A 576716-nucleotide genomic window follows, 5' to 3' on the forward strand; every position below is an offset into this window, starting at 1 on the left:
TTCATTTAGCCTCCAGCCATTAGCTGATCTTGGCTCATGCTAAGTCACGCGGACTGGTGGTCATGGAGTGGGGCAGGGCTCACCCTCGGAAGGATAGACCAGAAAGGGGGAACAGAGATGTAGGTCAGGGCTTCCTATGGTGGTAATTAGGGTTGCATGCCCTCCGCCCGGAGGTGGGAATGGTCACACAACTTCCAAATGTGTGGTGAGCGGAGGACCTAAGGAGCCTAGCCTGTTGAACCCAACTCTGCTCCCTGTGTTTGACTATCATTGCTTGTGTGTGTGTTGATATTGTCTATACAGGGTCACAAAAATTTATTGTTTATTAATGTACATGTTTACGAATCCTTGTCACATCACGAGGGTAACAGCCAATTGTAGAACTCCAGATTGTACTGGAGCGTGGCACACGCATCTAGTACTCGTGGCAGCTTACTCAATACCGATAGATATTTTGCAACATCGAGTAGCATGGAACCTTGTCTGAGTCTACTGGCAACATGTAACTCCTCCTCAGTGAGAACCTTATCAAACAGAGGGTTGTTTTGGCTAGTTTCAGCTAAGTCCGCACCCCAGATGGCAGTCAGCACTCGAAGGGAAGTTGGTGCCACATAGGTTGGGTCTCTTTGAGACTGCCATTTGGCCAACCACTCCTCTGAGACTATCATGATCTGGGCTCCTAGTTCGGTCATTGCAACACGGTTTTCACACCAACGTTGCTCAAATTGACTTCGGCCCACTGATAGTCGTTTTAGTTGTTCTATGTCTAAGAGATTCGGTTGGCAGAGCACCTCATTGAATGTGACAGTTAAGCGTAGTTCGTCGGCTTCCTCATTAGAGATGAGTCGCATGCGTTCATATAGGAGCCTGTTATAGTGCTCATCAAGATGTTCTTGCTCTTCCCAGGATAAGGGAAATGGCAGGTATTCTTCAAGTTGCTCTTTAGGGAATGCGCATGTCTGCCAGGACAGACATATATACGTGCAAACACTTTGAGCTTAGCATCTAACTCGGTTAAGCATTCTGTGACACTTCTATGTTCAACGAGAGCTTGCTCGGTTGCTATCTCATGCAAGGTTCTAGGAGTTTGCCTAGGCTTTAGCATAGCTGGGGGCTCGGGCCTAAACGAGCAAGTTTGGCCAACGCTAGGATTTCTTATACTCTTAGGGTTTTCATATTTCTCTTGAGGCTTTGTCATTGCGTCATGGTTCTCCTTGGATGTGAGTGGCATAAGTTTGTCATCCTGTTGTGATAGTGTTGTATCCACTCTTGATTTGTCAATGCGAGTTCTACTATCAGTGGATTGAGTGTTGCAAGCAGCCATTGATGGTAATGACCACTTTGATTTTTCAGAGCATACGGATGTGTCTGAGGTTTCACCGCTATTAGGAGAGGCATCAATGAGATCATTGGTGGATGGAGTCGATGCTTTATTCCTGAACTCTCTAGCGCTCTTGGCGTCAATGTTCTCGGGATCCCCAACCACCTGTGACTGCTGTTGTCTTTATTGTTTTCTCCTCTTTTTCTTGGTCAGTGAAGGTGCATCTCTCAACGACTCAGGACCCTGGACTCGGTCAACCGTTGATGTGCTTGGTTGGGCCTCAGCATTTTCTCTCTCTAGTGTGTCCTTATGGGACATAGTCGTGGCCTGCTAAATAGCCTCACCAGGTTGTGTGGGTACAACTGTCTCCCTTTTCGGAGAGTCTAGCTCTTCAGCCAATTCCCGTGTGTTTAACTCCTCCAGCCTAGGCCTTAGGCACTTTGGAAGTGCTAGAGTTGTCAAGGAAGTTGGTTGCGACACCTTCTCCACAGGTGAATTACTAAGGACACTTTCCACAAGGGGCATTGTCACGGCCAAGGGCTGTGACTACTGTGATCCCTGATTGGAAGTAGTAGCGGCTAGTCCAGTGGGCTGGCTACCCCTTGTGGATTGTGGCGTCAAGTCCCTAGGGCGAACAGAAGTGGTCGTGTCTTTTGTTGCCCTTTGAGCATTCATTTGCGTAGATCGAGAATGAGTTGATTTAGTCGCATTAGGTTGCTCACGCATATCCTTGGACTGAGAGCCATAGATGGTGTCATGTCACACTTCTTGGACATTTGGAAGCTTAGATAGAGATAGAGATTGGGAGTAAGAAGCCACCCTTGATGACCGCTGATGTGCTTCCTATGTCCATTTGGAAAGAGGGTATAGGGGGTCTAGGACTCTTAGGTGGGCTGGGCACTGGCTGAATGATTTGCTCGAGGCTATTAGATAATTGTGCCAGTTGCTTTGTTGAGTGATCAACCTTGCCATGAGCAATGTTGTGCCTATGATTCCTGTTATCCTCTTGGGAAATCAAAGGCTCTTTGGGCACTAATGGCTTCTGTGCACGCCCAATGGCTACATATGACATCTGCTTATTAATCATGCTAGGCTAAGGCTCTTTCTTTTGGACACTCATGTCTGGTTTCTTGCCTCGAGACCTAGAGTTTCTCTTGGATTTCCTCATGTGCTTCGTTGCTTCTGATGCAACCTGGCCTTCAGCTGATAGAGGTGGTTTAGCAGGGGATTTTGGTACCCAAATCCATCGGTTACCTACATAATACCCTTGAGCACGTAGCAACGCTTTGGATATCCGTCTCGGCGTTGTGCTGACCCTCCATCGATGCCTTTGTCTATAAGGCTTGGGCTTCTTTTGGGGTCTTCTACGATATTTGTAAGTGCAAAGCCCGTCCTTGGCATTGTCTCTTGACCTTCTTGTTTCAGGCATGGCCTCACTCGCTGGTTCTCGTTGTTCGACCTGTGCTTGTATCAGTTTTTCCAACAAGTCCTTGCTCTCGTTAGTAGGCTTGACTATTATGCCATCACCTTCCTTGCCTTTCCCTCGAGGTTTGAAGAGGTCACCCTTGCTAAAGGTGGTGACAATCCTCACACTCGGTAGCATCAAGTGTATCCTCTATGCTACATAGTCAGTCTCACACTTGGTCACCCTTTTGAACGGTCTTTCGAGGAGGGTTTTGTTTCCCGCAGCACTATTTGGAGGAACATGAAATAGGATAGGCAAGCTTTCCATTTCAATTGTCGCAAGGATTTTGCATTTCCCTATGAGTGCTTATGGGTGTCCCCCATAAGGGCTAAGAGTTGCACTAGTCGGTGTGAGCTCTGGTTGGCCTAGTAGGGTCCATGATTCATAGGTCAAGATATTAAAATCTGCTCCTTCATCAATCAGAGCATCGATAGTATGCTCTCTTTTTGCGGTGAGTTTGACCCTAAGATAAGCAGGTGGTACTATGTCTTCATCTTCTGGGTCTTGGCTTGTGAATTTAAGCCTTCTGATAGATGCCTTTGAGTCCCCAATTGCACGACTAGATGTGGATTCTCCACCGATGTCTTGGGTCATCTATGTAGTGCTACTCAAGGTACATCTCTCGTCAAGAGTGTCATGTCTAGTCATCCTTGCATTTGTAGCTTGCTGTTGTAGCATTTTGCTTTGGTCTGTCTTTGTGTTCTCGTGGTGTGGCCTTTTTGCCCTTGATGGCTAGATTGGCCCATTGATGTTTTAGGGTCTCTGTTTCTCTTTGTTCGGGTATGGGCATTTGGTTGCTCTTTTGCAAGTGAGAACCCATGCTCATATAGAGCCATTACTACACTAGGGTCCAATTTGGGGGACCGTTTATAGCCAAATTTTGAACTACTCGCTCTGAGTTTCAGCCCAGTGATGAATCTGTGATGTGCCTTTAGCTCTACGTAGCCTTTGGGGTCTGTGATGTGTCAAAATTTGTGTCCTAGATACCTGTCCGATTTTGCAAGTTTTATGTCCGATCCTCAGATGTCCGATTTTCAGGAGTTCGATTATCAGATTCGGACGTCCTATTTTGGGTTGGTCCGATCGGCCCAGTGGTCCGATTTTGGTCATGTCCGATTCTTACAGTGGTCAGATTCTAGGAATCGGATCGGACAGGGTGGTCCGATTCTAGTAGTCGGACGGTCCGACTTTGGGAGTTAGATAAAAAAAGTGGTCCGATTTTGATGCTAGGACCAATGGTCCGATTTTGACACGTGGTCCGACTTTGGGACTGGTCTGATCCTGGGTGGTCCGACTTTGGGTGGTTCGATTTTCAGAGTCGGACGGTCTGACTCCAGAGATAGGGAAGAACTGGTCCGTGACTGCGCGACCGACGGCCCATGAGTTACACACGCCGCTTTAGATTGACGTCTACTTCACCAAATCGCGCTGAGCCACCCAATTTGTAATATTCTTGTTAAAAATATTATAAAGGCCATGTAAAGTCTTGAGGAAGTGACAATGTTACATTGGGACGGGTTAATCTAATACACTCTCCACTGAGCCCAATCGAGACATAGCTTAATGAAACCGCGTATTTCTCATGAGAACCTCCTCTTGGGAGGAGGATAAGGGATAAATATTGGATTTAATGCAAAAATTTTTTAATTACCTTCCCCCAACCAAAGCGTGGCTGAGGGAAGGGAATGGTGCTAAAATGGGAGAGTGAAGAGGTGGAGGGGAGGGACTACATGCGGACAACACGTGGGGGGGAAGGGGAGGCCTTATCCCTTCCTATAAATACCCCCTCTAAGGGGTGAGAAGGCAGAGGGTCATGGAGAAAATCTGGACGATCGATCACTAGTTGGAGGCAACCACACAGGCAGGGGAAAGAAGGGTCGTCACGGGCCGTGTCGTGAGTGGAGGGCCGAGAGAGGCACCGTACATTGGCTGCCGTCTCGCTGATGCCCAAAGCCGCTGCTGGTACGAAGAGCCGCCACCAGCTCCGTTGGGATCACGGCCGCCTGGCCATGCTGGCCGTCGTCATCCTAGCTCTTCTCCCTGCCACAACAGTGGCTAGAAGCTTTAGAAGCTTCTAGTAACTTCTAAGGGCCTCCTCCCAAGCCCCCTTTTCCCGTGGTACATTAAACTTTTTCCGTGGTAGATTTAACCCCCTTTTCCGGGGTACATTAAAGCCCTTTTTCGGGGTACATTAAAGCCCTTTTCCGGGGTACATTAAAGCCCTTTCCCATGGTACATTAAAGCCCTTTCCCGTGGTATATTTAACCCAAGTCCCTTAAAGTTCACCTTACTCTAGGAATTAAAACCCTTTTTCTCCCCTAGCATCCCTTGAAAGCCACCTTAGCCCATTCCCCTTGACCTCAAAAACCCTTAATCCCCGTGCCTAAATCCATAAGTCCCATCTTGTGTTTGAAGCCCCGTGTTTTACCCCTCATATTTCTTTTTTTAATACACCCCTAAACCCTTACCCCGCGTACCTTTTTTTTTTTCCACACCTTTTCCCCGTGCTATAATTCCTTGTGTTACCCTTCAAATTTTCCCCCTAGGTTTGAAAACCCTAAGTCCTTTCACTCCCATGCCCAAAAATCTCTTAAGGTGCGTATGTTGCAAAGCCACACTCACGCACAACTTTTTTTTGCTGTGTATATACCCTACATGGCCTTTTAGGCTTTATAAACCTTTCCCTCTCCGAAGAAGCTAAGAACTTAAAGGTCTTATTATTCCTTCTCGTGATCAATCATTTAAACGGCTCCTTGCCTCAAAAGAGAGACGGTGGAAATCCGGAAGAAAGAGTAAAAGCTGTCTTCACGTTCGAACTGCGATGCCGCCTAAGAAAGTCCAAGGAGTAGCTGCGGGAGGGTCATCTCCCGGTATCCATGTGGATATCTCACCCCAAAAGCAGGTTTTTCCTTCTTGGTTTTATATCTGTTTTAAGCCAATCATGCAAAGATGAATTGTTAGGGATAAGATATATTTTTCCGAGTTATTTACGATGAAGGAGTTTAGTTTAATTGAACAAATGATATTGTATACAACATAGTTTCCTTCGAATAGCATCATGTATCAAAACGAATTACGAGCAAGATTATCTACTTACTATAAAAGTATATTTTGGTTAAATCTTAAAGGTATAAAAATTGCATCTTACACCATTAAACCCTATTCTTTTCTTTTTTTTAGCAACGTAGAAGATGAAATTCATTAAAGGTTTCTTACGTTGCTAAATTCTAGGAAGTTATCATTACTAATTGCATATCTTAGCAAGGAAAAGATTGTTATTTGGCATGAGTTTCGTTTGCAAGGAAAAAGGAAGATTAATTGAATTTACCTAATCTCAAAGCATTAAAGTTTAGGATTGAAAAATCAACTGTCATAAGGATAAAAAATCGTGCCGAGGTGATCTCAATATTACCTTCTAAAAGATAACCGAATTAATGTAAACTTAGAAATACCTAGGCTACGAAATATGCATTGGGAATGATTTAAAGACCAAAGAAATGTTTATACCTTAAACACTTGACTACCTTCCCTGATTATAGGGTCAATAAATTCTTGCTAGAGATTTTAGAGCACTGTTTGGTTTATGAATTACAAATTAAATGAATATCTATACTTCAGGTTGAAGGCCTGAAGGGAGAGGTAGTTTTAGTTACCCCCGACTGCCTGCTTGACCCTAACCAAGGGGGTTGTTGACCGCGCCGGGAACGTGGACTGAACCCACCGCGAGAGGTCTCTCCGTTGAGCTCTACTTGGAGCAGGAGGACGCTTGGGTGCCAGGGGGGCTCTGGCCGTAAATCCCTCACCTTCCGGGTCCTACACAAGAGGTTAACATGACTCGGGATTGGATCTCGAGGCCCGCATACTAGTTTACGGGCGGAAGCTTGGAATAGTGATCCCTGTGGATTACTGGATAGCCTTCGGGCGGATTATGGACAGCCTATGGGCGGAACTCCTTGTATTTCAAAGATAAAAATGATAATATGTTAATAAAGAACTTGTTTGATATTAATTTTCTATGTCACATGATAAGATTACATGAAGGAACCAGTGCTTAACGGATTAATTAAAGAAGCTGATTGTTACATGTCAAATTAATGTGTTAGATAATTACATAACTAAAACAAACCGAGGAAAGTGTAGAGGATGGGCCATAGGTCCGTCCTACGGTTGGGTGGTCCCGGTTAGCCGGGAACTTTTCTCAAAATCTCGAAGAACAGTGGAATGATCGTCAAAGAAAATGAATAACGAAAGCGATAACCTAGAGTTATGTCTTAACCTATTTACGCTGTTTTAGGGGAACAGAATGGGGCTATGCCTTATGGCAGAGAGGTTGAGCTTTGCATCCCTCTCGTTTCGCATTCTCCTTGAACCAAGTGCAGCGTAAATCCGCTTCGGATTTGGCGTTTCTGCGTAAAGTAGTACGCTTGGGTCCGACGCTAGTTGCTGTTAGATAATGACCAATCAAGATAACCCTAATTTCGGTCGATCCTAAGTAGGAACGGCCAGGATACTTCCGCTACGTGGCAGACGCGGAAAGACCTAGATCACAAATCCCATAACATTCCATGGGAGTGCCAGGCGGAGCTTTCTAGACATCCTTTCCAATGGACTGCTAAGACGTGTCCTGGATGATTCTAGTGGACACGTTACAGTTGGTATCAGAGCCGACCAATAACGGAATTGCTTTTATAAAATCTCAATAAAATGAAGTAAAGAAATTATTGCTGTCCAAACATTTCCTTACCTTCAATACTATCTTGCAGAATTACGAAGCGTGGAACAAGTTTTTGGTATTTCAAGTCATGTTTATGACTGCAATGCATTCTCCGCTTTATAGACAAAGAATTGGGATGATGAACATCCTGAAGCAGATTTATAATCCATCACCTTTATACATAGAACGAAGATGGAAGGGGACTTCAGGAATCTACTATATAGCCACCCACCGGTTTGCTTATCTACAGACCAACCTAAAAAGGATCAAGTGGTTGGAAGACTTGAAAATCATGAAGCTATTCGTTTTTGTGGAAGCTCACGTAAATTCGACTTTACATATTCGTGGTCGGAGGGTTGAGATGAACTAGTGGACTCCCTGGCGGCCTCATCATCGCCAACACACTCCTCTCGTATGGCTTCTTTGTCATATTTCGTCTACCTTCAACTTTGCTTCGTTCGTCTCCCTCCTCTTTTAAACTGGTAATACCTCCATTAAGAGCGCCACCTTCAAGCGGCTACACATAAAAGCTCCTAACTTTTATCACGCAAGAAAAAAACTTTAGAAAAGCTTTGATTGACGTGAATGCATGCATATGTCAACATTGTCGGCAAAAAAAAAAGAAGATTCAATAATTCGCCTCCTTTCACGTTATTGTGAGTAGGCTCGTAATTAATACTTGCTTGTCCTCTTCTCAAGCTGACATTATGCCGTTATAAGCTCTACGGTTGGTTTGCTCATATATATCCTTGTCATCCCTCCTCTTTAAGGGTTTCAATCTTTGATAAGAGTGTCAAAAATTCCAAGCGCAAACCTATCTTGTGTCCACATGATTCCCATGCCCAACCGATGGGTTGTGACAATTCCCACGATATCCTTAGAAATCAATCTCCCCTTAGTCAAAAGCTCCTTCCACACACATGAAGGTGAGAATATCGTGATTTAAGTAGAATTTGTAGTTAGAACAACGACTAGTCTTCTCAGAGAATGGTTAGCAATAACTTCAGCATTGCCTCCTAGTATTCAATATGTGTTGGGGTGCTACGATCCAAGTCTAAATGTATTTTGTTGTCAGGCCTTAGCTCTTCCATTTCCTTTTAAGTCAACAAACCCTTGTAGATCTTGTAAAGCTCATTTATTTCTACATCGAAATTATATGAGAGATTGAGATAACATCAATAAGCTTTGCTCGGCCATCTCTCTCTAGGTCCTGAAACTTAGCTAATACCCTCAATAAGAATACCAACAGCCAAGGATGTTATAGTGCATATCACCAAACAAACAAGAGTTACACCTTGGAATGCTTTTAAACACAAACATCCAAAATCCTTGAGAAGACTTCTCATCATATTTTGTTGGGTCCAAACTTCTGGATTCTTTGCTCAAGATTTGCATCATTACCATTGATTCCCTTTCACCCGATTTGTGCTCGCACCAGCAAGTGTTCATTGTCTCTTCAAGATGAGATACATGACTGTCACATGTTTTCCTAGACTTGGTTCATCACAGTAAAGGCCACCTCTAAAGTTAGTAGGAGGTGCTTAATTCCTGCTACAACATCTAGTAGACCGCCATAATCTTTTCCTCAAGTCCTTGAGTCTTCAAAACAGAAACCTTCATATGAACCTATTTTTCCATGCATTGTGCCCTATCAAGAACATGCTTTGGAAAAAGAACTTCGTGCCCAATCACTCATGTAGTTTGCAAATTAGAATCCATGCTATGCAATCAATTGAGCGATGTTTACAAAAAATTTATGAATGCATCAAAGAAATTGTGCCTAGCCTAACTACAGGTGCTCGTGCATCATGCAAATGCAAACACAAAAGATACACACAACAAAAAATAAACTCCTAATGACACTAACTATTGTGATCAATTTCTTGGCGAAAAACTCCACCCTTAGATTTGCAGTTGCGGATGCATAGTGTCATGACATTCACCCCCTCCAAACTTGCATATCCTCCGGATGGGCCACAGCTACCCATCCTCATCATCGCCAAGCTCGCCAATCTCTTCATCTTCTATAAAAGCATCTGCAATGTCCACATCTTCATCTTCATTATCTCTTGGCTCAAGTCCATCATAAATTGCATCATCCAACTCCTTGACTGCATAGGTTGCATCATCTCTTCTCTTCAATAGTTTGATTCTCTTCCCTACAATCGGAATCTGCAAAGCTGTACCATCAAGCTCTGCCAAGGAATATGTAGCATTGTCATGGACATGCTATACTAAATAGGGCCCACACCACCGTCTTGAAACCTTGTGGATAACACTATACTAGTTGTCTAGACTCATCAACATCTAACTCACCTCTATCTGCAATAATTTTTCCAATACATCCATACCTGCAAATAACATCCTTCAATAGAAACTTACAAGCTATGAAGTAGACTTCGTTCGTAAGGCTCTTCCTTCCACTTGATTTATGTGATCTTCTCATGCCAAAACGATGTACTACATCTGCCATAAAACAACATGCATAGTAATCAAATCAAGAACCCACTTGTAATGAATACATAGTAGGTAGGTAGCATGAAGCTCATTCCACATGTCTCACTGAAGAGAACAATTGACAAACATGCCTTTCCACCAATATTGCTCTTTCATCTTCTCATAGGTCGCCCAAACAACTCGATGCCTAGCCTAAAGACTTTCATGAAACTCTTTCATGATCCGCACATGTGAAACTCTATCACAAACAACTCTCAATGGCTATCCTCCTCACTTTCGTGGATGCTTCCAAAGTAGCCCACTTCGCAAGAAGAACCCATAAGCTTTTCTCCTGATCTTCTTGAAGTCCACATCAGACCATCCATCATGTCTAGACATGGTACTCAAATAATGACCAATCTGTAAATACTCTCCTATATACAAAGACTCATCATAGCTTTCCAAAGCAGACACATGACAAATATGATCAGCATGCATGGCTGAAAGATTAGCCCCATCATCAACATCATCAATGCAAGAAAAATCCATACCATCATACCTCGCACATGAAAGCGTATTCGCTACTGGGTTGTCTTTACCTGCTATGTGCCTGAACTTAGAATTCATGGATTTTATGTACCCAATCCACCTAAGCATGGCAATATCTACAGTAGAACAACTCCTAATTATCATATCTATAAGAGGCAAACAATTAGTCTCGAGCATCACATCAGCACCAATGAAGTACTCTATGTCATTCTTGAGAGTCGTGACAACTCCCAAGAGCTCTCTCTTAACCTGTGAATACCTACATTGCTGCTCATTTAGGACTTTTGCCCCAAACTAAATAGCATACCTATTTCCATCTGCATTGTCTTGGCCAACAACCCATCCAATGCCGATAGGACTAGTAGCAATAGTAAGAACAATAGGTCTCCCACACTCATAATCTGCCTTTCGAAAAGTCGAAGTAGCTCTCAATAATTTCTTTAGTTTCTACATAGCTTTAGTATGTCTCAACTCACAAGAAAAACTTTCCCCTTTCCTTAAGAGTTGGTAGAGATAATTTGCAATATGAGCAAAATGAGGAATCCAAATAAGATAAAACACACAAGCTCCAAGAAACTTGCGACCCTCGGAAGTAGAAGAGCAAGTCTCTGTAATCTTCTCTATGGCATCAACCTTTGTAGGAGAAGGTGTTAACCCTCAAACGAACAAGGTGGAAAATCTAGAAAATCTAAAACAGAAGACAAAGCTAAGGCAAAAGCGGAATGGAGAATGGAGGCACGTCAAGAAAAATCGGGAAACACGAGAAGTGTGAAAAAGTTCCATATCAAGGAGAGGCACTCAAGAAAAAAGCACACGTAATACTTTTGTAATAGAGCGCAAGGCGCACCGTGATTTATTTTAAGAGCGTCGACCTCTGACCTCTACAAATTGTAAGTGTAGATGGGTAGTAGGAAGGAAGCTAGGAAGATAGGAGAATAATGGAAAAAATGGCCTAGGCTATGACTGGCCATGTAAAAAGGGGATGATTGCTCAAATGGGATTGAGGGCTTTCTATACAAAGTTCAAAAGATGAATGAGAGCTCATTCTTGGTGCGTGGCAAATAAGGGAGGGAGTGAGAGAGTGAACTTGTGAGAGTGAGGGATCTTGGAGGTGAAGCTCTCCACCTTCTCCTCTCTTCTCTTCTCTTGTCTTGTGCGTGGCTATGGAGGATGGAGTTTGGAGGAAGAGGCTTGAGGATGCTTGAGCTTGCATCACGAATCGTGGAGCTATCGGAGTGCTTGAGAGAGAGGAAGAAACTCAAGCGGGCATCAAGGTAAGATCACTACACTCATAGAGAGGGATATCGCGTCAGCTATGTGAGAGGTAGCCATTAGTGCGCTCGCTTGAAACGCTTAAACAATAAGCAGTCTATGGGTCTTGGTGGCTGATCTTGTGCGTCGCCTCTACATTTTGGTTCCGTTGATTCAACCTTGAGCACTTGCATGCTTCAAATCGAGCATCGAAGTAAGGGTTCCATCCCCGAATCAGATCTCGAGATAGATAGAAGGTTTTGGGTTTTAATCCGTGCTATAAGTAAGTATTTCTGGTTTTTTATGATTGGTTAAGTAGAAGAAATCTACTCAGTATCCTACTTTCGATTTTAGTTGCATTTAGAGTAGGATAGGTAAGAGAAATCAGAGAGGGAAGCTTGAAGTTCACTGCTGTAAAACAGTCATGAACAGGGCAATAATAGGGAAAAATGAAAACAAAAGAGTGCTCAGATGTCACAGAGTCAAAGATCGAATGATTGGGAAGGCTAAGGTGTAGGTCAATGAGAGCTTAAGGTCTTGGGTGACCAGGGAAAACCTCATTTACAGTTCTAGCTTTGAGAGAGAGAGAGGGAGAGAGAGAGAGAGAGAGAGAGAGAGAGAGAGAGAGAGAGAGAGAGAGAGAGAGAGAGGGGGGGGGCTTGCAAGTCCAAGCCTACATTAGATTGATCGAGGACTTTCAGTGAGATTCAGGTATGGAATGCCCTTGGCCCACACTCCTTGATTTTTGGAAATTCTGGTAGGTACTAGCAACATCTATATTTATAATTTTGGCGAATAAGTGATCGACACATGTTTCAATCGTTGGCAGAATCGGACGCCCCCCATAGTGTCTGATTCTTAGAATCGGACCGAGCGACCTGTATGATTCCCAAAATCGGACCACTCGGACAGACCCACCTAGCCTGATCGGACACCCTATTCGATTTTGAAAATCGGACAACCCATAATTGGACCACTCGGACTCACACTGCATTCGATTGGTCGATTTTACCAACTCCAATCGGATACACAACCCATTTGATTGGATGCTCGAACCGTCTGATTGCAACAATCAGACCAACAGTGTTGTCTAATTGGACATACTCCAATCGGACCATCTAGAATCGGATGCTCTAAAATCAGACACTATCTGATCAGACGTCTGATTCCTAAGATCGGCGAACTCCCAGATTCGGATGCATGAGAATCAGGCCGCTAGAATTGGACCAACTCTAGCTGTCCGATCAGACATGCACCTGTCCGATTGTGACAATTGGACCCGAAGCTATTTTATTCCCAAAATCAGACACTGGAAAATTAGACGTCTGATTTTCAAAATCGAACACAGCCTGAGCAAGAAAACCTAGGATTTTGTTGAACCCCGACTAGCCAGAAGTGTGACCGGCACTGGAAGAACCCACCGAATGCCTCACATCTAATTACAAACCTAGAGATTGTGGTCGAACGGATTGAAAGGGTGTTTAGTGTTGTGGGCCGAACAAGATAGCACAACGAAAAAAACCTAAAAGTTGGCGGGAACAATTACGCACTTTGTTTTTTCACCCACTCTGATTTCTATCACTCAAAGCTCAATTAAGGAAAGCTAAAAGCCTAATTTCGCACATTGCACAGAAAAGAGCACACACACGAACCCACCCACAGAGTGAGGGTAAGTTGAGGGGTGATTTAAGTAACAAGAAATACACCTGGACCTAAGGACTTGAAGGAACCCACCAATAAGAGAAGACCCAAGGACATAGAAGGGATATCGAATCCCCAAAAGGTAGGACCAAGCAGAGAACACGACCAAAAATAACTAAACGCCACAAGAACGGACAATACCGCAGAAGTGGATCTGCCCGGCCTCATCAACTCGATCGAGAACTTGGCAGAACAAGAAGTCCAAGACATGGAAGGAGGTAGCCAAGGACGTAAAGCAATGAGGAGCTTAACCCAGGAGACTTTCTTGAGGTTGTTCAATAGTTAGTGTACAAATACGATGCTCAAACTCGGCTAGGACATCGCGACAAACTAGTCGAGGACATCATGGCAAACCTAGAGGAGGAAAGAAAATTGGCCCACAAAGCTCTGCAAGGCCTAGCTGCGTACAACCATGATCAACAAACTAGGAACTTACGCTAGAGGTTAGAAATGCGAGAGATCCAGAGAGTGCTAGCCATAGCAGGTAGGAATCAATCAAAGAGCGAGAGAGCTCTAGAAGGAGATCTCACGCTGAGCGGGCTCCTGAGAGGAAGTGGCTACTACATAACACAGCCACAGAACAAAGCACCGTAGCATTGGCACTATCACTATTGATCGGGTTGGGAGTCAACCAAGGCTTTGGGAGCCAATAAAAAATCCATGTGGTAGCAAGGCAGCTAGATAAATACCAAGCAACCGACGACCCATGGAGCTTTGTGGAGCAGTTTGAGCAGGTCTATGAAGCTAATAGCCTCACTGATCCTACTCAACGCTCCCAAGCCTTCAGACTGTGCTTAGGCAATACCTTGTACACAAGTCTAGAGGCTGTGGAGTGTGTTGATTTCAATGGCCTGAAAAACCTCTTCATTAAGAGATTTTTGGAATCGGGATACTCTGATAACTTGTTAGTGCGGCTTATGAATGTCAAGCAGAAAGAGAGAGAGGACATTCAAGATTATGTGACCCACGTAAGGAGCCTCTTCAGGAGAATTCCCTTGGGTGAGAAACAGAGGTGGACAAACTAACCCAAGAGGATACCTCGGCATAGGAAGGGCAACAAAAGCTAAGGGCAGAAATGGAAGACCAAGGACAAAGGATGATAGTGCTAGCCTAGAGGCAATGGAAAATCCTCAAAGACATGAACAAGAGGGCAGAGGAATGGGCCAATGAGAACAAAAAAAGGATCAATCCTTGGCACGTCGCCTTGCTCAAGCTGAAAAAGAGAAGATACTTGCCAAAAGGAATGCGGAGGCTGCCCAAGTGAGCTTCCACACCCAACAACGTGACTTCCTAGAAACCCTATTAGATGTCACCCAGACAGAGGAGGGAGAGTCCATGGTGGCAATGGAAAAGCAACTGGGAATGGCTCGTAGGGCATTGAAGGTTTGACTGCAGATGCCTTCACAACCTAGTGGAGTTGGCCCAAGCTTGGAAGAACAATGCCATTATCTCCTATTGATAGGCCTAACCTCACATGAAGTGGGCACACTCGCGTTCCTCAAAGAGGAGCAGTAAGAGCCAACCGAGAAAGGCAGGTGGACGTGAACTTTGAAATGGGACCACATGAAGACGAGCTTGTCCCACCTCGTCCTTCCACGAGGCGTGAAGAGCAACAACACGCAGACACCTCCATAGAAGAAAGGCGGCGCTAAGAGAAATAAGGAAGAAAATGGTGGAGGAGACAAGGAGAAAATAGAATGCCAGGGAGTGAGGACACCCTAGGCACCTATCCCACCATGTGCGGATAACACCCCAGCAAGCTTCCATGCCGACCTCATAATCTAGGAGAGGTAAGAAATGGCAAGGAGCCTCTTTGACCTCAACTTCAGATTCCCCACCACCCTGCGTAGAGTGTTACCTATCAAGGTGGCGGAGGAGGTGATTAACATCGAAAGCAGGCTCGGACAAAGATGGTTGGACGAGAGAGAGAAAAACCCCACATTATCGGCCACAGAAGTCGCCAAATTTTGGCAAAATGAAGTTTTTGAAGCACCACGGTTTGTGCCTAGCTACGAATGCCAATCTACATGGAGAAGAAGGGTCTGCGACACCAACCTGGACACTTGGATGGCCTTTTGCAACACTCAACCTTACGAGTGGAATGACCCAAACTTTATGCCCTACCCTCAAAGGATGGGAGTAGATTTTGACTCCAATGTCCACAGCCGTTATGACTTCCCTATAATCTATAATCCTCATTGTACTACATATGAAGATGTCCTCGTCTTTAAGTCAAAAAACTTGTATGACACTCTAATCCAATTCACTAACGAATTCTCTTCATGCCTTGACCCTGCCTTTATTACCACTTGTAATTACCTTAGATTGCTTAGGATACTCCTTAGGCAAGACCCCACTACAAGGATTTGAGCTAGTAACGACGTCGATTAGCGACGGCGGATAGTGGCGTCGCTATTGGCGTCGCTAATAGCGTCGCTACTTGCGTCGCAAATGCGACACAAATAGCGACGCTCCACAGGGAAAAAAAGCGGCCGAAACCGAGTGCGGTTTTCATTTCGTGTTTGCGGCTTGTGTGTTTTAAGAGCGAGAGCGAGGGAGAGAGCGACTGTCGTGAGAGAAGGAGAGGAAGAAGACTTGCCTCCGCCGCTGCCGCCGCTGTTGTTCACGAAGGAGAGGAGGAGCCTTCATCGCAAAGAGGAGCTGCCTCACGCTCGCCATATCTCATCAGTGAGTCTCCCTCTCTCTTTCTTTTGCTTGTTTAAGGTTTAAATGACTTTCTCTTTTGCTTGTTTAGGAGAGGAAATGAGAGAGAAAGAGAGGGAGAGAGAGAGAGAGGGAGAGAAAGAGAAAGAGAGAGAGAGGGAGAGGGAGAGAGAGAGGGAGAGGGAGAGGGAGAGGGAGAGGGAGGGGGAGGAAATGAGAGAGGGAGAGAAAGAGAAAGAGAGGGAGAGGGAGAGGGAGAGGGAGGGAGAGTGCATTCTCTCTCTCCCTCTCCCTTTTGCTTGTTTAATGTTTAAATCACTTTATTTTTTGCTTGTTTAGGAGATGAAATGAGAGCGAAAGAGAGAAAGAGAGGGAGAGGGAGAGGGAGAGGGAGAGGGAGAGGGAGGGGAAGGAAATGAGAGAGGGAGAGAAAGAGAAAGAGAGGGAGAGGGAGAGGGGGAGGGAGGGAGAGTGCATTCTCTCTCTCCCTCTCCCTTTTGCTTATTTAATGTTTAAATCACTTTCTTTTTTGCTTGTTTAGGAGAGGAAATGAGAGAGAAAGAGAGAAAGAGAAAGAGAGAAAGAGAGGGAGAGGGAGAGGGAGGGAGAGTGCATTCTCTCTCTCCCTCTCCCTTTTGCTTATTAAAGGTTTAAATCACTTTCTTTTTTGCTTGTTTAGGAGAGGAAATGAGAGAGAAGGAGAGAAAGAGAGGGAGAGGGAGAGGGAGAGGGAGAGGGAGGAAATGAGAGAGGGAGAGAAAGAGAAAGAGAGGAAGAGGGAGAGGGAGGGAGAGTGCATTCTCTCTCTCCCTCTCCCTTTTGCTTTTGGAGAGTGTTAAGATATATTGTGAGAGGGAGAGGAAATACGAGAGAAAGAGAAAGAGAGGGAGGGAGAGGGAGAGAAAGAGAAAGATAACATATATTGGAATGATAGCATATCCATGATTATGGTAATGGTATCCACTTTACTTTATTTATGGGTACCGTTACATCAACTCCTTAAGAGGGCTAAAAATTAGTCATATCGTTTATAAAGTCTAATTAGGAGATTTAAGATACACGATAATAGACTTATCGATAATGGTATGCAATGTGCTTTGCCATGGGCCACGTACATTGGTGACTCTTTAAGATGGCTTAAAATTGGTCATGTCCTTCATAATGTCCAAGTAGGGGATCTAATTGTGATATGCATAATTCATTGTTTTTGTATTAACTTTATAGGCATAACAAATTAGAAATCATCCCAACTAGTCAACGGAAGGACTAAAAGAAAATGATACCCTAGCTAATGGTCATTACAGTACTTCATCAAAATGAACCCAAAAGTATTGTTATAGAAGAAGAATCCCTTAAATTGACTATAGGATATTTTCTCTCAGGCCTTATGACTATGAGTAGAATTGATTGAAATAAATTTTATTACTATAGTTGATAAATTTCATAGATGGCATTAATTTTAATACGCGATCCTAGGACAAAAAAACCACATTTCTAAGATGCTTTTTGTTGAGACCGATTTATTATTAGACTAAGAGATCCTCAATGATGCTCATAAATGGATTACTTATACTCAAAGCCCTGTAGTGCAGTTTTTTACAATAACGAATAATTATCTACCGGGACAAACAAATCCTTGAGCATGATATAGGGCTGAGATATAACATCAATAAATCTCTCAACTACTATGTACAATGCAAGATTTATGGTCAACTTGCAACTTGATGTACATCTCCATAAAGCTATCCATTTAAGGCTCGTTTGTTGTAATGTAGATAAGATGGAAAACGAAGAAGGTCTTATTGTTCAAGATCGTGATACGTATCTTAATCAGCGTGTCCCATGTCCTTGCTCTCAATGCAAGTTGGAAATTAGATGAAAACGCCGATTGTCTATAGAACACGTACGACGATTTGGCGAGTTTTAATCTGAGATCATTTATCAGGCGATTGCGGATTTTCAGCAAACGGTAATTTGAAGTTAATATTAATCATGCATTGTACTCGCAAGCTAATTGAAAACCATACACAATAAGATTGGGTCTTGTTGGCAAATTTTCTATCCAGGGGGTGATGTCTCGACCCAATGGGGAATGCACCCTTTGTGGCCAATTAGAAGAGTTCGTGGACGTGCGATGGATGGATTGCAGGAGCCAATCCACCACTCGCAAGGCCCATCTATACCGTCAATGCCAGAGGAGACAGACAACCTTCCCGACCTATCTACAATCTTGGAGCTTGAGATGGAGGCAATGATCGATGCATTGATTCCCATGGATGTCGAGACATCTGATCCGCTTAGAGAGGAAGCATCCATACCATTATATGATGGGTGCCGAGTATCTCGGTTGAAGACATTGCTTGCACTCTTAAGTGTGCAAGCAAAATACGATTGGAGCGATACGAGTGTGATCGAGTTATTCAGGTACCTTGCACATAGGCTTCATTGATTATTATTTTTTGACAGTATTATTGCAAACATTTGTGCTTTTTCAAGGTGTTTTATGATTTTTTTCAGGTTATTGAAATATCATATATTACCACCTGCAAATACCATGCCTGAGTCTCGTGATGATGCACGACATGTTTTACGGAAGCTTGGCATGGACTACAATAACATCCATGCATATATCAACAACTGCATACTGTTTCGAGATGAATACGAGACTATGGAGACATGTCCAAAGTGTGGTGCTCACAGGTATTGACAGGACATACAAGGACAAACCATCCCTCAAAAAGTTCTCAGACACTTTCCGCTCATCCCCCGCATAAACCACATGTTTCGCACGTCCGGCATGGCAAGCCTTACAACGTGGCATGTGCAGAATAGGTCCACGGATGGAGTTCAACGAATATCAGTGGATTCGCGCACATGGAGCCACATTGACTCTACCTTCCCAGGCTTTACAGAGAGCCAAGGAATCTTCGGCTCGGTCTCGCCATGGATGGTGTGAACCCATTTGGTCTGCGCTCGACTTCTTACAGTGTGTGACCTATAGTGCTTGTCAACTACAACATCCCTCCATGGCTTTCTACGAAGAAAGGACATCTCATCCTTAGCTTGCTCGTCCCGGGCTGCTACAAAGTAAAAAATATGGACGTGTATCTTCGTCCATTAGTCGATGAGCTTAAGATTTTGTGGGAGGAGGGGGTCACTGTGCAAGATATGAGCAGGCACGATGGTCGGCGGTTAGCCAACATTCGAGCCATTCTCATGTGGACGATGCATGACTTTCCGGGATTGGGAGAGTGCTCAGGTGAGCAGACCTCCATTCTCATTGGTAATATCTATATTTTATCTCATTCAATCAAGTATTCACTAGGTCATGGATCACCTTACAGGTCTGGTTACCTCAAGTTATCATGCATGTCCATTGTGTGGGCCACAGTTAGACTCCCGAAGGTCACGAACCATGAAGAAGATGGTATATCAAGGACACGCCGCTTTCTTGCCAGAGGATCATGAACTCAGGGAAGGTTTTCTTGGACGACCTCCAATACGTATGAATGCCGCAAGCTGGTACGAGCTGAAAATGGTAAATCCGGAATCACATCCAAATGGAATGCGACGGTTCTCAGTTTTCTACGAGTTGCCATATTGGACCCACTTACAGGTCAACCACTTGTTGGATCCCATGCATATTTTCAAGAATGTGGGCAGCTTGCTATGGGACCACATCACAGAAAAAAGAGACACTATAGGATCACGAATGGATTTGAAGGAGGTAGGTAAGATGGAGGCGCTTTGACCACAGTCGAGTGCTGAAGGGGGAGTGCAGCTTCCTCGCGCTCCTTGGGTTTTGTCCACCAAAGAAGAGCGCATTGTGAAGCAAGTAATCAAGTCTATTCGCATTTCGACGGGTATGATGCGTTCTCTCAGGTCCGCATTTTCTAAAGATGACCAATTGTCGAGGCTAAAATCCCATGATTGGCATAAGATATGTCAGGTTTGTGAATAGTTTGGATTGTAATTAGCGTGGGCATTTTGCAATTTAAAAAGCGGCCATTATTCATAATGCTTTCTCATTTGTAGCAGTTTGTCCTACCGATCGCGATCGCAGGATGCCTTACTCCAGAAATTCGCGGGGCCATTTACAAGTTGTTGACTTTGGTGCAATGGATCTCACAGAAAGAGATTAAGACGTCCTCTATTGAATCAGCGAGGCGGGGAATAGTGGAGACGGTCTGTCTCTTTGAGAAATATCTGCCCACTTGCATGCTCACGATACAAGTCCACCTTCTTGTGCATCTTGTGGACGAAGTGGAGATTGCTGGACCTGTCCATACACGATGGATGTTCTTCCTGAAGCGCTTCATGAAAACCCTGAAAGGCTTTTTGCGACAACGAGCTCGGTCAGAAGGTAGCATGGCAGAAGGTTAGTTGGTGTCAGAGGCGTTAGTGCATATCTCACAATGGCTACCAACGGTGGAACCAGACAATGAAATGCTATGGATGCTGAAGGACGATGATAGACTGACTGGAGATGTGGTAGTTGGAAATGGGGTAGAAAAAAGAATGGCTGCCTCAATGGAAGAGAAGGTGAATCGCTTTTGTATGTTGCACCATGCCTCCATGGAGACGTGGCTCGCCAAGTACCAGATTGCAAGGCAAGATCGAGAGGAAGCGCGAGCTGAATTCCGACGCAGTACGCATCATCAACCGATTCGATATCCCGAAGGCATGGAGGAGATGCTACGGTTTATGTCAACATGATGGTTGCATGGAGCCTTGACCGCAGCATCCAACGAAGGGACAGAGGTCTCAATGGAGGGGTTTAGAATATGTCGTAGTCCAAAGGTGATGAGGGGTCTAGAATATGTCGTATCTAAGTTTTATATGCGACATCTAATTTGAGTGTTTCAATGTATAGTACAAAATATATAGTGCAACGTGGTCGCGCGGACGGCATTTTCGCGTGGAGCGTATTGACAAAATGCGCTCCATAATGGACTGTGGTGTCATGGCAAGGTTTCAGCAAGAGAGCCGACAACGAGCAACGGATCCGAACACGGTTGTGGATGAGATGGAGTATTTTGGGAACTTGCAAAGTATTATTACGATGGATTACCGTAGCTTCTCCATGATACTATTCGATGTGCAGTGGTTCAAAGTGGTACTTGGAGGAGCTGGAGCAACAGTTCGACGAGGTCCATCTGGATTTCTCGAAATAGATTCCGAAAAAAAATGGACGGATTTGTGCGACACCTTTGTGTTACCGGCCCATTGTGAACAGGTGCATAGAGTCATTTGCTTGCTAATTGTAATACGACATGGTTTATGTCACAATGGTTTGAACTCGCTTTGTACATGTTTGTGAACATGTAATCTTCTATCCAAACCCCCGACAACCTCGATGGTGGTATGTTATACCTTCAACTCCTTGAAGTGCGAGAGTATATGATCAAAGTGATGTTCCGGGCATAGATGAAGAAAATATTCAAATAGAGGGGTCGATATTACAAAGGGTGGAGGCCGCCGCAAGCTTGGAGCCCGCATCGGCTAACAATGATGGAAATACAGGAGTCCAAGAATTTTTTGAGAACGAGGCAGACTCATTCTTTTGTGGTGACATTTCTATCGACCTTCCAATGTATGCAGAGTTGTGTCAGGAGATTAACATGGGACCATAGGATACTTCATTCTTGGAGAATTGTATTACTCAATTCATTGTTTAGATCTTCCATAAAGGTACATAACATATGCATTTTAAGAGGGATTTTTTAAAAATGATTTATATTACTGTGCTTTGTATAGTTTAAATTGATTATTCTAACACCATTTCTTATCTGTGCAGGTGACATTTTTAGGATGAGTCGAGGGATGAGCGATGAGGAGTTTCAGGACATGATGGCACGCATGTCTCCAGACCAGCTCGCGAGATTCAGAGAGATGGTAGACCAGGAGCTGTCTCGTTCTTCGTCAGGGCGCTCTGCTAGATCTGCTTCAGCGCGATCAGATGCTTCAGCTTCGAGCAGACGATCTCAATGCTCACGACTTGGGCCAGAGGGAGGGACTGCATCAAGATCAGGGGGATGCTGCTGTGGAGACACGGATGTGGTGTCTCCGTCTCGTCGTTCAGCTGGAGTTGCGTCACCTCTAGGATTTGTCATACCTATGGGGACGTCTACTCCAGTTACTCCGGCTTTTGCGCAGCCTCAGCAGGTGGCACCCCTTTGAGTGCCACTCCGAGAGAGGTTACCCCCGTCGGTACATCGGATCTAGAGGGGTCTCCTGGATATGCCCAGGAGCGTGGACGGAGATGGGAGAGGACCCATCTTAGGTAGACTCCAAGGGGTTATGGATACCTGGTTGATAGTAGGTCAAGAGCCATCATCATGAATGATGAGGGGAGGAGGGTGATGGCTCGCATGAGAGAGTTGTGCCAACAAGTTTTTCGGCACAACGTCTCGGATCATTGGAAAAACATACCGGAGGGGAGCAAGAACTACATAGTAGCATCCTTGTACGAGGAGTTTCCGGTGCCAACCGTAGTAGATAGATTCTCTACGGGCTGGATGATGGATTGCATGCGTGCATACATGTCACATAGACGATCCGACGCATGCAAGGCAATCAAGAGTGGGGCTGCAAAGCCCGAGTGGTTAGATGCAGACGACTGGTGCCGACTGAGAGAGGAGGCTACAGATTTGCCAGGACGTTGGAGTCAGCAGGCGGGAGGCGGCGAGGGCACGACTCGAGGCCGGAGTGGTCCATCATCTTGGGAGTGGCGGCCACAGGACATATTTGGAGGACTCTGTAAGTTTCTCTTTTGTTTTGCTTGTTTGTTTTTTTGAAATATTCTTTGTACTGACAATCATGTTTCTAACAGTTAGCATTTTGTTTTCTTTGCAGCACTCCATTACAAATCGCGATCCGCAAGGCCTTGAGACTCGATATGCAGAGAGGCACGGTCTCAATGCATTGATCGACCGATTGTATAGATGCAGCGGCCATGTAAGTCACTCATCTTTCTTGTCCGTAGTTACATTGAGATATTTGAATGCATTATTGTATGTTGGATTGATGTGTTGTTTCTTTTTCTGCAGAATCCGTTCGATGCTCCTTTGCGGCGGGACGAGCTTTCGGGGAACGAGGATTTGTAGCTCACCCTTGGATCCTTGGAGCTCACACATCTTTAGTTTTTAGTCACATGATCTATGTAGACATTTTCTATGTATTAGTTATATCCTTTCATGATTGTACCAATCGCATTTTATACGATCATGTATTTATTTCATGTATCAGTTTTATGATTTCAATATACATTCTTTTTGTTTGCAAGCGCTTTGTATGCAGTAGTGCAGAAACTATTTTGTATGGCTCTCAAGCTGCCCTGCCACAAAAAATTTTTTTCCCTGTTACCGTCGCTATTTGCGTCGCAAATTTACTACTCGCATCGCTATTGGCATCGCTATGTGTGTCGCAAATTTACTGGTTGCGTCGCTATATGCATCGCTATATGCGACGCATATAGCGACGTTTCTATGGCGTCGTCATTAACGACGCTTTTTGCGACGACGGGGGCAAATTTTGTTGTTTGTATTTTCGTCGCTTTAAACGTTGGTATAAGGTCTATATCTTGTAGTGCCCCACCCCCCAAGAGCACGGCCTCCTAGTGCTCCATTTTGGTCCTAATGCTATAAATAGTTGTGCGATGGCTAACGGCTAATGATGGGAGCCACTCTATTACCTTCACTTTTGTTGGCTCTACTAGAGGACATGAATGATAGCTGCTTCACCTGCTGCAATTATCCATTCCTCTCCACCACCACCCTTCAAGTCTGCTTAAACCTCAAGAGGTATCTCCAAAGCTACCGATTCCTTAATAAATCTATTAAGCCCCCTTCTCCACCTCACTTCGATGACAAAGATTAAACTTCTGTCACGACTATGTAACTTTATTATTATTATTATTATTATTTTAAAGTGAAAAGATATCACATGTTGCCATTGCAAGTTGCATATCCACCACAACCACTGTACCTAGGGGTCCTCAAGTTAGGCGTGTCCGGTGGCCTCAGTCGACCGGCTCTATTCCTAACCCCCTAGCCTCATTTTGATCCCCCACTTTCCACTTAGAGCACATCAAGAACAGGACACACCCATGGAGGTAACACACGCCTGTGGTTAGACTTGTGACCCTAAGCTCCATCCCGCTAGCATGCGCACAATGTACCACACAACAACGGCACACACCCACATGTAATGCACCTTCCTTTTCTTTCCAGGTACAATTGAAGGCCCCACCCCTAGCTTCAGGGACCCCATCTTGATTGTTGGTATTCAGTAGTACCGAAAGTTCTTCCATGGTATCTGAGCATGAAAGGCCATCATTGAGACCATCTATCTAGTCTTCTTCCTGCAAAGCACCTGCAAGCATCAATTCTTTTTCTTTTCTTTTTACATACTACCTAGAAGCTCTAGGCATATCAGAAATATGCTAAAAACACGAGGTACTTTCAGTGGATACACCATAAACACATGAGGATCAAAAGCTATCGCTGCCAGGAGACGAGAGATTTCCATGACTCATACCACTATCATCTCACAAGACAGTGATACCTAACGAAAATTTCACTCTCCTGCTAAAAGAGGGGAATCACTCAAAGAATCTTTATTTCGCTGATGGTTGATACAAACGGTCATGAAGTGGACAACTCTCTTTCCATTCTTACTTTGGATCTGCAAATCCATCATCTAGAACTTTAGTCTCCATTCGAGACTCAGCAATAAATGGTTGCCCCAAAATAATAGGATAATAACAAGAGTTTTGCACAAAGAAATGATAAGACTTACCCACATCTCTATCAAGAATTGCATGGTGGGGGGACTTGCTTGAGCTGCGGCGCCAAACACACACTGTATACACAAGAGGAAGCTCACTCAAGAACACAAGAAGAGAGATGGAGGCCAAAAACATTTTCTTGATGATTTTTTCTTCTTCTTCCACACCCTATACAATGTACACAAAGTAGATAAGATACAACATAAAGAAAAGTGGCCTACTAAGTCAAACAGTGCATAACCGACTACACTAATGGACTAGCACTATGTCTTTTCTAGCTGTAGGTAGGTGTAACAAACTAAATATAATAAGTGATAAGTCAATGGCCATGTGAGTATCATAATGACCACCAACATGCTAAGTGTAGATGTGCGGACCCATCTAGCCAGGTGGTCCATCATCAATGTCCACACGTGTTGAGCTAGCCATCTCAACACTCCCCCTCAAGCTCAACTCTATCTCTGCAACTCCAAGTAAGCTTCGAAACTTTCGAAGCTTCTCTGCACCAAATGCCTTTGTGAAAATGTCAGCTATCTGATCCTATGTGCTGACATATACTAAGTCAATCTCTCCTGCAAGTACCTTCTCTCTCACAAAGTGGTAGTGCACCTCAATGTGTTTTGTCCTAGCATGGAACACTGGATTCCTAGCTAGCTGTATGCTGCTCATGTTATCACAATGAATGACAACTGTACCATCTCCCTGCAATGCCTTTGTGAAAATGTCAGTGGAACACTGGATTCCTAGCTAGCTGTATGCTGCTCATGTTGTCACAATGAATGACAACTGTACCATCTCCCTGCACGTCCAAATCACCTAATAACTTTTGTAGTTGTTAACCCTTAAAGCAAAAGACAAAGACAAAGGCCAAGGAAAAGAGAAACGGAAGACAAAGATGCACAAGGAGAAGAGTCCTAAATAAGGAAGAAAGGTGCACAAGGAAAAGAGCAAGTCAAATTTTTTGTAAAAGAGCACAAGCGCATTATGGTTTGATTCAAGGAGCGCCAGGCTCTCACCCGGGCTCTCACCCATGCAATTTGTAAATGTAGATGGGCGGTGGAAAGGAAGCTAGGAAGATAGAAGGACAATGGGAGAAAGTGCCTAGGCTACGGCCGGCCATGTAAAAAAGGGAAAAGGGGATGACCGTCCAAAAGGGACTTAGGGTTTTGTATATAAAGTTGAAAAGTGAATGAGAAGCTCATTCTTGTGTGTGGCCAAAAGTAGCTCTCCTCTTCTTCTTCTTCTTCTTCTTCTTGCTTGCTTGAGCTTGTGCTTGAGAGAGGGAGTGTGAGAGTATGAGGGAGTGAGTGTGTGAGGGTGAGGGACCGAGGAGGAGAAGCTCTCCATCTTCTCCTCTCTTCTTCTCTTCTCTTCTCTTCTCTTGTCTTGCTCGCGGCAATGGAGCTTGGAGCGTGGAGCGTGGAGCTTGAGGATGGAGTTTGCTTGAAGCTTGCACTTGGATCGTGGAGCTAGTGAAGTGCGCGGGAGAGGAGGTAACTCGAATGTCATGGAGGTAAGCTCACTACACCCGTAGATATGGATGGCGCGTCGGCTATGTGAGAGGTAGCCATTAGTGCTTGGCTTGGGACGCTTGAAACAATAAGCAGTCCTTGGGTCTTGGCGGTTGAGCGAAAGCTCCCACATTTTGGTTCCGTTGCCGGGACCAACGGATTCAAGCCTTGAGCGCTTGCGCGCTTCGAATCGAGCATCAAAGTAAGGGGTTTCCCCCGAACCGGTGCTTGAGATAGGTAGGAAGTGAGGGGATTGAAGATGGTATTCGATCTCCTTGGCAAGTAGGTTTTTTGATTTTTTGAGATTTATGTTATGAGATGGAGTAGTGTAGGTATTTACTTTGTGATCTGGATACATTTAGGATAGGAAAAAAAAAAAAGAAACAAACAGTAGGGTTCTCTATTGCTGTATAACAAGCTAAAACAGGGAAATAGGGAAACAGATCCTTGGAGTGCCGTTCGATTCGAGCACCACAGTGGTTCCAGGCATGTCTGGCATTCCCTTGTAGTGTCTTGCACCTATCTAGAAGGCGCTGGATGATTCGGTGTAGTAGACGTCAGTCTAGAGGCATCGCATGCAACTCGCGGGCCGTCGACCGCGTAGTCGGACCAGGCCGTCCGAGTCCCAGAATCGGACCGGTCCATACTCAGACACTCGGACTCGGATCACTCGAACCAACCTATCCGATTTTGGAAATCAGACCACTCGGACCACTCGGACACTCGGACGCTCGGACTTGGACGCTCGAACAACCGTCGGATCGGACCAACCTTGTCCGATCAGACCAACCCATCCGACTCGGACACTCGGACCACCCAGAATCGGACCAGTCAGAATCGGACCAGTCCGAAATCGGACCATCCAGAATCGGACCACCCTGTTCCATTCGATTTCCAAAATCGGACCACTTTGGAAATCGGACCACTTTTTCGATCCGACTCCCAGAATCGAATGTGACCAAAATCGAACCACTGGGCCGATCGGACCAAACCAAAATCGGACGTCCGATTCTGATAATCGGACTCCTGAAAATCGGACATCTGAGAATCGGACAAAAAACTGTCAAAATCGGATAGGTATCTAGAACACAAATTTTGACGCATCTAAACCCCGAAATTGACCCCAAAGGCTATATAGACCTAAAGGCACATCACAGATCCATCACTAGGCTAAAATTTAGAGCACTTAGGTCAAAATTTGGCTATAAACGGTCCTCCAAATTGTGCATGGCTTTTACCATAACGGCCCTGCGGGCCGCGGGGACTGTCCCCCTGGACCCCCGCAGAGGGGGCTCTGCCCCCTCCGCACCTCCCCCGAGTAGGTTGGAGAGAAAATGCGCACTGTGACAGGTCCTCCAAATTGGACCCTAGTGTAGCAATGGCTCTACATGAGCATGGATTCTCCCTTGCAAAAGAGCAACCAAAAGCCTGTGCCCGAATAGAGACAAACAAAGACCCTAGAACCTCAATGGGCCAATCTAGCCATCAAGGGCAAAAAGGCCACATCACGAAAACACAAAGACATTGTGTTCATACCATGTCTAGTCAGAGCGAAATGCAACATCAGCAAGCTACAAATGTCAAGATGACTGGACATGACACTCTTGACGAGGGATGTACCTTGAGCAACACTGCACAGATGACCCAAGACATTGGTGGAGAATCCACATCTGGTCATGCATGTGGAGACTCAAGGGCATCTGTCAGAAGGCTTAAATTTACAAGCCAAGACCCGGAAGATGAAGACATAGGACCACCTTCTTATCTTAGGGTCAAACTCACCTTGAAAAGAGAGCATACTATTGATGCTCTGATTGATGAAGGAGTAGATTTTAACATCTTGACCTATGAATCATGGACCCTACTAGGCCAACCAGAGCTCACACCGACTAGTGCAACTCTTAGCCCTTATGGGGGACACCCACAAGCACTCATAGGGAAGTGCAAAATCCTTGCAACAATTGAAACAGAAAGCTTGTCTATCCTATTTCATGTTCCTCCAAATAGTGCTAGCTGCGAGAAAGAAATCTTCCTAGGAAGACCCTTCAAAAGGGTGACCAAGTGTGAGGCCGACTATGTAGCACAGAGGATACACCTGACACTACCGGGTGTGAGGATAGTCACAACCTTTAGCAAGGGTGACCTCATCAAACCTCGAGGGAAAGGCAAGGAAGGTGCTGATATAACAGTCAAGTCTGCTGATGAGAGCAAGGACTTGTTGGAAGAGTTAATACAAGCACAGGTCGAACAACGAGAGCCAGTGAGTGAGGCCATGCCTGAAACAAGAAGGTCAAGAGACAATGCCAAGGACGGGCTTTGGACTTACAAATATCGTAGAAGACCCCAAAAGAATCCCAAGCCTTATAGATGCAGGAGGGTCAGCACAACGCCACGATGGATATCCAAAGCATTGCTACGTGCTCAAGGATACTACGCAGGTAACTAATGGATTTGGGTACCAAAATTCCCTGCTAAACCACCTCTATCAGCTGAAGGCCAAAGTGCATCAAAAGCAACGAAGCACAGGAGGAAACATAAGAGAAACTCTAGGTATCGAGGCAAGAAGCCAGACATGAGTGTTCGAAAGAAAGAGCCTCAACCTAGCATGCTTAATAAGTAGATGTCATATGTAGCCATTGAGCATGCACAAAAGCCATTAGTACCCAAAGAGCCTTTGATTTTCCAAGAGGATAACATGCATCATAGGCACAACATTGCTCATGGCAAGGTTGATTGCTCAACAAAGCAAATGGCACAATCGTCTAATAGCCTTGAGCAAATCATTCAGCCAGAGTGCCAAGTCCACCTAAGAGTCCTAGATCTCCTACATTCTCTTTTTCCAAGCGGACACAGGAAGCACAACAGCAGTCGTCAATGGCGGCTGCTCACTCCCAATCTCTATCTCCATCAAAGCTTCCAAATATCCAAGAGGGGGAACATGACACTAGCCGTAGCTCTCTGCCCAAGGATATGCCTGTGCAACCCAATGTGACCAGATCAACTCATGCTCGATCCACACAGATGAATGCTCAAAGGGCAACAAAAGACGTGACCACTTCTGATCGCCCTAGGGACTTGACACCACAATTTACCAAGAGTAGCCAGCCCACTGGACTAGCTGCCACTACTTCCAATCAGGGATCGCAGCAGTCACAGCCCTTGGCTGTGACAATGCCCCTTACGGAATGCGTCCTTAGTGGTTTACCTGTGAAGGAGGTGTTGCGACTTACCTCCTTGGAAACTCCAGCACTTCCAAAGCACCTAAAACCTGGGCTGGAGGAGTTAAGCATAGGGGAATGGGCGGAAGAGCTGGACTCCCCCAAAAGGGAGACAGTTGTACCCATGCAACCTGGCAAGGCTACTCCGCAGGCCACGACAAGGTCCCATGAGGACCCTCTAGAGAAGGGAAATGCTGAGGCCCAACCAAGCATATCAACGATCGATATAGCCCAGGGTCTTGAGATGTTAGATGCACCTGCGCTGACCAAGAAAAAGAGGAGGAAACAACGAAAACAACAATAGTTGCAGGTGGTTGCAGACCCCAAGGACATTGGGACGAAGAGTGCTGGAGAGCTAATGGATAAAGCATCGAGTCCATCCACCAATGATCCCACTGATGCCTCTCCTAATAGCGGTGAAACCTCAGACACATCCGTGTGCTCCGACAAATCAAAGCAGTCGTTACCATCAATGACTGCTGGCAACACTCTATCCACTGACAATAGAACTCGCATTGACAAATCAAGAGTGGATACAACACTATCACGACGGGGTGACAAATTCGCACCAGTCACACCCAAGGAGAACCATGATGCAATAACGAAGCCTCAAGAGAAACATGGAAACCCCAAGAGCATGAGCAATCCTAGCGTTAACCAATCTTTCTCATATAGACCTGAACCCCCAGCTATGCTAGAGCCTAGGCAAACTCCTAGATCCTTGCATGAGATAGCAACCGAGCAAGCCCTCATCGAACATAGAAGTGTCACAGAATGCTTAACTGAGTGGGATGCTAAGCTCAAAGTGTTCGCATGTGTCTACGTCCTTGCGGACATGGGCGCATTCCCTAAGGAGCAACTCGATGAATACTTGCCATTCCCCTTATCTTGGGAAGTGTAGGAACATCTTGACAAGCCCTATAACAAGCTCTTACATGAACGCATACGACTCATCTCTGACGAGGAGGCTGACGAACTGCGCTTAACTGTCACGTTCAATGAAGTGCTCTACTGACTGAATCTCGTAGACATAGAGCAACTAAAGCGACTGTCGGCAGGCCAGAGTCAATTTGAGCAGCGTTGGTGCGAACGCCGCATTGCAATCGAACTAGGGGCTCAGATCATGACAGTCTCTGAGGAGCGATTGGCCAAATGGCGGTCTCAAAGAGACCCAACCTATGTAGCACCAACTTCCCTTCGAGTGTTGACTGCCATTTAGGGTACGGACTTAGCTGAAACTAGCCAAGAGAACGCTCTGTTTGATAAGGTTCTCAATGAGGAGGAGTTACATATTGCCAGTAGACTCGGACAAGGTTCCATGCTACTCGATGTGGCAAAATATCTATCGGTATTGAGTAAGTTGCCACGAATACTAGATGCGTGTGCCACGCTCCAGTACAACCCCGAGTTCTACAATTGGTTTCTATCCTCGTGCGGTGACATGGATTCGTATATGTATATATATAGATGTATATATAAACAATGATTTTTGTGTCACCCTGTATAGATACTATCAACACACACAAGCAATGATAGTCAAGCGCAGGGAGAAGAGTTGGGTTTGACAGGCTAAGCTCCTCAAGTCCTCCTCTCATCACACTTTTAAAAGTCGTGTGACCATTCCCACCTCCAAGTGAGGGGCATGCAACCCTCATTATCGCCATAGGAAGCCTTGACCAACGACTCTGATGGTGTAGATGGGGTACCATCCCTTTCTATACACCTTTTCCCCTTTCTGGTCTATCCTTCCGAGGAGGAGCCCTGCCTAAATCCATGACCGCCAGCTGATGTAACTCGGCATGAACCAAGATCTGCTAATGGTAGGAGGCTAAATATACATCACGGGGGCCATCCCTCTACAACAAGCACTGCATGCCCCACCCCTCCCCTTCTCGTCCTATGCGCTTGATAACCTGCACTGTAATCCCTTACATACGAATGGTGTTATCATATAACAAATCCTAATCCTTGATTCGCATCTTACAGGCTCCCCGCGAGGAAAACATGGAAAACCAAGGGCAGCTAGCTTGCAAGGACGCTCTTCGCAACTGCAGCACACGCCTCTCCGCCAGTGCGCTATGTGCCCACGGGAGCACCGCACTAGCACCGCCCTAGTCGCCTAGCCAACCGGACTCACCGTGCCTCGTACCTATCGACTAAACCCCTCTGATGTACAAGTAGCTTGACAAGTCAGCATGCCAGAACATTTTGTTTTTTGATGAGTAAAGGGGCAAGATCCCCACTTGTACACATTCCCGTTACCTCTCGTTACTGTATGTGACCTTAACAAGCAATGAAATAGGCATCCCAATAAACATCATAGAATTCTGAAAAATTATGTCTTATCATAATTGCATTTGTTCGATGCACTTAACACAAGCGAGCATTTACTCTCATGAAGTGACAAGTGGATGCAGGATAATACAGGTCCTTGTGCGAAAGTGTTCAATGCCCGATCACCGCAAGACCATTGACCCCACAAAGAGCCGTGACAAAGCCATGCTGCCGAAAGCAAAAATCACCCTTGCCGACCACCCACATCGCATGGCCCAATGCACATTCATGGGCCACGCTCCCTTTCTGGGTCAAGCTCTATAGTTGGCTCACGGCAGTCGTTACCTCACTTGTACCAACATCGCGTGTGTCGCAAGGAGGTTTGCAATATCTCAAGTGTATCTCCCCATCTCAACAACTGCTTCTCTAACAACGAGGCTAGGGCACAATCATCATTGTAATATCCATTTCCTGAGCCTTCGAAGCTTGACATTTTCCAACCCATTGAAAGGCTGATAGCCTCAACATATTGTAATGGTTGTACTCAGGCAAGTTCGGGGAAAAAAAAAGCACAAGAAAAAGAAAGAAAGAAAGAAAAAGAAACGAATGAAAAGATAAGAAGCACCCACAATCACATCACAGCACCTAGGGGTCCTCAAATTAGGTACGTCTAGTGACCTTGGTCGACTGGCTCTGTCCCTAGTCCCCTAGCCCTTTAGCATCACCCACAATTGTTCAGGGCACATCAAGGGCAGGACATACCTAGGGAGCTTGTCTCGCCTATGGTTAGACATGTCACCCTAACCCACTTGCACAATTCTCTCTTGCACTCTGCCTTAGTACCATTGCAATCAGTGGTGGTAAGCACCGCACGATTGGCCATGAAAAGTACACCGTCCTCATCAAGCAAGTCCAATAGCTTCTAGCTACCAAAAGTGCGGTGTCCGTGTATTCACTTATGCTACGTCGTGCAGTCACAATGCAAAGGATGTCTCATATACCTTCATGTGTACTTCTTCTCCACATGGACAACCTTGCTTCATCCACACATTGTTACGAGAAACTAGCCCACGATCTTCTAACTACATAATATCTAAGTATGCACGAGCATTTACATCATATCTGCACCGAAGTATATCCACAGTTTGGGTCCTCAAGTGCAGGACAATACTCTTAGCTTGCTTAGAGTTCGACCTGTCTCCCAAACTAATCAAATATGTCTTGTGCACGATAAGAAGACTAGCACTACCCCTTAGGGAGAGACCACACGAGAGGTTTTCAACTTGCAGGTATTGAAGCCTCCAACGAAATTTCAATCGCTCTTTAGTGACACCCAACTCTGAGTGCTTATCCCTCACCATCCGACAAGCCCGCAAAGAATCGTCATGTGCAAAATCCCCAACAAACCTACACTTGTGCTGGCCATCAATGCAATCCCCAACATAGAACAACCCTACCACCAACTCCAACAACCCTTCCACCAGCCACCTTGGCCACCAACAGGCCCCCAGGACCTTCTTTCACACCATTACCAACACTCCTCCACAAAAACCACAGGCGTCCTTGTCACCCACGTCTTCGGTGCATGCTACAGCCTGCTACCTACGACGGTGAGTGCCATGGGACTGGCACTCGTCTAGGAGGGGGGTAATGTTAACCCTTAAAGTAGAAGACAAAGACAAAGGCCAAGGAAAAGAGAAACGGAAGACAAAGATGCACAAAGAGAAGAGTCCTAAATAAGGAAGAAAGGTGCACAAGGAAAAGCGCAAGTCAAAACTTTTGTAAAAGAGCGCAAGCGCATCATGGTTTGATTCAAGGAGCGCCGGGCTCTCACCCGTGCAATTTGTAAATGTAGATGCGCGGTGGAAAGGAAGCTAGGAAGATAGAAGGACAATGGGAAAAAGGGCCTAGACTACGGCCGGCCATGTAAAAAAGGGAAAAGGGGATGACCGCCCAAAAGGGACTTAGGGTTTTGTATATAAAGTTGAAAAGTGAATAAAAAGCTCATTCTTGTGTGTGGCCAAAAGTAGCTCTCCTCTTCTTCTTCTTCTTCTTCTTGTTTGCTTGAGCTTGTGCTTGAGAGAGGGAGTGTGAGAGTGTGAGGGAGTGAGTGTGTGAGGGTGAGGGGCCGAGGAGGAGAAGCTCTCCATCTTCTCCTCTCTTCTTCTCTTCTCTTCTCTTCTCTTCTCTTGCTCGCGGCAATGGAGCTTGGAGCATGGAGCTTGAAGATAGAGCTTGCTTGAAGCTTGCACTTGGATCGTGGAGCTAGCGAAGTACGTGGGAGAGGAGGTAAATCGAACGGCATGGAGGTAAGCTCACTACACCCGTAGATATGGATGGCGTGTCAGCTATGTGAGAGGTAGCCATTAGTGCTCGGCTTGGAACGCTTGAAACAATAAGCGGTCCGTGGGTCTTGGTGGTTGAGCAAAAGCTCCCACAGTAGCCATACCATCTCAGATGTTGTCATATCAGCATCTCTATACTTAGCCTCCGTACTCGATAAAGCAACTGTAGGTTCCTTTTTGCTGCTCCATGTAACTGTTGCACTACCAAGGGAAAACATGAATCCACTTGTGGATCTTCTATCTGACATGCTACCAGCCCAATCTGCATCTATGTATCCAAAGACCTATACGTCCTTACCTGCCTCATAAAAAATTCCATAATGTAAAGTGGACTTCACATACCTCAATATACGTCTAACTGCATCCAAATGAGGCTTTCTAGCCATCTGCATAAATTGACTGACAAGGCCAACAACATAGCTCAAGTCTGGCCTTGTGATAGTCATGTAAATCAAACTCCCTACTATCCTCCTGAACATAGTAGGGTCTTCTATCTCATCTTCAACATCAACACTCAGCTTCACATTTTGCTCCAATGGTACTGAAAGATGCTTACATGCTGTCATACCATACTTGGATAACATATCCAAGCCATACTTCCTTTGGGATAGCCATATACCATCATCACATATGATCACCTCAATACCAAGAAAGTATCTCAGCTCACCCAAATCTCTGATCTCAAAATTTTTATTTAAGAAGTCCTTAACCTCAACAATCCCATTGTCACTGTCACCTGTAATAATTAAGTCATCCACATAGATGACTATGATGACCAACCCTGCATCTCCCTTTCTCACATAAAGTGAGTGATCAGCATCAGAAATACAAAATCCAATATTGACAAGATACTCTCCAATCTTGTCAGACCATGCTCTAAGTGCTTGCTTCAGCCCATAGATCACCTTCTTTAACATGCACACATATGTGGGATGCTCTAAATCCTCATAACCTGCTGGTTGCTCCATAAATACTTCTTCTTGCAATTCACCATGCAAGAAGGCATTCTTAACATCCATTTGCTATAAACTCTTACTTACCAAACTAGCATGCTTCACAGACTTTATGCAATTTTATAACTCTAAAAGAAGGCAACCCTGCAACCAATCCTCTGGACTGCATTAATTTCAGCCTTTGCACATTTGCATCTCCAATACGTTTATGCCATATTTCAATATCTGCAACTACTCCTTTTCCTTTAGCATACATAGCAGCATCCATTGCAGGAATTCCAACATCTAAAGTGAACATTCGGTCAACTCTACTTCCTTTTGTGACCAACCTGCACTTATCATCAAAGTCTTCTACAAAACAACCTTTTGCATTGAATTGGACCTGCAATCCCTGCTCTACCATTTGGCCAACAGACACTAGATTCTTTGTAATTGATGGCACATATAATACATCTGTCAGACTCTTTGTCTAGCCATCATACAAGGACAAGGGGACCTTTCCAATGTGTGAAATTAGGTGGCATGAATCATCACCCGTCTATACATAACCTGGGTTTTGTAAGTCATGTATCTCTCCAAACCATTCAACATGACTAGTCATATAATTAGATGCACCTGAATCGACATACCATACATCATCATGTGTCCCCTTTTCCTGTAACTGCATTCATCATATGCTGCATAACAAACAGACGCTCATTTTTGTCTTCATTTTGTCGTGAAGACGATGCATAGTTTCCTTGCTACAATTTACCACTGCAAATATCATCCTTCTTTGCATAGCAATGGGCCGCAATATGGCCTGTTTTGTCATAATAATGGCAAACAATAGCAGAATTGCCATAATCTCTATTCTGCCATCCACCTCTTTCTCTAGAGCTCCCTCTGCCTCTAAAGTTTTCTCTACCTCCAGAAACCTGCATTTCACCAAACTGTTGATTGAATCTATTTTGCTAGTTATTGCCAGCACGTCCCATAACACGGCTTCTCAAAGAGGATCTACCACATCTTCTTCTTGAACTCGAGTAAAATGCTTGGACCCGTTCACCATTTCTTTCAGACAAATCATCCTGCATATTGATCTCTTCAGTAATCATGAGAGAGATCAACTCATCAAAATCTGGAAATGGCTTCCGTACATATAGTGAAGCAACAAATGATTTCCATGCCTTCTCATTGTTAAGGCCACTCAGAGTGGATGAAACCAAATCATCATCATCCGGCATTGTATCAATTGTTGCTAAAGTATCTGCAATGCTTCTCACCTTCAACACATACTCATTGACAGACATTTTTCCTTTCTTCAAGGCATTCAACTCTTACTTGAGTTGAATCTTTCGTGCCTTTGTATTTACTGAAAACATACTCTAAAAATTTGTCTAAGCTGCATGTGAAGTTTCTGCATTCCTGATATGTCCCAGCATAGTATTATCAATAACTGCAGATAGCCAGTATATCACCTTTTTGTATTTCGCATTCCACTCTTTCATGCTTTTAACTCATCTACAGTCGGGGGGATACCCAGCTCTGGCTCCTTTTCTTCACCTGAAACAAATTCATAAAGGCCCTTTCCTATGAGGAAGTTCGTCACACGGAACTTCCATGAAGGGTAGTTGTTCTTGTCGAGCTTCTCAATAATGGGATTTTCACTGTTCTTTGCCATTATCACAAACAAGGATATAACATAGCAAGCTAGTCTTCTGCAATCTTCCACAACATGTGCATAGCAATACACCAAGCAAATTTTTTCACGGATTGCTCAGTAGTACATGTAATCTGCAACCTGTTTACAAATAAACATTATGTTTACTTCCTGAAAACACCTCAAAAATTACAAATTCGCAATCTATAACATGTGCACCCACTTTCGGTCAATATAGCCGAAATCACAATGTACCCTGAAACAACCTTGCAGCTCTAAAACGGGGCCTGAAACGGCCTCAGGAGCCCAAATATTTGCAGAATATACAGTGATCTGCTCACACAGCAAATCTCACAGCAATCTGAGATTTTTGCTCGACCCTGCTTTTGGTGCCTCCAAAGACACTATCCAAGAGAGAGAGTGGAAGAATGGGAGAGCTTCTTACTCATGGCTTGCTTGCTCAAACCTTGCTTCTTCTCCTTCACTTCAGCCTTCGAAATCAGCCTCTCTCAGTGGCGTGGCTCTGATACCATGTCAAGAATCGCGTGGTGGGGAGACTTGCTTGAGCTGCGGTGCCAAACACACACTGTATACACAAGAGGAAGCTCAGTCAAGAACACAAAAAAAAGAGATGGAGGCCAAAAACGTTTTCTTGCTGATTTTTTCTTCTTCTTTCACACCCTTTACAATGTACACAAAGTAGATAAGATCCAACATAAAGGAAAGTTGCCTACTAAGTCAAACATTGCATAATCGACTACACTAATGGACTGACGCTATGTCTTTTCCAACTATAGGTAGGTGTAACAAACTAAATATAATAAGTGATAAGTCAGTGGCCATGTGAATATCATAATGACCACCAACATGCTAAGTGTAGATGTGCGGACCCATCTAGCCAGGTGGTCCATCATCAATGTCCACACGTGTTGAGCTTGCCATCTCAACAATCTCCAATAGAAATCTTCCAGTTCGGACAAGCAGCATACAAATCTCCTGCATTGTTGTTGGCCATACGCATGCACCAACCATGATCCATATCGATTGGACATCTACGAGTATCATATAAACCTCGCACTATGACATTAATCTCGGAGCCATGATACAAAAGAGCAACACAAGGAGTCTATGTCTCGCCGAGCTTGACTATAGTCTCTGTAGCCACACGAGCCCAGTGACTACAAGAAAAATAGCTATGAGGCACCAATTTGCTATACGGGCTGAAGTAAAGGACGAAAAGACTTCTTGGACTGTATACATAAAGCTCCATCTGTAGACTCCTCAATAGTCTCCTCATCATAATCAATCTCCTCAATCTACAACCCATAGAGAATAGCCTCGGCAACAACTAAAGCCTCTCGATGGATCATATCCTGTGTTGGCTCTTCAATAACCTATCTTTTCCTTTTAATGATGTCGATGATAACATCATGAGATTCTCTTTTGGCAATCCCCAAGGCTTCTACAAGATTAAATTCAATTTTGTAATTAAAAATTATATCCTTAAGTACCTTTTTCAAGTCCGTGGTCGTCTCAATGTCGAATAGTAGCTTGAATCCCACTTGCTTTCTCGGTTTCGGATCCTTTGTCTTTGGGGCCTTCTGATCTTCTTGTACTTTTGCTTCTGTATATCAGCCATAGTCTACTCCAGTCCTGAAAAAGAAGGCTAAAGAACTGGATTTACTTCTCCTAGTCGCCCTCTTCAATCCTTTAGGTTGATCATTATCTCTTTTTTGCTTTTCTTCAACAAGCGCTTCAGATCCTTGAGATTTTGCGATGAAAGCATAAATAGAAAAGACATCAACTCGAACTTTCCACCCAGTCTCTTTTCTGATTGTATCTCCTATGAGACTGAAAGTGCAGAGACGATGAAGCTTTACCTTTATTTTCTGCATTCAGTGCATAGGACCATAAAGGAGATTTGTCCTTCAGCAACTGCTCTAATTGAAGGCCATAGGCAGCAGCTTCTCTTGCCATCTCTCGCATCACATATGAAGAGCATAAAAGAGACTCCTCCAATAATTTATACATATCTCCTTTACCAAAATTTGGTTTAATCAATTGCTATATATCTCCAAAACATATCACCTTATCCTTCCAGACTACCAACTTCGGCCATTTTGCATCTTCAAAATCTTGATAGTCCTTCTACTCATGGTTTGGATTATCACACCACATGCAATGGTGAACACTATCATTTTTGGAAGAATTTATAAGACTAGAAGAGATTGGGACAGGGATTGGAGCTGGGTTAAGTGGTTGCTACTCTCTTCTGGTCATCTTAATTTGAAGATCTTTTAAGTTCTTTGAAATTTTCTCCACCATGTCTTCGACATAATTAGCCCGTTAGGCACCGATTCCTTCACGTAATCTTAGCACTTGATATAGAAAAGCAGTGTCAAACAAGTTCCTTTTCAACAGATTATCATATTTATCTTTGGAATACATTTATTAAGTCCAGCCCGTAGGCTTATCCATAATCCATCCGAAGGCTATCCAGCACTCCACACGGATTACTAATCAAAGATTCCGCCCGTAGACTAGTATGCGGGCCTCGAGATCCAATCCCGAGTCACATTGGCCTCTTGTGCAGGGCCCGGGAGGTGAGGGATTTACGGCCAAAGCCCCCCCGACATCCAAATGTCCTCCTACTCCAAGTAGCGCTCAACGGAGAGACCTCTCGTGGCAGGTTCGGTCCACCTTCCTGGCGCAGTTAACAACCCTCTTGGTTAAGGTCAAGCAGACAGTCGGGCGTAACTGAGGCTGCCTCTCCCTTCAGGCCTTCAACCTGAAGCATTAGATATCTTTTCATCCTTTAATTTCTTGAGCAAACAAAGCAACAATGCTCTTTCAACTGTTACAAGCACAATCATTTCCAGTGGTCGTTATTTGGCCAACTGCTAAGGAGTGAATCCTTCTCTCTGAATGCATCAATCATTCGATCCGGGATCAATTGCGACTTGGCAAGATCCCCCAAGGTTTTTTTTGTTAACCCTTATGTCCTTGGGTTAGGGCCGTACCCTATTAACCCAACTTAACCAATACCTTAAGTTCTATTAACAGAAAATATGTTGCTCCAGATTATTGATTGGTCCTTTGCTTCCAAGCAAATATCTATTCCTCTTATCTTGGTCGCATTTCCCAAGAAAGGTACTATATCAGGATGACTACTCATCCTCTTGCAAGATAAATTTGCACAAGAATCTGCCAATCTTATTCCGAGGAATTAGCCATTCTCTTGTGGTCAAACCACAAGATCATGCGACTCTGCAACTTGTTGCACAAGTGCCGCATCTAATCCATGGGACCATTTTACCCATCGAATGACATCTTCTAATCACGGAATCATGATTAGATAGGAAACAGGGTTAGGGTGTCTTCATATCCAATCCGTTCCTGATTGCACTAGGCCGATATCATCGGTCCTAGGGTTCCAACTCAAACCGAGTTTCATCTTTTTAGCGAGTGATTCTTAAGGTAGAAACCCTAAATCGTTTCTCGCAAGTATGTCCTATTGTCCCTACATTCCGTGAATGTAGGTAGGTCTTTAGGGTATGAGAGTTTCAACTTGGCAATAAGTGCAACTAGGTCATGTCCTCAATATGCTAAACCCTAGTTAGCACTTGGGATATGTTGCGTCGATTTAACCATTCCTAGCGAGTCCTTTGTGGTTTAGGTGTTTAGGGTAAAACAATATACTTGTCTATTTATGAAGATATTGTCTTGATCAAAGAGAAGAAAAACTAGTTGCATTACGATACCATACAAGATTCATTGCCTATATATGATTAGATTTACAACCTCTAACTTTTTTGGTTAAGATCAAAGCGTATGTTAAGTTACGGCATAATTTCCATTAATCCTTCTAGAACATGCATTCAAGATTCAAGCTACTAAGCTTTAGGGTTTTATGTTTGAACCATGCAGCCTTTTCTAACAACTACGCAATTGAACGAGATTTATACCAATTGCCTAGAGTTTAATCTACTTCATGCAGCCCTAGAATCATTTCCATGCATTGCAATTTCCTACAGTTGTTAGCAACCTTCTTTAATGAATCCTTGCGAAGAAAGAGATGTCTAATAATGCAACATGCGATTTTATCTTTCCATGCGTAATCGAAGTGTACAACAATAATTTCAACTTTGTAAAGATAATCATTAGTTGATCTAAATTCATTACTTTGCAATGCATAAAAACAACTTGCTAAGAATGCATAGACATGTTATGTCCTTCTTTCATTCGTTTCTTTGAAAAATACAAATGAGTGATTCTTCGATTATGAGTTATTTCCTTTAAAATAGCCAAAAGTGCATCCTAATTCCATAAATTATCCATGCACAATTGCAATATTTCGACGTAAACCAAAATTAGGAAGAAAACCTGGACTTGTGGATTCAGTGAAATGTCCACATTAATGTTAGGAGATGATCCTCCTGCGGTTGCATCTTGTGCCTTTTTAGGGGCCATCGTGAATTCGACCTCCTTGCCTTGGCCGTAGACTTATGATCTTGGCCCACCTCCCTTGCACGCGCAATTCCCTTTGAGATTTGGCTTCCTTGACCGATGCACCGTCTTGTGGAATTGGGCTTTGGAAGACCTTATAGGCTTCCTCCTCGAAGCTTAGAGGAAAGAGAAGTTATCTTTAGGAGGGTTCAATGGGAAAGCCCTTAAACCCTGCAAGGATATTGGCCTTGTGACAGATGAAATGAAGGCCTTTAAATCCCGGTTATAATGGGCTTACGTGAGTCCACGGGAAGGACTTTACAACCGGCAAAATGGCTTTTGGAAAATGTAAGGGAAAGGGGACTTGGAAATTCCGGATATAATAGGGCCTTCATGAAAAAGGGATAAAATGGATTTAAAAGACTTGTGTAGGAAGGGTTTTTAAAAGGAAATCGGGGGTAAAGAGGCTTTGTGAAAATGCTATAGAAAGGCTTTAAAAAGGAACCGGACTAAGGTGACTTTTGGAGAATCCAAGGGGCGAAAGGGTTTAATTTCCAGGGGATAAAAACCCCTTGTGTAAAAGTGGAATGGGAAATGGATTTTAAAGAAACTCGGGGGTAATATGAACTTGAATGGGGATTTCCACGGTGAAGGGTTAAAAATGGCTTTGTGGAATGCAAGGGGAGAAAGGGGGCTTAAACCCGGGGTTGTAAAAACCCGCTTGTGAAGAATCCAACGTGGGGAAGGAGGCTTATAGAGGTCCACAGGAAGGGGGGTTTAAATGGCTTTAGAGAACTTGTGGGGGAAAATCCACGAGAAGGGGGTTTAAATGAACTTGGGTGGAACCCCACGGGAAGGGGGGCTTGGAGGAGGCCCTTAGAAGCTTTCAAAAAGCTTCCAGGAAGCTTCTGGGATGTGGTGAAACCACGTGGTAGAGTAAGGCGGCCGAATTTGCAGCTGGCGACGTTCGGCTTCAATCGGCGGTTTCACGGGCCCCAGACGACAGCTCTCTTCTGTCAGGCTCACGACCCCCTCAACTCCCCTCTTCACACGATCGTGGCAGCCTGTCAGCAGATGTTCTTCACGTCTCCCTCCTCACACGGAAATATTACAGGGAGCAAAGGTTCCGATCCCGGCGTCTGAGTTTGCGTTCGACGAGACGACGGGCATCAGCGGAGTCATCCTGGACTCCGGCAACACCATCACTAGCATGCCCCAAGCTACCTACGAGACCTTCTGGGACACCTTCGTGAGCGCGGCTGCGCCTTGTGGCCTCGTCCGATCCAACACCACCCTATCCATCCTCGACACCTGCTTCCAGGCCCCATTGCCGGCCGTCCTGCAGCAAGCCCATGACTGTGGGAAGATATTGTGCCGCCCGCCGTCATCTTCCACTTCGAGGGGGCCAACCTCCCTATCCCGCCCTCCAACCTTCTTATTGCAATCTCCGATTGGAGTAGCAATAGCAACAGTACTGCTTCTGGCACCGATGATACCAGAGGGCAGACCTGCTTCACCTTCACAGCTCCCGACAAAAGCACCAAGGACCCCGCCCGCTTCACCATCCTCGGCAACATCCTACTGTAAGGTTTCCGATTCGTCTTTGACGGGGCCAACTCCAGGGTCGACTTTATGGCGGAACAGCAGTGCTAGGCTCTAACCTGCACCGTCCCTGCTTTGGGTTGTTCAGGGAGTTTTCGGTAAGTGTTTCCGAAACAATAGAAACCTCAAGGTCATATGAGAGGGTTTCTAGTTGTTTAGTTTTTTAAAAAAAGGCTTTCCCCAATAAATCAGAGCCCCAAAGGTCGCCCATGAAGGTTGGAAAACCCCCTCTTCCCATTGAGAAATTCCCACAAGGGAAATCCCTTCCTATATTTAGAAGAAGACTTTAAGGCTCACCTTCATCTTCCTAAATTTGGGAAAATTTGATGTATGTGTATGTGTGTGTATGCATGTGTGTGTGTGTGTGTGTGTGTGTGTGTGTTATATGGATTGGGGGGGTTTTGAAAACTCATAAGTCGCTACAAGGATTGTAACATATAGTGACGGCGGGTAGCGGCGTCGCAATAGTGACGCCCCACAGGGAAAAAAAACAGGCTGAAACCCGAGTGCGGGTTCATTTTGCACATTTTCGTCGAACGTTTCGAGAGGGAGAGCGAGAGAGAGAGAGTGGCCGTCTTGCATAGGGTGAGAGAGAGAGAGAGGAAGAAGGCTTGCCGCCGCCGTTCGCGAAGGAGAGGAGGAGCCTTCATCGTGAAAAGGTGGTGCACAGATCGGATGCTGTATGCTCGCGTAGTGAACGTCGGAGGTCCCCAAGAACAAAAGAACTCTACTTTTTGCACAAAACTCAAGGTAGAAAGCATGCACGACATGAACAAGAGACCAATTGGGTGCAATCTCCCCCCATGCCTTGTGTGAGCACTCCACAAAGCATGTATTTTATGTATTAATCATCTTCAAGCTCAAATAATAGCCCAAATTACAAAATAGCATGCTTCTGGCTTTTGAGTTTGCTTTAGCAAAAATAGAAATAAAGCTAATGGGCGGGCGCCCAAATAGTCAGGCATACCCAATACAATGTTCAAATACAAATATTATAATCGTGCGCCCATGCGCATACAAAATAATAAATAATATCCAACACCTTAATAAATAGGCGCGACAAAATATAGGCGCCATGCCTAAGGTATGCACCCGTCAAAATATAAGTGATAACTCGAATACACGCTATCCTCCAATGCTTTCCTCCACCACTACTACTGTCTCTACACATCAACTAAAGCATTCACAATCGTTAGTAAAATAATACAATTAAACTGACAAAAGTGAATACCTAGCAGTCTTCAGCTACACAAATAAATCAACTGGTTAGAAATCAATCCTAACCTTAATTTATCATGAGTGCGCACTCTAAACTCATAAACGTTTATTAATTTAATATGTATTTTGCGGAATCACCCGCTATGGAATCACCCATGTACATACTAAATTAATGAAATGCCCGAAAAGGATAGGCGTCCCCATCAACTTCTCGCACAAAGAATCCACTTTGTGTATGAGCCCCGATCAACAAAGTTTACGGAATCCACCGTAAAACCTCACGGAATCCACTGTGGAATATGCCTCCTGGCATCATACCCCCGAGGTGGGATAGCAATTGTCCTCAATTACTATTAGCTCAATGTGGAGCTAACAGAGTGGGGAAAGCATTTAAGTCTCTAGCGTGCATTCATTGGGCTTCTTCAACAGGATGGTTTTTAAACTTGACCAAATATCTAGAATATCTACAGCCAGTTCTAGTGGTCATAAAGTCAGTATCTATGATAGCTTCAGGCTCAAGTATTTCAGTCTCTTCATCTAGCAAAGGTGGGTTTTCATAAACAGGGTGTACAGGTAATTGGCCTCTAAAGGGTCGTAATAAACTAATGTGAAATGTGTTGTGAATTTTCCAGTGAGGTGGTAGTTCTAACTTGAATGCATTGTCATTGATTTTATGAATGATCTTAAATGGTCCATAGAATCTAGGTGCCAATTTTACAACTGGGTGTTTATCTACACTTTGTAATCTACGTTTTTCTATTCTCAACCAAACATAGTCATCAACTTTGAAATTCATGGCCTGTCTTTTCTTATTGGCTTGTTTTGTATATGATTGCTAGGCTTTGGCAATCATGTCTTTAACCTCATCAAAAATAGTAGCGTGCTTATTAGCAATATCATCAACACTCTGAATTCTATTTGATAAAGATGCAACAGGTGTAGATAATCTATAACCATAAATCACTTCAAACGGTGCTTTCTTTGTAGCTGTGTGTGGTATATTATTATATGCAAATTGCAGTAAATGTAAATGTGTGTCCCATGTTTGTGGTTTAGAAATAGTGTAAGCATGTAAAAGATCTAAAATAGTACTGTTAGTAGCTTCTGTTTGTCCATTAGTTTCAGGATGAAATGCAGATGAAAAATCAATCTTTGTTCCTAGGTTAGCAAACAAAGTAATCCAAAAATTATTACAAGATCTAGAATCATGGTCAAAAATAATAACTTTTGGTAATCCATGATTAGTGAAAACAGTTTTCAAAAACAATTGTGCTGCCTGAGATGCTGTTAAAGTTTTCTTGCATGGGATGAAATATACTTGTTTACTAAACATGTCTACTATAGTCCAAATCATATCATGGTTAGCTTTAGTATTAGGTAAACCAGTAATAAAATCCATAGAAATCTATTCCCATAGTCTTGATGGAATAGATAAAGGCATAAGTAATCCATACTGTTTACCATGATGTCTCTTAATTCTTTGACAAATCAAACATTCAGAAACAAAGTTAGATACATCAGTGTCCATATGTGGCCAATAAAAATCTTCAGCCAACGTACGTAAAGCAGATATGATACCTCTATGACCTTGATATGGAGGACAATGAATCTCATTCAAAACAAAAGATCTAAATGGAACTGTAACATATACTCTCTTTTCATAAAACATGAATCCATCATTGTAAGACAGTGAATCAATAGGAATCCAGTTATTTCCAACTATTTTATTCCAATAAGCATGAAAAGTAATGTCGTGATGATAAGTATCTTTCATAGGGGTTAGAGAATCAAATGATATAACAGAAATATTATGAATGGTCGGTATCTTCTACTTAATGCATCAACTACTATATTTTCTTTACCTGGTTGATATTGAATAAGGGGATGAAAACTCTGAATAAAATATGCCCATTTGATATGTCGGTCAGATATTTGAGGTTGACTAAGTAAATGTCTAATACTTTGTTGATCAATTTTAATCATAAACTCAAAACCCATTAAGTAATGTTTCCATTGTCTTAAAGCTTGTACAACAGCTAACAATTCTTTATCATAAGTGGAATATTTAAGTTCGAATGGTTTCAGTTTACAGCTAGAATAGGCTATGGGATGATTATCTTACATAAGTACGGCTCCTATTCCAGATCCGCTAGCATCAGTAATTACTAAAAAAAATGGTCTATTAAAATCAGGTAGTTGTAATACAGGGGCATGGTTTAATGCATGTTTCAATAAATCAAAAGATTTCTGTTGATTATGAGACCAATGATAAACAATACCTTTCTTTGAAAGTTTAGTCAAAGGCAAAGCAAGTAATGAAAAATTTCGCACAAATTTCCTGTAAAAACTAGCAAGACCTAGAAAAGAACGTAACTCATGCACATTTTTGGGTATAGGCTAGTTCAATATTGCTTCTATCTTGTTAGGGTCAACCTTAATACCTTCTGATGACACAATATAACCTAGATATTCAATTTATGTTTGAAAGAACTCACTCTTTTCCAGATTAGCATACAATTGATTATCTTTTAACAACTTGAAAACCAAAGATAGATGTTCATAATGTTCTTTCTCATTTTTACTGAATACCAAGATATCATCAAAGAATACTATATTACAATGCTGATATTTCAAAAATATACGATTCATCATTCTACTAAATATAGCAGGTGCGTTAGTCAATCCAAAAGGCATCACTAGAAATTCATAATGACCAAATTGTGTTCTAAATGCAGTCTTAAATATGTCAGATTTATCTAATCTCACCTGATGATAATCAAATTTAAGATCTATTTTACTAAATATGGCAGAACCTTGTAGTTAATCCATAAGATCATCTACCCTAGGAATTGGATATCTATTCTTTACAGTAATCTTATTTAGGGCACGATAATCAATGCACATACGATAAGTATTATTCTTCTTCTTTACCAACAAAACAGGTGCGCCAAATGCAAAACTACTAGGTCTAATCAATCCTCTGTTTAATAATTCCTCAACTTGATTTTGAATTTCTTTCTGCTTTATCTGGTTATGCCTATCTGGTGCTTTACAAGGTGGTTGTGTACGAGGAATTAAATCTATTTTGTGGTCTTCGGGACGGGAAGAAGATAGTCCAAGTGGTAGATCTTCAGCAAAACAATCTTTAAATTATGCAAGGAATTCTTTATGCCTAGGGTGCATATGTTTTTCTTTAGCTTGTAGTTCATTCGCCCAAATTAGATAAGATTTATTATTTTTGCGTAATGCATGTTTAGCTTGAGTATGAGTAAGCAGTGGGAAAGCATTAGATGCATGCATACCATACAATGTAATATGTTTTCCTTGAAAATGAATTTTAATTGAATGTGTGGAATAATCTATGTCAGGATTATGTTGATGACGCCAAGGCATACCTAGGATAATATCACTGGACTATAATGATACAACTAGAAAATTCCTTCTTTCAGTATATTCACCAATTTGAATTTCTAAATCATGCACCTCTTGTGTTCCATTATACCTTGTGCCTAAGAATGCTGCTTTAATGCGATAATGCGTAGGAACAGTTTGTAATTTCAATTCTTTCACTAACTTTGCAGAAATAAAATCATGTGTACTACCATCATCATGCAAAATAATCTTTTCTTTTCCATGCACTAAACATTTCATTGTCAACAAAGAATGTGGAGTTAGCATATCTGGTAAAGTATCCGAAGGAGTAGTAACGCCATCCTCATCTTCCGTAAAGTTAGGCATTTCTTCATGTTCTTCATCTTCCATTGCTCCAAGATAGTTGATATGGACAGGTGGCTTCTTCGATTGGCAATTGGCTGCTAAATGTCCAGGTTGATGGCATTTGTAACACACTATAGGTTTGGCTTTAGATACATTGTTTGCAATGGCAGGAAGTCTAGGTATATTAGGATTTGGCTGTGAAGTTAGCTTAGGGTTTTGATTGGTATTTGATGGCAAAGGAGGTGGTTTTGTCCAAGACTTACAGAAAGATGATGAAGGAAATCGACTTTGATTGAATCTTCTAAAATTTGAATTGAATTGCTTAGAACCATAGTTACCATTTGCTTGAAATTTTTGTGGACACTTATCTCTTCCTCGAATTTTGGCTTCAGTGTCATGAGCTAAAGAAATTGCATCTTCACGAGTTGCAGGCTTGAACATATTGACTTTAGCGTAGTAATGCCCAAGTAATCCAGACATATACTTACGCTTGTGAGTCGCTTTAGGTACGTCTTCAAGCATGCGTAGCTGGAGTAAGGCATTCCAAAAGCGTTCGGTGTACTGAGAAATAGTGCTGAAGAATGTCCCATTGCTTTATGGCTTTTTCATGGAATTATGGAGGAAGGAAATTCTGCATAAACTTCTTCTTGAAACTCTCCCAAGTAGTGGGACAATCTATGCTCTTACGAACCACAGTCCACCAAAGAGATGCTCTATCCACTAAATGATTAGTGACACACTTGATTTTATCTTTTTCAATGTATGTCTCTTCATGAAAGTAATCATCAAACTGACTGATGAATGCAAGAACAGTATTTTCATCTCGAGTGTCATTGAAAGTACAGAATTTGAAATTTCTTTTACTTATTTTTATTTCTTTGCGGATGGATTGAGCTTCGAGAGTCGCATCAATGGTTCGTTGGATAAGATCTTTAGGTTGTGGTCCATCTTTGTCGGTAGTCGATCTTTGTAAATTGGCCAATTGAACTTGCAACACTTGCCGGACTCTTCATTCTTCATCCAACTGCATCATAATTAAATCCAACTTTTGTTCCACCATAGGTTCAGGAAGATCGCTTTCAGCCATTAAATTATCCATATTTTGTTCCGTCATCCTATAAAAATTTAGAAGACCTCACACTCTCAAAATCCAATTAGCGGGATGAGCGTAGCTCAAAATCGGGTGTACAAGGCTTATAGATTTTTATTTAGCTTTCACGGTCTTCGATTTTTGCGGTTGTGGGATTTGAAATCTTTGTAAAATCTGTGTATGTCCTTTTGCGTGTGCTGAAACTGGTTCAGCAAGTCTGCGTATGCGAACAGAGTCTTCCAGGGAACAACTTTGCAATTCGGTGCTTCTGCGCAGGAGCAGTCCTTATGGGAGTTTTTGGCACAAGTCAGTTCTGACTTCTGGTGACTTGCTGGACTTACAGAGTTTCAGAACTTAGGAAACTTGATCAACTTGAAGTTTGTTGTGACTTTAGACTTGCTTGACTAAGCTTAAAGCTTAGTCTGATTGAAACGACAAATTTTAGGGAGGGGGGCCGTTTTTTGCACCGGCGGAAATCACGCTGAGGTCCTCTAATGCGCCGATTTTAAGAAAATTATGGGCTAAGCTTTATAAAAGCTTAGCCTTAAAGCTTTTAAACTATATGAATGATTTAAAACTTATCTCTCTGATCTCTGGGAAGACCGCTTGATAGAAGGAGATGTTGATGTGGTCCTCCGCCGTTTCAGGCCGGTCCTTCGTGATCAGAGGCTGTAAACAGAGGTTCTTGACCGCCAGGAATCCACCCGTATCGACCGTTCGCGATGAAACTGACCGCAGAGCTCGATCGTTCCAGGAGCTCCGCCTTCGCACAAGATGGGTAGCGATTGGAAGCTCTCGATCTCACCTTCGCTCTGATACCACTGGTGCACAATTCGGATGCTGTATGCTCGCGTAGTGAACGCCAGAAGGTCCCCAAGAACAAAAGAACTCTACTTTTTGCACAAAACTCAAGGTAGAAAGCATGCACGACATGAACAAGAGACCAATTAGGTGCAATCTCCCCCCATGCCTTGTGTGAGCGCTCCACAAAGCATGTATTTTATGTATTAATCATCTTCAAGCTCAAATAATAGCCCAAATTACAAAATAGCACGTCTTTGGCTTTCGAGTTTGCTTTAGCACAAAATAGAAATAAAGCTAATGGACGGGCGCCCAAATAGTCAGGCATACCTAATATAATGTCCAAATACAAATATTATAATCGTATGCCCATGCGCATACAAAATAATAAATAATATCCAATGCCTTAATAAATAGGTGCGACAAAATATAGGCGCCATGCCTAAGGTATGCGCCTGTCAAAATATAAGTGATAACTCGAATACACGCTATCCTCCAATGCTTTCCTCTACCCCCACTGCTGTTGTCTCTACACATCAACTGAAGCATTCACAATCGTTAGTTAAATAATACAATTAAAGCGACAAAAGTGAATACCTAGCAGTCTTCAGCTACACAAATAAATCAACTGGTTAGAAATCAATCCTAACCTTAATTTATCACGAGTGCGCACTCTAAACTCATAAACGTTTATTAATTTAATATGTATTTTACAGAATCGCCCGCTATGGAATCACCCATGTACACACTAAATTAATGAAACGCCCGAAAAGGATAGGCATCCCCATCAACTTCTCACACAAAGAATCCACTTTGTGTATGAGCCCCGATCAACAAAGTTTACGGAATCCACCGTAAAACCTCACGGAATCCACCATGGAATATGCCTCATGGCATCAAAAGGAGCCGCCAAACCTTCGCCATATCTTATCGGTGAGTCCATTCTCTCCTTCTTTTACTTGTTTAGGAGAGGAAATGAGAGAGAAAGAGAGGGAGAGGGAGGGAGAGAAAGAGAAAGAGAGGGGAAGAGAAAGAGAAAGAGAAAGAGAAAGAGAAAGAGAGGGAGAGGGAGGGGGGAGGAAATGAGATAGAGAGAGAGAGAAAGAGAGGGAGAGGGAGAGGGAGAGGGAGAGGAAGGGAGAGTGCATTCTCTCTCTCTCTTTTACTTTTGCTTATATAATTTGTGTATATATATTGAGAGAGGGAGAGGGAGAGGGAGAGGGAGAGGGAGGGGGAGGGGGAGGGAGGGAGGGAGGGAGGAAATGGAAAAGGGAGGGGGATGAAATGAGAGAACGAGAGGGAGGGAGAGTGTATTCTCTCTCTTTTTTATTTATTTTTTGTATAATTTGTATATAATGAGAGAGGGAGAAGAAATGAGGGAGAGGGAGAGGGAGAAAGAGAGTGAAATTAAAGAGAGGGAGGGGGAGGAAATGAGAGAGGGAGAGGGAGGAAGAGAGAGAGGGAATGAGAGAGGGTGAGAGAAAGAGAAAAAGAAAGAGAGGGAGAGGGAGGGGGGAGGAAATGAGAGAGGGAGAGAAAGAGAAAGAGAGGGAGAGGGAGAGGGATGGGGAGGAAATGAGAGGGGGAGAGGGAGGGAGAGTGCATTCTCTCTCTCTTTTACTTTTGCTTATATGATTTGTATATGTATATTGAGAGAGGAAAAGGAAATAATAATGCATTCTAATTAAACATGGTAACTATGGACAAGAAAGATGAGTGACTTATAGGGCCGCCGCGTCTATACAATCAGTCGATCAATGAAGTGAGACCGTGCCTCTCTGCATATCGAGTCTCAAGGTCGATCGGATCACGATTTGTAATGGAGTGCTGCAAAGAAAATAAAATACTAACTATTAAAAACATGATTGTCAGTACAAAGGATATTGCAAAAAATTAAACAAGCAAAAAAAAAGAAGAAAAACTTACAAAGTCCTCCAAACATGTCCTGTGGCTGCCACTCCCAAGATGATGGACCACTCCGGCCTTGAGTCATGTCCTCGCCGCCTCGCGCTGCTGAATCCAACGTCCTGGAGAATCTATAGCCTCCTCCCTCAGTCGGCGCCAGTCGTCCGCGTCTAACCACTCGGGCTTTCCAGCCCCACTCTTGAGTGCCTTGCATGTGTCCGATCATCTGTGTGACATATATGCATGCATGCAATCCATCATCCAACCCGTAGAAAATCTATCTACTGAGACTGGAACCAGAAACTCCTCATGCAAGGATGCTACTATGTAGTCCTTGCTCCCCTCCCGTATGTTCTTCCAATGATCTAAGACGTTGTGCCGAAAAACTTGTTGGCACAACTCTCTCATACGAGCCATCACCCTCCTCCCCTCATCATTCAAGATGATGGCTCCTGACCTATCATCGACTAGATATGCATACCCCCCTAGGGTATGCCTAAGATGGGTCCTCTCCCATCTGCGTCCATACTCCTAGGCATATCCAGGAGACCCCTGTGCATCCGGTGTACCGACCGGGGTAATATCTGTAGGAGTGGCACCCATAGGGGTGCCACCTGCAAACAACTGAGCAAAAGCAGGAGTAACTGGAGTAGACATTGTCAAAAAGTTTATTGTTCATAATATAAATCATGGAATTCTTATGAACATAGAAGAACTTTACTAGGATTTATATGAGGAATTTTCATACATAACTCAGTCATCGTTACCCAACAACCAACTTAGATATCACTTAGTTTCATAAGTTCTTTTGTATCTGTCATTCAATTTTCAGTTGTACCATGTATATTGATTAAAAAAAATTAAGTCTATGGGAACTCACAACTTGATCAGCTGGAAGAAATTGACAGTTTGTAGGCAAAGTCACATTGGTTCAAGAGGAAAATTTGGTTAGAAATCAAGAAAAGTGACAAAAGTCCACTGGGTTCATGTGGGACCTGAAAAAATGGACTAAAATGACTTGTAAGTGACCTAAGTGGTCAAAATGATAAGTGGGAGTTGAGCAGGATGCACCGCATTTTTCGGCGCAAAAAACGGGCCTGCATACCTGTGGCAGATGGAGAATGAGCTATTGGCTATGGTGTATGCTCCAAAGCATGCAATCTCAAGGATAATTGGAGCTGAAGAGGAGATACAAACAAGGAAGGTGAGAGCTCTTCTTACCCGTCCATTTGGTATGACGAAAATGAATGATATGACAGTCTATAAAAGGGGAAAAACCTAAGAAAAAGTATTTAGCCTACTCTTATGTACGTTTTCTCTCATTCTTTTACCTTATTCATGGTCCAATGAAGCCCGTCTTGTACCCAAGTACTTGACTGACTTTGGAGCAAGCAAAGGGGAGGATTTTGAAGGTGTATGGGCTATTATGGACTGAAAAAAACCAGTCATAAATAGGGCAGCCCACTGTTCTTGCCCATTTTGATGAGTAAACAAGTGATCTATGTGGTTGTAATAGAGGAAATTGACCTCTTAACATCAGGGCTTCACTTGTGAATGATTATAGGAGTTTATTCTTGGGATTATGTACACTTTTGGAGCTTGATTATGGGCTGAAAATTACTGTTTTAAAACAAGGCTGAAGTTAAATTTATGCTTTATCAATGCATTTCATGAGCTTTTGATCTATGTCTTGAATGTACTTGAGTCTACCATCAAAATACTTGTTTCTTGGAGTTATTATCCATCCATGTTAATGAAATGAAAACCATTTGAGCTTGCTTTTGGAATATGCATTTGGATTAAATCTGAGATTATCCCTAATGTAATGGCTTATTATTCCCATATGCATTCGATGTGATCAAGACAAAGTCTTTCATTCCATTCATATATGCTAAATAAACAGAAAAAGCTTGATATCTTCTTCATTTCTAAAACCCAAATCTTATCAAACCCCAATCTTTTCTCCTTCCTTGAATCCCACACTCCTCCTTTGCTATAAACCCTAGTGGTAGACCTTTAACCCTCAATACGACGACAACGTCTCCACAGGTGTGACAAATCTTGGAGGTGACACAACTCTAGCTGAACGACGAGACGGAGACACCGCGTCCGTGCCTCCACAGCATCCACCTGAGCCTGAGCTACGCTCCCTGGAACCGCCACGAGAGCGAGGAGTCGCACCTATATCCCATGCCGACCGCGGGCTCACTGCCTCCATATCTCTGCAGCATCCCCCTGACCCTGAAGCACTCCCTCCCTCTGGCCCAAGTCTGGATCGTTGACCTCATCTACTCGAAGCTGAAGCATCCAATCGCGCTGAAGTAGATCTAGCTGAGTGGCTTGACGATGTTCGAGACAGCTCCTGGTCTGCCATGTCTTGAACTTGTTAATGTGCGTGGTCATAGAAGCATTGTCTTTGATATCTAGTTTATAAAACTGCATGAGTAAATTTACCTTTGAGTTCTTTGCTTGGGTACCAAACATTCTGTCAAGTTCCTCCCAAGCGGTTCTAGCATTTCTAATGCCAGATATATGATGTAGCACATCATCACTTAGTCCCCATGCAATGATGCCTAGTGCCTTGTTATTCATCTTCTTCCATTATTTGGTTTTGAACTGGTCTTCTTCAACGAACCCGCCTTCATCATCTTCGTTCTTGTTATCTGCATCATCTTCAAATAAGTCCCATAAGTCTTTCTGCATAAGATGGTACATGGTCTTCTCCTTCCAGGCATGGAAGCCTTCACCATTAAACTTTGCTATATGTTCCACTTCAATCATCTTAATAGGAGGTCTTACCACGAGAACTCTCGGGCAGTGTCTATCCTTTTACAAGAAGATTGAGATTTGCAAGGGATTTGATAATTGTGACTTTAAAAACATTATATAACTTGAGAATGCTCTTTGAAACTGGAATCAGAAGATGAGTTACTTTTGAGTAAGCTGAAATATTCAAGTGCCAAGAAGCACTATTTAAGTATCAATAGATACTATATCTTGAAGATCTTGATATTTGGCTCGATGTTGCTAGGTAATCTTTGAACTTCCTTGGATCCTTCAAGATCTGCAGTAGGCTTCAAAGATAATTTCAGAGTGATCAAGGTCACTATTGATGATGCCAATAAGAAAAGACAAGGTTGCCAAGCTTTTTAAGTTCCTGGCTATGGCTTCCACTGTTTAGTGTTTTAGACAGCCCTGATTTTTTTGTTGTAGCAGGAGCTAGGTGCAGCCATTCGGGTCGAGGATTAGATGGGGGATAGCCTATATTATAGGCTTTAAATGAACCCGTATGAGCATAACGAATTGCAACCTCCACACGTCACGCAGATTGTACGACTGTCATAGGGTGCAACAGAGACAACAATGCTTGATTTTCGTAATGCTGGGCTCTACGATGGATAATGTCACACTCTGATGTGATAGGGAGTTGCGCTAGGAGCAGAGGAAGAGCTTCTCAGAAGACACCTTAACTAAAATTGTCTGTATGATGAGATTTAAGAGCTCCACTAAAGATAGGTGCAGTCTAGCTATGTTGGCCAAGAAGAAGTGTGTGAAAATAAAGTAGGAGATGAACTCAACTAGTTGTCCTGAGCTAGAGTTGAGCTATGATAAGTTGGAGAAGTAGGAGAAAGGGCTAAATTGAGCTCACCATGGCTCTGATACCATGTTAGCAAACATGGATCTTGAACACAGTTTAGCTATGGAGGCTTGAACTTGTAAGCAAGAGACATGAAGAAGACTGATGACTAGATACAAACTTTTACTCAAGTGAATTAGGTTTCAAGATAGATTAGCTTGGACTCATAAACACAACCCTGAGTGGATAGAGTTACAGACTCTAAGTACAAAGTACAATAGCATTCATTCAAAAAAGTGAACCAAGTACATGCTTTTATAGCTTTCCAACTTCTCCACTATCCTCACTGTGTATATGGGATTCAGGATAGCTCTTCTTGGAGCATACATCATTTGTCTATTTCTCAACAGATTCCGATTGTAGGGAAGAGAATCAAACTATTCAAGAGAAGAAATTATGCAACCTATGCAGTCGAGGATTTGGATGATGCGATTTATGATGGACTTGAGCCAAGAGATAATGAAGATGAAGATGTGGACATTGCAGATGCTTTTACAAAAGATGAAGAGATTGGCGAGCTTGGCGATGATGAGGATGGGTAGTTGTGGCCCATCCGAAGGATATGCAGGTTTGGAGGGGGCGGATGTCGTGACACTACACGTCCGCCAACTGCAAATCTGAGGGTGGTGTTTTTTTCCAAGAAATTGATCACATTAGTCTGTGTCATTAGGAGTTTATTTTTTGTTGTGTGTATCTTTTGTGTTTGCATTTGCATGACACACAAGCACCTATAGTTAGACTAGGCACAATTTCTTTGATGCATTCATAATTATTTTGTAAACATCGCTCAATTGATTGCATAGCATGGATTCTAATTTGCAAACTACATGAGTGATTGGGCACGAAGTTCTTTTTCCAAAGCATGTTCTTGATAGGGCACAATGCATGGAAAAATAGGTTCGTATGAAGGTTTCCGTTTTGAAGACTCAAGGACTTGAGGAAAAGATTGTGGCGGTCTGCTAGATGTTGCAGCGGTAATTAAGCACCTGCTTCTGACTTCAGAGGTGGCCTTTACTGTGATGAACCAAGTCTAGGAAAACATGTGACAGTCATTTATCTCACCTTGAAGAGACAAGGAACACTTGCTGGTGCAAGCACAAATCGGGTGAAAGGGGATCGATGGTAATGATGCAAATCTTGAGCAAAGAATCCAGAAGTTTGGACCCAACAAAATATGATGAGAAGCCTTCTCAAGGGTTTTGGATGTTTGTGTTTAAATCATTCCAAGATGTAACTCTTGTTTGTTTGGTGATATGCACTGTAATATCCTTGGCTGTTGGTATTCTCATTGAGGGTATTAGCTAAGTTTCAAGGCCTAGAGAGAGATGGTCGGGCAAAGCCTATTGATGTATCTCAATCTCTCATAAAATTTCAATGTGGAAATAAATGAGCTTGACAAGATCTACAAGGGTTTGTTGACTGAAAAGGAAATGGAAGAGCTAAGGCTTGACAACAAAATACATTTAGACTTGGATCGTAGCACCCCAACACATATTGAATACTAGGAGGCAATGCTGAAGTGATTGCTAACCATTCTCTAAGTAGATTAGTCATTGTTCTAACTACAAAATCTACTTAAATCACGATATTCGCACCTTCATGTGTGTGGAAGGAGCTTTTGACTAAGGGGAGATTGATTTCTAAGGATGTCGTGGGAATTGTCACAACCCATCGGCTGGGCATGGGAATCATGTGGGCACAAGATAGGTTTGCGCTTGGAATTTTTGACACTCTTATCAAAGATTGAAACCCTTAAAGAGGAGGGATGACAAGGATATATATGAGCAAACCAACCGTAGAGCTTATAACGGCATAATGTCAGCTTGAGAAGATGACAAGCAAGTATTAATTACGAGCCTGCTCACAATAGCTTGAAAGGATGCGAATTATTGAATCTTCCTTTTTTTTTTTAAACGACAAAGTTGACATATGCATTGATGTCAATCAAAGCTTCTCTAAAGTTTTTTTTTTTTTTTTTTTTTTTTTGAGTGATAAAAGCTAGGAGCTTTTATGTGTAGCCGCTTGAAGGTGGCGCTCTTAATGGAGGTATTATCAGTTTAAAAGGGGCAAAGCAGCAATGAAAGAGGAGGGAGACGAACGAAGCAAAGTCGAAGGCACAGACGAAAGATGACAAAGAAGCCATACGAGAGGAGTGAGAATGCTAGAAGTTGACGATGATGAGGCCGCGAGGAAGTCCACGGCACCAAGTTGAGACGAAGAAGACGTTGTAGAAGAGAAATGAGAAGGCGCTCCAGATGAAGTCAAAGAACATGCTGAAGATGAAGTCGACGATGGTTCAAAAGACAAAGATGACAAGAAGGACTTGCCGACCTATAGAAGAGGAAGTCGAGACGAAGAAACGGGAGATGACATCGACAGCTGACTGTCATTATCTATGTTTTGAAGGCAGCTCATGTGGAGCTTGTAGAATGAATGCAAAAGAGAGATGTGGCTACTGCTCCTTATGTCGGTGATCGAGTGCCTCATGTCATCATTAAGGCTACAAAGGGTGCAAAGAATTCAAGCAAGGAGTTGCTTCATGGTAGCCATACACAGGCTGTTTCAATATCGACACCTTCAAACGATGGCATTATGAAGTTTGCAACTTAGTTGCATAGGATGCAAAACACCAATTAGTAAAGAGGATCAAACTCTTTGTAAGCATTGTAAAGGCAGGGAAGCAGAGCTATACCAGAAGATAGTAACCAATGTCAGAGAATTGGAGTACATGTTCAATAAGCTGTGGACTTAATGCTAGTGTTTCCAAGGCTCCCTATGGATCAGAGATCTCTGATGCAGTGCTTGTGAAAGAAATTAATGCTATGAATACATAAACACAAGGAAAACCACAAGTCTCGGAGCTCTGATTATCCATTTGAACAAAACATGGAGAAAAAGATGCCTCCAAAGTGAAAATACTCCAAGAATTGGCCTTCAATTATCTGTTATCAAAGTCAAATGTCGTGTGAGAAGTCTTTAGTACAAAAGCAACTTGTAAGAAGGGAAGGTGTTGTATAATCTCTCTGTCTTCACTTTGCTCTCCAATCATCATCTACAACAATCAAAATATTTTCTTCATCTACGTATACAACAAGTATACAATATCTTACTTTGAGGTAGCTTGTGGAATATCTTCCAGTTATGTTTCATACATATCCTCATAAACACCATTGTCATCATTGCCAAATACACTTCAATTTACCTTTCTTCCATGCATATCCATGGCAAATTACTCTCTTCGCCTTATCATTCGATCTAATGTGAATCCTAACCATTCTTTTTACTTTAAGTATTTATCTTGAGTTGAGTACTCTTCAACAACTATTATTTCCACCTCACAAAGCGTCCCTGTGGCGAGCGGCTTTCACAAACCCCTACGCGTATTATTTTTTGCGACAACGCTATAGTTCTTAAATTTGGGTTTGAATCTATTTATTCTCTATTAGGTCTTGATAATAAGGAGCTCCTATGCATCACAGTAGAGGAGTTCTTATGCATCATTATGTTTTGAATAAGGGCATGTCCTATCCATACATTGAAGTTCCTGATTTTGGGTTTAAATCTATTTTTTCTCCATTTGGTGTTGAAAATAAGGAGCTTTATAAGGTGATGAACTAACAGTGGTGGATCTATTATGAAACACCCCCTCTGTTTATCTAAACAATATTGTTGTAAAGGAGCTAAATAAGTATAATCTATTCCCTAAGAAATCTTTAAGCATGTGTACATATGTAATAGATGAAACTTTAGGCATGTGTACATAGTTGTTTCAAGAATATGTGTCTTGTAAAGTCACCATGGTCCCTCACCCTCACACACTCATTCCCTCTCTTATGCACAAGTACAAGCAAGCAAAAACAAGAAGAAGAAGAAGAGAGCTAGTTTTGGCCACACACAAGAATGAGCTTCTTCATTCACTTTTCACCTTTTATACAAGCCCTAATTCCCTTTGGGCACCCATCCTTTTTTACATGACCGGACATTTTAGCCTAGGTCCACTTTTCCTATTCCTTTCCTATTTACATTGTGTCTTCACCCATAACCGTCTACATATACAAATTGCACAGGAGGGAGCTTGGTGCTCTCTTACAAAAATTTAGGGTGCACCTTTCCTCTTTTGTGCTTGCACTAAACTTTTGAAATCGCCCTTGTGCTTTTGGCCTTTTTTCCTCCTATTTCTTAAGTCGCACTGCCTTTTTCTGCTTTGCCCTGTGTCTTTTAAATTTTCTTTACACTAGGGTTAACAATGGGTTTCAAAGACCATGTCGTGTACTCAAGGATACTACATAGGTAATAGATGGATCTAGATACCAAAAAGTCCAAGAGCCAACTCACAACATGAAACCAGATGTGAATCTATAGAAGTAATGAATGAGGTACTTTCTTATTTCATGACAAAACTAGATGTGCCACTAGGATCAGCATGAGCTACAAGAGCCTCAACTTTAGAATACAACAAATTGTCCACACCATGACCAATCAAGCCAACAAAGACATAGACCCAGACCACCCCCATCTGATGATGTTGCTACTCAGGTTGCAAAGAACCAAAGATGGGAACCAACAAAGACATTAGTAAGAGAAACTTCATCAACAAGCCATGCCAAGAACAAAGAGAAGAACACTAAGGAATCATGTTCATAAATGAGCACCTCAAGCTCTTCTCAAACCTCAACAATGAATGATTCTCAAAACAAACATCCATCACAAGCATAACCACCAAATAGTATTGGTGTCACCCAACAGACCAAGAAAATGACTCTCTAACCCAAAGGCAAAAGAAGATAGATGAGGAAAAGAGCTAAGGAGGCTCAATGGGCTAAGTTGGAAGCCATTCAAAAAAGAAATTTGAGAAAACAAAGCTAGGTGAGACCCCTTAAGAAGACAAACAAGGGAAAAGAAAAGCTAAGACCTCTAGCACAACAAAGATAAGAAAATGACTCTTTCCCAAAAGATGGGGAGGTGGAGAAGACTACATCACAGAAAGAGGAGGCATTGGAAAGAGCTAAAGAGGATTCTACACAAATAGAGGAAGAATAGCAAGTTGGGCTTAAGAAGAGAAGCTTTTTAAAAAATAGAGGTAGAAGACTTAAACTTGGCCATCCAAAAGTCTATTGAACAACCAAGGAGGGTTGAGGAATTGGCTACCATGGATTTGCCTCACCTTCCCTCGGCAAAATTGGGATCAAGCAAGAGTGTAGAGAAGCTTGAAATGCCCAATATGGGATTTGAATGGGCTGAATTGGGCCAAGGGTTGAATACCTAGTCTGGTCGAGTGGATGACTCGGACGGGCCAAATGGCCGAGGACAAGTGGGTCGAGGCCAAATATGGGGTTTGGATGTGGGCTGAATTGGGCCGAGGGCATATTTTGGGACTCTATCTAGGGTTGTGTTGCTCCGAGGGGCTGAACGAGGCACATTTTTTTCGAAATGATGAAAAATTCATCGCATGGAGTGATTCTAAGCTTCACACCTGCCAAGCACTTCCAGATCCTATCTATGCATGAAGGAGAAGGTGTGGGTACTAGCACAAATGCTCCCAAGCCTATGCATGGTAAAGGAAAGCAACCCATTGAAGTACTACTGCCTCCTCCACTTCAATTAAGGGAATTGTCTCCAGCACCTATCATGATAGAAGGAGATAGCCAATTGGCATGGAAAGTACTACTACCTCCTCCACTTCAATTAAGGGAATTGGCTCTAACACCTACCACGATAGAAGGAGATAGCCAATTGGCATGGGAAGATAGGTTTCATTAGATGGAGGCCATGATTGCAATCCTTTTAAAAGGAAAGTCAAAAGGATTGGCACTCACAGGATCTAAGCAAATGGCAACACAAGAGGCAAAGTTTGGAAATACAACTGAGAAGAAACCTAGATTAGAAGAGGGTCATCCACCTACATTTCCAATCTCACTCATGGTCCCGCTCAAGAATTTGATGACTTACTCAAGGAGCTAGAGAAGAGATCCAATTCCATTGTTTGGGAAATTCTTGGATGGTTTTTTGAATTGCCTAGATCCATCATTTGTTACCACATGTAACTATCTGAAGTTGCTCATCATGTTCCAAAATAAAAAGAGAGCAGTAGAGGAGGGCTTGTAATCATTGTTTTTTGACATAAATGAAAGAATTGATAAGAATGCCATGACCAAGCTCATCCTCCATGCTACCATGTTGCCCAACCTACTGTCTATGAAGGGAGTGATCCTAAAGTGGAAGCATGTGAATAAAAGCAAGAGCTATAGTGGAAGGAGCCAAAGCCAGAGCAAGAGAGAGAGAAGATGTGGAAACTCTAACAATCACAATGTGTGATTAGCCTTCCCTTATTCAAATATCAGTGAAAGAATAAAGAATGAAGTGATAGTGATGGGTGCAAGCCACCTACAATGTATGTGTGCATGTATTGTCAAAGTTACTAATATACTAGCAACTAGGAACAGGTGTCTTTATCCCAACAACCCCCCACTTAAAGGCAAATGTGCCCTAGTGAGAAAAGAACAAGGAAAAAGTGACAAAGTACAAATGTACATAAGTATAATAGGATAAGAAAAGACATCATCTCATCCAACACCCATCAACTTCCTAAGGAAGGTAGAATGCTCCGCTGAAAGACTTTTCAAGAGTAGATCTATAAGATTTTGGCTAGTTGAGACAAGATCAACAGACCTATCCTCAATGACCTCTCAAATAAAATGGTAACACATCTCAATATGTTTCATCTTTGCATGGAAGACCAGGGATTCTTGGCCAACCAAATAGCACTCATAGAATCTAAATGTAGAGTAAAGACCATACCAGTAATATCAAGGTCTTGGCCTAGGCAAAAGAGCCTCCTTGCAAGCCTGAGTGGTGGTTGCAACATACTCAGTCTCAATAATAGTAGAAAAGGTCATGCACTTCTACACCAAGACATCCAAGAAACAACACCTCCATTAAAGGTGAAGGTATAGCCAAAGGTAGGGACTTCATGCTATCTACATGCCCTGCATAATTAGAGTTAGTGTATCCCATGACTCCTATATCATGGCCACCGTAACATATACACATAGTTGCTATGCCCTTCAAGTACCTCATGATACCCTTACGAAATCCCAATGCCATTTGCTAGGTGTAACCATATAGCGTGCCACAACTCCCACTACAAATGCTATGTCAAGACGAGTGGCTATCATGGCATACATCAAACTTTCCACTACGTATGCATAAGGGATCTTGACCATCTCACCCTTCTACTCATCAGGCTGTGGACAATCGGCCTGACTAACTTTCACATGAGAAGGTAGAGAACAACGAATAGACTTACCATCTTGCATACGAAACCACTCAAGGACTTTTCAGATATACTCCTTCTATGTGATAAATAAAGGAGTCCCCCTAAAGTGATCACACATAATACGCATCCCAAGAATATGCAAGGCGTGTTCCATGTCCTTCATCTCAAAGCTCTTCTTGAGCTAAGTTTTCAAGGCATCCAGCTTATCATGAGCTCTCCCAGAAATAAGCATATCATCCACCTAGAGTACCAAAATCATAAGGTGTCCATCACAAGCCTTCTTTGTGTATAAACACAGATCCATAGCACTATGGCTATATCCCTATGAATGCATAAAAGCATCAAACTAGTGGTACCATTCTCTAAGTGCTTGCTTAGGGCCATAAAGGCTCTTTCTCAACTTGCACACTAGGTGTTCCTTACCTTTATCCTCAAAGCCCTTAGGTTGCTACATATAAATCTCATCATGCAAAGTTTACATAAAGAAAAGCCGTCTTAGCATCCATCTGATAAAGGTCCAAATCTAGCCAAGCAATCAATGTTAGTACTAGACATAGGTCATTTTGACTACATGAGAAAATACTTCATCAAAGCCAATACCATGTTCCTACTTGAAACCCTTAGCTACCAATTTGGCCTTATAAGCTAGCTTGGGGTGTCCAGGGATATGTTTCAACTCATATACACACTTACATGGCAATGCCTTCTTGCCACTAGGCAAAGGAACCAAATCTCACATATGGTTTGTCTATGTAATATGGGTTCAAACTCTAACAACATAGCCTTGTCCCATGAGTGACTATCATCTTTGTTCATGGCCTTATTTAAGAGTGAGGCCCACCTACATGTGTCACCATAACATAATCCATGGAGGGTGTAAAGTGCTTAGGCTATCATCTAGCTCTAGTAGACTGTCTCAAAATAGGCTAATCTTACACAATAGATGAATCTTGGGCCACAAAAACATCAACTACTACATGGTGTCTAACTGGTTGCATGGGAGCAGGAGGCTCCTCCTAAAAGATCACTCCGCATACCCCAACTACCTATTTAGGTTGCTTATACATCTTTTTCTCATGGAAAACTACATCATGGCTGTGGAAAACTCTACGAGCATGCGGATCTTATAGGTGATAGCCCATCTCACCTGCATCCCCATAGCCAAAAAAGATGCATTTCACAAACTTAGGATCTAGCTTATTATGCTTGTCCTTGGGAACATGGAAAACTGCCTCATAATTAAAGATGTGCAAATGAGCATATAATGGAGGTTTCCCACTCCATACCTCCTCTGCAACCTAGCAATCAATAGCAATGCAAGGGAACTTGTTAATCAAGTGTACAATAGTAGTAGTAAAATTGCCTCAGCCCAAAAGTATTGTGGTAAGCCTATTGCCTAGCTAAGCATATTGCGGACTCTCTCTTGAATCATATGTTCATGCATTTAGCAATACCATTCTGGGGAGGGATGTAGTGCAGTCAATTGACATTTAATACCCAACTCATTGCAAAAAAAAACTCAAAAGCTTTGTTGCTCTCCTATCTATGCAGAATACATAATAGGACAGAGAATGCTTCATGGGGTAAATCCCAAAACTCGTAGAAACTCAGAACTAACCACATAGAGATATAGAAACACTAACTTTAGCACTACAAATCAGAGAATGAGAAGTGAAACACGAAGAACATGCTACAAATAGAACAAGAACACCACAAATGATGGCGCCAACTGCCAAATTCTCAAAATATTCATATAAATCCATCATACATCAAGCATAGCCATCCAAGACGATCAGATCCATGAAAAAAACACATAGAAATGCCTCATCAAGTCACATTTTCTAACTGCCTCAAAAGTGCACTTCATGAGGCACTAAACTTCATAAGACAAATAAAAGATTGCCTCACACATATAAGACTAACATAACTAAGATCCAATCATGCTAAGGGTATAATACATGATCCATAAAGTGTGAGACCATGACCATGGCTAACACCTAGCATGCCCCGCTGGTATAGCCATGACACGAACCCTTGCACGATCCCTAAAGTTAAAATGCCTTATCCAGAACTTGACATATCTAATAAGAAAAATTATGCCTTACCCATAGCCTTGCACCATTAAGTAAGCCATAAAGAAAAACCATAAGTAGAGCCTCTCTAGTAGGATATTTAGCCTTCTGAATGGTTGCATAATCCCCTCAAGAGATAGTCAAAACAAAACATAAAGGCATCTCATAGAGGCATACATATCAAGTATGAAATAAGTACGATGGACAAACAAAGAAATAGATCTGACAATGGTACATCAAAGTAACTCATGAGCTAGGAGGCTCATGAGCATCATGGCAGTCCATAATAGACTACTTCTAGAAGTGTTGCTCATGTGATCCAAGAGGTGAAATAGCCATATCATGAATCTTGTCAACTGTAAGATCCCTAATCTTAGCCTGTTGGTTAAGATCATGCAAAACATCACTAATATCAGCCTTGATAACATCAACATCAAGAGACTGATTTTCAGCATGATCAATCTGCTTAACACTCTACAAAGCAGTAACCATTGCCACAAGTCTATGATACTCAACCTGCATCCTATCAATTTTCTCCTTAAGAGCATTCTTTTCATGAATAAATGCTTCCATATTTTCAGACACAAATAACTGTTGTAAAACTATATACGGCCAAGATATAACTTATGACATCCTCGTGGCAATACCCACCCACTGATCATGCATCAAAGTTGTCAATGTAGCCCTCATTGAAGCCAAATCTTGCTGCATAAAAATTGACTCATCTAGATCAACCTCCATGTCATTCAAGAGTTGCTTTTCAACCTTTAGAAGAGGTTTCAAACAAGCATCCAAGAGTACTCTATCAACCTTAAGCTTAGCATTTTCCTTAGCCAACAAATCAAGTTCACCACTTATCCTGCATATTAGCTGTCCATTCTTTGAAAGCAACTGAAGACAATTTACATTTAGCCAACATATTACCATAGTCATCAATCTACCTTTGTAAAGCACCCACCTCATTATCATGCAATTCCCTCATCTTTTCCATCTCAATATGCATTTCTTCCCTTTTAGTCTTCACACATGCCAATTGCTCTTGCAAAGATTGCACTACATCCAACTGCACTGCACCACTAGCATGCATTTCAATCATAAACCGATGTAAACATGTCATAAAAGAACAAGCTTCCTCAAGATTTTAAGAGACATAGGCATCTGAAATCACTTTTCAATCATCAGGCAAACCGATACCCTACTGCAAAGAATCACTATGTTTAGGCATAGGCATATTCACCATGTTGATCTTGGAGAATCTTGCCTTTTTCTTTATCCCTGTAATCACTACACCTTCATGAACATTGGCATTTTTTACATCATCATTCAACCATTCTGAAATGTCTAAAGGCATGGAAGCTGCCAAAGCATTAACATGTGAGATTTCATGAGAGGAAAGATTGATGAACAAAGGATCCACAAAGTCTTTTGTCTTATCATTTCTAGCATCAACCGAAGCATTAGCATGAGAGAAATCCTTGTCATAGAGATCAGCAAGTATGCCATCCACCAATTTCTGCCTCTTAAATGCACTAACCTTATCTATTTTTGGAGACTCCCAAAGAGATGGATGCATGTTCAGGCACACAACTTGCAGATGAGCATACAAGGCCACCAACATACATCCAATCCTACTTTTCTGCTATTGTTTTTGAATAGTTAGTACGTGAAGTTCTTGCATTAGCTTATCATGCAAGGTTCCAAGCCAATTAGGAACTCCAACATTTTCAACATACCATAAAATACCGAATGTATCCTTTGTAATGGCATTTGTCTTAATGAACAACAAAAACCTTTGCATGAACCACTTTATGAATAATCTTCTTTTTGGTGTCAAGATTGTGGGAGAGAAGGAAGGAGTCTCACTTGTAGCTTTCTTGCTTGCACAATGGGGGAATACACACAAAGGTGGAGGCTGAAAACTGTTTTCCTCTTCTTAGTTGTGTAAGCCAAAAGAACTCTAATACAAAGAAATAGAAGAACCCTATATATGGGTCTCAAACCAAACTCAAATAACTAAGGTGGCATACTAACTGAGCCACGAACTAGAGTAGATAAGGATAGTTGTCATGTAGCTATTATTCATGGGCAGTGTACCAACCGCATCTGCAACTGACAAGTCGGTGACATAAATGCACAACGGTCACCCTGGCATATCACGAGTGGAGCTCGATATCTCAACACTCCCCCTCGAGCTCCATCCCAATTCCTGCACACCAAGCAGGTCTCTGAACTTGCGCAGCTTCTCTGCACCCAATGCCTTCGTGAATATGTCAGCTACCTGATCCTTTGTGCTGACATAAACTAGATCAATAAGACCTAGTAAAACCTTCTCCCGCACATAGTGATAATGCACCTCAATGTGCTTTGTTCTAGCATGATAGACTGGGTTATTTGCCAAGTGTATACTACTCATGTTGTCACAATAAATGGCAACTGGCCCATCTGTAGACTGATGCATATCATAAAGTAACTTATGCAACCAAGCTACCTCACATGCAGCCATTGCTGCACCCCTGTACTCAGCCTCTGTGCTCGACAAGGCAACTGTAGGCTGTTTCTTGCTGCTCCAAGTGACTGCAGCACTCCCAAAAGAGAACACATATCCACTGGTAGATCGTCTATCAGAAATGCTACCAGCCCAATCAGCATCAGTGTATCCATGCAACTGTATCTGAACCCCAGTCTCATAAAATAGTCCATACTGCAATGTGGACTTCACATACCTGAGTATGCGTCTAGCCGCATCCAAATGCGGTTTCCTTGGAGCCTGCATAAACTGACTTACCAATCCAATAACATAGCTCAAATCTGGCCTGGTAATAGTCATATAAATCAAGCTTCCTACTATGTGTCTGTACATAGTAGGGTCTTCCAAAAGCTCACCTGCATCTGCGCTCAGCTTCACATTCTGCTCCAAAGGAACTGAAATAGGCTTACAGCCTGTCATCCCATATTTGGACAGCTTGTCCAATCCATACTGCCTCTGCAAGAGCTGTATCCCACTTGGTGATCTAATCACATCAATGCCCAAGAAATAACGCAGCTCTCCCAAATCCTTCATCTCAAACTTCTGCTTCGATAGCATTTTCACATTAAGGATATCTTCATCATTGTCACCTGTCATAATCAAATCATCAACATAAATGACAAGTAGCATAATACCTTTCTCTGTTTTTCTCACATAAAGTGAGAAATCTGCCTTGGAAATCTGAAAGCCAATAGTGACAAGATACTGTCCTATCTTGTCAGACCATGCTCTAGGTGCTTGCTTCAAGCCATACAATGCTTTCTTCAACGTGTAAACAAACTCAGGATGAACAGCATGCACATAACCTGGTGGCTGCTCCATATAAACCTCTTCTTGCAAATCACCATGCAAGAAGGCATTCTTTACATCCATCTGATGTAAAGACCATCCCTTTGATGCAGCCATAGCAATGACTGCTCTTACGGTTGCCATCCTTGCAACCGGACTGAATGTTTCTTCATAATCAATGCCATATGTTTGTGCATACCCCTTGACTACTAATCTTGCCTTGTATCTGTTCACAGAACCATCTGCATTGTGCTTCACCTTATAAACCCACTTACAGCCAATTGCATTCTTACCTTTAGGCAAAGGTACCAATTCCCATGTAGCATTTGCTTCCAAGGCATCCATTTCTTCATCCATGGCTTTCTCCCATTTTTCTTTTCCCATGGCTTGCTCATCTGCACAATAGGATGTGCAGTATCATCACTAGTCTCCACAAATCGTGGTTTTTCCATTTTCCTTGCATCCTCCATCCATTCTGCATGACCTGTCATGTGGTTTGATGCACCTGAGTCAACATACCACACATCGTTGCTTTCTTCTGCACTTGTCACAGAATTGTTCATGTGCTGCACCATAAACAAATGCTCATTTCTGTCATCACCCTGTCTACTAGAAGATGCATAATTTCCTTGTTGCAGTTTTCCATTCATGATGTCATTCTGCTTTTTATAGCAATCTTTAGCCATATGACCCATTTTACCACAGTAGTAGCATTCAACATTGCTGTTTGCATTTTGGCGTCTTTGCCATCCACCAAGACCTCTTTGGCTCCCCCTGCCTCTAGAGTTACCACGTCCTCCTCCATAGAAAATCAGAATATGCAGTAAACTCCTCAAAATCAGGAAATGTTTCACGGACGGAAATGGATGTTCGAAACTGTGCATAATTCTTTCCTAGACCATTCAAGGTCACAAAAACTAACTCATCATCTTTCACTAGCGACCCAATGGAAGCAAGTGCATCTGCAATCTTCTTCACCTTCATGTGGTAGTCATTGATGCTCATATTTTCTCTTTGCACATTATGCAACTCTTGCTTGAGCTGCATTTTCCTGGCTTGAGTATTTGTGCTATACATTTTTGACAAAGTATCCCATGCCTCCTTTGGCGTACTTGCATCTTGAATATGCACAATCATAGAGTCTGAAATACTGATAGACAGCCAGTATATAGCTTTCCTGGCTCTCTCATGCCATGCTTTAAATGCCTGCATTTGCTGTTGATTGGGAAAATCAGGGAGAACTGGTTCTTCTTCATTTCCTGCAACAAATTTCCAATATCCTTTTCCCATAAGGAAATTCGTCATTCTAAACTTCCATGCTTGGAAGTTGTTCTTGTCAAGCTTTTCAGTGACAATCTGTGAGAGAGAATCAGACGCCATTACAGAACACTGCAAAAAATTCTGTGACTACAAAGAACACAGCTTCAGCCTCACAAGGGCAAATCTGCAAAACTGACGAAAGTGGTATTTGACCACACAGTCACCTCCTAGTGACGATTTTGCATCAAGAGGCAACAAGGATGATTCTGTAACTCCCAATGTCTCTGCGCACAGGCATACGATGCAATTTCTACAGTAACTTTTCACCGATCTGTAGAACAGTGGCTGCACAGCATAAAATTGGGCCTTTTCCTAAGTGCGTGCAGAAAACTTCCGCCTCCAAAACAGGCCCCGAAATGGCCTCAAATCAAAAAAACAGGGTCGCCAAGGGCTAAAGCCCTTACCCACAGCATATACTGCCCTCTTGCTTCACCGCAAAGGGCGTCTCAACCTGAGACAATTCACTCTTGCAATTTCCGGCTGTGCTACCTGCAGAGATCTGCTCCCAAAACAGGAAATGAAAGCAACACTGCTCCTCTTACCAGAACACCGCGAGCTTGGCTTGCTTTCTTGAGCTCCTTACTACGAACAAGGCTCTGATACCATGTCAAGATTGTGGGAGAGAAGGAAGGAGTCTCACTTGTAGCTTTCTTGCTTGCACAATGGGGGAATACACACAAGGGTGGAGGCTGAAAACAGTTTTCCTCTTCTTAGTTTGTGTAAGCCAAAAGAACTCTAGTACATAGAAATAGAAGAACCCTATATATGGGTCTCAAACCAAACTCAACTAACTAAGGTAGCATACTAACTGAGCCACGAACTAGAGTAGATAAGGATAGCTGTCATGTAGCTATTATTCATGGGTGGTGTACCAACCGCATCTGCAACTGACAAGTCGGTGACATAAATGCACAATGGTCACCCTGGCATATCACGAGTGGAGCTCGATATCTCAATAAGAAGATGGCATGGAGTTGCATGATAGCCTTGTTGGATGGGTGCAGGAGTCAAGACTCGTGTCTTCTTTCCCATGCTTTGCCCTTTTTCTTCTTGCCCTACTCCCCAATGAGGTACACACTTAGAAAACAAAGAGTGTATCACATAATGATGACAAGATGTACTTACTAGGAGTTTAGCATGTGTCTAAAGTCTATTCAAATAAGCCTCATGCAACTAAAACTCAATGTCTTCACACAATTCCATTCCCGCAAGAACTGGAGTTGAAATGAATTGCTCTACTAAACCATCATGCACAAGTGCAAAATTAAAAGGTAAAAGGCCTTTCAATGCACATTCCCTCAATGCCATGATAAGACTTTGCCAAGTCATAATATCTTGTGAGAAGGCTTTAAAAATATAACCACCATAAACCAAATTCCCATATCCCACTTTTAATGTAATAAAGTGCCACCACTTCATGAATCTCCTTTGCTCTTGTAACAAGACAAAGAATGACTCTAAAGTATCCTGCACTTCATAAAGCAACATTGAAATTTGCATAGCTTCCTTATGAAGACCATAAGTAATAGAAAAGATAACATCATATGCCAACATCTGGCAATAAAATAATGGTTCTTTTTGTAAAGAATCAATCCAAGCAACCCTAAAAACAATCATAAGGTATAAGGAATCAGTATTTGCTCTATGGGGTAAAATCCCATTGCTTGCTCCATGAGGCAACATTACTAATGGTTGAATCAAATTAATAGCAATGGTTGGTTCCTCCTGAACTTTATGAGGTACATCATCATAATCCAATTGTACTAGTCTTCTTAATCTAAACCCATTTACTACGGGCTAGAGTATGTTACCCTGCAAAGTAACCAACACAAAAGTACCTTGGCCCATATCTTTTACAACCTCATAAGGACTAGTATACCTCAATTTGAGCTTTCCTAGATGCTTTCCAAGCATTGAATTATACACCATAACAAGATCTCCCTCTTGAATTATCTTTTTCTTGATGTGTCTGTTTATCCATGCATGTCTTCTTGATTGCACCATTGCTAAAAGATAATAAGCTATAATCCGATCTTCTTCTAGTTGCATTAACTTCTGCAACCTATCATGAACTGATTCTTCAAGACACAACCTATAAGTAACTGCCACTCTCAAACTAGGAACCAAGAACTCCATGGGGACAACTGCCTCAATAAACCAACTTGAATGGAGTTAAACCAGTAGACACCTTATATGCTGTGTGGAAAGACCACAATGTTGAGTCCAATTTAGTATCCCAATCCTTACTGTTCTCAATAACTATCTTCTTAAGAATCCGAAGCAAATCTTATTAGAAATTTTAGCTTTCCCATTTGCCTAAGGGTGGTAAGGGGTAAGTTTCTTATGCAGAATCATATGTTTAGAAGTCAGTTCCTTAATCACTTCATTCGAAAAATTATTACCCCAATCACTTACCAACTCTATGGGGGGCATCTGAACCGAGTCATTATGTTAGAGTATAGAAATTGTGCCACACTTACTACCTAATTGTCCCACAAAGCTTTAGCTTTGACCCACTTAGTACAATAGTCAGTACAAACCAAAATATATTGATTGTTACTTTGGTGAGCAAGTGGCTTGATGGGACCCACAAAATCAATACCCCACTTTCGAAAAGGTTCTAAAGGTAAAATTGGATGATCTTGCATTCAATCCCCTAGATTGTGGTTAACCTTCCTTCATACAAATAATGCACTCCTTTGCATATTGATAAGTATCTTTAAGTACAGTAGGCCACCACAAGCCAGCTTGAAGAATCTTCTTACCTGTAATTTCTCTTGAAAAATGACCTCCAGTGAGTCATGCATGTGTCTCATGCAGAACAACAGGCTGTTCTTGCATAATTACACATCTCCTTAACACATTATCAATGCCCCTCCTATAGAGCACTCCCATAATAACCTAAAAGTTTTTGCTCTATAATGCCAACCTTCTACATATCACATGCTCTTTACCTGGTGTATGTACTATGTAATAGTCAAAATCTTGCAAAAGTAACATCCACCTTGCCAATCTTCCCGTAAGTTGCGGTTTGTTAATGAGATACAATAAATCTTGATGATCAACATGAAAATGACTTGATTTCCCAATAGGTAATGCCAAAATTTCTACAATGCAAATATCATCCCAAGAGCCTCTCTTTCAATTATTGTATAGTTCTTTTCAATTGATGTAAGCCTTCTACTTGCATAGTAAACAAGCCTAAACCAACCAACCACTCTTTCTTGCATTAAAACTACACCCCACTACCATGTCAAATGCATCTACAAACACATGAAATGATATATCCCATTGGGGAGGTTGCAAGATTGAAGCCACTACCAACATCTTCTTCAATATTCCAAAAGCATTATCTTGATCATGCCTCCAAACAAACTAAACTCCCTTCTTAGTAAGCAAAGTAAAAGGAGCACAAATATGAGCTAAGTACCACAAATACCATCTATGCCATTTGACTTGCCCCACAAAGCGCATCACCTCTAAGACTGTGGTAGGGACAGCAGCCTTCTAAACAACCTGAATTTTCATTGGGTCACTAGCCATACCTTCCTCTGTATAATATGTCCAAGAAGAACTCCTCTTTTAGCAGCAAAAACAGATTTAAATGGATTGAGTGACATTCCAAATTGTTGGTATCTCTCAAAATACAATCTAAGATGCTGCAAATGATCCAGTTTCTTACCAAAGACACAAAAATCATCTATAAAGACTCTCATGAAAGATGTAAGATATGGATCAAATGTTTTATGAACCGCACCTTGAAATTCTAATGGTCCATTTAACCCAAAATTCATAACAGTACTCACAAATGCTCCCCACTCCATTATAAAGGCTATTTTGTCCATATCATACGAGTGTATACGGATCTAATTATATCCAAAGAAACCATCCAAAAACTATATATCTCGTGGCCCACTACATCATCCAATAAAGAATCTGTGAATGGAAGAGGAAATGGATTAGTGATTGTTGCTGCATTCAATTTCCTATAGTCCACATAAACCTGTATCTTGCCATTCTTTTTAGGCACCACAACAATAGGTGACAACCAAGTCACTTCATTGACGGGTTTAATAAAACCAACTTGAAGAAGTTTGTCAATCTGTTTCTTCACCTATTTAGCATAATTGGGATTTATACGGTACCATTTCTGCATAATGGGCTTTGCATATGCCTTTAAAATAATCCTATGTTAACATACCCTTGGGTCATATCCCTTCATGTCAATATACTCCCAAACAAAGATATCGTGAAAGTCTTTACACAAATTGATCAATTGCTGCTTGAATTATTCCTCAACAAAAATACTCACCTTTATCAGCTTAGAGCTTGTTTCACAGCTTCTAAATATACTTCATGGACATCATCCTCAAACACCCTAGTTGACTTATTCATAGTGTGCTCATATTTTAGCTCTGCATCAATAATAGCTTGCTAACTTGCTCTATCTAGATCCCCCCTTGTCTCTAATGAAGGCTTCTTTTGCTCTTTAATGGTTTCCAAATCACGTTATTTACTCTCCTCGGTACTAGTCTGCTGTATGAAATCACTGCTATGCTCTATAAAGTGACTTTTTTGCTCTATGGAGTCACTGTTTTGCTGCATGGGATAACTGTGTTCCAAAGGTGATATTGCCGGAAAAACATTATATTGAGACAAAATCTTTTCAACATCCACTTCAAACACTGGTATAATAGTAGGATTAGCTAGCAGAAAAAGTTCCTCCTCATCATCTTCAATCTCAAGGGGTGCATTACTTGACCCCTGAACCTCCATTAAGTAGTACATCATCAAACTTACTACCCAAGTATTCAACTTGAATGGTTGGAACCTTATAACCTGCCACCTCCGACTCTGTGGGGATTATTTCTTGATACTCTAAGATCAATCCACTATCACCATCATGATGGTTCCATACCCTATCTTGATTAGACATAATCTTTGCAATGATCTTTTCCTTAGATCTTGGAATCAAATCAAGAATTTGTTCCAAAGTTAGCTATAAAGAAGATTTAACTAATGCATCAAATAACTCATGGGAACCATGAAATGACTCATATGGGTCAAAAATTTGATGCTGGTCACTCGTTTTCTCTTTTTTGAAAAACCCATCATGTTGTTTGTCCTCATGAGGCACTTCACTCTATTGAACCCCATGGGGCAATTTTGCATCTTTACACTGTTTTGAGTGCTGCTTCTTCTACAACTTCATAACCTCCTTAGAGACCACTTCTCTAGCCTTTTCCTAATCCTCCCACGATTAATCATTTGCTTAGATTTTTCCCTAGTAATGGCCAAATTTGCTATCTCATCGTGACAATCTTCCACAACTATGCAATTTGAACAATCACAACCCAACTGCGGTTCTAAACCATGATTGGGTACATCTAAAACATCCTTATTCAGCACCTCTTTATGACTTATTACTTTTAGTTTTCTGATCTACGGATTGACTTAGTTCTTGGCCATTTGTGACTTCATAGGGTATCTCAACCAAGACCACTGTTGTTGTGAGTGCTAGTGGTTATTGTCCATGGGGTAGTCCTACTAGTGGCATTCCTTGTTGCTCTCCGTTCTGCATTCCCCTTTCAGCCCTATGGCATACCTATAACTCACTATTGGGTCCTCACATATGTCCCTGCCTACCACAGTAATAACAAAGCCCTTGTTGCCTTTGTTGAGCATTATTCTACTACCTTGGTTGGTCATTGCCCCATTGCTTAGGTGGCTGGCCCTTCCTGCCAAAACCTCTAAATCCTCTCTATTGTACCATTTCTGGTACAATTTGATTTACTGTTGCCACTGGGGTATTGTTTGTTGTCTTGTATGCCACACTACTAGGTTGTACCAGCATTCTCTAGCTTCATGGCCAACTTCCTAACATATACTACATGACTTCTTGAAGAAGTCATAACTCCCATGTCCAAGAGATGTTTCTTTATCTTATTTTCCAACCTCTTTTCTAAAGTTGTCTTTTCTCCTTTCTCTTTCCCCTTTTGCTTCTCCTTAGAAGAACTCTTATCCTTCTTAGATTTCTTTTTATGTCGACTTTGCCTCCTTTTACTTCTTTCATCATCCGAATCACTTGATTCAGAATCTATCTCAAAACTTGATGAGGTATCTTCATCATCAACACTATCATCTGAATCTGAATCTGAAGAATCTCAATTACTCTTCTTCTTAGACTTGCTCATACTAAGCCTTTTTTCCACTCTTTGTGTTGCTTCAGCCAATGCATCAATGGTATTATTATTTCCCACCTCTACATTAGCAATGGCTTCTGCAATACCCTTATCCAACCCCTTAACAAAGTATGAGTATTGTAAATCCAATGAAGGCCTATCCTATTGATTCAACCTATTCACTAGATTCTTGAATTTTTGGGCATAAACATGCACTAACATATTCTAATGCTTGATTTTCTTTAACTTTTTAAAAACATCTTGAGCAGTCTTATATTCTCTAAGTCTACTTAGAAAAGCATTCTTAGGATTATCATATGTTGTGAAATGTCCAACATCATAAGTGCTATACCAATCCATGGATTTATCCTTGAAGGTTGCTGCAAACTGTTGTAATTTGACATGATCCCCAAACATATGATTAAAAACACTAGCCACCCATCTTGTTTGAAACTGTGCAACATGGCATTCAGTATCTTCTTTCTTTTTGCCAAAGAACTTAGATGCCCTAACCTTAGGGTTAAGTGGTGGATTAGGATTCATGGCTCTTGGCTTCTTCTTCTTTATTGGAGGCAAGGGATCAAAAGTAAGAGACTTATTTGTCGTAATTACTCTACTCCTCAATAAGACGATACTCCCCAACACCAAATACTGCAATCTTTCTGCTTCTCTATCAGGAGGAGTTGAAAAATAATCCAATTTAGGCATTCCATTTTCATATTCAATAGGACTTGGAGGAGATTCATTGGATGTGGCAAGAGAATGATATGTTGTAATGGTACCAACAGAGGTACCAATATCCTAGACCTCCTCTCTAAACAAGGAAAGCACTTCTTCATCCAAGATGGGATTTCCTCCTGCTTCCCCAGCATCATTTTGCAATAACCCTTGGTGTTGTCCTACGAATAACTCTCTGAATTCTTCGGATTTGTTGCGGGTTAAAATAACATTTGGTGGGTACAAGTAATTCTCTGACATATATGCAAAAATGCAAAGTTAAACCTTTAATCTGTATCATGCTACTTCAAGCAATCTACCATTGCTTCAAGAATCAACCAAATTCTCATATTTATATCATCAAAGAAGATTATTTTGATTATGCTTTAACATCCACAATAGAGAACAATAGAATAAGGCTTATCCCCTTGGCTATGATACTGCATAGTTGCTTCTGCAATGATTCTGCTTCATGCAGGAAACTGCTCCATACAACAAATTCAAATAGGAATGGCAAGATCACCAAAGTGTTTTGACTCAGAGAAATAGGAAAGCAATGGTAGGATCACCAAAGTGTTGATGCCCTATTTATGCATAATACATAACAGGACAAAGAATGCTTCATGGGGTAAATCCCAAATCTAATAACCAAAACTCATAGAAACTCAAAAGTAACCACATAGAGATATAGAAACACTAACTTCAACACTACAAATTAGAGAATAAGAAGTGAAACACAAAGAACATGCTACAAATAGAACAAGAACACCACAAATGATAGTGCCAACAGTCACATTCTCAATATATTCAAAGAAATCCATCATACATCAAGCATAGACATCAAGGACAATCAAATCCATGAAAATACCACACAGAAATGCCTCATCAAGTCACATTTTCTAACTGCCTCAAAAGTGCACTTCATGAGGCACTAAACTTCATAAGACAAATAAAGACTGCCCCACACATAAGACTAACATAACTAAGGTCCAACCATGCTAAGGGTATAATATATGATCCATAAAGTGTGAGACCATGACCATAACTAACAAGCTTTTGAGACATACTCACCCCCATTATCTGACCTTAGGCATTTCAACCTATACCCAAACTAGTTCTCAATGAGAGCAAGCCAATTCTAGAAGATAGACAAGAAATCCAATTTCTACTTAATTCAGTAAGCCTAGACCTTATGTAAGTAATCATCAATGAAGGTGACAAAGTACTTTGCACCACCAGTGTGACTGATAGGGCATGGAACCATATATATCCAAATGAATAAGAACCAAAGGCTCATCTGTGTGCTTCATGCTACATACTTCTTATTTGTACTACAGGTCAGTCAATGATCACAATATTTAAAACATCTATAGTTTAGGGGCAGAAGATATTGCAAAAATTGGTAAGCATTTTAATGCCTTTCAAAGACATGTACCCAAGGTGACAATACCAAAGAGATACATGTGGAACTATAGCCACAACCAAAACATGGTCAATTGATCTAAACACAAGCAAGGGATAGAGGGTACTAGACTTAGCGCCACGTGCAACAACAAGATTCCCATGGGTAATCTTCCTTAAGGAATCACCAAAAGAGACAACATAACCAAAACACAGACATCACCACCCAACTGACAAATCTAGTCATACTGCAATAGGAGTGAAACCACTCTCTATGAGGGTCACATTAAAGGAACCCCCTGAATCGATTAACCAACACTGAGTATATCTTGATAGAGCATCAATCAGCTTTGAAGCATTCAAGGAAGAGACTTCCAATGTAAGATCATCAGATACATTAGGTTGCACCACATTAATCTCCTCAATCTTGACACTAAACTTGCTAGACACAATGCTGCAATCATTATTCCTTTCATGCACTTTATCCTTTCCCTTTTCCTTATGCTTGTCTTTGCATATTTTATGGCACTATGGCTGAATATGACATGCTTTTCCAACACAATAATGATAGGTAAGATTGGACTTATGACCACGAGGACTTACTACGAGACTATCCACGTGTCCTAGATTGAGACCTTTAAGAGTCTCTACCATGGCCATTTCCATCCTACCAGCATCTCGTAATGAATGATGTGACGTAGGAGAAGCATCAACATTCTTTCTATTCACCTCTTCTATCAAGAGAGCACTCTTAACATCTTGCAATTTCAGCCCATCTTTACCACATAGAGCTGTATGAAAAGTGTCCGATGACTCAAGTAAAGTACCAAGCACAAATAAAGGATGCAAAGTATCATTGAACTCAATCTCCTACGAAGCTAAATGACTAATGTTGGAGTGAAATTCATTCAACTGTGTAGACATATAAGTCCCTTCCTTCATGCAAAGGTCCATCAATTGTTTCAACCAATACATTTGAGATGCAAGACTTTGCTTGTTATAAAGATTCTTAATCTGTGTCCAAAGCTTATATGTAATCTGATTTTTAGTCACAACATTATAGTGAACTTGCTTAGAGAGTAAAATGATTGTGGACTTGCATAGCTTATCCAATTCATCCCAATCCTCGACCACAATGTTTTGGGTTTGGCACTTGCATTTTAAAGTGGTCTAACCTGCAATTTCGACACTAAAACCAACCATATCTGGGTCTTTTAATGGCTATAGTTGGTCCCATCCAGTTTCTTGATATTGAAGATAGCATTTTTATGAGAACCACTAACCATAGTGAGACCAAGCAAGTGCACATAAGGGCAAAATAGCTTGTTGTAATTTCTTAAAAATCATCCCCAAAACCACTACTAAATCAAGTCGGAAAACAAGAGGTATTGACAAAATAATGAGTTGCCCAAATCGTTAGTTAAGGTAACTACTCTCATAAACAGTATAGAGAATTGCAATTACATCATGTTGAAAATAGAGTACAATAGTAAGAAATCAAAGCCAAGTATGAGCGATCACTTATAAGCTACAAATTGTAACTGCCAGAGTGTAAGAGTGAAATACATCCAATGGCATAACAAACATGCATGTAGTAGGTCTCATGGTAATAGAAGAGCCCTGCCAAAGGTACAATTGATTAAGCAATAGTAATAGAAACTCAATACATAGCCATGCCAGCTATGTGGATCACTAACAATAATCTAATAGAGGTAGATATGCCAGTCCAAAGACAAATGTTAGATCAACCCACTAGCCATCCACCACATATACACAACATGAAGAGAACATAGACATGAAGTGAAGATCCCACTATCTCACTATAAGGAGCTCAAGCTCAACTACAATCCAGTGTGCAATATAATATCCAATGTCAAGTAAGCAGCTCAATACATAAAGCCCAATAGCTCCCACTAAAGCAAAAGTCGAATGCCAATTGAGCAACAAGATCAATACATCAAGTGAATAGCATCCAAACATCCTAGATACATGTAGCATAAGTCAGGAGTATAAAAAACCTAATAAAGAACTTCAAGCCCATAAATATAGCATCCACTGAAATGAATGACTACCCCAATGTTAAAGGGTCCAAGCTCCAATCTCATTTTAAGAGCATGTCAAGAGCATAAACAAGTATGTGGCATCAATGGCATACATTAGTGTATCCAATAGGTATCTCAACTAGTATCGAGTAGTAATAGGCATAAGCTTTTCCTAGATAAATGACATTCAGCCCTATTATTAGAGCAAAAAAATCTTTGAGAAAACTGAGCCAAAAGTGTGCTCAAATTAGATCAATAGCATCTTGTAGCATTGACATAGTATCCCCAAGTGATCTAAAATCAAATAGACATTTTGGAAAGCATAAGTGACCTCCAAACAATGAGGTAAGTGTTGTCTTAGACTGTATTCCAACATGCTGCCTTGTTTATATGGTCAATAACTGAAGCTTGATGACTCAAAACCAATGCTCAGTGTAGATGACCATTGCCAAAAGGATGCCCAATGGTTCTTAGTGATTGGAGCAAGTGTCCAAAAGCCACAGAAGGTAAAGTGGCCAGTAATGATGTCAGATTCAAGGCAGCTCCCTGCAAGCACAAATCGTGCTTGACTGATTGGGCCTATTGCTTGTTATGCTAAGGAAAGTGGGGCACAAGGGGAGCTCAATAAAGCCCTAGAACTTGCCAAGACAAGCTAGGAAGCAAGTGAACCTAGGAAATTCATATGGACAAAATGAAAATTTGAAAAAAAAAAATTTAAGATAATAGGAAACTTGGTTTGGGAATGAAAAAGGGCCATTGGAAACTAAAAAGGCAGTGTTCATAGAAATGGTATTTAATGCATATGACTAAGTATCAGCTAATCAATTCAAGTAATTGCATTATCTAAAAAGGGAATGTAATTCTCTCAAGTGATGTGGACTAGGGAGTCAAGAAGATGTTCACTTGTATTTACTAGACATTGGTTTCCAAAAATCAACGTCAAGGACTAAATGTTTACATGATCACTCAAAAAATTTATGTGACCTTAAAGCATTAATTAATGTTCACAACTATAGAATCTTGATTTATTTACGAATGTTATCTATTAGTATTTTGTTAGGTTGAGGTCCTCAATGCCAATGCAATGGATCTAATACCATTTGAAGGGAGTGAGTCCAGTCTAGTGGAAGCATGTGAATGGAAGCAAGAGCTATGGTGGAAGGAGAGAGAGAGAGAGAGAGAGAGAGAGAGAGAGAGAGAGAGAGAGAGAGAGAGAGAGAGAGAGAGAGAGAGAGCATATGGGAACTCAATTAGTCATAATGTGTGACTAGCCTTTCCTTATTGAAATGTCACTAAAAGAATAAAGAATGAAGTGATAGTGATGGGTGCCTGCCATGTGCAATGTATAGGTGTGCATGTACTGTCAGTGTAACTAATACACATGCGACTAGACACTAGCACCTTTATCCCCCAATAGTCTGAACTATTGGAATATATTAATGAGAGTCACTTCACAAACTACAACCACACATTTCTACCCACTGCTCCACTGGTGACATGTGTTGCGATGAAAGTGACCTCATGAGCAAAGCTTGTTTGCAGCAATCCTTGAAGCAACTTCCTTGGCCAACATAAGACAAGGAAAAATAATATTTGCACCCAAAAAAAGAAGAAAAGAAAAGAGTCGGAACATTCCCTCACACACACAACACCTAGGGGTCCTCAAGTTGAAGGTGATAGCCATCTTGGCCTTGTCATAGCCACAATTCCTCCCCTCTTCTTCTCATCATCATTGTCATCCTCCCCTCCTTCATCATCACTACTCCATCCACCCTCCCCCCCTTTGACTTATCACACCCCCTCCCCCCGCCCGTCCCCCCCCCCCCCCCCAAAAAAAAAAAAAAAACTCTCCTTCTATGTGGCCAAGGGAGGGGGCCTCCACCTCACCACCCTCACCCTCACCCTCCCTTCATGAATCCACATCCCCCCTCTCCTTCCCCCTAAAGCAACAAAAATAAAATAAAATCTAATAAAACAAAAAAAATCCCCTTAGGAATAAGATAATTCCCCCTCTAAAAAATATAGACCTTATGGCACAAAGGTTGACAAAGAGCAAGAGAAAGAGAGACATAAGATGTGGGAACTCCAATAAGCACAATGTGCGACTAACCTTCTCTTATTCAAATTTCACTAAAAGAATAAATAAAAAAGTGATAGTGATAGTGATGGGTGCTTGCCACGTGCAGTGTACAAGTGTGCAGTACTATTAGTGTAACTAGTTCACGGGTGGCTAGGCACAAGTACCTTTACCCCCAACAATTTGAACTATTGGAAGATATGACTGAGAGCCACTTCACAAACTACAACTGCACATTTCTACTCATTACTCCATTGGCAATGTGAATTGTGATGAAAATGACCTCATGAGCGAAGCTTGTTTGTAGCAATCCTTGAAGCCACTTCCTTGGCCAACATAAGACAAGGAAAATGAATATTTGCAACAAAAAAAAAGAAGAAAATATTGGAACATTCCCTCGCACACACAACACCTAGGGGTCCTCAAGTTGAAGGTGATAGCTATCCTAGCCCTCGTCCCACAATTCCTCCTCTCTTCTTTTCATCATCATCATCCTCATCCTCTCCTCCTCCATCATCACTACTCCATCCACCCTCTTCCCCTTTGACTTATCACACCCCCCTCCCCTTCCCCCTAAAGCAACAAAAACAAACAATTTTTTTTCTAGTAAAACAAAAAAAAATCCTAGGAATAAGACACCCCCCCCCCCCCCCCCCCCACCATCCATAAAAGACAATCCCTCCTCTAAAAAACACACACACACACACACACACACACACACACACACACACACACACACACACACACACACACACACACACACACGCCTCTCAATGGATGAATGTGCTTCTTAGTTGTGTAAAGTATTATAAGGTTGTTTGGCCTTCTATTTCTTGCATTGTATGCTAGTATTATAAGGTTGTTTGGTCTTTTATTTCTTGCATCGTATGTTATAGCAAATGGCTTGTGCTATTGCACATACGATACACAAAATCTTGCATAAGTGACTATAAGGCTTAACCAATGGATGTGAGGAATTGGGTTGGTGAGTGGATTTTGGTACTAACCTCTTTTGTGTAGTCGTAATTTATTCCCAATATGTTTGTAGCTACATTGTTCCTTCCACTACAACTTGGCAATGCACACAATGTGTTTGAGTAACTAATATCTCAAGTTAATCTCCATTGACAAACTATTAAGCCAAGCATCTCTATCCTTTTCTTCTTGATTGAAAAGTCTATTAATTCATTGATTAGTTAAGAGTGGTTTGAGTTGTAGGTGTGGGGACATCCAATCTAGTTCCATACATTTGTTATCCATTCCTAGTCATATTCCCTTCTCTTGGATATGCCATGTCTCAAGTGTGGGGATGACTAAATCTATTATTGATAATGTGGAGTTTTTATTAATGTATTTGTGAGGTTTGAGGCCATAAAGTTGATTGTCCCTTTGAACCAAACTTTTTCTCTTGTCACGCCTTGTGGATCCAAGGTTAAGGTTTTACATTAGTTTAAAGATTCGTAGCTTTTATTCATCAACTTTATTTTCTTGTTTCTTGTCCATTTTACTTGTGGTTCTTTTCATGAACTCGTATGTCTCAAACCAACTATAGCTTTCCTTTTTCTTACTCTGTAATTCAAGAGATAGTTTGCACGCCACAATTATTTGAAAGGTGAATCTCTTGATTGTGTTTGATTCTTGGATAACTTTATGCAAGATATTTGGTTTTTCAAATTTTTATTTTTGGTCACACCTATGCATGCATACACCTTGCCTCTCTCTTTCACTCATGTTTTGTCTTATTTTCTTTATAGTAATGACACATTTTTTAAATGTATAGTATTCTTGAACTTTTTTTTGAAAAATATTCCCCTTGTTTCTTTTTCCTTTCTTCCTTATCCCTTTTTTTACATATTTTAAAAATTAATTAGCAAAAAAATAATTGCCTTCTCTTCTCTTTCCTCTCCTATTTGATTTTCTTATTTAAATGCTCAAAATTTATTTAATAATGTCTAATCTATTAATAAAATTCTACACAAAAACAAGCATAAAAATTTTAAGTACAAAAATAGACTTTTTTTTCTAAAGAATAAAAATCCTATCCCTTCCCGTCCCGTGCCCCTTTTCCCTACCCTGAAGCCTAACTTTCCAAGTTGTGTGTGTGTGTGTGTGCACATATGCGTGCATGTGCACATGCCTTCTCCCTTCTCTCAAGCCCCACACTTGGCACCCTCCCTCCCTTATGTTCCCTTACCCTTCTCCTCACCCCATCCACCCTCTCTCACTACATGATATGCTTGATATGGTTTTTGGGTCATCTAAAAGCACAAAGGGTAGTAGTATGCATTACTTTAATTAGATACAAAATTTGAAGTATTAAGATTTTGAAGCGTTCAATTGCACTTGTTAACTCTAAGCACTATGATCACAAAGGGTAGTAGTATGCATTACTTTAATTAGATATAAAATTTGAAGTATTAAGATTTCAAAGTGTTCAATTGCACTTGTTAACTCTATGCACTATGATCACAAGAGAGTATTCTCAACATTCAAGATAAAAGAGAAACAAGCCATACTTATGCATTGTGTATCACCTTTAAAGGAAGGATAAAAACCCTTAAAAAGTGAACAGATTAAGCTTTAACTAATTGATTAACCTTTAAGATCAAGCTTAATATGACCCTCAAAATAAGGACAAAAACCTTAAAACCTTCAAGATTGAGCTTTAGGTAATTGATTAATGTGAATGATTGTGGTTTAAGAGTCATTTAAAAGTAGGTGGGTAATTTTGGTAAATTTCCATTGCAATTTGCAATGTTTAGGCATGGCCTTAAAGGCCTTTTGGTAACTTGGTCCTTGGTTTCCTAGGTTTAGGAGCCATTTGACAACATTTAAATCATGGATGCATGAATATCACGAGGAGGGCTTGCAAGTTTGCTAGACAATTTCCAGAGTTTGAATAGGGGCATAAATGCCTTTAAGTTGCTTGGATCTTGCTTGTTTATTTATTCTAAATATTGACATTTGAGAGATCAAATGAGGGGTGAGAAATCATCTCATTAATTGTAGTAGAGGGAAGAGACTGTGAATGCAACTCAAAACTTGGTACTCACATAAAACAAAGAGCAAAGTACAAATCCTCCTTTGGATGGTAGATGAAACACTTCCTGTCTTTCAATGGCTCACCTTCTGCGAGTTACACACAAATAGATTGGTGCCACTAGCCTCTAGGGTTGAGCATTGTAGGTGTGTGAGTTCGATCCCTTGGTTGCATAACTTTTTCTCGAATGTTGCTAATAATACAATGAGAAAGTGCATTAGTAACTTTGGTTCAGCCAATGACAAAGGAATTTTGCTTGGAAAAGAAACACAAATGCTCATCCTTTGTCATTTGCTAATGAAAGAAGGCAAACAATGGTCGAGAAACAAGAGTTGTGAAGAGAGTTTCCTTGCAGGGGAAGATATATGCCTCATTGAAGACGATCTATTTTCGCGGACTTGACATCTGCAGACTTTTTCTTTACTATTGGTAAGTCTTCTCTGCGCGCGCCTGCCGCACACACTTGTTATTCAGTCTTCTGATGTTTGGCATGAATAGTGCTTTCTCCCTCTTGTCACGAAACGAGATTGTGCTACCACCCCTGTGTGGTCGTACCATCGATTTTTAGGTTTATCAGAGCTGCAACAACGGTACGAAGGTCAAAGCTTCAAATTCGACGACCTTCATAAACATAGTTAGCAATGGCATTGGATTGCATTAGGACGCTTGAGGATAACCTATTTGTGGAGAGGCAAGATATGGAGTAGATGTGAAATGTGTACTAGAATTCCTGAGCCAGTGGTGCTACATTTGCTACTAGCATGACCATTCGAACCTGATAAAAAGAATCAAATATGCACAATGATGTGGTTGGACATTGCTAGCTCGGGCATGACTAGAGGAGAAACGTGCTTCGAGAAAGGGTGACTATTGACGTAGGTCTGCTGAATAGGCCAGAGTTCTGTGTGTGGAGGTGGCATACATCTGAGATTTGTTTCAACATGGAAAACCTCGACTGGCCTCTTGAATGAACTAGTGTTCGTTCAATGGGCTTTATCCAAAGATTAGCTTCACAATATCATGAACAGCAATATACCATCTCAATAGCTTGAATAAACTAGAGAAGGCCTGAAATGAGTCTTGAGCCACCTGTACCCTGTGGGCAAAAAGAATATTGCTGAAATTGGTTTCAGCCTCATATAGTCTCTTTCTAGTGGATCAACCTGCTGAATCTAGTTGAATTGACAGCAGTGAAACCACAGCTGTCATCCAATAGTGCATTTATAGTGGCTTCCTATTGAACCGATTACCAGTCACATGCAGAAACACAACAGATCATGCAGAAAATGCAAGTGTAGTGATCATGCATTTACTGGAAGCAGATATACAGCTAAGATTACAGCACTAAAGCTGGCATAATACACCTTGGAAATGGCATGACTGTTGTTGTGGCCAGTGACATGCATTGTGCTGCTGCATTCATGTGTTGCTAAAGCTAGAATATCTAAAAGAATAGAAATATTTGATAGCTAGCCATTGTGAAGCTCAGAGAGAGAGAGAGAGAGAGAGAGAGAGAGAGAGAGAGAGCCTGCGGTGTCCTGCGCTGTGTCAACATGCAGAGAGAGAGAAGGGCGAGCGATCTGCAGGATTGATGGCGACCTGTCGCCACTGGCCGTCTTGAACGGACCCTCGCCTGTTCCACCTATGCGCAGCTGCTTTCGGCCTGACGTCTCGCTCGCCATACCTGCACGCCTGGTTGTAAACCAGTCTTGTGCCGCTTCACACACACACAGAGAGAGAGAGAGAGAGAGAGAGAGAGAGAGAGAGAGAGAGAGAGACCGCTGCCCTGTAAACTTGTACCTTTTTTTCGTAATTAATACAATTACCTTTTACGAAAAGAGAGAGAGAGAGAGAGAGAGAGAGAGAGAGAGAGAGAGAGCCCGCTGCCCTGTCTGACAACCAGACCTGTTACTCGCTGAAGAACAGACCTGCCCCGCTGCTCCTGTGCTTCTGCACTAAAGTGCAGAGATAGACAGAGGACCAATGCCACTCAGACAGCCAGTAGTCTGCCCCTGCTTGGCGATGCCTGTCTGCCCTGCAGACGAACGGCCTCCCTCAACAGCCACACCCTGCCTTCCCGGTTTCGTCTAGCTTGCGGTGACCTCTTGTGTGACTGGACTGCGTTCGTTTCTACCTCCCGTGTGCTCCTGGTTCTGCATCTGACCTGCACAAGTGGTGATACAACATGGCTGGTCTGGATATGGCTTTTATCGACCAAACGGTGGCAGCCCTTGGTCCGGATTTTGATATAGAGGAACCAGAGGAGATGGTTCCTTGCACAGAGGAGATTCCCCCTGGTCCTGATCTCTAGCCTGCGGGCAAACACACCAAGCATACTTCGGAAGCGACAATGGATCATCAGGAACGTTCTTATGCTCAGGTTGCCTTTGATTCTGTGGATTCTCAGGATGTTGACTGGGAGCATTTACTGGAATTTGCCAACACTCTACTTGGTGATTATGTCCAACATAATCATGAAGCTTTTTCTGACTCTGGAATTGAACATGTGCTGGAAGCCACGGTGGACTCGAAAAATGTCTTGCGCTCATTTTTGGTGTTTTATGACCGTGTTGTTATACTCTTCTTCACTGGCAGGATCCCAGTGCTTTCCCATATTCGCGAGTGGCTGCACAATCTACTACAAGGGGAGTGTGTTGAGGAGATTTTTGTTGGGCCCCAAGGTTTCTATGAGGTGTTGTTGAAATCTAAGAAGCACCGTGCTGATCTCCTGTCTAAACTGCCATTGTTCTTTAATCGCCGTTTGGTCCATGTTGTGCCATGGCGCCCAATGGCAGATTTTCAGCGACTACTTCAACGTGAATGCCCCGTGTGGGTTGAAGTGGAAAATTGTTCGGCTGTCTATTGGCCACTGTTAAAGGATGCCATGGCCGTTGTGGGCAATGTTCTGGTCCCCCCAAGCCTAAGGGCCATGAATCGCAACCGTTTGTGTATGTTATGGGGCACTGCTAGGCAAAGGCCTGCTTAGTCACGTCTGAATTGCTCTGGCATGCATCCTTTGCATTTTCGTTTGAAATGGGGCAACTTTGCAGGACATTGCATTTCGTGTGGAAAATTGGGGCATTTTATGGCCGAATGCCCAGAGAAGCAACAGTCTTCAGATGCTGAGCATGTTGCGCTGCCCATGGAAGATATGGTGTGTGATGCTCTGTCGTAGGATGCCACCCAGCCACCTAAAGTTTTGGATAAACGTAAACAATATGTTTCGGGTTTGGATTCCCGTGGCAATGACTGGGTGGATATACGTGCAAAAAAAGGTAAAAGGTTTGATGCTGGCCTGGCGGATACTGGGCCTAATGCTTCACAAGATTCCATGCGCACTTATATGCACTGGAAAGAGATGGTGTCTTCAGAGCATCTTGCTCATCCTATGGTTTCTTTTGCACCTCGTAATTAGTCTACTAGGAAAGTGTATTCGGACGGTCCAAAGGGCCCACCTGTTAAGTTGGCTTTTGATACTAGAGGTAATGTGATTACCCCATGGGATCGTCGTTATCCCCGCTCCATCCCCAAGACAGTGGATATTCCGTCTACTTCTAAAGCCGGCCGTCAGAACTCTTTTGCTGTGTTAGCTGATTTTTTGGATGGGGGAGTCCTTGATATTCTAGCAGAAAAGGTTAAATCGAGGCAAGCTGTGCCTGGTTCCTGATTTTCTTTTGAATACACATGAAGATAGCCACGTGGAATGTGCGATGCATTTGTTCTCGCCATAAGCAACATGCCATGTGGACTGTATTGCATGAGAATCAGTGGGATGTCTTGTGTGCTGTTGAGCACAAGAGTCACGGTGAAGCAGGAAAAGTTGTGGATTGCCATGGGTTTCGCTTGTTTTATGCAGGGACACATGCCATGCATTATTCTGGTGTGCTTATGATTGTACATGAGAAATATCAGCCTGTTCTTATTAAAAATGATGTATATGGCCGTTTTGTGGTGATTGAAGTTTTATTTGAAGGAGAGATTTTATGGTTGTCGGGTCTCTATGCTCCGAATGATTCGTTATCCCGCCGGGATCTTTGGAATACTTTGCAGACCTCCTTGTTACTTGGCAGACGGGGTCTTTTGATGGGGGATTTTAATATGTATGTTAATTCTTCATAATCCACGTCGGAACATTCGGTGATGGATGCTTCGGAAAGTCGTGTGTCGAATGCGTTTACTCTTGCTGTACTTAAGCAAGATATCTGGTCTTGGCTCCATCCTTCTTCTATAGGATTTACTTTCCATTCGGCGCAGTATGCGACTACATGGTCGCGGTTGGACCGCATGTACATCATGCAGGAGGATGATTTTCTTCCTGAGATGCTGGAAATGAAAGTGTTGCAGCAATATGCCTTGTCAGACCATTTCCCTCTACAGCTTGAGATACTTGCACAACCCATTGCACCTTTTAAGCAATTCCTAGATAGTCTCCCTTTGCGCTTCAACTCCTCTTATTTGAAGCATTCAATATTTCAGGGCTATATGGAGCAATTGATTGATAGATCTTTATTGGACTTCGCCGCTGAGGGTCAATGCTTCTTTTGAATGATTGCTCTCTAATGTGCAGCGGGTTGCTCGGCAGTATGGGATCTATCATTCCTCTCTTTGTCGTCGGCGTCGGCAAGCAGCGGAGGACTTATTGGCTTTGGTTCGTTCTCTGCTGGGGGACACTCTAGATGATGTATTCCTGCTGTCATTGGCGATGCGTTTGGCTGATCTTATTAAAGAGTTTCAGTTGAAATCTTATCAGCAGGCCAAATTGCAAAATTTGACTGAGAATTTACAAGACAGTGCTTGTCAGACTCATAAGTTCTTTCGAGCTCTACATGCATCTCCTGCTCGAGAAAATATGACTAGACTCCAGGATCCAGAAGGTCGAATGGTCATTGACCCCTAGACTATTGTGAGACCTACTTGGTTCTTCTCCTTCACCTTCTGACCAAGTTACTCATGCACGTTCCGTTTTCTATGATTTGGTCCGCAATCAGGTTCCACTTGATATGCAAACTACTTTGGAGACAGATATTTGTGAGGTGGAGGTTATGGATATTCTGTTACACCTGCCCAAGGATAAAAGTCCCGGTTGGGATGGTCTCACCAATGAATTCTTTGAGATTTTTGCTACCCAACTGGTGAAACCATTAACGGCTATGTTTTAGCAGGTTTGGGAAACAGGGTTCATGCCTTCCTCATGGAAAGAAGGTCTTATCAAACTGCTTCCAAAAGTCCCTTCGCCGTCAATGTTGAAACATTGGAGACCAATTTCTTTGATGGGTTCGATGTATAAAATCTTTTCCAAAGTGATGGCGAATCGGCTCCATAAGCATGTTCCGGCCATTGTGCGTCCTCTTCAATGTGGTTTCATTAAGGGCCGAAACATTCTGCACAATATCTTAAATGTGGAAATGGCTATTGACTATGCAAGGCACTCTAATCAGCAAGTGGTATTGATTCAATTGGATCTGGAAAAGGCGTTTGATTATTTAGACTGGTCTTTCATTGCAGAACTTATGTCTACTATGGGCTTTGGTACTCGGATGTCCCGCTTGATCTACACCATTAGTACTGCGGCTTCTTCGCGAGTTATGCTAAATGATGGTGTTACCGAGCTATTTGTCCTTGCACGCTTTGTGAGACAGGGTTGCCCTTTGAGTCCTCTCTTCTTTGCCCTTGCGACTCATCCGGTTCTTTCAATGTTATCTTCTATGGTAGCTTCTACTCAGTTGGCTGGATTGTCCCTTCCTTTTGGACAGCACTTCATTACTGAATCTTTGGCTGATGACAGCTTTATGATTTTGCGTGCGGACAAGGACAATCTTCGCAAAGCATTAGATGTTTGGACGCTCTTTGGTCATGCTTTTGGTCTTCATATCAATGCTTTCAAATCAGCCATTCTCAGTTGCACGGAGTCCGATTTACAGTCATTGGGCTGGCAGGGAGAGGTTGTTCCCCGTGGTTCCATTGTCAGGCATCTTGGGTACCCTTTGGGTGTTGATGTTCGGCCAAAGCAACTTCTTGAGTGGATTTCATAGAAACTGGTAGCTAAGTTTCTGTATTGGAAGTCGCAGGCTTGGCCCTTCCCATATTCGTCTCAAAGTGGCTCAGACAATTATGTTGCTAATGCTCACATATTTCTTGCCATTTCTGCCTTGGACTACTTACTACTTTGAATACTCTCACTCAGCACATTCGTTTCATGTTATGGAAGAAGGATTCCTTGCAGGCAGGAATTTCATGGATTTCTTGGTCGCATACATGTACCCCCAAACGCATGGGTGGTGGGGCTATTTTGGATGTCGAAACTCATATGCTGGCACTTCGTTGGTCTCTTTTTCGTGCCATGTGTATGGATTATCACCCGCGGGTCGTTATAGCCTGTTATTTTCTTGAGGATCATGGGCGTCTGCATGGTAATACACAAATTCGGAGCTCCTGGTGGCATGTTCTTAATGTAGACTCTCGGTTTTCTAGTCCTTCCTCATCCCTTCTTGTTCATTCGGTCTGCTCCTAGAAATTGGTTCTCTAGAAGGCGCGTTGACATCCAGCGGAGGACCGCTTACATGCTAACTCTTTTCAACTGGAATTGTTGGCAGCCTCGAGATTACTTTCTTGGGAAGGCAAGCATGAGCTCAGACCAAAATTTAACCTCATGGCACGTTTGGGCTTGACTTCAATTGCATATGCCACCCTTGCCAGTCGTAACGTCTTGATATCCTTTCGTACAGCTAGGAGGCTTTTCAGAATCCCTCGTGGATACCGTGATTTATGGGAACAGCTTCTGTCAGTGCTCCAGAGTAGGCAACCCTTTCCTGCCCTTGCTTTGGATTGTCCTTGGCAAGATTGGGACCTTGTGGGTGGGTTGAATTTGGAAAAGGCCTCAGCTAACCAGGTGTATCATCTTCTGATTAAAGACCATCAATGGCTGGTTACTAAAGCCAATACTGTATGGGGATTGCGGAAATCTCAGTCATGGTGGAAGACAACTGTGATGGAGGGCTGGTTGAACAAGACAACTTTCAAATGCAAGGTCTTTCTTTGGAGGGTGATGATTGGTGGTCTTCCGCTTGCTTCAGCCCTTTCCAAGCATCGAATCTCTAACGGCCATTGTTTCTTTTGCACCACTACTGTGGAATTGGCCCGTCATCGATTTATTTCGTGCCCTCTCGCTTAGAATATCTGGTCGCTCTTGTTAGCGGTTTGGCGAGCAGTGGTTGGCTTCTTGCTAAGCCCTTTTGATTGGGTTTTTGTAGGACCAAAATACCCTACACGGGCACAGGCGCATATGAAGATCTTGTTTCACTTTCTTAGATACTGGGGATGCTGGCACAATTGGATCACTCGGAATGCCTTTCTCTTTGATTCGGCCTCTAATGTCCCGGCACATATTGTGCGGCTTAAAGGTCTCTTGCATTGGCAGATAGATCTCATTCGGCACTCTGGCTTATTCCCTTGGGAGGACTTACTTCCCTGGCATATGGCAATTTCCTCTGTGTCTTTGCCATGACTTTTGTAACTCTTTTGTAGTTTAGTATTGGGCCTTTGCACATGATGGCTTAGTGTCATCGTGTATCTTGTAATCAAGTAAACTTGTACCTTTTTTTTGTAATTAATACAATTACCTTTTACAAAAAAAAAAGAGAGAGAGTGAAAGATGCGTCGCGTCCGCCCGTCGCCATCGCCTGCAGCCCCGTCGCTTGCGCCCCATCGTTGTCGTCTGCAGCCCTGTCGCCGTCGCCTGCAGGCCCGTTGCTTGCATCTGGAGGCCCGTCGGTTGCGTGCCTCGCCCTGCCGTCGCCCGTCTGACCTGCGGGCTCTGCTCCTGGTCGTCGCCCATCCGCCCTGTGTGTCAAGGCTCCTACCGTCGCCGTCGGACCTGGGCCTTGTGGACCATCGCCTGATCCCTGCTCTGTAGCGCTTCTGCCGTTGACTGTTCAGCCTGTCGTCCCCTGCCAGCCCCCCTCCTCAACGTTTTGGCCTTTGTCACTGCCTGTTGGCCCTGCGTTTCGCCCTCCTGAACCTGTACCATTAGGGTTGCGGCCTGCCCCACGCGTTATCTACACCCCCTCGGGACAGGCCACAGCTGAGGCTGACAGGTAACAAACAGGTTCAATCGGCTGTACTTGCAGAATATGCCCCTGGATAGCGCCTTTGTACAGAAGAGAGAGAAAAGAAAGAAAGAAAGAAAGTTATATTAACGTCTTCTAAAGACCAAAACTGGCCTATGAGACAAATTGTGATACAACTGATGAGGTCCAGCTATCCAAAAATAAAAGTGCTAATGAAAAGCTAAAAACTGGAAACTGAAAATACGGTGCTGTGAGTGTGATAAGTGTCGTGTATGTGTATATGCGTATGTAGCTTTGGTACTCCAGATAATGGCTACAAAAGGGGAACAAATGTCGGCTGTGATAGGGGAACAACTGTCGGCTGTGATAAAGTGGTGCGATGTGTATATGTAACAGATGCAGGGAGATATACTATCTTGGGATGTAGTAGCAGTCGTCAAAGTCGCTAATAGCAGGTGATCCCTCCTGGATGCAGGATGTGGTACATCGGCGGTGGAGAAAGAGCAAACTGGAGATCTGAGATCCAATGTGTCGAGTGTCGTCGGATCTCAGTCTACTGTCGATGTAGATCAAGAATCCTCTGGATCTCCTGTCGGTGTGGCTGTGGGGTCCGAAACCCACGGATCCTCGTGCGGCGTCGGGTACGCTGGTCCTCAGCCTGCTGTAGTGTGAGCCCGGAGGTCTGGCTGGAGGCTGGTACAGTAGCTCTCACTCTGTCTGTCTGAAAGAACTGTGTAATAGTCGTCTGGGTGGGCCCCTCTCTGACTGGGATCCGCTGTGTGCTCTGCTCTCTGATGTGCCATGCCTCTCCCAGAAAACGGCCAAATGATCTCTGATCCATATCAGTCATACATCCCTGAAGTGAGCTGCTCAATGTGTATCTAGATCTCAACTCTGAGTATGCCGGGCATCTGAGAACAAAATGCTCCTCACTCTCCACCTCTGATCTGCAAAGGGGGCATATCCTCTCCTCTCGTGGGATGCCACTGGCTCTGCCACTCTCAATCATAAGCTGATGTGATGATACCCTGAGCTGTCCAATAAAAACTCTCAATCGATGTGGCATATAGATCTGCATATATCTCGGAATCTCTACGAATCCTTGCTCTGATATGCTCAAGAACTGTGTATAATAATGTGCCATCTTCGATGGCAGTGGCTGTGCAGGGCTGACCCATGTCCTCTGTATATAAATATGCCATATCTCCTGTCTGATGACTCTGTTTCTCTCAGAGAGAGAGAGGGTGTAAGTGGGAGCCTGAGTATCATATAGAAGAGGTGGGAGTCTCAATGTCCAGCCCATGTCTGTCAAACCAAGCTCTAGTCTGTGCATACCATGATGTGGTATCCCCCGCTCGAGCCATCTCCTGAGATGCCATATATGCTCTGTATGCAATGCGATCTCTGTCCATATCCTGAAATCTGTGTAGGAAGCAGACTGTCTGAAATAATGCCTCGACTAGCATGGGCGGTGTGGCAAGCTCTGCTCGCACAATGTCATGTGGGACTGAGGCCTTGCTGCGAATCAATCTAGATATCATGATCACCTGAGGTCTCTCCATCAATGTCCATACATAATCGGCAAGGCCTGGCCCCCATATAGCTGCTCCATACATCAGTGCTGGAGTGACTAGAGTATCAAAGAGCCACCCCTTGGTGCGGGGCTCTTGGAAATGTGCCTGATGACACTGTCGCTCCATAAGAGCCAATGCTGAGTATCCTCTAGTGAGGCGGTCACGAGCTGCCTGTGTCATCGAGAAAGTCCCTGAAGCTGCTGTAAAGGTGACTCCCAAATATACATATGATCCAGTGACCTCAATACTCCCTCTTGCTACCATGAAAATACTCTGTCTGTGTATCTGAGCTGATGTATGGAATATAAGGACCTTGGTTTTACCAAGGTTCACTGTCATGCCTCTCTGTATGCAAAAATCATCCAATGCTAATAAATGCTGCTGTAATCCCTGAGCTGAATCTGAGACCAACACAATGTCATCTGCATATAGTAAGATATGAACTGTGGCTCCACTGAGATCTATACCTCCACCGGCTCGTTGTTGAATAAACTCCGCTATCTCATCAATGTATAGCCCAAATAGAGTCGGTGAGAGTGGGCATCCTTGTTTCACACCAATGGTGCTCACAAGGGGATCTGATATACCTCCCGAACATCTGACTCTGCCAGTAACCTGCTCATATAGTGCATAAATACCCCACATCATGTCATCATCCACCCCCAGATCAAGTAGGCGTCTGAAAAGCCTCTCTCTCGGAACCATGTCAAAGGCTTTGCGGAAATCCACAAAGCAACAATACAATCTCTGTTTCTTCGCTCGTGTCTGGTCGATCGGACAACGGAGAGTGAAGATGTGGTCTATGGTAGAAAATGCCCGTCTGAACCTTGCCTGTTCGGGTGTGCACATGCACTCTCTCCCTGCCAGCGTGCTGAGCTCCTCCTCCATCACCGTGCCATAAAGTTTGGCCAAAACTGGCCCAATCATGATGGTCCTATATGTGTTAGGATCCATAGGATCCCCTGACTTGTGGATAGGTACAATGGTGTGCTTTGTCCATGAGTCAGGAAACCCCTCAGACAATGCACGGTTGAAGAGGTGAGCAATGAGTGGAGCCAATGTGTCTCTGCCATATATAATATGCTCTGCCTGAAGATCAAACTGGTCTCGAGCGCGGCCATGCTGTAACCGTGAGATAGCATGTTTCACCATACTAGTGGTGAAAAAGGATGAAATACCCGGTCTCGGTGTACATGGTGTGGGTATCAGCGGCTGTGCGGGTACATGATATAAACTCTGTGCGTATCCATGCCATACTGCAGGGGTCATGTATCGGTGTGGGTGAGCGTGGTTCTCTGATATGCCTCCATGCCTCCGCACAATCTCTGCTCATAAGAAGGTGGTATATATCCCAATATCTCTCCTCCTCCCATTCCCGCTTTTTACAGCGGGTCAAGCGGTGCATGCTTCTCTGCGCTTGTCTGTGTGTGATCTCTCCTCTGGCCTCCAAATCGCGTAGCTGTTGACGTAGATCTCTGCACTCATCATCATACCACCTGTTCTGTGGCATGGTACCGGTCCGAGGGGGGTGCGTGTATGTGTGATGTGGAAAACTGAGTGTAGCAGAATCATGCAGAATGCGTGTGATATCAGTGGTCAGTGTATCAAGGGGTGCGTATGGATCAAGTGACGTGATGTGCTCCTCCAGATGCTGTGAGTAAACATGTGAGAGCTCATGAGTGAAGTGTATGGTAGTATGCATGTGGGGTATGATATCTGCAGGTGGTGATGGTAATGAGGTGAGGAGTGAGAAACTGAGAAAGGTGTGATCGGCACCGAGTGGAAGTCTCCCAAGGCCGAAGGACTCGATAGTATGCATCCCATCGATCGGTCCGAGCAGATAATCTACAGTACTCTCGTCCCCCCCCCCATGTGGGAAGCATGTAAGACCTCTTGAATATGGCCATCGTGCCATCCCGTTATAAATAATGAGATGATGTCTACTACCAAGCTCAAGTAAATGCTCTCCATACCCTGTGGCGTCTGGCCCAATATCTGCTGACTCCCGACTGATCCCCAACTCCTCAGGGTCTAATGCTCTCATGATCTCTGGCTGCTCCATATCAAAACTCTCACACTGTCGGCTCTGTGTGCGCCCGTTGAAGTCCCCCATAAGGAAGACCTCACCCAAACTAGAATACAGAATAATGTCCTCTGAGAGCTGTGAATAAGGGGAGGGAGAATCTCTGGCCATAGAAATAATTGATAGCTAGCCATTGTGAAGCTTTGAGAGAGAGAGAGAGAGAGAGAGAGAGAGAGAGAGAGAGAGAGAGAGAGAGAATGTTCATGGCCGCTTTTTGGTGATTGAAATTTTATTCGAAGGGGAAATCTTATGGTTACTTGGCCTCTATGCTCCGAATGATTCGTTATCTCGCCGGGAGCTTTGGCAGACTTTGCAGACTTCCTTGTCACTTGGCCGACGGGGCTTCTTCATGGGGGATTTCAATATGTGTGTTGATTCTTCCCAGTCCACATCGGAGCACTTGGTAATGGATGCGCCGGAAAGTCGTATGTGGCATGAGTTGGCTCTTGCTGTTCTTAAGCAAGATCTCTGGTCCTGGCTACACCCGTCTTCTACAGGATTTACTTTCCATTCGGCCCAGTATGCAACAACATGGTCGCGGTTGGACCGTATATATATCATGCAGAATGATGATTTTCTGCCTGAGATGCTCGAAATAAAAGTGCTGCAGCAATATGCCTTGTCGGACCATTTCCCTCTGCAGTTCGAGTTGCTTGCACAACCCATTGCACCTTTCAAGCAATTTCTGGAGAGACTCCCTTTGCGTTTCAACTCGTCCTACTTGAAGCATGCAATTTTTCAGGGCTATATGCAGCAATTGCTTGACAGATTCTTCTTGGACTTTTCCTCTCAGGGCACTGTGTCATTTGAAAGATTGCTCTCTAATGTGCAGCGGGTTGCTCGGCAGTATGGGATCTATCATGCCTCTCTTTGTCGGCGCCGTCGACAGGCAGCGGCGGACCTGCTGGTTTTGGTTCGCTCCCTGCTGGTGGACACTCCGGATGATGCATTTCTGCTTGCACTGGCCATGTGGGTGGCAGATCTTATTAAAGAATTTCAGTTAAAATCGTATCAGCAGGCCAAATTGCAACATCTGACAGAGACTTTGCAAGATAGTGCATGTCAGACCCATAAGTTCTTTCGAGCTCTCCATGCTTCTCCTGCTTGAGAGAATCTGACCAGACTTGAGGATGCAGTAGGCCACCTTATCCTGGATCCACAGACTATTGTGCATATGTGCAGGAATTATTTCCGTGACCTTCTCGGTTCCGCTTCTCCACCTTCAGCCCAAATTACTCAGGCCCGTTCGGTTTTTTATGACCTGGTCCGCAATCAGCTTCCGCAGGACATGCAAGCTACTCTGGAGTCAGATATTGGTGAGGCAGAGGTTATGGACGTCTTGTTACACTTGCCCAAAGATAAAAGTCCGGGTTGGGATGGTCTTACCAACGAGTTCTTTGAAGCTTTCGCTACCCAACTGGCGAAACCATTGCAGGCTTTGTTTCAGCAGGTGTGGGAAACGCGGATCATGCCTCCCTCATGGAAACAAGGACTTATTAAACTGCTTCCAAAAGTTTCTTCGTCATCTAAGTTGACACAGTGGCGCCCAATTTCTTTGATGGGTTCAATGTACAAAATCTTTTCCAAAGTAATGGCGAATCGGCTCCATAAGCATCTCCTTGCCCTTGTGCACCCTCTCCAGTATGGTTTCATTAAGGGCCGAAATATTCTACACAATGTTTTGAATGCCCAATTGGCCATTGATTATGCCAGGCATTCTAATCAGGAGGTGGTACTGATTCAACTGGACCTGGAAAAGGCTTTTGACTATCTGGACTGGTCTTTTGTTGCTGAACTTATGTCTGCTATGGGCTTTGGTGCACGGATGTCTCGTCTAATCTACACCATTAGTGCTGCGGCGTCTTCGCGAGTCATGCTGAACGGAGGTGTTACTGAGCCATTTGTCCTTGCCCGTTCTGTCAGACAGGGGTGCCCTTTGAGCCCTTTATTCTTTGCCCTTGCGACACATCCAGTTCTTTCCATGTTATCACATATGGCCGCCTCTTCTCAGTTGGCCGGACTGTCGCTTCCTACAGGACAGCACTTCATTAGCCAATCCCTAGCGGATGATACCTTTATGATTTTGCGTGCGGACAAGGATAACCTTCGAACAGCATTGGATGTTTGGGGTCTCTTTGGTCAGGCGTCAGGCCTTCGTATCAATGCGCTCAAATCAGCCCTTCTAAGCTGCACGGAGTCGGATTTGCAGTCCTTGGACTGGCAGGCTCTGGTTGTTCCTTGTGGCTCCATTGTCAGGCATCTTGGATACCCTTTGGGTGTTGATGTTCCTCCAAAGCAGCTTCTGCAGTGGATTTCTCAGAAAATGGTGGCTAAGTTTATGTATTGGAAGTCTCAGGCCTGGCCCTTCCATGTTCGCCTCAAAGTAGCCCAGATAATTATGTTGCCAATGCTCACATATTTCTTGCCATTGTTGCCCTGGACTACTACGACTCTGAATGCTCTTACTTAGTCTATTCGCTTCATGCTATGGAAGAAGGACTCATTGCATGCAGGTATTTCCTGGATCTCGTGGTCGCATGCGTGCACCCCCAAACGCATGGGTGGCGGAGCTATTTTAGATGCCCAAACTCACATGCAGGCACTTCGTTGGTCGCTTTTCCGTGCCATGTGCTCGGATCATCATCCGTGGGTCGCTATAGCCCGTTATTTCCTTGAGGGCCATGGGCTTCTGCGTGGCAATACCCTAATCCGCAGTTCTTGGTGGCATGTTCTTAATGCTGATTCGCGGTTCTCCAGTTCTTCTTCATCGCTGCTTACTCATTTGGTATGTTCCTGGAAACACGTCCTTCAAAAGGCTCAGTGGCATCCAACGGAGGATCGCTTGGCTACTAACTCTTTTCAATTGGAATTACTGGCAGTCTCGCGTTTACTTTTGTGGGAAGGTAAACATGAGCTTAGACCACAATTCAACCGGATGGCACGTTTGGGCTTGTCTTCGGTTGCGGATGCCACCCTTGCCAGTCGCAATGTGCTTATATCGTTTCGTACAGCTAGGAGGCTTTTCAGGATCCCTCGTGGATATAGGCCTTTATGGGAACAGCTTTTGACGGTGCTCTAGAGCAGACAACCCTTTCCTGCTCTTGCTTCGGATCATCCCTGGCAGGATTGGGACCTACAAGGCCGGCTGAATTTGAGCAAAGCTTCTGCTAACCAAGTGTATCATCTTCTGATTAAAGATCATCAATGGCTAGTTACTAAAGCGAATGCTTTATGGGGATTGCGTAAATCCCGGTCATGGTGGAGGGCAACTGTGATGGAGGGCTGGTTGAACAAGACACCCTTTAAATATAAAGTCTTTCTTTGGAGAGTGATGATTGGGGGTCTTCCGCTTGCTTCGGCTCTTTCCAAGCGACGAATCTCCAATGGCACCTGTTTCTTTTGCACGACTACTATGGAATCCGCCCGCCACCGATTTATTTCTTGCCCCATCGCTCAGAAAGTCTGGTTATTTTTGTCGGCTGTTTGGCGAGGGGTGGTTGGTATCACCTTGCGCCCCTTTGATTGGGTTTTTGGCCAGCCCAAATACCCTATGCCCGCCCAGCCACATATGAAGCTCATGTATCACTTTCTTCGATACTGGGGCTGTTGGGATAACTGGACCATTCGGAATGCTTTTCTGTTTGACTCCGCCTCTAATGTTCAGCGGCATATTGTGAGGCTTAAGGGCCTCTTGTATTGGCAGTTAGCTCTTCTCCATCGTTCTGATTTGCTCTCTACGGAGGACTTCCGTCCCTGGCATATGGCAATTTCCTCCGCATCCTTGCCATGACATTGTAACTTGTAGTTCTTAGAACCTCTTCACATGATGGCTTGGATTGTCGTCATGTATCTTGTAATTAAGTAATCTTGTATTTTTTTCGTAATTAATACAATTACCTTTTACGAAAAGAGAGAGAGAGAGAGAGAGAGAGAGAGAGAGAGAGAGAGAGAGAGAGAGATGCGTCGCCTGTGCCCCGTCGCCATCGCCTGCAGCCTTGTCACCTGTGCCCCGTCGCCGTCGTCTGCAGCCCCGTCGCCGTCGCTTGCATCTGGAGGCCCGTTGGCTGCGTGCCCCGCCCTGCCATCGCCCGTCTGACTTGCGGGCTCTGCTCCTGGTCATCGCCCGTCCGCCTTGCGTGTCAGGGCTTCTACCGTCGTCGTCGGACCTGGGCCCTGTGGACTGTCGCCTGATTCCTGCTCCGCAGCGCTTCTGCCGTTGACTGTTCAGCCCTGCCGTCGCCTGCCAGCCCTCCTCCTCAGCGTTCTGGCCTTTGTCACTGCCCGTTGGCCCTGCGTTTCACCCTCTTGAACCTGCTCCGTTAGGGTTGCGCCCTGCCCCACGCGTTATCTACACTCCCTCGGGACAGGCCACGGCTGAGGCCGACAAGTAACAAACAGGTTCAATCGGCTGTGCTTGTAGAATACGCCTCTGGACGCCTCTGTACGGGGGAGAGAGAGAGCGAGAGAGAGAGAGAGAGAGAGAGAGAGAGAGAGAGAGAGAGAGAGAGAGAGAGAGAGAGAGAGAGAGTGTGTGTGTGTGTGTGTGCGTGTGCGGCTTGCGTTCGTTTCTACCACCCGTGAGCTCCTGGCTCTGCATCTGACCTGCACAAGTGGTGATTCAACATGGCTGGTTTGGATATGGCTTTTATCGATCAAACGGTGGCAGCCCTTGGTCCGGATTCTGATATAGAGGAACCAGAGCCTAGAGGATATGGTTCCTTGCACAGAGGAGATGCCCCCTGGTCCTAATTTCCAGCATGCGGGCAAACGTACCAAGCATACTTCGGAAGCGACAATGGATCATCAGGAACGTTCTTATGCTCAGGTGGCCTCTAATTCTGTGGCTTCTCAGGATGTTGACTGGGAGCATTTGCTGGAATTTGCCAACACTCTGCTTGGCGATTATGTCCAACATAATCATGAAGCTTTTTCTGACTCTGGAACTGAAGATGTGCTGGAAGCCACGGTGGACCCGAAAAATGTATTGCGCTCATTTTTGGTGTTTTATGACCGTGCCGTTATACTCTTCTTCACTGGCACGATCCCAGTGCTTTCCATATTCGCCAGTGGCTGCACAATCTACTACAAGGGGAGTGTGTTGAGGAGATTTTTGTTGGGCTCCCAGGCTTCTATGAGGTACTGTTGAAATCTGAGAAGCACCGTGTTGATCTCCTGTCTAAACTGCCATTGTTCTTTGATCGCCGTTTGGTCCATGTTGTGCCATGGCGCCCAATGGCAGATTTTAAGCGCCTGCTTCAACGTGAATGCCCTATGTGGGTTGAAGTGGAAAATTGTCTGACTGTCTATTGGCCACTGTTAAAGGATGCCATGGCCGTTGTGGGCACTGTTCTGGTCCCCCTGGGCCATGAATCGTAACCGTTTGTGTATGTTATGGGACACTGCTAGGAAAAGGCCTGCTTGGTTATGTCTTAATTGCTCTGGCATGCATCCTTTGCACTTTCGTTTGAAATGGGGCAACTTTGCAGGACATTGCATTTCGTGTGGAAAATTGGGGCATTTTATGGCCGAATGTCCATAGAAGCAACAGATTTCAGATGCTGAGCATGTTGCGTTGCCCATGGAAGATATGGTGTGTGATGCTCCGTCGCAGGATGCCACCCAGCCACCTAAAGTTTTGGATAAAGATAAACAACATGTTTCAGGTTTGGATTCCCGTGGCAATGACTGGGTGGATATACGTGCAAAAAAAGGTAAAAGGTTTGATGCTGGCCTGGCGGATACTGGGCCTAATGCTTCACAAGATTCCATGCGCACTTATATGCACCGGAAAGAGATGTAGTTTTCAGAGCATCCTGTTCATCCTATGGTTTCTTTTGCATCTCGTAATCAGTCTACTAGGAAAGTATATTCGGACAGTCCAAAGGGCCCACCTGCTAAGTTGGCTTTCGATACTAGAGGTAATGTGATTACCCCATGGGATCGTCGTTATCCCCGTTCCACCCCCAAGACAGTGGATATTCCGTCTACCTCTAAAGCCGGCCGTCAGAACTCTTTTACCGTGTTAGCTGATTTTTTGGATGAGGGAGTCCTTGACATTCTAGCAGAAAAGGTTAAATCGAGGCAAGTTGTGCCTCGTTCCTGATTTTCTTTTGAATACACATGAAGATAGCCACGTGGAATGTGCGAGGCATTTGTTCTCGCCATAAGCAACATGCCATGTGGATTGTATTGCATGAGAATCAGTGGGATGTCTTGTATGCTGTTGAGCACAAGAGTCACGGTGAAGCAGGAAAAGTTGTGGATTGCCATGGGTTTCACTTGTTTTACGTAGGGACACATGCCATGCATTATTCTGGTGTTCTTATGATTGTACATGAGAAATATTAGCCCGTTCTTATTAAAAATGATGTACATGGCCGTTTTGTGGTGATTGAAGTTTTATTTGAAGGAGAGATCTTATGGTTGCTGGGCCTCTATGCTCCGAATGACCCGTTATCCCGCCGGGACCTTTGGAATACTTTGCAGACCTGCTTGTCACTTGGCAGACGGGGTTTTTTGATGGGGGATTTTAATGTGTATTGATTCTTCACAGTCCACATCGGAACATTCGGTGATGGACGCTTTGGAAAGTCATGTGTGGAATGCTTTTGCTCTTGTTGTACTTAAGCAAGATCTCTGGTCTTGGCTACACCCTTCTTCTACAGGGTTTACTTTCCATTCTGCGCAGTATGTAACTACATGGTCGCGGTTGGACCGCATGTACATCATGCAAGATGATGATTTTCTTCCTGAGATGCTGGAAATGAAAGTGTTGCAGCAATATGCCTTGTCAGACCATTTCCCTCTACAGCTTGAGATACTTGCACAACCCATTGCACCTTTTAAGCAATTCCTGGATAGACTCCCTTTGCGCTTCAACTCCTCTTATTTGAAGCATTCAATATTTCAGGGCTATATGGAGCAATTGATTGATAGATTTTTATTGGACTTTGCCGCTGAGGGCAATGCTTCTTTTGAACGATTGCTCTCTAATGTGCAGCAAGTTGCTCGGCAGTATGGGATCCATCATGCATCTCTTTGTCGGCGGCGTCGGCATGCAGCGGAGGACTTACTGGCATTGGTTCGTTCTCTGCTAGGGGACACTCCAGATGATGTATTCCTGCTGTCATTGGCGATGCGTTTGGCTGATCTTATTGAAGAGTTTCAGTTGAAATCTTATCAGCAAGCCAAATTGCAAAATTTGACTGAGAATTTACAAGACAGTGCTTGTCAGACTCATAAGTTCTTTCGAGCTCTACATGCATCTCCTGCTCGAGAAAATATGACTAGACTCCAGGATCCAGAAGGTCGAATGGTCATTGATCCCCAGACTATTGTGAATATGTGCAAGAATTATTTTATAGACCTTCTTGGTTCTTCTCCTTCACCTTCTGACCAAGTTACTCATGCACGTTCAGTTTTCTATGATTTGGTCCGCAATCAGGTTCCACTTGATATGCAAACTACTTTGGAGACAGATATTTGTAAGGCGGAGGTTATAGATGTTCTGTTACACCTGCCCAAGGATAAAAGTCCCGGTTGGGATAGTCTCACCAATGAATTCTTTGAGATTTCTGCTACCCAACTGGTGAAACCATTAACGGCTATGTTTCAGCAGGTTTGGGAAACGGGGTTCATGCCTTCCTCATGGAAAGAAGGTCTTATCAAACTGCTTCCAAAAGTCCCTTTGCTGTCAATGTTGAAACATTGGAGACCAATTTCTTTGATGGGTTCGATATATAAAATCTTTTCCAAAGTGATGTCGAATCGGCTCCACAAGCATCTTCCGGCCATTGTGCATCCTCTTCAATATGGTTTCATTAAGGGCCGAAACATTCTACATAATTTTTTAAATGTGCAAATGGCTATTGACTATGCAAGGCACTCTAATCAGCAAGTGGTATTGATTCAATTGGATCTGGAAAAGGCTTTTGATTATTTAGACTGGTCTTTCATTGCAGAACTTATGTCTACTATGGGCTTTGGTACTTGGATGTCCCGCTTGATCTACACCATTAGTATTGCGGCTTCTTCGCGAGTTATGCTAAATGGTGGTGTTATCGAGCCATTTGTCCTTGCACGCTCTGTGAGACAAGGTTGCCCTTTGAGTCCTCTCTTCTTTGCCCTTGCGACTCATCCGGTTCTTTCGATGTTATCTTCTATGGTAGCTTCTACTCAGTTGGCTGGATTGTCCCTTTCTTTTGGACAGCACTTCATTACTCAATCTTTGGCTGATGACAGCTTTATGATTTTTCATGCGGATAAGGACAATCTTCGCAAAGCATTAGATGTTTGGACGCTCTTTGGTCATGCTTTTGGTCTTCATATCAATGCTTTCAAATCAGCCATTCTCAGTTGTACGGAGTCCGATTTACAGTCATTGGGCTGGCAGGGACAGGTTGTTCCCCGTGGTTCCATTGTCAGGCATCTTGGGTACCCTTTGGGTGTTGATGTTCGGCCAAAGCAACCTCTCGAGTGGATTTCACAGAAACTGTCGGCTAAGTTTCTGTATTGGAAGTTGCAGGCTTGGCCCTTGCATGTTCGTCTCAAAGTGGCTTAGACAATTATGTTGCCAATGCTCACATATTTTTTGCCATTGCTGCCTTGGACTACTATTACTTTGAATGCTCCCACTCAGCACATTCGTTTCATGTTATGGAAGAAGGATTCCTTGCAGGTAGGCATTTCATGGATTTCTTGGTCGCATACATGTACCCCCAAACGCATGGGTGGTGGGGCTATTTTGGATGCTGAAACTCATTCGTTGGTCTCTTTTTCGTGCCACGTGCGTGGATCATCACCCGTGGGTTGTTATAGCCCGTTTTCTTGAGGATCACGGGCTTCTGCATGGTAATACACAAATTCGGAGCTCCTGGTGGCATGTTCTTAATGCAGACTCTCGGTTTTCTAGTCCTACCTCATCCTTGCTTGTTCATTTGGTCTGCTCTTGGAAATTGGTTGTCTAGAAGGCGCGTTGGCATCCAGCGGAGGACCGCTTACATAGTAACTCTTTTCAACTGGAATTGTTGGCAGCCTCGCGATTACTTTCTTGGAAAGGCAAACATGAGCTCAGACCAAAATTTAACCGCATGGCACGTTTGGGCTTGACTTTAGTTGCAGATGCCACCCTTGCCAGTCGTAACGTCTTGATATCCTTTCGTACAACCAGGAGGCTTTTTAGAATCCCTTGTGGATATCGTGATTTATGGGAACAGCTTTTGTCAGTGCTCCAGAGTAGGCAACCCTTTCCTGCCCTTGCTTTGGATTACTGGACCTTGCGGGTCGGTTGAATTTGGAAAAGGCCTCAGCTAACCAGGTGTATCATCTTCTGATTCAAGACCATCAATGGCTGGTTACGAAAGCTAATACTGTATGGGGATTGCGGAAATCTTAGTCATGGTGGAAGACAACTGTGATGGAGGGCTGGTTGAACAAGACACCTTTCAAATGCAAGGTCTTTCTTTGGAGGGTGATGATTGGTGGTTTTCCGCTTGCTTTAGCCCTTTCCAAGCGTCGAATCTCTAACGGCCATTGTTTCTTTTGCACTACTATTGTGGAATCGGCCAGTCATCGATTTATTTCGTGCCCTCTCGCTAAGAATATCTGGTCGCTCTTGTCAGCAGTTTGGCGAGCAGTGGTTGGCTTCTCGCTAAGCCCTTTTGATTGGGTTCTTGTACGACCAAAATACCCCACACTGGCACAGTTGCATATGAAGATCTTGTTTCACTTTCTTAGATATTGGGGATGCTGGCACAATTGGACCGCTCGGAATGCCTTTCTCTTTGATTCGGCCTCTAATGTCTCGGCACATATTGTGCGGCTTAAAGGTCTCTTGCATTGGCAGATAGATCTCATTCGGCACTCTGGCTTACTCCCTTGGGAGGACTTACTTCCCTGGCATATGGCAATTTCCTCTGTGTCTTTGCCATGACTTTTGTAACTCTTTTGTAGTTTAGTATTGGGCCTTTGCACATGATGGCTTAGTGTCATCGTGTATCTTGTAATCAAGTAAACTTGTACCTTTTTTTTGTAATTAATACAATTACCTTTTACGAAAAAAAAAGAGAGAGAGAGAGAGAACTGCCCTAGACCTGAACATCGACAAGAACTCCTATCCATACGGTGGTATTGAGGCCATATCAATCTTGTGTAGTTACTTGATATCACTCAGATCAGCCAATTCATCTTTTTGCTTCCAACGTCCACAAGGCGCTCTACTATGCCTTGCAACTTTGGTGGCTTATTGTAGATCTCATAATTGAACTCTTCTAAAGAAATCAACCATTTGGCTAAATTGTTGGTGGATTGAAGCTTATTCTAAAGTAATTGTAACCCCTCAACCTTAGTGAAAAATACAATTTCTTATACAAAATGTAGTGTTTGAATTTCTTTATGGCAAAGACCGTTTGGCATTGCCAAACAAAGCTTTTCTAAACGATTGTATTGAACTTCAGAAATTTCTAACTTTCAACCTGCAAAAGCAATTGGATTGTATAATTGGGTCTCCTAGACTTGAGCCACACAACAACTTGTGTATAGTGTCTGTTGTAAAGATATAAAAGACTTTGCCCCTTTTAGATGCTTTGAGAACTAGTGTTTTAGATAGCTCTAGCTTCATCTCCTCAACGGCCACATTCCACTCAAATGCATGGTTCTAAGACTAGATTTGTTAGCGAGAGCAATCCCTCAACCAATGCATTTAGAAATCTTCAGTGATAACCCATTGAAGAGATGAAACTATGCAGTTCTCCAGGGTTAGTGGATGGGTTCATTGCTATAATAATAGCTGCCTTTTTAGGGTCAATAGCAATTTCCGCCACTTTTACTGTGTGTCCCATGAGTAGATCATAAGGTACCCCAAACACACTTTTGTGACACCTCTCAAAGCATTTATATAGTAAATTAAGTTGCTATTTGTCAACCATTGCAGTGTTTGAGGCTGAGTATACTCCGAAACATGCATTGATCATCTTTCCCTTTTAAATTGCCGATCTCTATTTGATTGGCAATTTGATCTCGTCTTCTTTGTGTTGTTCCTCCCTGTGAGAGATGGGAAAGAGCAAAGCTCAGCGGAGAGTACACAGTTGATAGTGAAGAGAGTGAAGACATGACTCCTAATGCAATAATCAAAGAGTAATATGCAAATGCAAAGTATAACCCTTAAACCTTAGCGTTGTTAATGTACGTTCACATCCGAAAGGTGTAAAACATGATAAGTGCCGGAACTGTGTAACAAAAGAAGAATATAACTTGGAGAAAAAATCTCTCACAGGGAGAGTAAAAAGTGCCCGAGTTTCCTACCAAGTATCATTGACACTCCTCTATGAGTATAGGCTTGAGTCAAACCCAACAAACCCCTTGGAGTTACAAGGATCATTTACCAAAGGAGATCAAATTTAAAGCATTGCAGAATGCTTCAAATTTGTCATAAGGAAGAGCTTTAGTGAAGATATTTGCCACATTACTAGTGATAGGACAGTAGAAAAGGCGGATATCTCCTGTATGTAGCCTCTCTTTAACAAAGTGATATTGGATCTCTGTGTTTCATACGTGCATGAAACATTGGATTCCGTGCCACTGCAATCGTACTTTGATTGTCAGTAAACAAAGGAGTAGACTCTTTGATAGATACATCAAGATCAGCCAACAAATGTCTCAGCTATACACATTCAATTGTGGTAGTGAAAGCTGCCTTGTATTTAGCTTTATAAGATGATGTGGCAATAGTGGATTGTTTCTTGCTAAGCCAAGAGATGCAAGATGAGCCAAGAAAGAAATAATTTTCACTTGTAGAGTGACGCGAATCAAAATCACCAGTCCAATCTGAGTCACTGTAAGCATGTAGTTGCAGTGGTCCCTCCTTGGCATAAAGCAATCCAAGAGTCCTAGTCCCGTGTAAGTAACGAAAAACATGCTTCACAGCTTGCCAATGTGACATGTGTGGGCTGTGTATATATTTGCTCAAGACTGAAACTGCAAATTGAACATCTGACCTTGTGTTGCATAAATAAATGAGACATCCTACTACTGGAGCATACATATGGATGTCAAACAAATCACTGTCATCATGCAAGGACAGCTTGAGTCCAGTCTCCATTGGTGTGCAAACTTGGCTTGCAGTCCTATAAGCCAAAACCTCTTAAGAAGTCTTCCAATATATTTGGATTGTGACAATCCAATGCCTCCAACATCATGAATGAAGTGAATGCCTAAATAGTAGTGCAAGGGCCCTAAGTCTTGACATCTCAAAAGTTTGTTGCAAATTTTGCTTGAATGCTGAAATCTGATTAGCATGTGTACTTGTGAGCAGAAGATAATCTACATAAAGACATATGATCAGCAAGGATCCCCCCATAAAGAGGAGACTTTGATGAGCTGTTAATGAACCCTTGGCTGAGTAAAAGGACATCAATTTTTGCATACCAAGCTCGGGGAGCTTGCTTAAAACCATACAAAGCCTTTTTTAGCTTACATACCAAGTGTTCAGATCCCTCAATTGCAAAACCAATGGGCTGCTATACATACACTTCTTCTGGAACTTCCCCATGTAAAAATGCAATCAAGTTGGTGCACAATCCAACCATGATGGGCAGCAAGCAACTATAGACTGAATGGTAGTCATACGGGATGTAGGAGCAAATGTCTCTTCATAGTCAATGCCTTTCTTTTGTGCATAGCCTTTGGCCACAAGCTTGGCTTTATACTTGTCAATGGATCCATTTGCATTTCTTTTCAGCTTACAGATCCACTTTGTATCAATGGCTTTCTTCCCAACAGGCAATGCCACTAATTCCTATGTTTGATTCTTTGTGATAGAATCAAATTCAGCTTGCATTGCTGCCATCTGATGCACACTTTGTTGTGCATCCTCAAAACATTTAGGCTCCTTATCATCAAGTGTATGTCATAACAAACTCCATTGTATTAACATGATCATACAGACGAGCTTGTCTTCTAGTATGACCAGCAATAGGAGCATCCAAATGACTATCTTTCATGAATCATAGTTTGCAAGTATCATCTAGGCATTTGCCTAGCTTCTTGATTGTGTATAAGCTCCTGTTGAATTTCAAATTCAGCATCTTGCTGAATATTCACATTAGCGGTAGGCTGAATTTTTGCATTGCTCAATGGAGCAGCTGACTGAGCATCTTGTTGATTTACCAAAGCTTCAGCTGTATCACCAAAAGAAATCGGTAGCAGCCCTTCAAACACATCATTGGCAGCCTGATATGTATCAAAACCAGCACGGGATAATTCTGATTTTTCATTAAAAACCACATCCCTACTGACAAATACTTTCTTGAAAATAGGATCATACAAGCTATATCCTTTTCTCTCATTGCTATATCCTACAAAAATGCATTTAACAGCCTTGTTGTCCAATTTCTTTCTTAGTACTTTGGGAATACGAGCATGCGCAAGACACCCAAAAGTACGAAAATGGCTAATTGAAGGTTTCCGGTTGTTCCAAGCCTTATAAGGTGTAACCTTTTTTAATGCCTTGGTAGGGCACTTGTTCAAAATATGGCAAGCACACATAACTGCTTCCATCCAAAAACCATGTGGCAAACTCTTAGCTTTCAGCATATATCTGGCCATCTCCATGAGTGACCAATTCTTCATCTCTGCAACCCCATTCTCTTGTGGAGTATATGCAGTAGTATATTGATGGACAATGCCTTTTTTCTTTAAAAAATTATTTAACATGGAAGACATGTATTCCTCCCCTCGGTCCGAACAGAGAGTCTTAATTCTATAGCCAGATTGATTTTCAGCAAGTGCAACAAAAGCCAAAAATGCATCATACACCTCTGATTTTTTAAATCAATGAGTAGACTCCACAAAAAATGAGTAAAGTCATCAATGAAGGTGACAAAATAATAACAGCCACCCAATGACTTTGTTTGTATAGATCCATATACATCCGAATGCACAATTTGTAATCTGGTGGTTACCTTAAAAGCAACATTACGAGGAAACCAGAATTGATGTATTTTTCCCAAAATGCATCCCTCACAAATATGCTCAGGAGGTTTCTCCAAGAGTGTTGAGCCATCTAGCATGTGTGTGTGTTGCATAAGCATCAAACGACCATAGTTGACATGCCCCATGCGAGCATGCCATAACTCTATTTGTGACATAGTAGGAATGAGAGTAGATGCTAAATAGACTGATTGATCAACCGAATAAGCATCTAACTCATAGAGTCCATGACATAATGTGCCAGCCAAAACCAAAGCCAAGAATTGTTCTTTCTTATTTGCTCTTCTTCTAAGAGAAAACTAACCAACTGAAGGAAAGTAAGTGGCTGCACGGAAGTTCTCATGGTGAAATTTAGGGACGTGCAATAAATTTATAGTAGTAGAGATTAACCGTGTATTCAAATAATACTTGTCTACATTCATTAGCGGCTTATGCAAGTCTTGAATTTTGTTAAGATGATCGAGCACGGAATCACCTTCATCCATCTTTACATTCTCAAGCTCTTTCTTCAAGAAAGAGACGTGTCTCATTTTTTCCAGCAAACATTTGCTCAAGTGTGAGGCATGCTTCTCGTGAAGAAGCTTCAGACCGTATATCCGGGATTATAGACCACTGAACTACCAATGCAATCAATGACAATGCTTGAGCATCCCGTGTGTCCCAAGCCTTTTGTTCTACTGATCCCTTGGGAAGTGGCTGAGCTGGAGTGGGCCTTTGACCATGTCCTCTTGGAGGAGGTATTGCAAGAGCCACAACTTCAGGACGAAGTTCTTCACCACTAACATAATCCTAAAGATTTTTCGCAATCAACACATTTTTCATCATGAAAGACCATAGAGAATAGTTGTTGCCATCCAATCTATCCTCCTTGGATACATATGTGAATACATCACTTTGTCTATGATTTCCCATGGTAAATGTCACATTTTCAAAGAGCACAAGAGGAAGACCTAATACTGGACCAACTTGGAAATCTGAGAATTTCCAGAAATTGCAGCAAGCACCAGGCTGTAATTAACAAATCTGATCACACTCTATCAAAATTGTCCAATGTATACGCTGTCCAATGCACAAACAGTGCTTAGTAGCATAAAAAATGAATAAGTCCCAAAGTTTGTCGTCCAAAATGCACAATTTCAGTCTATATTAGATTGAACATGATGTATATATGTCAATGTTTGCACTGAACCAAAAAACCCCAAATTTTTGGCTCGAATTTCAAGAAAATTTTTCAATAAATGTGTCCCAAACATGTCCAGGAGTAGAAATAGCTTGGTTTGGGCAAAAGCCCCAATTTCAAATTTTGAATTAAAAAATGGATAAATGTCTTCTTTTACCTCTAATGTTAGCTTTGAGCCAATTAGCCTGGTGGTGAGATGCTGGAGGAGACCTGGAACAGGTGGCGTAGTTGCAGTAGGTGGAGACGATGGCGGAATTGGAGTAGAAACAGGCGGCGTTGGTGGGCAGACCAGCCACGGAAGGTGGCGGCGGCTTTAGACTAGGGAGCAGGCAACTCAAGCAGGAGACGCAGTGTGTTGCACTGTAGGTGACGCTGGAGCAGGGCGTAGGTGGTAGACCTGCTATAGGTTGGGCAGTGCAGGCAATTGCACAGGCAGCTAGGGGTTGTCTTGCAGATGGTGTAGTTGGCTGTATAGTGGCGGAGGAAGCAACTGACCAAGCTGAAGCTGAGCAAGAGCTTAGCAAGTCCGGATGCTGTTGGTATAGCTAGACTTGAGTTGTATCTAAGCTTTGATACCAAACGTGAGAGATGGGAAAGATCAAAGCTCAGCTGAGAGTACACAGCTGACAATGAAGAGAGTGTGAGAGTGAAGACATGACTCCCAATGCAATAATCAAAGAGTAATGTGCAAGTACAAAGTATAACCCTTAAACCCTAGGGTTGTTAATGTGCATTCATACCCGAAAGGTGTAAAACACAATAAGTGCCCGGACTGTGTAACATAAGCACATAAAATAAAGAAGAATATAACTGGGGGAAAAAACCTCTCATAGGGAGAGTAAAAAGTGCCCGAGTGTCCTACCAAGGATCACCGACACTCCTCTGTGTGTGTAGGTGTGAGGCAAACCCAACATTCGCTATCTTCTTGATCATGGTGGTCTTCATGAACATTTGTTTTGGTTTTTAGACTCTCTACTATGAGCTTCTACGATTGGGACTTCTTTGGTTATCGTGGTTCTTATTAGAACCATCAAGCCATATTAATTGGGATGCCATCTATCTTTTTGTAGTATTTACACAAACACACAAAAAAATATGCTGCGTTTTGATGTTTGGCTGCTCCAGATCAAGAAGAGATCGGCTGTAGAGGAGGTATTTATAGTAAACAAAAACAGCAAACATAGTGTGGTCTCCTCTTTGTTGATGCTATGGGTCCTATCCTTTGGTGATGATAATGGAAGGAACAAATTGAACTGATCTGAAAATGAAATGCTGAACAAAGAGGACTGATTAGATCTACTTGTTAGCCTGCCTTCTTTACTCTATCAGTCTATCATCTCTTGGTTGTGAGCTTTGTCAAAGTCTAACGGAGACATTAGAGCTTTGACTATGTCTTCATTCGTTTTAGTGTGAATTTCTAGTGTTTGTTAGGCATTTCATAGCTTGTGGTGCCGTGCTAGATGCTGCTGAGTCTGCTCTAGATGGCTGCAATTTTCTCAAGTCCTACCACATGATCATTTTTTACTGCATTAAATGCAGTTGTACTGCATTTATTGCCATCAGCCAGGATTGTCAGGTCGACCATTTGCAATTGGCTAGTTTTTTGTCTTTTCTACTATTTATAGCAATCACTTGGGCTAGGCAGATCATTGTCTTCTATCTTCTACAAGTGCTTTGGCAGCTGCAGCATTCTTCTTTGTCTTTGTTGATGACTGCAGGCTGTGCGCACACTATCTTTGTCATTGTCTCCATCACTGTCACAGGTGTTGTTATCATTGGGCTATGTGCAAGGATTGATTAGTCTAACTCTCAAATTCTGTGCAGATTTCTCTTCTCTTCATGCTGTCTTTTCTCTTCTCCTTTTCTCTCCGTGTTTGTGATTCTCTTCCCTTGTGCACTCTCACATGGTATCATGGCCTATGTAAGGACACAGAGTTTCCAGCTAAAGAGGAGACCACAATGTTACTGAAAACTCACGTTTCAGCGAGCTATTTGCTCCTATAAATGCAAATTTTTCACTGCGTATAGGTGCTTTCGACTAAGGCGAGATATCCACAACTCTCTTCTTGTAGGTGTTGCTGATTTTCTCTCTGTTCAGGCTCTCCTATAGCAAAAGTTAAAACACATAGCCTTTGTGTTTTTGTAGGTTGTGCAAAGATGTCTTATCAGTGCTTCCAAGGTTTTGATGACTCAGATGAGGAGGTTTCTCATCACTCCTCTAGACAACAGCATGATTATCATGAACACCAGAGGCCACAGAGCCTTTTTGTACAGACTCATCATTTGGAGCAGCCTTCTCCTCCCCCCTTTCTGCATATTTCATACAAAGGGCGCTCTACTAGCTCTAGAATGCCTCATATGGCAACTCTTATACAGGTGTGTGTTCTCCCTTCTTTACCCAAAGAGGACTGGTGCGATGGTGCCAACTATTTGCTTTGGTCATGTAAGATGAAATGCATCCTTGACACCTTCAGTCTTTGGGAGCTTGTTGTTTTATCTATAACCTGTCTTGTGGAGGATTCTAGAGAGGGATTATCAATGGTTTGTGCAACCCTATGGGATCAACTCAACTCTTGAGCCCAATCCTTCCTTTTCATGAGCTTACAAGTTTCTATCCTAGTATATATTTGCAAGTTAAAGATAGTAGTAGAAGTATGGAAGAAGCTTGCATCTTTGTACCATGAGAAGACGTTTGCCCATAGGATAAACTTTGGATGCTTAGTACTGATGAGTCTCCTTCCATAAATGATCACATCAATAAGTTGGAGGACAGGAGGCATGAACTTACTGTCAGAAGTGGAGCAGCGGTGGAAGCATAAACATGTGCTGAAATAAACTGCTGAAACACAAGACAAAAAGAGAAAAGAAAAGAACACGATACAGATGAGAACTCAGATGTATGCACGGGAAATGAAATCCATATATCTGAACACGAGACAGTCGCATACAACAGTGAGTCACTGGCTGCGTGGGCAGTGGCACTGGCTCCTCTCTCCACAGAGTCTGCAGATGGTGAAGATGAAGTGACTGACTGAGGAGGAGCCACTGAGTATAAATAGGCTGAAAAAGTGGGGAGCAATAATGCTGGTCGGACAGCATTAAAGCTGGCCGACTGGTGCATAAAATGCTCCACTGGCATAAAATGCCACACCAAAAAAATACCTAAAATACCTAATAAAAAATGCCCAGCCCAGATCAAGCTCAGACTCACACATGAGCTGACAAATACTCTGCTAACACCCTCTCTCAGATCATGAGTGATCTGATACAATACAATAGTACAATGAAAAGGGATCATAAACTATACAACAGAGAACCACCAAGTAGAACCATCGATACCCAAGCAGTGGGTGATCAAGCCACCACTAAGGTGCCTCGGAGAGAACCTAATGTCGATGTCGATCATACCAAACACTTGAAAATAGAGAAGATCATAGCATGTCTCTGTGTCCATCACCAATGTCTCGCAGGAGCATACAAGACCATCCTGTCAAAAATGCCGCTGAACATATGTGACCATGGATTCTCCGCCTTTGGCTAGACCGCCAAAGTGTCCCCTCATGTGAGCTCCAGATGAAAGCCTCCCGCTCTCTGTCATATAACCAACTCATCATGAACCTGAATGTCAATCCCAGCTCCAGGATTTGATTCCGCCAGACTGAAGTCGATGCGTCAGGGACGTCCCTCTCTGGAACCTGTGCACCTGTATAAAAATATAGATGAGGCGCGGCTGCCCCATCTGAACACCCGCTCACACTCCCTCTCTGGCACAAGAGAGTCGTGAGGGATGACCTCATCACCACCACTAGAAAGTAGCCGAGGAAGGGGCCACCAAGCCCTTCCCGCGATCCGAAGAAGAGGATCCCTTCCACGCCTTGGACTTCACCTTGGTCGGAGGATCGGAGTCGAGCAAATGTCAACTTGCAAAAGGAAGCAAAAACATTGACATAAGATCATCAAACATGCAGACCTCAACTTCAATAGAATGTGCAAGTGGGTGCGATATACATATGTAAAAGGACTTCCACTACCAAAAGGTAGGCACACTAAGAATGTAAGAAAGTAAAAGGAGAAATGTTTTACGGAAAAAGAAAAGACAAACTAGAGTATGCCCTACAAGGATCAAGTGATGTGTAGGTGGGAAGTGGTAAGGGATCACGGTTAGTATCACGAAGATTTGAATTGAAGAAAGGCTCCACAATTTGCTGGGCCAAATGGTCTCCTGAGAAAGTGGATTCGAGTGCTTCTGGTTGCATATTCAAAGGAGAGGGAAACTTATAGCATGAAGGGGACTTGTTAAGTTTGTCCTTGAGAGACAACACGTAGTTGAGGATAATTGAAGTCCACAATAGTTGGATGGGTAGACATTTCTGACTCCTCCTCAAGTGAAGAGGAAGTAGAAGAACTAGTTGCTATGTGAGTAGTGGGTCTACCTTGCTGTCTTGGCTGTGAAGGTTGGGTGGGAGTGCCCTCACTAGGTGTGCTCAAGATGTGACTCGCGAGTCTTCGGTGGACTACCCTTAGCCTTTAAATGACACTCATCGTCAAAGTGACTAACCTTTTGACAATGTTGACAATACTGATTTTTCTTTGGTACATTTTGCCACCTTTGGGTTTGATTTGGATTTTGATTGGAAGTTTGAGTTTGCTTGCCCTTCCCTTGCTGCCCCTTCTTATAAGATGCAACAAAGGCCCCCTCTGTGGGGGATGCCCCATGAAATTGATGGAACAACCAAGTGTAACACAATAGTTGACACTAAATTCATAGGATGTGGGTATTTGAGGTTGGGATATAACTTGCTGCACAAAATGGAAATATTTTCTCGGAAGTTTATTAAGGAACAATGTAACCTAATCATTAGGGGATTTAGGGCCCCTAATGGTTGAGAACTCAACGAGGAGATACTGATACTTAGCTAACTTGACTTTCAAGCCATCCTTATCAATATTTGTGAAGTTTTGCAGCTCATGGTCTAAGTTGATGTGATGAGTCCGATTCTGCCCTCAATAGCGGTCAACGAGATGGGCCTAATGCTCAGGGACAAGGTCAAAGGACGGAACTGAGAATGGAATTCAGGAAGGAGACCTTGCATGAACTCTACTGTGGCCATGGCATTTTGATTGTTCCAAGAGCTACAAAACTATATGGAAAATAGTGGGGATCAGGCTAGGATTCTTGTGTAAGGATAAGTTCCCACAAACCTTGGGAATCCAAAACATGCCTTATCAAATTGGACCAAGTGGTAAAATTCGATCCGTTAAAATAAGTTTTGTCTGAAAACACATGCTTGGTTGATGAGGATGAATGGGATGGTGGGGAAGGGATAGGTAGGTGCTATCGGATATGGAAGTGGACAAGGTCGACTTGGTGGTGGTGGATAATAGAGTGATGGATTAGGTGGGCAGGCAGAAATAGGCTTTGAGTGTCCAAGGAGTATCGATGGGTGTGGAGGCATTGGAACATGAATGTTTCCATAAGGTGTCGATGATGGAGGTGGAGACATTGGGACACATGAGACCTGTCCAAATGTCGGCTAGGGAATAGAAGAATGACCGATTAGCCCACTAGGTAATGCCGTAGAGGCAAACTATAGTACCAACTGGTGCATGCTTGGGTATGTTTGGGATGCACTTCCAAAGGGATAGCCCGAAAGTGTGTTGTGAGGGAGGGTGAGCCTCCATCACGGTACGTTGCCTGGATAAGTGGAAGGAGGTATCCTAAAGGCTGTGCATTAGTGTGCGGAAACCCCTAGGGTGGTGTGTGGTGGAACATATGGTGCACTTCATGGAGGCATAAAGGAAGATGCAACGGAATATGAGGGTAGGATGAGTGGGAGGGAACCGAAAAGGATTTGTGATTGGTGTGGAAGTGGGAAATGTTGTGGGTTCCTTGTGGAAATTGAGACCAAATGGATTTATGATGGTTGTAGTAGTGGGAAATAAAGTGGTTTCCTTTTGTCCATTAAATGCATTAAGTTGAAAAGATGATTGTGATGTGGATGTGGATGCACCTACTCTAGTTTGACCAAGAGAAACAAAATCATTTGAAGGAAAAGGAAATGAAGGGATACTTACAACTTCTTGCTTCAAGTTCTTACCTTCTTTTGAGTTTAGAAAGAAAGAGCTGTCTTCTTCATTGCTTATAAGCCAAAAATCATTATGAATAATCCTTCATCAAGAGGATCTCCTGACCCTTGAGAAAAAGAGGAATCAACTTGAATAGAATTAGAAACATATGTGTTCATACTTGACACCGGAGAAAAGATGAATGATGTAAGTGGTGTATAGTCCATGTCCAATCCATGATGGAGATTCCGCCTTTTTTGCATGGTCATTAGTTCTATGCATCAAATTTAAAGGAGAAAACTCAATTTTACCTTCAATTTGCTATTGAGCCCTATGTATAAGGATGAGATTATACTCCGTAGTTGAAATCTCGTATGGTTGGTGGTGTATAGTCCTTGTCCAGTATGTGATGGAGATTCCGCCTTTTTTGCATGGTCATTAGTTCTATGCATTGAATCTAAAGGAGAAAACTCAATCTTACCTTCAATTTGCTACTGAGCCCTATATATAAAGATGAGATTGTACTTTGCAGCTCTGAAATGTCGTATGGTCGGTGGACTCCATGGTAGTTTGAAGTCTCTCTAGCCATGCCAGATCTATCAATGGCAAGTTGGGAGGCCCACTCCTAATTTTTTTTGGGCATGTCCGATTGTGGAGATTGACGTGGTGTGGAGGTATTCGAAGTCGTTTGACTCTTCTATTGTTCCTACTTTTGTGCATGAGCTTTCTGATTAAAGTCCTAGGGTATCTCAAAGAGAACTTGGCTTTGATACCATGTGAAGAAATACTCTGAACACAGAAAACACAAAACTAATCATGTGACAAAGCATAAACTGATAGAATGTAATTAGTGTTTGCTACATGAGTACGGTATTTTCAATAGACATTCACTTTAGTATTCTCTATGTTCATTGTCTCTCAGTTACCCTAATGAATTAATACTGAACCTTGAACTCTTGTGTCTCAAGGACCAAGGAAAAGGTAATGATCTAGAGAGTGTGTTGTACTTCGAATGGATTCTGAAACATAGCAAGGTGACAACAAAAACAACAATGCAAATGCTGATGTGGTCCTCCTAGCTAGGCAACAACAGAAACAATGTTTGGATGGTTTCGAGCAGCAGGAAGTGGTCCGGAAGTAGTCACCAACTGTGGAGAGGGGTCGCTAGGCAACAAATGTAGCAATTGTGTTGCTGGATTAGCAAGGCAATGGCTGAAAGATGAGAGAACAGCAAGTTGGAGGTTGGAAATTGTTGGGTATTTCACTCACGCCTCACTTATGCCTATGCTCACATAGGAGTGTTGGTGATCAATAGGACACTGGGGTACTTTTTACTCTCGGTAGGAGAGGTTTTTTCCCCCAGACTTATGGTATTATTTCGTATGTGCTTATGACACACACTTACGGGCACTTACCGTGTTTGGGTGTGAATACCCCTCTACAACCCTAAGGTTTAAGGGTTGTACCTTGTACTTTCAGTTAAAACTCTTTCAGTCTATTGCATTGGGTGTCGCGCTTCACTCACTAATGTCTATTGTTTTCTGTGCTGAGCTTCGATCCTGCCGTCCTCTCTCACATTTGGTATCAGAGAAACATTGGCTCTGTTCAGATGAGTTCCGTTCAGCTCAGCTCAGCTCAGCCTGTGGGAGCTCCCTGCTCAGTCCAACTCTGCCCCGTCGGATTCGGCACGACTGCAGCAGCTCGAACAACACCCCGTTCTGTAGCACTTCGTTCTGCACCCGCCAGGCCCTGTGTGCTGTGCCACGCCAGCCTGCTGTACACGCCAGACCGACACCCACCAGGCTGCTGCACCACCTGCTAGACAGCTCACGCCCCGCTAGTGCCTGCCTCGTCAGCTCCTCCAGCTCGTTGCCTGGACCGCAGGCGCTTGATGTCTCCTGTCCGCCCTTGTGCCACCTATCTTTAGAGCTCAGCTCGTCATGCTGCAACCTGCCAAACGCTGTGCCCAGCATCAGCACCGTTGGTGAGCCAACCTTCATGCCCGTCAGTTGCCAGTGCTGCCCGTCAACTCGCTTGCGTCGTCCAGCCCGATTGCCCTCACATCAGCCACGTTGACCACTCCCACACCCGCCTGTCGTCGGCGACAATTCACTGTTTCAAAGGTAAATTTTTAAAAATTGTTACCTTTTTTATACCAGAATTAATTTCTGGAAGGGGGGTTCCCACGGCACAGGCATAGAATTCAGGATACGTGTCAAGGACACGGTTGATGCAAATTTTGGGCACATTCATAAAATTTTTTGGGGCTTTTATATTTTCTGGGAACATTGGCATACGCACTGCAGTTACAGTCACCGATAGACTGTTTTGACAAACCTGAGGCAAGGAAATTTTGGGGATTTTTTTGGTACAGTGTTGCTGAACACTGATTGCATGTTGGACTGCGTGCATAACAGACAGTTTGACAGAGTGCACCTCTGTACACTAATTGCAGAGAGTTATTTCCTGCAATTTTTGGAAATTTTCAGATTTCTAGTGAAGTTTTCTTCGACATTGCTCTTTTGCATCTTTCTTTGGTAATTAAAAATCATGGCAAATCAGGGAGGAGATGTTTTCACCTATGTATCCAAGGAGGACGGATTGGATGGAAATAACTATTCACTCTGGTCCTTCATGATGAAGAATGTACTTGTGGCAAAAAATCTTTGGGATTATGTCAATGGAGAAGAAGCTCGACCTGGAGTTGGGGCTTCGACTGCTCCTCCAGGAGGACGTGCACCACGGGCACCTCAGCCTGCTCCACTTCAGCCACTTCCCCCAAAGAATAGTAGTTCAAAAAGCATGGGATACACGGGATGCACAGGCTTTGTCGCTGATTGCATTGGCAGTTCAGCGATCAATTATCCCCCATATTCGTTCAATAGCTTCTTCACGAGAAGCTTGGCTAACTTTGGAGCAGATGTTTGCAGGCAAGAATAAGACTCGCATCTCTTTCTTAAAGAAAGAGCTAGAGACATTGAAAATGGATAAAGGTGATTCTATTCAGGATCACTTGAACAAAATTCAAGACTTGCGAGAGCAACTCATGAATGTTGATAAGTACTATTTAGATGCACAGATGATATCTACTACTTTGAACTCATTACCTCCTTCGTACTTGGCTTTTCATATGGCCTTAAACCTCACCATGAGGATTGCCGCGCAGCCAATCACTTTTCTTCAGTTAGTCAGTTTGCTTCTAGAGGAGGAGCAAACACGGAGGTATAGTGGTGTGGATGCTATAGCCTCTGAGCAGGCTTTTATGGCTACATAGAAGGGCAAAGGCAGCCAAGTGAAGAATGCTCCGCAGAGTTCTGGGATTTCTGGCACATCACAGGCAAACAAAAAAGAAGGGGGCACGCAAGCCAAAAAGGGCAAATGCCATTATTGCAAGAAGCTAGGCCACTACATCACTGAGTGCAGAAAGCGCATTGCCAAAGAGAAGAAAAAGGAGTCAGGAATGTCTGTTTCTGATGCTCCTTCCACTTCTACTGAGTCCGCGTCCTTTGTTGCAGAGAGGGACTATTGTTTTTACACATGCAGTTATGATACCTCTTGGGCAGATCGAGCATTCAGCTCTATTGAGGATGCAGGCACTTGGTTTTTTGACAGTGGTGCTTCTAGGCATATTACATCTCGCAGAGATTTTTATTGCACTTGTTGAAAACCAGTCTGGTTGTAAAATTAAGACTCTCCGTTCGGACCGAGGGGGGGAATACATGACCTCTATGCTGAATTCCTTTTTGAAGCAGAAGGGCATTGTCCATCAGTATACTACTGCTTATACTCCATAACAAAATGGGGTTGCAGAGAGAAAGAATTGGAGATGGCCAGATGTATGCTGAAGGCAAAGAGCTTGCCTCACAGTTTCTGGATGGAAGCCGTCATGTGTACTTGCCATGTTTTGAACAGATGCCCCACCAAAGCATTGAAGAAAATTACACATGGATCCATTGATAAATACAAGGCAAGGCTTATAGCTAAAGGCTATGCACAGAAAAAAGGCATTGACTATGAGGAGACATTTGCTCCTACTTCTCGTATGACGACCAGCAGGTCTATGGTTGCTTTGGCTCCTCGTTATGGATGGACTGTGCATCGGTTGGATATTAAAATCCCATTTTTACATGGGAAACTTCATGAGGAAGTATATGTACAGCAGCCCATTGGTTTTGCAATTGAGGGCTTGGAACACTTGGTCTGCAAGTTGAAAAAAGCTTTCTATGGTTTGAAACAAGCTCCTAGAACTTGGTATGTAAAGATAGATGCTTTCTTGCTTAGCCAAGGGTTCATAAACAACTCATCTGAGTCTACCCTTTACGTATGTAAAGAGGGGGGATCCATGCTGATCATTTGTCTTTATGTTGATGATCTCTTGCTTACAGGGACACATGCTAATCAGATTTCAGCATTTAAACAAAATTTGCAGCAAGCTTTTGACATGTTAGACTTGGGGTTTTTGCATTATTACTTGGGCATTCAGTTTATACATGATGCTAGAGGTATTGGGTTATCACAGTCAAGATACATTGGTAAACTTCTTGCGAAGTTTGGCTTACAAGATTGCAAGCCAGTTTGTACACCAATGGAACCTGGACTTACACTGTCATTACATGATGACAATGATTTATTTGATATACACACATGCTCCAGCAGTTGGATGTCTTATTTACTTATGGAACACTAGGCCAGACATACAGGTTGCAGTTTCAGTCTTGAGGAGATATATGCATCAGCCACACATGTCACATTGGCAAGCTGTTAAGCATGTCTTGCGTTACTTGCAGGGTACTAGATCTCTTGGATTGCTTTATGCCAAGGGGGGACCATTGCAGTTACATGCTTACAGTGATTGTGATTGGGCTAGTGATTATGATTCACATTACTCCACTAGTGGCAATTGTTTCTTTCTTGGCTCGTCTTGCATATCTTGGCTTAGCAAGAAATAGTCCACTGTTGCCACATCGTCATGTGAAGCTGAATACAAGGCAGCTTTCACTACCACAGTTGAATGCGTATGGATTAGATGCTTGCTAGTTGATCTGGATGTATTTATTACGGAGCCTACTCCTTTGTTCACTGACAGTCAAGAGTGCCATTGCAGTCAGCATGACCTCTACACATATGCGATCGAAAGCTTCATGCGATGCAACATTCAAGCACCCAAATCCCCGTATCAGGCAAGAAGGAAAGAACTACACACCGTACCCGTAATCGTAACACATAGACAAATCAGACTACGATAAGAATGTACATCAAGACTTGACCATAACCTAGACTATTAGTGTCAACTAAAAGACTTTTACGTGCCCATCCCACGAAGCGTGCTTATTAAAAAGGGGGAAAAAAAAGTGCAATGAGGGGGAATTATGTTAATGAAGGCTTCATTTTAATAAATTATTAACAATGGGTGACATTTTATCAGGTTATAAACCTTAATAAGAAAACGACGGTTCCTTCCTAAAATTTTAATTACAAATTATTAAGTTGAAACGGTGCTTTAGGACTACGATTTCCAGACTGGGTCTCTAAATGCAAATTCTTTAATTAAAAATTAAGAGGGTGCGCTGTCTCTACAATATCAGTCCGTCTGCCCTTCTTCACCGATGACCTTTCTTACCAATCATTGAAGTACGATATTTGTAGGCTGTCTCCCTGGGTACGCCTCGTCTTCAAGATCCTGACGACAACAACAGCCGACGTGATCTTCATCACCAACCCCTTGAGTGATGTGAGCTTTCATCCTAACAGGATGGGGACGTGAGTATGGGCTGCCCTCTATATCTATCTGAGTGTGAGACAGAGGGTGGGGTGAGTGACCTGTCTTTCCCTTTAAATCAAATGAGAGGTGAGATGTGTGAACGGAGTGTTGCACGCATGGGATGGGCCTCTCAATGCACAATGCACGATTTGTTTCTGTGCACGGAACCCAGTGTTTCATGCACGCATGAAACACATTGAGATACATTATTACTTTGTCAGAGAGAGGCTACATACAGGTGATATCAGCCTTGTCTATTGTCCTAGCACCAGTAATGTGGTAGACATCTTCACCAAAGCTCTTCCTCGTGAAAAATTTGAAGCATTTCGCCATGCTTTAAATTTGATCTCCTTTGTTGGCGGATGATCCTTGTTCTCTTGATCACTCTTTACTCCAGGGGGGTTTGTCGGGTATTTCACTCACGCCTCACTTACGCCTACGCTCACATAGGAGTGTCAGTGATTGGTAGGATACTGGGGCACTTTTTACTCTCGGTAGGAGAGGTTTTTTCCCCCAGACTTATGGTATTATTTTGTATATGCTTATGACACACACTTATGGGCACTTACCGTGTTCGGGTGTGAACATCCCCCTACAACCCTAAGGTTTAAGGGTTGTACTTTGTACTTTCAGTTAACACTCTTTTAGTCTATTGCATTGGGTGTCGTGCTTCACTCACTACTGTCTATTGTTTTCTGTGCTGAACTTCGATCCTGCCATCCTCTCTCATAGAAATAGGCACTGGACTGACGTAGACAACAATGGGCAGCTTCGGATGAGATGTCCTCCATGAATAGGTGTGGATAGCGAGGCTAGAGGGCCTAAAACCTAGAAAAACGAGATTGAGACTGAATGGAGAGCAACATGCCTATTTATAGAAAGTTTCGGAACCTCGTACTATGCAGTGTTTTAAAACTCTCTCGAACCGTGTACCATTTTAGGGTTTTGATTAATTAAGCAATGTTGGGGTCGTTTAAGTGGCTAATTTAGCATGTAATGCTTATGTTAGCTTAACAAAGTCTTCCTTACTTTCTTTGGGGTGTGGTATTGGCTACAATGGCTCATATCCACAGTCTGTCTCCTTCGCATTATAGGATACGACTCCCTATGAGGCTTTCTTTGAAATAAACCTTTTGTTTCCCATTTTTGCATCTTTGGGTGTGATGCTTTTGTCCATATGAACAAGAATAAGAGAGGAAGCAAACTTGACTCCACGTCAAAGAAGCTTATCTTCATTGCCTATAGTACAACCACGAAGGGCTATTGGTTCTATGACCCAAAGAAAAGAAAGATTGAGGCGAGGAGGGATGTGATCTTTGATGGGGATTCAGCCTTCAAAGATCTTGTTGATGGTTCTTGTGTAGGTGGTTTTTGGTCATCATCGACTAATAATTCCCCCCGATTACCTATCCACACTCCTCTATCTACGACGACTCCTCCTCCTTCCTCTCCACTTGCTTTCCTTCCTCCTTTGATTGCTCCTTTGTCTACTACTACTTTGTCTATGAATATTCATACTCCCTTCCCATCCCTTAAGGTTTCTTTTGGGGATGTTGAGCCATTAGAAGGGAGCTTTCCTCTTTGGATAAGGGGGGTTTACCTTACCTAGTGAGGGGAAGTCTCTATCCTAGATAGGTGCTTTGCAGGTATCGGAGGCTACTTAGTCCCCTTCACAACACGATGAGCCTATCTCCGTTCCTAGGTGGTATTGGCAGCCTATGTAGGAATTAGGCGTTTCCCACTTTTTTGCTACCCCTTGAGGCCCATGTAGATAAGCAAGATTATAGGCCCAACGGGATAGTTCCCTTTGTGTGAACTTTGCTCTTTTGTTACAAATTCTCTAGGATTGTGAGCCTACTACAGATGACGAGGCTCTTGCATAGGATATCTAACATTGTGTATGAAGGGGGAGCTTGATTCTATGGAGTGTAATAAGGCTTGGGGTTGGTTTTGTGTCCATGGAGCGGAAGATGATTGTTGTGAAGCGGGTTTGTAAAACCTTGTACTTAGCTGATGGATCCTTGGACAAGCATAGAGCTAGGCTTGTTGCCAAGGGATTTGCACAAGAGGGCAGGGTTGGATTATTTAAAGACTTTCGTACCTACCACTCAGATGTCTATTATTCAAGCTATCTTGGCTCCTATAGTCCATCCTTGCTAGCAGGTATTTTAGATAGACATGAAGTCTTCCTTTTTAAATAGTGTCCTAGAGGAGGAGCTTTATATCTCATAGCCTTCTAGTTTTCTTGTGTAGGGAAGGAGGACCATGTTTACAGATTGCGGAAGGCCCTCTATAGCTTGAAGCAAGCTCTTAGGGCTTGGTGCTAGAGGCTTGTCACAACTCTATAGAAACAGAATTTGTATCCTTTTTCATTAATTTGTCTATATAATGATTTATTAAACTTGTTTCCTTTGCACTAATTAGATATAAAGAAAAGTGCATTGGAGCTGGCCACTGATGAGTGGTCACATGTTATGGTGGACACACGTGGTGGGTTAGAGAAAAGATAGTTCACACTTCCACCTATATGGCCCGATTGGGCGCCTGTGACCAGAACTCACCCATATTAGGGTTAGACTCGTACACAGAAATGATTGATGCCTTGAAGTGTGAGCTAGATCCGCCAGAACGGATAGTTACAATCAACAAGATGGCATGATCATGAAATGCTTGTACAATGTGCATGTGTGGGCTGAAAGCTTAAAATGCACATTTCTTTGCATAGGAAAGTCACATGAAGATTCTGATACCGTTTTTGCGATGTACACGGAAAAAGCTTTCATATGACACCCATATTAGGGGGGGTCCTTAAATTTTAGGAGCCTCCAATTAGCCTAAAAATGCTAGTCCTAAAAAATAGGGATGTCATTCTAAAAATAGTAAATTCTGTACTCTAACTGTGCTTACTAAATTTAGTTGTTTTTATTCTTGACAGTAGTCAGCCCAAAAAGGAAGGCCATAGAGAAGAGAAGTGTCAAGACACTTGTCACACAAGTTTTCAAGTGTCCCACCACTTGTCACATCTCATGACATGTGGTTGGACACTTGTCTTGTGCTACTCCACTTTCCCCTTTTGTACTAGCTCTTCCCTCTCTTATAAATAAGAGCTCGTTTTTCTTCATTCAGCATCATTTTTCTTTGCTGTAAACTCATGCACAACACCCACAGATAGCCAGAAACTGGCCCCATCCATCCCCATCATCATCCCCCACTTCTCCATTATCAAATTCATCCATATTCCCTATTCTATCACTGCTGTTTTACAGGACAGCAAGCTTGTAAATTCATTACAGCACCTCCTTCTCGAGCTCTTTCTTCCATTTTAGCAACAAGAAGCAAGCCCTATCTCATAGTGTAAAGAAATCAGTTCTTATAATTGCATAATAGATAATGCATGTGTGTTTATACATCTTTGCATGATCTTGTGAGAGTGAGAATTACTTCTCCTCACTCTCAGGTTGATTGTAAAGGAGCTCTTCCCTATGGGACTTGGGTTGAGCAGAAATACATTCCTTCGGGGAGGGGGGGGGGATTGCCCATCTTTAACCCTCAATCTTGTCTCCATTACTTTTACATTTTTATGGCTGTAATTTTGTGAGTAATTTTCATTTTCAGCTTTAAGTGTTCATTCTCTTTTATATTAAATCTCGAAAATAAGTGAATATCATAATTGTTAAGCATACTACGTTGTTCGGGGCGTTTACAAGGCTTGATTACTTCTTCTTACAAAGTGGCTTCCATCGATGAGATCACAACCCCAACCTTTATTATAAGGTTTGAGGGTGACAGTGTGTGTGCTCGTAAACTTATATGCAGATGACTTGATTATAACAAGGGGTGACTCACATGAGGTTGATTGAACTTGAGATCTTAAGATAAGAGTTTGGCATGATGGATCAAGGGATCCTTCGCTTCTTCCTTGGCTTCGAGATCTATCAAATGGCATAGGGCATCTTCATATCCTAGTATAGGTACATTTCCAAGTTGCTTTTAGAGTTTTGTATGGCAGTGTGTTGGCCTATTTCTTGCCCCATAGACCTAGAGTCTAAGCTTTTGGCTACTAGAGATCTCCTTTCAGATGCTACTTGGTACAAGTGCCTAGTTGGTTCGTTGATTTGGTCTATTAACACTTGTTTGGACATTTTCTTTGTGGTGGCATTGATGTCTTCTTTGATGGGGACTTCCACATAGGCTCATTGGAGAGTTGCTCTGTGCATATTGCGCTATATGCAAGGGACTCGATCCTCAGAGAGGGGGCTAGTCTTTCTAGATTGAGTGACTCAGATTGGGCAGGTGATGTGGATCTGAGACGATGCACTATAGATTACACTTTCTCCCTTGGATCGGGAGCTATCTTGTGGAGCATTAAGAAGCAGCATATTGTGGCACTTTCTTCTACAGAGGTAAGAGCACTATGCATTTTGTTCTATAGCTATGGAGGTAGTTTGGCTCCATCGGATGTTGGTAGAGATTGGCTTTGCTCAGATAGGATACATGTAGTTGCTTTACTAAACACAAAAGAAAAGAAAAGTTCAAAGCAATTTCGTCTTCTTTGCAAGTCTTGGTAGGCCATTGGGCAACGGATGAGCACCCTTTGGCGGGTAGTCCTTGGGGCTTCCAAGGTAAGATAACCATTGCCTCTGTAGTCTTGGCCATAGGGAACATATTGCCATAGAAGTTGCCACGGGAATCACTATGACTATGGTGGATCCAAGTTGACCACCCTTTGATGAAGGAAAAGGACAAATATGCACATATGCATGTTCACAAAAAACACAATGCCAATGCATGGGGTAATGCAAGGGGTAAGGCCAATGTATGGGGTAACACAAAGTGTCATGCTCAAATAAAATGCTATGCAATAGTGCCACTTGGATAGTGCCCTCATAGGGGAATTGTTCACTTGCCCAAGTGCCCTTTTACAATCATGACCGTAATCTAAGAGGAAACATCTAGCTCTCACTAACATGCTAAGGTGCATTTGCACATGGGAGGCATAATGTCTAACAAATCAAAGCAAGAAACTTGTAGATCCGTAGAAACCATTTGAGCACAATACAAGATGAGAGCCTATGTGTAGTGTGCACAATAGTAGTTTGAACTCAAGAAAGTCCCCCCATCAATAGGTAGATTGCTGGAACAGACCATATGGCAGCTACGAGCGCAAACTTGTGTGTTATTAGCATGCTCCCATGCATGAGCGCACAAGTTGTAGGTAGTTGGCTTAGACAATTCCAATAGAGTTCCCCAAGATGTAAACACAAGCCTCCAAAGTCACCAGTAATGAAAGCAAGAATCCTTTATGTATGTCAAGTTTTGACCTTTGGGCAGAACATGAGGTGCTGCATGATAGTAAAGTACTCACTTAACAAGTAAATTGGCCGATCAGATGATACAGAATCTTTGTTTGGAAAGCATTAAGCTGCAGAAACAAATGCCAGTTGAGATGGGGCTATCCCATCGTGTGATCAAGAAAGTATGGAAGTGGCTTTTAAGTGTATGGTGCAACCTATAAACCCGAGATGGTGAGCCTAGGGTATGGACATGGTACAAAATAACCGAAGCCATCATGGAAATAGAGTATGTCAATGCTGTGTATACATCGAAGAGGGAGAAAGCTGGGTATCCACTGCCCAGGTTGTCAATATGTCCAATTGGGACCGAAAATGCAAGTGGTGATCTTGGATAGGAAAATGTAGTTTGTCCTGCCAAGCAGCATTAAAATGCAGGTCTGTCCTGCATGCTTCCCTGCAAGCTACTGTGGAAAGTCATCCAGGGGTCCACTACTTTTTACAATGTAAAAATTGATATCTATCCTATTGGTTAACATCAAAGCATGGATCTGTGGTGCTTCTGGGTTCAAAAAATTGCAGGTTTGTCCTTCTAGACAGCAACAAAACACAGGTTTTCCCTGCAAACTATTATGAAAGATCTGTTAGGTGTCAAAGATTGGTCCCAATTCAAAAACAAAGGTCTATCCTGATGAGCTGCATCAAAGTGCCAGTCTGTCCTATTCATACAGGACTTGTAATGGACTTCTCTTTTTGTTTTATATTTGTTGCTTGTTTGGAAGTCCCTGTGGTACTTTGCCTTGGAATTATTTGACCCTTCCTTTTTGTTTATATTTGTTATATGTTTGGAAGTCCTGTTGTACTTTGTCTTAGGATATTTTGGCCCAAGGGACTCAGGATCTTTATTTTCTTTGGGGAAAAAAGGGCATGCCTGTCCTGCATGCTGCTGTACAAACATGGCTCCTCTGGATGTGATAAAGTTCTCCTGCTATGTCACCTATTTATCACCTGAATGCTGCAATTTGGTCTGCCTACTTAGAAAATCCTTAGCACATAAGAAAAGAGTCTTGTAATGTTAGGTTGGAAAATTTGGTTTGGCTGCTTCGAAAGTGATTGACTTTTTTAAATTTGTGGGACAAAAGTTTTATTAGAAATTTTGGCATCTTCCCAGAGACAAAAGAGCACGCTATTGACTGATTTTATTAGTTTTGGTCTTCTTGTCAAGAGGCAACATAACATTCTCTCCCTTAATTTGTTCTCTCTTTCTTTTTCTTTGAATTTGCATAAACCTTGATTGTATGCTGCATTAAAGTCACAGATGTATTGGGAATAACATGTGGTGAAGCTAGCCTCTCTGTATGCTTTTGATCTAAGGGAAAATAGATTAACAGGTATATTATTAAACTAGGTCAGATAAATTAAGTTTTCTTGTCACTTTTTCCACTAATTCTGTTACATGCAAAAAGTTTGCAGCAGCCTGAGACTCGTGTTTCCCTTTATTCTTATTATGCAAACAGATGTACTCATTAGAGAGTGGAAAATGCTTCTATGAGACAGGCTGGAACCTGTGTGCTGGACTGTTGAATTTGTAATACCTGATTTCAGGTGTTAGATTGCTGAAATGTATAGGTCTACCGTCTGGTCGAGAACAAGATTTTTACATTGCAAGTGTACAGGTTTTGCAAGAGACAGACAACTTGAAAGACGTACACTTACAGACACTATATGGTCACTCAATCCTAACAGGAAATTGATTGCTAATTTTGAGAGCAGAGGTAGAAGATTAAAACCAGCTTTATTTAGTGCAAGCACCTCCATGGGGTCCTCAAAGACGGTTAGGCTCCTTAAGCAGAGCGAAAGGTATTTCAGTGAAAATTGTGATGGAAGGAAGGATGTTGATATAAAAAGCTCACCAATACCAAGTACAGGGGAGGTTGTAGATGATCCAAATAAATGCAGAACACTAGAAACTTCAGAACAGGGACATAATTCCTCGTTACTTGGTACAGATCAAGAGTTAGACTCGGAAAAACAAGTGTCTACATCTGAGCAATCACAGTTGGATACTGCTGAGTTGAAACCATCTGAAGATGATAAGAAAAGAGGAGATCGGAAATTAAATTCTTTAAAGATCAAGTTCAAGAGGAAGCTAGCCAAGAGATTAATAAGCTGGGAGAAGATCAGTGATACATTTGCCAATTTTCCATACTATCTCAAGTAAGTTGGTGATTCTTTGCTGAACCATACCTGACTTATACTCTCTATATATTGGGTCTGTAGTGAGATGATGCATGGGTGTATGTAGGAGGATGTGATCCCTTTGTTTTCTTACTGTGCCTTCAGAGTTGAACCTTGTTGATAGCTGTATTATCTAACAGTTTTTATGAAGCACTAGGTAATATGAACAGAGAATACAGATCTTGTTCTTAGAAAAGCAGTCATAATTCAGGTAGATCATGTCAAACTTCACTTGTGATGAATGCCAAACAAACATATCTAGAAGCCAAACATCCCTAGAGCTTAGGATTCTAGATTATGGATCAAAGTGCTCTCTCCCTTTGTCCGAAACACTGGTTGAGAGACAATCCATATATCCTGAAGGCATCAGTGAGCCCATGTAATGTCACAATATATCATAGTGTTGCATGACTTTAAGAGCATACCAGAAGCATTGCTCAATCCAGCCCTTTCAAACTGTAAATAGCAGTAGTTGAACACTCCCTGCAGCAAAGGTATCCGTATGGCCACCTTCTCCAACAGTTATGTAGATGCTGGTTTGGCTCTGCTTGGAGATTTGAAACAAGGTGGCTATAAATTACATGCCAAGGTTTTAGTGCCTTGGTGATCCAATGCAACATCAGCACCTATGATCTTTTTATGATCTAATTCATGACCCTGCCTAATTATCATGTGCAATGTCAAAGCCCGTGATTTTCATACTGCAATTCATGACACTACCTTTTCAAAAACATATCAAGTGGTGTTAGTGCAACTATAGTGTAAAATAAAGGGCTGCATTGAAATGGAATTTGAAAGAGTTGTATCTGTGAGAATGCACAGCATGAAAGAACAAGAACTTGGGGTGAGAAGAGAAGATGGAGACAAGGAACACTGTGGAATCGAAGGAACAATACTGCTGAACATGAAGGTACAAGGCTGCAATATGTAAGCCCGTACATGCAGCACAGAGTGTCAGTGAGGGTGCCAGACACAAGGCAGGAGGATGAACAAAATGCTGAGGGCTGGCTGAATAGACTAATTGACATGCTGAAGAATGGGCAGCAATGAATAGCCAAAAGCTGAGCAGCTGGCCAACCAGCATGTAAATGCAGGTTGGACCAGTAAAATACAGTTGACTGGTCAAGAAGGTGGCTGCCCAGCACTGACCATGAGTAACTGTCTGCCTTGCCACATGGTTCTACTGCCTTCACACAGGGTGAGGAAATGCCACTAAGAGGAACACCTAAAATGTCTTGGAGAGAGAAACTGACAAACAAAGACTGTGCTAGAGCTCCTGACGTCCTCACCTGATTCATATTGTGACTCACCTAGGCAGGAGATGACCACAAGACATGCATGTGTGCTAACACCCCCTCTCAAGTCCTAGATGTGGGTGAAAGGCTAAAGGAGATGGAGCAAATTTAAGGGTGGCACAAAGAGGCCATGGGATGGGCATGCTAGTGATAGGGGAAGGTGCCTTAACAACAAATGAAAGTGGCCCCTAATGAAGGAAAGGCTTGACGAAGAATGTAATCCTTGAAGAAGCTCCTCACGATCCTAGGAATCCCACTTTGAAACAAGAAGGGGTAGGGAATCCACAACTGGTTACCATATTAATGAGATTGTCCCCGTTTGAAAGGATGGGGTGTACAAGGTAACCATAAGAGGAGATGGTGGAGGATGGAATGAAATTTGTGGGATAGGAGGTGCATTGATTCACAATGGAAGGAGAATGGAGCCAATATAGCCCCCTCTCTTGCCAAGTCATTGCAAGAATGAATCTTGAGGTAAAATCCTTAACAAAGGCAGTTTGCTCGATAAAGACCACCTTGGTACTGAGTTGGGTAAGGCTGAATAGAAAGGTGGGCTGATTAGTCCCTACATGTAGAGGAGCCCAAGGTGTCAGTGAGGGCACCAACTTAGGCTGATGATGGAAGACAGCATTAGAAGATGAAAGAGAATCCCGAATGTTGGAGTGTGTTGAAGATTTGCAAAGGAATGACGATGGTAGCCAAAAATGCCAAATATTGGCCGATCCAATCCTAGAGGAGGTGAAAAAAGTGGCCAACCTGAAAAATATGAATATAATTATACAGTCAGTGTGAGACAATGCTGATTGTTGGATACTGAAGCTGATCGGCAATTGTACAGTGTGAATGCAGTCCAAATCCACTGAAGAAGAAATGCAAAGGGTTGGAAACTATCCTTTGTTCCTGTATGAACACATCTAAAATTGATTGGAAAAAAAATGCCTGCTCTAAATAGAGCTGCTTCCTCTGTCAAAACACATGATAGACTGAGTGTCAGAGCTCCTAATGTCCTTGTTTGACTTAGATTGAGGTTCACAAGTAGGAAATGACAGTGCATGACACACATGACTGCTAACACCCCCTTTGTAGATCTCGGATGTGTTTGAAGGCCAAAGAAGATGGAATGGATCTAGGGGTGGAAGTAGAAGTGTCAAGATTGATGAAGTCCGTCAATGTATTCCGTCAATGAAGAAGCTCCTCATGATCTTGGGAATCCCCCTTTGGAATGCAAGGGGCCAAGATCATTCCCCTCTAAAAAGGATGGGAGGCACTTGGGAACTAGTGGGATGGGTGGTGTACAATTAGAAACGATTGTGGCTATAGAAGGCTGTGTGAAGAAATGCTCTAAACGCAAAAAGCATGAAACCAATCATATGACAAAGCACAGTCTGATAAACTCAGAACACAGTTAGGATTAGGGTCAGGGTAACTTAGAGACAGTGAACACAATGAATAATAAAGTGAATGAATAATGAATATACAATGCTCATGCAACAAACACACTATGCAATGAATATTGAATCTCAAACTCTCGTATTTTTGGGATTAAGGTAGAGGTTATAAGTTGTAGAGTGTGTCGTACTTCGAATGGATCCTGAACATAGCAAAGGCAGCCTTCGAGTATCGAATATTAGTAAACGCAGCCAAGGAAGGCTGGATCTGATGTAGACGGTAGTACAGGAGAGAGAAAGACTAAAAACGAGAGTACCTGAGGAGAGAGAAAATTTGCACAACAGTTGTTAGATGCAAATGCAGCAGATAGTGGTGAGAAAATGTCAGAGCGACAGCCAAAAAACCAAAATGCAACATTTAGAGGAGAAAGAAGATGATGGTGATAGTTGCCAGCTGATGGCGACGGCAACTAGCTGATGGCGACAACACCCAACTATAGGTGACAACTCTTGAAACTTGGTGACAGTTGCAAACATGTGAGGAAGGCTAAAATCAGGCGCCGGATAGTAGTAGGTGACTGACCACAATGTCCTTCGTGAATGGGGTGTGGGCAACAGAGTCATGGCTTTTGAAACTTGAAAAATGGAGATTTAGGGAGAGTGGTGGGTTGCATGCATATTTATAGAAAGTTTGGGGCATCCAAATTAGGGTTTTGCATGTGGGACATAATAACTCTAGGATTTCATTTCTTTTTAAAATAAGAGGTTTTCTTTATTAGTTACGTATGTTTTAGGGTTGTTTAAGTCAGGCTAATGGATTTTTAGCTCAACACCCCCTCTTAGGTCCAAAACTGAGCCATGAGAAATAAGCCCTTGATATATATATTTTCTTCTATCCCAAGGCGTCCCACCTCAAAGGAGCTTGGGCATCGGGTAAAGGGTGCATGTTGTTGCACGGGATTTGTGTAGGGGGTTCGGGAACGTCGTTCGCCGCAGGGACACTTGAGAGATGGAAGAATTCAATGAAATAAAACTTATCCAGAAGAATTTTGAATGAGAAAACAAATTCTTGATTAAAAATATAGGCAAGTTACAGGTTCAAAAGACTTTTGAATTAGATCAAAAGAGCTATGGAAAAGACAAGGATGAATTCTCAACCTATGAGAGAAGAGAAGTAGGTGGGATATCAGATTTTATGGAAAGAATTTCGAGGAAGGCGAGGAGCACCAAGCTTGAACTCAAGCCACTCTTGATAGTGACTTGCGATGACGGAAACTTTGATGCAGGCAAGGGGCGTAAAGCTCGACCTCAAGCCTTCTCTCCAAAATTCGATGGCAATCTTCAAAGAAGGCTAGGGATACAAGCTCCACCTCAAGCCTATTCTCCCGAATTTGAAGTGAGATCTTCAAGGAGGCGAGGGATTCAAGCTCAACCTCTAGCCTTCACTCTTGAATTCGTTAGCAAACTTCGAAGAATGCAAGATCTTCAATAAAGCGAGTGACACTTATTTAGATTCAAGAAGCTTTAGTAGGGCAAGATAAGCATGGCTTGAGTAGATCATGGAAGGCAATCCAACTGTTGATGTGTACAACTTCTCGAAGATTCTAGACCGATTGAGATGTCAACACCTCATGTGGTTAGAAAAACTTTGATGATGGCTCTTGTAGAGCTGCATAAAGAATTGCAAGCTACAAAAGGCTTGAGGAGTGGAGAACTATAGAGTTGCGCATGTGGGTAGGGGCGCTTAATGTAGAAAAGATTAGATTTATACAATCAAAATTCAAGCTCGAGTGTTATAGAAATTCACATCCTTTCTTAAGGAAAAGAAATCGCTCGGACCCTATGTTCTACTCTGTCTGTTATACTGAGACACATAACCATTATCAATTTCCAGTTGTCAACCTCAATCTCTTCACACTATAATCAATGAGATGTAGTTCTTCCACCTCTAGAAGACGACAGCCTCCTAAACTCCTCCAATGCTATCTTTGTCGTCCTCATGAGATTCGCCGACTTGCCAACATGAAAGACGCCGAATCTCGGTAAAGTTAGCATTGCAATTTTGTAGCTGCTGACATCGATTTCTCGACATTATTGCAATCAGCTCCAGAGTTTCAGACTCTATAAAGACTCACGGCTCCTTATTCAGCGTCAACCTAGATTAGCATTCGGCCATTGATCAATAGATGATGGAGAAGTCGAAGGGTCGATTTTTCTTTTAATTCACCAGCATCTTCCACTGGTAATTGACTTTGTGTAGCTGCAGGAGAGGCAATGACGCGGCTTGAATGATGCGCTGGAAGCAGTATTCGACGCACTCGTCGTAAGGGTTTGATGAGTTGATACATTTGGGATAGACTCCGCTGAAATTAAGATCGTTTAGCCTCACAATTGCACTGTTGCCTTATACTTCAGCATAAATCTTCCTCATCGTCGAAGAGGAGCAGGTGGCCGAGTCAAGAATCAAATGTTGTGGCCGTTGATGAAGATGGTCATAGCTCCTCATTAGTAGGCAGGCATGCAGGTAGGAGGTTTCTTATTTCTAACACCACTCTTCTTCCCCCCCCCCCCGGGTCGTTGCTACACACCTCGTCCTTTTATTATCAGTGCCACTATCAAATTATCATACTCACCATGACTTTTCCGATTCAGGTTGTAAGCTTTTTCAAAGCTCGTTCGTTTTTAACACGCTTTTGTTAATTTCTCAGTTGTCGTTGTCCTGATGTCATTGACTATGTCAATCATGTCGCCTCCACCAATATTACACGGATTTGTCTAGTAGGGCAATTCTCTCAGCTAGCTTCATCTTCTAAGACGGCCCCATCGGTCATTCATTCGCAGAAGTAGCATCTGTCTCTATTTTGTTAGAAGTCCAGCCTTGTCAACCTCATAAAAAGCTTTCATAATCAAGTACATACCGCACAATAGCCTATTTTTAAAGATAAGCTAATAACCAAGATTGTTGCAGTAAGGGTTGTGAGATTTAATCAGGTTTTAGGTTCCTTTGGACGAACTAAACGCAAGGGACTTTTGTAGACCGGACATTCTGGTTACATAGCATGTGCAACATGTTGATGTTTGTTCAAAGATCATCTTCCATTACACGAAGTGCAACAGCAAGATTGCAGTGATAATCAACTAGAAAATCCACAACCTCAGGAAGATGAGTCTCTCTCTTCACATCTCAATAGAGACCAAGAGAGGCCATTGTCCAAGGTATGTGTAATTCCGATAAGCTTTGTCAAATCCGAATATAACTTTTTACAATGTGGCAAGTTGTTTACCATGCAAGCAAGATTCATGATACCGATGTTCACATTGAGCACACAACAACATGCTATTTGTAGAGCTTGTTTTATCCTGGCTACTATTGCAGAAAGAACATTAACACTTTGGACAAAACCAGTCTCCTTTCACGATGTCTTGTATTTGTAAGCAGGATGTGTAATAGGTAGAGGGTCAATGGTCACATCATAACAAGTCTCCACCATCTTCACAAAGAATGCAAGTGTCGGATGTAGCAATACTCCACCTAAATGTCCATGATATGAGTGAATAACTTTTAGCTTTTGTAGGCTGCTAAATGTTGAACCAATTTTACATATGAAGAGACATATCATTTGCACTAGCAACATCCGAATTACAAGTCACATGGGGAAAGTCCAAAGTGAAGGATCAACATTGTGACCTTTTCTGTTAGTCCTTGAGTCTTCAAAATGGATTCCTTCATATGAACCTGTTTTTCCATGCATCATGCCCTAACAAAAAATATTCCTAATGACGCTGACTAATGTGCTCAAATTCTTGGTGAAAAACTCCGCCCTTAGGTTCGCAGTGGTGGACGCGCAACGTCATGACAACATTGGCTGCCCAATGAGCTACCATGACTATAGAGGCGATGAGTATCTTACCAAGGGAGCCCAAGTGATCACCCCAGAGAGACTAGGGCATCGGACCAAGGGTGCTCATCGACTGCCTAAGGCCTACCAGGCCGTGCAAAGGTGGATAGAATCAACAATGGACTTTGTGATATATATATATATATATTTTGGGCGATTTAAGAAAAAAGAGCTTGTGTTGTGATTTGTTCAAAAGATTTAGTATTAAGTGAAGGTTTTAATTCAGTTTTTGTCCCATTGAGTCATTCTATCCCGAAGTACAGGAGAATAAGGATGGATAGCCACACTATCTTGATACAACAAGCAAAACAATCCCACACACTACTAGGGTAAGTGCCTAGAGAGTCCTAAGTGTATGTGTACCAATCATATGGAGAATATGTGGAGAGAGAAACAAAACGGGGAAGGCAAGCATAGGAAAAGTAGTTCCTTCGGAGATTGCCATGTGCAATACCAGATTATGGTGGATCCAGAGTCGACCACTTGTAGGGTAATCAAATGCTCATGTAGAATGCAAATGCAACAGTGCCACTTGGACAGTGTCCTTGTAGGGGAATTGTTCACTTGCCCAAGTGCTCTTTTACAATCATGTCGTCATGACAGTGCGGATGAAGTTACAAATGTCCATAATATACAATACATAATAAATAAATGTTTGAAAGTAAAAAGTTGTAAACATCATGATTGTTACTATCAATAGAAGGAAACAGTCCCCTCTCAAATTAGAAGAGAAGTAAGAGGGAAGTATCCTCTCCTCGTCAATTGGAAGAAGTAGAGAAGGGTGTACCTAAGTCGATCCATGGTAGAAGATATTGGAGAACCGGTTGATTGAAGTCTTCGTCAATTATCTTCAAAGTTGTCGCTTGACGGTACAAACTCTGGGCTAATAGTGCCTAGTTTAACTTGCTCTCTGGTGAAATGGTAATGAACCGCTACATGCCATGTCCGCGAGTAATGATAGGATTTCATGCAAGGGCAATGGTACTTTGGTTGTCGTAGTAGACAACTGTAGACAACTCGCAAGGGAACTGAAGTGCAGCTAGCAAGTTCCTCAAATAGATGGCCTTCATAATGCCACGAAAGAGAGCTCGATACTTTACCTTGGCCGTGAAAGCCGCCACTGTCTTTTACTTACAATTGGCCCAAGAGATTGTGTCGTACCTAAGGTGTAGAGGTAGCCGCCATGAGAATACCGAGTGTCAGGGTCTCTTGCCCAGCTAGAATTAGTGTACCCCTGCAAGCGTAAACCATGACCATAAGTTAGTCAAAATTATAGGTATACCTTAAATATCTAACGCACAAAGATAGTCACAATACCCTTGCAGATCTAACGTACCCTTTCCATAGCAAATACATTTTCTTTGTGTGTCTTTAAGATATTGAAAGATGCATTTCACTGCTTCCCAACGTGTTTTGTCAGGATTTGACATGATTTGACATAAACGTGCTCACAACTCCCACTGCGTGAGCATTGTCAGGTTTAGTGGCAACCATAGCATACATTAGTGACCCACAAGCTTAAGTATAAGGAACATCCTTCATAGATCTGGTTGCCTTATCATCTTTTGGGCAATCTGCTTTGCTAAGCTTAAGGTATGGTGGTAAAGGAACACCAAGTGGCTTAGCATTTGCCATAGAAAAATGATCAAGTACTTTGTTGATGTACTTTTCTTGCGAGAGAAATAAGAGCTGTTGCTCTCTCTGTCTTGTTAGACGCACACCCAAAATGTGTTCAGTTGCAGCAAAGTCCTTTGTGGAAAAGGTTAAATTCAGTTGTCTTTTTAGTGCATTAACCTCGCTTTTATACTTACCAGCAATAAGCATATCATCCACATAAAGCACAAGCATTATAAGGCTTTCATCAGCAGCCTTCTTTATATATAAGTAGTGATCTGCCTTCTTTTAAACCCATGGGAGAACATGAAAGCATCAAATTTTTTATACCATTGTCTAGGAGCTTGTTTCAAATCATACAAGCTTCTCTTAAGCCTACACACCAATTGCTCCTTGGCATATCAAAGCCTTCTGGTTGTTTCATGTGCAATTCTTCTTCTAAATCACCATGCAAGAATGCAGTTTCAATATCCATCTGATCAAGTTCAAGATCCATAGATGCTACAGTAGCAAACAATACCCAAAGAGTGGTCATTTTGACAACAGGTGAAAAGACTCCTGAAAGTCAATCCCCTCTTGTATGGCCCTTAGCCACAAGCCTGGCTTTGTATTTAGGTTTGCCATCCACACACTTGATTTTATAGATCCATTTGTTAGGAATAGCTCTCCTATCTTTAGGCAATGGAACCAAATCCCAAGTATCATTCTGATACAATGACTTTATTTCTTCTTGCATAGCTAGCTCCCACTTTTTCTTTACTTCGCATGATAATGCCTCTTTATATGTGAGAGGCTCACGCTCATCTGTGAGTAAAATACAGTCCAAAGAGGGATCAAACATTTGTATAGGTCTCCAGACATGTGTAGACCTTTTTACCCAATGATCTGTGTTATCAGGTATTAGATCCACATCCAAAGGAATGCCAATGACCTCATTATTTGGCTGCTGAACTGCATTTTCAAGTTGCTGTAATACATTTTCAGGCTGCTGTAATTCATTTTCAGGCTGCCGTAATTTATTTTCAGCATGTTGATTTTGTTGCCCAAGCCGATTTTCAGCATCTCTTTGCTGCCCATTGTCATTTGGCTCAATAATGATACGTTGATTATCAAAATCAACATCAAATGGAGCTGAATTTTCCAGGGCTGATGGCAATCCAAGTGGCTAATCATGTTGACATTTTTCTTTTTGTCTAAATCACTAGATGTGGCATTTTTCAGCAGCTTTGACTCATTAGATACCAATCTCGACTGCATAGCACATTTTTCATGATTGGAACCCAAACTCTATAGCCCATTTTATCTTCATCTCCATAACCTATGAAGATGCCTCTTTGGGATTTCATGCCAGGTTTGGTTTTGCTATCAATAGGTACATGTACATAGCAATCGCTGCCAAAGACTCTTTAGTGGTCATATGAAGCAGGTTTTCCAGACCAAACCTCTTTAGGGATGCCACTTTCAAGTGCACGATGTGGAGATTGGTTTGCAAATATGCACTGCAGTTTTAAGTGTCTCTTCCCAAAATGATTGTGGGAGATTAGCTGCAGACAACATTCATTGAATCTTCTCACATAAAGTTCGATTCATTTGCTCAGCTACACAATTAGATGACGGATTATAAGGAGATGCAAGCTTCTATTTAATCCCATGCACATCACAAAACTTATTGAATTCTTTAGATACATACTCTCCCTCATTATTTGTTCTTATGCATTTTAATTTTAAGCTCTTTTGAGTACTAACAAATGCATAAAGCTTTTTAAAGGTGTCCAATGCCTTGCTTTTCTGCTTAAGCAAGTAAACCCATAGCTTTCTAGAATGGTCATAAATAAAAGACAAAATAATGGAAACCACTATGAGTTTTTATTGGCATGGTACATACATCAGAATTGACTAAATCCAAAAAACATGCCTTCCTAGAGGCTCCATGAGAGTATGAACTCTTCACATGTTTTCCCAAAACACAGTCATCATAAAAATCAAGTTTGAGTTTTTCACATCAACTCTTCGAAGTGAAGAAAGTGCCTATAAACGTGTCCAAGACGCTTGTGCCATAACTCCATGTGTGATTGCACTTTTGCAATTGCAACAAACTTTCGAGGAAGTGCTTTGCAATGAAGATAATATAGGTTCCCTTTTTACCACCTCTAGTAACTAGCATAGATCCTTTGTGTATCTTCCACATTCCACCACCAAAGGATGTGAAGTAACCCTTGTTGTCTATCTGGGCAACAGAAAGCAAGCTCTTATTGATGCCAGGTACATACCAAACCTCATGAAGACTCAATTCTTGACCATTTTCAAGAGCTAGGTTTATGGTGTCTATTCCTTCAATATTACATGCATGATTATTCTGTAGGTAAAATTTCCGAAGGCTACCCTCTGCATAAGAAGAAAAACACTCCAAAGATGGAGTTACATGAAATGAAGCACCATTGTCAACAATACACGATTGTGACAAACCATAATGAGCAGACAAGGCATCTATCACGTCCCTTTCAGTGATATACATGTCTTCCATTGTCATAGCATGTGGGTTTGAAGATGCAATGAAACACCACTGTCAACAATCCATGATTGTGACAAACCATCATGAGCAGACAAGGCATCTATCATGTCACTTTTAGTGATATACATGTCTTCCACTATCATAGCATGTGGATTTGAAGATGCCACTAATAAATCAACATCTTTATCTTCCTCTATCTCCTCAATAACAACATTAGATACCACATTTGCCTTTTTTGTTTCTTTAGGGGCAGAGTTGCCATCCTTCTCATTCTTTTTGCCTTTTGCATTAGCTTGCTTCTTGCATTCTTGCTCCTTTTTATAGTACCTACAATCACGCTTTTTATGCCCTTTGCTTCCACACTAATAGCAAGTAACATGTTGCTGTTTTTTTCTTGCTTTTGCTGCAATTTTTGTTTTTATTTACAGCATTTGACCTCTTTTCACTTCGTCCTTTTACATTGTAGGCTGATCCATTGTTTTCCCCACTTGCCTTGTGTCTAATCTTCTCATTGAGAATAGAACCACACACACCATCAAATGTCAAGTTGGGGTTGTTGCTCAAGGACACAACCAATGCTTCCCACGAATCTGGCAAAGTCATGAGCAAGAAAATAGCCCTCAGCTTAGGAGCAAAAGCCGGCAAGCTTGCATCCTATAATTGACTCAAAATACAAGTGAAAGCATTAAAATGCTCTAATGCGGGCTTCGACTCATCAAGCTTCAAGTTGACTAACTTTTGCATGAGATGGACCTGATTGACAGGAGTTGTATTCTCATACATAGCCTTGAGTTTCTCCCAAACTGCATAAGCAGTGGTAAGTCCCTTGATATCAACCAAGATATAATTTGTGATAGCCATTTCAATGTAAGTAATGGCTTTCTTATTCATTTTAGCCCAATCCTCATCTAGCAAAGCAATAGGCTTATGTTTTGCCAAAGCATCATCACAATCCTTCAGAAAAAGTATATCTTGCATATGATCTTTTCGAAGATCAAAGCCATTGCCATCAAATTTACGAATCTCAAAAAAATTCTTTGTGTTAGATATAGATGCACTGCCAGCCATCTTCAGCAATAAAAGATTGCAATAAAATGGTGAGTACTTTCAACCAATGGCAAGGTTGCTGAATATAACTGCAAGTACACACACTTGTACTTCCAAAAGTGTCCAAGACGCAAATATTTTGCTGCAATTTCACTCCCATGAATCAAACTGATACATATGCATAAATGACAGCTCCCACTTCAACAATACATCACCGTAACGCCCAAATGCAATAACCCAAGTGTTGTATGTACCACTCTTTCACTGCATAATGAGCATTCAGCAATACGTGTACCAAGAGAAGCTGTCCTTTTACAACATTTAATACATCCCACGTCCAAATTTCTCCCACTCAGTAGTGAATCTACTGTAATTTCTCTATCAAAGCACAAATCGGCTCAAAATGCATCACTGATGTGAAAAGCCCAAGAATTTTTGCAATAAATCTGCCCCAATTGCATTAATGCAGCATCCCAAGCGTCAAATACGGGCAAATGTTGCAGAAATTTTACAAATTCTGCAAAAGCCCCAAATTTCAGGGTCCAAATGTGCACAAATCATAGTGAAATTAGCCCAGGTGATCAAAGTTTTACTTGTATAAGAAAAGCCCCAAATTTTTGAAGCAAATGCACACAATTTCTGCAATTTTTGGGTCAGATGTCACTATTTTACACGACTAGCATCAAATTTGGGAAAAGCTTCAAATTTCCAGACATAAATTTGCACAGATTTGGGCAAAGCACTGTGCTTATGCGCGCGAAGCCTCATCAATGAGCAGGGAGCCTGCTTGCTGAAAATTATTAAGAAAAGTCAAAAAAATGTTGAAAAAGTGTCGAAAAGCTCAACTGTTGACTTGTTTGCTTACAAGCTATAGCCAGCTGAAATAATGGCTTAGGGTGCTGCACCTGGTCGCTGTTGACGTGTTTGTGCCCTGCGACTGCTGTTATAGGCCTGTTCATCACCTTCCAGCCTATCGCAAACCTGTTTGTCGCCTGGCTGCCTATTGCCTGTTGCTTGTTTGCTTGTAGCTTGCAAAAAATAGAACCTGTACTTCATGCCAGTTGCCGTCTAGTCAAACCGACCATCGATTGATCTGGACTGTCTATGGGCTCACACACACACACACACACACACACACACACACACACACACACACACACATTGACTTGCACGGTTCTCGAGAAGTGCACACACTCTTGCTGAAGCTTTGATACCAGTTTGAAGGGCGCGAGAGGAAGTACTTATGTAGTGTGTGCGTTAATCGAAGTGTATTCAGCAGTGCAAAGAGAGTGGAGATTCGAGAGATGGGTGTGTATCAGTGTGGTACAGAAAGAATAAAAGAATGTATTTATACTTAGGGTATGGTACACTTACATATGCAAGGGTGTGTTCACATGTACAAGTAAATATATACATGTGAGTAGCGAAAGGGCCTTTACACCCAACATTGCGAAGGAGCGGACTGTCGAGGGGACAATATCCAGCAATAACTATCTCTTAGGGGAGCATATTGTAGAACTGGAGGTTGTTGAGGTGGCATTCTTGAAAACCTAGAAGTAGTAGAAGCAACCTCTATAGCGCATTGTGGCGGTCGCGAGGAGGCCGTGGTGTACAAGTAAATATATACATGGGAGTAGCGAAAGGGCCTTTACACCCAACATCGCAAAGGAGCAGACTGTCGAGGGGACAATATCCAACAATAACTGTCCCTTGGGGGAGCATATTGCAGAACTGCAGGTTGTTGAGGTGACATTCTTGAAACCCTAGAAGTAGAAGTAACCTCTATAGCGCATTGTGGTGGTTGCAAGGAGGCCATGGCACCGAATGATCCTCCATTTGCACGAGAGGGCTTAGTGCGCATTGGATGCGTTGTATTGCCTGGAGAAAAATCTAAAAACGGCTATAGAATAAACTTTGTGGCCTAGAAGGGAAAGGTGGCACAATGAGTGCCTGAGGGTAGACGCATATTCTCTGGTGGTATAGGGAGCAAAGGTCCATGTCGGGAAGCATCAATGAGAGGTTTGGTTTTGCTGAAAGAGGAGCACCCAGTGGTTTATCCATCTGTCTTTGGAGAAGTCATAGCATTGGAGTGTTAACTTGTGAAAGGGAGGGTGGGTGGGAGAGGAAGAGAAGGGTATCTCTATCTCCTAGCGATGTTGTGGAAATGAAGGGGGAAATCAATAGATGATGCTGAGCCTGCAAATTGTCTTCGCCTTCTCGGAATTGCAATGTCTTAGTGATGCTCCAAAATGCAAAGCTTGATGGAACAAGGTGCCCGAAGTACGGATGGAGAAGGTGGAAGGCAGCCACAAGCCACAACTGCAATGTTTGCCAGAAGAGGTGTGAGGGTAGTGGAAGGATTGGAGAGAGAAGGGAAGGGTGTCTGATGATGAAGGAACAGCGGTGGGGAATGATTGAAGTGGGTGTGAGAGTGAATGAAGTGCCAACCTATTTATAGGCATAAGCTCTCTAGGGTGGTGCACAACTAAATGGGCGCCCACCCACTAATAAAATGACCAAAATGTGGTCACTAGCCCTTTTTGGCACTGTCAATGCAAAACCCTAACTGAAGTGTGGAAGCTGAAGAAGTGGTTTCTCAATATTTATATCATGCTGCTGCTGCTTCTTCTCCTTCTTTCTTGAAGCTGTTAGCTCTTTGTAATCCTTGCACAAATGTCCCTTCTTACCATAGTGAGAACTTTTTCTTCCTATCACCCCTCTTTGAAGTTGCTGTCAGATGGGAGAGGATCGAGGTGCAGCTGAAGTGCAGTAGACAGTGTGAGAGTGAGAGACAGAGTTGAGCACGATACCCAATGCAAATAGTACTGAATAGAGTGTTTGCTGAAAGTACAAATGATAACCCTTATACCTTAGGGTTATAAGGGGCTGTTCACACCCGAACACAGTAAGTGCCCGTAAGTGTGCACCACAAGCACATACAAAATAGTACACATAATCTGGGGGAAAAAACCTCTCCTACCGAGAGTAAAAAGTGCCCCAGTGTCCTAGTGATCACCCGCACACTCCCATATGAGCGTAGGCGTAAGTAAGGCGTGTGAGATACCCAACAAACCCCCCTGGAGTGAAGAGTGATCAAGTGTACAAGGATCATCCGCCACCAAAGGGCGTCAAATTCAAAGCATCGCGAAATGCTTCAAATTTGTCTCGTGGAAGAGCTTTGGTGAAGATGTCTGCCACATTGCTGGTGGTAGGACAGTAGACAAGGCTGATATCACCTGGATGTAGCCTCTCTCTGACAAAGTGGTAGTGAATCTCTATGTGTTTCGTGCGAGCATGAAACACAGGGTTCCGTGCCACTGCAATGGCACTCTGACTGTCAGTATATAAAGGAGTAGGCTCCGTAACAGATACATCCAAATCAGCAAGTAAGCGTCTAAGCCATACGCACTCAACTGCAGTAGTGAAGGCTGCCTTGTACTCAGCTTCACATGACGACGTGGCAACAGTGGATTGTTTCTTGCTAAGCCAAGAAATGCATGACGAGCCAAGAAAGAAACAATTGCCACTAGTGGAGTGACGAGTATCAAAATCACCAGCCCAATCAGAGTCACTGTAAGCATGTAACTGCAGTGGTCCCCCCTTGGCATAAAGCAATCCAAGAGCTCTAGTACCCTGCAAGTAACGAAACACACGCTTCACAGCTTGCCAATGCGACATACGAGGCTGGTGCATGTACCTGCTCAAAATTGAAACGGCAAACTGTATGTCTGGCCGAGTGTGGCATAGATAGATGAGACATCCCACTGCTGGAGCATAAGTATGGATATCAAACAAATCACTGTCATCATGTAATGACAGTTTGAGCCCAGGTTCCATGGGTGTACAAACTGGCTTGCAATCCTGTAAGCCAAACTTCTCAAGAAGTTGCCCAATGTACCTTGACTGACATAATCCAATGCCTCTAGCATCATGTACAAACTGGATGCCCAAGTAATAGTGCAAAATACCCAAGTCAGACATGTCAAAAGTTTGCTGTAAATTATTTTTGAATGCTGAAATCTGATCAGCATGTGTTCCAGTGAGCAAAAGGTCATCTACATATAGACACAAAATCAGCATGGATCCCCCTTCTTTATGTACATAAAGGGTAGACTCAGATGGGCTGTTTATAAACCCCTGACTAAGCAAGAAAGCATCTATCTTTGCGTACCAAGCTCGTGGAGCTTGTTTCAAACCATATAGAGCTTTTTTCAGCTTGCATACTAAATTTTCTGAGCCTTCAACTGCAAAACCAATGGGCTGCTGTACATACACTTCTTCCTGAAGTTCCCCATGTAAGAATGCAGTCTTTATATCCAGCTGATGCACTTTCCAACCAAAATGTGCAGCCAAGGCAATCATAGACCGAATGGTCGTCATACGGGAGGTAGGAGCAAAGGTCTCCTCATAGTCAATGCCCTTTTTCTGTGCGTAGCCTTTAGCTACCAGCCGTGCCTTGTACTTATCTATGGATCCATCTGCATTCCTTTTCAATTTGTAGACCCATTTCGTACCAATGGCACGCTTGCCAACTGGCAAAGACACCAAATCCCAAGTATGATTCTTATGAATAGAATCCAATTCAGCTTGCATGGCTGCCATCCAATGCACACTATGTCGTGCATCCTCAAAACATTCAGGCTCCTCATTATCATGAGTACATGCTGCCATAACAAACTCCATGGAATGTGCTGAATCATGCAGTCGAGTTTGCCTTCGAGTACGACCAGCCAAGGGTGTTTCCAAATGACTATCTCTCATAGTCTGCGTGTACCATCTAGGCACCTGTCTTGCTTCCTGACTGTGTACAAGTTCCTGCTGAATTTCAGTTTCAGCAATGTGCTGATTTACTGCATGTTCCATAGGAGCAGCTGGCTGAACGTTAGGTTCATTTGCTGAAGTACCAGCTGAATCACCAAATGTGATGGGCAGCAGCCCTTCAAAGACATCACGGGCAGCCTGATATGTATCAAAACCAGCCAAGGATAATTCTGATTTTTCATCAAATACAACATCCCTGCTGACAAAAACCTTCTTGGTCACGGGATCATAGAGTCTGTAGCCTTTGCTTTCGCTGCTATATCCCATAAAGATGCATTTTACAGCCTTGTTGTCCAACTTCTTTCGAAGTACCTGTGGAATATGGGCATATGCAAGACACCCAAAAGTACGGAAGTGGCCAACAGAAGGTTTGCGGCTGTGCCAAGCCTCAAAAGGTGTGACGGTTTTCAAGGCCTTGGTAGGGCATCTGTTCAAAATGTGGCAAGCGCACATGACGGCTTCCATCCAAAAACTATGAGGCAAACTCTTTGCCTTCAGCATACATCTGGCCATCTCCATGAGTGACCGATTTTTCCTCTCTGCTACCCCATTCTGCTGTGGAGTATATGCAGTAGTGTACTGATGGATAATGCCCTTCTGCTGCAAATAAGAATTCAGCATAGAGGACATGTATTCCCCCCCTCGGTCCGAACGGAGAGTCTTAATCTTGCAACCAGACTGAGTTTCCACAAGTGCACTGAAAGCCAAAAATGCATCATACACTTCTGACTTCTTTTTCAAGCAGTAGACCCAGCAAAAACGTGTAAAGTCATCAATAAATGTTACAAAATAGTAACAACCACCCAATGACTGTGTCTGCATGGGCCCACAAACATCCGAATGCACAAGCTGCAATCTGGCTGTTGCTCTAAAAGCAACATCACGGGGAAAAGAGAAACGATGCATTTTCCCCAAAATGCAACCCTCGCATAAATGCTCAGGAGGTCTCTCCAAGAGAGGTAATCCATCCAACATCTGAGTACGCTGTAATAGCATCAAGCTGCCATAGTTTACATGCCCCAAACGAGCATGCCATAACTCTGCCTCTAACATAGCAGGAGTAAGAGTGGATGTCAAATATGCAGACTGATCTACCGAAAGAGCATCCAACTCATATAACCCATGACACAGAGAACCTGTCAAGACCAATGTCATGTGTTCCTTGTCACGGACCATGCAACGGTCATCATCAAAGGTTACCTGCAAACCACAACGTGCCATAGAAGAAATGGAAAGCAGATTCTTCTTAATGCCAGGCACATACAAAGCATCCTGTAGGCGGAGAATAGAGCCATCAATGGCTGTAAGCTGAATCTCCCCAATACCACGAACAGGGTATGATGCATTATTAGCACACTGAACAGACTTCCCAACGGGAGGTGCACCAAGAGAAGCAAACAAATCTCTACGAGATGTGATATGCCGTGAAGCACCACTGTCAAAGAACCAAGTGTCAGCATCTTCTGTAGAGCTAAATGCTCTATCAGCCCAAGAGACATCATAACTGCAAGTGTAAAAACAATAGTCCCTGGCTGCAACAAAGGACGCGGACTCGCTAGCAGTGGAAGGAGCTGCAGAAACAGACATCCCTGACTCCTTCTTCTTCTCTTTGGCGATGTGCTTCCTGCACTCAGTGATATAGTGGCCAGGCTTCTTGCAGTAATGGCATTTTCCTTTCTTGGCTTGCGTGCCCCCCTGTTTCTGACTTGTCTGTGAAGTGTTACTACTACCAGAACTCTGCGAAGCATTTTTCCCTTGGCTGTTTTTACCCTTCTGCCTTGACATAAAAGCCTGCTCAGAGGCTATACCATCCACACCACTGTTCCGTCTAGTTTGCTCCTCCTCTAGAAGCAAACGGACAAGCTGAATGAAAGTGATGGGCTCTTTCGAAATCCTCATAGTGAGGTTCAAGGCAGTATGAAAAGCCAAGTAAGAGGGAGGCAGTGAATTCAATGTCGTAGAAATCAGCTGCGCATCTGAGTAGTACTCATCCACATTCATGAGTTGCTCCCGCAAGTCCTGAATTTTGTTGAGATGATCCTGCATAGAATCACCCTCATTCATCTTTAGAGTCTCTAGCTCTTTCTTCAAGAAAGAGATGCGAGTCTCATTCTTTCCTGCAAACATCTGCTCCAATGTCAACCAAGCTTCTTGTGAAGAAGCTGCTGAACGAATATGAGGAATGATAGAACGCTGAACTGCCAATGCAATCAGCGACATAGCCTGTGCATCCCGTGTATCCCAAGCTTTCTGAGCTGCAGTTCTTGGGGGAAGTGGCTGAGCGGGCTGAGGTTGCCCTCTTGCACGTCCTCCTGGAGGAGGAGTAGCGGGAGCCACAACTCCCGGTCGTGCTTCCTCTCCACTGACATAATCCCACAAATTTTTGGCCACTAATACATTCTTCATCATGAAAGACCAAAGGGAATAATTGTTCCCATCCAATCGGTCTTCCTTGGACACATAGGTGAATACATCTCCTCCCTGATTTGCCATTATTTCCCAAAAGGCAATAGAGCAATGTCAATGCAGTATGGGCTGGAAATCTGCAAATTTCCAGAAATTGCAGCAAACACAAGTCTGCAATTAATGTGCAAAGGGTACTCTGTCAAAAAAAAAACTGTCACTGATGCACGTTTCCCAAGGTGCAATTAGTGCTCAGCAGCACTAAAACATCAAAAGCCCCAAAATTTTCTGCCCAAAATTTCTGTCACAAATGTCTGTTACAAAAGCCCCAAAATGTGCATTCAATGTGTCACAGACTGACACAGCACGTTTCCCAATGCTGAAAACTGAACCTGCTGTTCAGCACGTTTCCCAATGCTGAACCTGAACCTGTTGCACGAACTCCTGTGTAAAAGAAAAGTGCAGAATGTTACCTCTGCGTGTTGACGACGGGCACGATTCCCGAGGTAATGACTGCTGGGTACAGTCGGACTGACGCACAAGTACAGGGTACAGGATGGCGCGTTAGGACACAGGCGGCACGTCAGGGCACTGGTGGCGTGTCAGGAGACAGGTGGCGGGACAGGGTACCAGTGGCGGGACAGGGCGTCAGATGGCGGGACAGGGCGTCAGCTGGCAAGGACGTGACAGGGCGGCGTCAGGAGGCGGCGTCAGGTGGCGCGTTAGGTGGCGACGGCGTCTGCAAGTACAGGAGGCGCGTTAGGTGGAGCTTCTCGCAGACAGGGCGGCGCTGGTCACGAACTGGCACACGCAGGAGCAGGGCTCGTGACAGACAAGGCGGCTTCAGCTCCAGGTCCAGGCGGCGCAGGCAGCTGGTGGCGCTGTCTGACGAGCTGGCGCTAGGGCACAGAGGCGCCAATCTGGCGGGGCTCCTGGCGGCGCTGCTACAGGAAGGAGATGGGCTGACTGACGAGTCTGCACAGGGCAGACAGATGCAGGCCCAAACCTGAGCTGACTAGCGACGGCGGCTGAGTCCTCGGGAGCTGTGCAGAATCCTCGGGAGTTGTGCAGAGCTGCTGACCAGCTCTGATACCAAATGTCAGATGGGAGAGGATCGAGGTGCAGCTGAAGTGCAGTAGACAGTGTGAGAGTGAGAGACAGAGTTGAGCACGATACCCAATGCAAATAGTACTGAATAGAGTGTTTGCTGAAAGTACAAATGATAACCCTTATACCTTAGGGTTATAAGGGGCTGTTCACACCCGAACACAGTAAGTGCCCGTAAGTGTGCACCACAAGCACATACAAAATAGTACACATAATCTGGGGGAAAAAACCTCTCCTACCGAGAGAAAAAAGTGCCCCAGTGTCCTAGTGATCACCCGCACACTCCCATATGAGCGTAGGCGTAAGTAAGGCGTGTGAGATACCCAACAGTTGCAAATGCCACATTGGGGCCACCATATTGAGATGGAAGCCTCCCTTGTAATCGCAAAGACACCTCATTCTCAAGTAGCATCGAGAACATATGGGTAAAGCTCACTAGTGTTGATGACATTTGGGCTTGCAAAGCATTGGCTACTCTATCAAACTCCGAAGGCATAGTAATAGGGGTTGGCTGTCTCGGGCCCCCAAAACATTGGAACTATTGAGCTAAAACATGCTTTTCAGCTGATTAGCATTCTTAAACAACCCCAAAACACACTTAATTAATGAAAAACCCTAAAAAGGGGAGCGGTTTGAGAGAGTTTCAGTAGTCCCCCCAAAATCCTAATTCTCGGGGGTACCCTTCAACATCTATAAATAGATAGGCTGCCCCCATTCAACCCATTCCCATCTGTGCAGGTTTCTCACCCTTGAGTGCAGATTTCAACCATCAGTCTACACACACATGGCTGTCCAACCCCATCGATTGCTGCCACACATTCTACTGATGTGTTTGCTCCTCCTGTGTGTAGGTGACAAGTGGAAATCCATCTCCATCATCAAGTGACCTTTTGTTGCTGCGTTTGGACCTCTTTTACACCTGGCGGCAACGGACAACTGCATCTACAGCTTGCGCTTGGTGTCATCCTTCCAGGCGTTAGCTTCCCCCATTAGGCGATAGCTCCTCCACATGAGGCAACAATTGCCAGCCCTCTTCCTCACCTATCGAGCTTGCGTTTGGTGCTCCAGGTCCTCCTGACACTTGCGTTTGCTGCATCCTCTCCATCCTACACTCCGATTGGTGGTCATAGACTTGGGATCCGTCTTTGGTGGATGTCACTCTTCGACACATTGCTCTGCCCTTGAGTATCGAAGCCTAGTAGTTTTTTTCATAGGAATGTCATTTCGAACTGTGAGAGGGTGAGAGGATCGAAGCTCAGTTGAGAGTGCAGTAGATAATGTGGAGAGTGAAGCACGACACCCAATGCAATAGACTGAAAGAGAGTAAGCTGAAAGTACAAAGTACAACCCTTAAACCTTAGGGTTGTAGGGGTGTTCACACCCGAACACGATAAGTGCCCGTAAGTGTGTAACATAAGCACATACGAAAGAAGACAATAGGTCTGGGGGGAAAAATCTCTTGTATAGAGAGCAAAAAGTGCCCCAGTGTCCTACTGATCATCGACACTCCTCTGTGAGCATAGGCATGAGTAAAACCCAACACGAACAGGTGTGCCAAAATGGGATGGGGGATGTCCTGTCCCCGACAGCCATCCCTCTGTCCTAGCCGTCCCTTGTTAGGGGATGTTTTTTTTTTCCTGTTTGGGTTGTTGGGGGGGGTGTCTTTTGGGGGGTGGTTTTTTGGTGGGCTTTTCTTGTGGGTGAGTTTTTTAGACTTCTTCTAAAAACTTCCTCTTTTGTAACACACACACATATGAAATCAACATACTCTTTTATGAAGTCATATCAAATCAGCCCACATTACACGTGTATGTGCATGCATGGAGATGCATATGTTCTTTAGTAGTATACATTCACCCACACATCCACCCATCACAACACATGCATACATTTTAAAATACTATTTATATATGCCATCCCCTCCCCTGTCCCACTCCCCGTTCTTGTTCCCTCACCCTCACCCCCGACTCCGTCCCTATCCCCATTCCCATCCCCCGTTCCATGATATTGTGTTTGGAGGGAGCTTGTAGAGTACAATCCCTAGAATATGAGCCTAAGGAAGGGCATGCTGCATGTGGCAAAGCTGATAATGTACCTATACACCAAGCAAGAATAACTGGATAGTATCCTTTGGTTCAAACTTCATTTGTTGGAGCTGTCCATAGAGGGTAATTGCATGCATGGTTGAGGGAGCCTCGTGCTATTAGAATTGGATGCAACAATGGAAGCATAAACATATGCTGTAATAAGTGTTGAACACGAGGACAAAGGAGAAAAATACAAAAGAACATTGTAAAGAACAGAAATCAGAAGAATGCTTGAGAAATGGAATTCATATATCAAACATGAGAATGATGCGTACAATAGTGAATCACTGGTTTGCAGGCTGTGGCACTAGCTCGCTCTGTTCATAGAACCTATAGGTGATGATGTGAAAGTGGGAGGGAGCCCCACAATAAATATGAACAAAATATGCCACAAATGGTAGCAGGTCGGCCAACATTTAATGCTGGTTGGGCATAATGAAATGCCCAAATGCAGATCATAATGACCATAAGAAAATGCCTAAGTAACCTAGCTATGTGTGGCATAACATAGACTCACATATGAATAGTGTGGATTGCGAACACCCTCTTTGGGATCATGGGTTAATTGATATAATACATTGAATCATAGTCCATTCAGCAAAGAAACATCAAACTAGAACCATGGATACCCAAGTAGTGGTGATCAAGCCACCACCAAGGTGCCTTGGAGAGAACTTGGTGTCAATGTCGATCGTTCCAGAACGTGAAAAAAATAGAGAAGAATCATAACATATTTGGATGTTTGTCAGCAATGTCTCATAGTAGCATACAAGGCTATCATATAAAAAATGCCTCTGAATATATGTGACCATGGATTTTCCGCCTTTGGCCAAGACCCTCATGTGAGCTTGGACTAGGAGCCTGTCTTGCTCTTTGTCAAGTAACAGCCCATCATGAACTTGGATGTCAATCCCAGCTCCAGGACTTGAATATTTCAGATTTCAATTGATGTGTCATGGACATCCCTTTGAGGAACTTGTGCACTTGTATGCTTGTATAGATGTGGTGTACTTGCCTCCATCTTACCACCCTCTCTCGCACCGGAGAGTCATGAGGGATGACTACATCACCTATACTAGAAAGCAAGAGGGATTGCCAAGCCCTTTCCGTGATTTGAAGAAGATGATCTTGTCTACACCTTGGCCTTGGCCTTGGTCGGAGGATCTGAGTAAGAATTTGAGGAAGCGGATGATTTAGTGGAGGAATCCTGATCCTGCTTCTTCTTCTTTTTCTTCTCCTTCTTCTTCCTCAAAGCCGCTAAGTCTTTTGCAATCTCTGTACAAGTGTTCCTTATTACCATAGTGATAACATTGGGCCTTCAACTTTTTCTTGTCACCCCTCTTTGAAGCTATAAAGGCCTTTGTAAGTTGGACTGCGTGTATCAAAGCTAGTCTTGTACCTATGTGATACAAAAGTAAGAAAGATTGAATCGTATCCTTCGGCTCAAACTTCGTCTATTGGAGCCATCTAGAAAAAGTGACGACATGTATAGACGAAGGAGCTTTTTATAACATTTGAAGCTTCATCCAGGTCGCAGGAGAAGACTTGCATGCGGTGATTGCCAAAAGAACTTCTTTGGAGATGTAGTGAAGAGAGGTAGAATACGCACGGTGTTGAGAGAGAAGAGAAAACACAAGAACACTGCAAAGCGAGAAAACTCAAAGATATGCTCGGGAAATGGAATCCATATACCAAACACGAGTTAGTTGCATATAGCAGTGTGCCACTGGCTACATGGGTATTGGCACTAGCTCCCTCTCTCCAACAAGGCCTACATTGGAATCTATAGATGATGAATTACAGATTGTGGAGGAGGGAGCCTGAATATATAGGCCAAAAGTAGGGCAATAAATGCATCAGGTCAGCCAGCACTTAATGCTGGTTGGCCAGCAATAAATGCCAATAATCACAGAATAATGATCAATAAGAAATGCCTAAAAACGTCTATAATGTTGGAGGATGATACTCTCTAGCACTCCCTCAGCTCTCTCACAAGAGACACAGGCTGTTGGACAGCATTTGCTTGAGCACCGTCAGTTGTATCTCTTCCCTTCATCATTCATTGAACCCTAGCATTTCTTCACACCTTGCATGTGGCCTTTCTGGCTGACTGAATTGAGGCAAGACTTCTCTGTTGAATAAGTTCGTTTGATATTGCTACCTTCAGTATTGGAACTGAGTTGAGGCTAGCCTTCTCTGTTGAATAAGTTTGTTTGATATTGCTACCTGCAGTATTGGAACTGGTTATGAACTCACATATTGGAAACGCTTTTCTTTTTATGTTTTTTAAATGGAATGGAGATACTTATTTGTGCAATTCATCATTTAAAAGTTTCTTCCACTGTACACTAGATTCTGATTTCTGGGATCTTATTTGGTATGGAAGGACTGATTACCTGATATATTGTTGTCTCAGTGAGCATACAAGAAATTTGTTGATTGAGTCAGCAGCAGCTCAACTTCGACATCATAACCACACGAAGTTTGGGAAATTATTACGAACTTCCAGCCACCTTATTTTACTCAGTGGACCCCCAGGTTTTCAGATTTAAGTTGGTTCCTTTAGAAATTCTGTAAAAGTGCAAAGTTCTTTGCTTCTTTTTAACGTACTGCAGGCGCCTGCTTATTGGAATGCCTGTAACAAACTAAAATTTCTTCATAAATTTGTCTACTGTATTATTCTTTCTTTTCTTTTGGTTGGGATCAAGGTACAACTGTTGAATGAGACAGTCTTATGCAATATACTGGCTTTTCACAAAAGTAGTATTTCCTGAAGCTGATAATTTTTTTTTATTTTTGTTCCATTATCAAATAAGGACATTCTCCTTTAGAATAAAATTTCCTTCAAGACTGTACACACAGGAATCAGGGTTAGGCTTTTAATAAACTTGACATGACAGAAACTTATTTTCACCATAATAAGGTTCTTTCATAAGTCTTAGTATGGCTATTTGAGATTTAGCTTGATATTTCAAGTCAAAGAATAGGTGTGCACTGTGACTAAAGTATGTTTGTAGTGAGGCTTTTGTTATGTTGCCTTCTCAACAATGAAGATTATGACTAGCATGGATAAAATTTGAAAGAGAGTTGAACTGTAGCTCTTTTGGTTAATAGTTTACCTTGTGTCTGCAGGGACAGAGATTTATCAAGAGAAGTTAGTGAGGGCCCTTTCACAGAATCTCCAGACATCATTACTTATTCTTGACAGTGATGTTCTAGCTTCACAGGTATGATAATTTACAACTTATTCACCAGACTGGAGGTGACACCCATGTGAGCAGTGATGGCTTGTTGGTCAAGCACACACTGCAGAAAAACAGAAAAGATACTGAAGAGTACTTTTTAAAAATTTCGTGCCTGTTACATGAGTGTTTTTGTTTGTGCAGCATATCAAGGAGGAAAACCCTTTTCTTGACTCTGAGTCTGGAGAAGATAAGGATTTTAGCAGGGCAAATGCGAGAAGAATTTGGCCATTAAGTTCTGTTGATGTTGATGAATCTAATGATGATGATGATGATGAGCCCAGGAATAAACATCACCGGCCTGAAGCCAAACGCTTTGTGCAACAATTTGAACAGTTTGTGGTGAGAATATTATGAAAGGCCAAAGCTCTGCTGGGTAGCCTCAAAAGTTCACTGCCTGTTTACTAGATCTCTTTCTTAAAGCTCTCTGTTCTTCATGCACTTCCTGGTCAGGGGTTTTACTAATGTTCTGTAACATGTTCTTATGTGCTTTCTGTTCAGAGGTTTCCTGACTCGGCTTCAGGAAATAAGGGGACTTTGTACAAGAGCAAAGAAGCTGAAGAGGATGAAGATGATGATTCAGATCAGTCATCAAAGCACAGTACTCTGAAAATAGGTGGGTATAAAGGTTCCATAGAGGTTGTAACAAGTTAATTTTTTTTTCTGTGGTGACCTTCATGTAGGTTGAAAATTCGGGTTGTGAGGGTTAAGCCCAGTACTTTTGAAAAGGGACTTTGTAACTGTAGACTGTCTGTGGAAAATTTCAGAGGGATTGTATCTGCATTAGTGGCTTCAAAGGTGTGGAAAGTTTCAAGTCTAAGCCAGTTGTTTCAGGCTTCGAGATGCATTAGAGATCCTTAGGTAGTGAGCCAGGTGATACTGGAAGGTCCATATGCTCTCAATAGACACCACTTATAGAGATCCTTAGGTAGTGAGCCAGGTGATACTGGAAGTTCCATATGCTGTCAGTAGACACCACTAGAGATCCTTATGTAGTGAGCCAGGTGATGCTGGGAGGTCTATATGCTCTTAATATACACATGACACAGATGTTTGCTTTTCCTGAACTTGGTAGTCGGTGTCCCTTTGTTTAATTTGTAGTTTTTTTGTCCAAGAAAATGGAATTCTATTAATAGCACCTTGGAGGAAATGTTGCTATTTCAGCCAACATACCTTTTTTTTTTTTCCTGGGAGCATCTTATGACATTGTGCTACTCGGAGACTGTTTTGCTCCAGCTATTGCTGCTCTTGATATGATCATCATAGGTGGACCACTGCTGCTGGGTTTCGGGATGATAGATCCTTTATGAGTATCATAGTATGACACACTCTTGGAGTAGTTCTTCCTGCCTCTGACACCACTCAGCTCACCTCATCCTTCGTCTTTGAGGCTTGGAGGTGTGAGGCCCCTCATTGTTTCATACACCTTCATATTCATTCAGTCTCATTGAGCACTGTATTAATTGTATTCCTTGTCACCACATGGATGAGCAAGTCTAAGTGGCTCAGCCACCTGGTTTTTTGATTCTGGGTCATGAAGAGAAGATAATTTGTGTGTAGATAGCTTTTTACCGGTTGAAGCAAGGTCCCTAATCTTAGCTCCAACTACTTTTATGTTTCCATGGCTGTAATTTTCTGAGAATCAGTCATATTCAGCTTTAAGTATTTGTTCTCTTCATTCCTTGAAAAATTAAGTCTTGAAAACAAATGGATATTATGATTGTTGAGCATACTATGTTGTTCGGGGCATTTATATTGTTAGACTATTCTATTTTAGTTTGTCATCTCTTGATTGTGAGCTTCATCAGAGTTTGATGGAGACATTGGAACTTTGACTTTTTCCTGCCCATACATGGGCTGAGGATTATTTCCAACTTAAGAGTATTTCTTTTTTGGTTCCTAGAGGTTGTGTTCATACATGACTATATGGTGACCATTTTGCACTGCATTTAATGCAGTAGTCGGCTCATTAAATGCTTGCAGGCCAGCATTGATTGCTGATCGGACTGTACCAACACATACATCCACATCAGTCAGCCAGCCCTGAGGCGCTTTTGCTATTTACAGCTGCCTTATTGGTGGCTGGCCATTCATTCTTTGCAGATTGCAGCATACTCCAATATTTGGTGCTTCCATCCATCATTAGCCTCATGTGATGCCCTCACTCTCCCATCCGTCATCAACTTGATCTGGTGCTCTCACTGCCACTTTGGTTTGTGTGCAGGGACTGATCAGTCCATGTTGTTTTCAGCATTCTCTTGGAGTTTAGTGCACATTTTTTTCTTCTATTCTCTTCTTTCATTGCAGTCTTTCTCTTGTCTTCTCTCTCCATTTTCATGTTTTTTCATTGCCCACCTTCACATGGTAGCATCACCAAAAGAGAGGACTCCAAGGTTCTATAGAGAGGATACCATAGTTTACTTGCTCTTTGGTGCAGATTTGCCATGAAGAATGCATGCTTCCTACATTGTTGAGGCCTTCTACGATATGTGTGGAGCATTGACTGTGAAGAAAAGTGACGAGACGGTATGCACTCCTACCATATTAGAGAGACAGTAGGGTTTGCAGGGAGAAACAAAGTGTATGGCAAACACTAAGAGAAGAAAACTCAGAAGAAGAGTGAAGAATGATGGACACTGAATCATGTTGAATAAATCAAGCTAATACAATGGAGCAAAAACTCGATGATGATTGTGTTGTCTTGGCTGATCAGGCAACAACATCTAGATGAAATCTGCACAAGATCGAAGATCAGAGCCACAATCATCTAGAGATCATCGCTCTAACAAGTCCAAAAGATTGGAGTGGTCTTGTTCCCTCTTGCTTCACTATATGTTTCTAACAAGGCTCCTATTATGAGGCCTCATATGGCCATTCTGGCATTCTCTCTATAAGCGCTTGTTCTCTATCCTTGCCAAATCACGCTCTCTTCGATGGCTCAAATCACTTCCTTTGGTCTATCAAAGTGGAGTGCTTACTTGATACCTTTGACTTATGGGCATTTGTTGGTATCCCTATATATTGTCCAATGGAGAATCCTCCCATTGGTTATACTATAGATCAAGTTGCTCTTTGGGATTGACTCAACTTTGGAGCCCAATTCTTTTTCTTTATGAGTTTGCAAGATCTATCCTTGTACAGGTGCGCAAACTTTGAAGTGTAGTATAGGTGTGGAGTCTGGATGAAACTCTCATCTTTATTAGTAGAAGATCTTTGCCTAGTGAATCATCATTGAAAAGACTCTTTGAATGTTTTCTGTTGATGACTCTCCTTCTATCAAGGACCATAGCAATAAGATGGAGGAATTACAAGATGAGCTTGCATCCCTCCCATCTTTGAAGTATGATGTCTTCCACAACAGTTTACATACCTCTAAAGTTTGGGACACTATTCTCTAGGAGGTGTTACCTTTGCTTGTTTTGGAGCACTAAGAGTGACTCAAGGAGATTGGAGGCATTGGATTTGGCTTTACTAAGGCTTTTATTGTAGGTTGAGAGGGGGGAACAATAAAGACAATAAGAAGGGTAAGAATGAAAAGCAAGAAGGATAAAGCTGAAGTGCACACGTTGTGGTAATGACACTCATCTTGAGAAGTGTTGGCAAAAGTATCTTCATTTGAAGTCAAGCACCACGGATGGTGCTAAGGATTTGAAGGCTACATCGGCAACTATAGATTTAGTCTTTGTTCAATTGTTTGAGGTCAAGGACATCACACTTTCTTCTTCCACATGGGAGAAGCCATGGCTTGTGGATTGTGGTGCTTCCTCCCATACGACTTATCGTGAGAATTGACTTAATAATCTTTGTTCTAGAGGGGGTTCCATTACCATTGGTGAAAATTCTTCCGTACTAGTTTGTGAAGTGAGAATTGTCCCCTTCTACTAGATCATCGTCACGAGTCTTTTGCTACAGTATTTTATGTTCTTGATTTGGGATTTAACCTCTTGTCAGTTCATGGTTTGATAGCGCTAGGGAAATGCATGGTCTTCACCCAAGATCTAGTTAGCATTGAAGATGTATCTATAGGTGCTGTGCTTTGGACAACTACTTAGGAGGGAGGGCTCTACAAGCTCACCACTCTTACAATGCAATCTTCACACAAGGTTGGGCTACTTTGGCATGTCATTATGGGTATTTGGATTTTGATTCCATTCGACGGGCGTCTCGTCTTTCGAAATTTCCCCCCATCAATACCTTGTGTCTGTGTTGCATTTGTGGCAAGTAGCATAGGCAGCCTTATCTACAAGTTACCTCTCGGAGGGCATCTATTCCGCAGAGTTAGTTGACACAATTTTGTGCGGACCTATGAGCATGGTCTCTCTTAAGAAGACCAAGTCTCTAATGCTAAGTGTTGATCATTTTAGTAGGCATGTTTGACCCTATGTTTTGGAATATGAAAGCGAGACACATTCTAACTTTTGTAATTGAGAGGCATTTGCTGAAAATCAAACTATTTTTAAACCTTGAGGTGTATGAGCAGACAACAATGATTGGTTTCAAAGTTTGAGATGTATGAACTACTGATGACAAGAGTTTTTGAAACCAGCCTTTCTTCTTGAAAAGGGTGGTAATTCTTTGATCAAGCACTTAGTTACAACAATTAGCAAATGAATATAACTTAAATTGCACAAATTACCTTAATAATCTTAGACATTGGACTCCTTGTTGACCCCAAAATTGGTGCCCCTTTCGGTATTTCTTTAACTTGATTGCTAATGGAATGAATACAAGCTGAGATTCACAATCTCTTGTGCCATTCCAAAAGGCCCTTTGCTACAACAACAATCAACAATCAATTTGAGCCAATTGCCCCTTGATTTTTCACCCACGACTTGCACAAATGGAACCACCAACTGGCCAAATGTTGCCCAAATTACAATGAATGGGTTGTCATGTGAATTTCCTGACAATTATACAGATTTCAAGTGTTGAATTTGGTATACAATGCCTTCACCAATTGGCATGGGTCACGAGGTTGCTGTCAAATCCTAATTTCCGCTTTACACTAGAGATCTCTCTGTTGTCCACCAAATTTGGCTGAGCTCTACTCAAAATGGCTGAGAAATGTTGAGATCTCTTGAGAATGGGTTGGAGAAGGTTGTGAGAAATTCCTAAATTCTGCTTGTTGCCTGCTCATCTTGCATTTAATTCAGTCACCTACTGCCAAACACCTCCAAAATGCTGTCACCTGATTAATAATGCTGTTGTCCGTCCCTGGAAGGTGACTCCTTGCTATCTCTTGTCTATTGAGGCCCTTGGATGGCTGTCTTTTGCAACAAATTGTTGTTCTCTGATTAGAAAATGGACAACAGCTCTCTCTCTCTCCCTCTCCCAATGTAAACTAGGTGAATGGCTAAGACCTAGTCCCCAAAAACGTTTTCTCAGTCTGCATGGGCATTTTGGCCGAGTGGGAGCCTTCTAAACCCATTTTCAGTATTATCCAACCATTAATCAATTTTCAGAATTAAATAATCTTGAAAATTAATTTCAGCCCTTTTGACCCTGCCCTTCTAAACCCATTTTCAGTATTATCTAGCCATAAATTAATTTTAAAAATTAAATAATATTGAAAATTAATTTTAGCCCTTCTAACCTTGCCCAAAATTGATGTTCTTTGATCAAAAAATGGACCAGCAGCTTTCCCTCTCTCTCTCCCAAGCTATAAACTAGCTAAATGGTTGAGACCCAACCCCCAAAAACGTTTTCTCAATTTGCATGGGCATTTTTGCTAAGTGGCAGCCTTCTAAATCCATTTTTCAGAATTATCCAGCCTTTAATTAATTTTCAGAATTAAATAAACTAGAAAATTAGTTTTAGTCCTTTTGACCCTACCCAAAATTAAATGTTCCCATTCATAGTTAAATTGGCTAGGCCATTTGCAACTTGGAGTGGTCCCCAACCTCTGCTGACCGTTAGGCAAACATTAATTAATTACTTAATACTAGTCCCTAGTGTCACCACCGATATTTATTGCCGAAGTAACTGTCGTAGGATTAAAACTGACACCAACTGACCCCCAAAGGCTAGCTAGCATAACTCATCACAACTTTTGCCTTTGACACCCACTGCATCCTCGAGGGCCTTGGCCTGTTACCATGAAATAATTGCCGTGTGGATCACATGTGCTAAACAACCTTGCACATTTGATTAATAACTTAATCAAATGTTATCAGCAAGATTAAAGCATCTTAAAATTTCATGTCCTCATGACATTTTTGCTCTAAATTATTAGGGAGCTCAATATTTGGATTGATTATACTTATTTGAACACGCTATAAGCAAAGGTTGTGGACTTGTGGAGGAGTACACCAACTCGACTATTCTCGAGATAGCATGATCGACATTGGAGCACAAAGCTCGGCTTGTTGCCAAGGGTTTTGCACATCTGGTAGGCTTGGATTACTCAAATCCTTTTGCACTGATAACTTGTGTATCTACTATTTTGGCTATCTTGGCTCTTGCAGCTCATCATTGTTGGCCCAATTTTGTAGATGGATTTGAAGTTTGTCTTCTTGAATGGCATCCTTGAGAAGGAGATTTATGTGGGTCAACCTTGTGGTCTACGTGTGTAGGGTAAGGAGGATCATGTCTATAGGTTGCAAAAGGCCTGCTATGGATTGAAGGTAGATTGATTGGTTCTTTCTACAAAGTGGCTCCCATTGATTAGACCATGATTCCAACCTTTACTCTAAGTTTGAGGATGAGAGATTTATTTTATTCATTCTTTATGTGGATGACCTGATCATTATAGGGAGTGATTCACAAGAGGTGGATTGGACTTGAGAGATTCTTTACCAGTAGTTTGATATGACATCTCCTAGCTTTGTGTGGAGTTTGATATGGCTCAGTGTAAGCTCGATGAACTCAGAGTCCAAACTTGTTTTTATCGGAGATTCCCTTCTAGATGCCACTTTATATAGGTCTCTTATCGGCTTCTTGATTTGGTTTATTCACACTAGGTTGGACATTTCTTTTGTTGTGGCACTATTGTCTTCTTTCATGAAGACTCCCATGTAGACTTATCGGAGAGTTGCTTTGCATATGGTGTGGTAGTTACAGGGACGAGATCCCATGGGATCATGTATGAAGAGGGAGCCACTCTCACTAGATGGAGTGACTCGGATTGGATTGGATAGAGTGCTATGATTGTATCTGTAGATAATGCCAACGAAAATGCATGACATTGAAGGTATGACTCATCCCAAGGAGGATTGTATAGGTAAAGGGATACACGTGTGACTTCTTTTATGGTCTATATTTAATATTTGATAGAGTTGGTCAACAAGTGGAAGAATTTTACCATTGATAATGGTTATTTACTCTACAAGGGTAGGGTATGTGTCTCGAAAGATGAAGAAATAAGATGCCTAATACTCTTTGAGTGTCATGATACCCCTAGTGCGGGACATCCAAGAGTTAATAAGACTTATAGTCTTATTAAAAGGCAGTTCTATTGGCCTGGAATGAATAAGGACGTCCTTGACTATGTGGTCAAATGGAACCACTCCAAGGTTCGTTATTTGATGACACTCTTGAAAGGTATTGCACATTTAGAAAGGGGTTTGATCTTTGACAGGTTTTCTCCCATGCAAAACCCACAGTGAAAGCATGGAATGCAAATTTTTACTTTAAGATGCCAACATCTTTGTCAAAAGTCTCTTGAATAAACAAGGAAACAAAGCTATTCATTTATTTCACACTTGATTTTGCTAGCAAGGCTTTTACCTTAGTAGGTTTTTTCCTTCCAAGGAAAGGAAAAATCAATACTAGCCATGTAAAGGACAACAATTGTACATCATAGAATAAATGGGAGATAGTCTAGTACAAGGGCTGTGTGAAATGCCAGCGAGGTTGGTTGTTATGTGAGACCATTTGGTGCTCTAGATGATAGATGTTGCGGGAGTTCCATGTATCAAGAAAAACATCTATCCCTGTGTGCTTAGTCACCTTGTAGTTTGTCCCATCTCCCATTGAGTGTATTCATGATCTTTGTCAAGGTCCTAGAGAGGGTCCTTGGTATAGATTTGTATTGTAGATCAATGGCAAAACTAAATCTTGTTGTCCAAGTGACAGTGTCCCTTAGTCCACTTTGTTTGTGAGCAGTCTTGGAAATCATGCTTAGGTGCTCTTTGGAAATCCAAAAGGCTTGGCTCCCCTAAAATCCTTGTAGCCACTTGTTTTATTGGGTTGGCTGTATGTTTTAACCATATGGTTTGATGCTGCACATAGAGTGGAGAAGCACTTTGAAAAAAAGAACATGCTAACTCTTCTGATTTGTCTGAACTAGGATGCATTGCATATGGAGCTTGGATTCTTGTTTAGTTGGATGAAAACTTATCATATGTTATTTTTCCGGAAAGGCTTATTTTGTGGGCCAGCCATGTCTCTTACTTGTGTCGTTTCATATCACAAAGAAGCACCCTTTTTTATAAATATACAATTTGCTCCATTATACTTGAGCCATGATGGTTTATGTGAAGAATCAGAATGGAAGCTAAGATTGAAGTATGCATAAGAGGGAGAGAAGAGCTCACAATTACAAGAACAAGTCTTGCTTATTTAGTTGCTTAATGAAAGTACAACTTGGGTCACTCTCACTCTTTAGTTGATGTAGAACCATGGGTTGTTTATATAGCCCTAGTTGGCTAGGGTTAGGGTTTTCCCTTCCCCAGGACCATTCACACTCAGCTACCCTTATCCCCTCCAGTATAAGGAGAGTTCATATGCTTACACTCTCAACACCCCCCCTCAATGTCAAGTAGCATTGGATAAAGCATGACGGGATGCCCCCCCCCTTAATCCACAATGAGATGCCTTTACAAATTAGGCTACAAAAGATGGTTATAGGTAGAGAGTTTACAAAACTCAAAAGAGTCGATCTTCAGTGGATTGGGATGCAAAGTTTCTGGAACACTAGGACACTTACCGGTGATTTGCCCAATCTTTTTGCATTTATTGCACTTTATTTTTTTTGGGTACTTCTTCAAGCAATTACTTACAATATGCCATTTTTTATGACAGAAAGATCACTTTGTAGAAACTCTATGGACTAACACTTGCTCATGGAAAGTAGATGCTGAAGTGCCTTCGTTATGGTTCCTCTTCTCTTCATCCAGACATGACTGGATGGTACTTGCCAGAATTGGATTAATATTGGTAAGGGTAGTAACAAGGGTTGGAAAGACCTTCTTTACAACCTTCAGAAGGATAGCAATGGCATCTTCATCATGAACTGGTGCTTGAACAGAGGCTAGATGTGCCATGAGTCCCTTCATATGTGAAATAAACTTACTTAGGTCTTCTCCTTGTTTATACTCCAAGCTAAAAATTCAATCTTTAGAAAAATCTTGGAGTTCTTTCTTGTAGCACCATAGAGCTTTTCAAGCTCATCCCATTTCTCCTTGGCAGTGGAGAGTTGGTCAATATGATGAATTAGGGACTCATCCAAATGAAGCATGATGATGGCTTGAGCTCGCTTATCATCTTCTACATCAAGTGAATTTGAGAAATCAATAACTTTGGTCCCTTTTCACCAAGACTTGCCAGGGATGGAAATCTTTTCCATTAAACTTGCGGATTTGAGGCCTAACATTTGCATAAGCCATGGCCATAATAGGAAGATCTTACTGATTGCCCTAGGCAATGGCAGTGTCTAGTCATTTACAAATGGCTAAGTATGAACCAACTAACAAAATTGATAGCCTTGCAAATGATGACCAACTTTAAAATTGTAAGGATGAAAAATGTTAGAAATCATACATATGTAATACCTCAAGGTAAGATTTTGGTGGTCCTTTCCTTTGGACAACCCTTGATTTAAGTTTTACTATTTTCCTGGGTTTCAATGAGGTGAACTTTGATTGGACCTCTTGCTCCTCCCCACCTTGTGGTTTAGTGAACGAACATTTGGTTGAGGAAGGTTGATTAATAATTTGACACTTGGTGAAGAGTCCAAGGAGATTTCAATCACATCAATGTTCATGTTTCATCACAAGGTAGTAGCACTAGTGTCACTAAATGCATTTTCAATGCTTAGAAGCACTCATCTCAATATTAAGACCACTTGAGATGTTTAGGTATTTACCTTGTCAAGCTTGGTGAGATACTTGATTGATTACCGGTGTTGAGAGCAGGCTTCTCGGTGAGCTTACGATGTCCTTCGAGTGTTGAAGCTATTCAGAAATCAGGAATACACTTCATAGCATATGCCTCAGTGATTAAAATCATTGTTAATGATTTCTAGATTGAAAAAAGTGAAAAATAGGAAGCTTGAAGCTACTTGGCTATGGCTGCCAGAAAATCCAAAGCTAGGGTTTTGGTCACAGCAGACAGTAGAAGAGGAATTAGGACAAACCCTCTTAGAGAGAGATGGCCCACTAGGGGAGCTAAAAAAGCCCCATGGTAGCTGCCCAGATTGCGTTGCTTGCTCATCGTGCCACGCTCTGAAACATCACGCTGCCCAGACTGCCCTCCGTTTTTTGAGAACTGAGCAATGCTGTCCTCCTCGACACCCAATGTTTGCGTTTGATGTGATGTGCTGGAGCGTCCTGAGCTGAGGATGAAATCTCCAGAAGGAATTAGAAGCTAATACTGCTTTGTTTGCACATGCCAGCTCCTCTAAGGTTAAGGGGTCAAGCTAGCTATGGTGGAAAAGAAGGTAAATGAGAAGGCAAAAGATTTTCTTGTGCACTGAGGTGTGTAAAGAGGCTGAGGGAAGCTGAAGGATGAAATCTCCAGAAGGAATCAGGAGCTAATACTACCTTCATTGCACATGCTAGCTCCTTTAAGGTCAGGGGGTCAAGCTGGCTATGGTGGAAAAGAAGGTAAATGAGAAGTCAAAAGATCTTCTTGTGCACTGAGGTGTGTAAAGAGGCTGAGGGAAGTTGAAGGATCAGAGATGGCTCTGATACCATGTGAAGAATCAGAGTGGAAGCTAAGATTGAAGTGTGCACAAGAGGGAGAGAAGAGCTCACAAGTACAAGAACAAGTCTTACTTATTCAGTTGCTCATGAAAGTACAACCTGGGTCACTCTCACTCTTTAGTTGATGTAGACTCATGGGTTGTTTATATAGCCCCAGCTGGCTAGGGTTAGGGTTTCCCCTTCCCCTCAAGACCATTCACACTCAGCTACCCTTATCCCCTCCAGCATAAGGAGAGTTCACATGCTTACACTCTCAACAGTTTAGTCACCGAATGGCATCAGCAGAATTAGGCTTAGTATAAGATTGATACAGCTCATTAGTTGGTTTGCATGTTTCTTTAATGCAAAAGGAGTAATGCTTTATCTGTAACTCTGTTTAAGAGTTCAAGCCCATGAAAAAATTGTAGTATTGGTTCACATAGCTTGTTCAATATCTCAACCTATTGTCATTCAAAGTGTTGAAGCATTGTATGTTGTGTCTGTACAATAATGTATATAATCTGGTGCAGGTGATTATGTTAGGTTCATTGGAAGCAAGGATGAAAAGAGTACAAAGCGAAGGTGTGTGTATCTATAGCAACTGATCTCATTTTAGATGGATCAATTATAAAATAGTTCATGTTCATTTCCCAGTTAAATTGCAATGGCTTTGCTGGTTCACTTCACTCATATTTATGATGTATTTAGCAGTCCCTTAAAGGGCTTTTTGTACTTTGTGTTTTACCTGGAAAAGTCTGCTTCAATCAAGGAGCAAATTCTGGTCACTATCCTTGATCATAGCCAGTTTTGCAAAGCTGATATCTCTAATTCCAATCGTTAATGTTTGGAGCATTACAAAGATGAAATGTTTCTCTTTTGGTGTACTACAACTTGATCATTGGGATCTTCCAGATCCAATCTCTAGATTATTTTATACAGCCATGAAAGTTGGCTGGTCACCTATTGACTTAGGGATTTCTTTGTAGGTGCCATTAATAGTTTTTTTTTTGGTTCTGTTGTTGAGGAAAAATTTGTCATGGCTTGGCTTTGTTGTGAAAGAAATTAAAGCAAATATGTCAACATTCTGCAAAGCTGGTCTGATTTTCAAAACCAACTTATTAATCCTAGTCCTCTGCAGTGCTGGTTCTAACAATCACGGCTTTCAAAAATCCTGCTTGCTATAAGAGTTTGTCAATATTATTCTCTGGAGAAATAACGAATTCGTCAATAGTTCAATGGAAGACTTCAATGTCTAATTCAACTCTTGCAACTTAGACACAGTTATGTTAAAAAATTTGTGGATATGAGATTGTAAGGAAAAGTAAGCTCTTTGAGTTGGTGTCAAGAAACAGGATAAGTGGTGATTAAACTGTGAACTTTATGTCATCATATGCCAGCAGAAAATCAGATCTACATGGCAAGAGAAGGAGAAAGAGTGGTTAGAGAGAGATAAATAAAGCTATCTCAATATCCTGATAGTCAATGAAAATTTATATGATAACATGAAATCATGACCCAGAGAACATTCATATGGGAGCTTTCTTGATAATCTTGGTTAGAGTTTTGAAGCTGGTTGGCTTGAGCTCAAGCTAGAATCTTATTTAGCTTTGTTTTAGATGGTCAGTCATGGGTGCCTGGCCTGCAATATCTCTCACAACCTGGTATGGCTTCTATGTTCGAGACCTTTATTGTATTGCAGTACCCGTGGCTTATTACTTGCTGACTTGTAGAGGCTTTATGCTGAGGTGTTGGTCAGTTGAAACGGCATGACTAAGAATGGCTAGTATCCTAAAATTTGATAACCTGGGCCTCAAGTCGACCTTTGAAAAGACATTGGCTCCACACCTAGAGTCAACTCTACCATGTGGTCAACTTCGCTGTTTGGCGGTAGTTACATCAAATTTTTAGGGAAGACATCATCAAAATCATTGATCATGAAGGTAACATGCCTTCCTTGGTCTTGTCAATCTTGTTCTATCCAATCATGTAGACAAGTTGTCCTGTTCTTAACCCCTTCCAAAGTTGTCTTTCTTTGCCTAGTTGGACTTGTTCTTCTAGCTTTCCCTTGAGTCTTCACAACATTTCTCTCTAGGTCCTATAAGATAACTTCTGATACAGAGTACAAAGAACCCTATTCATGGTTAATGCTAGCATTGAAGCTTTGAGCAGGGATGCGCAATGGAAACCTCTGGTTAGACGCTGTTGTATTCTATGAGTGCCCCCCCAGTCAAACACCTTGTGCATCGTCCTCTCTGAGGAACAACTGTTAGCCGTTTGTGCCTCAAAGCTGGAATTGAAAGAAACAACAATCTTTGGTTAGGTCGTAGGACACTCCCCATCTAGGGCCCAGCTTCGGGATTGGCTTTACTCCACGGTGTGCATTGGCACAGTGCAGATCGCGGAGGCACTTCTTATGGGTCAAGGGTGTCAAAAGATGACGTACCAACGAGATATTAGGGTTTGCAGGGAGGAACACGAAGTGAACTCGGCAAACACTGAGAAGAGAAGAGAAGAGAGAAGAAACTCTGATGAATGGAATGATGAAGTTCTAAATCATGGAGTGAATGTGATACAAGGGAACAAGGGTGCCGTAGCACAAGGAAGATGATGAGGATAGCCACAAATTACGAACCACAATGTCCTCCTGAAGGGGTGTGAGGGCAGTGGAGAGGTTGGAGAGAAGAGGTGACAGACTGAATGAATCAGCCGTGAGGAATGAATGAGGGAGTGGCCTATAAATAGGTACAATCAATCTAGGATGGCGCCGCCCCTTTTTGGGGTTGCAAACCCTAAATGAAAAACGCAAAAACACAAAAACGTGGGTGAAGGGTTTCTCAACACTCCCCCTCAGGCTCAAAAAGGGGAACAAGAGAAGAGTGAGGTGGAGATGGAATGTTACATGCTGAAGAATGCTCATGTAGGAGGTGCCACTTGAACAGTGTTCCTCGTGGGGAAATTGTTTATTTGCCCAAGCGCCCTAGTACAAAGATGATGAAGTCATGCAATGCATAGGAGGAATGTCGGACTTTGTGTGGTGTCGAGAACCGTAAGGATATTCCCATACTCGATCTGTTGGGTATTTTACTCACGCCTTACTTACGCCTACGCTCATATGGGAGTGTCGGTGATCAGTAGGACACTGGGGCACTTTTTACTCTCGGTAGGAGAGGTTTTTTCCCCTAGACTTATGGTCTTATTATCGTATGTACTTATGTGCTTATGTTACACACATTTAGGCACTTAGTGTGTGTCGGGTGTGAACACCCCCCTACAACCCTAAGGTTTAAGGGTTGTACTTTGTACTTTCAGATTACACTCATTCAGTCTATTCTCTTGGGTGTCGTGCTTCAACTCTGTCTCTCTCACTCTCACACTATCTACTGAATCTGGCTGTACCTCGATCCTCTGCTCTCACATTTGGTATCAGAGCTCAGCTCTGAACTCAGCTTCTGCCTGCAGAGTGCAAGTCTGCAGTCTGCAGCACACGCCAGTCCTGCTCCAGGCCGCTGACACACAGCTCCACGCAACGTGTCTCCAGCGCACAGGGTCTGACGCTGCCTGACGTCAAACCTTGTCAGACGTCACGTCAGCACAGGTACAGCCTGTCGTCAGTCCTGTCAGCAGTCAGGCGCTGTTCTTCAGCGCTGCCTCAGCACAGGTACAGCTCGTCGTCAGCCTCCACCAGTACCCTGCTCGTCAGCAACGTCAGCGTCAGCGTCGTCAGACTCGTCAGACTCGCGACTCGTCAGACTCGCGACTCGTCAGCCCACGTCAGCTCGCGACTCACGACGCCAGCTCGCGACCGTTTCCTGTGCCTGCGCCGCCTGTCTACTTCCACGTCAGCAGTTCGCGACCTGCGTCTGCTCTTCACGTCTCCTGCCCTGTCCACGCGCAGCTCGCCTGCCCGCGTGCCCGCGTCAACATCGCGCCTGGTCAGCCCGCCAGACGACCACGTAAGGTGCAATTTTAAATAATTTTTTTTTAAAATTTCAGCCCAAGACCAATTCTGGAAGCGGAGGGTCACACGCGGCAACACAGAACCAGTGCAGGGAAAAATTTCATGCAAATTTTTAGACAGGATCGTCAGACATTTTGGGGCTTTTGTGTATTTGGAGGACAGATGCATTTAAACTGCTGATACAGTCACAGAACGACTGTTTTTGACAGAAATTTTGGCAAAAATTTTGGGGATTTATTCATAACAGTATTGCATCGCACTGTTTGCACCTTGGGAAGCGTGCAGTAAAGGACAGTTTTCTGACAGAGTACGCCCTTGCACATCAATTGCAGAAACGTATTTGCTGCAATTTCTGGAAATTTGCAGATTTCCAGTTCGTACTGCTTTGACATTGCTCATTTTGTCTTTGGAAATTTGTCATCATGGCAAATCAGGGAGGTGATGTTTTTACGTATGTATCCAAGGAGGACAGACTGGACGGAAACAACTATTCCCTTTGGTCATTTATGATGAAAAATGTATTAGTGGCCAAGAATTTATGGGATTATGTCAGTGGAGAGGAAACTCGGCCGGGAGTTGTAGCTCCCGCTACTCCTCCTCCCCATGGCGCACGTGGACAGCGGGGACCTCAGCCCGCTCCACCTCAGCCACTTCCTCCAAGAACTGCAGCTCAAAAAGCTTGGGATACCCGTGATGCACAGGCCTTGTCGCTGATTGCTCTGGCAGTTCAGCGGTCCATCATACCTCATATCCGTTCAGCATCTTCTTCACGAGATGCATGGTTGACTTTGGAGCATATGTTTGCAGGAAAAAATGAGACACGGATCTCTTTCTTGAAGAAAGAGTTGGAAACTCTGAAGATGCATGAAGGTGATTCTATGCAGGATCACTTAAACAAGATTCAGGACTTGAGGGAGCAGCTCATGAATGTAGATGGGTATTTTTCGGATGCACAGTTGATATCCACCACCTTGAATTCCCTACCTCCTTCGTACTTGTCTTTTCATACTGCATTGAACCTCACAATGAGGATTGCTGAGCACCCACTCACTTTTATTCAGCTGGTTAGCTTGCTTCTAGAGGAGGAGCAAACACGGAAAAATAGTGGTGTGGATGCTATAGTCTCTGAGCAGGCTTTTGTGGCAAGACAGAAAGGCAAGAACAGCAAGGTGAAAAATGCTCCACAGAGTTCTGGCACTTCAGGCACATCGCAGAATCAGTCACAAGGGGGGACGCAAGCAAAGAAAGGAAAATGTCATTATTGTAAGAAGCCCGGCCACTATATCACTGAGTGCAGAAAGCGCATTGCCAAAGAGAAGAAGGAGTCAGGAATGTCTGTTTCTACTACTCCTTCCACTGCCAGTGAGTCCGCGTCCTTTGTTGTGGACCGGGACTATTGTTTTTACACTTGCAGTTATGATATCTCTTGGGCCGATAGAGCACTTAGCTCTACAGAGGATGTTGACACTTGGTTCTTTGACAGTGGTGCTTCTAGACATATCACATCTCGCAGAGATTTATTTGCTTCAGTTAGTGCACCTCCCGTTGGGAAATCGGTACAGTGTGCCAATAATGCATCATACCCTGTTCGTGGTATTGGGGAGATTCAGCTCATAGCCATTGATGGCTCTATTCTCCGCCTGCAGGATGCTTTGTTTGTGCCTGGAATAAAGAAGAATTTGCTTTCTATTTCTTCTTTGGCATGTTGTGGTATGCAGGTCACTTTTGATGATGACCGTTGCATGGTTCGAGAAAAAGAATGCATGACATTGGTCTTGACAGGATCTTTGTGTCATGGATTATATGAGTTGGATGCTCTTTCAGTAGATCAGTCAGCATACTTGACATCCACTCTTACTCTTGCTATGATACAGGCGGAGTTATGGCATGCTCGTTTAGGGCATGTAAACTTTGGCAGCTTGATGCTTTTACAACGTACTCAGATGCTGGATGGCTTACCTCTCTTGGAGAGACCTCCTGAGCACTTATGCGAGGGATGCATTTTGGGAAAAATGCATCGTTTCTCATTTCCTCGTGATGTTGCTTTCAGGGCAATAACCAGATTGGAGTTGGTGCATTCAGATGTTTGTGGGCCTATGCAGACCATGTCATTGGGTGGTTGTTATTATTTTGTGACATTCATTGATGACTTCACACGTTTTTGCTGGGTCTATTGTTTGAAAAAGAAATCAGAAGTGTATGATGCATTTTTGGCTTTCAGTGCACTTGTTGAAAACCAATCTGGATGCCACATTAAGACTCTCCGTTCGGACCGAGGGGGGGAATACATGTCCTCTATGCTGAATTCTTTTTTGCAGCAGAAGGGCATAGTACATCAGTATACTACAGCTTATACTACACAGCAGAATGGGGTAGCAGAGAGGAAAAATCGGTCACTCATGGAGATGGCCAAATGTATGCTGAAGGCAAAGAGCTTGCCTCATAGTTTTTGGATGGAAGCAGTCGTGTGCTTGCCATATTTTGAACAGATGCCCTACCAAAGCCTTGAAGACCATCACACCATTTGAGGCTTGGAACAGCCGTAAACCTTCTGTTGGTCACTTTCGTACCTTTGGGTGTCTTGCCTATGCCCATATTCCACAGGTACTTAGAAGGAAATTGGACAATAAGGCTGTTAAGTGCATTTTTATGGGATATAGCAATGAGAGCAAAGGCTACAGACTCTATGATCCCGTTACTAAGAAGGTTTTTGTCAGCAGGGATGTTGTTTTTGATGAAAAATCAGAATTATCCTTGGCTGGTTTGGACACATATCAGGCTGCCCGTGATGTTTTTGAAGGGCTGCTGCCCATTACTTTTGGTGATTCAGCTGGAGGTTCACAAAATGAACCTAATGTTCAGCCAGCTGCTCCTATGGAAAGTGCAGAAATTCAGCCATTGGCTGATCGGAATACTCAGCATAATGCTGAAACAGAAATTCAGCAAGAGCTTGCACACAGCCAGGATGCTAGACAGCTACCTAGATGGTATTTGCAGACTATGCAAGATAGTCCTTTGGATGCACCCATGGCTGGTCGTACTAGAAGGCAAACTCGTTTGCATGATTCAGCACATACTATGGAGTTTATTATGGCAGCAAGTACTTTTGATAATGAAGAGCCTGAATGTTATGAGGATGCACAACACATTGTGTATTGGAAGGCAGCCATGCAAGCTGAATTAGATTCTATTACTAAGAATCACACTTGGGATTTGGTGTCCTTGCCATTTGGGAAGAAAGCCATTGGAACAAAATGGGTCTACAAATTGAAAAGAAAAGCAGATGGATCCATTGATAAATAGAAGGCACGGCTGGTAGCTAAAGTCTACGCACAGAAAAAGGGCATTGATTATGAGGAGACATTTGCTCCTACTTCCTGTATGACGACCATTAGGTCTATGATTGCTTTGGCTGCACATTATGGTTGGACAGTTCATGAGCTAGATATCAAGACTGCATTTTTGCATGGGGAACTTCAGGAGGAAGTTTATGTACAGCAGCCCATTGGTTTTGTAGTTGAAGGCTCAGAACATTTGGTATGCAAGCTCAAAAAGGCACTATATGGTTTAAAACAAGCTCCTAGAGCTTGGTATGAAAAGATAGATGCTTTCTTGCTTGGTCAGGGGTTTCTAAACAGTTCATTTGAGTCTACCCTTTACGTATGTAAAGAAGGGGGATCTATGCTGATTTTATGTCTTTATGTTGATGACCTTTTGCTCACTGGAACACATGCTGATCAGATTTCAGCATTCAAACAAAATTTGCAGCAAACTTTTGACATGTCTGACTTGGGAGTTTTGCATTACTACTTGGGCATCCAGTTCATACATACTGCTCGAGGTATTGGGTTATCACAGTCAAGGTATATTGGGCAGCTTCTTGAGAAGTTTGGCTTACAGGATTGCAAGCCAGTTTGTACTCCCATGGAACCTGGACTGAAACTGTCATTACATGATGACAGTGATTTGTTTGATATAGATACATATGCTCCTGCAGTTGGATGCCTTATCTATCTATGCAATACTAGGCCGGACATACAGTTTGCAGTTTCAGCCTTGAGCAGGTATATGCATCAGCCACGTATGTCACATTGGCAAGCTGTCAAGCGTGTTTTCCGCTACTTGCAGGGTACTCGTTCTCTTGGGTTGCTTTATGCCAAGGGGGAACCACTGCATTTACATGCTTACAGTGATTCTGCTTGGGCTAGTGATTATGATACACGTCACTCTACTAGTGGCAATTGCTTCTTTCTTGGCACTTCTTGCATTTCATGGCTTAGCAAGAAACAATCCACTGTTGCCACATCGTCATGTGAAGCTGAATACAAGGTAGCTTTCACCACCACAGTTGAATGCGTATGGCTTAGACGCTTGCTAGCTGATTTGGATGTATCTGTTACTGAGCCTACTACTTTGTTCACTGACAGTCAGAGTGCCATTACAGTGGCACGGAACCCCGTGTTTCATGCTCGCACGAAACACATTGAGATTCACTATCACTTTGTCAGAGAGAGGCTACATGCAGGTGATATCAGCCTTGTCTATTGTCCTACCACCCGTAATGTGGCAGACAGCTTCACCAAAGCTCTTCCTCGTGACAAATTTGAAGCATTTCGCGATGCTTTAAATTTGATATCCTTTGGTGGCGGATGATCCTTGTACTCTTGATCACTCTTCACTCCAGGGGGGTTTGTTGGGTATTTTACTCACGCCTTACTTACGCCTACGCTCATATGGGAGTGTCGGTGATCAGTAGGACACTGGGGCACTTTTTACTCTCGGTAGGAGAGGTTTTTTCCCCTAGACTTATGGTCTTATTATCGTATGTACTTATGTGCTTATGTTACACACATTTAGGCACTTAGTGTGTGTCGGGTGTGAACACCCCCCTACAACCCTAAGGTTTAAGGGTTGTACTTTGTACTTTCAGATTACACTCATTCAGTCTATTCTCTTGGGTGTCGTGCTTCAACTCTGTCTCTCTCACTCTCACACTGTCTACTGAATCTGGCTGTACCTCGATCCTCTGCTCTCACACGATCTTGGGAGTTGGCTCCATGCTGACCAAGGGACGAAGAAGATCCACCCTGTAATCTGAGAATACCACCTGAAAGGAGATCTTTGAAGATAGTCAGGAGACTGGATGAGTTGTAGAATCCGAAACTCAATCTCGGGAGAGAAGCCACCGGCTCCGTGACTCCATGTTGGAAGGAATACAAAGGCCTAGCCACCAAGTCGCTACTAAAGATTTAAGGGCCCCGATCTAGCTAGATCCTCTAGATCATCGGTATGAGTAGAGGAAATGACTCCTCAAAGGAGAGCCACTCCTTGAAAGTGAAAGGTGGTGGTGTGTGAAGAACTTCATGGCACATAGGGTCTCTCTCTGAAGCGGAAGGAGTAGAAGGAAGGGCTCCCTCTGAAGCCGAAGAAAATCTGGAAGCCCCCTCTAAGGGTGAAGTAAGAAAATCCCTCTCTAAATCCCAATCTGAGAGAGAAAGGGAATCCAACCACTCATGGCTCACGGACTGCGAAGCAGCAGATGACGAAGGAAGTGCTGTTGGTTGTGCCGAAGAAGGTATTTGGGGCTTAGAAGAAGCAACCGAAAAGCATCTAGAAGTGGCCTCTTGAACCTGAGTGGAAGAGGGTGGGGAAGGAGGAGGCTTAGGATGAGCCAAGGGTGGGGAACAGTCGCAGGCTCTCATGAGAGTGGACTGCGGAGAAGATGTGGGCCATGGAAGCCACCATACCTGGAAGTGGGTGGGGGAAACCTTTGCGCTGTGGAGTGGTCTCCAGGAGGGCTTATTGCCTCGTAAGGTTTTAGAGCCTCCATGTGCTCGAAAGGACTTAATGTGTGTTGGTTGCGGCTTATTGCCTTGAGCATAATACTTTGCTAGCCGATGCAGAACGATCTTTGTGGCTTAGAAAGGAGAGGTGGCACAAGGAGTGCTTGGTAGGAGACACATATACTCCGGGGGGGTGGGGAGCAAATGTCGAAGTTGGCAAGCTTCGGTGGGATGACCGTTCATGCCACAATAGTAGCACCCAGTAGAAGGGCAATTTGTCGGTGGAGACGCCATGGTACCGGTGTGGCAAACTGGAGAAGGGAGAGGCCAACCATGAACCACAAGCCACTATGTCCACCTCAAGGAGTGGGAGGGCAGGGGAAGAGTTGGAAGTGGGCTGCCGGGTGCAAATGCTTGAAGGGCTGAACCACCAGTGGTCGGGAAGAACCACTGGCAGTTAAGGTGCAGCTGCCGGCTGTGGGAAAAAGCTGCTGGCTGAAAAAAAAACAGTGCTGGTTGTGCTGTCAGTTGACTGGCTGAGCCACCAGCAGTGCAAGGAGATAGGGAGGAACTGCTTGCTGTAAACACAGATCAGTAGAAGGAAGAACCGCTAGCTGGCTGGGCGGTATTGCCAGTCAGCAGCTAGCGCCGCCAGTTGGCTGGGCGCAACTGCCAGTCTGCAGCCAGTGCCGCCTGAAAAATGTAGGCAGATTGGGTGTAGCCGCCGGCAGCAAGAGCTGAGCCATTGGTAGACAGGAAAATGCCGCCAGGTTGCAGGGTGGAGCAGGCCAGCAGCAGAAAACAGCCGCCAAGAGCTGGGTGAAGCAGGACAGCGGCAGAAAACAACCGCCAAGATCTGGGCGGAGAAGGTGGAGGTCAGCCAGATACAAACGCAAGTTGGGTTGGGCCTCGGGCTGGTTTGGCCAAGCTGCAGGCTGCAAACGCAGCTTAGAACAGCTGCCAAAAAAAGTGTTGATGCAGTGGAAGAAGAAGAGAAGTGGATGCTGAACCTGTCACCGATCTTTGCCTTCACTGGAGTGGAGAATTTTCACTACTAGCTGAGCAAATCGAGCTCTGATACCATGTCAAAAGATGACGTATCAGCGAGACAGTAGGGTTTGCAAGGAGGAACACGGAGTGAACTCGGCAAACATTGAGAAGAGAAGAGAAGAGAGAAGAAAATTTGATGAATGGAATGATAAAGTTCTGAATCATGAAGTGAATGTGAAACAAGGGAACAAGGGTGTCATAGCACAAGGAAGATGATGAGGACAACCACAAACCACGAACCACAATGTCCTCCTGAAGGGATGTGAGGGCAGTGGAGAGACTGGAGAGAAGAGGTGACGGAATGAATGAATCAGCTGTGAGGAATGAATGAGAGAGTGGCCTATAAATAGGCACAGTCAGTCTAGGATGGTGCCCCTTGCTACAAACCCTTAATGCAGAAATGCAAAAACATAGGTGAAGGGTTTCTCAACAAAGGAATCTTTATGGTCCGACTCACCTCGGCGGACGCAACTTGTGAGCTAGTGGATAGCTCACATTATGCCTCCACGAAGGGGGTTATCCACATGGTTCTGTGGTACAGTGGCTTCATAGTGGAGGAATTCATGCTTCGCAATAGTTTTCTTAGACATCCGATCACCTTACTATTTCCCCGACTGGCGGTAGAGTATCGTCAGTTAGTGGAGGACTTAGGATGGCTTTTCGGCACAGTTCTTCTTGCCTCCTTTGCGGATGAAGTGACAGCCGTAGGAGTTCCAAAGGTACTAGTGGCTGTGAAAGATACAAAGAACATACCAAAGTTTGTAGAGATTGAGGCAGGCAGACACTCCTTGAGGCAACAGGTTATAGTGACTGGGTAGGGAGGGCAGTGGCTACAATGCCATGACTTTGGAAATTAGGCAACAGATTGCACGTGCTTCAGAGCCAAGGCGGCTCTGGCGAGAGGCCTGCAAGTGGACGCTGACAGCTTCACACACGTCTAGCGACGACAAAGAGGGAGACGGCAGGGGGGCCTCAATCAACCCCTCAAACACAGCCATGGCAACAGAGAGTAGGAGGGCGAGCGATGGACCCCACGCAGAGCACTCCGCAGCCCACCCAGCAGGATCACAGACCTCCACATCCACCACCCATGGAAGCGTCACATGCTACCTCACCTGAGACCCCATAGCCCCCTCCTCCCCCCCACCACCCTGCCCCCCCCCCCCCCCCCCCCCAAGTGTTGATGCAGCGGAAGAAGAAGAGAAGTGGATGCTGAACCTGTCACCGATCTTTGCCTTCACTGGAGTGGAGAATTTTCACTACTAGCTGAGCAAATCGAGCTCCGATACCATGTCAAAAGATGACGTATCAGCGAGACAGTAGGGTTTGCAAGGAGGAACACGGAGTGAACTCGGGAAACATTGAGAAGAGAAGAGAAGAGAGAAGAAAATCTGATGAATGGAATGATAAAGTTCTGAATCATGAAGTGAATGTGATACAAGGGAACAAGGGTGTCATAGCACAAGGAAGATGATGAGGACAACCACAAACCACGAACCACAATGTCCTCCTGAAGGGATGTGAGGGCAGTGGAGAGACTGGAGAGAAGAGGTGACCGAATGAATGAATCAGCTGTGAGGAATGAATGAGAGAGTGGCCTATAAATAGGCACAGTCAGTCTAGGATGGTGCCCCTTGCTACAAACCCTTAATGCAGAAATGCAAAAACATAGGTGAAGGGTTTCTCAACAAAGGAATCTTTATGGTCTGACTCACCTCGGCGGACGCAACTTGTGAGCTAGTGGATAGCTCACATTATGCCTCCACGAAGGGGGTTATCCACATGGTTCCGTGGTACAGTGGCTTCATAGTGGAGGAATTCATGCTTCGCAATAGTTTTCTTAGACATCCGATCACCTTACTATTTCCCCGACTGGCGGTAGAGTATCGTCAGTTAGTGGAGGACTTAGGATGGCTTTTCGGCACAGTTCTTCTTGCCTCCTTTGCGGATGAAGTGACAGCCGTAGGAGTCCCAAAGGTACTAGTGGCTGTGAAAGATACAAAGAACATACCAAAGTTTGTAGAGATTGAGGCAGGTAGACACTCCTTGAGGCAACAAGTTATAGTGACTGGGTAGCGAGGGCAGTGGCTACAATGCCATGACTTTGGAAATTAGGCAACAGATTGCACGTGCTTCAGAGCCAAGGCGGCTCTGGCGAGAGGCCTGCAAGTGGACGCTGACAGCTTCACACACGTCTAGCGACGACAAAGAGGGAGACGGCAGGGGGGCCTCAATCAACCCCTCAAACACAGCCATGGCAACAGAGAGTAGGAGGGCGAGCGATGGACCCCACGCAGAGCACTCCGCAGCCCACCCAGCAGGATCACAGACCTCCACATCCACCACCCATGGAAGCGTCACATGCTACCTCACCTGAGACCCCATAGCCCCCTTCCCCCCCCCCCCCCCCCAACCCGCCTCATACCTCAAATCACCCCACTATCCGTGGATCTTCCTCCTCCCCACCATCTCTGTCACACTTTCTCGAGACAGGCGTAGCTGCTACCACAGGAGTTTTTCCGCAAAGGTCCGTGGTCCTACTTGCGAGTTGCGGAGCGCGGAGAGTTTCCACTACCTTTGGAGGTGGGGATCTTCGTGGTCCGCAAGTTGTGGAGCGGCAAGGTCAATTTACTAGCACCACCAGATGGACCAAACTATGCTTTCTTCCTTCAGACCTCTCATTCGGGAGATTGGATGATGACACAAATAGAGGTGGAGGTGAAGGGCCAGGTGGCAGACTACATCTCGTAGTGGATGGGAGAAGGAGGACTAGCACTCTTTTCCCAGCAGTAGTGAGGTTGCATGATGGACATTAACTGGTGGGCTAGAGGCGAGGTCCCACATTTGAGCATTATTTTTGGAGCCCCTCCATAGTGGAGATCACCGATGGATGTGATTGAGTGACCCTTGGTACAGGTTGCCCATTTCTACCAGTGTACAGAGTCAGGCCTCTCACTCAGCTTGGCTGATAGATCTCCTAGTGGTACTGCTTGGAGCATCTATTACCCCCATGGTTTGCCCAAGGGCCACCATCGGAAATAGAGTTTACCTGCTAGACGTGTGGCAAAGCGTATTCGCATGCCCCATAGCTCTTGTTCTTCATCCGCAGCTTCCACATCGAAGAGATGCTTGTTCGGTGAGTCACAGGTTTCCCTATGAGTCTACATCTAGCATCCTGGAATGTGAAAAGCCTCCACTATAGTGGGGCACGTGGTTCTAGGAAGTTGATTGTATGACAGGAGTTGCAGCTTGCCCTTGCCGGACGGATCGACATCCTACGTTTGCAGGAGCACAAGCTCACCTCTGCCCAGACCCATGGGGTAGGGAAGGAACTCCCAAGCAATTCGCACGTCTATTGAGAGTATTCCATTGGTGCCCATGGCAAGAGTGGAGGGGTATGTACCTTTATTGGCCCGAGCCTCACCGCCTGTGTACATGACCACAGGACAATTGTGGCAGGGAGGGTCTTATGAATTAGATTGGATATTGGGGACTCATGTCTTGGAGTTCTCAATGTTTATGCCTCTATTGAGGTTAGGGCACACAACAGGGTGTGGGTGGAGATCGTAGTAGGACTCCCAGAGGTGGACTCTTGGATTGTTGGAGGAGACTTCAACAACTTAGAGGCCTTAGAGGACCAATAGGGCAGAGGCAGAGATTACCAGGGTATGGCAGGGGAGGAGTAGGAGGCATGGGAGGTTTTCCTCCTCGCAGTAGGAGCACGTGATGCTTGGTGGGACCCAGCTTTCCATAGGAGGGAGAGGCCGTTGGACTTCCCTTGGGGATACAAGCGGCTGGGGGGGAGCTCTTCTGCAGCGGCTTGACAGGTTCTATGTAGGAGAGTGGGGGTGCTCTTATGGAGGTTAGGTAGGGCAGTTGGCTAGCGCCACTTTGTTTGATCACTGCTCGGTCCTCCTTACAGCTAATGCTCCAGTTTTAGCTCTGGACATGCGATCCTACCAGATCCCTTACTCAATCTAAAGGAGGGAGGAGGTGAGGAGAAAGATTGATCAGCTTTGGACTAGGGAGTGGAACAGGAGGAATAGACGCTCGGAGTTTTTCTTTTGTACCTCATGAGCCTTTTGGGCGGTCGGAGTTTTCCTTCCGTACCTCAGGATCCTTTTGGGTGCGGAAGGGGGACATGATGTGTAGGGAGTTTTTCCAGGTGCATCAGCCTCGCATCTCAAGAGATCAGATTCGTAGCCTTCGTGATCAGTATGGGAGGATTCGCTCTAGCCTAGATGAGGTGATGGAGATTGCCACTGACTACTATAGACACCTTTTTCAGTAGGAGGCAGTCTTAGCTAGAGGACAATGTTGTAGACAATAGGTCTGGAACCACATTCCGTCCCTCATCACAGAGGAGATGGGATGCTCCCTCCTAGACCCCTTCACAGAGAAGGAATTAAAGGACGCTTTCCATGCACAGAACAGGCAGAAATGCCTGGGAGAGGATGGCCTTTTGAAGGCCTTCTTCACTACCTACTAGAAGGTGGTGAAGGACCCTCTACTACTCTCCTTTTTGGAGATCTTTAGCTCAGGACGGATGCCAAGGAGTCTATCAGCATGTCTGATCAGTCTCCTCTCCAAAGGGGGAGACTGGTTGGAGCTATCCCAATGGAGACCGATCACCTTGTTGTCAGTGGCCTATAAGGCACTGGCCAAGATGACCGGTAGGAGACTCCGCCCCGTACTTCCGGACATCATTCATGACATAGACAGGTTTTGTCTAAGATAGGAGCATCCTAGACAATGTCTTCATCTTGTTCAAGGCGACTAAGTGGGCCCAACATAGTGATCAGGGATTGGTTGTATTTCTCTTGGACTTCAAGAAAGCTTATGATAGGGTTGATTGGGACTTCTTAGAGGGCACCATGGTGAGGTTGGGCTTTCCCTAGGCATGGATTTGTGGGGTTTCTGCAGTTTACAAATCGGCTACTAGCAGGATTCTCATAGGTGGCAAGGGGGGGAGAAGTTTTGGCTGGAGAGATCGGTTTGGCAGGGTTGTCCTCTTGCCCCGTATCTGTTTCTATTCTTTGTAGAGGCGATGTCCTACTTCCTTCGGTCACGTGTGAGCGGGCTACGTGGCCTTCGACTTCCGGTGAGGGAGGAGAGGGAGTTGTTAGATTCAAAGTATGCAGATGATACCGCCCTTTATATAGAGGACGACGAGTTGATGCTGTAGAGAGTGAGACTAGCCTTGGAGGTGTTTTGCATTGTAGCTAGAGCGAAAATCAACTGGCAAAAGTTGGTTGGTTTTCTTACGGACCCGAACTCTGGCACGAAGTCGGGCGTCCACTTGGGATTTAGATGAGTATGCAGAGGGCAGACCGTCAGATACCTAGGGTTCCAGGTGGGACTCAATATCACTCCTACCCAACAATTTCTTCCAGTTCTCCACTCTATTAGACAGAAGCTGACCTATTGGAGTATTGCTCGCCTCTCCTTAGCGGGCCGAGCCTTGGTGGTCAACCATGTCCTCCTAGCGACGGCTTGGTACATTGCCTCGTGTTGGTGCTTCTCCTTGTCTTGTGTAGTTCAGCTTCGTTGCCTAGTGCGGAATTTTCTCTAGGCCGGCTCAAACGGTTCCAGGGATTCTCAGGCCAAGGTGGCATGGGCGACCATCGTCCGCATCTGTCTGAGGGAGGGCTTGGGATCATAGACCCTGAGTTCCCGAGCTTAGCCCTTTTGGGCAAGCGAGTAGTCCGTGGGCTCACACCAGGAGGGCAGACCTGGAAGGTCCTTCTACAGGAGGGTCTCCAAGAGTGCAGACCGAGACTTGGTAGTGATTGGAGGCCATTTTTGAGATGGATCTTCACGATGGCCCAAATCACGCCGCCCAGATCCTCCTCTGCAGCCTACTTCGTGTGTGGCAGGGCCTCCGCAAGGCCCTAATTCAAAGCCCCCCAAGATGTTAGGAGGAGATAGACTGCGAGCCGATGGTCTGGAACCCCCAGGTCAGAGATTAGGACGGGATACAGATTGGTGAGTGCCCCTACATCAAGTGGCCTGGATGGGAGGCTGGCCTTGCTCGTACTATCAGGACGTGGCGGGAGGTGTACATGATGATGGATTAGGAGGTACTGCATCAGGCATCAGGTTGTTAGTGAGGAGCTGAGTTGAGGAGAAGAGAGGTTGACACAATGATCCCTTAGGAGTGGCTTGATTCCTCGATCCCAGAGTCGGTGGAGCTTGGCAAGGTGTGGGCCGCTAGATTCTCATCGGTAGGTATCCCCCTATAGGTGTCAGGTAGAGTGGGCGGCGTCCCCTATTTGATTTTCTTCAACGTGCAAGATGGGGGGCATTTGGTCCTTGACGGAGGGTAGCAGGATGAGGAGATTGTTGGTCTTTCTTGGAGGAGGATTCATATGGTTGGTCTCCAGGGGAAGGCTTGGCGTTTGGATCCTTATGTGTTCTAGGAGGAGTTCCAGGAGTGGCACCTCTAGATATGGGAGAGTATGTCACTTGATGAGCTGGAGTGGAACCTTGGAGAGTGGCTATGGCCGGCCATTGCGATCTCTAAGAAGCCACTGAGGTTCTTGAAGTACATAGCCAGGATTGGCAGACATGTACTGATGCAGGAGGACATGGATTGGGCGCCTTCGCATAGCAGATACTGGGCGGAGCACAGCATCATGGATGCCTTCCGTAAGATTTTCTGGTGTCGCCTATGGGATAGCTAGAGGCGGAGGAGGGTATGGTATTTCATATGGCTTTTGGCACATGGAGGTCTGGCGGTTGCGAGTTGGCTAGCCCAGATGCAACAGGATGGAGGGTGTAAACGCTACCCACAGCAGCTTTTGGAATCTCCTAAGCACTGCCTTTGGTCTTGTGAGGTGGCACAACTCATGTGGAGAGGAGCTTGCCGCATTCTCCGTTGTCTGGTACCCAACCTTGGATGTATCTCATGGGGAGCTTTCTGCTGGTAGGCAGTCAGTTAGGGCTGCCACCTTTTGTATGAGGTGGAGATGCAGGACACGATTTTCATCATTGAGGCTGAGTCTTGCGTAGTGGTTGGCTTGGAGGCTTTACCTAGCTGCCAAGTATTGGAGCCCACAGTAGACCCCTTTGAGGTATGGGAGATCTTAGGGAGTCTTATAGGATGGCACATTTGGAAGGCAAGCTGTTAGGAGGTTTTTGGAGGGGAGTGCCTTTCAGTACAGGCAACTTTGGCTGAGCTTTGGACTTCCATCATCCACTCCCTCTGTGGCCGGTGGGACTAGGTGCAGGGCGAGTCTCGAGCTTGTCAGGAGCTCCATTTTTACTTTCTACGCACTTGGGGTGGCTAGGACCCGTTCTTCATGATGCAGGCATGCAGTCCCCAGATGGCGATACATCCTCCCTCCATGGCTTCTTGCCCCCATCCCCCCCAGACTGCCTTGAGAGGCTTGTATACATGATGTATTCGTGACCTTGCATTAGCTACAGCTAGTCTGTGGAGCATGAGCACTCCGTTCTAATCAGCCTTTTGAGTAATATAATTAGCCACATTTTAATTGCAAAAAAAAAGGCTCAGGTATATGTGATTTCAGGCAACAAGAATGGCAGCATGTCTGAGATTTGTATTTTTGACCATGAAGGAGCAAGACTTTTGAAAAGGTCTCTGTTCGAGACTTGAAATACATGAAAAGGACTACAAGTTTTCCATAGAAAGTTTTTTCATATGATCTTTTTGTGAAAATATATGAAGCATGCAGGATAGGGGTCTTAAACTATCCATACATGGGAACATTGACTGCACAGGTCACAGCAATGCAATTTAGTCCTAAAGCATCAGAAGATGTTTAAAGAAAAAAGTCTTAGCTTGCAAGGCAGTGCACATTTTTCATTTTTATAGCTCGGTATCTAAGCTCTCTATAGAAAGTTATAATAGCACGAAGTCCAGGAGGTCAAAACTATCTACAAAAAATTATATCAACGGAATACATTTATGTTTGCTATCATGTATGAAGTGCCCAAACATGAACACTAGAAAGGTAAAAATATGTTGAATAGATGTGGTTTGTTGATCAAAGGTTGTATGTGGCGCTTTTGTGAGCAAGGGAGTATTACTGTGTATAATTGGTACTTGTACGTGGTGCTACTAGAATGATCCAAGGCTCTTGGAAAGTGTAATGGCCTTATGAAAATGGATGAATTTGGCATTTAAGTGGTTGATACTTGGCTCGTTTATGTCTTCGAACAACGATTGGGCACACCACATAGTGCTAGTTTTCTAAACTTATAGCAGTCCTAATCTTGGAAACTACACAAATCGCACACATTGTGAGGGATGAATCCCTGCGGGACCATTGTGAGATATCTTGGATGCCAACTGGGGATGGACATTAACTTAGAGTAGCCGCTTGCACTTCTTCTCTTGAGCATAAGATCCTTGAAACTATGTGATACATGCAACTAGCCTACCTTGTCAGATAGGGTGGTAAATAACCTGATTAAGCACTAATTATAGCAAGTAATGAAATTCACATAAATTGAAAATGCAAATGCCACCACTTAATCTTGGACAATGGACAACATGTTGGCCCGAAAATTGGCGCCCCTTGCGGTATTTCTTTCTCTTGAATCTTGATGGAATACAATGAGATTCCATGGATCTCCTTTACTCTCCAATTGTCTCTTGTTGTCATAAATGACCAGCAAGCCTTCAAACCAATTTACCCCTTGGTTTGCTTGGGGATTGGCCTTCAGTTGCCCCCCTTGGGTGATAGATTTAGCGTCAAATGTTTGCTAGCTGAATGGTCACTTGAATCTCTTGAAATTGTCCAATTTTAGTGATTGAAATTCAAGTCTCCAGACTTTAAATTTTTAAGCATGGTTTCGGAGTTGACTGTCAAACCCTAATTTCTAGATTGGCATAAAAGTTGTCTCCACTTTCAACCCACCCAAACAACCCAAAACCAAAAAAGAGTCTTAAAAATGGTTTTCCCACTGCAAGTGCTAGCTTTCCAAAACAATTTCGAGCACTATCTAAATTTTTTGTATTAAAATTTAGAATATTAATAATTATGTATAGTTGAGTAAAATAAATAGACTTGCTAGGCCTAACTTTTTACAAATTTTGCCAATGTTACCCAATGATCCCTAGGGTTACTAATGTCTCACTATCACTTAATTGACGTACATTTCACATGTGTACCTCACATGTGCAAAACTTAGTAATGCCAAAACTAAGCATTAAAGATACACATCCTCGTGACATACCTCCCCCTCTAAATCCTTGCAATCGTCCTCAATTGCACTGCCAAGTGATAAAAGCAAGTTAATATTGAACTAGAAAAAGCATAGGCATCATAGTCAAAGAAGATCAGCCACTATTATTCTACTATGCTACTACCCAACTTATACTAAAATTTCCAGCCCTCGTAAGAAAGTCATAACTGATGAAAAAGAAACTCTCAACTCCTGTTAGAATCACTGTGAATGCATCCATTAAGTTCATCTCAAAAGTGTTTGATGAAATAACCATAGTAGAGCATAAAGTCAATGTAAATCTTTGGTGTACTATTAGTAGCATTACTTCACATATTGTCTATAAAAGACCAGATAAATAGCACTGAAAACTAAATTCCAATTGTTGAAAACTAGGAGTTGATAAATAGCCTTTGATGATCATAATCTGATGACTATACTCTAATTATCATATAGTGATGCAAATGTACAATTTTAGAGCTATAGTGAAAACTATACCCATTTGCATATCAACTATTGCAACTAGAGCACTGAATAGTGACCTCTTGGCAAATATTTTGTTAGCAAACAGTACCTTGGATGCATGCGGGAGTTTTCCATCATTAGAGAGTGACATTGCTACCTTCCCCTTGAGCATCAGGCAATGATTTGGACCTTTTAAGCTCTCTTGAGCTTGACTATGCCCTATCTAAGATCGGCTTTAATTGAAAGGCTTCTAGGTAAAGTTGCAGTAACTATGAGTGGTTTGCCAAGTCATCCTCCTCCATCCACTTGGCATCCATTGGTGAATAATTTTAAAATTCCACCAAGTACCTTTTGGAAACTTTGCCTCTAATCTTTCTCATTTTCAGCTTGCTGCCTATTCGGACAATCCCTTGCCATGTGCCCCTCTTGTCTACATAGAAAGCATTAATTTGCTGCCTATTGGGACAATCCCTTGCCATGTGCCCCTCTTGTCTACATAGAAAGCATTAATTTGCAGCCATTAACTCATTGCGTTGTGCAAGTGTTTTTCAAGTTTTTCCTTGTTGTTTTTGCCTCTTCTGAGTCCCTTTTTTATATCTACCTCTCTTTTCAGCCTTTGGAAACTTCTTGCATGGCTCCTCATTATCATCTTGGAAGCCTAAATTCTTTGCATGCAATAAAGCATCGACTATACTTGCCATCTCTATGAGTTGTGACATGCTAGTCATGGTGGTCTCTATGTAAAAATCCCTAATTCCTTTACGAAGCCCACAATAATACTTCTCCTCTTCCTCATGAATAGGGACATCTTGATGATATGTTCACGGTGCTCTACCTTGCATTAGAAGTGCAGACGGCCTTTGCAATGCAGTTTCCTTCAAGAAAGTTTCTTTTGAACCTTAGAGGATTTAGTGAAATTGCCTCTCGAATAGGTTGCATCAAATAGCTCTATGAAAGTCAAATCTTTCAGTCTATCTTGTGCACCTATCATGGGGACGTAAATTTTGAGATGCTTAAATCTTGCCGATAACATTTGATTAAGTTATTAATCAAATGTGCAAGGTTGTTTAGCACATGTGATATACATGGGAATTATTTTATGGTAATAGACCAAGGACCCCGAGGATGCAATGGATATCAAATGCAAAAGTTGTGATAAGTTATACTAGTAGGGCTTTTGGGGGTCAATTGGTGTCAGTTTTAACCCTAGCACAGTTGTTTGGCCAATAAGTTTCAGTGGTGACACTAAGGACTAGCATTAGTTAATTAATGTCAATCTAAGGGTTAATAGAGGTTGAAAACCACTCTAGGTTGCAAATGGCCTAGCCAATTTAATTTTGAATGGGGACATTTAACTTTGGGCAGGGTTAGAAGGGCTGAAATTAAATTTTAAAATTTTTTAATTTTGAAATTTAATTAAATGGTTGGATAATGTTGAAAAATGGGTTTAGAAGGTTATCACTTGGCAAAAATGCCTATGTAAGACTGAAAAATGTTTTTGGGGGCTAGAAAGAGGGATTTAGTTCAATTTTTTTAGCGCGCAAGAGAGAGGAAGGAGATGTTGGTTTGATTTGCAGCCATGGGAGGACCATTTGAGGCACCCAGGGGTAGGGGAAGACCAAAGTGGAGCAGGCGATAGCAGTTTTGGCCCTTCCAAGAGCTGGTAATGGTAGATTGGGATTGGCGGCAACAATTTGCGGTCTCCTAAGTAGCTAGTGACAGCATTAAATGCTGTTTGGTATAGGCTGCAATCATAATTGAGACTTTCTTGTGTGGAAATCAGAAATTTCTCTTTCTTTTGGCACTCTCTCAACTTCTCTAGCCTTTGCTCAGTCATTTTCAACATTTCTTAGCCATTTGGAGCATATCTCAACCATATTTGGTGCACGGTAGGAGGAAATTTTTGGAGAAATTAGGGTTTGTCTACCACCCTAAGACTTGTGCCAATAGGAGAAGACATTATACACTGAATTCAGCACCTGAAATTTGTGTAATTGTTAGGGAATTCAGATGTCGGCCTGTTCATTGTAAATTGCGGCAATACTTGGCCAGTTTGTGGTTCTAGTTGTGCACGTCCTGGGTGAAAAGTCAAGGGGTAAATGGCCTGAATTGCTTGCGGACAACAAGTTGAAAAGATTGCTGTTGGGCAAGATGTAGGGCCTTTAAGGCATAATGACACTGGACCACCAAAGTGAAGAGGAATTTGATGACTAGTTTAAGAATCGGATGAGGACAACAACAAATGTCTTTGCTGAATTGGCAAAGGATCCTCAGTTCACCTCATTTTGGAAGACTACAATGAAGGACACTAAGGGCAAGAAAGAGAAGTCATCTTCTACATCTTCGGGACAGCAAGGTGCATCGAAGGTAATACCAGAGCCTTCAATTGAAGCTCTCAAACATGCTCATAAAGCAAAATCGTTGGTACCTATGGGGCAAGGGATGCAAATCCAAGGCCATCATGAAAGTGCCAATCCAACGGATTTTGGACAGTCGGGCATGCATTCTATGATGGGGCAGCTAGGATACTTTGGTGGTTTTTCATGCTATGGTTGGATAGGGACCGCATATAGGAATGTATAGCACAGATCCCTATGGTATGCAGCAGTCAATGCATGTTGTGCAAGGCCCAATGTATCCAGGTATGGTGGAAATATGGAAAGCTTTATGTATGGTAGGCTGCAACATTGGCTTGATGCACGGGGCACAAAGTAGCATGTTTAGCAATATATCTGTATCCCCAAATGCTTATGGGCTTAAGGAATGAGTTTTGGTAATGCAAATGCTTTGTTTGGTGTTGGTTTTGATGTAAATTCAGGGAATGCACCTTTTTTGCAGGAGCAAGTGTATGACAACTTGATACCCAAAGGGGCAGCAAAAGACTATGATGAGGGTGGAAAAGCAGTGAAGTTTGAGTCCTTCAGTGGTGCACAAGATAGGCTGAAAGCTTTGACTTTCATTCAACAGTTTGATGCAGCCTATTCAGGGGAAAACTTCACCAAGTCCTTGAAGATTCGAAAGGCAGCCACATTCTTGAAGGGTAATGCATTGTAGTGGTGGTCCTCTCTTTTGATGCAAGGTAGAGCACTGTCAACATGGGTACAATTCAAGCAAATGTTTGCATCGAATTGGTTGACAAGTATCTTTGAGGTGGATATCATGATAGGTTGGAATAAACAGGATGCTAAGGAATCTAAAAATTTGCAGCAATATAATAAGAAGTTTTGGCATGTATTGCTGCCTATCATTTCTTGTCACTCCATACCTATCATGAGAAAGTGTGTTCATTGATGGAACATATCCAATTGTTGCTTGGCTGAAATAGTCCACAAATTGCTATCACACTACTGATGTAGTCTCTTCTCGGCATGTCACCAGATCTTGGAAGGTCTCTTGTTGCCTAGAAATGGCTTGTCAAGTGTTGCAACATTAATGGCAATTCTCCTTCCCCCCCCTTTCAAAAAAAAAAAAAACTAAAACCACCACAAGTATCAAAATCGTTTTTTTCCACTTGCATGGGCAATTTGTACCAAGTGGTAGCTTTACAAAACAATTTCTAGCATTATGCAACTTTATTAGATTAGTTTTCACAATATTAATATTGAAATTTAATTTAATAATTATTTATGACTGAGAAAAATAATCAAATTAGCCAAGAATTAACTTGGCTAGGGTAATTTATTACCCAAGTGATGTTGAATACTCATTATTCTGGAACTAACATTAATTAATTACTTAATGCAAGCTCCCTAGTTTCACAACTGACACTAATAGCTAATTAAATGTTCTAGATGAAGTTTTGACAGTGGGTACCATGTAGTAACTATTAGGCATAACTTATTACAAGTTTTGCCAATGTTACCTATTGATCATTGGGGTTACTAAGGTCTCATTGTCACTTAACTAACTCGCATTTCACATGTGTACCTCACTTGTGCACAATGTAATAATGGCAAAGCTAAGTATTAAAAATGCACGTCCTCATGACAATACGTCATCAGTATGCAACAATAGATAGTTGGAGTGGTGACCACATGATTTCAGGTGGGTTTCCTATGGAACCGTTATGATGTCTTGTGGAAATTAACATTACCACATAGTACTAGTTGGTACTTCTTTTGAGCATGGACGACGTGATACATCACATCCTATTTCAGATCATGCATTGGCTAGATGAAGGGTCTTATTAGGAATTTCATTCGGTTTGGACAAGATGGAAGCTTGGTCAAAGCGAAGGAATTAATGTGGTAATCCACATGGGATATTTGATATCCCAATATTAATTGACCTTGGACTTACCAATAATTTATTAATTAATGCCTAGTCCCTCTAATGCCACCATTGGACATTTCATGGCACAATGAACGGCTTAGACCCAAAGTGACACCAAGTATCCACTAGTACTTGTGCAGTATAACTTTGCGGAACTTTTGCAAATGTCACCCACTGATCACTGAGGTCACTAAGATGTCATTGTCACTTAACTAAGTTGCATTTCACATGTGTATCTCACATGTCAACAACTTAATAATACCAAAGCTTAGCATTAAAAATACATGTATTCTTGGCACTTATCATGGGGAAGATTCTTTATGCAGGTCACTACACTAGTGGGAGATTGTTTTGCATTCCAGGGGTTACCACAAGAGACCCATAGACATATACTACAAAAATTATGATTGAGGTTGTGACGAATGGATTTCTAGCAGCCCGACAGATAGATATAGGTACTTCCTAGACTTGGATTGGTCTCTTTAGAGGGACATTATTCTAGCAACCATTGTGACTAGCAAAGACACGATATTCACTTTTATGGTTGAGGACGAGGGCTGCCTGCAGTGAGAGGACCTTGACCAGACATTGTTCGTTGGATGCTTGAGATTTAGGATCAAAGTAGTGGCACACCTTGAGGAGAGGTGGCACATTGACACAGACCTAGCGACGTGTCTTCTTTATGAATGGAGCAAAGGAGGCATATGGGATTGCCCTAAAGCCCAAGAGGTTGGAGGAGAGCCCTCAGGATGGTGTTTCATGGCATAGGAGAGACCATGTTGGGGGTTTTGGCCTCGGTCATAGATAGACGCCTAGCATGCAGCTATGAGGATACTTAGGGAAGTTTTTTCTCATCATTAAACATCTAAACAAGATCCCCAACCTAGATTACTTGTAGATGTAGTGGGCATAGGGAAATTGCCACAGAAGGGAGCTGATCACTATTATCATAGCTTGGTACATTTGGACCATGAGATGCAGCCAAGTTATTGACCTTTAAGATGTGTCTACAGTGGAGACTCTATTGAGGATTTGGATAGAGATCATTCACACTCTTTGTGGGAGATGTGAAGATGCAAGACAGCTTTGAGACAATGAGAAAGAGAAGTGAGGCTTTTGTGTGGACATGGGACTCAGACTCTTTCTTCCACTATTACTTGCAGGTCACTGGGCATAGGGACATTGTCACAAATGGGAGCTGATTGCTAGTATCGTAGCTTGGTGTATCCGGACCACAAGATATAGTCGAGTTACGGATCTTCAGGATGTATCCACAATGGAGACTTTATCGAGGATTTGGATAGAGATCATTCACTTCTCCACGGGAGATGAGAGAGGATGCAGGGCAGCTTTGAGAGGATGAGGAAGACAAGAGAGGCTTTCACGTGGACATGAGATAGACACTTTCTTCCGTACTGCCTCTTAGATGGTTTGGCATTATAGCCCATCGAATTGGTTGTTCACAAAACCATTATATTTGTGATGTACATTACTCTTCACAGAGTTCCTTATACTTTATATTTACCTCAAGAACCAAGGTGTTATTACCAGAATTTTGTTTATTTGAAAAGGAAAATTTAATGCATATCTATTAAAATCGTTTCCTTTGTAATTTATGCATATCTAGAAAAGTGCAATAGAGCTTGCCATTGATGACTGGTCATAGTTTATGGTAGATGCACACAATGGGTTAGGAGAAAGATAGTGCATGCCACCTATACGATGTGATTGGGTATTTGTGAGTGGAGCTCAAACATATTGGGGTCAAGATTGGCATGTTGGTTTTGTATTTTACTCAGAAAGAGCTCTTATATGATACCCATATTTTGGGTTTTTGGGGGTCCCTACATTGGAGGGGATCCCAAAATTTTGGGAGCCTCGGGTTGGCCAAAAAATGGTAATCTTGAAACTACAAATGACATTTTGAAGATAGTGAATTTGTGTTTTGAGAGTGCATAGTAAATTTTCTTGTTTCTATTCTTGATAAATCTCAGCCCAAAAAGGAAGGCCATAAAGAGAGACAAGCGGCATGACACTTATCATACAAGCTTCCAAGTGTCCCACCTCTTGTCACACTTCATGACATGTGGTTGGACTCATCTCTTGTGCCACTCCACTTTCCCTGCTTGCACCAAGTTGTTCTCCTAAAAAAAGAATTCATTTCCTCTCATTCTACATCAGTTTTCCTTGCTGAAAACTCATGTACAGCAGCAGAAGGTACTCCCAAGTTTGTCGTAGACATCTCCATCATCATCTTCTAGTCGTTCATCAAGGAATCCCTCAATTTCATTGTTCTCTCACTGCCATTTTACAGGACAGCAGACCTGTAAATTCATTGCAGCACCTCGTTTTGAAGTTCTTCCACTTCCAAGTGGCCCCACCACCCTGCTCTCCCCCAAAAAACCCAAAATGGGGGGGATATTCTCTCTTTATCCTTTTCAGCACATTACCCTATTTCAGCATCTGATATGCAATTGCCAATCCCCCTTTTCATTAAGCAGGTCCTTGGATCCTTTGTTTGAGCTAATTCACCATGATCTCCACTTGCATGATCTTTTCCTGCTCAATTCTACTCTTCCCAATCCGATTTCTGTTTCTTTAGTCACTCACGATTCAGTTTTCTTTGAGGATGATTTTTGTGGATCTTGTTTTAATGGTTGGTTTCCTTCCGCTGGTGTTATGTTAGAGAAGATGATTCTCTCTGCTGACTCTACTATTGAGGAGTTCCTTAATCATATTCAGGAGCATCCCTTTCCTTTGTTTGCTGATAGTTTGGAGGACTTATTGGACATGGTCTTTACCTTTAGAGAGGGGACCCACAGGCTCTTTCATGGAGGAGATTTCATTAGAGAGCTTTATGTTTGAGGACCCTTCCATGTCCGGCTATGTAAGTGGGGACTTGGGTACAAATCTTTACATCTGGTGGCTGGAACAGCCAGACTGCAAAGTGAGGAATGTCTCAAGTAGCAAGAGATATTGACATTTTGCACCATGATCCTGGCTTGCATAATCTTTTTGTGCTCAATTCCACTTCCCACTCCTCTTTTAATTTTTCGGTCACTAATGCTTCAGCTTTCCTTGGAGGATGATCTTTATGACGATATTGTGCATCTTGATTTAGAGATTGATTTCCTTCTGCTGATGATAAGTTAGAGGACTCGATTCCTTCTTTTGATTCTATTATTGAGGACTTCCTCAATCTTATGCAGGAGGATCCCTATTCTTTGTTTGCTGATAATTTGGAGGACTTATTTTACATGTTCTTTGCCTTTGGAGAGCAGAGACTTATTTTTCATGACTCTTTTATGGGGGGTTTTCCATTGGAGAACATTACATCAGAGGGCTTTTCCATTTCACACTATGTAAGTGGAGAGTTGGATACAAATTGCCACATCCAGTGGCTGGAACAACCACAGTGCAAAGCGAGGAATGTTTCAGGGAGCAAGAAAAAATTATGCTTTGAGAAGTTGTGCATTTTGAAGTGCTTAGCATAGGCATCTACACTTGAAGCTTGTTAACATTTTAGTGGTTTTGAATCAGCTGCAGCAGTTGTTATTCACATTTAGCAAAGCTGTAAGCCCCATAAAATGGATGTGGCATCCTTCAGGAAAACAAAACCATACATATAGAAGGTTATTGGTCAATACATTTGGCTAGATGTAGAAACAGCAAGAGCCTGACAAAAAATACAGCTTCTAATAGCATGCGTAGATGTAAGTTTCCTTGAGAGGAAAAACAATTTCCATGTTTGTCTGTATTAGTTCAATCCATTGAGGTATTGCAGTTATATAATTGCACCACTTGATTTTATACTTATTTATATAGGTAAACTCCAAATGTTTGTGTTTTTCTCTTAAGTTGTTCTGATATTTGTACCAGGTCAATTCCAAGATTCGGTCAGCAAGGCCAGATAAACTGCATATCGCAAGCATGGCCAGAAAAAATTGGAGTATTTTTTGAATTGGGTGGGAAGAGGGGAGGAGGTAGCTCAAAAAGAAAAACAAGTGGCTTGATTATTTGTGATGGTAAGTAGTGAGCCTATTCAAAGGTGAAAATGTTTGTGATCCTATAATCAGCAGTGTTTTCTGGACTTTTATAAATATTGTTTCGTTATATTAGTGATGTTTTTAAGGGGCTGAACTCCTCATGTAGAAAGCTGTTGGTTACAGCAACTTCAGCCATTACGGCCTATGATTTGGAGGACAGTGAGAGATATGATTGAATGGGTGGGGGCCAGATGATGTAGAGATTGCTGATGCGGCATTATCCTTTTCTAGTGAAAAGAGAAATCTATTCCTGGACAATAGACAAATTCCAAATGGCTGTACAAAGGTCTCCAATGGTACAAACAAGAACTGGGTGAACAGCCACTCAGGTGGTCTGTAATGCTTAAACCATGTGTGACTCTGGATGGAAGAAGGTGCATGTATCCCAAATGCTAAGAAAAGTGTCTCTTTTTCTCCTCGTGCTCATAATCATCCTGTGACCTCTCCCATCTCTTGCAGAGGTCATCCTTGATGTATGGGGATGTTTAATCTGCATACTCTTTAAAGTCCATCTACTCTGTTTCAGTCCTCATTGCCAACCTCAGGCCCCTCAGCCTCATGGCCTTTGAGTGAAGGAAGTGTGTATTATGTTGGCAAACATAAGTAAGAGGTAGGGGATAGGTGGCAGCACTACCTACCTGACCTCTCTAGGAGAGCTCCTCTCCCTTTCATCTGCCTGTGATGACCCTAGAGCTAGCTGACCTGTAAAGTGCTGACAGCATAGCAACATGAAACGGGAAACAGGAATGGGGAATGCCATGATTTGCCATGCCATGTGGCTATATAGTTACATGGAATAGGCATGGAACAGGGAATAGGAACGGGGAATGGGATGGGGGACCCAAAACTGGCCATTCCATGTTGCTATGGCTGACAGTCCTTGTGAACCTCGTTGTAAGCTTTCTAAGAATCTAGAAGTATGATTGCAATCCCATGAACTTTGTCATGGGCCCATTCTATGGCCTTGAAGAATGTGAAAATAGTTGGAGGGAGAGAGGGAGGGAGGCGAAAATGGCCTATGAGACAAAGAAATAAGTACATTTGACAATGTCATCTCGACTTGAGAACCACAATAAAAATGAAAAAGGACTAGCTATGACAATTGCAAGTATATGCTACCATCATGTACAAAATGATCTCTTGATGATCCTTTAGCAGACTTGTAGGATCCTACCTTGATCAATAGGACTCTCTTAAAACAAGATACTGTCCTCCAGCCAAGAATATTTGTTGTGGGGTGGTCCAAGTCATTGAATCCACTAAGAGGAGATGCTCGTCTTGGATGGCAAGCAATGATCTCTTGAATTTGCCAAAGGTAAGGATGTTGGGTACTATGACAGGTTGATGGGTGCTGTGCTCTCTGGAGTGTGGCTGCCTTTGGTTCTGGCTTTATCTTTGTCTTGCTCCTTTGAAGTCTCTCTCTGTATGCTCAAAGCTGCAGTAAAGAACAGTCCTAGAGAGATCTAGTTCTTGTATTCCATTACCCTATGGAGAGGCCCAAACCCTTCCCAGAAAAGGCAATGAAATCTTCCTTTGATCTCATAATACATAGTACATTTGCAACTAAAGTTCTCCTTAGACTCCACTTCTAGTAGCATAATTTGCAAATGCATGCATACTTGGACGTGTGTAGTGTCCTCAGTCTTGAGCTGGTGTGATGATGTCTGTATTTGTCCAATAGCACTATGTATCCATAGGAAAGATGGACATCCATGTACATTGGCTTGACAATGAATCCCTTTGTTGAGACGTGTAAGAATTGGTGTTGGTAGTAGTCCATCTTTGTGCTGAGGGGATCTAGGGTATGCACCCATGTATAATGTGTATCAATCTTCACACGTGATAAGTTGATTTCGCTCTGTATGGGTAATCCAAACTATACTATAGTGGTGGGAGTGCATCCATCTCTAATCTGTGTATTCCATAACACGATTGCATCTCTACACACCAACAACGTGGATCCCCACTCTTTGCTAATTATCCGTAGGAAGTCAATGCCAATCACAGATATCTATATTTAGGCAGCTCCCATCTCCTCTGTAAGCAAGTTATTGACTGAAATACTGCCTCTAAGGGGTGCTTCCCCTTGTTGTCAAGCAGCCTGATCTTCTTCATCATAGGCTGTGTTTTGGCTTCAGGTGACATTGTCTAGCTGCCCTCCATCTGGACCCTTCTTGCCATCCGCAAAAGCTTTGGTAGGCACCTGCTACCCTTTGTAGGCTGCATACTGTAGTCTGCCCATTCTGTGGCTGTGTTTCAGCATCTGGCAGGCTGCTCTGTTGGTGACCACCCTCCGGAGTATGCGATTGTTGTCAGTGATCTTCTTCCTTGATGTCAATGGCCCTTGAGGATTGCATTTTACTCCCTGTACAGCTGGCTGTCCTTTCCTTCACCATTCAACATTACCTTCGATACCGTATTGCTAGGAGGACTGCTTTTCATTCCCTTCATAGTGCAGTTTCCCTATGGATACTGCCACCCATTCAGCCAGGACATTGCATTTATCTTGGAGTTTTGCCTCCACTGTATCAGCTTGATCTATTTAGCATGATTTTGTATTCATCATTTATCACTTCTCCACTCTTTTCTTTAGAGTTTCTGAGTTTTTCTTCTCTCAGTATTTGTTGTATACTCTCTGCTTCTCCCCGCAAACCCTACAGTCCCTTTCATATGGTATGAGTGGATACCATCCTATCACTTTTCTTAATATGATATTGGAGAATACCTTTTTTTGACACATTCTATGTCGTACTATGGGCGAGAATACCTTTTTTTGACACATTCTATGTTGTACTATGGGCACTATACCTTGGGTATGAGTACCATAAGGTACCAACCTTCTTTTTCGGTCTTGCACTTTGGGATGAGTTAAATGCTTTTTATATTAATCTGATTTTGTCATGGGACTATGCTGTTTGAGATTCAAATAAGTTTTGTATCTTCTTTTCCTCTAAAAAGTTAGGTTTTAAGTAGCTTTCAAGAGAAAATAATGTAATTATATTGTACCTTACCTTTAAAAATGTTAAGGTACCACTTAGTACCCTTATTTTATTGTATCATACTTGACAATGATAGCTTAAGCAATAACTTCTCGCAACATGTCAATATCTTCTCTATCGAGAGGTAGTGCTCTTGCGGCATGAGAAAATCAATTGATCCCTTCTCTAATGCTCTATGCAAATCTTGCCTCATGAATCTCTCGCTTTGCCTGAAGTGTTCTTCTTGGAAGCCTCATACATTCCATGAGAGTATCCTCATGGGGTGCATCTTAGCCTCTGAGAATAGTGTGGCAGTGTGGCTTTGCAACCCACTCTTGTCTCTATTGCCTCTTGGCATACACCCTATCATCTCTCCTCTTTGCTCGCTTTGCCATAATGTGTGATGGGGGGAAGTCCTCAGAGTATGTGTTTGAGTCCTTTGACTCTAGCTCGCGGTTGGGCTTGCTTAGCTTTCCCCACCTACTAGGTGTTGAGGGCTTGAGATGAGATCAACTTTTAGATCTTTGCTTGGTAAACAAGGAGGCTCGGAAATGGTGGTGTGTTTGCAGTCTATTGAATCTTGTGATGGGTTCCTGGTGTCATTGGTGTCACTATCTCTATGGGATGCGGGACAACTATTTGTAGCACTATTGCAATCTATCTCTAACCGTTTTGGAGGCCAAAGAAGACACCTCAAGGGGTATCACTATGTCCTTGATTGTTGGCTCTATGTTTGGGGTGAAGAGAATGGGGGCAAAGGCATTGGTCGTATTTGTGTGGGACAGGGTTGCATTCCGTGTGTATACACGGTATTGTACCATGCAGTCATTTGGTATAATACTGTACGGTTTGTATGCGTTCGAACTGTAACAAAAAAAAAAGGGCAGCCCCCTCTTCTTCTCCTCTTCTCTTCTCCCTCACCTTAGCCCTTATAAATGGGCAGCCCCCTTGCCCCATCTCACCACAAAAATGAGCCTCTATCTTCATCAATCTCCTCTCTTGAGCTCAACTTTCAAGCCGCTATCCTTCTCCCTTTTCCTCCTTATCCCTCTCCCTCTCTCACTTTCAAGTTTTATTCATACATATTTGTGACGTGCCTGCTCATTGAAAAAGATGAGTATGATCTTGAATCTATTGTCTATGAGATTCAACAAATCGACTATCCCTCTCTCTCTCAAGTGATGGTTACAAGTGCTGAAGCCTGCCCAAGTGGCACTTCCCATTCCTGTTTTTGACTGGATATTTTTTCTACCGAGCGACTACAGAAAGGTTGGGGTTCTCATTTCCCTTCTCTATCTCTTGGTTTCTTTAATGTACATTCCACTGTGAATCCTGCCTAAGATAAAGGAAATAATAATTGGATTAAAGAAGATGAGTATGAGCGTGAATCTATTTTCTATGATATTCAATAGATCTATTGCCCCTCTCTCTCTTCAGTGATGGATACAAGTGCTGAAGCTGGCCCAAGTGACGCCGGACCAAGTACCCGTCGTCAACCATCTTTACAACAACCCATCCAGGAGGTCCAATGTGAAAATACAGATATGGTACAAGCTTTTTAGCAAATGCAACAAGAGCTACATTCATTATGCAAAGTCCTTTGAAGTCAAAAGCAAATTACACAAAATTCTACTGATGTGTTAGTAGAATTACAAACACAAGGTACAATGGTAGATCTTGGACCTACACCAGTCAATCAGATTAGATTGACATCTACCAAACATGTGACACACAGAGTCAATCCCTTAATAACAGGTGGACATATTCCTATGATTTGTGTACAACTCAAAAACATGCCCAAGTTTTCTCTATATGTAGATGCTTTATTAGATACAGGTTCAAGGCTAACTATTGCTCCATATGAATTATTTCCTCCTGACTGTATCCAAGTGTCCAATCCCATTATAGTAGAGTTGTCCAACAATAAAAGGGTGACTTTAATCCGTGCAACTCAAGACTATCCTCATCTGAGTCATATCAAAGTCCCTATAGAAATACAACTCATGAAACAGATGTGGCATGACTTGCTTCTTAGAACTGATATCTTTCAGCATTTGGTGCCTTCTACATTTTGGCAAGAGCATTCTACTGCATCTTATCTTGGAAAAAAAGGCAGACATCACTTTGCTCACTAAAATTGGGAGAAGTATCTATTCTAATTTTGAGCTCCCTCACCAACAAAAGATTCAAGCTACAAAACAATGGCTACAACAAGAACTGAAAAGTCATGCAACAAACATTAAGAAAATTACTTCTCATCTCCGCTTTTTCATGCATGAAGACTCTTTCATGTTTCAGGAGAAAAGGATTGCTTATGCTATTGCATTACCTCTCAAAGCTAATGCCACTCCCACCAAAGTAGTACACCTAGGGATGAAAGAAGAATCAGTGATGAAAGAAGATCTTGAAGTATGCAAACAAGAAATTCAGACTCTACTCACTAGAGGGTTAATTGAACCAATCAATTCTTCTTGGTCTTGTCAAGCTTTCTATGTAAATAAGCACTCAGAACAGAAATGAGGAAGGAAAAGATTGGTGATTAATTATAAGCCCTTAAATGCTTATCTAATTGGCCATGGTCATCCCATTCCCTTGAAAGATGTTCTAATTAAAAGGATCAAGAAAGCTAAAATCTTTAGCAAATTTGATCTTAAATTGGGCTTTTGGCAACTCCCCATCAAACAAGAGGATTGCTATAAAACAACTTCCTATGTACCCCGTGGACACTACCAATGGACTGTTCTTTTGTTCGGGATCAAGACCGCTTCTACATATTTCCAAGGATGGACCGATTCAGTTCTTTCTAAATGTTCATTTTGCTTGGTGTATATTGATGATATTTTGGTCTTTTATGAAACCATCCAAGAACATATCCAACATCTTTATCAGTTTGCCAAAGCAGATGAGGATGTAGGTATGGTGTTATCTCAAACCAAATCAATCATGTTCACAACTTTTGTAGAATTTTTAGGTCTACGGATCCATCATGGAATCATTGAATTGCAAGACCATGTCTTAACAAAAGTATTGGAGTTTTCCTCAGTGGCCGCTTTTGCCAAACAACTACAATAATAATTGGGTTGTTTAAATTGGCTAAACTCAACAACTCCAAATTTAACACTCTATACCAAAGACCTTTACCCCCTATTAAGGAAAGGCCATTTCCTTTGGAAACCTCTGCACACCATGGCTCTACAATAAATCTAAAAATTAATTAAAAACCTTCCTCCTCTTTATCTGCCTGCTAGACTTCCTTTAGTCCTCTTTACAAATGCATCTAATTATGGATGGGGTGCTATTTTGTGTGAAGAAGACAAAAGCGTAAGACCACCTCAATTGCACATTTGCTGTTATGGCTTAGGAATCTTTAACAAAACACAACAAAATTATCCATCATATCAAAGGGAAAATTTGGCTATGATAAAAGCAATTAAAGCCTTCAAAATAGTAGAATTTATCCCTTTCACCATCCAAACAGATTTGTAATATGTCCCAAGCTATCTCACCAAAAAAATCTTCGAATGAAATTGGTAACAAAAGACTCCTTTGGTGGTCCCAACCAAGGGTAATGGAAAGGAATATAGAGGAGGCACCTTTGGTCCTTGCGAGTCAAGGTCTTGATGTACTCACCTCGTGGATTAGTAGGGTCGAAACAAAGCTGTCTTTTAGCTTCTCGACTCCTTCCAAGATTGGATGATGCTCCCAACTCGACCTCCCAAAGTTTCAGCAGTTGTAGTATACGAGTATGTTGTTCTTCAAATCATTCCTTGCTAGAGTGATGGGAGTCTAAAACATTGAATCGATCTCTCTTTTTTCCTAATCTTTGATTTGTCTTTCTCTATTCTCTCCCTCTCTCCCTATATGCCTTGCCTCTTCTCTCTCTCCCCCTTCTCTTTTCCTTTGTTCCTTTTGCTCTTCCCCTACTTCTCTTCTTCTTCTTCTCTTTTCTCCTACTTCATCTTTCTTCTTCTTCTCCTTGCTTCTTCTACTCTTCTCTTTTTCCTGTTCCTCCTCCTCTTCTCCTCTTACTCTTCCTCTCCTTCCCTCTCCTCCTCTTCTTCTCCTCTTTTCCTCCTCATGTTCTTCTCTTGTTTTCTTCTACTATGCTTGTGGGTTAGGACCCACCATGTTTCCGTTGCACTATAATTATGCACAAGTATGTAACTTCAAGATAACCTAATGATGTCAAGGGAAAATTTATTGCAATGTATTATGATTTAGTTACATTACAAAAATATGGAATTAGTTCAAATTTAATACATATAGGATTTCTAATTATCTTCAAAGAGTTCAATGGGATCTAGGCCTTTATCATTATCCAACTCATAAGGGGAGTCAAATTCTATACTTGTGTGGCTTCACTTTGTTACTGGTTCCTCATCTTCTTGATCCAATTCAAGACAGTCGGCTTGGATATGTCCTAGCTCATTGCAAAGGGAGCAAATGATTGAGGCATTGCTTTCAGATGTCCCCTATCTTGCCGTACCCATGACACTTCTTCCTTGTGTCCTTTGGATCATCATAATCTTCTTCAAACTCCACTAGAAAGTAGTTCTTTGAGAAGTTTGTCTCCATTAGACGTGAGCAAAGCTCTGGCTCGTATAAGGGTATCTTGCAAGTCAGTTGCCTTAGGGATTCTAGATGGGTGTCAAGTGGTTCATTCAGTCCGTGGTAGAATTCGGCCACTTGCTAGGTAATATCCATAGACGGTGCATATTTGTGTAGTGTCATGAACAAGAAATAATAAGTCTCCAAGATTAATTCTAGTTGGTGCAAGGAGAAGAACTCATTCATCTTGATGGTGCGATAGGAAGGCGGCAAGTATCTCTATCTTACGGCCTTCTTGATATCTTTCCAACTTACAAGTTTTTCGGTGGTAACATTATCTCGGCATCATTGTTTCCACCATAAGCAAGCCTTACCTATGAGTTTCAACCTGGCAATAACGGCCTTGTTAGCTGCACTTATTCCTACCACATCAAAATAGTCTTCAAGGGTTTCGATCCAAATTTCAGCATCACTCTCAACAATGGATCCTTTCCACGTGAACTCAAGCAGCTTGACTTGGTTCAAGAAGAATCCCTTTTCTTGTAGCTTAGCATCCATGTTAATAGAGTGCACCTAATAATCAAAATCATATCATTTAAACGATTTCATTAGGATAGTTTCAATTTATTTTGCTCTTAAAATTACAAGTAAAAATGTTAAGGCAACATAGGCATAGTGTATTGCTAACTTTGTTTGTTTTGCTCTAATACCACGTGTCTCATACCCGTTCTAAGACAACCCTAGTGGTATGATTTAGTGGTCTATCGAGATGATTTTCTATTCTACCTTTTCCCATGTCACTAAATTTTTCTATAAGATGACCAACTTTGCTACACTGTAGCAATATGAGCCACTACTTTACAAGGTAATTTTTATGCACAACTTCTTATGCTTCAACTTCATGGACACCCTTCAATTCGATGCAATAGTAAGAGGCTTGTATACTAACATACGATTATGAGAAATGATATTCTATGACTATATGACTATCATAATCTTGACTTGACTTTATATTCAATCAAGGACAATAGAAATAAATATAGAGGAGACACTTGTGGTTATTGAGAGTGTAATGATGATATGTATTTTTAAAATCTTGCTTAACATGTGGATTAATTTTTAATCACATGGTTAAGTAAATGCTACACATATGAGGTGTGATTGGAGTTAGAGTAAATCTATAAGTCCAAGACTTCAGAAAAAATTGAGATGTTAGGAACAAAAGTTGCTATAAGTTATACTGCGGAAGTACTTGGTGATATCTGATGCTAGTTGTTAGCCTAGGTCATTCATCTGGCCATAAGTGTCAGTTGGTGATACTAGAGAAGTGGCGTTTAATGGTACCTAATACTAATCTGATGGTCAAAGATGGCATAGAGACACTCCAAAATGAAAGGTGCCTAGCCAATTTAATTATTGGCCAGTCAGATTATTATTTAGGGCACCAAAATAATTATAAGATTAATTTTTAGTATTTAAAGATTGAAATTAATATTTAATTATGGATAATGCTAGAAAAGTTATTTGGAAAGGTTGACATTTGTCAAAAATTCTCATACAAGATTGAAAAACATCTTTATAGGCTAGAGAAAGGCATTTTAGTATATTCAGTCTCTGCAAGAGAGAGGGAGGGGATGCTACTGGTCTCATTTGCACCCATTGGAGGACCTTTTGAGGTAGCCAAGGGCAGGAGAAGACTAATCAATAGCAGGTGACATCATCTACAAGTTGTTGAGATACGCAGCTACAAGGAATTGCTTTCCTTGGATCGATGATGTTATGACAGTTTCAAGAAAATAATTTCTTGATTCAGGAGCAGATCTGGAACCAATTCCTGAGAGATTTACGTGATAGGAATGGTTCCATGTTAGCCTACTAAAGAAATATGTATCCAATCCTAGCCATGTACTCAATAATCAACAAGTTGTAATGCCCAAGCCAAGGAGTCCTTGAGCTCTAGCCAGATAGAATCCTATACACTTAGGAAAAAAGATTGACGAGTAGAGCCTTTAAAGAGTATCTCATCTAGTGGAAAGACTACCCAGAAGAGAATGCCACATGGATTGACGAGAGTACTCTCAACCAACAATATCTCTAATTCCTCTCGAGATGAGGACATCTTGATTCCTTAAGGGGGGAAGGATGTAATATTCCGCTGTTGCCATAAGTTGTCCGCTGTTACGTAGATTTGTTGAAATTGCATCTCCATTATATGCCTTGTAGAAGAAGGATTGCCATTTAGATGGATAACAGTGGAAATTTCAACAATTGAAAAGTTGAAGGAAAAGATGATTGCAAATCCTGTGCTTGTGTTGCTCGATCTAAGGAAGTCATTCATAGTTCAATGTGATGCATGTGGTAACAACATTGGGGTTGTTCTTATGCAAGATGGCCGAGTTGTGGCTTATGAGAGCTGAATTCTCCACTGTGTAGAAAAGAATTCGCAGGGCTATGAGAAAGAGCTCTTGGTTGTAATTCATGCACTGTCCACATGGAAACATTATTTGTTGGGGTTTGATTTACAGTGCAAATAGACCATCAAACTTTGAGGTATTTTTTGATGCAGACAAAGTTGTCAGAGAAGTATATGAGATAAGCAAATTTTCTCTCTATGTTTCATTTTCAGATTGTATATATTGATGGTAAAAAGAATGTTGTGGTTGATGCACTGTCACGTAAGCCACAAATTTCAGCTGTCAGCATGGTTTATCACACTGAGTTGGATGCCATGAAAGAGAAATATGTTGCTAATTCGGACTTTGCTAATGTTTATGATCAGCTCTGCAATGGCCAAAGGCATAAACACTTTGTGGTAAGAGATGGACTTTTGATAATGCATGGACGACTGTGTGTCACAAAGCAGTTAAGACCTAGAGTTATCACTTAAAGTCATGCTCCTTTGTATACAGGACACCGAGGTATTGATGCCATAGTCAAGGCAGTGGGGCATTTTTTTTAATTAGCTAACTTTGAGGCATGATGTAGAACAATTTATTAAGACATGCATCATATGCCAAAAGGTAAAGCATGATAGGCAAAAGATACGGAGTTTGTTGTAGCCCTTGCCTATTCAAGATAAGCCTTGGCAGAGTATTGCAATGGACTTTATTTTTGAGCTTCCTAAGACACCACCAAGGAATGATGGGATATGGACTATCATTTGCAGGTTTAGCAAACAAGTCCATTTCATTCCAGTGAGGAAGAAAATAAAGGCTGATCATGTGGCATGATTGTTTTTGTAGCACATCTTTAAGTATCTTGGTATGCCTGAGTCGATCATTACTGATCGAGACCCTCAGATAACCAATTTATTTTGGAAGGGGTTGTTTGAGAATATGGGTACCACGTTAAAATTCTCATGATCCTTCCATCCGTAGATAGATGCTCAGTTTGAGGAAGCAAATTCGACAGTGTTAGATCTTTTGAGGTGCTATGTTTCAAACCACAAGACAAAGTGGAGCAATAGTTGCCCTTGGTTGAGTTTGCTTACAATAATATAGTGCATAGTTCTATGGGCAAAGCTCCATTTGAGATGGTTAAGGGTGACAAGAAGGTACCACCTATTCTGCAAAATAAGGATAAGATCCTTGAGGCTGATCGCTATGTGGAAAACTTAGATGTAGCCTATGCAAAGATAAAATATGCACTTCAGAGATCGCAAGAAAAGCAAAAGAGGGCAGTTGATCACCACACACGTACTTTGCAATTTGCAGAGGGTGATTATGTATTGCTGTGTTTTGAAAAGGCAAGGCTGAAAAAGATGAAAGGAAGAGAAAGATTGTATTCGAAGTTGAGTATGAGATACTATGGGCCCTTCGAGATCTTGGAGAAGATCAACGATGTGGCATATCGGCTGAAATTACATCCACATTGGTGGACACACAATGACTTTCATGTCAATTTGTTGAGGCCTTTTCATGGTGATGTGCCAGAGGATAATTCTCATGAGGATATGTATTTTTGAAACCTCACTTAACATGTGGATTAATTTTTAATCACATGGTTAAGTAAAAGTTGCACATGTGAGGTATAACTGGGGTAAGAGTAAATCTACGAGCTCGGGACTTGAGGCCTTTTCATGGTAATGTGCCAGAGGATAATTCTCATGAGGATATGTATTTTTGAAACCTCATGTTAATGGGATGTCAAAGTCAAAAGTTGCTATAAGTTATGCTGCACAAATACTTGGTGGTGATATCTGATGCGAGTTGTTGGCCTAGGTCATTCATTTGGCCATAAGTGTCAGTTGGTGACACTAGAGAAGTGGTGTTTAATGGTACCTAACGCAAATTTGATGGTCCTCTCTCCCCCTTGCGTCCCCAACAAGTCCCTTCTCATGCACAGGGAGGGGCCAATGTCGGAGACATTACAATATGACAACCTCCTCCTTTCCCAAATCCCTCTTCCTCTCCTCCTTTCTCCTCATTCTTCTGCACATTTTATATGTGTTAGGCTGATTTTGTATATAATTTTATTTGTATTTTTTAATGAACATACGAAAAAATGCATTTTATTCTTAAAAATTTTGTGTACTTTCCATACCATACATATTTATGTACTGAATGTATCGTACTAAACGTATGGAACCACCCTGGTGTGGGGAGGTTACACTCGAGCCCCTAGGTTGTGGAGGATGGATTGTAATCTCGGATGACACACTAGCTCCATATGTCTGTGATATGGACACTTCTCGGTTGACTCAAGCCAAGCTTTGCTGTGGCAATGCTTGTGGGGGTTGTGGGGAATAGGTGCAATGGAGGTTTCAAGGGTGAGGAGTCCTACAAAGGCTTCAAGGGTGGAGGAGGAGCAGGAGGTTGAAGATGCATCCATGGTGAGAGGATGAATGGAAGGGAGAGCCTATGTTGAAGTGGAAATGGATGGGTGGGGGTTGCGCATATAGTCGCCAAGAAACTTGTTTCATAAGGTTAGGAAACTCATTTCAAACTTGAGTGTTGTAAACAATATTTATCATGAATTCTTTCTACACAATGTGATGAATATTTGCGTTGATTACAAGAATTTGGTTTGACTAGTAGTTTATGATGCATGTATATATTGATGGCCTTTCATATATTTAAAGCTAATGTTGCTCATGAGTAACGGAACACAATGCATGTAAACATTCATGCTATGTTAAATTTTCATTTTCATTGTATGAAATCATGAATCATGATGAATCTATGTTTTCTACCTTACATGAGTCACATCATATGTGTATATGAAATCTCATAGTTCTTTTCCATCTTGAATGAAACCTGTTTCTAACCTTTTACAAAACTTGTATGAAGCCTATTAAAGCCAATTCATACCTCCCATTTCAAAAACCCTTAGCAACTACGGTCACACAAGACTAAAAAGGGCGGCAGAAGCAGGCTGTTGGGTGGTTGGTACGGGAATGGTGGGCAGGTAGCCTGAGGGGGACGTGGAAAGGCAGGCTATCAGGTGGATGGTGCGGGAATGGTGGGCAGGCAGGCTGAAGGCGCAGGAAAAGGCGGCAGGTGGGATTGGCAGGCAGAAGGGCAGGCAAAAAGGCAGATGTATGTGGTGGGCGGAATGGTGGGCTGCTGGCAATTGGGTAAGACGAGGGGTCAGGCAATGGGCAGATGCAGAAGTGGATAGCCAGGCGGTTGAGTGAGAGGAAGGCAGTAGGTTTGCAGGCGGGCGACCTAATAGGCAGAGCAGAATCTTTCCAAAAAGTCAATGTTGGTTCCATTGACACACATCATCAGCAAGCAGGGGTTCCACAAGCTAGGGGGCTGCTTGGCCTGGCTGGTTCAGTTCAGCTCGGCATATACCCATCAACTTGTGGTCGGTAGATGACTAGTCCTGCTCATATCTGCTGTGAAGCTCCAATTTGAAATCAAATATCCTTAATGCACAGCTGAGATTTGTTGGCACACATCCCAAGACAACTGATAAAACCTTAATTACTGTTATAGGAGAGAGAGATCTTCAAATCTGGCTGGAATTTGAGCTTTAAGAGCAGTCATATGCTTTCCAACAGCCCTTGCATCAGGTTGCTTACTGTCTCTGTTAGCAGTCATGTTTGTCATGCTTTGGCATCTCCTATCTGTGAGCCTCAGTTTGAGTTAGATAAGGATTGTAGGAGCTCTGACCTGTTTGTCACTTGTTTTGACGGAGGAGGTCCTAGAGCAGTTAGTTTTTTGCCTTTTAGTGCATTTTCTCCTCTAGTCAAGATTTTGTGTGCATTTCCCAGGAAGTATCTTCGCTAGTTTGCCTTACCTGTCGGACATTGTCCACCCTTTCCACGAATTTTCTGAGATTTTCTGGTATCTTACCAGCATTAAATGCTGGTTGGTCATATTTTGGCCCTAGATTTTAGGTCCGTCAAATTTTTTGCGTAGCAGACCAACCCAAGCTGCCAGGCGGCCTTTTCACATCAGCATTTTGCTGAAAATACAGCTTTCTTCTTGAAGGTGATGGCTTCTTTGTGCAGACGACAATATTTCTCCCATAGGCGGACATGCTACGTTGACTTCCTTGTGATGTTATAGCCATTTCCTCTTTTTTCAGGGCTGTTTACTGCCAAAACGCAAATTTCTTGTGGGTGTCTTGTAGGATTCTGAAGATTTCTTACAACTAGTTTCATGGCTTTGATGATATAGATGAGGAGCCTTCTCCAAACTCCTTTGAACAACGGTGAGATTATCATGTGGATCGTGAAGAAAGAAGGTCACCTAGCCCGTTTATTCAGGAACCCTCCCCTCCTTGTTCTCTCCATGTCTCACAGAAGGCCAGTCTATTGGTCTCTATATGCTATCCATGGCACCCTCTATTCAGGTGTATGTACTCCCTTCTTTACCCTAAGAGGACTGGCTTGATGGTTCCAACTTTGGCCGTGTAAAGGTGGAATGTATCCTTGATACCTTCGATCTTTGGGAGTTTGTTACCCACCATATTCTCCATCCAATGGAGGATCCCACTGTTGGATCATCGATGGATTGTGTAGCCTTATGGGATCGGCTCAACTCTAGAGCTAGATCTTTCCTCTTTATGAGCTTACGGGATTCTGTCCTAGTGTATCTGTGCATGTTGCGGGAAGTAGCAGAAGTATGGACAAAGCTTGCTTCTTTGTACCATTAGAAGGCATTTTCCCATCAGATTACTCTCGAGAAGAAATTACGGATGCTTGCTGTTGTTGATGATTCTTCTTCCATGAAGGATCATATTAAGAGGTTGGAGGATATGAGGGATGAGCTTGCGTCCGTTGGTAGGATGACCTTGTCGGAGGATATAGCTGTGATTCTTTTGATTCAGCTACCATGTCCCCAGTTTGATGTCTTCTACACTAGTCTTCTTACATCGAGAATCCATGAGAAGCTTCTATGGAAGGAGCTTGCTTGGCTTGTTTTGGAGCATGACAAGCACTTCAAAGAGGTTGGTAGTGGATCCATCTCCACCAAAGCTTTTGTTGCATGTTTGGGAGGGGGGAAGAAGAAGAAAGGCCAGTCGAAGGCTAAATGACAGGAGAGTTCTTTAGGCTTTGACTTTGATTTGGAGAAGCCTAAATGGCCATATTGTGGGAAGGGAACACATCTAGAGGAGAAATGTTGGAAGAAGTACCGTCACCTCACCTTCATCCGGGAGAGAAGGATGGAGCTAAAACATATGAGCTCTCTTTCTCTACTCTAGTGGTTACCCATGAGTCAGTGTTCCTTCATATTGTTGACTTGGAGGAGCGTTCTTGAGTGGTTGCCTTGTATTCTGAGACACCTTGTCTGGTTGATACTAGAGCTTCTAGTCATATGACTCTATGAGGTGATTTGTTGTAGGATCTATGCCCTTCTAAGGGTTCAATCCCTCACTGTTGGTGACATTGTATCGGTGCCTATTTGTGGTGTCGGCACTTTGCCTTTGTTTTCCGACCGCACTCTGTGCTCCCTTTCACAGGCCCTTTATGTTCCAGGGGACGTGGGCTTTCCATTCGTCTCACTTTATGACCTTACTAGGCTTGGTACCTGGGTTATCTTCATCGAGCAAGCCGTTTGTATTGAGGATTCTTCTACAAGGGCTTTTATCGCGGCAAGTTGGCTGGAGAGTGGGCTTTATAGGTTCCATTTCCTTTATCTTATGCAAGGTCCTCCGAGGCAGTTGTCTATTGCTACACTTGTTCCCACTTGTGCACCATCTATTCTATAGGTTTCTTCCCATCCGCCACCCTCTCCTCTGGTGGTTCCCTTGTACCCCCCATCCCTTTAAGAGGAAGACCATCTCAGTGATGTGGCTGTGGATTCCGTGGCCCCTAGTGTCTCAAAGGGGGTTTCCCAAGGTTGATGCTGCAGGAACTGATCAGTTCTCCTCTTGTATTCTGCATTCTTTCCTTGCTTAGCTAAAATTTCTTTCTTCTTTTCTTGCAGTCTATCTGTGTTTGTGTTCCTTCTTCCGTTGCGCACTCTCATAGGGTGTAGTGCCAAAAGAGCTGTTTCTTGCTGCTAGAAAGGTTCTAAATGCTTTCACCTACATTCAAATCATCCTTGATAGCCTCCAAGCTTCATAGAATAGGAGTCATCTTGGCTGGATGTTGTGTTTCTGATTGCCAGCCAGCCCAGATTGGCTCCCCACAGGCTGTCCCAACCTTGCATGGCACGTTTCCTCTCCTTTCCTTCCTGAGGTTTGTGCAAAGAGGAAAAATGTTCAGTACCCATGCATACTCAACCTCTAGAAACTAAATTTCTAGCAATTAATTAATTGTATGTATTGAAAATTCCTGGTCTTGCCCAAGAATTGGCCACTGCCCATCCTTATTTCTAAAATCCTAAACCCTTTGGACTTGAAAGTATTCAAACTTTCATTAACCTTGGTTCAAAGCATTAAGCGCGTTAATTCTCTTACCTTGGGTCCCATGTCATCAATCATCATTTCCAAGGGCACATTTAATGTCTACAGTCAAGATCTAACACTAGGCACCCACTAACACCTGCCCACCACAACTTTTGTCAATGTCCCCCACTGCTGAATCTAGGGTTTTTGTGAGAGCATGTTTCATATTTTATGTACACTGGTGCATGTCACATATGCACAAGTTAATTGTTCCAGAGAAAGAAGTTAAACATTTCTCAATTCTGTGACAACTAGACTTGGGAAATGGTGAAGGATCAAAGGGGATGGCTTGGAAATTTGGTTTGTTTTTGACAAGCTAAGAAAACATTACAAACCCTATAGATGAAGACAATAATAATGCAAAAGAGAACATCCAAGTGCAACCTTGCATTTCTCATATCTTCACCGCCAAAACATGAAGAGTCTATTTATTGTTTTAACCCTTTCCAGTAATTATTTGGGAATTGATAGCAGTTAGTTTTTGCCATGCTGTGCAGCCAAGGATCTAGAGAAAGTGGACATAAACTGCCATGAAAAAGAGCCATGGATGACTCCAATTGAGGCATTTTCTGAGGTAATACAGTGTTTTTTTTTTTTTTTTGAAGTGTCAGTAACTGTCCAGAGTAATGTCCTTTCATATTCTTAGTAGGCACAAGTAGGTGAACAAGAGGTGTGAGTGCAGGGTTCTTACTTTTGAACCATTTCATAAAATTTGCAAATGCTAGAAGGACAAAATGACTTTATAGAGACTGCTTGTCACGTTCTCGGTGCGATCTCTTGGGTGCAGGTGCTAGCAAGTTATGCCTTTTTTCTTATTTTTTTAGTGTTTAGCCCTGCACCACACCACCCACCTGCCGCCCAAACCCCCAAATGACCCCCCAAAAACAAAACCCCCAAAAAGAAAAAAAAAAACCTCCTGCAGGAGAGCAGCTTCTATCAACATCTGACAAACATTTTTACAGTCAAGACTCATTGTGTCAACTTTACAATGGTGTAAACCTTTCCATTACTCAAAATGTGGAACGTGATCAAATTTTGTTCATTTATTTATTTATTTATTTGGTCACAGTTGGCAGCTGGTTCTTCAGGGATGATCATCTTTTTCCCAGACATACAGAAATGGATGACTAGGGCTGTACCCATTGATGAGAGGAGTTTATTTCTTCACACACTTGGGGAAGTATTGAATAAATCAACTGGTCCAGCTGTCTTCATTGCGGGACGAACGAAGGAGACTTCAGGCACAAATAATAATACTCAATGGAATCCAATGGTAAGTAATCAGCAGACCAACAATATTGTTTCTTATTTTACCGATGGCCTTGTTTTGAGCCAGTTTGGCAGTTTTGTTATAAGACTGTTTGTGAAAGTTAGTGCAACTGACGAACAAGGCCTCAATTGCAATGTGTAGTAGGTCAGAAAAGTTTAACCTAAAGTCTGATTTGCTTTGCAGAAACTATTTTCTTCTGTGCGATCATCTGCTTTCCGGGTAAGTAGTGCCTGACTATACAATGTGACTTTTTTCCTACATGCAGTTCAATTAATTTGTAGAACCAGAACTTTTAAGAGCATTTTCTACTGTCAGAAGAGTCAAAGTCACAGTTTTCCACAAGAATATAATCTTGGATCCAGCATTTGGCTCAGGAATAGCCACCGAATCTGAGCTTCAGTCTGTTTTAACGAACATATGGTTTGATTTTAGAGACATTAAATGGTATTGATTCATGAGGATGAACTGAGTAGTTTTCCTTCCTAATTTTGCAATTTATTTCACTCATTTTTAAAATTCTCTTGGGTCTTTGGGTCTATACATGTTGTTGGGAATAAAGGCTTACTGTGCCTTTTTTCAGTGTTCAGGTGTGAATGCACCCTTACACTCTTGTACTTTATATACTATCTAAACCTAAAAAGTGGTACATTTTGTCATTGTACTGTATATCCATTGTGTGGTGCTTACACTCCTGTGACTTACTCTTTTCTACTGCTTCCTGCGCAAAATCTGACACACTCAATCTCAGCTCATTCAGTCTCGATCCAGCAGCTCCAACAAACTGGTATCAGAGCAGGTGACTGGCGTGAGGTGACCCGCGACAGACTGGTGTGAGAAGACGGACATGTTGAGACAGGCTTCACGTTGTCACAAACATGCGATAGTCAGGGCGAGACAGGGACGACAGGTCGCAAGCGTTAGATCTGACAGGCACGATAGGTCACAGGCGTCAGATCCGATGGGCACTAGATGTCACAAGCTTGTCGACAGGAAGCAGGAAGATTGAGTGACACCAGGCGTCGGATCTGACATAGTCAACACCAGGGCAGGCTCGTCTTGTTTTTTTAATAAAATTTCCGTAATTTTCTTCCATTCTTTTATTGGGCATTCACACGCACAAGCACAACGTGCAATTTTGCCCAAGAAAATTGGGGCTTTTCTCCGATTTGGGGACTTCAGCCTAGGACAAGACAATTCGACTCAAAAATTGCACATTTGGTGCACATTTCCCCGAGAAATTTTGGGGGTTTTACATTTTAGTGGAATTTTTTCAATTTCACTAGAATTTGTGTACTCTAAATCCAAGAAAATTGTGTACGCAGAGATTGTTGCAGGAAGCACCAGGGGACCCCACCCTCCACGCACAGGAGGTGCGCGTGCGTGCAGCCCTTGCTGGCCTTATAGGATAGGCGCTCGGAGTTCTCTTTCCGCACTTCAGCAGCCTTTTGGGTGCGGAAGGGAGACACGATGTGCAGGGAGTTCTTCCAGGTGTACCAGCCCCGCACCGCGGGAGAGCAGATACGCAGCCTTAGGGATCAGTATGGGAGGACCCGTTCTAGCCCTGATGAGGTGATGGAGATTGCTACTGACTATAACACGCGCCTCTTCCAGCAGGAGACAGCTTCAATTAGAGGACAGAGATGCAGATAGCAGGTATGGGATCACACCCCGTCCCTTGTCACAGAGGAGACAGGACACGCCCTCCTAGTCCCCTTCACAGAGAACTAGAGGAGGCTTTCCATACACAGGATGGGCGAAAATGCCCGGGAGGATGGCCTCACTAAGGCCTTCTGCACTACCTACTGGGAGGTGGTGAAGGATCCCCTACTGAGGGCTTTCCAGGAGATATTCACTTCAAGACAGATGCCAGGGAGGTTCTCGGCAGGCCTAATCAGTCTTCTCCCCAAAGGAGGAGACCGGTTGGAGCTATCCCAGTGGAGACTGATCACCTTATTGTCAGTGGCCTATAAGGCTCCGGCAAAGATCATTGGTAGACGATTATGCCATGTGCTTCTAGATATCATTCATGACACACAGACAGGCTTTGTCCAGGATAGGAGCATCCTAGACAATGTATTTACATTCTTTGAGGCGATAGAGTAGGCTCAGCATAGTGGGCAAAGACTGGCAGTACTATTCTTGGACTTCGAGAAAGCCTTTGACAGGGTGGACTGGGATTTCCTAGAGGGTACCATGGTGAAGTTAGGATTTCCCCACGCTTGGATTCGCAGGGTCTCCGGCCTGTACAGATTTGCCACCAGCAGGGTTCTCATAGGCGAAGGCGAGGGGAGGAGTTCCGGTTGGAGAGATCGGTCCGACAGGGCTGTCCCCTGGCCCCATACCTGTTCCTACTCTTCGCAGAGGTGATGTCTCTCTTCCTCAGGTCACGTGTAAGCAGATTGCGCGGCCTCCGACTTCCAGTGCTAGAGGAGACTGAGTTGTTAGACTTAGAGTACACAGACGACACATGACTCTCCATAGAGGATGATGAGGTGATGTTGGAAATAATGAGGCTAGCTCTTGATGTGTTCAGTGTTGCAGCGGGTGTGAAAATCAACTGGCGAAAGTTGGTTGGTTTCCTCACAGACCCGGACTCCAGTACGGAGTGGGGAGTCCACTTGGGATTTAGATGGGTGAGCAGAGGGCAGACCGTCCGATACCTAGGGTTCCAAGTGGGACTTGATATCACTCCTGCCCAACAGTTTCTTCTTGTTCTAGATTCTATTAGGAGAAAACTGACCTACTGGAGCACGGTTTGCCTCTCACTAGCCGGTCGAGCCCTGGTGGTTAACTAGGTCCTCCTAGCGACGGCCTGGTACATCGCCTCGTATTGGTGTTTTCAGCACTTGCGACCTTAGCAGAGCTATGGACCTCCATCGTTCACTCCCTCTGTGGCCGATGGGATCAGGTGCAAGGCGAGTCCAAGGCTCGTCAGGAACTCCGTGGTCACTTCATGCGTACCTGGGGCGGCTAGGGCCTATTCTTTGTGATGCAGGCAGGCAGTCCCGTTTGGCGATATACCCCTCCCCCATGGCTTCTTGCCCCCATCCCCCCTAGACCGCCTTGAGAGGCTTGTATACATGATGTAGTGGTGACTTTGCATCAGCTCCAGTTTATTCTGTTGAGCATGAGCACTCTGTTGTAATCAGTTTTTTGAGTAATATAATCAGCCACATTTTACTTGCAAAAATAAATAAAAATTGGTACCTTGGTACCTAAATGTGTCATAATTGCTTGAGGAGTGCAACAACGAACATTTTTTTCTGAAAATCTATTTGCAGATCTGAAATCTCTGCAATCTTGTGATTTTCACTGCTGGTTGGTACTTTACTATACCATGGTTACTTGTGTAACATTTGGGCTTGTCTTTGGTGACTGCTTAGTTAATTTGGTGACATCAGCAATCTTTTGCAGATCCAAAAGCTTGAGGGCACATAATTTTGCAATATGGCAAAAACAGTGCTACAATGTCTTGGTGCAGAAGAAACATGTAAAGCCCATCAAAACAAAGGGAATAAAATCAGTAGACGTGGAACAAGATGAGTTGGATGGCTTGAATGAGCTTGCCCGCTCTACCATTGAGCTCTCAATGTCAGACAACTTGCTCTTTAACATTGAGAAGTTGAATTCAGCATATGCAATGTGGCAAAGGCTTGAAGAAATGTATGCTCAGAAAATTGCAGCTAGCTAGGTCTATTGGCTGAAAAAATTAATGGACTTTCTCATGAAAGAAGGTACGACCATGTCTATACATTTGAATGAGCTCAACTCAATTTTCAGTCAGTTGATTGCTTTGGATTTCCATATTGATGATGAGTTCAAGACTACTTTCTTACCATGCACTTTGCTTGAAAGCTGGGATACTTTCAGGACAGCTTTGAGTAACTCGAATGCTCAGTTGTTATACTTTTATGTGGAGAGTTCTTTGCTGATGGAAGAACTCAATAAGCAAAATAACTTAGCAAACAAGTTTTCTAATGCCACGCTAGAGGCAAATTTCAGCAAAAGGGCAGTTCTGAAAGTAGAGCACGTAGTAAGTCTCGTGGCAAAAATGTTGAGTGCCATCATTGTAGCAAAAAAGGGCACTACAAATGGGACTATTTTCAATTGAAGAAAGAGAAAGGCAAAAACAAAAACACTAAAGACAATAAGGCTGAATAAAAATGACAGCTAGCTTGCAAAGAAGAGCAATGCGAAAATAGAAGAGGTTAGAATGACAGTGATGGTGATGTACTTGCTTCTTCTTTGAGTACACATGCATTGATTGCAGATTTTGAGGATGATATGCACACTTGGATACTTGATTCAGGTACGTTCTTTCATGTCACACCACATCATAAGTGGTTTTCTGACTACAATGGTGGTGTATGTGGTGTTGTTCACTTGGGGGATAGCTATGTATGTAAAATTGCAAGCATTGGCAGTGTGAAATTGGAATTTCAACATGGCTCCGTGTTTGCTTTTCATAATGTGAGACATGTAGCTCAGCTCAAGAAGAGCTTGACAAGTACAGGGTAACTAGATGATGAAGACTATTATACCTTGGAAATAGCAAATGGAAAATTTGTAAGGGCTCTTGCATTGTTGCCAAGGGCTCCAAAAGTGATACTTTGTATCCTTTGTATGTATCTAGTGTGCGTGACCATGTAGTCGCCATAATTGAGCAGTTGAGTGTTTCTTTGTGGCATAGTCGGTTGGGACACACGAGCCAAATTGAAATGAAAGTGCTTTCTCGCTTGGGTTATTCGCCATCTTTGAGGTATGTTGATTTTGAACAATGTGATCATTGTATTTATAGTAAACATGCTCAAACATCACATTAAAAATCTCTTTCTCTAAAGTCTTCACCCTTAGAGTTGGTACATTCAGATGCATGTCAAATGATAAGATTATCTCTAGGGGGGAAGAAGTACTTCATTACCTTTGTTGATGATGCCACACGCAAAGTATGGGTTTATCCAATCCGTCGCAAAGACGAGGCCTTGGATAAATTAAATAAATTCTTGATCCTTGTTGAAAATCAGACCAGTAAGACATTAAAATGCCTTTGCTTTGACAATGGTGGGAAATATGTGTCCAAAGCCTTTTAGGACTTTGTGACAGCAAAGGGATTAAAAGGTAGCTCACTACCCCTCATAATCCACTCCAAAATGGTGTTGTAGAGTGTATGAACAGGACCATTCAAGACAAGGTCCGTACAATGCTGTCACATGCTGCTTTACCCCATGGATTTTGGATAGAGGCTGTTATGATAGCTGTATACTTGATTAATCGCTCACCAAATAGATCTTTGGTGGGGAGGAGTCCCTTAAGAAGTGTGGTCGGGCAAGCCAGCTTCGTATGCTCACTTGAGTGTGTTTAGTTGCGAGGCATTTGTGCACACTCGCAAGAAAGAACGTAGCAAACTCAAGCCAAAGTCCTGTAAATGTATTTTCCTTGGATATGGTGATGAAGGTGAGACGGGGTATCGATTATGGGATCTTGAGAAAAAAAAAAGTAGTACGCAACAATGATGTTATCTTTCGGGAAGATTGCATGCACAAATAGCCCGAAAAGATGGAGGAGGTTAAAAGGGTTGTATTCCGGGAGGATGTACCAATAGGACAGCAAAGGATGCCCATTAGGCAGCAACAAATACTTGTAAATGTTCTTGAAAATGCAGGAAATGATGCTGAACATGATCAGCAAGATCTTGCCCATGATGTATCACAAATTTAGTAAAAACACGTGCCTTTGGAACAACCAGGACCAGCTGTACAACATGTTGAACCTGTAGAATGACGAGTTGTTAATGCAGATTTGCAAACTAAACAGCCAGCAAATCTTGACCATTGGGTCCGTAGGTTGACGAGAGTGCAAAGACAGCCAAATAGACTTGTTCCTAGTGTAAACTATGTGGCTGATTAGATCATGTTAATAGATAGTGGTAAGCCTTCATGCTTCTAGGAAGCAATGGACAGAAAGGAGAGTAAGAAATGGCACAAAACAATGCTGTTAGAGATGGAATCTCTCATGAAGAATGGCACTTGAGATTTGGTGCATTTGCCAAAAGGGCTAAAAGTGCCACCTTGCAAATGGATTTACAAAATGCAAGTCAGTTTTGGTTCTCTGCTAAAGTACAAGGTACGCTTGGTTGCTTAAGGGTATAAGCAGGAACATGGAATTGATTTTGATAAAAAAAAATTTCTTGTAGTCAAAATGACTACTTTGCAGACCATCTTGGGCTTGGTTGCATATGAAGACATAGAACTCAAATAAATGGATGTAAAAACTGCCTTTTTACATGGTGATCTCCATGAGGAGAACTATATAAAGTAGCGTGAAGGCTTTGTTGCAAAGGGAAAAGAGCACATGGTATGTAAACTCAACAAGAGTTTGTACAAGCTAAAGCAGACACCACGAGAATGGTATCATAAATTTGATACATTTATGCAATCTCAAGGGTGTCATCGTTCTCAAGTTGATCACTGTTTATACACCAAGAAGGCAGTTGATGGCAGCCTTATTCTCTTGGTTTTGTTTGTGGCTGACATGTTGATTGCATGCAAGGATGTTCATGCCTTGGACTCCTTTGTTGGGTATTTTACTTACGCCTCAGTTACGCCTATGCTCACATCGGAGTGTCGGTGATCAATAGGACACTGGGACACTTTTTACTCTCGGTAGGAGAGGTTTTTTCTCCCAAACTTATGGTATTATTTCGTATGTGCTTATGACACACACTTACGGGCACTGATGTTCGGTTTTAAACATCCCCCTATAACCCTAAGGTTTAAGGGTAACTTGTACTTTCAGTTGATACTCTTTTAGTCTATTGCATTGGGTGTCGTGCTTCACTCTCTACTTTCTACTGTTTTCTGTGTGCTGAGCTTCGATCCTGCCATCCTCTCTCACATTTGGTATCAGAGCAGCATTGGCTCTGTTCAACAGAGGTTCTGTTCAGCTCAGCTAAGCTCTGTTCAGCTCATCTCCCAGCCAGCACCAATCAGCAGAGGAGCCCATTATCATCCTGCACCCTTATAGGTCCACCACAACAGTGCCCAGACTCAGTGGCAGCTCCTACCTTTACCCTGCACGCTAGCGCTAGAGCTGCCCGTCTTCTGCAGCCTTTCCTAGTGCTAGGAGCGTTGCCACGCCTACGTTGCTTATTCTCTGTTGCCTCTGCCTTGGTTCGAGCCCGCCAGTTTGTTGGGAGCGCCGCCAACGTGCACCCATCCGTTTGGACCCTGCCACTTGCCACCTAGACCTCAGGCGCTTGCCTCTCCCTGTGCCGTTTCGACCCTGCGTCCACAGCTCGTCCGTTTGCCCAACGCAACCGCCTGTGCCCGTCACTAGCGTCGCCTGCTAACTGCTGCACGCCCGCACGTCACCCTCTAGCTTAGCTTGAGCGCCGCCTGAACGCGACAGCTCGTCCGACATATGCCGCCATACAACACATGATTTCTGTGGTAAACGTTTTTTTAAATTTTTAATTCGAGCACAAATTTCTGGAAGCAGGGGTTCCTACACAATAGACACAACATTCAGAAACGTGGCTGGGATATATTTGATGCAAATTTTTTGGGTACATTCTTCAAAAATTTTGGGGTTTTTATGTGTTCTGGGAACATTGGCATACGCACTGTAATTACAATCATTGACAGACTGTTTTGACAAACCCGAGGCAAGGAAATTTTGGGGATTTTGCTGGTACAGTGTTGCTGAACACTGATTGCACGTTGAACTGCGTGCATAAAAGACAATTTTGACAGAGTGCACCTCTGTACACTAATTGCAGAAAGTTATGTCCTGCAATTTCTGAAAATATTTCAGATTTCCAGTGAAATTCTACTTCGACATTGCTCTTTTACATTTTTTTGGTAATTCAAAATCATGGCAATTCAGGGAGGAGATGTTTTCATCTATGTATCCAAGGACGACAGATTGGATGGAAATAACTATTCACTCTGGTCCTTCATGATGAAGAATATACTTGTGGCAAAAAAACTTTGGGATTATGTCAGTGAAGAAGAAGCTCGATCTGGAGTTTTGGCTCCAGCTACTCCTCCAGGAGAACGTGCACCACGGGCACCTCAGCTTGCTCCACTTCAGCCACTTCCCCAAAGAACAACAGCTCTAAAAGCATCGGATACATGGGATGCACAGGCTTTGTCGCTGATTGCATTGGCAGTTCAACGGTTAATCATCCCCCACATTCGTTCAACAGCTTCTTCACGAGAAGCTTGGCTAACTTTGAAGCAGATGTTTGCAGGCAAGAATGAGACTCACATCTCTTTCTAAAAGAAAGAGCTAGAGACATTGAAAATGGATGAAGGTGATGCTATTCAGGATCACTTTAACAAAATTTACGACTTGCGAGAGTAACTCATGAATGTTGATGAGTACTATTCGGATGCACAGATGATATCCATCACTTTGAACTCATTATCTCCTTCGTACTTGGCTTTTCAAATGGCCTTAAACCTCACCATGAGGATTGTCGCGCATCCAAACACTTTTCTTCAGTTAGTCAGTTTGCTTCTAGAGGAGGAGCAAACACGGAGGAATAGTGGTGTGGATGTTATAGTCCCTGAGCAGGCTTTTATCGCTAGACACAAGGGCAAAGGCAGCCAAGTGAAGAATGCTCCGCAGAGTTCTAGGACTTTTGGCATATCACAGGCAAACAAAAAAGAAGGGGGCACGCAAACGAAAAAGGAAAAATGCCATTATTGCAAGAAGCCAGGCCACTACATCACTGAGTGCAGAAAGCGCATTGCCAAAGAGAAGAAAAAGGAGTCAGAAATGTCTGTTTCTAACGCTCCTTCCACTGCTACTGAGTCCTCGTCCTTTGTTGCAGAGAGGGACCATTGTTTCTACACATGCAGTTATGACACCTCTTGGGCAGATCGAGCATTCAGCTTTACTGAGGATGCAGGCACTTGGTTTTTTGACAGTGGTGCTTCTAGGCATATTACATCTCGCAGAGATTTATTTGCATCTGTTCATGTAGCTCCAGTTGGCAAGTCTGTATAGAGTGCGAACAATGCATCATACCCTATTAGAGGTATTGGGGAGATTGTGCTCACAGCCATTGATGGCTCTATTCTCTACCTACAGGATTCTTTATTTGTGCCAGGCATAAATAAGAATTTAGTTTCTATCTCTTCTTTGGCACGTTGTGGATTGCATGTCACATTTGATGATGACAGATGCATGGTGAGAGACAAAGAACACATGACTTTGGTCTTGACAGGCACTTTATGTCATGGGTTATACGAGATGGATGCTCTTTTAGTTGATCAGTCAGCGTATTTGACATCCACTCTTACTCCTGCTATAATACATGTAGAGTTATGGTATGCTAGGATGGGACATGTGAACTTTGGCAGCTTGATGCTCTTACAGTGTACGTAAATGCTAGATGGATTACCTCTATTGGAGAGACCTCCTGAGCACTTGTGCGAAGGATGTATTTTGGGGAAAATGCATCGTTTTTCATTTCTCCGTGATGTTGCTTTTAGAGCAACAGCCAGGTTGCAGCTAGTGTATTCAGATGTATGTGGACCTACGCAACAAAGCCATTGGGAGGATGTTACTATTTTGTGACTTTTATTGATGACTTTACTCGATTTTATTGGGTCTACTCTTTGGTCAAAAAGTCAGAAGTGTATGATGCATTCTTGGCTTTTATTGCACTTGTTAAAGACCAAACTGGTTGTAAAATTAAGACTCTCCATTCGGACCGAGGGGGGAATACATGCCCTCTATGCTGAATTCTTTTTTGAAGCAAAAGGGCACTGTCCATCAGTACACTACTGCTTGTACTTGACAACAGAATGGGGTTGCAGAGAGAAATAATCGGTCACTCATGGAGATGGCCAGATGTATACTCAAGGCAAAGAGCTTGCCTCACAGTTTTTGGATGGAAGCCGTCATCTGTGCTTGCCATGTTTTGAACAGATGCCCCACCAAAGCATTGAAGAAAATTACACCTTTTGAGGCTTGGAACAGCCGGAAACCTTCTGTTGGACACTTTCGTACCTTTGGGTGCCTTGCATATGCACATATTCCGAAGGTACTCAGAAAAAAGTTGGATAACAAGGCTGTTAAATGCATTTTTATGGGATATAGTAGTGAGAGAAAAGGCTATAGACTCTATGATTCTGTTTCTAAAAAGGTGTTTGTTAGTAGGGATGTACTATTTGATGAAAATTCAGAATTGTCCCTAGTTGGTTTAGACATATATCAGGCTGCCCGTGATGTATTTGAAGGGCTGCTGCCCATTACAGTTGGTGATTCAGCTGGAGTTTCAGCAAGTGAAGTCAATGCTCAGCCAGGTACTCCTTTGGAAAATGCAGAAAATCAGCCATTGGCTGATCTGAATACTCAGCAAAGAGCTGAAACTGAAATTCAGCAAGAGCTTTTGCACAGTCACGAGGCAAGACAAATGCCTAGATGGTATTTACAGACTATGAAAGATAGTCATCTGGATGCACCCATGGCTGGTCGTACTAGAAGGCAAGCTCGTATGCATGATATTGCACATACCATGGAGTTTGTTATGGCAGCAAGCACCCTTGATGAAGAAGAGCCTGAATGTTTTGAAGATGCATAACAAAGTGTGCACTGGACGGCAGCAATGAAAGCTCAATTGGATTCTATCACTAAGAATCAAACCTCGGATTTGGTGTCTTTGCCATTTGGGAAGAAAGCCATTGGAACAAAATGGGTCTACAAGCTGAAAGGGAACGCAGATGGATCCATTGATAAATACAAGGCAAGGCTTGTAGCCAAAGGCTATGCACAAAAGAAAAGCATAGACTGTGAGGAGACATTTGCTCCTACTTCCTGTATGACGACTATCAGCTCTATGGTTGCTTTGGCTGCTCATCATGGATGGACTGTGTATTAGTTGGATATTAAAACTGCATTTTTACATGGGGAACTTCATGAGGAAGTATATGTACAACAGCCCATTGGTTTTGCAGTTGAGGGCTTGGACCACTTGGTCTGCAAGTTGAAAAAAGCTTCGTATGGTTTGAAAGAAGTGGCTAGAGCCTTGTATGCAAAGATAGATGCTTTCTTGCTTAGCCAAGGGTTCATAAACAGCTCATCTGAGTCTACCCTTTACGTATGTAAAGAGGGGGAATCCATGCTGATCATTTTTCTTTATGTTGATGATCTCTTGCTTACAAGAACACATGTTGATCAAATTTCAGCATTTAAACAAAATTTGCAGCAAACTTTTGACATGTTAGACTTGGGGTCTTTGCATTATTACTTGGGCATTCAGTTCATACCTGATGCTAGAGATATTGGGTTATCACAGTCAGGATACATTGGTAAACTTCTTGAGAAGTTTGGATTACAGGATTGCAAGCCAGTTTGTTTTAGATGTCTTGGATTGCTTTATGCCAAGGGGGGACCACTACAATTACATGCTTACAATGATTCTGATTGGGCTGGTGATTATGATTCACGTCACTCCACTAGTGGCAATTGTTTCTTTCTTGGCTCGTCTTGCATATCTTGGCTTAGCAAGAAATAGTTCACTGTTGCCACATCGCCATGTGAAGCTGAATACAATGTAGCTTTCACTACCACAGTTGAATACGTATGGATTAGATGCTTGCTTGCTGATTTGGATGTATTTGTTACGGAGCCTACTCGTTTGTTCACTGACAATCAAAGTGCCATTGCAGTGGCACAGAACCCAGTGTTTCATGCACGCACGAAACACATTGAGATACATGCCTTGTCTATTGTCCTACCACCAGTAATGTGGCAGACATCTTCACCAAAGCTTTTCCTCGTGACAAATTTGAAGCATTTCGCCATGCTTTAAATTTGATCTCCTTTGGTGGCGGATGATCCTTGTACTCTTGATCACTCTTCACTCCAGGGGGGTTTGTTGGATATTTCACTCACGCCTCTCTTACGCCTACACTGAGATCGGAGTGTCAGTGATCAATAGGATACTGGGACACTTTTTACTCTCGGTAGGAGAGGTTTTTTCCCCTAGACTTATGGTATTATTTCGTATGTGCCTATGACACACACTTGCGGGCACCGTGTTCGGGTGTGAACACACCCATACAACCCTAAGGTTTAAGGGTTGTACCTTGTACTTTCAGTTGACACTCTTTCAGTCTATTGCATTCGGTATCATGCTTCACTCTCTACTGTCTACTGTTTTCTGTGCTGAGCTTTGATCATGCCATCCTCTCTCATATCCTTGAAGCAGAGTTTACACAATAGCTTTGATATGAAGGATCTTGGTGAGACCAATCACATTCTTGGCATGCGTATACTCAGAGACAGATTGAAGGGTCTTTTTTATCTGTCACAATAGAAGTATGTCACTAAGGTTTTGCAGTGTTTCAATATGGAAGGGGGAGGGGGGGGGGGGAGGAGCCATTAGTGTACCATTGCCTCCATATGTGAAACGTAATGCAGATGACAACCCTACATCTTATGATAGAAATGCTAAAATGGGCAAGATACCTTATGCTTCAGCTGTTGGTAGCTTGATGTATGCTATGGTTGGTACATGTCTTGACATTGGATTTGCGGTGGGAGTGGTTTGCAGATACATGTCATATCCTGGCAAAAAGCATTGGGAAGCAGTGAATGGTATCATGAGATATCTTAAGGGACAAAGGATTTGTGTATCTGCTTTGGTAAGTGGTAAGTAGAAGTCATTTGTTGTTGGGTTCACGGATGCAGACTATGCTGGCCATCTTGACTGCAGGCAGTCTACTTCAGGATATGTGTTCATATTCACAGGTGGAGTAGTCTCTTGGATATCCAAGCTGCCAAAGTGTGTTGGATTGTCTACTATAGAGACAGAGTATGTGGCTGCCACTGAGGCATGCAAACTGGCCTTATGGCTCTCATGTCTAGTGAGAGAGCTTGGTACTGCAGAGATTCCTATCATCCATTGTGACAGTCAAAGTGCTATTATGCTAGCACAGAATCCTATCTGTCATGCAAAGACAGCACATACAGGTGAAGTATCACTTTATCAGGGATGTACTTGACAGCAAGAGCATAGAGCTTGTCAAGGTACATACAGATGATAACCCTGTAGACCCTCTTACGAAGGGTCTTCCAGCAGAGCAGTTTGCTCATTGCCGCGAGATGATAGGGGTTGGATGGTATATGTGTATTTCAACTTTGTACATACATAGACTTAGCTGATTCTTTTCTCTTCCTTCAGACACTTTGCTTTAGGTGGGAGGTTGTTGGGAATAAAGGCTTATTGTGTCTTTTTTCAATGTTTGGGTGTGAATGCACCCTTACACTCTTGTACTTTATATATTATCTAAACCTAAAAAGTGGTACATTTCATCATTGTATTGTATACCCATTTTGTCATGCTTACACTCCTGTGACTTACTCTTTTCTATTGCTGCATGCGCAAAATCTGACACTCTCAATCTCAGCTCACTCAGTCTCCATCTAGCAGCTCCAACACATGTAACTTTAGAAGAGATTTGTTAAGTATACATGATTCTACTAAAGATTTAAGACAATAAGACTACAAAATCTAACCTTATGTAAAAGGCTGCAGTATGGCATGGCCCATGAATGATAATGACATATGTCAAGATTAAAGATTCAAGAGCGAACAACCGTAGACTCATATAGACTTGAAAAATAGGATACTTAGTAAACAATGCATGAAAAATAAATACAATTATGCTACCATAGGATGTGCATTTGTTATGTAATCCTCATATGACCACAAGGCATTGCCGCCTCCAATGCTCTAAACTAGCAAACACATCATCAAGCACATCAGGGCAATTATCAATATCCTTACCACTAGCATGAGCAAGAGGATCCTTCACTCATGTAATGCTCCCCATGCGTATGACATAAGATTAGTTGCATTCCCATAGCTTTGAGCCAGTGCTAGCTCCCTAGTTGCTAATGATGTGCGTGTGGCTCCAAAATGTATCCTTCACCATGGTTGTTCCTTGTTGGAAATAGAGGAAACCATCAACAAGTTGGGGAAAACCAGCTTGAACCAGTGTGGATAGTAAACAATGAAGAGAGAAGAGGGATTGCTAGCTGGAAAATAAAAAACAACTCCAAATCTGAGGAGAAAGTTTTGCAAATAGTGTGGACAGGAAAGGAAAAGGATTGAGTAGCTGAGGGATGAGGAATGCACGGTTTCATGGTTGTAAACAGTAGTAGATGTGAAAGGGGGGAAGCAAACAATAGGTAGGGAGAGTCATCAGCTGAGAAAGAGGGTGGATAGCAAACGAAGCAAGGTGAAATCTTCTGCAACAAGGCAAGATGAATGGTCTGCCACAAAAGTAGGTGAATTACCTTGCATGTCCCGAAATGGCTGTTTCAAAATGCGTTTCGGGTAGCCTCAAATGTCATTTTGGGCAACTATGCTTGAATGAGTGTAGCCCAATGCCTCAATACCCACTTTTTGGGGAACATAGTAACCCTAGTCATACTTTAAACTATGGAACTTTTCTTGTCAATGAAAAGGATTTCTACTAGTAAGAGCTTAAAACAAATTCCTCATGTAAAGGATGGAGTGCAAGATAAGCGACCCAAAGTGGAAGGTCTAAGAGTCTCAAGTATGAATAAAAGCATCTCTCCTCCTTTTAGAGTTAGAATCACCTTGCAGTCTTTCTGATCTCTTACACAATGTGTTGCTAGTATTTGTCAAGAATGGAGAGAGAGGCTCTAAAATAAAAATGTCCTATAGATAATGCATGAATAGATGTCATATCCAAATGAACCAAGCAGTCATCCTAGAGATTAGCTTTCACTTGTGGCAATACCCCTCAATCCACTCTATTTGGGAGAAGTCTTGAGATCAGCATGGGACTCCTGTTGAAATGTTGACTAGCAATGAGCATAGTCATGTGCAATGGAAACGGAAAGTGAAATAGTTGACCTGGCTGCAATGGCAATGGTTTGATGATAAGGAACATAATAGGTTATGAAACAACTGAAACAATCAACTTTAAATCTCTATTATAATTTATAATTTAATGAATCATGTTCGTAATGAAACGTTAATATGCTCAGCGTCAATGCGTTGTTGTGATAGCGTTGATCGACTCATGCAGGTGTATCTACGCTAGCTGATTACCAACTGCAAGACAGTCATGGGCAAGCAATCACAAGGAGGACACCCTCCTTTGCCGTCAAAAATCCTATAGGTGTTTCCATCAAGCGTGTAAAAGGGGTGGTGATACTCATCTCTCCCTATCCTAACAATGGGAGGGGCCCAGTCATCATTATCTTGCATCCACATGTTTCTCTCAATTTGTGCCTTAAAGGAGAAGAAATTCATGAACTCTATGAAGCTCATTAGTTTTACCAATGCCACTCTCTTGGGTCCCAATCCAGCTCATCCAAGGCATGATTCTCCCAACCCACAGCCTTCGCTCATGAATGTCTTTTGAGGAAATGTGGGGATCCAACAATCAATAATTCTTCCTCAGCCTAATGATATGGACCCTCCTCCACAGGAGTGACATGAAATTTGAACCTTGGAGAATCGTTTGTAATGCACTTCAAAGAGTATCTCTTCATGGAGTAATAGGTTTTCTGTGTAGGATGGTAGAAGACATCTCATGAAGTAACTTCTCTGAAGAAAACTAAAACACAAACTGTCTTTGTATAAATAAAGGCTTGTATCTACCCCTGGTACCAGTATGACAGGTTCTTAACCTTGGTTGAGTCCCTGGTCCAATATTACCGAAGAAAATAATATTTCACTTTAGCAATAGTGCTGGTGATTTTCTTGTATGTGCGAAAGCCAGTGATACCACATAAAAGTTAGAGAAAATGGACGACTCTTCCTTTCCAATTTTACTTTTTGAACACACATTTATGGTGGTAAGCCCTGCATGGAAACACAAGATGTAGCCATAATTAATGGCAAACAAGGTATAGTAACATCATGATGTAGGTAAGCTGTGTAGGAAGGTAGAAGGCATATGTCTTGTTGTGAATAAGAGGTGGTATTGTTCCTTGGGGGAAAAGAAAGCTTGTATTGAAGGAGAGATTGGTAATGATCCTTTAATATTCTTGTTGCAATCACAATGTTCTGAATTGATTTTAACAACATACATCATCTGACATTAATACTTGCAATTCGCTCTTATTTACATTCTTATCAAGTTTTCTGTTTTATGTCTCAGCGGTTTAGATTTCAGTTGAGATCAGAGAAAGAGGACACGAAAGGCACAGAGGAAGTGTATGATAATTTCAAAAATATCATACCAGTTCTCCCACCGCAGGTATTGTGTGTTAAATGTCCTAAGTGTTGCAAATGTCATTTATCTCAGACTAGTCTTTCATTGCATCTTCCATGGTTGAATGCAAAGAATGAATTCAAATATTGCCAAGTTAGTATCACGGCATATTAATGTCAACTTCTTTGACAAGCAAGAATCTACTTTGCATACGTGGTTTGGTATTTTTCTTAGGACGGGGCCATCTCTTTATGTAACAGAGGACCTCCTCATGAAGCTAGGCAATAATAAGAATGCATGCTCCCTTGTGTGTGAACAATAGCATGAGTCCAGATTCACAAGTAAAGTATGGGTTGCATTGAAACATATTTGGCCAAGAAAAACCTGCAAGAATCTCATAGCATTTTATTTTTTATTTTGTGTCTCTTGACATTTTGTTCTTTCATTGTCTGGAGGGAGGGTTCCTAAAAAATGTTGAAGTAATGGAGCTTTTGTTCATTCTAAAGCCTGGGATAATGACGATGATATCAATGACCTTAGGAACCTGAGGACCTTCGGCAGTGGAAGGAGCAGCTTGATCAGGATAAGAAAAAGACATTAGTCTTGGTCAACACAAGGGAGATTCAGAAGGTTTTACAAAGTGATTCTTGTGTGCAAATATCCAATTTTTGTGGTTACCATGTGAACTAAGATGCAATGACTCGAGTTGTCTTGGAACTTTGCAGGTGCTTTCTGAAAACGCCATGAAATGTCTAGAGGTCTCTGATATTGATACTTCTGATCTTCATTTGACAGAAAAGCGTAAGCCATCAGCACACAAATCGTATTTACAAGTGAAACAGATCATTGTTTGCACAGTGGACGATAGGATGTACCTGATGTTACCAAAAAATCCCAGTCCATGGTTGCTGTAACTAGTTGCTTTAAATGTTGTAGGAAACAAATGTTGTGTCAAAAATTAATTCTCAAAGATTCAACTCTGTCATAAAAGGTGGTAGGGGTTGAGGAGAGGAAAGCAATGGAAAAAAGGGGAAGAGAAAGGACAGCTGGGCAGGATGTGCACTGGAGGCAGATGAGGCTGAGGAGAGGAAAAGGATGGCTGAAGGCAGGGTCGAGGGAAACTAGAAACAGTTTTTTTTTTCTTTGGGTTGGTGGGCTGTTTTGTGCCCCTGTGAGCATAGTGTATGTTTACACCCAAGGGCTTGCAGACCTTCTTAGTGAGAGCAGCTTGACACAAATATATACATCTGAAGTTCAAGGAACTGTCATGTTTCCCAAGCACATAAAGAAACCATAATCTAAAAGGAAACATCTAGCTAGGAAACAACAGACAACTAAAACCATAATCTCTCATGGGTCTATCCAACATGGATAGGTTGAAGTGTCGGGGTAGAGCTTTGCCTTGAGTGCAGACGTGGATTGGTGGGCCATGGGCACTATGCTTGGTATCTCTCAGTGGCTCTATCTAAGGTGACTCCATGTGGGGGAACCTCAAATCGCTTTGGTATGATATGAAGTATCTGGTATATCTGCAGCTCTGAAGAAGTCAATAAGGGTGCGTTGCTGTGGTTTGAATCCCGCTTGAAACGGACTAGCCATCTACATGTGTAGTGCTCTTGAGTTCTTCGCTCAAGTTGACAGATCTGACTCTCTAGGCGAAGGGAATCTTCTCCATAGTAGTATCTCTTTTTGCAACTAGTGCGATGGATAGGTGTATGTCCATGTATTTCCATGTATCTCGATCAATGACACACCATCCATGGGATAGCTCGAGGTGTATGTCCATGTATATCCATGTGAGGGATAGTTGACCAATGACACATTGTACATGGGATAGGTGTATGTCCACAAATCTCGATTGGATCACAAAACCACCATGGGATACATATAGAAGATGCTTTGGGTAGAAAGCCATCTTTGTCTCTAGATCTTGGGTAGGTGACAACCAAGTCTTGGGTGTATGTAGCTGAGTAATGTCCATCTTGATGATCTTGTTGAGCTCCAAGAAAGGGGAGTCCAGGTTGTATCATAGGGGGTGGAAGGTGATCCATATGTAGCCCATGTAGTTTCTACTGTGTCTATTTGGGCATACCAATACTCACTATCAGCCTATAGTGCTGGCTGTCTGGATGACTCTAGAGTGAGTCTGGAGTATTTCTACCTTGGGCGGCTCGAAAGCTTGTGCATTAAAAGTGACCATCTTGAAAAAGACCTTGGACACAATAGGTGGTGCTCCCCATTTTTGCTATCCGTATCTGTCGTGGCAATGAGGACTTACTCTTGATCATCCTAGAGATCATAAGTAGTAGGGGCCTCTCCGTCTATTTCATCCATTATAAACCTCCCCTCCATTTGGTAGTGATTGCTTTGCTATAGCTTTCCTTCTATAGTAAAGGCTCGATCTTCAAATAGGAGCTCGATGTAATCACTAGGGGTCTCTCCACCTATTCCCATCCATTATAAACCTTCCCTCCATTTCGTAGTAATTGCTCTTCTATAGCTCTTCAAATAGGAGCTCCATGTTAGAGTGTTGGTGTAACCAATGTATCAAAGAGTGAGAGCTTCGTTTAAGGTTCTTGGAACTATATATGCATGCATTAGTTCATGGATCCTAATGTTGCATAACCTCAAGTGAGGTTGATCTCCTCGTAGTGAATTTCGGACTTGCAGAAGTCATCTCTAGGTAGATGTTTATTTGGACTTGCTCCACAATCTCGTCACTGTATGTAAATTGAGGTACTGATTGTGTGATCCATTGTTTGAGATAAGCATGATATCATCTACATAAAGTTGTATAGGTATTAGTATTGGAATACTCTCTCCTAAAACCTTTCTTTCCACATCATGGATGTTGATGTTTCTATGCCCATTTGCTAAGCTCATGCTCTAGTATGTATCCATAAAGCGTATAGATCCCTTGTGCTTCGCCTTGCTGGAGACGAAGATGGGTTTCCTTGCAGTCCTCGTCATATCAGCTATTCTGTGGGACATTCTTGCTTGGATGGGTGGAATGGGTGCGTGTGCAGGGAAAATACATGGTAGCTGAGGTGTGAAGTGCTCCGGCAAGATGTGTTGTAAAATCCTCCAGGGGTATGTGGGGATCTATCTCTTGCAAGCTCCAATAGAGATGATCTGAGTAAGCACTTGCTCTCAATTTGGTGAAGTGGTATGTAGGGAATCTCAGGTGGTTGCTCACTGGAGGGATCATATCATGTCTGCAGGTGATGGTAAACTGTAGTTAGGCATGGTCAGCTACTACTGCTAATGGACAAGGAGACGCTCTGAAAGACTGTATGTTGAAGATGAGGGATAAGGGTCCTAGGAGATGGTCCACCATGCTCACTTCTAGTCTCTGTATAGATCCTTCAAAAGGGGGCTCCTCCTATACATTTGGATGTATGCTTATGTGGAAAGCATGTGAGAGCGTCCAATCCAGGCCATCTATCCAAGCCATTAAGGATGGCTAATCCATGTGCGCTTCCGAAGGCTAGGAGTGGTCACCATAATCTGTGCACTCAGCTATGTCCTGTGATGTCCGGCTGAGCCCGATCTCCTTTGGTGCTCTCTCTGTACATGTGTTCTTGCTGGGAACCTGTCTGTGTGCTGTGCAGGCATTGAAGTCCCCAGCCAACAGGACATGTCCAATACTGGAATAATGCATAATATCCTCCAGTAGTGGTAGATATGGTGATTCTCCCCCTTGGGGTGCATATGGAGAATTTTCTGGGGCAAAGTAGCACACTGCCATGTATATATCACTGTATGTATCCGGATCCACATGAAGCGATCCTCCTCATCTTTCCACATGACCTGTACCATATGCTGTAGCTCCTCCCTATACAGCACAACTACTCCTCCACAGCCTCTGGTCCCCTGTCGTGATTGGGCTCTAGGGCCGCAGGCCCTCTCTCATCTATAGCCTCTCACCTTTGGCAAGTGTGTGCCCGGCGTCTGGTGTCTCTGTGTATACAGGATGATGTGTAGCTTGGTTAGACATCAGTCTTTGGACTGGAGTCCATGTCCCTTATCTAGAATAACAGTAGGTGTGATGATAGGACAGCAGAGACCACCTGCATGTGTGACTTGTGGCCATGCATGTTCATATCATGGTGGTCATCCACAGCATAGTTACATGAAACGGGAAGCAGAAAGAGAATTGGGCATAGTAACAGAAATGGTAAACATTTTCATGTAACTATACAGATAAGAAAGGAAGAAAAGGAAAGGGCCTCATCTTCTTCAGGACTGCCAAGCATTCTTCAGTGGGTGATGCATCTGATTGTACAGCCAACCCTCTAGTTTGCACACAAAATTCATCTAATATCGTGAAGGATTTTCTTCCCATTTTGCCAGCCATTGGTGAAGTGTTTGATGAGGTAGCAGAGTTACGGGGCTATCTTTTATATGATCTGACTTGTTTTTCCATATCCCTCTTGAAAGAAATCTCCTTTATATCTTTTTTTTTTTTTTTTTTTGAAGTAATATAGTTGTGGGTGAAATATGGTTTATATTCAGATCTATGTTAGAAAATTTCTGAAAAGTGATTCATGTCCAGCTTAATTACATGTGTGCCAAGATTTTGAGTCTTATATAATGGTGATATCTGTTTTCAGAGGCTCAAAAGGTTGTGGGATGGGCCAGAAATATAAGTCTGAGTGAAGGTCTGATGCAGCAAAAAGGAAGACATCTTTATCTTCCTCAAAAGAGGTCGTGTGCAAAAAAGAAATTAAAAATAGTCAGCTCACTGCCGTATAACACAAGTATTACCACAAAATTGTCATAAAGCAATCAGTTGAATACTGTATATATAAGTCAACAAGCAGTACAAAAGAAAATGTATTAATGCACTTGCATTCAAAAACAGTTTGGAGAGAGCTATCGCCAGATTTAGGGCTATAGAGAACAGCAGCCATGAGAAAGTGAATGATGTTAAGGTAAGCTGCCTGATCCATAGGTGTTTGCTGAGTTCTGAGTTCCCTTTTTGTTGTTCTTTCTTGAATTTTCTGGAATATTGTACAGGTTCTGGCTGAGAATGAGTACGAAAGTGAACTTGCATCATCAGTCATTCGTGCCAAAGAAATTGGAGTCACTTTCGATCAGATAGGTGCTCTTGAAGATGTGAAAAGCACATTAAAGGAGCTGATAATCCTCCCTTTGAGGAGACCTGAGCTGTTCAGAAAAGGAAATCTTAGAAAGGTAGATAGCATATTTTTTCAAGAAACGTCATCTTGTAATGTTTCCTGGAAAAACTTCAGTATTTCATTCCTTTTCTTTTTAAAGTCAAGAGGAATCTATCAATAAACACCTCAGAGATAAACATCTTGTAATGTTCTCTGGGTTCATCATTCTCAGCAGCCTCTGATGGTTTGGGCTTCTTCCAATCAACCTATGAAGGATTCCCATAATACAACTAATAGAAGTCTAATAAAAGGGCTGGGTAGAACTCGAGCAGTCTGTTGTGCTAAACAATGTGTGAATTTAGACAAAGGAAGGGGCATATGTCCCAAATGCTAAGAAAAACGTATCTCTTCGTGTGCTGAGAGTTACCCTGTACTGCAGCTCTCGCCGAGAATGTCAACAATGTTTGTCCAAACCTTGGGAAGAGTCTTTGCTGCAGAAATATCTTGTAGATCTATAGCCCCACAGTCCAAATGGACCGAGCAATAATGCTAGCAATTAGCTCCCATTTGTGGCAATGCCCCTCTGGCACTGTGACTGTGAGAAGTCTGGTTTTGGCTCTTGCTCAAAAGGAGACCAGAAATGAGAACGGACAAGCTCGTTTGAAAATCCTTGTGTCTGCATGTGTGGCATTTGTTTGTGCGAGGAGTTATTGTCCATTAAGGTACTATTGTAGTCTTGGCTGTACCATGTAAGAGTATCTTAAGGGCTCTCCTCCATACCTCCTGTGCCCTGTGTCAGTACCGCAGGCAATGTCTCTGTCCCCTCTGGCTCTCTATAGTGCATGCAAGTATAGTAACCAGGCCAACCATCATCAGCTGGGATGGCTGAAGGGAGTTCAAGAGATTGAGCAAAGGCCAAGAATTGCAAAAATTTGGAACAGAAACAGTCAGAATAAGGGCAACTTCCAAGGTTATGCAAAAAGAGGCCAAGGGCAGTACTAACCAAACAAGACAAAGAAGGCCAAATAAAATGCAATGGAAAGCTCTAAACCCACAGGAAGGAGCAATGAGACTCCAAGGTGCTTCTATTGCAAGGAATTAGGACATTCAAGAGGTAGTGCTCGAAGCTTGGCCAAGGTCAGTTGGAATCCAATATGGAGAGAGCTAGAGTACACTCCACTCTCAATAAGAAGGGTCCAAATTGCCAATTCTCAGTAATTCAAACACCAACAAATTATTAAGGTAAATCCTTTCGGATTTTAATGGACTGTGGAATTACCCACTCTTTTGTATCACCAAAATGTGCAAAAAGACTAGGCATAAAAACTAATATTGGACCTAGATTGCTTGTGGAGTTAGCAAACGACAAAGAAGTTCTATCAACACAACAAAATAACAGGTAGCAGCTGGGGCACTGCTCTTATCTTGCTCCGAGACCTTCTCACCAAGCTAGTGGTGCCTTTAAAAAGGAAGATGTCATAGGGTCTCTCTAGTGAGGGATGTCTCCAAACCCACTCCCCTGTGTGTTTGTGGCTCTACACAGACCTCAACAATGGTTGACTAGGAGAGGCTTCCTCATCTTCTCTTCAAGAGGAAGTCAAGGCTAGCTGATGAAGGCCTAATGATGTAGATCTAAATAGACTGATACAATGACCAAAGTACCTGGGATGCCATCCAGAGATCAACATCACTTCAGTAGCAGTTGACACCTCAACTCCTTAGTATCATACAAATGTTCATTATTTTCAAGCAGGAGAAGAGACAGATTCCTTAGGATGTCATCATGTAGCCCGAATCCTTGTTTGGTGTTAGAAAACACTTCTAGTAAAGAAAACATTGATCAAAGATATGATATTGCTTTCATGCCTTATTGATGAAATGAATGTACCTGAGAGTTTGGTCAAGCAATCCTTTTCTGAATCTGCTTCTATTGTAGCATCACATTATAGACCTAAAGTCAGCAAAGAATAGCTAAACTCAGATAAGAATTGTACCATACTTCATTCAGATTCAGCAAATCTCTGTTTTAGGACTTCCATTATTCAACAAATATGCAGAAAAAGAAGTCTAATACAAGGGCCGAGTGAAGTTTGAACAGCAAATTAGGCAGCCAGTAATGCAATACTACATGTCACTACGAGTGGAAGTAGGTGCAGGAATCCGAAATGATGAAAGGTGTTCCTTCTCCTCCTTGTGCTTGGAGTCTTTAATATATCTCCCATCTCTAACAGAGAGTACGGATGATGTTTTTGTCCAAATGCTAGAAAGTCTCTGCAATATATATGTCATACTAATTTATGGCATGACTACATCTCACAGTCCAAGATGAAACAGAAAGTACTACTAGCAATCAACCCCCATGTATGACAATGTCCCTTGGTCCAGTGTGTATGATAATGTCCCTTGGGCTTTGGTCCAGTACTGCTAAGGCAAGGCATTTTATGGGTCATCTTTGCTTGTATCAGACATTAACTAGGGTTCCATTTATGGCAGCTAGGGCAGAAATTTATGGCCACCTGCTGCATTTATGGGCTGCCTACAACTGGCCAACCACTCTTTCTAGCATGTGCTTAGTGTACAGCAGAGGGAAAAAACTCTCTCTTTTTGGCTCTGTGTTAGCTTTCTTAAAGTTGACATAAACTCAGATATTACAAGTCTTTTTGACTACTATGACAACTAGAGATACCTGTGTATGTTCAATCTCATAAATGAAGACGGCATTCAAAAGTTTATAGATTTCTTCTTTAATTACATGCCCATGCTTGGGATTCATTTCAAATGTTCTTTGTCTTATTGGTGTGCCATCAAGGACCATCAGGATGTTGTGTGTGACGATGGTAGGGTTTTTATCTTTTGAATTTTCCCATTGATCAAGAAAACACATCAAAGAACTCCCTCAAGAGGTTCACAAGATTAGTCTCCTCTTCCTCAATGAGGTCGTTTGCAATGAATACAGGTGAAGGCTTTTGCCCTTCGCTAGCCAAATTGGCTTCCTTGGCTTTGGTGGATCCTTTGATGGGTTCACTAACTTGTTCTTGCCTAGTAACACCATGATAGGATCTTCTTTCTTGAATTTCACAAAGTGCTTAGGTAGATCTTAGAGTTTCTTTTGTTACTCAGCTTTTGAATCCTTGTTTTTCTTTTTCCTATCCTCTTTCACCGTCTTGCACCTTAGGTAGATTGGAAGGTCTCCCTTGGTGCATTAGCTTTAAAACATTGTGGAATCTCAAGGTCTCTATTTGAACTGACCTTAAATTTATAGTTGAAGCAAGAGGCATTGGAAAGTGAAAGATATTGGAGCAATCTCATGTGCTTCTTCCGATAGCAATGCAAGTTAAAGAAATGCCACAACGGCCTTTGTATCTGTTGAGCACATATACTTCGTTGTAAAATCTTTTTAGTGATAAAACTAGGCACATTTTTCTTGGAAAAAAGGAAAACCATAAGGGGTGCTCATTTTCCAGTATCCAAGATTAAGTGGTAACATTTTATTTCCATATATGTGAATTTTGTGCGTGTTGCAGTAGCTTAAGTCATTACCAACCTTTTGGAAAAGGAATACTAGTTTCAATGGAGCCTCTAAAACTCAACTAGGAATTGGCCCAAGTGGCAGTGATCTAAGACTCCATAACTACTTTGAGGGAGGTGTATCCTCTCAACAGTGTGGGAACCTAGCTTAGACTTTACTGTAGGCTCTACCTTTGCAGATGTAATACTCCTTGCTCTTTACCTCCTTGTGGCATAGTTTGTAGATCCGCTTGGCTCTAGGGATGTGGACTGCTCTCCTAGTCTCAATCTTGAGTTGATGAAAGCAGACCTTGAGTTGGCCAATGGCTCTATCTACATCTCATGTGGCATGTATATGTAGGTAGCTTTGTCTCTCAATGGAACCATCTGTTGTAGTCCTCGTAACGTGGGACTTGTAGTATGACACCTAGAGGGAAGGTGTTGAATCTCAGTAAAGTGAACAATGATTGAAGATTGGATACAGCTGGGCAGTTGAAAATTGAAAGAAAATAATTTGATGGGGCAGAAATGCCAAAATGTGCCTAGTGTCAGCATTCGATCATGGCTTTTACGGAAAAATTGCCTAATGCTTGCAAATTTGTCCAACCTTAAGCAGCTAAATGCTAGATGTATTCTTAGTTTCAAAGTTTCTAAAAAACCAAGAGTACAAAGTTCCTTAATGAAAGACAATTTTTGGAACCCTGAAATTGGAGCTGCTTGGGAAACGTGTGGCGAAAGGTTTGGTTTGTAGGCCTGGCCTCGCCATCTTCTAAACGAAAGAAAGCCTTGTCAGTTTTGTTGGGTCATGGTGAGATCCATGTATACTGTATGTGCGGTCGGTAAAGATTCTATCACATTATAAAGATCCTCTAGTGTGAGAGGTACTTGAAGGGGGAGTCAAGGTCATACTAAGAGAGGGGAAGGTGGTCCATGTTGATTCCATATCGTTCGAGCCATTGCTTGAGTTGTGCATACCATGAGGTCTCATGTCTTGCCTCATTCGGCTTCCAAGAGGCAAAGACTCTCCGAGTTAATCTGTTTGGGTGCATGTTGTGTACTTTGTGTATGAAGTAAATGGTTTGAAAAACAACCTCCAACATCATGGGGGATGCAACAAATGTTGCTCCAATCATCTCATGTGGTATTGAAGGCTTGTTGTGGATCATCGGTGAGAGCATGATGATTTGTGGTCTCTCAATCTATATTCGTAGATACGTAGCTAGGCCAAGGGTCCAACAAGTGTGCCATATATCATGGTCAGTGTGACCAATGCGTCAATTCACCACCTCTGTGTGGGAGGCTCATGGAAGTGCACATGGTGGCGCACTCTCTCTCCCACACGAGGTTATTAGAGCCGAGCTAGTATCCACACTGATTGTAGTAGAGCCCCTCACCCAGTGCATCTCCTGTATACACAGCTTATGGGATCTACCTCGACGTAGATACGCCCAATTGGCTCTTGAGTCCTCCCATCAACTTGCAAGAGAGGGTGATACTTCATGTTGGTATACACAAATATCAGCTTGGTTTAAGTTACATGGCCTCAACATAGATAGACTACCCTCCTTTCAGTACTCCATCCCTAGATGCGCTATCCCTTGCCTTGAGTAGACTAGAGGTCCGCAAGATCATCAAGGTAGATATCACCTAGCTTGACACCACGAGGACCTAGCTAGCACGAGTGTAAGAACTAGGGACGAAGATGGCTTTCTATAGAGTGCATCTTCCCCACACTACAAATCACGGTTTTATTTTCAGTCCAAGATACATGGATGCTCCTCTCTCTCATGGGATCAAATGTGCTATCAGCTAGTTGCACACATCTACACATCAGCTAGTTGAATTTGGGCTCGTAAAAGATTACTGGGCTTGCAAAAGTTTAGTGAGGGGTTAGGGAAAATCTCGAAATTTGCAGGAATCACAGGAATTGCTTCGACTTGACAATACAAAGTACAAGCTGAGTGGCTTTGCACACAGTGTGTGAGAGATGGATAATGTAGACAAATCCAAGCATCAAACCGTGGAAAATGAATATCTGGGAGACGAATCTGATCAAGAACTAACACAACCGTCCATGGAAGCAATGTTCATTACTCCTTCTAAGAACACGCGGTACAAGATGTATGGCCGTAGGGTTTGTGATCGGGTCGTCTCCCTAGCATTTGAGAGGCATGGAAAAACTTCACGCACCATGAATGAAAAGATATACGAAGAAATTCATCTCATGATTCGCTCTGAACTACGAATTATGAGACAAGAAATGAAGAAAGAAATACGAGAGCAAGTCAAAGCCAAACTGATAGCAAATCAAAGGGCGGAAATGCAAGACATGCAGATAAAGATTAAGAATGATTTGCAGGAACAAATGCTATCCGAAATGCACACTCTGAAAATTGAAATGCTGAAAGTGGTAGATGCCTACAAATTTGAAATCTTAGAACTGGGGGAAGAACTGCGTACATTTAACAAAAAGAGAAATAAACGTGCAAAAAGAACTACAAAAAGAGAAAGAGGCTTTGAAGGCATGTGAAAGGGAGGTTCACTGATGGGCAGAAGTGGCAAAGACAACACACAAGCAGATAGAAGAAGCCAGCCCATGGATTGAGGTAGTAAAAAATAATAAGGAAACATCAGTGAACAAGACTGAAGTAATGTATGCTACCTTGGAAGAAGAGGCTAGGAGACGTGCTAGGGTTTTACATGTACGGGTAGTAGGATGGGAGGAGAAGAGTAGTCCACAGCAAGATGCTAAGACACTTGCTGACAAAATTGGAGCTTCAGACGTAGCTATCGTCAGTGCTTAGAGAGTGGGGAAAGAGGACTCTAAGTCCAAGGCTCTAATTCTTCGCTTTGGGGACATAGAGAAAAAAAAAGGCCTTCCTCTCCAAGAGGAGAGCCCTCAAGGGTGAGAAGATTTATTTGGATGAGGACCTTACCCCAGCACAAATAGCGCATCGCAAAGAACACATGCCCAAGGTATTGGAGGCTCGCAAAGAGGGAAAGTGAGCTGTTTATAGGGATGGACTAGTCATCATCACTGACAAAAGGACCTCATGACGGTACAAGGCCTATGAGACACTTCGGATGTCAATATGGAATTGTAATGGAGCCCTATGCTTGGATGCTAGTTACTTTGAATATAGCTTCCGAAACATAGATATAGCAATATACACAGAAACTCACCAATGTAAAGGTAGCCGACTACCAAACGTATGGGGATATAGGTGGGAAAGTGCATTTTGTCCAACAGCTAGAAAACCAGGAAGCACTAGGGGTTTTGGAGGTGTGGCCATGCTATACCCGGAAGACCTCAAAGGGATAGTGCAAGTAATGAAAAGAGATGATGATGCACGATATTTATGGATTAAGGTACATGCAGGAAGACCACGGGATATATTCATCGCAATATGCTACTTTCCTCCTACAAATTCTACCTATGCCACACGAGATGGATCCCCCTTTGATGTACTTTATGAGGATATCATGAGATATGCTAGTGTTACCCCAGCACAAATAGCGCATCGCAAAGAACACATGCCCAAGGTATTGGAGGCTCACAAAGAGGGAAAGTGGGCTGTTTATAGGGATGGACGAGTCATCATCACTGACAAAAGGACCTCATGACGGTACGTATGAGACACTTCGCATGTCAATATGGAATTGTAATGGCCCCTACGCTTGGATGCTGGTTACTTTGAAGATAGCTTCCGAAACATAGATATAGCAATGTACATAGAAACTCACCAATGTAAAGGTAGCTGACTACCAAACGTGCAGGGATACAGTTGGGAAAGTGCATTTTTTCCAGCAGCTAGAAAACCGGGAAGCACAAGGGGTTTTGGAGGTGTGGCCATACTATACTGGGAAGACCTCAAAGGGATAGTGCAAGTAATCAAAAGAGATGATGCACGATATTTATGGATTAGGATACATGCAGGAAGACCGCGGGATATATTCATCTCAATATGCTACTTTCCTCTTGCAAATTCTACCTATGCCACACGAGATGGATCCCCCTTTGATGTACTTTATGAGGATATGATGAGATATGCTAGCATTGGAGACATATTATTAATAGGAGATTTCAATGCATGCACTCAAGATAGATAGAGTGACTTTTATATGCATGATAATGCCATGTTTAAAGAGATTGGACATAGATGAAATAGGCCTACGTAGGAGAGCCCAAGATAAAGACACACCTATTGACTTTGGGAAATGCACATAGACTAGCCATCTTTAATGGTATGCAACAATGGCCAAGATCTGACAATTTGACATGTTGGAATCACAAAGGAGGGGCAAGTACTGTGGACTACTTGATAGGCTCACCAGCATTGATACCAGACATCCAAAACTTTAAGATATCTAAGAGACCAATTTGCATAGCAGCAGATCATGCTATTTTGACATTCATGCTCTCTTGTGTATATATGAAACATGAAACACCTTGCCTCCCTAAACATCCCAAATACTACTTTACAGAAGACACCTCACACATCTACAGTGTTTCTCTGCAGACCAGTTTACATACATTGGACTTGAGTATATCGTTGGAAGAATGTACAAGGGATTTACCAGAGGCCATACATGGATCAGCCATGTATGCATTCCCACACACCTTGCCATGATGTAGACCCACAAGTTCTACTGCTCCCCAAAATAGCTAGTATGATGATGAGTGTAGAGTCATCCAAGCTCGCTTACAGAGAGAAGTGGAGCTAGGCACTCAGACACATCGCCAAGCAAAGGCGTTCTTCAAATGCCTTGTGCAGAAGAAGAAACGAGACTCCTTAGCGAAAGCAGAAGCAAAGATATATCAGCTATTTTTGGGGCCGGATAGCAAGAGCGCATGGAAGATATTTCATGAAAGACAACCCCCCATACAGATTACATCACCAGATGCTTGGCTTGACTATGGGAGACAGCTGTATGACCTACCAGGACAGCCACCTATACAGCGCCCACAAGCTTGTAGACCAACACAGTGGTCTTTCTTCACATGGAAAATGGTTAGGGATGCAATTTATAGATGACAAAATGGAAGGGCACAGGATGAGGATGGACTAGTAAAAGAACACTTCTCACATGGTTGTTACATATTAGCACCCATATTACACATATGTTCCATAGAGCAGTATGTGAAGATTTCCCTATGAGTTGGTCAAACAACACTATCATTCCGCTATTTAAAAGTGGTGATCCCCTGATTCCTAGCAACTACAGAACTATCATGATCGGTCATACTTTGGCCAAGATATATGGATCTATATTGGAGCATGAACTCAATGAGTGGGCTGAAATGCAAGCCAAGAGAGCACAAGGAGAGGCAGGTTTCAGACAAGGATATACCACGCTAGACCGTATTCTTCCAGTTAGAGCCATTATTGAGGAGGGTCGAGCCCGAGACAAGAGGATCTATTGTTGCTTTGTAGACTTTCTCAAAGCTTTTGATAGAGTGACTTGTACACACGTCATGCAGAGATTGCAGGACATTGGAGTACGAGATGGTATACGATGGGGTGTCTATCCATTATATGAGACAGTGATAGGTCATGTACGGGCACCTAGGGGGGACTATCAGAGAGGATTGACAGTACCATAGGCGTGAAACAAGGATGTCCACTTTCAGCCCCATTGTTTGGTCTATACACAGATGAAGTGTTTGATTACATAGACTAAGGAGGAGGAGCTAGAGCCAACTTGGTAGGGGTGCTGACACCGATATTACTATATGCAGATGATATTATTCTCATTTCAGATTCACCAGAGGGAGTGCAGTGCCATCTAGATGCTTTGCATATCTTCTGTAGAGATAAAGACCTCACAGTGAACCTTGGGAAGACCAAAACCATGGTTTTCAAAACTTCAACAGCGTGGGTGACTAGATCTATGTACCGATTCACATTTGGGGGAGACATACTGGAGCATGTTAGGGAATATGTCTATTTGGGAGTCACCTTTTCTGGCCCACGTTTTTCGTTGAGAGGGGCATCAGAGGCATGTCTAGCACGTGGATATGCAACAGTAGGGGCACTCGAGAGTCAATGTGCTCACATACAGTTCCAGGAGCCCCACACCAAATTGTGGTTTTTTGACACCCTAGTCACACCTACATTACTATATGGAGTAGAGGTATGGTGTTGCAACTTGTACCACAAGTGTCTTAGCCCACTCACTGATCAGATTGGAGTAGACAGGGATTATTATGATGGTTGGGATAGCATGGAAAGGCCATTGATCATTATGATATGACGCATGATTAGGAGTAAGCCCTCCACCCCACATCCCATTGTCAGAGCAGGGCTAGGGGCAACACCTATAGTTACGGAGGCACAGTTCATGGCAGTGACCTTTTGGCACAGACTATGGGAACTTCCACGCCATAGATACTCTAGATTGGCACTAACCTTATCTAGACAACTAGCAGCAGGAGGTGAGAAGAACTGTTGGTTTTCACAGATGGCTATTTGGATGAGCGCACATGGTTTGGATATTGACCGTCTTCCACCTTTGGATTATAGCCTTGACTGCCCTACACTTTCTCTCAGCCGATTAGAGTTGAACTAGGTGATAGCATAACTCTTGAAGAAGCCGCAGCACTAATGGTGTAGATCAATCGGGACATGCGGGTACCAAAGCCCATAGCAGACATGAGATCTGCAATGAAAGACCAGTCCACATAGTCAAACGCCTTTTCCAAGTCCAATTGAATCAATACCACTTCCTGACTGGAGTGCCGCGCATAGTCAATAGCCATTTGCACATTTAAGATATTATGCAGAATGTTGCGGCCCTTAATGAAACCATATTGGAGAGGATGCACAATAGCTGGAAGGTGCTTGTGAAGCCGATTCGCCAGCACTTTGGAGAAGATCTTATACATCGAGCCCATCAAAGAAATTGGTCTCCAGTGTTGCAGCTTTGACGGCGAAGGGACCTTTGGAATCAGTTTGATAAGGCCTTCTTTCCATGAGGAAGGCATGACCCCTGTTTCCCAAACCTGCTGAAACATGACCGCCAATGGCTTCACCAATTGCGTGGCCGAGTTCTCAAAGAATTCATTAGTGAGACCATCCCAACCAGGACTTTTATCCTTAGGCAGGTGCAACAAAACATCCATAACCTCCTCTTCGCAAATATCCGCCTCCAAAGTGGCTTGCATATCAAGTGGAACCTGCTGGCGGACCAGATGATAGAAGACCGAGCGGGCATGCGTAACCTGGCTAGAAGGCGAGGGAGAAGAACCAAGAAGTTCCATAAAATAATTTCTGCACATATTGACAATGGTCTGCGGATCAGTGACCATGCGACCTTCCGAATCCTGGAGTCTAGTCATATTTTCGCGAGCCGGAGAAGCATGCAAGGCACGAAAGAACTTATGAGACTGGCAGGCACTATCTTGCAATGTGTCAGTCAAGTTATGCAGCTTGGCCTGTTGATAAGATTTTAACTGAAACACTTGAATAAGATGGGCCAAACGCCTTTCCAGTGACAGCAGAAAATCATCATCTGGGGAATCCACGAGCAAGGAACGGACCAAAGCCAGTAAGTCCTCTGCTGCATGTCGACGTCGACGACAAAGAGAGGCATGATGAATCCCATACTGCCGAGCAACCCGCTGCACATTAGAGAGCAGCCGTGCAAATGAAGCCAAGCCCTCCGAGGCGAAGTCCAATAAGAACCTCTCAATCAATTGCTGCATATAGCCCTGAAAAATTGGATGCTTCAAATAAGAGGAGTTGAAACGTAAAGGGAGCCTATCCAGCAACTGCATAAAAGGTGCAATAGATTGTGCCCGCATCTCAAGCTGGAGGGGGAAATGGTCCGACATCTCTCTTTCTCTCTCTCTCTCTCTCTCTCTCTCTCTCTCTCAGCAATTAGGGAGATCTACTAGCGACACGACCAGCAGCTTGACACCCTCTTACTATTTCATCCTGGATGTAGAGCTCTAGGTGGAACTAGTTATACGAGTATCATTCAAATCACACAGCTAGACATGTACTATTTCATCCTCCCGTTGGATCCCTATACAAGCACTACTTGGTCTTCTAAACCTCCTTGCCTTCTTTTACAGTATATCACTTCTAGCACGTCACATTTTGATGTATAGTGACAATCGACATTGTACATGATTTTGTCTCATACGCTGATTTTGGCCTCAGAAGGCATTAATACATCTTTCTCTTTCTCTTTCTTTCTCTCTCTCTCTCTCACACACACACACACAAAAGCAGCCCCTCTACTTGGTAGCTAGGCCCCAACCTTAACAACCCCCTTGCTTCAACCAACGGCTCTACTTTCCAAGCCATGTCAAATCTGAGTGAGTGCCAACCAAACAGCTTCCATCTGATTCATTCGTGCCTCCTACCTGCCCATAGACCTAGTGCACCACGTGTGGTCCATTCATCTGTCCTTCCACTAATAGCTTCTCTTGTCATTTGTCCGGCCACCTGCTCATGTCTTTCGTGTCCCGTCATTCTTGTCCCATCACCAACTAATCCTCCCGTCCTGTGCTGCCACCTATTTCTCCTACCGCCACTAGCTGCCTCCCCTCCTGCCACCACTGCTTCTCCTTCACCACCATTTATTGCCACACCTACTGCCCTACCCTCTCTAGTCACCTCCTTGAGCCTACAATCCCTACACCTCCCCACCACACTTAAATGGCTTCCCCCCAATCCTGAAGCACCATGAATTGAGAAATGGTTGTACACTGAAATGGTTATCTAAATCGAGCTCTCCCACAAGTACAGCAAGAACCTCAGCCCCAAAAATGAGAAGGTCCAAATAGAGCAAATGATTACCAATGCCATCAACAAGGTCAAGGAGTACGATAACGGATTGAGTACACTGAGTAGGTAATTGAATGATAAGATTAAAAATCTGGAATTGAAGATTGAAGCCCAAGACGAGGAGATTCAATCACTTAGGCAACAATTGATTGAAATTTAGCTCAACCCCAAGCTAGAAGAAGGAGAAATTTAACTTTGCATGACCGAGAAGCTCATCCGCATCAAAGAGGAAGTACTACAGCTCCAAAAAAAGGAAGAGGAGACAATGAAGAAGGCCGTTTCTTGGGCAAAGATGCTCAAGAAAACCCAACAACAAGCAGAGGAGGCAGAGCAATGGATTCAAATCGCAAAGAAGGGGAAATCCCTGGCCCACACATCTACAACAACCATAATCAATGACACATTGGAGGAGGAACAAAAAATGAAAATGAGAGCACTCCATGTTTGGGTGATGAGGATGAAGATGCATGAAAGTGGAAGGGGACATCAAGGAGCTATACACATTAATGAATATTAAGAAAGATGCATCTCTGCCTAGAGAGTGAGTAAGAAAAGCATAGAAGGGAACATGTCAAAAGAGTGTGCACTCATCCTCCACTTCCCAACCATAGAGGCTAGGAGAGACTTCCTAGCTCAACGTCGAAAGGGGATTGGTGTGTTCTTAGGTAATGACTTCACATCGACCCAACTAGCCCACATGAGGGAGTGCATGCCAAAAATTAAGGTGGCTAGGGAGGAGGGAAAACTTGCCTTCTGTAGAAGAGGGAGAGTGGTAGTCATGGAGAGGTGCATCAAATGACAGTGTGAGACCTATGGGACCAAACTTACAGTGGAAGTTTGGAACCGTAATGGATCCCTTGGACTAGATGTGGGAACTTTTGAGGAGGCATTCAGAGAGAGAGATATAGTGTTCTACTTAGAGACACATTAACAACCACATACAACGCTCCCATGGGTGATAGGCTATGGGAGTGAGCTTGCAGGAAGACTAGAGAGGACATTCCAAGATATGGGGAAAGTCACAAAATATGGGAGATACCTTGTGGAGATGGGCATAGCACATAGGTTGGCCATCCTCAATGGCCTAGCTAGATATCCCCTATCGAGTGCATTCACATGTTATTCTCATTGACACGATGCAAGCACAATAGACTATGTACTCGCTCCCTATGCTAATATCCCACATCTAGGACCTCTCAATATCATGCTACCTCCTCAAAGTTGCAGTAGATCATGCCTATCTCTCATTCACCATTGACTTCCAGTTCACTAATATGTAGACCCATCATGCAGCTAACCGACACTCCAAATACTTCTTTTCCAGAGAGACAAAGCATATTTATGAGTTGGAGATCCTTAAACTTTTACATGACATAGAACCCGACATTCCACTACAAGAGCTAACACAGCGGTTCAGTGAGGCCCTACACATCGTTGTTGGTGTAGCCTTTCTTCACTCAGCACACACAAAGAGCCTACATCGGGGTGACGCCTCCGAATAGTTGGTATGATGATGTTCCGTGAGACGAGCATGACTACAAAGAAAGTACTCTGGTCCACTACCCACAGGTAGGTACAAATACTCTTCACACACCTCACATAGCAGAAGAAGAAGAGCATTCTTGGCCGAGCTAGAGTGAGACCTATGCCAATTGTTATTGAGCCAAGATTCTAGAGAGGCTTGGAGGCTTTTTAGAGAGAGCATTGTTTGGCCATACCTATCACATCCATTGCTACAGAGGAGGAGTATGTAGCTAATCTTTATACAATAGAGGGTCAGCCACCTCTTTCTGATCCACGCGAGCCTTACAGAGAGTAGGGTCCAAGAGGCCATTGATAGACTTTGCAAAGGAAAGGCATAGGATCATGGTGGATTAGTAGCCAAGCACTTGATTCTTGCTATAGATTTGGTGGTAGTATTACAAGCTTACATACTTAACAAAGCCATGTGCAAAGGTCTCCCAAAGACCTGAAGCACGAATACTATTGTGTCTATCCTCAAGCCAAGAAACCCTACTTTACCTAGTAACTATTGGACTATCTTGGTTGGGCATACATTGGCCAAGATAATATGCTTCCATCGTTGAGTATGAGTTGAGCAGGTGGGTATTGATGTGGGGTCTTAGAGCAGAGGGAGAGACTGCCTTTAGGATAGGCTTCTACCCATTGGATCATATTCTCACACTCAAAGTGATCATTGAGGAAGGAGGACCCGTGGCTGATAGACTTACTGTTGCTTTGTGGACTTCCACAAATCCTTTGACATGGTGAAAAGAGATTGGTTGATACACAAATTGTATGCCATGGGAATACCAAAAGATCGTGGTTAGGGAATTTTGGCATTATATGAGAGGGTTGTGGGTAAAGTCTAGACACCTAAGGTCCTTTCAGCACTTTTTTGGGTGAAGTGGGAATGCCCCCTATCTCGGACATTATTTGGTTTGTGCATTGATGGGATTGATGATTATATCTCACAACGAGAAGATTGAGGAGCTCCACTAGCTCGCACCTAAATACCTCTCTTACTGTATGTAGATGACATTGTCTTTATAGCTGACTCTCTGGAGGGACTACAGAGACTTGGATGCATTACATGATGCACGGACAATGGGCTTATTTAATACTATATCATAGTGGGTTAGAAGATCAGCACCTAAACTCCCATATGGACAGGAGGAGTTGGAGTATGTGGATTCTTATACATACTTGGGAGTCTTATTCATTGGGCCCACCTTTTCTATCTGAGAGGTGGCAAACACTAGATTGACTTGCGAATACACAATAGTTTGGAGAAGATGTGCTCACAGGTGTAGTTCAAGGAACTCGACTCCAAGTTGTGGCTCTTTGATACATTGGTCACATCCAATCTACTCTATGGAGTACAGATATGGAAGCCCATTCTTGACCATTGTAGCAAATCAAGGCGCACTTGTGACGGATGGAGGTCAATGGAGACCCCTTGTGTCCATGGTATCCAAGATGATCAAATGAAAGGTCTCAGTTCCACATGAGATCATCATAGTTGAGCTAGTGGCTACACCAATTGTGGTGGAGGCCCTTACCCGATCAGTCACATACATACATAGAATATGGGACCTATCTAGACACAGATATGCATGGTTGGCTCTTGAGTCCTCCAGGCAACTTGCCAAAGAGGATAATACTCCATGTTGTTGGCATGCACATGTTGGCATAGTCTAAGTTAGATGGCTTTAGCATGGACAAGTTACCCCCCTTCTAGTACTCTCTTGATGCACCATCTCTTGATTTGAGCAAGTTAGAGATTCGCAGGATTATCCGGATGGATCTTACCTAGTTGGATATTAGGCAGACATGGTCAATGCTAGTGCAGAAGCTGGGGACAAAGATGGCTTTTTATCGCAAGCATTTTCTTCATACTATAGATGTTGGACTTATTGTTAGCCCGAGATACATGGACATCCACCTTTCAAATGGAATCAAATGTACTATTGGTCAGTTGCGCACCTCCTAACATGAATTAGAGATTGAGACTTGCAAATATAGATCCATCCCACTAGAGGAGCACATATGCCAGAGATGCCAATTAGAGCTAGAGACTGAGGAGCATTATGTTTGCCATTTCCCATATTATGAGGTCTGTGGCCATTTCCACATTTTTTTAGAGATGCATTTGGACCACTATCCAAAGTCATGGATTTCACCATCCAGGAATGCCTTGGCCTCTTTCTCCTTGAGATACAACAGCTTCGCAACATGCTTATCAAAGGTATAGCTGCTTTAGGATACCGAGGCCCTTCACAAAAGCAGTTCACAGATTTCTTTGTGAGGGATACTCAAGAAACCTCAATACAACTACAGCCCCACACATAGACAGGGAGTACCGATTGATCGAGCCATTCAGCTGAGCTAATCCAAATGTCCTAGGCCTTGACACAAACATTGACGACACCTTCATAGGCACATACAAGAGATTATCACACGGGCTAGAACTAGACCCTCCATATCCACATGAGATTGTACCATTGTGACCTCATTGTTACTAGATAGAGTTCTATGTGTTACACAGCTTTAGTTAGTTTCTTTCTCATTTTCTTTGTGCTACATATTTTGCTAAAACAATTTTTCCATCATATACATGTTTGTAACTCATGGTCTCATAGGTCATTTCATTTCTAGCATGGCCAATGCTACGTACCCCTGTATGTCAATCTTTGGCTCCCTATGTCATGGTTTATCTTCCAACGGATGCCATGAATGTGACCCCTAAGTAGACGTTGAGCACATAACCTTCACCTTTCTAGCTCCTAAGAGTTCAAATTGATTTCCTCCTCGTTGGAATTGATGTGTGGAAGATCAAGTCCACGCCATGTTGTGGCTACATCTCTACTCATGGATAAGTGGTACAGATCCCAATATTGCCTCCTCATATGGCCGCCACTCATAGTTGCCTAGAGCTTCGGAAACAACGAAATAGAAACTTGTTTCAGAGCCTCAAAGTGGAGCTTCGGCCTGAAGCCAAAATGGCAAAACAGGAAAATGGATTTTATGTCTAATTGTAGGAATATTTTAATATTAGACATATATAAATGGGTAATACCATTTGTGCATTGAACATCTACACCAAACCACTTAAATTCCTCAACAATATAAGAGTACACACATAACTTTAGAAGAGGTTTGTCAAGTATACATGATTCTACCAAAGAACAATAAGACTGCAAAATCATAATCCATGAGTTTAAAACACTTTCAAGATCAAGATTTAGAAGTTGGAACCTAATATAAAAGATTGTAGTATGCCATGGCCCATCAATAATGATGACATATGTTAAGATTGAAGACTCAACTATGAACAGCGATAGACTCATGTTGTGTCATATAGACTCAAAAAATAGAGTACTCAGTAAACAGTGCATGAAAAATAAATGTAACTATGTTACCATAAGACATGCATTTATCGTGGAGTATCTTCCTCATTTGCCACACTAACCACAAGGCGTGTAATGCTTCACAAACACGAAGATGATTACAGTTTCAGGAAATTATTAATATCCTTACCACTAACATGAAGAAGATGATCCTTCACTTGTGTAATGCTCCCCATGTGTATGATATGGCATTAATTACATTTTCAAAGCTTTGAGCCACCACTAGCTCCATAGTTGCTAATGATGTGTGTGGCTCCAAAATGTATCCTTACCGTCGTTGTTCCTTGCTGGAAATAGAGGAAACAATCAACAAAGTTGGGGAAAACCAGCTTGAACCAATGTGGACAGCAAAGGATAAAGACACAAGAGAGATTGCTAGCTGGAAAATAAAAAACAGCTCCAAATCTGAGGAACAAGTGCTGCAAATAGTGTAGACAGGAAAGGAAAAGGATTGGGCAGCTGAGGAGTGAGGAACGTAGGGTTTCAAGGCTGTAGATAGCAGTAGATGTGAAAGGGGGGGAACAAACAACAAGTAGGGAGAGTGATCAGCTGAGAAAGAGGGTGGAGAACAAACAAAACAAGGTGAAATCTGCACGCAGCAAGGAAAAATAAACAGTCTGTCATGAAACTGGGTGAGTTACCCTGCTTGTCTCAAAAGGCATCGCGGGACCAAAACGTTTCGGGGCCAAAATGTTTCCGTTTCAGGCAACTATGCCACCACTTACAACAAGTTGGCATCCTCATTTGGCATCTAGCCTCCCTCTTTGTAATAAACTCTAGCCCTCTTTGGATCCTAAGGTGTCTGTAGAGGTCCTATACTCATCATCATACCCCTTGTTCTGGGGCATGGTCCTAGGTTGTGTGTGTCCAATAGCGGGTGTGGTGTTTGGGAAGCTCTAGAGGGTGGCTAAGTATAGGATGGAGGTGAGCTGAGAAGTGAGTATCCCTAGGAGAGCAGTGTGCTCGAAGTTTGTGAGCCCAGTATAGACACGACGACCATGTATGTTAACAAATTAGATGATAGTGTACGGCTCGAGCTCCTCCTCCTCGGTCTATGTAATCAGACACTTTATCTATGTATAGACCAAACAATGTGGGTGAGAGTGGACAAACTTGTTTCCCTCCTATGGTACTGTCGATCCTCTTTGATAGTCCCCCCAAGTGCCCGTACATGACTTGTCACTGTCTTATATAATGCATAGACAACCCATCGTATACCCTATGGTACTCCAATGTCCTGCAATCTTTGCATGACGCGTGTACGAGGCACTGTATCAAAAGCTTTGCAAAAGTCTACAAAGCAACAATAGATCCTCGTGTCTCGGGCTCGACCCTCCTCAATAATGGCTCTAACTGTAAGAATATGGTCCAGCGTGGTATATCCTTGTCTAAAACGTGCCTGTCCTTGTACTCTCTTGGCTTGCATTTCAGCCCACTCATTGAGTTCATGCTCCAATATAGATCCATATATCTTGGCCAAAGTATGACCAATGATGATAGTTCTGTAGTTGCTAGGAATCAGGGAATCACCACTTTTAAATAGCGGAATGATAGTGTTGTCTGACCAACTTATAGGGAAACCTTTATATACTACTCTATGGAACATATGTGCTAATATGGGTGCTAATATGTAACGAGCATGTGAGAAATGTTCTATTACTAGTCCATCCTCATCCTGTGCTCTCCCATTTTGTAATCTATAAATTGCATCCCTAATCATTTTCCATGTGAAGAAAGAGCACTATGTTGGTCTACAAGTTTGTCGGCACTGCATAGGTGGCTGTCTCGGCAGGTCATACAGCTGTCTCCCATAGTCAAGCCAAGCATCTGGTGATGTAATCTGTATGGGGGGTTGTCTTTCATGAAACATCTTCCATGCGCTCTTGCTATCCGGCCCCAAAAATAGCTGATATATCTCTGCTTCTACTTTCGCTAAGTAGTCTCGTTTGTTCTTCCGCACAAGGCGTTTGAAAAACGCCTTTGCTTGGTGATGTGTCTAAGTGCCTAGCTCCACTTCTCTCTATAAGCGAGCTCGAGTGACTCTACACTCATCATCATACTAGCTATTTTGGGGAGCAATAGATCGTGTGAATCTACATCGGGGCAAGGTGTGTGGAAATGCATACATGGCTGATACATGTATGGCCTCTGCTAAATCCCTTGTACATTCTTCCAACGATCTACTCAAGTCCAATGTATGTAAACTGGTCTCTAAAGAAACACTGTAGATGTATGAGGTGTCTTCTGTAAAGTAGTATTTTGGAAGTTTAGGGAGGCAAGGTGTTTCATGTTTCATATGTACACAAGAGAGCATGAATGTCAAAATAGCATGATCTGCTGCTATGCCAATTGGTCTCTTAGATATCTTAAAGTTTTGGATGTTTGGTATCAATGCTGGTGAGCCTATCAAGTAGTCCACAGTAATTGCCCCTCCTTTGTGATTCCAACATGTCAAATTGTTAGATCCTGGCCATTGTGGTAGACCATTAAAGATGGCTAGTCTATGTGCACTTTCCAAAGTCAATAGGTGTGTCCCATAGGTACTCACTTCTTTATCCTGCGTAGGCCGGCCTATTTTATCTATGTCGATCTCTTTGAACATGGCATTATCATGCATATAAAAGTCACACTGTCTATCTCCAGTGCGTGCATTGAAATCTCCTATTAATAATATGTCCCCAATGCTAGCATATCTCATGATATCCTCATTAAGTACATGAAAGGGGGATCCATCTCATTAGATTGTCTTCCACACTCAAGCGTAGGTTATCATAACGGAAAACAAGTGCTATGCATCCAATTCTTTGTATTATGATACCATGGTTGATATGCACATGCAAAATTGTATGATCCTAATGTGCCCAAACATAATTTTCAATCAGAAATGTGCCATGCACAATCAGGCTTTCCAATGCTCATTCATTAACTCGTTGCGACGATGTAATGATAGCATCGAGACAACACTCATGCTACTATCATTTTAATTAAAATACTACAAACCCTATATCATGATATGCATTAGGAAAATTAGCAATAATCAGCAATAAATAGTCCCCCAATTTGCAGGAGGAAAGTAGCATATTGCAATAAATATATCTCGTGGTCTTCTTGCATGTATCCTAATCCATAAATATCATGCATCATCATCTATTTTCATTACTTGCACTATCCCTTTGAGGTCTTCCCAGTATAGTATGGCCACATCTCCAAAACCCCTGGTGCTTCCTGGTTTTCTAGCTGTTGGACGAAATGGAGTTTTCCCACCTGTATTCCCGCACGTTTAGTAGTCGGCTACCTTCACATTGGTGTGTTTCTGTGTACATTGCTATATCTGTGTTTCAGAAGCTATCTTCAAAGTAACCAACATCCAAGTGTAGGTCTCCATTACAATTCCATATTGACATCCGAAGAGAGAGAGAGAGAGAGGGAGAGAGAAGTGAGTAGAGAGAGCAGAGAGAATCGCGATGATGGCGACCTGCCATGACCCGTCTTCTGCAGCGACCTGACCTCGTCTGTTGGCTCTATCGGGCTTGCGTCTGCGTTATTCTACTCCGCTTCTGCACGCAGGAAGAGGTAGCCACACAGTGAGAGAGAGAGAGAGCGAGCAAAGGAGAGAGGTGTCGTGTTTACTTGCCTGCGGACATGCCTCCCTTGCCTAGCGGACGTGTGTACCTGCTCGTGCACTACTTGAGCCCCTTTGTCAGACCCGTGCAAGGTCCGTTCTGCCCTGTTCATGACTTGCCATCGCCTACTCGTGAACAGTTGGCCTTCCTGGGGAGCCCTACTATGCGATTCACACACACACACACACACACACACAGAAAGAGGCCGGCGTATCAGAGATCTGTCAAGATCTGGGAGCGCGTGACTGTGACCCTGCACAGGACAGTAGGTAGACTGTGGCAGCACAGAGAGAGAGAGAGAGAGAGAGAGCGCCTTGCAAATAGTTTCAGATCTCTGGTTAAAGGGGTGATACAACATGGCTGGTCTGGACATGGCCTTTATTGACCAAACAGTGGCAGCCCTTGGTCCAGATTCTAAATCAGAGGAACCAGAGGATATGGTTCCTTGCTCAGAGGAGATGCCATCCGGTCCTGACTTCTAGCCTGCGGGCAAACGCACCAAGCATACTTCGGAAGATACAATGGATCATCAAGAACGTTGTTATGCTCAAGTTGCTTCTGATTCTGTGGTTTCTCAGGATGTTGATTGGGAGCATTTGTTGGAGTTTGCCAACACTCTGCTTGGTGATTATGTTCAACATAATCATGAAGCGTTCTCTGACTTAGGAGCTGAAGATATTCTGGAAGCCACTGTGGATCCTAAAAATGTTTTGCGCTCATTCTCAGTGTTCTATGACCGTGCTGTTATACTCTTCTTCACTGGTAGGATCCCAGTGATGTCCTATATTCGCCAGTGGCTGCAAAGTCTCCTACAAGGGGAGTGTGTTGAAGAGATTTTTGTTGGGCCTCGAGGCTTTTATGAGGTGCTGTTGAAATCCGAGAAGCATCGTACTGATCTGCTAACTAAACTGCCAGTGTTCTTTGATCGCCGTTTGGTCCATGTTGTGCCATGGCGCTCAATGGCGGATTTTCAGCACTTGCTTCAACGCGAATGCTCGGTGTGGGTTGAAGTGGAAAACTGTCCAACAGTCTATTGGCCACTGTTAAAGGATGCCATAGCCGTTGTGGGCACTGTTTTTGTTCCGTCGAGCCTAAGGGCCACGAATCGTAACCGTTTGTGTATGCTATGGGACACGGATCAGAAAAGGCCTGCTTGGTTACGTCTTAATTGTTCTGGCATGCATCCTTTGCACTTTCGTTTGAAATGGGGTTACTTTGCAGGGTATTGTTTTTCGTGTGGAAAATTGGGGCATTTTATGGCCGAGTGTCCAGCAAAGCAACCGACTTCAGATGCTCAGCATGTTTTGCCTCCCATGGAAGATATGGTACTTGATGCTCCGTCGCACGATGCGACCCAGCCACCTAATGTTTTGGATAAAGGCAAGCAACATGTTTCGGGTTTGGATTCCCGTGACAATGACTGGGTAGATGTTCGTGCCAAAAATGGCATAAGGTTTGATGCTCGCATGGCGGATACTGTGCTAATGCTTCACAAGATTCCGTGCGTACTTATATGCGCAGGAAAGACATGTTGTCTTCAGAGCACACTACTCATGCTATGGTTTCTTCTACTCCTCGCAATCAGCCCACTAGGAAAGTATGTACGGATGGTCCGAAGGGCCCACCTGCTAAGTTGGCTTTTGATGCTAAATGCAACGTGATTACCCCATGGGATCGTCGTTATCCCCATTCCATCCCCAAGACAGTGGATACACCGTCTACTTCCAAATCTGGCCGTCTGAACTCTTTTGCCGTGTTAGCTGATTTTCTGGATGAGGGAGTCCTTGACATTTTAGCAAAAAAGCTTAAATCGAGGCAAGCTTTGCCTCGTTCCTAATTTTCTTTTTGAATACACATGAAGATAGCCACATGGAATGTGCGAGGCATTTGTTCTCGCAATAAGCAACATGCCATGTGGAGTTTATTGCACGAGAATCAGTGGGATGTCTTGTGTGCTGTTGAGCACAAGCGTCACGGTGAAGCAGGAAAAGTTGTGGATTGTCATGGGTTTCGCTTGTTTTATGCAGGGACACATGCCATGCATTATTCTGGTGTGCTTATGATTGTACATGAGAAATATCAGCTTGTTCTTTTAAAAAATGATGTCCATGGTCGTTTTGTGGTGATTGAAGTTTTATTTGAAGGAGAGATCTTATGGTTACTTGGGCTCTATGCTCCAAATGATCCTTTATCCCGCCAGGATCTTTGGAATACTTTGCAGACCTCCTTGTCACTTGGCAAACCAGGTTTTTTTATGGGGGATTTTAATATGTGTGTTGATTCTTCACAGTCCACATCAGAGCATTGGGTGATGGACGCTCCGGAAAGCCATGTGTGGAATGCGTTTGCTCGTGCCGTACTTAAGCAAGATCTCTGGTCATGGCTACACCCTTCTTCTACAGGGTTTTTGCTATGTTTTTGCTACCCAACTGGTGGAACCATTGACGGCTATGTTTCAGCAAGTTTGGGAAACGGGGTTCATGCCTTCCTCATGGAAAGAAGAACTTATTAAACTGCTTCCGAAAGTTCCTTCGCCATCTATGTTGCAACATTGGCGACCAATTTCTTTGATGGGTTCTATGTATAAAATCTTTTCCAAAGTGATGGCAAATCGGCTCCATAAGCATCTTTTTGCCATTGTGCATCCTCTTCAATATGGTTTCATTAAGGGCCGAAACATTCTGCATAATGTCTTAAATGTGTAACTGGCTATTGACTATGCAAGGCACTCTAATTAGGAGGTGGTACTGATTCAATTGGACCTGGAAAAGGCTTTTGATTATCTAGACTGGTCTTTCATTGCAGAACTTATGTCTACTATGGGTCTTTGATACTCGGATGTCTCGTCTGATCTACACCATTTGTGCTGCGGCTTCTTCGCAAGTTATGCTGAATGGTGGTGTTACCGAGCCATTTGTCCTTGCCCGCTTTGTGAGACAGGGTTGCCCTTTGAGTCCTCTCTTTTTTGCCCTTGCGGCTCATCCAGTTCTTTCGATGTTGTCTCATATGGCAGCTTCTACTCAGTTGGCTGGATTGTCTCTTCCTTTTGGACAGCACTTCATTAGTTAATCCTTGGCTGATGACAACTTTATGATTTTTTGTGCAAACAAGGATAATCTCCGCAAAGCATTAGATGTTTGGACTCTCTTTGGTCAGGCTTCTGGTCTTCGTATCAATGCTTTGAAATCAGCCATTCTCAGCTACATGGAGTCAGATTTGCAGTCATTGGACTGGTAGGGAATGGTTGTTCCCCGTGGTTTCATTGTCAGGCATCTTGGGTACCCTTTGGGTGTTGATGTTCGGCCAAAGCAACTACTAGAGTGAATTTCACTCAAACTGGCAGCTAAGTTTCTGTATTGGAAGTCACAGGCTTGGCCCTTCCATGTTCGCCTCAAAGTGGCTCATACAATTATGTTGCCAATGCTCACATCTTTGTTGCCATTGCTGCCTTGGACTACTACTACACTGAATGCTCTTACTCAGTATATTCATTTCATGTTATGGAAGGACTCCTTGCATGCAGGCATTTCATGGATTTCTTGGTCGCATGCATGTACCCCCAAATGCATGGGTGGTGGGGCTATTTTAGATGCCAAAACTCATATGCTGGCACTCCGTTGGTCTTTTTTTCGCGCCATGTGCTTGGATCATCACCCGTGGGTCTTTATAGCCCGTTATTTTCTTGAGGATCACGGACTTGTGCATGGTAATACCCAAATTTGGAGTTCTTGGTGGCATATTCTTAATGCAGACTCTCGGTTTTCTAGTCCTTCATCATCTCTGCTTGCTCATTTGGTATGTTCCTGGAAACTGGTTCTTGAGAAGGCTCAGTGGCATCCAGCGGAGGACCGCTTAGCTACTAACTCTTTTCAATTGGAATTGTTGGCAGCCTCGCGGTTGCTTTTTTGGGAAGGCAAACATGAGCTTAGACCAAAATTTAACCGCATGGCACGTTTGGGCTTGACTTCAGTTGCAGATGCCACCCTTGCCAGTGGCAATGTGTTGATACTTTTCGTATAGCCAGGAGGCTTTTCAGGATCCCTCGTGGATACTGGGATTTATGGGGACAGCTTTTGATGGTGCTCCAGAGCAGACAACCCTTTCCTGCCCTTGCTTCGATCATCCCTGGCAGGACTGGGCCCTTGCAGGCCAGCTGAATTTAGAAAAGGCTTCAGCTAACTAGGTGTATCATCTTCTGATTAAAGATCATCAATGGCTGGTTACTAAAGCTAATACTGTATGGGGATTGCGTAAATCTTTGTCATGGTGGAAGGTAACCGTGATGGAGGGCTGGTTGAACAAGACACCTTTCAAATGCAAGGTCTTTCTTTGGAGGGTGATGATTGGTGGTCTTCCTCTTGCTTCAGCCCTTTCCAAGTGTCGAATCTCCAACGGCAATTGTTTCTTTTGCACCACCAGTGTGGAATCGGCCTGTCATCGATTTATTTCTTGCCCTCTCGCTAAGAAAATTTGGTCACTCTTGTCAGCAGTTTGGTGAGCGGTGGTTGGTTTCTCGCTAAGCCCTTTTGATTGGGTTTTTGTGCGGCCCAAATACCCCATACCGGCACAGCCACATATGAAGATGTTGTTTCACTTTCTTAGATACTGGGGCTGTTGGCACAATTGGACCATTCGGAATGCTTTTCTTTTTTATTCGGCTTCTAATGTTCAGGGACATATTGCTAGGCTTAAAGGTCTCTTGCATTGGCAGATAGATCTCATTCGGCACTCTAACTTACTCCCTCAGGAGGACTTACTTCCTTGGCATATGGCAATTTCCTCTGCGTCTTTGCCATGACTTTTGTAACTCTTTTGTTGTTTAGTACTTTATAAATATAACATTCATTACGGAGAGAGAGAGAGAGAGAGAGAGAGAGAGAGAGAAGCTATTAAGAATTTACGTTAATGGATGCTTAAATTGCCAAATATATACATTGCACTCACTAATTAGTGGCAACTAGCTGCAAGCAAGAGTCAAGATTTACTACCACCTCCATAGTTACACCATTCTTTTTGTGAATCCATATGCACACTCTCATTATGGATAGCTGTAATGGAAATAAAATGGCTGCAAATGATGCCATAAAACTCGGAATTAAATCCTAGAAAGAAAAGCTGACAAACTGAAGCACATGATTGTGGCTAGAGCCTCTCCCATCCCCACTTTCCCTAAGCAACCAAAAAAAAAAAAATGAATCAAACAAAAGCTCACCTTGGAATTTTCATCTCTTTTTTTTTTTTTTTTTTTTTTAAATAATAAAAGAGAGACCATCCCAAAACGGGGAAGGATACAATGAGGTTGGCAGTGATGGCAGTGATGTTAGAATACACTATCTTGCATGTGAGGATACTATCAGGCTGGCAGTGATGGTGCTGATGCGGGCTGCAGCTAATGGTGATGACAGTGACAGCATGGGTGATGGAAGCTGTCAATAAACGCAGGGATAATGCAGGGAGATTGGCTTGCCTATGATCCCCTGTTTTAGAACCATTGAGCCAATTGTTCACACGAAGTCATAGAAGCTTGTTCTTTGAATTCATTGTCTCAGGTTTTAGTTTGGGACTGTACGAGAACCAAAGAAATTAGCCAATAATCTGATCTGAACTTAGAAGCCATCCTTCTTGTCAATAAGATCATACCTGTGCAATAGGTACCATAATACCTTTAAGAAACTTTATGGCAATTTCTTCATTTCTGATGCTTCATGTTATGCAAAGGTTGCAACATGTTGGTAACTTGAGGCAGTAAAAATAGTGCAGTTTGCCAGGCAGTGGGCAGCTCCCAAAGAGAAAGAGTTACTGTCTTTACACCTTTGTCCTTTTTGCTAATATCTAAGGTGAATTAACACACGCGGTTTGTATTAACCAAAGTAAGATCATATGAGCACAGAATCTTCATCAGCCTCAAATTATCGAGGGTAGTGATATAGGCTGTAAATAAAGAGTTCTCTCAATAGATAGCCATTGATGATGGTTAACTAAAGATCAGCTATATAATACCCCAAAATTGCCCATATGTTTGTAACACTCAGACACACAGAGTTGTCCACAAAATCAGCCACTTGAAAATCTTCACAAAACAGGTGGTAGTAGCACCCAAGAGAGCAATGAGAGGAAGATGAACACATCCATTGAATAATAATAGACAACCAACTTTTTGTTTTCTTAACATCCTTTTAAGTGAGATCATAAAGTAATATTTTTAAACAAGAGAATGTAGAGTTTTTACCCAAATTTGCAGGCTAATTAAAAATAACTAATTTTCATAAACCTAGGGAATTAGTCACACAATTCTGTCGTCACACACAGGTGCATTGCACCTACCCAACTGTGTCTTCTACATTCACTGTCATTCCACATGCACATACATGGACCATGTGCGTATTTGCTGGAATTTTTTACTGCCTCTCTTCCCCCACATGGCACATGCATGGAGGTTCTAAAAACAGGGCAGAGCTCATAAATTTTTTTTGGTGCCACTAGCTCTTTACAATAATCCTTTTTTTGCTAGCCAAGTGACAATATTTCAAAATATAAGAGCAGCGCTATACTTCACCTAGCTCTCTGTGGCTGAGGATAGTCATACCTATAAGGCATTAGAAACTTGGGACCTACACATGGTGCAAACATGTTATACGAATGCATCGAATAACTCAAGTTGTTTCTTAAGAGTGGCCAATTGTAACACTTACAACCATCATGATTAAGTGCCAAAGAAAAAATCAAGCAATTACACACAAGATAAAAGTGAAGTTCACAAAGCATATGAATGCAGGCTTGACAATGGCTCCATGGAGATTATGGTTCATGCTTCTAGTCAACGTTCCCATGGTCAAACTTTTCACAACACAGTCTAGTCATAGGTCACACATGAGCAGATGAATGGCACACATGCCATTAAATCTTCAGGGACTCATAAGATATGTCCCACATCACGTCATTCCATTTGTCAAGGGTACCACTTGGAAACCTCTTCTAAGACATCATGTGTGACATCATAGTGCATTGTGTCCTACATCATATCATATTTTGTGTGATCCCCCAGGATTCACTACTAATTATGAGAAGATGTTCCTTAGAGGCACAAAAAATATGAAAAACAATGCAACCATAAGCTCACAGTTCTCCTAGTATATAGTCTCAATATTCCAATTCATAGTAAGGTCAGGTTGTTTGGTTTATGTGCAACATGTACAACAAATCCTAATCCTCACACTTGTGTATATAGGGTTGCAGATTATTTTCTGATTACACTGTAAAAATAGGAGATAGCAACACTTGCTGCTGCAGTTTATGCTGCTATGCGGATTGCCAGCTTTGCCCAGAAGGCTTCTATGAGAAGGCTGATTCTGCAGTTTCATATTGATTTGTTCTGTGTTGGCTGATTGTCGCATCTGTTTGCATATCTTAATACTATCTAGGAAAGTCCAATCATGAGATTGTTTTCTAGTGAAGGTTTTTTATATATGAAAGTAGTCTGTGTAATTCACTTGGTGAGAGAGGACATCAAATTTTGGGAATGGCCTGATGAGTTGTTTCTGTATGCTTGCAGCCATGTAAAGGAGTGCTGCTGTTTGGTCCTCCAGGAACAGGAAAAACTCTTCTTGCAAAAGCTGTTGCAACTGAAGCTGGTGCTAACTTCATGAGCATTAATACATCAAATATAACCTCAAAGGCATGCAGATGAAAACTAGACTTTTATTTTTCTTCCATGCAAACTTGATTTGACAGACATTTTGTTGTGTTGCTAGAGTATAGTGGCCATAATGAAACTGAATGAGATGTTTGCAAATTACAGTGGTTTGGAGATGCAGAGAAACTGGCAAGGTCATTATTTACTCTTGCTAAGAAACTTGAACCGGCAATCATATTCATTGATGAGGTTTGTGGCCATTATGACCTCCTTCCATTCAGCTTTGTGCTGCAGTCATGAACTCAGTTTAGACATGAATTCTTAACAGGTTGATGGTATTCTTCGAGCTCGTGGTGATGCCTCTGAACATGAAGCATCTAGAAGAGTTCGGAATGAGCTAATGGCTGCTTGGGATGGCCTGCAGTCTAAGGAAAGTGAGAGGATTCTTGTCCTAGCTACCACAAACAGGCCATTTGATCTAGATGATGCTGTTATTCGTCGGCTGCCTCGGAGGTTAGTATGCCAACTGATGAGCTGGATAAGCTAGTAAAACTGGTCTTTATGCTTCCACATGATGCATTACCCCCAACTGTAGATTGTGATGTGGCGTGTAACGCTTGTTGGTCAAGGTAAATATGTACAATGCATTAGGTGCATCTTATCGATGTTTGGGTCTGGGTCAAGTGCTGGACGTATATCATGTATGTTGTCTATATATGAAAGAACAAAAGCTGGAGCAAATTGTCAATGCTGGTGAACTTTTCAAAAAGGGCAGAACTTGGAACATTATGTTGGTGTGGACTGTATTGAACCTTCAGTCCTCTTAGGCAATGTATATGATGCAACAATGTCCTGAGGTGAGCAGCTTCTTACCATATGCAGTGATGGCTTCATGCCAGTGGGTTAATTCACTAAATATGTGAATTCAATATGAAAATGAATATAGGTCAGTAGGTCCTAGGCTATCTGCTCAAGAGAGCTGTCTAGTTCAAGGCGCCATGTTTTATTCAACCCTGTCTAAGTACTGTGACATTTTCCAAAATAAACTAGTTCAGAAACAGGAGAGATGGAGGCCTTACTGAGGGTTTGTGACAGTTGGCATGCAGATTGAATAGTACATGAGGACTTTAGTAGGGTTTCCTGTGCAATGTGACATGGGGATTTGGAGTCATGCCAAAGAGACATAGCACACATCTATAGAAAAGACCCTCTGTTAGATTTGGACAGGGATCATCCATATTATTTGTGGGAGGTTGGAGAGACTACAGGGTTACTATCAATGTGCATGAGAAGGAGAGAGGTTTTTGTTAATGCAAGGGACCCCTTCACTTTCTTCCACTTAGAACCAGAATATTGTTACAGGTATAATAAACCTGTAGATTGGCTTTTCACACAGCCCTTGTGTTAGAGGATCTCTCATTATTTTATGATTTTTCATTGCTGTCCTCTATAGGGCTTGTATTGTATTTAACGTTGGTCACTTTTGACTGAGATGGGTATTAATAGAAATTTTCTCTTATTGTACAAAAGGGCACGTTTGCACAAAAATAAACTCTAATGGAAGCCACATGATTGTTCCTAACAAACTCTGAAGTTTGGTTCATCCATTGTCTCTTAGATGAAAGTTTGTTCCGTGATGGACAAATTTTTCGAACTTAATCTAGTGCACTGCTCTTGGGAGTCTACTGGACATTTGTTATGGGATGTTTGGTCACCAAACTCCCCTATCAACCATGGTAACCATTAAACATGTTTCACTAATGAAATATTTCAGTATCCAACATTTCACGTACCCATTTCACTTGAAGGGGAAAAAACAATTTCTGATATAAAACCTACCAATATATGTGTTTTAAATGCATTGTTGTATCGTTTCATGAGGTGTTTCACTTAGGACTTACCGAAATGTGAAAATTTCACGCTGAAACACAACATTTCAGGTGCAAAATTGTTCAGGGGTATACAGTTTCGTGGTTACAGTATGTTGTCCAACATTCAGGAAAAGATTCTAAGTTTTGGGATGTTCTTTGATATGGACCCTTTTGGTTTCTTTTTCAATTAGCCGATGAGGTGGTTTGTAATGCCAAACCATTGTGACTCTGAACAGAGAATCCCAAGTATGAAGAAAAGCATCACTCCTACCCATGTGCTCAGAATCATCTATAGTCTCTCCGACGTCCTGTGGAGACTGAATAATCTCCTTTCAACGGCTAGAGAGAGTCTGTGCAGTAGTTCTGTGCTCCAAATCTATGGCATGACTACATCTCACAGTCCAAATGACCCAAGCAATAATACCAGTCACCCCTTTTGTGACTGTGTGCAATAGTCTTTGTTTGATTGTTATAGAGTGATGTAAATGCGAGGAGATATAAAAGCCAAAGTGTAGTTACAATTGCAGGACGTGTGTAGCCCAGCTCTGCAAAAAAGGCAGTCTGTAATTCTTATAGAGTGCTCTTTTTGCCACTCTGTGCTTTAGCCTTTGTTTGATTGTTATAAAGTACTCTATAAATGCTCAACAGTACCTCAAGTAATAGAACAATGGCTTTTACCAGGAAATCATATGCACGTACTTGCAATTCTGGTTAATCTGGAAACTGTATAGGTGGGGTCTTACTTGGATGTAGTGGATCTATATGATTCAATCGAAAGAATGCTTCTCTCTTAGTTTTCCAATAACAGATGGTGAATGCCTATAGAGAGAGATTTTCTAGGATGTTTAGAAAATGGTGCTTAGAACCCTTACAAGAGGTGCTTGTTAATGCCACACAGCAGATGTTGAAATTCAGGCAGATGATGCATATGCAACATAATGCATATTATGTTTTAGTAGCCTCACTGTTTGGAGATTATTCACTTCTTATATGTACATGTAGGTTGATATGTGCTATTTGTATGTCAAATGATATTACTACATTCTTTTTTGTTGTATTGAAGAATATTCGTGGATCTCCCGGATGTGAAAAATCGTGAAAAGATACTGCAAGTTCTGTTATCTGATGAGGACCTGGGAGGGCAATTCAACTTTCAGGAGTTGGCGGTTCAGACAGAAGGCTTTTCAGGCAGTGATTTGAAAGTGAGATACTATACCTGCTCAGTAAAGTCTGAATAATTTAGTTTGTTTAATCTTCCATTATAATAACTTCATGTTTGCTCTTTTATTGCAGAATTTGTGTGTTGCTGCAGCTTATCGTCCAATACGGGAGTATTTGGAGGCAGAAAAACAGGTTCCTATCTTTCACATTTCTGAAGTGGAACTTAGGTTATAAGAGGCAAATAGAAAGCAGTCTTTAGCAAAGCCTGAGTGAATAACCAGTGGGGAGGTTTGTAGCATATCTGTCAAGTGTGAAAAGTATGATATGGTATGGTACAATAAAATAGGGTACTAAATGCTACACTATGATAATCATATGCTATTCTCTACAAACAAGTTAAAACCTTACTATTTTTGCTCATTTAGATCTTCCGCCCCAATCTGGTGGTGTATCTAACCATGCAACATCCCTAGGTGTCTCTAGAAGTGGATCTCTTCATACCCACTTCCTATGGTTCCATTGTAGCCTATGAAGAGGCCGCCTCCTATATTCTCAATACCTCCATTTGTTCATCATGCATGTCTTATGGTCTCATCATACATTTTCTCTCTAGTGGTAGCCACCATTGTAAGAAGGATGTCTCCTTTAATGAAGAGACGAATTCATGTCTGAGAAGTGTTTGTAGCACTCCACTCTAGGGACACCACCTTGCTAAGGCTCTATATCATGTCTCTAGCCCCTTTGATACCACCTAGCCTCCATCTTTGTCACTCATCCACTATAGGAGCTATGTGCAAAGAGAACCTCATTCAGATAAGTATGTCCTTTCTCCAATGGTGAAGCCTCTCTTTCTTGAGTAGCTGGTTCAAGAAAAGTGGCTGCCTCAACTTTTCTTCTTGATTGTCCACATCCGATGGACGAATTGACTCATCCGATCCATCTTTTCCAAAAAGATGTGCCCCACGGCATCTGATCCAAACTGTCTATTTGCATTAAAGTTCCTATTTGTGACTATTTGGGGTTACCGTTGGGATAGTTATAGGTGTTGTTTATGCTCCCTCTTCCACAACACATGTGCGCGTGCCCTTAGACTCTTCTTTTCTTTTTCATGAAGAAGTTTAAATCAATGTTTAGTGCCCCAATCTCTCTCTCTCTCTCTCTCTCTCTCTCTCTCTCTCTCTCTCTCGTAAAAGGTAATTGTATTAATTACGGAAAAAGGTACAAGTTTACATGAGTACAAGATACACGATGGCTCTAAGCCAACCTGTGTAAACTGTCAGTACAAAACCAGGAAAGAGTTACAAAAATCATGGCAAAGACATAGAGGAAATTGCCATATGCCAGGGAAGTAAGTCTTCCCGAGGGAGCAAGTCAGAGTGCCGAATGAGATCTATCTGCCAAAGCAAGAGGCCTTTAAGCCTCGCAATGTGACCCGCAACATTAGAGGCTGAATCAAAAAGAAAGGCATTCCAAGTGGTCCAATTGTGCCAGCATCCCCAGTATCTAAGAAAGTGGAACAAGATCTTCATATGCAACTAAGCCGGTGTGGGGTATTTTGGGCGTACAAATACCCAATCGAAAGGGCTTAGTGAGAAACCCACCATAGCTTGCCAAACCGTTGACAAAAGCGACCAGATCTTCTTTGCGAAAGGGCAAGAAATAAATCGATGGCGGGCCGATTCCACAGTAGTGGTGCAGAAGAAACAATTGCTGTTAGAGATTCGACACTTGGAAAGGGCCGAGGCAAGAGGAAGACCACCAATCATTACCCTCCAAAGAAAGACCTTGCATGTGAAAGGTGTCTTGTTCAACCAGCCCTCCATCACCGTTGCCTTCCACCATGACTGAGCTTTGCGCAACCCCCATACAGCATTAGCTTTGGTGACCAGCCATTGATGATCTTTAATCAGGAGATGGTACACCTGGTTAGCTGAGGCCTTTTCCAAATTCAACCGACCTGCAAGAACCTAGTCCTGCCAAGGGCGATCCACAGCAAGGGCAGGAAAGGGTTGCCTGCTCTAGAGCACTAACAAAAGGTGCTCCCACAAATCACGGTAGCCACGAGGGATTCTGAAAAGTCTCCTGGCCATACAAAACGATATGAAGACATTGCGACTGGCAAGGGTGGCATCTGCAACTAAGTCAAACCCAAACAGGACATGCGATTAAATTTTGGTCTGAGCTCATGGTTGCCGTCCCATGAAAGTAATCTCGAGGCTGCCAATAATTCTACTTGAAAAGAGTTAGTATGTAAGCGTTCCTCCGTTGGATGCCAACGCGCCTTCTGGAGAACCAATTGCCAGGAGCCAACCAAATGAACAAGCAGGGATGAGGAAGGACTCGAGAACCGAGAGTCTGCATTAAGAACATGCCACCAGGAGCTTCGAATTTGTGTATTACCATGCAAAAGCCCGCGGTCCTCAAGAAAATAACGGGCTATAACGGCCCACGGGTGATGCTCCACACACATGGCACGAAAAAGAGACCAACAAAGAGCCAGCATATGAGTTTCGGCATCCAAAATAGCCCCACCACCCAGGCGTTTGGGAGTACATGTATGTGACCACGAAATCCATGAAATATCTACATGCAGTGAATCCTTCTTCCATAACATGAAACAAATGGGCCGAGTGAGCGCATTCAAAGTAGTAGGAGTCCAAGGCAGCAATGGTAAGAAATAAGTGAGCATTGGCAGTATAATTGTCTGAGCCACTTTGAGGCGAACATGGAAGGGCCAAGCTTGCGACTTCCAATACAGAAACTTAGCTGCTAGTTTCTGTGAAATCCACTGTAGTAGTTGTTTTGGCCGAACATCAACACCCAATGGGTACCCAAGTTTCCTGACAATTGAACCACGGGAAACCACCTGTCCCTGCCAACCAAGGACTGTAAATCGGACTCCGTGCAACTGAGAATGGCTGATTTGAAAGCATTGATACAAAGACCAGAAGTATGGCCAAAGAGCTTCCAAACATCTAATGCCTTGCGAATATTTTCCTTGTCCGCTCGCAAAATCATAAAGCTGTCATCAGCCAAAGATTGACTAATGAAGTGCTGACCAAAAGAAAGAGACAATTTGGCCAACTGAGTAGAAGCTGCCATGGAAGCTAACATCGAAAGAACGGGATGAGTCGCCAGGGCAAAGAAGAGAGGACTCAATGGGCAACCCTGTCTCACAGAGCGTGCAAGGACAAAGGGCTCTGTAACACCACCATTTAGCATTATTCGCGAAGAAGCCGCAGCACTAATGGTGTAGATCAAGCGGGACATCCGAGTTCCAAAGCCCATAGTAGACATAAGTTCTGCAATGAAAGACCAGTCTAAAGAGTCAAAAGCCTTTTCCAGATCCAATTGAATCAAGACCACTTCCTGACTAGAGTGCCTTGCATAGTCAATAGCCATCTACACATTTAAGATATTATCCAGAATATTGCAACCCTTAATGAAACCATATTGAAGAGGATACACAATGGCCGGAAGATGCTTGTGGAGCCGATTCGCCAGCACTATGGAAAAGATTTTATACGTCGAACCCATTAAAGAAATTGGTCTCCAATGTTGCAACATCGATGGCGAAGGGACCTTTGGAAGCAGTTTGATAAGACCTTCTTTCCAGGAGGAAGGCATGGACCCTATTTCCCAAACCTGCTGAAACATAGCCGTCAATGGCTTCACCAGTTGGGTAGCCGAACTCTCAAAGAATTCATTGGTGAGACCATCCCAACCAGGACTTTTATCCTTAGGCAGGCATAACAAAACCTCCATAACCTCCTCCTCACAAATATCTGTCTCCAACGCAGTTTGCATATCAAGTGGAACTTGATGACGGACCAGATCATAGAAGACTGAATGTGCATGCGTAACCTGGTCAGAAGGGGACTGAGAAGAACCAAGAAGATCTAGAAAATAATTCTGGCACATATTGACAATAGTTTGAGGGTCAGTGACCATTCAACCTTCTGAATTCTGGAGTCTAGTCATATTTTCTCAAGCAGGAGAGGCATGCAGAGCGCAAAAGAACTTATGAGTTTGACAAGCACTATCTTGCAAATTCTCAATCAAATTTTGCAATTTGGCCTGCTGATAAGATTTTAATTGTAACTCTTTAATAAGATCGGCTAAGCGCATCGCCAGTGACAGTAGAAATTCATCATCTGGAGTGTCCACCAGCAGAGAACGAACCAAAGCCAGTAAGTCCTCCGCTGCGTGTCGGCGCCGCCGACAAAGCGAGGCATGGTGAATCCCATACCTGCCGAGCAACCCGCTGCACATTTGAGAGCAATTGTTCAAAGGAAGCAGGTGCCTCAGTGGCGAAGTCCAATAAAAATCTATCAATCAATTGCTGCATATAGCCCCGAAAGATTGAGTGCTTCAAATAAGACAAGTTGAAACGTAAAGGGAGTCTATCCAGCAATTGCTTAAAAGGTGCAATGGGTTGTACAAGCATCTCAAGCTGAAGAGGGAAATGATCCGACAAGGCATATTGCTGCAAGACTATCATTTCCAACATCTCAGGAAGAAAATCATCATCCTACATAATGTACATTCGGTCCAACCGCGACCATGTAGTTGCATACTGTGCCGAATGGAAAGTGAATCCTGTAGAAGAAGGGTGGAGCCAAGACCATAGATCTTGCTTAAGTACCGCAAGCGCAAACGCATTCCACACCCGACTTTCCGGCGCATCCATCACCGAATGTTCGGAAGTGGACTTTGAAGAATCCACACACATATTAAAATCCCCCATCAAAAAACCCTGTCTGCCAAGGGACAAGGAGGTGTTCAAGGAATGCCATAGATCCCGGCAGGATAAAGGGTCATTCGGAGCATAGAGGCCCAGCAATCATAAGATCTCTCCTTCAAATAAAACTTCAACTACCGCAAAGCGGCCATGGACATCATTTTTAATAAGAACAGGCTGATATTTCTCATGCACCATCATAAGCACACCAGAATAATGCCCTGCATGTGTCCTAGCATAAAACAAGCGAAATCCATGGCAATCCACAAAATTTCCTGCTTCACCATGACTCTTATGCTCAACCGCACACAAGACATCCCACTGATTCTCATGCAATACGGTCCACATGGCATGTTGCTTATGGCGAGAACAAATGCTGCGCACATTCCACGTGGCTATCTTCATGTGTATTCAAAAAGAAAATCAGGAGCGAGGCACCGCTTGTCTCGATTTAACCTTTTCTGCTTGAATGGCAAGGACACCCTCATCCAAAAAATCAACTAACACGGCAAAAGAGTTCTGACGGCCAGCTTTGGAGGTAGACGGAATATCCACTGTCTTGGGAATGGAACGGGGATAACGACGATCCCATGGTGTAATCACATTCCCTCTAGTATCGAACGCCAGCTTAGCGGGTGGGCGCTTGGGACCATCTGTATATGCTTTCTGAGTAGACTGATTACGTGGAGCGGAAGGAACCATAGTACGCACCGCGTGCTCTGAGGACAATATTTCTTTCCTGCGCATATAGGTGCGCATGGAATCTTGTGAGACATTAGGCCCAGTATCCGCCAGGCTAGCATCAAACTTTTTACCTTTTTTTGAACGAGCCTCTACCCAATCATTCCCATGGGAATCCAATCCCGAAACAGGTTGTTTACCTTTATCCAAAACTGTAGGTGGCTGGGTTGCATCCTGTGACTGAGCATCAAGCACCATGTCTTCCCTAGGTAGCACAACATGCTCCTCATCTGAAGACGGTTGCTTCTCTGGGCATTCGGCTATAAAATGCCCCAATTTTCCACACGAAAAGCAGTGACCTGCAAAGTTGCCCCATTTCAAACGAAAATGCAAAGGATGCATGCCAGAACAATTAATCCGAAGCCATGCAGGCCTTTTCCTAGCAGTGTCCCATAACATACACAAACGGTTACGATTCATGGCCCTTAGGCTCGGGGGGACCAAAACAATTCCCACAATGGCCATGGCATCCTTTAACAAAGGCCAATAGACAGCCGGGCAATTTTCCACTTCAACCCACACCGGGCATTCACGTTGAAGCAGGCGCGCTGAAAGTCTGCCATAGGGCGCCATGGCACAACATGGACCAAACGGCGATCAAAGAACAATGGCAATTTCGAGAGGAGATCAGCCCAATGCTTCTCCGATTTCAACAATACCTCATAGAAGCCTCAGGGCCCAACAAAAATCTCCTCCACACACTCCCCTTGTAGTAAATGGTGCAGCCACTAGCGAATATGGGAAAGCACTGGGATCCTGCCAGTGAAGAAGAGTATAACAGCACGGTCATAAAACACCGAAAAAGAGCGCAAGACATTTTTCGGGTCCACCATGGCTTCCTGAACATCATCAGATCCAGAGTCCAAAAAAGCTTCATGATTATGTTAGACATAATCGCCAAGCAGAGTGTTGGCAAACTCCAGCAAATGCTCCCAGTCAATATCCTGCGAATCCACAGAATCAGAGGCAACCTGCGCATAAGAGCGGTCCTGATGACCCATTGTCTCTTCCGGAGCATGCTTGGAGCGTTTGCCCATAGGCTGAAAGTCAGGAGCAGGAGACATCTCCTCTGTGCAAGGAACCATATCCTTTGGTTCCTCTGCATCAGAATCCGGACCAAGGGCTGCCACCGTTTGGTCGAGAAAAGCCATATCCAGACCAGCCATACTTCGCTCCTGTCTCTCGCTTTCGCTCTCTCTCTCTCTCTCTCTCTCTCTCTGGTCCCAGTCCCACAGGAGCACAGGGGGCGCAGGGCAGTAGGCAGGAAGCGCTGAGCACAAACGATTAGGGTTGGGCACTTTCTCTGCCTCACGTATGGTCCGTCTGCGGCGGATGACCCCTGCTTGCAATAGGGGCGGAAAATAGGGTGCGCAGGATAGCGAGGCAGGCACAGGTGAGGCGTCAACACGGCTGCCTCAGCCCTGCACGCTGACGCAGGGCAAGCGATGCAGGCGTTCAGTCTTCAGGCGTCGACAGGGCAGTTTAACAGGGCGCTGCACGTTGACGCAGAGCCAGCGACCCCAGGCGGATCAGGCGGGCAGTCGTGAGGCGAGCACAGGCGGATCAGGCGAGCACAGGCGGATCAAGCGGGCAATCATCAAGCGTCGACGGTGCAGTCTGACAGGGCGCACAGGTCTAGGCGACGGCAGGGGCAGTGATCCACAGGTCAAACAAGCGGCAGTAGGGGTAGGCGCACAGGCGACGACATGGCGGCACGCTTCTCCGTCGTTCCTCTCTCTCTCTCTCTCTCTCTCTCTCTCTCTCTCTCTCTCATATACAAAGAGAGAGCACCAAAGGAGATGGGGCTGCGCTAGACATCACAGGAGAGCCAAGTGTGTAGATTATGGTGACCACCTCCTAGCCTTGGGAGGCACACATGGATTAGCCATCCTTAATGGTTTGGATCAAACACTCTCACATGCTTTCCACATAAGCATGTACCCAAATGTACAAGAGGAGGCATGTTTGGAGGATCTATACAACCACTCAGAGTGAGCATGGTGGACTATCTATTAGGCCCTTAGCAGTGGCAACTGACCACACCTATCTATAGTTTACCATCACTCGCAAGTTGCAGCCACAAGGTGATCCCCCCAATGAACAACTATCTGAGATTCCCTAGATACGACTTCACTAGATTGACAGTGAGTACCTATCAAATCATCTCTACTGAAGCTTGCAAGAGATGGATCCCCACATACCCCTAGAGGAGTCTACAGCATAGCTTGCGAGCACTAGGAGAGCTATTGGAGATCACTAGTACCATTGGAGTGGAACCAAGATGCCCACTTCCACCTACTCTATTCAGCGTTTATATTGATGAGATATTAAATAACATTGATGGACTTAGAGGGGAAGGAGCTGGCCGAGGATGCATTATGTAGATGACCTCGTCCTCATCTCCAGCACATCGAAGGGATTGCAGTTCTACCTAGATGCACTACAAGCCTTTTCTCAAAACAAAAATCTCACAATGAACCTTGGGAAAACCAAGGTAATGATGTTTAATACTTCCTCTCAATGGATTCAGCGATAAGTACCCCCTTTCACATATGGAGAAGAGACAGTGGAGGTGGTCTAGAGATATGTTTATTTGGGGATTATATTTTCAGGGCCAAGATTTCATTTGAGGGTAGGAGAGGATAGACTAACACAAGACTATGCAGCCCTAGGATTGATGGAGAGCCAGTGCACACGCATACTATTTCAAGAGCCTCAGACGAAGCCCTAGCTCTTCGAAACCTTGGTCACACCAGCACTTCTATATGGGGTCTCCATATGGAGATTGAGCCTCTACCACACAAGGAGAGCCATGTAAGATCAGCCGCTATTCATGGGAGAGGGAATATATGGGGGATGGGACCAGATGGAGAGACCCCTAATAGTGATGATTTCATGGATGATCCGGAGTAAGCCCTGTGTAACATGGAATTATCAGAGTAGAGATGTGAACACCACCCATAGTGGCAGAGGCCCCTTTTTCAAACAATGACCTTCTTGTATCGGCTCTGGGACTTGCCGTAATAGAGTTACTCTCTGTTCTCACTAGAGTTGTCTAGACAGCTAGCATTAAAGGGGGATAGTAAGTGCTTGTATGCTTGAACAAAGGCATGGTTATGGCTACATAGATTGCACATGGATCACCTCCCACCACTACAATACAGCTTGGATTTCCCTCACCTGGAGCTCAGCCAAGAGAAGCTGAACTACATCATCAAGATGGACGTTATTGAGATACACACAGCCGAGACATGGGTGACACCTACTAAGGATCTAGTGACAAAGATGGCTTTCTATCGGAATCATCTTCTACACATATCCCCCGATGACTTTGGTATTCACCCGAGATACATAGATGCACTCTTGTCTTATGGTGTACAATGTGCCATTGGAGAGCTCCGTACATCTTCACACCAGGTATGGATCAAGGTAGGTACATACGGTGTAGACTCCCTCCTTGTGGAGGAGAAGATTTCCCAACTTACTCAGCTCAAGCCAAAGACAGGAGTATTATTTATGAAAATATCGAGTGTATTATGAGATCAAAGAGTGTTTCCATTGCTTGTTTAGAGAGGGATTTGGGCCACTATCCAACATGATGGATTTCCCGGATTAGAGATGTCTCAGGATCTTCTTACGTGATCAGAAAACGCAAGGAAGAGATGTGCTGCCAAGTGTTGGAAGATGACACTTGGGTCAAGGGAAAAAGATGGATGCCCACCACGAACCACAAAATATCCGCCTAAAGGGGTGTGAGAGTAGTGAAGAGGTAGGAGAGAGAATGCCAGAGTGATTGAAGAAGAGGGGTGAAGAATGAGTGAAGTGAGGTTGAGAATGAATGAAGTGATGTCTATTTATAGGCATAAGCTATCTAGGGTAGTGCACCACTGAGTGGGCACCCACTAAAAAAGTGACTAGAATGTGGACACTAGCCCTTTTTGGGATTGTTGGTGCGAAACCCAAAATGAAGTGTATAAACTGAAGAAGTGGTTTCTCAACACCCTTGTATCCATCATTTCCAAGATGATCAAATGTAAGGCCTTGGAATCACATGAGTTCATTAGAGCTGAGCTAGCAGCTACACTAGTTGTAGTAGAGGTCCTCACACGATCAGTCATATATGTACATAGATTATGGGATCTACCTAGACATAGATATGCATGGTCAGCTCTTGAGTCCTCTCAAAAGCTTGCTGAGGGTGACACTTCATTTTGGTATGTACAAATGTCAGCTTGGTTTGAGTTACATGGCTTTAGCATGGATAGTCTATCCCCCTTCCAATACTCCCTTGATGCACCATCTCTTACCTTGAGCCACTTAGGGATTGGCAGGATTATCATGATGAATCTTACCCAACTAGATGTGAGGGGGACATGGTTGGCACTAGAACAAGAGCTAGGGACAAAGATGACTTTCTATAGAGAGCACCTTTTGCAAACCACAAATGATGGATTTATTATTTGCCCAAGATCTATGAATGCCCACCTCTCACATGAGATTAGATGTGCTATTAGGCAGTTGAGTACTTCTTCTCACCAATTAGAGATTGAGACTGGCAGATATAGGTCCATACCACCAGAAAAGTGCATATGCCAAATATGTGAGCTGGGGCCAAAGACAAAGGAGCGCTATATTTGTCCATGCCCAATATACTATGAGATCTGAGGTCGCTTCCACTTCTCTTTAGAGACAAATTCGGACCACTATCTAGAGTCATGGATTACATAGACCAGCAATGCCTTGGTCTCTTCCTCTTGGAGATACGCCAGCTTTGAGACTCGCTTCTCAAGAGTACATTAGCTTCAAGACAGCGAGGCCCCACTCAAAGATAGCTTACAGATTTCTTCACAGGAGAGACCTAGGAGGTTTCAACGCAGCTACAACCGCAAGCTTCTATGCATACATGAGGGGTATTGATTGATCGAACCATCCAGCTTGCTGATCCAAACATTTGAGACCCCGATACCAGCCTCGACAACACTTCCACAGGCAAATAGACGAGATTATTGCCCGTGCTAGAGCAAGGCCTTGTATGTCCCCATGAGATCATATCAGTTGGAACTCTTTACTTGTTAGCTAGAGCTCTCTTTACTTATAGCCCTTAGTCTACTTGTACTATTTATTACATTCTCATTTATTGTTTCTCCCCCCCCCCCCCACAGACAATTGTAGCGTCACACAAATGATTGTAACTCATGGTCTCAGGTCATTTTGGCCTTTTGCAAACGTTAATATATCATTCATTTCATCTCTCTCTCTTTTCATTTCGTAAATCATTTCATCTCTCTCTCTCTCTCTCTCTCTCTCTCGTAAAAGGTAATTGTATTAATTACGAAAAAAGTACAAGTTTACTTGATTACAAGATACATGATGACACTAAGCCATCATGTGAAAAGGTTCCAATACTAAGAGTTACAAAGTCATGGCAAAGACGCAGAGGAAATTGCCATATGCCAGGGACGTAAGTCTTCCCGAGAGAGTATGTCAGAATGTTGAAGAAGATCTATCTGCCAATACAAGAGACCCTTAAGCCTAGCAATATGCCGCTGAACATTACAGGCGGAATCAAAAAGAAAAGCGTTCTGAATGGTCCAGTTATGCCAACAGCCCCAATATCGAAGAAAGTGAAACACGAGCTTCATATGTGGCTGTGCCGGTGTTGGGTATTTGGGCTGCACAAAGACCCAATCAAAGGGCCTTAGCGAGAAACCAACCACCGCTCGCCAAACGGCTGACAAGAACGACCAGATTTTCTTAGCGATGGGGCAAGAAATAAATCGGTGACTGGCGGATTCCACACTAGTGGTGCAAAAGAAACAGTTGCCGCTGGAGATTCATCTCTTGGAAAGAGCTGAAGCAACCGGAAGACCCCCAATCATCACCCTCCAAAGAAAGACCTTATATTTGAAGGGTGTCTTGTTCAACCACCCCTCCATCACAGTTGCCCTCCACCATGACCGAGATTTACGCAATCCCCATAGAGCATTAGCTTTAGTAACCAGCCATTGATGATCTTTAATGAGAAGATGATAGACCTGGTTAGCGGAAGCTTTGCCTAAACTCAGTCGGCCTTCAAAGTCCCAATCCTGCCAGGGACGATCCAAAGCAAGGGCAGGAAAGGGTTGTCTGCTCTGGAGCACCATCAAAAGCTGTTTCCATAAATGCCTGTATCCACGAGGGATCTTGAAAATCCTCCTGGCTGTACGAAACGATATTAACACATTGCAACTGGCAAGGGTGGCATCCGCGACTGAAGTTAAGCCCCAAACGTGCCATACGGTTGAATTGTGGCCGAAGCTCTTGTTTACCTTCCCATGAAAGTAACCTCGAGACTGCCAGCAATTCCAATTGAAAAGAATTAGCAGCTAAGTGATCCTCCGCCGGATGCCACTGAGCCTTCCAGAGGACCAGTTTCCAGGAACATACCAAATGGGCAAGCAGTGATGAAGAAAAACTGGAGAACCGAGAATCGGCATTAAGAACATGCCACCAAGAACTCCGGATTTGGGTATTACCATGCCGAAGCTCATGCTCCTCAAGGAAATAACGGGCTATGACGACCCACGGATGATGATCCGAGCACATGGCGTGGAAAAGAGACCAACGAAGTGCCAACATGTGAGTTTGGGCATCCAAAATAGCTCCTCCGCCCATGCATTTGGGGGTGCACGCATGCGACCAAGAAATCCAAGAAATTCTTGCATGCAAGGAATCCTTCTTCCATAGCATGAAACGAATAGACTGAGTCAGAGTATTCAGAGTAGTAGTAGTCCAGGGCAACAAGGGCAAGAAATATGTACGCATTGGCAATATAATTGTCTGGGCTACTTTAAGGCGAACATGGAAGGGCCAGGCCTGAGACTTCCAATACAGAAACTTAGCCACCAGTTTCTGAGAAATCCACTGTAGAAGCTGCTTTGGGGGAACATTAACACCCAAGGGGTACCCAAGATGCCTGACAATGGAGCCACGAGGCACAACCATACCCTGCCAGTTCAATGACTTCAAATCCAACTCCGTGCAGCTGAGAATGGCTGATTTCAACGCATTGATGCGAAGACCGGAAGCCTGACCAAAGAGAGCCCAAACATCCAATGCTTTGTGAAGGTTATCCTTGTCCGCATGCAGAATCATAAAGCTGTCATCAGCCAAGGATTGACTAATGAAGTGTTGTCCAGAAGGAAGCGACAATCCAGCATCGAAAGAACTGGATGAGTCACAAGGGCAAAGAAGAGAGGACTCAAGGGGCACCCCTGTCTGACAGAGTGGGCAAGGACAAATGGCTCGGTAATGCCTCCATTCAGCATGACTCGCGAAGACGCCGCTGCACTGATGATGTAGATCAGACGAGACATCCGAGCACCAAAGCCCATAGCAGACATAAGCTCTGCAACAAAAGACCAGTCCAGATAGTCAAAAGCCTTTTCCAGGTCCAATTGAATCAGTACGACCTCCTAATTAGAATGCCTTGCATAATCAATCGCCAGTTGCGCATTTAATACATTGTGCAGAATGTTTCGGCCCTTAATGAAACCATATTGAAGAGGATGCACAATGGCAGGGAGATGCTTGTGGAGCCGATTCGCCATTACTTTGGAAAAGATTTTATACATAGAACCCATCAAAGAAATTGGGCACCAATGTTTCAACATAGATGGCGAAGGAACCTTTGGAAGCAATTTAATAAGACCTTCTTTCCATGAGGAAGGCATGATCCCCGTTTCCCACACCTGCTGAAACAAAGCCATCAATGGTTTCGCCAGTTGGGTAGCAAAAACCTCAAAGAACTCATTGGTGAGACTATCCCAGCCAGGACTTTTATCCTTGGGCAAGTGTAACAAAACATCCATAACCTCCGCCTCACAAATATCTGACTCCATAGTAGCTTGCATGTCCTGCGAAACCTGATTGCGGACCAGGTCATAAAAAACGGAACGGCCCTGAGTAGTTTGGGCTGAAGGTGGAGAAGTGGAACCAAGAAGGTCGAGAAAATAATTCCTACACATATACACAATAGTCTACGGATCAAGGACCAGGTGGCCTTTTGCATCCAGGAGTCTAGTCATATTCTCTCGAGCAGGAGAGGCATGGAGAGCTCGAAAGAACTTATGAGTCTGACACGCATTATCTTGCAAAGTCTCCGTCAGATGTTGCAATTTGGCCTGCTGATACGATTTCAACTGAAACTCTTTAATAAGATCAGCCACACGCATTGCCAATGCTAGTAGAAATGCATCATCTGGAGTGTCCACCAGCAAAGAACGGACCAAAGCCAGCAGGTCCTCCGCTGCTTGCCGACGCTGCCGACAAAGAGAGGCATGATGGATCCCATACTGCCGAGCAACCCGCTGCACATTACAGAGCAATCGTTCAAACGAAGCAGTGCCCTGAGAGGAGAAGTCCAATAAGAATCTATCAATCAATTGCTGCATTTAGCCCTGAAAGATTGCATGCTTCAAATAAGAGGAGTTAAAACGCAAAGGAAGTCTCTCCAGAAATTGCTTAAAAGGTGCAATGGATTGTGCAAGTAGCTCAAGCTACAAAGGGAAATGGTCCGACAAGGCATATTGCTGCAACACTTTCATTTCGAGCATCTCAGGAAGAAAATCATCATTCTGCATGATGTATATGCGATCCAGCCGCGACCATGTTGTTGCATACTGAGCGGAATGGAAAGTAAACCCTGTAGAAGACGGGTGCAGCCAGGACCAAAGATCTTGCTTAAGAACAGCAAAAGCCAACTCTTGCCACATACGACTTTCCGGCGCGTCCATTACCGAATGCTCCGATGTGGACTGCAAAGAATCAACACACATATTGAAATCCCCCATCAAGAAGCCCCGTCTGCCAAGTGACAAGGAAGTCTGCAAAGTATGCCAAAGCTCCCGGCGAGATAAAGGATCATTCGGAGCATAGAGGCCAAGTAACCATAAGATCTCTCCTTCGAATAAAATTTCAATCACCACAAAGCGGCCATGTACATCATTTTTAATAAGAAGAGGCTGATATTTTTCATGTACAATCATGAGCACACCAGAATAATGCATGGCCTGTGTCCCTGCATAGAACAAACGAAAGCCATGGCAATCCACAACTTTTCCGGCTTCACCGTGACTCTTGTGTTCAACAGCACACAAGACATCCCACTGATTCTCATGCAATACAGTCCACATGGCATGTTGCTTGTGGCGAGAACAAATTCCTCGCACATTCCACGTGGCTATTTTCATGTGTATTCAAAAGAAAATCAGGTACGAGGCACAGCTTGCCTCGATTTGACCTTTTCTGCGAGAATGTCCAGGACTCCCTCATCCAAGAAATCAGCCAACACGGCAAAAGAGTTCTGAGGACCAGATTTGGAGGTAGTCGGCATATCTGCTGGCTTGGGGATGGAACGGGGATAACGACGATCCCACAGGGTAATGACGTTGCCTCTGGTATCAAAAGCCAGCTTAGCAAGTGGACCCTTTGGACGATCCGAATACACTCTCCTAGTGGGCTGAGGACGGGGGGCAGAGGAAACCATAGCAGGAGCAGAGTGCTCTGAAGGCAACATTTCTTTCCTACGCATATAAGTACGCATGGAATCTTGTGATGCAGAAGGCACAAAATTCTCCATGCTAGCAACCACCTTGGTGCCTTTTTTTGCGCGTACTTCAACCCAGTCTATGCCACGGGAATCCAAACCCGAAACCTGTTGTTTACCTTTATCCAGAACTTTAGGTGGGTGAATAGCATCCTGCAACGGAGCATCACACACCATATCTTCCATGGGCAGCGCAACATGCCCAGCATCTGAAGTGTGTTGCTACTCTGGGCATTCGGCCATGAAATGCCCCAATTTTCCACAGGAAAAGCAATGTCCTACAAAATTGCCCCATTTCAAACGAAAGTGTAAAGAATGCATGCCAAAGCAATTGAGATGTAACGACGCAGGCCTTTTCCTAGTAGTGTCCCATAACATACACAACCGGTTACGATTCACGGCCCTTAGACTTGGAGGGACCAGAACAGTGCCCACAGCGGCCATGGTGTCCTTCAACAGTGGCCAATAGACAGCCGGACAATTTTCCACTTCAACCCACACAGGGCATTCACGTTGCAGCAGGCGCTGAAAATTTGCCATTGGGCGCCATGGTACAACATGAACCAAACGGCGATCAAAAAACAAAGGCAGTTTAGACAGGAGAGCAGCACGGTGCGTCTCAGATTTCAACAGCACCTCAAAAAAACCTCGGGGCCCAACAAAAATCTCTTCAACACATTCCCCTTGTAGCAGACTGTGCAGCCACTGGCGAATACGGGAAAGTTGGGGGATTCTACCAGTGAAGAAGAGTATCACAGCGCGATCATAAAATACTGAAAAGGAGCGCAAGACAGATTTCGAGTCCACAGTGGCTTCCAGAATATCGTCTGGTGCAGAGTCAGAAAAGACTTCTTGATTATGTTGAACATAATCGCCAAGCAGAGTGTTGGCAAACTCCAGCAAATGCTCCCAGTCAACATCCTGAGAGTCCGCAGAATTCGAAGCAACCTGAGCATAGGAACGATCCTGATGATCCATTGTCTCTTCCGAAGTATGCTTGGTGCGTTTGCCTGCAGGCTGAAGGTCAGGACCAGGGGGCATCTCTTCAGTGCACGGAACCATATCCTCGGGTTCCTCGGTATCAGAGTCCGAACCAAGTGCTGCCAGCGTTTAGTCTATAAAATCCAGATCCAGACCGGCCATATTGTATCACTGCGTATGCCGGTCAGAGGCCGAGTGAAGATCTCACAGGAGGCAAGAATGCGCATGCCGCTCTCCCTCTTTCTTAAGCAAAACGGACCCGGCACTAGACTGATGAAGGGGCTTGGGAAGCGCGTGCGCAGAAACAGACGGCCGCTGTGCAAAGAAGGCACATCCACAGGCAAAGAAGGGCTCGTTCCCTTTGCTGGCTTATGCTGTCGCTCGCTCTATGTGGCAACCTGGGTATGACGGGCTGCTTCCCCTTGGTGGCAAAATGGGCAAATCAGGGCGGGCAGTTGTGCAGGACTGAAGGTGCACCAGACGAGGATGATCAATAGGGCGACAGGCCAGCATGATGGTCCCCAGGCGCAAGAAGGACCAAGGCGACAGAACATATGCTCTCTCTCTTTCTCTCTCTCTCTCTCTCTCACGCGGGCGGGTCTAAGTGCGAGCTGGTCCGACGGCAGTGTCTGATAATGGGCAGGTCTGATGACAACTGACGAGGGCCGACGACGGTCTGACGATGGGCGCAGGGCTGACGACGACGCACGACTGGCGCACGTCAGATGACGACGGGCACAGGTCTGACAAGGGGCGCAGGGCTAACGAGGACGGGTGACGGGGGCGCAGGTCTGGTGACAGGCGAAGACGAGCAGGCGTGGCATATGTCTGATGACGAGCGAAGACGAGCAGGCGTGACGGCGGGCAGGTCAGGCGTGACGGCCAAAGACAGGCAGCATGACGGCGAGCGCAGGTCAGACGACCGACGGCCGAACGACACGTGCAGGTGGCAACATCGCCATCACCTCTCTCTCTCTCTCTCTCTCTCTCTCTCTCTCTCTCTCTCTCTCTCTCTCTTTTTCGTAAAAGGTAATTGTATTAATTACGAAAAAAGTACAAGATTACATGATGACATGATTACAATAGACACGAGGGCCCTAGCCCAACGTGTGGGAAATCCGCGTACTAATGTACTACAAAGGTTACACCAATCATGGCAACGACCCAGAGGCTATTGCCATATGCCAGGGATGCAAATCCTCCCAAGGGAGCAAGTCGGAATGTCAAATGAGATCTAGCTGCCAATGCAAAAGCCCTTTAAGCCTGGCAATATGTCTCGGTACATTAGAGGCCGAATCAAAAAGAAAAGCATTGCGCGTGGTCCAAATGTGCCAGCACCCCCAGTATCTGAAAAAGGGAAATAAAATCTTCATATGTAATTGTGGCGGCGTGGGGTACTTTGGGCGCACAAAAACCCAATCGAAAGGAGTCAGTGAGGACCCCACCACCGCTTGCCAGATTTGCGACAAGAGAAACCAGATATTCTTGGCGAGCGGGCAAGAGAGAAAACGATGTCTGGCCGATTCCACGGTAGTGGTACAGAAGAAACAGTTGCCATTCGAGATTTGACGCTTGGAAAGGGCCGAGGCAAGAGGAAGACCACCAATCATTACCCGCCAAAGGAAGACCTTGCATTTGAAAGGTGCCTTATTCAGCCAGCCTTCCATCAAGGTTGCCTGCCACCATGTCCGCGATTTCCGCAGTCCCCAAACAGTATTAGCTTTCACACCCAGCCAGTGGTGATCTCGAATGAGAAGATGATACACCTGATTGGTAGAGGCCTTTTCCAGACTCAACCTGCCTGCAAGATCCCAGTCCTACCAAGGACGATCCACAGCCAGGGCAGGAAAGGGTTGCCGACCGTGAAGCTCCAATAAAAGCTTGTCCCATAGACCACGGTATCCGTGCGGGATCCTGAACAGTCTCCGAGCAGTCCGAAACGATGCAAGGACGTTGCGAGTGGCAAGGGTAGCATCCGCAATCGACGTCAGACCTAAACGGGCCATGCAGTTAAATCTCGGTCTTCTGAGCTGATGTTTGTCTTCCCACGAGAGTAATCTGGAAACTGCCAGCAATTCCAGCTGAAAGGAGTTAGACTGCACACGGTCCCCTACTGGATGCCAACGGGCCTTTTGGAGCACCACTTTCCACGAGCCGACCAAGTGCAATAACAAAGAGGAAGAGGGACTGGAAAAGCGAGAGTCAGAATTAAGGACATGCCACCAGGAGGCCCGAAGTCGTGTGTTACCATGTCGTAGCCCGCTGTCCTCAAGAAAATAACGGGCTATGATGGTCCACGGGTGATGATCGACACACATGGCACGAAAAAGAGACCAAGGAAGAGCCACCATATGAGTTTAGGGGTACATGTATGCGGCCATGAAATCCATGAAATGCCTGACTGCAGGGAGTCCTTCTTCCATAGCATGAAACGAACAGGATGAGTAAGAGCCTTCAAAGTAGTAGGCGTCCATGGCAGCAATGGCAAAAAATACGTTAGCATGGGTAGCATAATGGTCTGAGCCACTTTGAGGCGCACATGGAATGGCCACGCTTGCGACTTCCAATACATAAACTTCGTTGCCAGCTTTTGTGAAATCCAGTCCAGTAGGTCCTTTGGCCTTACATCCACTCCCAACGGGTAGCCAAGATGCCTGACAATGGATCCACGGGAAACCACCTGACCCTGCCAGCCTAATGACTGTAAATCAGGCCCCGTGCAACTGAGAATGGCCGACTTAAAGGCATTGATGCGAAGACCCGAGGCCTGACCAAAGAGTGTCCAAACATCTAATGCCTTTCGAATGTTGTCCTTGTCTGCCCGCAAAATCATAAAAGTATCATCAGCCAGAGATTGGCTAATGAATTGCTGCCCCAAAGGAAAAGACAATCCGGCCAGCTGAGCCGAAGCCACCATTGAGGATAACATTGAAAGGACCGGGTGAGTTGCCAGGGCAAAGAAGAGAGGACTCAAAGGGCAACCCTGTCGGACCGAGCGGGCAAGGACAAATGGCTCTGTAACCCCACCATTGAGCATAACTCTTGAAGAAGCCGCAGCACTAATGGTGTAGATCAATTGGGACATTCGTGTACCAAAGCCCATTGCAGACATGAGATTTGCAATGAAAGACCAGTCCACATAGTCAAAGGCCTTTTCCAAGTCCAGTTGAATCAAGACCACTTCCTGACTGGAATGCCGCGCATAGTCAATAGCCATTTGCACATTCAAGATATTATGGAGAATGTTGCGACCCTTGATGAAACCATATTGGAGGGGATGCACAATAGCTGGAAGATGCTTGTGAAGCCGATTCGCCAACACTTTGGAGAAGATTTTGTACATCGAGCCCATCAAAGAAATTGGTCTCCAGTGTTGCAGTTTTGACGGCGAAGGGACCTTGGGAATCAGTTTGATAACGCCTTCTTTCCATGAGGAAGGCATGACCCCTGTTTCCCAAACCTGCTGACACATGACCGTCAATGGCTTCACCAACTGCGCGGCCGAGTGCTCAAAGAATTCATTAGTGATACCATCCCAACCAGGACTTTTATCCTTAGGCAGATGCAACAAAACATCCATAACCTCCTCCTCGCAAATATCCGCCTCCAAAGTGGCTTGCATGTCAAGTGAAACCTGCTGACGGACCAGATGATAGAAGGCCGAGCGGGCATGCGTAACCTGGCTAGAAGGCGAGGGAGAAGAGCCAAGAAGTTCCATAAAATAATTCCTGCACATGGTGACAATGGTCTGCGGATCAGTGACCATGCGACCGTCCGAATCCTGGAGCCTGGTCATATTTTCGCGAGCCGGAGAAGCATGCAAGGCGCGAAAAAACTTATGAGACTGGCAGGCACTGTCTTGCAATGTGTCAGTCAAATTATGCAGCTTGGCCTGCTGATAAGATTTCAACTGAAAAACTTGAATAAGATGGGCCAAACGCCTTTCCAGTGACAGCAGAAAATCATCATCTGGGGAATCCACGAGCAAGTGACGGACCAAAGCCAGTAAGTCCTGTGCTGCCTGTCGACGTCGCCGACAAAGAGAGGCATGATGAATCCCATACTGCCGAGCAACCCGCTGCACATTAGAAAGCAGGCGCGCAAATGCTGCCAGGCCGGTAGAGGCGAAGTCCAATAAGAATCTCTCAATCAATTGCTGCATATAGCCCTGAAAAATTGGATGCGTCAAATAAGAGGAGTTGAAACGTAAAGGGAGCCTATCCAGCAACAGCGTAAAAGGTGCAATGGAGTGTGCCCGCATCTCAAACTGGAGGGGGAAATGGTCCGACAACGCATATTGCTGCAAGACCTTCATTTCCAGCATTTCGGGAAGAAAATCATCCCCCTGCATGATATACATTCGGTCCAGCCGCGACCAAGTAGTGGCATATTGTGCGGAATGAAAAGTAAAGCCTGAAAAAGAAGGGTGAAGTCAGGACCAAAGATCTTGTTTAAGCACGCGCAAAGGAAAGGAATTCCACACCCGGCTTTCCGGCGTATTCATTACCGAATGCCCCGAAGTGGACTGAGAAGAGTCAACACACATATTGAAATCTCCCATCAAAAATCCCCTTCGGCCAAGTGACATGGAGTCCTGCAAAGTCGACCAAAGATCCCGTCGGGAGGCAGGATCGTTGGGAGCATAGAGGCCCAGCAACCATAAAATTTCTCCTTCAAATAAGACTTCGATTAGCAGAAAGCGGCCCTGCACATCATTTTTGACAAGAACAGGCTGGTATTTTCCATGGACAATCATCAGCACGCCCGAATAGTGCGTAGCATGTGTCCCTGCATAAAACAAACGGAATCCCTGACAATCCACAATTTTGCCTGCTTCAGCGTGACTTTTTTGCTCAACTGCACACAATACATCCCACTTATTCTCATGCAAGACAGTCCACATGGCATGTTGCTTATGGCGAGAGCAAATGCCTCGCACATTCCAGGTGGCTATCTTCATATATCTTTCAAAAAAGGGAGTCAGGAACGAGGCGGCTGTTGCCTCGATTTCACCTTTTCCGCGAGAGCATCTAGGACACCCTCATCCAGAAAATCAGCCAATACTGCATACGAATTCGGGCGACCTGCTTTAGAGGTAGAAGGAAAATCCACTGCCTTGGAAGCAGGGCGGGGATAGCGCCGATCCCAGGGTGTAATCACATTACCTTTTGTATCAAACGCCAGCTTAGCAGGTGGGCCCTTGGGGCCGTCTGTATAGGCTTTCCTTGTAGACTGATTACGGGGGCCAGACGGGGCGATAGTACGCGCAGCCGGCTGTGAGGTGAACATTTCTCTCCTGCGCATATACGTGCGCACGGAGTCCTGTGAAGCAGTAGGCCCAGGATGGGCCATGCCTGCATCCAACTTTTTACCTTTTTTTGAACGGGCCTCAATCCAATCAGTGCTGCGAGAGTCCAAACCCAGGACCTGTTGCTTGCCTTTATCCACAGCATTTGGCGGCTGAAGGGCCTCCTGTGTCGGGGCATCAAGGACCATGTCATCCTTTGGCAGCACAGCCTGTGCATCCTCGGAAGACGATTGCCGTTCAGGGCATTCGGCCATGAAATGCCCCAATTTACCACATGAAAAGCAGTGGCCTGCAAAATTGCCCCACTTCAAGCGAAAATGCAAGGGATGCATGCCAGAACAATTGAGGCGAAGCCACGCAGGCCTCTTCCTGGCTGTGTCCCATAACATGCATAGACGGTTGCGATTCATAGCCCTGAGGCTTGGGGGCACCAGCACTGTGCCCACAACGGCCATCGCATCCTTCAACAATGGCCAATAAACTGCCGGACAATTTTCCACTTTCACCCATACCGGGCATTCGCGTTGAAGCAGACGCTGGAAATCGGCCATCGGGCGCCATGGTACAACATGGACCAAGCGGCGATCAAAGAATAATGGCAGCTTGGACAGGAGTTCAGCGCGATGGGTTTCTGATTTCAACAGTACCTCATAAAAGCCGCGAGGTCCAAGGAAGATATCCTCAACACATTCCCCTTGCAATAGATGATGCAGCCACTGGCGAATATGTGAAAGCACAGGGATTCTGCCAGTGAAGAAAAGTATGACTGCACGGTCATAAAAGACTGAGAAGGACCGCAAGACTGATTTCGGGTCCACCGTGGCTTCCAGCACATCATCAGTTCCCGCATCCGAGAAAGTTTCATTGTTGTGCTGGACATAGTCGCCAAGCAGAGTATTGGCGAAGTCCAGCAAATGCTCCCAATCTATCTCCTGCGAATCCACAGGATCAGAAGCAACCTGCGCATAGGAACGGTCCTGAGGACCCATTGGCTCGTCAGGAGTATGCTTGGAACGTTTGCCCGCAGGCGGCAGTTCAGAGCCCGGAGGCATCTCCTCCGTGCAGGGCACCATATCCTCCGGCTCCTCGGTATCGGAATCAGGGCCAAGGGCTGCCACCGTCCGGTCGAGAAAATCCATATCCAGGCCAGCCATACTGCTGTCTTCTGGCGTTGCCCGCTCTCTCGCTCTCTTTTTTTTTTCGTAAAAGGTAATTATATTAATTACGAAAAAAAATACAAGATTACTTGATTACAAGATACATGACGACAATCTAAGTCATCATGTGAAGAGATTCTAAGTGCTACAAGTTACAACGTCATGGCAAAGATGCAGAGGAAATTGCCCTATGCCAGGGACGTAAGTCCTCCCTAGAGAGCAAATCAGAATGCCGGAGAAGATCCAACTGCCAATACAAGAGGCCCTTAAGCCTGGCAATATGCCGCTGAATATTATAGGTGGAGTCAAAAAGAAAAGCATTCCGGACGGTCCAGTTATGCCAGCAGCCCCAATATCGAAGAAAATGAAACACGAGCTTCATATGTGGCTGTGTAGGAGCGGGGTATTTGGGCTGCCCGAAAACCCAATCAAAGGGGCGCAGGGTGGGACCAACCACTCCTTGCCAAACAGCCGACATAAATAACCAGACTTTCTTTGCGAGGGGGCAAGAAATAAATCGGTGGCGGGTGGATTCCACAGCAGTGGTGCAAAAGAAACAGTGGCCATTGGAGATTCGTCGCTTGGAGAGAGCCGAAGCAAGCGAAAGACCACCAACCATCATTCTCCAAAGAAAAACTTTACATTTGAAGGGTGTCTTGTTCAACCAGCCCGCCATCACAGTTTCCCTCCACCATGACCGGGATTTACGTAATCCCCATAAAGCATTCACTTTGGTGACGAGCCATTGATGATCTTTAATCAGAATATGATACACTTGGTTAGCAGAAGCTTTGCTTAAGGTCACCGGCCTTGTAGGTCCCAATCCTGCCAGGGATGATCCGAAGCAAGGGCAGGAAAGGGTTGTCTGCTCTGGAGCACCCTCAAAAGCTGTTCCCATAAAGGCCTGTAACCACGAGGGATCCGAAAAAGCCGCCTGGCTGTATGAAAAGATATAAGCACATTGCGACTGGCAAGGGTGGCATCCACAACTGAAGACAAACCCAAACGGGCCATCCGGTTGAATTGTGGTCTGAGGTCCTGTTTACCGTCCCATGCAAGTAAACGGGAAACTGCCAGCAACTCCAATTGAAAAGAGTTAGCAGCTAAGCGATCCTCCGCTGGATGCCATTGGGCCTTCTGAAGGACGTGTTTCCAGGAACACACCAAATGAGTGAGCAGCAACGAAGAAGAGCTGGAGAACCACGAATCAGCATTAAGAACATGCCACCAAGAACTCCGGATCTGGGTATTGCCATGTTGAAGCCCCTGGCCCTCAAGGAAATAACGGGCTATATCGACCCATGGATGATGATCCGAGCACATGGCGCGGAAAAGCGACCAACGGAGTGCCTGCATGTGAGTTTGGGCATCTAAAATAGCTCCGCCACCCATGCGTTTAGGAGTGCACGCATGCGACCAAGAGATCCAGGAAATACCTGCGTGCAATGAGTCTTTCTTCCATAGCATGAAACGAATGGACTGAGTAAGAGCATTGAGAGTCGTAGTAGTCCAGGGCAACAATGGTAAGAAATATGTGAGCATTGGCAACATAATAGTCTGGGCCACTTTGAGACGAACATGGAAAGGCCAGGCTTGAGATTTCCAATACATAAACTTAGCCACCATTTTCTGAGAAATCCACTGCAGCAGCTGCTTTGGGGGAACATCAACACCCAAAGGGTACCCAAGGTGCCTGACAATGGAGCCACGAGAAACAACCAGACCTTGCCAGTCCAAGGACTGCAAATCCGACTCCGTGCAGCTGAGAATGGCTGATTTGAGGGCGTTAATGCGAAGGCCGGACGCCTGACCAAAGAGGCCCCAAACATCCAATGCTCTTCGAAGGTTATCCCTGTCTGCACGCAAAATCATAAAAGTATCATCCGCTAGGGATTGGCCAATGAAGTGCTGTCCTGTAGGAAGCGACAGTCCTGCCAACTGAGAAGAGGCTGCCATATGAGATAACATCGAAAGAACTGGATGTGTGGCAAGGGCAAAAAATAGAGGGCTCAAAGGGCATCCTTGTCTGACAGAGCGGGCAAGGACAAATGGCTCAGTAACACCTCCGTTCAGCATGACCCGCGAAGACGCTGCAGCGCTAATAGTGTATATGAGACTAGACATCCGCGGACCAAAGCCCATAGCAGACATAAGTTCAGCAACGAAAGACCAGTCTAGATAGTCAAAAGCCTTTTCTAGGTCCAGTTGAATCAGTACGACCTCCTGATTGGAATGCCTGGCATAATCAATTGCCAGTTGAGCATTCAATACATTGTGTAGGATATTTCGGCCCTAAATAAAACCATACTGTAGAGGGTGCACAATGGCCGGAGATGCTTATGGAGCCGATTCGCCATTACTTTGGAAAAGATTTTGTACATTGAACCCATCAAAGAAATTGGGCGCCACTGTGTCAACTTAGATGGCGAAGGAGCTTTTGGAAGCAGTTTAATGAGGCCTTCTTTCCATGAGGAAGGCATGATCCCCGTTTCCCACACCTGCTGGAACAAAGCCTGCAAAGGTTTCACCAGTTGGGTAGCAAAAGCTTCAAAGAACTCGTTAGTGAGACCATCCCAACCCGGGCTTTTATCCTTAGGTAAGTGTAGCAATACGTCCATAACCTCTGTCTCAGAAATATCAGACTCCATAGTAGTTTGCATGTCCTGCGGTAGCTGATTGCGGACCAGGTCATAAAAAGCCGAACGGGCCTGAGTAATTTGGGCCGAAGGGGGAGAGGTGGAACCGAGAAGGTCATGGAAATAATTCCTGCACATATGCACAATAGTCTGCGGATCCAGGATAAGGTGGCCTTCTGCATCCTCGAGTCTGGTCATATTTTCTCGAGCAGGAGAGGCATGGAGCGCTCGAAAGAACTTATGGGTCTGACATGCACTATCTTGCAAAGTTTCTGTCAGATGTTGCAGTTTGGCCTGCTGATATGATTTTAACTGGAATGCTTTAATAAGATCAGCCAGCCGCATGTCTAGTGCAAGCAGAAATGCATCATCCGGAGTGTCGACCAGCAGAGAATGAACCAAAGCCAGCAGATCCTCTGCTGCCTTGCGACGCTGCCGACAAAGAGAGGCATGATAAATCCCATACTGCCGAGCAACCCGTTGCACATTAGAGAGCAATCTTTCAAAAGACGCAGTGCCCTGAGAAGAGAAGTCCAAGACAAATCTGTCAATCAATTGCTGCATATAGCCCTGAAAGAGTGCATGCTTCAGGTAAGATGAGTTGAAGCGCAAAGGGAGGCGGTCCAGAAATCGCTTGAAAGGTGCAATGGGTTGTGCAAGCAGCTCAAGCTGCAGAGGGAAATGGTCTGACAAAGCATATTGCTGCAACACTTTAATGTCGAGCATCTCGGGAAGAAAGTCATCATTCTGCATGATATACATACGATCCAGTCGCGACCATGTTGTGGCATACTGAGCCGAATGGAAAGTAAACCCTGTAGAAGACGGGTGTAGCCAGGACCAAAGATCTTGCTTAAGAACAGAAAGAGCCAAATGATGCCACATACGACTTTCAGGCACGTCCATCACCGAATGCTCCGATGTGGACTGGGAAGAATCCACACACATATTAAAATCCCCCATGAAGAAGCCTCGTCTGCCAAGTGACAAGGAGGTCTGCAAAGTCTGCCAAAGCTCCCGACGAGATAACGAATCATTCGGAGCATAGAGGCCAAGTAACCATAAGATTTCCCCTTCGAATAAAATTTCAATCACCAAAAAGCGGCCATGAACATCATTTTTAATAAGCATAGGCTGATATTTGGCATGTACAATCATGAGCACTCCCGAATAATGCATGGCCTGTGTCCCTGCATAGAACAGTCGAAAGCCATTGCAATCCACTACTTTTCCGGCTTCACCGTGACTCTTGTGCTCAACAGCGCACAGGACATCCCACTGATTTTCATGCAATACCGTCCACATGGCATGTTGCTTGTGGCGAGAACAAATTCCTCGCACATTCCACGTGGCTATTTTCATGTGTAGTTAAAACCAAATCAGGTACGAGGCACAGCTTGCCTTGATTTGACCTTGTCAGCAAGAATGTCCAGGACTCCCTCGTCCAAGAAATCCGCCAACACAGCAAAAGAGTTCTGAGGACCAGATTTGGAAGTAGACGGCATATCTGCTGGCTTGGGGTTGAAACGGGGGTAACGACGGTCCCATGGGGTAATGACATTACCTCTGGTATCAAATGCCAGCTTAGCAGGGGGACCCTTTGGACGATCTGAATACATTTTTCTGGCGGGTTGATGACGGGGGGCAGAGGAAACCATAGCAGGAGCAGCGTGCTCAGAAGACAACATTTCCTTCCTGCGCATATATGTACGCATGGAATCTTGTGAGGGAGTAGACACAGTATTTTCCATGCCAGCAACAACCCTGTTGCCTTTTTTTGCACGTACTTCCACCCAATCAGTGGCACGGGAATCCAGACCCGAAACCTGTTGTTTACCTTTGGCCAGAACTTGGGGCTGGTGGATAGCATCCAGCGACGGGGCATCACACACCATATCTTCCGTGGGCGGCACAGCATGGCCAACATCGGAGGTATGTTGCTGTTCCGGGCATTCAGCCATGAAATGCCCCAACTGTCCACAGGAAAAGCAATGCCCTGCAAAATTGCCCCATTTCAATCTAAAGTGTAACGGATGCATGCCCGAGCAATTAAGGCGCAACCAAGCAGGCCTTTTTCTTGCAGTGTCCCATAGCATACACAAGCGGTTGCGATTCACTGTCCGGAGACTGGGAGGGACGAGAACAGTGCCCACCGCGGCCATAGCATCCTTCAACAGTGGCCAATAAACAGCCGGGCAATTTTCCACTTCCACCCATACAGGGCATTCACGTTGCAGCAGACGCTGAAAATCTGCCATTGGGCGCCATGGAACCACATGAACCAAGCGGCGTTCAAAAAATAAAGGCAGTTTAGACAGGAGAGCAGCACGATGCGTCTCTGATTTTAACAGAACCTCAAAAAACCCCCGGGAGCCAACAAAAATCTCTTCAACACATTCCCCTTGTAGCAGACTGTGCAGCCACTGGCGAATACGGGAAAGCAGCGGGATTCGACCAGTGAAGAAGAGTATCACAGCGCGATCATAAAATACTAAAAAGGAGCGCAGGACAGTTTTTGGGTCAACGGTGGCGTCCAGAACATCGTCAGGCGCTGAGTCGGAAAAGGCTTCCTGATTATGTTGAACGTAGTCGCCAAGCAACGTGTTGGCAAATTCCAGTAAATGCTCCCAGTCAACATCCTGGGAGTCCGCAGGATCCGAAGCAACCTGAGCATAGGAACGATCCTGAGGAACACCTATCTCTTCCGGAGTATGCTTGGTACGTTTACCCGCAGGCTGAATGTCGGGACCAGGGAGCATCTCTTCGTTGCACGGAACCATGTCCTCAGGTTCCTCGGCATCAGAGTCCGGGCCAAGTGCTGCCACTGTTTGGTCTATGAAATCCAGATCCAAACCAGCCATCGTATGACAATTTGATCGTGAAAGAGAACTGACCCTGTCTTTCTCCCGCTCTCTCTCTCGCCCGCTGGTCTGTACAGATGCGCTGTCCAGGGGTGTACTCTGCAAAGACAGCTAATAAAAGCTGAGCTGTACGAGGAAGAAGGCTAGCAGGCAACGGCAGGGCTGAACCGTCAGCCACAGACTCGCTGCGAAGCAGGGGCGACAAGAGATCGGGCACGCAGCCGAGGGCGACGGAGCCTGCAGACGGGGCCTGCAGACTAGGGCGACGGGGCTCAGGCGGCGGGGACTGCAGACGAGGGCGGGGCCTGCAGACGCAGGCGGCGGGCCTGCAGACGGGGCCTGCAGACGCAGGCGGCGGGGCCTGCAGACGAGGGCGACGGGGCGCAGGCGGTGGCGAGGGCGAACAGGTAAGCGCAGGGTTTCGCAGGCGCTGACGAACGAGGGCAGGCGATGGCGAACAGGGAGGTCGCGCAGGCGATGGCGATGGCGACAGGGAGGTCGCGACTGTCAACCAGTCGGCAGCGCAGGGCACGGAGTCGCCATCCGCTCTCTCTCTCTCTCTCTCTCTCTCTCTCTCTCTCTCTCTCTCTCTCTCTCTCTCTCTCTCTCTCTCTCTCTCTCTCTCTCTCTCTCTCTCTCTCTCTCTCTCTCTCTCTCTCGCGCGCGCGGAACAGAGACGGAAGGTCGCACGCAGGGAGGCAGCACGGGTCAAGAGGACAGACAACGGCAGGGTAGAACGACCTGTGCACGAGGCTAAGGGGGGACGTCAGACAAGACGCAGAGCAGTGAGGCACGCTCGCACAGTAGGGTTCCGATCTGGGCAGACGGCGAATGGCCAAGGCAGAAGGCGGGAAGGCAGGAAACGAAGCAGAAACGAGGCAGAACGTGCAGGTACGGGCGTCGAAGCAAAAACGAGGCAGAACGTACAGGTATGGGCGTCCGCAGCGACTTGGAACCAGCCACAGGTAGGCGCCCGCGAGCAGGTCGACGTCCGGCAGCAGGAGGCGAGAACGCGGCGGCTCAGGTCGTCGTCCGGCAGCAGGAGTCGAAAACGCGGCGCTTGAGGTCAACGTTCGGCAGTAGGAGACGATAGCGCGGCGGCTCAGGTCAACGTCCGCGGCAGGAAGCAGCAACGTCGGCGGCTCAGGAAGCGGGCGTCCACAGGTAGGTCACGGACAGGGCACGACGGTCCTCCATCGCCAGCTCTCTCTCTCTCTCTCTCTCTCTCTCTCTCTCTCTCTCTCTCTCTCTCTCTCTCTCTCTCTCTCTCTCTCTCTCTCTCTCTCGTGAAGATAATTGAATTAAGGAACAATATTTACATTAGACCATTAGGTCTACTTAGAAAAAGAACATACACAAATCACCAAGACTAACACTTAAATATCACACAAAAAGGACAATGGAGTGGAGTGAACAATATTTAGCCTGGGAGCAGCGATGTCTGGTAGAACCAGATCAGTTGAAACCATAGAGGAGATCTACCATAACACCAAACCACGAACATGGGCCACATGACCATGGATGCCCAAGGCCAAATCAAAAATAGAGGCATTTCAAGTACGCCACATATGCTACAGAGTTGTCCATCTAAGGAAACGGAAGAGGTTGGAATAATCTGATTGCAAAGCAGACATAGAAATCATCCTTCCCATAATCCACGAACGGGTTGAGATCCTTTACTAAGTCGCCAAGAACCACACATGGGAAACAAAGCTCCAAATTTGTCGAGCAATAGGGCAAGAGACAAAGAGATGAAGCAATGTCTCATCACACGTAGTGCAAAATACATAGCGACTACTAGACATCTTGCGAGCACGCAACACATCCCCAGTTAGAAGACCCCCAGTAAGCAACCTCCACATGAACACTTTCTCCTGATAAGGAACCTTAGATTTCCGGCATTGGAGGAATCTTTCTTGCCACTTCTTTTTGCCATCCCGAGTATGCAATAATTTATTAGCCCTTCCAGTGATCCATCTTTTAACCTCAACCATCTGAGATAGATTTGATTAGCTGACCTTTTCTCAAAATCATCAGGAAGCACAAACATCCAATCTTGCCAGGGAGATTATGGCTGTAAAGCAGGCAAAGGAGAGAACCTCTAAAGCTTGTCCTTTATGGACGACCAAATGTCATGATAGCCACGAGGCACCCGAAAGTATTGACGAATACGCCGAAAAGAATAAAGACAAGGCTGCCCAGGAATAACACCATCATGGATTGTCTGCAACCCCAAATGAGCCATGTGATTAAACTTATCTCGTAGCAAATTTTTATCAAGCCAATCCAACACACTGGAGGTAGCCACCACTTCTCCTTGGAGCGAATTCCCCTCCTGACGAAGATTAAGAGGGCACCAAACTACAAAATATAATATCTCCCACCAGGGTGTAATCAAATGAGAAAGGAGAAGAGATTGGGAGACCTTAATAGGCCTTGAAGAGTTTAGCACATGCCACCAAGAAACTTGAATAATTGTGCTACCATGAGAAATCCCAGTCTTTTCTATGAAAAATTTTGGAATATTTGACCAAGGATGACTCTAAACACACAGTGCCTGCAAAAGTGCATCATCTCTCTCTCTCTCTCTCTCCCCTACGTAGCCAAAAGGCTCTCAAAGGAGAAAGAGTATACCTTTAGGATGATCTCACCCTTGTCCAAGTAGCCCACCACAAGGTGTGCATGCCATAGATTATGGACGCCCCAAAAGTGGGCAAATGGGCTATATACAGAGACAGGCACATCATTATCACGAACAAGCCCCAATGATGAGGCGCGGCCTATGAGACACAAGTTCACAGTATGGAACTACAATGGAGCCATGAGAACAAATGCAAGGCTATTCTAGGGGACCTTCACTGACAAGGTCATCATCCTATATATAGAGAGACACCAAAGTTCAGGCACATACTTGCTAGAGTTGAGAAGATATATATGGGAAACAACATACCACCCTAGAGCCTGATCACAAGGGGGATGAGAGGTTTGGAAAAGTAGTTGTGCTATATAGGGAGGAGTTACAACATATGGTACAGGTCATGTGGAGAGATGAGGTCGCTTCATGCAAATCTAGATACATACAGATCACCCCCATATTTTGAAGCCTTGTGGTCAATTCCTTACATGCTCTCTCTTCCAAGGACTCCTCATCGATTAGCTCTATAAGGCTGCCTCTCTCTCCTTGCATATATACATGGCAATGTGTTGCTTTGCTCTAGCAAGTTCTTCATATGCACTGCAACGGGGAGAGTCACCATATCTACCATTATATGAGGATATTATCCACTATTTCAACATTGGAGATGTCCTATTGGCTAGGGACTTCAATGCTTCCACAACACAAAGATAGGTTTCCTTCTTCGAGAGTGAGGACCACATATACACAGAGAGAGCAGTAGAGGAGATACGGCTCAATTAGACATCACAAGACAGCTGAGTGCACAGATTATCGTGACCACCTCCTAGCCTTGGGAGGCACACATGTATTAGCCATCCTTAATGGCTTGGATAGATGGCCTAGATTGAACGCTCTCACATGGTTTCCACACAAGCATGCATCCAAACATACAAGGAGAGCCCCCTTTGGAGGACCTATACAGAGACTTGGAGTGAGCATGGTGGACTATCTCCTAGGGCCCTTGTACCCCATCCTTGACATACAATCCTTCAAAGGTCCCCTTGTCCACTAGCAATGGCAGTCAACCATGCCTACCTACAATTCATCATCACCTGCAAACATGATGTGATCCCTCCAATGAACAACCACCCACAATCCCCTAGCTACCACCTCACCAGATTGACAATGAGTGCTTATTCCGATCATCCCTCTTGGAGCTTGCAAGAGATGGATCCCCACATACCCTCAGAGGATTTTACAGCATAGCTTGTTGAAGCACTTCACACCTCAGCTGCCATGTATTTCCCCCACGCGCATACCCATTCCATCCCTCCAAGCAAGAATGTTCTACATAATATTGGTATGACGAGGAGTGCAAGGAAACCCATCTTTGTCTCCAACAAGGCACAGCAAGAGGGACCTACACACACAACCAAATATGCTTCATCTTTCACTTCCTAGTGCAACATAAGAAGAGGGTATTTCTATCCAGATCGGAGCAGGAGTCTCACCAGCTATTCTTAGGATAGGATACCAAGGAGGCATGGAAGGCTTTCCAAGAGTCCGATGCCAACACACCCATCACCTCTTAGACACGTGGCATACATATGCTATGTCACTATATCAAGTACATACGCAACCCCTGTTGCCCTAACCACCAAAGGACAGACCCATGTCATCTACGTTCTTTAGCATAGCAAGGGTTCACAACACCATCGATAGACTCCAAAATGGCCGAGCCTAGTTCCATGATGGACTAGTAGCAAAGCACCTATCACATGCCAAAGATATCCTCACACCCCTATAGCCCATCTATTCAACAAGGCCATGTGTGAGGGCTTCCCTGCTAGTTGTTCAACTAATACTATAGTACCAATCTTGAAAACTAGAGACCCCATGGTTCCTAGAAACTATAGGACAGTCATGGCTAGCCACATCGAGGAGAGCAAGGCATAGGAGAGGCACGTATACTATTGCATTGTGGATTTCTATAAGGCCTTTGACACAATACCACATGCTAGGCTCATGCAAAGACTATAGGAGCTAGAGATGAGATGGAGGATACTAGCACGATACACATCTATTAAAGGACAAGTACAAGCACCAAGAGGGCTTTCGGAGATCACCAACACCAATGGAGTGAAACAGGAATGCCCACTCTCACTGAATTTATTCGGTGTTTATATTGATGAGATATCAAACTACATTGATGGACTTGGAGGGGAGGGAGCTAGCTTGGTAGGAGCATTGATATCCATATTAATGTAAAAGTGAGCCAATACTGCAAATGAGTTTAAGTCCTTGTGATCTATCTGGAAGTGGAGGGATTATATCCTTGTTTTGGAGCGACCCTTGGGTATCGACAATCTCAAGGGATGATCACTTTACCATAGGGATCAAAAGTAAGCTATGTAGAAGGGTCTTGTGAATGGTTAGTAGAGGGCTTCAAAGTAGAGGATTTTCGAGGGCCCATTGAGACTGCAGCATTAGCAATAGATACTGACGATGTCTTATATTTGTGATGTGAGCACACATCAAACTTTTTCCCTCTTTTGGCATGGAAATCAACCCAATCCCGGTCAGGGGAATCGAGAGGTTGCATAGATTATTTCCATTTATCCAAAATAGGGTGCTCTAGGGCCTCGTTTTCTTGAGGGCTATTGGCCATAAGAGCATCTTTGACTAGTGAAGCCAAACCCCCCTCCATAGTAGTGGTCTTTTTCGGACATTCGGCCATGAAATGCCGCAATTGTCCACATGAAAAACAATGCCTTGCAAATATTGCCCACTTGAAATGATAGTGCAGTGAAGGCATTCCAAGACAATTCAAGCATAGCCAGTTGGGCCTTTTGCACACGGTATCCCACAGTATGCAAGAGTGGTTGGGATTGGCAACCCGCAAGCTTAAGCAACGCTCAGTATACTGCGGGACTGCATTCAACTTCAACCCAGCACTTGTCAATTTGAGCAATATCTCATAGAAGCCTCATGGGCCAATAAAAATCAATCTTTTTTTTTTCGTAAAAGGTAATTGTATTAATTACGGAAAAAAGGTACAAGATTACATGATTACATGAGTACAAGAGACACGAGGGCCCTAGGCCACCGTGTGGGAGATCCCCGTACTAATACACTAAAAAGGTTACACCAATCATGGCAACGACCCAGAGGCAATTGCCATATGCCAGGGATGCAAATCCTCCCGAGGGAGCAAGCGGAGTGCCGGATGAGATCTAGCTGCCAATGCAAGAGCCCTTTAAGCCTGGCAATATGTCTCGGTACATTAGAAGCCGAATCAAAGAGAAAAGCATTGCGCGTGGTCCAAATGTGCCAGCATCCCCAGTATCTGAAAAAGTGAAATAAGATCTTCATATGTAACTGTGGTGGTGTGGGATACTTTGGGCGCACAAAAACCCAATCGAAAGGAGTTAGTGAGGATCCCACCACTGCGCGCCAGATTTGCGACAAGAGTGACCAGATATTCTTGGCGAGCGAGCAAGAAAGAAAACGATGTCGGGCCGATTCCACCGTAGTGGTACAGAAGAAACAATTGCCATTCGAGATTCGACGCTTGGAAAGGGCCGAGGCAAGAGGAAGACCACCAATCATTACCCGCCAAAGAAAGACCTTGTATTTGAAAGGTGCCTTATTCAGCCAGCCCTCCATCAGCGTTGCCTGCCACCATGACAGCGATTTCCGCAGTCCCCAAACAGTATTAGCTTTCACACCCAGCCATTGGTGATCTTGAATGAGAAGATGATACACCTGATTAGTAGAGGCCTTTTCCAGACTCAACCGGCCTGCAAGGTCCCAGTCCTGCCAAGGGCAATCCACAACCAGGGCAGGAAAGGGTTGCCTACCCTGAAGCTCCGACGAAAGCTTTCCCCATAAATCACGGTATCCACGCGGGATCTTGAAAAGTCTCCTAGCAGTCCGAAACGATGCAAGGACATTGCGAGTGGCAAGGGTAGCATCCACAATCGAAGTCACACCTAAACGGGCCATGCGGTTAAATCTCGGTCTGAGCTGATGTTTATCTTCCCATGAAAGTAATCTCGATACTGCCAACAATTCCAGCTGAAAGGAGTTAGTCTGCAAGCGGTCCCCTACTGGATGCCAATGGGCCTTTTGGAGCACCACTTTCCAAGAGCCGACCAAGTGCAGTAACAAAGAGGAAGAGGGACTGGAAAATCGAGAGTCAGCATTAAGGACATGCCACCAGGAGGCCCGAAGCCGTGTGTTACCATGGCGGAGCCCGCTGTCCTCAAGAAAATAACGGCCTATGATGGTCCACGGGTGATGATCCACACACATGGCACGAAAAAGAGACCAACGAAGAGCCAGCATATGAGTTTCTGCATCCAAAATAGCTCCACCACCCATGCTCTCTTTTTTTTTTTTTTTCCTAAAAGACCACCCATGCTCTCTCTCTCTCTCTCTCTCTCTCTCTCTCTCTCTCTCTCTCTCTCTCATTTCAAATTCAGATTTCAAGCTCTTTACTCTCAATCTCTTTCTCCTCAAGCTCTCTGCCCGCTACTCCCTCAAGCTCTCCTTTGCCCTATCTCTATGCTACCTCCACTCTCAAGCTCTCAATATGTAAATTGCTGGTATAATGGCTCTAAATGTTTGAGGTGTATTATTTTTAAGTCCCAAACATTAAGTATAGGCCTTAAAATTATTATTTTTAAGTCCCAACATAAGTATAGGCCTTAGTATTATATGTTCAACTCTTTTCCATCAAACATAGTATTGGACGTAGGTCCAAGGTTTATTAGTCCAAGTAGTACCATACCAGTATTGGATGGTACTAATCAGACACCATCGGGCTTAAGAACCATGGCTTCAACTGGGTCAATCCGGTGAAGTCTTGGAGATACTCATCTCAAACCCATGTAATTGGCTGAACTAAATCTACCGCAAAACCATTTCCAAGCCCTATGATGTAGATGTGTTGAAATTTCTAGTGGATGCTACTGTGTCATGGTCCTCCACCCATCAGCAAGGATAATAGTGTCCAATATCCATAGCAATAACTTCTTCCACTCTCCTCATTTGGAAGAAGGCTCGTCACACTAAGCTTGACCGTGAGCACTCTTTTTTGGCTATCTAGGTCAATGATTGCCAAACAACCCCTAGATCTAGGCTAAATAATAATATCTCATTCTACTTTCGCCCTTGTTGCGCTTCCATCTTTGCTTGACCAAATGAAATTCTTCAAGAGACACTTCATGTGGGGCCAATATGTGAGCTTGAGAAGGTTAAGTCACATGGAATTGCATTCCATGGCTTAAAGAACTAGGAAACATGTTGCAAAAGTATTCTCATTCCCATTCTTGTGTTAGAAGAGCAAAATAAGTAGTGAAATAATGAAAGACACAAGATCAATAAAAGATACAATACACCAAATGTAAGTGGGAAAAGGAATCCACTATGAGATTCCAGAGTGCAATGGCTGAGCACTAGTTCGCAGTGTAGAAGCTCCCTCTCTTCACATCAAGAATTTGCAAGTACATATCTGATGGACTAGGGAGTTTGTCCTACCACAAAATAGTTTGGCCAATTATCAAACAAAGAATAAACAAAGTGCCCATAAATTATGGCCATGGTTGCCCATGAACTTATGCTATGACCATGTCTACACCCTCTCTCAGATCATAGGTGAACAAGCAAAGAACAAGAATACCAAGATGCATCATGGATACTTGAGCAACATACACTCCACTAGATGTGCCTCGATAAGAAAGCACTCCCAAAAAGAAGTCCAATTGCCATAATCCCTCTTTAAAAGTAAAGTAGTCAAGCTAGCCACTGACATTAAGATTGCTCCACTAGAGCATAAGTATGCCCTTCATGTTTCATCATGAACACACCGGTCTAAGGTTATTAGAACAGTGATCACAAGGGAATAAATAGAATTATAATTGAAGTGAAATGAGAGAGGAAAATGGCTTACATGCTACCTCAGTTAGAAGAGAGTAGCAAAGGAAGTGTGAGCCTACATGACAAATCAAGAAATAAATAGAGCACACAAGGTGTCATGAGGACATGTATTCTTGAAACCTCACTTAACATGTGGATTAATTTTTAATCACATGGTTAAGTAAATGTTACACGTGTCAGGTGTAATTGGGGTTAAAGTAAATTTAGGAGCTCAGGACTCGAAGAAATCACAAGATGTCAAGGCAAATGTTGCTATAAGTTATACCGCACAGGTACCTGCTGATATAGTTGTTGGCCTAGGTCATTCATTTGGCCCTGTGTCAGTTGGTGACACTAGAGAAGTGGCATTTAATGGTACCTGACACAATCTGATGGTCAAAGATGGCACAGAGACACTCGGGAATGGAAGTTGCCTAGCCAATTTAATTATTGGCCAGTCAAATTATTTTTCAGGGCATCAAAATAATTATTAGATTAATTGTCAGTATTTAAAGACTGAAAATTGATATTTAATTATGGATAATGCTGTAAAAAACATTTGGGAAGGCTGCCACTTGTCAAAAATGCCCATGCAAGACTGAATAACGTCTTTAGAGGTTGGAGAGAGGCATTTTTAGTGTATTCAGCCTACATGAGAGAGGGAGGAGATGTTGCTAGTCTGATTTGCAGCCATTGGAGGACCTTCTAAGGCAGCTAGAGGCAGGAGAAGACCAATCAACAAGAGGAGATAGCATCTACATGTTGTTGAGACAGGGCAGTAGTAGTAAATGATTGATTTTCTTCAGTTATTTGCATCTACAAGCTGTTGTAGCAAGGCAGCAACTGCATTTGACTGATTTTCAATCATTCTTCAGAACAAAACTCTAAATTTTATCTCTCTACAACTTTCTCTCTCATCTCCCAACCATTTCACAGCCTTGCTCCGAAGATCTCAGCATTTGGACCCTTGGAGGCTGAGAAATTGCAAACAAGAGGAGATAGCATCTACATGTTGTTGAGACAGGGCAGTAGTAGTAAATGATTGATTTTCTTCAGTTATTTGCATCTACAAGCTGTTGTAGCAAGGCAGCAACTGCATTTGACTGATTTTCAATCATTCTTCAGAACAAAACTCTAAATTTTCTCTCTCTACAACTTTCTCTCTCATCTCCCAACCATTTCACAGCCTTGCTCCGAAGATCTCAGCATTTGGACCCTTGGAGGCTGAGAAATTGCAAATTTCTCTACTGTAAACCCTAATTTACAGCAGAAATTAGGGTTTAGTAGCAACCTTGGGAAGCATGCCAAAAATTGGAAGCTCCAAGTCTTGGATTCAACAGTTTTTAAGGTGAATTTCAGCTAAATTCAAGTGGAGGACTAGCCTGCCATTGAATTTGCGGCATTTCCATTTTCTATGAAGTGGGTGAAGACCAATTAAGTTCCCCAATCAAGGGGAAAAATAGGTTGAAGACTTGCTGGTCACTTTGGACAACAAGGGGAATTTGGATTGCGAAGGGGATCAGAAGAATCCCATTGTAAATCAACTTCTTCTTCAATAAAGCTAAAGAAATACCGAAAGGGGCGCCAATTTTAGGGCCAATCGGGTGTGCATTGTTCAAGATCAGTAGGTAAATTTGTATTTTCAGATTTGCATTAATTGTTTTCTGCTATAATTAAGTTGTAATCAGGGATTTACCACCCATCCACGGAAGGAAGGCTAGTTACACAAGGGAATATTTGCTAACTATCATCAAAAGGATTGCATATGAACCAGCCCAAAAAAGCATTCATAACTACCATAGGATCAATAAGTGTGTTTAAATGAAATCAACCTAGCACACACACATTGCCAATTGACAATGTCAACAACTACACAATTGATTGCAATGCAAGCACAATAGACATGTCAACCATGCCACAAAGCAAACAATGATTAAACACAAGATTGACAATGACAAGCCGCCACGTCAAGCAAGACAATTGCCAGCAACAATTGGCAACGACATCAAGTTGTCAATGCAAGCTGCACATCAATCAACATAGTGGTGTCAAACAACAATCAAATGATGATGGAAATGGCAAAAAGTCAGTGCATTATGTCAAAATGCCACGTCAATGCCATGCCAAACATAAGGGATGTTAGCTAAACGGTAAAACACATATCATCATAGGGAGTCCACACATCAATCCAACTAGTCAACCACAACTATGAGAAATGGGCAAACAAAGATCAATCGAGGTAAACAGAGATTATAGGTGTCGATGCATGCCACTTGCAAAACGCGGACCAATGTACGCCAATTAGCTTTTCAGCATCAAAGTTAGCTAGTCAGTAATGTCAAAAGACTGCAGTCAAGAGCAGCACTTTGCCAGACAACAACGAACAAGTCAATGCAATGAGCATAGGTGGAGTGGCAGCAAAGTCTGAGGGCACAAGCACATGGCGACTATAGCTAGAACAAAAATTTCCCAGGTCAGCTATCTCATCCTCAGTTGAGAAATATAGGCGGCAACCCTAGTCTTGAGACCCCATGGATACAATCCTCACTGCCACTTGTGTAGAGTTTGGATGCCTTGAGAATATTTGAACACCAACTCACATACACCAAAAGCTCCCTCTCCACACCAAGAATTTGCAAGTACATGTGTGATGTACTATGGCCACACTCCCTCCTTTTATAGCAAGGTAATCACAAAACATTTCATCCTTGAAACATCTCACTCCCGAAATGTTGCATTTCAACCTGAAGCGCTTCACCCGTGGGTAGTTCTTAAGTGAAACAACAAAATAACACATTTAAAATACAAAAATTTTAGTGAATTTTGAATAGAAATTGTTCTTCTTTCTTAGAGTGAAATGGATAGGCGAAATGCTGCACAATGAAACGTTTCAGTAGTGAAACGTGTTTTACACTTCAACCTTGGTGAAATTCATTTCATGATTACCATGTTTTATATTTAAAAATAGGGGAGCTGTCCTACCACAAAATAGGTTATTCAATTACCAAATCAAGAATTATGAGAGTGCCCATAATTTGAAGAGTGGGTGATCGTGAACCTGTGATATAACCGCTTCTAAGATCCTGTTTCACATGGATGCATAGTGTATTGAACCTTTGTTGGGGTGTATATGGGTGAACTTCTAAACATAAATCACCTCTAATCATACGAGTGTCATGCTATGCTACATTGAAATACTTTCATGCTTTGGGCCTTGTATCATGTTATGTTCCCAATTTGTTAATATATCATAGTAACATGGTATTCTTGAATATATTTACTACCCTTGTTCCCATTCTGCAAATGAGTCTTGTTCCATCCATGCCTTCCTATTCTATGTTACTATGAGAGAAGGCCTCATCAAGAGGTAATATATCACATAGTACCAAGTAAAACTTGGTTAGTCATTGCCACCTCCCTACTAGTGATAATCTTGTTGTACTCAAATGCACTACTTTCTGCATTATGCTCAAGAGTAAGGGTGCTAGCTACTACTCCAAGTTCATATAAATGCCCACATGACAACCAAGGTCCCTCATTGAAGTACCAGAAGGAAACCAAGTGAAATTCTCACGTGGCCTCCAATTTGGCTAGCTAACTATCACAAACCCAAAATCCATAGGGTTTGGCCCAATCAATAAAAGCTGTTGAGGCTCTACAAAAAACCTCCATTCACAGTTGCAAAGTCCCTGAAGTTTGTATCTCCGTCCAAGTAAATAGTTGTATTATATGCGAATTGTAGGAACTCCTCAAACGTTGGGATGGGTAGTCTAATGCCATAGATACTTATATATCAATCCCTTAAAAAAGAGTGCATGTCCTATCCTACAAATGGAAAGAGGAGAGGAGGAAGGCGGGATCCTATCTCACTTTGAATGCTAAATTTTTCACCTGTGGAACTTCTGGTAAGAACCTAGCTATTAGCGGAGAAATAAGGAACCTCTACACCTCTATTCCATTGCTCTAGAAGATCCTCCCTCAACATAGTGTGTTGAGAAACTCCCAATTGACTCTATTGTAAGCCTTCTTGAAATTGAGAAGTAACTCAATGAGGACCTACCTCCTCAATTGTGTAAGAGCTATGGATCTCTAGAAGGTACAAATATTATCGAGGATGCAATGCTCCTAAATAATCTTATTTAGGTAGGAAGAACTAGGTCTTGCAACATAAGAAGTGATATTTTGAGACCGATTGCTTCAGCAAGGATGTCATACACAATTTAAAGCAAAGTGATCGGGCTCCATTGAGCAATCACAAGTGTGTCTCTGCTGCCTTTAAGGATGGGGTGAATCAAGCCATTAGACAATCTCTCAGGCATAGCTCTTGATGCCATAATTTACTGAAATGTTGCAAGAACTCACGAGCTGAATGACCACCAAGTCATAGTACCTCAAGGAGAAGGCTCTATCCAATCTGCACTTCCGGGGCAAGACTAGTAAAGCCTCAACAAGGTCCTCCTTTGAAAAGGAGGCCATAAAACGTCTAGTCATTTCTCTTTGACCACTCTCCTATTACACTAACATTGGCTCTCTACCTCTCTCATAACATGGGGCTCTAATTGTCAAGCCCAACAAGCCAATATAATAATTAGTATCCACCTACCCAACCTCAATGGGCACTTGGGCTAGAGATGCATCTAGTCGAGTCTCCTAACACCCTTTTTAGAGTTTCTAGGACCTATAGTACATTATAAAAATCCTTATCCACTGTGTTTCTTTCTTGTGTTCAAAAGGAAGGCCTTGCATGGTACTTGTAGTTTGATCAAGCCTCCTTTTTCTTTCCAAGAAAAAAATTTTCTATTAATAACACCTCAACAAATAACCTAAGGTAAAATCCAAAGTACAAGGAACTCTGTGAAGAGTAACTAAGTACATCACAAAGACAATGGTTGTGTGAACAACCAATCTAGTGGGTTGTAATGCCAAACCATACAAGGGACAATGTGAAAGAAAGTGCCTAAAACCCATATCCACAAAAAAGCCTCTCTTCTCTTCTTCATTCTCTTTGAGTTGCCCTGTATCCTCTCCCATCTCCCTCTAAGGGTACGAATGGTCTTTGTCCAAATCCTTGATAGAGTCTGGAGTGTGGATAAATCCAAAAGGTCAATGGCGTGGCTGCATCTCATAGTCTAAATATACTAAGGCTATGATACTAGCAACCAACTTGCATTTGTAGCATTGTTCCTGAGTCCACTGTGCCTATGAGTAATCTGGAGTGAGAATCTTGCCCTAATGCTGTCCAATAATGAGAAAAGAGTAGCTTTTGAGTCCCCCAAAAATCCTCATAGCGACATGCTGGGCCTCTATCTATGACCCATGCTATAACCCCCGAGGTAGCCACCATGGTCTCTATTGTGCCATGAAATACCATCCTAAGAGCTCTCCAAACCTCTTGGGCTCTAGAGCAGTCCAAAGGCAATGTCTCTATGTCTCCATTGGCTCGCCACATCTCGCACAGGCTATTGGGTCCCTATCGTATCCAAGCCAATGCCAACTACTAGGCCTGTGTGAGCCACAAGCCATAGGAAGGGAGAAATCTTCCTTAGCCTGAAGCTATCATGTGGCCTCCTCCAAAAGTTTCGTAGGAACTCCTTTGTGATTCCCTCTCTAAGCCACTGGGGGGAGGCTACTGGCTGTGCTTTGATCCTGCTCATCTGTATTCTCCTCCCCAACCTAGTAGTGTAGCCAAAGGACACATCACAAGCTCTATCAGTGAACAGATCACTCCACACCCACTCTTCCAGATCCCATTGTAATCTCTTTAAAGGTTTCCTATGGTAACCCCAATATCTTCATCCATCAACGTGACAAGTGGTTGGATCCGGGTCAATGTGCCACTTCCTCTTGAAGTGAGCAACTACTCTAATCCTCTATTTGGAGCATCCAGTGAATGTTGTTAGGCCAAGATCCTCTCATTGGAGACAACCATTCTCCTCAACCATAAAAGTAAATGTTTCGTATCTATTAGTCACAAAGACTGCTTGGTCACCCCTATGTTGCCATGTAGGTACTCTAGGGTATCGTGCTCTGCGTAGCATTGTAGCTCTGTCAACTGTGATGCCTCCTGATGTTGTATCTCAGCAACGCCTATGAGTAGGAGATGTAGTGTCTCGGGTGGTCGCGGTGGGGGTGCAACTACGCTGAAGTAGTGTGTAACTGTTCTCTGGAAAGAGAGAGAGAGAGAGAGAGAGAGAGAGAGAGAGAGAGAGAGAGAGAGAGAGAGATTAACGTCTACATAAGGCCAATGTGACCTATGAGACAAAATCCAGAGTACATCCATGTTTAATGTCATCCCATCAGTAAAGAAAAGATAACGACACTTAATATCTAGAGATATCAACCATAATTTGTGAAATTAGAGACATAAGAATTAAGTTTCAACAATAATAAAGATTCAAAACATTATAATCAGCAATGGATTGTCGCATTCAACATTGTAATCAACAATGTTGCATAAATCCAACAAGTGTGCATTACAAAGACACAAAATATGCACTAAACTTTAAAGTCTAAAGATCAAAGTTACAAGAGCTCCAAGTTCCAAGTCAATACTCTAAAGTTCCAAGAGACTAGCCGTTAAGTGCTCTCATTCATGGAAGATGGCTCCACTATGTCTGAATGCTGATCTTGCTGAACAACATCCTAGCCATCACCATCACCATCATCGTCGTCATCTTTTTGCCAATGTATAAAAGAATCAGCCTTTGCAATTGATGTACGAGCTAGTAAGTGAAGATTGGAGCTCACATAAACTAGGTCATTCATCTTCATTGTACCAAGACGATTTCTCTTCTTTAAGTGAATATGATTAAATGAGCTCCATACTTGCTCTAAACAAGAAGAGCTAATTGTTTGGCTAAGAATATGAATAGCCAAACTCTACAACTCTAGAGCTTTTGCCGTGTAGTCCTCTCACATATTTGTCCTGACCTCTAGTGCATCCTCTGTACCAAACATCCCTAATGTTTGCCGATACATAGAGAGCTAGTTTTTAATTTTGCATTGCATTTCACGGGTAGGATAAAGCCTTGCAAGCAATATGTTCCAAGCCTTGACCACCTCAAGGTCTCTTTCTTGCATCTTTCCTTGAAACTTAAGATCAAGCACATATGCTGCAGCATACATAGGAGAGTCATACTCATTCCATCTGCAGATGCATAACTCCTTGATCTGCTCATACCTGTTTGCATTTGGTTCCAAACTCTCCAACTTCTCAATCATGCGATCCATACCTTCATAGATCTTCCCAATGCATGGATTCATGCCATTTGCAAGCCTCGAGATATGCATGATCAACCATTTGGTTTGTGCGATTCACCTCATCCCAAAAATTTCTATCAGAGACATATGCATTACATAACACAACAGTAGCAGTGGCAGCCCCAGTCCAATTTTCATACTCATCACTAGCAAATAGCTCCCTAATTGTACCTTTGCAATAGTGCAGTCGACCAAGCATAAGAAAGTTATATGCAAATTGTGTATCCGAGTATTTGAGAAGTTCTTTGTCACTTCTCTTACGAAACTCAGCATGCAAGTACTAATGATTACATATAAATGTGACAATCTTGTTGCCTTTTGCAACAAGAGATGCAATCCATGACAAGTGTCCAATATCCTTCAACAAGTTATTCAAGCAATGCGCCATGCATGGACTAAAGGTGATATGTGGATACATTGCCATTAAAATGTTTCCTGCTGCCCTGTTTGTAGGTTCACCATCTGCCACAAACGGCACTACATTTTTTGCCCCAACAGGCTGCAGTGCCTCGCACTACTCGAATGCCAATACATCTGCACTCTTTCCAGTCTCTAAAGCATCATGACTACCAATGAAGTATACATCCCCATGAGAATATGTCCCCTCTAGAGAAGAGACCAATCCAAGTCTGAGAGGTGCATGTATCTGTCCTCCAATCTAGTGGAACTCCCTTCATCACAACCTCAATTATAACTTTGGCTCCCTTGAGACTATGTAGTCCTTGTCTCTGAGTCTCTTATGGTAGCTCCTAGAATGCAAACCAATCTCCCATTGATATAACAACTTGTACAAAGAATCTCCCCTATGATAGGTATGTCCTCTATTCCAAGAGTGTATTCGGAGTCTAATCTAAGAAGGTCATTGAAGAGTAGAGGCTGCCTTCTCTTTTCTTCGGCTGTAGTAAGGGGTAGCTATTGAAGCCTTGATAGTATAGATCTCTAGGCTCTGATAATAGCAGCCATGAATTTGACCTCAAAACTCCTTCCTAAGTCCTTGGTCCTAATGTCCTAAAAAATCTAGTTGGTGTTGGGCTACAATGGTCCTCCGTATGCAGGTATCATAGCCTGTAGCCTCCGTCTCAAAACTTTCTTCCAAGGCTCCTCACCTGGAAGCAAACCCCTAACAATGAGATTAGCCATCAAGTCTTTGCTCTAGTTGTCTAGGTCTATGATACCCAACCCTCCCCTGGATCTAGACTGTATGATGACATCCCAAGCAGCCTTTGCCATAGCTGGTGGGCTTTTGTCTCCTCCGGACCAAATAAAGTTCTTGATAAGGCACTTCACCTGGCCAATGCATGACCTAGAGAATGTCCAACAAAAAGTGATGTACCACATAGCCGCAAGGACTTGGTTGGCAACCACTACTCTCCCTACTAGTAAGAGTCGGGCTGAGCTCCAATAAAGAAGCTTTTGTCTTATGCTCAAGAGAAGGGGGTGCCAGCTGTTAATTAAGGAATTTGTGTTTGCATAAATGCATCAAGCACTAAGCACAAATATAGACACAATCTTTACAACAAATTTATACCTTCTTGTGTAATCATCAAATGCTTGAGTTGCATGGCATGATTTTCTAATGTATTTTTCCAGCGCAACATTGAATGCTAGAGCACAAAGTTTGTCAATGGCATAAAGCAATCTCTTGCAATGCTTGATCTTGGACAAGGCTCAAATCATGGACAAAAAGCTGAAAATGCTACTGTTGGGTAAGATGCAAGGCCTTCAAGGCAAATGCGGCTGATGACTAGCAAAGTGAAGAGGAATTTGATGACGAGTTCAAGAATTGGAAGAGAGTAGCAAATCTCTTTGCTGAATTGGCAAACGATCCTCAATTCACCTGATTCTTGAATGCTCTGAAGGATGACAACAAGAGCAAGAAGAAGAACTAATCTTCTACACCTTCGAGACAACAAGGTGCATGGAAGGTAATGTCAAAACCTTCACTTGAAGCTTCCAAATATTGTAATGAAACAAAACAATTGGTATCTACGGGGCAAGGAATACAAATGCAAGGCCATCATGGAAGTGCCAATCCAATGGATTTTGAATAGCCGAGTATGCATGCTATGATGGGGCAACTAGGATACCTTGGTGGTAGCATGATTTTTCATACTATGGTTGAACAAAGATTGTATATATCATAAACTTGGCATCCTTTATCATGCACTATGACTTGCAGTAACCCATGCTCCACAAATTGAGTGGCCACTTGAGAGGCAGTATACTAGGTCTTAGTTGGGATAAAGTGGGTAGCCATAGTGAGGCGGTCAACCACCATATATATATTATTCCATCCTTTCTTGGTGATGGGAAGGCAAGTAATGAAATCCATAGTGATATGTGTTCATTTCCCTTCAGAAATAGACAAAGGTTGCAAGTGACCAGCGGGTCTAAGTGTGATGTCCTTGTTTTATTGACTATTAGATATGCTCAATGCCCCACTCTCATAAGGTGCCACCAATGATCCATGGTGCTCAAAGTTGTAAGGCCCCCATTATGAGGAGAAGCCATATGCGAACCCGGATATTGGTTGAGTCCTAACTTGTATGTCAAATGAGGTCTATGTGACTGGATGGCAAAAAGGTGAACAAAGATTGTATATATCATAAACTTGGCATCCTTTATCATGCACTATGACTTGCAGTAACCCATGCTCCACAAATTGAGTGGCCACTTGAGAGGCAGCATACTAGGTCTTAGTTGGGATAAAGTGGGTAGCCATAGTGAGGCGGTCAACCACCATATATATATTGTTCCATCCTTTCTTGGTGATGGGAAGGCAAGTAATGAAATCCATAGTGATATGTGTTCATTTCCCTTCAGAAATAGACAAAGGTTGCAAGTGACCAGCGGGTCTAAGTGTGATATCCTTGTTTTATTGACTATTAGATATGCTCAATGCCCCACTCTCATAAGGTTCCACCAATGATCCATGGTGCTCAAAGTTGTAAGGCCCCCATTATGAGGAGAAGCCATATGCGAACCCGGATATTGGTTGAGTCCTAACTTGTATGTCAGATGAGGTCTATGTGACTGGATGGCAAAAAGGTGAACAAAGATTGGTTGAACAAAGATTATATATATCATAAACTTGGCATCCTTTATCATGCACTATGACGTGCAGTAACCCATGCTCCACAAATTGAGTGGCCACTTGAGAGGCAGTATACTAGGTCTTAGTTGGGATAAAGTGGGTAGCCATAGTGAGGCGGTCAACCACCATATATATATTGTTCCATCCTTTCTTGGTGATGGGAAGGCAAGTAATGAAATCCATAGTGATATGTGTTCATTTCCCTTCAGAAATAGACAAAGGTTGCAAGTGACCAGCGGGTCTAAGTGTGATGTCCTTGTTTTATTGACTATTAGATATGCTCAATGCCCCACTCTCATAAGGTACCACCAATGATCCATGGTGCTCAAAGTTGTAAGGCCCCCATTATGAGGAGAAGCCATATGCGAACCCGGATATTGGTTGAGTCCTAACTTGTATGTCAGATGAGGTCTATGTGACTGGATGGCAAAAAGGTGGCCGTTGTGGGTCTAATCTTTGGACACAAATCCCTATGGTATACAACAACCAATGCATGGTGTGCAGGGCCCAATGTATTCGAGTATGGTTGGAAATATACAAAACCCTATGTATGGCAGTTTTGGCTTGATGCATAGGGCACAAAGTAAATGCATGTACACCCCCAAATGTTCATGGGGCTCAAGGAATGAGTATTGCTTATGCAAATGTTTCGTTTGGTATTGGTTTTGATGTAAATTCAGCAAATGCACCCTTTTTGTGGTAGCTAGTATATGATAACTTGACACCCAAAGGGGCAGCAAAATACTATGATGAGGGTGAAAAAGCAGTGAAGTTTGAGTCCTTCGATGGTGTATAAGATATAGGTTGAAAGCTTTGACTTTCATTCAACAATTGAATGCAGCCTATTCAAGGAGAAACTTCATCGAGTCTTCGAAGATTCGAAAGGCGGCTGCTTTCTTGGAGGGGAATTCATTGCAATAGTAGTCCACTCTTTTGATACATGATAGAGCTCTGTCAATGTGGATATAATTCAAGCAAATATTTGCATCAAATTGGTTGACAAGTACCTTTGAGGCAGACATCATGATAGCTTGGAATAAGTTGGATACTAAGGAATGTAAGAATTTGGAGCAATACAATAAGCAATTTTGGGATACATTGCTACTTGTCAATTCTCACCCCGTACCTCTTCATGAGTAAGTGAAAATATATGTTTGTGGGTTGCCTAAAGGAATCAAGGATTTTTATATTAAATGCACCGTGTCTAGCATGTCTCAGCTCATAGAGACTATTGCTATAGTAGATACTTTGCTACATGGGAAGGATTTGGGCTTCCTGGAGAGTGGAGAAAAGCCGAATAAAAAGTTTTTTAAGGCTGAGAAAAGGGGCTGATTTGAAAATCAACCTAAAAAGAGATTGAAACAGCAAAGAAAGGCCTCAAAAACATTGGTGCAACATAGGGAATTGATGGCTGCAAATAAATGCTTCATTTGTGAACAGGAGGGTCACATTGCAAGAGACTGTGCCAATGGGCAGCAAGCTAGAAAATCAAAAAATCAAGGAGATCCTAAGGAAAAGAAGGCCAAAACATCAGTGGGATTGATGCCCGATGTTATTAGTGATCATTTCAATGATTATGTTATTGAGTTTGCGAAGCATGGAGCAAAATTAGAGATCAACATGCATTGTTTTTCTTTGATAATGATCCACGAGCTAACTTCATTGCTATTGACATGGCCGCCCATCTAGGCATCAGAGAGGATGAGATAGGACCCACGGGGAAAACTGGAATGGTATGTAAAGGATATGCAAATCCTATCATACCACTCATTGGAAAGTTTTAGTTGCATATACAGGGATATGTGGACAGCAAAGGGCTCATCATTGCTTCATTTGAGGATTGTGATATACTACTTGGAATGCCATGATGTCACCATATGCATGCATTGATTGATTCTTGTGCAAAAGAGATCACTATTCAACATAAGGGAAAGATACTCACACTTAATGTAACGTTAAAAGGGGAATCTATCTCTGTTGTATTTGCAACTACCATTTCTAAAGCAATGAAAAATCATCTTTCAAGTTTCAGCATACTTGGTTTTTTCTTTTAAGAATAAAGACGATAGTGATAGAATGTTTAAAACATTTCTAAATTAGAGAAGGATCGTATGTCACTTCTTAAAATATATGTTGATTGCTTCTCTCGGTCACTTCCAAGGCAGCTATCGCCTGAACGACTTGAAGATCATGGCATAGATCTTATCTCTAAAAGTAGCCCACCTAATAAGCCATCCTACTAAGTCAGCGTAGCCTAGCAAAAGGAGATTATGAATGAGGTGAATGAGCTGTTAGAAAAAGGGATAATTCAACCGAGCTTATCTCCTTTTTGTTCTCTAGTACTTTTGGTGCAGAAAAAGGATGGTTCATGGTGTATGTGCATAGATTATCGTGCTCTTAACAAGATCATGATAAAGAATCAATTTCTGATCCCTTGGATCAATGAGGTTATGAATGGATTGCAAGGGGCAACCATTTTCAGCCGTATAGATATAAAAAGTGGATATCATTAGATATGCAGTAGACCAAAGGATGTGCCTAATACAACTTTTAGGGCATCTTTTGGGTTATATGAGTATCTTATCATGCCTTTTAGGCTTATGAATGCTCCTACCACTTTTAATCGAATGATGGATCGGATCTTCAAGCCACATAGAGGATCTATGGTACTTTCTTTGATGACATTCTTTTCACATGAGATCCCCTTTTTGGGGCATTTTGTATCGGCTAATGGTATTCACATGGACCTTGCAAAGGTTGAGGCAATACGATCATGGCCACCTTTGAGAAATTTGCATGAGATCATCAGCTTTTTGGGTTTATGTTCTTACTATAAGAAGTATGTATGCGGGTTTGCTGAAATTGCATCTCCATTGCATGCTTTATAGAAGAAGGATGTGCCATTTAGATGGACAGTAATGGAAATTTCAACATTTGAAAAGTTGAAGAATAAGATAACTTCCAATCCTGTGCTTGTATAGCTTGATCAAAGGAAGTCATTTGTGGTTCAGTGTAATGCATGTGGTAACAATATTGGAGCTATTCTCAAGAAGGATAGCCGAGTTGTGGCTTATGAGAGCCAAATTCTCCATGGTGTAGAGAAGAATTTGCAGGTCTATGAGATAGAGCTCTTGGCTGTAATTCATACATTGTCTACGTGGAAACATCATTTGGGGACTAATTTACATTGCAAACAAATCATCAAACTTTGAGGTACTTTCTGACATAGACAAAGTTGTCAGAGAAGCATATGAGATAGGTGAAATTTCTCACTATGTTTCATTTTCAGATTGTATATAATAATGGTAAAAATAATGTTGTGGTTAATACACTATCACGTAAGCCACAAATTTCAATTGTCAGCATGGTTTATGACACTAAGTTGGATGCCTTAAAAGAGCAATATGTTGCTAATTTGGACTTCACTAATGTTTATGATCAGTTTGCAATGGCTAGAGGCATGACCACTTTGTGCTTAGAGATGGATTTCTAATGATGTATGGACAACTGTGTGTCACAAAGCGGTTGAGGCCTAGAGTTATCATTGAAAGTCATGCTCCTCCTAATGCAGGACACAGGTATTTATGCCACAATCAAGGTAGTGGAGCATTTCTTTTATTGGCCAACTTTGAGACATGATGTAGAGCAATCTGTTAGAACATGCATCGTATGTTAGAAGGTAAAGCATGATAGACAAAAGATATCAAGCTTGTTACAAACCTTGCCTATTCCAGATAAGCCTTGGCAAAGCATTGCAATGGATTTTATTTTTGAGCTTCCTAGAACACCTACAAGGAATAATTGGATGTAGACTATCATTTGCAGATTTAACAAATAGACCCATTTCATCATGTAGCACAATTGTTTTTGCAATACATCTTTAAGTATCATGGTATACCATAGTCGATTGTCAGTGATCAAGACCCTTAAATGACCAGTTTATTTTGGAAGGGGTTGTTTGAGAATAGGGATACCATGCTGTAAGTTCTCATCATCCTTCCATGTGGAAAACTTGAATATAGCCTATGCAAAGATAAAATATGCACTTTCAAGATCACATAAAAAAGAAAAATAAAACAACTGATCACCATATACGTGCTTTGCAATTTGCAGAGGGCAATTACATATTGCTGCATTTTGAAAAGACAAGGTTGAAAAAGATGAAAGAAAGAGAGAGATTGTATCCGAAGTTGAGTATGAGATACTTTGGGCCCTTCTAAGTGTTAGAGGAGAAGAGCGGTGTGGCATATCTGCTAAAATTATCTCCACATTGGCGTATACACAATGTCTTTCATGTCAATTTTTTGAGGCATTTTCATGGTGATATGCCAAAGAATATATCTGCTAAAATTCAACTTGAGGTTAAGAAGATGGATGAGATTTTGGTACCTAAGCAAATTTTGGCACATAAGGAAAGAAAGATTAGAGGTAAAGCTTTCGAGAGATACTTGGTGAAGTTTCAGAACTGTTCACCAATGGAAGCAAAATGGATGGAAGAGGATGGCTTGACAGACCAGTCTCAGTTGTTGCAGCTTTACCTAGATGCCTTTCTGTTAGAGCCGACTTCAATTCAAGCTCAATGAGGACTTCAATTCGAGCTTAGTGAGGTTCAATAGAGTAGGGGTTCGAAGTACTGCATGATGCTCAAGGGGGAGGTAGCACTTCCACTCCTCCAGTTGTGGACAACTCTCGTTTGTAGTGGATCTCGGATGTATTCAGCATGCATCCAAGATACTATGCTAACAGTATGTCTGCCATGGGGTCATTACTCAATGTACTTGTCATTGTGAGATGTATGTAGATGAGTACGGTTGTTATCGGGGCTCTGAGACTATACTTTTGTATCAAGTTGGGATCAGTTCATGATCAGTTGGACATGAGCTTTTGCCTCAATTTTGAAATCAAATTGTGATCAGTTTTAGCTTAGTTTTTGATTGGTTTGAGAATCGTTTATGGTCACATTTGGATCAATTTTGCATCAGTTTTTGCATTAGTTACTAATCAATTTTTGCCATCAATTTGGGATCACATTTGCAACAGTTTGTGATCAGTTCTCAGATCAGCAAATGATCAGTTTATGATGAGGTTATGCTCAATTTTCAATGGTGTACAGCTAGTTCCATGGACAACAGTATATTATTGAATGCCATTCACATTTTTAGCCATGGTTTATGCTGAGAATATGCTTTGCTATGGTTGTGAAGTCAGAACAGTTGAGAAACATGAGTTATGGATACATCCAATGGGTTTCTAGCAATAGTTTTGGGCTAATTCTCAATATTATTTGATGTTTATGGTGACTGGAAATTTTTAGCAAGGTTAGGGGCATGTGGCATGGTTGGACAATAGTGGTCAATGTTGTGACTGTGATATCTTATGGAAATTCTAATGTAGTATGCTTTTCCTTTGGGACAATGCAATGCAATCAAGGACGATTGCAGAGATTTCAATGGGGAGGTATGTCACAAAGACATGAAATTTTGGCATACTTTAATCTTGTCGATAACATTTGATTAAGTTACTAATCAAATGTATAAGTTTGTTTAAGCACATGTGATGCTCATGGCAGTTATTTTATGGTTACAGGCCAAGGACCTCGAGGAGGCAGTGGATGTCAAAAGGCAAAAGTTGTGATACGTTATGCCGATTGGGTTTGGGTGGTCAATTAGTATCAGACTTGACCCTAGGACAGTTGTTTGGCCAATAAGTGTCAATGGTGACACTAGGGACTAGTATTAATGAATAAATTAATGCCAATCTAAGGGTCAACAAAGATTGGAGACCACTCCAAGTTGCAAATGGCCTAGCCAATTTAATTATGGATGGGGACATTTAATTTTGGGCAGAGTCAGGAGGACTGAAATTAATTTTCAGAAATATTATTTTTTTGAAATTTACTTTAATTGTTAGATAATACTAAAAAATGGATTAGAAGGCTACCACTTGGCTAAAATGCCTATGCAAGACTAAAAATGTGTTTGGAGATTGGAGAGATGAATTTAGTTCATTCAGGCTCAAGAAGAGAGAGGGAATGAGCTGTTGACGGTCTGATTTTCTTGCAATGGGTGACCTTTTGGATGCTGCAACAGCAGCAATCAACCCACCTGATGCAAGCAACAGCAATTATGGAGTCTACAGGAGCTGATGACAATAGCTGATGGCTAAGGCAACAACAGCTGATGGCTGGCGACAGAAATTTCTGGCATCTGTGGCATTAGGTGATAGCTCTTGGGGCAATTTTTGACAGGCAACAACCATTCTAAAGGGCTTCTCCACGAAGAATTCCTGAATTTTCTCTCTGTCATTCTCTCAGCTTCTCCAATCCATTCTCAAGTTATCTCAGCAAATCTCAACCATTTTGGAATAGATTTCAATCAAATTTGGTTGATAGCTGAAGGATTTTTGTTGTAAACCCTAAATTTCTGTAGAAATTAGGGTTTACCAGCCACCGTGGGACCAATGCCAACAAGAGAAGGCATCGTACACTTAAATCAGCACTTTAAATTCATGGAATTGATAGGAATTTCAGATGCCAAGACATCCATTGTGAATCGGGACAGCATTTGGCTAGTTGGTGGTTCTAATTGTGCAAGTCCTAGGTGAAAATCAAGGGGCAATTGGCCTGAATTACTTATTGATTGTTTATATAGCAAGGGGCTTTTTGATCGACAAAGGAGATTGTGGAATCGCAGCTTGTCCTCAATCCATTAGCAATTAAAGTTTTAAAAATACCTAAAGGGGTGCTAGCTTTGGGGCCAACAAGGTGTCCAATGTCCAAGATTATTAAGGTAAATTGTACATTTCAACTTATGTATATTTGTTGATTGCTATAATTAAGTGCTTAATCAGGAAAATACAACCCTCTCCAAGAAGAAAGGCTAGTTTCACTTGAGAATGGGTAACCTGATGCCTCGGATGCCTATAGATCTCTCTCTAAAGAAGGAGCTTATGGCCTCTACTACAAACAAGAACAAGAAGGGAGCTAGTGGGCAGCCTTGTCTAACTAATCTCTGAATGTTCAATCTGTCTCCTTGTGCCCCACTGGTCATAACCTAGCTGTGTGATGAGAAGTAAAGAGTTTCTATTCCCTTAATCCACTACTCTGGAAATCCCATCCTCAATATCATGCCCTATGGGAACTCCTAGCCAATGTAGCCATATGCCTTCTCAAAGTCAAGAAGTAGCACAATAAGATCATGGTTCCTAAATCTAGCCAAAGCTATGGACTCCTAGAAAATTATGTTCTCCAAGATGTTGTGTTCTTGGATAAAACCCGTCTGTCTGGGGTGAATGATATTTGGCATCAATGGGGCTAATTTGAGACCAATCATCTTTGCAAGGATCTTGTAGGCAATTCCAAGGTAAGTGATGGGGCTCTATTGTGTGATCTCTAATCTGTCTCCAGTTCCTTTGGGAATGAGATGAATCAATCCCTCTGAAAGTCTCTCCAGCATAACCCCTATGACCATGATTTCCTGGAAAGTTGAGATGAGGCTTGCACTGATAAGATCCCAATACCTCTGAAAGGACTTATCGAGTACGTTTTCTCTTGGACACTTGCCTAAGGGCAATGCCAGAAGCGCCTTCTGCACCACTTCCTCTGTAAAATGTGTTGGGTATGACTCACACCTACTGTCACAGAGGAGTGTCAGTGATCCACGGTAGGACACTAGGGCACTTTTTACTCTCCTTATGAGAGGTTTTTTCCCCCATTTATATTATCTTTTATTTTATGTGCATATGTTACACAATTCAAACACTTATCGTGTTTTACACCTTTCGAGTGTGAACCCACATTAACAACCCTAAGGTTTAAGGGTTGTACTTTATACTTGCATTACACTCTTTGGTAATTGCATTGGGAGTCGTGCTATGTGTTCACTCTCTGACTCTCTTCTGTTGAGCTTCAATCTTCCCCATCACACGTTCGGTATTAGAGCAAGGATTTAGCTCAGTAACTTATCCTCTCCCCTTGTCCAATTCTCCACGAGACAGCACCTACCCCATCTCTAAGCTCAGGTCAGCTACACCTAGGCCAACTGACACCTCCTCTAGCCCCTATTGCAAGCTCACCAAGTCCACCAACAAGTAACGCTACCAACACGCAACTTACAACTATTCTGACAACCTCCTCTAGCAACTTGCTACGCAAGCATTGCCACTAGCGCCAACACCTCCTGCTGCCTAGTAGCCAGTGCCAGCAATGCTATTGCTCCCATCCACCCTCTGCATCACCACTTGTTGTGCTTGCAAGTCCCACCCTTAGTTGTTGCCTACAACGCCGCCAAAGCCTCCTTCAGTTCCAGCCTGGGTGCGGCCTACCTCAACTCATCTGCCTACGCATGCATCTCTGCCACCTGTTGTCCGTCCGGTTTGTCACTGGCCAATGCCATCTATCGAAGGGCCATCAGTAGCAGGCCACCAACACAGAAGGTAACAAAGACATTTATCTTTTTTTTTAAATTCAAAATAATTTTAGAAAGGTCTTCTTGCTCGGACAGTCTCATGTCTTGGATACACTTCTAGCAATGATTTCTTGGGAAGGGAACCATGAAATTCGGGCTTTTGTATTGGAAATGTAATCCACACTTGCTAGAGAAAACTAGCTCATTATCGGTGCAGCGGTGATGTGTTGAAACTAGGTTTGAATCCTGGGCCAAATGGAGGAATATTTCCATAATTGGATAGACGCGAGGTCATCCATCACCTCAAGGTTTTTGGGGCTAGATGGCTAGTCTAGTTATGGGAAACTTCTGGTTAAGCGCACATTGGCATGAACAATACTAGGATGGGTGACCTCCTGGGAAGGGGAGGTATAAGGGCCCCTCCTAGTTTCTAACTTGGTATCAAAGCTCAGGTTGCTAAGCTTGGGTGGCACTAGGACCTCAACCAAGGCGTGGCTTGAGGGGGGGCATTGGAAATGCAATCCACACTTGCTAGAGAAAACTAGCTCACTATCGATGCAGCGGCGATGTGTTGAAACTAGGTTTGAATCTAGGCCAAATGGAGGAGCATTTCCATAATTGGACAGACAGGAGGTCATCCATCACCGTAAGGTGTTGGGGGCTAGACGGCTAGTCTAGTTATGGGAAACTTTTGGTTAAGTGCACATTGACGTGAACAATACTGGGATGGGTGACCTCCTGGGAAGGGAAGGTTTAAGGGCCCCCACCCAATTTCTAACTAAATGGGCCACCAAATATCTACTCATCCTATCTGTAATCACCTTTTTTGTGCTCTGTCATACTGTCTCCCTATCCCTCTCGTATCCGGGGGGCCTAGAAGTGGACCCAAGCAAAGTTGTGTAGTACTATGTAGCCACCTCTTGCCTCCAAAGGGCCTTGTGCAATAGATCCATCTATTCTCCTAAGTCTCCTAACACCTTGTCTAGAGTGTTTTGGCCCTATGGTGCAAAAAAAATCATTGTTAACTCTGTCATCTGACTGAGTCCAAAAGGAAGCTCTCGCATGAAACCTATAATCTGGCTTCCGTCATAGCATCAATCTCTGCTCTGGCAATGCGCATCCTCTCAGCTATCCATCTGCACCCTGGCCGTCTCTCCTCTCCCCTTTGTAGGGCAGCCAATGATGCTTTGGCAGATCTCTCCTCTAGAAGGCCCCCTCTACTCCTCCTAGCCTCCTCCCTGAACAAGGAGCTAATCTCCTGTAACCACTCATCCAAGTCAGGCTGCTAGTCCAGCTAAGAAGGGTCTGGATCTCCACAACTGTGTCACTGTGAGATCATCCTCACAGAACAAGTGCTTTGGAATCCTAACACTAGAATGAGGTCCTCCGACTCTCTCAAAGAGAAGTAGCTGAAACCGTGAGTGGTCTGAGAGAGTCGTGCCAGGTATGATGCCCGTTAGGCCGCTTGTCACAAGCCCAATCGTCTACATAAAATCTGTCAATCCTAGAGAAAGTCCTGGCTCCTACTGCCCTGTCTCTCGTGGAGAACTGGAGTGAGCATGTGGACCTGCCAAACTCTGCTGTGAACCATGGATCCTGGCCTCTGATCTGAAATAGTAACTCCTCTCAGGCAGCCTGATCAGGCCTCCTTCATAGCATCTATCTCTGCTTTGGCAACATTCATTATCAGTGCTAAGAACCACCCACTTGCAACCCAGATGCTTTTCCTCCTTTCTCTAAAGTGCTGGCACTGAAGCTTGAGCAGCCTTGTCTCCCTCCAAGAGGCCCTCTCTGTTGCTTGTGGCCTCGTCTGTAAGAAAAGAGTTAATATTCTGAATGCACTGATCCAAGTCCCTAGTTGTCATGCTAGGTGAAGAGAGCCTTGCTGCCCAAATCCTAATAATGACCTCTTTGAGGTCCTCGTCAATATACAAGTGAAGAGAAACTCTTCATATTGGTAGTCATTAAGTGGAAGACTGACTTGCAAGACCCAAAACTTTGCATACAGCTTCATCAAGTGATGCTAACTGATATGATGCATGAAAAGATTGATTATGCTTTTCCCAAATCGGTGTTGTCATTGAAATATATTGTGCATGAGTGTTATCACTGTCGCTAGGAGTTTCAAAAACAAGGGATTTTGTACGATTTCATGTGTAGGAAACACTTCCCTAAAATGTTAGAAACAGCAAGAAACAGGTTTGATACAAATGTAAAAAATTTTAAGAAACACATTAACTAAGAATATACAAATCAAGCATAATTCAACTCATCAATGAGGACTTAGAAAACTTTAAGTGCATTTGTAGTAGAATTAAGAAACATAATGTAATTGATGAAGTAACCACTAACTACTACCAAATCAAAAATATGTTATTACAAATTATCTATTTATTTATTTGTTTGTTTATTTATTTTTGCTAGACTAAAGCAAATGAATCTCATTATATCCAAATGTTTTGAAACGTTTCATACATGTTCAAGACGTGTTTTTATCAATTGTGAATACTAAATTTCACAAATGTATCATTCATAAAATCAGGTTTTACGTAACCATTGTTTGAAGATCTAACGTACCAAATTCAGAACCTTTTCAGTTGCAGGAACATTGAGATGGTTGTGGGTTTTATCACCTTGACAAATTTCCCTTATCTTAAGAAACCACTTTCCTATATGCTAAAGTGTATAGTAGTATGTCCTATTGAGACATATCATTCAGATATGTATACCAATAAAAATATGCTTTATGAGGTAGTGATTGAGCATCTAATGTATGAAAATCTGAACCTTTTCAGTTGTATGGACATTGAGATGGTCATCTTGACAAATTCGCATTGTTTACAAATTAACTCAAATAGGCACTACAGTCCATTTTATCACTTTTGAAGCAATTTCCCATTGTTGAATGTGCTATTGAAACCAATTGATAGAAAATTCAAAATTATTGAGAATTGTAAACTCGTTAGACCTATTATGTTGAATAAGATTTGGAAATGATTTAGTCATATACCCCAAACCACTTGTTCCAATCTAGATGCTTCTTTTTCATGTGTCTCCTTCAAGATGTGTAACATACTCATTGATTGATTTGAAGCAGTTTATATTGTTGTTATGATTTAAGGTTTTACTTTCCTCATTACACTTCATATAGTTGCCGTACTTGTCCTTTACTCTATGTTTGAATCATTTATCTCGTACAAAACTTCAGTGCCAATTATAATACCATTCCATAGGGTGTGATTATTTGAGCAGTGATCTACTGTTTGTATACTTCAAACTCAAGTCGTGAGCTGATTCATGAAATTGGAACAGGGAAATACTTGTGGATGTGATACAAATATAAAGCGACAAGACATTCAGGTCTCTCTTCGGCCTCTTTGTTTGAATGACTTCGTTCAGGCAAAGGCAAAGGTTCTCTCTCTCTCTCTCTCTCTCTCTCTCTCTCTCTCTCTCTCTCTCATCGTAATGGATGTTATATTTATAAAGTACTAAACGACAAAAGAGTTACAAAAGTCATGGCAAAGATGCAGAGGAAATTGCAATATGCTAGGGAAGTAAGTCCTCCCGAGGGAGTAAGTCAGAGTGCCGAATGAGATCTATCTGCCAATGCAAGAGACCTTTAAGCCTAGCAATATGTCCCTGAACATTAGAGGCTGAATCAAAAAGAAAAGCATTCCGAATGGTCCAATTGTGCCAACAGCCCCAGTATCTGAGAAAGTGAAACAAGATCTTCATATGCGACTGTGCCGATGTGGGGTATTTGGGCCGCACAAAAACCCAATCAAAAGGGCTTAGCGAGAAACCAACCACTGCTCGCCAAACCTCTGACAAGAGTGACCAGATTTTCTTAGCGAGAGGGCAAGAAATAAATCGATGACGGGCCGATTCCACACTGGTGGTGCAAAAGAAACAATTGTTGTTGGAGATTCGACGCTTGGAAAGGGCTGAAGCAAGAGGAAGACCACCAATCATCACCCTCCAAAGAAAGACCTTGCATTTGAAAGGTGTCTTGTTCAACCAACCCTCCATCACAGTTACCTTCCACCATGACTGAGATTTGCGCAATCCCCATACAGTATTAGCTTTAGTAACCAGCCATTGATGATCTTTAATCAGAAGATGACACACCTGGTTAGCTGAGGCCTTTTCCAAATTCAGCCGGTCTACAAGGTCCCAGTCCTGCCAGGGATGATCCGAAGCAAGGGCAGGAAAGGGTTGTATGCTCTGGAGCACCATCAAAAGTTGTCCCCATAAATCACGGTATCCACGAGGGATCTTGAAAAGCCTCCTGGCTGTACGAAACGATATCAACACATTGCGACTAGCAAGGGTGGCATCTATAACTGAAGTCAAGCCCAAACGTGCCATGCGGTTAAATTTTGGTCTGAGCTCATGTTTGCCTTTCCAAGAAAGTAATCGCGAAGCTGCCAACAATTCCAGTTGAAAAGAGTTAGTAGCTAAGCGGTTCTCTCTCTCTCTCTCTCTCTCTCTCTCTCTCTCTCTCTCTCTCTCTCTCTTTTTTCGTAAAAGGTAATTGTATTAATTACGAAAAAAAGTACAAGATTACATGATTACACGCGTACAAGAGACACGAGGGCCGTAGGCCAACGTGTGGGAAATCCCCGGATTAGTATACTAAAAAGGTTACACCAATCATGGCAAGGACCCAGAGGCAATTGCCAAATGCCAGGAATGCAAATCCTCCCGAGGGAGCAAGTCAGAGTGCCTGATGAGATCTAGCTGCCAATGCAAGAGCCCTTTAAGCCTTGCAATATGTCGCGGTACATTAGAGGCCGAATCAAAGAGAAAAGCATTTCGAGTGGTCCAAATGTGCCAGCATCCCCAGTATCTGAAAAAGTGAAATAAGATCTTCATATGTAACGGTGGCGGTGTGGGATACTTTGGGCGCACAAAAACCCAATCGAAAGGAGTCAGTGAGGACCCCACCACTGCGCGCCAGATTTGCGACAAGAGAGACCATATATTCTTGGCGAGCGGGCAAGAAAGAAAACGATGTCGGGCCGATTCCGCCGTAGTGGTGCAGAAGAAACAATTGCCATTCGAGATTCGACGCTTGGAAAGGGCCGAGGCAAGAGGAAGACCACCAATCATTACCCGCCACAGAAAGACCTTGCATTTGAAAGGTGCCTTATTCTGCCATCCCTCCATCAGCATTGCCTGCCACCATGACAGTGATTTCCGCAGGCCCCAAACAGTATTAGCTTTCACACCTAGCCATTGGTGATCTTTAATGAGAAGATGATACACCTGATTAGTAGAGGCCTTTTCCAGACTCAACCGGCCTGCAAGGTCCCAGTCCTGCCAAGGGCGATCCGTAGATAGGGCAGGAAAGGGTTGCCTACCCTGAAGTTCCGACGAAAGCTTCCCCCATAAATCACGGTATCCGCGCGGGATCCTGAAAAGTCTCCTAGCAGTCCGAAACGATGCGAGGACATTGCAAGTAGCAAGGGTAGCATCCGCAATCGAAGTCACACCCAAACGGGCCATGCGGTTAAATCTTGGTCTGAGCTGATGTTTATCTTCCCATGAAAGTAATCTGGATACTGCCAACAATTCCAGCTGAAAAGAATTAGTCTGCAAGCGGTCCCCTACAGGATGCCAACGGGCCTTTTGGAGCACCACTTTCCAAGAGCCGACCAAGTGCAGTAACAAAGAGGAAGAGGGATTGGAAAATCGAGAGTCAGCATTAAGGACATGCCACCATGAGGCCCGAAGCCGTGTGTTACCCTGGCGGAGCCCGCTGTCCTCAAGAAAATAACGGGCTATGATGGTCCACGGGTGATGATCCACACACATGGCACGAAAAAGAGACCAACGAAGAGCCAGCATATGAGTTTCTGCATCCAAAATAGCTCCACCACCCATGCGCTTAGGGGTACATGCATGTGACCATGAAATCCAGGAAATGCCTGCCTGCAGTGAATCTTTCTTCCATAGCATGAAACGAATGGGATGAGTGAGAGCCTTCAAAGTAGTGGGCGTCCATGGCAGTAATGGCAGGAAATACGTCAGCATTGGTAGCATAATTGTCTGAGCCACTTTGAGGCGGACATGGAACGGCCAGGCTTGCGACTTCCAATACATAAACTTCGCGGCCAGTTTTTGTGAAATCCACTCCAGCAGGTCCTTTGGCCGTACATCCACCCCCAATGGGTATCCAAGATGCCTGACAATGGAGCCACGGGAAACCACCTGGCCCTGCCAGCCTAATGACTGTAAATCCGGCTCCGTGCAACTGAGAATGGCTGACTTAAAGGCATTGATGCGAAGACCAGAGGCTTGACCAAAGAGCGTCCAAACATCTAATGCCTTGCGAATGTTGTCCCTGTCCACCTGCAAAATCATAAAGGAGTCATCAGCCAAAGATTGGCTAATGAAGTGCTGCCCCAAAGGAAGAGATAACCCTGCCAGCTGGGCAGAAGCCGCCATGGAGGATAACATTGAAAGGACCGGGTGAGTCGCCAAGGCAAAGAAGAGAGGACTCAAAGGGCAACCCTGTTTGACCGAGCGTGCAAGGACAAATGGCTCTGTAACCCCACCATTAAGCATAACTCTTGAGGAAGCCTCAGTACTAATGGTGTAGATCAATCGGGACATCCGGATACCAAAGCCCATAGCAGACATAAGATCTGCAAGGAAAGACCAGTCCACATAGTCAAACGCCTTTTCCAGCTCTCTCTCTCTCTCTCTCTCTCTCTCTCTCTCTCTCTCTCTCTCTCTCTCTCTCTCTCTCTCTCTCTCTCTCTCTCTCTCTCTCTCTCTCTCTCTCGTGTCTGTATGCTTCACAATATCAAGTTGCCAATGAAGACCCCTCAAACAAGAAAAATGACTTTGCACACCACAATAGGAATAGAAAATAAAGACATCCCAGGTCCTATTATGCCAACAACCCTTGAAGTGTAGGAAGTGAAACACAATCTTCATATGCATCTACATAGGATCCAAAAACCTAGCCTTGCCAAACATCAATCATGGGGACACATAAGAGTTCCCATCACATGGCGCTAAATCTCAAACAAAAGGGACTAGACTTTTCTTGCCACAGGGCAGGAGATAAACTGATGGCGACATGTCTCCATCCTTTTAGTGTAGAAGAAGTATGAATCATTAGAGATGTTGTCTAGAAAGTGGAGAAGCAAGAGAGAGGCCACCCACCAACATTTGCCAAATAAATACTTTGTATTTGAAGGGAGTTTTGTTGATGGAGCCCTCAATTACTGTTGATTTCCACCATAGCATGCTTTTGTGGAGGCCCCAAACACAATTGGCCTTACTTGAGCCAATCATGATACTTAATAAGGAAATGATAAATATGATTAACCAAGGCAAACTCCAAATGCAGCTGCCCCTTAAGTCTCCAGTCTTACAAGGGACTCTCTAGCATAAGTCCATCCACACATCTCTCTCTCTCTCTCTCTCTCTCTCTCTCTCTCTCTCTCTCTCTCTCTCTCTCTCGTAATGGGTAATTATATTAACTACAAAAAGAAGTCCAAGGTAACAAGATTACAAAATGCAAAGTGGCTCTAGGCCATCATATATGACTTAGATACAAGAAATTCAGCAAGCATAGGAGCATGCAAGAGGCACCTTAGGACTAGACAGACACAAGGGATCAAGAACTATGATGAGATCTTTGTTGGGCCTTTGCAGCCAATGTCTCTAATACACAATCGTCAAAGAAGTCACCCAAAACTGCAAAAGGGTTGGGACGTTGATGGTGGTTAGCGAGCAAAGAGGATGACAAATCTTCTTGGTGGGAGGTAGAACTATATATTTGTGGTCCCATGGAGTAATGACTCGACTAGAAGCATCAAAGGCTAGCTGAGCTAGAGAGTCATGGGCATGTGGTGATAACTAGCTCAATTGTCACTACGGCTACTATTCAGAAGGTTGTGGATCCTTAGCAAGATCAAGGCATTGAGTAATGGGTGCATCCGAGGATTTATCTAGGCAATGAGAATAAGTACATAGGGGTTCCCATGAAGAAGAAGGTTCAACAGGCACTGTAGACACAGCTATTTCCTTTGCTTTTGCCTTGTTGTGGCAGGCTTCTCTCTCTCTCTCTCTTTTTTTTTCGTAAAAGGTAATTGTATTAATTACGAATCTCTCTCTCTCTCTCTCTCTCTCTCTCTCTCTCTCCTCTCTCTCCCCCCCCCCCCCCAAGGAGTGCATATGCCAGATATGCCAATTAGAGCCAGAGACAGAGGAGCATTATATCCGCCACTGCCCAGCGTATTATGAGGTCCGTGGTCGTTTCCACTGTCTCTTTAGAGACGGATTTGGACCACTATCCAGAGTCCTGGATTTTACCGATCAGCGATGCCTTTGCCTCTTTCTTCTTGAGATACGACAGCTTCATGACATACGCCTCAGGAGTATAGCTGCTCCAAGAAACCGAGGCCCCTCACAGAGGCAACTCACAGACTTCTTTGCAAAGGAGACTCAAAAGACTTAAATACAGTTATAGCCACAATCCACATGAGAGCCTCTCTCACCGCCACAGTCCACACACAGACAAGGAGTACTGATTGATCGAGCCGTTCAGCTTAGCCAATCCAGATGTCCTAGGCCTCAACACAGATACTGACGACACCTTCATAGGCGGATACAGGGGATTATTGCTCGGGGGCTAGAGCTAGGCCCTCCATACCCACACGAGATTGTACCATTTGGAGCTCATTGTTACTAGATAGAGCTCTATATTTTACACGTAGCCATTGTTAGTGTCCTTTCTTATTTTTCTTTGTGCTACATATTTTGCCCAGACAGTTGTACCTTCATGCACATGACTGTAACTCATGGTCTCATAAATCATTTTGGCCTTTTGTAGACGTTAATATATCATTTCATTTCTCTGTGCGTGTCTCGTGATATATGGAGCAATGCTGGAGGCAGAGCTCAATACCTTTTGCAAAGAGAGGGAGATTGAGAGCAGTAGGATAGGTTGGAATCAAATGGGGATTCTCTACACTTAGCCACATCGTCACCATGAGAAGCATGATTAGGCAAAAACGAGACTCTATTGTTCCTTTGTGAATTGAGTAGATACCTTGCGTGCTTGAGAGTTGGCAATGGCTCTTAGAGCAGTCCAGACCAACTTTAGGGCCTTCGTTGCAGCCATGGAGATCTTCAGTAGAGCATTTGGTGCTTTAACCAATTGACACAAGTCTCATGGCTTTTGGGTATGTGACACTAAACAACCAAAGTGGAGACCTCATGAGGACTTCACTTTGATTCCCTTAGACCACAATTGCTCATCAATACTTACTTTTGTTTCATGGCTTTGGTTTCAATTTTCTTATTAGAGTTCCCTTTTTCTTATTATAGTTCATTCTCGTGGTCCCTTAGACATTACTAGTTTATTTAGATAAGGATGAGAGCAACTTTGGGACCTTTGTTGCACCCATGAAGATCTTCACTAGAGCATTTGGTGCTTAACCAATTGACACAAGTCTTATGGCTTTTGGGTATGTCTCACTAGACAACCAAAGTGGAGACCTCACAAGGACTTTGCTTGGATTCCCTTACACCACAATGAGATATCTTAGATGTCATATGGGGATTGACATTACTTCAGAGCAGCAGTTGGCACCTCTTCTCTTGTGGTGCCGACTATTGCTTTGAAGGAGGAGATAAAACAAAGTAGGGGACACAGTTTCATGCACTGGCAAGTGCTCATGGACTAGCCATTGTGAATTGACTCCCAACTTATCTTTCCACCCTTAGATATCCCTAGAATTTCCCCTTCCAGCCTTGCATGGCTCCTAAATATGGCTGCATGCAAGTATCAAGCCTGCCCATGCAAAAATCAGCCTCTAAACTGAATCTCCAGCCAATTATAAATTAATAAATTGAAAAATACATGGCCCATGCCCAAACTTTGGCCATTGTCTAGCCTTAATTTAAAATCGTGACCTTTCTGAACTTGAAAGTGTTGAAACTTTCCACAGACCTTAGTTAGATATGTTAAATGATTCAAACCTTTAGCCAACATCAAAGTCATTTCCAAAGGCTATTCAATGTCTCCAACCAAGATTTAACACATGGAAAATTCAACTTAACCTTACATGTGCACAACTTAAGTGTCCCAAGAGCATTAAGCTAGAAATTGACTACCTCATGACAGGCTATGTGATGGGTGGTCCCTTGTTTGGGCACTAGGAGGCTAGGGAGGAGGATTCAAATGAGCACGATAAGAGGACTCCTATCAAACTTTAAGAGGAGGCTGGTTGACAACTTAGGACTTGAAAGATATCCATCTTCTATTGGCACAAACATGGCATTTCAGATCATTTCCTGTCAAACTTTAAGAGGAAGCTGGTTGACAACTTAGGACTTGAAAGATATCCATCTTCTATCGGCACAAACATGGCATTTCAGATCATTTCCTGTCAAACTTTAAGAGGAAGCTGGTTGACAACTTAGGACTTGAAAGATATCCATCTTCTATCGGCACAAACATGGCATTTCAGATCATTTCCTGTCAAACTATAAGAGGATGCTGGTTGACAACTTATGGACTTGGAAGGTATCCATCTTCCTATAGCCATTAATTCACAGGATCTTAGCAATTGGTACATGGATTGGATATGGCATGGCCATATTGGCAAGTCCAAGGTGTGGCTAGCTAGAGGAGACCCAAAGACATGTGAAGATATGCTCAGGTTTGCATTGTGAAAACATACAAGGTATGAACACAAATAAAACACAATAACTCAAACAAAAACACAAAAATGCAAAAATGCAAAATAGGCTAGAGGAGAATCTAAATGAAACTGGATGAATGCTAAATGTAAATGAATGCAAGTACACAATACTCGAAGGTAGAGCAGTCCAATAGCTGATGACTGTCGTAGGAGCGGGCTGAGGCAGGTGTCAAATCACCAATCAAAGCAAAGGCTGATGAAGAAACGGTGTTGGAAACATAAAAACAACCTGCTGTAGATTAAAATGCAAACTAGGTCCATGCCTAGAAGGCCCAGAAAACCAAAAAGGCGACAACTAGAAGCTAGAGTGGTGACATAGCAGTCCAAGCAGCCTGATCAGCAATTACTGGAAGCAGACCAGCACAGCGAAGTTGAGAAGTAGCTGGAAATTCTAAGCACAATCTGGTTTGATGGTGGTGGCAAGCTGCACAAGCCAGCTGGCTTAGGTGACATAAAAAGAAGCCACGCACAACAGTAGAACACTTCCAAGTGTTGTTGACAGCAAGTCGGCTTGCTCTAGACAGCGAAAGTAGAATTTTAAAGAATGCCAACAAAAGCTAGAGTGTGTTGAACAGGTGTTGAAGCAATCATGGAGGCTGGTGGAGATGATCATGAAGAATGGTTAAAGGGATAATTGAGGATGCAAGCTATGCAAATGAACTAGCATACTCTCTATTTATAGAGATAACCAATCAAGGTTGTGGGTTTGCCTATGGAATAGTGAAGCATAGTAACTGTATTTGAGTTTTGGGGTTGTTTAATGAGGTAATGAAGATTTAGCATTTAATGTACCTTCTCTAGCTTAACACCCCCTGTCAAGCCCAAAATGTGAACCAAGAGGGATTGTCAAGCAAACCTTGCTCCTATTCATCCCAAGAGGTCTCACCCAAAGCACCCACAATGGCCCACCAAGACCTATGTTGGGATATAAAGGCCCGGTAACCTCTATGTATAGTACACGCACATTGTACATGTGAATGCACCCTTTACGTGCCCTAAGTATAAATACATTTTATTCTTTGTGTACCAACACATTGTTGGTACACTCTTATCGTCTCGTACTTTCACTCTGCTCACACTCACTAGTTCACTCTTGCTCGAGCTACGTCCCTATTACTTCCAACAACTGGTATCAGAGCTATAGGTTTTGTGTACGCTTCCCAAAGTCTTACCAGTCGAACACGACGAGCAGACAGGCGACTGAGCATTCGTGTCGTGGACCAACAAGAGACTCTCTGCAAGCGGGCGATAGGCAGGTGACCTTCAGCTCATAGGCGACAGTCAAGTCACAGGTGACCTGCTGCGTAATGTCGAACAGCATTGGTGCTGTACGTGACGGGCGGCGTGACGGATCAACAGGTGTGACGGGCAGGCGTGACTTAGTTTAGCGCGCAAAGTGGCGACAGGAATCAGCTAGACAGGCGGTGTTATGGCAAGCATTGGATGCGACGGGTCCAGCGGGCAGGCGCACGGTCGTGTAACGGGCTGGCGATAGTTGACGACTAGGCCGTGACAGTCGTCAGTCACGCGACGGTCAACGGAAACCCCCCTTGGTCAGTTTTTTTTTAATCAAAATTTTTATTTCAAACTTTTCAATTACCACTTGCCTTGGCGACAGTTCACACGCTGAAAGCACAAATCATAGATCTGTGAGGATTCGAGCCAGAAATCTGGGGCTTTTCCCAAATTTGACATTGTTCATGTCTGTCAGTGACTTTCGAGTCAAAAATTGCAGACATTGCGAGCGGTGACCCAAATTAATTTGGGAATATTGCCAAATTAGTCAAAATTTTGGCCCTTTGAGCAAAATTTCCTGACATTGGATCCCAAAAATTTGGGCTTTTCATGTATTGGCAAAGCTTTACTCAGCTGGGTCAGATTGACTGACATTCATGCAATTTTGGACTTGAAATTTTGGGGATTTGCGCAGAATTTTGGTAAATTTCTGCATCTTTTGCTCGTGCAGTGGCTAGTTAATGTATAAACAGCAGAGATTTATTTCTGGTTGAGGAAAAACAGCAGGTTATTTTGCTGGTTCAGCTTGTGCTTCCGCATATTAGTGCATTTACTCTTGTGTTCGTGATAAAATGGCTGCAACTTCTTCCAGTTTAGACATCAAGAGTTTGATGGAGATTAAACGGTTTCATGGTCATGGATTTGACCTTTGGAAAGACCGTATGTTGGGCATTTTGTTCCTGAAGAATTGTGAGGATGCTTTGCAGGAAGATAAACCCGCACTAATGTCTGATGCAGATTGAGCCAGAGTGAATAAAAAGGCTGTGGCTTACATAAAGATGGGTGTCACTGATGACATTCTGACAGACATTAAGGGTTTAGACACAAGTTATGCAATATGGGAGAAGCTGAAAACTACTTATGAGATCACCACACCTGTTAATCAGGTGCATTTAATGCGCAAGTTTGTGAATATGCGACTAGATGAGTCAAAGCCTGCAGCTGAGCACTTGAGTGCATTTATAGGGATTCCAAATCAGTTCAAAGATGCAAACTTGGACTTTGATGATAAGTTGAGAGCGATCTTTTTGATCATGACACTACCGGACTTGTGGGAAACCTTGGTGGTTTCACTCAACAATAACCCCAATCTCTCATATGATGGGGCGAGGGGTTCTATCTTAAATGAAGAAATTAGACGTACGTCTAGTGGAGAAGGCAGCAACTCAGCTTATAATGTAAGAGGCAGGGCTGAAAAGAAAAATGCAAATGCAGGGTAGAGAAACAGGAGCAAGAGCAAAGGAAAGGATAAGAGTGACATTACTTGCTATCACTGTGGTCGGAAGGGCCACAAGAGACCTGATTGTAGGTATTATAAGAAGGAACAAGAGAGAAAGAAGAATGCAGGAGGTAAAAAGAAGAAGAAAGAAAAGACAGATGCATCAGAGACAACCAAAGGCAAAGAGAAGGCCAATGTGGCCTCTAGCGTGGTCATAGAAGAGCTTTCAGATACAGAGGCTGATGTATTATGTGCAGTTGATTATGATGCCCTTGTATGTCACATGCAGGATATGTAGATTACCAAGGCTGATGTGATTGATGCACTTTTGTCAGTTGATGATGGTGTCACTCAGACTTGGATTGTAGACTCTGGTGCCTCTTTTCATGTAACTCCTTGCTTGGAGTGTTTTGCTATGTTCCATGCAGGTAGTTATGGAAATGTGTACATTGGAAATAACCATGCTTGCAGCATTGATGGGATTGGCACCGTACACTTGTCTTTAGACAATGGTCAAGAGCTTGTGTTAAAAGATGTCAGATATGTGCCTGGCATTAAAAAGAGTTTACTATCTGTTGGTCAGCTTGACTTGCATGGCTACGCCACATTGTTTGGTAGTAGTTTGTGAAAAGTAAAAAAGGATTCCATGCTGATTGCAAAAGGAACCAAGAAGGGCACATTGTATTGTTTGCACTGTAAAGCCTTGAATGGCAAGTTTCTTGTAGTTGCTGAAATTTGCAGCCACTTGGAGTCATGGCATAAGAGATTAGGCCATATGAGCCAAAAAGGACTTAATGTCCTTACCTCTCTGAAGAGGGTTGATGGAAAAGGCTCTAAACTTGATTTTTGTAATGAGTGTCAGTTTGGAAAGCAAATAAAAAATTCATTTTACTCTGGTGTCTCTCGTAAGTCCAATGTCTTGGACTTGGTGCATTCTGATGTATGTAGTATGCATGTGAAATCATTGGGTGGTGCTGCATATTTTGTCTCCTTTATTGATGATTGTTCCAAGAAGATTTGGATGTACTTGTTTAAAACTTTTCATGCATTTGTGACCACTCGGACAAGTAGAAAGCTGAAATGCTTGAGAATTGATATTGGGGGTGAGTTCACATCAACTGAATTTAAGTCAAAAGATATAACGGGACTTTATGTGAAAGAGTGCGGTGCATGCTGTCCACTGCTAATCTCCCTTGTGCATTTTGGGAAGAGGCACTCAAAACCACGGTTCACATTTGCAACCGCTCTCCAAACAGGTCCTTAAATAATGGCATCCCTGAGGAGGTTTGGTCTAGCAAATCGGCCTCATATGACCATTTACGCATATTTGGCTATGATGCTTTTGTGCATGTTAGGGATGAGCTGAGGAACAAACTTGACCCAAAATCCACCAACGGCATTTTCATGGGATATGGTGATGAAGGTGAATTTGGCTACAGAGTGTGGTTACCTCAGTCCAAGAAAATTATTCGCAGCCGTAATATTGTGTTTAATGAGGCAAAATTGCTGAAAGGCTCTTTAGCCTCTAATAAAGATGTGAAAAAGGTGAAATTTCAAAGTTTGCAACCATCCATTACTTCAGAAAATGAACCTCAAGGTGCTGTACCACTGGCTGAAACCAATGATCAGCCGGTTATTTTTGAGCCAGATGATGATGGACAGCAAATAGAAGCACAAGGAGGTCATGGACAGCAAGATAGGCTTGCTGATTATGAAAATGCAAGCGTTGAAAATGAAAATGAAGGTGCTATACAGCATGCTAAAAATGGTTTACAGTAGCAAATGAATGCTGAAAATAATATACCTCCAGATGTAGACCCAATTCCTGAAAATGTTGATCATTGGGTACGTAGGTCTACACGCGTAAAAAGGCAACCACATAGGTTTGACCCCTCCTTGCATTATGTGATGCTTACAGATGAGGGTGACCCTCTTACATGCAAAGAGGCCAAGTCATGTGAGTTCAGTAGTAAGTGGGAGCTAGCTATGCAAAAAGAGATTAAATCTCTATATGCAAATGATACTTGGGATCTTGTGCCATTGCCAAAGGGAAGGAAGCCACTTCCAAACAAATGGGTGTACAAAGTCAAAACAGTTGATGGGAAACCCAAGTACAAGGCAAGGCTAGTTGCCAAAGGTTATGCACAAGAGGAAGGGATTGACTTCCAAGAGGTCTTCTCGCCTGTTGTGAAGATGACTACTTTACGTATGCTTTTCGCTCTTACTACTGTTTTGGATTTAGAGCTGTATCAAATGGATGTAAAAACGGCTTTCTTGCATGGTGACATTGATGAGGAAATCTACATGAAACAGCCCAAGGGCTTTGTAGTTCCTGGAAAAGAGCAAATGGTGTGTAAGCTAAAATGCAGCCTGTATGGGCTGAAACAAGCACCACGGCAATGGTACAAAAAGTTTGACACTTTTATGCTATCTCATGAGTTTACATGCAGCCATGTAGATCATTGCTTGTACATGAAAAAGGATACGGATGGCAGCCCCATCATACTTGTTTTGTATGTGGATGATATGTTACTAGCTGGGAAAAGAAAGACTAGCTTGAATGCTCTCAAAAATCAGCTTTCTCCATGAAAGATTTAGGGAATGCAGAGCATATTTTGGGCATGAGGATTCATAGAGATAGAATGCAGAAATTGTTGTTATTATCTCAAGAAAAGTACATTGGAAAGGTACTAGACAGATTTAACATGGCTAAAGCTAAGCCTTTTGGGGTACCCTTACCTCCTTATCTCAAGCTTAGCAAAGCCAACAGTTCGAAAGATAACGTGGAAGCAAATGCTATGAAGGGAGTTCCTTATGCATCAGCTTGTGGCCCTCTTATGTATGCTAGGATTGCTACTCGTCCAGACATTGCTCATGCAGTGGGAGTTCTTAGCATGTTTATGTCAAATCCTGGCAAAGCACATTGGGAGGCTGTCGAGTGTATTCTTCAATACCTTAAGGATACACATAGAAAAAGTATTTGCTATGGGCAAAGTGCACTTAGTTTGCAGGGTTATTGTGATGCAAACATCGTAGGTGACTTGAACACTCGTAGGTCCACCAGCGGGTATGTCTTTACAGTTGCTAGTGGGGCTGTTTCTTGGTGTTCCAGGTTGCAAAATATTGTTGCACTGAGTATCACCGAAGCTGAATACATATCAGCTATTGAAGCTTCTAAGGAAGCTATATGGTTGAGCAGACTTGCAGATGATCTCGGCATGTCTATGGGTACTACAGTTTTGGGATGTGATAGCTAGAGTGCTGTGTATCTGGCTAAGAATGCCATGTATCATTCACGCACAAAGCATATAGGTGTGCGATATCACTTCATCAGACAAATTCTAGAAGATGGTGAAATCACATTCACCAAAATTAAAACACAACCCTAGAGATGTTCTCACTAAAAGTCTAAGCAAAGCTCAGTACGAGCATTGCATTCGACTAGTGGGAGTTGGTTAGCTAGAGGTTCATTTCGGACCTTTAAGTGGGAGGTGGTTGGGATATAAAGGCCTGGTAACCTCCGTGTATATGCACATTGTACATGTGAATGCACCCTTTACGTGCCCCAAGTATAAATACATTATACATTGTTATGGCAAAGATCATGTCATGTGTATTAAATATGGGGCATTGTGTGTGTGTGTGTGTGTGTGTGTGTGTGTGTGTGTGTGGGGGGGGGGGGGGGGGGGGTGGACGTTTTGTTTTGGGCATAGTAGAGTCTAGTGAAATAAAGGATGGTTGCATGGATCATGAAGAGAGACCCAGCTTGTGGCTGTGAGGATATGTAGGGGAGTCATGCCTATCTCATTTAGCTCTTGAGGAGAATTGGCACACTGGATTTTACAGTCATTGTAGACTCAAGAGCACTACCACAAGTGAGAGCTCATAGCTAGCATGAATACTTGGTATATTTGGACCATCAAATGTAGTCGTGCCATAGATTTGTTGGAACATACCCACTTTAGAAACTCTCCAAGATATGGATAGAGATTGTCCATACTTTCCATGGAAGATAGGAGAGGACAATGTGGTTCAGAGAATATGATCAGGAGAGATGCTTTTGTTAGGGCTTGGGATCCTGGACTTTCTTTCATTGCCAGCCACTCATGGTTTGGCATTATAGACTTCATGGTTGACTATTCACTCAAGCTTTGTATAGACCTCCCCATTGTTGTATATTTTTTCGTTTTGAAAGTCTCTTATTTTGTACTTTTCCTTGGATACTTTGTCTTTTGGGTTTTTGTTGGTAGGATTATTGGCCAAGTTGTCCTCTTGTAGATGTTCATACAACTCCCTTTCTTTCTTTCTTTTGCGGGCACACCATCTCAAAGTCAAGGCAGGGGGCATAGAGTGACAGGCTATGTTAAAGATTCAAGATGTAGAAGGTGGAGCATGGTAGCATGGGACAGAATTTCAAGTTTTCCTATCTAGTTTCCCTATTGTAGAACTTCAAGTTTCTCTATTGTAGAATTTCACGTCCAAGGCTCCTACCCATGCATTGACCACCTCGCATGGTTGTCACATCCAATGGCGTCCAATTAGGACCGTTCGATACTAGAAGGTACTAATTGGACTAATAAATCTTGGACCTATGTCTGATGCTATGTTCGATGAGAAAAAGTTCTACATATAATTTTAAGACCTATACTTAAATGTTGGGACTTCAAATAATAAGTTTAAGGCCTATACTTAATGTTGGGACTGAAAGGCTCTTAATGTTGGGATGGAAAATAATACACCTCAAACATTTAGAGTCTTTATACTAGGAGTTTACATAGGGTATGCTATTTCTATACTAGGAGTTTACTTATTGAGAGCTTGAGGATAGAGAGGATGGAGAGCTTGAGAGTGGAGGTAGGTCAGAGATAGTGTGAAGCAGAGCTTGAGGGAGAAGGGCGTGGAGAGCTTGAGGAGAGAGAGTTTGAGTCTTGAGAATAGAGAGCTTGAAAGTTGAGCTTGAAATTAGAATTTGACATAAGAGAGGGAAAGAAAGGGAGAGTATATATTGCCAAAAAAAGGGGAAAAAAAGAGATTGGGGTACATACACATTGTTGTGGGAGAGGAAGCCTAAACAACCCCTACAACTACCCCAAAAGTAAACCCAAATGGCCGTGAATAGGCGCTTTAAAACAGTTGGATAGTTTGGATTGGATGCGTCATACTGGACAGGACGGATTGGACGAGTTGATCTGTCTGTCAGACATGGACAACTAGGCTGCCTCGACCTAGACAACTAGTGCAAGGCAATTTGATTCACATGTGGGACGGCTTTGGGCACTATTCCATGAGGTTCTATGCTTGCTCTTGCTACTTGTTGAAGATATGATGCTTTGGATGAGACCACTCCCTTTTCTTGTTGTCAATGTAGACAGGAGCTTAACTATTGGGTTTCCTCATATCATAGACTTCATTTTCCTTTTCTTGTTGTCAATGTAGACAGGAGCTTAACTATCGGGTTTCCTCATATCATAGACTCCATTTTCCTTCTTTTGGCTTTGGCATATCATTCTCTCTTTGAATCTCCAACTATGAGATTAGTATTGTTGAATCTACACTGTACATTGATGAAAAGTTGAGGTTTAACAACAAGGTGTATGTGCATGCATATGTATCTTGATGGAAGTTTAGGATTAGTATTTGATTACGATTTCTTCCTTCTAATCTTAAGTCTTATTCTGAATAATGTATAGGTTGGCATGTCTATCACCTATGATGCTAGTAGCATGGTTCAAATGCGGCAGTGGAATGACCAGTATGGCGAGGGAGGTAGCAGGACAAAATCAGTTTTTGGGTTTATCAATTGAAACTTCAAACAATGTAGAAGAGAAGTTTTCGCCTGTGCATCGTTTGAAGCTTGTGGAGGCATTGCTTCAGTACAGTCATCATGCAGCCTTTAATAGCTGTAAACATATCAGTTCCCTCCATATTCTTGTAAGTACTCATTTTAATTCTTCTGTGTATAGTAAATATGCTGTTTGATCAAGTTTAGAAGGTTACTCAAGCTTTTGGTGCTTAACTGCAGTTGCCGTTGGAGTATGTTCAACAGCTTTACTGTTAGGATATGTATAACTGCAATCACGAAGGGAGTGTGATCCAACAGCTATACTGTTGGGATATGTACAACTGCAATCACGAAGGGAGTGCAGTCCAACAACTGTACTGCATATGCCAAGTGCGCACACAGGCAGTCCAATAAATGTCCTGAAACTAAGGTTTAAGGGATATACTTCCACAAGGTCACACTAAGAAGCGTGGTCACCATGGAAACAGATCAAAGTAGCTCAAAGCATAAGGAGCAGAATATATGATTTACAGAACAGAAATTTTCAACTTGATTGTAACATTGATCAGATGTATGCATATATTCTCATGTGGGCAACCTGCCTAGTGAGCATGTAAGACGGATTGAAATGACTACACCATTCTTTATATAAATAGGTTTCAATTGTCTCTCTTGGTCAGGTTCCTTCTTTATAAGCAATTTTGCATAATGTGTTCTTTCTGATAAAATTGAAAGACTGCTCGGGCAGTTAATGCTAAGGATACCTATGAGATAAGCATATGTTTACTCTCGTGTATCGATGTCAGAATACTGAGCTTTATATATCTATATTGAAGATAAGTTTTTCTATTCAGTTGCCTGCAAACCGGGCAGAGACAACAGAAGTCAGTATTATTATCTATCTTGGATTTGGACTCAGAAAATCATGTCTGAACGGTGAGATGGTGTAAATTGCTGGCTACTGTAATTAGCAACATTCCCCTCTGCCTTGGGAGGGGTTCTGATCATGGTTTTTGTAGGGTATGAAAATCAAAGCACAAAACTGCAGGCTCAGTTTCTTCTTTCATCTTTTTGTCTCGATACAAGGACCTGTGTAGGTGAACAGTAGGAAAATTTTGCTTCCATGGTTCACTTTTTGCACTCTATTGTGATCAAATTATCATGTCACAGATAGTTTGAAAAATGGTCATGAAAACTGATATGTTGATGTGTGTTACAGCTCTAACTGATACTGGAGTTGTCGACATATAGTAATGCCTGGTTTTTATAGGTCTGGGGTGCTTATTATGTACAAAATTGCTTGTTGTGTGAGCACAGGTATGCTAAGTGTGTGCTTCTGTGACCAGAATTGATGCAATTGTGTATGACTTTGTATACTGAATTGCAACTGCAAAGGTAAATTTGAGTGGTAGATTTTGGTGAAGTGGTACATGATGTGTGGTGTGCAGTGTGTACTGCCTGCGCTATTATCAGATCTGTGGTGATTCTGAGGCTCAATAGTAACGGATCTCATGATAATGGTCTTATCCTTGAGATTTTATGTAGGGACTTCACATATACATGCAAATGAGATCATTTTCCCAGTTGTTACTAAGAGAAAGAACATGACGTACTAAACAAACTATCTATTTGGCATAGGATTTCTTGCATTTTCTGTTCCAACAGAGGAGATTTTTTATCAATAACCACCTTTGTCAAAAATTCAAGGTAAGTAAGCTTTGTAAAGAAAAACATTTGATAAGCACAAACTAACATGACTTTCAACACAAGGGTTGTGTGAAAAGCCAGTTTACAGTCTATAATGCAGAAGCATATGTAACTAAAGATGGGGAGTTCAGTAACTCCATGCATCATGACATGCATCTCTCCTCAAGAAATTATTTATACTTATGCTTTAGGAAACTCTAAATTTTACTAGGTGTTGATAGCAAAGTCAAATAACAATAACAAGGTGCATAAATTCGAAATGTAGGAGATCTTGGGGTTGTCTTTTGTTAAGCATAAGCATTGAAAGATGTTCAAAATGTCATAACTTGTAGTGTAGATGTTTTGGATAACATTACAAGTGATTATTCACTAGGATTATCATAAAATGGTGTTTGTTGTCTTGCCATATTACAATAAGGAATGGTGCACCATAGACTCAATATCAACTCCCACTACACCACAATCATGATAGATGTAATCCTTAATGTTTGTTGTCTTGCCATATCACAATAAGGAATGGTGCACCATAGACTCAATATCAACTCCCACCACACCACAATCACGATAGATTTAATCCTTAATGTTTGTCATAAAACTAACTACAATGTTTAGCTTCTATCGTCTTCATATGCTTTTACATTTGTTCCCTTACCATATAAATATGTGCATTCAATGGAACCTAATGGCATCCCGTTTGTAGGTTTTCATAGTTATAGATCCTTCCACCAAGCTTAAGATGCTCATTATAAGAATGAGAATAGGAAGAAGAGGAAGGAAAGCGTGGTAGGTTTGGTGGAATGCTTCACTCTCAAGTTTCTCTCTCTCTCTCTCTGTGAGGGCAATATTGATAATGACATCAATAGGTTGCAGAATAGAATTCATTGGCATGAGGCTAGTGTAGATGCAATTGAGAGGTACTCAATAGGTGGCAAGGGTCTCATGCAATGCCCCAAGCTACCAACAAAGCGATCCAAGGCACTTCCTCCTTCTGGAGTACCCCTTCTTGCTCTAGGACCAATCAGCCCTTGCTAAGCGACCCACACATGAGCCCTAACTTTCGTCCCAACAAGCATAGAGATAACAATCATGGTGAGGTCCAATAGGACAAGTCCCAAGGAAAAGGCTAAAGTAGAGGATATGGCAGCCTTAAAGGAGATTCGCAAGTACCAAAAGAGCATGACCTGCTGATTAGGAAAGTGCCATTTGCACGCTTAGTGAATGAAATTCTTTGCTCTTACAAAGATCAATTTAGCATGCAAGGGAATGCATTGGAGGCTAATATATAATTTGAGAGGTTCATACCAAGCATGTGACCATTATATAGAGAGACTTGCAATTAGTTAGAAGGATAAAAAGGGATATAGATTAATGATGCCAAGGGCTAGAAGTTTCTGTAATACACACTGCAATGCAATATACTTTGTAAACTTCGATATGTAATGAAAAACCTTTGCATTTTATTCTACCTTGAATGTCTCATACAGTATTAATGTATGATGGTACAATTATCAAATTTGCAACGTCAATTGAAAAATCTATGATTAAGTAAAATAAGCACTTTGTTATCGAGGCAGGTAGTCATTTAGCCTTTCTCCTTTACTAAATGGCAACTTAGCAGACATCATACAAGCAACAAACTACAAGTGAAATTTATTAAAATTTGTAGTTTAAAAATTATTGTTTGATATGTTAAACAACATAATTTTGTCTTAAAATACTAAAAATGGGATAAAAAATGCTAGATGAGCTACCTAGAAAGCCTTGGACACTATGGTGTGTGAATGATGCATTGTAGTATCCATTGCTTCCCTTCATGTACCATATCATCTAGGGCTTCCTAGGAAGCTCAATTGACTTTTTTTTTTCCAAATTTTTGGCATTTTAAGACAAAACTAAGTAGTTTAGCCTATCAAAAAAATAAATTTTATTAAATATAAATTATTGTTATTATCATATTTTATAGTTTGAAAATATTTACAGTTATACCATGTAACATCGATTTATAAATGACTTCAATATAATAACAATTGAACAAAAAGAATACAAAATATGTTCGAGATATAGATTTCAACTATCATAAAATGTATGCGACTATTAAACAAATTCAAGTCAATTCATAAAAGACTTTAATTTTATGACATTTGAATAAATTCTTTGTTGTTGAGAAAGATTTTGCTCATGCTATCTATGCAATAGTCTAGATCAATGATATATGGTGCGTCATCTTGCTTACGTAAGCCACTCCCCATGGTACTATCTATAGTAACTATATTTCTATTGCCCATAAGGTCTAGAGCTTTTATCTCATGTATAGTCTTTGCTTCCTCTTTGGTGTTATCCACTGGTGGAGACCTTGGGTTAGGGATATCTTTCAACAACCCTTCCACATGCTCTTTAGCACTCATTTTGATTGTAGGGGATCTTCACCTTCATTACGTAACAAAACGAAAGTGGCCATCCAAGAGAGATAGTTGTGGTGCTAGATTGATCAATGCCATATTCTCTAGCTTGCTGAGGAGTGAGGTGCTTGAAGTAGGCAGGGGTGATATTTGTATAGAAATGACCTAGTCATTTGCAAAATGCCTTTGTGCCATTGATGTATTTTAAGAGATTGCAGGGCTACCATTCCTTAACGAAATGCTCAAAACCAATGGTAAACTCTTAAAGGTATGTATTCATCTACTTGATGGGACATTGTAGGCTTGGATCATGCCACAATACTATATCATACTACTTGTCAATATTGGGACAAAAGATCTAGTAGAGTTCTAATCTTCTAATGAATTCCATGCCTTAAAGGAATTACATGTAGCTGATGAAAGTGTGATCCATAGTGGGAGAATGGGTATATGAGGCAAGTACAAGGGTGCTTGGGAGAGAAAAAGTGGTTGGAGAGTTAGAAAATAAAAATGAAGCCAAGTGAATGGTCTTTATAGGCAATGGACTTAAAGTTTAGTTTTTAAAAATCCATTGAATTTTTAAATATAGATTTTTTAAAAGAAAAGAAAAAAATCACAAAACAAGCCAAAATATATGATGTAAAAGAATATAGTATACGTATAAGGAATAAAAATGTAAGATTCCTGAATCTATTGATCATTAATTTTTTATACTTTCGTTTATCTCCACATAAATTCTAGCTTGTCACAAAGTACTTGATACCACATAATTCTTTTCTATTATTTTGCCCACTTGAAAGGAAAGAAAATTAATAAATTTCAAAATATTGATCCGGGTTTTTTACAACCCGGATTATTACCACAAAATTTGGCCAAAACCCCTATCAAGAGCTTACCATATCACTTTGGGTTTACTCTTCAAGCACTAGGTATGTTACATTGCTTCTCGATTATGATAACTCTAGCAAATGGGGGGAACAAGTTCTTAGGAGGCATGTCAATGTAAAGGGTAAAAGAGATGATTATCTTAATGAAGATAAAAATGGATTACACCTAGGAGTTGAGTGAGTGCATAGATTTTTCAAAGGACTAGCCTCCAACTACACATGGGCTTCGCCTGTATCACTAAGATTTAGAATCTATCACCATCATTAGAGGACACCTCACCCTAGCACACAAGTCAATATCCACATTATGGTGTCATTTGGATCTTACACAAAAGCTTACAAGCATGGACCCCTTCTGTCACATGCTTATATGTATTCATATATATATGGGGGACTAAAGTCAAAGCAGCTTTTGAAAGCCATTTTTTATAATCTCAATAACTCCCAAGAAAAAGCGAATTTCAAGAAAATTCCCACGCTGCCCGATCGATTTCGACCTGGTCTACAAAGGTGCAGAAGAAACTTTTTTCAGATTCTTCATGGATTTGAAGTTACAAAGGCGCAGACTGCTGGCTACATGCAATTTGCTTCTCTCTTTCACCACACCAACTTTCCATTCTATCCTTCTTGCAAATATATTATAATAATGTGCTTTGGGCACCCACCTCTTGTAATCTAGCTCCATTTCTCTATTTTGTCTATCACCACCCTTGGCTTCTTGCATGATGACCAAGGTGGAAACTTGTCCCATCCACTATTCTCTATATTTTCAAAGATGCCATACATCATCTAGGATTATGTTAATCAAGAATATTAGCTTAATCTAATCTCTCATGGAGGCTATATAAAGAGCCCATGGAGAATGGGAGGGGGAGAGAATGGAGAATGACAAGCCCATGAGAGCACTCTAGAATACCCTCGTGCTAGTCCATCTCTTTGAGGTGAGCTATGAGTGAGTTCTTTTATTATGTAGCATAATGGCAAGCTTCCTCTACCTCTTCTCCTATTATCTCACTCTCTTCTCATCTTCTCATTCCATGTAGCATAATGGCAAGCTTCCTCTACCTCTTCTCCTCTTGTCTCCCTCTCCTCTCATCTCTCTCTCTCATATTCTAATATGGTGTCTAGTACATATATTCTCTCTTGTAAATTTGTGTCTTGGTTCTCTTGATTCTCTTTGAGAAAAGGGATGTCCTAGCCCATCCTCCCTTTGGCTAGGTGGTGTCCCTCTTTAGTTCTCTTAGTGAGGATTAGAGGTTGGATGGGTAAGGGGCAACCCGTTCATCATTTCAGCCCTCAATATATCCCAATAAAAATAAAACAACTCTAGCATCAAATAAGTTCACTTTTCTACCACCAATACAGAAGTTAAAGCTCTTCATACAGTCACTTCCCATCAATACAAGATGCTCCTATAGATTTAGGAGACTTTAACAATCACTTACTATGATTGACTTGATCATTCCACCTTGCATATGGATTTGAATATCGTTGATTAGCCAAGCCAGACACTCATGACCTATAATTTAATTTTTTCCAATGTGAATGTACTTTCGATGTCATGTGAAGTAGGTGTTTGTTAAGATTTGCACAATAATAATTATTTAGGCAATGTCTCATTTTGTATCGATTTGATGATGAAGGAATAAGTTGATCTATTTTGTGTGACACTTTTGTTTTTTTTACATGTCTAAGTGATCATTCTACTTTGCTTGTTATTTAGGTTATATTGTTAGTGATATATCAGAGTTTCCTGTATCATATAGTTTTTAGGATATATGTGTGTTGGTTTTAGTTATGTAGCAGGGCCAAAAACACTTAGCCATACTACCTCATTTTGTTCATACTAGACAGATGTAGGATGAGCATGGAAGATATCAATTCAATCATGATATGGTGATGCAATTTCATATAGTACCTTGTTGCTCCTTAACAATGTTGGTGGTTATAGCCCATAAAGGTATGCACTTGGCTTACTTGCATGACATAGTGGTTTCTTTTTACAACAAATGTCATTCTTATGCACTCCAAAGCAAGACGAGTCTAGATCATAGATGGGAATAATTATATCATGCTTGAGGGTCTTTGATAGGAAGAAGGAATTGTTGCAGGTAATTTGAGGTGCAAGCATGGGCTTGTCAAGAAAGACTTTAGGTTGGGGTACATATGTGCATTACCTTTGCTGACATGTAGATGCCATTGGAATGGTAATGGAAGTACGGAGGGTTATGTGGCTATGGCTGTGTGAGCACAAAAAAATATGAAATTTTGTAGAATGGAAGGAAGAGAGAAGTTGGGTATTAGGTGGCTATGTCTAGGAGAAGGTGTGGGTTGTGTGGTATGGCTATGCTCAAAAGAAAGAGAGAGACTTGATGTTGTGTGGCTACGGCTGGGATAAGCTAGGGGTTGTGTCACTATGGCTATATGATGATAGAAAGATGAGAAGATTTGTGAAATGGAGATAAGATAATGACCATGGAATAAAGAGAGAAGCTAGATGCTATATGGCTATAGTTGAGAGAAGCTCTGGCTTATGTGGCTATGGTTAAGAGAAGTTGGGAGCATAGAAAGTTGAGAAGATTTGTGAAACGGAGATAAGAGAATAACCAAATTGGAAGTATGCATTGTAGAAAGACACCAAAAAGTGCATTTTTTTGCAATAGATATCATAAGAAGAGATTTTGGGAGGGGAAGATTTTTGGAGGGGAAGGAGGATTTTCAAATTTTGGGTCGCCTTTTTGGATGCCTAGTGGGACCCACTTGACATGGGGTAGTAAAAGTGGGGGGTGTAAAGGGAGACATAGGGAGACAAACCTATAAGTGGTATGGACACAGGAAAAAGGAGAATGGATAAAATATGCACACCAACCCCTCTCCCATTGGTCCACCTCAAATCTCTTGTCATTAGGAGATTCATTAACTCTTAAGATAAAGGCTCATTTTTGAGTCCATATTCCTCCTGATGTTGGGATTATACTAACAAGTCTTAGCTTCATAGCGAGTTCTATTACAGATCTGGCAAACTTTCTTCTACTTCTCTATCTCCTAAAGACTCCTAGAGCTTTGAATTTTTCAACTATCTTCTAATCTAGTTTACTAGTAGATTTTGTTTTTGAAGAGGATTTTTATTTAGAGGTTTTATGGGAGGACCTCTTACCTTTTGATTACTTGGTATGCTTCTTTTTCTCCTTCTTTCTATCTTCGTCATCAGAGTAAGTAGAATCTAAATTAAATTCTAAATCTAAAGGTTCACTTTCATCTTCAAACCTCTCATAATCTTCTGAAACATTATCCAAAACCAAGTCGTTTTTCCACCTATATTGCTACCTTAATCAAAGTATGAAAGTTTTGTTGTTGTCCTAACTTCACATTTGCCATTGCCCTTGAAAACTTGGAACTTAAACCCTTCATGAAATAATAAGTTTGCATATCCAATGACAGTATGTTATCATCATCCAAGCTATTTAACATATTTTTTAACTATTGCACATAATCTTTCACTAAAATTCATTTCTTCTTAATTTATTTCTTTAAAAATACATCACCTAGGGTTTTATCCTTATGAAATCACAACCAAAAAACATTCTTTAATTCATCATAAGTGTTAAATTTAGCTAACCCATATGCAGTGAACCAATATATTGCCTTGCCTTGTAGTAGATAGTTGCAAATTGAGCATTTTTAATGTGATCATTGAATGATACATCATGGCCACTTGCAACCTAGTGGGTTTCAAACTATGCCACATGCCAATCTGGTGTTAGCACTCTAGCCAGCTCATGTGAGAGTGTGGGCATTTTATAGTCTTCATTTTAGTGATTGTTTAGAGATTTATTGGTAGCCGACTAGCATTAAATGATGGCCCACTAGCTACCATATTTGGCATATTTTGGGCCGATTTATTCAATGGCTCCTCCTCCTCTCTTGCAGTCATCATCATTCTTCAAGTGGTCTTCTTGTTGGAGAAATGAGCCAATGCCAATGTCCACAGCTAGTGACTCACTGTTGTATGCATCATTCTCGTATTTTGTGTATGGATTCCATTTCTTGAGCACATCTTTGAGTTCTCTTCCTTTGTAGTGTGCTTTTCTTCTTTTGCTTGTTTATGCTTCCATTGCTGCACTTTGGTAGATTCAAATCATAGAGCTAGGATTGACGTTCGACTATTTATTTGATAGAGAGTGGGATTGGCTCCTAGTCTTGAGCTCACATGAGGGGCCACTTTGGTGCTCTTGGCCAAAGATGGAGAATCCCTGGTCACATATGTTCAGAGGCATTTTTAACAAGATGATCTTGTATGCTACTGTGAGGCATTGTTGACAAACACTGAGATCTGTTACGACTCTTCTCTATTTTGAGGAGCTGGTATGCTCAACATTGACCTCTGGTTCTCTCTGAGGCACCTTGGTGGTGGCTTGCTCGCTCACTACTTGGGTATCCACAGTTCTACTCTAGTGGTTCATTTTTGTATATGATTATCCTTCTATCATTGTATCGCATCAAATCACCTATGATCTGAGAGAGTGTGTTAGCAATTTAGTCAGCTCATGTGTGAGTTTGGGCTATGCTTGATATTATTGGGTAATTTAGGCATTTTATAGTGGTGAATTTAGTGATCATTTAGGTATTTATTCCTGGTGGACTAGCATTAAATGCTAGTTGACCAACTACCATATTTGACATATTTTGGGCCTATTTATTTAGTGGATCCTCCTCCACTCTTGTAATCAACATCATTCTTTAGGTGGTCTTCTTGTTGGAGAGAGCAGCCAGTACTGGTGCCCACACAGCCAATGACTCAGAGTCCTATGCATCATTCTCGTATTGTAACTACCTTCTTAGATTAGCAATTAGATTGAAAATGTGACTTCCCAAAACAAACTATTGTAGGCACAATACATCAGGAGGTGTACTCATTCTACATGTAGGCCTTGAATGTCAATGATGAATACTATTTTCACGTCATTGCACTAAGAGACAGGAAGCTTTGCATGTGGATGTGGGTGAGACAATGAAGATTGGAAAGTCATTGCAATATCTTTTACATCACCATATTTTCTTCTATAAGTTCATGTATATAATGCCTACATCAATTGAATTATATGGTTCTATTGAATCACTTTCTTATCTATCTCTCAATTCTTTGGAATGGCTCATTTTGGATGACCGAATGCTTCAGACATTAAAAATGAAGATTGTATATGACATTTAGGACTCATTGAGATTTGGAAGAGCTTCAAAATTATTGGGTCTTTCATGGTTGGTACCAATTCATGTCTTTGCTTATATCTTCAAAACCACTACTGCATATCAATGTCCCTCCATGTTCATTTGTAAGGACATAACTGAGGACTTTCTTAATTCCAACTTTGAAAAAGGATGGAATGGGGTTGGTGGAGTGCACAAAGGTGACATCTTTTCATGCAAAGTGGTGGTCTCTAGTGTTACCTTTTGTTACTTGATTGCATGTTTATCATTGTACATGTGTTTATATTATCAATGTTCTATGAAGAAAGTAGGCATGGAAGAGGAAGCAGAGGAGGTTGTAGAAGAGGTAAAAGCTCTAGACCTTACGATCGAAAGAGCATCGCTTGGAGTCCACTAAAGACATGGAAGAAACATTTGATATTCAAATTCATATGCTAGGTGGAACGATCAAGTTAATCATAGCGAGTGATTGTTGGAGTCACCTAAATCTATGGGAGCATCTCGTCTTGATGGGAAGTGCTCATATGGAGAGCTTCAACTTTTGTATTGGTGGTAGAAAGGTGAGCATGTTTAATATTGATTTAAATTTTGGTCAGGACACAATATTTTGAATCTTATTTGATTTTTTTGTTTCAGATGGGAAAAAGAAAGAGAACAATTATATGTTATCAAGTAGTTCACAACAAGTCAAAATTCGTGTGCAAAATGATATATTGAAAATTTATTATGAATAGATCAAGGGATTTTATTTTTAAATTCCTTATACGTATTTCAAATGCTCAAACATTCTATATTTTAGATTTTTAAATGAATTTTATTTCCTTTACTTTTAAAATTTTATTAAAAAATTTAATGGATTTTTAAAAACTAAAACTATAAGTCCATGGCCTATAAAAATCATTTACTTGGTCTTATTTTATTTTTTAAAACTACTTCTCCTCTCCTAAACACCCTTGCACTTGCCTTCTACACCCCTTCTTCCAAGATGGATCGAACTCTTAATAGCTTCATGCAATTCCTTTAGGGCACAAAATTCACTGTGAGATTAGATCTTTACAATATCTTTTGTCCCAATACTAAGTATTATGATAGGGTCCAAGTGTGCAATACTTTGTTGAGTGCATGAATACATACTCATGAGAGTGTACTATTGGGTTCAAGGATTCTGACAAGAAATGGATGCCCTGCAATCTCTTGAACTACATCAATGGCATAGAGGCATTTCGCAAATGACTAGGTCATTTATATGCAAATCTCATCCTTGCATACCTACTTCAATAACTTTACTCCTTGGTAGGCTAGGGAATAGGATTTAATCAACATGGCATTGACTAGCTCTCATGGATTGCCACTTTATTTTGTTACTCAATGAAGGTGAGGACACCCCTATAGTCACAACGGATGGTGAAAAGCATGTAGGAGGCTTGTTGAACAATGTCCTTGATCCAAAGCCTTTACTAGTGGATAATGCCAAAGAGGAAGTAGAGGAGGTTGTAGAAGAGGTAAAAGCTCTAGACCTTACGATCGAAAGAGCTATAGTTGTTATGGATAATATCTTAGGAGGTGGATCAAGTGAGTAGAAGGCCACATCATCTACTGTCGATGAAAAATGTTGCATAAATAGCATGAGTGAAGTCTTCATCAAAGATAGAGAATTCATGTTTCTCCATGATGTGGATACATTTTTGGGAGTGAGGGAGGATGAGGCATTATCGATGTTGGCAATCGCCAATGGCTTTCTCCTTGTGTTTGATTATCTGCCTATGGAGTATAGCAATCCAAAGCTAGAAGATCTAGACAATGCACTCATAGCTCTTGGAGATACCATGGACTTGGCGGAGCATGCCATAGTTGGCACCCAAGAATTTGAGATAGTGCAAGCTAGGGCCAAGTGCCCTTTGAAGAGCAGCAAGCCCTCTTGATCAAGGAGTCCAAGTTAAATGTGAACTTGACCAAATCCTTGGAGGTTGCCACTAATGCCGAGGAGGAAGAAAGCATAATTGTCTAGACACTTTGTTTTACTATGCATACTATTTTAAGCTAACCTCATGTCAATGTAGGCTATGCTCAATATTGATGATTTTGCAAGTTTCCAGAACTTCAAGGACTAGGGAGTGTTTAGGAAGGATACCTTTATAGGGTACTACATTGGTGGGGTCCCCATTGGTGACGTAACCATTGTCCATGCCAATTTCACCCCAGGCAAACATGCTTAGCTATCTATCCTGAAGAAAAAGGCTCACTGAAAAGTGTTGTATCAATCTATCACCATCATCTTGAATGCACACAAGATCATTCTTGTTAAAAAGGTGTTGGTGAAGTGCATTTTTGGTACATGCTTGCATGGAAGGATACTACAAGCCATGGGGATTGGCAAAGCCATAGGAGCTAGCTAGGCTACCATATAGGAGAGTGTCAAGGTTGGGTTGCTGCTAGAGACCAAGAAGAGATGTAAGCAAGCCCATGAGAAAAGCAAGCGCCTAAAAATGGCCTAAGACTTGCATTGAGCCTTCGGATTCCAGGCATATTTCTGTAAAGAAAAAGCCCCTTGTACTTTGCATTATAATACAAATATATTTTTCTTTCAATCTATCTCTTGAGCATATTTTTTATTTTTTGTGTTCAACTGTGATAAGATTTAAGTATTTTAAAAGCGATATTATGTGATATAGATATTAATATTTTTAGAATATAAATGTAAAAAATATAATTAAAATTTTATCAGTAAAAAATGTATGGTTTGACAAGCCAGAGTGCTTAGTTTTATCTCAAAATACCCAAAAATGTCAAAAAATGGTGATTTGAGGTGTGCAAAATGCCTTGGATGCCATGATACGTGAATGGGTGGAACTAACACATCATGGTATCTAGAGCATCTTATATAACTCAGACCACCTTTTTTTCATTTTTGGGAATTTTAGGTAAAACTAAGCACTTTGGCATGTTAAACGATAAAATTTTAATTGACAAAATTTTCAGAATTCTCCTATACTTCATTTCTTGTATAACACATGCTAACTTGTCATTTAATAAAGCAAAAAGGTTAACTAGATGGTTGCCTTGATAATTGCCTGCCCATTCTACTTAATCGTTGAGTTTTCAATTGACACAAATTTAATCATTGCACCTCATGCACAAATACAATATGAGATATTCAAGGCACAATAAAAGACAAAAAAATTTCATTACATGTTGAAGTTCACAAAGTACATTGCATTGCAGTGTGTTACAAAAACTCTAGACCCTTGGCAACTCTTATCTCTCTCCCCTCTTATTGGACTAGCTGACTGCATGTCTCTCCGTATGAAGGTCACTTGCTCAGTATGAATATGCTTCTGAAGCTTCATGGATAGTCTCCATTGTAATCCCTTATAAGCAAAATTGATATCTGTAAGAGTGAAGGATTTTCTTCACTAATCGTGCAAAGGACACTTTCTTGATCAGCAAGTTTGTGCTCTTTTAGTACTTATGGGTCTCCTAGAGCCACCAAGTGATAGTTCTTCCTCTACTTTAGCCTTTGCCTTGGGACCCATATGGCTAGACCTCACCGTGGTTACAATCCTTGTGCTTGTTGGGCTTGTGATTAGGGCTTGGGTACGGATTTCTTAGCATGGCTTGGTTTTAGAGTAAGGAGGAGGGGTACGAGAGAAAGAGGATGATGTTGTATTGCTCACTTTGTTTTTAGCTTAGGGCATTGCATGGGGCCTCTACCACCTATTATGTGCCCCTCCGATTGCATCTCCACTAGCCTCAAGCCATTCTTTCTTGTCCTAGGGCTTATTGTGATATTGTTGTCAATGTTGCCCTCATCATCAATGCTTCCACCTTCATCCATAAAAGCATCACCCACATTTTTCTTTAGCTCATTGTTGTTAGCCTCCACATCCTTTCTTACTTCTTTCTCTTTGGAAGAGCCTTCTTGCTTGCAAGCTCTTTTCAAAGTCTCCAAGCCAATTTAGGGAGGGTCTTTGAGCCTTTGGATGGATGAGGGGCAAGGGGGGGGGGTGGGGGGGTGGGGGGGGCGGGGGGTGGGGTGGGGTGGGGTGGGGTGGGAGGGTGGGGACATGGAGACAACGAGGTTGTGCTATTATTGGAGTTATCTTATTAGTTAAAATTGGGGGATCTCTTTGCCTTGCTATGGTGGAGAAGTGAAAACTTGTCGTTGGCCTTGGCTTCGTGTAGTGGATGTCATCACATTGTTTGCTTGGTGTGGGCCATGAGGTGGATTAGAAGAGAAGACAACAATAGAAGTATGAAATAAGAAATGAACTAAAAGAGCTTTATTTATATAAAACCTAGTATTAGGATTTAAGGGGGGGTTCAAATGTGGTTTTACATATGTGTCCATTTTGACCCTTCCCTTTCGCCTTGTCATGCACCATGCTACATGTGTATTCACTATAGATATGTTTCACTGCTTTTTATTATTATGTGCTTGGATTTGTGGCCTGTGAGATTTAGCCAATGCGATTACCTTAGCATTCTCCAATGTGATGGAGTGATCGAAGGTGCATCTATAAAATCAATTAAACATTTCTACAAGATAGCTTTTCTTAACGCAACTATCTCCATGAAAAGTGTTATTAAAATGCGCACCACAAGCTTAGTAATGAGACTTTTTCATACCTTGGGTGCTCCATGTTTCCAAAGACCCATATTTCTCCAAAAATTATGATCCATGAGTATATAAAATATGTTGGAAAGGTATGGAGCATTAACATTAATTTTGGAACATCCAAGTATCCAAATATTAAAAACATGCAAGTAGTAGAGTTGAAGGTCTACAATATAGTGGGTGATGTTGGTTTCTCCCTACACATTAACAACTAGCTTTGTAAAATCATTGACCACTATGTGAAATTCACCTTGAGTGGAACAATATGTTGATGGTTTTAGCATCATATATAGTAGCTTATCAAAAGAATACTTTTGCTCCAAGTATTCTTAAAATTAGGGTTTCTTTCCAAATTTGTATTAGATTTGCATAAATCTTTCAACTGTTTTGTGGTTTTTTTTTTATTTATCTTGCCTCTATATAGACATAATGAATTTAATAGCTCATTGACTTTCTCAATAGCTACTTCACATCTAGAGGGAGGCTTCATTGCGTATACATAATTGATATGTAGCTTCAACAACTTGTCAAATATGTGCATGAGGCAATGCAAAGTGCAAAAATGGATGTTAGTTGAAAATATGGCTTTCCAATTCTCATCAAGACATGACCTATTTGGTGGTGTCTTTCTATTGCAGGCTAATGCTTCTCCCTTCCACCAACATTATCTATGGCCTCAAAAGAATTGATTTTTTAAATGCAAAATGGACAACAATGATATTGGTGTCGTAGTGTCATAATTGGACATATACTTTAGAGTAGCGTTGAATTCTTTGGATCCTTTCATGTAGAGCTTCTTATCACTTGTTCACTTGGAAATTATATCAGGATATGGAGTACGTTGAAAGATCTAAGAGAGAACATTATGAGTCTCCTTGGGCACTTCCAACTGCTAAGAGCCACAAAATTTCCTTTTTTGACTGCACACTAAATGGTCAAACAAGTCTACTATCTTTTGCATAGGCCATGGTGTAATTCATCACTATAAGGCCCATCCTCTCCAATTTGTGTCCCTTTATGATTTGGCATTTGTCAAGCTTGATAACAAACTCCAAGGTTGAAACAAAATCTAGCAATTATAGTTGGTACTAAACAATTGTAGTATATTGAATCCATAATGTTATATTAAGATAAGTCGGTACCTTCAAAGCATTGCACCTTGTAGAATGAGTCACATCACATTGCAACTTAACTAGGTCAACAAAAATATTTTTGTAGTTATCATAGGCATAAGAAATCTTTCCAACTTTAGTTTCCTCCACTTCCATTTTGTCATTGATAAAAAATAATTCTTCTATTGAATTAGTAATGGATATATTTTGTGCTCGTCGTATAACTCTTAACTGAAATGAACGGGGTAGAGTAGGAGAAAAAATGAAATAGATTAAGTTTTCATGGAATAATATTGATTTGAAAGAGTTAGAGGGCAAAAGAGAGCATAAAAAATGCTTAAATGCACATATAATATGGTTAGACACCACTAGAGATGGGGAAAATGTTATTTTTGGGGTCAAAATCAGTTTGCCTTGCTAATGTGGTAGTTAGGAGGAGTAGTGGAGCATAAAGTAAGTATGTAACTACCTTTGCAAGATCCTAGGTAACACATCTATGGGTATTAGAAAATATGAGTTGATTTGGAGGGCCTTTAATGTAACAAGTATATAGAAAATTAGTATTTCAACTTGAAATATGACTGTGTGCCTTTTTAGAAAAAAATCTATTTTTTGCAAAAATTAAAAAAATAATCTTTAGGATAAAAAATTTGAGTTGCTCATGTGGCACTTTTGAAAATGTGGCGGTCCCTTCTTAGAGGATTAACAAATTTAGAAGGCATTTAATGTAAAAGAAGTATACAAAAAATGAGTATTTTACTTTGCAATATGATAGGTACCTTTTAAGAAAAAGAAACCTAATTTTTGTGAAAATTTTTAAGAAGCCATTTGTTGGGAAAAAAGATAAATCTGTGTTATTGATGTAGCACTTTTGAAAGAGTGGTGGTCCCAACTTGGAGGTTGAAAAGGGCAAGTTACCAAGGTGAAAAGAAAGGAAGACCCCCTCCTTTCTAGATAGGCAAGTTACCAGGGTGAAAAGAAAGGAAGACCCCCTCCTTTCTAGGTAGGGTCCACTGCAAAAAGTGGGTGGAGCCTAGAAATGTAGGGGGATAAGGGGACAAAAAGGCATGCAATGACAACCATTAAAGAGGAACTAATCTAAGATTAAGGAGTCCTATTCAATTTCTTATAAGCTCCTTTTTTATTCCATATTCTCCCTAATGGTGAGAAATCCATAGCCACCTCATAGAGTACAACAACAATTAGTAGTTTATTAGGTTGTTATAAAAAATAGGGGGTTTAGGGGACCTTCACGATTTCCAAATAGACTAGCATGGCCTTAATCTCAATAGCAAATGGAGGGGTAACAAGGAGCTTGTCACTACTATAGTGTCAAGGACATTTTGTAGGGAATAATGGGTTAGGCATAGAGCTGAGAGAAGCAAAGAATTGTAATGAAGAATGGTCCACAAGAGCATCTTATCCATAGCCACTAGCCCAAATCATTGTACTTATGGAAGACTTGCTCGAAGAGTAGGTAGAGATCTTAAGCTTTAAAGGACATGAGGATATAGAATTATTACAAGAATTCATTGAAGTTCAGCAGTTCAACATGGCACCAATTTAGCTTTTAGATAGTTTCCCAGAAGTTCATATTTGGTGTGGTTATTCTACTTGTATGGTAGTTGAAGAAAGTCAAGAGATTCCTGAGACAATGGTAATTACAATAGCTTAGAAGAAGAAGAAGAACCTAGATTGGGAAGTTTAGAAAGATGTAAGAAATCAAACAATCCATCAGGTACAATAGGTATAGAGGTAGGAGAGACCTACAAAAATAGAAAATGAGGTTTACAAGGAGGATTTCCTGAGAAATATTGAAGAATTGCAATTCAAGAAACTTGTTGTTTCAAAATCAACAACACTTGAAGTAGGAGGATCTAAAGCATTATTTCACACCTTAATTATCTCATCTTTGTAGTTGACACTCTGACAAGTTTTGGATCTAAATCCTAGTTTTTAAAAAAACTTGTTGCAGAACTTGAAAGAATAGTGTGTGTTAACCCTCAAATGAACAAGGTAGAAAATCTTGAAAATCTAAAGCAAAAGACAAGGCCAAGGCAAAAGTAAAATGGAAGACAAAGGCACACAAGAAAAAGCACAAGTCAATACTTTTGTAAAAGAGCGCAAGGCGCACCATGATTTATTTTAAGAGCGCTAGGCTCTCACCCATGCGAATTGTAAATGTAGATAGCAGTAGGAAGGAAGCTAAGAAGATAGGAGGACAATGGGAAGAAGGATCTTGCCACAATGGCCGATCATGTAAAAAAGGGGATGGGTGCCCATGGGATTTTAAGGCATGTATATAATGTTCAAAAAGTGAATAAGAGCTCATTCTTTGGTGTATGGCAAAGTGGACTCTTCTTCTTCTCTCCTTCTCTTCTCTTGCTTTCTTGCTTGTGAGTGCTTGAGGGAGGGAGTGAGTATGTGAGGGTAAGGGATCTCAAAGTGAAGCCCTCCACCATCTCCTCTCTTATTCTTATTGTTTTCTTCCCTTCTCTTCTCTTCTCTCGTCTCATGTGTGGCTATGGAGGATGGAACTTGGAGGAAGAGGCTTAAGGATGCTTGAGCTTGCATCATGAATCGTGAAGCTATCAGAGTGCTTGAGAGAGGAAGCAACTCAATCGGGCATCAAGGTAAGCTCACTACACTCATAGAGAGGGATAGCATGTCGGCTATGTGAGAGGTAGCTATTAGTGCTTGCTTGAAATTCTTGAATGAATAAGTGTTGGGGGTAAAGGCACCTCCGCCTAGCCGCCCATGTATTACTACACTGACAATACCTGCCAACTGCACACTACAGGTGGCGAGCGCCCATCACAATCACTTATTCTTTATTCTTTTAGTAACAATTTGAATAAAGGAAGACCCAGCCACACATTGTGTGTTTGGTAATGCATGGGTGAGCCCTTGGCTCTTGTGCACTCAGATGTATGTGGGCCCATGCCTTGTCAGTCACTTGGTGGGGCAAAGTACTTTGTTACTTTCATAGATGATTACTCACGTAAGGTTTGGGCTTATCCCGTAAAGAGAAAATCTAATGTCTTAGACACATTTCAGCATTGACTTGCATTGGTAGAGAACTAGTCTGGGAAAAGGCTAAAATGCCTAAGGTCAGATAATGGGGGTGAGTAAGTATCACATGCTTTTGACCAGTTTTGTGATGAGCAGGATATTAAGCGTCAGTTGACCTCCCCTTACACCCCTCCCTAGAATGGTATGGTTGAACGCATGAATAGGACCATTCAGGAAAGGGTCTGTAGCATGCTTAGCCAGGCTAGCTTACCGCAGCACTTTTGGGCTAAGGCAGTTACTACTGCAGTGCGTCTCATTAACAAGTCACCTAGCAATGGCATTGACTTTCAGGTTGCAGAGGAGGTATGGGCAGGCAAGCCTTCCTCTTATGATCACTTGCGTGTCTTTGGATGTGAGGCATTCTGCCATGTGCCCAAGGACAAACGCAATAAGCTAGATCCTAAAAGTATCAAATGCATTTTCATTGGCTATGGAGATGCAAGAGAGATGGGCTACCATCTATGGGATCCGCAGGCGCAGAAAGTCATCCGCAGCCATGATGTCATCTTTCATGAGGACAAAATGCATATGCAGCCTGAGAAAGTGGTTGAGGTACATAGAGTTATCTTTCAGGAGGAGCCACCTGCTCCCGTTCAGCCACTCCATGGCCAACTAGACAGCGTGCAGCATTACCTGATGCTCATGGCCTAGATGCTAAACATGTTAATGTTAGACAGGATGTCGGTTAGGCAATAGAGCCTAGGTTGAGGCGTTCTACTAGAGATAGACGACCTCGTGACCGTTTTGCGCCCTCTATGGATTATGTACTGGTTACAGATGTAGGAGAGTCTCTCACTTATGATGAGGCTATGCACAGGGGTGATTATCACTCTTGGTATGCAGTCTGAGCTTGACTCATTACATAAGAATCAGACTTGGGATTTGGTTTCCTTGTCTCAGGGTAAGAAGGCTTTGCCATGCAAGTGGGTGTATAAGCTGAAAAGTACCCTTGGACACCCCAAGCCGGCATACAATGCTCGATTGGTTGCTAAGGGTTTTAAGCAGGAGCATGGTATTGATTTTGATGAAGTCTTTTCTCCTGTGGATAAGATGACCACCCTACACTTAGTTTTGGCCTTGGTTGTATAGCTTGACTTGGACTTGTACCAGATGGATGTCAAGACGGCTTTTTTACATGGGGACTTGCATGATGAGATTTACATGGAGTAGCCTAAGGGATTTGCAGACCCTGGCAGGGAACACCTAGTATGCAAACTAAAGAAGAGTCTATATGGCTTGAAGCAGGCACCTAGGGAATAGTACCATAAGTTTGATGCATTCATGCAGTCACAGGGCTACAGCCGCAGTGCTATGGATCTATGCTTGTACATGAAGAAAGCCCATGACGGTTCTTTACTAATTTTGATACTTTATGTGGATGACATGCTTCTAGCAGGGACAACTCATGAGGAGCTAGATGCTCTTAAGGCTCAACTCAAGAAGAGCTTTGAGATAAAAGATCTAGGACAAGCCTCTCATATACTTGGTATGCGCATTACGCGTGATAGATCTCAGGGACTACTCTATCTGTCATAGAGGGAGTATATTCATAAAGTCATTGAGTGCTTCCACATGCAGGACGTTAAGCCTATTGGCTGTCCATTACCTTCTCATGTGAAGGTTTCACAGGTCGATTGTCTGCAGACAATAAGCAGAAGACCAAGATGGCCAAGATTTTCTATGCATCAGCCATGGGCAATCTTATGTATGCCATGATAGCCACCCGTCCAGATATAGCTTTTGCAGTTGGGATTGTGGTACGTTATATGGCTACACCTGGCAAGAAACATTGGGATGCCGTGAAGGGTATCATGAGGTACCTGAAGGGCACAGCAGATATGTGTCTTTGTTATGGCAATCAAGATACATGAGTCATAGGCTACACTGACTCTGATTATGCAGGACATGCAAATAGTAGAAAGTCCACTTCTGGCTATGTGTTCACTTATACTGGAGGGGCTATCTCTTGGATGTCCAGGGTGCAGAAATGTACGGCCCTTTCTACTATAGAGGCCGAGTATATTGCAGCCACAGAGGCTTGCAAGGAGGCTATATGGTTAGGTCATTTGATTGATGACCTTGGTATGATAGATGCTATGTCTACACTGCATTCAGATTCTATGAGTGCCATTCAGTTGGCCAAGAATCCGGTCTTCCATGCGAAGATGAAACATATTGAGGTGAGGTATCGCTTCATTCGCGAGGTCATTGAGGATAGGTTTGTTAACCTTGTCAAGATTCCAACTGAGCAGAATCCTGCAAACTTGCTCACGAAGAGCCTCACTACTGAGCACTTTGCCTTACTCAGGAGATTGATGGGCATTGGATGAGATGATGTCTTTTTCCTCATCCTATTGTACATGTGTACATGTTGTACTATCTTTTCTTTTTTTTCTCTCTCTCACTGGGGCAAATTTGCCTTTAAGTGGGAGGTTGTTGGGAGTAAAGGCACCTCCGCCTAGTCGCCCGTGTATTACTACATTGACAATACCCACCACTGCACACTGTAGGTGGCGGACACCCGTCACAGTCACTTATTCTTTATTCTTTTAGTGATAGTTTGAATAAAGGAAGGCCTGGCCACACATTGTGGTTGTTGGAGTTCCCACTTTTGAGTCTCTCTCTCTCTTGGCTCTTGCTCTCCATCCGCTATAGCTCTCACCACCAAGCTTCTTCCTCCTGGGTTCCACTTCCCTTTCAATAAGTGGTTCATGGGTCTTGGCGATTGAGCAAGAGAAGCCTCAACATTTTGGTTCCATTGCCAGGACCAACAAATTCAAGCTTGAGCACTTGTGTGCTTCAAATCAAGCATCAAAGTAAGGGTTTCATCCCCCGAACCGGAGCTTGAGATAGGTAGGAAGTTTTGGGTTTTAGTCTTCACAAAAAGTAAGTATTTGGGTTATTGTGATGGTTGGATGAGTAGGAGAGTAGAAAAAATTTGTTCAGTACTTTGCTTTCGATTCTTGTTGCATTTGGAGTAGGTTAAGGTTAAGAGATTGGTCGGAAAAGCGTAGGGTTTGCTGCTGTAAAACAGGCTAAACAGGGCACAAATCGGGGAAAAATGGGAAGGAGTGCTTAAGGGGGTTGGGGTTAACAAGTGAGGGGGTAGGAGTGGCAAGAACCTTGCGGGGAAGGGGTTTAATAGCCCAGAGGCCAAGGAGAGCTCATTTGAAACCGTGGTTGTGAGAGAGAGAGAGAGAGAGAGAGAGAGAAAGCTCGATTGTGTGGATCCGCTTTAATTGTGCCATTGACAAGTTTGTTGCCCACTATAGGCATACCCACACCTTCTCCTTCCTGCACAGGTAGGATCTGGAAGTGCTCAACAAGTGTGAAGCCCACAATCACTTGGTCTAATGAATTTATCATCATTTCAAAAAAAAAAACGCGCTACGTTCGGCCCATCTGAGTGACAGCAATTCTGGGCCTTGTATCCAAATGTAGTGTGCAATCCACAAAAGAGTAAACTCACCAAATGATGACTGGCTATGTAGGGACAACTTTGAAGTTGCCACACCATCTCATTTGCAAGGTGGCATCTTTAGAGGGATGTTGCTCTAATCTAGATCATCTATGTCATTTAGCTCTGCTGCTCATGAAGCCTTTCGCTAGGCAATTTTTGAGCTTTCTTTACTCTTATTTTGGCCACAATGGAGGGAGGATGAGAATATCCAAACTGACAAAGATATGGTGGGGAGGAACATGGCTCATTTGGACTTTCCATTACTTTTCTCAAGTCACCCACATCACCCTCCATGCACTCACAATGGGCTCATGGGTTTGCACATCATGCACTCTTATCTAATTAGAAAATATACTTATTGTCCCAAATGGAAAATTCCATGCTCGCTTGAGACATGGTAGACTTACACTTCTTTCAAACTATGTCTTATGCAATTCCTCATGAAGAATTACAAAGTCATCGTTTATTGAGGAACCACTACTAAAAAAATTCTTTGAAATTTAGGAATACCCAGCTTTCCTATAGAGGAACTATAGTAGTACTCCCCCACAATTTTGCAATTCCTATACAGGAATTGCATCCTATTTTGACAAATTCAAAATGAACAATTTATTCCTATCAATATACATGCAAACCACATTGATAGACACTAGATATTGCTATTTACCTTGAGGAACAACAACCTTTGCTTGAACAAGATTAATTCAACATCCTAATGGATTTTTGACTCAACCTTAAAATCATCATAGTCAAGTTGAACTAATTTCTTTAGTCTAAATCCATTCATCATAGGCTTAATAGATTCCCTTTGCGAAGTTGTCGATATAAAAATTCCCTATCCAATATCTTTCACAATGTCATAAGGTCCTTCACATTTAAGCTTTGGGGTGCCTACCAAATTTAGAGATGATAAGATCATCTTCCTTTTTTTAAAAATTCCTTTATGTGTTGGTTTACCCACAAGATTCTTACTTATACTACCCTTGAGTAATGTGCAATGATCTGAGCTTCTTCCAACTACATTAGTAGTTGTGGCCTATTATGAACTTATTGTTTGGGAGAGAGTTTATGAGTCACTAACTCCCTGACAATAAACTCCATGGTAATCGACTTGAATGTCCCAATCATGTTGTCACTTTGAAACCTATCCTAAAATACCATAGAGCAAATTCTAATTTGGTATCCCAATCCTTCCAATTCTAACTAACAATCTTTTTAAGGAACTTCAACAATATCTTATACAAACTTTCAACTTTTCCATTTGCTTGCAAGTGATAGTTTGTAGAATTATTGTGCAAAATTATATGCTTTATAGTGAGCTCTTTAATGTCATCCTCTAGGAAATGCTTACCCCTACCATGAACCAATTCAATCAAACAACCAACCACTGCCATAATGTTTGAGTACAACCGAACTACAATTGTAGTAGTATTATCCTTCAAAGCCTTTGCTTCAATACACTTAGTGTAATAATGACCAACGAAGTCAATCTATCATTTCTGAAATAGCTTTAAGGGCAACATCACATGATCTTGCATTCTATCTCTTGACTAGGGTTGGCCCTCTTGCATACACACTACTGATTCTTTAGTGTAATGATATGCATCTTTCAAAATAGTTGCCCACCACAAACTAGCTTGTAGTACATTCCTTCCCATAGTTTCACCCCAGAGAAATGACCTTCTACCAAAGCTGCATGAGCTTCTTCCAACATTGCAGCCTATTCATGATTAGGACACATCTTCTCAATTCTTGATCAATTCCTCTTTTGAATAGAACTCCCATAACTTGAAACTTCATGCTCCTCAAATATAATCTTCTTCTTGGATCTCTTGTCAAAGGTGTTAAACTTTGGTCATAATAAGAATCAATCTTCATCTAGCAAATTATCACTCGCTCCTTGTACAAATTCCATGGATTCAATCCTACTTAGGAAATCCACAACTACATATTCTTTTCTAGGAGTATGCACAATTTTGTAGTCAGATTCATGTAGTAAAAGCATCTACTTGGCCAACCTGCATGTCAATTGACGCTTATCAATAAGATATAGAAGGGCTTAATGATCTACATGAAAAATCATTAGGTTTCCCAACAAATAGTACCAGTGTTTTTGCAAGGCAAGCATCATGCCTCAAGCTCCTCTTTCCATAGCTGTATAATTCCTCTCAGTTTTTCTATGTCTCCTACTAGCACGATACACTGGTCTAAACTATCTAGCAATGTTTGTTTGCATCAAGACGACTCCCTTAATAATATCAAAAGCATCCACAAATACATGAAAAGGTAAATCCCACTATAGGAATTGCAAAATAGGAGCAAAAATATGCATTTTCTTCAAGCTACCAAGTGTTTTTTTCTAATATTCTCTCCAAACAAATTGCACACCTTTTAGTACATATGTGAGCCAAGTACCTAAGGTATATGCTACACCATTTGATTTGGTTTTCTTGCATTATTGTAGGAACTATAGCTTTTTGAACTACTTGAATCTATCAAGGGTCGATGGCCATCCTTTCCTTCAAAATAATGTGCCCAAGCAATACTCCTCTCTTGGCAACAAAAACAAATTTGAATGGATTCCATGACATACCAAATTATTGGCATCTTTCAAAGCATAATTTAAGATGCTATAGATGATCTACCTTTTTACAAAAAACACAAAAATCATCTATAAAGATCCTCATAAGGGATGTAAGATATGGGTCAAAAGTTTTATTAGCTTCTTGAAATTCAGATGGACCATTCTTAAGATCAAAATTCATGACTACACTTACAATCAATCCCCATTTCGTAATAAATGATGTCTTGTCCATGTCATGGGAGTGCATCCTAATATGTACCAAACCCATCCAAGAAACTATAGATCTCATGTCTTGGAATATCATCCAATAGAAAATTCCTAAAAGGGAAAGGAAACGGGTCCATAATTGGAGTTGCATTCAACTTTCTATAGTCTACACGTGCCTAAATCTTCCCATTCTTTTTTGCTACAACAACAATGGGAGACAACAATGTAACTTCATTTGCTAGGCTAATAAAGCCAAGTTTGAGTAGCTTGTTAATATCCTCTCTAACTTGAATTGCAAATTTGATGTTCATCCTATATTACTTTTAAACGTTAGGCTTAGTATCCTCTTGGATATTCATCTAATGTTGGCATACCTTTGGGTCAAAGCATTCATATCAGTATTCCTAAGGAAAAAACATATTGAAATTCGTGACAAAGTTGAACCAAACACTACTTAAAAACTTCATTCACATAGATGCTCATCTTAATGGATTTAGAAGCTATGGGATCTAAGTTTACCTATTGCACCTCAACTTCCAATACTCTAGCCAAATTAGTTCGTAGTATACTCAAAATTTGGCTCTACTTCAATAATGGCTTATTGGGTGACCTTGTCCAAGGCCTCCTCATTCTCAATTGGTTGGTTATCTTGCAAATTCAAAATTTCTCATCAAGCTTGTTATGGTCTTTTTTTAGTGGTGATGATTTTCTCTCTAGAATATTTGATTTTTTATACAGGTTTATTAGTTTTCTGAAGAGAATTTGTAGTTTCCTATAAAGGTTTTGCGAGTAACACGCTGCATTTGGCTAAAATATTCTCAACATCCACTTCAAGCACTAGAATCACGATTGGGTTAGCTACCCTTTGTATCATCATCATGCATCTACCAATGGCTAGTTATGATTCTTGACAATAGCATTTCCTTAAAGCCTAGGATTACATCTTAGAGAGTCAATTGCAATGATGATTTGGCCAAGGCTCTAAACAATTCATGACAGCCCTCTTCTTATTCATTTGGACAAAAACCTTCATAATTATCATCTTTCTATTGTAGTGCCTCTTGTTGATATTCTTTTTTTAAACAAGCTCTTGTCTTTCCCACATTTCCTATAGAGGATATATGGGGCTAAATTGATTTACCCCTCTTTTTCTCTACAACATGTGCACCTCATTTAATGATGATTCCCTAGCTTTCTCTTGCACATCCCAATCCATATTCTTTTTGGCTTTAGCTCTGGTAATGGCTAGAACTTGTGTCTCTTCTCAGGAAAATACTCTACTATAATGTAATTTGAGCGATCACAACCTAAATGCTATTCCAACACCAACTAACAGACTACCCTTGTGTGATCTCTACTAGAACAACTAGTATTGGTGCCAATGGTTGCTAATGATGAGGTGCTATTATCGATTGTATTTCTTATTGATTTCTAGTTTGCACCTCTCTTTTAGCTCGATGGCATACCCATAACTCACAAATTGGTCTTGAAACATATCCCTATCTTCCATAGTAATAGCAAGGTCCTTTCTGCCTTTGTAGTGCATTGTTCCACTCCCTTAGTTGGTCACTATTCCATTGTTTTGGTATTTGACCTTTTTTTACCAAAGCCTTTAAATTCTCATTGCGGTTTCATCTCAAGTGCAATCTAATTTACAAGTGCAACTTGCTATGCTATTGCATGTGATGGTGCTTTTCTAGCATTCCTAACTTTTGGGTTATACCAATGTTCTTTTGAATCATGTCCTACTTTCTAACAAATGCTATAGTATTTTAGGCTTGCAAAGTGTTCACCAACCCCATGTCCATCAATTGTTATCTTCTATTTTTCTCCAACCTCCTTTCTAAGGCTATTTTCCTTCTTTATCCTTGCCTTTCCTCCTATATCTAGAGGACTTCTTCTTCCTCTTAGACTTCTTTTTGTGTCTTCTTTTCCTTCTTTCAGTTCTTCACTATTTGAGTCACTTGATTCATTATCGGAGTTTAAACAACTATCATTTGGATTTAAGTCTTTAGAATTGAAATTCTAAGACTATATATTGGATTTCTTTTTGGATTTACCTTTCCCAAAGCTTTTTTCCACCCATCAAACATTAGAAATGATGCTTGCTATGTTTTTGTCTAAGCCCTTACCAAAATAACAGCCTTGCAATTCCACTAAATGTTTGTTAGTAGCATCTAACCTATTCAAAAAGTTCTTAAACTTTTGTGAATAAACCTCTACCAGCATATTTTTCTATTTGATTTCCCTAACTTCCTTTAAAACCTTAATGGCCATTGTAGATAATACCACGAAAATTGTATGGGAAACTATAGTAAGAATAGTAAAACATCATTATGAAACCACATAGAGAAAATGGACTACAAGAACAATGACATTGAATAGAAAATAGACAAAGAAAATCAAAGTGCAATCATTATCATGATCCATTATGCTTTTCCATACTCTCATCAATCATGTTATGATCTGTAAGCCATGCCTACAATAATCTACAAACTACTAGATCACATGAAACTTAAAGTCATTTTACATATACTCAAGGTCTACAACTAAGGTAGACTAAGATATGATAATACTAGCAATGTCAATGTCAAGTCAATGCCAATATCAAGGCCTAATAGCTCTTGCTAAGTGTTACTCATAGTTGGGATTTTGATGGGTTCTAGGGATGGTTTGTGGCTTGGGTACCTTGGGGGATAGTATTTCTTGACACAACTACCACTAAAATGTCTTATCCCACTGTCTTTAGGGTTTCAAGTTCTACATTCCTGGTCCATGTAATAGCATGAACTTGTTAGGGACCCATTCCTCTAAACTTTAGCTTTTGCTTATGGCCTTTGAGTGACTACATGAGAACTAAACTCCCTTTCCAAAGCTTTGTTGGTGCATGTATTTATCAAATCATGATTTTGTATATGATCTTTCAACATTAATGCATGGGTGACCAATAGCTTGGTCTTTGTAAGGTATTCCAAGTCAACAAGGCAATCAATCAAAGCCTTGTTTCCTTGCCAACATTCTTGGATTGAAATGTGTAAGCTAGGGATAATGAATTGAAGCACGATCACATATGTACCATACGTTAGCCTAAAAGGTGTTTGGCTTTTGGCAGTCTTATATGATGTTTGATAAGTCCATAGTCTTGCCACCATGAGTTTGTTGTCCCAATCAAATCATCATGTTCTAGAAATTGTGTTGGTTAACACATTGATTAAATTCTTGTTGATTGACTCAACTTGGTTCTTGGATTGTGGATATTGATAGCTTGCAGTGGATAATGAGGAATGTAGAAAGTTGTTGCTCCATGACTTCATTAGTGAAGCGTGTTTCTCAATCACTAATGATCTTTCTGGGGCAATCAAACTAGGATATGGCTCACTCCCATATGAATTTAGCTATAGTTCTAGAGTCGTTTTTTTGTGTCGCCCGTGCTTTAGTCCATTTTGTCATATAGTCTATAGAAGCGACTAAAACGTATCATACTTGGAACATGCTTAGAAGCACTGAGTTATGGGTATGATGGGTCCCATGAAGTTGATTCCCCATTCACAATGGGTTGATGGGCCAATATGGATACTAAATCCATTTTATCTTTCCTAAGAGATGTCTTGGTGCATTGGCACTCGATAATGCTTCACAAATCATGCAACATCCTTAAACAAGGTTGGTTGCTAGAGCTAGGACTAAAGCTTGACTAAAGCACCTTTCGATATATGGTCCTAACATATATCATAAGATTCTTCTGATTTATGCTTCCCCATGTGCTTCATCTAGCACCTCTTTGATTTTGTGCACAAATGCGTCTCCTCAATAAACCATCCAATCCAAGCTTGAATAATTTTCCTACAATTAGTTGATATGGCCCAATCCAAATGCGAAGGCATGTGAGTCAGGCTCTCTCTATCAAACATTCAGGCAATCCATACTCTAGGATATCTACAATATTGTTGGGCCAATAGAAAGTCAAATTAGCCTAAATAATTGAGTCTCTTGCTACATTAGTAACAATTAGGAATTTAACTATGATCGATCACAATTATCTCCTTGCCACTCATGGCTTTATGGTTAGTCATGTAATGGTACTTTCCCTTCCTCCCAACTATATTCAAATAAGATTCTAGGAAGAGTAGCAACCATCTTGTGATGCGACCTATTGTACAAGGGTTGAGCAAGTATAGTAAGGCTTAATGAGCTACAAAGAAAGTGAAGGGGGTGGCTAGTAAATAATTATAGAACTTCTTCATGGCATAAATTGTGCCAAGCCCTTCCCTCTCATTCATGGAGCAATTCATTTTAGTTTCCATGAGTTTTCAACTAGCAAAGCTAACTAGAAATTTCCATTGTATATGAACCAAACTAGCTTAGTATTATGCCAATCATAAATTTAGATGCATGAATATGCACATGGAATGTGATTCTCCAATCTTGGGCTCATAAAATGGATGTCACTAATAACTAGAGAATTCTCCCAATATGAATGAATACATAGATCTAATCGCTCATGCTATTGTAAGTATTGAAGATCGTGGCTTTGATACTTTCAAGGTTCACTACAAGTTGTCTATCTTTGTAGAAGGCATATGTTGCATCTAGATGGCGCTACAATCCCTCCAGTGAGTTTGAAAATTGAGTATAATGTCTTTAGCATATGATAATATCGACATCAACTTCCTAGCTAGGTGAGCTCTAGCTCCACCTCCTTGGCCCATGTACAATAGAGAGAGAGAGAGAGAGAGAGAGAGAGAGAGAGAGAGAGAGAGAGAGAGAATATAAATTCTCCTCTCTAAAAACGAGGCCTTGGCATGATCATTAAGAGGACATGGTTATAGTGGTTTAGGTTTACACTCCACATGTAGCTTTGATCATCACGCTCATTCCTTTTGATGCTAATAGGATTTGATGAGGGTGTGGAAAGCCTCTTAAGTACCCCTCAGGCTCCAATGATGAATGGGCCAGAAACTACAACTATACAAAAGTTCAAAGATAAATGCCACAAAAGAATTTGAATGTTGCAGTCTTTCATAGCCAAAAATCTCGAAATATCGAAAATAGCAATTCAGGGCCCCCGACCGAAGGTCTTGGCTGTGCGGCAACCCAGCCCTTTGGGAGGTCCGTTATTGGCATAAAACTTTACGTGTTTGAGCGAGATGCAGTGATGCGTGATGACGACTGTGGCGGCAAGATACTGCAGGAAAAGCTCAAGCTTGTCGGGTGCATTCATCAGAAACAGGAGATCCTTCCACCACCCAGCAGCTACTCTTGGTAAGCAACTTTTTCCCCGAGAGAGAGAGAGAGAGAGGGGGGGAGATAGATTGAACTAGTAAACGATGGTTTCACGTAAAAATGTCCGCGCGCCCGCCTTGACTTGTCATAGCTCCTAGCACATAGGGTTGAGGGTTAGGTCAGGTGTATGAGTTTTCTACATCCAACTCAACCAGTTGTTTGTTGCACAAGCCCTTCTATCCACTCCTTGAAAGCTTTCCATAACTCTGGGTTTTGTTTCATTGGAGGGCCGAGTGGTAGACAAACCCAAGTAAAGGCCAAAGTGGCTGGTAAACTTGCATATATTCTATTGTACCTGTACGCTTTGGTTCCTTGTACCTTGAATTCATAATTGTGATATGGTGGGGTTGCATTGTTACTTGGCTCCTAAGTAGGCAGGTTGGTTACCTGAAATCTCCTCGGAGGGCTCCATGCATAATTACTTTTGCCTTGCTTGTGTGATGTTTTAAACCAGGCTCTGGAGTACTGTTGCAGAAGGAGAGAGAGAGAGTTGTGGGTGATTCCAAGTACATCAAATCACATGTTCACACAGCTAGTCAAACAGGGTTGGAGGAGGAGAAAGAAAGACTTGTTGGTGATAAGCGCACCGAATCACAGGCTCACACAGCTAGCTTTGGTTAGCAGCCATTTTGCTTGATTGCCTGTTTAAACAAAGTTTCTCTTCACATAGGGGCCTAATTTACTTGTTTTTTGCATGTATACTTATACTTTGTTGTGTCGATGTGTGGGCGACAAAATAGGGTTCAGAGAAGTACCAGAGGAGGAGAAAGAAAGACTCGTTGGTGATGTGTTCAAAAGTGTGGCTTCCAACTATGACCTTATGAATGATATCATGAGTGCAGGGCTGCATCGTCTTTGGAAAGATAGGTCAGGGGTAGTGTTTTTCTTTTTGTCAATATGAAACCTTTGTTGCTTAATGCTTTGCATAACAATGTTAAAAAATTTCATGCTCAATTGTCTTGTAAGAGCGGAAAGCAAAACCTAACGTAGCTTTTAAAAGTTCATAATTTCCAATAGATTGTGAATGTGGTGCTTCTTCTTGGCGGTAGTGCCAATGCCAAGTGAAAGCTTAGCTTTAGTGACTTTTGCAGGCTTTAGTTCTTGAATAGACCCCTTTAATTTGTAGAAGTTCTTTAACAAAGCAAGTATTTTTTTCGTACATAAGTGTGCACAAAGATGCCTTGGATCGTCTTGGGCTTACTTGTCTTCTAGATGCTTATTATCCCCAATGCTATCACTACTGGAACGTTGTGAAACATCATCATCCATATTCATAATGTTTGTGTAGTTTTTGAAGCTTGTTGTGTTTTCAAGATCTAGCTCTATATCAAGGACCATTTTAGGTATTTTTTAGGTCCTTCATTTGGGCCATTTTATTAATAATTGTCTATAACCAACATTTATTATGAAGTAGATGCTGGTTTTGTGAGACTGTGTAATAGAAGAGGAACTTGAATATGAAGAGAGAGGCTGCAATGAAAGAAGAGAATGGAAGGAGAAAATCTACACTAAACTCCAAAAGAATGCTGAATACAAAGAGAACTATGACAGCATTGGATCAGGCTGGTCACAAAAGGCAGCACCAAAGATGGAGGAGAGTCTCGAATGTTGGAATGTGTTGAAACTTGAGTAGCAGAACGATTGCAGCCAATAAGTGGATTGCTATACATAGTAGAAAAACCAAAAAATTAGCTGACCTGATTAGGGAGAGTATCAAGATGCTAATGCTAACTGACCTGATAAAAATAATAAAATAATGCGGGCGGCCAGATAAAATGCAGATCACAACATGTTGATCAAGATTGCTTCTAGCCTAGTGTGAAGAGGCTCTCCAACCACTAGAAAAGAAATGCAAAGGTTTGGAAACTATATTTTGCTAGAGTGAACACACCTAAACCAATTAAAAAAGAAATGCACTGTAATGCATGCTCTAGAAAGAGCTGCCTCCTCTGTCAAAATGGATATGAGGGATTGAATGTCAAAGCTCCCAACGTTTTTGTTTGACTTAGGTTGATGAGGTTCATAGGTAGGAGATGATTGTGCAAGACACATATGATTGCTAATGCCCCCTCTTAGATCCTGGATGTGGCAGAAGGCCAAAGAAGATGGAATGCATCCAAGGGTGGTAAAAGAATTGCCAATGCTGATGAAGTCCTTGTTGGTTTTTCCTATTCACGGCCCTATTTTTAGATTTATCCCTTTTCTTAGCCTTAGAGAACTTAGATGGCTTCGCATCACCATCTTGGAAACTTTAATCTTTTCGAGGTAGCAATTCAAAAATTTATGATTCCTTTAGGCAGCCCATAACATTGCTTCTCAAATTGCTCATGATTCATGAAGGGGAACAACACGAGAAGAAGTAGTGGGTAGCAATGCCTCCCAAAACTTCTTCCTATATTGCTCCAGATTTTTGTATTGTGATGCATCCTAGAAGCAAACATTTGCTTAATCCTCTATGTTAACAATGCTCTACCTTGCATTAGAAGTGTGGACCACCCTTGCAATGCATTTCCCTTCAAGAAGGGGCATACCACTAAAGGCCTCAAACTTCACCCCTTTATCATGCTCATCATAGTCCCTTTGCTGGCCCTTAGGAATAATAGGTATGTGTACAGAAGGTACTATCATATTGCATAGGCATTTGAGGGCTAGAAGGATGGGCCCTATGGGAGACATGAAGAGTGGGAGGGGGAGATGGTTGCTTTGATCTAGGTGATTGGTTAAGAGAGGGTTACCATTCAAAATGGGGCTCGAACCTTTGATCTTTGTGATGATCACGCCATCTCCCAAAGGGAGTAGGAATACTAAATAGACTTCTCATCTGTTACCATGTGCGTGCGCAACAGAAGAGGAATACGAACACAGAAGCCTTGGGGAAAGGCTTTTGTATAGAGATCTGCTGCATTGTCCATCGTAGGACAATAGATTACCGCTAACTCAAAATTCACATGGATGTGCTTCGTGTGAGCATGAAACACAAGGTCCTTTGCCAAATCTAAGGCATTGTGGTTATCCATGCGGAGCTGAGTGGGGCCTGTATGTGGAAATCCAATCTTTGCCAACAATTGGCGGAGCCAAATTGCCTCCATAGTTGTGGAACAAAGGTCATGGTACTTAGCCTTTGTAGAAGATAGTGCCACAGTAGGGTGCTTCTTACTGCTCCACAAGATAGGTCCATATCCAAGGGAAAGAGCATAACTTTTGGTCGATCGTCTTGAATCCACATCACCTACCCAATTCGAGTCACTCCATCTAGAAAGAGTGGCTTGTTAGAAGTGGATGCAGCAATGGAAGCATAGAAGAATGCTGAAATAAATTGCTGAACATTAGATAGAAAAGAGAGAGAAAAGAGAAAACATAAGAATATTGCAAAGGAGAACTCAAAGATGTGCTCAGGAAATGGAATCCATATACCAAACCCGAGACAATTGCATACAGTAGTGAGTCATTGGCTTTGTGGACACTGGCACGGATCCCTTTCTACAATAGGACCCTACTTTGGAATTTGCAAGTAATGAATGAATGAATGAATTGCAGAGGAGTCGTCCAAATATAAAGGCACAAAATATGCAAATAATCTGATTGGGTTGGCTAGCAATAAGTGCTAAAATAATCATCATAATGACTAAAAATATACCAGATGGCACATAAAAAATGCTAGATGCCTAGCTCACTAGACTCACACATGAATTGACTAAACTGCTAACACCCTCTCTTAGATCATGGGTGATATGATACAATACAATGATACAATGATAATATTTCATCATAGGCCATATAATAAAGACCACCAGAATAGAACCATGGATACCCAAGCAATGGGTGATCAAGCCACCACCAAGGTGCCTCAGAGAGAACTTGATTGCCAATGTTAATTGTACCAACACTTGAAAATAGAGAAGAATCATAACAAGTCTCTATGTTTGTTAACAATGCCTTGCAGTAGTATACATGACCATCTTGTCAAATGCCTTTGAGTATATGTAAATATGGATTCCTTGCCTTGGGCCAAGATTGCCAAAGTGTCCCCTTATGTGAAAGTCTTATGATTTGGCAGAATTGGTGATGGAGGAGATTAATAGGCCCTCGGTGAGAGATGAGTCCAAACTCTCTTCCAATACTCGTGCGGAGTTGACCAAGGCCTAGTCTCATTGGGACAAACTGAATGCCAGGATTCGTTTTTTTTCTTTTTTTGTCTTGCACCATAGTCATGATAGCTCACATCGAGCACTTGATGGTGGCTCGAGAGATATGGCTGGAGCTCGACCAGATGTACTATCGGATGACCCTGATGAAGAGGGTTTCTTTGGAGGTGCAGATGTGGACCTTGTTCGTGAATAAGTCTTCTTCGCTTCGGGAACACATCAACAAGCTTCGGCAGCTTCAGATGCAGGTTCAAAATGCAGGGAAGTCTATTTCCTCCGAAGACATGGCGATCACTTTACTGTCCCAGTTGCCGCCACAATTCGGTATCTTTTATTCCACTCTTATTGCATCAGGGTAGGAGTCGACTCTTCGGTGGGAAGAGTTGGTTCCTATGGTCTTGGACCTAGAGGAACAATTGAAGGGACATAATCTTCCAAATTGGAGGCTTTGGTTGGTCAAGCCTCTCAGAAGAAGGGGAATGACCAAAATAAGAAGAAGGAGGACAACAAATCCAAGAAGGACAAGGAGAAGGAATCGACTTGCCATATTTGTGGTAAGACCGGTCATTGGAAGAAGGATTGCCCCGACAAAGACAAAAAGGACACCAAGAAGAAGGACATGAAGGATTCTAGAGCGGTGGTTGCACCTTCATCAGCTGCTTTTTTATACTTAGCAATCATTGAGGACTCTATACCGAAGACTTCTGATGCTGCGATGGGAGCTCCCTAGGCTCATGAGTGGATCGTGGACAGTGGTGTCTCTCGGCACACGACTCCTCCCATTGGTGTTGCCCATTTGCGACCGTGTGGACAAATTCTCATTGGAGATAGCTCTTCTGTGTCTATTGCTGCGTGGGGTGAGATGCAACTTATTCTAGATGGACGTGGTGGTACCCACACTTTCGAGGTGTTGCATGTGCCAAGCTTGGGGTATCACTTACTTTTAGTCCATAAGATTTGTGCTCTTGGTCTCTTGGTGGAGTTTGACAGTGATATTGTTCACGTCCTTAATCATGAATTGAGGAAGGTTCTCTTTGCAGGGTACGAGGAGAATGACATCTACAAATTGAAGTCTTCTATAGTTCTTATCTCTCTTCTTATTACTTCTCAGACACAGTCTGAGTTATGGCATGCTCGGTTTGGCCACCTAAAGTATGAGTACCTTCGGAAGGTGTCGTGAGGATCGTTTATCTGAGGTTTTACCGGACACAGTGGTGAGCCATCTGCCATGTGTCTCTTGCATTCGTCGGAAACTGCATTGGGATGCGATTCCCAACCAAGCTTCGCAACGGTCTACTACACCCATGGAGCTTGTATCTACGGATCTTTGTGGCCTGATGAGAACCGAGTCCTTGAAGGGGAGCTTGTACTTCATGTTGATCGCAGATGACTACAACAGGATGACTTGGGTCTATTTCTTGACATTGAAGTCGGAGGCTTTCTCTCACTTTAAGGATTGGCTTCTCTTTGAGGAGAACCGATCTCGCCGGCGACTGAAGACCTTGGGTTCAGACAAGGGAGGTGAATTTATGTCTAATGAGTTTGCTCGTTTTTGTGCAGATGGGGGCATTCACCAGGAGTTTGCTAACACCAACACTCCTCAAGAGAATGGCATTTTGGAGCGGAAGAACTGCAATGTGATTGAGATGATGGGCACCATGATGAAGCACCGACAGACACCTCAGTTTCTGTGGGGTGAGGCAATGGCTACCGCAGCTCACATCCTCAGTCGATCTTCCACTTTGGCCGTTGACATGATGACACCTTTTGAGACTTACTTTGGGACGAAGCCCGATGTCTCTTATTTCAGGATCTTTGGGTGTGACGCTTATGTGCACATCCCGAAGACGCAGCGTGACAAGTTTGAGGCGGCTTCTCGACGAGAGGTTTTTGTTGGCTATAGCTCCTAGTCCCAAGGTTATTATCTGTTTGATCCCGTTAAGTGGGATGTCTACATGAGCCGAGATGTACGATTCGTGGAAGGTCCGGCCACTGAGGGGGGTGAGGAGCACCCTGTCCTTGGAGATCTAGAGGAGAGTTGGGCTCCCGAGATAGTTCCTTTGGAGCCACAACCTCTTGATGGGGATTCTTCTTTTGATTCAGAGTCTTCCCTTCCACCGGCCACCCCAGTGGAGCTTCCGCCGGTGGATGCTCCTGAATCTCCAGTAGATGGAGAGCAACGGGGAGAGGTCTGCCGGCCTCCTCCTCGTTGGGCCCGTGACACCCTCGGAGATTTAGGGATAGAGGGGCTTCCTAAGGAGTGGAAACCGCAGGATGGACTGCGGAGGTCACAGAGGAACTAGGCACATTCTGTAGAGCTTGTTTGCTCTAACTATTGTTTGATGACCCGTGTTATGCAGGATCGTGAGCCCACTTCAGTGAAGGAGGCTTTGCACTCTGACCATTGGCAGAAGGCTATGGAAGCCAAGTTGGAGGCTATTGAGAGGAATGGCACTTGGGCTCTTGTGCCTCGTCCCTCTCACAAGAAGGTGATTGGCGTCAAGTGGGTCTTCAAGACCAAGTACCTTAGTCATGGTTCTTTGGACAAGCACAAGGTTCGCCTTGTTGCTATAGGTTTTATTCAGCACCCATACATTGATTTCCATGATACTTTTGCCCCAATGTCGTATGGTGACTATTTGAGCTGTTCTTGCCTTGGCTGGCCATAGGAGATGGCCTGTCTGTTAGTTGGATGTGAAATCGTCTTTTCTCAATGGTGATTTGTAGGAGGAGATCTATGTTGAGTAGCCTCCTGGCTTTGGGTCCTCGGATGGGAAAGTCTACAGGTTGAAGAAGACCTTGTATGGCCTCAAGCAGGCTCCGCGTGCATGGAACGAGAAGATAAACTCGTTTCTTCAGTCAAAGTTGGGATATCGACGCTCCAAGGCCGATCTGCAGCTTTATGTACACACTTTCGAGGTTGGTGGTGTGTTGTTTGTGTTGTATGTTGATGATTTGATTCTGACAAGGGATCATGCACAGAGGGTTCGAGAGACCAAGACAGCTTTACGCTTTACATCAAACGTTCGAGATGACGGATTTGGGGTTCTTCATTTCTTCTTGGGTCACAAGATTTATCAGTCTTAGAGGGGGATTTTCATCTCTCAGCAAAGATACATTCAGGAGCTCTTGGTGACTTTTGAGATGGAGACTGCTCGGCTCCTTTCTACTCCTATGGATCCGAATTGGAAGGCCACTTCACACTCAGATTCTCCCTTGACAGATGCTTCCCGCTGCTGTCAGTTGATTGGATCCTTGATTTGGCTTCTCAATACTCGTGTTGATCTTTGTTTTGCTGTGGGTCTTTTGGCAAGGTTCATGAGTGAACCCAAATAGGTGCATTGGCAGGCTGCCCTGAGGATTCTTCGGTATTTGAGGGGGACCTCTTACTTAGGGATTTCTTATCCAGCAGGCATAGATGCTTCTGATCTTGTTCTTGCAGGTTGGAGTGACTCGGATTGGGCTGGTGATGTGGACCACCGGCGGTCTACCACAGGCTACTGTTTTACCTTGGGAACAGGTGTTCTCTCTTGGAGTAGCAAGAAGCAGCCCACGGTAGCCCTTTCTTCTTTTGAGGCGGAGTATCGGGCTGTGTCTTCCACCACATGTGAGGTTATGTGGCTTCAGAGATTGTTGGAGGAGCTTGGCTGCCCCCAAACTCGTCCTACTCTTCTGCGGTGCGACAATGAGAGCTGTATTGCCTTGGTACGAAATCCTATATTCCATGCATGGACGAAGCACATTGAGATCCCATATCACTTCATTCGGGAGAAGCTTCTGGATGGGACCATTGATGTGGAGTATTGCAAGACAGAAGATAATCTTGCAGATTTGTTTACGAAGGCGCTTCCCCAGGCTTTACTTCATCAGCATTTCAGATCCCTTAGTCTGATGCCTCGTCCAGGATCTGAGAGGGGGTGCTAGAGGTAGAGTCATCCTTTGGATAGGCAGTCGGACACGTCAACAGAGTACGACAGTGCCACGTCAGCAAAGTACGGTAGAGGACATGTCAGCAGGTGCCACGTCAGCAGTGCAATTGGACAGTTTTTACTGCAGTCGGCTGCATTTAATGCAGCCGACCTGCAGCCGGCCTGGTGCTGGTATTTCCTATTTTTTGGCTATTTATAGCCAGTTTGTGGAACACTCCAGATTCATTCTGATCTTGAGATCTGTTGGCCAAGACTGACTGTGCTCGGGTTGACGGAGATCGAGGTATTCAAGATGGAGACACACACAGATATTTCCTCTGCCCTCGTGTATATTTCTGCACTCTTATACAACATTCTAAACTGCAGATTTTCTGTGTTACACTGTCTCCTTTTCTCTCTCTCTCTCTCTCTCTCTCTCTTCTCTCTATGTTCACTCTCTCAGTCTTTGTCCTACGCTTCCGCATCGCTGCACTCTGACACTAACAACAACGGAAGTAGGGGATCGATTAAGAATGTGGATTGCAGTAGCCATAGCCTTAGCTATGGACATTGAGGTGTCTGTCTATGCTCCATCATGGTACGGGTCATCTCGATCACATTGCGATTCTTCCATTTCAATATGCCATTCTCCTGAGGGGTGTTTGTGTTGGCAAACTCTTGGTGGATACCACGATCTACACAAAAATGAGCAATTGTAAGGTCTTCAGTTTCTAGCTTGATCGGTTCTCCTCAAAGAGTAACCAATTCGTGAAGTTGGAGAAAGCCTCCAACTTCAGCTTTAAAAATTAAGCACATGTCATCCTGCTATAATCATCCACAATCAGCATGAAATACAAGGTCCCTTTAAGGGACTCCGTCCTCATTGGTTCACAAAGATCGGTAGAAACAAGCTCTAAGGGTGTTGAAGACTGACTCGAAGCCTTGTTGGGAATAGCATCATGAGTTTGCTTCCCACAGATATAGGAGACACACGGTTATTGCTCACCACAATATCCGACAATTGTCCCTTAGATGCCTTTCAAAGGTAAACATAGTTGAGGTGACCAAACCGAGCATGCCATAGTTCGGATTGTGTTTGAGAGGTAAGAAGAAGAGAAGTCAAGGCAGAAGAAGACCTCAACTTGTAGACTTCATTCTCCTCATAACCTGAAGCAAGGACTTGTTTCGATCCATGATCAAGAACACGAAAGGAATCCACATCAAACTCGACCAAGAGGGTGAGGGCACAAATCTTGTGCACTGAAAGTGGATGGTATTCCAAGGCCGGCACATTAAGCACCTCGGAAGTATAGGCACCACCTTGTCCATGTGGAATAAGTTACATGTTAGCCCGTCCCTAAATAGGGATATAAGAACTATCACCAATGAGAATTTGCCCTTGTGAAGGTTGCAAATAAGCAACACTTGTTGGAGAAGGGGTCATGTGCCAGGATGCACCACTATTAACAATCCACTCCCGAGTGTGTGGGGCCGTCAACGTAGCATCAGAAGCCTTCAAGATCGATGCCTCAACCATCTCCAAGTGGAGAAAAGTAGCTGATGAGGGAGGAGCCACCGCTCCGAAATCCTTTGAAGATTTCTCCTTCTTTTCCTTGTTGGGGCAGTCCTTCCAATGACCTGTCTTGCCACAGATGTGACAAGTGGACTCCTTTTCCTTGTCCTTATTTGATTTGTCCTCCTTTTTCTTTTGGTCCTTCCCCCTCTTTTGAGAGGATTGACCTATCAATGCCTCCGATCTAGAAGCTTTGGTCTCTTTCAACTGCTCCTCTTGGTCCAAGACCATAGGAACCAACTCCTTCCAACGTTGAGTCTCCGACCACCTTGAGGCAATCAAGGCGAAATAAAAACCATTGAAACGAGGTGATAATTGTGAAAGAAGCGTTATCACCATGTCTTCAGAAGTGATCACCTTCCCTGTGTTCTACACCTACATCTAAAGCTGCCTCAGCTTATTGATGTGCTCTTGCAAAGAAGATGACTTGTTGACACTCATGGTCCTCATCTGCACTTCCAAAGAAACTCGTTTCATGATGGTCATTTAGTTATACATCTAAGCAAGCTCCAACCATATCTCTTGAGCCACCGTTAAATGCCCTAAATTGGAGATCACAGCTGTAGTATATGAGAGAAGTAAAAAGGAGTAGATGCGAAAATTTAGTCGTTGAGAGTGTGTTGTAGCTGAAGGAGTTAGTAGGTGAGTGAGAGTGACACAAAGAGAGAGAGAGAGAGAGAGAGTACGATACGATTTGGGTGTACCAACCATATGTTGGTACACAAAGAATAAAATGTATTTATACTTAGGGCATGTAAGGGTGCATTCACATATGCAACTAAATATTACACAACGGAGGTGAATAAAAGGGCCTTTACACCCCAACAACCTCCCACTTAAAGGTCCAAAGTGAACCTCTAACCAATTCCCATTGGCCGTATGTAATGCTCCTGCTGAGCCTTGCTTAAACTTTTAGTGAGAACATCTGTAGGGTTGTCCTGTGTTTTGATCTTGATCAATGCAATTATACCATCTTCTAGAATTTGTCTGATGAAGTGATATTGCACATCTATATGCTTTGTGCGCGAATGATACATGGTATTCTTAGCCAGATACATAGCACTCTAGCTATCACATACCAACACTAGAGTACTCATAGACATGTCGAGATTCTTTGTAAGTCTGCTCAACCATATAGCTTCCTTAGAAGCTTCAGTAGCTGATATGTATTTAGCTTCAGCAGTACTTAGTGCTATGATGTTTTGCAACCTGGAGCACCAAGAAACGGCCCCATTAGCAACTGTAAAGACATACCCGCTAGTGGACCTGCGAGTGTCCAAGTCACCTACCATGTCTACATCACAATAACCTTGTAGACTAAGTGCACCTTGCCCATAGCAAATACACTTTCTTTGTGTACCCTTTAGATATCGAAGAATACACTTGACAGCTTTCCAATGTGGTTTGCGAGGATTTGGCATAAGCCTGCTGACAACTCCCACTGCATGAGCAATGTTTGGACGAGTAGTTACCATAGCATACATAAGAGAGCCACAGGCTGATGCATAAGGGACTCCCTTCATAGCATTGGCTTCCATGTCATCTTGTGGGCTGTTGGCTTTACTAAGCTTAAGATATGGAGGTAAGGGCACCCCAAAAGGCTTAGCTTCGGCCATTTTAAATCTGTCCAGTACATTTTCAATGTACTTTTTTTGAGATAAGAACAACAATTTCTGCGTTCTATCCGTGTGAATCCTCATGCCTAATATATGCTCTGCATTCCCCAAATCTTTCATGGAGAAAGCTGATTTTAGTTGATCTTTGAGAGCATCCAAGCTAGTCTTTCTTTTCCCAACTAGCAACATATCATCCACATACAAAACAAGTATGATGGGGCTGCCATTTGTGTCCTTTTTCATGTACAAACAATGATTTGCATGGCTGCGTGTAAACCCATGAGAGAGCATAAAAGTGTCAAAATTTTTGAAATTTGTACCATTGCCGTGGTGCTTGCTTCAGCCCATATAAGCTGCATTTTAGTTTACACACCAATTGCTCTTTTCTAGGAACTACAAAGCCCTTGGGCTATTTCATGTAATTTTCCTCATCAATGTCACCATGTAGAAAAGCCGTTTTCACATCCATTTGGTACAACTCTAAGTCCAATACAGTAGTGAGAGCAAAAATCACACATAGAGTGGTCATCTTCACAACAAGTAAGAAGACCTCTTAGAACTCAATCCCTTGCTTTTGTGCGTACCCTTTAGTAACTGGTCTTGCCTTGTACTTGGGTTTCCCATCAACTGTCTTTACTTTGTAAACCCATTTGTTTGGAAGAGGTTTTTTACCTTTGGGCAACGACACAAGATCCCAAGTATCATTAGCGTACAGAGATTTAATCTCTTCTTGCATAGCTAGCTCCCATTTATTGCTGAATTTGCATGACTTTGCTTCTTTATATGCAAGAGGCTCAACCTCATTTGTAAGCATCACATAGTGCAAAGAGGGGTCAAACCTATGTGGCTGCTTTCTTAAGTGTGTAGACTTGCGTTCCCAATTATTTACATTTTCAGGAATTGGGTCTACATCAGGAGGTATGTTATTTTCAGCATTTATTGGCTGCTGTAAGCCATTTTCAACATGCTGTTCATGTTGTACAGCACCTTCATTTTCATTACGGTCTTGCATTTTCATAATCAGCAAGTATATGTTGTTGTCCATGACCTCCTTGTGCTTCTATTTGCTGTCCATCATCATGTGGCTCAAAAATAACTGGCTGATCATCGGTTTCAGCCTGTGGTACAACACCATGAGGCTCATCATTTGAAGTAATAGGTGCGTGCAAATTCTGAAATGTGACCTTTTTCATGTCTTCATCAAAGGCTAAAGTACTTTTTAGCAACTTTGCCTCATTAAACACAACATTACGGCTGCGAACAATCTTCTTGGACTGTGGTAACCACACTCTATAGCCAAATTCACCCTCATCACCATAGCCCTTGAAAATGCCTTTGGTGGATTTCGGGTTAAGTTTATTCCTTAGCCCATCTCTAACATGCACAAAAGTATCGCAACTGAATATCTGTAAATGGTCATATAAGGCTAATTTGCCAGACCAAACCTCCTCAAGGATGCCATTATTTAAGGACCTGTTTGGAGAGTAGTTGCAAATGTGAACCGCGGTTTTAAGTGTCTCTCCCCAAAATTCATGAGGGAGATTAGCAGTGGACAACATGGACCGCACTCTTTCACATAAAGTCCTATTATATCTTTCAGCCACCCCATTTGAATGTAGGGAAAGGATAGGCACAAAGATCGAGGTAGACATACCTTACGTGCAGTGAGAGACACAGAGTGCGAGTGAGCAGAGTAGAGAGTGAACACGTTTTTCAGTACAATGACAAGAGTACCACTTTAGGTTTTAGATATATGTATGAAAGTACAATGTGCTAAGGGTGTGTTCACACACGTGCACATATAAAAGGTACGATGACCCTTTATTCCCAACAACCTCCCACCTAAAGGCAATGTGCCTTAAGAGGAGAAAAGAATCAGCTAAGTCTAAGTATGTACAAAGCTGAAATAAATATATCTATCCAACTCCCATCATTTGTCGGCAATGAGCAAACCACTCTACAGGAAGACCCTTCGTGAGAAGGTTTGCAGGATTATCATTTGTATGCACTTTGACAAGCTCAATGCTCTTGCTGTCAAGTACATCTCTAATGAAGTGATACTTTACTTGTATGTGCTTTGTCTTTGCATGAAAGACAGGATTCCGTGCTAGCATGATAGCACTATGACTATCACAATGAAGAACATGTAACTCTGTGATGTCAAGCTCTCCCACCAGACGTGAAAGCCATAAAGCCTCCTTGCATGCCTTAGTGGCAGCTACATACTCTGCCTTTGTAGTAGACAATGCAACACACTTTTGTAGCCTGGAGATCCAAGAGATCACTCCTCTTGTGAAAGTAAACACATACCCAGAAGTGGACTTCCTGCAGTCGCATGACCAGCATAGTCTGCATCCGTAAAGCCAACAACAGATGCCTTTTGCTTTCCAAAGTAGATGCACAACTCCTTTGTGCCTTTGAGGTATCTCATAATACCTTTCACTACATCCCAATGCTTCTTGCCGAGGGTTGCCATGTATCTGCTAACTACTCCCACTTCAAAAGCAATGTCAGGACGTGTAGCAACCATAGCATACATCAAACTGCTAATAGCTAAAGCATATGGTATCTTGGCCATTTCAGCCTTCTCATCATCAGATGTAGGGCTGTCCTCTGCACAATTGTTTCCCCCCCTTCATATTAAAACGCTGCAAAACTTTGGAGATATACTCTTGCTGGGATAGATAGAGTAAGCCTTTAGATCTATCTCTGAGTATTCGCATGCCAAGAATGTGATTTGCTTCACCAAGATCCTTCATGTCAAAGCTGCCATGAAGACTTTGCTTCAATGAATTTAAGGCATGAGTATCCCTGCGAGCAATCAACATGTCATCAACATACAAAACCAAGGTAATCAGGCTGCCATCTGCTGCCTTCTTGGTGTACAAGTAGTGATCCACTTGACTTCTATGGAAGCCTTGGGACTGCATGAATGTATAAAACTTATGATACCATTCTCTTGGTGCTTGTTTCAGCCCATACAAACTCCTTTTTAGTTTACATACCATTTTTTCCTTCCCTTGTTCAACAAACCCTTCAAGCTGCTGCATATATATGTCTTCATGTAGATCACCATGTAAAAACACAGTCTTTACATCCATCTATATGAGCTCCATATCCTCAACTGCAACCAAGCCCAAAATGGTTCTCAATGTAGTCATCTTGACTAAGGAGAGAAAATCTCATCAAAGTCAATTCCATGCTCCTACTTGTACCCCTTTGCAACCAATCTTGCTTTGTACTTGGGTGAGGAACTAGAAGTGACCTTCATTTTGTAAACCTATTTGTATGGAAGGGTTTTCTGCCCTTTAGGCAACTGCACCAAGTCCCAAGTGCCATTTTTTTCAAGAGATTCCATCTTTGACAGCATGGCTTTATACCATTTCTTGGTGTCCTCTCTGTCCATTGCTTCCTTGAAGCAAGACGGCTCACCACAGTCTGTCAACATGACATACTCAGCCACATTAATTGCACCAGGAACAAATCTGTCAGGTTGTCTAGTAGCCCTAGACGATCTGCTAACCCAATGGTCATTGTTTGCTGGCTGTTCCTGCAAATTTCCATTTTCAGCATGCTGTCTTGGCATTTCAGCCTGCAAATCAGCATTAACAGCTTGCTGCCCTGGCTGTTCCTACACATGTAATGGCTCATTTTCATGGGCAATAGCTGGCTGATCATTTCCAGCATCATTTCCTGCAATTATAGGTTCATTTACAGCAGGTATTTGCTGTTGTACAGCGGACACATTTTGCTGTCCAAAAGGTATTTATTCCCCGAATACAACCCTACGGACCTCCTCAGTCTTTTCGGGTTGTTTGTGCATGCGATCTTCCCGGAAGATAACGTCATTGCTGCGTACTATTTTTCTTTTCTCGGGATTCCACAATTTATACCCCATTTGACCCTCGTCACCATATCCTGGAAAAATGCATTTACAGGACTTTGGCTCAAGTTTGCTGCGTTTTGCTTTACGAATGTGCATAAAAGCCTCGCAGCCAAACACTTTCAGATGAGCATATGAAGGTGGCTTGTCCGACCATGCTTGTTGGGGAACTCTCCCCCCAAAACCCCCCCCAACCCCCCCCCCCCCCCCCCCCCCCCCCCACCACCACCACAAAAGGCCTGTTTGGTGACTGATTAATCAAGTGAACGGCTGTCATAACAGCCTCTACCCAAAAACCATGGGGTAATGCAGCATGAGACAACATCGTACGGACCTTATCCTGTATGGTCCGATTCATATGCTCTGCAACTCCATTTTGGGGTGGATTATGAGGGGCAGTGAGCTCCCTCTTTATCCCTTGCTGTCACAAAATGCTTGAAAGGCTTTGGACACATATTCCCCACCATTGTCAGAGCGAAGACACTTAAGTGTTTTATCTGTCTGATTTTCAGCCAATGCCAAGAATTTTTTAAACTTGTCAAGCACTTCATCCTTGCTACGAATAGGGTAAACCCATACTTTCCGTGTAGCATCATCAACAAAGGTGACAAAATATTTCTTTCCCCCTAAAGATAATCCTGGCATTTGACATACATCCGAATGTACTAACTCTAGAGGAGAAGATTTCAAAGAAAGAGACTTTTTGTGAGAAGTCTGTGCATGTTTGCCATAAATACAATGATCACAGTGCTCAAAATCAGCATAATGAAGACAAGGCAAGTAACCTAAACGAGAAAGCACTTTCATTCCTTTTTGACTTATGTGTCCCAACCTGCCATGCCACAAAGAAACACTTGGCTTCTCGGTCACGGCAACAACATGGTCACGTACACTAGATACATGAAGTGGATACAACGTATCACTCTTGCAACCTCTGGCAATAACCTTGCATCCCTTACAGATCTTCCATTTTCCATCACCAAAGATGGTATGAAAACCATCATCATCTAGTTGCCTTGTGCTAATCAAGCTCTTCTTGAGTTGAGGTACATGCCGTACATGTTGAAGTGTAAAGACAGAGCCATACTGAAACTGTAATTGCACACTGCTAATACCTACAATCTCACATGCATAGTTGTCCCCAAGATGGACAACACCATGTCGACCCCCTGTATATGCGGAAAACCACTCACGATGAGGAGTGACATGAAAGGAAGCACCTGAATCAAGAATCTAGGTAAGCATGTCATCATCTGTATCTGCAAGTAGAGCATGTGTACCAAAATGTGAAGAGACAAAGAGTACATCACTCCCACTATCACTGTCATGAGTGACTACATTCACCTCTTTAATACTACTTTTCTTAGGCTGATTGTCCTTCTTTTCTTCCTTGCAATCATCTGTCTTCTTGCCTTTTCCTTTCTCTTTCTTCCATTTGTAGCAGCTACGTTTAAAGTGACCCTTCTTGCCACAATGATGGCATTCAACATCTTTTCCACGTGATTTACTGCGTCCCTTGCCATCATATTTGCCCTTTTGCTGTGATCTGCCCCTAGTATGCAAAGCACTGGAAGACTTACTGGATGCATTGTTCTGCCGATTCATCTCTTCCATAAGTAGAGCACTCTCTACATCAGCATACAAAAGGATCACATTAGGATTGCTCATAGCAGTTCTGAATGTATTCCAACTCTCTGGTAGAGTGCAAAGCAAGAAAGTAGCCTTAAATTCCTCATCAGTCATGAACTTCAAGGCAACCAACTAGCTGAAAATGGAGTTAAACTCACTCTAGTGAGTAGACATTGCTGTACCTTCTTTCATACGCAAATCCATAAGCTTTTTCAGCCAATACACTTTACTTGTAGCGCTCTTCTGTGCATACAGTTCTTCCAGTCTAGTCCATATAGCATATGCACAATCCAAACCTTCAATGTTAAAGAGCAAGGCATTAGAAATCGATAGCTCTATGGTTGAGCGTGCAAGCTCATTCAACTCATCCCAATCGTCCTGGTCCATGTCCGCAGGCTTTGCCCCTTTAGTTTTGATCGGCTTTGCCTGCTTCTTTTGTAACATGATCTTGTAGCATCTTTTGTAACATGATATTGTAGCACTGTTTTTGCCACACAGCAAAATTATGTGCGCCTTCAAGCTTCTTTATATGCATCAAATTACTGCTGTCATTGCTGCTAGCCATGGTTTTCCCGTAAATGCAGCCCCAAAGTGTCACCCAAGTGACCAAGGTACAAACAAGTACCAATCAACAATAAATGACCACGTAGAAGTACAGATTGCACGGGGTCCAATGTGCCTCAATGTCGAGAAATTGGGTCAATTTCAGCCCAATTTGTGCATGTACATGAAAAGCCCCAAATGTCGGGGACAAAATATCACAAATTCTTGCAATTTCTGAGACAAATATCACTGTTATATCTTGCTCGCACTAAATCTGGACAAATCCCCAAATTTTCCAAGTCCTGCGTGCACTAATTTCAGTGAAATTGAAAGAATTTCACCAAAATGTGAAAAAACCCCAAAATTCCCGGGCAAAAGTGCACCGACTTTGCAATTTCGGAGTCAGATTGTCCAATTCTTTATTGAGATCCCCAGATTCGAGAAAAGGCCCAAATTTCTGAGTCGATTTTGCATAGATCTGAGATCTTGTGCTTACACGTGCAAAACCCCATCAGTGGGTGAAGCAAATTTTCAAAAAAAAGGTTGAATTTTGAAAAAATCTGACGGGGACGGGTCCGTTGACCCACCAGGCGTCGCCTGACTGTCACGCTCGTCGGCTGGTTGCGCTCGTCAGCGCCTGCTGCAATCCCCTTGCTGTTCGCACTAGTCGCCTTGGCCAATGTGCCTGGAACCCCGTCGGCTTCCATTTGAAGTGCGTTGCTCGTCCATCACAGGCTGGTCGCAGCTCGTCAGCGCCCACTCGCTGCTCCCCAGTTGTCGTCAGCAGCTGTCGTCTGGTCCCTATTGGACTTGCCGCCCAATCGTGAGCACCCGTGCTGGTCTTTTTCACGACTTGTTCGTTGGCTATTTGCACGACCTGTTCATTGGTCTTCTGTATGTGACTTCTTCCTGCGACTATAGCCTCTGGTCAGCAGCTTCTCGTCTGTCGGGCTTGCAACTGGCGACTAATGCTTGTGGCCTGAGCAAACCATTGTGGCTCTGATACCAGTTGTAGGGAAAGGATAGGCACGGAGATCGAGGTAGACATACCTTACGTGCAGTGAGAGAGACAGAGAGAGTACGAGTGAGTAGAGTAGAGAGTGAACACGTTTTTCGGTACAATGATAAGAGTACCACTTTAGGTTTTAGATAGATATATGTATGAAAGTACAATGTGCTAAGGGTGTGTTCACACCCTTGCACATATAAAAGGCACGATGGCCCTTTATTCCCAACATTGAAGAAGGGCTGTAAGGAGCTGTAAGCTCCCTCTTAATTTCATGCAAGTCACAAAAGGACTTAAACTCAGTAGATGTGAAGTCACCCCCATTATTAGTTCTCAAGCATTCAAGCTTTCTACTTGTCTGATTGGTCACAAATGCATGAAAAGTTGTAAAAACAACAAACACTTGACTTTTCTTTTTCAACAGATAAACCCAAATCTTCCTGTAACGATCATCAATAAAAGAGACAAAATATGCAACATAACCCAATGATTTCACAGGCATACTACATACATCAGAAAGCACTAAGTCCAAGACTTTGGACTTATGGGATGTTGAGAAACCCTTCACCCTTCACCTGTGGTTTGCGTTTTTGCGTTTTGTGTTTAGGGTTTGCATCCCCAAAAAGGGGCACCACCCTAGACTGACTGTGCCTATTTATAGGCCACTCTCATTCATTCCTCATGGCTGATTCATTTAGTCCGTCATCTCTTCTCTCCAGCCTCTCCACTACCCTCATACCCCTTCAGTAGGACATTGTGGCTCGTGGTTCGTGGCTGTCTTCATCATCTTCCTTGTGCTACGACACACTTGTTCCCTTGTATCACATTCACTCCATGACTCATAACTACATAATTCCAGTCATCAGAGTTTTTGATCTCTTCTCTTCTCTTCTCCATGTTTGTCGAGTTCACTCTATGTTCCTCCCTACAAAGCCTATTGTCTTGCGGGTACGTCATCTTTGGACTTGGTATTAGAGCTGGAGCTACGATAGCGGCAAAGATCCTCCACTCTAGTGACGGCAAAGACCGGTGGCGGATTTGGCATCCACTTCTCTTCTTCTTCTGTTGCATCATAATCTCATTTTTGTAGGTTTCAGGTGTTTTTAGCTTGTTGCCCACACCCCTTTTGCGGAGGATATCGCAGTCCCAGCTGTCCCTTGCTGTCATCTACGGTCTGGTGTCCGTTTCCAGTCTTCCACCCATAGTTTGCAGCTGTTTACAGCAGAGCGATTGTTGCTGATCACTCTCCATTCAGAAAACAATCTCGTTTTTGCAGATTTCAGGTATTTCAGCTTGCTACCCACACCCCGGACGTGGAGGACATCACGGTCCAAGCTGTCTACAACAGTTTGGCGCTTGTTTCCAGCCTATCCACACTGTTCGGAGCTGATTTCAGCATGTTGATTGCTATTGCTGGTTTTTTCTGCGTTTTTAGTCTTTCTCTCTCCTAACCTGTGTTTGTTGTTTTCTCTCCTGCAGCTTGCGTTTTAGTCTTTCTCTCTCTTTACCTACGTTTTTAGTATTTCTCTCCTCACTTGCATTTTTCTATTGGTTGCAACCTCTTACTGCTGGTCGCATCCTCCTCCCTTTGGCAGCTCACTTTCAGCCCTTCCATTGCCCTCCTAGCCCTTGAGGTGGACATTGTGGTTCATGACTGACCTCTTCCTTCTTCAGCAGGTACACTGGTACTCATGGCTTCTTTACCAACAGATGACCAGACTACTGGGTGCTCCTATTGTGGCATCATCGAACACACCACCGATGCTTGTTGACTTCGACCTTTGCTCCCCACCCCCTCGGAGTATATGCGCCTCCCACCTAGCAATTCTTGTGTCACCTCTCCTTTTTGGGCCATAGAGATCGTTTTGCATCGGCTATTAGAGTACTATGCTCAAGGCAATAAGACGCATCTGATGCGTACTAAGTGCTTTCGAGCACATGGAGGATCGATTGATGCTACGATCTCCTGGAGATCGTCGCAATGCCAGCAACAGTCTTCTCCCACTTATTTTCGAGTACAATGGCTACCACGGTCCACGGTTTTGCAGTCCGCTTCATTGAGAGATAGTGATTGTATGATACCATATTCTCGTCAGTCCACTCGTTCGAGAGATAGTGATTGCTTGACTCCTTCCTCTTCTTCGGCTTCCCGGTCCTCTCCATTGAGAAGCAGCGGCGATTGTTGCCCACTCATTGCTCAATTTGAGCCCCACCCTTTGTTGGAGCTTAGCTAGAGGGGTGAGTAGTAGTTCGAGGAGAGAGAGAGAGAGTGTGTGTGTGTGTGTGTGTGTGTGAAAGTACGATTAGATTTGAGTGTACCAACAATGTGTTGGTACACAAAGAATAAAATGTATTTATACTTAGGGTATATAAGGATGCATTCACATGTACAACTGAATAATGTGCGTGTACTATACACGAAGGTGAAAACGGGCCTTTATTCCAACCACCTCCCACTTAAAGGTCCAAAGTGAACCTCTAACCAATTCCCACTAGTCGTATGCAATGCTCATGCTGAGCTTTGCTAAGACTTTTAGTAAGAACATCTGCAGGGTTGTCTTGCGTTTTGATCTTGGTTAATATAATTAGACCATCTTCTAGAATTTGTCTGATAAAGTGATATCGCATATCTATATGCTTTGTGCATGAATGATACATCGCATTCTTAGCCAGATACACATCACTCTGGCTATCACATCGCATTATTGTAGTACCCATAGACATGTCAAGATCCTCTGCAAGTCTGCTTAACCATATAGCTTCTTTAGAAGCTTCAGTAGCTGATATGTATTTAGCTTTAGTAGTACTCAGTGCGACGATGTTTTGCAACTTGGAACACTAAGAAATGGCTCCACCGGAAACTATAAAGACATACCCGCTGGTGGTTTGCCATGTTTGCATCACAATAACCCTGCACACTAAGTGCACCCTACCCATAGCAAATACACTTTCTTTGTTTTAGGTATTGAAGAATACACTTGACAGCTTCCCAATGTGTTTTGCCGGGTTTTGACATAAACCTACTAATGACTAAATAATGTGCGTATACTATACACGGAGGTGAAAACGGGCCTTTATCCGAACAACCTCCCACTTAAAGGTCCAAAATGAACCTCTAACCAACTCCCACTAGTCGTATGCAATGCTCATGCTGAGCTTTGCTAAGACTTTTAGTGAGAAAATTTGAAGGGTTGTCTTATGTTTTAATCTTGGTCAATATGATTAGACCATCTTCAAGAATTTGTCTGAGAAAGTGATACCACACATCTATATGCTTTATGCATGAATGATACATGGCATTCTTAGCCAGATACACAACAATCTAGCTATCACATCCCAATACTGTAGTACCCATAGATATGCCAGTTTGCTGAACCATATAGCTTCCTTAGAAGCTTCAGTATAGCTGATACATATTCAGCTTCAGTAGTACCCAGTGCGACGATGTTCTGCAACCTGGAACACCAAGAAACAGCCCCACTAGCAACTATAAAGACATACCCGCTGGTGGACCTACGAGTGTCTAAGTCACCTGCCATGTTTGCATCACAATAACCGTGCGAATTAAGTGCACTCTGCCCATAGCAAATACACTTTCTTTGTGTACCCTTTAGGTATCGAAGAATACACTTGATAGCTTTCCAATGTGTTTTGCCAGGATTTGACATAAACCTGCTAACGACTCCCATTGCATGAGCAATGTCTGGACGAGTAGCAACCATAGCATACATAAGAGAGCCACAAGCTAATGCATTAGGAACTCCCTTCATAGCATTTGCGTCCACGTCATCTTTTGGGCTGCTGGCTTTACTAAGCTTAAGATAAGGAGATAAGGGTACTCCAAAAGGATTAGCTTAAGCCATGTTAAATTTGTCCAATACATTTTCAATGTACTTTTCTTGAGATAAAAACAACAATTTCTGCATTCTATCTCTGCGAATCCTCATCCCAATATATGCTATGCATTCCCCAAATCTTTCATGGGGAAGGTTGATTTTAGCTGATTGTTGAGAGCATCCAAGCTAGTCTTTCTTTTCCCAGCTAGCAACATATCATCCACATACAAAACAAGTATGATGGGGCTGCCATTTATATGCTTTTTCATGTACAAACAATGCTCTGCATGGCTTTGTGTAAACCCATGAGATAGCATAAAAGTGTCAAACTTTTTATACCACTGTCGTGGTGCTTGCTTCAGCCCATACAGGCTCTGTTTTAGTTTACACACCATCTGCTATTTTCTAGAAACTACAAAGCCCTTGGGCTGTTTCATGTAGATTTCCTCATCAATGTCTCCATGTAGAAAAGCTGTTTTTACATTCATTTGGTACAGCTCTAAGTCCAATTCAACAGTGAGACAAAAAGCACACGTAGAGTGGTTATCTTCACAACAAGTGAGAAGACCTCTTGGAAGTCAATCCCTTCCTTTTGTGCATACCCTTTAGCAACCAGTCTTGCCTTGTACTTGGGTTTCCCATCAATTGTCTTTACTTTGTAAATCCATTTGTTTGGAAGAGGCTTCCTTCCTTTGGGCAACGACACAAGATCCCAAGTATCATTAGCATATAGAGATTTAATCTCTTCTTGCATAGCTAGCTCTCACTTATTAGTGAATTCGCATGACTTGGCCTCTTTGTATGTAAGAGGCTTACCCTCATCCGTAAGCATCATATAATGCAAGGAGGGGTCATACCTATGTGGTTGCCTTCTTACGCGTTTAGACATGTGTACCGAATGATCTACATTTTCAGGAATTGGGTCTACACCTGGAGGTATGGCATTTTCGGTATTTATTGGCTATTGTAAGCCATTTTCAGCATGCTGTTCATGTTATACATCAACTTTATTTTCATTATGGTCTTACATTTTCATAATCAGCAAGTCTATTTTGCTGTCCATGACCTCCTTGTGCTTCTATTTCTTGTCCATCATCATCTGGCTCAAAAATAACCGGTTGATCATCAGTTCAGCTTGTGGTACAGCAGCATGAGGCTCATCATCTGAAGTAATAGGTGTCTGCAAATTTTAAAATTTTACTTTTTTCTTACCTTCATTAGAGGCTAAAGTACATTTCAACAATTTTGCCTCATTAAACACAACAGTACGGCTGCGAATAATTTTCTTGGACTGAGGTAACCACACTTTGTAGCCGAATTCACCCTCATCACCGTAGCCCATGAGAATGCCTTTGGTGGATTTTGGATCAAGTTTATTCTTGAGCTCATCTTGAATATGCACAAAAGCATCATAGCCAAATATGTGTAAATGGCCATATGAGGCCGATTTGCCAGACCAAACCTCCCTAGGGATGCCATTATTTAAGGATCTGTTTGGACAGTGGTTGCAAATGTGAACGGTGTTTTTGAGTGCCTCTCCCCAAAATACATGAGGGAGATTGGTTGTGGACAACATGCACTGCACTCTTTCACATAAAGTCCTATTATATCTTTCAACCATCCCATTTGAAGAATTGCTGTAAGCTCCCTCTTAATTCCATGCAAGTCACAAAAGGACTTGAATTCAATAGATGTGAACTCACCCCTATTATCAATTCTCAAACATTTAAGCTTTCTACCAGTCTGAGTGGTCACAAATGCATGAAAAGTTTTATAAACAACAAACACTTCACTTTTCTTTTTCAACAAGTATACCCAAATCTTTTTGAAACAATCATCAGTAAAGGAGACGAAGTATGCAGCATCACCCAACGATTTCACGGGCATACTACTTACATCAGAATGCACTAAGTCCAAAACATTGGACTTACGAGAGACACCAGAGTAAATGAAATTTTTATTTGCTTTCCAAACTGACACTCATTACAAAAGTCAAGTTTAGAGCCTTTTCCATCAACTCTCTTCAGAGAGGTAAGGACATCAAGTCCTTTCTGTCTCATATGGCCTAATCTCTTATGCCATAACTCCAAATGACAACCAATTTTAGAAACTGCAAGAAACTTGCCATTCAAAGCTTTACATTGCTAACAATACAAAGTGCCATTCTTGGTTCCTTTTGCAATCAGCATGGAATCCTTTTTCACTTTTCACAAACCACCACCAAATAGTGTAGTGTAACCATACAAGTCAAGTCGACCAACAAATAGTAAACTCTTTTTAATACCAGGCACATATGTGACATCTTTCAATACAAGCTCTTGCCCATTATCTAAAGACAAGTGTACAGCGCTAATCCATCAATGGTGCAAGCATGGTTATTTTCAAGATACACCTTTCCATAGCTGTTTGCATTAAACATAGCAAAACACTCCAAGCAAGGAGTTAATGGAAAGAGACACAAGAGTCTAGAGTCTACAATCCAAGTTTGAGTGACACCATCACATCAATTGACAAAAGTGCATCAATCACATCAGCCTTGGTAATCTGTATATCCCACATATAGCATACAAGGGCATCATAATCAACTACACATAATACATTAGCCTCTGTATTTGAAAGCTCCTCTATGACTACGTTGGAGGCTAGATTGAACTTTTCCTTGCTGTTGGCTGCCTTAGATACATTTGTTTTATCCTCTTTTTTCTTTTTGTCTCTTGCATTTTTCTTTCTCACTTGTTCCTTCTTGTAATACTTGCATTCAGGCTTCTTGTGGTCCTTTTGACCATAGTGATAGCAAATAATGTCACTCTTTTCCTTTCCTTTGCTCTTGCTTTTGTTTCTCTATCCTGCATTTGCTTTTTTTTTTTCAGCCCTGCCTCTTACATTATAGGCTGAGTTGCTACCTTCTCCACTAGACATTATTGCTGAGAGAAACCACCAGGGTATCCCAAGAATTAGGCAGTGTCATGATAAAAAAGATTGCTCTCAACTTATCATCAAAATCTAAACTTGTATCCTTGAACTGATTTAAAATGCCTATAAATGCACTTAGGTACCCAACTACAAGCTTGGACTTATCCAGTCACATATTCACCAACTTGTGCATTAAATGCACTTGATTAAGAGGTGTGGTGATCTCATAGGTAGTTTTCAACTTCTCCCATATTGCCTAACATGTATCTAAACCCTTAATGTCTGTCAAAATGTCATCAGTGATACCCATCTTAATGTAAGCCACAACCTTTTTGTTAACTTTGGTCCAATTTGCATCAGGCATTTGTGCGGGTTTATCTTCCTGCAAAGCATCCTCACAATTCTTTAGGAAAAATATGCACTGTATACAGCCTTTCCAAAGATCAAAGCCTTGACCATCAAAGTGTTTGATTTCCATCAAACTCTTGATGTTTGAACTAGAAGAAGGTACAGTCATTTTATGACGAACACGAGTAAATGCCCTGTACTGTAGAAACACAAAATGAACCAGCAAATACTTTGTTGTTCTTCCTTAAACAAAAATAAATCTCTATTGTTTGTACATGAACCAGCCACCACATGAGCAAAAATTGCAGAAATTTACCAAATTCTGCACAAAGCGCAAAATTTTACGTTCAATAGTGCATAAATTGCAGCCAATCTAACCTAGTTAAGTAAAATTTTACCAATGCATGAAAAGCCTCAATTTTTTCGGGTCCAATATCAAGAGATTTTACTCAAAAGAGCAAAATTTTGACAAATTTGGTAAAATTCCTAATTTGATTGAGGTCAACACGTACAATGTCTGCAATTTTTGACTTGAATGTTCTTGTCAAGCATGAATAGTTTTAAATCTGGGAATAGCCCCAAATTTTCAGGCTCAAATTTGCATAAGTTTGAGACTTGTGGTGCTTCCACGTGTGAACTCTTGTTAGAGGAAGGGGATGAGAGAAATTAAAGAAAATTTTTGACTGAGAAAAAAATAACGAGCAAGGTGCACAGCGGGGAGGAGAGAGACTCAGCACTATGTGCCACGGTGTAGGGAGAGTCGTGATAAACGGTCAAGGGCGAGTGTGGATCGTGGGGACGATTTTAGCCACTCCTTTTTGGCCAAAGTAAACTCGTTCGCGGGATTGAAACCCCGCTTAAAATTAGAGTCGGGCGGCTAAAAAAGAGGGTTAGTAAGAGTACGAAGTATCATTGCTCGCGTCTCGATCGATACGGGGGCGTGATGAGCTATCATCGCGTATTCGTTGGCCGGGCTGAAAGGTTAGAACGTCGCCCCCTCGATATTCCTCGACTAAAATTGCGTCTAAACTAAAATTGGAGGGGCTTGGTTTATCTTGCAATTTTTTGCGTACTTTTTTTTTGTTTGTGCCTGTGCAGGGTCTCGAGCGAGTTGATGAGATTTTAAGGTTGGTTCGGGTCGTTAGGCTGCCATTGCTCAGGGATCCTCATCGTCGAGCCTTGACAGGTGATCGTTCAGCCTCAATAGCGTAACCTTAACAGTGCAGAGAAAAAAAGTACAACGCAGAAGGCAATCCTTAAAAGACTATCCCCGAGCGTATCAAAGGTATCTTAAATTTATGTATGAATTGCTGAGATGATTGTGTATAGATGATTGCTTTGAAGGTGTCAATTGCATCGATGTCCACGTATGTCTTAATTGCTTTGAATGTATTAATCATCACTGTTAAGAGAAGCCCATGGATGTAATGATGTAGCCCATATTTTTTTCTGTGGCCCATTCATGTAACGACGCAACCTATTCGCAACCCGTCAATGTTGATGTTGAGGCCTCTGTCAATGTCTCGATGATTGTGGTTGTTCATAGTTTGACCGTTTCTAATATTGTTGCATAAATTATTTGATATGTAATTGATACGATGAAAGAGATAATAGCTGATGTGTAATTGGTACGAGTATCCGTACAATAAAATTATATGATATGTATTTGATACGATGAAATTATCTGATATGTAATTGGTAACATATATTGTAGAAATTATCTGATATATAATTGGTACGAGTATCTGTACGATGAAAGACATACTATGCATAAGAGCAACTGTACGATGAAAGTCATACACATGATATGCAAGAATGTTAAATTTCGTATATGCATATCAATTTCATCACGTATAAGGCATCAAGCTATGTATGTGTAATTTTAGATACATATGTATCACGACAATGCATTGACAATCATAATGAAACCATGTGGACTTAGGTGGTCATTCTATTTAGACGAATCAAAGTGGATACTTTCAATTGTTTTCAGGGCATGGAATGTATATCAATTTCATCTCATCACGCATAAAGTATCAGACTATGCATGTGTAATTTTAGATGCATATGTATTACGACAATGCATTGGCAATCATAAGAAAACCATATGAACATAGTTGGTCATCTTATTTAGACCAATCAAAAATGGATATTTTCAATAGTTTTCAAGGTATGAAATATCTCATAGAATCAGGGATGTTGATAAGCAACAATAAAGCTAAGATCTCTTTGTATCTTTATTTGATGATTTATAACGCACAAAATACAAAATATATCATTAAAACCATCAAAGCATCTTAATAATATCTTACAAAACTTTGGATTGGCTTGACATTTTGTAAATGATATTATGCATTCTTAGTTATGACAATCAATTGTATGTAATATGATTAACTACACGTTCATACATCTTACTTAAAAACAAGGGTTTGTTTAAAAGTTTGAAGAGAGCACATGTCAACAAGATTCGAATTTAACAAATAAATTCATTTTTCAAGTTGTATAGAGGTATGCGTAGGATATTAAGCACGTTTATCTTCGAATATATCTTTGTTGAGAAGTCATAAACCATCAGACTGCATGGAACAATTGTTGTTTACTTGAGCTTTCTTATACGCTAGCAATGTCTTGATTCTTACATGAGCTTTATATTGTTACTCAAGGAATAGTCACTCACTGAATCTTTGCTTTAGTATCTTGTCTTTTGGAAGTTTGCATCTCATATGGATATTTAATGACAATCTCCATTTTGATCCATACTAGTTGCGTCTTATGGGAAAAATATAATTCTAGCATTTAATAAATGGCGACGCTATGCTTTAACGATATCTAACAATAATGTTGTACATGCACGCTTTGATGGTATACCCAATGGAGTAGACACATGCATTTAATTGCTTTGTTTATGTTACGCTTTGTAAAAAGTTTTTTTGTAACTTATTTTCATAGAGAAGGCATGAATTGATTCCACACATCTTGAATTGGTCGACGGCATAACTCACAAATACAATCAACTTGTTGTGACTAATGCTTCATACTCGTTTGAAATTGGATTGGTGTACGTACTAAATGTAAAATTTTATTGCGGTTTTGTTCATTGTTTAATAATGTGAGTTGCATATGTGGTTGAAAGTGAATCTGATAGCTTCGTACACATTGTTTGTTGTTTGAAAATTGAGTATGATCCGCTTTTTTTCATTGTTTTGTATTGAATACGTTCTTAGTCTCTAGTATAAATGGTAGTTTGAGTAACTTAACACGGTATCCAACTCTCATTTGCAACATGGTTTTTTAAATGTGCGATGATTGCTTGGTAGGTTGTTTGTATTTCTTCGTACATGAGGAGTTAGACCTCGTTGCATGTGCAGTCCTCGATGGGTGTTTCGACTATGCGTGCGAAGAAGAGGGTAAGTTTATTTGTTTAGTTTGGAATATGAATCGTATGCAATAGTTTTTTTAGATTGTTTCCATAGCAAGCGTTTTAATTTGTGCTCTTTTCAAGTTTCATCGTCTTTTTGTTGGAGATGTAGAGGTTCTAACAAAGACACTGTATCTCAAACCTAGGACGATGTTGACATTTTCAATCCCTCGGTAAGAGCATGCTTATTGAGCAAATACTATGAAAGTATGAGTTTTTTTTTCGTTAAACTTTCATGGTGTAAGATAACAGTGCCACTTACTACATATGTATGCTTACGTAGGGTCGTGCATCTTATGTAGATATTACTCTACTCGACTGTACTATAGCCCGTGAGTGTCGTGCGGACATCTTGTGTTCAAAGCGCCATGTCAACATTGTAAGGACACGGATGATTGAGTATCTGAGAGTTGAGCATGACATAGAGTGTGACATTCTCTATAGGAGGATAGGTTGCCCGATTGGTACACTTCATGTTCGTAACAGTATCGGTGCATAGCAATGGAAGATAGATGCACGATTTGGAGCTAGCGAAGAGAGAGTATGCTCGAGCCAAGTGATTATGAGACCTATTGGAGGAGATAAAACACACCATTACGCATGACGAGTATGTCCAGGTATTTGTGAAAAATGCGTTTGTCAGGTATGATTTCAAGCGTGAATATCGTATCCAGTACACGAAATGCTTGGAATCGTACTTGACCAATGCTTTTTTCACAAATGCTTGGACATACTCCTCATGTGTCATGGTGTGCTTTGTCTTCTCTAATAGATTCCACAATCACTAGGCTTGGGTATATTGGACTTCTCATATTTTCTCCTGGCTAGCTCTAGCTTTCTCTCTAGATTGTCAAATCGTGCCTCTGTTTTCCGTTGCCACGCATCGACAGTGGTGCGAGTATGCGTTGTACCAATCAGGCGACCTAGTTTCCTATGGAAAATGTCACACTCTATGCTATGCTCAACTTTCAAATGCTCAATCATCCGTGTCCTCGTTACAATGTTGACGTGTTGCTTTGGGCACAAGATGTCCGTACGACACTGGCGTGCTACAGTGCCGTTGAATGGAGTAATGTCTACATAGGATGCACGACCCTACGTAAGCATACATGTGCAATGAGTGACATTGCTATCTTACATCATAAAAATTCAATGAAAAAAATTACAATTTCATAGCATTTGCTCAATAAGTATGCTTTTACTGAGGGGTTGAAGAGGTTAACATTGTCCTGGGTTTGGGATACAGTGTTCTTGTGAGAACCTCTGTGCTCCCAACGAGAAGACGATAAAACCTGAAAAGAGCACAAATTCAGACGCTTGCTATGGAAACAATCTAGAGAAACTGTTGTATGCGATCCATATTTTAAAAGAAACAAGTAAACTTACCCTATTCTTTGCACGTACGGTCGAAACACACCGAGGACTGCGCATGCAATGAGGTTTGACTCCTCGTGCAAGGAGCAATACAAACAACCTACTAAGTAATTATTGCACATTTAAAAAACCATGTTGCGAATGAGAGTTGCGTGCCATGTTAAGTTGCTCAAACTACCATTTATACTAGAGACTAAGAACGTATTGAATATAAAGCAATGAAAAGAAGCGGATCATGCTTAATTTACAAATAACAAACAATGTGTACAAATGTATTAAATTCACTTTCAACTACATGTACAACTCACATTATTAAACAATGAATAAAATCGCAATAAAATTTTGCATTTAGTACACACACCAATCCAATTTCAAACAAATATGAAGCATTAGTCACTACAAGTTGATTGTATTTGTGAGTTATGTCGTCGACTAATTCAAGATGTGTGAAATTCATTCCTGCATTCTCTATGAAAACAATTAAAAGTATCCATTTTGATTCGTTTAAATAGGATGACCATCTAAGTTCATATGGTTTTTTTATGATTGTTGATGTATTGTTATGATACATATGCATCTAAAATTACACATGCATAGCATGATACCTTAAGCGTGATGAAATTAGTATACGTATACGAAGTTTAACATTCTTGCATATCATGTGTATGCCTTTCATCGTACGGATGCTCTTATACATAGTATTCCTTTTACATACGGATACTCGTATCAATTACATATCAGGTAATCTCTACAACATATCGGATAATTATATATCAGATAATTTCTACAATATATGTTACCAATTACATATCAGATAATTTCATTGTACCAATTACATATTAGATAATTTTATCGTACGGATGCTCATACCATTTATACATCAGCTATTATGCCTTTCGTCGTATCAATTACATATTAGATAATTTATGTAATAATATTAAGAACGGCCAAACTATGAACAACCAGAATCATCGAGACATTAACGGGTCTCAACACTAACATTGATGGGTTGCGAATAGGTTGCGTCGTTACATGCATGGGCCACAGAAAGAAATATGGGCTACATCATTACATCCATGGGCTTCTCTTAACAGTGATGATTAATATATTCGAAGCAATTAAGACATGTATGGGCATCGATACAATTGACACCTTCAAAGCGATTATCTATGCACAATCATCTCAGCAATTCATGCATGGTTCTGAGATACCTTCGATGTGCTCGGGGATGGCCTTTGAGGGATTGCCTTCTGTGTTGTACTTCTTCTCTCTGCACTGTTGAGGTTGCAGAATCACTCGTTAAGGCTCGATGATGCTGATTCTTGGGCAATGACTACATGACGATTCGGATAAGCCTTAGAATCCTGTCGACTCGCTCGAGACCCTCCGTAGGTATAGACAAAAAAATAAACATGCAGGAAATGACGAGGTAAACCCAGCTTCTTGAATTTTGGTTGAGGCACAATTTTGGTGGAGGAATATTAAGGGGGCGACGTTCCGGCCTTTTGGCCCGCTCAAGAAATCTGTGATGATGGCTTGTCAAGCCCACGCATCGATCGGGGTGCGGGCAACGGTACTTCGTATCCTTACTAACCGTCCTTTTCGAGTCACTCCGGCCCAATTTTGGGCATGGTTTTAATCTCCCGGACGGGTTTACTTTGGCAAAAAAGGAGGGGCCGAGATCGTTTCCACGATCCACGCTCGCCCTCGATCATCGATCTTGACTCCCCCCACCCCGTGGCACATAGTGCTGGGGGGTCCGTTGACCTGCGCCGGTCACGCGATGCGACTTGTTGGATGGTGGCCCAATTGGGGCCGTCGCCCCGTGCTAGCGTCTCTTCGCTTGTCCCCTGCCTGATAGTTCCGATTGACCCTCGTTGGACACGATGCCTGTGCCATTCTTGCACGGATTACCACCGTTGTTCACGGACTATCGCTTGTCCCACGCTTGCATTAATTGCCATTGCTGGTCGCGCCGATTGTCTACATTGGTTGCCGTATACTCAATACTTGCTGCTTGATGTTGTTGCCCTTTGCCTAGTCGTGACTCATTTGTTCTTCAAGTGGATATGAGCTGTGCCTTGGTCTTAGAAGCGTGTATAGCATTGGGCTCTGATACCAGTTGTTAGAACTCAGTTGGAGGGGTGAGCAACAGTTCGAGGAGAGAGAGTGACGGAGAGAGAGAGCGTGAAAGTACAACTAGATTTGAGTTTATCAACAATGTGGTGGTACACAAAGAATAAAATGCATTTATATCTAGGGCATATAAGGGTGTATTCACATGTATGACTGAATAATGTGCGTGTACGATACATGAAGGTGAAAATGAGCCTTTATTCCAACACCCTTCACCTTCGCCTACTCAAGTTTGAGAGGCTACCTATGGGAGTTCTTCACTATTCTAGATACCTCCTTCGGCACAACTGGGGGCACTTCCTTTGTCCTAAGACATTTCAAAATCCGTGATCCATGAGTTTTTGGATTCGCTATTTATCTGAGAGGGGGATTTAGAGGGAGATGATCTTTCTTTGCTCTTCGACGGGACATCTACAGACTACATCTATTGTGACTTTAGAGGGGGCTCCTATTCCTCCAGTTTCAAAGGGGGTCCCCGACCAGAGCTCAATTCTTCGCACACCTTAGCGGAGGCCTTTTACCTTCTTCTTTTACCCTTGGATGGGATGGCTTCCTTCTAGTGGTTATCTCAGCTATTGATACCTAGGATCTCGAGGATCTAGCTAGATGGGAGCTTTGGAGGTTCAGCCGCCGCGACTTGGTGACAAGGCTTTGGTATTCCTTCTTGGGATGGATGCACGGAGCTAGTGGCTTCTCTCCCGAGGTTGAGTTTCCATGGTAATCTGTATATCCTGCATGTGACATACAAGGGCATCATAATCAACTGCACATAATACATCAGCCTTTGTATTTGAGAGCTCCTCTATGACTACATTGGAGGCCACATTGGCCTTTTCCTTGCCTTTGACTGCCTCAGATACATCTGTCTTATCCTCTTTCTTCATTTTGTCTCTTGCATTATTCTTTCTCTCTTGTTCCTTTTTGAAGTACCTGCAATCAGGCTTTTTGGGGCCCTTCCGACCACACTGATAACAAGTAATATCACTCTTTTCCTTTCCTTTGCTCTTGCTTCTGCTTCTCTGTCCAGCATTTGCATTTTTCTTTTCAGCCTTGCCTCTAACATTGTAAGCTGAGTTGCTGCCTTCTCCACTAGACTTACATCTAATTTCTTCATTCAAGATTGAACCCCTCACACCATGATATGAGAGATTGGAGTTATTACTGAGAGAAATCACCAAGGTATCCCAGGAATCAGGCAGTGTCATGATCAGAAAGATCACCCTCAACTTATCATCAAAATCCAAATTGGCATCCTTGCGTTGATTTAAAATGCGAGTAAATGCACTCAAGTGCTCAGCTGCAGGCTTGGGCTCATCCAATCGCATATTCACCAACTTGTGCATTAAATGCACCTGATTAAGAGGTGGGGTGATCTCATAGGTATTTTTCAGCTTCTCCCATATCGCATAATCAGTATCTAACCCAATGCGCTTGAGCCTTTGCCAACTCCAACTTATTATTGGTAGAAAGTGTGGACTCGTTTCTCGATGAAGGATTGCTGATAGCCTCTGTAACAAGCTTCACCAAATCATAGGAATCCAAAATGACTAGCACCACACAGTAGTTCTCACCAACGAGCTTTTGATCTCATGGAAGAGCTGGCAACATGGGCATTTTCTGGTCCATGATCGCTTGAAACTCTACCTCGGCCTCAAAAGACATCTTCAGCTAAAATGCCTACACAAAACACAAAAAGCAGCCCCCTCTCACTAGGAAAACACAGCTGCCTAGGGCTCTTCGTTGCTTATTCTTGCTTCTTCTTCACCTGCCGGAGGTGACGAAAAGGTAAAATCTGCACTTGAAGGCCAAAAATAGAGCCTTCTTCCTTCTCAAATAGTAAAAATCAATAGCTTCAGCAACTTTGCTCCTTTCTCGCACGCGCACGCTTGCCTCAACGTTGTTCTAATGCGTAGCCCTCTTGCTTGCCCTTGAACACTGAAAATGTAGCCTTGTGTTGCGTTGAAATCTCTCTTCAGGTAGGTCCATCAATGCTTTGATACCATGTTAGAGTGAAGTGGTGCAGAAGTGTATGACCAAGACTAAGAGTGAAGAGAGAGAAAAGAGAGAGAGAGACAGTAGAACACAAAATTTGAAGAATCGTGTATAAGGAAGCAAATATATACACAGGCTCAGAGTATATGTCTGCGTATGTCTCCACCTTGAAGATCTCAAGGGTTGTGAACCTCTAAGTATGTGTAGTAGTCTCCATGATCAACAATCTGGAAACCTGTGATCAGAATATGTGAAAGTGAAAGTTGCTAACTCTTTGCAATCCTTGCACAAATGTCCCTTATTACCACAATTATAATACTGGGCCGCCTTTTTCCTGTAACCCCTCTCTGAAGTGGAAAATGCCTCATTGGAGCCTCAATACTAGGATGGAAGTCTCCCCTGTAACTGTAAAGATGCATCATACTTACGCAACATTGAGAACATATGTATAAAGCTCACTAGCGTTGATGATGTTTGGACTTGCAAAGCATTGGCTATACCATCAAACTCCCGAGGGAGCTTGTCATGGGAACTTGAAATTTTAAAGGTACTTTAACCTTTCTAGTAACATTTGATTAATTTAATAATAAAATGTGCAAGATTATTGAGCTCGTGATGCACATGGTAGTTATCTCATGGTAATAGACAAAGGACCCTGAGGAGGTAGTGTATGTCAAAGGCAAAAGTTGTGACATGTTATGCCAGTTGGGCTTTGGTTATTAGTTGGTGTTAGTTTTGACCCTAGGATAGTTAGTTGGCCATTAAGTGTTAGCGGTGACACTAGGGACTAGGCATTAGTTAACTAATTAATGCAAGTCTAAGGGTCAATTGAGGTTGGGGACCACTCAAGGTTTCAAATGGCCTAGCTAATTTAATTATGGATGGGCAAATTTAATTTTGGGTAGTGTCAGAAGGGCTGAAATTAAGGGAGAAGGCTGTTTTGGGGCTGGTGGAGGCTGATTGAGTTCATTGAGAGAGAGAGAGAGAGAGAGAGAGAGAGAGAGATGAAGGGAGGGGGGTTTACGAAAAAAAAAAGAGAGGAAGGGGGGAACTGCTGATCAGTTTTCAGCCCTGATTTCAGCGATTGGAGGTAGAGGAAGCAAGGCACAACATTTATGAGGCCATAAGCTGCTGGTGACAGCACTTAGACTCTCCACATAGCAACCAACAGCCTCTGGGCTGATCCAGCCCGAGCAACAACCATATCTAGGGCTTATCTGCGAAGAAATCATGGAATTTCTCTCTTGACAACCCTGTCATACCTTCTCTCAGCAAATCTCAGCAAATCTCAGCATTTCTCAACCATTCACAGCAGATCTCAATTGAATTTGGTGGACAGCAAAGGAATTTCTGCTGTAAACCTAATTTACAGCAGAAATTAGGATTTAGCAGCCACCTTGAGACCCATGCCATGAGTCAAATGCATTGTACATTGAAATTAGCACCTGAAATTCAAAGAATTGTGAGGGATTTCAGATGCCAACTCATCCATTATGAATTGGGGCAGCATTTGGCCAGTTGGTGGTTCCATTTGTGCAAGTCCTAGGTGAAAATCAAGGGGCAATTGACCCAAATAGCTTGCTAATTGTTTGTATAGCAAGGGGCTTTTGGATTAGCTAAGAAGATTGTGAAAACTTAGCTTGTACTCAATCCATTGGCAATTCAAATTAAAGAAATACTGCAAGGGGGACCAGTTGTGGGGTGAACATGGAGCTTATTGAGCACAGTCCCCACAAGATGAGCTTTTGGAAGGGTGGATTGCATGTGACGAAGTTGATCTTGTATCTATGTAACATGAACCAAGAATGACTAGATAGTATCCTTCAGCTCAAACTTCATCTGTTGAAGTTGTCAATAGTGGGTAATTGCACGCATGGTTAAGGGAGCCTCGTACAACATTTGAAGCTTTGCCCATGTCGCTAAACCAGTCCTGCAGGAGGTGACTGCTGGAAGAACCTCCTTAGAGATACAATTAAGAAGAGCAGAATATGCATGGCCATCATTTGAATGCCATGTGAGCACAACTTCCTTGTGGTTGTCCTTGTCAAAATCTGTTGGAAGAGGAGTGGGGCACTTAGGACACTGAATAGCTCTAGAAACTATATGCCATAACCACTTTTACACCAACCATGCTTTCATAACAACGCTCTATGTTAGGCAATTAGGGCTATGAAGTTTGTCATTGGTAAAGAAAAGAAGAGGAGAGAGAGAGTACAACTAAAACACAACATAGACTACACAAAACAAAGCTCACATGTAGCATTGAGGGTAATGGATCACAAAGTCTACAAAAAATGGGGAGAATCAGCCAAAGATAAGATGGACAAATGCTGAAAACCCTGTCACACAGCCTTCAGGAGCCCAAGAGGTTGCAAATGCAAATGTTGCAAGGAGTAAACACAGACAAAGAAGCATTAAATGCAGTGCTAGCATTAAAATAATGCAGAAAAGTAGTAAATGCAGGCAACAAAGGATTAAATGCAGTCACTAATGTTTGGAGGAGAATCACAGCAATAAAACACAAATATTTGATGGCTGAAAAGTCTCAGAAACTAGTTGTCTAGCAGCAGTAGACAAAGATGATTAGTCGTTAGTAGAAAAACAACAAACCAAATGTAGATCTTGAAATCAAATACCATGTCAAAAGTGGATGCAGCAATTGAAGCACAAAAGAATGCTGAACTAAACTGTTGAAAACAAGATAGAAGAGAGAGAAAAGAGAAAATACAAGAACATTGCAAAGGAGAACTTAGAGATGTGCTCGGGAAATGGAATCCATAGACCAAACATGAGACACTTGCATACAATAGTGAGTCATTGGTTGTGTGGGCATTGGCACTGGCACCCTCTCTCAAACAAGACTCTACGTTGGAATTTGCAAGTGGTGAATGAATGATCTGTGGAGGAGGAGCAAATATTATGGCAAAAATAATGCCAATAATGTGATTAAGTTGGCTAGCATTTAATGTTGGTTGGCTAGCAATAAATGCAAAAATAAGAATAATAATGACAATAAAAAAATACCACATGGCACATAAAAATCACCAGATGCCTAATCCACATGCCTAGCTTACCAGACCCACACATGAGTTGACTAAATTGCTAATATGGTCCCCTCTCTATACATGATCTTGTAGGATTAAGTCCCTTGTAAATAGCATAGAACGTGTAACACAGCTTTCTGGTGAGCATGAGTAGGAGTCTTCATAAAAGAAGACAACAATGCCACCACAAAGGAAATGTTCAGCCAAATGTGAATAAGCTAGATCAATGAGCCAACAAGGCACCTGAAATGGGTAGCATTTGGAAGGTGAACTTGGGTCATCGAAAACTTGGACTCCGGGTCCATAGGGCAAGAAATAGGCCAATGCTTCGCTATACCAAATTGTGAAAGTAACTTGGAGATGTATATGCACTCGGATATAAAGATAACTTGGAGATGTCCAAGCCAAGGAAGAAGTGTAGGATCTCTAGATTTGTAATGTCGAACCCTTGTCTCAAGATGTCCCGAGTTTGATCAACCTCCTATGAGTTACTCCTTATGATAACCAAGTCATCCACATACAAGATGACGAGCATATACCTATCACTTGTAACCTTATAATAAAGAGCAAGTTCATGATCTGATCAATTGGAGCCACTTTAAGAAGAATCGATCAATTTGTTGGTACCAAGCTTGAGGAGATTGCTTCAGGCCATAGAGGACCTTTTGCAACTTGTAAATATGGTCCTTATTTCCTTGCACAAGAAAACTAGGAGGTTATGAGACATAAATCTCCTTCTCTAGGATGCCATTTAGAAAGATAACTTTACGTCCATCTGCAAGATGCGCAAGTTGTGGTGAGCTGCAAGAGCCAAGATAGCTCAAATAGTAGACATATGAGATGTAGGTGTGGTCTCTGAGTAATCCAACCCTCTTGTTTGGACAAATCCTTCGCAACAAGCCATGTCTTATACTTGTCCAAGGTTTCATTTGTAAGATACTTGGTCTTATAGACCCACTTTACACCAATCACCTTCTACTTCTTTGGATGCGGAACCAACTCCCAAGTCTCGTTTCACTTGATAGGATTGAGCTTCTCTTGTAAAGCATGACGTCAAATATCTTGTGCAAGGGCCTCATCAACTGTAGTAGGCTCATTATCATGAAGAATCTATGATATAAGGGCATAGTTCACACAAAGTGAACTCTCTTGTTGGGCTTGCAATCTAGCCGAGCGACGTGGGCTAGTAGGGGTAGCAGGAAAATGGGAAACACTTAAGTCTTGCGTAAGTTGTTGATACCATTGTGAAACAGTGACCAGCAATTAGTGCAAAAACTGATGCACAACTGATCCCAGAAATTGACCATAAACAGTTCTCAAGCTGATAAAAAACTGAGCTGAAATTGATTAGAATTTTTGTCTCAAAATTGAGGCAAAATTCATGCTAAATTAATCATAAGCTAATGCAAAAGTATAGTTTCAGTGCCCGGGTGAAACTCTTACTCATCTGCGTACATCTCACAGTGACTAGTACACTAAGTAGTGATCTCATGGCGAACATATTATCAGTGCAGTACCTTGGATGCATGCTGAATACATCCTAGATCCACTACATATGAGAGTTGTCCATAACTGGAGGAGAGGAAATGCTACCTCCCCCTTGAGCATCAGGCAATACTCCAGACCCTTGCTCTCTTGAACCTGATGGAGGATGAACTAAAGTCGGCTCTAATTGAAAGACATCTAGGTAAAGTTGGAACAACTGAGGATGGCCTGCCAAGTCATCCTTTTCCATCCATTCGGCATCCATTGGTGAATAATTCTGAAATTTCACCAAGTATCTCCTGGAAACTTTACCTTTGACATTTCTTTCCTTATGTGCTAAAATTTTCTCAAGGAACAAAATCTCATCTAGCTTCTCTACCTCAGACTGAATTTCAGCAGACATATTCTCTGGCACATCACCATGAAAATGCCTCAACAGACCGATATGAAGACATTGTGTATCCGCCAATGTGGAGGTAATTTCAGCCGATATGCCACATCGCTGATTTTCTCCAACACTTGGAAGGGCCCATAGTATCTCATCCTCAACTTCGGATACAATCTTTCTCTTTCTTTCATCTTTTTTAGCCTTGCATTTTCAAAATGTAGCAATACATAATCACCTTCTGCAAACTGCAAAGCACGTCTGTGGTGATTAGCTACCCTCTTTTGCTTTTCTTGTGATCTTTGAAGTGCATATTTTATATTTGCATAGGCTACATCCAAGTTTTCCACATAACGATCAGCCTCAAAGATCTTATTCTTAGTTTGCAGAATAGGTGGTACCTTCTTGCTACCCTGAACCACCTCAAATGGAGCTTTGCCCGTAGAACTATGCAGTGTGTTGTTGTAAGCAAAATTAACAAAGGGCAAATACTGCTCCCACTGTGTCTTGTGGTCTGAAACATAGCACCTCAAAAGATCTAACACTATGGAATTTGCTTCCTCAGACTGACCATTTGTCTGCAGATGGAAGAATGATGAGAATTTCAACATGGTACCCATATTCTCAAACAAGCCCTTTCAAATAAATTGGTCATCCGGGGGTCTCGATCATTGATGATCGACTCTGGCATACCATGATACTTAAAGATGTGCTGAAAAAACAATCGTGTCATATGATCAACCTTTATTTTCTTTCTCACCGGAATGAAATGGGCTTGTTTGCTAAACTTGCAAATGATAGTCCATATCCCATCATTCCCTGTAGGTGTCTTAGAAAGCTTAAAAATAAAGTCCATTGCAATGCTTTGCCAAGGCCTATTTGGAATAGACAAGGGTTGCAATAAACCCGGCATCTTTTGCCTATCATGCTTTACCTTATACGATGCATGTCTTAACAAACTGTTCTACATCATGCCTCAAAGCTGGCCAATAAAAGAAATGCTCCACTGCCTTGACCGTGGTATCAATACCTTCGTGTCCTGCAAACGGAGGAACATGACTTTCAGTGATAACTCTAGGCCTTTAACTGCTTTGTGACACGTAGTCATCCATGCATCATCAGAAATCCATCTCTTAGCACAAAGTGTTCATGCATTTGGCCATTGCAAACCCGCGTACGTACTTCCTGTAGTAAGAACATAAACCCAAGAAGCTGTGGATCTTATGCACATTTTTCTAAGGTGGCCATGATCATATTGCTTCAACCGTTGTAGGGTCCATGCGAATACCATCAACCGATACAATATGCCCCAGAAAGTGGTTTTCATGCAAGAAGAATTGACTTTTCTTGTCATTGATAACCAGCCTATGGTCACACAGTTCTTTGAATACAATATCCAAATGTTTTCTATGCTTTGCCTCGTTCTTTGAATAGACAATCATGTCATCAAAGAAAGTGCCCACAAATCCTTTATGTGGCCTGAAGATACGATCCATTATCCGATTAAAAGTGGTAGGAGCATTTGTAAGTCCAAAAGGCATAACAAGAAACTCATACAATCCAAAAGATGTCCTAAAAGTTGTCTTAGACACATCTTCTTGTCTAATGTGTATTTGATGATACCCACTTTTCAAATCTATACGGCTAAATACGGTTGCCCCTTGCAATCTATCCATAACATAATTGATCCGAGGAATCAAAAAGCGATTTTTGATTGTGATCTTGTTTAGAGCAGGATAATCAATGCACATACGCCATGAACCATCTTTTTTTTTGTACCAAAAGCACTAAAGAATAAAAAGGAGATGAGCTGGGCTGAATCAGCCCTTTTGCTAACAGCTCATTTATGTGAGTCATAATCTCCTCCTGTTGGGTTGTACTAACTCTGTAGGGTGGCTTATTAGGTGGGCTACTTCGAGGGATAAGATCTATGCCACGATCTTCCGGCCTTTCAGGTGGTAGCTGCCTTAGAAGTAACTGAGAGAAGCATACATTTTTAGAAATGACATGCGATCCTTCTCTAACTTAGATATGTTTCCAACATTCTTACTATCATCTTTCTCCTTATTAAAAACCAAGTACGTTGAAAGATGATTTTTCGTTACTTTGGAAATGGCAACTGCAGATACAATAGGGACAGATTCACCTTTCAACTTTACGTCAAGTGTGAGTACCTTTCCCTTATGCTGAATAGTGATCTTTTTTGCACGAGAATCAATCTCATTGCATGCATATGGTGATGCCAGGAGGCATATTCCACGGTGGATTCCGTGCCACGGTGGATTCCGTGAGGTTTTACGGTGGATTCCGTAAACTTAGATGACCGGGGCTCATACACAAAGAGGATTCTTTGTGCGAGAAGTTGATGGGGACGCCTGTCCTTTTTGGGCGTTTCATTAATTTAGTGTGTACATGGGTGATTCCATAGCGGGTGATTCCGCAAAATGCATATTAAATTAATAAACGTTTATGAGTTTAGAGTGCGCACTCGTAATAAATTAAGGTTAGGATTTATTTCTAACCAGTTGATTTATTTATGTAGCTGAAGATTGCTAGGTATTCACTTTTGTCGGTTTAATTGTATTATTTTACTAACGATTGTGAATGCTTCAGTTGATGTGTAGAGATAGCAGCAGTGGCGGAGGAAAGCATTGGAGTCTAGCGGGTTTTCGACCTTTGGACTATATTTTGATAGGCGCCACGCCTATATTTTGTTATGTCTATTGAGATATCGATTATTTATTATTATTTTGTATGCGCCTATGCGCCGGATATGTTATTTTTATTTGGACATTGAGATTGGGCGTGCCAGACTCTATGGGCACCGTCCATTAGCTTTATTTTTCTATTTTTGTAGAAAGCAAACTCAAAAGCTAAAAGCTTGTCATATTTTTGTAATTGGGCTATTATTGAGCATGAAGATTGGAAATATACATAAAATACATGCTTTGTGAAGCGCTCACACAAGGCATGGGGGAGATTGAACCCAATTTGTCTCTTGTCTCTTGTCGTGCATGCTTTTACATGGTTTTTTGTGCAAAAAGGTAGAGTTCATTGTTCTTGGGGACCTTCCGGGCTTCACCACGTGAGCTATCTGTGACCGATCTGTGCACCATATGGCGACACCATGATATACCAAGCAATACATCACAACTCTCAAGTGGAGCAATGAAGAACTCTCCGCTGTCCACGCATCCTTGTATGTGCAACTGAAGCTTTCCAATGAGCGGTGTGATAGGCTCTGTATGGCCTTTACATGCCATTCCAACTTTCCCCATAGGTCCCATCTCATCCTCTTTGATGCTTGGATGGGCAATCATGTCAACAGAGATGAAGTTGGCTCGTGCACTATTATCAAAGAAAATCAATGCATGTTGATCTCTAATTTTGCCCCATGCTTTGCACAACTCAGTAGCATTATCATTAGGCTGATCACTAACAACATCGGGCACCAATCCCACTGATGTTTTAGGCTTCTTTTCTTTAGAATCTCCTTGATTTTTTGATTTTCCAAATTGGTGCCTATTGGGACAGTCCCTGGCAATGTGACCCTCCTGTTCACAAATAAAACATTTGTATTCCCTATGTTGTGCCAATGTTTTCGAGCCCCTTATTTGTTGTTTTGGCCTCTTTTTAGGCTGATTTTCAGATCTGCCCCTTTTCTTCTCAGCCTTAAACAACTTTTTATTCGGCTTCTCCCTACTCTCTAGGAAGCCCGAATCCATCCCACGCGGCAAAGCATCGGCTGTAGTAGCAATCTCTATAAGCTGAGACATGCTAGACACGGTGGATTTAATACAAAAATCCCTGATTCCTTTGGGCAGCCCAGAAACATATTTTTCCACGTGCTCATGAAGGGGTATGGGGCGATAAGATGTAGTAGGCCTCAATGCATCCCAAAACTTATTATTATATTGCTCCAAATTCTTACATTTCTTAGCATCCATCTTTGATTCCGTGTCTTTAAGTTCAGGTAATGTGGGCGACTGTTAATTGGGTGATATGAACGTTTATACTGAGAGGCATCATCATTGCTTGAATCTATCTCATTGTATGAAGATATACTACTGTAATTTCTCAGCTGAGAGTAAAAAATCAGCACTAGCACAAAGCTTTGGCTTGCAATCAGGTGCCTCGGGCCCACCAAATCAAGGAATTGAGTGGTATCCTAGCAATGGAACCATGTAACCAGCCTTCCTTCCGTGGATGGGTGGTAAATCCATGATTACAAATTAATTACAGCGGCAAACAATGAATGGAAATTTGAAAATACAAACTTACCTACTGATCTTGGACAATACACATCCGATTGACCCCAAAATTGGTGCATCTTTTGGTATTTCTTTAGCTTTATTGAAAGAGTTGATTTACAATGCGATTCTTCCAATCCCTTTCGGTAGTCCAACTCCCCTTGTTATGATGAATTACCAATAAGTCTTTAATCTGATTTGCCCCTTGATTCGGGCAATCAATTAGCCTTCATCCGCTTTGATGGAGATGGAAAATGCCCCAAATTCAATTATTTGCTGGTCCCTTCACTTGAATAGGCTAAAAACAGCTTCAGTTGTGTTGAATCCAAGTCTTGGAGCTTCCAATTTCTGGCACACTTCCGGAGGTTGTTGGTAAATCCTAATTTCTGTTGCAAATTAGGATTTACAGTAGAGAAATCTGAAATTTCTCAGCCTCCAAGGGTCCAAATGTTGAGATCGTCAGAGCAAGCTAGGAAATGACTGGGAGATGAGAGGGAAAGCTGTAGAGAGAGAAAATTCAGAGTTTTGTCGCGAAGAATGACTAAAAATCAGTCAAATGCAGTTGCTGCCATGCCACAACAGCATATAGATGCAAAGAACTGAAGAAAATCAGTCATTTACTGCTGCTGCCATGTCTCAACAGCCTGTAGATGCTATCTTTTGCTATTGATTGGTCTTTTCCTACCCCCGGCTGCCTCTGAAGGTCCTTCAATGGCTGCAAATGAGACCAACAGCTTCCCCTCTCTCTCTCTTGCAGGCTGAATTTATAGAAATGCTTCTCTTCACCCTCTAAAGACGTTTTTCAGTCTTGCATGGGTATTTTTGACAAGGGGTAGTCTTTCCAAATGGTTTTTTTAGTATTTTTTATAATTAAATATTAATTTTTAGCCTTTAAATACTAAAATTAATCTAATAATTATTTCAGTACCCTAAAAAATAATATGACTAGCCAATGATTAAATTGGCTAGGCAACTTTCATTCCCCAGTGTCTTTGTGCATCTTTGATAATCAAGTTGGCGTTAGGTACCATTAAACGCTACTTCTCTAGTGTCACCAACTGATACTTATGGCCAAATGAATGACCTAGTCCAACAATTCGCACCAAGTACTACCAAGTACTTGTGCAGCATAACTTAGAGCAAGTTTTTCTTTTGACATTCCGTGATTTCTTCGAGTCCCGGGCTCGTAAATTTACTTTAATCCCAGTTGCACCTCAAATGTGCAACATTTACTTAATCATGTGATTAAAAATTAATCCATATGTTAAGTGAGGTTTCAAAAATACATGTCCTCATGACAAGTAGTTTTGTGGTGCTCTAGATTGCAAAAGATAGTAGCTCTCTTTACCACTGAGACTGAATATATTTCAGCCACTGATGCTTTGAAAGAAGCTATTTTGCTTGGCCATTTGGTCAAGGATTTCGGGTTGCCCACCAAAACACATGTACTTGGATGTGATAGCTAAAGTGCTATATGCTTGGCTAAGAATGCCATGTTTCATACACGTATCAAACATATTGATATGCGGTACCACTTTATCAGATAGGTTCTGGATGATGGTGTAATCACACTAAGATCAAAATACAAGATAATCCTATAGATGTTCTCACTAAGTGTTTTGCAAAGGCTCAATATGAGCATTGCATTCTACTCCGGACCTTTAAGTGGGAGGTTGTTGGGTGTAAAGGCCCTTCATTAGGCTTCTTGTGTAAATATTTACTTGTACATGTGAATGCATCCTTATGTGTGTAAGTGTATGGTACCGTAAGTATAAATACATTCTTTTATTCTTTGTGTGTACGATATTGGTGCATACCCTACTCATGTTTTTTGCTCTCTCTGCACTCTCTACTGTTGGACACATTGTACTCCTGTTGTGCACACCCCTTCAACAGGTTGGGAGGCCCACTCTTGATTGTTTTTATTCATGTTTGGCTGTGGAGACTGGAGTGGTGGTGTGAATGCGTTTGAAGTGATTTGACCCTTCTGTTGTTTGTGCTTCTGCGGATGAGCTTTCCGATCAATGGCCAAGGTTTCTTAGAGAGTACTTAGCTATGATACCATGTGAAGAAATGCTCTAAATTCCGAAAACATAAAACCAATCATACGACAAAGCACAAACTGATAATACAAAACATAGTTAGGGCTAGGGTAACTCGAAGATAGTGAATACAATGAATAATGAAGTGAATGACTATTGAATATATAGTGGTCGTGCAACAAATAGATTATGCAATGAATATTGAACCTCAAATTCTTGTATCTTAGGGATTAGGACAGAGGTTATGAGTTGGAGAGTATGTTGAACTTTGAAATGGATCTCAAAATGCAGCTAGGTAGCCTCTTTGTGTCGAACAATAGCAAAAGCAACCAAAGAGGTTGGATTTGATGCAGACAGGAAGTGAGGAGAGAGAGAGACAAAAAACGCAGGTACTTGAGGAGAGAGAAAAATTGGGTGATAGCTAGATATAGTAGACGATTGTGTAGGAAGTAAGGAGAGAGAAACTCAGAAAACACAAATTTTGGATAATGATGATAGTGTCTAACTAATGGCAATAGATCCAGCCAATGATGTTAGCAGCAAATGCAAGCTTTAGATAGTAGGTGACAGCTCTAGTGTACGAGACGATAGCTCCTAGATGCAAGTAACAGCTCTAGGATGTAGATGATGGCTCATAGGTGGAGTTAGAGATTGGAATTAGGCATCAAAAAATGGTAGCAAATAGCAATGGGAAGTTCTAAATGCGATGTCCTCCACGAACGGGGTCTAGGCAATAGAGATATGGCTTTGGAAACTTGCAAAAAAGAGATTAAGGGAGAATGATGGGCTGCATGCCTATTTACAAAAAGTTTGGGACACCCAAGGGTTTTGCATAAGGTTTTTTCTTAATTAAGCATGTTTTGGGGCTGTTTAAATCAAGCTAATGCATTTTTATGTCAACATGCAAGTCATAACAATACCTAGCAAAGTACAATTAGGACTGCTTATGAATACAATGTGAGAGTGCGCAACGGAAGAGGAGCACAAATAAGGAGAGAGAAGGGAAGAGAGACTGAAGGAAGATGAGAATGGAAGCAGAAAATCTGCACTAAATAGTGAAAGAAAGCTGAATACAATGAGGACTGATTAGTCCTTGTGTGCAGCCCAAGGCATCAGTGAGAGCACTGGATCACGCTGATGATGGATGGTAGCGTAGGAAGAGGGAGGGATGGTCCGAATATTGGACTGTGCTTGAATCTTTGTCAAAACATATGATGGACATAATGTTAGAGCTCCTATTGTTCTCGATTGACTCAAATTGAGGCTCATAGGCAGGAGATCACAGTGGAGGACAAGACAAAAATGACTACTAACATGCAAGACATCAGAGCCACACTGCCAAACTATATGTAGGACAGCGCAAACTGTACCCTGATTCATCTAGTGCATAGTATTGTGCATTCACATTCTTGGACTGCCAAATATGCAGTAATATGTCAAAACATGTAGCCTTATAGAAATAGCACAGTCAAGCATCATTCCAAAACTATAGACTTGCTGCACCAACTACAAGGAACATACTTGTAAGGAGGCAACATTAAAATATGCAGTACTATGTCAAGTCCTAGCTATCTACTTCAACAAAGCCAAAATAAAGCATGAAACCTTATGGAAGTAACATGGTTAAGCATCACTAAAAAGATATGGAGACTTGCTTCGTAACTCCAAGAAACATACTTTTATGAAGGCAACATTAAAATACGGTGGCATTGGCAGCCATGTTGCAGCATATGCATACTTGGAGATACACTCTAAGTCTCTCACATATTGACATAGAAAATGGCTCCCTGCTAGGCTGCTTGTAAGTTGAGTTCTAGTCACATATACACGTGCCACTATCAATAAAGTTTGCTAGAGTGTAGAGCATGATGAGGCTTCATCCTGATTGGCAATGGTTAGCCTTTGGCTTGTTGCAGTCTGCTCTGGTTGATGGGACTTCTTGTGTCTCATTTACACATGGCAAGGCTTATGATGATAAATGAAAAGTAACATTGATTTGAACAACAAACTATTTCAACTATAGCACATTGAAGAATAAAAACTAAGTGCTGACATTTAAACTAGAAATATGTAACCATGTAAAGATCTTATAAGCAATCAGATTTCATGTTGGTATTGCAGATTAGTGTCAAAACTATCGCCGTTTCCTGGTATGCAGCATCTGGATGTGGCTGGTGGTACAGGTGTGCTGTGTTTTCAAGATTCTTGGCAAAAAGCAGTTTATAATCTTGTTTTTGGATGCATTATATGAATAGTTAGTGTGTGCATCATAATTCTATCAACTTTCACATACATAGCTCACATGCAACATCTTGTGATATCCTTAGCATAGTCTTTCATACAAAATAAGTCTACTGCCTTCTTGTGTCATACTATTGCTGCTGTGAGCTTGATGAGATTGTTTGTGGAATTAATGGAATTTCAAGGTTATGTTGGTGTTTCAGGTCATTTAATAGGTTACTTATATTTCAGTCAGATATTTGCAGCTTTTTGAACAGGTATTGATATCTCTACGTATGAGCCTCAGTTTTACATCTCCATTTGTAAGCCTCACCTTTACATCTCCGCTTTTGGGCAGACATATATATCTTTGCTTATGAGCCTCACTTTTACATCTCACTTGTCAGCTGCACTCAAAGGATTGGGGTGGGGTGACTACTGTGAGAGTGCACAACGGAAGAAGGAACACGAAGACAGAGAGAGAGAGAGAGAAAGCAGAAAATGAAGGAAGAATACTGCACTGACTGAAGATGAATGCTGAATACAATGATGTGGACTGATCAGTCCCAACACGCAGCCCAAGGCATCAGTGATGGCACCAAATCAGGCTAAGATGATGGCAGCACCAAGTCAGAGTGTGCTGAAATCTGCAAGAAGAAGTAATCAGCCAAGTGTGGGTTGTGGTTATATATAGCCAAACTCCTCTAAAACTAGTCAACTGCTGAAAAGGCCTCTAAATCTGACTGACCTGCTGAAATAGGTGATATGACTGCAATAAATGAAGTCCAACTGCACAGAAAAAATGGACAAATACTGGCAAAATGTCCTAGGCAGTCGTGGAGTAGGTAGGCATTGTCAGAGGGTTTAATCCAATTGATAGATAGAGGAAATGCACAAGAAATGTGCCTAAAATGGAGGAAATGCACTCTAAACTGTCAGAGCTCCAATGTCTCCGTCAGACTCTGATAGGAGCTCACAACCAGGAGATGACATATTGACATGACTAAATAGAGTAGGCTAACACTCCCTTTCAGATCTTGGGAGTGTCTGAATACCCAACAATCTCATATGATGAAGCATAGAAGCCTTGGGTAAAGGCTTCGTGAAGAGATCCAATGCATTGTCCTCCGTGGGACAATAGGCTACCACTAGCTCGGAATCCACGATCCACTGATAAACATAGTGATACTGAACCTCAATGTGTTTCGTGTGGGCATGAAACACCGGGCACTCTGGTTGTCCATGCACAACTCTGTAGGTTCTGTATGTGGAAAGCCACAATCATAGACGGCGGAGCCAAACTGTCTCCATAGCCGTCAAACATAGGGTACGATACTCAGTCTCTGTAGAAGAAAGGGCCACAATAGGTTGCTTCTTGCTGCTCTAAGAGATAGCTTCTGATCTAAGGAAGAAGGCATAACCTGTAGTGGATTGTCTCGAATCCGCATCACTTGCCCAGTTAGAGTCACTCCATTCAGAAAGAGTAACCCCCTCTCTATACATGATCCCGTAGGATCGAGTCCCTTATAAATATCGAAGAACACACAAGGCTGATCTCCAATGATGTTGTGTAGGAGTCTTCATAAAATAAGACAGTAGAGCCACCACAAAAGAAATATCCGAATGAGTGTGGATGAGGGAGATAAGGGGGCTAACAAGACACTTGTAGCGGGTAGCATCTGAAAGGGGATCTCCTGTTGCCACAAGTTTGGACTCAGGGGTCCAAGGGGTAAGAAATAGGTCGACACTTGACCATACCAAACTCCAAAAGTAACTCGGAGGTATATCTGTGCTGTGAGATAAAGATGCCCTCTGCCATCTGATAAATCTCTAGACTAAGGAAGAAGTGTAGGATCCCAAGATCCGTCATCTCAATCTCCTGTCTCAGAATATCTTGAGTCTGATCAACCTCTGTAGTAGAAGTGTTCCCTGTGATGATAAGATCATCCACATATAAGATAATTAAAATACATTTGTCACCCTCAACCTTATAGTAAAGGTTCGGGTCATGAGTTGATCTCTAGAAGCCGTTGTTACGAAAGAAGTGATCAATCCTTTGGTACCAAGCTCTTGGAGTTTGCTTCATGCCATAGAGGACCTTCCGCAATCGATAAACATAGTTCTCCTTTCCTTTGCATAGGAAACCCTAGAGGCTGAGAGACATAAATCTGCTCTTCGAGGATGCCATTCAAGAATGCAGACTTGATGTCCATCTAATAGACAGGCCAATGGTGATGGGTTGCAAGAGCCAAAATAGCTTGAATTGTAGACAAACGAGATGTAGGTGTGAAGGTCTCAAAATAATCCAATCCTGCCCTCTGTGCAAAACTCTTGGTAATAAGCTAGCCTTATGCTTGTCCAAGGAACCATCTGCAAGATAATTGGTCTTATAGACCCCCTTCACACCAATCACCTTTTGTTGTCAAGGATGCGGAACCAACTCCCAAGTCTGATTTTAGTCGATAGATTTGAGCTTATCCTGCATAGCCAATCTTTAAATATCACGTGCAAGAACCTTATCAATTGAGGTAGGATTACTGTCGTGGAGAATCTATGTCATAAGAGCATAGTTCACACAAAGTGAACTATCTTGCTGGGCCTATAAATGAGCTGATTTGCGTGGACTTGTAGGAGTAGCAAGAAAATGGGTAACACCTATATCCTCCATGAGCCACCGATACCATCGAGGAACGGTGATAGGCTCATCATGCTGTGAGAGAGGTTGTGGGGCCTTTGGTACATGCAAAGCACATGTCTGGGAAAGGGACTCCCCCTCACTAAGTGAAGGTACGTCCTCTGCATTTGAAGGAAGCTCCCTAGCTAATGGCTGTACATCCCTAGAAGACTGAGGGGATGCAAAAGGGGTAGGGGTACTCTCTAAAGGAGTAGAGAAACCCGTAAGTGGTGGTAGAGGAGGTGGTGGTGGAGGGGGAGGAGCCAATGATGGAGGAGGGATGCGGAGAGGTAACTTGGGGGAAAGGAGAGGTATAGAGGGCAAGGAAGGGGTAGGCGATGACGAAGAATCACTTGCACTAGAACCATTCATCAGATCCTTGGAGGCCGCAGTCTCGTTGAAGATCACATTTTTACTCACCTTAATCTTTCGTGTCGTAGGATCATAGAGCCGGAATCCCTTCGTGGTAGTGTTGTACCCCATGAAGATGAGCTTTCTCGACTTAGAGTCAAGCTTGGTCTTCCTCTTCTTCTTGTCCACATGGATAAATTCATCATATCCAAAGATGTGAAAGTGAGACATGGAAGGCTTTTGTCCAAAGAAAGCCTCATATGGAGTCATGTCCTGCAAAGCTGAGGTAGGAGAATGGTTGCGGATGTGAATTGCAGTCGCCAACGCCTACCAACGCTCCCCCCCCCCCCCCCCCCAAAAAAAAAAAAAGGAAGTGAGGTAATCCGTGATGCTCTAGTGTCGATCGGGCCATCTCTAGCATGGTCCGATTCATACACTTCACCACACCATTCTCCGATGGTGTGCTCAGATGGGTATACTCCACCCGAATGCCGTGATCCTTGCAAAATTGAGAAAAGAGGTGAGAGGTAAACTCTCCATCATGATCAGCTTGAATACCACGAACTTTGAAGGTTGCATGCTTCTCAGCAAACACCTTCCACTTGTAGAGACAGTACGCCTCGCTATTGTACTCCAAGAAGTACAGTCACCCAACAACTGAAGCTGTCAACAATCAGTATGAAGTACTTGGCCTTCCCAAGGGAGGCTGTATCCATGGGCCTGCAAAGGTCTATATGAATCAACTTGAGCCGTGTAGAAGCCCTTCGAGTGGGAACTTGTGTGGAGGTGGCTACTGATGTTGCTTGCTCGTCAGCCAATCTTGCTGAAAGGTCTTGTGAGAAGAAGCTCCACTATCCACATGCCACGGCTTTTCCTGAGTGGAAGAAGCAAGGGGTGTATCTTGATTGGCAAAGACATGTATAAAGACAGACTCTGTTGTGGCGGGTGTAGCTTTTGAATCCTGCTCCTTTGGCTTCAAATGGGGGTACTTTTGTCAACACTTCTCTTCGAGGTGAGTGCCCTTTTCACAATGTGGGCACTTGGGCTTCTTCTCGTTCTTCTCGTTCTTCTTGTTCTCCTACTTCTTATCCTTGGCCTTCTCCTTTTTCTTCTTTTTGCCATTGGTACGTGTAATAAAAGCATTGGAGGAGCATGAACCACTGGCCTCTACCTCTCTCAGTCGCTCGCCTCTACCTTTCTAAGTCGCTCATTATGCTCCAAGACAAGCAGCGAAAGCTCTTCCTATAAGAGTCTCTCGTGGGTCTCTCCCTCCTCTCTCCGTGTTCATTTTCTTCGAGACCAGTCATACGCTTCCGCATTTGGTGTACTCTAACAAATGTCACATGTGCACATTGATATAGGAGCAGGGTTGTCATGTCAGATGGTGTTCAATTAGTGCCATCCAATATTGGTACGGTACTAATCGGACTAATAAATCTTGTACCTATGCCCGATTAAAATTTTTAAAACATATAATTTAAAGTCTATACTTAATGTTTGGACTTAACATATACATTTAGAGACTTTTCAAAACTAAGTGCAAAAGAGTGTTGAAACAAGACTCAACTTCAAAGTCTGAAGATTCAAAAATATAGTATGAAATAGTAAACCAACAACTTTATTATGAGCCAAATAACATTCTCATACAATAAAGGTTTACAAAATTGTATAATGAGGATGTAGGAGATCTAGGACTCTTAGGTGGACTTGGCACTGGCTGAATGATTTGCTCGAGGCTATTAGACGATTGTGCCATTTGCTTTGTTGAGCGATCAGCCTTGCCTTGAGCAATGTTGTGCCTGTGGTGCTCATTATCCTTTTGGGCAGTCAAAGGCTCCTCGAGCACTAGTGGTCCTTGTGCACGCTCGATAGTTACCTCTGATATCTGCTTGCTAAGCATGCTAGGTTGAGGCTCTTTCTTTCGAGCACTCATGTTTGCTTTCTTGCCTCGAGACCTAGAGTTTCTCTTAGATTTCCTCTTGTGCTTCGTTGCTTTTGATGCACTCTGGCCTTCAGCTGATAGAGGTGGTGTAGCAGGGAATTTTGGTACCCAAATCCATCGGTTACCTGCGTAGTACCCTTGAGTACGTAGCAACGCTTTGGATATCCATCGCGGCGTTGTGCTGACCCTCCATCGATGCCTGCGTCTATAAGGCTTGGGCTTCTTTTGGGGTCTTCTACAATATTTGTAAGTCCAAAGCCCGTTCTTGGCATTGTCTCTTGACCTTCTTGTTTCCGGCATGGCCTCACTCACTGGTTCTCGTTGTTCGACCTGTGCTTGTATTAACTCTTCCAACAAGTCCTTGCTCTCGTTAGTAGGCTTGACTATTACGTCAGCACCTTCCTTGCCTTTCCCTTGAGGTTTGATGAGGTCACCCTTGCTAAAGGTTGTGACTATCCTCACACCCGGTAGTGTCAGGTGTATCCTCTGTGCTACATAGTCGGCCTCACACTTGGCTGCCCTTTTGAAGGGTCTTCCTAGGAGGGTTTTTTTCCCGCAGCTAGCACTACTTGGAGGAACATGAAATAGGATAGGCAAGCTTTCTGTTTCAATTGTCGCAAGGATTTTGCACTTCTCTATGAGTGCTTGTGGGTGTCCTCCATAAGGGCTAAGAGTTGCACTAGTCGGTGTGAGCTCTGGTTGGCCTAGTAGGGTCCATGATTCATAGGTCAAGATGTTAAAATCTGCTCCTTCATCAATCAGAGCATCGATAGTATGCTCTCTTTTCGCGGTGAGTTTGACCCTAAGATAAGCAGGTGGTACTGCGTCTTTATCTTCCGGGTCTTGGCTTGTAAATTCAAGCCTTCTGATAGATGCCCTTGAGTCCCCAACTGCACGACCAAACGTGGATTCTCCACCAATGTCTTGGGTCGTCTATGCAGTGTTGCTCAAGGTACATCTCTCGTCAAGAGTGTCATGTCTAGTCATCTTGGCCTTTATAGCTTGCTGATGTTGCATTTCGCTTTGACTAGACATGGTATGAACACAATGTCTTTGTGTTCTCGTGGTGTGGCCTTTTTGCCCTTGATGGCTAGATTGGCCCATTGATGTTCTAGGGTCTCTGTTTCTCTCTGTTCGGGTATGGGCTTTTGGTTGTTTTTTGCAAGTGAGGTTCCATGCTTGTGTAAAGCTATTACTATACTAGGGTTCAATTTTGAGGACCTGTCACTGTGCGCGTTTTCTCTCGAACCTACTTGGGGGAGGTGCGGAGGGGGCAGTCCCCTCCCGGCCCGCAGGGCCGGCCCGCAGGGCCGTTACGGTAAACACCATTCGCAATTTGGAGGACCGTTTATAGCCAAATTTTGAACTACTTGCTCTAGGTTTCAGCCCAGTGATGGATCTGTGATGTGCCTTTAGCTCTACGTGGTCTTTGGGGTCAATTTCGGGGTTTAGATGCGTCAGAATTTGTGTTCTAGATACTTGCCCGATTTTGACAGTTTTCTGTCCGATTCTCAGAAGTCCGATTTTCAGGAGTCCGATTATCAGAATCGGACGTCCGATTTTGGGTTGGTCCGATCGGCCCAGTGGTCCGATTTTGGTCACGTCCGATTCTGGGAGTCGGATCGAAATAGTGGTCCGATTTTCCGACTGGTCCGATTCTGACTGGTCCGATTCGGACAGGGGTGGGTTCAATTTCCTCGATTGGACGAGATGTCCGATCGGACAGGTTGGTCCGAGTCTGAGTAGTCCGAGTGGTCCGATTTCCAAAATCGGACGGGTTGGTCCGAGTGGTCCGATTGGACAGGATGGTCGATCGGACGGTTGTCCTAGCGTCCGATTATGGATTGGTCCGAGTGGTCCGAGTCCGAGTGTCCGAGTATGGACTGGTCCGAGTGGTCCGAGTCCGAATGTTCGAGTATGGATTGGTTCGATTCTGGGACTCGGACGGCCTGGTCTGACTACGCGGCCGACGGCCCGCGAGTTGCACGCGATGCCTCTAGATTGACGTCTACTACACCGAATCGTCCAGCGCCTTCCAGATAGGTGCAAGACACTACAAGGAAATGCCAGACATGCCTGGAACCACTGTGGTGCTCAAATCGAATGGCGCTCCAAGGATCTGTGCCCCTATTTCCCTATTTTAGCCTGTTATACAGCAACAGAGAACCCTACTGTTTGTTTCTTTTTCTTTGTTTTTTTCCTATCCTAAATGCATCCAAATCAGAAAGTAAATACCTACACTACTCCATCTCATAACATAAATCTCAAAAAATCAAAAAACCTACTTGCCAAGGAGATCGAATACCATCTTCAACCCCCTTACTTCCTACCTATCTCAAGCACCGGTTCGGGGGAAACCCCTTACTTTGATGCTCGATTCGAAGCGCGCAAGCGCTCAAGGCTTGAATCCGTTGGTCCCGGCAACGGAACCAAAATGTGGGAGCTTTCACTCAACCACCAAGATCCACGGACTGCTTATTGTTTCAAGCGTTCCAAGCCGAGCACTAATGGCTACCTCTCACATAACCGACACGCCATTCATATCTACGGGTGTAGTGAGCTTACCTCCGTGCCGTTCGAGTTACCTCCTCTCCCGCGCACTCCGGTAGCTCCACGATCCAAGTGCAAGCTTCAAGCAAGCTCGATCCTCCCGCTCCAAGCTCCAAGCTCCATTGCTGCGAGCAAGACAAGAGAAGGGAAGAGAAGAGAAGAAGAGAGGAGAAGATGGAGAGCTTCTCCTCCTCGGTCCCTCACCCTCACACACACACTCCCTCCCACTCTCGAGCACAAGCTCAAGCAAGCAAGAAGAAGAAGAAGAAGAAGAAGAAGAAGAAGAGGAGAGCTACTTTTGGCCACACACAAGAATGAGCTTCTCCTCCTCGGTCCCTCACCCTCACACACTCACTCCCTCCCACTCTCAAGCCCAAGCTCAAGCAAGCAAGAAGAAGAAGAAGAAGAAGAAGAAGAAGAGGAGAGCTACTTTTGGCCACACACAAGAATGAGTTTCTCATTCACTTTTCAACTTTATATACAAAACCCTAAATCCCTTTTGGGCGGTCATCCCCTTTTCCCCTTTTTACATGGCCGGCCGTAGCTTAGGCCCCTTTTTCCCATTGTCCTTCTATCTTTCTAGCTTCCTTTCCACCGCCCGTCCACATTTACAAATTGCACGGGTGAGAGCCCGGCGCTCCTTGAATTAAACCATGATGCGCTTGTGCTTTTTTACAAAAGTTTTGACTTGCGCTTTTCCTTGTGCGCTTTTCTCCCTGATTTAGGACTCTTCTCCTTGTGCGTCTTCGTCTTCCGTTTCTCTTTGCCTTGGCCTTTGTCTTTGTCTTCTGCTTAAGCTTTTCCGGATTTCCACCTTCGTTCATTTGAGGGTTAACAGATGTGATGAGGTATGGATGTGTCCAATAGCAACTCGAAGTGTGTGAGAAAGTTGAGTATCCATATATCTTGGCCTCACTATGAAACCATCATGGGAAAGTTGCAAAAAGTGACATTGGTATTGTGCCAACTTCGTGCCTAATGGAAAAGGGGGACTTGGACCAAGTCCTCTCTGTCTCCACTTTAGTGATGTCTGCTCTGATCACTCTATTCAACTCTAAATGGCTAAGGCTCAAAGTGGGACAATCAAAGGTGTAATCGAACGGTGGCAATCTGTCTATATTCATGCCATGCAAGTTCAACCATGTGGTCATATGTATATATCAACATTGTCCATCTCCCTCGCTGCAAGCTATCTCGAAGACTCTAGAGCTAGCCTAGGGTATCGGTCTTTATAAAGCTGCCATATGCTCTGGAGGAAGGTGATTGCCTGGAATAGTGCCTCCACTACCATGGGTGATGCACCCAACTCTGCTCGGATGATCTCTTGTGGTATTGAGCCTTTCGCCCTCATCATACATGCTATCATCATGACCAACAGTCCCTCCATATATTCCAAGTCATCATAATGTTGTGCTTCAAGTTCGTCATAGTCCATGAGAGGTGCTTGTCTGGTATGATAAAGGCTTGGGCCCCAAATGGCTGCTCCATAGAGTAGTGTGGGCATAACTTAAGTGTCAAAGAGCCGCAATTTGGTATGGGCTCGTGGAACTGTATGCGTGCACACTGTTGCTGTAGAGTGCCCAAAGCTACATATGCCCGTGCAAGCCTAACCTCTGAAGTCTCCTTCTATGAAAATTGTGGCCCTTTGAAAGTGACCCCAAGGTATACATATTGTCTAACCATTTTCACAGACTGACCGTCATACTTAAAGTGATGCTCTGAGCGTGTCACCCAAGTTGCTGAGGTGTTAAAGACCATAATTTTAGTCTTTCCAAGGTTAACCTTGAGGCCTTTCTCTTCATGAAACACATGCAATGCATCCAGATGTCGTTGTAGCCCCTCGGGTGAATTTGAGATGAGCACAATATCACTTGCATATAATAAAATTGTTATCAATACCCAAGCCAAGCTGGCTCCCATACCACCCCATCTTTGTATGTAATGTGAAATCTCATCAATGTACAATCCAAGCAGCAAAGGAGAGAGCGGACAGCCTTGCTTTACACCAATCGTGCTAGATACTGAGTTTGTTGTGCCTCTAGGCACTCGTACTCTACTTGTCACTCTCTTATACAATGTATAAATACACCATTGCATATCCTTTGGGACCCCAATGGTTTGCAATCTTTGCATGAGTCTTGCATGTGGTACTATATTGGAAGCTTTGTAGAAATCCACGAAACAACAATAGATTTTTTGCCTTCGTGATCGTTCCTCCTCAATCAAGGCCCTCAGCATGAATATATGGTCTAATGTATTGTATCCTTGGTGGAAGCCAGCTTGTCTTGCAGACCGTATCCCCTTTGTTTCAGCCCACCAACTCAACTCATGCTCCACAATAGAGGCATATATCTTCGCTAGCATACGACCAATAATAATAGTGCGGTAGTTGTTAGTGACCAATGGATCTTCGTTCTTAAAACTTGGCACTATTATGTGGTCGCACCAACTTGTTGGAAACCCCTCACATACATCTCTATTGAAGATATTTGACAAGATAGGGGCCAATGCATAATATGCATGTGCGAAATGTTCTGCCACAAGGCCATCTTGATCATTTGCTCTCCCATTCTTTAACCTCCAAATGGCATACCTTACCACCTTTTTCGTAAAAAATCCACATTGTGTTGGCCTAGAGTTTGATGGATAGAGAATCTGCTCTTGTGATGGAACATCATACAGTGCACTAGCATGTTCATGCCATACCGTAGGCAATGTCAATTGAATTGGGATTCGTCTACCATGAAAATTTCTCCATGCCTTCTTGTTGTCCCTGCTCAAAAAAACTGATGCATCTTAGAATCTAGTTTGGCTAGATAGTCCCTCTTCTTTTTCCGCACAAGGTGATGGAAGATATTCCGTGCATGCTTGTGTGTGCATGCCCCTAGTGTAACATCCCTCTAGAGGCGGGTCCTAGTTTGTCTGCACTCATCATCATACCAAGCATTTTGAGGGACAGTGCATTTGCGTGGTGCAGTAGAGCCCATCTTACATGGGAATGCCTCTGTATTTGCTATATGTAAAACCTTCGCTAGAGATTTAGTAACACCCTTCAGTGGTTCATGTTGGTCTAGTTGGCTTAAGCCATCTATACTGCATCACTATAGATATGCGAAGTTTGCTCTAGAAACTCATAGTGTGGAAATGTGTGTACCTGTGTGTATGTTTCCTATAGTTAACCACATGCTAGCGTGAGTTTTAGGATTGCATGGTCGACTGCTAGATGGATTGGGTTGTCAGATATCTCAAAATGCTTATTTTTTTCAATTAATGCTAGCAGTCCATTACGTAGTCCACACAATGTTGGCTTCCTTTTTGCTGTTCCAACAAGTGACAACATCCGTTCCCGGCCATCTCGATAAGCCATTGAATATAGCTAATCTGTGAGCACTTCCTAATGCTAGCAAATGGGATCCATATGCTGTCATTTCCTTGTCTTGAGATGTCTTGTCAAGCCCTAGTTCTCGTCCAATGCCAACTCCTTAAACATCTTATGTTGAATATCATAAAAGGCTGACTACTCACTTCGTGTTCAAGCATTAAAGTCTCCCATTAGTAGTATGTCCTCAATGCTTGCATACCTCATAATGTCCTCGTGTAGTACTTGAAATGGTGATCCCTCCCTAGGGGCAAGTGTTGAATAGACAGGTGGGAAGTAACATACTGGAACATATAGATCCCTTGGGGCGCCCTATCCTTAGCCTTATCCACATACATCTACCCTGCACATCTCGCAACACCACATGAATCATGTCTTGGAGGCTCTCACGATAAAGAATAGCCACCCCACCCAATCCTCTGGTTGCCCTTGGCCTACAAGGTTGAGGTCTGTAAACACTCTCCCATTTGTATCCCACAACATCTGGTAATCTAGAACTTATACATTGATGTGTCTTTGTATAAGTAGCTATGTCTATCCCACGAATAGTATCCTCAAAATAACTTGCATCAAGTCTCATTGAACCATTACAATTCCAAATGGACATCCTTAACGTGTCATAGGCCGCGTACCATCTTTGTGACCATCGTTCTGCTATGATTACTTTGCCATCTCTATACATAGCATACTTGCCTTCTTTACGTGCCTCCAACACTGTTGGCATGCTAGCCCTTCTATGCTCTAACTGTGCGGGTGTGAGATCCTCATCGAGATAAAGCTTTTCGCCTTTCAAAGCCTTTCTTTTTGAGAGGAAGGCCCTCTTATTATCCATGTCCTCAAATTTTAGCATGAGGATCCAACCTCTTTTGTCACTTGGATCACCCATCCTCCAGGCATTCATAATGTGTGTCTAATCGTACCCATCTTAGCACAAAGTGTTTTAGCATCCTCTAGGGGGTTCCTTTTTCAATCCACCCCACCACACAAACACTTAATGCATGGAGTTTCCTTTTTGCTTCCTCTTCTAATGTTGTGCTTATCATTTCTACTTTATTTTGAGGCATCCCTTTATTTCTTTTGACTATCTTAATCCATTGTGCATTTTCTTTCATTGTATGCTCGACATTTTCTACTTTATTTTGAGCTCTCTCTACCACATTCACCCATGTGTGCATGTCCTTTTTTGAACTTTCCACCTCTTTCTTTAATTCTGGTGCAACTAGCATTGCTATTTGTGCATCCATCATCGACTTGTGTGTTGCTAATTCTTTCTTGCACGCCTGCCTTTTCAGTTCAATAATCTCCATATCCTTGGCCGCCCTGTGTGCATTTGTATCAGATTTCAATGTGTCCATATCTATTTTCCATGCATCGCTTACTTTGTTCAAGTTATTTGTCATCTCAACCTGTAGGTCCAGCCCTTAATGCATCATTTCCTGTTTGCATCTATATCAGCACTTAGTTCCCTTTTGAATGGCTCTTGCAATTTTTCATATATGTCTTTTTGCTTTGTATCTATGTCATTCATGACTTTTTGTTGCATGTTGCTTGACATCTCCATACATGCTTTCAGATTTGCATCCATTCTAGCATTTAATTCCTTTCCTCATGATTCATGCATTGCATTCATGTCACTTGTCACCTTGTCAATCTTTGGCATACATATTGCTGCAATCTCATCTCTTATGAGGGCTTTCATGTCATCCAAAACTACTTGTTGCAATTAGCCTTTGCATCTTTGTCCCTCACTTGGCACTTGTGGGAGTGGAATTTTCACAAGCTCTCCTTCTGTTTTGTCTATAGTAAAACTTTTAGTCTTTAGTTGGAGTCTTGTACCATCCCACTGATGCAGTGCCTCCTATGGTCAGCCCAATTGGTTGTGTGTCAAGTTCAGTCTCATGTCCATTGGTTTCTCGTTCAGGAGTCTCTGCCATCTAGCAATCTAAGACATCCACTCAATGCCTCTGCGCACTGTCTGAAGACTGTTCTTCAGATCTGCACTTGCCTGTCACTGCTGCGCTACCCCTGCGTGTTCAGTTTCTGCCTCTCTTGCAGGGCTAGTGCATAAGCGCCCCACACCTGATATAGGCCACAGAGAGAGAGAGAGAGAGAGAGAGAGAGAGAGAGAGAGAGAGAGAGAGAGAGAGAGAGAAGAGGATGGGTAGTCAAGAAGATGGATTTGAAGACTTGATGGTGGAGGGTGGAGTGATTGAGGGAGTAGAAAGTGTAGAGAGGTTGAGGAAGTAGAGATAGCTTGAGGGAGTAGAGAGCTTGAGATGGCAAGAGTGTTGGAAGGAGTAGAGAATGCTTGAAGGATGAAGGAGGGGGGGGAGGAGAGTATTTTAGGGTTTAGAGTTGGTGAGAAGAGAGAGAGAGAGAGAGAGAGAGAGAGAGAGAGAGAGTGTGTGTGTGTGTGTGCATGTACTATGTACTATGGGCAATAGGTATGGGCCATGGCCCTTCATGATTCATTCATGCCACATGGCCATAATCCATTGAATCTTGATGATTTGGGGGTTTGGGGGGGGAGAGAGAGGTTTTTGTGGGGGGGGGATTTGTCATGTCACATCAACATGTGTGAGAGAGGAGGGGAAAAGAGAGTAAATGAGAGAGAGAATGTGATGGATGATTAGTGATAGAGTTGTTGGAGAGTGGCTGTTGCATCCGGTAGAAAATGTGCAGGGAAATGGTCAGCAGACATGCAGGAAAGCGGGCACTTTGACCAGGCGGATGTGTAGTTGACCAGGTGGATGTGCAGGAGGGAACCCTTTGGTTGTGGGTCTGGACTGGATGGGCCAGACGGAATTGGAGGGATCATACTGGATGGATCGATCCATCTGTCAGATGCAGACAACCTTGCATGATGCGAGCAAGATGTCTGCTAGGAGTGCTACTGCTGGTTGTGTTCAGAAGGAAAATAGTTGCCTTTATCCATGGGTTCAATATCAGCTGATCATAGTACGAGACTTAGTAAAGTTTTGTTTCTTTAATTTATTTGATCTGATGTGACCAGTAGGATTTGCACTCTATTAAATGTGCTGAAAGATCCTTTTCTGGATGATTATCTTTTGGCAAGCACCTTGCAAAAATTCTAAATTTAGTAAGACTTGCATGAATGTTCTAAAATTTGATTCAAATTCTGGACCCTGTCTTGTATTTAATTGTAACTTCTTTGTGTTAGCTGCTTGCTTATCATTTCTGGTGTTTCATTTGTGTATTTTCAATCTTGGGAGTGTACATAATGTTTGCGTTGAGTGTTGTATCAGGTAGGTATATGATCATGTGCAATATATCTATCTAGTGATTTATTGCTGTATAAATGTGGGGATATCCCTCTTTTTAAACATATGCAAAACCAACAAAACAGGCACTCTGTTGTTAACTGTTGAATTCAACAACACTTTGTTTGTGTTAATGGCAAATCTTCTCTGTCCATTTCAATATTGAAACAGTTTCCAGCTGATTTTGCAGAGAAGCAAACCCCTACTTAAGGTGTGCAGTGCACTCAGTTCATTCTCCCATAAATTTTAATGCAGGTGATGTTGCATTTCGTGTTCTAGAAGCAATGCATTCTCGTGAACGTATGGGCATACCTGCCCAGTCTTCTGATGTAGAGGCAAAGGATGATACACGCGTCTTTGTATGTGATATCAATCCAGCTATGCTCAATGTTGGGAAAAAGAGGGCCCAAGAGAGAGGTATGGCAAAACTCATAATATGTATGTCTTAAAATGATTGCTTACTTGCTGAAAAGAATTGCTATACCCTGCAGCTATTCTTAAGTATTTGGCCTCATTGTGGCCTGTACATTCATAGCAAATTGGTGATTTATTCCATTTGGATAATCAGAACGAATGGTAAAAATAAGCCATTCATGTCAATGCATTGGTTAACAACAACAACACACCTATGTGCAGAGTATGCATTGAAATGACACAGCAATCAATTGTGTTGGGATGTACCAATGGACCTAGGTAGAATTTCCAGATAAAAAATTTCAACTCATAAAAGTGTTGAGCTTGCTTTATTACGGCTCTCTTTCATTATATTGCTTTGGAGATTATGTATTTGGGCCCCTTTCATTTTCTTACCGCTTGTGTTATTGATGTACAGAGCATAATTCCTGGGGAGGAGAATGCCAACGAATGGAAGTCTCCCCAGTGTCTAAATTTATCGTTGATCATATGGTTTTCCATTGTTTAAACAGGACTAGGGGGTGCACAATCATTAGTGTGGGTGGAAGGAGACGCAGAGGCTCTTAGTTTTCAAGATAATAGTATGGATGGATATACGATTGCATTTGGCATAAGGAATGTCACCCATATTGACAAGGCACTAAAGGAGGCATACAGGTTCTAATCTGATTGAATCTAGCAATGGCTATGCTTGTCTATCTGCAAGTGCCTGATCAGATTTGTCTGAAGTATTATTAGCTCAGATACTGCTGTTCATGATCATTTGTTGTCAGGCTCTTGGACACAATTCATGATTTCCATTTAAGACAAGTATGAAGTTCTATTAGATCATGCCTTCATCTCTCACAACGCTTTTTCAGAGTACTGAAACATGGAGGCCACTTCTTATGCTTGGAGCTCAGTCATGTAGAAAACCCAATCTTTAAACAAATGTGAGTATTAAGGTTTCTGATGGTTGTTCTCTATACCTTTATGCTAAAAGAAGTGCTTAGTATAATGTAATATCTGCATCTTGTTTTGTGAGATTCCTTAACATTTAGCACATGTCATATCCTCCTTTTGAATGTTGTGAATGATGTTGATTTGCTTGAGTGAAAGATTAGCTTCAATGACACCAGCAAATCGCACCTAGGGGAGCATTCTCACATCTAGTGGGCTGGCCTTGCTTGTTCTGTCAGGGGTAGAAGGGATTCTCACATCTAGTGGGCAGCACAGTTATCGCCTATGGGCATCCCTTAGCCAGTGGCAGGTAGATCTCCAGGGTGCACTCTTGGGCATCTTCTTCTTAGTACACGAGGGTGGCCAATTATGCCTCCATAGAGGATAGTAGGGTATGGCCTTTATTGGCATTCCTTGGAGGAAGATTTGATGTCCTTGTTATTGGGTGTCAAGGAAAGTCATGGCAATTGAATCTGGACATACATTGGATTGGTGGGCATATTTCGATATGGGCTGATTGGGCAAAGCAAAGCATCACTGATGCTTTTTGATGGACCTTCTAGCGACACCTTTGGGATAGCTGGTGGTAGAGGAAAGTGTTCTACTTTATTTGGCTTCTTGCACATGGGGGCTTGGCAGTCTGGAGTTGGCTGGCCCAAATATAACAAGATGTAGTTTGTAAGTGTTCCCCATAGAAGCACTTAGAGACTTCAAAGCATTGTCTTTGGTCATGTAATGCAGCCTAGTTGGTGTGGAGAGGAGTCAACCGTCTACTTAGTCAAGTTACACCTAGCCTGGGATGTATTTCTTGTGTACCTTTCCTAGCCACCATGTATTGGAACCTATGGCATCACGTTAAGAGGTTTGGGAGATCATTGGGAGCATCATAGGGGGGCACATTTGGAAGACATACTGATAGATGATTTTTAGTAGGAAGAGCCACTTCTTACATGTGACCTTGGCAGAGTTTTGTGTGAAGATATGCTAGGGTTTGCACTAAGGAAACACAACATGTACGACCGTGAGTGAAACACAAAGACTCAAACAATGACAAGCAAAACTCAAACCCTAAACACAAAGCTCAAAACTCAAACATAGAGGGAAGAAACCTTGAAGTGAATGAATGCTGTAAATGAATGTAAGAGTGTACAAAATGCCCAAGGGTAGAGCAATGGAGTGTCGGAGAGTGAGGATAACTGGAGGCAGGGATCCCAAGTGTTGTGACCACCAATCGGAGCGATGGAGAGAAGGAAAAACCGAATGCTGATCACCAGAATGTGAGGAGATTGAGGCGATTGCAGAGGATGATCCTAATGATGTGGGCAACACGAGAAAGCTGCAAACATAGTAGAGGATGAGCTACCATGAGGATGGAGAAGCATGCCAGTTGTCATTGGGTGAGCGGAAGGGAAAATGCAAACAATAGGCTGCCTGATGATGTGGAAGGGCTGTCACCTAATGGCAAGGATTGTGGAGTCCAAATGCAAGCAATAGGAGGAGTTGGCACTGATAGGGATGCTAGATGTAGCTAAAGGGAGGGCGTTAGATAGTGAGCAACAATTATTTAAGAAGGCGCTAGGCACTGGAGGAGCTGTGGAAGGAGAGGCAACAATCGCAAAGGGAGGACCACCACGTGGATAAAGGCTAATGGTTGAAATCTGCACACAAGGAATAAGGCTAAATAGTTGTTAAATCAGAGATGACAACTATCAGCTGAGTGCAGAGTGTAAAGAGTAGAGAGAGTGACAGTGTAGACACAATACAACTTAATAAGATTCAAAGTGTGTAGGAGAAAGTACTAAAGTACAACCCTTAGACTTTAGGGTTGTGTAAGTGTCTTAAGGTGTGCTTGGACGAAAGTGTGTAATGTGTGATAAGTGACCAAACTATGTAACATAACTACACAAATAAAGAGTGATACGATTGGGGGAAAAAAACCTCTCTTACGGAGAGTAAAAAGTGTCCCAATGTGCTACTGTGGATCATCGACACTCCTATGTGAGCGTCGGCGTGAGTAAAACTCAACAAAACCACTAGAGTGAAAAGTGATAAGCATACAAGGATCATCCACAAAAAAAGATCAAATTTAAAGTATTGCGAAATGCCTCAAATTTGTCACGGGGGAGAGCTTTGGTGAAGATGTCTGCCTCATTGTTGCTGATTGGACAGTAGACAAGGATGATATTCCCTACATGTAGCCTCTCTTTGACAAAGTGATAATGTATATCTCTGTGTTTTGTGCATGCATGAAACATTGGGCTTTGTGCCACTGCAATGGCACTCTGACTGTCAGTAAATAAAGGAGTAGGCTCCGTGATAGATACATCAAGATTAGCCAACAAACGTCTCAGTCATATGCATTCAACTGTAATAGTGAAAACTACCTTGTTTTTAGCTTCACAAGATGATGTGGCAACAATGGATTATTTCTTGCTAAGCCAAGAAATGTAAGAAGAGCCAAAAAAGAAACAATTTTCACTTGTAGAGTGACGAGAATCAAAATCTCCAGCCCAATCAGAATCATTGTAAGCATGTAACTGTAGCAGCTCTCTCTTCGCATAAAGTAATCCAAGAGTTCTAGTGGCCTACAAGTAACGGAAAACACACTTCACAGCTTGCCAATGTGACATGCGTGGGCTGTGCATATATTTGCTCAAGGCTGAAGCTGCAAACTGAATATCTAGCCTTGTGTTGCATAAATAAATGAGATATCCAATTGCTGGAGTATATGGATGAATGTCAAATGAAACCAGTCTTCCTTCTCAGACAGGGTGATAAATAATGTGACTAAGCACTAATTACAGCAAGCATGCAAACTCACATAAACTGAAAGTGTACACTTGTACAATCTATAACATTGGACGACACCTTGTTGGCCCCAAAACTGGTGTCCCTTGTGGTATTTTTAAAACTTTTATTGCAAATGGATGGAGTACAACAAAGATCCTCTAACCTTTCCGCTAATCCAAGTGCCTCTTGCTATTAAAACTGATTACTAAGCCTCCAAATCAATTTACCCCTGGTTTGCTTGGGGATGGGCCTTCACCCTACTCAGAAGACAAATTCAGCCCTAAATCTGAAATCTCTCTCTACAACATTCTCCCCCAACCAGCCTTCCTCCTCAGATAGGGTGGTAAATAACTTGGTTAAGCACTAATTACAACAAGCATAATATTCATATAAATTGAAAATGCACACATTTCCATACAATCTTGGCAATGGAACCATGAAACCAGTCTTCTTTGAAAGACAAATTCAGCCCTAAATCTGAAATTTCTCTCTCTACAACATGCTCTCTTATCCCCCAACCAACCTTTCTCTTCAGATAGGATGGTAGATAACTTGATTAAGCACTAATTACATCAAGCATAAAATTCATATAAACTGAAAATGCACACTTTTTCATACAATCATGGCAATGGAACCATGAAACCGGCCTTCCTCCTTGGAAAGGGTGGTAATTCCCTTATTAAGCACTTAATTACAACAATCAGCAAATGAACATAACTTAAAATGCACAAATTACCTTAATAATCTCAGACATTGGACACCTTGTTAGCCCCAAAACTAGCGCCCCTTTCAATATTTCTTTAACTTATTATAAATCTCAGCTTGTACTCATTCTTTTGGCAATCAAGTTAAAAAAATACCAAAAGAGGTACCAATTTTGGGGACAACAGGGTGTCCAATATTCGAGATTATTAAGGTAATTGGTGCATTTTAAGTTATGTTTATTTATTGATTGCTGTAATTGAGTGCTTGATCAGGGAATTACCACCCTTAACAAGAAGGAATGTTGGTTTCATCAAACATATCACTGTCATCATGCAAATACAACTTCAGTCTACTTTCCAATGGTGTACTTATTGGCTTGCAATCCTAGAAGCCAAATCTCTCAAGGAGTTTACCAATATATCTAGACTGTGACAATACAATGCCTCTAGTATCATGAATAAATTGAACGCCCAAATAGTAATGCAAAGGCCCCAAATATGACATTTCAAAAGTCCGCTGCAAATTTTGATTAAATGCTGAAATTTGATCAGCATGTGTCCTTGCGAATAGATCATCCACGTAAAGACAAACGATCAGCAAGGATCCCCCCTCTTTGCATACATAAAGAGTAGACTCTGATGGGCTGTTAATGAACCCTTGGTTGAATAAAAAGGCATTAATTTTGGTATACCAAGCTCGTGGAGCTTGCTTCAAACCATACAAAGTCTTTTTTAGCTTGTATACGAAATATTTGGCAATTGCACAATCCATGGGTTGCTGAACATATAGTTTTTCTTGAAGTTCCCCATGTAAAAATGTAGTTTTAATGTCAAGATGGTGCATAATCCAGCCATAATGGGCACCCAATGCAATCATATACCCGATAGTAGTGTCAGGTATAAAGGCCCTTACGTTACTCCTGTGTATATATTACTTTACACATATGAATACACCCTTGCGGGTGTAATTGTATTGTACGCTAAGTATAAATACATTCTTTTATTATTTCTGTGTACCACACTGGTATTACAGTGGCGTATTACTGAAGTGGGAGTTGTCATTTATGCAAATGTATTAGATTTGATTCATGTACATGCTGTCATCAGTACTTGAGATTGAAATCGCAGCAAAACATGCTTCTTGGACACTTTTGGAAGTATAAGTGTATGTACTTGCTATTATATTCAACAAGCTTGCTATTGACTGAAAGTGTTCAGCATTTTGTTGTAGTCTTTTATTGCTGAAGATGACTGGCATTGCATCTATATCTAACACAAAGGATCTCTTTGAGATTCGTAAATTTGATGGCAATGGCTTTGATCTTTGGAAAGATCGTATGCAGGGCATACTTTCTTTGAAGGATTGTGATGATACTTTGGCAAAACATAAACCTGTTGCTTTGTCAGATGAGAACTTACTACTGCTTAAAATGGCTGTCATAGATGATATCTTGGTTGATATCAAGGGACTTACTACTGCTTATGCAGTTTGGGAGAAACTCAAGGCTACGTATGAGAATACAACTCCTATAAATCAGGTACATCTCATGTGAAAGTTAGTCAACTTGAAGCTTGATAGTCTAAGTCTGCCTCAGAGCATTTAAATGCTTTCACTATTATTTTGAGTCCGTTACAAGATGCAAGCTTGCCAACTTTCGATCCTAAATTGGGGGCTATCTTCTTTCCCATGACTTTGCCCGATTCATAGGAAGCATTGGTTGTGTCATTGAGCAACAATCCCAACTTGACATTTGATGGTGTGCGTGGTTTTATTATCAATGAAGAGATTAGATGCAAGGCAAGTGGGGGAAAACAGTGGATCAGCCTACAATGTAAGAGGAATAATTGAAAAAAGGCCAAACACTGTAAATAAGAAGAAAAATCGTAGCAAAAGCAAGGAAAAACAACAAGATGTCACTTGTTATCAATGTGGATGCAAAGGGCATAAAAAGTCCGATTGCATATACTATAAAAAGGAGCAAGAATGTAAAAAGCAAGCTAATGCAAACGGCAAAAAGAATGATGGCAGCTCTACCTCTAAAGAAACATAAACGAAAAATGTGGTATCTAATGTTGTTATTGAAGAGATAGAAGAAGATAAAGATGTTGATTTGTTGGTTGCATCTTTAGATCCACATGCTATGGCAGTGGAAGACATGTATATCACTAAAAGAGATGTAATAGATGCCTTGTTGTCAGCTCATGATGGTTTCTCACAATCGTGGATTATTGACAGTGGTGCTTCATTTTATGTAACTTTGTATTTCGAGTGTTTTTCTTCTTATACAGAAGATAACCTTGGAAAAGTCTATGTAGGCAACAACCATGCATGTGATATTGAAGGAATGGGCACCATACACTTGGCTCTTGAAAATGGTCAGGAATTGATTCTTCATGATGCCAGGTATGTACCTGGCATTAAGAAGAGCTTGCTTTTTATTGGGCAGCTAGACAATAGGGGTTACTTCACTACCTTTGGTGGTGGAATGTGGAAGATATAGAAAGGGTCTATGCTAGTCAATAGAGGTGGGAAAATGGAAACTCTATATTATGTCTATTGCAAGAAACTTCTTGGAAAGTTCGTTGTTGTTGCTGAAGTGCAATCACACATGTAGTTATAGAACAAGTGTCTTGGATACATAAGCCAAAACAGTTAACAGACACTTTCTTCACTTGGAAGAGTTGATGTGAAAAACTCAAAGCTTGACTTTTGTGATGACTGTGTTTTGGGAAAACATGTAAAGAGTTCATACTCTCATGGAGCCTCTAGGAAGGCATGTATCTTGGATTTAGTCCATTTTGATATATGTACCATGCCAATAAAAACTCATAGTGGTTTTTATTATTTTGTGTCCTTTATTGATGACCATTTGAGAAAGCTATAGGTTTACTTGCTTAAGTAGAAAAGGGAGGCATTGGATGCTTTTAAAAAATTTTATGCATTTTTTAGTACTCAAAAGGGTTTAAAATTAAAATGGATAAGAATAGACAACGAGGGAGAGTATGTATCTAAAGAATTCAATAAGGTTCATGATGTCAATGGGATTAAACGGGAGCTTACAGCTCCTTATAGTCCATCATCTAATGGTGTGATTGAGCGAATGAATCACACATTATGTGAGAAGATTTGGTGCATGCTTTTCACAGCTAATCTCCCACAATCGTTTTGGGGAGAGGCACTTGAAAATGGCATCCCTAAAGAGGTTTGGTCTGGCAAACTTGCTTCATATGACCACTTAAGGGTCTTTGGCTGTGAATGCTATGTACATGTATCCGTTGGTAGCAGAACCAAACTTGACATGAAATCCCATAGAGGCATCTTCATGGGTTATGGAGATGAAGGTGAAATGGGCTATAGAGTTTGGGTTCCAAGCATGGAAAAGGTGCTCTAGAGCCGAGATGTGGTATTTAATGAGTCAAAGTTGCTAAAAAATGCCACATCTAATGACTTGGACAAAAAGAAAGTAAAATTTTAGCATGATCAGCCACCATTGAAAATTCAGCTCCATTTGATGGTGGTTATGATAATCAGCATATCATCATTGAGCCAGATGAAAATGGGCAGCAAAGGGATGTTGAAAACCAGTTTGGGCAACAAAATCAACATGCTGAAAATGAATTACAGCAGCTTGAAAATGTATTATAGCAACCTGAACATGCAGTTCAATAGCCAAATAATGAGGTCATTGACATTCCTTTGGATGTGGATCCATTGCTTGATAAGAGAGATCATTGGGTAAGGTCTACACGTGTTAGGAGACCTATACGGAGGTTTGATCTCTCTTTTGACTGCATTTTGCTCATAGACGAGGGTGAGCCTTTTACATATAAAGAGGCATTATCATGTGAGTTAAAGAAAAAGTGGAAGCTAGCTATGCAAGAAGAAATGAAATCATTGTATCAGAATGATACTTGGGATTTGGTTCCATTGCCCAAAGATAGAAAAGCTATCCCTAACACATGGGTCTATAAAATCAAGTGTGTGGATGGCAAACCCAAATATGAAGCAAGGCTTGTGGCTAAGGGTTGTACACAAAAAGAAGGGATTGACTTCGAGGAAGTCTTTTCACTTGTTGTCAAAATGATCACTCTTCGGGTATTGTTTGCTATCGTAGTATCTATGGATCTTGAACTTGATCAGATGGATGTTCGAACTGCATTCCTGCATGGTGATTTAGAAGAAGAGTTGTACATGAAACAACCAGAAGGCTTTGTTATGCTAGGAAAGGAGCACTTGGTGTGTAGGCTTAAGAGAAGCTTTTATGGTTTGAAAGAGACTCCTAGGCAGTGGTATAAAAAGTTTGATGCCTTCATGCTCTCACATGGGTTTAAAAAAAGCAATGCAGATCACTGCTTATATATAAATAAGGTTGATGATGGAAGCCTTATAATACTTGTGCTTTATGTGGATGATATGCTTATTGTTGGTAAGCATAAAAGCCAGGTTTATGGATTGAAAAGATAGTTGAATTCAGCCTTTTCCATGAAGGACTTGGGTGCAATTGAACACATTTTGGGTGTGCGGGTGACGAGAAATAGAGAGCGATAAAGTACTTGATCGTTTCTCTTTGGTAGATGCTAAGCCACTTGGTGTTCCTTTACCACCATACCTTAAGCTTAGCAAAGTAGATTGCCCAAAAGATAATGAGACCACTAGCTCTATGAAGGGTGTTTTTTATGCTTTAGCTGGTGGTTCACTCGTGTATGCTATGGTTGCCACTAGACTTGTCATTGCTCATGCAGTGGGAGTTGTGAGTAGATTTATGTCAAATCGTAGCAAACCGCATTGGGAAGCAGTGAAATGCATCTTATGGTACCTTAAGGGCACACAAGAAAATGTATTTGCTATGGAAAGGGTACGTTAGATCTGCAGGGGTATGCTCATGTTGATCCTTTGCAAGACTTTTATTGAGAACATTTGCCTGCGTTTTGATTTTACTCAGTGTGACTAGACCATCATACAAAACCTATCTGATAAAGTGATACCGCATATCAATATGTTTGGTACATGCATGGAACATGACACTCTTAGCTAGGCATGTAGCACTTTGGCTATCATATCTAAGTACCCGGGTTTCGGTGGGCAGCCCAAAACCCTTGACCAAACAGCCAAGCTAAACAACTTCTTTTGAAGCTTCAGTGGCTTGAACCTCAATGGTAGAAAGTGCTACTATCTTTTGCAATCTAGAGCACCAAGAAACTGCACATTTTCTTGAGTGCTTGCTCTCGCACCCTTCAAGTAGCCGTACGGGATGTAGGAGCAAATGTGTCCTCACAATCGATGCCTTTCTTTTGTGTATAGTTGTTTGTCACTAGCATGTCCTTATACTTATCAATGGATCCATCCATTGTTTGTTTCAACTTATAGACCCATTTAGTACTAATGGCTTTCTTTCCAACAAGCAATGTGACCAAATCCCATGTTTGATTCTTCATGATAGAATCAAATTCAGCTTGCATTGTTGCCATCCAACTAGCCTGTCCTTATACTTATTAATGAATCCATCCGTTGTTTGTTTTAACTTATAGACCCATTTAGTATGATTCTTCATGATAGAATCAAATTCAGCTTGCATTGTTGCCATCCAATGCACACTTTGTTGTGTACCCTCAAAAGAATCAAGCTTATCATCATTAAGTGTGTTTGCTGCCATAACAAACTCCATAGCATTAGCTTGATTATGCAGACGCATTTGTTTTCGAGTACAATCAGCAAGAAAAACAAGTACCATCTAGGTATTTGTCTAGCCTCGTAATTATGTATATACTCTTGATGAACCTCAAGTTTAGCATCTTGGTGAATATTCAGATCAAGCACATGTTGAATTTTTGCATTATTTAATGGAGTAGTTGGTTGAACATTTTGTTCATTTAATGAAGCTCCTGTACGAAAAGGAAGAGATCAAAGTTTAGCTGAGAGTGGAGCAGACAGTGTAGAGTGTGAGAGCAGGACACCCAATGCTATAATTTGAAGTGTAAGATGCAAGTACAAAGTACAATCCTTAAACCTTAGTGTTGTAAGAGGTTGTTTACACCCGAAGTGTGTGAAACATGATAAGTGCCTAAAATTGTGTAACATAGGCACATAAATTAAAAGGAATAAAATTGGGGGAAAAAACCTCTCATACGGAGAGTAAAAGGTGCCCCAATGTCCTACTAAAGATCACCGACACTCCTCTATGAGCATAGGTGTGAGTCAAACCCAATAGCTCCAGTTGTGTCACCAAAAGAAATAGGCAGCAGTTCTTCAAACACATAATTTGCAGCTTGATATGTGTCATAACCAACAAGAGATAGTTCTAATTTTTCATAAAAAATCACATCTCTACTAACAAAAACTTTCTTGAAAATAAGATCCTATAATTTGTACCCTTTGCTTTCACTACTGTATCCCATGAATATGCACTTGACAACCTTATTATCCAACTTTTTTCTCAATACTTTGGAAATATGAGCACATGCAAGACACCCAAAAAGTATTGAAGTGACCAACTGAAGGTTTAGGGTTGCCCCAAGCCTCAAAAGGCATTATATTTTTCAATGCTTTAGTAGGGCACCTATTCAAAACGTGACAATAAGTACACATAATTGCTTTAATCTAAAATCCATGTGGCAAATTTTTAGCTTTCAACATACATCTAGCCATCTCTATGAGTGATCGATTCCTCCTTTTTGCAACCACATTCTATTGTGGAGTATATGCAATAGTATATTGATATGCAATATCTTTTTGCTTCAAAAAATTATTTAGCAAGGAAGGCATGTACTCCCCCCCTCGGTTCAAATGAAGAATCTTAATCTGACAACCAAACTGATTCTCCACGTGCAGTAAAAGTCAAAAATGCATCATACACTTCAGACTTTTCACCAATAAATAGATCCAACAAAAATGAGTAAAGTCATTAATGAAGGTGACAAAATAATAACATCCACCCAATGACTTTTGTCTGCATAGATCCATATATATTTGAATGCACAATTTGCAACTTGATTGTAGCTCTAAAAGCAACATTACGAGGAAAAGAAAATTGATGTATTTTTTCCAAAATGCATCCCTTACAATGTACGTACGAGGTCTCTCCTTTTCTTTAGTTGGTGTTGCGTTTTACCCCCAGAGTTCTCTTGGATTAAGCCAGGATCTTTGCATGGCCAGAAGAAGTAGTCATTTGAACAAATTTGACTAATGGTTTGTCTGAGCCTTGGGACCAGATTGAATGGGCACTAAGGAATAGAATGCCAGTGGTTTGGGACTGTGTGCTTAGCTACTGGAGATGGTGCAGGACAATGAGCTTGGCCAAGACAGAAGATGCACATGTAAGAATGCTCACGGAATAAAAGTCACTGTAATTGAGCCACATTACACTTTTTGAAGTGGTTGCAATGATAAAAGTTACTCAGAACAACCTAAGGAATGCAAGGGTTACTATCCCTAAAATTTAGGGAGTTACTATTTTTGGACCCTAGAATCTGTTCATGTCATTATCTTCATTTTTGCACGATGATTGATTCTATGGTCTTTGCCGAGGTCAAATTTTGCACCTATCATGGAGAATTTTAGACCGGAAGGTTTAGATGGGAAAATTGTTATATGTATGCCATGTATCACAATTTGGGCACACATTCCCAAAAGAGAGAGAGAGAGCATTAAAAAAATAATAATAGGCAAGAGGGGCAGATTTGAGAGTGAAGTTTTGAAGGGCTGAGGGCAGATTGTTGCAAGTACATCAGCTATGGAGATTACTTCTTGGTCTTCAACTCATGTACGGAGGTAGAGCTTGCTCCCTCTGGTCAACTCTCTCTCTATTCTCAAAGGAGAAAATGCGTTGCATGATGGGCTGATTCCATTGAATGTACAGTTCTATGTTTTCTTTGCACTTCTGCTGAGGCGAGAGCCTCACTGTCCAGGTTCAGGAGCAGTTGATTGCTTCTCCAATGCAAGAACTAAGAAAGTGATGACCACATCACACAGGAACCGGGTTTTTCAACTTTGATTTAATGCTGTTTGTGGGACAGTTTTACTGCTGAAATGATGCCAGGGTTAAAGGGTTTGTAGTCCAACTGGTTTGGAACAGATTTGGAATGGAATAAGGCTGAGAACATGTTAAGAAACAAGTAAAAACAGTAAATACAGAGTTCTGCAGACTGTAATTCTGCACTTGAATTATTGAATTATGGTCATAGAAAGTGTTTTCCTACTTGGGATGTTGTTCTGGATATGTTGGATAGTAAAACAGTAAATACAGAGTTCTGCACACTGCAATTATGCACTTGAATTATTGAGTTATGGTCACAAAAAGTGTTTTCCTAAAAGGGATGTTGTTCTGTACTGTCCTTATGCAACTGAGATTTACTTAGAAAAGATGAAAGCCAAGTATTCATAGGTTTTGTATTTTGGAACATTTCATTTTTGTAACTTTTCATCTTTTAATTGATAAAGAAATACCGCTAGGGGCACTAGTCTTCAGTGCCAATTTGGTGTTGAGCGAGGGAGTGAGGTCTCTATTTGTGTGTGTATGTGAAAAGACTAGGTATTAATTGAAGGAACTACCGCTTTATGTGAGTCATAGACCGGTTTCACATTGCAGTGATTTGCCAACAAGAGCTGCAACAATAAGCGTAAACAAATCCCTACGAGATGTAATGTGCTTAGAAGCACCATTGTCAAGTAACTAAGTACTAGCATTCTCTGTAGAGCTGAATGCTCTATCTGCCCTAAAAGAATCATGATTGCAAGTGTAAAAACAGTAGTCATGGTCAACAAAAAACGATGCAGACTTTGTAGTAGTAGTAGAAGGTGCATTTGAAACAGATATCCCACAGTCGTCCTTTTTTCCCTTAGCAATGCATTTCTTGCATTTTGTGAGGTAATGATCTGGTTTTCTACAACAATGACACTTGCCCTTCTTGGCTTGCGTGCCCCCTTGCTTCTTGTTGTTCTGTGAAGTTCTTGAACTTCTAGAACATTGCGGAGCATTTCTGGACTGACTGTCCTTGCCCCTCTATCTTGCCATAGAAGCTTGTTCCGAGGCTACAACATCCACCCCACTATTCTTTTTTGTTTGCTTTTCTTCTAGCAAGAAACTAACCAATTGAAGAAAGGTAAGTGGCTGCGGAGAAATTCGCATTGTGAGATTCAATGCCATGTGAAAGGCCAAGTAAGAAGGTGGCAAAGAATTCAAAGTAGTAGAGATCATCTAAGCATCAAAATAATACTCATCTACATTCATCAATTGCTTGTGCAAGTCTTGAATTTTATTAAGATGATCCTACAAAGCATCACCTTTTTTCATCTTCACATTTTCAAGCTCCTTTTTAAGAAAGAAATGTGAGTATCATTTTTTCTTGCAAACACATGCTCAAGTGTAAGCCATGCTACTTGTTTAATAGTTGTAGACCGAATATGCGGGATTATAGACCGCTAAACTACTAATGCAATAAGTGACACTGCTTGGGCATCCCTAGTGTCCCAAACCTTTTGTGCATCTGTTCCTTGGGGTGGTGGCTGAATTGGAGCTTGCCTTTGACTATGACCTCCTTGTGGAGGAGTAGCAGGAGCCATATCTCCAAGATGAACTTCTTCCCCACTGTTATAATTCCAAAGATTTTTTGCAACAAGTACATTCTTCATCACGAAGGACCATAGAGAATAGTTATTGCCATCCAATCTATCCTCTTTAGATACATAAATGAAGACATCACTCTATCCTTGATTGGCCATGATAAAGGTCACTCTTTCAAAATGCACAAGAGCAATAACCAAACCTGGCTTAACCTGGAAATCTGCAAATTTCCAGAAATTACAGCACATGCCAAGCTGTAATTAACTAAATTGTGTCACACTTGACCACTACTGTCTTAGTGTGCTGAAATTTTTACAGATTTCAGCAAGTAGAATGCTATCCAATGCAAGAACAGTGCTCAGCAGCACTAAAAACACAAAAGCCCCAAAATTTGACCGTCCAATGTGCACAATTTCAGTCAATTTCAGACTGCTTCAGTACATATGCCAATGTTTGTCAAATGTGCAGGCCTTTCCCTGTAGAAGCCCGTTGCTATAACTTGATATTTTGGATAAAATGATAAGATATACCCGTGACAGCCGAAAACAAGCTGAAGATGAGCTGAGACTACCGGGAGTACGGGCAGGATTGCCAACGCTGGCAGGCAGCAGCCTGGACTGGCTGTGGCTAGTACAATTGGCGGTGACTGATGCAGGAGGAGTTGGCGGTAACAGCTGGAGGAGGAGCTGGCAGCAACTGTTGACCAATCAGGTGGCACAGGTAGCGCTATCTGGGCAGATGACAGGTAGGGGGTGCAGCAACTGGATAGACAGGTGGCGTAGCCTACAGGCGATGGGTTTGGGGGGCGTAGCTTTCTGGTGGATGGGTTGTGGCTGCTGCTGAGCTGGCATGGGTGTTGCCTAGTCGTACCTCGAGCTCTGATACCAAAATGTTAAATTAGAGATGGCAACGATTAGCTAAACGTAGAGTGTAAACAATAGAGAAAGTGCGAGTGTAGACACAACACAATTTAATTAGATTCAAAGTGTGTAAGACAAAGTACAAAAGTACAACCCTTAGACTTTAGGGTTATGTAAGTGCCTTAAGGTGTGTTCACACACGAAAATGTGTAATATGTGATAAGTGACCGAACTATGTAACATAAATACACAAATAAAGAGTAATGCGAGTGGCGGAAAAACCTCTATTATGGAGAGTAAAAAGTATCCCAATGTCCTATAGTGGACCATTTCATTCCTATGTGAGTATAGGCGTGAGTAAAACCCAACAATGGTGGGCAGCCTATCTATTTATAGATGTTGAAGGGTGTCCCCAAAGAATTAGGGTTTTGGGGGACCACTAAAACTCTCTCAAACCGCGCCCCCATTGAGGATTTTCATTAATTAAGCTTGTTTTGGGGTTATTTAAGGATGTTAATTAGCTAGATGTATTTTAGCTCAACATCCCCTCTAAGGCCCAGAATTGAGCCGAAAGGAAAGGCTAGCAATGTTTACCCCAAGGCGTCCCACCCCAAAGTAGCCTGGGTTATCAGACAAGGGGCGCACGTTGGTTGCCCAGTGGTCTACTAAGACTATAGAGGCGATGGTTATCTTACCAAGGGAGTCCAAGTAGTCACCCCAGAGAGGATAGGGCATCAGACAAAGGGTGTATATTGGGCTCCTGGTGGCCTACCAAGCCCTACAAAGGCAAGTGGAACCATAGTGAACTTTTGTTTGTGTTTTTGTTGTTATAATTGTTTTTTTCCTTTTTGGTGGCAATGTTAATTGTATGGGTTGCAGCTGACTAAGCAACATTAACCTAGAATATGGGGATAGGGATGGTACACCCAACACATCACAAAACAATACAAGCTAACCCATCTACTAGAGGAGGTCGAGGACGAGGGAAAGGTGATGAAGGATGGTGGTGTAATCCGTCAAAGAAAACGACTTAGGATCCATCCAGTGGTGCTCCGTACAATGGGATGTATGGTATGCTCCATGCTGAAGAATGTTCATGCAAAAGTGTAACTTGGACAATGTCCCTTTTGGGAAAACTATCTACTTGTCCAAGCGCCCTTTATAAAGATGATGAAATTATGCAATGCATAGGGAAAAAAAGGGGGGGAGAAGGGAAAGGTTGATGTCGAAGACAAGCGTCAAAACTTGTAGAATACCAAGAAGGGTAGGAACCCTCACTCAACTTGAATGTCGATGCTCAAGAAGGAAGAGGAGCTTCAAGATGTCGTTCTTCGTGTGATGTTGAGAACCATGTGGGAGAAGAAGATGAAACATCCCTATTGGAAGAGCAAGGATAGAAGACACTGCCATGATAGCATTCAGAGAGCTGCGGCATGATTCACCGCAAGAGGGGAAGCCTCCATGTTGATAGAAGAATGAAACTCCAAGTAGATGGGACCATGAAAGGAATGACACTTGGCTCCTGTCTCTAGCTTAAGAAGGATTGGTACAAACTTGCATGTTAGCACTAGACTGAAATACAAAACCTTGCAAAAGAGATCAAAATCTGCAAGCACAGAGGTGAGTATTGAGATGCACAAAAAAAAAAAAAAAAGTAAAGGAAAGCAAAACTGATTGCTATGCAATGAGTATGTAAGTATGCAATAGAAGTCTAGAAAGGAAAAGGCTAAGTGTATGGACCATTTCATACGATGAGGTGGGAAAGTGGTCCTAGAAGGTGCAGTGGATTCCCTAGGAATGGATGCGTAAAGTGCAATAGGTGAGTCACCAGCGTACCAATCAGCTAATTGTTCAGGAGTAGTGAAGGATATAGGTTTTTGAGGTTGTCCAAGTGTCACATGTCTAGTAGCCACTGGGATAGATGGAGCAAAGGGTGCAGCAACATGAGGTGTAGCCCCACTAGATTGGCTAGCTAGAGTTGAGGCATATGACACTGGGCCTAGGTATGACACTCCTCATCCACATGGCCCAACCTCTAGCAATGTGTGCAAAACCTATTTTTCTTAGGAATTTGTTGTCAAAGAAATCATGTTTCTTTGGTTCCACTTAGAGGAAGGGGTCAACCTTCGTCTCTCTGAATGGATGTGTGTGGAGGACTTCTTGTGGACTTGATTGTGCAGCCTCACGTAGAGCAAGAACTAGCACTTGAACTCATAGAAAGTTGGCAATCTCAGTAATGAGATATAGTGTTGGATAAAATGGAAGTATTTGTTGGATAACTTGTTCAAGAAGAATATGACCTGATCATCGTCTAACTTCAAGAGCCAATAGTAGCAAACTTAGTGAGTAACCGTCAATATTCGGCCAACTTGACTTTTAGGTCATCCCCTTTCTAAATGGAAGACTCCTAAAGCTCAAAATCGAGATTGATACGTCGAGTGCGATCTAATGCCGCATAGCGGTCAATGAGATGACTCCAAGGCTCAGATGCAAGGGAAAAATGCTGCAATTGAGAGTGGAACTTAGGAAGCAACTCTTGTATTAACTCAACATTGGTTGTAGTATTGCGGTCTCTCCATTGACGGATGTGATCAGGGTGAGCTAATCGAGGATCCAACATAGACTTGGTACCAATGATGAGGTCCCAAAGACCCTGAGATTCAAGCCCTTGTTGCATGAAGTTCGATCAAGTAGTGAAATTCAACCCATTAAAACGAGTCTTATCTGTGAAGGAATTCTTAGCTGTTGCAGTAGGTGTGGTAGTGCTAGGAGGTAGAGATGGTGTGTAATGGGGAGGATAGGGGCAATAGGGTGGGGGAGTGGAGTACATGTGAAGATCAATCCCAAAGTGCCCTCCATGCATACAAGAAGTATGCACAACGGTTTAAAATATGGACATAGACAGATTGGGTATGGGCATGGTAACCGCATGAAGAGCCTAGGGTGGAGGGAACGTGGAGTAGAGGGTGGAAATCCTTGTGTAGCAAGGACCCAAGGGATATGTAACGAACATTTTATAGGCAAAGGATGGATATCCTTGCATTTAAAAGGTCGTATGGGGGGTTTTGGGGTAGTGAAGGGGATGCCAGTCACAACCATTCTAAAGTGTAAGGATGTGGTAAAGTGGGGCTATGTGGAATGTACAATATTAAAGGGTGGCATTCTCCTTAATGAGAAAGAGAAAGTGCTAGGAGTGGAGATGGAAGATCCAAACCCTAGTGTGCTTTGAGCGGAGGTAGAGTGTAATCTAAGGTTTGGAATGAAGATGTGAGTAGATCAGAATGTGGATAAGATAGTGGTGGGATGGGAGAGAGTTGAGAAGTATGATTTACTTGCTCAAATGAAACAGATGGTAGAGATATACTTGATGAAGGGTATTACTTTGAGAGCCTCCTCTATTAAAGTTAACATACTAAAAACCATTTGGATCTTGCACACCAAAATGAGAAACAGAAGAGGGTTTTGGCTCATATGATTTAAAATGGTTATACAAACCTTATATAAGGCTTGGTTGTGATGAAGGAGATGGATTGCAAGACGCGCCGAATATCCTATTCCCTCCAAGATCAGAGAGGTGGCTAGTCTCACTAATTTGTCCAAACAGAGTAGTAGCATTCATTGGAGAGGTGTAAACTGAACGGTACATGGTGGGCAAGTACTCTTTAAACTCTTCTCTAAGGTGATTGGAAATAGGAGAAGAAGACGGTAAAGGTGAAGGTTTTGTCTACCTCCTCCTCAAGACCATAATGCCTTCTCAGAGCCTCCAATGATGGAGAAGCCTAATAGGGCATTATAGGATCCCTAGAAGGAGGTGCCTAGTATGAGTCAGAATCAAGTTGCATGTGAATCTCGCACGAAGACTAGCCTCCACAATCATCGCAAGGTACTCTTTAGAAGAGCGACAACGTTGATACTATGTGAAGATATGCTAGGGTTTGCACTGAGGAAATACTTCATGTACGACTACGATTGAAACACAAAGACTCAAATAGTGATGAGCAAAACTCAGCAAAACTCAGACTCTAAATGCAAAACGCAAACGCAAAACTCAAAACTCAAACACAAAGAAGAGAAAATTTGAAGTGAATGAACGTTGTGAATGAATGTAAGTGTGTATAGAATGCCCAAGGGCAAAGTATTGGAGTGTCGGAGAGTGATGTCCATCGGAGATGAATCCCAAGTTTTGTGACCACTATTCGGAGTGACAGAGTAAAGGAAACACCAAACGATGATCACCAAAGTGTGAGGAGACTGAGGCCATTGCAGAGGAGCTGTGGAAGGAGAGGCAACAGTTGCAAAGGGTGGACCACCATGTGGATGAGGGCTAATGGCTGAAATTTGCCCTCAAGGAATAAGATTGAATGGTGGGCAGCCTGTCTATTGATAGATGTTGAAGGGTGCCCTCAATGAGACTCTTGAATTGCACCTCTATTTGAATTTTAGGGTTTTCATCAATTAAGCGTGTTTTGGGGCTGCTTAAGGATGCTAATCAGCTGTAAAGCATATTTTAGCTCAACACTTTGGACATCCATCATCCACTCACTCTTGGCGGATGAAATCAGCTGCTTTTGGTGACTCTTGAACATATTAGGGGCTCGAGCATCAGTTCATTCTCACTTCGGGTGGCCATAGCTTGTTATTCGCATGTAGGCAGGTGGCCATATGTGGCAGTACATTCCCCCACCATGGCTTCTAGCCCCTATTGCCCCCTAACCACCTTGAGAAGCTTGTATATATGATTGGTTTATGATTTCAGACAGGTCCGCCTAGACTGTTGAGCACATGTACTTTGAAAATCTCTTCTGATGAGTAATGTGATTAGACACCTTTTTTTACAAAAAAGAAAAGACACATCAACTATGCTCAAGAGAAGTATAGGAGGGATTTAGGTTAATGCGGAATGCAGCACACATCATTCAAGTTTGATGATCCATCATGATCTATGCTCTTTGCAGCCTTTCAAGAAGCTGGATTATCATTGATCAAAGTGTGTTAGTGCTTATTATTGCACATATAAGCTAGGTCTCCGTGAACTAATATAAATAGTAGTCTTGGGCCAAAGTCCTTCAGTCTTGCGAATACCAGTTGTGAGGCTCTTGTGAGGGAAGCCTTGACTTGTACTCTATTGTATCTAAGAATAGTTTTGTATATCGTGCTTGTATATCAAACTTGTACTTCAAGCTTGTAATCAAGAAGTGTAGTCTTGTATTCAATCTTGTGATAATAATGCTTCCAATTCTCCATCAAGTTATCATCTTGGATTTCAAAGAGACTCTTGTGCAAGTGATGGTTCTTGTTCATGTCAACTTCTTGTCACACTCATAACAATTGCTCATAGATGTATGGATTCTCCTCTCTAAGGAATTGAATAGCTTGGGGTAGAGGGCTATGCTCTTCCATTTAAGCCAAGGATTATACTGAAATAGCAATGCAAGGTCTGGAAGTAGATGGAATTATAAATGTAAGCACTACTACTGCTGGGGTGGGGAATTGAGCCAAAGCTCAGATACGCTCTTCCATCAAAGACTCCAAGGAGAAGTACATCTGGCCCTGTACAACACAGTATACTTAATAATGAGATTATTTGAATGTGTTACGTAGTTCACCATTATAATATTGACGTATTTCCATGAAAGTTCTCTCTTTCAAGTTGCGATGGATGAGGTTGATAAGCAGTTCATCATATGGAATGGGTAGGTAGGAGGGAGGGATGTACTTTATTTGGGTGAGTATGCTTATGTCCTTTTGTGCTCGCATCCCAGTGGTGGACAGCTCTGGAGTTGGGATGGGCAACCTTTCTGATATTAAGGATATCAATTGACACGTGGAGGATGCTGTCTTTGATCAAATAGTAGGTGGCATACAGTGTGGCTGTGGGCAGGGGCAGGGGTTTGGGTTGGGTAGGTGGGTATGTTTTCAACACAGTTGTAATTTATCATCTTCTGAGCTTACATAGAGTAGAACCCAAGTGCTATAGTATATGCCAATGTAATAGGCTTTATTTAAGTGGTGTTATTTGCTCAAACAAGAACTGGCTGATTTGACATTAGAATATTCGTTTGTTTTGCTCATGGTTTTTCACTGTGGTGGGTTTGATTTTTAAGCTATCATTGTATCAGGTATGATTTTTACTCGTTTTCAATTATTCCAAGAATTGGAAGTTTGGTTGCTGGAGATCGAGCCTCTTATCAATATCTTGTTGAGTCCATTCGAAGATTTCCTTCTCAGGTGCTTTCTCAGCTTGTGGAGATTATCATCACCTTGTATCAGATGCTCAGTTGCCCTTTAGTAGAGTTTAAAATTGTGGCTTTGTTACAGGAGAAGTTTGCTGCTATGATTCAGGAGGCTGGTTTTGAAAATGCAGAGTATGAAAATCTGGTTGGAGGTGTTGTAGCCATTCATTCTGGTTACAAATTATGATGATGATGTTTGGTTATCACGGAGCTGGTTAATGAGGCCTTGAACCAGCTGCAATCCGGGATCTTTCCTTGAATTAGTCACATTTTTCACTGTACGTTAAGGTTGCATATGGCCATCGGTATCACCACAAGGTTGAGGATCAAGAACCTCATGCTGGTGGTTTCATAGTCATATTTGTACAGAATAAGACATAGCTCAAATGTGACATGTCAGACACTGCTAGGGATGCCATTGAAATTTAGGACATTTTTGGGTGACAGTTGATAATGTAGGTGCTTAAGTTCTCGTCTGAAAGGGGAGGGATGAGAACAAACGCTGGTTAACAAGCTACCTGCCATCTTGCTTTTGGGCTTCTTTCTATGTTTAAGGCTTCATTGCACGAGGTGCTTGATGGAATAAGTGCCTTGAATTGTCTGTATTGATGCTGTGATTTGTTAGTGCACATCCCTTTGTCTTAACCTTCTGGAGGGTAAATCTCGATCATAACCACAGTACTTGTAAAGAAGAGCCTCCAAAAAAGTTGACTGTGAACCCATTTTTCATTTAGGAAAATTGAAATTATAATGAAAAACAGGCGTCACTGCAGGCTGCAAATCGTAATTTGAGCCCCTAATCCCCCTTTGATCGAGCGGTGTAGGAAGCCATTGCGTAAATGAATCTCCTAGTGATCATGTGTAAGGGTGTACCCTAATGAGAAGCCCTCTTGAAGGATGAATCTAATTGAATTTGCATAACAAAAGCATATGGAATTTCAATGCTTCATTAAGTTACTTGCAACGTGTATTGACAAGATGAGCGCACCATTAAGTAGTACCTTTCATGAAATCCTTCACAAGTAGAAGTACCAACATTGACCGCCCATACAAGATGTGAATACTTGCTCTGATTTTTCAAAGAAATATATGCACACATCTTTGATAAGATACTCTCATGTGTGAGCCACAAAAATCACGTTCAAAGGAAGATTCTAGAGGCTTATGAGCACTATTGACCCCTTGTTTATGCTCAAAAGTCACAAACTTGGAATGGATTGAGCTTTGTGCTTGAAATCAAACTAAATAGGTTGTCTTTCATGAGCCAAAGTTTCAAGGGGAGGATTTTATGGAGTCAAGAAGTGCTACTATCTAGATACAACATGTAATAACAAGAAAGTGTTAATAATGTACATATCATGGATGTTGGGCATATTTATTGGGTTGTATTAAGATGCATGTATGGGTAGTTGGGTGGTTGATTTAGTGATAGGCCTATTTGCGATCGGCATTGCTTCAAGGTGGGCCGTTGCAAACTCTCATGTGCTTTCTTGTAGGCTTGTGCTCTCATGTGCTCTAGTGTATTCTCATCTATGTCGAAGTGCAATGTGATGCGCTGTATATAGCCTTGCTTTTAGATGCCAAGTGGAGATTTTGTTGTTTCGGCTTCTGAAGCATCCATTGATTGTGTCAAGACTTGCATGGAGAACTAGATAAGTCAGCCCTTGTAGGGTGACACACAAGCATCTAAGGTTTCATTCATTGGACCAAGAGTTGTATTTTTCCACTTCCATTTCTCATTTACACATGGTATTAGACAACTAATGTCATTGGTTTCAGTGTTTTGTGCTATTGTTCTTGTATTTCATATATGTTGCACGTGCTTCTACTACTTTAGTGTTGTATATCTATGTGTCTTTGTTGTTGATATCATTGTTTGAGTTGGGTGAGTTGATGTGATGCTAGAAGTCCTTATTTCAATTGAACCAACCTTACTCTTGTTGAATAACTTGCACATCTTCTTGTGCACGTTGAACGAACTTGTGTTTTTCTCCTCTTAACCTATATAAGAGTTGTAGTTATCTTTATTTAGTTTTCCTATGTAATGGCCTACTTGGTCACATGCTTGTTGATGTCATTAAGGAAACATATAAACTCAAAAATGGGCCTTTAATCCACTCTTGCTAGCAGATATGTCAGCTCGTGTATGTCTACGTATGCTACATTGGGTTGGGCACATTATTTAGATATTTTAGGCATTTTATTGTGCATTGTTTATGGCATTTTATGCCACCATGGCCAACTTGTTGCTCTTTATGGTATATTTATTGCTTGTAGAAGTATGGTCGAAGCTTCAAATATTGTAACAAGGCGCCTTCTACCATTCATGTGGTGACACTTTATGGATAGCTCCAGTAGATGAAGTTCAAGTCCAAGGACACATTTTAGTCATTTTTTGTCCATGTTACACAAAGTTCAGGACCAACTTTGTCACTCAAAGTTTGCTCTTCTAGAGGCACACCTTGTAGGGACGGTACTCTACAAGCTCCTCCTAGAGTTTGATGGGGTGGCCAATATCTTGAGGGCACAGGCATCCTCAACACCTATGAACTTCACCCATATGCCCTCCATGCTACTTGAGCATAAGGCATCTTTGCATCTATAGGGCATAGGCTTCTGTCTCATTAGACGGGCTCTAGTGAGGCTCTTATAACTTTCAAGAAGGGTGACATGAAGAAGTTGAAGGCTCAATGTTATCACTATGGTAAGACGTGACATTTGCGGAAGGATTGTAAAGAGTTAGTGGCTTTTAGGAAAGAAGAAGAAGCATGATGTGGACTCCTCCATCGAGTCATCCTCTTCCTCAAACTCCGATTCAAATCCTCCAACCCAAGGTGCAGAAGGGGTTTGCTTCTTCGAATCGAGGGAAGGCCTTGGCTACCCCTTCCTTTGCTTCTTTCTAACTCTGAACCTCATCGATGCATGTATACACGTGCACAGATTCTAGAGAAGGACATCCCTAACGCATCAACTAAAGCCTGGAAGGTTCAAATCTTAGAGTTGGGATTGACATCTAGGTTCATGATGGGTTGTTATGTAATAGAGGGTGGGATTGTTGGCTCCTAGTCTAGTGCTCACATGAGGGGACACTTTGGTCTTGGCCAAAGGCGGCGGGTCACATATCTTCAAAGGCACTTTTTGATATGATGGTCTTGTATGCTATTGCAACACATTGCTGACAGACATTTAGAGCTACTTTGATTCTTCTTTATTTTTAGGACTGGTATGATTAACATCGACATTAGCTTCTCTCCAAGGCACCTTGGTGATGGCTTGTGCACCCATTGCTTGGATATTCTACTTTGGTGGACATTGTTGTATATACCATGATGGCACATTATCATTGTATCTTGTATTATATCAAATCATCCATGATCTTAGAAAGGATGTTAGTAGATATGTCACCTCATATGTGAGTCTGTGCATGCCACATTGGGTTGTGCACAGTGTTAGATATTTTAGGTATTTTATTATGTATTGTTTGTGGCATTTTAAGACATTATATACATAGTCGATCAACATTTAATGTTTGCTAACCACTTGTTGTTTATGACATATTTATTGCCTATATATTGTGCTCCTCCTTAGTAAATATCATTCATCACCTAGAGGTCTTGTTGGAGAGAGGAGCCTGTGTCATTGCCTTTGTAGCTAGTGACTCACTTTTGCACGCAACTATCTTATGTCTTGGTATATGGATTCTATTTCTCGAGCATTTTTCCAAGTTATCTTCTTTTGCATTGTTATTATTTTCTCTATATATTGTGTTCAGAAGTCCATTTTAACATGCGTACATGCTTCCATTGCCGCATCCACTTTTAACCCCCCCCCCCCCCCCCCCCCCCCCCCCCCTTCTTAAAACAATGAAAATAGGAGAGAAGAATATTGAAATAAATTACAATCTCTCTCCACTTTTGCAATTTCGTTTTGCTTTTTTATATATATCCACAAGGGATTTACTCAAATTCCTTTGCTCTCATTCAAAAACATTTTTTTCAACAAAATTTATAGTAAAAAAAGAGTTAGTTGCGAGTGTGGTGCTTGATTTTCAATCCAAAGGATGAGTAGATATACAAAGTAATTGATATTTTGAGAACGAGAAAAATGAAAATTTGATAGTTTGTTTTAAGATATTTTGGGGATTTTTTGTATTCTAGCTTTTGGTTAAAAAAAAACAAACCTAATGCTTTTTTTTTTGGTGAAAATGTTATTGCATATAAAATTAAAATTTCTAAAATATGAAAACTCTTAGATATCCCTATTCTCAAAGCTATTTTCTCCCATTTCTTTACTCTCTCATGGTTCTACTATGACCTATTCTCTGTGATTATGAAACCTTCATTAACACAAAGAAGTACTTATATCTCTCGTGCTCACAATCACTTATTTATAACCACTATATGCAATCTACTTATGTTTGTCTATCTATCCTCCCTCACTGCACTAAGCTACCTCATTTTCTGTAATACTTTTGTGTGCCTCTCCATGCATCTCCACTCTCTTGCGATAACTAAGTAGGCTCTCCATTTCTATTAATATCTATGTGTATGCCCTCTAGCCTATCTTCATATAATACCAAATTAACTATTTCAATTCATCTCTTTATGTATGAATCTTAGTGTCTCTACCTGTGCCTCTCTAGTTTATCACTGCAACCTCAATAGCCCTATTTCTATTAATATATAAGTGTGTCATTTGGCTTTTCTTTAGTCTAACTCCCTAAATACTAAGCCTCATATTCTAAATCAAAGCACTATATGTGGTGGCTCACTACATTTGAGATTCCTAAGTAAACATTGGAGGTGCTACAATTGTTCTTTATGCATACAAGCATTCCAAACATCATCAATTATCAAGAACATGGCAAGATGCTCTCAGTTGAAGGGTATAGTCAATACTTTGTGGAATGGCATCTTGTAAGAGACTTGAAAACTTTTAAATGCATGTGTGGAATCTCCAATGATGCAAATGCAAAGTATCCACGTCGATATTACTTGTCACAAAGGGTGAAGGAAAGGTTGGAAAAAAGAAATGGCAAAGGGTGAAAACTGATACATCGATGCATAATAAAGAAGATCCCACTTGGAATCCCATCTTCAATACTCCATTGGATCATGTTTATATTTTTTCATTGCATCCTTTTATCAGAATCATTAAAAAATTTGTGTATGAGCATATTTGTTTTGCTTACAAACAGGATGCAACCAAAGAAAAGAAGACATTACAATGTGTAGAAATGTGAAGTGGGTGCTATAAAAAATTGGGCTATACAAACATCAAGTAATAATTGAAAAAGATAAGAAGAGATCATAAAAAATTGGTAACTTGCCAAAAAAAGCCTGGCTTTGGAGGAGTAAAGGCTAGGAAGTTTCTTTCAACACCCATCAATGTGAGGAAGGGAATGCCATAGTTTATAGATAGTAAGAATACAATGGGCGGAAAAAGTTATATGGGGTTCTTGATTGAAGTAATGGAGGTAAAACAAGGTTGGCCAAAGCCAAGGTTTGAATTCGTCTCAATAAATTGGCTCCCTTGCTTCGAAAGATGGTGTTTGATGATGGGGATAAGTAAGAGTTTATTGATGCTGTACATAGCTTCTACAAAAACATGGTGGAAGCGTGGGACAAAAGTTCTATCACACATTACATGGTGTGAACTAAGCCAATAAATTTAAAGTGTATAAATTGTATAAATTATTAAGTATATTTTTACTCATGTGTGATATGTGCCTTTATAGCATATCCTTGAGTTACATTGGCCATACTTTGCACAAAAGGGATGCACCAAAGTTTGGTCCATGCAAGGAATGGAAAATTCACATTGGATATTGCATAATGCATACCAAAGAAAAACCAATCATGTGGACGGGTGAATGGCAACAATCCAACTATCCAATTGCTATCATGGTGATATAGGATTATAGTAGCGGATGAAGCTCAACTCTCGTAGAAAATAGCACATGAAAGTGCTAATGAATCAATTATAGACATGATTGAATCATGTCATGTTACTAAACAAGTGCATTATGATGCCTCAAGTGCCAAAGAAAGCCATGCCAAGTGACTAGAAACAAGGCTTTGAGAAGGTAGAAAATGGGTTTGAAAAGAGCTAAGATAATAATATGAACAATTTGTTTAGTGTATGAACATAATTCGTTGTTTAAGAGAAAGTGTGTATGAATGTGCATCTATGTGAATGAGTCTTTAAGTTTAAGCACTATATAAGAGAGTTTGACTTTCTATCTTATTAATTAATTTTTTAAATCTCTTGTTATGTAGCAAAGATGGCTATGTCAAAGGTAGCCGCAAACAAGCTTCTCCTCAAAGCCCCATATCGTGTTTAGCTCCATATCACGTTTAGCTCCATGGATTATCTACTAGCTTAGATGTATCTTGGACAATGATACTTCACAACCTATGAACAGACCATTCCCTTCTCAACCTAACTTGACTTCCTCAAGCCGGACGGGGTCCTTCTCAGTATCCCCACAAGAAATGCAATTGGAAGCTAGGTACAGTGGCCTTGAGAGAAATTAGGAACTATCAATGCTCTTTTGATCTCATCATTCCGAATGGGAGTTTCTTGAGACTTTTTTGCAAGATTGTGCAGCAAGGTCTCTACCACGTAGCAAGTGCAATGTGGTTTTTGGCATAAGATTAGGATAGACCAATTGCTTCATAAAAGAATATCTTCATGCTCTATAGTGTGCTATAGAGGTCTTTTTCATAGACTTGATGACATAGTGTTGTGCAATACATGGGAAGCACACCATTGCATCTCTAAATTTCCAATTTGTAAGAAATTATCAAGCTAATTGCTTGATTATCATGTTTGGAATAACATTCTCCTTATGCCTTGGAGACATGGCTATATCCTAGTGTAAAACTATTGTACTCACCTAAAAATATGAATTGAGTTTTTGCTCTCGCCCTCTCAACTTTAATATTCATATTTATTGTATTTTTCACTCTTAATTATATTTTTTGCTAGCACTATCAATTTTAATTTAAAAAACATGTGAGTTTTTTGTGCGAAGTTTCTAAGGGTAAGTAATAGCAACGTTCATTTCTCGATTATCAATCCATCCATAATTTCGATATATGATAATTTTGAAACTACCAAACTACATTGGAATGTGATAAAGCTTCACACATGCATCTATTAGGCTCTTAATACCTCTGCATAGTCCATGTAGTGCAAACTTTCTAAGAGTTAGTAATGGTAACATTCATTTCTCGATTATCAATTCATATATAATTTTAATATACGATAATTTTAAAAGGCCAAACTATATCGAAATGTAAAGAAACTTCACATGTGCACTTATTAGGTGCCCATTGTTGACCCCAAGCCAAGAAGGCGGAAGGACGATTGAAAAAGCCCCAAGCCGAGAAGGCGGAAGGACGAATGAAAAAGCAGAAAGAAGATGGAAAAGGAGCAAGGACACGCAGGCGGTCTCCAAAGCTAAGCCGGGGCCAAAAGCGTAGTTTTAAATAAAAGGCATCTCAAAAACTCCAAAAACTCTTGTAAAAGAGCGCCAGGCTCCCTCCTGTGCCACCTGTAAAAGAATAGTTGAATATAGGCCTAGGGCATGAAGCAAAAAGAGGGAATTAGAAAAAGGGACCTTGCCACAATGGCCGGTCATGTAAAAAAAGATGGGTGCCCATGGGGTTTTAGGGTTTGTATATATAAAGTTCAAAAAGTGAATGGAAGATCATTCTTTGGTGTGTGCCCAACAAGAGCTCTTCTCTTCTTCTCTTCTTCTTCTCTCCTTGCTTGTGTGTGCTCTTGAGAGAGGGAGTGATTGTGAGTGTGAGGGAGTGAGTGAGTGGGAGTGAGGGATCAAGGGGGTGAAGCTCTTCACCATCTCCTCTTCTCTTCTCTTCTCTTTCCTTCTCTTGCGCGCGCGGCTATGGCGGTTGGAGCTTAGAGATGGAGGAGGCTTGAGCATGCTTGAGCTAGCATCTAGGATCGTGGAGCTACCGGAGTGCACAAGAGAGGAGGCAACTCATATTGGCATCAAGGTAAGCTCACTACACTCGTAGAATCGAGGGCGAGTCGGCTATGTGAGAGGTAGCCATTAGAGCTCGCTTGGAACGCTTGAAACAATAAGCAGTCCGTGGGTCTTGGCGGTTGAGCGAAAGCTCCCACATTTTGGTTCCGTTGCCCGGACCATGGATTCAAGCTTGAGCACTTGCGCGCCCCATATTAAGCATCGAAGTAAGGGATTCTCCCCCAAAACGGAGCTTGAGGTAGGTAGAAAGGTTGGGTGTTTTGATCTTTGAAACAAGTAAGTATTTTGGGTTAGTTAGTTTGTTTGATGATTGGAAAATAGGGAGAAATCATTTCAGTTTGTTGCTTTCGATTCTCGTTGCATTTAGTATAGGATAGCATTAGGAAATCGAATTGGGAAAGGCTAGGGTTTACTGTTGCAAACAGGGCAAAACACGGCACAAAACATGCAAAAAAATGGCAAAAGCTAGCTTGGGATGCTTAATGTCGACAAGTGAGTGATTGAGAGTGTCAAAGCCCTGCCCAGGAAGGGGTTTAAGGGCCAGGAGGCCAAGGGAGAGCTCATTTGTAATCGTCGCATTGAGAGAGAGAGAGAGAGAGAGAGAGAGAGAGAGAGAGAACCCCCGCAAAGATTTGATTCGATCGCGTCATCGGAGAGCCTACCGCTCACCCCAGGTATACCAATCACTTCCCTTGGTACCTTAGCTAGGATTTGGAAGTTTTTTGCTGGGGATGATTGCTTAACTAGGGATATTTGATCGAAATCATCATTGCACGGCATTCATCGCGCCACATTCGGCCCGTCCGAACGGCCCTTGTTAAGCCGAGTCCTAGACTCGGCCCTCGAACTTGCCCATTCGGACCTCGATCCAAAAACCCTAATCGGCCCTCAGACCCCATACTCGACTCGGCCCGTCTGAGTTACTCCACTCGGCTCTTTGACGAAACCGACACTCGATCCGAAGTCCACTCGGCCCGAGGTCCACTCGGCCCAGGACCCGACTCGGCCCTCGGCCCAACATCTGGCTCAATCCGTCCGAGTTACTCCACTCAGATCTGGGCCTACAAAAAACTTTTTGCACTCGGACAGGCGTGATTCGGCCCGTCCAAGTCACTCGCTCGGCCCCTGCAATTCGGACTAGTTGGGCCAAGTGTTTTCCTAACTCAGTCTCAGAGATTTGATTTGACCCAACTGGAGCTCAGCAGCGCAACTTGTCATAAGCTCTCCTGACGTTTAGAGCCTGATTTTGGCGCACCGAGTAGACAAAATCATAAGGCATGAGTGCTTAACAGTTTGAGTGGGCTGTTGCGATACCTAGAAACCCAGAGACCTAGAGGTAACCCGCCGAGCCATAAAACCCTGATTGAGCCCAAAAAAACAACAAGGCAACGTAGTCGAAAATGCCCTAAATCCCGTCTAGATGGCTAGAGAATTGATCTACAAAGCCTATCAGGCCCGACGGTGCATGAGACGCTTAGAGGCTGTTTGCCGCACTCACCTTGAATTTCCGCACTTAAAGTGCACTTAGGAAAAACTGAAAGCCTAATTGAATACACGTGCACCAGAAAGAATACACGCACAAAGTGGAGATAACTTGAGGACTATATTTAATAAGTCAAGGAACTCACTCAGATAAGCCACTCAAGGAACCCACGAATAGGAGAGAACCCACGGACAGAGACAAACCATCAACACGCAAAGTAGGACCAAGCAAGCAGCACAAATGAAGGCGATTTGACAAACCCACTCAATCCGATTTATAGCTTGGCGAAGCACGAGAACTCGACTATGGCGGAGGAAAGCTCGGACCGCAAGTCTAACGAGGAACTCGACTTGGGCGTCTTCCCAGAGGCTATTCAGCAATTGTTCAGCAGTTACGATGTGTACGCCCGATATGAGCATCGCGGCCGGACAGCAGATGCTATCATCGCAGACTTAGAAGAAGAGAGGAAGCTAGCCCATAAGCAGTTGCAAGGCGGTATAGCCGTGTACAATAGAGACCAGCAAGCCAGGAGTCAAAGGCAAAGCATGGAGTTGCGTGAGGTACAGCGAGTGCTGAACTTAGCCGGCAGAAACCAAACGGATCACGAGAGAGCCCTAGAAGGAGACTTAACGCTGAGCGAACTTCTTATGAAGCGATTGTTAGACAACACCGTAGCAGAGCAAAGTACTGCAGCATTGGCGACCTCATGCTGACAAGGTTAGGAGCAACCCAAGGCTCTAAGAGCCTGTCTAAAATCCCGATATTCGCAAAGTAGCTCGACAAGTACCAACCCCATGACGGCCCCTACAGCTTTGTAGAGTACTTTGAGCAAGTCTGCGAAGCCAACGGCCTCAGCGACCTAACTCAGCATTCTCAAGCGTTCGGACTTTGCTTAGGTGACAAGGGCAGGACTGGTATACAAGCTTAGATACTACAAAGCGGGCAAACTTCAATAGCCTCAAGAATCTCTTCATTAAGAGTTTTGCCGAGCCTGGATACTCCGACAATCTGCTAGTACGACTTATAAATGTCAAGCAAAAAGAGAAGGACATTCGCGATTACGTAACCCACGTAAGGAGACTCTTCAAGAGAATCCCTACAGGTGAACGATCGACTAAAAGAGTAGTTTCAACTGTGTTCATCAGCGAAATTCGAAACGAAGAACTGTATAAGGCTTTGGCAGCCAACTCGAGCTTGCAACGAGACACACTAGCTAGGGTTTTTGAGGAAGCTATCAGAGTTGACGATCAACTGAAAGAAATGAGCTCCAACTCAGAAGAAACCATTTCGCGAGGTTTGGAAAGAGCACCAACCTCTAGTGAGTGACCAACCCCATCATCCCAAGATAAGGGGAAGGCCACCGAGACGAACCACGACTTGGCTTATGTTAAGATGGAGATAGTCAAGTTGCAAGACCTGTGGAGACGACCAACACGGCCGCAAATTAAATGTGTGTACTGTGGCGGAAATCATTTGCCAGCCGAGTGTCAAGACCCTCGGTCAAGACCTTGCGCTAACTACGACAGGTTCGGTCATGATGCTATGCACTGCAAATTGCGCAGGAGACTTCCGTACTCCCAACCATATGGTCAGCCTTAACTAGCAAACAGACCGCAGCTACTTTATGGAAGGGGAGCCCCATTGGCCCTTCCTGCGCCTAATGACATTAAGCTGGCTGTCCCTAGGATGGACATAAACCCCATAGGTATACCTAGGCCGCCCGGTCCCTATGTGCTCCATCCACCGAGTGATGCTCCAGTCCACTATGTGGAAGAGCCAAATGACGAAGAGACTTACTTATACCCTTATGTCTCTCATGATGAAGAGGGCAACGCCGTCCTTATGGACTATCAACTAGTGCCAGTGATGGCATTAGGAAGAGAACAAGCTAGAGGCCTAGGAGGGCAGACGCAGGATCCAATCATCTGTTGGACCTGTGGTCACCCAGGCCATGTCTCATTATGTTGCCCCAAGAGGGAGTAGCAAAACCAAGACAAAGTTGACCTAAGGTGTGTTGAGTGTGGAATCACCCATCTCTTCGTCGATTGCCCAAAGCGGAAACCTTCTGCAAATTCAGCTGAAGTACGATCTGTCCCATTGGGGTTGTTCGGCGTCGAGAACCTTGATGGGAAGGCCACACCAATCCCATTGCGGGTCATGATCCGTGCCCAGACAAAGCAGGCCAGCATATCTCTACCAGGGCCCAGCGACCTCGATGCAGCCTCGACTGGAAAAAAGAGCCGAAGGCGAAGGAAGAGGTGGCCGGAGGCTAAGATCGCACAAAAAGCTGAGAGTGCTACAACTCTACTTGTTGGAAAGAAAGTCAAGAACGTAGAGACGGAAAATTTAGCCCCCAAAACGGCCGAAAAGGGAAGTGCCAAGGTAGGGGAGTACCCGCATCCGAAGCGCCAACTCGAGGCCATAGAGAAGGTGAAGGACTGGGTAAAAGAGGCCCAAGAGCACTTAAGAGACGTTGAGCCCATCCTAGAGGACGAGATCGAGGATCTCATCAGCATGAGCACGACAGACTCACCCCCTCAACCAAAGTCAGGAAAGGCAACCGCACCATAGAGAGAACCCCTTAGGGCAAGCCTTGATGCTGCAGGCCCACAAATCAGTCACAACCATTGGTCAGGACAATTCGGCATAGGAGAGGGATGAGCAGCCGACAGTCTTCTCACCACGCTAGTGACCGCCCAGTGACGTTAAGCCTAGGAGACCTGCTTAAGCAGTACCCCACCCTATGGCAAAACCTCAAGCAGGGGGTCGAGGAATCATGAGAACAGGCATTGGATGTGCAGGATCAGGATGCAGAAACACAAATATCGAGTCTAATGCTACACTCTGTGCCAAAATCCTTGCACATTAATGCTTTCTGGGAAGGCACCGAGATGCATGCAGTGTTACCAGTCCTAGCCTTAAGAGACACAACAAGAAAGGGGATCGTAGATACAGGAGCCGGGTTAGTGTGCTAAGCCATGCAATACTGCTACAGACCTAGGGAAACCCACCTATTGAGACCGCTCGGTTTAATGTTGCATTAGCAAATGGCATGAGGGTGAGGCCATTCGGGGTACTTAAAAACTGGCTAGTGAAAATCGCAGGTGTCCAGTTCTCTGTTGACTTTATATTCATGAAGGGGGTGGACTACAATGTCCTGTTAGGCCGGCCCTGGATGCGCAATGCCAGAGTTATTGAAGATTGGGGTAACAGCTTGATATTCTTAAGCAACAAGATGGAAGCTATGAGGGTAGAGAAGGACACTTGGAAAACCTCACCAATCAACTTGGATGCCATCTCCTCAATGCTCAAGGGTGACAGTCAGGTCAAGAAGTCTTATGGGCCCTTGACCAAGTATATCCCATGTCCAGAAGATGAGCGGGATTGGATGCATGTCCTTGCTACAATTGACCTGCCATTCTCGGACCAAGAGGCGCATGAGCAAGCCATCAAGATGATGGGCACGACTAACGGCACGACCTCTATACCAGTGTGCATGATGGAAGGAACCCATCTTGGGAGGCCTAAGCCTGTCACCTTCCAAGTGCCAGGCAACAAGAGAGAACTCCAGGAGGCCCTGGAATACTTAACAGACAAGTTGGCTGACAACTCAACGGCAAACCTCACACCACTCCAGGATCTCTTAGGCGAATCCGAGTGGCAATGGACCAAGGTGCATGACTTGAACCTTATGTACAACTAGGCCTTAGTCCTAGATCGGCAACAAGAGATGTACCAAGTCCTATGGGACGAAGAACCGGCTGGCGTAGAGGACTCTGACGACGAGTACGAAGACTCCCAACCCTTCAATGATGGAAGTGAGGACAAGGTGGATTCGATAGAATACGACATGGAGGGATATGAAATAGAACAAATACGTGCAGATTCCAAGCTGCAAAAAATAAGTGCCTACAAGACAGAGCGAGGACTCATGCACATAAATTGTGACCGTGCCTGGTTAGAGCACTTAGCAACCATAGACCTTGAGCAAGCAGGCCTAGCTCAACTAGGAACGACACCAGTGCTTAGAGCAGAATCACCATCTGAACTGCGACCATCAAGGGAGACCCCCTCTTCTAGCGAAGATTGTGAGTTCAACTCTGAGTCAGTGGTGAGCTCGGATAGCGACCTAGAAATACCTAGGCCGCCCAAGACCTGATGCACAATCGGGACTTACCTGTCCACCTGAGGCGCAGACGATTGAAGCAAAGAAGGGCGAACCAACCCAAGGACACTCAAACAGACGAGCAACGAAAACCATGGGACCTTCCAAAACGATTTACGCAATTCAAGAAATGAGATAGGGTAGTGATCTTGATGGGTGCCAAATGGCAAGGGCAAATGAGCGAACCGATCGAGGGACCAGCCAGGATCAAAGAGGTGAACTTAGCCTAGGAACGGGACACCCCATTGCCAGACGCCCACCTCTTTAACCTCTCTAGTGGGAGGGATTTATTCAAGGCCGATCTAACACCATATTGGGCAAATGACATAGTCCAACTACTTGAGCACGGACTGCCTGAACAACCAATAGAGAAGGCAAGACTGAGGCGACTTATTCTCAAAATCCAACCCTACCAGTTGATAGTAGGCTAGCTATATCGCTTAGGACAAGATGGATTGTTGCGTAGATGCGTGTGCGAACATGAGATGCACAACGTGCTCTTGGAGGCATACAATGGGATTGCTGGTGGACACTTTTGCGGAGATACAACGGCCCACAAGGTGTTGCAGTCTCAACTATGGTGGCCAATGCTGTTTTGTGATGCCGCACGATTTGTTAAGCATTGTGATGAATGTCAATGAACGAAGGTCCCGATTCGCAAGGATTAGATGGAGTTGACCCCAGTCATTGCACGACAACCCTTTGAAAAATGGGGGATCGACTTCATGGGACCCATCAGCCCTGCTGCACAGTATTCTCAGGCCAAATACATCATTGTGGCCATAGACTACCTAACGAAGTGGGCAGAGGTGAGAGCAACCCGAAAGAACAATGCTTGAATGACTGCCAAGTTCTTGTGGGAGCAGGTGATCTCACGATTCGGATGCCCCATCGAGCTAGTCAATGACCAGGGGACACAATTCATCAATGAAGTGATAACTCATCTCCTATCCACCTTCCTAATTATCCACCAGAAATCCTCTCCATAATACCCTCAAGAAAATGGCCAGGTAGAATCCACAAATAAGATTCTTGTCAACATCCTAACCAAGGTAGTATCGGTCTCACGCAGTGAGGCAAGAGCTGGTTTGACAAGCATGTCAAGCAACGCGACTTTGAACAAGGTGACCTAGTGCTCCTATACTCAGTTAAGGGGCACAAGCAAAAAATGAAGTTTCGGGGTCTTGGACCTTTTAGGGTCCGTGCGATCAGTCGAACGGGCAAAGTCGAGCTCGAGACTCTAGCCAGCGAAGGAATAGGCTTCTTCAATGGCAGCCATGTCAAGAAATACTATCCCCCCACGCATCCTTTGCATGAACCACCAATGTTGGAACCACCAGTCAACGTTCGGGTAGCCACCATCACCGAAATCAATGACGCGGATGAGGAAATCGTGGAACCTGCATACCTACATATCACGGTCACTGCCAAGCAAACATGCATCTTCAATGCCTTAATTGACGAGGGAGTGGACTTCAATGTCTTGACTCACGATCATTGGAACCAACTTGGCAAACCACCACTACAACCCACTAATGCTAGGTTAAATCCATATGGGGGCCGCTCCTATGCACTCCTCGGCAAGTGCAGGGCCGCCGTTTCTATCGAGACTGAAACTGTACCAATGATCTTCTACGTGTTGCCAAACACCAAGGGCGCAGGCACAGAGACGCTACTAGGGCGAACCTTCAAGAAGCAAATGCGTTGCCACGTCGATTATGAGTCACATCGCATTCACCTCGCCATAAACAACATCCGCATGGATACACCTTTCAGCAAGGGTTGCACGATGGAACAATCCACACGACCACCGATAGAACTATTAGCATTCGAATCTAAGGAGAAGGGTAGTGCCCGGCCACCACCCACCACCTCTCAAGAACCACTACTAGTGGTAACAAAAGTTAAGCCTCAACAACCTAGTTTCCAATGGAGGCCCAAACAGCCGCAACCACCGCCTAAGAGTCGTCGCACACGACCTCATAAGACCCAAAGCTCTAAACCTAGGACACCAAGGCGCAGTTACAGAAATCAAGGCATGATCTGGCAAAGGTGGGTCTTCAAATCCCTCCTGCACGCGCAAGGCTACTGTGAGGGAAAGACCTAGTTATATATCTCTAAAGCCCACATGGCCAAGACTGCCACTCATATGCTACCCCCAAGCTTGATCACCCCCAACCCCATCAAACCTCAAAACCATGAGCTGCAGTGCTCCCCAAGCCCACATCCATCAAGCCCATTTACACATATGCTCGAGAGTCTCAAACAAGCCTAGCAGCCCAAGCGACAGACACCGTCGCATGATCCATCACCCACTAGAGTCCATCCGACTACAATGATCCAATTTGAAGGCAGCGGTCCATCAGAAGTAGTTGCTGCTCCCCCAGCTCTAAGCCAGGAAGCCCAACCGCAACCTAAGGCACACCCGCAACCACAACTATCCACTATTAAAGGCTCTAGTGCTATCAAACCCCAACCACCAGCACGTCTTAAACCCTCCTATGAGTGGAAGTCATTTTTGACACTGGCCTTAGATCTAGCCAAAGATACAGGGGATGACGTGGTTGATTGCATTAGGCGGTTCGATGCCACCTTCAGAGAGCTAGCTCTGAGCTATGACCGCTTGGACTTAGGCTTGTTGCCCGAGCCTTTTGCAACCAAAATTCGCACGATGCCTTGTTCTTGGGAGATGTTTGAATTTGCCTTCGCAAAGGCAGCAAACTCCGCTGCTGTATTGCTCGATAGCGAGGTCTCTAAAGAGCAAGCCCTCAAACAGTGCCTCATAACGTCATACCATCAGCGAACCACTTCTGCCATCATCGACCAAGAAATTGCAGAATTATCCCAACTTGTCGGGACTGAATCCCCATTCTTGCGGCACTAGTACACTCTTAGGTTGCAATGGGAAGTAGAGGGATGCCGATTCATGACCAACGTAGAGCAACGCCGCGCAATCAAAACAGCGGAGTACAACCCCACTTATATCGCGCCAACCTCGTACAAAGTGTTAACCACTCTTCGCAACTGCCCCCTGGAAGAGCACATCAAGGGACATCCTTACCTCGATCGCCTACTGACTAAGGAGGAGCTACACATTGCTAGCCGCGGTGCCTCCGGTGACTTCCTAATAGATGTTCTCACTTACATAACACACGTTGGCACTCGCTCTTTTGATCTTGATCGCGCAGCTCAGTTAGAGTACAACCCCGATTTTTACACTTAGTTCCTACGCCGGTGACTCCTAAGACCCATTGCCAAAGGTCCTCAACCTCCCACACCTTCAATCCTAGTAAGGATTCTTCTCAAGCTAGGAAGGGAAGGGGAGTAAGGTGAATTAAGAGATCAATTAAAACTAGTGAAAATCAAGCAAAATGCATAAGCGCAAGGCAAAAAGTTAAAGCTAAAAGGGAGGCTCCACATTTGATAGGATTTTAAGGATTTCATTCAATAAACACATAGAGTCTTTCCTTTTTAGTCTATGATTTTTTTTGTGAATTGTTAATTTGGAAGCACTAATGGAAACTGGGGTTTATGACAGAAACAAAAGATGTCGCAACAAGACCGTGCCCACTGACTTCCATTCATGGAAGAGGAAAGAGCGCAATACAGCATCACTTTGGAGAGCCGCACCTACAACTAGCTAAAGTTCCAAACCATTCACAACATAGAAGGTTTGGTGGCCAAGGAGGAGGCAGCCAGGAGAGTCGTTGAAGAATGCAACTTCACCAAGTACCTGGGAAAATTTGCGCAAGAACTTGCCACACAAAGTGTGTGGAATTTCTCAGGTCTTACGACCCCGACAATGAGTGAGGCACCGTCACAATAGAAAGGGAACAAAACACCAAACATGTGCAGGTTCGCTAACCCCCACCTTGGTGGAGAAGGCGTTGGGACTGGAGCCGAAAATAGAAAAGAAGCAGAAGAGAGATGTGTACGCCATGCTGAAGATGAGAAAGAAGGACATGTTGACAAATGACGGCATCAGCATCCAGGACATCCCTGATGCGAAAACCAGATTGCAGTCAAAACTGATACACGTGCTCTTCTCCAACTAGTGCTACAACGCATTGATGCACTGAATCAGTGTGCGTGTACTGGAGAACTTAGCGGCTCATACCATGCACGAAGTCAACTGGAACGGCTATGTGCGCAAAACTATCGATCAGGCGGCTAAAGCACTAGCTTTAGGAAGCACACCTGCAGGAGGAGAGTCTCTAGCTTCTAGGGCCACAGAAAGAAAGAAGGCCTCGTCCAAGGCCTCGTTCATTGCCTATGGAAGCATTTTAACTGCACTAATCCAGGAGGCAGTGAAAGAGATGCAGGATGCAGAAGAAGGGGAAGGAGAAACGCCCGACAAGTCACCCCCTCATCAAGACCAAGAGAGGTCTAGCAACAGGACTGAGACTGATAAGGAAGGACAGGGGCAAGAAGAGCAATCATGCAAAAAGCAGGTCAAGGAACCCAAGAAAAAGACATTGTAGAAGAAAAAGAAACCGGATTAAGGCCGCAGGAAGGAGAAAGAGGCTTTGGAAAAAGCAAAAAGACAATCTCTCAAGGAGGCTGAGGAGAGGGAGAAGAAGAGGAAACAGGAAGAGAAAGAAACAACAGAACAAGTCAAGAGGGCTAAAAGGCATCAAAACAGGAGGCTGAGAAGAGAAAAAGAGAAGAGCATGAGGAAAAGGAGAAACTAGAAGAAGAGTACAGGAAGGCCGAAAAAGAAAGGCAAAGAAGAGCTACGGAGGAAGAAGAGGAACTAAGAAGGAAGGAGGAGGAGGACTTGGCCGAAGCCACATGCCAATCCATTGAGCAACAGTGTAAAGCTGATGATCCAAGAGCCTGGAGCCAACTGAGGGACAAAGGGCCTAGCTCTAGCACGCAGGTACAAGAAGTCGCGCCGCTCGCTGTCCTGGAAGGCAAAGGCAAGGCCCTCCTCCATCCTATCCCCACCCTCATAGCACCCTCCACCGAACCAACTATCCTCACCCCTAGCATCCCCACCAACATGGAAGTTTCCAACTTCATGGCCTGGATGCAATATTTTATCAGTAAAGAAATGGCCCATGGAAAGAGCACAGAAACCACGGCCACAAGGCAAAAGAGACCAGTCGCAGATGCTGAGTCTAGGCAGGACCATAAGCGTTCAAGAGTGGAGGCCTCGACCACCCCAACCCACACAATAATGACGCCACCAACCAATTACGATGAGTACGTCGTCGAGCTGCTCTCCCAATTGGAGAGGGCGAAGGAGGAAAAGAGAATGGATGTGGCTGAGTTGGTGGTGGAAAAGGAGTTAGTAGCCGCCTTCCAACTTGAGAAAACCCGCACAATAGCCATGCAACAACGACAAATCTCTGACCTCAAGCAGGAATTAAAGGCTAAGGAAGACATGGAAGAAAGCTACAAACAGCGGCTCGAGGAGGAAAATCAAGAACTGGTGCAGATGCAGCAGGAATACAAGCTCCTCTTGATGCAATATGGGAAACTGGAGGCGAAAACCGCCAACATTGAGCAAATGATGGAGGAACTAAATGCCAAAGAGAAGGAGAGAAGACAAGAGAGGGAGCAGCAGCGAAAGGAGATCGAGTCTATGACTGATCAACTGCAGCTGGGAAGGAAAGAGCACGAGAATATGAGCAGAGAACTCAGAGCTCATGAGCAGAAGCTCGTAACCCTAGCACAAAAGCAGGGGGAGAGCATGGAAGGAATGAACAAAAGGACAGAGGAATGGGCCGCGCAGAACGAGAAACGAGTGAAGGCACTGGCACAGCGCCTCGCTTTGGTGGAAAAAGAAAAAATCCTGGCAGAAAGTAAAGCAGACACCACCTGGACAGCCTTCAATACCCAACAATAGGCCTTTCTCAACACATTACTGTACATGACCTGGCCAGAGGGAAAGGAGTCGTTGGAGGTGGTGCAGAAGAAACTAAGTATCGCACACAGGGCCTTGCATGCGGGGCTACATATGCCACCCCAACCTGCGGAGGTTAGGCTGAGCTTAGAAGAACAACAAAAGTACCTACTATCGTCCGGCCTAACCCCCTAGGAGTTGGGTGCACTCAGCTTTGAGGAAGGAGCACAACTAGAAGACCGGCAGGGGGAGGAGGCTGGTATTGAATTCGTCATAAGGAGAACCAACGAAGAGATAATCCCACAACCCCCCTCGTTGCATGATCAAGAATAGCAATAGATTGATCCGCCCTTGGAAAAACAAACCGCGCTCAGGGAGTGACAGAGGAAATTAGTTGAAGAAACCAGGAGGCAGTTAAGAGCCAAACCAATCGTGCGGCCATCCGCACCCCTACCACCGTGCCCCGATGACCTCCCTGCGGGATTCCACGCAGAGCTAGTGATTTGGAAATGGCAAGAAAACGAAAAGGACCCTTTCACCTTCAGCTTCCTCATACCTAACAGCCTGCAGAGGGTCCTACCAATTAAGGTAATGGAGGAGGTGATCGCGACTGGCGGTCGACTAGGCCAAATTTGGCTGGAAGAAAGAGAGAAGACCCCCACTCTATGGGGCATGGAGGAAGCAGAGTTTTGGCAAGACAAGGTGTTTGAAACACCACATACTGTACAGGGCTACAACTGCCAACCCCTTTGGAAGAGGCGAGTGTGCAATATTAGCATGCTTGCGTGGATGGCGTTTTGCAACACCCTACCCTATGAGAGGAACAACCTCACATTCATGGTGTATCCTCATAGGTTAGGTGTGGATTTTGTTGCCACCCTCCATGGGCGGCATGATTTCCCCATCATCTACAACTCCAATGCCACCTCCTTCGAGCATGTTCTTCCATGGTATCTGAGCATGAAAGGCCATCATAGAGACCATCTATCCGGTCTTCTTCCTGCAAAGCACCTAGAAGCATCAATTCTTTTTCTTTTCTTTTCACATACTTCTTAGAAGCTCTAGGCATATCAAAAATATGCTGAAAACACGAGGTACTTTCAGTGGATACACCATAAACACATGAGGAAAAACTATCGCTGCCAGGAGACCCGCCTTTATAACTACCTGTAATTACCTTAGGCTACTTAAGCTATTACTCAAGCAAGACCCGACCCCACAAGAGCGTGGCTTGCCTCCCCTCTTTTTTGATCCCAACGCCATTGACATCTGCGCCATGGCACGCCTAATGATGAGAGCTAGCCTCCTTCCCTCCTTTTTCCTAGCTCTCCTAGAGGATATGAACGAGAGTCAGTTTACTAGGTGCAACCATCCCTTCCTCTCCACCACCTCCCTCCACGTCCGCATGAACCTCAAAGGATACAGGCAAAGCCATCAACTTTTGAGCAAGTCCATTCGACCCCCTTCTCCGCCTCAATCAGACAAGGAAGATTAGGTACAGGCTGTCGTTCTACTAGTGTAATACCACAAAAAAAAAAAAAAACATGCAAGTGGATCCTTACGCATGGAATAACCAAAACAAATCACTTACACAAGCACACAGCACCACATAAAGCACAATCACCACACCTAGAGGTCCTCAAGTTAGGCGTGCCCATTGGCTTTGGTCGACCGGCTCCGCTCCTAACCCCCTAGCCCTTTTTGCTCCCCCACTTCATGCTTAGGGCCCATCAAGGGCAGGACATACTTAGGGAGGCCACTCGCCTATGGTTAGACCTGTCACCCTAAGCTACTTGCACTGCACCTCTGGCACGAATGGGGCCCCCAAGTGTGGGATATCACCCAAGCTACCCTGTGGTTAAACCCAACTCCCCATTCCACCAGCACAAGCACAATGCACTCCACACTACGAGAGACACCCCTCTCCTTAGGCGGAGCACCACACCCTGTCCTTCCAAGCATCATCAATGCGCCCAACCATCGACTTCCCGTCAACCACTCCCTATCCATTACTTCTCCAACCAACCTTACTACCACGCTTCCATGAGCATCCGAGTCTACACGTTGCCCTGCCCTCACATGAGTGCTCTGCCAACTGCCTCTTAAAACACCAACAGTCGATAAGAGGGCCATGGGATTGGCACCCATCTCGGAGGGGGGTAATGTTAACCCCAAGGCGAAAGGACGAATGAAGAATCCCCAAGTCGAGAAGGCGGAAGGACGAATGAAAAAGCAAAAAGAAGATGGAAAAGGAGCAAGGACATGCATGCGGTCTCCAAAGCTAAGCCGGGGCCAAAAGCGTAGTTTTAAATAAAATGCACCTCAAAAACTCCAAAAACTCTTGTAAAAGAGCGCCAGGCTCCCTCCTGTGCCACCTGTAAAAGAATAGTTGAATATAGGCCTAGGGCATGAAGCAAAAAGAGGGAATTAGAAAAAGGGACCTTGCCACAATGGCCGGTCATGTAAAAAAGGATGGGTGCCCATGGGGTTTTAGGGTTTGTATATATAAAGTTCAAAAAGTGAATGGAAGCTCATTCTTTGGCATGTGCCTAACAAGAGCTCTTCTCTTCTTCTCTTCTTCTTCTCTCCTTGCTTGTGTGCTCTCTTGAGAGAGGGAGTGATTGTGAGTGTGAGGGAATGAGTGAATGGGAGTGAGGGATCAAGGGGGTGAAGCTCTTCACCATCTCCTCTTCTCTTATCTTCTCTTTCCTTCTCTTGCGCACGCGGCTATGGCGGTTGGAGCTTGGAGATCGAGGAGGCTTGAGCATGCTTGAGCTAGCATCTAGGATTGTGGAGCTACTGGAGTGCGCAAGAGAGGAGGCAACTCGTATTGGCATCAAGGTAAGCTCACTACACTCGTAGGATCGAGGGCGCGTTAGCTATGTGAGAAGTAGCCATTAGAGCTCGCTTGGAACGCTTGAAACAATAAGCGGTCCGTGGGTCTTTGCGGTTGAGTGAAAGCTCCCACACTCATGCCCAAGAGCCTACCATTTTTTTGTGAAAAAAAAAGCTAGGAGACTCCTTGTCCAAAGTTTGGTGCCAAAATTTGAACAAGAGGTCTCGTAGCTCTTTTTTTTGCAAAAAAAAAGGAGCACTTAGCCACCTAATGGTGGGTGCACATGTGAAGTTTCATTGCATTCTAATAAAATGTTATGGATTCATGATCACTCAATGGAAAGTGCATATGAAGTTCCATCAACCTGATTTTTGGGTTTAAATGGATTAAAAGCTCATTCTTCTTCTCATTTTCATATATTTCTTTCATTGCTTCCTTCATTCTCACATCCCCAACTTCACTCTCTCCTTCATTTTGCCCTCCTTGAGCTTACATGGCACGCACCAAGTAAGCCACTTGATGTTTTGTCTTGGTGAATACTATATGCCAAGGTCTACCTAGAGAGTACAAGGTGGAGCCTCCTTTGGTGCAGTAGCAAATGCTCCCTCTTAAGCACAAAGACCACCACAAAAGAAGAGAAGATGGAGACTATGAACTATTTTCCTTTGAGAGATAAGGAAAATCTAGCATAGATATGAGCTTGCTGTGCCGAAAAGATCATTCCAGAAGATCATTTGGGAAGTCTGCAAAACACGTAGTTGAAAGGGTTAGAAAGGTTTTGGCGGGTGTGAGTGGTTGATGGCCCATTGCTATGCAAGTGGATTGTTGCAACCATGGAGACCTTGCAAACGGTTGCAAAGGGATTTCTCATCGACTTGTTTGATGATACGCATCTAGTGACAATCCATGCAAAACACATCACAATCACAAATAAGGACATGAACTTTATCATTTGGCTTCAATACGACAAGGGGACTCCTCCATAGGTTATGAGAGTAATGATGCAAGGTTTTGCCATGAGTGTAATGGCACCATCACATCTTGGAAAGATAAAATGATTTTATATATATATATATATATATATATATATATATACACATACATACATACATACATACTTAAGTAAAGTTTTTTTCTTTTGTTTTATATTCATCAAGAAAAATACATGTAATGCCTAATAGTGATAACAAATACAAAGAGTCAATAGCCAATAAGAACTCTCATTTGTTCCTCAACTTTTTCCTTAGTGGTGGAGAGGAGGGGCTAGCTTCCGATAAAAATAGAAGTTCCTTCTTTTCTTCAAAAACGATATGTTTCCCCTTCAACTCTTCCTCTAGGAAAATCAGATTTGACACTTTTGCAAGCTCATCTAATGTAGTGAGCACATACATTGCTCCACCACATGTTTGGTCAAACAAGTAGAGAAGCTTTGACTGCTTCACTAGTACTACCTTCAAAAGTATCACTCTAAAAGTCCAAACTTACTCAGCGCTTGAATTCTCTTTATTTTCCTCCCCTCATGGTGAGAAATTCTTGTGGAAGAGCACCAAGTTGGCAACAAGGTTGCCAATCTACTCCTTCAAATTTGAATTCTTTCGTCAATCCATATGCAAAGATCCTCCTTCCCTCGATGCAAAATCATTTATATACAATATATCATCTTGAATAACATGGTCAAAACAAATAATATGATTAGAAAGTGACCTAGAATGTGATGAAACTTGATCATAGGATGCATCTAGTCCCTCCAGAGTCCATTGATGGAATCTTGATAAAAAATGATGTGTGTAGTTGCCATGTTTGAAGTCTAGTGTGTTTAAGGCCACTTTTTTGCCATGTTTGAAGTCTAGAGTCTGGGGCAAGAAAGTGGCTCCAAATTTCAGACTTTGGACATGACAATTGCAAGCATTATTTTTTGCCAAGATTTCACTAGTGGACTTGGAGGACCTAATGCACTCTACAATCAAGTTTCGTAACATAAAAATGTATAGTAGTTAGAAATATCACCTTTTCCGGATCATCTTATAGCTTCGTTTCCTCATGTGTCAACAAGTACCTCTTTGGGAAGAGGGATCCACAAACTCCTTAATAGGAAGCTAGGGCCTTGGTTTGAACAGATCGTATTGTAGTGCTTCAAAATCAACATCTGGCATAAGGTAATCCTCCTCAACCAACGTAATTTTTCTCCTATGTTGCTATGATGACACTCATTGTATCTAATCTTATGCATAATATATTCCACTCTCTACCATCGTTGGATGCACATCCATGTAATCATAATTGATTAGGTCTTTCACTCTCTACCATCATCGGATGCACATCCATGTAATCATAATTGATTAGGTCTTCCACATTGAGTCCTTAACTAGGATGGAGAACAACTCTTCTTCCTTCATTTCCAAGTATTATAGCACATGTGATAGAAGCACATATTGCAACCATCTACTTCAATGGGCATCAAGGAGGCAAGGTTGTGTTTATTGACTTGTGGCTCCTCTGAAGAGGATGGCACCATGAGAGCCAACCCTTACTCCATCTCCACTCGATGTTTCTCTTGAACATTTATTGGCTCTTCAATCAGTTCTTCTTCCATGTATGTGATAGAAACAACCTATGGGATTGTATCTTCATCATTCTCCTCTCTATAGGTATATCCGATGCAAGGAGATAAATCACCAATGCACAATCACGATCCATAAGCTCCAAATGTGTTATACCCAGTGCACTACCCATGGGAATACTGCATACTTTGTGTGAAGGATCTTTATCACTCTCCTCTCTATAGGTATATCCAATGCAAGGAGGTAAATCACCAATGCACAATCACGCTCCACGAGCTCCAAATATGTGTTATACCTTAGTGCACTGCACATGGGAATAGTGCATACTCTGTGAAAAGGATCCATATGGACCAAACACCTATTTACTACTTTTTGATGGTTCTTCCTTGGTTGAAATAACATGAGCTATTTTAGAGGCACCCAAGTCATGTCAAATCCCTCGATGGAGTATTTGCAAGTGGTGATGGTGCTCACAAAGGCTTCCAAGACTTGAAGGGGGGAATCCACTGGTGAGAGTACACGTTCAAGGTTGAAGTTCTTTGAGAAGACCTCAAAGATCTCGTAACCTTGGATGGCAAAGAGAGTCTCATAGAACCACTCATCAAAGTGTATGCGAGCAACTATCACAGCAAGTAGGAGAGGGATATGGTGGATGTAAAGAGATGAAGAGAGAATGTGTGAAATGAAATAATAAAATAAGAACTAAAGTAGCTCCATCTTAAAAAGCCTAAGTTTTAAACCATTAAAATATTATTTGCATACAATGTTTAGTTATGGCTTTACTTAACATCTTTGTAAATTTCACATGTACATTTAGATATGTCAATATAGTAATTGCACATTGTATATCAGCTACGATCTGGAAGGAGCCCTCCCTCACTATGTACCTATGTGTATATATGTCATATATCAACAAAAGGATGTTGTACATGTTTAAAAATTTCATTGTAAATTGCAAGAATACACATGCACTCTATCAATTAACATTAGAAAAGGCAGGCACCTTCTCCCCATGCTCTGGTGGATACTTGGATGTATGTGTCTTATCTCAATTTAAAAATGTGTGTATACGTGTCCAAAAGAATCAAGGTTATGATAGGCATTTCTCTCCCCCGATGTGCACTCGAGCATATACATCTTATCTTAAAATTTAAAGTACGTATACACATGTTCAAATGGTTTTGAATATAATTGCATAAACACACAAGTTAAAAAATAACAAAAATTTAATTACAAGTGTTTACTTTTGCAAATGATAGTATTCCATTAGCCAAGAAATACAAAATTTTACAAGTGTTGGATATTACAGCTTGTGAAGTTTTAGTTTTTAAGGAGACTATAATTTCTAAAATATGTGGAGCCATACACTTTTCACTAGTAATAGTACCCTTAGCTTGGCTTCGAGTCTTTCTACCATCTAATTTAAAATAGAAGCTAACATGTGGATTCTCCATTAACATTGTGATTTTCTAGCATATTATACTCAATAGCCAATCATCCTCCATCTACAACACTTGCGGTTCATAGCCCTCATAAATGATAGTAACATCCACTGCTATATTTTCACATGTGTCTTGATGAAGGCACAACCATTCACCCTTGAGCATCCTCCATCTGCGATACTTGAAGACTAAGCACAAAGTTTGTCATGAGATAAAGTCACCTACAATTGGGAAGGAAATTTAGCTAATCCATCCCAAAGTAAGTAAATGGTCAATTAAGAGAGCAAAATTTTGCCTAAAAGCCATGTCTCTTGTTGTCACTCAACACTCTACCATGTTAGGACTATGAGTGATTTTCAATGTCCCAAGTTTTGCCTAGAATCCTTATTGCATAATCCTCTGATGCACTTTTTATGACATATGTGCTTTTGGTACGTCTCAAATCCTCACATTCCTTGGACATATGCGTAAAAATTGCAATTGGTATGAACCAACTTAGGTGTATATTCTTTGAGCAAGTCCTTGGCTTCATAGAGTTTCAATATGTCTGCTAAAATTTTTGTGTTACACATGTAAAACGTTGCTACTACACAATGGCCATTCTATGCTATTGAGATTTGGTACATGCATAGACTCCAAGGTTCCATATTCTTGACCCCCTTCGATAATATATACTTGGAGTCATAGAAAAATACAATATCCTCTATGAGCTGCTTAGTTATACACCCCTCAAAGAGTTGTCTACAAATTTCGAGGTGGTAACAAAAGAACCTGTGAAACTCTCGATATTTTTTCACTCATCCAAAGGGTATACTTCTATAAATACAAGACAATTAGTTACATAGATATCATGGAGTTTCTCATTCTCAATGTGCTGCAAAGACTAACTATTTACAATGTTTCATTCAATGGTTATAGTGGGTACAATATTTGCATGAATACATGTTATACTAACACCTCTATTACAAGATGGAAATTAACCTTCCTTGTCTAAGAGCTAAAATTTTACCCTTCCGATGCTTTGATATATTTGCAATTGAAAATGCTTTCACTTGAAAAGCTCCTTTCATACTCGAACATATACATAACTAACATGAGCAATATTTGTATCAGTAATCCAATTCCCTTCTTCACCTTTCCTATTACATACTTCTATTAAGAGAATGCTTCTTCACTCATGCTTTATAACCTAGCCAGTAGATGTAAAGAAGTATATTTTAAACCCTTAACATTAAGCATTTTAAGTCCAACTAATAATCACCAATATGTCGTAGAAATCAACATGGAATTAAGAGATGTTTACACTTTTGTAAAACCACATAAATATTAATATCAAAATGCATATAGGTATTACATTGACACAAAGCACAGATTCAATGTCAAGGCATCGCTTTAATCATACCATTTACATGAAGTAGAATAGAAAAAGTAGTATTATTTCACAAAAAGAAATTGCATTATAATGAATAGATTTCTGACACCTGACTCAATACATTGTATGAAAATGTGGATATTACATAGTAGTTGTTACAAGGATGGCAGCCACATTGTATGCAAATCTAAATAGGCACATTTGATTGATACCTTAGATATTCTATGACTTAGCAAATTGTGTGTTATATCGATAACATGATACAAGAGTTTCATGGATCATAGCCAATTAGCATGGAGATCCAAATGGACACGTAGAACCAACAAATCAGAGGATTTTGGAACCTCAACTTCTAGCAAATCCATATCATCCAACATAAAGGAATCACTCACCATAGCAAAATAGTCAATCAAGAGTTTTGAGCTTCACCTAAACCTTGCACAATACATGCATGTCACAGAAACATAGCACTTTAATAACAACCAAAATAACTAATTATTGATGGTTTTTTGCAATATAAAATAGAGATTTTACCTATAAGATAGAATATTTGCACTACTCTGTTGATTGTAGTAACAACAATTGATATAAAATCTATTATCACTAAAACCTATTGGAATCATAGACATGAGAAAACAATTTAATGATGAATCTCTTTTAACAAAAGATATCTAGATAGCTACATGAATAAATGTAGCACAAAATAGAGTGAATTTAACTATAAGGTGATTTGCTAAAAATAAGATTGAATCATTACTGATCAAACCCGAATGCAAATGATGGACAAAAGAAAACATCAATCCTAGAAAACATGAAAGTAACTAAGTAAATGAATAAGTTTTGGCATCACAAAATATGGAAATTTTACTTATGAATTGAGCTACAGAATCTTTGATCTACCTTGTGTGTAGTGCTGCAACAACAATTGATCCCAAAGTTAGAACTAGCATCAAACCCTACTATAAAGATAGCAAAAAAGAAAACACACAGAGGATGAAAGAGAGTGTGTATGAGTGAGTGGGAGAGAGCAAGCAATGAGCACCTATCCAGTCTTTTCCAAATTGATCTCTGCAATAAGATAATAGCAAGAATTAGTATTTATATGAAGGTATACTTAAAAAATAGTAGAAAGGAGAAGACACATACACACACACATAGAGATGAGCACTTATGCAAACTCACCTAAAATGATCTCTACAATAAAACAACAGTTAGAACCAACATTATGATGTATCGAAAAGATAGCATAAAAGAAAACACACACACATAGATCAACACCTTTACATATTGTTCCAAACGAACTCTATAGAAAAGAGAAATAAACAAAGAGGAGATATGTGTGTGTGTGAGCACCTATGCCTCCTACCCAAAACAACCTTTGAAAAAAAAAAACCACAATAATAGCAAGAAACAAGCTTTGCCAACTTCCTCTATGTCTCTTTTGTTTCTAGATTCTACTTTAGAGGATTGTGATTTTCGGTATGCTTCATTGAGTTTTCATGGTGGTTGTTGGCCTAAGAGGGGGTGTTAGCATTATATGTTTCATTGCTATTGGACAAGTTAGTTAGGCCATATTAGGGTGTGGTGTATGTATGTGTAGTTGGGTAGCTCATTTAGGGCTAGCCTATTTCTCTCAAATTTGCTTATATAGTCTATATATGCTCCATTTCTCTACTCCTAATGCATCCTATCACATCCATTTGGAGAAGCTAAGTCTAAAAGCATTGTTGGTCATCACACCTACCATTACTTGTGTGGTTTTTATGGTATGCCTAACATCATGTTATAAATTCCATGCTTGCTTATTCATTCTTTGAGTTCTTATGTTCTATTCTTCACAATTCATGCTTCTCAGTGTTCAACAATTGTGTTCTTTTGCTTTCCATTGCTTATTCTCACATAAAGAAGGAATGTTCAATCTTATGATATAGTATATATGTGCCAAAAGGAATCCTCAACCTTAGGCATATAGGAATCCTTAAACTCAAGTAATGCAACACAATACCCATATATTGACATCAAAAATAAGTTTGCCCTTATGTCTAAGAAGACCCTCATGTGCATAGAAACCAAATGTGCATTCCTTTCGCTACCTTCAAAGATCATTGTGGTATTGTCTAGTGCTCGCTCATGGCTAGTCCATGTATGAATCCTTAGACTCAAGTAATACAACATAATATCCATATATTGACATAAAAAAATAAGTTTGGCCTTAGGTGTAAGAAGATCGATCATGTGCACAGAAACAAAATGTGCATTCCTTCCATGACTTTCAAAGCTCGTCGTGGTATTGTCTAGTGCTCACTCATGGCTAATCCATGAAAGAAATGATTTTCAATTATTATTATGTTATCCCTAAAGATTCTCAATTCATTTAGCATCTTTTAGCATTGAATTGGATCTGTCTATCTTGAATCATTGGTTCTTACTAACATGAGATGAAGGCTTCTTGGCTAACTAATAGACATGAAAAGGAAATTCCTAATTAGTAAGGTTTTTGGTGGTAGCTTGCTAAGATGGTGTGGTTTAATTGATTTCACTACTTGCATATCCTTGCTACTAGTAAGAGAAGTACCTTACCAACTAGATCCTTGGTAGGTAAGGCAAAGCCAATAAGAAGTTTAACGGTATTCCTTAAATAGTGTTAATACTTCTTGGCATGCAATCTAGAAGCATCTTCTCATGCATGCTTCACATTTCAACATCATAGAGACCCTATTCTAGATGTCCATTTAGACTTAGATTAAGCCAATGACATTGGCACCAAGCATTCATACAAAAGATCTTAGTTCATGAATAATTCATTGATCCAATGAGAAGCAATTCATCATTGCATGATTTTAGGTAGAGACAAAGTATAGGCATATTGTGATCATTCTTGAGCTATTGTACCTTTGCTAACTTCTTTACAAGTTGTGGTATCCCTAGGGGTATCTAGCTATTCTAGTAGTTAGAGTGTCATATTCTTAGGCTAGAACTTGAGAATCTATTTGAGGTCAAAGCATGCCATCTTGTTTGTGATTAGATTGAATTGGCAACCCATATATTGGAGTACATCCCCATGTTGGAAATAATGTGAATGTGTCTAACCTTCTCACTCTTCCACTTGTGCTTTTCTCACTCTCACTCTTGCTTACCCATTTCACTATGCATTGTGTAATCAAAGTGGAGGTGTCAGTTGTGTTTCAAATTGAGTGTGGAGAACATTTATATGTGCCTAAAGGGTGTCTCCATGTTGGCAACAATGAGGGTAATAAAATACAAAATGTACATACAAGCACAACTAGATGAGGAAAGACATAATCTCATCATATGTCTGTCATCTTCCTAAGGAAGGCATAACGTTCCACTCTGAAACTTTTAGTGAGAAAATCAAGAGGATTCTCATCCATAGAGATCTTGACAAACTTTATTTTCTTGTCCTCAATCAGCTCTCTGATGAAGCAACAATGGATCTCAATATACTTGGACTTTGCATGAAAGATCAGATTATGTGCCAACTAGATAGTGCTCATAGAATCCTAATGTAGGGTAGGAATCATGAAGTGATACCAAGGTCTACATCGAGAGGGCCTAACCCTAGGGCCTCCTTGCAAGCCTTAGTGGCTAGAATGTACTCAACCTTGGTATAAGGCAGGGTGCACTGTATTTCTCCACCCTAGACATCCAAGAAATAGCACGTCCAGCAAAGTGAAGACATAGCCAAAGCTGGACTTCTTATTATTTGTGTGTCCTCTTTAATTTGAGTTAGTGCAACCCATAACTCCAATATCTTGGCTACCATGGCAAAGGTGCAAGTTTAAAGTGCCATTACGTATCTCATGATACCCTTTGTGGCATCCCAATGTCATCTTCCAGGTGTCACCGTGTAAGAGCAACAACTCCAAGTACAAATGCTATGTCAAGTCTAGTGGCTATCATGGCATACATCAAGTTATTCGCTATGAGTGCATTTGAGATCTTAGCCAACTTGGCCCTCTCATCATCTGATTGGGGACAATTTTCTTGATTAACCTTAACATAGAAAGGTAAAGGGATGCCAATGGGCTTACCACCCTGCATACAAAAGTGCCAAGTACCTTGTGGATATACTCCTTCCGCAACAAGTAGAGGAGTCTCTTAGAGTGGTAAAAGTGTGTGAGAAGCATGTCCCATGTCCTTCATCTCAAAGCTCCTCTTGAGCTAGTCTTCAAAGCATCTAGTTCATCATGAGCACTCCCAATAATCAACATTTCATTAACATCTACTACTACCAAAATGATAAGGTTGTTATCACAAGTCTTCTTCATGTAAAGACATAGATCCATAGTATTGTGGGGCTAGGACTGTGAATGCATAAAGGCATTAAACTTATGATATCATTCCGTAGGTGCCTGCTTAAGTCCATAGAGACTATTTCTTAACTTGCACACTAGGTTCTCCTTGTCCTCTTCCACAAGATGCTTTAGGCTATTGCATATAGATGTCCTCATGTAGGTCCCCATGTAGAAGAGCCACCTTGGCATCCATCTAGTACAAGTCTAGATCTAATTGTGAAACCAAGGCAAAAACCAAGCAAAGTCATATTGGCCACATGGGAGAAGATCTCATCAAAGTCAACTCCCTTTGCCTATTTAAAATCCTTTGCAACCAAACAAGCCTTAGATACTGATTTAGGTTGACCAAGGATGCTCTTCAGCTTATATACTCACTTGCATGGCAATGCATATTTTTCATTATGCAAAAAAATCAAATCCTAAGTATGATTCTTCTACAACAATGAGTCAAACTCAAACTACATATCCCTCTGCAAGATGAACTATCACCTCTACACATAGCCTCCTCACAAGTAAGGGGACCATCGTAATCTATCACCATGACACAATGCATAGAGGGTTCATAATGATTAGGAGGATGTCAGGATCTAGTAGAGCATCACAAAATTGGTTGTGGAGTCGATACAACCTATCCTCTCTATCAATCATCGGCATAATCTGACACAACATGAAGATCCTAGGCTACTAGAGCATCAACACACAACAACTGCATGCTGTCTAACTAGAGCTAGTTGTACATGAGTAGCAGGAGGCTCCTCTTGAAAGATTACATTGTGCACTCAATCACCTACTAAAATTATTTATGCATCTTTTCCTCATGAAGCACAACCTCATGGCTACAGAGAACTTTCCTAGCTTGTGGATCCCAAAGATGATAGTCGATCTCACTTGCATCACCACATCCAAGAAAGATGCATCTGATAGTCTTGGGATCTAACCTATTGCACTTGTCTTTGGGAATATGGTAGAATGCCTCACATCCAAAGACTCACAAATGTGCATATAAGGGAGGTTTATCAGACCATACCTCCTCAACAAGTCTACCACCAAGAGTAGTGCATAGAGATCTATTAATCAAACGAATGGCAGTAGTAACTTCCTCAGCCAAAAACATATGAGAGATAAGCATGCATGATTAAGCATACTATGAACCCTCTCCTGAATGGTCCTATTCATTTTCACCATTGTAGGGTGGGGTATAGGGCACGATCAATTGATGCTTAATGCCCCAATCATCATAGAACTCCCCAAAAGTATGTGACACATACTTACCCCCATTACTGTATCTTAGGCAATTTCACCTATGCCCGAACTAGTTCTCAACCAAAGCAAGAAAACACTAAAAGATGGCTAAAACCTCTAACTTCTACTTTATAGGATAGGCCCAGAATTTATGTGGAAAGTCATCAATAAACATGACAAAGTACTTAGCACTACCAAAATATTGACAGGGCATGGGACCATAAACATCAAAATGAACAAGAGTCTAGGGGCTCACCCATGCACATAGAACAAGACTTCTTATGAGCACTATGTCTACATACCATATAAACAATAATCACAAGAATCAAAACATGAATAGTCCAAGGTATTTCAAACAAGTCAAAACTTTCATTTCTTTGAAAGACATGTACCCAAGGCAACAATGCCATAGAGATACATGAGGAGATTAGTAAAATAACCAATACATGATTAGTGGATCTAGAAACAAGAAATGGATAAAGACCACTAACTTTTGCACCTCTACAAAAAATGAGGTTGCCACAAGTAATTTTCCATGAAGAATCACCAAAGGAAACACGATATCCATGCATGATCCAATTGTCTTGCATGTATGTAACGTTTATCATGGCAAATAAAAGAAGTACTTGTAGGAAACTACAAATATACATCATTGATGCCAGCAATATCACATACACAATCATCTCCCAAGTGTATTGAATCAAAAATAGTGTTGTAAGTATGGAACTAACTACGATGTGGAGCCACATGAAAGGAAGAACCCCTGAATCAAGCAACCAGTACTAAGAGAATGAAGGTTGGTCATCAATCAACTATGTGGCACCAAGTGAAAAAGTAGCCAATATATAATCATCTAACATATACTCCAATGCATTAATCTCCTCAATCTTGACAATGGACTTAGTAATTTGTTGAGCATCTGATGTCTTAGCATTACCTTGCACTTTTCCTTTGCCTTTTTCATACCTATCTGGATGCACCTTATAGCACTTGACCATATACATCTTGCTTGCCCACAATAATGACAAGAGAAGACTTAGGACCGTAGGATTTACTATGACCTTACCTATGAGATCTAGACTTAGACCTATTCTATTGTGGTCTCTACCATGGTGGTCATAATTGCCTTTAGTATCATTCATGCCTCTAACTATAAGAGCATGAGAGGCGTGGATCGCATCAACATTCAGCTTGTTCACTTCCTTAGTGAGTAAAGCTCCCTCTACATTTGAGTATTTAAAACCATCCCCAGGAGCATTAGTGCTAATGGTGGTATGGAATGTATCCCAAGACTCAGGAAGAGTGAGAAGCAAAAACATAGACTGTGTTATCATCAAAGATGACCTTCTACAATGTAAGCTAGCTGCTACAAATAGAGTAAAACAAATTCAAATGAGTAGACACAGGCGTGCCTTCCTTTAAACAAAGGTCCATAAGCTTCTTCAGTCAGTATAACTATGAAGCAGAGCTTTACTTATCATAAAGATCAAATATTTTCTCCCGTAAACTTCCATGCCAACCTTTAGTCTCACCAATGACATTAAAGTATACTTACATAGGCAAAGACAAAATGATTGTGGACTTCATAGCTCATCAAAGTCATCCCAAGTTTCATCATCCACATAATTTTGTTTTATGCATTTGTATTTCAATGGCTTAACCTGCTTCTTTTGCACCAAGACTTACCATATGTGGGACTGCCAAAAGTTAAATTTATTGCCATTTACCTTATCAATAATGAAGATAGCAATATCCCCAAAAGCACTAGAAGCACTTGCCATTATAAATTTAAATGGAAAGAGAATGGCTTCTATAATAACAATAGGATAGCCTCAAAACTGGGTCAAAAATGAATGTAACAAGAGGAGAACAAGTCAATTTATTACTCTCAAGAAAGTAGGAGTAGAGTACTTGAAATAAGTGTTTGCTCTAAAATAATTCAAAACTAAATTTCAATAATAGTGTCCATAAAATGTAGTAAATGATAAGTCAATGGTGGAAAAATGTCCAAAATAAAGTGCTCCCACCACTGGCAAGGAAGTCTGAATAGCAACAAGATTTATAGTGCAACTAGCACTATCCAAGAAAGAGCATGCAACTCCAAATACCAAATATTGTCAAAGAAGTCGAGATCTCACAGCAATGATGAGATCTACCAAGCTACAACCAACTCACTACTCATGAATAGTGAAGCTGAGTACATAATGAAGCATATATCCATGATTGATAACTTGGTTGACAAAACAAAGAACCGAATAACCAAATATCAAATAAAGATCAAGCCCATTGCGATCAACAACTACAAGAATAGTGTCTAGATAAACCAATGTCATATAGAGAGATCCCACAAGGTCTTCAAAAGGCCAAGCTCTACAATAAAAAAACTCAATGTAATCCCACTGGAATCAAACAAGGGTAGTATCAAATAGCAAAGCAAGCTTAATGCATATACATCATAGCATTCGGAACCCCAATGATACCAAGTTATATATCTGAGAGCATATAAATGACATAAGCATCCAACCCCATAAATAGAATATCACTAACCAATGCAACCTCTACCAAATTCAAGTGTGAAGGAGCTTGAAAGCTCAAAGAAGAGCGATCCAACATAACCACAAATGGTAAGCATGCATATGATCCAAGAGCATTCTCATATGGTATAAGGGCATGTATTTCACTTATATTCAATACATATGCTTGTTGTCCACTATTTATTATAGCAATAAATCTTCCAATGGCTAAGCAAAGTGAGCTCTAATAGAACCCTAGAGCATCCCAAGCATATTAATACATCATCCCAATATTAAACCTTTAGCAAAAAAGCATCATTATTCAAAAGTTTGCTATTCCAACTATCAATCAATGGTTAATCATCTCTATCCCAAATAGTGCCCAAAACAGAGTCTAATATGCAAAGAATAATTCCCAAATAGTTGAGCAAGGAGAAGGAGTGCTATGAGCAAGAGGCTAATACAATAGATGCAAGGAAAGCCCCTAAAATTGCACTAAAATTTTTGGGGTACTATCCTAAGGCTTGCCTTGCTACTTTTGACCTTCCGAGGTCACTTGCCAATGGTTAAATGCCTTCCTGGAGTTGGGGAAGAAGCTGGAGAATTTTGGGAGATTATGCATACCTCAAATGGATGAAGAAATTGCTGCCATGGAATCTTCGACGAAGCTCTCTTTTTGAGGATGACGTAGAATTATTGAAGCTCCTCAAATTCCCCGCTCTAATAGACATTGAAAGGGGTGATTAGGAGTGAGAGTGAGAAGTGCACAAGCAAAAGCAAGAGAGCTATGGTTATGGAGGCTTGAGCTCAAGAGAGTAAGATTGATATGTGGAAACTCCAACAATTACAATATGTGGCATGCCTTCCCTTTATTATTCCATAGTAAAGAATAAAGAATAAATATGAGAGTAATGGGCAACCGCCACCTACAATGTATAGGTGTGCAAGCATTGAATACAAGATAATATAGGGGGCTAGGCACAAGCGGTCTTTAACCCCCAACACACACCAACTCAACCTCTACTCAAGTAAGAGGAGTACTTGAAGGAGCCATAAGAGGAATAGAAGATGTCAAGCACAATTGTTTCTAGTATGTGTGACAAGGATAAGCTTGTTTTCTTTAAAGAGGCATAAAATTCAAAAAACTAGATAGTTGCTATGCAATCTCAAAATGATGATATTGTCAAAATGGCATTAGGTTCTTGTGTGACTTGTCTATGGAAAAAAAGACCATTAGCACTAAGTGCACTCACAAGGTGAAATGCAAGTCAAATGTTAGTGTTATCAAGGATTATGCTCAATAGAAGACCATTGACTTTGATGTGACATTTTCTTTGACTTGCCTTATGATGGAAATTCATAGTATTTGTGCATTAATAGCTCATACAAGTAGACATTAAAGCTACACTTTTGAATGGTGATTTGTGTGAGAAATTGTATGTTTTTTAACCTCATGGTTTTGTTCAAAAGGAACATGAAAAGAAAATATATAGATTGAAGAAGACTTTGTTTGTTCTAAAGTAGGCACATTGGACTTGGTATGAGATATATATGCATACTAGGCTAAAAATGGTTTTCAAAATAGTCCAATTAAGAGCATCTTATATGTTAGAAAGGAGGGTCATTTGCCTTTAATCATTGTGGTTTATGTCAATGACATGCCACTCATTGGTCCTAAATAATGAATCACATGTTGCTAATTTTATTTCAAAAGATACTTTGGATCAACTCAACACGAAATTGGGGGTTGATCCAAGAGTTCTACATCTACATTTTGTTTATTGATCTTCCATTGAGAAATGAAATCTTAATCTTCTCTTGCATCTTATTTGAATCGTATGAAAGGCTTGTTAACTCAATTTGTAGAAATTAAACATAAGGTTGAAGAAGAGATTGGTATTGGTTTCTTTCTTAGATCCCTGACTAAAGAGTATGACCATGTGGTCACTACTCTTATCACAATGCAGTCTCTTGCATTAGTTAAAGTTGAAGTCTCTCTTCTAGAAGAAGAGAGAGAATTAAAGCTCAAGCAAGAAACTAGTGCAACACCTAAAAATAAGCCATCTGCACCAAATCCAAATTCAAGAGGAAGAACAAGATTAGTCACAAAATTGGCCATAATAAAGAATGCCTTCATAAAAAGAGAGCTCAAAAGGTATTCCTTATGACTACAGTTCAAGAGAGTGATGAAGAAGGAGAAGAAGACAAGGAGGCAGAACTAGAAGAAGAAAAGTATCATGAAGCTCTTTCCATGACTTTCAAGAAAAAAGGAGCTAACTTAAGGCTCCTTCTAATGTTTCAACCTATGGTCTACTTTAGAAGATGTGTACTCTCTTTAGTAATTCCCTCAAGCCGTATTGTACTTTACATATGTAAGCCTTGGCCAAAATCCTACTATCTAAAAGTCCAGGTCCCCTAAACCATCCACATCTCTGAGCCACAATTGATCAAGAAATGAATGTATATGATCATCTTAAGTAGACAAGTGAATGAGCCTCTAGCTACTCGAGGGTGGAAATGTCCTTGTTGGTAAGTCATGTGGTGAGACCTTGCTAGAACATGGCCATGCATAAAGTTGTGTAGATAATGAGGTTGAAGGAGAGTGTTAAAAATACAAATACATGAGGTGTATAGAGGGGACTACACAAGAGGCACATCTATCGAGAATAATTATGTTTTTTCATATGCTTTATATCCACCAATATAGGGAGAGTCTCCCTACACCCATTACACCGTAGGAACTCACCTTTCACCTATCAGATCTACGTAATCAAGCGAATCTACCAAGAAACCACTTAGATGACATAACACCTACCAAAACTGCCTCTCAAAACCACTATTTATATAATGCATTTACAAGGCAACTCAATCTCATGGAATCATCAGTTCACTTTGCAACTTTGCTTTGCTTCCATGCTAACTATACTGCATTTTGTACTCTCATTACCTCTCCTCTCCATCTCTCTCATTCAAATATTGCAACAAAGTGACCTAGAGATTAGGAAGCCATAATTTCTTCTCGACACTTTACCAAATGTTGTGCAAATGATGAACATGGATTTTTTTAGTATGCATGCATAGAAGATGGCTTGAATACACTCTTCTAGTTCACTCAACTCTCCTTAGGAGACGTGCATCAATTGGAGTGTACTAATCACATCCAAACAAAGTGTCAATTTTTTATAATCTTTTCAATTTTCATGAAGTGAAATCCTTTTTGGTTGCTCTTTTGATTGTGCAAGATCTAAATGTAAGAAGTCACCATGCAAACCATGATAAGTATCCATTTGTCAATGTCCATAGAGGAGGCCCTAGAGCGAAATGCACATCTTTAGATATACATGTTACATTATGTTTTGGTTCATGTGAGCATGTTGTTGATATTAATCAATTGTGATTCCCCTACAATCCCTTCCACTTCTCATGATAATTTAAATTCTCTTTCTTTTGCTTTTCATAGCTTAGGATTGATTCCACACTTGTGTCATCGACATTAGGTTCAATTCCTTCAATGTCAAGTATGATAAGATTACAAACTTCTATTTTAGCTCCTAGCTAATTTTCATTTTCAAATCCACATGATAACTATCCCCAATAGCATATCATGCACACACTATACCCTACACATACCCACAAGTGAGCACATCTATCTATCCTAGGATGGTTGTGTTAGAGATATCTCCCTCATTCCCTTAGGACATCTACCCGTGGCCACTTAAATGTAGGGATATCCATCCTTCGGTAGGGATACCCTATTAGATCCTTGGAAATCAAGATGGGTGCTAAAACAGAGTTAATGATTGAACCTTTCTGATAAAACAAATGTAAGCAACAACATCTTGATCAAAAAAAACATTTGCTAAATTTCAAGGCTGATATCATATTTACATGAGATTTAGTGAGGTTAAAGGGTGGATAGCCATCAATGGCATGTTGTAATGACCATCAAACTTGAAAGAGATTACATATGAGATTTATAATCCCAACCTCCACACTCAAGTCCTCCACATAACATGTGTAACACCTTTAGTCAATGAGTGCAATGTGGAGTTGGAGTCTCTAGAGCTTCAATAGTGTATTTATTGATGCGTTGGAGCAACTATTTGCCTTTTATCTTGTGAATAGTCCTTGCTCCCCATGGAAATGATTAATTAGATGTCACACAAAACAATGGCCCTTAATTGATTGTCATTTTGAATCACATTTTGCATTTTCCCTCTTTTTGCTTATCAGAGTCAATTGATGAGAAGCTACAATAGTGGGAGATTTCTTTGACTCCTATTGCTATGTCCAAGAATGCTTTTAATGATAATACACATTTTAACAAGTCGAATTTCACGACTTGATCAAAGCTAATGCAACTAGTGCATTAGTCTCAAGGGTATTTGGACCTAATAATTGGTCTAGTGGCCATGTGAGACCCTCAACTAATCCACCATGATATCCGTCAATGGAAGGCTTACAATGCGACATCAAATGTTGAGCTGATGTAGGGGTTATTTCTTGAGTTTCACTCATAGTTACAACACTTTCCCTTGGCATGCAACTATTATCTAGCAAGGGATGAACTTGATGTATCAATCTTGATCACGAGCTACAAGAATTCTCTTTTAAGGAAGGGGATTGATCTGAAAGTCGAGATAGCCAAGTATATGTGGTTGCTCGTCAAGTTTGCCACCACTCACTCACCGACTACCTCTTACATATTGGTTGGCAATTGCCAACCAATTGCCCTCCGGCAGCTGCACCTATTGCTCGTGTCCCTCTTGGCAACCACCCGCCTCAGTGGCGAGCTGCTAGATGTGGCATATGGATAGGCCCCTCCGTCTGCGCCTTTCAAGGCACCTAAAGATGTGGGTGATTGGTCTAGCACATGAGATTTCACACCATGGGCTCATCTAGCCACTCTCTTATATGAGAGCTCCTAATGTAGCCGCAAGCCAAGTCTTATATTGATAACTTGTCCCTTATTACGGGTAATGCCAGACTTTCCAGCTCCCTAGACTGTCAAGGGAGTGATGTATGGGATCATGAAATACATATGCTTCTTCCCTCAGATACTATCTGTAATTGTTTACCGCAAAGACTCTTCTCGAGGAAGAAGGATTCTGGGCCCTGTTCCCTTCAAGTTCATGATAAGAGCTTTCTGGAGCAATGGGTTGACGGCCAAGGTAAGCTTCTTGGGCGGTTGAAACACAAGAGCGACTCTTGAACAAGCATCCGGCAGATGGGTTTTGGGGACTGAGAAGTGGAAACCTTGTAATAAGCCCGAAGGACTCTCAAAGATTGGAAGAAGAGGCTAATGCATGCTCGGGAGGCTACGAAGTCCTTCAGGCTCAATGTTCTGCTGTGGCGAGTCACTGCAAAAGGCTACCTACGAAAGATAATCTTAAGGGTTGCAAGAATGATAGTCCGTGGTGCGTATTGTCATAGAGAAGATAACAACGTTACCCACCTGCTCTGGGAGTGTAAGGGGGTGTGGCAACTATGGAGGACGGGTGTGTAATGTATGAAAGCGGCTAGATTGCACTGAGGTAACATCTCAGAGCAGGCAGTTCTCGGTGGTAAATTTACAATGTTACTTACAAGCTTCTTGGTAAGCTAAAGTAAAATCCCATATGGATGAGCGGAAATAACCCTTTACTTTATGCTTACCTATAATACTGGGCACTCTTTAGAAAGTTTGTGAACAACTCCCATCTCAAGGGAACTTGGCTAATGATAAGGTATTCTCTCAAGTACCTAGGGCAGCATAGAGGCACCTTCCTAATGTTCGGTTTTGTGGATGGCCCAAGTTCATATTCATGTGGGTGGCACAATCATATCAATACACGTTGGCAATGACTTGGACATCTGAGAGCAATGTTTTGATGACGATGATGACAATAGTTTGTTGATTACAAACTCAATGAGCAAACTTGACGATCATCCCCTTGGACTAAGGTGGATCAAGACATTGCTCCACCTTTGCTTGTCATGTTGGCATTAGACCATCAAGTGAAGAAGAGCTGGCAATCAACAACCAACTTGTGAACACAAAGCTACATAAAGTTCTATGTGCATGATTTGGCAAGGTTCCCTCAACCATAACTTCTTGTTATCATGCATGTAATATCTACCTCAAGATGTCATTCTATACCCTAGACACTACAAATTCGTTTGCAAGTTAAACATCAATTTGAAAAAGTTTCAACGAGCCAATCTAGAGAGTCATGATTTTGGAAACAAAGCAAGCGCATCAATTGGACACCAAACTTTAGGTTTGGTGAACTCAAGGCTTGTGCAATTGGGACATAACACACTATGCAAAAGTTTGGTATCCTTGGAAGAGATATGGTATTATGTTGTATCTCAAATAAAGGGTTATGATGTTTTCCTGTTCTTTTTGGATTTTGTGAATGTTAGTTGCTCACATATGAAAGGTATACAAAATTAAGACTAGCCATAGACAATAGGTTTATATCAGAAGCGAGTGGTCGCTAGTAATTTGCACTTCTGAAAGAAATATATGGTTTGAGTGTGGGTTGAGTTACATCGGTGCGTGAGTTCAAACCGTGCACCTTGCATCCCCCAAGGCATAACAAAATATATATTTGCAACCAAAAAATGCATATGAAGTTTTACCTAGATGTGTGCACATATGTATTGGAAGATTGGTGGCTAAGGTAAATGAATTGAAACCTATCCATGCCAATATGCTCTCAATGAACTTTGCTTTTAAGAATTCCAAGTGTGCATTACATTCTTAAGATAAGAAGGTGCCTTCTATTTTAAGTGCATTACTAATCTTGAAAATGAGTTAGTTTGCGCTTTTAATTTCAACTATGCTCATGCTATTGGTACCTATTTTGTTCTATCAAAGAGTATTTGTTGCTCAACTAGGCAAAATAACAAAAGCTTGAAAGAACCAAGGTATTTTGTAGCATCCATAGACATTATGGCATAAACTCCATCTAGCTAAAGCACCAAGCTCCTTGACTATTGCAAAAATTTTGAATAGTCAATGACTTGGTTGGTTGGAAGTGTATCAAGCGCAAAGTGCATGTGTCTTAGGAATGGCCCTTGCTAGTAGCAACATGAATCATATAAAATTATTAGGTACCTTGCAAGCATGATTATACACTACCTTCATGGGACTCCTAAAATATGTCTATTACATGCCTTAAAGTAGGTGATTGTCACCAATGTTCTTCTATATGGCAAAGGATGGCTTCTATCAACCCTTCAAGCCTAGGTGGCTAAGACCAATCCTATGTTGGTGCCCCATGGCATTATGCATATTATGCTAACTAGATGTTGAGGTTGGCTTGTTGGTGGTAAATGTACAGACCCCTATATCATTGTAATATGTTTTGTGTCACATGGCTACTACTAGTATGGTTTTCTAACAACTTGTTTGTGCTATTAGATCAAGTTGTACTTCAAATTGGCATTATGCATTCAAATAGTTGATGACATCTCATATGGCTACTTGTATGGTTTTCCAACCACTTGTTAGTGGTGTTATATCAAGTTGTGTTGCATTTGACATTAAAAAGGCTTTGTATTTGTTGTTGAAGATCAATCACTTGCACTTTAAGAGAATTAGGCTTCATGGGCATTTTGCTAGTGGAGGAGGTAAAGCTTGCTTTCTTTTAAACTCATTTGAAGTGACAAACCAAGTTGCCTTATATATATTTAATATATATTCTAGCATGGGCACTCTCTCAATGAGGCCATCTTTAAACTCATTTACAGTAATAAATCATACCATGAAGTTTTTCTATTTACCTTTAAGTTGTTATGTTAACATGGACACCCCTTCCATAAGGTCATCTTCACCTTCATTACATGATACAGTTGGTTGCTGATGATCGCCATGGTCTTCAACAAGTTCCCTTGGGCTAAAAGTGGTCTAGATTACATGACACACGTCCTCAATTAGGTATGTAAGATTTTAGGAGGTTTATGCCCTTCAACTAGAGCTATTCAACTATTAGATACAAGACTATTCTCTCTATTCAACGTAAGCAAGAGAATGTTAGAGGAGCTTTTACAAGTGACTTTGCAATTTTCAAGCTCTCTAATACCTTTTAAGCATTTCAATAAGCTCTCCAATTCTTTGCAAGCATTTGACTTTGATTTTCAATCATTTTTATTTAGCTTCAAGTGCTTAGTTCAACAAAGGCACCATTTTCAAACACTCAAGAGAGAATAGTTTATGACTTCCGTCAATGTTCAACACATTGCATTCTACAATAAGATCAGTTTAGTTGGAGATATTACTAGTAGACTATGGATTATGCTTTGCTATACTAGAGGATTTAGCTGGAGAAACCCTTATCCAAGATTATCTTAACATGGGTAAGTCTCACATATGATTGTATCATCCTTGCCATGGCTAGCTACAAAGTTGGCAATACTCATTGAGAGCAAGATAATGCTTACAAGTTGCCGTGTGTGACTTGTCATCTGACCATTGGATACAACCAAAACACACACAACATTGCTACCGAAGTCCCAAAGCCAAGATACTCAACCTATGTATACTCCAACACTCATCTATCTACTCGAGACCAACCACATATAAATTGTATATGCATTACAATCCACTCCAACAAGAAAGTTCGTTTGGAACCACCAAACATTGCTATTGTTAGCTTTCACTCACCTCAACATCCATGGAGGTGCACAACAAATTATTTTAAACTACAATAGAGCCACATAGGAGACGTGATGTGGAAGGAGGAACTAAAATGACCTTACTCAAGAAGGCATATGCACAAGGAAATGCATTGAAATCTCTCAAATTGTACCAAAGCCTAATGCTTCAAAACATTAACTTAATGTAACTCAACTTTGTACATACTTGAAAACACATTGCAATCTCTCAATTGAATTCAAGATTGGTGCTTCCTATAACACCCAATGTTACTTGCATCTAGATTTTGTCCAATTAAAGCCAAAAAACTAAGCATCTTCCTTTGGATTTAGCATAATGAAACCCAAATCAATGTCCCCAAAATCATAGCAAGAATAGTGAATTGTACATTGTGTTCATGTTGTCTTAGAGTACTGTGTGATCATCCAGGAATTGTTCATGTAGTCACGAGCCAAACACTCTACACAATATGGGCACCACCAACCCCCCCAAATAAAAAACAAAAAATCTACAATCTGTAAAGAACAGCATTAGATACATGTGCATGCTGCAAGCATGATCATGCACAACCGTAGAAACACACAAGGGAACATAGTGTATGTGCATGCATGCCGGGGGGGTGGTGGGGGTGGTGGCTGGGCAGGTATTGGGGTTGGTTGGTTGTGGGGAGCGTCTACATATCCTTAGTTTCAAGTGCTTACACCTTGATATATTAATGTAACGTTTTGACATATCAAAGCATATTCACAGATAACAAAGCATATCGCACAATGGTGGCACAATCACACTCAGGCATAAAACTTGGAAAAAAAATCATAATGATAATTAAAACTCTCGGTAGGGAACTGCAAGCCATCAGCCGTTCTTCACTCTCATGACCTAGATGGCCTGCTCCAGCTCACAATTCTTCTTGATCACAACTGTTCACGGGGGGGGGGGGGGGGGGGGAGAGAGAGAGAGAGAGAGAGAGAGAGACACTATGTATCTTAGTTGGAAGTGCTGACATCTTGAGATCAGATCAGACATACAATCACACCAAGGTGTACATAAAATCTTCATAGGAAGCTGCAATCAATCATCCCTTCTTCAGTCACTTGACCTACATGGCCTGCTCTAGCTCTCACTTCTTGATCACTTCTGCTCATGTTAAATGCCCTAGCACACATTGCTCCAGCTAATGCTCTACTTGCACAGCCCCAGCGGCACATGATCACTGCTCCTCCCATGCTGAATGTCATAGCATATGCTGCTTCAGCTTTTGATCCTGGCTAGGTATGCTCATGTGCTTGCACATGCATGCTTGTGCACTGTTGAGTGAGCATATGCACACATGCTACTAACAAGCCACCATTTGTGTTGATCCAGCTTGCTTCTGGCCAAAGGTGCTTATCACTGCTTATGCTTGCTTGCTGAGAACGCATGCATGCAATGCAATTAAAATGCACCTTACATCAGGCATGCACAACATATTCAAAGATGTATGTGAGGCAATAATCAACCTGTCAAAGAAGTTCTGTTTTAAGGTTTCAATGCTTATTAGAAGAATTGCCCAACTCAATTTGTTTCATTGTTGAAAGGCCTACGAAGTCGATTGTTTCCCCATCCACATCCAGATTGGACATCAAATGAGTTACATCCCCCGGGAGTATTTGACATGAGGGTCTCCTGAGATTATAAAAGCTACAGAGATACCACCTTTACAGACACTCTGAAAAAGCTCATAAAACCACGCAAAAGAACCCACTTAAAAAGTTCCAAAATTTAACTTGGCAGATTAAAACAGTCTAAGAAACAATAGAGCAATCAAACAGAAGACAAACAAGTGAGTAATAGCTTTCTGGTACAAGGTAAGGCCCCTTTGTTTTGGCCACCATAGTGTAGGTTGGATGCCATCGGCTCATAGTACCAAACAAAACAAAACAGAAAGAATCAGTAATACCACAATGCAAAAGTTCCTACTGTTCATCAACACAGATTGGATCTGTATTGTAGGAATTGTCTCGTGGCAATCGCCAGAACAATCACTGCATGAAAAGCAGAAAATGAATAATGTGCGTGAACCCATGTACATAATTTTACCTACTAGCTAATTAGGCTTACAAATAAGGGACACTAAAAATGTGCTAAAATCAACTTGCTACATGATAAATGCAAAGACTGTCCTTTGGCAAGCCTTGTTGGTCAACATCGTACCCCAACAAGAGGTGCTACTCCTCTTGTTCTCTTAATATAAGCAACATAGTCACCATAATGCAGAGTAAATAACGAGCTTTGGTAGCGAGTGAGGTGAAACCTTCTCCTCATAGACTCAGTAATTGGTCCTAAGTACCCTGATTTCCGCACTAACGAGTCCACAGTTTCAAGTTTGGTCCACCCTGTGCAGAAGTAACCATTTCGTACCAACAACCATTTTTCAGCTTGATGGAAAAGATTTGAACATTAAAGTCTTGCAACATAGTTCTCCGTCTTCAAACTCCAATGCAAAAGACTTGAATTTTAAAAAGCTGCAAAATTCATTGAGACCTAGCTAAAAATGTAGAAGGAATCATCACCAAAAGAAAACCAATCCTACTGAAACATAGTCAAAAGATCATGAGCCACTTAATGTCAACTTCACCAGTATAAGAATTATCTTACTGAGAAATTTTGAAAGTTACTAAACAGTAATTGAAGAGATTAAGTCAAAACAGTACTTGTTATTTATATTCATACATTGGCAACATCGACTAAGGAAAGAATAAATTCAAAAGTGACAGACTGTATCGGCTACTCTACTTTGACCCAGTATGTATATGTGATTGACCCCAATATAACTGTAGCATTTGTGGTTGCTGAGTGGATGGTGCATATACATGATACTTTGTTTTTTGATGTCCTTTTTGTTGCAAGCCCATGAAGCCAAAACTAACATTTGAAAGGCACACTCACCAGAGAAAGACAATTTGAAAAAACATGCACTAGCTGGTCAGACAGTGTACAAAATAGTTTCCTCGTCTATACATAAAACAACCGTGAAAGCCTAAATAGGTAAAACATTTTCCAAATGCCAAAGACTAGTGTGCCATTAAAGAAAAGGCTAGAATCATAGTGACAGGGGAAGGCCAGGACGGGTCCCCAAGATCCCAGAATGCCATTTCAAATGGCTACAGAAAGGAAGATGAATCACTTTTTGCAGGATCAGGGGGGATCACAGGGGACACATTCTGGGACAGCACACTTGTGTCGGAGGAAAGAGGTAGACAGCTGGCTGGTTACCCATGACGACACATTTTTCCCCAAGCACTTGTCCCTTTTGTTTCACCTGCAATCATCTCCTCCTGCCACTTAGGCCCTATTTTCTGCACCTTTTAGCTACTGTCATGCTGCTGGTTCTCATCCCCACTCCTGCCAGCCAGCCATTGACACACTTGGCCATCTTGCAGCCATCATTCAGCCCTTCCTTAGCATGCTTTACCTCTTCATTCGAAGTCATGGCATCCCCTTCTCATCATGCATGTTCTGCTGGCACATGGGGTAGAAGACCGGATGATTGCTCATGGTGGACAAGGTCAATGCAAGCTTTCCCAGAAGTGGAGGATGACCATGCCTGTGGACTTGCAAGCTTTGCCTCACAGGGTGTTAGAAAATGCTAGGGCAAACATAGAGAAGTGCAAATGTACAACACACAATAAACACATTTATGAATGCTCAATGAAGATGAGGGTGTATAGAAGTGAATGAATGATACAAGGGACTTCAAACCTCTGTGCCTCAAAGACTGGGGCAAAGGTGTGCTGAGTGTGGTGTCCAAGATGCAAAGAACAGCTCCAAGAGTTTGTACCCAAGATGGGTCCCAAAATGGAGCAGCAGCTGCCCACCAGAAATAATGATGATGTGGACAGCGGTGGAGGGAACAAAAGCAATTCTCTGGGGAGAAGGACATTAGTGAAGACTCCAGGGCAGTAAAATCCAAGTGATACAAGATGAGCCGCAGCCCAATTAATGGCGAACAGTGAAGATGATAATCATGTCAAGTCCTAAGAAGCTCAGAACACAACCTGCAAAGATGAAAATGTAGGCTGCTGCCCCTTCTGGTGATAAAGGTGTAGCAAATAGTAATTGGGACAGCGGGCGGTAGCATTTGTAAAGAAATGCTTGAACAGAGAATGAGAAACTCAAAGTGTAAGGCAGGACTCAAGGACGAGATAACTGACAATGAAGAGTGGAATGAATATATCAGAGTATACTGGTATGAAATAATGGGCCTCGAACCTCCGTATCTTCCATAGACCTGCAGTGAGGCAAGCTGGAAGAGGAGCCGGAGACATTGATAACATCTCCAAGAGTGTATCGTACCTCAAATAGATCCTGAAACATAGCAGCTAGTTTCTTTGACAATCAGCTACTGGAAAAGCAAATCAGTGTAGTATCACCTCTCTGAACCAGGCTGAGGCACAGTGTAACCAACGTTCCTTCCTGGGAGAGGTGGTAATGACCTGATTTAGCACTAATTACGGCAAGCATAAATCTAGAAATACACACTTTACTGCTTAATCTTGGACAATGGACACCCTGTTGGCCCCAAAAACTGATGCCCCTTGCCAGGGTTGTCTCCATACGTAGTACAGACTGATCCGTACAGTACGGTCCGTACGGTACGTATCGTACGATTTAGTACGAAAAAATAGGCACTTTTTGGCCACTCTCCTTCGAGCCTACAACTTTCTTTTTTTCTTTCTCCTTTCTTTTTTTTCTTCTTTCTTTCTAATTTCTCTCCCCCAAGCCTCTCCCCCTCTCTCTCTCTCTCTCTCTCTCTCTCTCTCTCTCTCTCAAGCTTCTCACACCCTCTTTTTCTCTCAAGCCTGCCTCTCTCTCTCTCTCTCTCTCTCTCTCTCTCTCTCTCTCTCTCACACACACAACCATAGTTGCATTAGTACCACGTACGAAAGGTTTCATACTATACCATACTTTAGGTACCGTACCTTACGTATTAGTACCACAAGGTACCAACTTAATGGATACATCTTTCCCATTAGAACTGCACTTTGGGACTAGCTTAGTGCTCCTTATATTAATGTGATTCCCCCATGAGATTACGTTATTTGAGATTCAAACAATTTCTCTCAACCTTCTCTCTCTCAAGCCCACACTTCTCTTATTCGTATGATCATGCATGTATGATGTATCCACTCCCATCTATGTAGTTATAAGTTGTAGGTAGCAGTAGCGCATGTTACGCATGTAACATTAGGTTTTGGCATGTTACCCTCAAGTACTCATCTTATATACTCTATCTAATAGCATTGCTATTTAGACTTGAAATATCTATTCTATTATCTTTAGTCCAATATAATCAAGTTTTTTTTTTGTACAAATATCGTACCGTACCTTATAAAATCTTAAGGTACCATTTAGTACCGTATTTTATCGTAGCATACCATATCGTACCTTTCATACCTGGCAACTATGCCCCTTAGTATTTCTTTAACTTGTATTGCCAAAGGTTGAAGTACACTCGAATCCAACCTGATCTCCTTCAATCTTCAATACATATTACTGTCCATAGCAACCAACAAGCATTCAAACCAATTTGCCCCTTGGTTTGCTTGGGATTTGGCCTTCAATTTGCTCCTCAAAGGAAAAATGCTACCCCAAACTTGATGTTGGTTGGCTGGCCTCTTGAAATTCTAATTTCAGCAATTGAATTTCAAGTACTAGGCCCCAATTTTTATGACCGAATCGGGTTGAGATATCTTGAGAGAAGTTGTAAATTGGCTTAGAGAACAAAGAGGAAACTAAAGAGAGAAAATTTTCAGAGTTTCATTGCCAAAATTGGCTGAAATTTAACATTGCCCTTGTTAGCATGCCTGTGTTAGCCATGTCAATCTGTCATCTCCTAGTTGTGAGCTCTTGCCTGAGTTTGACAAAGACATAGGAGCTCTCGCATTTTAGGTGCATTTTCTTTCTTTGTCAGCTTCCTATGTGCATTCCTAGGCCAATTACTGCCTAGCACAATCAGCTGCACCTACCAAACATTGTCATTGCCATCTGGGATTTTTCTGGGGTATCCCCTATTTTTTCTCACATTTCTTTCTATGTGGCCTCTTCTAGATCAGGTCGGCCAAGTTTTTTGTGCTCTTGCTATTTATAGCTACAGCCCCCACTTGGCAAACACACACACACTCTTCAGTCTTCAATCTGCCCTTTGCACGTGTACACTCCGACACTTCGTGTTTGGTGCTGCCATCATCATCAGCCTAATCTAGTGCCCTCACCAACACTTTGGGCTACATGCAAGGACTGATCAGTTCACCCTCATTGTATCAGCATTCTTCTTCAGTCAGTGCAATATTCTTCCCTCTCTCACTCTCTCTCTCTCTCTCTCTCTCTCTCTCTCTCTCTCTCTCTCTCTATGTTTGTGTTTCTCTTCCACTACGTACTCTAACATGGTATCAAAGCCTAAGTGAGGACACAATCTAAAGAATTCTTGCAAAAAAGAAAGTTTTCATCATAAAGGAGCAGCCCAAATTTCCAAAATGCAGATTTCCAGCCTGTGTTTACTGCGTTTATAGCCCGAACATGTGGTCCACTACCCATTTGAACCCCCAAACAAATAGGCGACGGTCTCTAGGAACCAAGCGGCAACTTTCTTGCATCAGGCGACATCGCACATCACGAAGATGGAGGACATGAGAGGTGAGCTTGCCTCTCTTGGTTGGATGATATCCTCTGAAGACATGACTATGATCCTTTTAACTCAGCTACCATCTCCTCGGTTCAATGTCTTCTACACTAGCCTTATCACATGGAGGACCCACAAGATGCTTTTATGGGAGGAGCTTTCACCACTTGTCTTGGAGCATGATGAGCGACTTAGAGAGGTTAGGACCCGTAGTTCTAGCTCCAACAAGACATTTACTGCTTATACACGTGAAGGAAATAAAAAGAAGACAAAGGCCAAGGACAAGAAGCAAGAGGACAAGAAGGATGAGAAGAAGAAGAACCCAAGTGCCCCCACTATGGAAAGGATACTCATCCCGAGGAGAAGTGTTGGCAAAAGTACCCTCATTTGAAGCCAAAGGAGAAGGATTCGAAGGCTGCGCCAACGACAAACAAAGTCTATCTTTGTGCATATATTTGCCGAGGAAGATATAGCTCTTGCTTCTTCCACGAGAAGCCTTGGCTCGTTGACAATGTAGCTTCTTCTCACAAGACCTATAGACAAGATTGGCTTCAGGACCTGAGTGCCAGAGGAGACACAGTCACCATTAGTGACAACTCTACCATTCCCGTTCGTGAAGTGGGGACTATTTCTCTATTACCAACCAAACAGTCTTTTTCAACCAAAGTTTTCTATGTACCAATTTAGGTTTTAACCTATTATTTGTTCATGGTCTCACACGGCTTGGTACCCCTGTGATCTTTACACAAGATGTAGCAACAATGAAGGATCCTTCTACAAGCACCATTCTTTGGACAGGATCCCAGGAGCCGCGAGGACTTCCCATGAGCTTGGGCTACTTTGGCATGGTCGTTATGGTCATCTTCATTTTAATGCAATCCGACAGGCTTCTTGGAAAAAAATGGTAGAGAGACTTCCTAATTTCCCTCCTATTCACACTTTGTGCCCTAGCTATTTGAGGGGCAACCAACATAGGCAGCCACATCCCCAAGTTGCTACTAGGAGGGCTCTTACCTCGCTTGAGTTGGTTCACACCAACCTTCGTGAACCTATGGGCATGGTCTCTCTTGGGAAGGCCAAGTATTTGATATTGATTATAGACGACTTCAATTGTCATGTATGGCATTTATTTTCTACAATATAAGAGCAAGGCGTACTCTCATTTCTATGAGTGGAAGGTGTTTGTGGAGACACAAACTACTTCCAAAGTTTGTGGCATACGAGCAAATCATGGTGGCGAGTTTACTTCTAACCTCTTTTCTTAATTTTGCAGAGGTCACGGCATTCGAGTGGAGTATACCCATCCGAACACACCTTCAAAGAATGGTGTGGTGGAGCATGTGAATCGGGCTATGCTAGAGATGGCCCAATGAAAGCATCCATTGCCACCGCTAGAAATACATGTTGGCATTGTAGTCAAACGACATGTGCACCTATTGCTTAACCATGCTCATGCCCTTTGCATATGAAATTCCAATCACTTAAACCACTTACAATCCATACACATGAATCATAATCATTGTCAAAACCATCAAGGATGCATCCACATACCAAAACCCAACATTGTTCTGACCACCAAGGCATTGTAATGCATAAACTAAGCATAATCAATGCCTCATCGCAATGATGTACCACATGATACTCATGTAAGGCATACATCAACCACAAACCACATATAACTTATGCAATTGTATTTCTCTTGCATCATCTTCAAATGTATACTGCATACTATCCATGTATCCCATACATGCCTTGCAAATACACATCACATCCAAATGTACATTCCATGTATTCCATGCATGCTAGCAACCTTGCAAATGTATAGTTTCGATTTCTAGGCGCAAACCATACCATATGCATACAACCGCACAGTGACTAGTACACTAAATAATGATCCCAATGGCAAAAATACTATCAACATACAGTACCTTGGATACAAACCAAGTACATCCGAAATCCACTACATAACTAAGCTATCCATCACTAGGGGGGGGATGCAACCTTCCCCTTGAGCATTAGGCAACACTCTGAACCTTCTATGCTCTACTTAGCCTAAAAAAGCCCGATCAAAATCAGCCCTAATTGAAACACATCAAGGTAAAGTGCAAGAAGCAAGCTTTTAAGCCATTACATCAATAGACAAATTGGGCTCCAAACTATATATATATTTATGCAACTTAGCGTCATCACTAACACTTTCTACATACATAGTCAAATTGAGGAATCGGTTTATATATTCTCTTAGGATAAGCTACATTGGTCCAATCAGTACCACCTCTTGGCCAACCAACCTCTCCATCTCAACCGCAGAGATTGTACTTGCACCATGTGTGCTTTGAAGTCCTCCCAAGGCTGATTTTCATGCTTAACATAGAGAGAAAAAAAGTTAGAAAGAAAGAAAGTTATATTAACGTCTATGAAAGGCCAAGTTGGCCTATGAGACCAAAACATTACATACAAAATGTCTGGGAAACTTTCCAGGTCCCAGTAAAGCTACCATCTAATGCTATGATAAACTAATTGGGTAGGTACAAAATGGTATATAGGCTAGGTACAATTCATACGTGTTCCAAGTATGGTGTGAAACTGCTCATGGAGCTTCGTCATCCTAAAATGTCCCGCATGGGTCTATCTAACATCGAGAGGAAGTTGAAGATGGAGGAAGAATACCACACTGATTAAAGAAGAATGATGATACAATGGGGATGGTCAAATGAGTCCCTGCACGCAGCCCACAATGTCAATGAGGCACCAAACCAAGCTGATGATGGTGGCAACACAAAGTAAAGAATGTCGGAGTATCAAAGTAAACACCTACAAACAAAAGACTGAAGGCTGAAGAGTATGTGTATGCCAAGTGGAGAAGGCATGCCATAAAGAGCCAACAACACCAAAATCTGGCCAACCTGCACTAGTAGGTGCCATAAATGCTGGCCATTGTCCAAAAAATGCCAGAAAAAATAGGTGAGGCCCTAGAAAAATCCCATATAACAATGACAATGTCCTTCAAGTATAGGCAAACTGTGGAAAGTAGAAATTGGCATAGGAATGCACACAGGAAGCCAACAACTAAACAAAATGCACCCAAACTACCATAGCTCTTATGTCTCTGTCAAACTCTAACAAGAGCTCACAACTAGGAGATGACACAAATCCTAGGAGTGTCTAAAGACCCAACAACCTCTATGTGATGAAGCATAGAATCCTTGGGCAAAGGCTTCACAAAAAGATCCATGGTGTTGCCCGCTATGGGACAATAGGCCATGGCCAACTCAGAATCCATGATCCGCTCTCAAACATAGTAAAATTGAACCTCGGTGTGCTTTGTGCTCTCAAATATAGTAAAACAGAATCCATGATCTCCTCTCAACATAGTAAAATTGAACCTCAATGTGCTTCATGCAAGCATGAAACACAGGGTTCTTCCCTAGAGCTAGAGCACTCTGATTGTCCACACGCAACCCTATAGGTCTACGATGGGGAAAGCAAATCTCCACCAACATGCGGCAAAGCCAAACTAGCTCCATAGCTGTAGAACACAATGCACGATACTCTACCTTTGTAGAAGAACCGGCCACATTAGGTTGCTTTTTACAACTCCACAAGATAGCTCCTAATCCAAGGGAAAAGGCATAACCTATACTGAACCGTCTTGAATCCACATCACTTGCCCAGTCAAAATCACTCCAACCAGAGAGAGTAACCCCCTCTCCATACATGATCCCATAGGACCTAGTCCCATACAAATAACGAAGAACATGCAAGGCCACTCTCCAATGCTCTTGGGTGGGAGTCTTCATGAAAAAAGAGAACAAAACCACAATAAAAGAAATCTCCAACTAAGTTTGAATAGACCAGATGAGGGAGCCTACAAGACTCCTGAACAAGGGGCATCTACAAGGGGAGCTCTAGTTGCCAGAAGCTTTGACACTAGGTCCATGGGGCATAAAATAGGCCGACGATCGACCATACCAAACTTTGAGAGCAGCTCGGTAATGTACCTCTATTGAAAAATAAAGATGCCCTATGCCATCTGATAGATCTTCAATCCAAGGAAGAAGCGTAGGTTCCCAAGACCCATCATATCCAAAACCTATCTCAAAATCTCCAGAGTCCAATCAACCTCCTAAGTATAGAGCTCCCCATGATGATAAGATCATCCACATACAAGCTGAGTAAAACAGACCTGTCACCCTCGACCTTATAGTATAGGTTGCAGTCATGAGCCAATAGATGAAAGCCACTCTATAGAAAGAATCAATAACAGCTAAGCATCCCTAGAAGACTCCGCAAGGGAGGCCGAAGGGGTGGAAATACTCGACAAAGAAGAAGATGTAGTCACATCCGTCAAAGGTGGTAGGAAAGCCAAGATATAGGGTGGAGGAGGAGGGGGAGGAGTTGAAGCGAAGAAGGGGTACTAAAAGGCAACTTGTAAGGGAGAAGAGGAACCGCGAGTAGGGGAGGATCAGTTGACGACAAAGAATCACTTGCAAGAGAACCATCAATAGAATCCTCAGAGGTCACAACCTCATTGAAGATCATATCCCTGCTCACCTCAAGCTTCCGTGTCATAGGGTCGTAGTAGAGGCGATAGCCCTTCGTGGTAGTACTATAGCCCATGAAGATGAGATTCATGGACTTCGAGTCAAGCTTCATCTTCCTTCTCTTCTTGCCCAATAGACAAATGCATCACATCCAAAGATGCGGAAGTGAGACACGAAAGGCTTTCGACCAAAGAAAGCCTTGTATGGAGTCATGTCCCATAAGGCAGAAGTTCCAGAACAGTTATGGATGTGAACTGCAATAGCCACTGCCTCAACCCAAAGGGTATGAGAAAGACCCCGATCCTCCACATCGATCGGGCCATGTCTAGCATAGTCTAATTCGCATGCTCCACCACACCATTCTCCGAAGGTGTGTTCACATAGATATACTCCATTCGAATACCATGATCCCTGCAAACTCAGAAAAGAGGTTAGAAGTAGACTCCCCACCATGATCTACTTATACACCACAAACTTTGGAAGTATTCTATGTCTCCACAAACACCTTCCACTCACAAAAACGGAAGTATGCCTCACTCTTGTACTCCAGAAAATAAGGCCATACATAACGACTGGAGTCACCTATAATTAGCATCAAATACTTACCCAGAGATCCATAAAAGTCGGTGTGAACCAACTAAAGCAAGGGTAGAAGCTCTCCTAGTGGAGACCTGTAGATGTGGTTGTCTATACTGCTTGCCCCTCAAATAGATAGGACACAAAGTGTGAATAGAAGAGAAATCAAGAACTTCATCCATCATCTTCTTTCAAGAAGCCCATCAGATAGCATCAAAGTTTAGATGAGCATAACGAGCATGCCAAAGCAACTCAAGCTCATGGAAAGACCTCGCGGCTAAGGCTGTGAGCATGTAAAGTCCCCCCTCAAATCCTCACCAAAGAATAGCACCTGTAGACTCATCCTCCACTGTCACCACCTCTTGTGTAAAGACCACGCAGGTACCAAGCGTGTAAGAACTTGAACAAACAATAGGTTCAAAACTAAATCCGGTACATAGAAAACTTTGGCCAAAGAAGACTACCTGTCTAGCAATAAAAGACTAGTCTCCACTCCTCCAACGGGAACAAAAGAGTTATCACCAATGGTGACAATGTCCCCTCTGGCACTCATATCTTGAAGCCAATCTTGTCTATAGCTCATGAGAGAAAAGGCCTCACTGTCCACAAGCCAAGGCTTCAACAAAGCAGAAGAAGCAAGAATTATATCCTCCTCGACGGATACATGCACAAAGATAGACTCAATCATAGTAGGGATGGCCTTCGTATCCTTCTCGTTTGGCTTTAAATGGGGGCACTTTTGCCATCTTCTCCTTTTCATCCTTCTTGTCCTTCTACTTATTGTCCTTAGCCGACACCTTCTTCCCTCCACCTGTATCTACAGTAAATGCCTTGTTGGAGATAGAACCACTAGCCCCAACCTCTCTAAGTCGCTCGCCATGCTTCAAGACAAGTCAAAGCTTCTCCATAAGAGTGTCTCACGGGGTCCTCAATGTGACAAGGCTACTGTAGAAGATATCGAATAACCGAGGATATGGCAACTAAGTCAAAAGGAACATAGCCATGTCTTCAAAGGATATCATCCAACCAAGAGAGGCAAGCTCACTCCTCATATCATTCCATCTTCATGATGTGCTCCTTCATAGAGAAGAAGTCATCAAAACTAAACATCTGCAACTTCTTCTCAAAGGAAACCTTGTGGGCTATCATGAGGACATGTATTTTTGAAACCTCACTTAACATGTGGATTAATTTTTTATCACATGGTTAAGTGAATATTACACATGTGAGGTGTAACTGGGTTTGGAGTAAATTTACGAGTCCGAAACCTAATAAAATCATGGGATGTCAAAGACAAAAGTTGCTATAAGTTATATTGCACAGGTACTTGGTGGTATCTGGTGCCAATTGTTGGCCTACGTCATTCATTTGGCCATAAGTGTCAGTTGGTGACACTAGAGAAGTAGCGTTTAATGGTACCTAACACAAATCTAATGGTCAAAGATGGCACAAAGACACTCACGAATGGAAGTTGTCCAGTGAGCCACTTGTTAAAAATGCCCCTACAAGACTGAAAAACGGGTTTAGAGGCTAGAGAGAGGCATTTTAGTGTATTCAGCCTACAAGAGAGGGGAAGGAGATATTGTTGGTCTGATTTGCAGCCATTGGAGGACCTTCTGAGGCAGCTAGGGGTAGGAGAAGACCGATCAACAGCAGGTAACAAAATCTACAAGCTGTTTAGACAGGGCAGCAGCAATAAATGACTGATTTTCTTCAGTTCTTTGCATCTACAAGTTGTTGAGACAGGGCAACAACAGTAAATGACAGATTTTCTTCAATTCTTCGCGAAGAAAGCCTGAATTTTCTCGCTCCTCAACATTCTCTCTCATCTCCCAGTCTTGCTCCGAAGATTACAACGTTGAGATCGCCAGAGATTGAAAAATTTGAGACTTCTCTACTGTAAACCCTAATCTATAGCAGAAATTAGAGAATAGCAACAACCTCAGAAAGCATTCTAGAAATTGGAAGCTCCAAGTCTTGGATTCAATAGGACTGAAGCTATTTTCAATCAAATTCAGGTGGAGAGACCAGCAAATCAATGAATTTGGGGCATTTTCCATCTCCATCAAAGCAGGTGAAGGCCAATTGACTGCCCGAATCAAGGAGCAAATCTGATTGAAGACTTGCTAGTCATTTCAAACAACAAGGGGAGTTGGAATACCGAAAGGGATTGAGAAAATCCCACTGTACATCAACTTTTTTTTCAATTAAGTTAAATAAATACCGAAAGGGACACCAATTTTGGGGCCAACAAGGTGTGCAATGTCCAAGATCATATAGTAAAGTGTACATTTCAGTTTTGTGAATTTATTAATTGCCATAAATAGTGCTTAATCAAGTTATTTACCACCCTATCTGGGGAGGAAGGCTGGTTTCAGTGGGCAGACGTCGTGTACTAATACAAAGACGCAAGCCTCTTCCACACTTCCGCCACAATCTTCAACTTGCGAACATGTACAACAACAGAATCCTACAAACTCATAAAGAGAAAGGATCAGGCTCAAGAGTTGAGCTGATTCCACAAGGCTGCTCGATCCATAAAAGTCCCATCTGTTAGATTCTCCCTAGGATGGGTTATAGAATCAAAAACAAGAGCCCAGAGATCCAGGTATCGAGTATGCACTCCACCTTATGCGACAACAACAAATAGTTGCCATCCTTTTGGTTACCATGCTCATGAGAGATCAACTATCGTATACACCACTATATTCATACTTTGGTAACCCAAATGTCTGAAATTAAGCAGCATTGACCTTTAAAAATTACTTCTATAGTTTGGGGCCCTTGTAAAGTTAGTGATCGTGCATACACAGGTGATGTTGGACTGACAGTAGTGGGGCCTCGATGTCTCCTCAATGGACTGCCTCGTAAGGAAGAAAGCCACTAGCCTCAGCTATCAGGCTAACATGTCGGGACAGTCCCTATAAAAGTTTCAGGACTGATAAAGAAGACTTAATATCTGATGCAAAGGTCATCAGAGAATACATATAGCATCTATCAAACCCTTTGTGTGATTTTACACAATTAAATTATCACCTAACTTCCATGGTATATCAATACCTTCTTGCGCAGCTATTTCCGGCAAATATGTGGCACTCCGTCGGACACTGCCAGGATCAGTGAATTCCAAAATCACTCCATGCTTGCCAATCTGCATAAGAAAAATGCCAACATAAACCTACTCAATATGCTCAAACAAATATGGAGCAAACAAACCCGACAAGCTATTCAACTACAAGGCAACAGTTTGAAGCCTACCTCCCAATCCAAATAATGAGCTGCGGTTTCATAATCTGTAAGAATGGAAACTGTACACTCTAAATATGGCAATTCTTTAGCCTGAATAGGAGGGAATCTCCGATCCCTCAAAGCACTGGTACCAGCAAGAAAGACAGGTGACTCTTCACAAGTTACAAACATAAAAATCAATCAGAACTACGACGCCAGAATAACCTGGTAAGTGCATAGTCTTTGAAACCGGTGATTAGACAGCGAGCTTCCAAGGTTCCAATGCATCCTCTTAACCGGGGCTCACCACCATTAATAACCTTCTTCCAGGTGACAAACAACGGGCTAGAAAACCAGGAAAAACAGAACAATTTCTAATCACACCCTCGGATCTCCGAACTCGCATAATAGAAGCTAAGCTGAGAGATGGTTCACAAATAATTGATCTTTTGTAACAATATTTACGAGTGCATCTAAAAAGAGGAGAGAATCTTACAATTGCCCCTCTTCAAAAGCAGGAGGGGGCATAATATCACCGGTGTAATGAGCCACTAGCGTGTCAAAACAATAGACTACCATTTCTTTGTTTGCAGACACCATCGCGATACCTATATCTTTTCCGCCAAGAGGATGAGACCAACTGTTGTCGAGCGGAAAAGATGCAAATGCAGCTAATTACATGCTGGGACTTGGGAATCCCACGCTGTCCAGCCTCAAGATGACTTGCGCATCAGCTCTGGCCCTGCAGTTGCAAAATCTGACAACTCAAGCGCCATAGCGTGGTCTTCCAACTCAGAAAATGCGCACATCAAACCTATCTGGGACCTATCATGGTGAATCTTCAAAAAGGAAAGTCCAGTCAAAAGCTTTGAAAAAACAACAGCAAAAGAGATGTCTGCGGACAAGATTTCGCCAAAGCATTACTTGATCATGGCAAATTCAGCCATTGCTGTCTGCCTACAGGCCAAAAGATGATACCGGCCGGATGATCAAACAATCGCATTTACCTGATCTTTCAGTAGCAGATCAGGCAGGCGAGTGGAACAGGCCCTATTCAATGTTCGCTATGGGTAGGCTCGGAAAGCAAGGGACGGATGGAGACGTACCTTGAGAGGTTCGATCCGTTCTTGGAAGCCTTCCTGCAGGATCGCGCGACAGAGCGCAAGAAGGTTACCTTCATTAGACATACAGATGTGCACTTAATCAACGTAATAAATAGATGAGTATATGCACTTACTCCTCATCCTAATAGATAAGTAAAGGTATGGCCGGAGTGCTTATCCACATGATCAAAGCATTGAGAACAAACTAGGAGCAAGCACCACTCGCTGCCCAAACCCTCTCTCACCAACCTCGACCCCACCAACTCCAGGATTTTGTGCTGCTAGACTAATTTGATACATGTGGCAAGTCTCCCTTGTGGTCCAACACATCAAGAAGTCGATAAGCCCAGCAAGCCCCACCCTCTCACAGTCTCTCTCTAGTCCAGAAACTCGTGAGAGATGATGAAATCACTAAGGCTAGAAAACAAATTCCTCAATCACTACACCCTTAGCCGCACACTTGGAATCAGAGTCAAAGTTCGAGGATGATGAAGGGCCTAAGTCGCATTTGCCCTTATTCTCATTTGTATTCTAAAAAGTTGCTAGCTTCTTGCAATCCTCTTGGAGATGCCCCTTCTTGCCACAAAAGAAACACTTTTCCTTTATCTTCTTGCCACCCATCTCTACAACTAAAAGGCCTCAAACCTTTAGAGCATTGACTATCCCCTATAGCCTCAAGGCAAACTCATGCTCCAACAACATAGATTGCATGTGGAGAAAATGAATTAGAGTCATCAAGGTCTAGGCCCTCGAGGCATTGGCCAACACATCAAATTTTGGATAAGAGCTTGCAAAGCACCAACCCACAAGATGTCCTTCAAAATTTGTCACTCGAGGACGAAAAGACAAAATGGAGTCCATTGACTCAAACTTGAGGGTCTAAAAGTGTTCGTAGAGAGTGACAATACACATGGGTGATGGTGCCTCACACATCAAGCAAAGCTTCACCCACATCTCAAGAGAAGTACCACATGAGGTGATTGTCTCAATAAGACTTCCTTAGAGATGCATTGAAGAAGAGCCAAATATGTGACAGCATCATCGAAGTCCCTAACAAGGACCACCCTCTCAAAGTTATCCTCATCCCAATCGGACAAAAGTGGAGATGGTCATTCAGGACACTGAGTAGAACAAAAGATGATGTACCACAACCACTTCTATATAAAACAAGCCTTCATAACAACACTCCAAGTAGAGTAGTCAAGGCCTTTGAGTTTATCATTGATAGAATAACATGAAGGTGCCATGAGTGAAGAAAGATAGAAGGAGTTTTAGAGAGATACTTGGGACACTTTATCATCAAAATCAGGCCAATCAAACAAGAGTTTAGCAGTTCATACATACCAACACACAATAGTAGGCAAAGAGTGGAGCAACGATGAAGTGAATGTAGTGAAAAATCATAAGAATCAACACACAAGATCCTCTATACAACTAAAAATGTAAAAACACAAACATGCAAGGTGTAGAGGAACAAAAACGCATGTTTTATTGACCACCATCAAATGATATCACCCCACATATATAGGATGTGTGAGTCTTTAAACCATTAGGCAATAGCAAATTAGGCTAGGCAAAGTAGTTCTATCTCCAAATGACCAACTTATAGGCAAAAATGTAGGGAGAACAACTCCAAAGATTGAGAAAATAGGTTGTCAAGCACCAATGATGGTTTGCTTAGTAGGAAAAGAGATCCCCAACCAAGTAAGAAGGAGTAGGAAATTGAAACTTAAGTTTAGAAAGCTCCAACAACAAAAAACATCAGGGTTTCACACTTAAAGCTTTAAATAGCAACACATAAAACCAACAAACAAGCAACTTTGGTCCTCTAATACCATGTGAGAGTGCATTGATGATTGGAAGCATGAAAGAGAAAGCATGAGCATTGATTGAAAGAAAGAGCATATGAACAAAAGAAACTTAGAATGAACAGGGAAACTATATCCATAAAATGGAGAATGAAAAGCACCGATGCAACAATGACTAGTAGCAGTAGTGCTTCCAGTCTCCCTCTCTCCTAGGATGCAAGATGGTGTGATACAACAACTAAGAGAGGACTAGAGCATATATAGAAGCCTCAACACGATATACGAAGCAATTAAAGAAACCCAAAAATGGGCTGCCAAGCTACCTCTTTTTGGCTTTCCAAAACTAAAGGCTAAATGTAGTCCCTAAAGCCCATTATTCATGTTAAATTAAAATGAGAACCACTTTAAATGCTAGTGTTTTTTGGTCATGATGGACACAAGGATAGCCATGTAGATTTCAAGCATTAGTTTTCATGTTTACTTTTGGCATGGAAAGAAGAAAGAGTTGTTTATGATGTAGTAACAACATCCCACAATGTCTCTCTTGTTGATAGCAATGCCCATTCTCTAAAATCTATCCTTATGTTGGAGCATACAAAGTAAGCATTTCTTGAAGATGGAAACAATCCCCATGAATTTGTTGACATGGAAGCATCTTCCATACACAACAATGCTGCAAAAATCTTGGAACAATGAGTAAATACCTTAATACCACATGGAGGGAAAAATAGAACTTTCAAAATCTCAAATGCAACAATCATCACCTTCATGAATGGCTCTTCATCAAACCACACGGACATCAATCTCATGAGCGTGAGGTAGACCCTAGATATTAACACACATATTCATGAAATGAGCATGTCCCCTTCCTAGATAAGAGAATATAGAAGAGATTAAATTGAACGATTCAGGGAGATAGCTTTAAGGGTGTATTTGTAAGATAAGAGAATATAGAAGAGATTAAATTGAACGATTCAAGGAGATAGCTATAAGGGTGTATTTGTAAGATAAGAGAATATAGAAGAGATTAAATTGAACGATTCAAGGAGATAGCTACAAGGGTGTATTTGTAAGATTAGAAATAAGGAAGCCTTTCATATTTTGTTTCCTCCTATTTGTACCAACTACAACACCCCACTATCCTTCTCATAGGAGGCCTACATCTTCCTCTTTAGCTTTTATGTATCCTAAATCAAAGATCAACCACATTATCTTTTATTAAGCTCATAGCCCTCCCTTCATTAAGAAGGACCTTCTTAGTTGTCTTCAAGGATGCCTTACTTGCCTTCATGCCACTCATGGTTGATGGCCCCAAAAAAACTCATTTTGTCTCATGCACTCGTATCTCTCCATGTAAGCTTGATATTGTATTTAGGTGAGTATGAACCTTTGAACTTCGTAGCTAGTGAACAAGACCTATGAGTTGGCTACAAGACTATAATATGAATTAAGCTTAGTGTCAAAGTTGTTCTCTTCTCTTCTCTTCTCTTGCTTGCAGCAATGGAGCTTGGAGTATGGAGCTTGAGGATGGAGCTTGCTTGAAGCTTGCACTTGGATCGTGGAGCTACCGGAGTGCTTGGGAGAGGAGGTAACTCGATCGGGCATGGAGGTAATCTCACTACACTCGTAGGTTCGAAGGCGCATAGGCTAGGTGAGAGATAGCCATTAGAGCTCGCTTGGAACGCTTGAAGCAATAAGCAGTCTGTGGGTCTTTGCATTTGAGCGTGAACTCCCTCTATATTTTGGTTCTGTTGTCGGGACCAATGGATTCAAGCCTTGAGCACTTGCGCACTTCGAATCGAGCATTGAAATAGGGTTTTCTCCGAATCGGTGCTTGAGGTAGATAGGTAAGAAGCGAGGGAGTTTGAAGAGGTATTCGATCTCCTTAGCAAGTAGGCTGTTAGTTTTTGGATTTGGAAAGGTAAGTTGGAGTAGTGTAAGCATTTTGCTTTGTGATTTGGATGCATTTGACTAGGAAAAAAACGCACAAAAACAAAGGAAAATAAGCAATAGGGTTTCTATTGTCATAACAGGGCATGAGGGTTTGATTTGTTTGTCGATTTGCATTTTGGAGTTTATTTGCTATTCTAGGTATATACAACTCTTTCCCTCTATCCATAGCTTTGATTTGGAGGTGCATGCGATATGTCGTGACCTAAATCATGTGATTCAAATAGCGATTCTGGGCCGATTCCCAGAATCGGCCATTGGCCCTCCTGTATTCGGCCAGTCGGCCCACTGCCACTCGGACGCCCACCGCTCGGCCCGTTCGAATTGACCATTTGGACCAACTTGATATTCCGCCCTCGGCCCTATCAACTTGGCCCCCAACCCCACTCAAACAAGCTGACATTCAACCCCGGTTGAATTCACCTTTCGGACCAACTTTGCATTCGGCCCACCTGACTCGGCCCTCGGCCCCGGTCAATTTGGCCCATTTGACTTGGCCCTCGTCCAGACGACCCTCGAACAACCACATTTGGATTGGCCGAATCGAATATTCAGCCCAGTTGCATTCGGCCATTTCCTCATTCAGCCCTCGGCTATTCGGACGGACCGATTTGGACATTCGGCCCCTGCAATTTAGACCTGTTGGGTTGAATTTTGATTTTTTCAAAATTTTAACATGTAGACCCTAAAATCGACCCAGAGACCATATAAAGCCAAAACCACATCATAGATCTATCACTCAGCTGAAATCTAGAGCAAGTAGTTCAAAACTTGGCAATGAATGGTCCTTCAAATTGTGCATGGTATTTATCGTTACAGCCCTGCATGCTGGGGGGGATCAAACTCACTGCAAAAAGAGAGCATAGTGTCGATGCTCTCATCAATGAAGGAGTATATTTTATTAGCTTGACCTATGAAGCATGGACCCTACTAGGCCAACTAGAGCTCACATCGACTAATGCAACTCTTAGTACTTATGGGGGGCATCCACAAGCACTTATAGGAAAGTGTAAAATCCTTGTAACTATTGAAATTGAAAGCTTACCTATCCTATTCCATGTTCCTCCAAATAGTGTTGATTGTGGAAAGGAAACCCTCCTAGGAAGAGCTTTCAAAAGGGCGACAAAGTGCGAGGCCGACTATGTAGCACAGAGGATACACTTGACACTACCGAGTGTGAGGATAATCACAACCTTTAGTAAGGGTGACCTCATCAATCCTCGAGGGAAAGATAAGGAAAATTCTTACATGCCAAGAAAGCCTAGTAATTAGAGCAAGGACGTGTTGAAAGAGTTGATACAAGCGCATGTTGAATAGAGAGAACCAGTGAGCGAGGCCATGCTTGAAACAAGAAGGTCAGGAGATAATGCCAAGGACATGCTTTGGACTTACAAATATCGTAGAAGACCACAAAAGAAGCCCAAGCCTTATAGACGAAGGTATAGATGGAGAGCTAGCACAATGCCGCAATGGATATCCAAAGCGTTGCTACGTGCTCAAGGGTATTACATAGGTCACCGATGGATTTGGGTACCAAAATCCCTTGCTAAACCAGCTGAAGGCCACGATGTATCAAGAGTGAAGAAGTGCAAGAGGAAGTCTAAATGAAAAAGCAAGTCTCGAGTAAAAAACATTGGAGTGACCGAGCCCCTCACGATTGAAATCAAGAAACCAAATGGGACTATTCGAAGGGTAGAGATCCTCAGCCTAGCGTGCTTAACAAGCATATATCGGATGTAACCGTCGAGTGTGCACAAAGCCACTAGTGTCCAAAGAGCCTTTGACTTCCCAAGGGGATAATGAGCACCACAGGCGCAATGTTACTCATGATAAGGCTAATTGCTCAACAAAGTAAATGGTAGAATCATCTAACAGCCATGAGCAAATCTTCCAACTAGTGCCAAGTCCGCCTAGGAGTCCCAAATCTCCTACACCCTCTTTCCCTAAATGGGCACAAGAAGCACAACAATAGTCGTCAAGTGCGGCTACTCAATCCCAATCTCTATCTCCATCTGATCTTGGTTCTACACTAGAGCCACCCAAATCTCCAAAGCAAGAGAAAGACAGCTCTAAACACAATACCTGCTCTAATAAGAAGCAATGGAGGCATGCCCAATGGGTAAAGACAGGAGTCTAGACCAAACACCCGACCAGGAGCAACTGCCAATACAATTGGATGAGGGGTTAAACGCATGAGAATTAACTAAAGAGCTAGACTCTCCAAGAATAGAGATAGTTGCACCCTCACAACCTCATGAGGCTGTTCAATAGGCCATGGCTATGTCCCATAAGGAAATGCTAGAAGAAGAGAAGGCTGAGGCCCAACCAAGCACATCAACATCTGACCTAGTTCAGGGTCCTGAGTCCTTAAGGGATACATCACAATTGTCCAATAAAAAGAGGAGAAAACAACGAAAACAATGGCAGTTGCTAGTGGCTATAAACACCAAGAAAATTGAGACCAAGAGTGCTGAAGAGCTGAGGAATAAAGCATTGAGTCCATCCACCAATGAATCCATTGGCATCTCTCCTAATAGCGGTGAAACCTCAGACACATCCGTGTGTTCTGGAAAATCAAAGCAACCATTACCATCAACAATTGCTTGCAACACTCAATCCACCGACAACAAAGCTCACATTGACCAATCAAGAGTGGATACAACATTGTCACAATAGGGTGACAAGACTATACCAGTAACATCCGAGGAGAACCATGACACAATAGCAGCAAAGCCTCAGGAGAAACATGAAAAGCCCGAGGATATAGGCAATCCTAGCATGGACCAATCTTGCTCATCTAGGCCCAACCCCCCAGCTATGCTAAAGCCTAGAGAAACTCCTAGAACCTTGCATGAGATAGCAATCGAGCAAGCCTTCATAGAACATAGAAGTGTCATAGAGTGCTTGACTGAGTTGGATGCTAAACTTAAATTATTCATACGCATCTATGTCCTTGCAGACATTGGCACATTCCCTAGGGAGCAGCTTGAAGAATACTTGCCAGGTCCTCTATCTTGGGAAGAGCAAGAATATCTTAACGACCACTATGACACGCTCCTACATAAGCGCATGCAACTCATCTCTGATGAGGAAGCTGACGACTTATGCTTAACGGTGACATTCAATGATGTGCTTTGCCAACCAATTCTCTTAGAGATAAAGCAGCTAAAGCTAAAATCAGAGGGTCGAAATCAATTCAAAAAATATTGGTTTGAAAACCGCATTACAATGGCCAAATGGGGAGCCCACTAGATTATGACGGTCTTAGAGGAGCAATTGGCCAAATGGCGGTCTCAAAGAGACTCAACCTATGTGGCGCTAAATTCCTTTCAAGTCCTAACTGCCATTAGGGGTATGGACTTAGCTGGAACTAGCCAAGAAAATGCTTTGGTTGATAAGATTCTCATTGAGGAGGAGCTACATGTTGCGAGTAGACTCGGACAAGGTACCATGCTACTTGATGTTGCAAAATATTTGTTGTTATTGAGCAAGTTGCCACAAGTACTGGAGCGTGTGCCACACTTCTGCATTCCTAACTGTCAATTTTGATTTGCCTGAATATCAATTAAAACTGATTGAATTGATTTCTCAATCTCTACATCATTTTTGGTTTCATCCTCACCTCTTGGAACAACTTTATCAATTTTCTGAACATCTTCTGCACTGACATCTGTCTGAGTATCAATCATATCCACTTTTCAGATTGAACATATGCAATGACATTCTCCATTTTCACAGAAGTTTGCACTTCCCCAACATGTAAAATTGCCCAATGTTTAGTCAATACACCACCCTCTAACTTTTCAGAACATGTAGTGATTTGACATTTTGCATCATCAATGTTCCTTTTTATAATTGCATATTGGCTGTGGTCGACATCCATGATATCATGAAAGGACATGTGTGAAAATGAATTTGTGTCCACTCCTACCAAATTCAAATCAGCATCTTGGAACTTATTGAGCAAAAACAACTTTAGTCTAAAACCATTCATAGGTTTAGCCAACAATTTACCCTCCAAAGCAGCCAGCTGAAATGTTCCTTGCCCTAAGTCCTTAAAAATTCTATATGGTCCCACATACCTGAGTTTTAATTTCCCAGGATGCTTGCCCAATTTAGAGTTATACATTAAGACCAAATTTTCATGTTTGAATTTCTTCTTCTTTAAGTACTGATTCAGCCATGCAGATATTCTATTCTGAATCATAGTAGCCACATAAGCACTGTGAAATTTGTCTTCATCCAAAGACATCAACTACTCCAATCTCTATTTAAGTGAATCCTCCTGTGTTAGTCTATTTGAAACTGCCACCCTCAAAGATGGTACTATGAACTCCATTGGCACCACAGCTTCCATGCCATAGACCAACTTGAATGGTGTGAGTCCTATACTGACCTTAAAGATTGTTCTAAATGCCCACATTGCTGAATTCAATTTCAGATCCCAATCCTTCATGTTTTTCTGAAACAATCCTTTTAAGAATTTTAACCAAAATCTTGTTACTGCTTTTAGCTAATCCATTGGCTTGTGGATGATATAATGAGGACATTTTATGACTGATTATATGAGTTTTAGTCAGAACTTTAATCACCTTGTTAAGAAAATGGACTCCCTGATCTGATACAAGTTCCAATGGGTAGCCAAATCTAGTCATTATGTTATTGTACAAGAAATAGGCAATGCTCCTTGCCTTATTATCCTTTAATGCAATAGCTTCTACCCATTTGGTACAATAATCTGTCGCAACCAAAATATATCTATTTCTTGAAAGTTCTGATGTTGGCTTGAATGGACTTGATATTAGAGAGACCCAAGTGGTAATGAACCAAGATACATCAAACGTTGTTTGATTATTGTGCAATCTTATAAAGTCCCTATTGAGAAAGAAAGACTTTGATGTAGAAGAAGTAAGTGAAGCAAAGTATGAGTCATCAAAGTACGAGACTGCTGAGGACTCAGATATTGAGTTTGTTGACTACAATGTAGATGGGAGAATCATTGAGGGAATGTCAACATAGTCAAAATATAAATCTTAGGATAGGTTAACCACTTGGAGGGTATGGATCATGAACTCTCAAGGTATAAGCTCGTAGACCCTTCTTTCAGATCATGGCCCTTAAGATTGAAAGGGTGGAGAGTACAAACACGGCCTCTTGACAAGAGTTAGATAAGTGGAATGCAACAAATATATCAACCTTCACATTCCTCAACCTACCAATGTGTGCTCAATGAAGAGAGATATTCTTATTCACCTATGAATGATAGTTCGAGTGCTCAAGAGACATTGATTTTGATGTGAAAGACCAAAAGAAATCACATGATCTTTCTAAGGGCTTCACAAAGTCCAAGAAGGGAGATTGTGTCATGATGATATTGGGTGCAAAGATCCAAAATGAATCCAACCAACCTATCTATTGAAGAAGGAGAGATTCGAAGACTTGTATACATAATTGAGGACCTCTCAAAAAAATGATGGGCATAATATCATCAACTTGATCAAGAAGTTTTGATATGTGTTTGTTTGGAACTACAAAAATCTCAAGGGAGTTCCAACTCACATATTGACACATACAATCCTAACTAACTAGATGCCAAGCCCATTAAACAATGAGACCATATTCGATGAATTTGTCATATGTGCATCATGCTTGAGAAGAGCTAGATAAGATACTCAAAATGGTAAAATTAGAGTACTATGGCTAAACTATAAAAAGGTGAATGTAGTAACCAAGAGAGACCACTATCCACCACCTTATGTCAAACACATGATCCAACATAGCAAGCAAGGAAGCCTATAGCTTCCTAGAGGGATTTAGGCTACAATCAAGTGCAAGTCCATGCTAATGATTAGCACAAGATAGCATTCACTATAGAAGGTGCATACATCATGATACCTTTTGGTTTGATAATTTATCTACCACTTTCCACAACACTTGATGTGCATAATTTTCAAAGACATATGATGAAAATGGTTTGAGGTGTTTGTGGATGAACCTTTTCTTAGCTCTAATTGGAAAAAACATCGAGAGAAACTGAGACTGAATAGTGTAGGCAATATCGCAAAGATGTGCTAATGTGAGCTCAAACATTGGTGGACTTGCTTCCCATATGCAATTTCTAAGCAACCACACACCTTCTAAATCGAGTATTTCCCAACCCACATAGGGCCATAGTTAACCTCCAAATGGGAAATCAGAATTGTAGTCTTCTCAATCTTGTCAACAATACCCCAAACTACCCACCCAATAACAATAATCCTAATCTTCTTAATGCCAATCAAGAAGTCCAACCCTCTTGTTTCAGATGCAACTAGTCATGCTACTTTTGAGCCGAATGCCTTGCTACAAATAGTGCTGATGCAAATCCTCCTCGTAACCCTCCAATAAGAGGAAATTTTAATAATAGAGGATGAGGATGAGGATTAGGATGGGGTGTCGGTGGCTAAGCTTGTTTCCTAATTGAGGAGGAAGAAGAAGACATTGCCATTTATGAAGAAGTAGAAAGAGGCACCATCCATGCAACCATCAATAATCAAGAGGGGATGCCAATATATTGTCTTGTAAGTTTTTGTAGAGCACCGAGGTAAATCATTAATAAATTATAATTGGAACCCAAACCTAGAAACTGATAGTTGAGTTGGAAAATGGAAAATAATTCTATTAAACTCAAACTAAAAATAATGTAGAGCTCTACTCAGGGAACCAACACACAAATGTAAAATTTTGGGTCTTGTCCTTAGGAGCTTATGATTATCTCCTAGGTATGGATTGGCTAATCCCTAATTAGGCAAGTATCCATTGTGGGGAAGGAAAATTTACTTTTAATGACATTGAAGGAACCTTAGTCCAAGCTCATGTAAAGGTAAGAAAATGTAGATTACAGTTAGCTAGGGCCAGGTGACTAATCAAGGTTCTAAGGAAATGACTACCCATCTTTCTAATAAAACTAAAGAAGGTAGAACCATGCATGACCTCAAAGAACCCTCATGGATTAGTGAATATGCTTATGTGTTCCTTGAGGACCTAATGGAACTACCCCCTAGGTGTGAAGTAGATCATAGATTAAAATTAGCCACAAGAGTTGAGCCAATTTTGAAAAGGCCATATAAAATGTTTATTCCTGAAGCCATTGAATTGAAGGAACAACTCAAACAACTATTAGAAGGATTCATTCAAGCTAGTAACTCTCCTTGGGATGTCCATATACTCTTCCAAAAGAAAAAAGATAGGACCCTAAGTCTTTGCATTGATTATGGTAGATTGAATCAAGTAACCATCGAGAATAAATATCCCATTCCATTAATTATGAGTTGCTTAATAGGCTTTATAGAGCAAACATATTCTCAAAGATTGATTTAAGATCAGGATATTATCAAATTCAAGGTGTTCCAAAGAGTGCCATTTTTATGTTCTTTGGTTTAATTGATGCTTAGAGCTGCTTTCAATAGATTAATAAATGATGTTTTGAGGCCTTACCTAAATGAATTCGTGCTTGTATTCTTTGATGACATCCTAGCTTATTACAAAGAAGATGAAGACCATCCAGACCACCTCCAAATTGTCCTTAGAGCTTGAGGATGAATAAGCTATATGCAAAATGGAGTAAATATGCCCGATTCAAAAAGAAGATCGAGTACATAGGCCCCCTTGATTCAAGGTCATTTCCCCCTTGATTAAACTTCTCAAAAAGTAGAGCAAGATAGTGGGGACTTCTCTCAAGAATTTGAGGTTGTCGCCCCCTTGATTAAACTTCTCAAAAAGTAGAGCAAGATAGTGGGGACTCCTCCTAAGCAACAAGAGAGTTTAGACAAGCTGAATGCATGTCTCACTAGCACTCCACTATTAAAGCTCCCTGACTTCTCTCAAGAATTTGAGATCATCATCACATATGTTAGCATTATAGTAGTGGATTGTGTACTTTCACAAGAAGATTGTCAAATACCCTACTCTTCTCAAAAACTCAAACCATACAATAATAATTATGCTACTCATGGTTTCAAGCTATTAATAGTCATTTACGCTCTAAAACTTTGGTGCTACTATCTATTTGATTGTAGATACACTCTTATCATTGAACATAAGAGCCTTAAGTGCATTTTTAACTTAGCCAGATCTCAACATGAGGCAAAAAAGGTGCGGATGGAAGTCTTGTAGAAATTTGACTTCAAGATCAAGTACCCCCCAATTGTGAAGCCTTCCTAAATGCCCTAATAATTGAAGTTTCTTCAAGAAAAGAAAGCCTTGCAAGTCTTATTTCAATGCTAATAACCCCATTCTTGATGTTGGGGCTGCTAAAGTCCCCAGTGATCCAGAATACCTAGAGATTAAGAAGATTATCCATGTAGAAAAGAAGACCTCGAAGGATAAGGCCAAGTTTAAGAACCATCTTCTTCAAGGTAAACTACTATACTATTAAAGGAGGCTATATGTAACCAAATATTTGGAGTTGAAGAAGAAAATTTTGTGGGAAGCAGATGACAGCCTTGTGGTGGACATCCATGCTATGCCAAGACCTTGAATATTGTCAGAAAAAGCCATTATTAGCAAGAGATGAAAGTTGATACTCTTAAGTACATGGCTATGCTTGAGTTGCAAAAGGATTAAGGTCAAAAGGGTCAAACTACCTGGAAAATTACAAACTCTTGACATTTCTAAAATGAAATGGGAGTATATCTACATGGGCTTTATAGTGGGCTTATCCATAAAGCAAGGAGGATATGATACTACCCTAGTGATTGTGGATATGCTTATTAAAGTAGGTCATGCTATCCCTATCAAATAAACTCATAAGTATACTGATATTGCAAGGATATTCATCAAGGAGATAAAAAGACTACATGAGCTTTCAAAAAGGATTTAGTGATTGTGACCTTCTCTTTACCTCCAAATTTGAGACTAGTCTCATTCAAGCCATTGGAACTCAACTATATTTTAGCACGGCCTATCATCCCTAAATCAATGGATAAACTGAAAGAGTCAATCAAGTCTTAGAGGATATTTTGAGAGCCTATTATAGTAGGGAACCAAAAAAGTGGATTGGATACCTTCTATTGGTGGAATATGCCTATAATGCTTGATTCCAAATAAAGCATTAGGATGGTATCATTCCAAGAATTATATATAGGCACGAGTGCTTATCTCCTCTCAATTTCTCTAACCCTACCATAAAGGTTGAAGCCTCTAAAAGGATGCTAGATGACATACCAAAGCAAGTCAAGCCGATTTGCCAAGGCATAAAGGTAGCCCAAGATTGATAGAAGGCCAATACCAAAGAGAACAAATTGAATGTTTAAGGAAGGCAACATGGTCTTTCTAAGGGTTCAACCCAAGAAGAGTTCTTTATCTCTTAGGAAATTCAAAAAGCTCAACTATGTGATGGAAAGACTGTTCTCACTTTTATCAGTCGGTTTGATGATTATTTCCATGAAGAATAGTATGCTGAAAATGACAAACTCAAGTGTGTCACTAACCATTTAGTAGACAGAGCATCGCTATGGTGGACTACTGTCCACAAAAGTATTGATTGTCCTACTACTTGGGAGGCTTTTCAAAAAAAAATTTTGCAAAATTTTCTTCCACCTCAATTCCACGAAAAAGCAATCAAACAGTGGGATCTTTTGGAACAAAGAGATTGTGAGCCTATTTCGCAATACATTGAGCATTTTTGGAATGCCTTATTGCAACTTCGAATGCTTAAAGATGTACCTGAGGCGATCCACAAGTGTAAGTTTATGTCTGGTTTGCTTGGTCACTTTTATGCGAAGGTGAACATGTTCAATCCAACGACTCTCGAGGATGCAATTTCTTTGGCCCATGATGCTGAAGATAAAATTCGATGACGAGAGAAGCGACCACAAAAATTCCCAATTAACAGTAACTTTGGTACAAAGCAATTCAATTCTAACTTTCGAAGATTCAATCAAAATCGCTCAGTTCCATCTTCTTTTCGTAAATCTTGGACACGGCCCCCTGCTTTACCATCAAACACAAATCCAAATCCTAAGCCATCTTTCTAGCCAAATCCCAACATACCTAAACTTCGAGCCATTACCAATAATGTTTCCAAAGCCAAGCCTATAGTCTGCTACAAGTGCCACCAACCTGGACATCTAGCGGTGAATTGTCAATCCAAAAAGCCAACTGTTCACATCAATTACTTGGGAGCGACTGAAGATGAAGACCATGAAGAAATGCCCAATTTCACGGAAGACGATGATGATATCAGTACTACTTCAGATACATTATCAGGTATACCAAATCCTCATTCTTTATTAACGATGAAATGTCTTGTGCATGGTAAAGAAAAGATTGTTTTACATGATGATGGGAGCACACACGAATTTATTTCTACAAAATTGATCAATGAATTGAATTTACATACTATTTCAACTCATTATCGCATCAAGACTGCATTCTTAGATACTAGATACAATGGTACACAAGAAGTTCATGACTTAGAAATTAAAATTGGTAATTATGTTGAGCACAGAAGTTTCTTGGTTGTGTCTTTGCAATCTAGTGATATTATTTTAGGAATGCATTGGCGTCATACATATAATCCCGATATAGATTATTCCACACATTCAATGAAAATTTATTCTAATGGGAAACAAATCACATTACATGGTACACATACTTTAGATAACTTTTCATTGCTTAGTCACACACAAGCTAAACATGCATTGAGAAAAGGTAGCAAATCATATTTAGTATGGGTGAATGAAATTGAAGCTAAGGAAAATCAAATGCATTCTAAGTACGCACAATTTCTTTCACAATTTAAAGATTGTTTTGTTGTTGACTTACCACCTGGCTTACCACCTACATGTCCTGAAGATCATAAAATAGACTTAATTCCAGGTTCTCAACCACCATGTAAAACACCTTATTGAAATAATCAAATTGAACAGAAAGAAATTCAAACCCAAGTTGAAGAATTGTTAACTCGAGGACTCATTAGGCCCAGTAGTTCTCCTTTTAGTGCACTTGCCCTATAAGTTAAAAAAGAAAAATAACACCTATAGGATGTGCATTGATTATCGTGCTTTAAATAAAATCATTGTCAAGAATAGATATTCGATTCCTAGGGTAGATGACCTCATGGATAAACTACAAGGGGCAACAATATTTAGTAAGATAGATCTTAAATCTGGATATCATCAAGTACGATTGGATACACCTGACATTTTCAAAACTGCATTTAAAACTTAATTTGGTCATTATGAATTCCTTGTTATGCCTTTTGGTTTGACTAATGCACCAGCCACATTCAATCATATGATGAATCACATATTTTTGAAGCATCAACATTGTGTAATTATTTTCTTTGATGATATATTGGTTTTTAGTAAGAATGAGAATGAGCATTATATCCTTGGTTTTCAAATTGTTGAAAGAGAATCAATTATATGCTAATCCTGAAAAGAGTGAATTTTTCCAAACCCAAATTGAATACTTAGGACATATTGTTTCATTTGACGGTATTAAAGTTGATCCTAAAAAGATAAAAGCAATTTTGAATTGGCCGATATCTAAAAATGTGCATGAACTACGTTCTTTCTTAGGTCTTGCTAGCTTTTACAGAAAATTTGTGAGAAAATTTTCATTGCTTGCATTGCGTTTGACAAAATTATTAAGGAAAGGTATTGTGTATCATTGGTCTGATAATCAGCAAAAGTTTTTTGATTTACTGAAACATGCTTTAACACTTGCCCCCGTATTGTAATTACCTAACTTTAATAGACCATTCTTTCTAGTAGTCAATGATCCTAGTGGAAGTGGAATAGGAGCTGTCCTTGTGCAAGATTCACATCCCATAGCCTACTCTAGCTGCAAACTTAAACCATTTGAACTCAAGTATTCTACCTATGATAAGGAATTGCTAGCAGTAGTACAAGCTTTACGTGAATGGAAACACTATTTAATGGGATCTGAATTCATGATCAAAACTGACCAACAAAGTATCAAACGTCTCCTTAGTCAACCACAAATTTCTGACCATCATATTAAATGGGTTGCTTTTATTCAAAGTTTTCATCCACTTATTCAATACCAACCTGGAAAAGAGGATGTTGTTGCCGATGCCTTAAGTAGAAGACCAAGTATCCATAATATCTCTGTTATATCTTTTGATTCCCTTATCCCTATGAAAGATACCTATGACCAAGACCCCAGTTTTCAAGCTAATTGGAATAAATTAGTTGCGAATAATTGGATTCCAATAGATTCATTGTCTTATACTGATGGATTTATGTTTTATGAGAAAAGGTTGTGTGTAACTGTTCCATTTAGATCATTTGTGTTGCACGAAATTCATTGTCCCCCATATCAAGGCCATAGAGGTATTATTTCTACTTTGCATACATTGGTTGAAGATTTTATTGGCCACAGATGGAATCTGATGTTTCCAACTTTGTAGCTGAGTGTTTAATTTGTCAAAGAGTTAAGTGACACCATGGTAAGCAACATGATTTATTAATGCCTTTACCAATTCCTAAACGACCATGGGAACATATTTCAATGGATTTTATAACTGGTTTGCGTAACACCCAAGCTAATCATGATATGATTTGGAATATTGTAAATCGATTTAGCGAACAAGCATATTTCATTCCATGCAAGAAAACATTAACTGCATCTCAAGTTGCACAATTGTTTTTGAAAACTGTTTTCACTAACCATGGTTTGCCAAAAGTTATTATTTCTAACCATGATTCTAGATTCTACAATAATTTTTGGATCACTTTGTTTGCTAATTTAGGTACAAAGATTGATTTCTCATCTGCATTTCATCCTGAAACAAATGGGCAAACAGAAGGTACTAACATTACAATTTTAGATCTTTTGCATGCATACACAATTTCAAAACCACAAGCATGGGATACACACTTGCATTTACTTCAGTTTGCATACAATAATACACCACATACAGCTATACAGAAAGCACATTTTGAAATCATTTATGGACATAGATTGCCTACACTTGTTACATCATTGTCAAATAAAGTTGAAGCTGTTGATGATATTGCCAATATGCATGCGACTATTTTTATTTAAGTCAAAGACATGATTGCGAAAGGAGATTTACAATGTATTGGTACAAAAGAGACAAATTCCTTTGTAGGTATTAGGCTTTCTACATAGTTTCCCCCTCATATTTCCCATGCAACATACATATAAATCTTGCAGTAAGCATTTATCACAATTCCTCTTTCCATCTTTGACTTTTGTATCTCTTGAACATTATTAGGCATGTTTCTTTGCATTCATCTTGGTTTGATAGCATGTCTAAGTCTTCTTGTTGCTTCTCTAAATTAGATTGGCCCAACAAACTGTCTTCCACTCATTCTTTTTCACAATCTTTTCTTTAAAGCATTCTCAAAGATTTAAGGCTTGTTCATCTCTACTCAATCTTTAAAGTCTTGAGTTATCGATGAAGCAATTGTTCTTTAGCATGGTTGATACTCTCTCCCTAGTAATAAATCTATCCCAATGGGCCCACAAACATGTGCTAATACCTACAGTGATTGATACATCTTTTGCATAAAAGAAATAATATCATGTGAGAATAGCATTTGCAATCCTCCATGTGATTGAGAACATGTAAATTGATGCACACTTATGAACTTAAAAAATGCATCCATCCAATGATTTTATGCACCCATACATCGACACAAATCAAGTATAGTTCTTTTAAGCACAACTTTTGTACTACTTTATGTATCAATACTCTATTCATATTTTATTATAATTATGCAAAAAAAAGCCTTTTTTTGCGATGTTGAGTAAAGCATATTGAAATATGGGATTTTGAATCACATTGAATGGTATCTTAAATGCCATAAAAGCTTGTGTCCACTTTAAGTGAAGGTCAAGCATTGTAGATTTATCAAATTGCCTCATGTTCTCCTCTTTCTAAAGACATGAAAACTTGTGCCCTCTTTTTGATAGAGCATGCATGTGACCCATACCCTCTTATCTCTTCTTCCATATGAATGGAGCCTATCTCTTATTAAACACCACCCATATGTGTAAAATTCTCCAATATAATAAAAATATCTCATAATTATCACAATTATTCCAAAGTGTGAGAAAATCTCCAACATAATAGAATAATTAACTTTTATTAACACATTGGTGCAAATAAGAGTATTCACTCTACTTTTATGAGCTTATCTTAGAGTATAGGCTGATCTCCAGTACAATAAAATAAATTCTAAAGTGTGAGAAAATCTCCAACACAACAAAATAATCAAACTTTATTAATATATTTGTGCAAATAAGAATGTTCACTTACTTCTATAAGCTTATCTCAGAGTGTGATAAAGTTTCCAACACAACAAAATAAGCTCCTAACTATCAAAGTTATTCTAAATCATAATAAAAATTTCAACACAATAGAATAATAAAAATATCCTAATTATTATAATTATTCTAAATAGTGAATAATTCTCAAATATATTAGAATAATCAAAATTTCAAGTTTTCATAAAAATTAATTGATAGATCTCTAAATATCAAAGTAACACTCAAAATCTTAAAATATTTTAAAAGTTAAAATATAATTTTAAAATATTATAATTAGCACATTAAAATTGATATAAAAATTATTACTATTATTATTAATTAGTAAATTTATTAATAAATTGATATTATCTTATTATAAATTAAATAAAAAATAATAAACTTTAAATATTTATTAAACATTATATATATATTAAATATATATTAAATATAATCTTAAAACATGAAAAAACTTGTCCTAGAGTGTGAGATAATATCTGGCACAATAATATGATACTACTATAATTTGTTTTTGAATTTATCATATAACTTAGGTAGTATAAGACAAGCACTTGTGATTTAGCAAATTAAGAGAAAAAACATATACTGATTAAGCGAGATAGCTATCGTAAGACAAGCACTTGCAATTCAGCATTTTGATTGAAGTATTTTAGATTGAAAATCTTTTGATTAAAATGCAAAGACTATTGTTTGTTTTCTCAAATAGTGATGTGCCCCTGAACTATTGTTCATTTTCTCAAATAATAGGAGTGAGACCAAGGTTTGCAACTAGATGGCCTAATTAAAGGGCCTCTTTGCAAGCCTTAGTGGCTACAATGTACTTAGCCTCAATAATAGACAAGGCATCACATTTTTGTATTCTACATATCCAAAAACCATCTCCAACAAAGGTGAAGACATAGCCAAAGGTGGACTTTCTACTATCTACTACGATATAACATATAGAAGGGTCATATCGACGATCTAGGACGATGCGAAGCTCTAGTAGTAGAGTGCTGCAAAATTGGCTTTCAAGCTAGTGCGTTATGTCCTCTTTGTCCATCATTAGCATGACCTTGCGCAATAGATTGATCTTGGGCCATTGGAACATTAATATTAGCTGTAGGCCATCTAATTGGGGCTGGTTATATGGTACAGAAGGCTTCTCTCCTAAAAGATTACCGTGCATACCCTAATCACCCACTTAGGTTGCTTATACATCTTTAAATCATGAAAGACAACACCATGTCTATGTTTGAATTTCCTAGCATGTGAATCCCAAAGGTGATAATCCATTTGATCTACAAAGAGCATACTTACTTCACTACACGTATTCTTTTCTTAATACCACTACTTCATAGCTTCATGTCTTGAATATTTCAATGATTCCTATATTGTCTGTGAACCCCCAATATTATTTCTTTAAGCCTCAATTGATTTCTTTGTTTCTCCAACTCTAAAATAGTCTCCTTGTTCCTGTAGTAATTTGTGCTTACATTGCTCTAATGTTTTCCTCAAAGAGGCATTCTCCTTTAACAAATCTCTTTCTAGCTTGTGTACATTGCTAATGGCATCCAAATGTTGAGTGTATCCTAAGATGCCATTATAACTATCAGTCCATAGATCTATATTCATGTTTCCTTGTAACCTACAAAGTTATGCAAAGGATCTTTTGGATACAGTTTTCCATCAGTCCACAGATCTATATTCCTCTTTCCTTGCAACCTACAAAGTTCTTTGGATGTAGAAGTCATGAGCGAGGGTTTGTTTTTCTTACTTAGTGGCTCATACTCGCGATCAAGCTTGACATGGAGGTGATATCCCTCTCGCCTGTATCTCTTTGATGAGATTCGGACACTGCTGTCTTCCTTTGTGATGCTAGTTCCACCCCAGCCATCTCCATTCGTGGTGTTGATTTTGCCCTAGCCATCCTATTGATTCCACCCCATCCATTTGTGATGTTGATTCAGCTTCATCCATTCTTATTTGCGTTGTTTGTGAAGTTTCTTTTAAAAAAATGATGGAGAATACATGGAAATCTTCCAAACGTAATGTGGCAGGTAGAACTCAGGGCTTCACATAGTCTTTTGGCTCATCTTTTGATACGAGTCATCAAGTTTTGAGCACTGGGCACTTAATTCCAAGAACTAACCTCTAAACTCTTAATTAAGACTAATTGATAACTTAAAGCTGTGTGCTAATTTGTGTATTTTGAAAAAAAGAAAAAAATCTTAAAAATTTTAAGTTTTTAGCCATTATTGTTGATTTTTGAATTACCTCTCTCTATGCTAAGGTGGAATTTCTTACAAAGCCTAAACTTGAGTCCAAGTCTCCCCTAATGACCCTCCTCTTCTATGCTAAGGACATTGGTTTCATCATAAACATAATTGCAAAACTTTTGGGTAATTTGCATGTTTCTCCTAAGGAAATTCCTCAAGATTCCTTAGAAGATAGCCCCAAATTGATTAGTTTTTGAAAAAGGTACTAAATTTAACATAGGATCTTTTCAAAATATATAAAATATAGACACTTTTAAAATATTATAAGTTTTTTTAAAGGATCATTTGAAAAAAAATACTTTTTTGGCTTGTAAAAAGGAAATTTATCTCATAAAATAAAATTCTCTTAAATCCATCAAATTTATTTTAATGTACTATTTCATAGAAGGGACGTTATAGAAAATTGTGATAACTTTGAAAAAAGTGAAAGTAAATTTTTTTCTAAGCCTTAGTAGTTTTACATCTTAATGGCATATAGTGCTAGTGCTATTTGAGAGAATCTCTCTATTGGCAGTCCAATTCAATTTCAAACATATACTTAATGTGATGGAAATTTTCATACCAAACTAGGGGAATGCATTAATTTTGATATGAGAACCCTTAAAAGTTATTAGCCACGGAGTTTAAGGAACAACTTATGAATAATGTTGTAGATCTTCCTAATGCTTAAGTGTTTGATATAGGGGAATGCAATAGTCTTGATATACGAACCCTTAAAAGCTTTTAGCCATGGAGTCTAAGGAATACTTATGAGTAGTGTTATAGACCTTCCTAATGCTTAACCATTTGTTCTTCTAGTATGATTGAATCAAATCTAAGTACTTATATTTCACCTAAACGAAAATAATCGTTATCCAAATAATGAGCATAGTACTAGTTATAAGGCTTTGTTTAGTAAAGGTCTATAACCTAGTTTTTAAAAACCTCATGTGGTAGTTTGGTTGTTAGGCTAGAGGTTACTCCACCCCTTGATGGTGGGAACAAGTGGTGGGGAGGAAGGAGATTGCCTATGAATATTGGGGAGGCGAGGTGAACTACTAATGGGGAGGGAAAAGGTCATCCACCCATGCAAAGGATAGAAATTGGTGTTAAACAACCAACCAAACAACCAACCACTAGTGGAAAGGGAGGAGCCCACCTATGCAAACAAAACAACTCATGATGGAGTGGATATTGATTCATGAAAGGTGAAGGGATTCATTATTCTAGACCCTAGAACTACTTGCAAATCTAAGCATGCAGATCTTGAGAGTAAATTTTTTCATCAAAATATACACAATATAATGAATGGCTACAAGAAGAAAGCGGAAGCATTGTGATCTTGATGACAGTATATCAAACTTTTTGGTTAGCCATCGTGGGCTACAAATTGATATCCATGAGCTTCCATAGCTACCACTTGAATCCACTACCAAGCTCCTTTGAGCTTGAGTACAATAAACACAATACAACAACTTGAAGTGTGGTGTAACCAACAACATATTTAGCAAGCCATAGAACCTGCTCCCCCATGGTCAAAAGGTCGTAATTTTGATGCATGACATTAGATTTCCCAAAACAGTTGTATTTTTTCTCCTTGTTTCGATGTAGTGCATCAACCCCTCAAAAGAAAATCAAAGTTCGAACCATTTGGAATAGAATCTAATGCATTGCATCAATTTTGAATGAAAAGTCCATTCCTTCTAAATAATTTGTATTTTTCCTCTTAATTTTGATGCAATGCATTAAAAAAAATTAATTCAAAAACATCCACTTTTTTTAAATTCAGTTGAATGCATTACATCAAAATCCTTTGCAAATTATATTGAATAAAATGGATATTTACCCTTGTACTTTGATGCAAATTGACCATTGTTCTCTAAAATAATCCTAATAATATAAAGTCTTATAACTTCACATTGATGATAGTATGGCTAGAATCCATGTCCAATACTAAGATGTTACAATAGAATATTTTGCTTTGAATCCCAATTTATATGATGTGCTACACATAGCAATCTCTTAGGCTAGCAAAAACATTCTTCTTGTAAGTATGAGCATGGTGAAAGAGTACACAATGTTCATTTTTTTTGTAGTGTCCAATTAGCTAAAAGTAATACATTACAAGTGACATCCCTAGGTGGAACATACAAATGTTGCAAGGCAACTATTCTTATCTACAAACTCACTTTGTATAGCTAGAATTTATTACAAAGAACTACTATAATATAGGATGTACTCTACAAGCCTATTTTGATTAAAATATAAAATTATACAATTCATTGTATGTGCTTAACATAGCAATTATTGGGCTACAAAAACATTTCCTTAAAAGTGCGAGCATGACAAAAGATAATGTAGTGTTTATTGTCCTTTAATATGAAAATCACTAAAAATTTTAAGCTATAAGCTACATCCCTCTAGTGGAAAATAAACATGTGGTAGGGTGACTATTGTTATCTGCTACCTTGCACATTTAGAATTTACTATAAAATTTAACTTGACATGCATTAGCCAACTTTCTCCTTACATAACTTTTGAGTCTTTTGATGTCTTTGAGGATCATCTTACTTATATTACTAAAAATCACCAACTAAATTACATTTGCTTATATTAATGTAATTATATGATATTTATAAGTGCCATCGTAAGTTCATAATACAATAAAATTTTTATTACTGAATTAAGTGGTAGTTTATGTAAAGATCAAAGAGAATGTAAACTTTAGCATATATGACTTACTTGTACATAATCACATAACTAAATTTTTTCTAAGAAGTTAAGATGGTCCATTTTATATTTTCTTGAAGTTTACAAGATATCACTTCAAGTAAAAGTTAGCTTTGAAAGCATTTCCTTTAACTTAACATGTCCAATAACTTTGACTTGATAAGAGGTAAAGTAATGATACTAATTAGTTTCTCTTTTTTATTAATAGGAGACAAGGCATGTTACATTTGGCCTTATTATAGCACTAGTTGATCCATATATCTCTCTTAGTACACACTCTTTCTCCTTAAGAATTTAGATGTTATAATACGAAAGATGAGGTTTCATGATTGAGAAAAGGTAAAGAAAATAGGAAATAATGTTTAAAAGACAAATTCCAAATGCTTTTGTCATGCCACTCAACAAATCTTAATCTTCATGAGGAGCAAAGCAATGGGAATAGTTTCAATTTAACTTAAAGAAAAGAGAAAAAGACTATCAACAACAATATGCAAGAATTCAAAAGAATCAAATTACAAACAATTTTGTGTATTTCTCTTTTACCTAATGCTACATCCAAGAAAAAACAATATTTGTATATGAGTAAGTAAAAAATTGTATATTTTTTTAAAAATATTGAATTTTAGATATTTTCAAGGGAATCTTTGAAAAGATTCAAAATCTTACCCAAAAGGTTTGCAATTTTGTTCAATAAATGCAAGCTATCCAAGGTATTACATGGATAATATACAACCAATGAGGTTATTGTGGGTTAGGGTAGAAGATCACTTGTTAAGAACTAATCACCATCAAAAGGTATTTGTGGCCTTCAATTTAAAAAATAGACTATGTACTTACTCACAGTGGCTCGATAAGATACATGTCTTGCATATCATTCCACTTCTTCTCAAAGTCTACCTCTAAGAATCTAGATGGCCCTCATTAGACAATGACCCCCACTTCTTCCAACACTACTTTAAACCATTACACATCAAGTATGATCATGGAAAGGCTACAATAATGTATATAAATCACACTCTACAAGTTGCTAAAGTACTCCATCTCATCCTATTGTGCATTAAAGGTTGTCTATGCCTAGCGACCTATATTTATCATATACTTAGTGCATGCATACCTGTACACTATAGGTAGCCACATCACTATCATGTTTATTTTCTATTCTTTACTATGGAATAATAAAGGAAAATAGGTCACACATTGTGATTATTGGAGTTTCCACATACCGATCTTGCACTCTTGAGTTCAAACCTCCATAGCTATTGCTCTCTTGCTTTTGGTTGCGCTTCTCTCTCACCTTCACTCTTGCTCACTATTTCAATGGGTATCAAAGCCATTGCTCTCTTGATTTTGGTTGTGCTTCTCTCTCACCCTCACTCTTGCTCACTCTTTCAACGGGTATCAAAGCATGCATTCAAGGAGCTTCAACCATTCTTCTTTAGCCAAGAAAAGAGAGCTTCAATGGAGCTTTCGTAGCAACTACACTTTTCTCCAAATGAGATACCCACCAGCTCCCCCACTTTCCTAGCTTGTTTTCCAACTTTAAAAGTATCTCCACTCACAGTAGCAAGTAATCCTTGAAGGTCACCCACATTAGGGACAAGCCCCAAGGGACAACTCACAATTTGTGATGCATTTTTAGGGATTGTCCTTGCAATGCTTACATCAATCAATGCCTCCTAGTGCCCCTTTTGATCCTTGCCTAACATTTTGGGATTCTTCCCGACATCTTGCACTCTGTCTCGAGTACCATTTGGTATTGAGATGATTAGCCATTAATTTAATGTTGTGGATAGACCTACTATTCACAACTTGGGGTAGCAAACTCTTGAAGATTTATGCTTCTTTGATGCTTATAATGCTTGGGAAGGCTTTATAAATCAGTTAGACCTTACTTTGCTTAGCCATTGGAAGATTTATTACTATCATAAATAGTGGAAAACAAGATTATGTATCAGACGTCAATGAAATACATGCTTTTATGCTACTCAAGAATGCTCTTGGATCAAATGTGTGCTAACCATTGTTGGTTATGTTGATTATGCTCTTGTTTGAGCTTCGAGCTTTGATTCCAAGCTCTATTACATTCATAATTGGTAGAGATTGCATTGGTCAGTACTTTACCACTTATGGGCTTGGATATTTATGTCATTTGTATGCTCTCATATGTATTACTTGGCATTATTGGACTTTTGAATATTATGATGTATTTTGCTCATATCTATTCTAGTTTACTTCTAAGGGGAGTATTTCTCAAATTTTTCTTGCAGAGCTTGGCCTTTGGAACACATGTGATTTGTCTTTATGCTCATTGGTTTATAAGAGCTTGTACGTATAATCATTGATCACTATGGGCTAATCTCTATTTAATATTTGGTTATCTAGTACTTCCTCCTATTACATGGATTATATATTGAACTTTACTATTAATGAGCACTGAGTTGGTTGTAGTGTGGTAGATCTCATAGGTGTTTGGAGATCTCTTATACACAATTAGCTTATGTACCTTATGGTTGAATTGGCTTCTCATTTCTAAAGCTTGCAAATTGGGCTCCAGAAACTATGATTATTAACACTCAACCTTAATTCAGAAAAGTCATGATTTCAAGGATTGTAGAGAGTCCTAAAGAGTTGTATTATGGAGATACAAGGATAAAAGAATCTATACAATCTGGAAAGTTAGACTATTGTTCTCTTATAGGTATCACATGCACTTTTGTATAGCATATTGGATACTTCATATCCTTGAAATGAAAGATGAATAGGATATGAAATTGGGGTTCAACATACCAAAAGGAAATAAAACTACATTGAAAAGCAATCAAAAAGGTTAGAAAAAGAGTATTACATTCAAGTCTTCGAAATAATCTTCATGATGCTCACACTTGAGGCTCGATTTTTGGGTTGAAGCTATTTGAAATTTTCATCTTTGGGATCACTCTTAAGAATGATAATTAAATCTCAAGCTCACACCATAGGCTCATTTCTTACAAGACCTTTATTTATCAACTTCCAAATTCCAAAATAGTTAACTAAAGCTTGCTCAAATTTTCATCTTTACCTTTGCTCAATTTTGGAATTGAGGCTTTCAACACTTGCAACTCACTTCACCATTTAGTGGACACACCATCCTACTCAAATTTCAAATTGTAAATTGTAAACTTTTCTATTCAATTTGAATTTATGACAATAGAGATTATGATGCCATCAAATTTGAATATGTGCTTTGGTCACATTAACAATGGCACAATGCCCATCTGGCCCTTCCTAGTGGTTGTCCCTATAGTTACAAACTTCTAGCTAGTTAGGCCTCATTGTTCATATTGCAATGGTAGAGTGGCATACTATATATATGTGTGAGGTGCCTCCTCCATTAGACCCAGAGAAGTCCTCTTAGTAGTCGACTAAAATTCATACCCATGCACATCACCATCTCGTCTCCCCATGGAAAACCTCAAACTTAGTTGAACATGGGAATCTCAATTCTACTTCATAGGGGAAGTGTGGATAAGTTACCCCTAACACCAATCTAACGCCCACTTAAGAAAGACCACTTTGTAATCAATCAAAGGCAAGAGTGAGGTTAACACTGCACTTGGTTCAAAGAGAGTGAGAAGCAGGAGAGTGTAACTCGATCCCCCTACCCATAAGGTAAAATCTTAGCTTCAGCCCCCTAAAACTGTATTAAACTTCGTAACTAATCCTACCAATATTGGGAGGGCCATGCTTTAATTCGCTCTATCTAGTGTTGGAAAGTTACCCAACTTATTTGGTCCACCTGGCCATAGGCATTCGGTTGTCAGGATCAAAGCCTTCCACTTTCCTCGATTGTGTTTGCTTTAGTTTTCTAACTAGCAAATCATACTACCATGCTGTTTGGACATATAAAATCAGCTTCCTTTTATTATTCCATTGAACCGGGTTCATTAAACTCAATTTAGCACATAACAAACAATTCGAAAATCAGATACTTTATTCACCATCACTCTACAGAGTGGTACAAAACTGTCTTTCTACAGAAAGACACCGTCCAGCCTAGGTTAGGACCTTTCAATCTCTCAGGATTGGGTTGTATGTGATCACACTCCATCTGCCGGTCAACAGGGAATTTACTGGCTTTAGAGCCCCTCTAAGCTTCCTTGAGACTCCAGAGCCGTCCTACATAATAGGGGCACTTATCACTCGGCCCTTTGCCCTCTCAGGTGCTCTAGTGATCAAAAAACCAAAAACACCTACCTCCTCAGAAGCATAGGATCCCCACCCATAGATGAGTTTTTCCAAAAAACCTACCTCCCTTAGAAGCAAGGACCCCCACCCGTAGGTGAGTTTTTCCACACTCTGCCGCAGAGTGTTAGGGAGCATTTGATTGGGGACCACAACGTCTTGAACCACCACAATTCACAACTCATCCGGCTGATACAAGCACGGAACCATAAGAGACATCATTCATCATTCACAAATCCAAAAGCAATCATAACCATAAAACAATTTTAGCACACTTGTTAATGTATCCGATGGATAGAATCTATCCACTCCATCAATTTTTGTGTTCCTTCCTAAAAAGCAATTGATAAGACTAACATGCTTTTGTAAGTTTAATATGTTCTAACTAATCGTAATTCTATGTAATAGATTTATCCTATGGGCTTTTCTAACATTACTAACTTATCCCTCATTTTATCATGAGATGCAAAAAAAAAACAATAACACAAAATAGTAATCATTTCCTGATTATCTCCATTCAGCCATCGATCGTGATTATGGTTTATGACCGCAACCTCGGCTTGTTGTGGTCCTTCGGGTTGGATGGATTCGGGGGTAACTTTCGCTTGCACTTCAGCTTGGTGTTGAGTTCCCTCAGCAGTGACTACTTCCTCGTGTTGGGGAGCTCTCCGAGCATGACCTCACTCAGCATCTCGACGCCTCTTGGGAGCCATGGGAGAAGTTTGATGGATTTGAGCAGCGCTTCCACGTAGATGTAGAGAGAGAGAGATGTTGGACCGCTTGTAGGTAGAGCTTCGTCGTGTCAACAACAGAGAGATTTTTGCACAAGTTGTGTGTTTTGTGTGTGTGTTTCTGATGTGACGCTCTACCCATGTTTATATAGTTATCTGGGGGGGGATAAAGAGAGGACGCTTACTTTTTAGTGTTTTCGATGATATCATCGATGATAAAGAGAGAACACTTTCTTTTAGCGTCTCTTTGATGACATCATCAATCACGTTAGAGAGGGGGTTCCATTTTTGTAGTGTGAAGATAAAAATGCTCTAGCACTGTTTATATAGTAATTCGGGGGGAGGGGTAAAGAGAGGATGCTTGCTTTTTGGTGTTTTTGATGACATCATCGATGATAAAGAGAGAATGCTTTCTTTTAGGGTCTTTGATGACATCATCGATGATGTCAGAGAGGGGGCTCCATTTTTGTAAAAATTTATGAATATATGGGTGGGTGGGTGATTAAGGCGACGACCAAGACATAGACCTTGGCATACTTGGCAATGGGCTACGAAGGCTTCGTTGGTGTCATTGGTTGCATGTGAGAAGCTCCCACTAGCTTGTAGGAAAATCTTCACGGGAGGTCACCCATCTTGGCAGTGTTGTCATCCAAGTGCACTTAATTGCCAAGTGACTATCCACTAGGCTAGTTCTTTTTGTTGTTCTATACTATAATTATAGTTTTAATAAGGTAGTCTTGGGGGGGGGGGGGGGGTTCCCAAGTCCATGAGCTGGCATATAATGCCTCATTAATAATAACAATTATCTGCATATTTAGAGCCAGTTTTAAAAATGTGCAACATAATCAATTTTTGGAATATATATGCACATTGTTTATAAACTAAGCAATATTACAATATGTGCTACAATAATTCTTTGTGCTCACTATGGTGACCTTTTCTTAGGCATACGTGTATTCTATAGTCATCATTGAGCAACACCTCCCTCTCAATGAATAGTAGCCAACAACGCCTCCTTATCACATGAATAGCATCCGACAAAGTGCAATTGATCCACCTAGTATAGTTACTTTTGCCTCTTTCACTTCACCCGTGTGTAGACACTGCTATCTCTATATATACCATCTACAAACTTTTATCAAGCACCCACATTCAATACACCATCCTTGCTATTGCCATCTTCTTACAAGCATTCTTTTGACCATCAAATAAAAGAGGAGATCTCACATAGCTTTGGAAAGATGCTCCATGAGACTCTCAATCCTCATAGCCCAACTAATCCCATGAGAATATAAGTGGTTTTAAATGATTTTCACTAAGCATCATGCCTAGTTAGATTGATAATCATGTGTTAAATGAGGCTCTTAAAATTGAGCCTTTATAAGATGGCTACGAGTTTCAATCGTATATTTTTCCTTATCAGCCTAAACAAATGAGGTTAAAACCCGATTTTGATAGTTTTGATGACTTAACATGGGTTTAATTTGAATGGATATGAGGGTAAATCTTATTAATCCTAATGCAACACTATTGGCAACATGATATGGGTCTCAATGGACAAACACGAGGCTCAATTTCAAAATTAAGCTTCATTGAACACTATTAGATCAATGTTCTGTTCCATCTTTGTGATCACTTGACATGTGTCATATTATCATTTTACTTGAGAAACACTATTAGTTGCATGATATAAGTCTCAATTTAAATGGACACAAGGCTCAATTTTAAAATTAAGCATCATCTTATGCAACGCTACTTAAACTATTGCATAGCATAATTGTGCACATAAAACTACTACAATGTGTACAATTTCTTGTTTTAAGATAAAGCTAAGGTATAAAATATGTAAAAAAGGCTTTTCACTCATTTTAAATTCAATGAAAACTATCTTGAACTAACTTTTCTAAAAATATCACGAAGTCTTACATAAGTCTTAAATATTATTAAGATTTCTCATGCTTCTTTAAATAATGGCACTTGAATGAGTGGAAAATTTACTAAATGTGTATTTATGGGAGAAATATGTAATATTTATGATAAGCAAAGCCTCACTTCATACTTGTATTGGCTAAAGAAACTTGCAGACCTTTGTATGAAGAAAGACATGTCTATGTCTACTCACTTTAAAGAGTTTCACCCTATTTGTAGCTAGCTTACTTTGTAGAAGATCATCTTTGATGATAACATAAGGTCTATGCTTTTGCTTATCACTCTTCCAGAGTCTTGGGATTCCTTTCATATTGCTATTAACACTAATTTTCCTATGGATGATTTAAATGCTTAAATGTAAATGGAGCCTTACTTACTGAGGAAGTGAATATAAAGAATGTTGATGCAGCTTGTGCCTCTCATGCTCTTATAGTTAGAGGTAAGGATGATACTAGAGGCAGTTATGAACACCATGGTAGAGACCCACACCAAAGTAGGCCTAAGTCTAGATGTCATTGGGTATAGTCATAGTAAATCCTATGGTCTAGACCTCTTGGGCATGGCCACAGTAAATCCTATGGTCCTAAGTCATCTCTTACTTGTAATTATTATGGACAATAGTAGGGACATATACATCCACAATTCCATAAGATGTGTCAAGATAGGTGTGAGAAATGCAAAGGAAAGTGTAAAATAATGCTAATAGATATGATTATCAACATATTATGAGGTCCACTATCAAGATTGAGGACATAAATGTATTGAAGGTATAGTTCAATGGTTATATTTTGGCTTCATCTTCACTTGTTGGTACCATGCAATTGACTAAGGGGGTCAATCTTCTTTCTCTCAATGTTGGTTACTAAAATTGGGCACTTCCTTTCATGTGACCCTGCATTGTAGTTTGTTCTATACTTATCATACTATCTCAATTCAGTATGCTTGGGGGATGACTATGTCTATGATATTGTTGGCATTGGTGATGTACATTTGCAGTTTCCCATTGGTACTTCCTTTAATATCCATGATGTATGTAATATATCGACTTTGACCAAAAACCTTATCTTTGTAGGACAATTGGATGATGCTAGGTATCATGTTTCTTTTGGGGATTCTACATTGAAAATCACTTGGGGCAACCTTGTCTTTGGGAGAGGCAGCAAGATTGGTGGTCTTTATCATTTTCTTATCTCTAGCTCCACTAATCATGTATTGGCTATTACTAACCTCCTTCATGTATCTCTATGGCATCACCACCTTGGACATATATTACTCAAATGAATGAAAATTTTGACCCATTTACAACATCTCTTACCTTTGGATTACTCATATTTTGATTCTTATAGTTATTGTTTATATGGTAAGCATAAGAAGTGTGGTTCTATGCATATGGGTGAGCCCTTGGCTCTTGTTCACTCGGATGTTTATTAGCCCATGCCTTGTTAGTCCTCGGGAGGTGCTAAGTACTTTGTCACATTTATTAATGATTTCTCGCATAAAGTCTAGGCCTATCCTATCATGCAGATTCAATGGTTTAAGCCACATTTCAATGCCTTGTTGCCTTGGTTGAGAATTAGTCAGGGTATAGGTTGAAATGCCAAAGATTTGACAATGGGGGTGAGTATGTCTCACGTTCTTTTGAGCAATTTTGTGATGATCAAAATATTAAACATCAGCTAACCCTTAGACCACACCCCAAAATCATGTTCTAGAGTGCATGAATGCAACCATTCAAGAGAGGGTCTACAATATGCTTAGTTAGGAAAGCTTACCTCATGTATTTTGAGATAAGACAATGACTGCTATAGTTCACTTTATTAATAGATCCCTATGCATACTCTTAGTGCAAGGGTTGCTAAGAAGGTATGGTTTGATAAACAACTCATATATTCACACTTGTGGGTCTTTGGATATGAGGCTTTCTACCATTCCCAAAGACAAGCACAACAAGTTGGATCCAAAGTTGTCAAATGTTGGGGTTAAAGGCAACTTGTACCTAGCCACCTATATTTACTTATACTTACTACCTGCATACTTGTACACTGCAAGTGGCAGCTACTTGCCACTATTACTTTATTCGTTATTCTTTATATGACAATAGAATAAGTGAAGGCAAGTCGCACATTGTGACTATTGGAGCTCCCACATACCATCTTGTGTAAAATATTACATGGTGCAGTGAACAAAATCTGAGAAAGAGATAGAGAGTACACAACAGATAAGAGGAGAATCAGTAAATTCTTTAACTCCAAACAACTGATACAAAGATGGCTCTGTCCACCCGTGCTCTTCCACTGTGTGAAGCTTAGATGGCGATCTAGACAGAAGATAGGTGAAGAGCTTAAGGCTAGCTGGAACAACAACTCTGACTGGGTGAAAGATGAGTGATCGATGGCTGTGAAGGGGTTTACCTTTTATAGCCCGCGAAGGTCGTTAGGTTGGCCTGCTGGCCTGCTGACCGCGACCTACCATATGAGCCTCCACTAGTCGGCCAGGGAATATTCCCTTTACCATCGGGCCGGGGGCGCTGCCCCCCCAGACCCCTGCCAGGGGGGCCGCTGGCCTCCCTGGGACCCCCCCAGCCAAGGGCTGCTTCCACGGCCCCTGGACCCCACAATAGGGGCCCCTTTTAACTCCCTTAGCCCGCAACTCGATGCAATGCGCCTCGAGTTGCTACCAGCTTAACCACTCCGTCTAACCCAAAGATTAGACCCACAACGGTCACCTTTTTGCCATCCGGTCACATAGACCTCATCTGATATACAAGTCAGGACTCAACCTCACATTTGGCTTCTCCTCATAATGGGGGCGTTACAACTTTGAGCACCATGGATCATTGGTAGCACCTAATGAGGGTGGGGCATTGATCATATCTAACACCCCCCCTCAATGTCCACCCATAGGTGAACTATCTCCTCGGCCCAATGCCGAGTCTCTGAAGATGAACTTGAAGCAGATCCTTCGTAAGTGCTTTGGTGAAGATATCTGCTCCATTCTCCTCTGTTGGACAGTAGACCAGTTTCACTATCCCATCCTCCATCAAATCACGCACATAGTGATACTGGATCTCTATATGTTTGGTGTGTGCATGAAACACTGGATTTTTGGCAATGGCAATGCAACTCTGATTGTCACATCTCAGCACAGTTGGTTCTTCATCCTGCACTCCCATATGCCATAGAATCCTTCTCAACCATACATCTTCACATGCAGCAAAACAAGCTGCCTTGTACTCTGCTTCGGTAGAAGACAATGCTACTCTTGGCTGCTTCTTACTAATCCAAGAGAAAATTCCTGAACCCAAAGAGAAACAATAACCAGAAACTGACTTCCTGGAATCACTGTCTCCTGCCCAATCTGAGTCACAGTTCCCCACAAGAGAAGTTCCGAAACTGTATGTGATACCATAGTCAAGAGTTTTCTTCAAGTATCTGAGCACCCGCATCCCAGCCTTCCAATGACTCTCATGAGGTTTGTTTGAGAACCTCCCAATGTCTGCTAGTGCTGATGTATCCTCGACGGATAACTTTGCATTCACCTCCATAGGTGTAGCTATCTCCTTGCACTCGGTCATGCCAAATGCCTTCAAGATCTCCCATGCATACTTCTTTTGAGAGATGAAGATCTTTCCTGGCTCTTGCCAGACTTCAATCCCCAAACAATAGTGCAGCAAGCCCAAGTCTGTCATTTCAAACTCAGAACTCAAAGCCTTTCGAGTTTGGTTGATCATATCTTCATAGTCACCTGTAATAAGAAGGTCGTCCACATATAGGACAATCACCATAGACTTTTTACCATCCCTGTAAACATACAAGTTAGCATCTAAGGCACATCTTTTGAAGTTTAGGTTTAAAAAGAACTTATCTATCCGCTGGTACCATGCTTTGGGGGCTTGTTTCAGCCCATATAATGCCTTCTTCAGCTTATACACTTTGTTCTCAGAATGGGGGGCCTCAAACCCTGGTGGCTGAGCCACGTACACCTCCTCCTTGAGGTCACCATTTAAGAATGCTGACTTAACATCCATTTGGTACACTGGCCACTTCTTGTGGGTAGCCACTGCAGGTACCATGCGAATAGTGGTCATTCTAGCAGTTGGGGCAAATGACTCTTGAAAATCAAACCCTTCAACTTGTGAAAATCCTTGCGCAACCAGTCTAGCTTTGTACTTTTCTAAGGTACCATCAGCCTTGTACTTTACCTTCCAGATCCACTTGGTGCCAATAACCTTCCGCTTTGCTGGTAGATCCACTAGCTCCCAAGTGTCATTCTTCATTATGCTGTCATACTCTGCCTGCATAGCAACCTTCCATGATGGATCTGCAAGTGCTTCTTCTAAGTCAGTTGACTCCTTTACTTCTCTCATAATCTCAACCATCAAGGCCATATTGACTATGTGAGCAGAAGCCCTCCTTTGCTCCTCTATTCTCTGAGACCTCCTTGGTCCGTCTGCCTTCTCCTCAATAGATGTAGGCATAGGATTATTGTGGTCATAGAGCTGCTTCACCCAACGCGGCAATGGCTTTTCCGGTGGGGTAATGTCAGGTTGGTGAACTTTTTCCTCATCATTTGAAGATGATGCTTCCTCCTCCTTAAGGATAGGGATAGCTCTCGGGATAGGTTCATAGTGGACTACTTCTTCGCTTGATGATAAAGTGGAAGAACTTGACTTCTCCTCCTCCACTGTATGTGGCTCCTCCTTGAAAACCACATCACGGCTTGCGATGATCTTCTTTGCCTCTTGGTCATATAATTTGTAAGCCTTCTGCTCATCACTATAACCCAAGAAGATACATTTTCTGCTTTTTGGTTGTAACTTGTTTCTCTTATCATCTAGAACATGTGCATAACATTCACATCCAAAAATTCTGAAATGTGAGACAGATGGTTTCTTACCAGTGTAAGCCTCATGGGGTGTTTTTCCCTTGAGAGCCTTTGTGCAGCTCTGATTTAGAATGTAGACTGCAGTATTAACAGCTTCAGCCCAAAAATGGTTAGGCAATCCCTTGCCCTTTAGCATGCATCTTGCCATCTCCACAATGGTGCGATTCCTGTGTTCCACAACACCGTTCTGCTGAGGTGTGTGAGGCGTCGTCAATTGACGCTTGATCCCTTTGCTCTTGCAAAAGCCTTCAAACTCCTTTGAGTTGAACTCACCACCACCATCTGTTCTAAATTTCTTCACACTTTTCCCTATTTCATTCTCAACAAGTTTTAGCCATTCTTTAAACTTACCAAAAGCTTGAGCCTTATCACGAAGGAAGTACACCCACATCTTCCTACTGTAGTTGTTGACAATCAACATAAAATAAGAAGATCCCCCCAAGGCCTGTGTAGGCATCTTACCACACAAGTCAGCATGCACCAACTCTAGAGGAGCCTATGCTCTATTCTTGCTTTCTTGTGGAAATGCCTTTCTCTGTTGCTTGCCCATCATACAAGCTTCACATGGTTCCTTCAATTCAGTTATTGTAGGTAGGTGAGCAACCATACCTTGCTTTTGCATCTCCTTCAACACTGCAAATCCGATGTGTCCAAACCTTTCATGCCAAAGCTTACTTGTGCCCATCCAGCGGTGGCTGTAAGAGCACTTAGCTCATACAGGTTGTTCCTTCTTTCTCCTTTGCCAACAATTGTGCCAGCACTATCAAGAATTTTTGCACCTGTCTTCTTGAACCTTACTTCATGACCAAGATCAATTATGGCAGCACAACTGATAAGAGATTTCTCCTGATTTTGGGAACATACAACACATTTGAAAGATTTTTGACTTCACCAATTGCAGCAACAAAAGAAATAGTACATGTGCCCACAACATGGCATTTAGCATCATTTCCAACCGTCACAGTGATGGATTCTTGTAGAGGCTGCATAGAACTGTGTAGACCTTTCTTGTTGGTCATGTGACGGGAGGCCCCACTATCCAACACCCATGAGTCAGTGGTAGATTCTTCTTGCGCCGAGGAGCACACTTCCTCAATGGTCGCCATGAATAATTCCAACTATGCTTCAGCCGTATTGGCTGTCTCTTTCCCTTTACTTTTAAGGGTACCATTCTTTTCATCTGCCTTCTTGACACGACAATCTGCAATTGCATGTCCTTTCTTCTTGCAGTAGAAGCACTCTCCTTGAAACTTCTTCTTGCCACCCTTCTTCTTTTTGTCACCATCATTTTTGGTGGAGGAAACACCTTTGCCTTTTGCATTGGCAGAGAATGCAGCATCTCCATTGTTGCTTCCTTCTCGGGCTTTCAGCCTCAACTCCTCCTCCATTAATAATGCACAAAACTCCTCAAAAGTCAAAGCTTGAGGTCTCACCTGAGTATTAAGGACAGTTACTAGTCCATCAAACTTTTGTAGACAAATCCGAAGACACCTCCGAGCTAGCTCTTCACTAGTCTTTTGTATCCCAGCGCCAGCCATCTGGTTGCGCAGATTCTTAATCCGAGTGATGAATGCTTCAACCGTCTCTCCTTCAGTAAACTTCTCCGCTGCTAGTTGATTCTCCAAGTTTTGAATCCTTGTTTGGTTTCATGTTTCATACTGACTCCTTAGTACATTCCAAGCCTCTGACGCTTTGGTTGTATGCTGAATCAAAGTCAGAACACTGTCAGAACAGCTTGTAACTAAGGCACACAATGCATCTGCATTCCTTCGTTTCCAAGCTCGTAGAAGATCTGCATTTGGAGGAATCATCATACTAGGATTTGATGGGTCGGGGGTAGGCTGTGGTATTGCGTCAGTCCCCAGAACAATCTCCAGAAGCTTATAAGAATCAAGGATAGTTGTAATTTTGAACTTCCACAAGGTGTAGTTTGTACCATCTAACTTGCCTTCGCTGAAGGTTGGTGGACGAATCCTCAGTGTTTGAATAGTCGGTACAGCAACACCACCTCTTGCACCGCTTCCTGATGCGCTAGAACCGCTTCCGAAAGTCGACATAGTTTCTCTTTGTTGTTGAAGCCTTTGTCTCTTGCACACTCTCTGATCTCTAGAGCCCCCTGGGCTCTAATACCATGTAAAATATTACACGGCACAACGAACAAAATCTGAGAAAGAGATAGAGAGTACACAACAAATAAGAGGAGAATCAGTAAATTCTTTAACTCCAAACAAATGATACAAAGATGGCTCTGTCCACCCGTGCGCTTCCACTGTGTGAAGCTTAGATGGCAATCTAGACAGAAGATAGGTGAAGAGCTTAAGGCTAGCTGGAACAATAACTCTGACTGGGTGAAAGATGAGTGATCGATGGCTGTGAAGGGGTTTACCTTTTATAGCCCGCGAAGGTCGTTAGCTCGGCCTGCTGGCCTGCTGACCGACCTACCATATGAGCCTCCACTAGTTGACCAGGGAATATTCCCTTTACCATTGGGCCAGGGGCGCTGCCCCCCTGGGACCCCCCAGCCAGGGGCCGCTTTCGCGGCCTCCGGACCCCACAATAGGGGCTCCTTTTAACTCCCTTACTCCGCAACTCGATGCAATGCGCCTCGAGTTGCTACCAGCTTAACCACTCCGTCTAACCCAAAGATTAGATCCACAATGGTCACCTTTTTGCCATCCGGTCACATAGACCTCATCTGATATACAAGTCAGGACTCAACCTATGTCCGGGCTCACATTTGGCTTCTCCTCATAATGGGGGCGTTACAACTTTGAGCACCATGGATCATTGGTAGCACCTAATGAGGGTGGGGCATTGATCATATCTAACATCTTGCTCTCTCTTTCTTGAACCTCTATAGCACTTTTTTCTCTTGTGCTTGTCTTGTGGCAATCACTCCAAATGACTCCTCTACCTATATCACACAAGGAGTACATTCATAAAGTCCTTGGGTGATTCCATATGCAAGGTGGTAAGAATATTGGCTGCCCATTATCTTCTCATCTGAAAGTGTTGATGAGAAGTTTAAGATGGCCAAGTTTTCATATGCATCTATAGTGGGCAACTTAATATGCCATGATAGCCACTCAACCTGACATAGTATTTACAATGGGAGATATGACTCATTATATTGCAACACATGGAAGATGACATTGGGACGTCATGAAGGGTATCATGAGATACCTTAGGGGGACACTATAGATATGTGCTTTTATCATGGTGGCCAAAATACTGGAGTTGTGGGTTACATAAACTCTGATTATTCATGACATGTAGATAGTAGGGAGTCCACCTCTGACTATGTCTTCACCTTTATTAGAGATGTTGTTTCTTGGATGTATAGGGTGTAGGAATATATGGCCTTGTCTATTTATTGAGGTCGAGTAAATTGCAGCTACTGAGGCTTACAACGAGGCCCTATGGTTAGGCTAACCTTAGTATGATTATGACTCCTACATTGCATTTGGAATCTATGAGCACCATTCAGTTGGGATGTAATACGATCTTTCATGCGAAGACCAAGCACATTGAGATCTATTATCACTTCACCCTAGAGAGGTGATTGAGAACAAGTAGATAGAGCTTTTCAATATCTTGATTAACAAGAATCCTATAGATCCACTCACTAAAAGTCTCCTCATGGAACATTATGCCTTTCTTAAGAAGATGATATGCATAGAATGAGATGGCATCTATTCCTCATCCTATTGTACTTATATCTACACTTTGTACTTTGTCACTTGTCTCTTATTTTCTCCATACTCAGACACATTCATCTTTAAGTGGAAGGTTATTGGGGGGTTAAAGGTTGTGTACCTAATCATCTATATTTACTCGTACTTATTAGCCCACATTTGTATACTACAAGTGTCAAATGTCCATTGCTATCACTTTATTCTTTATTCTTTATATGAAAATAGAATAAGGGAAGGAAAGTCACACATTTTGATTGTTGGAGTTCCCACATACTATCTTGCTCTCTCTTGCTTGAATCTCCATAGCTCTTACTTCTCTCATATGATAACTAAACATTTTTATTGTGTTGAATACAGGGATAACCTATAACCCAACGAAGAAATGACTTCAAGTATGGAGGTATCAATTAAACACTTTAAAATGCTTCGAAATACTATTGTTGTATCACATGCTTATAATATGTGTGCATTCCAAGTTATGTCCAATAATTTTGAAACCTCGCATTGGATTTTCCACAAGACAGATATACCCTAAATCATTAGTGAGCAAAGGAATGGGAGAATCTTGGATGTGGAAGGATTTTGAAGATTTAAAGTAGAGTGGCATCTAGCAGGTGATTTGAAGACCCTAAAGTGCATGTAAAATGTCTCAAAAGGGGCCAATTCGAAGGCCAATGTTTGGAAGTTTTTAGATACAATCTTTAAGTTTTGTGACATACAAACATGGATAGCACATTATATATAACCACACCCCTTGGTTGGCCAAGGAATATGGCAGTTTATTAGTGTGGTCAACTTAAGGTATGGAGAATCAATTGCGTATCGACTATTTCAGTCATACAAGACATGGTGGAGGAGTAGAGAAAGCCAACATTTTAGAAGAATTACACCAATGGACAGACAGAATGCTTGTCCATAGAGCTAATAGAAAAGAAGCACTAAGAACATTTAAAATCAACAAAGCAATGCAACATTTAGAGAGACAAAGAAGAAAAGAATCACCGGAGAATTCTCATGCATAAATCAAACAGAGTATGCAGTGACAACCTAGACAAAGGCAATGAAAAACTTGGATACCCATAACCAACAGTTCCTCATAAATACTTGAGGTGTTTGTAGAAATTTTGATACAGAGGAATACTTAGCAATTATCTATTTTTGGAAGAAACATTTTATATAACAAATATACAACTCACTTTTTTTGAAAAACCACTATTCTTGAGTATACGATAATGAAGCTCACTCCTCCACTCATGGCCTCTTTGAAGATGGCCTAGCTTCTTCTTATAATTGTTTCTCTAGTTTATTTAAAGACTGTTGATCAATTTTTGGAATTGATCTACTTCTAAGCAAGCACATTTTTTCGTATTCTGCAAGCATGTTGGGATCCTTGATCCCGCTCATCAGCTCGAATGATGCATATGCTATAAGTGGTATTTGGCATGTAGTTTCAAGAAACTAGGGCCTTGTCCAAAAATTCTCATAGCTTCCTATTTCTCGAAAAACATTATGTTGTTTGTGGTCCACCTAATAGGATACCCTCCAAGATATCTTGACAGGATCTTCAATGCAAAAAGAGAGAACTCTACATTGTCTCTTGAGAACCTATGGTGTAATGCAATGAACTTTGGAAAGGTGAGGTCTTTTATGTAATGGCCCAAGCTAGAGTCCTTGGCTTAAACTCCCTTTCGTTTGCCACCTACACGGTATCAAAGAGTTTTTTGTTCATGATATAAATCATAGAGTTCTTATGTTTGCAGAAGAACTTCATTAGGATTCACATGAGAAACTTTCATACATAATTCAGTCATTGTTACCCAACATCCGACTTAGATATCACTTAATTTCATAAGTTATTTTGTAACTGTCATATAATTTTCAGTTGTACCATGTATATTGACAAAAATTAAGTCTATGGGAACCCACAACTTGATCAATTGGAGGTAATTGATAGTCTGCATGCTAAGTCACATTGGTTCAAGAGGAATATTTGCCTAGAAATCAAGAGAAGTGCCAAAAGTCCACTAGGTTTGTATGGGACCTGGAATAATGGACTTATATGACTTATAAGTGATCTAAATGGTCAAACTGTAGTGTGGGAGCTGAAGGGAATGCAGCCCGCATTTTCGGACGCAAAAATTGGGCTTGCATACCTGTGGCAGATGGAGGGTGAGCTAAAGGCTATGGTGCATGCTTCAAAGCATGCAAACTCAAGGCAAGTTGAAGCTAAAGAAGGAGATACAAACAAAGAAGGTGAGAGCTCTTCTTTCCTGTCCATTTGGTATGACAAAAATGAGTGGTATGATAGTCCATAAAAGGGGAAAACTGAGAAAAAGTATTCAGCCTGCTCTTATGTACGTCTTCTTCTATTCTCTTACCATATTCATGGTCCAAGGAAGCCCGTCTTATACCCAAGTACTTGAGTGACTTTGGGGAAAGCAAAGGGGAAGGATTTTGGAGGTGTATGGGCTGTTTTGGACCGAAAAAACCAATCATAAATAGGGCAGCCCACTGTTCTTGACCATTTTGATGAGAAAACAAGTGATCTATGTGGTTGTGAGTGAAGGAATTGACCTCTTAACATCAGGACTTCATTTGAGTATGATTAGAGAGGCTTATTCTTGAGATTATGTGCATTTTTGGAGCTTATTTATGGGCTAGAAATTACTATTTTAAAATAGGGCTAAAGTAAATTTTATGCTTTGTCAATGCATTTCATGAGATTTTGATCTATGTCTTGGATGTAGTAGAGTCTACCACCAAAATACTTGTATCTTGGAGTTGTTGTCCATTAATATTCATGAAATAGAAACTGTTTGAGCTTGCATTTGAAGTATGCATTTGGATTAAATATGAGATAATCCCTAAATGTATTGGCTTATTATCCACATATGCATTTGATGTAATCAAGACAAAGTCTTTCATTCCATTCATGTATGCTAAGTAAAAGAAAAAGCTTGAGGTCTTCTTCTTCAACTGAGTCATCTCAAAAACCCAAATCTTATCAAACCCCAATCTTTTCTCCCTCTCCTAACCTTGAATCCCACACTCCTCTTCTGCTCTAAACCCCGGTGGAAGACCTTCAACCCCCAACATGATGACAGTGGTGAACCCGACGTGAAGGTCAGCCGCAGAAGAGAAAGTACAATGGGAGAATCATCAAGTTCGGGAGGAGATGCCTTGCAGCAGTTGGTTCATTTGATGCAAGAGAGCCAACAACAACAATTGCAATTTCAATAGCAGTTGCAACTGCAGCAACAACGGAGACAAGATGAAGAGCGGAATGATGCCGCTGCCATTAAAGCTTTGGAAGCAGTTGGGTAGGAGCTCAAGCAATTTAATGGGCAAAATTTGTCCTCTTTTATCTGCCTCTATACTGACAAGATGGTCTTCTTTGGAGTTCCTCATCATGCTTGGAGCAGATACTTTGCCCGTTTGGTCGTGCATGGCCTCTAGGACCGGATTCATGGTCTTTTTCAAAAAGACGCGGGATGGTCTGCATTCAAGAAGGCTCTTCGAGAAGAATTTTTTCTTGAAGATTTTGGCCTCATGATGAAGAAAGTCTTCACTGAATGGGTTGAAAGGTCCAATAAGGGACTAACTGCCACTGCTCTTCACCGCGAATTTGAAAGCAAATTTGCTCAACTAGATCCTGACGATCAGCAAGGTATGGAAAGCCACAAGATTGAATTGTTTCTGAAGGCTGTGGATCCTTTTCTTCAAGAGAAGCTAACTGATCGGCTTGAAGATCTTGACTCTGAGACGGGATTGAAGACTGCTTGGGGTGATGTCACTGAAGCAGTTAATATGATTGCTCGAAGAGAGCGGATGCGCCTAAGGTGGGGGTCTACCTCTGCACCAACTTAATCCATAAAAGAGCCTGTTCCTGTATCTCGACCTCCTATCTCTATGGCAGAGCAACCAAGAAATCCTGTTGTTCCGCCTCCGAAGAAGGATGTTATGGTTGAGCTGATCAAGAGCATGCGGGATCTCCATCTTAATCTAATGGAGATTAATTCCAAGGTGGAAAGGCTTGATGTGAAAGTGGAAGAAAGAGGACGGACAACTGTCCAAAGATCCGTATGAGAAGGCTTCAAAAGACGTTGTATCTGGTGTGATAGCCTACATCATGATAAGAGGGAGTGTAGTGCATTCCATGAAGCCGAGGCGCAAAAATTAGTCTTTTGGAAGGATGGTAAAATTCATGCAACCGAAATCAGGCTTCCTCTTGAGCCAAACTTTGGTAACGGTGGCATGAAGAAAAGACTGGAGGATTTGGCAACAAGAACAGCCTATGGAGCTGTTGATGCAGCTACCTATGGGTTGCAAATTGAGCCAACTAATGAAATTGTTAAAGCATGTAAAGCTGATGTAAAATCTAAAGTGTGGATGCAGGCCTTAGATCGCATGGAGCGAGGCAAGGTAACCAAAGATGATTTAACTACTGCCAGTCAATGCATCCGAGGAAGAATCGGATGGACCGAGCCAGTTGATTCATTTTCAGCTTTTGCTCGGTTGGTTGAAATTAATAATCATGAAGCTATGATAGAAGAAAAGAGATGAAGAGATGAAGATGTTGCCGGTCCCTCCTCTTCAAGGCCAACCAAACGTGTGACAAGAAGTAAACCGGATCAGCAGAAGGCTGCTGAAAATCCACCACCTTCGCCAGAGCATGATATGGAAAATGCCCCACAAGTAAAGAAGACGGAAGGAAAGAGAAAAGGTAAACATCCTAGCTACAAGCTGCAGTCTGACATAGAGATTGCAACGGATCTCAAGCGGATCCTACAAGAAAGGATTCTTGGAAGCAGAATTGAATTTACATTAGGTGAAATTCTCGGAATTGCAAAATGAGGATTTCATGATGTAATAATTGATGTAGTTAAACGAAAAAGACAATATATTGGTGAAGAAACTGAAGAATCTATGCATGCTTTTTTGCAAGCATTTCATGTGTATTTGCAGGATAAAGAGAAGCTAAATACTCAAGGGATTCAATTGGAGGCAATCAAAGAATTAATTGCAGTCATAGAAGCCAAAGATGAAGACATCTATGAAGCAGAAATTGAAGAAGCTATTGCAGAGAATGCTATGGTGGGGTCTTCTCAATCCAAAGAGCAACCTATACATAAAAAAGAATCTCGTCTTCACAACGTGCAAGAAGAGATTGATGCTCATTTTATTCCTAGTAGTCACTACTCCTGTACCCATTGGGCAAGGGCAACCACCGAAACCGTTGTCAAGATTGGAGAAAGAGAGAATCCATGCATTGCCCTTATAGACCATGGCTTGGAGATCAACGTCATGTCGAGAAGTCTCTACAAGAATGGCAAATGGCCCATAGATGTGGACCCAGGTTGGCGCATGAAAGCAACCAATAATTCCTCTGGCGATCTCTATGCGGCATGTCCTTATGTACGGGTTACTATTGGTAATGTAAAAGATGAATTTCATTTCTTTGTTCAAGATTCTTGCAGCTATCCTATCATTCTTGGTCAACCTTTTATTTCTGAGTCTCGTTTGGAGACAAAGGCCCTTGATGATGGTTCATCATATGCTCGGATAAGAAGTAAGGATAATGACAAAGCTGTCCAATTTCTGACTGTATGTGTCAATCATCACCGGAATAGAGATTGATTGAGAGATCATCCTGCACCTTCTAATGCCCGAGAATTTAAGGGTTTTCGGGTAGCACTGCTATAAGTGGAGGCTATGGCGGTGCTTCATGTCATAAAAATTTGCCTCCACATGTAAAGGGGGCTATACCAAAAGCTGACTTGCAGGTATTTACGGCCAACAGTGTGGCCTGTTATAAATAGTTTTAAGCCATGAATAGGGCTGAAAGAAAGCATTTATGTCATGTGGAATGAGAGCTGAAGCAAGTTGATGCTTTGGCTAAAAATGAAGAAATTTCAGGGCTATTTCATGGGCTGATTTATAATGATACATTGGCTGAAATACATGCAGCTATTCATGCAGAAAATCAAGCTGCCGACATCAGTCCATACAGGTATGCACATTGGATATTTATGACATAATTCAAGAATTTTCAGATCATGAAGCTTTTGGACAGCCAAACAAGGTTGAGGTAAGAGTAGAGACAAAGTATAAGATAGTTGACAAGAAGGTCAAGCCGGTGGCAACTCCACTACCTCCCGAAAGTGAAGGACTGGCAGAAAGGGCATCCAAACAGCCAAGCCTTCGTGACCCCAAAGATATTGATCACCAATTTACAGCTGAAAGTTTACAAGAGCTAAAAATTGGTGAAGACTCTTTTCTCTTGCTAGTTGAAAAGCAAGCCTTCATGCAGATATTAAAGAAACATGGAAAAGCTTTTTCATTTTAGCCTCATGAAATTGGCTATGTGGATCCAAGTGTTGTGGCACCAATGGTGATTTTCACGGTCCCACACATTCCTTGGAATCTTAAACCAATTCCGGGTACAAGGGCTCATTTGCCTAAGTTATTGGAGCTTTTAAATAAAAAGATAAAGATGCGAATATTGGAGCCATCTTTAGCTCCGTATTCCAACCGATGGTTTACCGTGCCTAAGAAGAATGGATCTTTGCGATTCATTCAAGATTTACAGCCTGTCAATAAAGTCACTATTAGAAATGTTGGTTCGGGGCCAATTGTTGATGAATTTGCTAAGGCTTTTGCAGGTAGAGCAATTTATTCCATGGGTGATTTATATTCGGGTTATGACCTCAGCTTGCTTTGGAGAGCCGAGATATTACCACAATGAAGACACCAATTGGTTTAGTCCGCATGTGTACTCTACCTCAAGCAGCTACAAATTCAGTAGCTCACATGATGAATGCCATGCATAAAGTATTGAGAGATTATATTCCCCAACTAACTCTTCCTTTCCTTGATGATGTACCGATCAAAGTATGTGAAATTCATGAGAAGAATGAAGAACTCAATGAGCTTGGATGCCGCAAGTTTGTTTCCGATCATATTAATAATTGTGCTCAAATCTTGTCTAAATTGGAAGAAGTTCATCTTACTCTTTCAGGTGCTAAATCTATTTTTGGAGTCGAAGAAGTTCTTGTGGTAGGGCATATGTGTGGTCCATATGGCCGAAAACCTTCTCCAATCAAGATTGATGCTATCAACAAAATGCGGAAAATATGCACAAATGTTTCGGAGGTGAGAAGATTTCTTGGAGCATGTGTTTTCTATCTTATTTGGATCCCACATTTCGCTCATGTTGCTGAAAATCTTTATCAACTGTTAAGAAAAGGCCAAAGGTTTACATGGGAAAAATAGCATACTCAAGCTATTCGAAAATTGAAGAAATTGCTGATTTCTGCCCCCACCTTAAAGAGGGCTAATTACTCTAATGGACAGCCTATCCCTTTCCTTTATCTATTCATTACAAATGGGTTGTTGATTTAGTAACCACGTGTACAAGAATTTGGAACATGAGATATCTAGTGCTTGCTAGAGAAGATCTCACAAATCAGGTGGAAGGAAAAGCCTTGACAACAAAGTCCACTCAAGCTGTTTGTAGATTTTTACTTGAAGAAGTATTTTGCAGGTATGGCTGTGTTGCCAAAGTAACTACTGATAGAGGAGAATTGGATGCCGATGAGGCTCGCCATTTCTTTGCTCAATTGGGAATCAAGCTATCTCTTACATCAGCCTACAATCCTGAATGGTAAGAGTGAAAGAGGTCATCAATCAATTCTCAAAGCATTGGCAAAATCTTGTAGAGGAAAGACGAGAGAATGGCCTAGAATGCTTCCATTCGCATTATGGGCTGATAGAACTACCCATAGTGCAGTAACAAGTAATATGTCGGCTGAATTAATATATGGGCAGCCACCTATTATGCCTATTGAGGAGTCTATTATCACATGGAGTATCTTGCCTTGGGATGAAGGCATAAATAGAAAAGAGCTGCTGATTTTGCGCATATAAGGTAGCTTGAAAGAAGGCCAAAAGATGTCAAGACAGCCATTGAAAGGCTGAAGGTAGCAAGATTGAAGAATAAGAAGAGGTTCGACAAGCATCATCGACTCCGTCCAAGAGCTATTCAAGAAAATGTTTGGGTACTTGTCTATGACAGCAGCCTGGACAATCAATATAGTGCTCATAGGAAGCTAGCCAAGCGATGGTTTGGACCATATGTGGTGAAGGTGGTACATAATAATGCTACTTATACTTTGGCTGAAATGGATGGAACCATGGTCAAGGTACCAATAGCCGGTAAACGTATCAAGCTCTTCAAACGAAGAGAGTCTTCTACTTATGAGCTTGATGACTTGGATGTGAGCCATCTACTTGAAGACAAGGAAAATGAAGAAGACTTAGAGGATGAAGATGAAGATATGTTAGAAAAAGAGCCTCCTTAACCTGCAATTTTGTGAAATGGCACATGCCGGAGGATGTGCAGGTTAGGAGGGGGTGAATGTCAAAGAGTTTTCTGTTCATGATATAAATCATAGAGTTTTTATGTTTGCAGAAGAACTTCATTAGGATTCACATGAGAAACTTTCATACATAATTCAGTCATTGTTACCCAACATCCGACTTAGATATCACTTAATTTCATAAGTTCTTTTGTAATTGTCATACAATTTTTAGTTGTACCATGTATATTGACAAAAAGTAAGTCCATGGGAACCCACAACTTGATCAACTAGAGGTAATTGACAGACTGCAGGCTAAGTCACATTGGTTCAAGAGGAATATTTGCCTAGAAATCAAGAGAAGTGCCAAAAGTCCACTAGATTTGTATGGGACCTGGAATAATGGGCTTATATGACTTATAAGTGACCTAAATGGTCAAACTGTAGTGTGGGAGTTGAAGGGAATGTAGCCCACATTTTTTGGCGCAAAAATTGGGCTTGCATACCTGTGGTAGATGGAGGGTGAGTTGAAGGCTATGGCGCATGCTCCAAAGCATGCAAACTCAAGGCAAATTGAAGCTAAAGAAGGAGATACAAACAAAGAAGGTGAGAGCTCTTCTTTCCTGTCCATTTTGTATGACAAAAACAAGTGGTATGATAGTCTATAAAAGGGAAAAATTGAGAAAACGTATTCAGCCTGCTCTTATGTACGTCTTCTTCTATTCTCTTACCATATTCATGGTCCAAGGAAGCCCGTCTTGTAGCCAAGTACTTGGGTGGCTTTGGGGCAAGCAAAGGGGAAGGATTTTGGAGGTGTATGGGCTGTTTTGGACCGAAAAAACTAGTCATAAACAGGGCGGCCCACTGTTTTTGACCATTTTGATGAGAAAACAAGTGATCTATGTGGTTGTGAGTGAAGGAATTGACCTCTTAACATCAGGACTTCATTTGAGTATGATTAGAGAGGCTTATTCTTGAGATTATGTGCATTTTTGGAGCCTGTTTATGGGCTGGAAATTACTGTTTTAAAACAGGGCTGAAGTAAATTTTATTCTTTGTCAATGCATTTCATGAAATTTTGATCTATGTCTTGGATGTAGTACAGTCTATGACCAAAATACTTGTATCTTGGAGTTGTTGTCCATTAATATTCATGAAATAGAAACCGTTTGAGCTTGCATTTGAAGTATGCATTTGGATTAAATATGAGATAATCCCTAAATGTATTGGCTTATTATCCGCATATACATTTGATGTAATCAAGACAAAGTCTTTCATTCCATTCATGTATGCTAAGTAAAAGAAAAAGCTTGAGGTCTTCTTCTTCAACTGAGTCATCTAAAAAACCCAAATCTTATCAAACCCCAATCTTTTCTCCCTCTCCTAACCTTGAATCCCACACTCCTCTTCTGCTCTAAACCCCGGTGGAAGACCTTTAACCCCCAAGACGATGACAACGGCCAATGAAACCATCTTTATACATGACAAGATGAAAAATAGCAACCATACCTAGTGAGCCTTAGGAAAATTTTTATGAAAATCAATATGGTATCCAAACGAACATAGTTTGTGAAACAAGCCTTCTGATTTTCATATGAAACAAGCAATTTCTCACTCCATATTTGAATGGATGATTGGCTGATTTGCAAGGATGTAGGAGTCAAATCTGCCCAAGTGAGAAACATTCAATTTTTTTGTTGTGTTGCTTTGAACTCTTCCTTTGAAGGAATGGATGACACATATTAGAGTGCATCCTTGTATATCATAGTCAAAGTCTCTATTGTAGAGAGGTATTCCATTTCCTTGATATTTGAATCCACAAGCAAATACTTATCCCAATCTGATACAATAAGATTAGAATCTGTGCAACAATGGGGCTAGGCATTAGTCCTTCGTGATGTTAAAAAGAGCTTGGATATTGGACAAGAGAGCATACTGCCTTTTGCAAATAGGGAAGGAGGGGAGCAGAGCTGTGGGAACTTAAATATCCTCCTCAACCTCTTGCTCAACAATAGAACCCGGCACTTTGCTCCCTCTCACTAGCCACATCTATTGGCTATGAAACCTCTTGCACTCTGTCTATCTCCACTTAATAGGATTGTTGTGTATTTTTAAGGTCTTGGACAGGCTCTTTTCCTTTATTCCCTAGCAACACATGCAGAAAGCATACAAACCTGTGAAATTACTCAATGAGATGACACTTTGATTGTGTGTAGGGCACTGTAGATCTATCTTCTTCGTGCCCTTAGGAACCCTTAGCAATGCCCTATATAACCTTTTCCTTTAGGGATTATTAGCAAATGCATCATTCATATGAACATACTGCAAGACTTGATAGGAACCTCTCCAACAGATGCATGCTCCAAGAAAGTGGCCTCATGTTCCTCAAGATAGACTCACGAGGCCTTGATCCATTCCTTTGCAGAGTTGATGGTAGAAAACACCTGGGATACTTGTGGTAGTAGATGCTCTTGCCCCACTTGATGAAGGAAATTAGTAAGCATCTCCTCAAGATTGCGTCCACCCCTCCTAGGCTCTTTTTCTAGAGCACTAGGAATGTCTTCAATACTAGCAAGCTCTTGTGCCAGAGCATTAGGAACTGGCTTCACTTCTTAGAGGCTCAGGAGTCCCCTCCATATGCTGCACCTATGCAGAATCTATATTTGTAAACACAACTATATGAGAAAGACCAATTGGCAAAGGGGGATCGTTGTACCTTCACAACTATATGCTGCACCTTCACAATGCGAGGGGGGTGGGGTTCAAAACCTTGAGGCCTCTCTCTTGCATTGTGCGGGTCCTTAGCGGTTTGAGGTGGGGTGTGGACCAACACAACTTGGGGGGATTTTAAAAATCTTGAGACCCCCCCTTGCATTGTGTGGGTTCTTGGTGGTTTGAGGTGGGGACGAGGAAAAACAACACAATGAAAGGGGGGGTTCAAAATCTTGAGGCCCTTCCCTTGCATTGTGCTAGTCCTTGGTGGTTCTTTTGGGATGGGGGACCACACAATGTGAAGGGGGGGGGGGGGGGGTTTCAAAATCTCGAGGCCCTCTCCTCGCATTGTGCTAGTCCTTGGTGGTTATTTTGGGAGGGGGGACCACACAATGTGAGGGGGTCCCTCGAGATTTTGAAACCTCCACCTCGCCTTGTGCGGTTCCAACACCCATGGGAGAGGGGTGCAAGATACTATATCAAAATAATAGAAGTCCAAAAGAGAGTGCAATGAGGGGTGCACCTTATGACAGAGAGCAAGAACTGACCTTTGATCAAGCAACGCAAGTCAAGGGAGGGCAAGAGAGAGGGAGTAGAGTGATGGAGAGGGAGAGTGAGTGCAAAATTAGGGGGTGAATATGCTCTTGGTTCGGCTCTTTATAACCTTGGGTATTTGCATATGTAGTGACTATGCGCACATTCATTGCGGCACGTGTGAGGAGCCTTGGTGGTGAATACGTGGCACCTCACTCATTTCTTCACATGCAAAGGGACCACGGTGGTGAACATGTGGCATGTGCCTTTAATTCTCACATGTGTGGGTATATGTTTGCTGACATGGCATCAAGTGATATCAGCACATACAAGCATCATATATAGCACAAAATTTGATAGTCAATTGATTTTTCACTTTGCACATTACAAGCATCTCCAACCTTTATAGCTCTCGATGCTCATCTACGATGGTGAGTCTCTCCACTTGCGAAGCCGGCAAAACATGATATGGCTGTAATAGTGAGCTGAAAGAGTACCGTCCCCTCACATTATGATAGCCCAAATCTTGCACAATGCGAGTTGGTGTGGAAAAATCTTGACCCACTCCCCTTGCATTGTGCCGTTCCCCCCAGTGGGAGCTGTACAATGCGGGGGTGGGGGGGTGGGCTCTTAATGTTGTGACCCCCCACCCTCGCGTTGTGCAGTTTTCCTTGATGATTGGGAGTTGCACAACATGAGGGTGGGGGCCTCCTAATGTTTCGATCCTGTGCCCTTGCATTGTGTAGCCATCCCCACACAATGCGGGGGGGGGGGGGGGGGGGGGGAGGGGTCTCCTTATTTTGGGACCCCCCTCACATTGTGCAGTCCTCGAGATTGCACAACGTAAGGGGGGGGCTCTTAATTTTGGGACCCCCCCACACACATTCTACGGTTTGCCCCACTACACACAAAGCAAGGGGGCTCCTACTTTTGGGACCCCCTCCATTGCATTGTGCAGGTTTGGTGTCTTTTATCCCATTTCTCTAGTTTTTTGTCCTTTGCTCATTGGGAGTTTTAATACTATGTTTGTACTCTTTCATAGACATGGTTAGAACAAAGTAGACCGTGAGGGTAGTATCATCCAGAGAGCCAAACATTGCACACCAAGGAGCATCCTCTGGATAGAATGTGTAGATGATGCCTCGGCCCCTAGCCCAAGCTCGCAGTAGGGATCTAGTTCTGGGAAGAGGATGATCCTCTTTCATAGACTGGAGCTCATTGCAAGCAGTACCAGTAACATGCCTTAGTCCTTAAAAAGCTAAGGAGGAGGATCATGAACCGCCATGAGCCTAAAATTGCAAACATGTCATTTACCAGGATTGTTAAATATACATACAAAACAAATAACCTGGACTTCCACTAGCATGCCTTAGCACTGGATTGCTTGTATGAAGCTACCAAGGACTTTATGGTAGAATTTTTTGAGGACTCTTACATTTTGGCAGCTCATGCCCATAGGGTGATTGTGATGCCTAGGGACTTCACATCCCTTAGGTTACTCAGGTTCAGATACAACAAGTTGCTGGTCCCACAAGGCATTAAAGATAGGAAGATGAAGGGAATTTTAGAGATCCCCCCCTCAAAAAGAGCAAGGAGGTGAAGGTGGCTAATGTCACACCCTCACATTTCTACAACATGAGGCTAAATGCCCGGAAGGTTGCCCGAGAAGAAACGGAGGCTCGTGAAATAGAGGCTAGGGAGACAAAGGCTAGGTAGGTAGAGGCTGAGAGAAAGACCTCATAGAAAAGAGAGAGGCATGTTAGCATGCATAAGGACAATTGTGATGCACTTGAGATGTTGGGTCCATTTTTTGATGTTGTGCTATCTCTAAGATGGCCACACCAACAGTAGGCAGCTCAATGCCATCTGCTTTAGTGAGGAGGATACGCCCCACACACATTCTATGGTTCGCCCCGCTATGCACAAAGAAAGGGGGGCTCCTAATTTTGTGTCCCCCTCCATTGCATTGTGCAGGTTTGGTATCTTTTATCCCATTTCTCTAGTTTTTCATCCTTTGCTCATCGGGAGTTTTAATACTATGTTTGTACTCTTTCATAGACATGGTTAGAACAAAGTAGACTGTGAGGGTAGTATTGTCCAGAGAGCCAAACATTGCACACCAAGGAGCATCCTCTGGATAGAATGTGTAGATGATGCCTCGGCCCCTAGCCTAAGCTCGCAGTAGGGATCCGGTTCTAGGAAGAGGATGATCCTCTTGCGTAGACTAGAGCTCATTGCAAGTAGTACCAATAACATGCCTTAGTCCTTAAAGAGCTAAGGAGGAGGATCATGAACCGCCATGAGCTTGCAATTGCAAATATGTCATTTACCAGGATTGTTAAAGATATATGCAAATCAAATAACCTGGACTTCGACTAGCATGCCTTAAGCACTAAATTGCTTGCATGAAGCTACCAAGGACTTTATGGTAGAATTTTTTGAGGACTCTTACATTTTGGCAGCTCATGCCCATAGGGTGATAGTGATGCCTAGGGACTTCACACAACAAGTTGCTAGTCCCACAAGGCATTAAAGATAGGAAGATGAAGGGAATTTTAGAGATCCCTCCCCTCAAAAAGAGTAAGGAGGTGAAGGTGGCTAATGTCACACCCTCGCATTTCTAGAACATGAGGCTAAATGCCCAAAAGGTTGCCTGAGAAGAAAGGGAGGCTCGTGAAATAGAGGCTAGGGAGATAGAGGCTAGGTAGGTAGAGGCAGAGAGAAAGACCACATAGAAAAGAGAGAGGCATATTAGCATGCATAAGGACAATCATGATGCACTTGAGATGCTGGGTCCATCATTTTTTGATGTTGTGCTACCTCTAAGACGGCCACACCAACAGTAGGCAACTCAATGCCATCCACTTTAGTTAGGAGGATATTCGAGTCCTCATAGACCTTCAAAAGGAGGCCAACGATTGTGTAATGGCCCCAAACTTAAGGTGTTGTGAAACTCTAAAAATTTTACATGTTTTTCTTGTATGCATATGGCCTAAATCTTACTATTTATTTACTTTTGTAGCTTAATTCTTGTAAACCTTTCGTTTGATGTCCAATAGAAGGTTTTTGTCACAGATTCTCTCCTATTGATAGTTTTGAACCAGGAGAGATCATCTTATCTAGACATGTGCCCATGCTACAAGATTGCAATTTGGATCTCATACAACATCTGGTTATGGCATATCATAAAAGGTAAGGCCTTTTTGGTATGTTTCTTTTAAGTTATCTCACTTGCCAAACTTTATTGTCCTCCTTGCCTTCTAAATCTGTTTTCACATGAAGATGCTTTCTAGCCAAAATAGCTGAAGGATACCATGACAATGTGAAGGAGTAAGTTCCATGAGAGGGAGAGGAAGAGGGGGAGAAAGAAAAGCACAAATTATGCTTTCCTTTACCAAAATAGCTCTTTGGAAAAGCTAGTAAAGGGCTTTGAGGCATTGGTTCAAGACCACAAAATGTTGGCCAACACAAGAATTATTCTTTGCAGAGTGCCATAGTGGGGTGACGGCCATAGCCACTGATGGAGAGTTTCTATAATGAAAAACTACTCCTAAAAAATCTACTTGGGCAACAAATGGGCAGTGTAAGTTTACTTTTTGTTAATTTAACCCCACATAGCCTTAACAATTTGATACTTAGTCTCATTTCTATGATTTTATGCAAGGTGAGCACTTAATAACTTATATGGATGATGACCTTCTTCTCTTTAGAGCAGAAATTGTTGAAAATCTAATCAATTGCGCTTCTCATCAAAATCTCTCAATACCAATATCTTTCTTTTTTTGAAATAAAACCAGGGCTCCCCATGGTGAATCACTTGGCCAAATGTATCCCTGGTATAATAGCTGCTTGACTTGTCCTTTCAGCTCAATGGCTTCAGGAATTAACATTTGATAAGGTCGTTTGGTGAAGGCGGCAACGCCTGGAATGAGTTGAATTTCATGATCTACTTCCCTTGCTACAGGGAGCTATGTCAGGTCTTTTGGAAAAACATCGCATATTCTTTTAGCCAAGATGGTTGATCCTTGGCTTCATTATCCTACTTAGCCTTGTTGAGTTTAATTAGATAGACGGGTAATCCTTTCTTTAGTCCCTTTACTATTCGGGAGGCTTTAGCCATTTGAACTTTAGGGTTTCTTGCTTCTCCTTGAGTGGTTACTTGTTCTCTCTTTGAGTTCTAGAATGTGATTTGGCCCTTTCCACAATGGATATGGGCATTATTTGGAATTAACCAATCCATTCCTAGCAAACACTCATAAGCCCTTTCATAATTCAGAAGTTCATTTTGGAAGAATTGCCACCCAAACTAAATTCTACCCTGCTAGTTTGTTGTGTTGATAGAAATTCTTTGCCATTTGCTAATTCCACAAGCATTCTAGGTGCAAGAATAGTGCTTATGCCTAGCCTTTTGCACGTTTTGGTGATATGAAAGAGTGGGTACTTCCACAATCGATTAAAATTCGAAAGGATTTACCTTGATAATCTACTAGTGTATGTACTCTAGCTCTTTCCATATCAGATTCCATTGTGGGATCTTTATCATTACCGTCATCCTTTAGGTTTATTCTAGCAATCTTTCCCCTAACATCTTGGCTTTGCCTATGAAACTGACCTTGGCTAAGCTTCGTGCACTGCCTCTTGAAATGTCCTAGTTTATTGCAATAGAAACACCTTGGAGTCTCATTGCTCCTTCTTATGGGTATAAAGCTTCCCACTACATTTTATTTGGCCTTCTTCATCTTGTTTGGTTGGTACTATCCTTGGGCTCTTTTTGCATAACCTTGGGAGTTACCCTTATTCTGATTGTTTCTATTCCAAATTTTTGTATTTCTTGGCCTTTGTTCAATCTCCTGAACTATTGGAGCTGCTTGAATCAATGCATCTTGTAAATTCAATGGTCTCATTGATTCAAGACACATATTCAGTTAGACCATTGCAAAATTTGGATACTTGTTGTGAAACATCCATTGTCAGTGCATATTTTAGCAGTGTTACAAATTTGGAGTAGTAGGCTTCTAGACTTAGGCTTAGCCGCTTTAGATTGAAGAATGTGTTCATCTTCTAGGCTTGATATGTGGGTGGAAGATATGTCCCACGTACCGCGTCCTTAATTTTGTCCCAAGTGATAGCACCTTTGGGGGTTCTTTGGTCATTGCACCATTGTTTCCACCAAAGATGGGGCATCTCTTCTGAGTTTTAGTTTGGTGATCATGGCTTGATTTGATAGTGTAGTCCTTGCAATAGTGAAATAGTCTTCCATAGATTCTATCCATGTTTATGATTTAGTTGGAATGTCCCTTCCTTTACCATCAAACTCCGTGGCTTGTACTACTTGAGAAGAAATTGCTTCTCTTGGGCTTCCACAGTATTGAGATTCGGGGTGACTTTCTGAAGATTATGCAATTTTATGATCAATTTTCTTTCCAACCATATTCAAAAAAAAAGATGTTCACTTGCTTACTCTACCTCATTAATTTAGGAGGGAAATTATGTACTACTTGTCCTTTCGAACAATGATTAGGATCTATACTTCAAAAGAGAGTTTTAAAAAAAGTCTATCTACTATTTTGATTTATCAAGGAGACAAACAGATGGACAAAAATAATTCTTTACATCAATAGGAAGGGAATACATTATTTGAGTAGTTCGAGAGCTCATAATATTCTTGGAAAAGATTTTCCTTACCATAATCTAGGCATGGCATATAAAATCAGCTTCCTTGAATCAACTTCCTTGAATTATCTCTTGATATAAATTGGTTACACACGTTTAATTTATGACACAAAATACAGAGTAAAGCAATTTCTTCTTAATAGTTCCTTTTAGAAAAATGACTGTTATAATGTTTTCTGTTCGAAGTATTATTCTCTCCAAGTTCCGTTCCCCAACTAGTATTGGAACTTCCAAAACACAATTTAGAAATCGAAGGGTAGTTGGTAGTTCGTAAGGGCCTAAGGAGTTTATGACCAGAGCCCCCTCAACTTCTCATGCTGACTAGAGTTCCCTATGACAAGACCTTTCGCGTTGTGATTGGTCTAAACTCGCTAATGCAAAACAAAAAAAGAAAAACCCCCTGGAGTAGGTTTTATTCACATTGGCCTTGGGGAGGTCTAGCACAATCAAGAACACTACTTTAGTTGACAATCTATGTTCACCAGAATACTGTCTTAGTCGAAGATCTATACTCAGCCATCAATCTTTTAGCTTGATGATTTTAGGAAAGATTAATATCTAGCTTACAATCACAAACATCTTATTTCGAATGCATTATATATAAACTTTTAACAAGTTCATTTCCAAGACAAATCTTTTCTTTTTGAAAATAATAACATCAAGGCAAATTAGCATAAGTGGCAAAATAACTATAAGTGATAAAATAACTTCAAGATAAGTGAGTCTAAGTGGAAAAATAACTTCGAGACAAATCAACATAAGTAGCAAAACCTTCCAATAGTCTTCTTGGATGCCCTCTTCCTTGGGGATTAGTTTGGATTGAATTTAAGCAAGAATTTCATACTTGAGGATAACTCCCTTGGAGTTTCATGGGTCTTTGCTCGTAATAAAAGAAAATCTTGATTAGTTTAATTATGAATAGGATCATTCGGCAATTGCATCTCAAGGTCTCTTATATACTGAGGATTAGCGTTTGTGATTCAAAGATTTTGTCTGATCAACACAAAAATTAGAAATATTGAATCTTTCAGGGACACAATACCTTTCTTGTACTCACTTAGGTTCGTCTTGTACAGACCCAAGTTAACCCTTGGAATTCATAGTTAAGAATTCCTTAAAGAAATTATATATATAAATTGAATAAAATCTTATTTTTTGCATGCAGCTTTTGTTGCCTATTCATGGGATAAAGGCTTACTATCTACTTTTATTTAAGAAAATTAGTACATGAAGATCCATGATAGGTGCTTGGTTGATGGTATTCATGGTTTTGTTTGTAGTCCCTGTACTTGCCATTCCATTTGTAGTAATTGTGTTTGCAGTATTATTGGCAGCTCCTGCCCCTGTGACTTTCTTAGGTTTCTTCTTTGGGGCCATGGTCTTGATCATGAGATCGCAAAAAAGGGGAATTTGCCGAAGGAGCTTGGGGGTAATTAGATTGATAGAATTTTGATTGACACAAAGGGGGGGGGGGGGGAAGGAAGGGAAACGATCACCAAAGAATTTGAGAAATCGACAAGAGTCTTGATTCCACAGGGGGGAATAAGATAGAAGGGATGGAGGAATTGAATTTGAGAGCTTGCGGAGTCCTTGTCTTCTTGACGAAAAATTCTTGTGCTCGTGCTTCTCTTGCCTCACTCCCTCTTGTTCTATACTTCTGAGAAGGGCCTCTTCCCTCTTGCTCGGACTACCCTCAATGGCTTCCCATGTATTCTATTTATAGCTAAATTAGAGAGAAATGGTTGTGGCTAAGAAGAAGAGTTCTTTATGGAGAGGATCTTGGCAAAAGCAACAATTTGATGCTCAGACCATAAATCTGATGGTTTCCTTGGCTCTGAAAGTGGGATAAAACCCCAGGACACCAAGACACCTGGTTAGTACTCTTCTAGATCACTCCTTCTTTTTGTTCGAAGTGCTGTTTGTTGCTTGTAAACTATGATCGCGACACGCGGGATTTTGCCAATCCTTCTTTTTGCATTAAATCTCAAAATTGATTGAAAAAGTCACTTGTTTTTTTACATGACACCCTGTTTTAGAATATTCCATAGATTTTTAGGATGTTTATAATAAATAATATAAAAAATATTCTAATTTTGCTCAAAAATCTAATATTTTTGAACTACTAATGAGACTAGTATGACTCATAACTCTCATTCATGTGGTAACTTCCATGACAGGTGGCTACAGTTCTTGTCAATTTGAAAAATGTTGGGTTACGATCCTCAGGTCTTTTTGCTCGAGATCTTCTCTATTTAATGATTTTAGAGTTCTTGAAGTCCATTTTGCGAGAAGTTGGAAATATTTTAAATTAAAGTTGAGATATCACAGCACATAAGGCTCTTCATTGTTTGGCTCCTCCACATAGTGGATTGGAGCATGATGGATGGGTTACATAGGGTCCAGGTAGTCTAGGTATGCCTGTGGGGTTTATCTCCATCCTAGGAATGGCCGGTTTGGAGTCATTAGGTATCGGGAGAGCCAATGGGGCTTCCATTTCGAAGAAGTTTTGCGGCCTATTTCCTAGTTAAGGTTGTCCGTATGGTTGTGAGTAGTATGAGAGTCTCCAAGGTAGCCTACAAAATGCAGGGTATTGTGGCCACGAACCTACTACAATTGGCACAAGGTCAAGACCTCGGGTCTTGACACTTGACCAGTAGGTGGTTTTTGCTACAATACATGCATTGGACACGAGGGTGTGTTGGTTGTCTCATCATTTCTTGTAATTTGGCTAGCTCTGTCTTCATCTTTGCTAGCTCCTAACTTGCATCCGTGCCCTTTCCTTTATTCTGAGTACTTGGGCTTGATTTTTCACTTGACTTTGAAACTCTCTTAGAGTTTCTAGTGTTAGTCTCCTCTCGGGTTGAGTTCTTGGAGCTTCTCTCTTTGAGCTGGCTTGAGCCTCTATCTATGGCCAACTTGGAGTACTAACTACACTCGTTGGAGATCAACATATTAGACTATACTAAGCTAGAATGTGAGGATGTCAACTATGATAACTTTGTATCTAGTCTATCTCTTAAGCACATGATCTAATCTAGAGACATACATGAAAAACTACTCCAACTTCTCATGTATGTATAATTGGCTCATAATGCTCTCTAGACCAAGTGTGATGAGAGTGTGATGACCTACACAATAAAAAATAGAGCTCAACTAATTCAATGTAGATATGAAAGTGAAAAGTAATAACATCATATATGTGGAATTGCATAAAAGTATAAGTAATAATAATAATAATAATGTACTAATATAAGTGAGGAGTCACATTACTATAATAGAAAGCTATCGTAAACAAAATCGATTCTACGCCTCCATAACTTCCTATCTTAGAATAACTCAATATATACTAGGAGGTCTATGCAAAGGTCTCCAAAAAAGGAAGATTCTAATTCACTCTCAAGAATTTTTATACGTTCTTCTCCTCCACTAGTTGTGCTAGATTTCTTAAGCTTGCATTCTCCGCCTGCTATAAACCATCATCATCCTCCAATTCTTATAAATCTTTCACCTCTACTTGTATCATTAGGGGATATTTAGACTCAAGTTTGGGCCTTTTAGTTTTAGAGAGAGAAAGCCTCTCAACCGATAGGAAGAGAGCTATCGTTACAGTAAAATAGGTTTATTCCAATTTTGAAATCTTTTACCTTGTTTTTATGGATTTTTGAAAAGAAACATTTTTAGGTATTTTTGGAGTATAAATTCATGGAGACACAAGAAACAAGAGGTATTGGCACAATTAAAGACAATAGATGGAAACATTTCTTGTCACTCATGCAAAACCTTATAGTAACCTGGTCATTTTCTTGAAATTCTTGAATAATGGACCCAAACATTTTCCCTCTAGTGTAGTATTGCTCCCTTTTTTCCAAAAAACTCAAATAGTTTAGCAATGTGCATGTCATTCCTTCATTTTTGCACAAGATTTTCTATTCTATTCTCTCTTTTCACTCAACACCTTCTTCTGCTTTATCTTCTATATCAATTGAAGCCTCACATCCTCAGCGTCCCCTGCTCTTCTATTAGAGCAATCACAATCTACAACAATTTTGACCTTGACAACAATAGGTGGATTCCTACTACCATCTCTATTGGTACTTGGGTTATGTTACATACAAGAGAAGACACATTGGAAATGAATTCATTGGCACCTATAAGGGTTGAGTCAAGGATTTCAAGGGGTTGAAGGATGAGGGGAAAGAATCAATGAGGTGCTTATACAACATGTGTATATGCACTCAAAATTGTGTTTACAAAACTAGTCTATTGACATGCCATGCCATAGACCAAACTGTAAGCTCAAAAAAATTCAATAGGCTTGAAATAGAGTTTTTATGTTTTAGGAATTTATTGAAGTTTGTTTAGGGTTGCAGATATATTTCCATCAAACCTTGAAGATTGACAACCTATCGAAAGCATACTTGGAATCTTTGATGCCATTCATGGCTCTATTGGTGAGCAATTGTACAAAATGACCTTTAACATGTCATTGGCCGAGGATGAGTTTTTTTAAATGATAAATTTTACAATGCACCATCAAGCGTGACAGTATTTGGATCTCTCAACTGTCTTTTACTCCCAGCTTTGGATAGTGCAAAGTGACCAATCCCAGAAGTGAAAACATGTGAATCTTATAGATTAAATATTTATGCAAATATTCAAAATATCTATGGCCTAATGTAGGTAACAGATAGGTAAAGATCACAATCTTCACGCCATTGCATGTTTTGTGGATTTTTTTAATGATGAGGAAGTTCAAAAAATAACATCAATGTTCATATGCAAATCATAGAAATGTATGGACTTCCTAGGTCGGAGCTAGGATATAAAAGAAATGCACGGAATTATGTCCAAAGTGGAACAGAAATCTATTGTTTGCAAATATATCATTGCATCACAAAATTTTATTTTGACTTTATATTACATGAGATGGCATTATGTGAATGGAAAGACCATGGCAATTGATTAAGACTTAGAAGATGATGCTAATAATAATGTGATAATATTAGAGGTTTGGTTGGAGGATGAGCTCTTAGCGATGCTCAACATAATGGAAAATATCTCTTTTTGTCAAGTGCGAATGGACCTAATGAACAAGGACCTAAATATCTATGTTACTTATTTAATGTTCAAGTGAAATGGTTACAAGGTAAATAGAATATGTAATCCAAAAGTGTGATATATTGTCTAAGTTACATTTTTCCTATTTGCAAATAATGTTGTCAAGTGTTCTTTCGAAAATCGAAAACCCCTAGAAAAAATGTAGATAGATTGAATCTTTGTTAGCTTAGAGGTTTGCATAACTATTTGTTTTGTCGTTTTGTTAGTTGGATTTTTTGTGTTTGTTTAATTTAGGAATTGTTATTATTATTATTTTTAAAAAAATTTTAGTGTGAAAATTTGATAGCCTTGATCAA

At 42.1% G+C, this 576716-nt stretch overlaps 3 protein-coding genes across 7 annotated transcripts; 2 read left to right on the top strand and 1 right to left on the bottom strand.

Moving 5' to 3' along the window:
- The first annotated feature begins 84963 nt into the window (after positions 1-84963).
- On the top strand, positions 84964-341912 carry LOC148022348 (uncharacterized). 3 transcript variants are annotated; one of them, XM_087697969.1, is made up of 25 exons: positions 84964-85120; positions 130216-130915; positions 155526-155647; positions 156242-156336; positions 156496-156693; positions 156853-156967; positions 167783-167834; positions 195852-195997; positions 212883-212959; positions 213455-213658; positions 213839-213874; positions 229813-229911; positions 230407-230496; positions 230592-230667; positions 234480-234573; positions 234731-234800; positions 234886-235062; positions 263374-263496; positions 263620-263703; positions 263783-263967; positions 266389-266527; positions 266619-266678; positions 325105-325203; positions 340944-341184; positions 341276-341903. In XM_087697969.1, exons 2-24 carry the CDS (start codon positions 130320-130322, stop codon positions 341055-341057), a joined length of 3051 nt encoding a protein of 1016 aa, XP_087554095.1. In that variant the 5' UTR covers positions 84964-85120; positions 130216-130319; the 3' UTR covers positions 341058-341184; positions 341276-341903. The 3 variants fall into 3 exon arrangements, with proteins under 3 accessions (XP_087554095.1, XP_087554097.1, XP_087554096.1); XM_087697970.1 differs by having other exon boundaries at positions 84989-85120; positions 130304-130915; XM_087697971.1 differs by lacking the exon at positions 325105-325203 and having other exon boundaries at positions 341276-341912.
- Positions 341913-371249: 29337 nt separating this feature from the next.
- LOC148022349 (S-adenosyl-L-methionine-dependent methyltransferases superfamily protein) lies at positions 371250-455770 on the top strand. The gene is made up of 9 exons (XM_087697972.1): positions 371250-371548; positions 372024-372185; positions 372310-372436; positions 419217-419278; positions 433748-433909; positions 434419-434563; positions 434767-434838; positions 454879-454987; positions 455078-455770. The coding sequence occupies exons 1-9, from the start codon at positions 371449-371451 to the stop codon at positions 455177-455179; spliced, it is 1041 nt and encodes a 346-aa protein (XP_087554098.1). The 5' UTR covers positions 371250-371448; the 3' UTR covers positions 455180-455770.
- Positions 455771-501169: 45399 nt separating this feature from the next.
- On the bottom strand, positions 501170-515777 carry LOC148022350 (uncharacterized protein At2g38710-like). 3 transcript variants are annotated; one of them, XM_087697974.1, is made up of 7 exons: positions 515672-515777; positions 515541-515573; positions 514931-515176; positions 514660-514779; positions 514465-514579; positions 514267-514357; positions 501170-501800 (listed from the first exon to the last, which is right to left on the bottom strand). In XM_087697974.1, exons 3-7 carry the CDS (start codon positions 515032-515034, stop codon positions 501607-501609), a joined length of 624 nt encoding a protein of 207 aa, XP_087554100.1. In that variant the 5' UTR covers positions 515035-515176; positions 515541-515573; positions 515672-515777; the 3' UTR covers positions 501170-501606. The 3 variants fall into 3 exon arrangements, with proteins under 3 accessions (XP_087554100.1, XP_087554099.1, XP_087554102.1); XM_087697973.1 differs by having other exon boundaries at positions 515541-515677; XM_087697976.1 differs by lacking the exon at positions 515672-515777 and having other exon boundaries at positions 514931-515273; positions 515541-515643.
- Between the last annotated feature and the right edge of the window lie 60939 nt (positions 515778-576716).

Source organism: Lygodium microphyllum, chromosome 17 (assembly GCF_053477565.2).
Source record: "Lygodium microphyllum isolate KBCC chromosome 17, Lygodium_microphyllum_v1.1.10, whole genome shotgun sequence".
NCBI lineage: Eukaryota > Viridiplantae > Streptophyta > Polypodiopsida > Schizaeales > Lygodiaceae > Lygodium > Lygodium microphyllum.

Coding starts and splice junctions, on each gene's coding strand:
- LOC148022348 (XM_087697969.1), top strand. CDS start 130,320: ATGTATAGGTCTACCGTCTGGTCGAGAACAAGATTTTTACATTGCAAG. Junction 130,916..155,525: donor AATTTTCCATACTATCTCAA/GTAAGTTGGTGA, acceptor TTGTTGTCTCAG/TGAGCATACAAGAAATTTGT. Junction 234,574..234,730: donor CTTTATCTTCCTCAAAAGAG/GTCGTGTGCAAA, acceptor ATTCAAAAACAG/TTTGGAGAGAGCTATCGCCA.
- LOC148022349 (XM_087697972.1), top strand. CDS start 371,449: ATGACGACTGTGGCGGCAAGATACTGCAGGAAAAGCTCAAGCTTGTCG. Junction 434,839..454,878: donor AACCCAATCTTTAAACAAAT/GTGAGTATTAAG, acceptor TCATTGTATCAG/GTATGATTTTTACTCGTTTT. Junction 454,988..455,077: donor TTCGAAGATTTCCTTCTCAG/GTGCTTTCTCAG, acceptor GCTTTGTTACAG/GAGAAGTTTGCTGCTATGAT.
- LOC148022350 (XM_087697974.1), bottom strand. CDS start 515,034: ATGGTGTCTGCAAACAAAGAAATGGTAGTCTATTGTTTTGACACGCTA. Junction 514,780..514,930: donor GCTTTTGAAGAGGGGCAATT/GTAAGATTCTCT, acceptor CTGGTTTTCTAG/CCCGTTGTTTGTCACCTGGA. Junction 514,358..514,464: donor CTCATTATTTGGATTGGGAG/GTAGGCTTCAAA, acceptor TTTCTTATGCAG/ATTGGCAAGCATGGAGTGAT.